At 47.2% G+C, this 565,866-nt stretch overlaps 5 protein-coding genes, 2 long non-coding RNA genes, 1 other non-coding gene and 1 pseudogene across 19 annotated transcripts in view; 6 read left to right on the top strand and 3 right to left on the bottom strand.

Moving 5' to 3' along the window:
• Positions 1-8,906, top strand: part of CARS2 (cysteinyl-tRNA synthetase 2, mitochondrial) — a 65,940-nt gene extending 57,034 nt beyond the window's left edge. For 5 of the 6 annotated variants that reach the window (XM_055360430.2, XM_055360431.2, XM_019039588.3 and 2 more), the window contains 5 exons: positions 3,070-3,208; positions 4,220-4,343; positions 5,827-5,925; positions 7,778-7,984; positions 8,710-8,906. In XM_055360430.2, coding sequence (XP_055216405.1) covers positions 3,070-3,208; positions 4,220-4,343; positions 5,827-5,925; positions 7,778-7,984; positions 8,710-8,781 — 641 coding nt within the window. In that variant the 3' untranslated portion in view covers positions 8,782-8,906. Of the gene's footprint in view, positions 1-3,069; positions 3,209-4,219; positions 4,344-5,826; positions 5,926-6,127; positions 6,244-7,777; positions 7,985-8,709 lie in introns of those variants that run through there. The other variant, XM_055360429.2, reaches the window with a different exon arrangement.
• Positions 8,907-10,323: 1,417 nt separating this feature from the next.
• NAXD (NAD(P)HX dehydratase) lies at positions 10,324-35,059 on the bottom strand. 6 transcript variants are annotated; one of them, XM_019039592.4, is made up of 11 exons: positions 34,251-34,362; positions 31,799-31,932; positions 27,843-27,993; positions 25,925-25,970; positions 24,926-25,014; positions 22,658-22,766; positions 15,636-15,686; positions 15,455-15,559; positions 14,643-14,763; positions 13,073-13,193; positions 10,324-11,948 (listed from the first exon to the last, which is right to left on the bottom strand). In XM_019039592.4, exons 3-11 carry the CDS (start codon positions 27,944-27,946, stop codon positions 11,798-11,800), a joined length of 897 nt encoding a protein of 298 aa, XP_018895137.1. In that variant the 5' UTR covers positions 27,947-27,993; positions 31,799-31,932; positions 34,251-34,362; the 3' UTR covers positions 10,324-11,797. The 6 variants fall into 6 exon arrangements, with proteins under 6 accessions (XP_018895137.1, XP_018895136.1, XP_004054782.1 ...); XM_019039591.4 differs by having other exon boundaries at positions 31,824-31,932; XM_004054734.4 differs by lacking the exons at positions 31,799-31,932; positions 34,251-34,362 and adding an exon at positions 34,558-35,059.
• A 51,613-nt stretch (positions 35,060-86,672) lies between these two features.
• RAB20 (RAB20, member RAS oncogene family) lies at positions 86,673-125,486 on the top strand. The gene is made up of 2 exons (XM_004054732.4): positions 86,673-87,104; positions 124,354-125,486. The coding sequence occupies exons 1-2, from the start codon at positions 86,933-86,935 to the stop codon at positions 124,884-124,886; spliced, it is 705 nt and encodes a 234-aa protein (XP_004054780.1). The 5' UTR covers positions 86,673-86,932; the 3' UTR covers positions 124,887-125,486.
• A 2,042-nt stretch (positions 125,487-127,528) lies between these two features.
• On the top strand, positions 127,529-161,918 carry LOC129526369 (uncharacterized). The gene is made up of 3 exons (XR_008671057.2): positions 127,529-127,803; positions 158,587-158,671; positions 161,425-161,918. It is a non-coding gene; the product is annotated as an uncharacterized lncRNA (long non-coding RNA).
• COL4A2 (collagen type IV alpha 2 chain) lies at positions 143,702-349,054 on the bottom strand. The gene is made up of 48 exons (XM_004054731.5): positions 348,910-349,054; positions 348,491-348,578; positions 348,315-348,369; positions 298,508-298,588; positions 230,751-230,885; positions 230,622-230,666; positions 227,029-227,145; positions 225,658-225,729; positions 225,178-225,213; positions 225,007-225,069; positions 223,088-223,123; positions 221,006-221,047; positions 219,075-219,173; positions 217,403-217,438; positions 216,772-216,822; positions 215,598-215,642; positions 209,603-209,656; positions 208,621-208,687; positions 205,685-205,795; positions 205,023-205,172; positions 198,173-198,265; positions 196,674-196,837; positions 193,416-193,488; positions 193,218-193,324; positions 189,985-190,186; positions 189,530-189,589; positions 188,507-188,563; positions 186,277-186,384; positions 182,456-182,677; positions 177,457-177,618; positions 175,138-175,308; positions 173,706-173,849; positions 171,392-171,514; positions 170,588-170,769; positions 166,914-166,977; positions 166,637-166,711; positions 165,082-165,189; positions 164,245-164,352; positions 163,116-163,187; positions 160,917-161,042; positions 154,972-155,088; positions 153,475-153,636; positions 153,276-153,374; positions 152,763-152,909; positions 152,492-152,608; positions 150,111-150,302; positions 148,498-148,784; positions 143,702-144,793 (listed from the first exon to the last, which is right to left on the bottom strand). Exons 2-48 carry the CDS (start codon positions 348,532-348,534, stop codon positions 144,536-144,538), a joined length of 5,139 nt encoding a protein of 1,712 aa, XP_004054779.5. The 5' UTR covers positions 348,535-348,578; positions 348,910-349,054; the 3' UTR covers positions 143,702-144,535.
• Positions 192,491-198,830, top strand: LOC115930405 (COL4A2 antisense RNA 2). Its single transcript, XR_008671056.2, has 5 exons — positions 192,491-192,579; positions 197,322-197,517; positions 197,889-197,925; positions 198,021-198,083; positions 198,252-198,830. It is a non-coding gene; the product is annotated as a COL4A2 antisense RNA 2 (long non-coding RNA).
• Positions 241,303-241,404, bottom strand: LOC115930491 (small nucleolar RNA U13). The gene has a single exon (XR_004067127.2). It is a non-coding gene; the product is annotated as a small nucleolar RNA U13 (small nucleolar RNA).
• Positions 349,055-349,278: 224 nt separating the features above from the next.
• COL4A1 (collagen type IV alpha 1 chain) lies at positions 349,279-508,372 on the top strand. 2 transcript variants are annotated; one of them, XM_019039777.4, is made up of 52 exons: positions 349,289-349,493; positions 412,829-412,888; positions 441,059-441,148; positions 441,248-441,292; positions 442,456-442,500; positions 442,595-442,657; positions 443,152-443,205; positions 443,397-443,423; positions 444,858-444,941; positions 445,028-445,090; positions 445,643-445,678; positions 446,184-446,225; positions 447,651-447,737; positions 448,253-448,279; positions 448,429-448,479; positions 449,609-449,653; positions 449,741-449,794; positions 451,546-451,587; positions 453,649-453,733; positions 456,645-456,680; positions 458,902-459,066; positions 462,403-462,498; positions 464,610-464,693; positions 465,239-465,309; positions 470,216-470,407; positions 470,992-471,160; positions 474,286-474,378; positions 474,465-474,569; positions 476,164-476,261; positions 478,131-478,281; positions 478,516-478,629; positions 479,321-479,488; positions 479,623-479,712; positions 480,519-480,671; positions 480,832-480,930; positions 481,043-481,132; positions 482,199-482,338; positions 482,805-482,931; positions 483,027-483,107; positions 483,556-483,654; positions 484,789-484,839; positions 486,828-487,013; positions 487,838-487,971; positions 490,372-490,444; positions 491,270-491,341; positions 492,559-492,687; positions 493,984-494,082; positions 495,103-495,315; positions 496,177-496,354; positions 501,834-501,948; positions 504,824-504,996; positions 506,890-508,372. In XM_019039777.4, exons 1-52 carry the CDS (start codon positions 349,410-349,412, stop codon positions 506,969-506,971), a joined length of 5,010 nt encoding a protein of 1,669 aa, XP_018895322.2. In that variant the 5' UTR covers positions 349,289-349,409; the 3' UTR covers positions 506,972-508,372. The 2 variants fall into 2 exon arrangements, with proteins under 2 accessions (XP_063553590.1, XP_018895322.2); XM_063697520.1 differs by lacking the exons at positions 487,838-487,971; positions 490,372-490,444; positions 491,270-491,341; ... (5 more) ...; positions 504,824-504,996; positions 506,890-508,372 and adding an exon at positions 487,201-487,487 and having other exon boundaries at positions 349,279-349,493.
• A 14,776-nt stretch (positions 508,373-523,148) lies between these two features.
• Positions 523,149-523,262, top strand: LOC115930498 (uncharacterized; annotated as a pseudogene).
• Positions 523,263-565,866: the final 42,604 nt, after the last annotated feature.

The raw sequence follows: 565,866 nt of genomic DNA, 5'->3' as shown, positions 1-565,866 counted from the left end.
GCTGCAGTGAGCCATGATCATGCCACTGCTCTCTAGCCTGGGTGGCTGAGCAAGACTCCATCTGAAAAAAATACAAAAAAATTGGCTTGGTGGCATGCACCTGTAATCTCAGCTCCTCAGGAGGCTGAGGCAGGAGAATCACTTCAACCCAGGAGGCGGAGGTGCAGTGAGCTGAGATCGCACCACTGCACTCCAGCCTGGGTAACAGAGCAAGACCCTGTCTCAAAAAAAAAAAAAAAGTCGTTATCCAGAGCTGCATCCCTGGTGGCAAGTGAGGGCTGGGGACAGTGATACTGCCCTGCCTGGCTTGACCACCTAACTGGCAATAAGGTCCCAGTGTATGGCTAGTGCTGCAGGAGCAGGGCCAGTGTCCTCTGGAGATAGTGACAGTTCCTTCCTGGTGAGCGAGGGTTGCTGTCCTTCTGGCCTCTGGTGTCCCCTCTGCTCCATTGACACTGCCGAGGCCCTGGGTCGCTGCTGTTGTCATGCCACCTCCCTCTCCCCCTTCTTGTCCCTCCTACGTAGCTCTCTTGCTCCAAATTGATGATTTCACCTTTTTAATGAAGACGATGGGAGTGGGGACATGCAGCCAAAACATAGTTTATTCTCATTCCCCCATGGGGTGAATCTATCTGGCCAGCACACTTTATGTCACACACAAAGCTTTGGTGGGTTTGGGTGAGCCCCTGGGCTGGTCCCATCCATCTCCCTCCCCTGTGCTGTGCCTGCAGAATTTCACCCGGGCTGCAGCTCTGTCAGCTTGAGTGGGGCACACAGACACCTGCACCTTTGACCACCGAAAGGCTACCTTGGGCCATGTCTTTATCCTGGCTCTGACGCCACGTTGTTGGCTTTCTACTGCAAACTCAGGTTTTCTGAGACGTGGTCTGAACCTCTCCCCTGGGTGGAACTGCAGTGCATCGGCCCAAGGGACCTGCGCTCACAGGCGCACGAGCTTGAGAAGTGTCGCCAGCCTCGTGCTCGCCTGGCCTCGTGCAGCATCTGTGTGTGGTGTGCACTTACGCGTGATGAAAGCAGCCCAGCCGTGCCGTGAGAGGAAGAGTCGGGGAGGCGAATGGGCTGGAGAAACTGTTTCCGCCTGGCTGCATGTTGCTGGAAACGGGCAGAGGCGGCGGCGATGAATCCCGTGTGCGAGCGCAGAGCTCTCTCCCCGGCTCGTGCTTGCTCCCCTCGTGGCTGGGGGCTGTGGTCCTTTCAAAGCTATTCCCTGCGGATCCCTTCCCAGGGGCTCTTTGCCCTCGGAAGCCCCGCCTCCCTTCTCACAGATTGTGGCAGGATTAGGGGCAGCATCTTGTATGACTGTCCTAATTGTGTGCAGTTCTTTTTGAGCTTTGAATACGAAGTTTGGTCTGAAAAGAGGCTTTCTCAAGCCTGGGCAGCTCTTTCAGGAACACATTCCCAGTGGGAATTTTGGGTGGGATTCAGGAGGCACCGATCCACCGGTGAGGGATTTCTAGGAACACAAGGTTAGTCAGGACGTGGATCCCCGCAGTGGACACGACTGCCCCACCCCGCCGAGGTCGGAGGTGGCCATGAGCTGCTGGGCCGTCGCTTGCTGTCTGAGCTTCCATCCACGAATGGTGTGGGAGTTCAGGATCTTCCCAGACATGCTTTCTTCACCTTTGGGAAGATGGAGGGGGACGGTGGTGGCATCCCTTGCAGTCTGTGCTGCGCTGACACTTTGGAGAAGCGTCTCCCATCTGTAGAGCAGAATCCTCTTTGGAGAAATGCAGCTGTCCTTGACCTTGAGGCAGAAGGCGTCTCCATCCTGGGCATCTGTCTGCCCCTCCCCATCTGGATGCCTCATCTTGCTGTGTCATTAATGGTAATCTTATTCTAACAGCCTCCCATGCATCAACTCTATCAGTCCCCGAATATTATCTTTAAATTTTGTCAGATCGCTTTGTGGGTTTCTGGCTTTTTCTCTTTTCTATCAAGCTATTCAAAGCAAAAACTGAAAGTGAATTTAGAAAAAAAGGAAAAATGTTAAGTAAGATATTAGACAGCCCTGGGGGAGGTTTTCACTGTGTTGCTTCCAGCTTGAAGCCATGTCTGATTTTGGAATTCTCGTTTTGAAGTCAGGACTTGTAGGCATGTTGAGATGTAATTTTCAGCATATGTGTCCAGATAGGCTCTTTTTATTCTTGTGGTTTTCAAAGAGCTGTTTAAAGCAGCACTCCTCAAAAGCATGGACTGTGGACTCAGACAGCCTGGGAAACAGAGTAGGCACGAGAAGGTTCTAGAAATATGTGGCTGGCTCTGCTGATATCCAAGGATATGTGATCATTGCAAAGCGATTCACTCCTGTTGTCTTACCCATCAGAATGCAGTAGATTAGAAACCACAAGAAATGAACAGATGTAAACAGAAACACTGGCCCCTCATCCAGGTGGCCTAAGAAACACCCACAGACTCTAAAGCCAGGTTTGGGGACTGCTCCTCCCTTCCACTTTGGGCTCCTTATCCAGGTGGCCTAAGAAACACCCAGAGACTCTAAAGCCAGGTCTGGGGACTGCTCCTCCCTCCCCCTTTGGGCTGTCCCATCACACACAGGCACTTTCCCTGGGGGGGTGCCTTCCCTAGAGGTGCCTCTGACCCCAGGGAGGGGCTCCCTCCTTCCAGAGCCAGCCATTCATCCGCACCTCCATCCATCCAGGGCGGGGCTCCTTCTTTCCAGAGCCAGCCATTCATCCGCACCTCCATCCATCCAGGGCGGGGCTCCTTCTTTCCAGAGCTAGCCATTCATCCGCACCTCCATCCGTCCGTCAGTGGAAATGCACCTCTTGGCTGGAAGCACTGGGGGCATGTCTCCACTGCCACCTTGTTCTCCCACGGCAGGTGCCACTGAGCTGGGACAGACCCTGTGGTCTGTGTCCAGTGGGCCTAAGGACTTGCAGTCACTGGAGGGCAGTGAGAGCCACATGTCCCGCTCTCCGTGTGGTCCCTGGGTGGCAGTGCCCTCAGAAAACACTGATTCTGCTGGACCAGGGCAGGGGCAGGGGCACAGCATGGTGGGCACCGCCTCAGTGACCATCTCTTCCTCCTCAGCCATCGACTACAGTGACAGCGCCATGCTCCAAGCTCAGCAGCTGCTCCTGGGGCTGGGCTCTTTCCTGGAGGACGCACGTGCCTACATGAAGGGGCAGCTGGCCTGCGGCTCCATCAGGGAAGCGATGCTGTGGGAGAGGTAAGAGGCCCGCCTAGCACCCGGCGTGGCACCCCTCCTGTGGCCTGCTGGGTGCTACTGGTGGGCTCTTGAAGGGGAAGAGGGGCCCCCAGGAGACAGGGCGCTGGACAGGAGGTTTGGGGTCAGGGACTGCCCAGAGAGGCCCCAGGAGACAGGGTCCTGGGCAGGAGGTGCAGGTGTGGGGTCAGGGGCTCCCCAGAGGCCACAGGACACTGGGAGCTGGACAGGAGGTGTGGGGTCAGGGGCTCCCCAGAGGCCACAGGACACTGGGTGCTGGACAGGAGGTGTGGGGTCAGGGGCTCCCGAGACGTCCCAGGGAGACGGCGCTGGGCAGGAAGTGTGCCTGGGGCCCTCGGGCTCTGAGCCCCGTGCTCAGAGCGGCTTTGGGCCCGGGTTCCCTGGGGGAGGAGCGGAGCTGCTCATCCCTCCCAGTCCTGACTGTGAGGAGCCAAAATCTATAAAACACACAGGCCTGGGCCCACAGCATCGCCTCCACTCCCCACCCACGGGTGTCCTGGGCAGCGCTGCACATTCATCCCGGCGTGCAGAGTCTTCAGGATGGTCTTGGTGATAACCCACCCCTGCCGCTTCAGCAGGGTAGGCAGCCAGTGGCCACGGGAGGCTGAGATCTGGGAGCCCCGGGCTGGGCCTCCCCAACCTCTCTTTGTGAGTGGTCAGCCGTGCCGTCTCTCCCCCACCGAGTCTTCCTTGCCACTCCCCTCAATATCGATTGATTTTTAAAACCATCATGAAAATGCCCACGTGTGTCTTGTATTTTAAGTGTCACAGGTGACCTCTGCTCTGGGACTTTTTCTTGGGGTAACATGACAGTTTGCAGTTGATGTTACATAATTTTCTGCTACTGAGGAACTCAAGTCTTTGGGAATATGACCTAGAGAAAGTCCCCAGATTAGAGCCCCCAGCGTCTCTCCCTGGGGAAGGACTGGTGTGGGGGCCGCCTGGGGACAGTGGAGCTCCCTCTGCTGTGACTGTTCTCTCCTCTTCCCTCAGGCTCTCCAGCACCAAGAGGGCCGTGAAGGCGGCCTTGGCAGATGACTTTGACACACCCAGGGTGGTTGATGCCATCCTGGGCCTTGCACACCATGGGAATGGACAGCTCAGGGCGTCCCTGAAGGTAGCTCAACGAGCAGGTGGCCTCGCGGTCCTGCTGCCAGGGGCATGGGTGGGGTCCTCTGGTGGGTTTTTCTCATGTCGGTTGGGTGGCATCTCTGCTGATTTCGCCTCCCGCAGCTTCTGTAAAGGAACTCATAGAGCCCGAGTCTGCCGCTGACACACGGGATGGCACCCAGCCTGGGGCTTGACCCTCCCGGGCCTCAGGGCCACCTGGGAAACAAGCTCTCAGGAGCCCCTGAGGTTAAGAAATTCTGTGTGCTTGATCCTCAGGGGACACATCTCATGTCCCCACTGCATTCATGGCCCTTTCCCAGAGAGCTTTTGTGGGGAACTTTTTAAGGAAAGACCCATTTACCCCAATGCACTGTTATGCAATCTGCACCCCAGTGTGATGACCACACCAAGCACCCAGGGGTCTGAGGCTGGACTCGTGGGTCACTGCAAGTGTTTGGCAGGTGGGACAAAGACCGTGAAGGCGGCGGCAGGCTTTGGTTCCTGCACGTCTGAGGGTCTCCCTGCCAGGCCCTGGGAGGCACTGCGTAAGGAGCCCTGTGACCTTTGATGACCCGGGAAGCCGAGGCTGTTTGTGCCTCTCCCACCTCTGGAAACACCTGTGGGTTCTGGCCACATGCTCTGTTAGTTGAGCATCTCTGTGGAGGTCTCCATCCCTGGCTGCGTGCAGTGTTGGGTTTCAGAGCACCAGCAGGTGGGGCAGGGTGCCATGTGCCCTTGCCGGGTGCCTCCGGTCCAAATACTGCAGACGCGCAGGGCTCGCCTCTGAGGGGGGCGGGCATTTGAGTCACAGCCGGCTGCAGGAACAGGCTGCCCCGCACTGAAGGCAGCCAGGCCAGGCTGGGGCAGGTCCAGCAGCCAGGCTGCTCCTGCACGGGAGCTCCTCCTCCTCAGCCCGTCCGCGGCCTCCTGCCTTCACCGCAGCTGCTGCTGGCACTACCAGGCTGGCCCAGCTCTAGGGCAACAGGGCCCTCTTGTGGCAAGGGGCGGGGACAAGTAAAGAGGCTGGCTTTTGTCCTGCGCTTTTCCTTCCCAACCTTTGCAATTCTGGGGCACCTGCAAACTAAGGCTAGTGTCACACAAGGGTCTCTGTGCTTGGTAACTGATGTGAGCCATGTACCAGGATTTCCCCGTTTTCTGAGAAACCCAGCCCAGTGCCCACTCAGTCTCCACCTACCATGCGCCACCTGCCATACTCCATGGTCATGCTTCACCCGCGAAGCCTGATGAGCTAGTCACCACCCACATGACTGATGGGTAAACTGAGGCACAAGAGATTCCTCATGCACCTATAGTTGTATGGTCTGCAGTGAGGTAGCCGATGCCAGAGCTGTGTCCTCCCTCCATAGAAGCCAGGAGAAAGGCCAGACTGAAGTGACCTGCTGAAGCCTTTGTCTTTTGACATTGAATTCCGTTTGCCCACTGCCATCAAGACTGCTTTTAAGGAGCTTCCGCGACATGATCTCTTACAGGAACCTGGAGGGCCGAGAAGTCCTGCTGTGTTTGGTGCCATCATCTCTTACTTTGAACAGTTTTTTGAAACTGTTGGAATTTCTCTGGCAAATCAACAGGTAGGTCCTATTATTTTAAATGCTTAATTCTGGAATTTTCTCCATGTTGGGACAATAACCTTTACCCTTTTAACTTGGAATAGAGCATTATGATGCCACACTAATGTATTTACCTGTTTAAAAACATGTTACTTTCCTGGAAAAATAAACACACTCAGAGCCAATACTTATTAATTGGAATTGCACAATTCTACTTCTGCAGTTGGCAAACTCGTGCGCAGAACCAGAGATGAGTCCATCTCAGCAACAGAGTGTCGCCGGCTCTGCACGCACGTTTATGTTCAAAGACTCTCAGAATGTGCAGAAGTCACAGGCACAGTAAGAGAACATTTTTTCCTGACCCATTTGAGGGCAAGTTGGCGACCGGAGCCCCCTTGCCTGGCACATGTTTTGTACGGACAGGACGGGCTCCCCGACAGGCACGAGTCACCTGCATCTTCCCAGCGAGGCTCACCCTGGCTGTGCGGTGAAGGTGGACGCTGCCAGGCTTCTCCACATTCCTTCTCTTCCCTTGTAACTCAAGAGCGTTTTTGCAGAGAGACTTGGATCCTATGAAAATGTCCTCTTCCTTACCAGGCTCACCTGAAACTCATTTATTGTATCAATACAGATTTGAGGTTTCCTGCCTTAAAGTTCCCCACCATCACTTTGTATGTGGCTGACGGAGGCCCCTTGGGGCTGGCGCTGTGTCCCTGAACATCCCTGTCATTCTTTGGACACTCTTGTAGAATTCTCAGCACAAGGCGCTCTGGCTCTTTTGGGGTGTGGCTCGGCTGCTGCTGCCTGGACGGGGGCTGCCACTCTAGACCAGCTGCCCGGCACCCCGAGGGTCCCGCCGCTTGGGACTGGGGCCCGAGCAGGTGTGCTGAAGGCCTGGCTCTGGGCCAAACACGTCTCGCTGGCTCTCAACAGAGAACTATAGTGTCTTTTCCAAGTTTGGCTCATTTGTATACCTGTTGATCACCTGGTAGACTTACTTCCCCTTTCCGGCAGTCCGGCGTCTGTTGCCAATCACATAAAAGTCGACTGGTGTGAGATGACCCAAGTTTTTGCAATGTACATGTTCATTTTTAGGGGCGGCTTTCTAGAGTCTGTTTTGAGTAGGAAAAGTGGGATCTGGCCAAGCTCTGCCTAGCCCTTGTCAAAGATATATCATTCACCTTCCTCCGGCCGCAAGGCCCAATGTCTGGGCCCACTCTGGGCTCATATTTTTGTAATAACAAAAATTGTCTTTTATCGTGGAAGCAATAACTGAGGGGTGTATGAGGTTTAAGTAGTTTGACACCAAGGTAAAATGTTGTGTCTGTTTCTTATTTTACACACATGGATTTAACAAATAGGTACAGCTGCCCCTTCCACACCGCCCCAGGATCTATTCTCAGTGGGAGGACAGCGCGAGGCCTTCTGCGCAAATCCCGTCCTCAGCACCTGAGGCTGTGAATCTCAGACCATTTGCCAAAACACGCGTGTGCAAGCGCTCAGTCGCTGCCCCCCAGCCTCATCCTCAGGTTGCTCCTGATACCTCGGCCACAATTGCGTGGGGTCTGGAACCCAGGGAGTGTTTGTGTTCAGGGTGGGGCGGCGTGCAGCCCCCAGCCCTTCCTTCCAACTCCCGAGTGAGCATCATTCAGCCTTGCTTGGACGACAGATGCTCAGAGTTGAGAGTGGAGACTTGCCCAGAGCCCAACGCTTGCGGGCTGTACCCATCCCTGCCAGACTCAGAAAGAGGCCCAGCTGTAGGGAATCAGGGAAGCCCAGGGCTGGGTGGGTCTCGGCCCAGAGCCCAACCACGGGGTGGGGAGGGGGGCATCCACAGTCTCCAGGGGATGTAACCGTGCCCTGCTGGCTTCAGTACGTTTCAGGAGACAGCAGCGAGGCTACCTTGCATGGTGTGGTGGACGAGCTGGTGCGGTTCCGGCAGAAGGTCCGGCAGTTTGCGCTGGCCATGCCCGAGGCCATGGGGGACGCCCGGCGGCAGCAGCTCCTAGAAAGGCAGCCCCTGCTGGAAGCATGCGACACCCTGCGCCGGGGCCTGACTGCCCACGGCATCAACATCAAGGTGAGTGCCGCACCCAGGTCAGGGACATCACCCCAGGAGCCGGGTAGGTCAACAGGTAGGTGTCACACAGACGTGGGGCCATCAGAGGCCCAGACATCCCCCGTGACCATGCTTTTTTTTGAGATGGAGTTTCACTCTTGTCACCCAGGCTGGAGTGCAATGGCGTGATCTCGGCTCACCACAACCTCTGCCTCTGCCTCTGCCTCCCAGGTTCAAGCGATTCTCCTACCTCAGCCTCCTGAGTAGCTAGGATTACAGGCATGCACTCCCATGCTCGGCTGATTTTTTATTTTTAGTAGAGACGGGTTTTCTCCATGTGGGTCAGGCTGGTCTCAAACTCCCAACTTCAGGTGATCCTCCCACCTCAGCCTCCCAAAGTGCCAGGATTACAGGCGTGAGCCACTGCGCCCGGCCCATGCTTCTGAGTAGAGAAACCCACCCCCATAAAAAATGAGGTGCGAGGGGCGTGAGGGAGGGGCCAAGTTGGCTGCAGGGGATGCTGAGCACGGGGACGTGGGTCCTGCTCAGCCCCCGCCACCTCCTGCAGGTGCCTCGAAGCTCCTGGCCTTCTGCTGGAGGTAGTGGGGCCCTTTCTAAGCGCCTGGCAAGCTTTTTAGGACAGGCCGGTGAGGGAACAGGCACCCTGAACCTGATTACGCCCGTCAGCCCCCTGTGCCACATGACGTGGTGTCTGCTCAGAGTTGGACCTCACTCTTCTTCTCCAGGACAGAAGCAGTACAACATCCACGTGGGAACTGCTGGATCAAAGGACAAAAGACCAAAAATCAGCGGGCTGAGGATGGAGCACAGCCATGAACCTGCTCACGACGAGACGCACCCATGCTTCTCACGGTCAAGGCTTTATGTTAAAGCTTCCTGTCGGGGCTGCTAGGTCAGCATTAAAGTAAGGCAACCAACAGTGTCCCACTGGCGTCTGTTAGCAACTGAGCCTAAACACTCACTGCGTTCTGTGGCTACAGACTCACCGTCGATTGAGTGAAGTGGTGTCAGACATTCAGTAGCATCCAGCAGCACATGTGCCTGTCAATGAGACCTGCTGGCCCTGTGCCCAGGGAACAGACAACACAGCAACAGAAGAGCAGGGACCCCGGGAGGTGGCAGAATGCAGCCTGTTTCCTCCTGAGGGAGGGGCTGGGGATGGGTGAGGTGGGTGGGCCACGCAGCAGCATAGTCTGAAGCAGAGGTGGGACACCTCCCCCAGCAAGAACACAATCTTACGTTTTTTCTCTGGTTACAAAAGTAACGTATTCAGCATAGAAAAAATGCAGCTGAGAACCCGTCTGCAGTCTCGCTGCAGTTAACATCCTGACAGCTGCAGGCCATCTTGGTGGTCATGGTCTGTGCAGAGCAGTGATGGGGTCGAGCTGGGCCTGGGAAAGGTTGGTTCCGGAGGAGTCAGGGCAGCCAGGCTGAAAGCCAGCTGGCGAGCTGTGACAGACAGGATTCCTGAGCGGGAGGTGGCGGCCAGCGCACGGCAAGCTGCCTGGGCTACAGGACCGGTGGCCTTCTGAAGCACCCACCTTGCTCCTGATCTCACCTTTCTGTAGTAAGCCCAGCGCCACAGTTGTCAGTGACTCAGCAGGGTGACCCCTCTCCACTCTTCCTGCTCGCAGACCCTGGGCCAGGCCTCTCCCTGTCACACTGGCATCTCTGAATCCCAAGGGCACAGGCAGCAGCGGGACCCGTGACTGGGGATACGGGCTTGCTCATCATTTAACCGTGACCCTGAGGTACAGGTCTCCTGTCTACAGTTCAGAAGTCACTCACCTAGAAAATCACCCTAGTAAAGCTACCCACATAGAAAAAGTCCCCAGAGGGCTCCTTACAATGAGGCATCTCGACAGGGCTGCTAAGTACTGGGGCATTCTGTCCCCCACAGCCAGGCCACTGCCTCACGGGCCGCCCACCCACCCACACTTTCCCGTTGCTCTCCTGGTCCAGGGAAGCTCCTGGGAGCGTGTCCGGCTGGAGCGAGTGCGTGAAATACGTGGGTTTGAGAAAGAACATGGAAGCACTGAGCTGCTTGTAAAAAAACCCATTCTCTCCTTTAAGCAAAGGGATGTTTTCCTTAGAACAAAAACCAGACGAATAGTTCCTGTGACTGCTGAATTGTATTTCCTAAGGAAAGAAGGGGCTGCCTCGGGCTTATCCTTCAAGGTGCTTTATTGCAGCCACCACGGGAGAGGCGCTGGCGAGGAGGCCAATCTCACACAGACAGGCTTAGATATTCTTATCTCCCTGGCATCTCACAATGTCCTCACCTAAGAAAGTTGAAAGGTGAGCTTTAGCTGTTTAAGGAAAAAAAATACAACACTCAATTTAAATTAACCAGATCTGTCTTTTAATAGTTACCAGAATTTAGATGTTAATTCCCCAGAGGAAAAATGTCCATGGCACACTTTTTCTGGAAAAGTTCACATGTAGACAGTGAAGCTTCTGAAGTTAGGTGTCAAATTAGTAGTGACAATCTTTTTTTTAATCTTGAAAGTTCCTAGTTTTAAAGAAAGTAGAATCCATCTGGGGCATGTCTGCATCACAGGGTATCACTCAAGAGTCATCATCAGGCCAAAAAGACTCTGAAGGGAACCAGGAGGGTTTGCCCTTGCTGTGGAAAGACGCTACTGAAAGTATAAGAGAACACCCTAATGCACGCGTCAGGCACGAAACCGTACCACGCCCCGCTAAGACATGGGACCAGAGAACACGTCAATGTCAGGCCGCTCCAGGAAAACCATCCACAAAAACAGAAGCTAACCCGAGGTCGACACTGCCATGAAGCATGTTTGCTGAAACTGCAGTTACCAGTGTCTTTACTGGACGCGAACATCCCTGAGGACACGGCTGTGCTGCTTCCTAAGCATATGTGACCACGATACTGTCTTTCCCCGGGTCTCCTTAGCGCCATCACTGCACCAGGCCCAGCATGCCCCAAGTCCTCCAGAGCCTTCTCCTGAGACAGCACTAGGGGCCACGTCAGACCCCAGGCTGCAGCCCTTCACCGTGCCCGTGCCCGTCCCCGGTCCGGTCTGCCCTGCTGGGGCTGGTGGGTATCATGGGGACCCCTGTGTAGACACAGACACCGGAGAGCGTGGGACAGGAGGCGTCTCAGAGCTCCCCACCCACACACTCAAGGGTCAGCGTCACGCATGTTTCCTTCTGTTCCCATGGTGCCTCCAAAAGGGTTGCCAAACAAAGTCATCATTGATTACCCTGGAGTATGTCAATAAGCCAAATACCAGCAGCCAGATACCACCAAGCTAGTCACCACTTTAAAAGAAGATGAGCTGGAGAACGAAGCAGCCCTCTGATGGACCCAGTCAGTGCAGTCGGGACTCAGGGAGACACCCGGGGACCCCTGCCCAGCTCCCTGCCGGAGGAAAGACTAGGGAAGGGAAGCGGGGGAGAAATGAAGGGCGTCGGCAGAGAGAGTAACAAGTAGAAACTTCGCCGATTTGGGAGCAGGCCGAGAAAGAAATTCTGTTGAGCTGCTAAAGAATTCTTCATTCTCATGTGATTTTCTTCATTTCTGTCTTCCCAGTTACTACCAAGGAGCTAAGGAAAGTTCAGGAATACTTTGTTTAGTGTCGCCATAACATCTCCAACCATGCATTAAGTTTAACCAAAAGTTGCAATATTCCAGATTCTTAAATTCTCAATGGCAACCAATTTATGCTCAAGTTGAAAATCTGGCAAGCACCGTGCGCCTTCAGCACACGCGTGGGTCCGGATTTTCCCATCACACACACGCTCTCCCCCGTCCAAGGTGCCTGTTTACTTCTGGTCTGCGTGGGCTCAGGTTTCGAAGAGCTTGCTGAAGGCGGCCCCCACCTCGGCGATCATGTCGGAGGTGGTGGTGGAGCGACCGTGCTTCTGGAAGGCTTGGTGGTTGCACTGCCTGGTGAGAGAGCAGGCGCCAAACGCGGCCACCAGGAGAGGGCTGGACCTGCGGAGAGGGGGACAGCAGGAGGTGTGGGGAAGTGGGCGTCGTGGTCCGGGGGCCGCAGCTACCCTGGGCTCTGGTTTTGACTCCTGTTTCAATCTCGGGACCCCAAATTGTCAATTTCAAGTCTGATATGCCTCTGAGGAGAAAGCAGGTTTATCACAGCGAAAACCACCATTAACCCTCCACTACTCCCTGGCAGGAGGCACACAGGAAACGTCTATGTACTCGGAGACAGGTCCAGGGCCAGGGCACACGTGGGCCAGGTGTTCCCAGGGAAAGCCAGGCGGCACAAGCTGCTTAGCCCTGTTTGACTGTGCTCTCAGTGCCCGGGTGCGGAGGGCATCTGAGGTCTGAGAATGTGGATTCCTGCTACCAGGGCTCCATCTCCTGGGGGAGGGGTGGAGGGAACTAGAGTGAACCCAGCAGAATGAACAGTAAGACTCCTGCCCACACCCCTACCTCCTCGGCTCTCAAATTCATGTGGACACACCTAGTTTGGGGGATGGTCCCAGACTCTGCCATCCCGGCAATGAGGACAGATGAGGCCACTGGATGACAGCCCTGCCCACCCTCCAGAAGCCCGGGTCTGCCACACCTAGCACCTGCAGCCACCACCTTGATGGGCTCACAGAAGAGAAATGGAGATGCTTAGAGGTATGGGAACTGCTGGCATTCACAAAGTTCTCTGACTACAGGACTGGGCCAAGGGCCCTGGTCCTAGAATTCTGCTGTCTCTTAAAGAAAATTCACATCTTGAAAACAAGTGTCTAAGTAAGCCTTGACCCTGTCTGTTTTCTCTTAGTATTCTGTGTTACACAGAACAAACCACTCAACTTCCCAGAACAGCGTGCTGCTGGGCCTTGGTTGCACCTCGGAACTCTCTGGAGAGCTCTGAAGACCACCCCTGCCCCAGGCCCCATCCACAGTGAATGACGGACAGGCCCAGGCCCAAGTGTGGGGTGGAAGCTTCTGCCAAGAGGGTTCGCCTGTGCCGAGATCTCTCCAGTGAAGCCTAGAGTTCGCTGTCAGTGTTTCCGGGGCTACTTATTCAACACATGAGCTACTGAAACAGCTTAGAAAAATCAGACGGTTTCAAAGTAGAATAAATGAAGACGTGGCCTTACCCATTTGTTTTCTCTGGTCCAGCAAGCAGCGCCCAGTGTACCAGGATGCCCAGGGAGCCCGACAGGAGGTCCCCTTGCCCTCCACACCTGCGGCTGCTGCCTTCCTGGCTGCACACAAGCACTGCACAGGGCAGAAGTGAGAGCAGGTGTCAGCATGGCCATGTGTGTGAATGTGACAGTAGCCACGGGTGTGGAAGGCCGCACGGCAGGCAGAGCCACACCTTCCAGGAGCAGCCTGAGGCTCCACTCACATCCTGCCCGCTACGGCTCTTCCCTGTTTGTTCCAAGGGTTGGAGGCAGCCTCTGTTTTACAGAAGAGGAAACCAAGACACGCAGTGGTGAGGCTGCCCCAGACCCCGCTGTGTAGCACAGCAGGTTGGTGGAGACACCTGCAGCTTGGAACCACCTCAGACGAGCCCAAGCAGGCAGCTCTGAGCAGGGCGGTGCCAGCCTCCAGCTCCTCCCACCAGCTCCCGGGGAAGGAGCCCTCACCTGCAGCCCACACTCCAGGGTTCACCTTAAACCACAGCTCAACCATACAGGGCAACACCGAGCGAGGCTTCCACCGGCCTCATAACGTCACGTATGCCTGTGTATGGGAATTCTCTATTTCTTTGAAAAATGTTTTGAAAACCAGGTGTTACATTCTCTGAACCTGTTAGACCCAAGAGAGCCTTCCAGTGATTAAAAAACCCTCATCTCAAAGGTGTCAGAGTCCCTCTGAGAACATCTGCTGTGTTCCTTGTGCACAGCTGTGTGTGGATGAGTGTGCGAGGGCGTGTGCGAGGCTGTGAGCACAACTGTGCATGTGAACGTGAGTGTACAAGTGTGGATGTGCACACACCCGCCCACAGACGCCTCGGTGTTCCACCCTGATTTTGGTACCTAGTCCAGCCCCGCAGCTCAGCAGGTGAGTACATTCGCTGCCCATCATCTGTTCAGGCCTGAATGGAGGGGCTTCCATTTTCAGCGCTAACAAGGGCACGGCTCCCCAGATGCCTCGCTGGCGCTGGGCCCGGCCTCTGCCCTGCTCTCATTTGGCTCTTGCTGAAGCCTCCCCAGGCTCCGTGGGAGTGGCCAGCTGAGACTCGCCACACTCAGTGCCTGAGATTCCACTACCAGCATCAGCTTCAGGGCTTTCTGCACTTCCCAGTCATTTTGATAAAAGAGAATGAAATGCAATAAAATACCCAAATAACTGCATGGATGGTGGATGCCACAGGTGAGATGAAGGTGGCAGCTGGAGACGCGGGACCCTGCACTGTGCCCTGCTGTTGCAGGCACCCTCCCGCCAGACTGCTTCTCATAACTGAGGCAAGGGAATTCAACCAACGGGTAAGGCCCATGGCTCGAAAGCCTGCCCTCACCACTGTCACCTCCCCTGGCAAAACAGTGAAAAGTCAAAACATGGACTCTGAAGAAAGTGTGGTTGACGAGCTCATCAGGAATCCCTGTGTGAATGTGTGTGAACACGGGTGTGCACGGGAGAGGTCTTCCAGGGCTCATGCTCGGTGTGGCCATGCTGACTGACCTGGCACCGGCCCATGCACAGAGGGCAGCCGCCACTCACCCTGCTGGCCATTGGAGAGGATGTCGCGCTCTCCTTTCTGGACCACCGTCACGTTGCCCAGGGCTTGGCTGAGTCTTAGCACAGATCCATGGCTGTCATCGCTGTCCATAGGGCCTCTGAGCTATGACAACACAGGAAGACACAGAAAAAGCAAAGTCTTCCTCAGACACACGACGACAGATAGCCCTGTCCCATCCGCCATGAGACTCATGCTCTCGTGTCTAAAGGGATCACCCAGGCACCTGTTAAAGGCCATGTAGGTGGGAGGATGCCCAGGATATCACCTGCAGTGAGTCCTCCGAGCAGGTGCTGACACGGTGCCTGCTCCAGTGCCCATCCTCTACCTCATCAGAGCAGGCTGAAGGAGGACCACCCAAGAGTGGGTTCTGAGAGCTTTGCAGGAGTAATACAAATTCCAGTCGTACTGGGCACTAACACTGATGGGACACTCACCATGTCGGGACTCACGGCTTTACATAGGTTTCCTCATCTCATCCTCACAACCCCGTGAAGCAGATGCCATCATCACACTACAGATGAGGCACTCAGGACACAGACAAAGTGACCTGTCCAGAGTGCACTGCAGGAGGGGCTGGCTGACCCGAGTCCCTGCCTGTCCCAAGCCCACTACACCATCGTTCATCCAATCCAAGCGCATTAATGGGAAGACGCGCCATCTGCTGGGAGAGGCACAGCGATTACTTGCAGGTGTATCCACAGGGACAGGCTGGGCAGAAGCATGGAGCTCGTCCTTCACCCTCTTCAGGACGAACAGGGCTTGCATCTACCCTCCAGGGGGTCCACTCACTCACCACAGCGTCATACAGTCTGCTGAACTCCATGTGGTTGGGAGTGAGCACAGCCTTCCGGTAGCCATGGATGAGGGCCGGCTGCTGAGCGACCAGCCACAGGCCATCCTGCACAGAACAAGGAGCCGTGCTCACTGCACAGGCCTTCCGGGAGTCCGAGCCAGGAGGAGAGAGGTCAACTCACCGCGTCGATGACAACAGGGATGTCCCTGGCCTTTGACACTTCCAAAATGCCCTGCCAGAAGAGAAAACCAGACTGAGCACCATGCCTGCTGCTATGGTGTGGGTATGTGTCTTCTCAAAACTCATGGTGAAACTTAATTGCCAAGGGAAGGGTCCTGGGAGGTGGGGTCTTTAAAAGGTGATGTGGCAGTGTCCTCATGGGTGGGTTTAATGACCTTTAAAATGGGCATAAGGGTCTCTCTCCTGCCCTTCTGCCCTCGCCAGATGCCGGCACCTTGATGTTGGACATCCACCTTCAGAACTGTGAGCCAGTAAACGCCTGTTCATTATCAATTACCCAGTCTGTGGTACCGCTACAGCAGCGCAAAACCAACTAAGACACTTTTCCCAAGAGTGAAAGAAAATTGAGCAGACTCTTAATAAAATGCAACATCAGGCCATCAAACAATAAATGGAAAATAATTAAGTAAATGAATAAAAGAGAGAAGCAGAAAGACCCAATGAACTCGCAGAGCCCCTAAACAAGGCAGGACACTGGGAACTCTGAAAGGCGAAGCCCACTGGAAACGCTATGAACAACAGCTGGGCTCCTAGGCTAACCCATGAAGACAGCCCCCGCCCGAGCGAGGGCTTCCAGTTCTCCAACAGATATTAACACGCAGCATTCGGAGGCAAGAAATCTGAATTCCTGAGAATTCCCCAAATCATTAGTCATTACGTATTTTTCATATCACTTTACTTACATGTTTTAAAATAACAATAATAATAAACAGGGAATCATTTTTCCCTGATAGGATTACAGTGAAGGTTTCAAAGGTTTTCTATTTAAAAAAAAAAAAACTACATGTATAGATACACACACATATATGTAATATTTGGTGGTTTTTATTATTATGAACCAATACATTGTGACAAGATTATACACTGCAGTAGCATGTAAAGTGATCTTGACTTGATAGACACCTGATAATACAAAACATTAAAATAGAAAACATTAAACAAAATGAGAGGTGACAGCATGCTGGCAGTCCTCAGAGCCCTCGCTTGCTCTCAGCACCTCCTCTGGCTGGGCTCCCACTTTGGCAGCACTTGAGGAGCCCTTCAGCCCACCACTGCACTGTGGGAGCCCCTTTCTGGGCTGGCCAAGGCCAGAGCCCACTCCCTCAGCTTGCAGGGAGGTGTGGAGGGAGAGGCGAGACTGGGAACTGGGGCTGCCTGCAGCGCTTGCGGGCCAGCTGGAGTTCCGGGTGGGCGTGGGCTTGGCGGGCCCCGCACTCGGAGCAGCCGGCCAGCCCTGCTGGCCCGGGGCAATGAGGGACTTAGCACCCAGGCCAGCGGCTGCGGAGGGTGTACTGGGTCCCCCAAGCAGTGCCAGCCCACTGGCGCTGCGCTCGATTTCTCACTGGGCCTTAGCTGCCTTCCTGCGGGGCAGGGCTCGGGACCTGCAGCCCGCCATGCCTGAGCCTCCCACCCCCTCCATGGGCTCCTGTGCGGCCCGAGCCTCCCCGACGAGCACCACCCCCTGCTCCATGGCACCCAGTCCCATCGACCACCCAAGGGCTGAGGAATGCGAGCGCATGGCACAGGACTGGCAGGCAGCTCCACCTGCAGCCCCGGTGCGGGATCCACTAGGTGAAGCCAGCTGGGCTCCTGAGTCTGGTGGGGACGTGGAGTCTTTATATCTAGCTCAGGGATTGTAAACACACCAATCAGCACCCTGTGTCTAGCTCAGGGTTTGTGAGTGCACCAATCGACACTCTGTATCTAGCTGCTCTGGTGGGGCCTTGGAGAACCTTTATGTCTAGCTCAGGGATTGTAAATACACCAATCGGCACTCTGTATCTAGTTCAAGGTTTGTAAATACACCAATCAGCACCCTGTGTCTAGCTCAGGGTTTGTGAGTGCACCTATCGACACTCTGTATCTAGCTGCTCTGGTGGGGCCTTGGAGAACCTGTGTGTGGAAACTCTGTATCTAACTAGAGAACCTTTGTGTCTAGCTCAGGGATTGTAAACACACCAATCAGTGCCCTGACAAAACAGGCCACTGGGCTCTACCAATCAGCAGGATGTGGGTGGGGCCAGATAAGAGAATAAAAGCAGGCTGCCCGAGCCAGCATTGGCAACCCGCTCGGGTCCCCTTCCACGCTGTGGAAGCTTTGTTCTTTCGCTCTTTGCAATAAATCTTGCTACTGCTCACTCTTTGGGTCCACACTGCTTTTATGAGCTGTAACACTCACCGCGAAGATCTGCAGCTTCACTCCTGAAGCCAGCGAGACCACGAGCCCACAGGGAGGAACGAACAACTCCAGACGCGCTGCCTTAAGAGCTGTAACACTCACCGCGAAGGTCTGCAGCTTCACTCCTGAGCCAGAGAGACCACGAACCCACCAGGAGGAAGAAACTCCGACCACATCTGAACATCAGAAGGAACAAACTCCAGATGCGCCACCTTAAGAGCTGTAACACTCACCGCGAGGGTCCGCAGCTTCATTCTTGAAGTCAGTGAGACCAAGAACCCACCAATTCCGGACACAAAAATACATGCTAAGAATAATTTAAAGTATTGAAAACTAAAGCCGTGTATATTAAATGAAATTTGAAAGCTGACAAAGCATTAGCTGCTCGCCTAACAAAGTGCTCGTTTCAGCCTGTTTATGACGCACATTCCAGCCGTAGGAAAGTGTGTATACGGCTCTGACACTGGTCCGAGCATTAGCAGTGTGTCCTGAAGCCCCTTCCAGGGAGGCAGGTACCTGAGACTTCATGGAAGTTTATTCCCTTTATTAACAATAAAAATTCTTTGTCTGCTTGCCCTGAGTTTGGCTTTACTGTTAAAACTGGCAGGCTTTTGCTAATTCAGATTTTAGATCAGTTTCTGATTTCATGTTGCAGTATTTGGCAACAATCTGACATTTTCATCTGTTTCTGTGTTTTCTTTTAATGTATTTGCAAATAGTACTCAAAAGTGAATATTCAAACCCTGGAAAATGCAATGTTACATGGGTCTCCTAGAAAGGTTTGCAGCATCAGAGCACCCAGCGCAGAAGGGTGTCCCCACCCATGCGAAAGCAAACCGTGGTACACTAGGGAGAAATCTGGGGGCATCTCTCAAAAATTTAAACGTCCTTACCCTGATTCAGCAATGGAACTTCACCCAAAAGAGTGCACAAAACACATAGATTCAGGACACCACTGATGTTAACATGAAGAAAAAGCTGAAAACAGTGTAAATGAACTAAATACACTGTAGTAGATCCATAAATTCTGTAGTAGATCCATAAATTCTGATGTGGCTGTTAAAAATAATGAGTATCCACATATCCTTCCATGAAAAAGTCCCCAGGACACACTGTTAATGAGTGTGCAAAGAGCACAGTGTGAGGACAGGTGCATTGGTCAAGAGCCTGCGCTCCAGATTCAGACAACATGCGTTCAAAGCCAGCCCAGGAACCAGAAGACTTAATGTTGTTAGACATTCCCCCAACTGATCTTCAGTTTCAACATCATCCCTACCAAAGTTGCAGCTGCCTGTTCCACAAATCAGCAAGCTGATCCAAAACTGGAATGCGTGGGACCCAGGAGAGCCAAAACAACCTTAAAAAGAGCGAATTTGGAGGACTCCGGCTTTCCGACGTCAAGGCTTCCTACACAGCCACAGCAGTCAAGACCGGGCAGTTGCAGGACAGCTGTACAGATCAACAAAACAGAAACAAGAGTCCAGAAATAAGCCTTCACATTTAGGGTCAACGGATTGTGAGGGAGGACAACAAGTTGGGAGGAAAGAGGAGTCTCTCCAGCACATGGTGCTGCAACAGCTGGACACCCACAAGCAAAAGACTGACGCTGGAGCCTCCTCCTACCACACCAGCATCAGCTCGACATGCATCGCAGAGCTAAAGGAACAACCAAAACAATAAGGCTCTTAACACGTAGGAGTAAACCTTGGGTTAGGCAGAAGCTTCTGAGATAAGACACCAACAGCACAAGGGACAAAAGAAAAAACAGCTAAATTGGACTTCAAAATTAAAAACCTGTGCTGTAAACAAAACCATCAAAGAAGTGAAAAGACAACCTACAGAATGAGAGGATATCGGCAAATCGTCTCTCTGATAAGGAACCTGTGTCTAGAACGTATATGAAGAACTCCTAAAAGTCAATAATAAAAAGGCAAAAAACAGTTTTCAAAGTGGGGAAAGGGTATGAATAGACACTTCTCCAAAGAAGATACCCAAACAGGCCAGGCGTGGTAGCTCACGCCTGTAACCCCAGCACTTTGGGAGGCTGAGGCGGGCGGACACCTGAGGTCAGGAGTTCGAGACCAGCCTGGCCAACATGGTGAAACCCCATCTCTACTAAAAATACAAAAATTAGCTGGGTGTGATGGTGGGCGCCTGTAGTCCAAGCTACTTGGAGGCCAAGGCAAAGGAATCACTTAAACCCAGGAGGCGGAGATTGCAGTGAGCCAAGATCACGCCATTATACTCCAGCCTGGGTGACAGAGTGAGAATATGTCTCAAAAACAAAACAAAACAAAAACAAAAACAAAAAAAGATACCCAAACAGCCAATGAGCACATGCAAAGATGCTCAACAGCATCAGCTGCCAGGAAAACGCAAACCAAACCACAATGAGGTCGCTCCACGCCCACTAGAGTGGCTGCTAAGTAGACAACAACAGTAACAAGTGCTGGGGACGACGTGGAGAATCAGAGCCCTGGCACACTGCTGGAGGGAATGGAAAATAGTGCAGCCGCTATGGGAAACAGTGGCAGGGCCTCAAAATGTGAAACACTTAACACCCAGGAGAGTGAAAACACATCCACACAAAAAGTGGAAACCAATTTTCCATAAATTAATCAACGGATAAACCAAAGGTGGTGTATGCATACAGTGAAATATTAGATATAAAAAGGAATGGAATACTGATACGTGCTACAACACAGGTTAACTCTAAATATAAAATTATGCAGAGTGACATAACTAGTCACTAAATAGCACACGTTGCATAATTCCATTCATATGAAATGTCCTGAACAGGCGAATCCAGAGAGACAGAAAGCATACTAGCTGAGTGGCTGCCAGGAACTGGGGAGACTGGGGAACAGGGAGCAGATGCTAACGGGGATGGGCTGCTTCTGCAGGCAATAAACATATTCTAAGGTTGATCATGGTGATGGTTGCACAACTATGAATATACTTGAAGCCACCGCATAGTTCACTTTAAATGGGTGAAGGGTATGGTAGGTAAATCATCTAAATAAAGTCGTTTTTAAAAAACCTTCTCTGCAGTTTCTTTGCTACAAGATCCCACGGGCGTCTTGAATCCTTGCCAGGACTCAATCTGTCATCAGAAGAATGGGGCTATGAACAGAAATCTACCTAATCGGGTTGCTTTCAGGCCTACACCAGATGATGACCTCATTCAGGAATGTCGACGAAGTAGGAAGCCTCTGCTCCGCGCCAGACACGAGCTGGAAGCTGACGAGGCGGCGGCAGCCCACGCTAGATGACCTGAGGGCTCTCCAGACCATGGCAACAGTGTACAGGAACCAGAATGCGAGGTCCGGAGTCTGGGCTGCAGGGGCAGTGACGCACACCCTCACTTCCCACCTTTCACACTTCCATGCAGTACAGTGGTTTTTTAAGATACCAGTTTTTAAATTATGAACTTAAATTCACAAAGAAAATAACCTGAAGCAGAGCACTCTGGCTTGTTCACCTTTAATTCATCCGTACCCCCAGGATGCAGAGCTGGACAGGAAGCAGCAGCCGTGCACCGCAGACCCGCAGCCTGCAGATGGGACTCCCCACTGAGAGCCTCTCCCCAGGGATGACAGAGGGTTCTACTGCTCCTAAACATGGCCACCTCCTCCTTCCCGGTGAGCAGGTAAGACCTTAAAGCTCAAAGACGGGCTCCCGTGCTGACTCCACGCCGCTTTTCCTGGTCTGTGCAGTGTCAGCCTGCGTCTGCCTGCCCCTCAGATGACTCATCCTGCACTGCTGGCTCCGTCACTCGCCGCCTTCAAGCCCCGCAGCCTCAGAGACCCCTCCATTAACTAAGCACCCAACAGAGTGCCATGCAGATGGCTGGCATTTTCAGGGTGACTGCTGATCTGGGGAACACAAAATGGCCAGGCACCTTCTAAGGGCTTCAAGCGTAGTCCCTCACTAATGCCCGGCCTCTGATCCCCATGCAGTCACCACGCCTTGCACATGTGAGCACCCTGTGGCACCAGGCCATCTGGCACACTGTGTCTTCCCCCAGGAGCTCTAACAGGGGTCCCCCGGAACTTGAGAAAGGGTCTCAGAGGGCAGCCCCACAGGAGCACAACCCCCAGCAGAGACACACCAGCCCAGGGAGCGTCAGAGGACGCAGGGAACACAGAGCTGGCAGCCATCCCCATCTTTTTATCGCCCCTGATCCCAGGTGGTATTTATTTACAGCAGGCACAAAGTGATCAGAATAACTTTCATCTTTTGGATTTAGGTGGGCATAAGATGAACTTTAAGAAAGCAATACCAGCATAAATGAGAGTCCATGCACATATGCATGTGGGCACGGACAAGCAGGCCCGTGTCACCTCACAGCCTGATGTCAGCAGAGCATGGCGCCAGGGCTGTGTGGGAACAACAGCCCAGGAGGCTGAGGGAACCCCAGGGTCCCCCAGCAAGAAGGGGGTGGCCTGGGAGGTACACCCAGGCCTGACCCCAAACCTCTGTCACCTCCTCAGTCCTGCTCACCCTCTCCTCACATCAGACATAAAACATCTGAGCAACTCCACACACACACCTCCTGCAGCTGCTCCATGAGAAAACAGTCGGGCCCGAAGGGAAGCAGATCTCAGCACAGTTCCTCCCCACCTTTGCACTCAGTTTCTCCTCCGTCCCTCAAATCTTATCTCAGTCATGCCACGAAGAGGCACACGGAACACCACACAAAATGCAAGAGAAATGCCTCTGTTCCAACTTCACGCCTAAGGGCTAAGCCTGTCATGAGGGAAGTGAGTGAGTATACACATTACCTGGACATTTCTGAGAAGCGCATCATCTCTACCCAAGCCAGGTCCTACGACAAGAGCATGCAGCCGGGGCAGCCACTTCTCCACCTCATGAACAGCATTGGGGCTGTCGCTAAAGAAGGAAAGGAAGGCCAGGATGGTTACCCACAATTCCTCATTTACTTACTGTCATGTATTTGTTTACATTTTATTTTGAAAAAATAACTTATAAATAGTAATGACTTTTAAATAATTTCTGTAATTTAGATTTATTATTTAATCAGTACAGAAGGCTCCCATGTACCCTTCGCCCAGCCTCCCCGAGGTTAACGCCTCACACACCCACATTCCGGATCAGCATGACTAAGTTCACATTGGTTAATACTATTCATTAAACCACAGCATTTTCCAAATTTCCCATTTCCTCTTGATGTCCTCTTCCCATGTCAGGACCCAAACCAGGCCCCACACTGCATGTGGCCATTGCCTCTCCCTGATCTCTCTTTTAATGCCCAGATTTACATGCCTAGCTTTCAACAGTTACGACAAGTTAGAAAAAGAGCGATAGCTATTTTCAAAATCATCTTTGCCCTCTAAAGTTAGCCAGTTTGTTTCCATCACATACATGTGTGGCTGTAACGCCTACTTTGTGTGCTTATAGACCAGGCCCCACACAACGCACTGACCCTGCTGCAGTTTCTCATTCAGAACAAGGCAGGGGTTTGCTTTTTCAGAACTCCTTCCTGTTCGGTGTGACCTCTCCTACAGCCCACTGTTAAGGCTTCTGTCCCCTTTCCTCCCCGACAAGCTCCCTTGTCAGGGTCACCCCGCACTGTGAGATGCACCAACTATTCTCAGGCCTCATCTCCAACTGACCCAGAGTCGCACACACAAGCCCTTCTAGAGGTCTGGAAACAGTGGCTTCACTGACTCCTGGAGGCCCCTGCTGCCTCCTCCCCAGCCCGTGCTCCCAGCATCTGAGTGCCAAGTCCCCCCTGCCCCCAACCCCAGCCCCCCTCCGCCTCTTACTCCCTCGTCTTCCAGCTTTAAGCACCGTCCACATGTGCATGACTCCCAAGTCCGTGTCCCCACTGTCCAATGCCCTCTAGCCACGTCCCGTGGATGTCTAACTGGCAGCCAAACTGCACCCCACACCCAACGCCTCATCTTCATCCCACCCAAGCCCGTTTCCACCACATGGAGTGACCACTCGCTCAGACCAAAACCCCTGGTGGAGTCTGTGCCACTTGCCTTTTCCAATCCAATCTGTCGGCAAATTCCACCCCCAAACTTTCCAAACATACCCAGAACCCGGCCCCTCTCACCATCTGACTGCACCCTTCCCTCCCACAGGTCCTTACCACAGCCTCCGGCCCAGCCCCACAGCCGCCTAGGAGCCTTTATGACCCACACTGGCCCTGCCCTGCTTACTCAGGGCCAGAGCCACAGCCCTAACAGCAGCCCCACACCCTGTGGAGCCCAGCCCTGCACCTCTTGGTCACCCGACACATCACAGCACCCCACCTGGAGCTCCACGCTGGCTCCTCTCTGGTGTGGAGAGGCCGGGCTCGACCCAGGCGTCATCACACTGTGCTGCCGCCCCAACCGCCCCTCTGCCCACTCTCACAGCCCCCTCCCTGCTGCCGCTCTCTACGGTTCCTTCACCACCTGACATCCTCCTCTCCCTTGTCTCCAGAGCAGCACAGCCCAATCCAGTCGGTGCAAACACACACAATGAAAAGTAAACGAGAGCAAAAGCTCTGCTCCCGCACCCCCCAGCCACATTTCAAGCCCTCAGTGGCCACAATCCTGGACGGCAGAGAGAACACCTCCACACAGCAAGCTCTATAGCATAGGCGGTCTGGGGGAGCCCCACGGGGGCAGGTTTTTGCCTGCCCAGTTCCACGCTGACCCATGGAACGCAGGCTAGGGCCTGGCACCAGACATATGTGCCGAGTGCAGGAAGGGTCTTGTTATTGCTCAGGGGCCCTTCGTTTCCACCTTCTGCAAACCTGTCACACACAGCCCACAGGGCCTCCCTGCCTCTGGAGCTGGGCCCCGGCCATTTCCAACAGGCCCAAGCTCCCCCAACCCACCTCTCCACCCCTCCGTCTCTGTCTTATTCTGACCACAGATGAATGGGCTCCTTCATTTCCCTACTTCCTCTACAGCACCTGCTGACAAACTCTGAGGATGGAAAATCCATCAGGACGCTTTCGGTGTCAGTGCCAAAACCCCAAATGATGCAGGAGGGAAAGAGAACCTACGAGAAGCCGGCGCAGAGCGACTCACAGAACTGGGTGGACGATCAGCTCCGGGCTGTAGGCCTTAATCACAGGTGCGGCCGCACTGGCACAGAACACGTGGGACAAATCTGCGCCCTGATGAAGGAGCACAAGAGGCCGACTCAGGGATCGCTCCGGCATCGCTGCCCACCCGCCAGACACAGGCGTCCAGCGCTCATTACTCAGCCCCGGTGACATGCATGAGAAACGTACTAGCTCGGATTACACGCAGCCAGGTGGCTTAGCAAAGGGCCAGGGCGCAGAGCACAATACCTAAAAAGAAAGACTTTTGCCACCACTGCAGAGGCAGGGTCAGAGCCACACACACCAGCACGGCCCAGCTCGGTCTGGTCACCCTCCAGGAGGAAGGGTCACAGGAAGAGGCCGGCCGTTAGCACTTGCTCAGCTCATGGGAAACTGCAGGATCAGCAGCTTCAGCTGGGACCTACAAAGGCATCCCAGGTGCACTTTGGTGGAGTACAATACAAATCACGCTTTAGGTTTTAAAAATGGGCTTCAATTGAGGCCAGGTGCAGTGGCTCACGCCTGTAATCCCAGCACTTCGGGAGGCCGAGGCGCATGGATCACGTGAGGTCAGGAGTTCGAGACCAGCCTGACCAACAGAGAGAAAACCTGTCTCTACTAAAAATACAAACAAAATTAGCCTGGCGTGGTGGCAGGTGCCTGTAATCCCAGCTACTCGGGAGGCTGAGGCAGGAGAATCGCTTGAACCCAGGAGGCGGAGGTTGCTGTGAGCCGAGATCCCGCCATTGCACTCCAGCCTGGGCAACAAGAGCGAAACTCCGTCTCAAAAAAAAATGAGCTTCAACTGAAGTGATCATGTTTATGCACAGATGTCATGATAGACTTAAAGGTGTTTCTATTAGCTATGATTACCCTAAGATATTATTTAGATTTCTATGAGAAAACATTTGCTTTAATCATATTTAAATAATCAAACTCTCTACCAGAAAAATCCCAATAAAGAAATTTTAAGTAAACATACCACTTTGAGAGCTGAGATTGCTGCAAAATATGGGGCTCCAGTGTACCTAAAAAGAAGGTATTTAGAGTCAAAAACTTCTGAGAATAAGGTAAGCATACCTTGATCAATAAATAGGTTATCAATAAAAAATAGACATAAATAATATAGACATGGTTTATCAATAAATAACAGAGACATGAAGCACACAGCACAAACCCAACACCTAAAAGATGCTCAGCAAATGTTCAATGAACATGAACCAGGTTTGACTAGAAATGTCTTTTTTTTTTTTTTTTTTTTTGAGACAGAGTTTCACTCTTGTTGCCCAGGCTGGAGTGCAATGGCGCGATCTTGGCTCATTGCAACCTCCGCCTCCCGGGTTCAAGCGATTCTCCTGCTTCAGCCTCCTGAGTAGCTGGGATTACAGGCATGCGCCACCACACCCGGCTAATTTTGTATTTTTAGTAGGGACAGGGTTTCTCCATGTTGGTCAGGCTGGTCTCAAACTCCCAACCTCAGGTGATCCGCCCGCCTCGGCCTCTCAAAATGCTAAGATGACAGGCATGAGCCACCGCGCCCAGCCAGAAATGTCGATCTTTTACATAAAACCTTCATGCATTTCAGGAGAGTGAATCTCTGGCAGTAATGCCTGCAGTCTCCCTGCAATGTGAATGTTCAAGGTAAGGAGCTGACCGCAGGCTTCTGCCCGGAGAGAAGAAAGTGACAACCACATGTTCGGAGCAGTCGGGCATGGACAGGGTCCCAGAGTGGGCAGACCCCGTCCTCCAAGAGTCACAGTCAGCAGAGGCCAGATGGGGGCCACTTGGGACAAACAAGAAACGGCACCCACCACCCAGCTGCTTCCGCCTCGCTGTTCTGGAATCCCTGGCTCTCCAGGTCTAAGGGCACTTCAGGCACAGAAAGGAAGAGCCCTGCCCTCCGTCAGATGGGCAAATGCAACCTTTATGTCCATTCCGAGCAGTGAAATGTTTTGCTAACCCAAGAAAAAGAGACCTGGGCAAATGCTGATACACATCACCTTACATGGCCTTCTCCTGCAAAGCGGTGTCAATAGCGTTGTAAATGCAAAAGACAGTACAGAACAGGCAACATACATGCACACACTCTTCCATCATCTGAAAACAAGCCTCACTAATAAGAGAAATGCATTAAAACAACAAGAAAGCTTGTCAACTTGACTAGCAAAGGTTGTCCTCCAAGGGCTGCAGGGAACAGGTGCTCTTGGGAGGCAACACACACTAACGCAATGGGGGGACAATTCAGCAGTGTCACCAGCATGTAAAATGCACACATACCTGATCCAGTAACAACTCTAACATACCCTATGGCACGATCAACAGCTGCAAATGGAGGGATGGGCAAAGAGAGATACCACATCCATGCAAACAGAAAGCAAGCAGAAACAGAAAGAGGAGCCATGGCAGGCTTTCCGTCAGAGGCAGAAGGTATCCTTCACACCCAAGGACAACTTACGAACAGCTACGTACCAAACACAGCAGCAAAACAGAACAGGAGCAAGCTAGGGATTTGTCAAATTTCATAAATGACTTTCAGTAACATCTTTAAATTGACAAAGTAAACCAAGAGGTTGCTGAGTGTTTCTATCCTAAATACAAAAAACATGCTTGTGGTATGAAGTCCAGTTAAATACAGAAAAGCAGAAAGTGGAAAAAACAGGCTCATTTCCCCACTACAACAAAACTTAACACTGACACACACGAGGGAGTAATTCAGTCAGGGCTCCTCAGAGTTATTTCCTAGTTAATCAAAAAGTGGATCACTGAAAAATACTGAGTGTCCTATCAGGCTGCATTTGGAAATGATTACTGAGGTCAAACTAGACAGCGTGAATGAGTCAGGTAAGCAGCCAGCCAGCAAATGACTTTTTAAACACCAACACTGCACATCAGCTACTTACTCCTGACAGCCTCCAACTACGCCTATTCTTCCATCTTGCCCTTTGTGCTTTGTGGAAGACAGAGGAGGTATGATATTTCTCACCAGCTGCAAAGTATTTTCCATATCCTTTATCGAATGTGCTTTACGTAGCGAAAACGCTCTTTCTAAAACTGAAAGACAAGAAAAATGAATAATTCAGAAAGGTAAACAGATATTGTTAGTACACATAACAGCCCATTAGCCAAAACCCTCTCCAAAGTTATTATGAATGCTATAGATTTTTACCCAATGGATTTCTGTAAGCAAATATGATGTTCAAAATTACATTAACACATGCAATTTTTTTTCTTTTTTGAGACGAACTCTGACTCTGTCACCCAGGCTGGAGTGCAGTGGCGTGATCTCAGCTCACTGCAACCTCTGCCTCCCAGGTTCAAGCAATTCTCCTGCCTCAGCCTCCTGAGTAGCTGGGATTATAGGCGTCTACTACCACACCTGGCTAATTTTTGTATTTTCAGTAGAGATAGGGTTTCATCATGTTGGCCATGCTGGTCTAGAACTCCTGACCTCAAGTGATCTGCCAGCTGCAGCCTCTCAAAGTGCTGGGATTACAGGCGTGAACCAGCATGCCCAGCCTGAACACATGTAATTAACACATATAGTAACACATGCTATTTATTTATTTATTTGAGACAGAGTCTAGCTCTGTCACCCAAGCTGGAGTGCAGTGGCACGATCCTGCTCACTGCAACCTCCACCTCCTGCGTTCAAGTGATTCTCCTGCCTCAGCCTCCGGAGTATCTGGCATTACAGGCACCTGCCACCCTGCCCTGCTAATTTTTGTATTCTTAGTAGAGACAGGGTTTCACCATGTTGGCCAGGCTGGTCTCCAACTCCTTACCTCAAGTGATCTGCCCGCCTCAGCCTCCCAAAGTGCTGGGATTACAGGCATGAGCCACCCCACCAGGACAACATATGCTATTTCTATCAGGTTTATTTTTGAAATGTATCTGAAATTTTGGAAGACCATTTAATTTTCCAGAAAGTTTTATCAAGTAAAAAAATGCATTATTACTTAACGGACTATCACTTCATTTCAATTTCCCTTTAGGATTATTAGGTCTTTTCTCTCCTCACAAACTGGAAAGCAAGCTCCCACCCGTAATCCACTGGGGTGCTCAGAAGTCTGACAGATTCATCATATTACTCCCAACTGTATTCCAACACTCAACTCGGTATTAATTAAATAACCTAGAAATGGCATTCTAAATATGGCACACCTCTTAAATTGGGTTCAAAATGGCATTTAAAGTAATTTCATCATCTTGAGTTGTCTCTAAACAGCTACACTTCAACTGGCCTTTCTTGAAGAGCTTCCTGTGTTATATATTTTACCTTAATATTTAAAACAGCTCGGCTATGAGAGAAATGCTGGTATGTTCTATAGAGCTCAATGAATAAAGCATACATTCTCCCTAGAATGAAAGGATCTTTGCAAATATAAACAGTATTTTTTCAAACAAGGCACTCAATATTTTTATCCTTCCAATTATCTCAGCAGCAGAGAAAAACCAGTGTCACAAGTTCCACTGACTGCAGCCCAAAGCTGACTGAGCGTTTCAAGGCAAAAGAGCTTTGTCTTTTAACTTACAGTTTTACTTTTTACTCAACAAAACTTTTGAAGGAATTTTCTTTATGAGTAGATGTAACTGCCTTAGCTGATAGAGCAGATGCTGGGATTCCCCAAGATAAAAAGATCCCATGAATCCCCATCAACCCAAATCCTTTTTTTTTTTTTTTTGAGACAGAGTCTCACTCTGTCGCCAGGCTGGAGTGCAGTGGCACAATCTCGGCTCACTGCAACCTACAACTCCCTGGTCCAAGCAATTCTCCTGCGTCAGCCTCCTGAGTAGCTGGGACTACAGGCACATGCCACCACGCCCAGCTAATTTTTGTATTTTTAGCAGAGACAGGGTTTCACCATGTTGGCCAGGGTGGTCTCGATCTCCTGACCTTGTGATCTGCCCACCTCGGCCTCCCAAAGTGCTAGGATTACAGGCGTGAGCCACCGCGCTCAGCCCAACCCCAAACCTTTTCACCTTCTTCCAGACCAACACACAAGACCCAGCACAGAATCACTATAAACTGTGGGCCAAGGAGAGACACAATGAAGCTTGCTGAGCTACCTGCAGGGGACCGATGCACCCATCCTTGAAATCCCTCCAGGCGGGCTAAATTATGGTTTTAAAACAATACACTTGTCTAGAAGAGACATTTATGGGGCCAGGCGCGGTGGCTCACCGCTGTAATCTCAGCACTTTGGGAGGCCAAGGTGGGTGGATCACCTGAGGTCAGGAGTTCGAGACCAGCCTGGCCAACATAGTGAAACCCCATCTCTACTAAAAATACAAAAATTAGTTGGGCGTGGTGGTGCATGCCTGTAATTCCAGCTACTCGGGAGGCTGAGGCAGAAGAACTGTTTGAACCCAGAAGGTGGAGGCTGCAGTGAGCCAAGATTATGCCACTGCACTCCAGCCTGGGTGACACAGCGAGACTCTTGTCTCAAAAAAAAAAAAAGACATTTATGGATATTGATCAGCATCCTGTCTTTGTTGTGGGGAGCTGTTCTATGCACTGAAGGATGCTGAGCAGCATCCCTGGCTTCTACCCAGTCAGCAGTGCATGTACACGCACCCAGTGGTGACAACCAGAAATATCTCAACACTCCCAAATGTCTTCTGGACGGGGCAAAATAAGCCTGGGTTAAGAACCACTAGTAGAGATGCATGCGTGTAGTTTTAGCACCTTTAAATATACCAGTACTTCAAATTAAATATTTAAGGTCATATAAAATATAAATTGTGACTTATGAAATCACAGAGAAAAACAATTTAGTCAGACTTCAACTTACGGATGTTAAAAATTAACATTTATATCAATGTACCCTGCCTGATGAAAACAACTCCTAAATGGTAATACTTGATAAATCTGTATTTCTCACAATAAGAAAAGGAATAAAATGGTTCCACCAGATAATACTGTACATTTTCCAGGAGGCTTCTTTCTCCCAATATCCAAGATTCATATCTTATAAACATCTGTATCTTAAATTTCAGATTTAAGTCTTAAAAAAAGTACTATAGGTGAGGTATGAAATATTTAATGTTTATATCAAAAAGGGCAAATATCATAAACCCACACTGAACTACCCATTTGCACTTTGCCCCATAGTTGAAATAACCTATACATTACCGGAAAGGATCTGACACAAAATTAAGCTGCAGCCACGAGTCCAGGTGGAGCACCTGTCAGGTGGAGGGGAGCACCAATGCCCCTCTGCAACCAGTGTCACCCAGCACTCCCAGGAGGGCACGGCAGGGCCGCCTCAGGGTCACAACTGCAGCACCAGAGCTCCCAGGGATGCTCTGTTCCAAGTCCTTGTCCTCTCCGCATCTGCTCCTCAGAGCGGAAAAACTTCCCTTCCGCATCACACTCTGCTGAAAGTCCTCCCAGTACTTTTGGTACTGGGATAGCACCTTTCTGATCTTTTTGGTTGAGAAAGAGGAGATATGCTAGTCCAGGCATGGCTACGCTTAAAACCTACAGGCTTTAAAGCTAATACTGATTTTTGTTGTTATTCAAATAATGACAAGAACACATACAATTTTTCCTGCACTTCAAGGTAAGCTTTGTTAAAATGATAAGATATCAGGGGGCTTAAACATCGAATACAATATACGAATAAGGGCCACTTTCTAAGGCAGATTTTTCTACAGCAGGTTAAGCATTAAAGTCCCATTTACCACAAGCCAAAAATATCAATTCTGAGTGTGTAAAACCCACTGCATTCACACGGCAATCTTTATCCTAGCTAGGAAGAAAACACGGGGTGGGGGGGGGGGGGAATCCTGTTCTGAGCTATTCCTTTATCTTACACAGAAGGTAGTGTTTTGGAGCCCAAAATGTGCAAATCACCTTCATAGCAACTTGATCAACCCACCAGCGGGAGTCGCCTCCTCCTGCTCCTGTTCCGTTGTGAAATCTTAAGACTTTGTCAGATTCCCAGTTCCCTGGCCATGATGCTACTGTAAGGGCTGGATCTAAGAACCCTGGAGAACAAGAAGCGCCATCCAGAAACTGAATATTTAAAGATTTACACATGAGAAGGATGGCTCTCAAATGGAAGCTAGCTTAAAATTATTTTAAACTCATAACATAATTAATAGTAACTTTTTTGCTACATAATTTTAAAAATTCAAAGTGATACCAAAAGTAACTATTACTACATGTGGGGTTCTGAAACCTTTCAAGCACACAGACAACCTACATGGTAGGGGTTGACCTGGACATAAGAAGGAAGTTCTTATGTCTGGACTGGCGGAGAATCAGCACCCTACTACTGCCTGCCCACAGGGAATGTGGCACCATCCGCAAGCTGCAGCACTGACTCCTTCCCTGTGGGACTCAATCACCTCGAACACAGCCTGGCACAGAACGAGACACTTGATACATGTTCGATGAAGTCAAGACATCGTGATTCACTCTCCTCACTAACACTTTATCTTTCTTTTACAGATAAGGAAACTGGGGCCCAGAGAGAAACCTGTGCAGATGCTGTGGTTAGTAATGGACAAGCCAGGCCACAAGACACTATTTTACCAAAGTGCTGCCATGTTTTTGTTTTTATTTTTGTGGGCACACAGTAGGTGTAAAATGCTGCCATTTTAAGGCAAAATAAGAAGTATAGCATTTTCCCTTAACTAGAATTGTATTAACACAAAGTAAAATCCAGGCTGCTCACTAGCATTCACCTAAGATAAACAGCTTCTGTTAGCAAAAGGGCCAAAGCAGGTCAACTAAACTTCCCAGCACTTGGCAGTGACGCAAGTTCCAGCTGGCTTACTGACGTCACCATTTGAACTTAACATTTCAAATGTTAACACAGAAACATTTACATATAAACATCAAAGTTCTGAAGGATAAAAAGGCCTTGACAATAGGTGACTTAAGATGTATCCCATTCAGTAACTCTTCAGGACAATTCTGAGTCTGGAAGAACAGGTTAAATTTGTTTGGCTTTTGTTTTAAGGAAGCGTGTCTGGGGAAGACTATCACTGCTGCTTTGTGCTAAAACTGCTTTTAGTACTGGAAAATTCTACTTAAAAAAACAAAAATACTTTAAGTTAATGTGAGTTATAACTAATTTAGAGCATCTAACAACAATCCCTAAGTTAACTGAAATATTTCCTAAAGCCTCAGTAATATACAACTCTACCTGGCTTTTCGTAAAAGTTTAGGCAGTCTGATAATAAATCCTCAATCAAGCGCAATGAAAAATCTTGCTACTAATCACGGTGTGTGAATTTAAGGTAAAGAGCTACAAATAAATCTCTGAATAAAGTGTTAAGAAGCCTCCCTGCTGGTGTGAGTGTAGAGTACCCTCTCAGCGCCACCCAGTGCATTCTCAGTGTGTGCTGATGAAAACAAAAAGCCAAAACTCTCTGACGATGCCTAACATACACGCAAGGTAAAATCTGTCTAATGACTACAGCAACAAATGGTGCATTTAACCATTTCGGCCACTCACTGGCTGGAGAATCCTGGCTAAGTCACTTTCTCTGAGCTATTTATCTTCTATACCAAGGTGGATAACAGCAATCTCTCCTTATGAGAAATGAGATATACACGAACTACTTCCTGTATAAAATATGTTAGATACACCAATACCAACAAGGCAAACAGACAAAAAAACCCTATGAAGAGATGGGGCTCCAAGCACTTGCTCAGCTCCTGTTTAAATTCTTTCTACCTTATCCGTTCTATCTGAAAAGGCATCTCAGCGTGCAAGGACCAGCCAAGGCCAGGGCACGGCCCTCGGGGACATCTGGCCAGCACTTCAGGTTCTGGGGATGACTCAGGTGAGCCTCCCTCCCCAAGGGACCTCCTACACGCACACGCACACCCCGAACCGGGGGCGGGCGAAGGAGGCCTGGCTGGTCGAGTCCTTTTCTGAGGCCCAGGCGTCGCAGTATCCAGTCCCTCTCGTCCAAGGACGTGCAGGGTCTGTACTTGCCCAGTCGCACTGGGGCTTCAAGTTGGGGATGCAGACACGGCCCTGCTCCTGGTGTGCGCGAAGCCCGCTCAGCCGGCCAGCTCGCCTGCACGCCCGCCGCGTCCCTGGGCCCCAGGAGGGCCCCCGTCTCCAGCTCCGACCAAACAGCAAGCCCGCAGTTGGCGAGCATCTTTCCCAGACCGGGAGCGGGGACAGAGCAGAGCAGACGGATCCGACCAGCGCACCACGGCGCCCCAGGGTCCTCCTACCGGCCCTCGGCCCTCGGCCCCCCGTTCCCCGGCCACCGCGCGGGCTCCGCCGCTCCTGGGACGCGCACTGGCTCCGGCCCGGCACCACCCTCTGCCCCTCTGTCACCCCGCACGGAGGCTCCCATCACCCAAGCCGCGCCCAGCCGTCGCCGCGCCGTTCCAGGAGGCCTCCGTCCTCTCCCTACGCCGCCCCGCAGGCCACACGGCGCCCTGGCCCCGCGCGCGGGCTGCCCCTCGGCGACGCTTCCCCCTCGCGAGCCAGCAGAGGCGGTCAGCGGTCGGGTACCTGCGTCCAGTGGCGGCCCGTACAGCGCGAGTGCGGCCGAGAGCAATGCGACAACGACCGCGCCGGCGACGGCAGTTGCGGCCCCCGCGCGTGTGACCATCCCCGGGCCAAATGGAATCGACCTTACCTCGTCTGCAAGCCCGGATTGCCCCACAGCGAGGACCCAGGGCCATCGGGCAGCATTCCGGATTCCCAGCTGCCCCCGCGCCGCCGCCGGAAACACAGCCATTGGAAGCGTTTTCCGGTTTCCCGACCGCCTCGGCGCGGCTGTCGGCAGTGGGATCCCAACTCGCTCAATCACACCCCGTTCTAGATGATTGACAAGCGCGACGCCCAACCCGGCCTGGCCCCAGCTCTGGCCTAAGAGAGTTCGGCTGGAAGGCAGGTTGAAGAGTTAACAACGGTCTGGTTTAGGGTCTGGTTTGTGTTTATCGGCCCATTTTTAGGCATGCGGCGTTATAGAAAATGATTTTGCTGGCAGGTGGAGTGCCGAGGCCCACTATGTGCCCCCAGTATAGCAGTCAGGTGCCTTTCTGCTCCAGGCGCAACCTCTGCCCTGAACCCCGAACCAGCTCACTGCGAGGCCCCTTCGCTTTCCACCGTCTCAGGTCAGGGCAGCTCCATCACTCCAACGCTGAGGCCCAAACCCCTGGAAGGCATTCTGACCTCTCCTGCCCTCCCACCCACGCTCCTCCTGTGGCTGATGGCCTCTTACCTCCACTGCCACCCTATTTGAAGCCACCCTCATGGTGCTAAAGGAAACTTGTGGGGCCAGGTGCGGTGGCTCGCGCGTGTGATCCCAATGCTTTGGGAGGCCAAGATGGAAGGATCATTTGAGCCCAGGAGTTTGAGACCAGCCTGGACAACATAAGGAGACCCCCTTCTCTACCAAAATTTTTTTGGAAAATTAGCAGGGGATGGTGTGGCACACCTGTAGTCCAGCTACTTGAGAGGCTGAGAAAGGATGGCTCAACATGTCAGAGGCCTTTTAACCAGAGCGATTCCATCTTGAATAGGGACTGGGTAAAATGAGGGTGAGACCTACTGGGCTGCATTCCCACGGGGGTAGACATTCTTGGCCACAGGATGAGGTGGTGGGCACAAGATACAGGTCACAAAGACCGCGCTGATAAGATGACACAGTAAAGAAACTGGCCCAAAGCCTACCAAAACCAAGATGGCCACAAAAGTGACCTCTGGTGTCCTCACTGCTCGTTATTTGCTGATTATAACGTATTAGCATGCTAAAGGACACTCCTACCAGCGCCATGAGAGTTTACAAATGCTATGGCAACATCAGGAAATTACTCTATATGGTCTGAAAAGGGGAGGAACCCTCAGTTCCAGCAATTGCCAACCCCTTTCCCAGAAAACTCATGAATAATCCTCTCCTTATTTAGCCTATAATCAAGAGATAACTGTAAGTGTGTGTGGAGTTAGTTCCTGCCGGTGGGTTCATGGTCTCGCTGACTTCAAGAATGAAGCTGCGGACCTTCACAGTGAGTGTTACAGCTCTTAAAGGTGGCATGGACCCAAAGAGTGAGCAGCAGCAAGATTTATTATGAAGAGGCCGGGCGTGGTGGCTCATGCCTGTAAGCCCAGCACTTTGGGAGGCCGAGGCGGGTGGATCACAAGGTCAGGAGATCGAGACCATCTTGGCTAACACGGTGAAACCCTGTCTCTACTAAAAATACAAAAAATTAGCCGGACATGGTGGCGGGCGCCTGTAATCCCAGCTACCCAGGAGGCTGAGGCAGGAGAATGGCGTGAACCTGGGAGGCAGAGCTTCCAGTGAGCCGAGATCGGGCCACTGCACTCCAGCCTGGGCAACAGAGCGAGACTCCACCTCAGAAAAAAAAAAAAGATTCATTATGAAGAGCAAAAGAACAAAGCTTCCACAGCATGGAAGGGGACCCAAGTGGATTGCTGCTGCTGGCTGGTGGGGGGGTGGGGGGTGGGGCAGCTTTTATTCCCTTATTTGTCCCCTCCCATGTTCTGTTTCTGCCCTATTGGAATGCCCTTTTTTCAATCTTTCCTGCAATTGGCTACTTTTAGGATCCTGCTGATTGGTGCGTTTTACAGAGCGCTGTTTGGTGCATTTTACAATCCTCTTGCTAGCTACAGAGCGCTCATTGGTGCATTTTACAATCCTAGCTACAGAGTGCTGATTGGTGCATTTTACAATCCTCTTGTAAGACAGAAAAGTTCTCCAAGTTCCCACTCGACCCAGGAAGTCCAGCTGGCTTCAAGTCTCATAAGTATATTCAGTCAAACAGCCAGTGCCACTGCTCTGCCTATGGAGTAGCCATTCTTTTATTCCCTTTCTTAATAAATTTGCTTTCAATTTATGGACTCGCCCAGAATTCTTTCTTGCACAAGGTCCAAGAACCCTCTTGAGGTCTGGATTAGAACCCCTTTCTGATAACAGAGTGAAACCCTGAACTACACCTACCAGACCAAACCAATAAGGAGTTTAACTACAGTAACTGAGCTTTACTTAATGGCGGGAAACTCTGTAACCAGTTAAGCAATGAAGTTGTAATCAAATTAGCTGTCTCCATCACACACTTCTGTTTCCTATAGGTGCTGTCAGATCAGGTTCCTGGTTGGAGTTCTCTTACCTGCTCTGGTTTGGAGGGCTGCCCCATTCGGGAATCTTCTTTGTTTTGCTCAAATACACTCAGTTAAAACATACACGTGTCTAAGGTTTTTCCATTTAACAGTGTGTAGCCTGGATGATGGCAATAGTCTGCTGCATGAGTGTCAACGAAAAGAGTCAAACTCTAAAATATTCGAGATTTATTCTGATCCAAAGATGAGTGACCATGGCTTGTAACATAGCCCCTGCAGATCCTGAGAACATGTGCCCAGGGTAGTCGGGCTAAGCTTGGTTTTATACATGGTAGGGATACAGAAGACATCAATCAGTACATGTAAGAAGTACATTGGTTCAGCCCAGAAAGGTGGGACAACTCCAAGAGAGGAGCTTCCAGTCATAGGTGGATTCAAAGATTTTCTGATTGGCAATTGGTAGAAAGTTTACTTAAAGACTTGGAATCAGTAGAAGGAAGTGTCTGGGTTAAGATAAGGGGTTGTGCAGATGAGGCCTCCAGGTAGCAGGCTTCAAAGAGAATGAATTGTAAATGCTTCTTTTTGTTGTTGTTGTTTGAGACAGTCTTACTCTGTTGCCCAGGCTGGAGTCCAATGGCACAATCTTGGCCCACTGCAACCTCTGCCCCCCAGGTTCAAGCGATCCTCCCTACTCAGCCTCCCAAGTAGCTGGAACTACAGGCGTACACCACCACGCCCAGCCAATTTTTGTATTTTTAGTAAAGACAGGGTTTCACTGTGTTGGCCAGGCTGGTCTCCAACTCCTGACCTCAAGTGATCCTCTGCCTTAGACTCCCAAAGTGCTGGCATTACAGGTGTGGCCCACCTCACCTGGACTTTGTAAATGTTTCTTATCAAACTTCAGGCGCCAGACTCTTAGTAAATTATCTCCTGGATCAAGAAAAAGACCTGGAAAAGGAAGGGGATTCTCTGCAGAGTGTAGATGTTTTTCCCCAAAGAGACAGTTTTGCAAGGCTATTTCAAAATATGCCAAATGAATATATTTGGGGTAAAATACTCCAGTTTCTTTCAGGGCTTGCAGTCTGTCACATTGGTATCTTATTGCTACAAAAATTCTGCTTTGTCAGTCTTAAGGTCTCTGTTTTAACGTTAATGCTGGTCAACTGTGCCTGAATTCCAAAGGGAGGAGGGTATAATGAGGCATCCATCCCCCCTTTCCATCTCGGCCTGAACGAGTGTTTCAGGTTTACTGTAAAATGCCCTTAGCACCCTCCCCAGCCTCTGCCTCTGTCATCACATGATGGTCTCCTTGTCCTCACGTGGGATTTTCCTCTCCTTTAAGGACACCAGTCATATTGGAGTAGGGCCCACCCTAATGATCTCATCTCATCTTAATTCAATAATCTATAAAGACCTCACTTCCAGTTACGGTTATAGTCACAGGTACCAGGGGTTAGGATTTAACATATTCTGAGGAGACACAACTCAACCCATAATACCTTCTGTTAATAAATTAACCTCCCTGCTTTCCTACAGCAATAGAATTATCTTTCCTATAAGTCAGATCATGTCACTCCTCTGCATAGAACCATCCAACTATTTTCTATGACACTCAGATTAAAATTAAGGTGCATTCCATCACTCTCCGACCCCTATATGATTGGCGCCCTCAATCACCTACAGCTGTCGGAGGTCTCAGGAGGGTCTCTGGATGCCACTGAGACCCCAGCCCCAGCCAGTTTCCAAGTTCTTGACACCAGCATGAGAAAGAATTCAGGGACACGTCAGAATGAAACGAAAGGCAAGAAGCTTTTACTGCAAAGCGAAAGCACACACGTAAAAGAGAATTGCGGGCGTGCTCAGCAGAGTGAGTCACATCAGAGTTTGAGTTTCTAATTTTATGGATTTTTTTTTAATTAGGGGGTGGAATAATCATAAGGTATTCTGGAAAAGGAGTGATTTCAGGGACTCCCTCCGCCCATTACCACAGACTTTTACCCTTATTCAAGTTTTCCCAGGATCATGGACATATCACCCTGACCAGGATTTGACCATTTTCTCTTCCTTATTTTGGGTTTTCTGTTAACCTGTGGTTTCTTTGCCTCGTTCTTATTCTAGCTGTTGTTTGGGTTTTTCCATCCTCCTGTGACCACCCAGTGCTATTCCCATTTCATTTTCTCCCTTGGAGGTTTCCATCCCTTCTTCTTTTATTTATTTTCTTTCTTTATTTTTTTTGAGACAGGGTCTCACTCTGTTACCCAGGCTGGGATGCAGTGGCATAATCATGGCTCACTGCAGCCTCCCCTTCCCAGGCTCCAGCGATCCTCAGACTTCAGCTTCCTGAGCATCTGGGACCACAGGTGTGTGCTACCACGCCCGGCTAATTTTTGTATTTTTGGTAGAGATGGGTTTTTGCCATGTTGTGCAGGGTAGTCTCAAACTCTTGAGCTCAAGCGATCTGCCTACCTTGGCCTCCCAAAGTGCTGGGATTACAGGCATGAGCCACCTACCGTGCTCAGCCATTCCATCCCTTATTCTTGAGGGAGATGAGGGAGGAGGTCAGTCTTCCGTGTCATCTTCCTGCTGATTTAAGAGCACTGGCCCTGCCTACCGAGGGCATGGGAATCTCCAGCTGCTTGATCTAAGGGTCCCCAGGGGACAGCAGGAGTGCCTGATTCCAAGACAGGAAGCAGCTGGAACCCTAGCTTGAAGATCACCTTTACCTAGATCTGCTGTAACCAGAGACAGGCACTTTACAAGCAAGTTGAATATGCATGGGCCAAATATTAACAATGATGAGCTCACCCTTAATGGGCCCAAAAGTGGTAAAAACCAGGTATTAGAAGGTATAGCAGCTTTAACAGCATCCCACATAAAATCAGCAGGAGGGTTTTTCTTTTCGAGGGTGCAAAGGCATTTTGCCTGGTCATTTGTGCCTGAATTCCAAGGCATGGGGGAAAGTGGAGTGAGGCGTGTCTGACCCCCAGCTTTCCATCATGGCCTGAACTAGTTTTTCAGGTTGGTTTTTTTTTTTTTTTTAATTGGATCCCCTTTGGGCAAGAGGCGTGTCCATTCTGCTAGGGAGGCTGCAGATTTTTTTTAGTTTATAGTCCGCTTTTTGTCAAGGTATGCCAGAGGCAGTGTCAATGGCCAAGCTTTTATTTTGTCCCATATTGATGCCGGGGGGGTGTGCTACCTGTGCCAGGTCTATCATGTCCCTCAGTGGGACCCCTATGGCTAAGGGACTTAGAGTCAAAAGACTTATAACCAATTAATTATTCTAAGCCAAATGGAATGGAAGTGCGCAGGCACTCATTAACCTTCGAATCTCTTTTAAGCAACATAAGAACCAAAAACCAAAAGCCAAAAGACAAGGTAACATAATTGACTTATTTATAAATTATGTGCATTGAGCCACCATAATCTGGTTTGTAGCAATTAGGTATACAAAACACAAGCATTTTGTTAAGCTGCTGAGGCATCTCTGTGACCATCCTTGAGGTGGAGGATCTGAATTAATTTTATTCCTCAGAATTGGCCCTTACAATCTTATGCTGGGCCTGGAGGGATTGTATAGTTCAAATTCTGGAGGCACAACAAACACAAGGAACTAACAACATTTTAAACAAAAAGGTCACAAGCCCTGCCTAGTTTTGCAAATGATAGAAAAAAAATTAAACCTTTAAATTATTTAGTATCTAGGCATAGAATAAATATTACATTATTTCAAATAAAGGCAAAATTATTAAATGAACCTTTTTTTTTTTGAGATGGAGTCTCGCTCTGTCGCCCAGGCTGGAGTGCAGTGGCGCGATCTCGGCTCACTGCAAGCTCCACCTCCCGGGTTCACGCCATTCTCCTGCCTCAGCCTCCCGAGTAGCACCCACCACCATGCCCAGCTAATTTTTTGTATTTTTAGTAGAGACGGGGTTTCACGGGTTAGCCAGGATGGTCTCGATCTCCTGAACTCGTGGATCTGCCCACCTCGGCCTCCCAAAGTGCTGGGATTACGGGTGTGAGCCACCGCGCCCAGCCTAAATGAACCTTAATGTATTTGAATACAGGCCTGTCCCTGTGTTTCATGAAAGCAGTTTACTTTGAGTGTCACCTTTGCCCGGGTCTAAAGATGAGGCTTTGGTCACCTTGAGTTTGGTGTCAGTTTCTGGTAGGAGTCAGTGCGTTCTTTAGATGCGACATGTGTACCCAGGAGTCAAGGCCCTGCAACTTAACAGCACGAAAATTAGTTAATAGACCCTGATAAGGACTCTCTCAAGGGGCTAAGGGAGTTCTTCAGCTGATTTGCTTCCAGTAAATGTAATTATCAGGCCAGAGGTGGTGATACTGGAGTTCATGGTCTGACTGGAAGCTGTAAAAATGTTCTACAGCCGGACGAGGTGGCTCGCGCCTGTAATCCCAGCACTTTGGGAGGCTGAGGCGGACGGATCTCTAGGTCAGGAGTTCGAGACCAGCCCGGCCAACATGGTGAAACCCCATCTCTACTAAAGATACAAAAAATTAGCTGGAACGTGGTGGCACGTGTCTGTAATCCCAGCTACTCGGGAGGCTGAGGCGGACGGATCTCTAGGTCAGGAGTTCGAGACCAGCCCGGCCAACATGGTGAAACCCCATCTCTACTAAAGATACAAAAAATTAGCTGGAACGTGGTGGCACGTGTCTGTAATCCCAGCTACTCGGGAGGCTGAGGCAGGAGAATCACTTGAACCCGGGAGCCAGAGGTTGCAATGAGCCGGGATCTCGCCATTGCACTCCAGGCTGGGCGACAGGGCGAGACTCCGTCTCAAAAAAAAAAAAAAGTTCTACAATCTTGCAGCAATTAATTTTTATAGATTTAATAAGCCCCAGCAATAAGACACCTCAGAGACTTAATTTAGGATTTTGATTTTGAGGACGTTTATTAAAGATGTTAAAAGGCTCAAAACATCTGATCCAAACAGAAGCACAGGTCATTGTAAAATAGTAGTTACTTACTTAACAAAAGTGATAATCAAAAGACTTTAAAGGCAATACAGAAGGTAATATGGATGTAAAAACCTTGACCCTTTTACATTTCAGACTTTGCAATCAAAAACCTAATAAAGACAGCATGAGAATTATAAAATCTTGTCTCTTAAGCCAGTTACCAAAAAAGCAAAGAAAAATCTGCAGTGACTGCTTCTCCTTATGAGAAGCCCACTTAGATAACCTGGAAGTCAAGTTTGATGAAAAAGTACTGGAATTTAATCAGACACAGGAACAGTGTGTTCAAGGTTATGAGTATACCACGGGAATACAGGACTCTTAGGAACAGCATGAGAAGTTTCTTGATTACACTGAAAATTTAGACATATCAAAAAAAGCCTAGAGTACAGAACGGAGGAAAACAATGTTTTCTGTTTTGACCTTCAAGATAAAACATTTCAGCCTTAGGCCATAACAGTAAAATTGAAACCAGAAGAAAAAAGTTACAAGAGCTGACAAAAAGGCTGAGTTACCATCTCAGGCCTTCTCAACAGAGAAAAGGCAGAAACAGATTATAGAATTATTATGAAAAGCAAAAGTTCAATTAATTTTATTGAGAGCAAATCAATACTTTAAAGAAGCTTTGTTTTAACATACAGGACTATTATAAATGATTTCCTTTTTTAAAAATTCCATTAAAACATTTTTTTTTTAATTTTTTTTTAAGACAGAGCCTGGCTTTGTCACCTAGGCTGGAATGCAATGGCATGATCTTGGCTCACTGCAACCTTCGTCTCCCAGGTTCAAGCGATTCTCTTGCCTCAGCCTCCTGTGTAACTGGAATTACAGGAATGAGCCACCATGCCTGGCTATTTTTTGTATTTTTAGTAGAGACGGGGTTTCACCATGTTGGTCAGGCTGGACTTGAACTCCTGACCTCATATGATCCGCCCACCTCAGCCTCCCAAAGTGCTGGGATTACAGGCATGAGCCACCATGCCCGGCCAATTTCCTTTCAATTATAACCAAGTTAATCGCAGACAAAATTTCTTTCCTAAATTCCCATTTGCAAACCTTATGACAACTTACACAGACCATCTACGAAATGGCTCAAGCAATCCTCCTGCCTCAGCCTCCCAAAGTGCTGGGATTGTGGGTGTGAGGCACTGCATTCGGGCAATGCTTGGACTTTCTGACTTGTCCTAAACTTCCCTCTTTTGTAAATATTAGGTTGGTGCAAAAGTAATTGCGGTTTTTGCATTGTTGAAATTTGCCGTTTGATAACATATTCTTAAATACATGTGGTCATGCTACACATCATTTTAATGCACATTTCTCACTTTTTTTGGCTAATGACATTACTTGCTGCTTTATTATATATTTATTTAAGGCTATGGAAATAATGTTAGACAAAAAGGAAATTCAAGCAATTTTCTCTTTTTTTTTTTTTTTTTTTGAGACAGAGTCTTGCTCTGTTGCCCAGGCTGGAGTGCAATGGTGAGATCTCGGCTCACTACAAGCTCAGCCTCCCGAGTTCATGCCATTCTCCTGCCTCAGCCTCCTGAATAGCTGGGACTGCAGGCGCTCACCACCATGCCCGGCTAGTTTTTTGTATTTTTAGTAGAGACGGGCTTATCACGGTGTTAGCCAGGATGGTCTCGATCTCCTGACCTTGTGATCCCCCCACCTCAGCCTCCCAAGGTGCTGGGATTACAGTCATGAGCCACCGCGCCCGGCCTCAAACAATTTTCTTATCTGAGTTCAAAATGGATAGTAAAGCAGCGGAGAAAACCTGCAACATCAACAACGCATTTGACCCAGGAACTGCTAATGAACACACAGTGCAGTGGTGAGTCAAGAAGTTTTGCAGAGGAGACAAAAGTCTTGAAGATGAGGAGTGTAGCGGCCGGCCATCGGAAGTTGACAACAACCGAGAGCAATCATTGAAGCCGATCCTCTTACAACTACACGAGAAGCTGCTAAAGAACTCAGCGTCGACCATTCTACAGTCAATCAGCATTTGACACAAATTGAAAAGGTGAAAAAGCTCAATAAGCGGGTGCCTCATGAGCTGAGCAAGAATCAAAAAAATTGTAATTTTGAAGAGTCATCTTCTCTTATTCTCCACAACAACAGTGAACCATTTCTTGATCTGATTGTGATGTAAGATGAAAAGTGGATCTTACACAACTGGCAACAACCAGCTCAGTGGTTGGACCGAGAAGCTCCAAAGCACTTCCCAAAGCCAAACTTGCACCAAAAACAGGTCCTGGTCACTGTCTGGTGGTCTGTGCCAGTCTGATCCACCACAGCTTTCCGAATCCCAGTGAAACCATTACATCTGAGAAGTATGCTCAGCAAATCGAAGAGATGCATGGAAAACTGCAACGCCTGCAGCCGGCATTGGTCAACAGAAAGGGCCCAATTCTTCTCCACCACAGCGCCCCCACCGCACATCACACAACCAGCGCTTCAAAAGTGGAACAAATTGGGCTGCAAAGTTTTGCCTCATCCGCCATATTCACCTGGCCTCTCACCAACTGACTACCGCTTCTTCAAGCATCTCGACAACTTTTTGCAGGGAAAACGCTTCCACAACCACCAGCATGCAGAAAATGCTTTCCAAGAGTTCGTCAAATCCCAAAGCATGGATTTTTATGCTACAGGAATAAACAAATTTATTTTTTGTTGGCAAAAATGTGTTGATTGTAACGGTTCCTATTTTGATTAATAAAGATGTATTTGAGCCTTGTTATAATGATTTAAAATTTACTGTCCAAAACTGCAATTACTTTTGCACCAATGTAGGACAATAATTTACCATACAAGATCCTTTTTCTTTTACTTTTCTTTTTTTTTTGAGATGGAGTCTTGCTCTGTCACCCAGGCTGCAGTGCAGTGTCACCATCTCGACTCACTGCAACCTCCGCTTCCAGCCTTGTTATAATGATTTAAAATTTACTGTCCAAAACTGCAATTACTTTTGCACCAATGTAGGACAATAATTTACCATACAAGATCCTTTTTCTTTTACTTTTCTTTTTTTTTTGAGATGGAGTCTTGCTCTGTCACCCAGGCTGCAGTGCAGTGTCACCATCTCGACTCACTGCAACCTCCGCTTCCAGGGTTCAAGTGATCCTCTTGCCTTAGCCTCCCAAGTAGCTGGGACTACAGGCATGAACCACCACACCCTGCTAATTTTTGTAATTTTTTGTATAGACAGGGTTTCACCATGTTGCTCAGGCTGGTCTCAAACTCCTCAAGCGATCTGGCCACCTCAGCCTCCCAAAGTGCTGGGACTACAGGCATGAGCCATGGTGCCTGGCCCACATCCATAACTTTCATCACATCTTTCTCTTCCCTACTTACTGGCTCCTTTCTTCCTTATTTCAGGTGAGCAGCACCATGCTCAGCTAATTTTTTTTTTTTTTTTTTTTTTTTTTTTTGTATTTTTAGTAGAGACAGGGTTTCACCATGTTGGCCAGGCTGGTCTTGAACTCCTGACCACAGGTGATCCACCCCCCTCAGCCTCCCAAAGTGCTGGGATTACAGGCCTGAGCCACTGCGCCTGGACCATTCCACAATTTTAGAGATATGTTTTCCTGTATCCTAAACTTTCCTTAATTGAAAATGACCCAGACATCCAATCAGTAATCCAAGGAGAGCTGTGGACCAAAATTTTGGGTAAAGTAATCTTTATGGGAATTTGGTTTTTAAAAAGCTTTTTTTTTTTCTTATCACTTCCTTCAGTTTTGTGAACCCCCAAAATTTGAGACAGGTCTTAGTTAATTTAGAAAGTTTATTTTGCCAAGATTGAGGACATGCACCCATGAGGCAGCCTCAGGAGGTCCTGACGACAGGTGCCCAAGATGGTCAGAGCACAGTTTGGTTTTATACATTTTAGGGGACATGAGACATCAATCAGCATATGTAAGATGAACATTGGTTGGGACTGGAAAGGCAAGACAACTCTAAGTGGGGAGGGGTCTTCCAGGTCATAGGTAGATAAGAGACAAATGGTTGCATTCCTTTATTTGTTTTTTTGAGACGGAGTTTCGCTCTTGTTGCCCAGGCTGGAGTGCAATGGCGTGATCTTTGCTCACCGCAACCTCCACCTCCCGGGTTCAAGTGATTCTCCTGCCTCAGCCTCCCATGTAGCTGGGATTACAGGCATGCGCCACCATGCCCGGCTGATTTTGTATTTTTTTAGTAGAGATGGGGTTTCTCCATGTTGGTCAGGCTGGTCTCAAACTCCTGGCGTCAGGTGATCCACCCGTCTTGGCCTCCCAGAGTGCTGGGATTACAGGCGTGAGCCACTGTGCCCGGCCAAATGGTTGCATTCTTTTGAGTTCCTGGTTAGCCTCTCCCAAGGAAGCAATCAGATAAGCATTTATCTCAGTCAGCAGAGGGATGACTTTGAATAGAATGGGAGGCAGGCTTGTTCTAAGCAGTTCCCAGCTTGACTTTTCCCTTTAGCTTTAGTCATTTTGGGTCCCAAGATATTTTCCTTTCACAGTTTCAAGTGAGTTTCTAAGGTTTACATTTTAGCCAGAACAAATTCTACAAGTAACCTTGAGAAGTAAGTTTTATCTCAACATGAGTAGCCTAATAATAGCAGATTCAAAGCAGGCAGAAGAGAAAAGAGAGAAATAGAGAGCTTCAGAATTTCCTATTTAATTTTATACTTGCAGGGCAAAAATAACCACTGCAATGCCAACAGGCTGACACTTCAGACAAGGGAATGGGACTCTGGGTTTAACACATTTTATGTCTTTCTTACCTTTTTTTTTTTTTTTTTTTTTTTTTTAATTTTTGAGACAAGAGTCTTGCTCTGTCACCAGGCTGGAGTGCTGTGGCACGATCTTGGCTCACTGCAACCTCTGCCTTCCGGGTTCAAGTGATTTCCCTGCCTCAGCCTCCCAAGTAGCTGGGACTACAGGCGTGCGCCACCATGCCTGGCTAATTTTGTATTTTAGTAGAGACGGGGTTTCACCATGTTGGCCAGGATGGTCTTGAACTCCTGACCTCGTGATCCACCCACCTTGGCCTCCCAAAGTGCTGGGATTACAGGCATAAGCCACCACACCCAGCCATTTCTTACCATTTAAGAAACCAGAGCTGCAAAGACAGGGACATGGGTCTTTGAAAACATTTCTCTACAACTGTGGAATGGTTGTATCTCTAGAATGCTAACATCTGACAAACAGTTCAGGATTTCTTCCTTCCAGTGAGTCTGTCTAGTCAAGAGGCTGCTTCCAGAGAGGTGAGTTCTTGTCGAAGGTGCTCAACCTTTGGTGAGGATGATTTGGAGAGTAGATGCAACAAATCTCCGTGCCTGGTGACATGGAGAACCTAGGAATTTCGAACCTAGTTCAACTCTAAAAACACACCTGGGCAGGCATCCTGGGCATGCTGACACCCATTACGGCTCGAGGCTAGTTTTTACAGCAGCTATTTATGGAAGTTTGGTTTTTTAAAAAAAATTTTTAGAGACAGGATCTCACTCTGTCTCCTAGGCTGGAGTACAGTGGCATGATCCTAGCTCACTGCAGCCTTGAACTCCTGTGCTCAGGCAATCCTCCTGCCTCAGCCTCCTGAGTAGCTGGAACTGCAGGTGTGTCACCATGCCTGGTTAATTTTTAACTGATTGATTTATCTATCTATCTATCTATCTATCTATCTATCTATCTATCTATCTATCTATCTATCTTAGAGACAAGGGGCTTGCTATGTTGCCCAGGCTGGTCTCAAACTCTTGGCCTCAAAGGATCGTCCTGCCTCAGCCTCCCAAAATGCTAGGATTTCAGGCATGAGCCACCACTCGCGGCTGCAAGTTTGATTTAGAAGTAAAAACAAAACAAACCCAAAGCAACAAAGCAACAAGTCAACAAAGCAACAGGGAAATACTCGCACTCGCTACAGTTTCTTAGCGACTGTTTCCGAAGCTGTGTTTTAAAATCTTGCTCTTCTCTCAAAGTGCACTGACTCCTGGGAGGGGAGCGCTCTTCCCCTTTGCAAAGCCAGCTATTGCTGGGGCAAAGGACATGGGAGGGTAAAAGCCCTGGGGCTGGCTGGGCGGGAGGGAAGGAGGGCTTCCTGCTGTAATGGTTAATCCTAGTGTCAATTTGTCTGGGACACAGCAACCAGATATTTGGTCAGACACATATGAAAATTGCTGTGAAGGCATTTTAAAGATGAGATTAACATTTAAATCAGTCGACTTTGAGTAAAGCAGTTTCAGTTGACTTTGAGTAAAGCAGATTATCCTTCACGATGGGGTGGGCCTCATCCAATCCGCTGAAAGTCTTAAGAGAAAAGAACCACCTTAGAAGCAGGGAGCTCTGACTACAGACTGCTTCAGGCTCCCTTGTCCCCAGCCTGGCCCCTGCCCTGCAGACTGTGTACTTGCCAGCCTGCATGATTGCATGAGCCAATTCCTTAAATCTTTCTCAACACATACACACACACACACGCAAGCACACACACACACACTTGCGTGCACACACATCCTATTGGTTCTGTTTTTCTGGAGAAGCCTCCCCAACGCAGCCACCAAGGGTAAAAAAAGGGATAAAAAGGCAGAAGGCTGGGTACCGTGGCTCACGCCTGTAAGCCCAGCACTTTGGGAGGCCGAGGTGGGTGGATCACCTGAGGTCAGGAGTTTGAAACCAGCCTGGCCAACATGCTTAAATCCCATATCTACTAAAAATACAAAAATTAGCCAGGCACGGTGGCGGGCGCCTGTAGTCCCAGCTACTCAGGAGGCTGAGGCGGGAAAATCGCTTGAGCCTGGGAGGTGGAGGCTGCAGTGAGCTGAGATCGTGCCACTGCACTCCAACCTGGTCGACCGAGTGAGACTCTGTCTCAAAAAAAAAAAAAAAAGAAAGAAAAAGTAGATAGGCAGATAGCACCCCAAACAAAAATCCAACAGGTGAGGCCTGGGGTAGAGGAAAGAAGGTTGAACTAGGAATCGGGGGCTGTGGGTTTCAGTTTACGCTCTGCTAACAAAAGGGATATGTGATTGTTTTTCTTATTTTTTCTTTCTTTTTTGAGACAGGGTCTCACTCTGTCACCCTGGCTGGAGTCCAGAGGGGGAATCAAAGCTCACTATAACCTCAAACTCCTGGGCTCAAGCAATCCTCACTCTCAGCCTCCCTCTGCTTTCTCGTGTGTAAAGTTAGGAGGCGGGGTTTGGTATCCGTGGCCTTTCTTGCTCTGAATGTTGTGGCTCAGGGTCTCATTGTTTCTCCCGTGGCCAGTCCTGTGTGTGGCTTCTGCCTGCTCTGGGCAGCGGGGTAGGTCTGGTGCTGATTGGCCCCCTCAGCTTCAGTCTCCATGTGAAAGGCCTGGCACCTCATTCTTCAGGAACAATATTCAGAAACAGGCGGCAGAACTTACATTTTCTTTGTGATTGAAACTTGATTTTGCTACATCCAAGCGGAGGTCACATAGACTAAAGATTAGCCATTCGATCACAGATAAGAGAGGACATGTGTGACCAGGCAAAACACAACATTAAAAGCAAAACTAACTGGCATCTTCTCATCCCAGGGAGTGGGTAGCTGGTGGTGAGGTCCGGGGATTCATGATGCAAGTCCAGCTCTGTCTCCAGAACCTTCTCCTAATCCCAGCCCAGTCTCCCACGAGTTGTGCTCTGTGTACCCGGCCTGAGGCCACATTCTCAAAGTTCTTGAGCACGCTGGCCCTAAAACCCTGGCCCCTCTGGGGACCCTGCTTACATTTCCTGCGGTGCTCAGGAGTTTCTCTCTGTACTTTCCCACGGCCCGTGGGAAGATGTCCTCCACAGAAATGGTTCAGTCCAAGTTCCCAAAATTGATCTCTGTGGCCGAGTTTATGCTGAGACATGGCATGCCAGGAGCCTGCTCAGGAAGGGAGACCCTGAGCGACCTCTTTCTGGCCTTGCTTTGCTCCTTTTGTCTAAGCCAGGGGTGTCTGATCTTTTGGCTTCTGGGGGCCCCATTGGAAGAAGAATTGTTTTGGGCCACACATAAAATACACTAACACAAATGATAGCTGATGAACTAAAAAACTCATAATGTTTTAAGAAAGTTTACGAATTTGTGTTGGGCCTCATTCAAAGCCCTCCTGGGCCACTTGTGGCCCGTGGGCCTCGGGTTGGACAAGCTTGGTCTAAGCGTTTTGGTTCTCGACAGAATTTCTCTGCGTTTTCCCTTTCCACATTTCTGCCAGGCCACCTCTCCTGTCACATGGGACGCCTCTTATGTATTTATTTGCGGGCCCATGATCTCCAGGTTTCTCATAGTTTTAGACAAGGGCAAACCTGGAGAAATGCTTGGCTGAAGCTTGATTCAGCAGAACCGTGGAGCATGCGCCCTGGCAGGTGTCAGCTTCCCGGGTGGAGAGCCGCAAACCAGATCTGCCCCACCTGGTTCTCAGGGCCTGGCGGGGAAGGCACCCGGACCTGCTCAATTTCTTTTGGTGAAACTTACATATTTTTTTAAAGCACATTTTCTTGTACAAAATAGCCTTTCGGTCTATTTAGTGCAGTTGCGTTTTTTGTTTTTGTTTTTTTTTTTCATTTTAGAGATGGGGTCTTGCTATGTTGGCCGGATTGGTCTTGAACTCTTGGCCTTAAGCAACCCTCCCACCTCGGCCTCCCAAAGTGCTAGGATTACAGGCATGAGCCACTGCACCCAGACTGATTTTTAAAAATTATTTCATTATTGTGGTAAAATACACATAACATAAATGTTAGCATTTTAATCAGTTTTAAGTGTACAGTTCAGTGGCATGAACTGCATTCACACCGTTGTGCAGCTATCACCACCGTCCACCCCTAGAACTTTTCATTATTTTAATCAGAAACTCTGTACCCATAAAACACTGACTCTCTGGTTCTTCCCTCCCCCAGTCCCTGGTGCCCACCATTTCACTCTCTGTCTCTGTGAGTGTGACTGTAATTTTTCAGAATTAAGGGGAGTTACTGAAGAAAAGAAACCAAACATTGAGTAAGCATGAAGGGACTGGAATTAACATAACACTAACAAATAATTACATTCGTATTAATTTAATTATGTTCATAGGAGGTGCTGTTCTTCCTGCCTAGTGGAAACTGGGAGACGGGGTCTTCGTTGTCACACTTTACCCATTATTTTCAGCTTTGTGATGAAGAGGAATATGGTTATGGGATACAGCCAGAGGAAAAAATAAAATTTATCTCCAGGATCAGGCAAACTTTATCTTTCAGACTTAAGGAAGAACCGGTCAGGCTTGGGTAGACTTAGTTCCCCTGGGGGCTTTTTTGAAAGGCAGAAGCACAAAGGTACATGTTGTTACCCATAAAAATTAAGTCATCTATTTTCTAAGTGATTGCCATGATTCAGCATATTTTTCAAAAGCACAAATGATCAACGAAAATGTTGATGCAGTTATTGATCTGCTTGGCCATGGCTGGGATGCTTCTCTCCTCAGCCTTCTCTCTCAGCTGCCGGTTGCAGCAGCGGCAGCACCCTCAGGGGCGGTGGGGGAGATACAGGCAGGACCCCTGGAGGAGCACAGAGCTGCCTCTGCAACTTCACTCCCACTGCAGCTCCGCAGGTCAGCGTGGGGGGCCGGGGAGCAAGCTCGTTATCAGCATCTCAGACGACCCTGGCCCTTCCCATGTTCCTCACACGTGCATGTGGTGCTGTCGGGGTATTCTTATTCATTTTCTCCTACATCAAACTCATATTTGGATGGAGACATGTGTCTCTCCATCGATTTTTTTCCCATCCATTCTCCCTGCATTTACCAAAACAAGCCACATTGAACCAGAGGATCTGAGAGCATGGAATTCACCTTTCTGATCCCTATGCAGTTCAGAAAGTCAGACTGAGAGGGAGCGAAACGCAGCTGTGTGTGTGCACTTCTGTACTGCATATCAACCATAATACATGAAGTGATAGGCTTTTCCTCAGAGCTGCAATGTCAGAGAATCTAGAAGGCCCACATTTTCAATAAAAACCTCTAATAGAATCATAACCTAAAGAAAAAAGCACCAGGTTGAGTTTGGATTTAAAGTTCCAGTTCCTCAGCTTTAAGAATTTAAGAGAGTTACTTAAACTTTTTGGTTCACAGAGTTTTTTTATCATCAAAAAATGAAATATTTGGATTAGATAAACTTCAATGTTTCTCTCAGCTCTAGAGACGTGTGTTTGGTATAGTAATATATTTGCTTATATTTAACCTTTATTTAGTTTGTAGCTTTTTTGTTTGTTTGTTCGTTTGAGATGGGGTCTTGCTCTATCACCTGTCTGGACTGCAGTGGTGTGAACATGGCTCACTGCAGCCTCCACCTCCCAGGCCCAAGTGATCTTCCCACCTCAGCCTCCCGAGTGGCTCATGCCTATAATCCTAGCACCACAAGCCTCAACCACCATGCCCGGCTAATTTTTGTTCTTTTTTAGTAGAGACTAGGTTTCACTATGTTGCTCAGGCTGGTCTCAAACTCCTGGACTGAAGCAATCCATCCACCTCAGCCCCCCAAAGTGCTGGGATTATAGTCACGAGCCACCATACCCAGCCAGTTTGTAGCTTTTAAAATATTGGTTTAAAGCTTTCTAAGATGAGAGCCAGGGCCAGAACTTTGAGAGCCTGAGGCAGTAGGATTGTTTGAGGTCAGGAGTTCAAGACCAGCCTGGACAACATAGCAAGACTGCATCTGTACAAAAAATTTAAAAATTAGCCTGGCATGGTGGCATGTGCCTGTAGTCCTGGTTCCTCAGGAGGTTGAGATAGATAACAGGATCACTTGAATCCAGGAGTTTATATTTACAGTGAGCTAGGAATATGCCACTGCACTCCAGCCTGGGCAACCGAGCTAAACCCTGTTCCTAAAAAATAAATAAATAATTAAAAAGCTCTCTAAGATGCATAGTAATGTTCTCGAGGATTCTCAATAGTCTGTAATTTGTATACAGCAAGTTGTAAATGATACAAAGACAAATATCTCCCCTGTATCTTTTTTTAAGTTTTTCTCCAAAGTGAAAATTAGAGAAGGGTGGCTAGGTGACTTCACCTGATTAGAAGCCAGGTGACTTCATTTCCGCAGAGGTCATTGGTATACATGACAGTCTCCATAAGCTGAGGAGTGCAGCCTCCATGCTAGAATAGTTCCTATTTCTCAGTTACTCTTAGTGAATTGTGTAGGGCAGGAAAAAAAATGGTTTCCTCTGTCTTCTTAGGTACTGTAGCTGGGGCCTGTGAATCACATTGATAAAAGATAGATTCTTTTTTTCTCTTTTTTTGAGGCGGAGTCTTGCTCTATTGCCCAGGCTGTAGTGCAGTCACGCAATCTCAGCTCACTGCAATCTCTGCCTCCTGGGTTCAAGTGATTCTCCTGCCTCAGCCTCCTGAGTAGCTGGGATTACAGGCATGTGCCACCACACCTGGCTGATTTTTGTATTTTCAGTAGAGACAGGGATTTCACCATGTTGGCCAGGCTGGTCTCGAACTCCTGACATTAGGTGATCTGCCCGCCTCAGCCTCCCAAAGGGCTGGGATTACAGGCGTGAGCCACTGCGCCCGGCCAAAAGACAGATTAATAGGAGGAAAGGCATATAAATTATATTTTATGTTAATTTTTTTTTTTTGAGACAGAATCTTGTTCTGTCACCCAGGCTGCAGTACAGTGGCATGATCTTGGCCCACTACAACCTCTGCCTCCTGGGTTCAAGCGATTCTCCTGCCTCGGCCTCCCAAGTAGCTGGGATTACAGGCATGCGCCACCACGCCTACCTAATTTTTGTATTTTTAGTAGAGATGGGGTTTCACCATGTTGGCCAGGCTGGTCTCAAACTCCTGACCTCAAGTGATCCGCTGGCCTTGGCCTCCCAAAGTGTTGGAATTACGGGCGTGAGCCACTGCACCTGGCCTTCATGTTAATATTTTAATAAGTTTTAATTTTTTGTGTGCATGGAGGACTTCACAGGAAAGAAATGAAGACCCACAGGAGCAGTTAAACATGGGGCTGGGGGCCAGCCGCGGTGGCTCATGCCTGTAATCCCAGCACTTTGGGAGTCTGAGGTGGACAGATCACCTGAGGTCAGGAGTTCGAGACCAGCCTGGCCAACATGGTGAAGCCCCGTCTTCTAAAAATACAAAAATCAGCCAGGCATGTGGCATGCACCTGTAATCCCAGCTACTCAGGAGACTGAGGCAGGAGAATTGCTTGAACTCAGGAGGCAGAGGTTGCAATGAGCCAAGATCGTGCCACTGCACTCCAGCCTGGGTGACAGAGCAAGACTCTGTCTCAAAAAAAAAAAAAAACAAAAAATGAAAAACAAACAAAAAACAACCCACAAAAAACCAAACAACAAAAACCATGGGGCTGGGGTTCTATGCCCTTTTAACAAAGGGCTATAAATTGTGGAGACATGACAAGACCAAGGAAAAAGAGTTTGGGCTTCTAGAGGTGGTAAACTGTGGAAAGGAGCATATGAGGAAAATGAACAGAAGGGAAGGGTTATAGGGTTATTTAGTAAAGCTAGTTTACGCAGACGCATCCTGGTGCCATCTCCATCGTCAGTGATAATGTTGTTCTTCCCTTCCCGGTATGAGAGATGGGGACACCCCCATGAGAGAAATTTATGCCCGGCTTTTAGGCAGAGAGGGGAGGGCAGAGAGCCTTTCCTGTGTCTACTTTTTCTCAATTGCCTTCCAGTTCAAAATAATCTTTATGCCAAAGTGGCATATCTTGAGGCGGTATATTCTAATCCCCTTCTATTGCAATATATAATGGAAACTGAGACTTCAGCAGTGCTGTCTACTAGAACTTTCTGTGATGAAGGAAATGTTCTATGCCCGCACTGTCCTATATGGTAGCCACTAGCCACATATCTATTGAGCACAAGAAATGTGGCTGGTACAACTGAAGAGCTGAATTTTAAACTTTATTACATTTTCATTAATTTAAATTTAAATACACATGTGTGGTTGGTGTCTGCCATATTGAATAGTAGAGCTCTAGAACATTAAGAACTTAAACAGAAAACACTCATTTAGCTTTGAGCATGAGAAATTTTACATTGTTGTATTACGTACGACACCTAATACTCCAAGTTGTTTCCTGACGGGACATTTACTTTTTAGTTTAATATTTGCCTGTAGTGCCCTCTACTGTCTCTAGGATGACTGTGTTGGGAAATGTCCCCAACTTGAGTTCCTTCGGATGACATTCTGTTCCAGGGGCCCTGCAGTTTAGCCCAGAGCTGTCATTATCAGATGGTTTGTATTTAGGTCTGATCCTTCAAGCAGAACTTCTGATGAAGATAAAACTTAAACAAATAAAGAATTATGGAATTCTGTCTTACTAATGAAAGGATCATAGACCTTTGGGAATTTTTTTTTTTTCTTTTTTTGAGAAGGAGTTTTGCTCTGTCACCCAGGCTGGAGTGAAGGGGTGCGATCTTGGCTCACTGCAACCTCCACCTCCCGGGTTCAAGCAATTCTCCTGTCTCAGCTTCCTGAGTAGCTGGGATTACAGGCACATGCCACCACACCCAGCTAATTTTTGTATTTTTTAATAGAGGTGGGGTTTCGCCTTGTTGGCCAGGCTGGTCTCGAACTCCTGACCTCAGGTGATCTGCCCGCTTCGGCCTCCCAGAGTGGTGGGATTACAGGCGTGAGCCACCGCGCCCAGCCTGGGATTGTTGATTCTCCATTGTTTCGTTCAATCTTTCCTTCTTGACGGAAGTAATATCACTGGGCGTTGTTAAAGGCTTATGTCTAACATGCACATTTATATTCTGTGTTAGAGTAAAAATAGCCAGAAAATCCAGGACTTGATTTGCATGGGTCTGAGGCATATGTGGGGCAAAGCCGCAGGAGGCCCTGAAAATGACACCAAGGAATTCAAGTCCAATCCAGAAAGTGTGGAAACTCAAGGAGTCATCTTCAGGAGGGGCCACAGCTGCCATTTGTTCTATAGATACATCGATTTTATGAGTAAGAATCATTTCTCATAGTTGACTCAGAGGCAGGGAAAAAAAAAGAGAGAGAAGTCAGACTTGGTTCTGCTTAGGGGATGTGGAAATATTAAATTCAAAACAGTATTTGGCATAAATGTTCGTGGGGAGAAAAAATGATGGCCTTTAGGGAGGAAGATGATTTTCATACTCAGTATGCCGCATGAATCACGAAGTAAAAATTCAAATATCAAAGTTATATTAACTTCCCTCTAGAAGATGGGAGGACAATTAGAAACATGAATAAACCAAGCATGATGGCTCATGCCTATAATCCCAGCACTTTGGGAGGCCAAGGCAGGAGGATTGCTTGAGGCCAGGATTTAGAGACCAGCCTGGGCAATATAGCGAGACCCCATCACTACAAAAAAATTTTAAAAAGTTAGCTGGGTGTGGTGGCGTGCGCCTTAGTCCCAGCTACTCCGGAGGTTGAAATTGTAGGATTGCTTAGACCCAGGAGTCTGAAGCTGCAGTGACTGCACTCCAGCCTGGGCGACAAAATGAGGCCCCCTGTTTTTAAAAATAAATAAATAAGTACATAAAAATAAAAACAAAAGAAAACATAAATAAGAGTACAGAAATTCATATAGGTTTAGATGGATCACAAATAAATATTTTTATTTTATCTGTTTTTTTGAAATGGGATCTTATTATGTCACCCAGGCTGGAGTGCAGTGGTGTGATCTTGGCTCACCACAGCCTTGAACTCCAGGGCGCAGGTGATCCTCCCATTGAGCCTCCCGAGTAGCTGGGACCACAGATGGCACCCCACCACGCCTGGCTATTTTATTTTACTTGTTTTTTCATTTTATTTATTTATTTTTTTGAGACAGAGTATTGCTCTTGTTGCCCAGGCTGGGGTGCAATGGCGTGATCTCGGCTCACCGCAGCCTCTGCCTCCCAGGTTCAAGCGATTCTCCTGCCTCAGCCTCCCAAGTAGCTGGGATTACAGGCATGCACCACCACACCTGGCTAATTTTTGTATTTTTAGTAGAGACAGGGTTTCTCCATGTTGGTCAGGCTGGTCTTGAACTCCCGACCTCGGGGGATCCGCCTGCCTCGGCCTCCCAAGGTGCTGGGATTACAGGCGTGAGCCATGGCGCCTGACCTATTTTATTTGATTTGTAGAGATAGGGTCTCACTATGTTGCCCAGACTGGTCTTGAACTCCTGGCCTCAGGTAATCCTTCCTCAGCCTTCCAAAGTGCTGTGATGACAGGCATGAACCGCCACACCCAGCCAGCAAAGCAACATTTTAAAGAAAAGCACAGAGTTAACAATAACACTGTCTTGCCTTCACCTCAAAATGCCAAATGAATAAATCAAATGTAGGAGTGCTCAGAAGAGCAAGAAACATTTGCAGCTCTGCATCTGCGGAAATTAAGAGACACTCTAGGTAGCCAACTTGGTGCCTGATGAAGTTTCTAATGTGGACCATCGTGATATGGTTGTGGGTATAGATTTAATTAGACATTTGAGAGGCAGAATCAGTAGGTTGAAGGCTACTGAATTCATTTAAGCAAATATGTGACTATGCTTTATATGCACGGGGCACCTGCAAGATGCCGAGGACAACCACATGAACGCGCGCAGTTTCTGGTGTTGACCTGCTTAGATCTGGCGGGTCCAGGAAACACAACTCAGGTGCCCAGAGCCACGCATGTTAGGCCATTGGAGTCCTGAGAAAGGAGGAAGAACAGCTCTGGGGGGCCACCCAAAACCTTCATACTGGCTGGCATAGATAGAATTCCGCCACTTGACGCAGGAAGGCTGGTTCTGCCTCCGGGTCTGGAGGTAAATCCAGACGGACCCAACCTCAGCACTGTGGTCCCATTTCCCTTGCTGACTGTGATGAACGAGTGGCTTTTTATGATCAGTGTAGCAACCATAGCCACCAAGCTGTGAGGGAGGGAAGCCTCCAGGAGTGGTTTCTTTGCTCTTAGAGAGAGGTGAGAGAGATGGGGACCAGTGTGCACATGATGCCTGGAACTGGAAAAGCTGCCCCGTAACCCTGAGGGCATCCGACTTGAACATGAGCCAGCATTCCAAGGAGGGCAGGGCGGGAAGGTGGAAAACCTGAGTCCTTGGCGACACCGAGTGAGCGAATTCTGGACCTGCCCTGTGGGTGACCAGCTGTCCTGGCTTGCCCAGGACTTTTCAGTGATAGCACTAAAGTCCCTCCTACCTGCCAGGCATTGTGCTGAGGAATTTACATACATCATTCTCTTTGCCTCTCACCACGACTTTTTTCTAAAACTACTGGAGATAATTATAGAATCACATGCAGTTAAAAGAAATAATACAGAAACAGCTCAAATGCTCTTCACCTAGTTTCCTCCAATGATAGCATCTTGCAAAACTACAGTACAAGATGGCAACCAGAATGGTGACATTGTTACAGGTCAAATTTACAACCTTTCCGTCAGCACAAGGGTCCTTGATATTGAGCTTTTGTAGCCATACTCACTTCCCTTTCACCCCAACCCTCTCCTTAACCCCTGGCAACCATGGAACTGTTTTCCATTGCTATAATTTTGTCATTTCCAGAATGTTATAGAAATGGAATCTACAGTATGTAACCTTTGGAATTGCTTTATTTTCCCTCCAGCTCAGTGTAATTCTCTGGAGGTTCATCCGGGTTGCTGCCTGTGTCAACAGTTTGATTCCTTTCTCCGCTGAGCAGTAAGTATTCCATGGTATGGATAGGCCAGAATTTGTTTAACCATTCAGTCATTGAAGAGCATCTGTGTTATCTCTAGCATTGGGCTAGTATGATTAAAGCTGATGCAAGCATGTATGTGTAGTTATCATGTGAACATGTCTTCAATTCTCTAGGATCACGCCCAGGAGTGCAATGGCTGGTCATGTGGTGGTTGCAATATTTAGTTTTTGGTTTTGTTTTTAAGAAACTGCCAAACTGTTTTTTAAAGTAGCTGCACCATTTTACATTCCTGCCAGAAATGTATGAGAGATCCAGTTACTCAAAATCCTCATCAGCATTTGATATTGTCACTTTTAATTTTAGCGATTCTGGTTGGTAGATATGTAGTTATATCACATTGTGGTTTTAATTTGCGTCTCCCTAATGGCTAGTGATGTTGAATATTCTTTCATGTCTTTGTCATCTATATATCCTCTTTGGTGAAATATATGCTCATTTTTTTTCTTGCCCATCATCTAATTGGATTGTGTGGTTTTTTTAACTGTTAAATTTTGAGAGTTCTTTATATATTCTAAACACTAGTCAGTTGCCAGCTATGTGGTTGGTAAATATTTCTCCTACTCTACAGCTTATATTTTCATTCAATAGGGTGTTTCACAGAGCAAAAAGTTTTAGTTCTGATAAAGTTCAATTAAAAAATTTTTTTATTGACTATGCTTTTGATGTAAAGTCTGTGAACTCTTTGCCTAGCCATAGATCCTGAAGATTTTCTCCTATTTGTTTTTCTAAAAGTTTTATAGGCCAGGCACAGTAGTTCATGTCTGTAATCTTAGAACTTTGGGAGGCTGACGCGGGAGAATCACTTGAGGCCAGGAGTTCTAGACCAGCGTGGGCAAAATAGTGACATCCTGTCTCTACAAAAATTTTTAAAATTAGCCAGCCATGGTGCCGTACACCTGTAGTTCTAGCTACATGGGACGATTGCTTGAGCCCAGGAGTTCGAGGCTGCAGTGAGCTATGATCACGCCATTGCACTGTAGCCTGGGCAGTAGAGTGAGACCCTGTCTCAAAAAAAAAAAGTTTTATAGTTTTACATTTTACATTTAGGGCCGTGATTCACTTTGAGTTCCTTTTTTCGTATAAGGTGTAGGTATATTTTTTTCGCTACGGATGACCAATTTCTCTAGCACTATTTGATGAAAAGGCTCTTTCCTCCATTAAGTTGCTTTTGAATCTTTGTCAACAATCCACTGGGCATATCTGAGTGGATCCATTTCTGGGTTCTTTATTCTGTCCCATGGAGCTGTGAGTCTATTCCACCGCCAACACCACGCTGTTGTGATTACTGTAACTATATAATAAGTTGTGGAATCAGGTAGAATATTTCTTTCACTTCATTCTTTTTCCAAATTGTATTAGCTTCTCTCATTCCTTTGCCTTTTCATATACATTTTAGAATAATCTTATCTATACCTATAGAAACATTTTGCTGGGGTCTTGAGAGGAATTGTGGTAAACCTGTGAATCAGTTTGAAGAGATCTGACATCTTTATGATGCTGAGTTTTCCAATCCATGAACATAATATAGCTCTCCATTTATTTAGGTCTTCTTTGATTTCTTTCATGAGGATTGTGTAATTTTCAATCTAGAAGTTCTATAACTGCTTTGTTATATTTACACCTAAGTACTTCATTTTTTTCTGAGCAATTATAAATACCACTGTACTTCAAATTTTTCTGTCTGTGTGTTCAGTTCTCTATGGATGTCCAATTTCTGGTTAACAGATATAAAACTGATTTTTGTACCTTTCTCTTGTATTCTGTCACCTTGTGGAACTCACTTATCAGTTCTAAAAGATAGTTTTATAGCCCTTGGGATTGTTTATATAGATAATTATGTCCTCTGAAAATAGAAACAGTTTTATTTCTTCCATTTCAATCTCTATGCTTCTTATTTACTTTTCTTGCCTTATAATGTTATCTAGAACTTCTAGCACTCTGTTGCTAGACATAGCAGACATATTTGCTTTGTTGCCAGTCTTAGGAGAAAGGCACTCAGCCTTTCACCACTAAGTATCATGTAAGCAGTGGGGGTTTTGTAAATAAATAAAGGTTTTGTAGATGTTTATCAAGTTGAGGAAGTTTTTCTCTGTTCCTATTTTTCTGAGAATCATATTTTTCTCTATTCCTATTTTTCAAAAATCGTGTGTAGGCATTGAATTTTGTTAAATGCTTTCTGCATCAATTGATATCATCATGTGATTTTTCTTCTTTAGCCCATTAACATGTAGATTACATTAATTAATTTTCAAGCATTGACTGAGTCTTTCATCCTTGAAATAAACTCAACTATGGTATATAATCTTTTTTATATAGTACTGAATTCTATTTGCTAATATTTTGTTAATGACTTTTGCATCTATATTCATTAGCACATTGGCTTGTAGTTTTTTTGTTTTGTTTTGTTTTCTTTAGACAGAGTCTCACTCTGTCACCCAGGGTGGAATGCAGTGGCGTGATCTCGGCTCACCGCAACCTCTGCCTCCCAGGTTCAAGTGATTCTCATGCCTCAGCCTCCTGAGTAGCCGGGACTACAGAGGCGCCCACCACCACTGTTGGCTAATTTTTGTATTTTTGGTAGAAGCGTGGTTTCACCGTGTTGAACAGGCTGGTCTGGAACTCCTGACCTCAAGGGATTTGCCCACCTCGGCCTCCCAAAGTGCTGGGATTACAGGCGTGAGAGCCACCGCACCTGGCCTTGCAGTGTATATATATATTTTTGGTACTACTTTTGTGTGATTTTATATCAGGGTAATACTAGCTTCATAAAAATAATTGTGAAGTATTCCCTTTTCTTCTATTTTCAGAACAGATTGTGTAGAATAGGTATCAAATATTTTTTATATATTTGGTAGAATTAAACAATGAAGCTATCTAGACCCAGAGATTTCTTTTTGGGGATTTAAAAAAAATTATTAATTCAATTTCCTTAATAGTCATAGGGCTATTCAAATGACCTATTTCATATTGGGTGAGTTGAGATAGTTTATATTTTCTGAGGAATTGATGTATTTCATCTAAGTTTTTGAATTTATGTGTGTACCTGGCTGTTTGTAGTATTGCTTTACTGTTCTTTTGATGTTTGCAGGGTCTGTAGTGTTTCATTCCTGGCATTGGTAATCTGTGTCTTCTCCCCTTTTTCCTTGTCAGTCTTGACAGAAGTTTGTCAATTTTACTGATCTTTTCAAACAACCAGTTCTTTGCTTCATTGACTTCCTCTATTGTTTTTCTTTTTTCTGTCTCACTGATTTCTGTTTTTTATTATTTTCTTCCTTCTGCCTGCCTTGGGTTTACCTTACTCTTCTCTTTCTAGGCTCTTGAAGTAGGAATACAGAGTATTGCTTTCAGGGTTTTGTTTGTTTGTTTGTTGTTGTTGTTGTTGTTTTTGAGATGGAGTCTTGCTCTGTCGCCCAGTCTGGAGTGCAGTGGCATAATCTCGGCTCACTGCAACCTCCGTCTCCCGGGTTCAAGTGATTCTCCTGCCTCAGCCTCCCAAGTAGCTGGGATTACAGGCGTGCACCACCACGCGTGGCTGATTTTTGTATTTTTAGTAGACAGGGTTTCACCATGTTGGCCAGGCTGGTCCTGAACTCCTGAACTCAAGTGATCCGCCCACCTTGGCATCCCAATGTGCTGGGATTACAGGTGTGCACCACCGCACCTGGCTAATTTTTGTATTTTTAGTAGAGACAGGGTTTCACCATGTTGGCCAGGCTGGTCTCGAACTCCTGACCTCAAGTGATCCGCCCGCCTCGGCCTCCCAATGTGCTGGGATTACAGGTGTGAGCCATCATGCCTGGCTGATTTCAGTTTTTTTAACATATGCATTTGGTACTAGAAATTTCTCCCTCAATATTGCATTAACTGTGTCCCACAATTTTTGATATGTTGTCTTTTCATTTTCATTTCATTCATTTAATGTCTTTGTTGTTTTTGTTTTTGAGACAGTGTCTTGTTCTGTCTCCCAAGCTGGAGTGTAGTGGCGCGCGCGATGTCGGCTCACTGCAACCTCTGCCTTCCGGTTTCAAGTGATTCTCATGCCTCGGCCTCCCGAATAGCTGGGATTATAGCCACCCACCACACCTTCCAGCTAATTTTTGTATGGAACTTCCAGTTTAGTATGGAACTAAACTGGAAACCATGGACATGTCTACTCTTCTCAAGACAATCTGTAAAGTCAATGCAATGCCAATCAAAATCTCAACAGGTTTTGCTTGTTTGTTTTCAGACAGTCTTGCTCTGTTGCCCAGGCTGGAGGGCAGTGGCGCCATCTCCGCTCACTGCAACCTCTGCCTCCTGGGTTCAAGCATTTCTCATGCCTCAGGCTCCAGAGTAGCTGGGACTACAGGCACACACAACCACTCCTGGCTAATTTTTGTATTTTTAGTAGGGACGGGGTTTCACCAGGTTGGCCAGGCTGGTCTTGAACTCCTGGCCTCAAGTCATTGTCCTCCTTGGCTTCCCAAAGTGCTGGGATTACAGGCCTGAGCCACCATGCCCCACCAAAACATAAACCAAAAGTCACCAAAAAACCCCCCAAAAACCATAAGATATGTGAGACTTTTGTGGAGAAAGATGAAATCACTGGAAAAGACATTTTTTAAGACTCAAATAAATGGAGGGTTGTGCTATGGTTTCTGTATGGAACTAAAATGGAAACCATGGGCATGTCTGCTCTCTTCAAGTCAATCTATACAGTTAATGTGATTTCAGTTGAAATCTCCACAGATGTTTTGTGGAAATTGACAAGTATGGCCAAAAATTTACATAAAAGCATAAAGAACCACTATACAATTCAATAATTCTACTCCAAGGTATACGCCCAAGAGAACTGAAGACATATATACAAGTACAAAAGCCTCGGTATGAATGTTTATAGCATCATTATTCATAACAGCTAAAAAGTTGAAACAATCACAATGTTTATCAGCTGGTGAATAGATAAATAATACATAGTATCTCCCTACAGCGGAATATTTTTCAGCCATTAAAAAGTACTTTTGGGCCAGGCGCGGTGGCTCACACCTATAATCCCAGCACTTTGGGAGGCTGAGGCAGATGGATCCCTTGAGCTCAGGAGTTTGAGACCAGCCTGTGCAACATGGTGAAACCCCATCTTTGCAAAGAATACAAAAACTAGCTGAGCATGGTAGCGCATGCCTGTGGTCCCAGCTACTAGGGAGGCTGAGGTGGGAGGATCACTTGAGCCCTGGAGGTAGAGGTTGCAGTGAGCCGAGATTGTGCCACTGCACTCAAGCCTGTGCAACAGAGCAAAATCCTGTCTCAAAAACAACAACAACAAAGAAGTACTTTCATATGCTACAACATGGATGAACCCTGGAAGCATTATGCTACACGGAAGAAATCTGACACAAAGGTCATATATTGGTTCAATTTTTGTGAAGTATCCAGAATAGGCAAATGTATAGAAACAAAGCAGACTAGTTGTTGCCTGGGGCTGGGAGGCAGTCACTGCTCATGGTTTCTTTTAGGAGTGATGAAAATGTTCTAAAATTAAGAAAACAGTATGAGTGGACTTGCCCTACTTGCTGCTAAGAGCTGTTATCAAGCTATAGCCATTAAAAAAGTGTGTCGTTGCTGAGAAGACAGGTATACAAACTGAATTGAATAGAGAGCCCTACACAGACCCATACACCTACAGAAACTCGGTGTCTTCCCTTTCACTCCACGACTTATTTCTTACCTTTCTAACTGCCTGCCTAAGCAGGGCTAGGGGCTTCTCAGACATTTTCCAAGTGGTACCATGATGATGAATTTGCCCCTTATGAAAGCTGTATTAGGCTGTTCTTACATTGCTATAAAGAAATACCTGAGGCTAGATAATTTATAAGAAAAGTGGTTTAATTGGCTCATGGTTCTGCAAGCTGTACAAGAAGCATAGAGCCCACATCTGCTTCTAGGGAGGGCTCAGGAAGCTTCCAATCATGGTGGAAGGTGAACAGAAAGCTGGCATGTCACATGTGAAAAAGCAGGAGGGAGAGACAGAGAGAGAGAGAGAGAGAGAGCAGGGGTCGGGGGCGGCGGGGGGGTGGCGCTCACACAGTTTGCAACAGCCAGATATTGAGAGCACGCTATGAGGACAGCACCAAGCGATGAGCGCTCTGCTCTATAACCCAAACACCTCCCACCAGGCCCCACCTCCCACACTGGGGATTACATCTCAACATGAGATTTGCAGGGACATCCAAACCATATCAGAGGCATTTTATTTTTGCAAGGAGAATCAACACTTTGTTCCAGCCACAGATTCTGTAGCTAGCTCACAAATTCGTACTTTTCTCGTCTCTACAGAAGAGAGTGTGCTAACACTTTTGAAACCTTTCACTGCAACTGCAAACATAATTTGAGAGCCCGGAAGATGTGTGAATTGCATTGTTCTCATACTTGAGAAAGGTGCCAGATGCCTCTGTGTGTGTGTGTGTGTGTGTACACGTTTTTCTTTACAAATTTAGGAGGCACAGGCCATAAGACAATGGTGCGATGAGAGGTGGATGGAGAAGCTCTCATCATGATGAATCTTCCCACCTGGTCCACGAGTGTGCTGTGGCTTTGGGTTTGCAAACTCCTTTAGTGAAATGTTGATCCTTGACCTAACTAAATCGCTATGGTAAATCAGCTCTGATGTGCATACAAAAACGGAGTTAACCAAAAGAAAGAAAAATCGGCCTGTAATACTCATCTGTTGGTGTGGCCTCCAAGACCTCCCTTCGCTTAATTAATTAATATTTTAAAAAATTATTTGGTTGAGGAAGATGAGTCCCAGAGGTGTTAAGTGGGATAAACTAACTGTAGCAGGAGCAGGGAAGGTCTGCCCTCAGATCCCAGCTCTGCCACTTTTTAGCATGATGTGTGATATCCAAGCCTCTAGGACCTCTGAATGTGGCCTTGTTTGGAGATTGGCTCGTTGCGGATGTGATTGGTTAAGCTGAGGTCATGCTGGGGTGGGTGAGCCTCTGACCCCACAGGTCCTTACAGGAGGAGGCCGTGAGAGGGTGCAGATGGGGGAGAAGCAAGCGTGGAGACCGTGCGAGAAGGCAGATGTGAAGGTGGACAGCGGAGGAATGTGCTACAGGCTGGGAGCATGACCAGGAGCCACCAGGACTAGAAAGAGGCATGGCATTCCCCTGCAGGCTTCGGAGGGAGTGTGGCCCTGCTGATGCCTTGATTTCAGACCTGCGGGACAATAGATTTCTTGGTTTTAAGTCACGCAGCCCATGGGACTTTGTCACAGTGGCCCCAGCACACATAGAGATAATAGTATCTACCTCAAAAAGTCACTGTGGCTGAAGATGAAGTGGTTCCACCGAGTCCGCCTGCAAGCCCCCTCTGCAAGGCATTCCACAGAAAACCAGCCTGAGGAGGCCCTGGAAGCTGGAGAGGAGAAGGCAGTTGCCAGCACCTCGGGGCAGGTCAGGATGTGCTGGCGACCGCTCTGGGTTTTCTCTTTGCTCCTTGAATTCCAGAGTTGGTGTTGAAGAAGCAGCAATCCAGAGAGGCCAAGGGACACAGTGAATAAGAGCCCCCAAAAGCCAGCTCTGAAACCAAAGCCCCAGGAAACGGGCACTAGCGGGACAGAAAACGCAGACAATTGTTCTGTCGCAGCCAAACACCACAAAAACCGCGTGGTCGCACCTCCACCTGCGCCAGAGAAGGCCAAGAGGTGAGCCTAGACTTTGAGACCTCCACCCTTACCAGGCTGCGGTAAGGCACCCAGGCCCCCACCCCCACCCCTGACCTGCTGGGGTGGCGTCAGAGAAGGCTGAGTGGGGAGCCAGGACTGTCACCTCTGCCACGCAGTCATGAGCCACCCCACTGCAGTGTCAGTGGAGACCAGGTTGGGGGCCGCCACCCACTGGGCAGTAACAGGGAGCCATTTCTTGGGTGTCAGTAGAGCACAGGTGAGGACCCTGGATTTGTAACCCCTGCCTTGGGAGGCACCTGTGTGCCCTCCCTTCCACCTGAGGGAGCAGCGTCAGGGGAAGCCACAAGACAAGGCCTCATTAACATCTAGACTCTTGTAACATGATGTGCAAGCATACAGCATTTGCCAGACAGCCACGTATCACGCCCAGACCAGGAAACACAGCACGTGAATGAAGAAAACCATGAACAGGTGCCTGCTCTGGAAGGACAGAGGTTGGACTCCGTGAAAAGGATTTTTGGAAATAAATGAAACATTCAGCTCAGCAAAGAAACAGAAGTTATAAAGAAGAAGCAGATAGAAATTTTAGAACTGAAAAATCCAATAACCAAAATTCAAAATGTAATTTATGAACTCAATAGCAGAACAGAGGGGCTGGGGGTAGAGGAAAGGATCAGTGAACTTAAAGACAGAAAAATAGAAATTACCCAATCTGAAAAAAGGAGAAAACCTACTGGAAAAAAAAAAAAAAAAAGGAGAGAGAGAGAAATGAACAGCACCTTGGAGACCTGTGAGACTATAACAAAAGATGACATTTCAGTGATCAGAGACCTGGGAGGAGACAGCGGGGTGGGGCTTTAAAACTACTTGAAAATAGTGACTGAAAACATCCCAAATTTGGCTAAAAACATAAATCTACACACCCAGAGGTTGACTGAACCCAAACGCGATAAATCCAAAGAAACCCGTGCCAAGACACATTATAATTAGACTTCTGGAAACTTAAGACAAGGGAACAATCTTGAAATCAATGAGAGAAATGAGAAAGACAGTTCCAATGACAGCAGAATTCTCACCAGAAGCCGTGAAGGCCAGAAGGAAGTGGTGCAACAGGTTTCAAGTGCTGGAAGAAAAAAATCCAGTGTCCTAGACCCAGTATAAATATCCTCCAGGAATGAAAGAGAAATCAAAACATTCTCACATGAAGGAAGGCAGGAGAGTTTGTTACTGGCCAAGTTACCCTAAGTAATGGCTAAAGGAAGTTCTCTCCACAGAAATAATTGTTTAATAAAAGGAATCCTGGAACACCCACAAGAAAACAAGAACACACTGAGCAAAAATCAAGGCAAATGCAACAGACCTCCCTTCCCTTTTTGAGTTTTCTAAACTACATTGGAGGTTTGAAGCAAAAATTGTAACACAGTCTGATGTGGTTCTAATTGTATACGTAATTTTAAAGGGAATTACTGGCTGGGCTTGGTGGCTCATGCCTATAATCCCAGCTCTTTAGGAGGCTAAGGTGGGAGGATTGCTTGAGCCCAGGAGTTGGAGACCAGCCTAGAAAGCATAGTGAGATTCCATCTCTACAAAAAATAAAAAAATTTAGCTGGGCATGGTGGCAAATGCCTGTAGTCCCAGCTACTTGTGAGGCTGATGCAGGGAATTGTTTGAGCCTAGGAGTTTGAGGCTTCAGTGAGCTGTGATTGTACCACTGCACTCTAGCCTGGGTGATAGAGCAAGACCCTCTCTCAAAAAAAAAAAAAAAAAAAAAAGAAGAAAATTACTAAAGGTGCATAGGAGGACATTATGTGATAATAAGAGGGTCAATAAATCAAGAAGACATAGTAATTCTAAATGTATATGCAGCAAACCACAGAGCTGCAAAATATAGGAAGCAATGCCTGAAGGAGCTGAAAGGAGAAATAGACAAATCCATAATTATAGTAGACTCCAGTACCCCTCTCTCAACAATTGATAGGACAATTATACAGAAATAAGCAAGGATACAATAAAAGAATTCAACAACACCATCAACCAACAGGATCTGACGGACATTTACAGAAAAACAACAGCAGAACACACATTCTTTTCAATTGTCCACGGATAGACTATATCCTGGGCCATAAAAGAAGCTGCAACAATTTAAAAGAATCTAAAACATACAGGGTATATTTCTTTGACCATAAGGAAATCAAACTAGAAATCAAAAGCAAAAAGATAATAGGAACATCTCCAAACACTTGGAAACTAAAGCTAAGCAGCACGCTTCTCAATAACGCATGGGCCAAGCAGGGAGCCTCAAAGGAAACTAAAAAGCACATTAAATGGCCGGGCGCTGCTGGGTCTCACGCCTGTAATTCCAGCACTTTGGGAGGCCGAGGCGGGTGGATCACTTGAGGTCAGGAGTTCGAGACCAGCCTGGACAACATGGCAAAACCCCGACTCTACAAAAAATGCAAAAATTAGTTGGGCATGGTGGTGCGCATCTGTACTCCCAGCTACTCGGGAAACTGAGGCAGAGAATTATTTGAGCCTGGGAGGTCAAGGCTGTAGTGAGCCAAGATTATGCCACTGTACTCCAGCCTGGGTGACAGGGTTAGAGCAAGACCCTGTCTCAAAAAAACACAAAAAATAAATTTCCTCTTTTATACCAGGCATGTGGGACTTAGGGCCCATACTACTCAAGTACCTTAACTATCACATCTGTAATCCTAGCACTTTGGGAGGGCGAGGCGGGCGGATCACTTGAGATCAGGAGCTCCAGACCAGCCTGGACAACATGGCAAAATCACATCTCTACTAAAAATACAAAAATTAGCCGAGTATGCTGGCACATGCCTGTAATCCCAGCTACTCAGGAGGCTGAGGCAGGAGAATCGCTTGAACCCGGAAGGTGGAGGTTGCAGTGAGCTGAGATGGCACCACTGCACTCCAGCCTGGATGACAGAGCGACACTACATCTCAAAAACAAAACAAAACAAACGAGTTATGTCTGCAACAACTCTCTTTCCAAATGAGGTCACAATCTGAGGCACTAGGGTTAGGACATCATTGTATCTTCTGAGGGACATGAGCCATCCCATGGCAGGTGGCCTGGGGATGTGTCCCGCTCTCACTTCTGCCGGGGCAGGGATGAGCAGCTGCCCACATTGCTCTTCCTTCTTTCACCCTACTGGCCCCATCTCCATGTGCTCCAAACTCCCAGTGTCTATTTCCATGGTTGGTCTGCAGCAGCGGGCTGAGGTCATCATGAACTCACGCCCACGAGTGGCTGTAACTCAGACCCAGAGGACCCGGAGTACACAGCGCCCAAACACCCATGCTGGAGGAAGAGGTTGGAATCTTCACCGCAGAGTGACCTGAAGGAATCCCCTCCCATTCATTCCTTCAGAGATGATGGTTGCTGACAGTTTAGTATTCACATCCCATACTTTTTCTGTGCATATCCAAATATACGCCGCATAGACTTAAGAAAAGATTTTACTGAATCACATTGCACAACTTTAGAGAAAATAAAGAATTCAAAAGTTTTTTTTTTTTTTTTTCTTTTGAGTCAGAGACTTGCTCCGTCCAGGCTGGAGTGCAGTGGCGCGATATCAGCTCACTGCAAGCTCTGCCTCCCGGGTTCACACCATTCTCCTGCCTCAGCCACCCAAGTAGCTGGGACTACAGGCACCCGTCACCACACCCGGCTAACTTTTTGTATTTTTAGTAGAGACAGGGTTTCACTGTGTTAGCCAGGATGCTCTCGAGCTCCTGACCTCATGATCAGCCCGCCTCGGCCTCCCAATGTGCTGGGATTACAGGCATGAGCCACTGCTCCTGGCCCAGAAGTTTTCTTTTAAGTGAAAGAAGCCAATCAGAAAAGGCTACATACTGTATGATTCCAACCATATGACATTCTGGAAAAGGCAAAACGATGGAGACAGTAAAAGGATGAGGGGTTGCCAGGGGTTGCCAGGGGTTGGGGGAGGGAAGGATGGATAGGAAGAGCACAGAGGATTTTTAGAGCAGTCAAACCATCCTTCATGAGGGCTGGGTGTGGTGGCTCATGCCTGTAATCCCAGTACTTTGGGAAGTCGAGGCAGTTGGATCGCTTGAGCTCAGGAGTTTGAGGCCAGCCTGGACAACACAGAAGCCCCATGTCTACAAGAAACAAAAAAAATTGGTTGGGTGTGATGGCTCACACCTGTAATCCCAGCACTTTGGGAAGCCGAGGTAGTTGGATCACGAGGTCAGGAGATCGAGGCCATCTTGGCCAACATGGTGAAACCGGTCTCTACTAAAAATGCAAAAATTAGCTGGGTGTGATGGCACGCGCCTGTAGTCCCAGCTACTCAGGAGGCTGCGGCAAGAGAATTACTTGAACCCAGGAGGCAGAGGTTGCAGTGAGCCAAGATCGAGACACTGCACTGCAGCCTGGTGACAGAGTGAGACTCTGTCTAAAAAAAAAAAAAAAAAAAAAAAAAAAAATTAGCCAGGCGTGGTGGCACATGCCTCTGGTCCTAGCTACTTGGGCGGCTGAGGTGGGAGGATCGCTTGAGCCCAGGAGGCAGAGATTGCAGTGAGCCGAGATGTCACCACTGCACTTCAGCCTGTGCAGCAAAGTGAGACTCTGCCTCGAAAGAAAAAAAAAAAGGAAAAAAAGAAAAGAAAAAACCAAACTATCTTGTGTGAGACTATAATGGTGGATACATGTCATTATACATTTGTCCAAACTCATAGAAGGTACAACATGAAGAATGAACCCTACCTTAAACTGTGGACTTTAGTTAATAATTATGTATCAATATCAATGCTGCCATTGTAATACTTGTGCCAATACTAATGCAATATTGACTCCTCCATTGTAACAACTGTACCACACGAATGCCAAGCTGTTAGTCATAGGGAAAACCGGAACAGAGGGAGTGTGAGCGGGGCATGGGAACGCTGTATTTTCCACTCGATTTTTTTGCAAACCTAAAACTGCTAAAAAAATCGATTTATTTAAAAAATTTTTTATTGGCTGTGCGTGGTGGCTCATACCTGTAATCCTAGCACTTTGGGAGGCTGAGGTGGGAGGATCACATGAGGTCAAAAGTTCAAGACCAGCCTGGCCAACATGGTGAAACCCAGTCTCTACTAAAAATACAAAAAAATTAGCTGGCCGTGGTGGTGCACGCCTGTAGTCCCAGCTACTTGGGAGGCTGAGGCAAGAGAATTGCTTGAACCCAGGAGGCAGAGGTTGCAGTGAGCTGAGATCACAACATCGCAGTGGTGTGATCTTGGCTCACTGCAGCCTCAAACTCAAGGGCTCAAGTGACCCTCCTGCCTCAGCCTCTGGAGTAGCTGGGACCACAGGCAGATGCTCCCATGCCTGGCTAGTTTTTACATTTTTTGTGAAGACTGCATCTTGCTATGTTGCCCAGGCTAGTTTCAAGTGATTCTCCCCCTTCAGCCTCCTGAATCACTGGGGGAAATGTGGACAATTTTCTACGTAACCAGCACAGAGACGAAAACTGGCAAGGCACCTGGCAGGTGTTTGTGGAGTTTAGTTAAAGAGCAAACCCACTTGATCAAAGGGAGATCCCTGGGGAGGTAAAGGGCCCTGTGGTCAGGTGGGTTGGGAAGGTCCAGGATCGATTTTCAAAAAGAAGGAAGTGGGGAACAGGGTGCAAGACAAGTAGATTGAAAGGCTAAAGCGACTGCGAGATTGGGCCACGACGGAGTCGCAGGTGATGTTGGTTTCAGGGTCTGCTGTGTAGGAGCAGGTCCCCCAGAGCGGGTGGGGGATGGACAAATGGGCTGCAGGACGCCCAGCTGCTGTGATGACCTCTGGGGTGTGTGGGAGGGAGGGAAGGAGAGAGGTGGTTGTGTTGGGGAAGAGGGGCCTCTGTCTGTGAGCCTACAAGTTGCCCTGTGGTGGTTTCGTCCCCACTGCTTCCTTCCAGGTGAACTTTTCTATTTGACGTTTGGTGACATTGGGGAAGTGACATTGGCCTCCCTGCTCTCATCTGACTCAGCTCTTCCCTGCGGTGAGGGGAGGGCTCAGCTTGGCCGTCTCTGCAGAAGTTCTCCATCCAGCGGGAGAAACTGACCTGCTAACCAATGAAGGATGAAAAAGGAGCCAGGGCCAGATGATCCTGCCAGCGGAGGTCACCACGGAGCTTCCCCAGAGGCTGCACAGAATGAAGTGGCTTGCTGGGCAACAAGGCTCTGAGGTCAGGGCTGACATGGGGTGTGGAAGGGTGAGGATCAGAATCAGCATCTGGTGACGTCAGCCTGCATTTGGGAGCCACCCAGAAGTTCCATGTGTGTCAGGGAGAGGCTGGAAGAGCAGATGGTAGCCCTTGGGGAAGGCATCCTGTCCAGCGAAGAAATGCGTTCCTTCTCCTGCAGGTTGTGAAGAGCAGCAGCAGATTTAAATTTAGTAGCAGCAGATACATTGCTTCAAATTCTGGTTTTGAGTCATGTTGAAGCCAGATACACTTTTTGCTCAAAAGTAGAAAAAATGCCCCTAAGTCCAGCATAATGGATTTGCTGAGTGCACTGTAACCATCTGAAAATACACAGATGTGTGCAGCACAACCACATTGCACATCTTAGAATGCGGAATGATTTTGCACACCAAATCCTGGTGATTCCACTGAGGAAGTAAAGATAAAGGACTGTGCTGTCTCTTTCCTCTCTGGACTGCTGGGGTCCTTGTCCAGGTACTGGTGGGCAGCTTGGACCCGTGGAGCCTGTGGGAACCGTGGCTCAGCTCTGTGGCTCCTGCCTGGTGTCCTTGGTGGGGGACATCACCTCTCACGATCGGTTTCTTCTGTAAAGCTGGAAGGCAAAGCTTACTTCCCAAGGCTATTGTGAGGATTAGGTCTGATGAATGTATCTTCCAATGCTATTGTTGGGTCTTTTTTTTTTTTTCCTAATGTGTAAGTAGTCACTTCAGATCTTATTTAAGGAGTGGTTCCTATCTGCAGATTTTGGGGGGTCTCTGTGCCGTGTGAGCTAGTCTGTGACACCTGCGTGGCTCTATCTAGGAGATGGGAGTAGATCCCCTCTGCTAAAATTGATTGAAAAATTACAGTGGCTGATTGTTTAGCGTCCTTGAAATTTGTAAAATCTGCAGCAAACCTAACTCTGATGTGTCATACTTCACATTGTGAATATGCTCTTCTATTGCCTTCTCAGAATCCACGTACAGTTAGTGAGGGATTTTGGCTTTTTTAACAGGGAAGACTAATTTTGGTGCACATTGAGTATGTGCCACAATGCTTTACTAAATCCTCTGGATCTTTAAAGGTATGTTAGTTCTCAGAGGCTGCAGAAACACAGTACCACCAATTGGGTGGCTTAGAACAATGTCAACGCCTTGTCTCCCAGCCCTGGAGGACAGAAGTCTGAGGTGTCAGCAGCGTTGGCTCCTCCTGAGGCTGCGTGGGAGCCTCTGTCCAGCCTCTCTTCCGCTCCCGGCACCTCCAGTGTGCTGGGGCTGGTAGATGGCATCTTCGTCTCAGTGTGGCTATGTCCAAATCCCTCCCTTTAATAAGGGCGCCCGCCTATTGGATTGAAGCCCACCCTAATGACCTCATTTTAACTTGATTGCCTTGTAAAAACCTTATTTCCAAGTAAGGTCACACTCTGAAGTACGGTGGGTAGGATTTCAAAGTATCTTTTTTGGCGGGGGGCAGGCACAATTTAACCCATAACAAAGGGTATCTTTGCTTCTGAACCATTAGCTGATTTAGTCTTGCTACCATTTAATGAAAATTCATTTGCAATTACAGTTGTGCTATCATTTCATTTTAGTGTTTATCTCTAAAGAAACTAAATTTAGTTCTTTATTTTCTTTCCTTACTCTTTTGTGTTGTGAACATACCATAATTTAATTTTTATATGACTTTTTAAGTGGATGTGACTCGTTTCTTTTCTTCCAGCACTTTAGATCCACTCTAGAAAATGACATACGGTGCATCGCATAGAAGTGGGTAAAATCCTAATTGCAGAGGAAATTTTTCTTAGTCAAGTGCTGTATTTTAAAAATAAATGATTAGATCTCACAGAGTAATCCTCCCTTACATTCTGAAAAGAGCTTGCAGTCTATCCAATTGAACTGACCTTCACTGATGAAATTAAAGTGGAATTCAGCTGGAGAGCAAGTACCCAAATGGAGAAGAAGAAAGGCAATCCCTCTGGGTGGGTTTGTGGTTTTCAGCTGAGTGTGGGGATTGTGAACAACGGATATGTCCTCATGCAGAACACAGGGCCTCTGTTTCTTAGGAGTTACAGACGTGGGGAGAATTCATCCATCTTTCACCCAATTATCTATTGTTTGTCTTCAAAAGGTTTCTCTTTTCTCTTTTCCTTTTGTTAACTTGAGGGAAAAGTGCCTCGTCGGCCAGGCACGGTGGCTCACACCTGTAATCCCAGAACTTTGGGAGACCGAGGTGGACGGATTACTTAAGGGCAGGGTTCGAGACCAGCCTGGCCAACGTGATGGAGCCCCATCTCTACTAAAAATACAAAAATTAGCTGGGCATGGTGGCGTGTGCCTGTAACCCCAGCTACTCTGGAGGCTGAGGCAGGAGAATCACTTGAACCTGGGAGGTGGAGGTTGCAGTGAGCCGAGATGCGCCCCTGCACTCCAGCCTGGGCTACAGAGCCAGACTCTGTGTCAACAACAACAAAAGGCGCCTCTTGTCGATGATTAGGGTCATAAAATAAGACCTGTTTTAATAATTTAGTGTTCAACTGCCTTAGACTAAAAAAGACAGAATCCCTTAAGACCTGGGTTAAGGTCCTGGACAGCTAATACGAAGTTGTTTCGGATGTCTCAGCATTGCTGTGTTACCCTCTTGGGTTTACATCTGACATCAATCACCTTTTCACTTCTTTTTTTTTTTTTTTGGATGGCTCTTAAGTTAGCTTAGCCCTTACTATAGCATGGTCCAGACAGTTAAAGTTCTCAGAAGCTACCTTGAATTCTTCAACTGCTCTGGTAACAAAACCATGAGTGTGCCTTTGAGTGAAGGGCTTCCCACAGAGCCTACCTCCCCGCACTTGGGAGAACTTCCTCCGTCTCTGCTGTCCACACTGCAGGAGTAGACCCTGCAATGGAGGGACACCCGGAGGCTTTGCCATCAGCACCCTACCTGATGCAGACAACGTGGACTCACAGAACACGGGCAGGGGGTCGGCTCTGTTGGGCACTGCCGGGTGCTGCGGCTGGGTAGGGACCCTCTTGCCATCTGCCCTGTCTTTTGCCTGCAGCATCCCTCACTGGTGCAGAAGGTCTGGTGCAGACACATGGACATCTTCCTGCCCTCTTTTGTACAATGTCTTTGGTGCCATCTCTTTAACTACAGTGATCAGCTCACTCCTTGCCTGCTTCTTGACTGATTTTCAAGTCTCGAGACCCTCCAGGGTGTGCCTTGGGAGGGGATGTGTCTCAGGAAGGACTTTGAGAGGCTTCAAGGGACAAAGAAAGAAGGATGCAGGGGTCAGCATGGTGGCCGGGCATGCTCCTCGTCAGAGGCAGGGTCCGGCCTCGGGCTCCGGTTTGGGGGCTGCCCTGGCCTCTCCCTGCTCCTTGCTCTCTGCTCTCCTGGTATAAACACTTCTTTTCTTTCTAAGCCCCAGGCTTCACCGGGGTGCCCCTGAACTCACAGGACACCTCTTCAGCTTTCCTTTAAGACTTTGGATCCTGAGGGTGTGGCCCATTTCTTTCAGAACTCTTCAGGTGTTTATAACCCAGTAATCAGGATGCTTTTCCACTAGGTCCCTCAATCTGAGAACATCTTAGAAATGCGAGTTCTCTGACCCCCATCCCAGGCCTGCTGAAGAAGTGCTGGGTGGAGCTGGGCTGCCTCTGTTTTAAGGTCAGCTGGGAGCCTCTGCCCTGGGCTAATACCTGGGTTTATCTCACAAATGGTCCCTGGTCCCATCCCCCAGACTGGGGGCCCTGTCTATCCATCCATCTCACATCGGCTCCCCCACCAGACATCTTTGCTCTTGTTCCAAGCAGGGCAGGTGTGCTCAGCAAGGGAACCAGCAATTTTGCTCCTGCAGCCTCACTTATTTCCAGTGTTTGTGATGCCCATCATCCGCACGATGTTTGCCCCAGGCTGTGTTCCTGTTTCTGCTTCTCTATCCACGGGCCCTCAGCAAACTTCTTCCAGGAGGCCTGGCCTCCCCCAGTTCTAAGCATCACCGTGTCTACAGAGCTTTTGAAAACATTCAGAAAGTATAACAGAGTGAGAGAAGGGTCCTCCCCTCACACAAGTCCCAAGTTTCTAGGATTTGAAAGACTTATGTTAAAAAGGTTTTAAAATAGTTATATATTTTCCTCTTTTTGTTCTTCTACCTCCCCTCTAAATGTAGGCAATTCCTTCTTTATTCTTCCCCATAGTTTATTATTATTTTCATTTTTTTTTAGTCGGAGTCTTGCTCTGCCACCCAGCCTGGAGTGCAGTGGCACGATCTCAGCTCTGAATGAAGGAAATGAATGAAGGAAAGGAAAAGCATGAAGGGAAGATTATGCTTATCTACATGGATATCTGTGTTTAATAAGGAGAATAACAGCTACCAGATATGATTTGCTGGATAGTGGAAAGTCACAGGACTCAAATACCTTTCCTAATGGCCTGCTAACTGCAACCTCTGCCTCCCGGATTCAAGCGATTCTCCTGCCTCAGCCTGCAGAGTAGCTGGGATTATAGGCACACCTTGGTAATCCGCCCACCTTGGCCTCCCAAAGTTCTAGGATTACAGGTGTGAGCCACTGCACCTGGCCCTTCCCCATAGTTTAATACTTTAGGCTTAGGTTTTTCTTTTAACAGTTCAAATTCCCCTTGCTAAGCCAAATGAACAGTCCTTTGCAGACGGAATAAGGAACTATTCCAAAGTACTTGCTGGCCGGACACAGTGGTGCAAACCTGTAATCCCAGCACTTTGGGAGACGGAGGCAGGAAGATCTCTCGAGCCCAGGAGTTCAAGACCAGCCTGGGCAACATGAAGAAATCCCGTCTCTACAAAAAAAACCCAAAAAACAAAAAACAAAAATTAGCCAGGTGTGGTGGTGTATGCCTGTAGTCCACACTACTTGTGAGGCTGAGGTGGGAGGATGGTTTCAGCCTGGGAGGCAGAGGTTTCAGTGAGCAGAGATCATGCCTCTGCACTCCAGCCTGGGTGATAGAGCCAGACCTTGTCTCCAAAAAAAAAAAAAAAGTTAAAAAAAAAACTATTTAGAGCTGCAGTCTCACTATGTTGCCCAGGCTGGAGTGCTGCAGTCTCACTATGTTGCCCAGGCTGGAGTGCAGTGGCTATTCATTGGCATGATCATAACTCACTGCAGCTGAACTCCTGTGCTCAAGCAATCCTTTCACCTCAGCCTCCAGAGTAGCTCAGGCCACCACGCCGGGCTGAATGTTTATAACATTATACCTACAGGTCTTTTCTAAGTTGTGCAAATTCGTCCACTGTTACCTCCTTGACTTGCCTATCTTGCCAGTACTGCAGCCACTGTCTAGAGCATCAGATGGTCTCTGACCGAGGAGAGAAAAGAAGATGGTTTGTCTTCTCTGTGAAAGCATTGCCTTTTCTGGTGTTCTGTGGATGTGCCTGCGTTGAAATATTTCACTTCTTAGTTTTTTTTTTGAGACGGAGTCTAACTCTGTTTCACCCAGGCTGGAGTGCAGTAGCACGATCTCAGCTTACTCAGTCTCCGCCTCCCTGGTTCAAGCGATTCTCCTGTCTCAGCCTCCTGAGTAGCTGGGACTACAGGCACCCACAACCACACCCAGCTAATTTTCGTACTTTTAGTAGAGAGAGGGTTTCACCATGTTGGCCAGGCTGGTCTTGATCTCCTGACATCAGATGATCCACCAGCCTTGGCCTTCCAAAGTGCTGGGATTACAGGCAGGAGCCAAGGTGCTCAAACACTTCTTCCTCTTTACATCTCTTGATTTTGTATTCCTCACTGACTCCAGCTCAAGTTTTCAGACTCATTCAGTCTACAGATATTTACTGAGCATAACTGCATGCTGAGAACGTTGTCCATCCCCTCTCCCTTTTCCCTGACTCCAGCCCTTGGCAGTGTGGACCACACGCGATGCCTATTATGTCTCGAGGCTTGTCCACACATCTGTCTCATGATGCATGTGGGTCTTTATGTTTGATTCCCCACAAATGCACGGCCATTCCATCCATTCTTGTTCCTTGGGAACAAGAGCAGAGGCCTCTTTTCCCCCTGGTCCTCCTGCGCTGCCACAACAAAGCATCCAGACCTGGTGGCTTTGAAGCAGCTACGTCGTCTGGGGTATATACCCTGGGGTTCGTTGTCGCGCACCAGGAAAGTTTAGGACACGGACGCACACGAGGAGTTTAGGAGGGGAGGTTTAATAGGCAGAAGAGAAGAGAAAGAGAAACAGCTCTCTCCATAGAGAAAGGGGTCTCCAATCGGAAAAGACTGGATGGTGGTGAATGCGCCCGGTTTTATAGTCCAGTTTGAGGAGGCAGTGTGTGATTTCCACAGGGCTCACAAATTGGTTTGATCACATATGGCGTTTACATAGCATACCAGGAAGGCTGGTCACCCCACCCTAATCTTATTATGCAAATGGGCTTTCAAGTTGATGGGCCATCGGTGCCATTTTTTCTGCTCCTTACATTACACGTGGCTGGCAGAGAAGGGAAGATGCAGCCACCATCTTGAACGTTTCTAGACCCTAGTTCCTGCTGGCATTCACCAGTGCAAGCTCCCAGCCTGCTTGTCCATGTCTGCAGCTCCACTTTACAGGATGCTCTTTGTTAGAAAATGATTTGGGGCTGCTTTTCATTAAAAATAAAAGCCTTATTGAGGACACTCACACCCTTACTATCTGCCTAAGTGATTTCTTCTTAACTCTTATATCAGCTTCAATAACAGACGTTTGTTTTCTCACCATTCTGGAGGCTGGAAGTCCAAGATCAAGGTGTCGGCCAGGCTGGGTTCACCTTCCCACCCATGTGAGGCCTCACATGGCTGCCCCTTGGTCCATGTGTCTGTGTCCTAATTACTTCTTTTTTTTTTTTTTTGAGGCGGAGTCTCGCTCTGTCGCCCAGGCTGGAGTGCAGTGGCGCGATCTCGGCTCACTGCAAGCTCCGCCTCCTGGGTTCACGCCATTCTCCTGCCTCAGCCTCCTGAGTAGCTGGGACTACAGGCGCCCGCCACCACGCCCGGCTAATTTTTAGTATTTTTAGTAGAGACGGGGTTTCACCGTGTTAGCCAGGATGGTCTCGATCTCCTGACCTCGTGATCCACCTGCCTCGGCCTCCCAAAGTGCTGGGATTACAGGCGTGAGCCACCGCGCCCGGCCCCTAATTACTTCTTATAAAGACACCAGTCACATTAGATTAGGACTCTCTCCAGTGACCTAATTTTAACTTAATCACCCTTTCAAGGTCCTCTCTTCAAGCTCAGGCTCGGTCTGTGGTGCTGAGGGTTAGAGATTCAGCATGAATCTCAGGGGGACTCACTTCAGCCCTAAACACCTGTATTCTCTAAGACGCTCGTGCCGTGAATAATAACATGGGCATTTGATTATGTTCTCTCCGTTTTTCACTATTTTTAAAAGATGTGTTTATTTCTTATAGTATTCCAAGCCCTGTGCTCAGTGCCGGGGTCGTAAAGAAAAGACAGATGCGCTTCCTCTCACAGAGGGGCTCAGAATTCCTTCAGACACCACTCACTTTTGGGATGGGCAGAGCAGGCTAGTGCTGCAGAAGAACAGATTTTCTAAAACTGTTAAGCAATATATGAACATACAATTAAACATTATTCACGTCCCATTGAAATACTGAGGGTCACTGCTGTCTCACTATCCATCATTACGGCTTTGGTGATTTTTAAGCAGGGGAAGTGGTTTCCACATGGTCTCCGTTGACTTTCTCCCACTTGGGAGTGGATGTTTACGGCTCATCATCTCTCTGTGAGTCAGTCTGCCCAGCAGCCCCATAAAGAGGACAGAGTCCTGGATCCCCCATTTTGATGATTTAAGTTCTCATATAAAATTATAGTTAAAATGTCAGTGAACCCAAAAATATTTTCTACACTCCAAGCTGTCCTCGAGGCCATTATCAAGTCCCAGTTCCTAGTGCAGGATCCTCTCTCAGCCCCCAGATGTGGGCTCAGGCCTCTAGCGCTCGACCGGGGATAATAGCAGATGCTCTCCCCCACCCCATTCCAGCACCCCTTTGAATAAGATGGAATGTGCAGGCGACCTCCATGAATGAATGTCAGAGGGGGCGATGGCGTCAGGACCGTGCGAGTGCTTTCCTTATCTGTGGTTGTCATGTGTTCTACAGTTTGCTGTGCCTCATTATTGAATAGAGGTGCAGAGAGGATTGTCTCTGTTGTCAGTTCGGTTTAACCTTTCTTGGGGGTGAAATATACATACGGAGGCTAAAGCAGCTCCACCTGGGACGCGATCTGCCGGGTTCACTTCTGACTAACCCCAGTTCTGGGAAGGCCTCTAGGATTTCCAGTTTATTGTTCCTTGCGTAAGAGCAGGTCCTCATTGTAAATCCTGTCCTTAGGTTGAAACAACCTTGATGTTATCGTCCTTCAATTCCCTTGCACATCCCCTCTGAGTCACCCTTTTGCTGTAGTACAGAAGGCCTGTGTCTGGCAGGTAAGGGTGCCCAAGACACAGACACGGCTTCTGTTTGCCAATCTTTATTAAATGTTTCTTTTCTTTTGTTTTTTTTTTTTTTGAGATGGAGTTTCACTCTTCTTGCCCAGGCTGAAGTGCAATGGTGCAATCTGGGCTCACTGCAACCTCCACCTCCCAGGTTCAAGAGATTCTCCTGCCTCAGCCTCCTGAGTAGCTGGGATTACAGGTGTGCACCAACAGGCCCAGCTAATTTTTGTATTTTTAGTAAAGATGGGGTTTCACCATGTTGGCCAGGCTGGTCTCAAACTCCTGACTTCAGGTGATCCACCCATCTCAGCCTCCCAAAGTGCTGGGATACAGGCGTGAGTCTTCCCGCCTGGCCCTAAATGTTTCTTTCTAGGAAACTGGGTATGTCAGCCTCTTTATTCAGCCTGTCAGTTTCCTTGGACTTTGGGGATAGGTTTGCACAGACCTAGCCACTGCAAAACCACACTAATATAAAATACACCACTTTGGCCAGGCATGGTGGCTCACGCCTGTAATCCCAGCACTTTGGGAGGCCAAGACAGGTGTATCACTTGCGGCCAGGAGTTTGAGACCAGCTTGGCCAACATGGCAAAACCCCATCTCTACTAAAAATACAAAAATTAGCCAGGCGTGGTGGTGCACACTCGTGGCCCCAGCTACTCAGGAGGCTGAGACACAAGAATCGCTTGAATCTGGGAGGCGGAAGTTGCAGTGAGCCTAGATCGTGCCACTGCACTCTAACCTGGATGACAACGTGAGACTTTGTCTCGAAAAAGAAAAAAATATATAAGATTGTCTTTATACCCAAAATCTACCTTTTTGAAGCTTGTAGTCACTTTTATTTCCATTTCTATACAATTCCATTAAATTAGTTTTGAGGACCTAGGATAATTTTTATGATAAACAGAAAATGAACCGAAGGAAGGCACCAGTGTTTAATCAAATGAAAACAGTTTCTGAAATCTAAGAAAAAATGGTGCGGGCAGATTGTTGATGTAAGTCCTTACCTCATTCTAGCACTCGCTGAAATTCTATCTTTGTCGACATCCTGTTTAAAATGGAGCCCCCTGCCGCCGCCTCAGCCTGCATTCCTCCCGTCTCCTCCTCCCTTTTCTTCATCTAGCGTTTAATCAACACCAAGGGTGCTATATCCTGTGTGTTGCTGTGTATTTTGTTGGCTGTCTTTCTCCCAGCAGGTGCTGAGGCCCAGGATGCTGTCAGTTTCCCTCACTGCTCTATTTCTGGGTTGGGACTTAAGAGTAGAATGGGCGCTTTTGCTCCTATCTGCTGAATGAGTACATAATAAATGGATAATACATTTTTTTTTTTTTTGAGCCAAAGTCTCGCTCTGACCACCAGGCTGGAGTGCAGTGGCATGACCTCGGCTCACTGTAACCTCTGCCTCCCGGATTCAAGCAATTCTCGTGCCTCAGCCTCCCAAGTAGCTGGGATTGCAGGCGCCTACCATCACGCCCAGCTAATTTTTGTACTTTTAGTAGAGATGGGGTTTCACCATGTTGGCCAGGCTGGTCTTGAACTCCTGACCTCAGGTGATCCATCTGCCTCAGCCTCCCAAAGTGCTGGGATTGCAGGTGTGAGCCACCGCACCCAGCCTATATTTTGTTTTTAAGAAAGGAGAAAAGTAGCTTAAAAGAGAGTTGTTCTACAACAAAGTATCTAAAAATGCTCCTTAGCCATTTTGCAAAATCTAAAAGAAACAATCATATTTTCTTATTTCTTTAATGAGACTGTTAATGGTCACAGAATTTCTCAGTTTGCATCTCTTTTAAAAAAGTGAACTACATAATTTTCTTGGCCTCACAGCACATTTCTTTGACGAAACTGGAAAATTAAGTACCCTGTTAAGCCAGTGGTTTAAACTAGACAGAATAAACATCTAACTTGGCACTAAGTAGCTGGTTTAAATAGACCCTTAACCCTATACTACCTCCTTCCTCAACACTGCTTCCTGCAGGTGAATACGGTGATTTACAGCCTTTAAGACATTTTTATAAGGAGTGGCTGAAATTTGATATGGAGACATTCTCTTGGTTTAGTTTTCAAAGTGCTGGAAAATTCCTTTAACTTTTTCAACCAACTTGCTCGGTGAATTCCAGGTGCCAGTCACTGGGGTAGGTGCAGGGAACAGTCCCTCCCTCCACAAACTCTAAAAGCAGCAGTGTTTCAGGTGGTGTTTCAGTTCACTAGTGAATTTATTAAAATGTGTATTGATTGAGCATCAATTGCCTTCCAGGGCCAGGTACTTGGGAGACATAAGAGAAACAAAACACAAAGATTCCTGCCCTCATGAGGCTTCTTCAAACATTTACTGAGTAGTAGAATGTGCTGAGAAAGGGACAAGGCACTGGGTGAGGTGTTGAATGAGGTTAGGACCTGCTCCCTGACCCTAGGGAATTTTTAAATTACTAGAGATGATGAGAGTCAAATGAGTCCGTTAGTCATTGTCAGGGGCTAAACTGCATCGAAGAGGCCAGCAGCGTGGTAGAAACTCAGATGAAGGAGCAGGAAAGGTCTCCCCAGAGGGAGAGGATTAGAAGGGGGTGTGCCTGGGCTGCACCTCGTGGAACCCCTGAGTCCTGCACAGAATTCCAAACCTGCACAGATGAGGGGTTGGAGGGCTTTTCAAGTGGGCAAACTCAGTGAGCAATGAAGTGGAGAATAGCTCATCATGATATGCTTACAGGATGTTGCTTCTGGCCTCACCAGGGAGGGGAATTCATTCATTCTTCTGCGACTCAGTGCCTTCTTCAGTGCCCATGGTGTGCTAGGCGCAGTGGTGTTCACCAGGCACACTGGTGAACAACACAGAAGAAGCTGCTTCCCCATGGAGCTAACACCCTAGAGAAGGAAACTGCACCATCAAACCTGTAAATAAGCCACACACAGGGCAACAGGAGGTAAAGGAGGTGGGAGAGCTACTGTAAAAAGGGTGGTAAGTGTGTGTGTGTGTGTGTGTGTGTGGTGGGGGGCAGGATTTGGACTTGTGGAGATAGAAAGTAGGGAGCCGTGGCAGGTCTCTGGGTAGAGAAAGCAGTGGTTATGAAAGGTTAGTCTGACAGTGATTGGGACGGCAGGAGCTTGGAGTTAAGGAGACCAAATAGGAGTTGATTCTAACTATTTAGGCCTAAGAAGGTTCCAGACAAGTGGGTGTCTGTGGGAAAAGAGAGAGAAGATGTTAGAGGGATTTATTTAGAAGGGAAAATCCATTGGGCTTGGTGATGAATTGGATATGGTTATAAAGAAGGTGAAAGAATGAATGACTGCATTACAGAAGGGCAGATGAACCATGTGGTGGGTTGCCATATTGAGACATCCATGTAGAAAGGCTTAGTAGGTGGATGAAGAAATGGACAAAGAGCTCAGGTGAGAGAAGCAGACAGGGGGTAAAATTTGGAGAATCAAAAAGCATGCTCCAGGAAGTGATTAAACTTCCTGATGGTAAAAAAGTAGAAAGAAGTGCAAAAATTCTAGGTGAGCCTTGAACACCCACTGAATAAATGGAGAGGTATACCATGTTCATAAATGGGACATTTTAATATTATAAAGATATCCACTCTTCCTAAATTTAACTATATATGTCATTAATGTGTTTCCTGAGGTTAGATACATTGATTCCAGAATTCATATGGAAGAGTAAAGGTTCCAGAATAGTCAAAGCAACTTTGGACTAGGACTACAGGTGCACACCACCATGCATGGCAAATTTTTTCTGTAATTTTCATAGAGACGGGGGTCTCCCTGTGTTGCCAGGCTAATCTTGAACTCCTGGGCTTAAAGGATCCATCTGCCTCGGCCTCTCAAAGTGGTGGGATTACAGGTGTGTGCCACTGCGCCTGGCCAACAGGCACCAAACCTGACTCATGTTTGTGTCGTCCCAGGCCAGGCACTGTAGCTTGTGTGAAAATTGTCAGAATCGAAATGGAGCCACTAATGTTAAGAAAACCCTGACACATAGAGCCGGGGAAGGCCATGAAGAGAGGGTTCTTGTGCTTGCATGCCTGGTAACAAAAAGGACTCTCTGGAAAAACTGCAACCTTGCACAAAGGCCACTGCAATCTCCCACAAAAAACTAGTCCTGCAAGGACATGGCCCAGCCACTGGCTGTCCTACTTTGAAGTGGCATCGCCTTCGTTATGGATCTTTGTAGCCACAGATAATTATCTTCAAACAACTGTGCAATCCGCCTCATTTTTTTTAAAGCCTTTGCTTTCTTTGCCTCTCTGAATATGCACAAGTTTACTATGGCATGCGTATTTCTACTGCAATGCTCTATCGCAAAATAAATATCTTTCTCTTTTAGAGATCCTCCCTGTTATTTAGGTTGTCACTTGCATGCAACAGGCATTGAATAAATGCTGAATTGACTTAAATTTGTTCTGAGAATGAGGCAGTGCCGGCTGAGAAGGAGCCGGGGTCTCCTGGAGCGCTTTCCACGCCCCAGAAGGTCCGCTTCCACCTCAGCCCCACACTGCTTGGTCTCAGCAACCTGACATGCCAGGGCTGAGCAGGTACGAAATGCCTTGGCATTCCTGCCTTGTCGGAGTCTCAGGGCACCTACGAAGGAGGCAACGGGCCTATTTCCCTTTACAGGACACCTTCAGGACACGGGTTTTAACCTGCTCAGGGTCTCATCGCCTTTCCCAGCCAGGCCAGCGGCCAGAGTGACACTGTCCCCCAGGGTTTAACTTAGAGTCCATTCTACCTCTCATTTTCTCTAAAAAACCCCAACCAACTAACCAAATTCTACACGCTGCATATTTTAAAAGCATTTCATAGTTTACTCTTTAAAACGGAAGGAGGACTTGGGAGGCCGAAGCGGGTGGATCACGAGGTCAGGAGTTCGAGACCAGCCTGGCCAACATGGTGAAACCCCGTGTCTACTAAAAATATAAAAATTAGCCGGGCATGGTGGCACATACCTGTAATCCCGCCTACTCGGGAGGCTGAGGCAGGAGAATCGCTTGAAACCGGAAGGCGGAGGTTGCAGTGAGCCGAGATCGCGCACTGCTCTCCAGCTTGGGCAACAACAGCAAAACTCCGTGTCAAAAATAAAAAATAAAAAAAAAAAAAGGAGGAGGAAATATTTCTCAAGCAGCGACTGCAACTTCCATAGTCAAATTTTCATTCCAAGCTATAAATGGAGATGACTGTCCACTTTTCAGGTACAAAATAGGACAAAAAGCTTCTGGCAAAAGTAGAAGAGCAAAAGCAAAATCCTCCACTAGAAAGCGCCCCCATCTCTAATCTGTAACAGTGAGAGCCTGAGGACGAGTTCCGCAGACGCTCATTTAAAGCAAACTTTTTCAATGACCTTGAGGGTGGCTGTACTTACACGCGGAGAAGCAAATCGACCGCACCTGGAAAGGCGCTGGGTCGAGCGTGAGAGGAACACGGGTTTTACCTAAGGGAGAGTGGAAGAGAGAAGGGCCAAGGGCCCCGGCCCCTTCGCCTCGTTCGGGCCCCGCGGCCAAGCTCCTCGCACCGCAGCCCCGGCTGTGCAGAAGCGGAGAGGCGGAAGGTGCTCTCAGAACTTTCATTTTCCACCCTGCCCCAGTCCTCAGCCTCGGCTGGAGAACTCGGATTCCTGCGAAACTGCGAGGTCCAGCAGGGGCGGGACGGGGGCTGTGGGCGGAGGAGGATAGGGCGGGGCCGGGGCGGTGAAAGGGCCCGGGGGGCGGGGCGAGGCCGCCGCGGTCCGGGCCCCCGATGTGGGCTCCGTGCTCCGCACCCAGCTCCTTCCCGGGCGCGCACACGCGCTTCCTCTCTTGAGCTCCCGAGCGTCCGGAGGCGAAGGTCCCGGAGCGTTCACGAGAATCCGGGTCCCGGCGAGTCCGGGGTCCGCTCCTCCAGCTGCGCCCAGGGCGCACGAGCCGGCCAGCCTCGGGGAGAGGGCGCGGGGGCGCTGGGGGTTCTTACGGGAAGATGAGGAAGCCCGACAGCAAGATCGTGCTCCTGGGGGACATGAACGTGGGGAAGACGTCGCTGCTGCAGCGGTATATGGAGCGGCGCTTCCCGGACACGGTCAGCACGGTGGGCGGCGCCTTCTACCTGAAGCAGTGGCGCTCCTACAACATCTCCATCTGGGACACCGCAGGTGAGGCCGGCGCCGCATGAGCCACACCGCCCTGGGGCTCCGCCGGGGACGGGGGGCGCGGGGCTTCCAGCAGGGCACCCGGCCGCGCACAGGGTCCCGGCTTCGGACAGCAAATGCCTCCTTCTCGGGGTTTCCCACTCGTCCTCCCTTGCTGGTTGGGCTGAGCGCTGCCTGCTCAGCCACTCAGTGACCTCAGGGACAATCCAAGTTGCAGAGAACCTGTTGGTCACTTGTGTACATAAGCCGCCTTTGCTCCCGAGCCCCGCGTTCCTGCTCTGCCGCCCTGGGAACCAGAGACGCTCCTCTGTGGCTGCTTTGTTAGGTATTTTCAGTTTTCACGTACCCATAGGAACATGATCTCCTTTGAGATTCACTTGAGGGGTGAGCAGAGCTGGTGTTATTAGCCCCTTTCTAAGAAAAAGTAAAATGAGGCACAGAGTGTTCCCCCCTGTTGGGTTTAGTCAGGAGAGAGGAAATAGAACTGGAGCCTCCGGACCTCTCAGCCCGGAGCATATCTGCCTTTTACAGTTAATCTTCTGCTTGATCTTGGCTCAGATACGTCATATGGGTTTGGGTTTGGAGTGACTTCCGGTGGAAGCATTTTTAAGATAGGTAATGAGTTATTTTTATTGTGTAGTATTTGTGACTTTTCAAAAGTACAACTTAGAGGATCTCAATTCAGGCTTTCTGTTTAACTTTGGAAAATAACACTGGTGATTGTAGCATTGCAATGGAATATATTTCCTTCTCCTTACAAAAGAATAAGATATTGTAAGTGAATGAAGAAACTGGAAATAGTGTGACACATTTTCAATGAGTGTGAGTTTTTAGAAGCCTGAAACTCTGAAAGTTCTGACTTCTTTTATGTTAGCATTTTAAAAAGTCATATACCCAAAGGCCCCGTGCAGAATTCTTAAATTGCCATCTTGGGTGCATCAGTATGCTGAATAAACAAGATGATAATGAATTCTCTCTTTAAAACTGAATTAACGAAGCTCACAGAGGTACTTCCAGTTCTCCCCCTCCCTTTTGCCTTCTTTGATGCTTTTTTATTATTATCCCAGTTAACATCGTGACTAATTTATTGGCAATCATCTTGTGAAAACAATGTCCCCCAGGTAAAGAGGTGCATTTCTCTGATCTTTGCTCCAACTCTGTCTTCTGCCTCAGGCTGCAGGATGAGGTTTACTGAGCTGACTCCCTCACACTGAGCATTTGGTAACGATGGAACGCACGCTCTAGAAGTCAAATCGAACCCAATTCACGAACCCAATTTGCTTTTGTACAAAGTCAAATTGAACCCAATTTGGTTTTGTACAAAGCTTTGCCCCTCTGCTGCTTTTGCTGGCTGGCTGGGATTTACTGCTGCCCTTGGTTTACAAGTAGCAAGGTTAATGCAGGAGTGTTATTGGGGGACCCTAACCGAAACCCCTGTAGTGGCCACCGTTGGAGGCAGACTCTTAACACACGGCGTGTTTCTGGAACAAGAGCTGCCCTGCAGTGCTGGAACGGCCCCTGCATGGGAGGGAATGAAGCAGCAGTTTCGTTTCCACTGGCCTCTTGCTTCTTCAGCACCAAGGACGTGATGCAGCCGGAATCCTGATCACCGGAGATTTTGCAGTTGTGCTGATGTGACGCCCCAGATGTCTTGAAGCGTTCCTGGGGGGCAGCAGCTCATTTCCTGGTATCCGAGGCTGCTGCTGCTTGTTCGAAAGATCCTAAGGGTGAATTACTAGAGCTCCTCAGAACAGAGAGTGGCCAGGCCCGTTCTCCACATTCCTGACTTCCTGTGTACACACTCAGGCGGCCCTTGCCCAGAGTTGGCAGGGACACAGGGCACCCTTGCCTGCCTCCTCGGTGGCCTGTGGCCTGACCGGGTACTTGAAGGGAAAAGAGAGGTAGGAACAGATACCTTTTCTATAATTGTTGGAAATTCAGAATTTAACATTTAGGGGACCCTGTTCTTTTCCTTCTTTTGCTTAGCTCCTAAACTTTCTCTCCATCCCACAGACATTGCTTTTCAAGTTGTTTTTGTTGTAATTGTCATAACCGAGGCAGAATGATAAGGACCAGCCGGAGGAGGAACCATTTTGAAAGTTGCTTTTAGCAACACAAGGCAGGGTGGGCTGGGGTGGGGGTGCAGGTGTGCAGAGGGCGACAGGATGTTTAATAGTAAAAACGATTGCATGGGGGTCAGTGTACACCCAATGCCTGGCTGCTTGTAGCCTGCAAGGCAGGCAGTGGATGGAGCTGAAGAGGGGGAAGAGAGTTGGCAGGGCAGAAGTACATTACCCTATTCCATTGACACAACAGTCCTCCAGAGGGAGGTGTGATTATTTGCATGTTAAAGATGGGGCCAGGCGTGGTGGCTCATGCCTGTAATCCCAGCACTTTGGGAGGCTGAGGTGGATGGATCACGAGGTCAAGAGATCAAGACCATCCTAGCTAACATGGTGAAACCCCATCTCTACTAAACATACAAAAGTTAGCAGGGCGTGGTGGCGCACACCTGTAGTCCCAGCTACTCGGGAGGCTGAGGCAGGAGAATCGCTTGAACCAGGAGGCGGAGGTTGCAGTGAGCCAAGATCGTGCCACTGCACTCCAACCTGGTGACAGAGCAAGACTCTGTCTCAAAAAAAAAAAAAAAAAAAAAGATGGGAAGACAGGGCTGCGCGGTGGCTCATGCCTGTAATCCCAGCACTTTAGGAGGCTGAGGCGGGCAGATCACCTAAGGTCAGGAGTTCGAGACCAGCCTGGTTAATGTGGTGAACCCCTGTGTCTACTAAAAATACAAAAATTAGCTGGGTGTGGTGGCTGGCGCCTGTAATCCTAGCTACTTGGGAGGCTGTGGCAGGAGAATCGCTTGAACCCTGGAGGCGGAGGTTGCAGTGAGCCAAGATTGCGCCATTGCACTCCAGCCTGGGTGACAAGAGTAAGACTCTGTCTCAAAAAAAAAAAAAAAACAAAAAAAAAAAAAACAAGTGGGAAGACAGCAGAAGTTAAGTGGGATTTAGACCTTGGTTCATCCAACTCCAACTCACGTTGTCTCATTATGCCCTTTTAGGGGGCACTTGCCACTTCCAGCCCTTGTCTAATTGGGCACACAGATGTGGAGTGGTTGCTGTGCATGGGTGGGTACATCCAGGAAGCAAAAGGAGGTTGCCCAGCGAGGAGGCAGAGCCCTGGAAAACATACTGCTGTGCCCCTCTGTGTCGCGCGGTTGCTCAGGACAGCCTAAAGTGGCGTTGCCTGTTGTTGGCAAATATAAACTGAGGTTCCCCGGTGCCGGGCACTGTTTGGGCCCTCGTTCTACAGCAGTGAGCAGGCCGGCTGGCCACTGCCCCGCAGGCCCTGGATTCCAGAGGAGGGGGAAAGGCAGGCAAGAAGTGAATGGTATAGCTTCACATCTGATCGTTGCTCTGAAGAAAATACGACAGGCTGATGAGAAAGCGGCTGGTGTGCCCAGCACAGACCTGGTCCCCAGAGCCCTGGAGACAGAATGCTCTCCACATTTGTTTTCCTTCCCTTCTCAAGGCTGTGGCCTGGCGGCCGGGAGGTGGGGGTAGCGGGGGCATTACCTGACTCACGTTTGCATCCCCAGCACCTGGCCCTTGAAGAGCCAGCTTGGAAGGCGGCAGGGAGCCCAGACTTGAGCCACTTCCCTGTGCCGGCATCCAGCTCCAGCTGCGTCTCTGGGGACTGGGTGTTGGAGAGAGTGAGTGCATTTTGCATGTGGAATGGATGCACGTCTGTGGGAGCCTGAAGCCAGGCTGTGACAGACAGAATAGTGGCCACCGCAAAGATGAGACATCTTGGTCTCTTGAGAGTCCTCTGGCCTTTGGGTCCTTCTGAGGCACCAGTAGAAGGTTATGTGGCCACACCAGGACCTCCTCTCCAGCACAGGCGTTCCGGATGGTGGGCCTCCTAGTGTGAGCCTCCCAGCAATCTGCCTGACTGAGGACTTCCCACATCACCAAGTCCTGCTCCTCTTTGTTCGACAATTCTTCCCTCATCCTATTTGTTCTTCCTCATCTTAATATAAACAGCAAGAAAAATCCACACCTTCAACACTTTGCTTGGAAATCTCCTCAGCTACATATCCAACTTCATCACACAGTTATGCTTCCCTCACAGCTGTGGGGCACGACTCAGCTGAGCTCTCTGGCACCACATCCTCCCTCCTCCAGCTTCTGATAACACAGTCCTCATTCCGACCCCAGGCTTCCACCTGTAATTGGCTCCTTCTGGTGGAGGTGTTCACTATGAGGATGCAGGTTTTCTCTGCTATGCTTCTCGCTTCCTTCTGATTCCTCACCAGCAGGGCTGTTCATGTGCACCTTCCTGCCAACCATCTGTTCAGGCCAGTCCGGGCTGCCCTCTCATGATCCTCAAATCCTCCCAGATCTGCCATTGCCCAGTTCTAAAGCCACTTCCATATTCGTGACAGCCTCTCTCTGCTCCCAGTTCCAAAGTCTGTGTCAGTTTCCTATTGCTGCTATAACAAATTAGTTACTTAAAACAACACAAATTTGCTGGGCATGGTAGCTCCTGCCTGTAATCCCAGCATTTTAGGAGGCTGAAGTGAAAGGATCACCTGAACCTAGGAGTTCAAGACCAGCCTGGGCAACACAGGGAGACTGTTTCTACAAAGAATAAAGAAGTTATCCAGGTGTAGTGGTGAGCACCTGTAGTCCCAGCTACTTGGGAGGCTGAGGTAAGAGGATTTCTTGAGCCTGGGAGGTTGAGGCTGCAGTGAGCCATGATCATACCACTGCACTCCAGCCTGGGCAACAGAGCAAGACCCTGTCTCAAATGAATAAATAAATAAAAATTAAAACCATAGATATATTGTCTTTAAGTAGTCTGGAGGTCAGAAGTCCCAAATGAGTCTCTCACTGGGCTAAAGTCAAAGCTTGCAGGATTGCATTCCTTTCTGGAGGCTGAAGGGAGGAACCTGTTTCTTAGATTTTCCTGGCTTCTGGAGCCTGCCTGATTTCCTGGTTTTATCCTCTGTCCGAAAAGGCAGTCAGGTTAGGTCTGTCCTACACAGCATCCCTCTGAACCAGCCCCTCTGCTTCCCTCTTCTAAGGGTTTAAAGGACCTCTGTGATTTTGTGGGATCCATCCTGGTCATTGTTTTCAGGGTGGTTGACTGGCAGGCTCAGCGTCCCTCACCCATGTGATGTGGGCACAGGTTCTGGAGATCAGGGCATCTGCCGACCACAGCTGTGGCTATGGCTGTGTCACCTCCTTTTGCTTCAGGCTCCTCCTGTATAATAAGGGAAGAAAGGGGCACCTGTCTGAGCTTTGTTAGGAGTCAGCCAGTTAACACTGGCAAAGTTCTCAGAACAGTGGCCAGAATGAGGAAGTACCATGTGAGTTTTGCTAAACAAACATTGTCTCCTGGCCTTGGGTGCCTGTCACTGAGGTTACACCAGCAGGCATGTTACAAAGGGAGGAGGGAGGCTCAGCTGGGCCCCTAGCAAACAAGTCTCTAATAAATGGGGAGGCCACGGCGAGAGGAGGGAAGGCGGGGGACACTCGCGGTGGCCATGGTAAAGAGTGAGAATAAAAGTTGCCATCTGCCACCCAAGGGCTCAGCAACCTGGGAGACCTGGCCATATTGAATTTCTTCCTTTGCTGTTTGGAGTCGAGCAGGGGGCCGGCTGATGACTGGTTTCACCCGCAGAAGGCACAGGCTGATTCACGTTTGCACTTCCCTGGCGTCCTCTGCCCAAGCTGCGAGGAAACAGTTCCTCTGTCTGTCTCAACTAGAAGTCTGAGCTTTGGCGTGAGCCTTGCAGGCCCCAATGTTCTTGGTGCCAGAACCCAAGGACGGGTGGATGGCAAAGATGTGGAAGAGAGATGGGCCCAGCCTCTGGCCTCTTTAGAGGATGCTGATGGCTGAGCCACCTGAGAAGGGATCAGGGTGCAATGGCCCTGGAATCTGTGTGACAAAAGGCAGGACTGAGAAAATGGGGGATTCTGTGGTGTGGAATAGAGAGGACTGGAGCCCCAGTCCCAGGAACTTTTTGAGGGTTGGAAGGTTGTCACGTGGAAGAGGAATTCAAGCCTCATTTGAGTTCTACTCCGGCGCGTTAGAGTAGTTGGAGGTTTGTGGTGGGAGAGCAGGTGTGGCCTGTGTGTAACAGGACGGGCTGCCTCCGAAACTCATGCTTCCAGCGCTTACAGTAATTGCCACTGTATGTGGGTCCCTGCCACGTGCCAGGCTCTGTGCAGGCTCCATACTCCTGGGCTACATCCTTTTCACAAGATTCCTCCTGGGAGGCGTCAATGTTGCCGTCCTACAGACTGGGAAGCAGCATCTTACAGAGGGGAGGCGGCTCCCACAGTCGCTCCCTGACACAGTGCCAGGGCCGCTCAGCTTCACAGCTTGGTCTTCCTGCCCTTGGGAACCCAAGGTCTGGATGCTGCTTGGCTGAGGACCTAGAGTACAGGTTTCTCAGTGGATCAGGTCCCTCCCTCCCAAGCCGAAATACAAGGATTTTTCAAGGAAAGGCTCGTGATGGGTTTAGGATCTCAGGTTCTCCAGGCCCTCTCTGGCTTCAGAGGTGCTGTGAACCCAGGCTGGGCTCTGCAGCAAATGAAGATGCTGCTTCGCTCATGCAGGCTCTTTCCTAAGCCCCAGGCAAGATTCTGAGCAATTGGTTTAAGAGCTTTCTCTTTACTTGAACAACTGCAGTGCAGCCCAGGAGAGGATGCTGGAGTTTCTGGTTATGAAATCTTGGGCCTGGAGGAGGGAGAATGTAAGTGCTCGTTCCCGTGAAGTTAGCTAAGAGATTGGCCTGCATCCTGTGAACTGCTGTCTGTCTGAGGCAGAGCCCAGGTGGCTTTTGTGAAGGACAAAGGTGGCTTGCGGGTGAAGGTGCCGAATGAGAGGGAGAGTTCAGCTCTGAGGACGGCGAGCCCCCACCTCTCTCCTTCCAGTCCACACAGAAGCCTCAGCCCCCAGCCGCGTGACAGCGGCTCCTAATGGAATGGGGTGGAGGCTGTGTCATATGTGTTGCTGCTTCAGGTTGGAATTGTGATGATGCTGTGGGTGGGCCTGGAGAACAGCTCTCTTTGGCAGGGACCCCATGGGTGGCTGAGAGTCGGCACTTTTGACTCGTGTGAGGACTGCACATTTTTTAAAAGCAAAAGTGAATGCACAGCCTGCAAAACACGTGGAGCCAGGGGCATTATATTTATTTATATAATTATTTAATTTTTTTGAGACAAGGTCTTGGTCTGTTGTCCAGGCTGGAGTGCAGTGGGGTAACCACAGCTCACTGTAACTTCAAACTCCCAGGCTCAAGCAATCCTCCCACCTCAGCCTCCTGAGTAGCTGGGACCACAGGTGTGCACCCTTATTTAAAAAAACAATTTTTGTTTTTGTAGAGACGGGGTCTTGCTACATTGCCCAAGCTGGCCTTGAACTCCTGGGCTAAAGTGATCTTTCCTACCTTGGCCTCCCGAAGTGCTGGCATTACAGGCATGAGCCACTGCGCCCAGCCAGGAGTCAGATTTTAGCTGGCTTTCCTATTACATTAGTTTCTATTTTAGCCTCACTCAGGAGAGGCTTCTGAGTGGTTTTTGAGGCCTTAATATGGTGACCCTCAGCCTGACAATTAGTGTTTGTGTGACTGGAGACCATTTGGTCAATTACATGGTCTTTCTACAGATCTGGGGGCTGATGCAGGCCTGCTGCTGGTTGTTGTAAATAAAGTTTTATTGGCACAGCCACATGCACATGCATGCACTTAAATGCATTGTCTATGGCTGCTTTCACCTTGTAATGGCAGAGTTGAGTCATTGCAACAGAGACCAGACAGCACCGAAAGCCAAACATGTTTACTATCTGGCCCTTTGCGGAAAACATTTGCTGATCCCTGGTTTGGGTTGTGTAAAGGAGACAATGCTTCTCTAAAAGTCTGTTCCCATAGGTATAGACACTTCTAAAAAGGTTTAACATTCAGCAGTTGTAGGACCCCAAGATTCAGTTCAACTCAACAAGCAGCTCTCAAGTTTCTACTGTGTGTGTGTACTGAGCTAGAGTGGAGTGAGGGTGGATTTAAGATGAACACCAGCTCCTACTGAACAAAAGATCTTGGAAGAAATGCCAGTTAAGGTTTGTATCTGGAAGGTCAACCTGCAAAACCCCAGGCACATGTGGGTCCACATGATCACCTCTACTGAGGACTTTGAACAGGTGCCTTCTGGGTGCAAGGCCTCATTTGTAGAGTCCCTCTGCTTTATTGACCAGCAACAGTGGCCTGAATATGAATGTGGGTATTAAGATGGGGGAAAGAGAATTAATTGATTGTCCTGGCCTCAGCAGGAGTGGACAAAGCGACATTATACTCGGAGATTGCAGAGCACAGTGGCTGCTTGCGAGCAGTGTGCGCTGGGAGGCTCGGCCCACAGCCTCCTGGAGTGGCGCCTGGGAATCCCGGGGTGCCAGGGGACCTTGCAGGCTCTTTAGTGCGCTGTGGTTCAGAAGAAACTTAATTAAGGTCACCTGTGTTTGTTAACGAGCACCTGAGTCACACTGAATGCCTTTGGGAGACAATTTCATGCTTTGTTATCTTTAATCTCTCTGGAGAAATAGAAATTTTTATTTATTTATTTATTTATTTATTTATTTATTTATTTGAGATGGAGTCTCGCTCTGTCCCCCAGGCTGGAGCGCAGTGGCATGGTCTCGGCTCACTGCAAGCTCCGCCTCCTGGGTTCACGCCATTCTCCTGCCTCAGCCTCCTGAGTAGCTGGGACTGCAGGCGCCCGCCACCGCGCCCAGCTAATTTTTTGTATTTTTAGTAGAGACGGGGTTTCACTGTATTAGCCAGGATGGTCTCGATCTCCTGACCTTGTGATCCACCCGCCTCAGCCTTCCAAAGTGCTGGGATTACAGGCGTGAGCCACCGCGCCTGGCCCTATTTATTTATTTTTAAAATTTTTTTTTTTTTTTTTTGAGATGGAGTCTCACTCTGTCGCCCAGGCTGGAGTGCACTGGCACGATCTCGGCTCACTGCAACCTCTGCCTCCTGGGTTCAAGTGATTCTCCTGCCTCAGCTTCCCGAGTAGCTGGGATTATGGGTGCCCACCACCATGCCCGGCTAATTTTTGTATTTTTAGTAGAGACAGGGTTTCACCATGTTGGTCAGGCTAGTCTTGAACTCCTGACCTCAAGCAATCCACCCGCCGTGGCCTCCCAAAGTGTTGGGATTACAGGCTTGAGCTACCGTGCCCGTCTTTATTTATTTATTTATTTATTGAGACAGGGTCGTCTTCTGTCACCCAGACTGGAATGCAATGCTGTGATCTTGGCTCACTGCAGCTTTGACCTCGTGGGCTCAAGCAGTCCTCCCACCTCTCAGCTGGGACTACAGCACCACCACACCCGGCTAATTTTTGTATTTTTTTTTTGTAGAGACAGGGGTCTCAGTATGTTGCCCAGGCTGGTCTTGAACTCCTGGGCTCAAGCTATCCTCCCTGCTTGTTCTCTTCAAGTGCTGAGATTACAGGCATGAGCTACCATGCCTGGCTGAAAATTTATGATGCCAGATCAAATTGCCCTTCTTTCTGTATTGAGACTTCATATAACATCCCTCTCCAAGAAAAATAAATTTTGTACAAACATACACACATGTACAAACACACACGCCTAAACAGCTGTTGATTCTTAGGATAATGGATTCATCACTGCGACGACAGAGTTCCATGGTCCAGCTGGCCGCGAATGCTGGCCCAGGCAGGTTCCAGCTTCGTTTCAACCGTGGCTTGCTTGGTGCTGTCTCTTCTGCACCTCACTGAGGGGTCTTTCTGCCAGGCCTCCTGGATCTGGTCACCTTCCCTGCTCATAGCCCCTCCAGCACTCCCCAGCTTATCGCTCCTCTTGTCTGACTACTGGCACCTGAGCCCTGATGTACGATTTTCAGTTCGTCCTGTGTGCCCTGTCTTTGCTCTGTTCTCACAGGTGCTTACAGCGTCTCTGGCAATGCCCAGCTTGAATTTTATCCCATCTTTCAGTGAAGCATTTCTTGGTCTTTGTAGCAGAGGGAAGAATTCCTCCTTCCACCAAACTGCTACAAAGTGACCTTGCACCCCATAGTACATACTGCTGGTTGTCTGTTTTTCTGATGTTTTTCTTTCCTTGGATTTATAAACTCCTTGGGTTTTACTCACTTGGAGTTTTCCATAGAATGTAACATTTTGCTCTGTGATATTTTTGAAACTAAGTTTTTGCTGAAGGAAACTTTTGAAAGCAGTGGGAAAAATTCACAGACTGACATTAGCAGTTTCATTTTCTTAGCGATGTATTGACCCTGAATGATAAAATTAGTGTGGAAATATCATTGTCCTGAGTGCTGTGATACAATAGGCCATTGTGTGTGTGGTAGGGAACTGTGGATCTGGGGCATTAATTATATGGTATCCTAAAAAACTTCTTTAGTAGCTCTTGATTTCTTTTGAGTTCAATATCATTGCAAATCTATTAAAAAGACTAACATACCAGGACTGTGTTTCTGGGAAGATGGAAAAGATGTATTTTCCCCTACTCTTCCCTCTAATTACAGCCCAAAACCTTGGATTTTATCTTAAAAGCAAACATAAGACTCTGGAAGGTGGCAAGGAGAAGGCAGATCCACTAGATACCTCGGGAATGTGTTTCAGGAAAAAACTCTAAACCCGAGTTTTTCCTCTGCTCTCACAGCGCCACAGCCATCATTGACACAGGAAACTCCTGTGAGCAAAGGTGTAGGGTTTTTCCCACACAGCGAGCAGTGGATACCAGCTGGGTGTCCTCCAGTTTAATTCCGACACTATCTACCCGGAGGTAGCGGCTCATACCACAGGGTGAGGGCTCAGTCTCACAAGACCACCCCTTCCTTCCCCCTAGTTGCAATTCCAGGCATCTGGAACTTCTGATCCACCGGCTTCAGGTGGGGGTACCCACGACCCCCTCTTTGGGTTCAATTAATTTGCTGGGAAACGGTTGCTTATGTTTGTTTACTAGTTATTAGACAGGATATTGCAAAGGATACAAATGAACAACTGCATGAAGAGACACAGGGAGCAAGGTCTGGAAGGGGTGCCACGGAGTTGGGGTGCCACAGAGTTGGGGTGCCACGGAGTTGGGGTGCCACAGAGTTGGGGTGCCATGGAGTTGGGGTGCCACAGAGTTGGGGTCCATGGAGTTGGGGTGCCACAGAGTTGGGGTGCCACAGAGTTGGGGTGCCCTTGTGGCATGGGGGTGAGTTCTTCTTCACCTTCCTGTTGGCCTCCATGTGCTCGGCTTTCCGGGAGCTCCCTGAACCCTGTTTTCTGGGCTTCTTATGGAGACTTCATTGGTTGTCTGTGGTTAAGGCATGGGCATCATGTCAAAATGTGATTGGAAAGGCCGGGTGTGGTGGCTCAGGCCTGTCATCCCAGCAGTTTGGGAGGCCGAGGAGGGTAGATCACTTGAGGGCAGAAGTTCGAGACCAGCCCGGCCAACATGGCGAGACTGTCTCTACTAAAAATACAAAAATTAGCTGCGCGTGGTGGTGCATGCCTGTAGTCCCAGCTACTCAGGAAGCTAAGGCAAGAGGGTCGTTTGAACCCAGGAGGCAGAGGTTGCAGTGAGCTGAGATTGTGCCACTGCACTCCAGCCTGGGCAACAGAGCAAGACTCCATCTCAATTAGAAAAAAAAAAAAAGAATTCAGAAAAGTGTGATTGGATTAAAAGGGTGCAATCTAAGCCCAGCAAGGCGTGTCTGTTCAGATTCCCCAGGCCTCTCTGCAGCATTCCTTCCTCTAGGGTATGGGGCAGGACCCTCTCTGGAAGGAGGGTTTAATGACCCACAATCAGATTAGAGTCCGGCCTGGGCCAGGTGAAAGGAGGACAGGAGAAGGTCAGAGAGAAAGATTTTGTTCCTGAGGCCTAAGGCACCCAACATTGTAACAAAAGACTGTAACAATGGCTGTAAGAATCATGAGCTAGGAACCGTGGATGAAAAGACACAGTGGTGAGTTCCCTGGATTCCAGATTCAGGGCTGAAGAAGCTAGAAATTCGGAAATGCCAAAGGGCACAGGCAAAATGAATCTGCATTCAATAATTCAGCTTTTGTCTGAAATATTCCTTCCTGCTTAACCCAAGCTGATACAAATCAACACACTTAACTTTTAGTAGCTTATATTCTAACACAGACCAAGCTAAGCTTGTAGCTCCAAGCGAAGCATTTCGTAAATATTTGCTGATTTGTTTTGTGGACTCACAAGATGTTGATGGCAACGGATGTGTTTCCTCCCTCTGGCCTAACCGCTCTCTGCACACTGGTCTTAAGCCTCTGAAATAGCTCAGCTACCTACTGCTAGGGTTCTGCAAGGAAGTCAGGGTAGTGTCCTATGAAAAACTGGCCTGGGAAGTTTTGAATCATCACACACATGTTCAGGCCTCTGGGTTCTGTAGAGACCCAGCCCTTACCTTGCTGGAGCCCTGGGCTGTGAGAGCAGCAGGCATTTATCATGCTTCTGGGTGCCAGACATCACACTCAGTGCCTTCTGGAATTGTCCATTGTTCCGGCATCCACTTTGTGTGCTTGGTGTTATCCTCACCTCTCGGTGCAGATGAGGAAGCTGAGGCCCAGAGAGCCTAGGGAGCTTGCCACAGGTTGCACTCCAGGTTGGGGAGTGCAGATTTGAGGTGGGTTTTTGTCAAAGTCCACCCTTCCTGGCACTGAGCTGGTTAAGAGGCTACGATGGAGCCTGGACCCCTCACATTGGAGCAGTGCACACCGACAGACCCCACATAAAACAGGAACAGAACAGACCTAACCAAGAAATCAGGTGAGCCCACCGTGCTCCCCTGGTGCCTTCATGACGATGGAGGCAGGTGAGACTGAATTGTGGACATTTCCAGAATGACAAGAGTTTTTTTTGTTTTTATTTTTGTTTTTGAGACAGAGTTTCATTCTGTTGCCCAGGCTGGAGTGCAGTGGTGTGATCTCGGCTCACTGCAACCTCCACCTCCCAGCTTCAAGCAATTCTCCTGCCTCAGCCTCCCGAGTAGCTGGGACTACAGGTGCACACCACCACACCTGGCTAATTTTTGTATTTTTTGTAGAATTGGGGTTTCACCATATTGGCCAGGCTGGTCTCGAACTCATGACCTCAAGTGATCTGCCCACCTGGGCCTCCCAAAGTGCTGGAATGACAGGCGTGAGCCACCGTGCCCGGCCGAATTATGGTGTTTTCTAATCTATCATTCTGCCTTGCATTATTTAAAATTAAAAGAAAAATTGTTGGATCAAAAAGATGTAGCATTCTAACTGAAGCTGGCTTGAGGATAACAGTGTCTTTTATTTTTGTATTCTGTTGACCAGGTTTCCTATTTGTATTTTGAAAGTTCTCAATTTTATTACTAAGTTCCTTGACGGCATAAGGAGTTGCTCTGGTGGTAGCTACACAGTTATAGAATACCTGCTATGGGAAACTTTTTGCTCTAGGTTATATCTGAAATGCTTACCTATATTTTAAAGTAAGTGTTTAGATACAAAGAATAAATGGGACGGCCTATTTGCAATACTGTTGTGTAGGCTGATTAGCATTAGCTTGTGGGGTCATGCAGGCTTCCCAAGACTGAGGTTCCAGTCTACAGACTTTGGCCTTATAGCTTTGGCCTTAAATTATAGCCGATGCTTCCACAGCACTTAATATGTGCCAGAGGCTATGCAAAACACTTCCCCATTTTAGCTCCTTTAATCCTCTCTGGCACCGTAGCAGGTAGCAAGGTTATTCTCCAGGAGTGGTGGAGTGGGGATCTGATCTGGGCAGACCTGTCCGAGGGTTTATGCACTTAATCTCCCCAGCCTGCTGTGTCCTTCGTAGAAGTGACTTGGATCCTAAAGTGAGAGTGGAACTGGAAAGGAATTGCTCCAAGTATGCATTCACTCACACAAGATAATAAATGTACATCGGGCTACGTTCTGTTTCGTGCCTGGGGTACTAGAAAAGTCCTGCTGCACCCAACGATAGTAAATGAAAAACAGTTTCAACCTGTGGCCTGTCTCATCACTAACGAGATCAATGTGTTAAGATTCCCGTTAACGCTTTCCCCGTGTAGAATTAAGCGCACTTCATTCACATAGGAAGCTTGTTGCGCCTCGTGTCTGAGATGCGCTTTCTCATTTATGCAGAGCCAGCTGATTCAGTGTGTTTGGGGCAGGGGTCCGTTCCCTTCCCTGACCTTGGCTGCTCTAGTTCAGGACAGTCTGGTTAGAGGAGGCGCCGTGTAGACCGCTGTGATTTGGCGCAACAGTCAGCTTCCTGGCCTTGACTGGCGGCATTCCAGGCTTCTGACATATGAGTCCTTGAGAAGGAAGAACACTTTCTATTGTTTGTGGTACAAAAGTTCAGCTTGGCCAGGCGTGGTGACTCACGCCTGTAATCCCAGCACTTCGGGAGACTCAGACGGGAGGATCCCCTGAGGTCAGAAGATAGATACCAGCCAAGGCAACATAGCGAGACCCTGTCTCTACTAAGAATTGAAAAAAAGTTGCCAGGCATGGTGGTGCACACCTGTAGGTTCAGCTACTGGGGAGGCTGAGGTGGGAGGATCACTTGAGTCTGGGAGTTTGAAGCTGCAGTGAGCTGTAACTGCACCACTGCACTCCAGCCTGGGCAACAGAGTGAGACCCTGTCTCAAAAACAAACAAACAAACAAACAAAAAACCCAAAAAAACCAAAAAAAACACAGAAGTTCAGCTTGTACTGTTCACAAATGCTCCAGGTCAGTTAAGATTTGTGAGCCTGGGTGTCACCCAGCACCATGCCATGACACACGCTTAGTGGCCCTGTCACACAGACCAAGGGTGGCCTGCAGAGCCGCTGAGTGCATCCATAAAAAATGAGGCATTTCGGCCGGGCGCGGTGGCTCACGCCTGTAATCCCAGCACTTTGGGAGGCCGAGGCGGGCGGATCACGAGGTCAGGAGATCGAGACCAAGGTGAAACCCCGTCTCTACTAAAAATACAAAAAGTTAGCCGGGCGTAGTGGCGGGCGCCTGTAGTCCCAGCTACTCGGGAGGCTGAGGCAGGAGAATGGCGTGAACCCGGGAGGCGGAGCTTGCAGTGAGCCGAGATCGCGCCACTGCAGTCCAGCCTGGGTGACAGAGCGAGACTCCGTCTCAAAAAAAAAAAAAAAAAAAAAAATGAGGCATTTCTACTTAGAAATGGAAGACTCATGTGTAACTGTGCTTCCTTGTGGGTTGGAACTGCCTTTCGGGACGCTACCATCTCATGGCATAACTTGAAATGACTTATGTTGCCCAAATAGGTGAATTTAGGGTTGTACCTTTCCCTCACAGCTGTATTTGGGATCAGCAGGTTTTCTTTTTAGATGAATCAATTGGAACACTTTTAGAAAACAAAATGAAGATATGATCCTGTCTCTGAGTCTCAGTGATGTCTTCTTAAAACTGTAGTAATAAACCTTATTTCCAGGGACAGTTATGAAGCTTAAATAAGATGACAGATGTGCAGGGAGCCCAGCATGGTTCTCGACTCTCAGTAATGCAATGTCATCTTCTTTCTCCTGGCACATCATAGGTTCCCTTAGCTTTTGTAAAGGGTGATAAGGATTAAATGGCTGAGGCTTTTTTTTTGGTGCCTGTCTCATGGGGTTTCTCTGCTATGTGAAGGAATCACTTTCAGAATTATGGATTGGAATGGCTCTGGTTGGACATTGACTTTACATCTGCTTTGCTGTATGCTTAGTCTTGGCTTCTGGGTGAAGACTACAAGATCCACGGTGTTTCTGTGGAGTCAGATCATGAAACAGGAATGTAGAGCTCAGAAGTAAGTGCAGCATTTTCCACCACGGCAAGGCTCTAGTCATTAATTGCTTAATAATAGAGAACGAAGGACGGTAAAGAGGTCCTTAACATTACAGGGCGTATTTTACAGACTCCTATTGTGCCCTTTTTATATGTTGCTTTGTATTTCCTTCTTTTTGAGGGGGAGTGCAGGAATTTTATCATCTTCCCAAGGTGGCACTGATGCACTTCTCTAGACTTGCCCAAGCTCTGGGGGCCCATGTGTCCACCTCAGTCACCACCTCAGCACAAGGATCTCCAAGCTCCTTCTAGTTTTAATATCCTGATGTGTGTAGAGTGAACACTCAGTGAGTGTGAACTTGCTCATTTATTCAGCACTTTTTGGAGGACTGCCTATAAATCAGATGCTCTGCTAAGCGTGGGCAAGTGGCAGTAGACAGAATACACAGCCCAGTTGGGGAGACCGACCACAGACAAAGAGCATTCACAATACGATTTCTAACACTTGCTGTGAGGAAGAGAAGGGGGTGCTAGGATGGGCACTATTTTGGGAGACATAATACACTTATTTAATACTTTTTAAATTTTTGTGAGTACATAGTAGGCGTATATATTTATGGGGTACATGAAATGTGTTGACATAGGCATGCAATGCATAATAATTGCATCGTGGAAAATGGGGTATCCATCCCTCAAGCATTTATCCCTTGTGTTACAAACAACCCAGTTACACTCTTAGGTATTTTTTAATGGAGACTGTGTTAATCCGTGTTCACGCTGCTAATAAAGACATCACCGAGACTGGGAAGAAAAAGAGGTTTAATTGGACTTACAGTTCCACATGGCTGGGGAGGCCTCAGAATCATGGTGGGAGGCAAAAGGCACTTCTTACATGGTGGCGGCAAGAGAAAAAGAGGAAGAGGCAAAAGCAGAAACCCCTGATAAAACCATCAGATCTCGTGAGAGTTATTTACTACCACAAGAGTAGCATGGGGAAGACTATGCCCCCATGATTCAATTGCCTCCCTGTGGGTCCCTCCCACAACACGTGGGAATTCTGGGAGATACAATTCAAGTTGAGATTTGAATGGAGACACAGCCAAACCATATCAGAGACCTACTTGAGATTTGAGGGTGTGTGGTGCGTCACTTTCCCTCGGTGAGGCGCTTTGCCTGTGTTTCCACACTCACTGTGGCACTCCTCTCTGGTTCTCCATGTGTCTTCCTAGATGTCACCCTCCACAGGCTCCAGTATTCCTGTCTGTCTGCGCCACACGTCTCTGTGCCTTGACTTCTTTGAGTTGGTTATGACCTAGGTCTGGCTCCTTCATTGCATGAGTTTAATGTCTTTATTTTTACATCTGTATTAGAGTCATGATTTTGCCCGTTTTGGAAAATTATTTTTTAACATGTGTCAAGGTAGAATTGCTTTAAAATCCCACCCATAGATTCAATGCAATCACTATCATAATTCCAATGGCATTTTTTACAGAAATAGAAAAAAATTCTAAAATTTATGTGGAACCACAAAAGACCCAAAATAGCCAGCAAAATTCTTGCTCAATTTTGAGCAATAATAAAGCTGGAAGCATCACACTGCCTGACTTCAAAATATGCTACAAAGCTATAGTAATCAAAACAGCATGACCTCAGCATGAAAACAGACACATTGACCAGTGGAACAGGGTAGAGTGCCCAGAAACAAATCCACACGTTTACTGTTAGTTGATCTTTGACAAAGATGCCAAGAACCTTTGGGGAGAGGACAGCCTTTTCAATAAATGGTACCAGGGAAACTGGATATCCATATGCACAACGAAACCAGACCCTTGTCTCACACCATATACAAAAATCAGGCTGGGTGCCTGTAATCCCAGCATTTTGGGAGGCTGAGGTGGGTGGATCACTTAAGGTCAGGAGGAGTTTGAGACCAGCCTGGCCAACAAGGTGAAACCACATCTCTACTAAAAATACAAAAATTGGCCGGGTGTGGTGGCAGGTGCCTGTAATCCTGCTACTCAGGAGGCCAAGGCAGGAGAATCAGTTGAACTTGGGAGGCAGAGGTTGCAGTGAGCCGAGATCGCACCACTGCACTCCAGCCTGGGTGACAGAGTGAGACTCCATCTCAAAAAAAAAAAAAAAAATCAACCCACATTTGATTAAAGAGTCAAGCATAAGACCTGAAACTATAACTATTAGAAGAAAACATAAGAAAAAAGCTTTGCAGTATTGGTCTGGCTAATGATTCTTTCTTATGTGACTCCAGAAAGCACAGAGAACAAAAGCAAAAATAGACAAATGGGATTGCATCAAACCAAAAAGCTTCTGCAGAACAGAAGAAACAACCAACAGAATAAAGAGAGAACATCCAGCATGGGAGGAGATATTTGGAAAGCATACAGCTGATAAGGGATTAATATCCAAAATATATATGGAACTCAAACCACTGAGTAACAAGAAAACAGCCAGATTAAACAATGAGCAAAGGGCCAGGCACCGTGGCTCGCATCTATAATCCCAGCACTTTGGGGGGCCGAGGTGTCAGAGGATCACTTGAGGCCAGAAGTTCAAGAACAGGCTGGGCAACATAGTGAGACCCTGTCTCTACAAAAAAAATAAGAAAAATTAGCCAGGGGAGGTGGTGCACATCTGTAGTCCCACCTACGTGGGAGGCTGAGGCAGGAGGATCGCTTGAGTTTGAGGTTATAGTGAGCCAAGGTCACACCACCGCACTCTAGCCTGGGTGACAGAGTGAGACTTTGTGTCTAAAAATAAAATAAAAAAAAAAATGAGCAAAGGTCCTGAACTGAATAGACATTTCTCAAAAGAAGACATACAAATGGCCAACAGGTATGTGAAAAAATGTTCAATATGACTAATTGCAGAGAGCCAGGTTAGCAGTACAGTGAGCTGTCAGGTCACACCTGTTAGAATGGCTGTCATCAGAAAGACAAAGGGTAAGTGCTGGTGAGGATGTGGAGAAAAGAGAACCCCGCACATTGCTGGTGGGAATGTGAATGGGTATGGCCACGGTGGAAGACATGATGGTTCCTCAAAAAATTAAAACTAGAACAAATGATCCAGCAGTCCCACTGCTGGGTATCTATCTAGAAGAAAGGAAATCAGTATTTCTCAGAGATGTCTGCACTCCCGTGTTCACAGTAGCCAAGATACAGAATCAACCTAAGCTTCCATTGATGTGCACGGATCAAGAAAATGTGGTAAATATACACCATGGAGTATTATCCAAGCTTGGAAAAGGGAGAAATCCTGTTGTTTATGAACCCGGAGGACATCATGGTAAGTGAAATAAGCCAGATACCGAAAGACAAATACCACATAGTCTCACTGATGCCTGGCATCTGAACAAGTTGAACTCACTGAAGCAGAGTGGAATGGTGGTTACAAGGGGCTGGCGGGTGGGTGGGGAGAGGGAATTGGGGAGTTTTTAATCAAAGGCTACGAAGATTCAGTTCTGCAGGCTGAATAAGTTCTGGAGGTCTAATGTAGAGCCCCAGGCAGGTGACTGTAGTTAACAGTACCATGTGATAGGCTTGAAATTGGCTGAGAGGGTGGAGTTTCAGTGTTCTGTCTGCACACCCATGGTAGCTATGTGCAGTGATAGATGTGTTAATTAGCTTAATAGGGGAATCATTTCATGATACATCAAAATATCACGTTGTACATCTTAAATATGTACAAATTTTGCTTGTCATTTATACCCCAGTAAAGCTGAGAATAAAATACAGCAAGTGTTCTGATTAAAAACAAAACAAAACTCGTCATCCTGCACGTTGTGCACATGTACCCTAAAACTTAAAGTATAATAATAATAAAATTAAAACAAAACAAAACAAAACAAAAAACCAACAAACACCCTTATTATTTGGCAGTTCCTTCCCCAGGCTGTTTGCACCCTGTTCCTGCTGATGGTGGCCACTGGTTACTGTCTCCGTGTGTGAGCATCTGGGGTCTCTGATTCCAGATGTGTGAAATGTGGACACAGTGGGGAGAAAGAAATGCAACTGTGAGTATGTGTATGTGTGCATGGCATGTACGTGCATGTATGTGAGTGTGTGTGTGTGTGTGTGTGTGTGTGTGTGTGTGTGTGGCTGGACACTCCGCCTGGCACTTGAAGTAAACTCGCAGTCAGCTAGCCCTTAGGGAAGTCCCTGGAAGGAACACTGATTTGGTTAAAGGGATCAGATCCAGTTGGTGCAGGGACACTGAGGAAGCTGAGCCCCAGGCAGGCGAAGGGCTCTGGCCCAGAGAATTCCACTAATACCAAGATTAGGGCAGGCAGTTCCCTGCTAACCTGGCTGCTTTTCCTGAAAAATGAGAAGTCAGAAGGAATGGAGGAAGTTTTAAATACTTTCCAAATTGACATTGTCACTGGAAATCTTCTAGTGAATCTTGTGTTAATGAGAAGGTAAGAACGAGGTGAGCTTTCAGTGTGGCAGTTGTATTGCTATTGTGCCTGGGCTGATGACAATTTCTGGATTGTTTGAAGACACTTCGTTCCCATTTGCTAAAGCTGTTGGCCTATTGTTTACTTAGCCAGGCACTTTTCTACAGCAGTTGCAAAAGCACATTCTAAACCTAATTAATTCCAAATCTGATTAACTCTGGCCTGTTACCCTGTGCCACAGACCCAGGCAGGAGTGATGTTCCTGAGGCCTGGGGGTCAGCTTTTACTGCTTGAGGAATCTGTTGCTGCGCTGTGACTGTGACCAGGTGGAGAGTATCAGAGGAAGGCAGGAGAGTGGTGAGGTGTGAAAAGATCAACTGTCAGGTTTTACTTAGAGTGAGGGGTGGTCGGCTCTCACCTTGGGTTGATGAGAGGCTGAAGCGTGGCCGTCTCCTCCTCGGCAAGGTCCTCGGGCTGGCAGCAGCAGAACCCAGGACCCAGCCAGGCCTCCTGAGCCAGATTCTGTACTTTAACCTGATGGCCAGGTAGCTCCCATTCCAGGGGCATAGGCAGCTGTGCGGGGCTTGCTGCAGCCCAGCAGAGACCAGCCGTGAGGGTCGGGGCAGTGGAGAGCATGCTGTTCCAGCTCCTTGCCTTCTTTGTAGACACTATTTTGCGTGAGAGAGATACGTATATATTCCATATATAATGTGGAGGTTTTTATTGTGGTATAATATACATAACAAATTTACTATTTTAACTTTTTTTTTTTTTGAGACGGAGTTTCACTCTCGTTGCCCAGGCTGGAGTACAATGGCGCGATCACAGCTCACTGCAACCTCCGCCTCCTGGGTTCAAGAGATTCTCCTGCCTCAGCCTCCCGAGTAGCTGGGATTAGAGGCACCCACCACTCCGCCTGGCTAATTTTGTATTTTTAGTAGAGGCAGGGTTTCACCATGCTGGCCAGGCTAGTCTCGAACTCCTGACCTCAGGTGATCCACCTGCCTCGGCCTCCCAAAGTGCTGGGATTACAGGCATGAGCCACTGCGCCTGGCCTCCCTGTTTAGATTTAAAAAGTTTTCTTAATATGGTATTTATAATTCAGTCTTGACTTTGAAACAGGTTAAAATGTGCTTTGAAAAGAGCTGAAATAATTTTAGTTTTACTTTATTTGGAGACGTTAGCAAATACCTGCACTTTTATTTGATAATCTCATTCTAAAAATTCATTATTACAGGACAACAGAGTATCTCTTGAAGGTAAAGGAGATTGGATTAAATATGCTGGCACGTGCCAGCGTGTGTTTTAAAGCTAAATCTGTTATATACGTGTATTTTTTGGGACTTGCCTGTTTCTGTTAATATCGGAGTGTTGAAGAACATCTCTTTGAGTAATTTGGTTTTGTCATTGAACTATTTTTAGTACATTCATGTCTGAAGAGTGACGTGACTTGAGAACTAAGCTTCCTCTTGCTTTACATTTGTCATTTTTCCAGAAGCCACGTAGTGGGCCACAGGTGGAACTCCTTTACCTGCAGTTAATGATGTGAGTGGTTCATATGGCGTATGACACTTGCTTTATTTTTAGTTTATCCTTCAGATCATCAAGCAGAAACAAAAGAAATGACACATGCAGATTTGGGTAAAAATGCATTGATGTGGCGGGGCGTGGTGGCTCATGCCTGTAATCGCAGCACCTTGGGAGGCTGAGGCGGGTGGATCACCTGAGGTCAGGAGTTCGAGACCAGCCTGGCCAACATGGTGATACCCCGTCTCTACTAAAAATACAAAAATTAGCCAGGCGTGGTGGCGGGCACCTGTAATCCCAGTTACTTGGGAGGCAGAGGCAAGACAATCGCTTGAGCCTGGGAGGCGGAGGTTGCAGTGAGCCGAGATTGCACCATTGCACTCCAGCCTGGGCAACAGGAGTGAGACTCCATCTCAAAAAAAAAAAAAAACCCAAAAACAAAAACAAAAAACAAAAAATGCATTGATATATGTTTAAAAGTGAAAAATCCATTTTCCTGGAATAATTCTCCTCTGCCTCAGGTGTTGCAGTTCCGTTAATTGGAAATAGTTTTAGGTTTGGACTCTTTTTTCAAAAAGGAAAAAAGCTTCATTTCGCGGGCGGGGGTTTGGATGGCTGTCGGTAAGTATTTGCCAAGCAGTCCTGGTAGTTGAGTCTCTGGATGTAGACAGTCATTAAGCAGGACTGCAATACTGATTTTTATTTTATTACCGATATAAACCCTTGGACTTGCTAGACTAGAAAAGTAATCATCCTCCTTTATGTCATAAAGCACAGCTACGTTTTTGAATGCCCTTTAATTGTCATAGACTATTCAGAACAAAATTAAAGCAACTATAAATGCAAGCAACTACACTGGATTACTGAATTTGAATTACTAGCTTATTTAAAAAATAAGGTCACCTAATCGCCTCCTTTCTTCCTGTGATTGATTAATTTGTCTTGAGGTTTTAGTTCTTTCTTCTGGCAGAAAAACATTACTATTAGAGGGGTAGGATTGTTGTCAACTCCCACAGTCATATCCGGCTGCTGGATGTTGGTTCAGAGTATTTTCTTGGTACAATTGAGCAGAGTTTTCATGAGATTTTTTCCTGGATGGCGACAGGTGACCATTGTGGGGCTCTTGCCTGGCCAGGGACAGTGGAGGAAGCTTGGTCTCAGAGTAAGAACGTGAGGGAAGTGCACAGCTGAGCACACAGGATGGTTCTTTCACGGTCTCGCCCCTGCTGCCTTGCTGGGAGGAAACAGCCGTCCCCAGGGAGTGGATTCAGGCATTTTGCTCTTGATGCATATCTTGACTTTTGGGTTTGCTCAGCCCTTCTTTATTTCTTTTTCTTTTCTTTTCTTTTCTTTTTTTTTTTTTTTTTTGAGAGAAGATCTCACCCAAGCTGGAGTGCAGTGGTGTGATCATAGCTCACTACAACCTCTGCCTCCTGGGCTCAGGTGATCCTCCCACCCCAACCTCCCCAGTAGCTGGACCACAGGGATGCACCACCACACCCTGCTAATTTTTGTATTTTTTGGAGAGACAAAGTCTCACCATGTTGCCCAGGCTGGTCTTGGACTCCTGAGCTCAAGCAATCCTCCCTCCTCTGCCTCCCAAAGTACTGGGATTACAGGCATGAGCCACTGTGCCTGGCCTATTTCTTTTAGATTAGGAAATACCAACAGTCTTTTTTCTTTTTCTTTTCTTTTCTTTCTTTTTTTTTTTTTTTTTGAGACAAGGTCACGCTCTGTCACCCAGGCTGGAGTGCAGTGGCACAACCACGGCTCACTGCAGCCTTGACCTCCCAGGCTCAAGTGATCCTCCTGCCTCAGCCTCCCAAGTAGCTGGGCCTATAGGCGAACACCACCATGCCCACTGATTTTTGTATTTTCTGTAGAGATGAGGTTTTGCCATGTTGCCCAGACTGGTCTCAAATTCCTAGGCTGAAACGATCCGCCTGGCTTGGCCTTCATTCTTTTTTCTAACTCTTTTTTTCCTGATCCATCCTGGTGGAGGACCTGAAGCTGACAGTGTAGCATGGTTGTTGGGAGCAGGAGCCCTGGACTCTGCTTGCTGGAGTTCAAGGCCTGCCTCTGCCATTTGCTGCCCATGTGACCAGGGCCTGTGTGACTGGGGCCTGCATACTTGTCTCATCTGGGCTGGGGGTGATGCACTGAGCCCCGCAGAGTCCTGGGAGCTGAACCGCTGAAGAGACAATGCCTGCACATAGTGAGGGCTCGAGGGCATCAGCTGTTTCTAAAAGCTGTTAATAGTGGCTGGACTCACTTTAGGAACCGGAATGTCATACATCCCAAGTCAGCGCCTGGCCCTGTTCTTCTGCTTGATTGAGGATGCAGCTCCTTATGTCTGGGAGATGGTGTTGGTCCCACCCTGAGGTTGGTCTGTCTATGATGAGACACTTTCCTCTTTATGAGTTTAGTGGCAGCTTCCTCTTCAAGGCGCGGACAGTTGATGGCTTCTTTGGCTGGACAAATCATTCGTTTTTCTTTGATATCATTTTCAGTGGTTACTGCCTCTTTCTTCTCACATATCTGAAGAAGGACAATGAACTGGACAACTTCTTGTTGTGTAAATTGGGTTAGAGGGCATTGCTTATTCCTTATACTGGTGGCATTAGGTTGATGTAAAAACAGTAAAGTGGCCGGGCGTGGTAGCTCACGCCTGTAATCCCAGCACCGTGGGAGGCCAATGTGGGAGGCCAATGTGGGAGGACTGCTTGAGCGCTGGAGTTCAAGACCAACCTGGGCAATAATAGTGAGACCCCATCTGTACCAAAAATAAATAAAAATAAAAATAAAAATTACCCAGGTGTAGTGGCGTGAGCCTGTAGTCCCAGCTACTTGGGAGTCTAAGGCAGAGGATTGTTTGAACTTGGGAGGTCACAGCTGCAATGAGCTACGATTGCACCACTGCACTCCAGCCTGGGTGACAGAGCGAGACCCTGTCTCAAAAAAAAAAAAAAAACACTTGGACACAGGAAGGGGAACATCACATACCGGGGCCTGTTGTGGGGTGGGGGGAGGGGGGAGGGAAAGCATTAGGAGATATACCTAATGTAAATGATGAGTTAATGGGTGCAGCACACCAACATGGCACATGTATACATATGTAGCAAACCTGCACGTTGTGCACATTGACCCTAGAACTTAAAGTATAATAAAAAAAAAGTCCCATTAAAAAAAAAAGTACAAGTAAAATAAACATAAAAACAACACCCCCCCCCCCCAAAAAAAAGCCATTTTAGATATTCATGTGCATGTGATTTCTGTGAGCTGTGACTTGTTTCAGGAAGTGAGCAGTTCTGCTGACGGGCTTGGAGGTGGCCCTGCCTCCTCCTCTCTGAACTCTGGTTGTCTGGGTTCAGTGTTCTCTGGCCCATCCTCACTGACTTCTCCTTTAGTGGGGTTCACTGAAGTTCATCATCATCTTGATTCTTCCCCGGCTTTCCCCGGGGAGAGGAAGTGGGGAGGCAACGGAAGCAGAAGCTTCTCTTGGCTGCCTGACTCTCACATGGACCTTGGTGAGAGGAGATATCATTCTTCCTGACTTTCGGTGCCTGTCTAGGGGGAGGCCATCCACCTGCCGCCCAGTCCATGCTTTAGTAGGGGTCTGAGTCACCAAGTTCCACAAAGTGGGGGGGCTTCAAACAGCAGAAGCTCATCCTCTCCCCATCCTGGAGGTAGGGTCTGAACTGGTGTCGGCAGGGCCATGCGCCTCGGGAGGCTCCAGGGAGAGGCTGTTCCCGCCGCTCTCCAGCTCCTGACTGGTGCTGGCCGTCCTTGCCTGCGGAGCTGTGGCTCTCATCTCTGCCTCTGTTTCCCCATGGTCTCCTCCCCGGGGGTCTGCCTTCACATCGTCTTCACCCCTGTGTCTCTGGGTGTCTTCTCTAATAAGGACACCAGTTAGATTGGATTAAGGGTCTGCCGTACTCCATGTGGTCACATTTTAGCTAATCACTTCTGCAGAGACCCTGTTTCCAAATGAGGCCACATTCACGGGTGCCAGAGATGAAGACTTGAATGTATATTTTTGAACCCATAATAATACATTTATGATTCCATTTTTAAACAGAAAGTGGTGTTTCCTACCCTCTGGTTCACCTTCAAGGAGAGAAATGAAATCCATTTCTGTGTTGGAAGGCCTTGCGCGGCCGGAGCTTCGGGTACTGCTGCTGGGCTGAGAGCATGGTGTGGTCCAGTGGGCGCTCAGAGGCGCTGGGCCAGCCACTGCGTGGAAGGCCTGGGCCCAGCGTGCCGGGTGTGTGCGGTGCTTCACGGCTGCCTGTGAAAAGTTAAGTCACTGCACAGGCATTTAATGGAAGGGCCCAAGCTGTGAGGCACTCAGAGCAGGCAGGAGGAGGAGAGGTGGAATCTAGGGAATGGGTTCCAATCTCGCCAGTAGAGTCTCTGAGCCTTGACTTGTAGATCTGCGAAAATGGAAAACAGAGACTTCCCAGGGTGGGTTAAGGATCCATGAAGACGTGACCCACGAAGTGGTTGTATGAATTAGCCTCATGTGTTATTTATTCGTTTCTGTAACTTCACGTCTCCTTCATGCCTGTTCCAAGCAGCCAGTGAGTGTCTGCTGTGGTCCAGGAACTGTACCTGGTGTTCGAGGGTGGGTTCGGGTTGGGGGTCTCCGGCTCTGAGCAGAGTCTGCTCTGTGCCATCCAGCATGGTAGCCACTGGCCACACGTGGCTTGGACTTAGAGATGTGGCTAGTTCTAGGTGAGATGTGTGCTTTTCAAAATGAGGAAGAATTCTGAATTTAAATTTCTCATTACATTCTCCATCTCTCTGCCAATGAAAGATGTTCCTGGGCTGGGCGCGGTGGCTCAGGCCTGTAATCCCAGCACTTTAGAAGGGTGAAGCGGGGGGATCACTTGAGCTCAGGAGTTTGAGACCAGGCTGGGCAACTTAGTGAGACCTCATCTTTACTAAAAATTAAAAAATTAGCCGGGCGTGGTGGTACACGCCTGTAGTCCCACCTGCTTGGGAGGCTGAGGTGGGAGGATCACTTGAGCCCAGGAGGATGAGGTTGCAGTGAGCCGTGATTGAGCCACTGCACTCCAGCCTGGGTGACAGAGCAAGACCCTGTCTCTGTTTCAAAAAAAAATGTTGCTGGATATGTCTTCTGCTCTTCGTTTTGGAAATCATATTTTTCCTGTTTTACTGTTTAGTTGCTGAACAGCTGGCAGGAGAGGACTTGTGCATTTATGGTGAGGTCCAGTTTTGTGGAGTTCACACTCTTTTGAAGCCTGCTAGGAAGCCCCCTGGGGTGCACAGTAGAGGGTGTTCATATTGGATCAGCATTTGGAAAGATAACTGCCCGGGCAAGGAACCCTCAATGAAGAAGTGACCAGTTTGGGTCAAAGTGATCCTTGCAGTTTTCTGAAAAGCCCCTGTCATGCCACTTCCCCTGCCCTGGACATTTGTTTGGCTGAGGGGCAAGGCAGGGGTCGGGGCGTGGTCGGCACCCTTGACCGGCACACTCGTACATCACGGTGGCAGCACCTCTTTGTTTGTAGGGGCTCGGCCTCAGGGGACAGCCTGAAAATGGGGGAGCTATACAGGCCTCTCTGGAGAGCCTCAGCTTTGCAGACAGCCTCCATCCCAGGGAAGCAAGTGAGCAGTCCACGTGAATAAGGCAGCCAGGCTTCCCCAGAGAGACAGACCTGACAGAGGGTGTGTGAGCTCAGGCAAGGTTGCTTTGTTGCTGTCTGGGGGCTGAATTCCTTCGTCTCTGGAAGAGCTCAGTCTTTACTTCTCAGGCCATCAGCTGATTAGACGAGGCCTACCACATCACAGAGCACTGTCTGCTTTCTCACATCCACTGATGTAAATGCTGATCCCACCTAAAAAACACCTTCCCAGTCATGTCCAGGCTAGTGCAGGACCAAACTGCTGGGCACCGGGGCCCGACCAGATACAGTTCCCCATCACGGTGGGTGGAGGCTGGCAAGCCCATTGGCTCTCTGGAGGCTTTGGTGCATGTGGGTTCTGGGGGGAGGGCCTGCCCACTGCGTGGGGCCCTTGCCTGCTAGCTCTCCACTTTCCACGTACTGGTGGGGGCAGGTGTGTCCAGCCAGGCCCTGTGCTGGCTCCAGGCAGCCCAGCTCCATTCATGCACCCAGGGACTCTTGTGGGCCTTCCTTACTGCACTAAAATCAACAAACAATTGAATACAGTGTTGGTTATAGTAGTCAATTATTTATGCTCCTGAGGGGATGGTTGCTTCCACATCCCATTCTCTCTTTTTGAGGTAGGGTCTTGCTCTGCTGCCCGGGCTAGAGTGCAGTGGCACTATCACAGCTCACTGCAGCCCAACCTCCTGGGCTTAAGCGATCCTCCTGCCTCAGCCTCCTCAGAGTAGCTGGGACTGCAGGCACATACCACCATACCCAGCTCATTTAAAATTTTTTTTTGTAGAGATAGGGACTCACTGTGTCACCCAGGCTGGTCTCAAACTCAGGGGCTCAAGGGATCCTCCCACATCAGCCTTCTGAAGTGCTAGGATTACAGGTGTGAACCACTGTGCCTGGCCTCCACGCACCATTATTTAACCAAGTTCACTATCAGATAGTTTAAAAAAAACAAACCTAGAGGGAATGTAGATCATGCCTGTGGAGATGGTCCCATGACTCTCAACTTTAGCCAAAACTCATCAACTTTACAAAATAGAACTAAAATAACCTTTTGGCTCGGCTTTGCGGATGCAACCTACAAACACTGGAGAAAGCATGTCGTGGTGTTTTTGAGCAATCTCTGATGGGAGGCGCTCACAGCTCCTCTAGGCTGCGCTGCTGCTGGTGCCATTGCTGGAGTTGCTTATTTTGCTCCCATCTCTGGTCTGGGAATATGCACTTTTCCTTTCCTCAGGTTGTCACATCGATGTTTTGTGAGCTCCCTGCCAGGGGGCTGTCTGATCTGGCAAGGCAGAGAACTCATCTTAAAAGTTTCTGTTCTCCGCTGGGCACAGTGGCTCATGCCTGTGACCCCAGCACTTTGGGAGGCCAAGTTGGGAATATAGCATGAACCCAGGAGTTCAAGACCAGTCTGGGCAGCATAGTAAGTCCCCATCTCTACACAAACATAAAAGAAATTAGCTGGGTGTAGTGGTATGCACCTGTGGTCCCAGCTACTCGGGAGGCTGAGTTGGGAGGAACACTTAAGCCCAGAAGATGGAGGCTGCATTGAGCCATGATCGTACCACTGCACTTCAGCCTGGGTGACAGAGCAAGACTCTGTCTCAAAAAAATAATAATTAAATAAAATAGGCTGGGCGTGGTGCCTCGCGCCTGTAATCCCAGCATTTTGGGAGTCCAAGGTGGGTGGATCACTTGAGGTCAGGAGTTCGAGACCAGCCTGGCCAACATGGTGAAACCCTGTCCCTACTAATAATACAAAAATTAGCTGGGCGTGGTGGTGTGTGCCTGTAATCCCAGCTACTAGGGAGGCTTAGGCAGGAGAATTGCTTGAACCCTGGACGTGGAGTTTGCAGTGAGCTGAGATTGCATCACTGCACTCCAGCCTGGGCAACAGAGCAAGACTCTGTCTCAAGAAAAAGTAAATAAATAAATAATGAAAGTTCCTGTTGTCTCAGTGTTTGCATTTCCTGGTAGGGCTCACTTTTCAATGAATTGAAATACCAAGCTTTCTAATTCTTACATTTCAATAGCTGCCTTTTTATTTCCCACTTTCACTGGGTAAATTGCTGATTTTCACTCCCGGTGCACCTGGTATGCACCTGGGGAGCTTTTAAAGCTGATACAAATGCCAGCCCCACTCTTGACCCTGGCAGCTGGGTCAGGGTCTGAGCATCAGTATTTTTTAAGTCTCCCCACCCCATGCTTAAGATGTGAGCCAAGGGTGTCTGTGGCTTCTGATGGCTATCTCAACCCACTCTCTTATTTAAACCAATAGTGAAAACGACACAACACTTGGGGTAGAAGCCTGGCTGTGTTTGGCTTTGGGAAGGCTGAAGAGTGAAATGGAAAGCACTTGGGCAGTTTTCGGTTCCGCAACAGTGAATCGGGATTACTGTGGGTGCTGACTTCCCTTTCCCTTGTGCCTGAACCCTGGGCCATGTCAGCTCCACTGATCTGGCAACATCCGGAGCACCCCCAGGACCAGGGAGAAGGTCATCATCTGAGAATAAGAAACGTAGAAGATTGGTCCACTGCAAAAGTGCCCAGTCGGCCCCAGGAGGTGGTGTGTAAATGGAGGGATGATGAGACCCGGGACATGGGCAGCCCTGGGACGGTGGCGTCCATCCTTAGGTTTGGGAGGAATCTCACGATTTATGGAACAAACACTTCTATTACAGGGCCTAATGTGCTGGGTGCAGATCCAGGCAGTTTACCTGTGTGCAGATTCTGCTTTCTCAGCCACCCTTTGGCAGGTGCGACCCACATTTTAGTGATGGGGAAACTGAGGTACCGCGTGTCTAAGTGACTTGCCCAAGGTCACACGGTGGGGAGCTGAATGTAGTCTGTCTCTAGAGTGGGGGCTGTTTACCAGAACGCTCTGCAGTCCCTGCCCAGCAAATTAGCTGGCACTTCCAGGATAGTTCTCTGCGTAAAATTTGGAGCTCCTGGGAAGGTGGCTGCATTCTGCAAATGCCTGTGCTCTGTGGGATCACAGGGTGGAGGCAGGCTTTTCTCCTGCCCAGCAGCCCACCTCAAAGGGGCCCTAGGCCCCTTCCTCTGCTTCTGGGGGTGGTTAGACCAGACTCCCTGGGGTGCCTGTCGCCAGCGCGCTTCTCAGGGCTCCACCGCTCCTGTGTCTGTTGCCCACCTCCTTCTCCATCTGTGCCTCAGTTTCTCCTTCTGTAAAACATGGGAAAGGGAAGCCTGCACGAGCATAATAAACCCTGAGGACTCACACTGTGCTGGCCATGCTTCTTCCCATAGCTAATGCAGCGCTTCCTGTCCTTGATACGGGACGGGATCGTGGAAGTTAACAGCTCATTCCCTGCTATAAATTACGAAGTCCTGTTCTGGCTTCCATTTCTCTTGTTTAGACAGAACTTAAACCTCATAAAGTGAGTGGAATTAGCTCTTTAGGTGAACAGACACAATTGTGTTTTTAGATCTGTAAATTCGAGAAACAAACCTGGTGGGATTTGCCTCCTGAGGGCCCTGTGTCTGTGTAGAGGTGGGGTGGTGGGACCTACTTCCCCAGGGCCCTGTGTCTGTGTAGAGGTGGAGTGGGTGGGACCTACTTCCCCAGGGTCCTGTGTCTGTGTAGAGCTGGGGCGGGTGGGACCTACTTCCCCAGGGTCCTGTGTCTGTGTAGAGGTGGGGCGGGTGGGACCTACTTCCCCAGGGTCCTGTGTCTGTGTAGAGGTGGGGCGGGTGGGACCTACTTCCCCGGGGTCCTGTGTCTGTGTAGAGGTGGGGTGGGTGGGACCTACTTCCCCGGGGTCCTGTGTCTGTGTAGAGGTGGGGTGGTGGGACCTGCCTCCCCGGGGCCCTGTGTCTGTGTAGAGGTGGGGTGGTGGGACCTGCCTCCCCGGGGCCCTGTGTCTGTGTAGAGGTGGGGTGGTGGGACCTGCCTCCCCAGGGCCTTGTCTGCAGTGAGCAGGGTGTCTTCATTTCTGGCTGCTCTGAACTCACGGTTAAAGTCCTGGTCAGTTTTGCTGCATTTCAGTAGTTTGTCCAACAGTGTGGCTGATCAGACATTGGAGGCGTTCTTACAGATTCAGGTTTCCCTCACCACCAGGGGTAATTGACGTCTTCATCTGTATGTGTTGGTGACATAAAGCTGAGCAGATCACTTACGGATTTGCTACATAGACGAGTAATAATTCCTGGACAAGTCGAACCTAGAGCCCCAGGCTCCGATCACTCACCCATCCTCCCGTGTGCTTGGCCCGAAGACAGCCCAGGCAAAAAGGCGGGAGAGTCGGGCGGAAGGCTGGGCTCCTTCCTCAGGCTTGAACCCGTGCCCCCAGCCCTGATGATGTCAGGCCCGTGTTGGTAGTGGCCACACAGGCTCGGCAGCCTGGCTTCGTTCACCAGACCAGGGTTGGCAGCTCACTGACCCTTGGCTGCATTGGTTGAATTTGAACCAATTTGTGATTTTTCTCTTTTGCCCTGTTTCTGGGGCAGCCTGGGGCTCTGGCATCCCCAGAATTGGACCTGAGGCTTTTTATTTCTCCAGGAAAGTCCAAGTAAACCACCAGAACTCCCAGTGCTTTGGCTTCAGGATTGGTACTGACGGACTCCGGTCTGGGGGAGAAGGCAATAGAGATAGAGATGCCTGATCCTGTTTCCAGGGAGAGGGACTTTGAAGTACTCAGTTTAAGCCCATACTTGTAGACAGGAAATCAATATTCTGAGAGATACAGGGGCTGACATGTGTATGGGGTTGGCAGCAGGGGGCTGACGGCCCGGCTCAGAGCACATTCACAAACTTCCAGAAAACGCGTGAGGGTCCTTGGATTCAAATACACTGTGAATCTGTCAAAGCCAAGTGCAAAAGGTCAAGTTGTAGTGACACCATTTTATCTTCATTGTCTTATGTTCACTCTCATGCCTTACATACCAGAGCCCCTACTCAAATTCAATTAGGATTAAATTCAGAACTTCTGTTCCCTGAGGGACTGGCCCTTCTTGGTGTGGACAATGCGCTCATTGAGAGCAGCCTGACTCTTCCATTAGCAATCCTAAAAGCTATACATTATCTCCAAAGCAGTATTTTAGAATTTCAAATATGAAAACTGCTTGCTTGTAAATTTTTTAGCTGGGGCAACTGCATTTAATTTGTTTGCATTTATTAATGGGTAGATAACAGATTATAGGGTTCAAGCAACAATTCTTACTTTTTTCTGGCTGGCATTTGTGATTCTTCAGTTCCTATTTCCTTTCATTACTAAGATCTTTCCTTTTATATTATTATTTCCTTTTTTAGTTTTTTAAAGGCAAATCAGGCGTTTTTATCTGGAATGGAAAACTATTTCAGGCATAGGCATCAACACGGTTCTCCCTTTGGGCCTAGTGAACTATGTAACAGAGACTTGAAAACCATTCTTCCAGGGTAGCTGGAGTGCCCCTGACTCCGCATTCCCGTAGTCACACTCTTGTGAAATCTGGTGGGTAGAAGCTGATGACGTTTTTAGCTCATGTAAAAACCTCATGATGCCTGGACTGTTATCTATGGGATTAGTGTCCCTGAAACAAAAGTCTTAGTACTGTGGTAATGACGAAGAAGCATTTTTCTTTCTTTTCTGTTTTTTTTTTTTTTTTTTTTTTTTTGAGATGGAGTTTCACTCTTGCCCAGGCTGGAGTGCAGTGGCGCTATCTCAGCTCACTGCAACCTCCGCCTCCCAGGTTCAAGCAGTTCTCCTGCCTCAGCCTTGCAAGTAGCTGGGATTATAGGCACGTGCCACCATGCCTGGCTAATTTTGTATTTTTAGTAGAGACGGGTTTTCTCTGTGTTGGTCAGGCTGGTCTCGAACTCCCGAACTCAGGTGATCTGCCCACCCCAGCATCCCAAAGTGCTGGGATTCCAGGCATGAGTCTCCGGCCTTTTTCTTTTCTTTATTATTACCATTTTAAATTTATTTTAGAGATGGGGTCTCACTCTGTTGCTCAGGCTGGAGTGCAGTGGCATGATCATAGCTCACTGCAGCCTCGAACTCCTTGGCTCAAGCAATCTTCCCTCCTCAGCCTCCCGAGTAGCTGGGACTACAGGCATGCGTCACCATGCCTGGCTAATTAAAGTGTATATGTGTGTGTGTGTGTGTATATATATACATATATATATATAAATATATATATATATATATTTGTAAAGATAGGAGCCTTGCTATGTTGCCCAAGCTGGGCTCCAACTCCTGGCCTCAAGCAATCCTTCTGCCCTAGCCTGTTCTTTTTGAAGCTAATGCCTGCTGTATTGGGTTTTAAAGGCTTTTGATCATCATCTTCTGTAGTGGGAGAATGACTGTGGATTCCGGGGACACTGTCTGGTTTCTGCCTGCTGGGGTCCAGTCCAGCTTGACTGGAAACGGATTGACTTCTCAGTCTGAAGCTGACCCCTGGTAGGCGTGCAGAAGGGAGGAATGTTGCCCTTCAGGTGCTGAATTCCGGAGCCCAAGCTGCTTGCCAACAGGGTGGCTCTGTCGCCCAAACAACAGCATTCCCAGGCTGGCTTTTCCCAGAAGAGGGAGGTGACCCGGGTAGCTCTCGCACTTTGACCCTCAGACTGGCAGCAGGGCACATTCTTCTGACTCCTACCAGAGCTGGTCTGGGCTCAGCTCCCAGCTCGCTTTCCCTCCACATCCCCGAAGGGCACACTGTCGGCTTTGCTGAAGGGGGAGCTGGAGTCCACGCTCGGGGCCTGGGAGACCACAGTGGTCAGTAGACAGGTCTGTCTGGCTCTTCTCACAGGACATGAGTGTGTGTCTCTGTGGGCGCCTCTCTCCAGGGTTGCCCAAGGGGTGACCAGCCTGCCTCAAAATCCAGGCAGCATCGCCCAGCAAGGTTTGAGGACTTGGCGTCATCAGAATGTGGCCATTTCAGAAAGATTGGGGATGAGAATGAGATGAAATTTGGTTGTGCTTCTTGGCTATTTGGCTCTAAACAGTGGTTTATTGGCAAAGGACAGTCTGCCTTAGAGAGCCACATGTGTGCAGGTGTCATGCGTTCAGTCCATGCTCCAAAGCCCCACAGACCAAGGGTCCTTAACTTCATTTGTGTCAAGACCCCCTCGGCCCCCGAGGGGTATAAGCCCAGGACCCCTTCTCCGAACACTGTGCCCAAGTGCATGCAGTCACCTACAAAGGTAACCAGCTGTCCTTAAGTACAGTTGTCTAGAGCCTTTTAAAATTATGATTGATATGTGGTTCATGGTCCACATATTAATGAATGAAGGCGTGGCAGGTCTGAAGGGTCGTGGGCATCACGCTGGAGTGTCTGAGGCATCTGGCATGCGGATGGAAGCACCTGCTGGCCCTGTTGGTGATGAGTGCCCCTTACCACCATTTCTGCAGTTTGCTGCCAATATTTATGGTGAAAGGAAATGGTAAATTTCAGATAGAGGGTGGTGAAAACAAAGATGATGTTTTCTCCCTCATTCAAGGTCATGGACCCTGTGAATTTGGTTTATGACCCCAGTGGTTAAGAGCCCTTGCTAGTGGTCGACACTGTCCACACACTCAGGGGAAGTTGCCCTCAGAGTGACATGGGACCATTTATAATTTAGAAGCTGCCAATGATGGGCCACTGTTGCATTTTGGTTTGCCTAAATGTGATCTTTAGAAAATTTTGAATTAGTTTTGAATGCTTAAAACTTGGGAGATTAAAATCCACATTGTTAGCTTCTTTTTAAAAAATCAGAACCAGGCTTACTTTTCCCAGGCAAGGGATTGGAATGGGGCCTGGACACTCCCTGGGTGCCACCTGTCTCTGCGCCAGTGCCCCAGCAGCCTCATCCTTGTTCAGAGGCACTTGACCTTGCGTTCTGAGCTCGAGAGTGGAGGCCAGTGCTGTTAGTCAGTCGTTCCCAGCTCTCCCTCCTCTTGGTCTAAGGGCATGGCCCGGGAGGCCACACATGCCCCAGGGAGGAGGGGAGGAGCTGGCCTGCAGCAGGTGCTATGGGAGCTTCCAGGCCTGTCTGCAGAGGCTCCTTGGGATGGCGTCTGAGCACAGGTCTCAGTCTCATTCCTCTTTGAAAGTGTGCCCCCGGCAGGTGTGGTCGGGAGCAGGTGCTTTGTGGTTGGAAGATCTCACTTGGGGTTTGCTTGTTGGTGATTGAAACAAATGCATCACCAGGAGCGTCTGTGAAGCCCCTTCCTGCCAGCAGGGAGGGCCCATGCCATGCGCAGCCTGCTCGGTCCTCGAGAGGCAGGTGGGGGCCAAGGTGCATGCTGCTGCCTCTCCCACAGCTGCTTCCTGAGAGCTCGTCCCCCCAGTGCGGCAGATGTGTCCAATGATGAAAAGCACGCCAAGGCCTGGAGGACATACCAGCAGGCGTGCTTGGCTCGGCCGTCCCTGCTGGGGGCTCTCACCTGCTGCGTGCACTGCACCTGTCCCAGGAACACCTGCCTTGGCCGGATCTGCTCCCCTTGTGGGAGTCTGTCCTCCACATCTGAGTATGCAGAAAGCTTGTGCTACAGACAGGGGTTCAGAATTCTGCCAGAAAGTTCCTAGGTAGCCCTTGAGTGGATTGGCAGGGAGCCGCCTGCCGGTGGGGAGGTGAGCAGGCCCCCTTGGGGATCTGTGCACTGTTGGTGGGATAGAAAGGTGGTCCTGGGGCAGACGTCGGGAACAGAGCAGTACGGATGTGCAGGTGTTACCTGTGGGGAGTGTATTCTGACCCGGGTTGATTTGATTAGATGACTGCATTGTAAAAGTACGCAGAGCCTGGGACCTTTTAATCTTCCTTTTTAGCCATCAATTCGGGGGTCTCTGCGTTTAAATGTAGGACGGTGGCGGGTGTTCCAGTGCCCTGGCCCAGCCTCCCTCGAGCGCTGCTATGCCTGACTCCCCCACACTTCAGTCTCCTCGTGGAAAGTGTGTGTGCCCACATCGACCTTGTGAGGCTGAAGTGCTGAGGGCACGGGGAGAGCAGACGCCCACACTCCAGGCACTGCAGGGGTGCATGCCAGCTGGCCCTGTTCCCTGCCAGACCCAGCGACAGACAGCACCTTGTCAGTAGCCAATGTGTTGACGTTGAGCTGTGTCCCGAGGGTTTGATCTCGACCTGGAAATGTTTTGGGAGCAGGTTCCCGGCTTGCCTGCAATTGCCTGCACCTCTGTCTGTTTTAAACCTGGAGGGCAGGCGGGGCTGTGGCACCCACAAGAAGTGCGAATGCTGGGGCCTGGCTCCTCAGGGATTCCGATTCCAGCGAGGGAGGGGAGATGTCCATTGTGTCCTAAAAATATCGTGAGCACCGCAGGGTGCTGTGTGATTCTGGGCAGATAAGGGCAGGTGTGGTTTACAACCGCTGTTATGAACTCAGAAGCCCTCCCCGCAGCACCTCCTGGGCAGGGCAGCACAGGGCAGCTGGGAGCGCCCAGGGAGTGTAAAGGAGGAGGGTGAAGGGACATGGGCACACTTTGCTTCCGGAGTCTGCGTTCCCGAGTCAGCTTCTATCTCAGCAAGGGCCTTGGCAGTCGCTGCTTTTTCCTGGACATCAGTTCTTGATTCCTTCCATCTCCAGCCCCGGCTGGGGCCAGGACTCCTTTGGAGTCGGTGCTTGAAGGCAGGGAGGGCTGTGTGAATGCCTGAGGCCCGTTCTTCCTGAACATTCTTGGATTCTATTTCCCATCTACTCTGGGCACCCAACAGCTTGTTTCCTCGAGGGGCTGCCCGCTCTGGGGATGGTGCCCATGGGTGGCACATTCTCCATCAACTATGTTTAAGCATTTCATCCTGTGTGTGTTGCCCTAAAAATAAACATCCCTGTGGGACGCTCCCTTGCAGTGTGGCTGGTGGCTATGTTCTGAGATGAGAGATAACCACTCTTTCTGTCCCTCTCTTCCCACCAGGGCGGGAGCAGTTCCACGGCCTGGGCTCCATGTACTGCCGGGGGGCGGCCGCCATCATCCTCACCTATGATGTGAATCACCGGCAGAGCCTGGTGGAGCTGGAGGACCGGTTCCTGGGCCTGACAGACACAGCCAGCAAAGACTGCCTCTTTGCCATCGTGGGGAACAAAGTGGACCTCACTGAGGAGGGGGCCTTGGCGGGCCAGGAGAAGGAAGAGTGCAGTCCCAATATGGACGCTGGGGACCGTGTCTCCCCCAGGGCACCTAAGCAGGTGCAGCTGGAGGACGCGGTGGCCCTTTATAAAAAGATCCTCAAATACAAGATGCTGGATGAGCAGGATGTGCCGGCCGCTGAGCAAATGTGCTTTGAGACCAGCGCCAAGACCGGCTACAATGTGGACCTCCTGTTTGAGACCCTGTTTGACCTGGTGGTGCCAATGATCTTACAGCAGAGAGCTGAGAGGCCGTCACACACAGTGGATATATCCAGTCATAAGCCACCCAAGAGGACCAGATCTGGGTGTTGTGCCTGACTTTCGAGGGCCTCCTGGACTCAGACTGTGCATATTGGGAAGGGGTCTGACCAGGCAAGCTGTGATCTGAAAGGAGCAAGGAACAGCAAGGAATTATTTTCCAGAATGACACACGCAGCAGAATGTTGGAGTGGAAATGATGGCTGGCTATGAAGAGGAGGTCAACGTGTGTGGTCTCCTCGGTCTCTGTCAGAGGGGTGGGGAGGTGGGGAAACAGGAATCCTCTGCAAAGCCCAATCTGCAGAGTCGAGACCACCGGTGCTCTCTGCCCTGCTGCCTGGCACTGGTCCTTTGCAGCCAGCCTCCAACGGCCCCCTCGCCCTTGCACAGGCAGAAGCCTGCGTCTGCACCTGCACCTCTGACCGTTTCAGCACCCTGGGTTGTTACCACATCCTACAACTCTGACATTTCTTGTTCTCAAGCGTTTCTCTTCACTGTGAGTTGTCTTTGGTCCTCCCACTTGGTACTTGTGTCTTGATGCTTTATAATCCTGACTCTCGACGTGTTCATTTATACAAAATCAGGAATAACTTTGTTTTTATACTGATTGCAGCAATGTTGGCTACATGTATTATTAAAGAGGATTTTTGGAAAAACATAGGTATTGAGACTGAACTGACTTCATTTGCACCCCCAGTCCCAGGGACTCTCTGTGGGGTAGGGTGGGGGGCGCTGGGGAGATGGCTGCGAACTTGAGATACGTCTGTCTTTGTGTGGAAGCTCTGTGAAATCCTTACCAATTGCAGAATATTTAGATTGGCCCATCTGCCTAGTTTTCTTGATGACTTGAATTCCAATAACAGTAGCAAAGCTAAAAGCTCTGGTTCTGCTGAAGTCTGGGGTATCTGAGCACCCAGGTCTCTGAGCCAGAAACCCCCTTCGGGTCTGCTGCTGCTGGCCGTGGGGTGGCTGCTTTATTGGAAGATGTCAGACAGAGATGCCAGGAGACAGCAGATTTGTTTCCCCAGAAATGTGACTGAACGAAAGCAGGCCGGGGTCGGGGCTGTTTGTTGGGAGGCAATGTGGGGCAGATGGCACTGGGCAGTGGGTTTCATGAGTGCTGTTTTCTTTCTTTTTTTTTTTTTGTGATAGGGTCTTGCTCTGTCACCAGGTTGGAGTGCAGTGGCGTGATCTTAGCTCACTGCAGACCGTACCTCCCGGGTTCAAGCGATCCTCCCGACTCAGCCTCCCAACATGCTGGGATTACAGGCACGTGCCACCATGCCCCAATAATTTTTTTTTTTTTTTTTGGTAGAGATGGGGTTTTGCCATGTTGCCCAGGCTGGTCTCAAACCCTTGAACTCAAGCGATCCTCCCTACTCAGCCTCCCAACATGCTAGGATTACAGGATGCTCTGTTTTCTGGGGAGCTGTTCATAATTTGCTGAAGGCCTGTGCTCTCCGGTTTCTGGGTTGCTGCAGGCCTAACTTCTCCGCTCATGTGGAGTGAGTGCTTTCAGGCAAGGAAGGGAGCTTGGACCCCAGGAGGAAGCACTGAGGCAACCCCTGTGATTGCAGGTCCTCAGCTCCCCTGAGATGTGGTTTCGGAGTTTAAAACTTCAGTTTCGCAACAGCAGCCCATTGAGAAGTGAACGCAAATCAGCCTGACTCGTGACTTTTTATTGACTTGGTTGAATATACCACTGTGGGGACAGAAGTTATATTTATTTTCTATAAAGTGTATCTTTGCTAGTGACCCATCTAGGAAATAGGCTAATCAAAGAGACCTTGGAATCTCTTTTTTTTTGAGACAAGGGTCTCACTCTGTTGCCCAGGCTGGAGTGCAGTAGCACAATCTCAGCTCACTGCAGCCTCGAACTCCTGAACACAAGTGATCCACCCACCTCAGTCACCCGAGTAGCTGGGACTACAGGGGTGTGTCAGTATGCCTAGCTAATTTTTTTTTTTTTATTTTTTGTAGAGATGAGGTCTTGCTGTGTTTCCCAGGCTGGTCTGGAACTCCTGGGCTCACGCAATCCTCCTGCCTCAGTCTCCCAAAGTGCAGGGATCATAAACATGAGCTCCGGCCCTGGCCAGAGTCTTTCTTTGAAGGCTATGAAGGGAGAGAAAGTATCATATGGCACTGTTTTTGGAGTTGGTGCTTGAAGGCAGGGAGGGCTGTATGAATGCCTGAGGCCCATTCTTCCTGAACATTCTTGGATTCGATTTCCCATCTGCTCCGGGCACCCAACAGCTTGTTTCCTCGAGGGGCCGCGTGCTCTGGGGATGGTGCCCATGGGTGGCACATTCTCCATCAACTCTGTTTAAGCATTTCATCCTATATGTGTTGTCCTAAAAATAAGCATCCCTGTGGGCTCCTTTTAAATGAGTTCCTCTGAGCAGTCGGCGCTGCAGTCTCTCCTATGCTAGCAACTTCCAGCTGCCCTTACAAGTGCTTTTGTAAGGGCATGAGGGGCTCATTAATTCAGCACATCTCACTGAGCAGTCACTCTCTGCAGCCCTTCCTGAAGCTGAGCTATTGGGACAGTTTCAATGACAGTGCCGCCACAGGCCCCCTGGCACCCTGTGTCCTGGGCTGCATTCCAAGTGGACCTTGGATACCAGCCTGGCTCCTCGCTGGGGAGCCTGGTCTTGGGTCCTACTCCCCCACCGTCATCTCATGTGGCCTCTGTTTCCTTCCAGAAACCACGTCAGTTCTTGGAAAGCTTGAAATCCCTCGGTTGGGCAACTCAGCTGTTAGAGACGGCGCAGATTTCCCCACTGGGTGTGGGTTTGAGCTCGTGACCTCGAGCATCCGTCTGTCCTTTGTACAAAGCGGCCACTCCAGGGAGGAGATGGGCAAGTGACGGTCCGGGGTTCATGGCTGTGTGTGGTCTTGGAGCTCCCTTCTGCACTTTCCAGCTGTCCGTGTCCCCATGCAGATGAGAACCCTTTCCTCAATGACACCTCATAACCAGGTATTTCCTAGTGCCCTTAAAGCCTCGTGCCTGGCAGTGGTGTCAGGGAGTCCTGGGGTTGGGTATGTGGTAATCTGGGTGCTGTCAGTCAGAATGTCCCCTTCCCCAGGCTCCCAGGCCTAGTTTCTTAAAGAGTATGACGTTGCCATTTCTGGACCCAACTTCCTGGTTTAAACAGCCCCTGCCGTGCCAGGAAAACAACCTCACATGAATGTTCCCAGCACATAGATCCCCCCAGCACACAGATACCCCCAGCACATGGGCTCCCCCGCCAGCACACGGGTTCCCTCCCCAGCACACGGGTTCTCTCCCCAGCACATGGATCCCCCCAGCACATGGATCCCCCCAGCACATGGATACCACCAGCACACGGGTTCCCCCTCCCCCAGCACACAGATCTCCCCAGTACACGGGTCCCTCCAGCACACAAGTCCCTGCAGCACACGGGTCCCCCCAGCACACGGATCCCCACAGCACACGGGTGCTCCCAGCACATGGATCCCTCCAGCAAAGGCGAGCTGCTGCTCAAGGCCCATGAGACGGACTCCATGAGACACGGAGATGGCACCTGTCTTCCAGAGAGAAGGGGCAATGGCTCTGAGCTCGGCCTTCACTCCGTGCTCCTGGGAGACTCTAACCAGGCTGAGTCCCTACTGAGCAATGACCACAAACCTCTGAAGAAGGAAGAAGAGTGGGACCCGGGCCCCAGAGACCCTGGTGGGAGTGCAGTGGTGTGGCCTCCAGGTGTTTGGAGGATTTCAAAGGCACAGATCCTCCCAGCCCTGGTTGGTGGAGTCCAGGTCGTATTTTCCCTTCTGTGGCCAGGCAGGGTGGCCGGTGCCCTCGTCCTCTTACATGCCCTTATTAGAAGCACAGTCTCTTCTCCACAGTATGCAGGGGTCTTCCATCCTCCCACTTCACAGAGCTGGATCTTTCGAGCCTCATTGTGGAAACAGGACAGAGGGGATGCGTGTGGTGGGTGGACGCACAGGTGAGACCCTGCTCACACAGCTGAGACCCTGCTCACACAGCCGAGACCCTGCACACATGCACAGCTGAGACCCTGCACACACAGCCGGGACCCTGCACACACAGCTGAGACCCTGCACACACGCACAGCTGAGACCCTGCTCACACAGCTGAGACCCTGCTCACACAGCTGAGACCCTGCACACACAGCTGAGACCCTGCTCACACGCACAGCTGAGACCCTGCACGCACAGCTGAGACCCTGCACACACAGCTGAGACCCTGCTCACACGCACAGCTGAGACCCTGCACACACAGCTGAGACCCTGCTCACACGCACAGCTGAGACCCTGCACACACAGCTGAGACCCTGCACACACGCACAGCTGAGACCCTGCACACACAGCTGAGACCCTGCTCACACAGCTGAGACCCTGCACACACACAGCTGAGACCCTGCTCACACGCACAGCTGAGACCCTGCTCACACGCACAGCTGAGACCCTGCACGCACAGCTGAGACCCTGCACACACGCACAGCTGAGACCCTGCACACACAGCTGAGACCCTGCTCACACGCACAGCTGAGACCCTGCTCACACGCACAGCCGAGACCCTGCACACACAGCTGAGACCCTGCACGCACAGCTGAGACCCTGCACACACGCACAGCTGAGACCCTGCACACACAGCTGAGACCCTGCACGCACAGCTGAGACCCTGCACACACGCACAGCTGAGACCCTGCACGCACAGCTGAGACCCTGCACACACAGCTGAGACCCTGCTCACACGCACAGCTGAGACCCTGCACACACGCACAGCTGAGACCCTGCTCACACGCACAGCTGAGACCCTGCACGCACAGCTGAGACCCTGCACACACGCACAGCTGAGACCCTGCACACACAGCTGAGACCCTGCTCACACACACAGCTGAGACCCTGCTCACACGCACAGCTGAGACCCTGCTCACACGCACAGCTGAGACCCTGCACACACAGCTGAGACCCTGCACACACGCACAGCTGAGACCCTGCTCACACAGCCGAGACCCTGCACACACGCACAGCTGAGACCCTGCACACACAGCTGAGACCCTGCTCACACAGCTGAGACCCTGCACACACAGCCGAGACCCTGCACACACAGCTGAGACCCTGCTCACACGCACAGCTGAGACCCTGCTCACACGCACAGCTGAGACCCTGCACGCACAGCTGAGACCCTGCTCACACAGCTGAGACCCTGCACACACAGCCGAGACCCTGCACACACAGCTGAGACCCTGCTCACACGCACAGCTGAGACCCTGCACACACAGCTGAGACCCTGCTCACACACACAGCTGAGACCCTGCTCACACGCACAGCTGAGACCCTGCACACACAGCTGAGACCCTGCACACACGCACAGCTGAGACCCTGCTCACACAGCTGAGACCCTGCTCACACAGCTGAGACCCTGCACACACAGCTGAGACCCTGCTCACACGCACAGCTGAGACCCTGCTCACACGCACAGCTGAGACCCTGCACACACGCACAGCTGAGACCCTGCTCACACGCACAGCTGAGACCCTGCTCACACAGCTGAGACCCTGCACACACAGCTGAGACCCTGCTCACACGCACAGCTGAGACCCTGCACACACAGCTGAGACCCTGCTCACACGCACAGCTGAGACCCTGCTCACACAGCTGAGACCCTGCACACACGCACAGCTGAGACCCTGCTCACACGCACAGCTGAGACCCTGCACGCACAGCTGAGACCCTGCACACACAGCTGAGACCCTGCTCACACGCACAGCTGAGACCCTGCACGCACAGCTGAGACCCTGCTCACACGCACAGCTGAGACCCTGCACACACACACAGCTGAGACCCTGCTCACACGCACAGCTGAGACCCTGCTCACACGCACAGCTGAGACCCTGCACACACAGCTGAGACCCTGCACACACGCACAGCTGAGACCCTGCTCACACAGCTGAGACCCTGCACACACAGCTGAGACCCTGCTCACACAGCTGAGACCCTGCTCACACGCACAGCTGAGACCCTGCTCACACGCACAGCTGAGACCCTGCTCACACAGCTGAGACCCTGCACACACGCACAGCTGAGACCCTGCTCACACGCACAGCTGAGACCCTGCACACACGCACAGCTGAGACCCTGCTCACACAGCTGAGACCCTGCACACACAGCTGAGACCCTGCACACACAGCTGAGACCCTGCTCACACGCACAGCTGAGACCCTGCTCACACGCACAGCTGAGACCCTGCTCACACAGCTGAGACCCTGCACACACGCACAGCTGAGACCCTGCACGCACAGCTGAGACCCTGCACACACAGCTGAGACCCTGCTCACACGCACAGCTGAGACCCTGCACACACGCACAGCTGAGACCCTGCTCACACGCACAGCTGAGACCCTGCACGCACAGCTGAGACCCTGCACACACGCACAGCTGAGACCCTGCACACACAGCTGAGACCCTGCTCACACACACAGCTGAGACCCTGCTCACACGCACAGCTGAGACCCTGCTCACACGCACAGCTGAGACCCTGCTCACACGCACAGCTGAGACCCTGCACGCACAGCTGAGACCCTGCTCACACAGCTGAGACCCTGCTCACACAGCTGAGACCCTGCACACACAGCTGAGACCCTGCTCACACACACAGCTGAGACCCTGCACACACGCACAGCTGAGACCCTGCTCACACAGCCGAGACCCTGCACACACAGCCGAGACCCTGCACACACAGCTGAGACCCTGCTCACACAGCTGAGACCCTGCACACACAGCCGAGACCCTGCACACACAGCTGAGACCCTGCTCACACGCACAGCTGAGACCCTGCTCACACAGCTGAGACCCTGCACACACAGCCGAGACCCTGCACACACAGCTGAGACCCTGCTCACACGCACAGCTGAGACCCTGCTCACACGCACAGCTGAGACCCTGCACGCACAGCTGAGACCCTGCTCACACAGCTGAGACCCTGCACACACAGCCGAGACCCTGCACACACAGCTGAGACCCTGCTCACACGCACAGCTGAGACCCTGCACACACAGCTGAGACCCTGCTCACACACACAGCTGAGACCCTGCTCACACGCACAGCTGAGACCCTGCACACACAGCTGAGACCCTGCACACACGCACAGCTGAGACCCTGCTCACACAGCTGAGACCCTGCTCACACAGCTGAGACCCTGCACACACAGCTGAGACCCTGCTCACACGCACAGCTGAGACCCTGCTCACACGCACAGCTGAGACCCTGCACACACGCACAGCTGAGACCCTGCTCACACGCACAGCTGAGACCCTGCTCACACAGCTGAGACCCTGCACACACAGCTGAGACCCTGCTCACACGCACAGCTGAGACCCTGCACACACAGCTGAGACCCTGCTCACACGCACAGCTGAGACCCTGCTCACACAGCTGAGACCCTGCACACACGCACAGCTGAGACCCTGCTCACACGCACAGCTGAGACCCTGCACGCACAGCTGAGACCCTGCACACACAGCTGAGACCCTGCTCACACGCACAGCTGAGACCCTGCACGCACAGCTGAGACCCTGCTCACACGCACAGCTGAGACCCTGCACACACACACAGCTGAGACCCTGCTCACACGCACAGCTGAGACCCTGCTCACACGCACAGCTGAGACCCTGCTCACACAGCTGAGACCCTGCTCACACGCACAGCTGAGACCCTGCACACACAGCTGAGACCCTGCACACACGCACAGCTGAGACCCTGCTCACACAGCTGAGACCCTGCACACACAGCTGAGACCCTGCTCACACAGCTGAGACCCTGCTCACACGCACAGCTGAGACCCTGCTCACACGCACAGCTGAGACCCTGCTCACACAGCTGAGACCCTGCACACACGCACAGCTGAGACCCTGCTCACACGCACAGCTGAGACCCTGCACACACGCACAGCTGAGACCCTGCTCACACAGCTGAGACCCTGCACACACAGCTGAGACCCTGCACACACAGCTGAGACCCTGCTCACACGCACAGCTGAGACCCTGCTCACACGCACAGCTGAGACCCTGCTCACACAGCTGAGACCCTGCACACACGCACAGCTGAGACCCTGCACGCACAGCTGAGACCCTGCACACACAGCTGAGACCCTGCTCACACGCACAGCTGAGACCCTGCACACACGCACAGCTGAGACCCTGCTCACACGCACAGCTGAGACCCTGCTCACACGCACAGCTGAGACCCTGCACACACGCACAGCTGAGACCCTGCTCACACGCACAGCTGAGACCCTGCTCACACGCACAGCTGAGACCCTGCACACACAGCTGAGACCCTGCACACACGCACAGCTGAGACCCTGCTCACACGCACAGCTGAGACCCTGCTCACACAGCTGAGACCCTGCTCACACGCACAGCTGAGACCCTGCTCACACGCACAGCTGAGACCCTGCTCACACGCACAGCTGAGACCCTGCACACACGCACAGCTGAGACCCTGCTCACACGCACAGCTGAGACCCTGCTCACACAGCTGAGACCCTGCACACACAGCTGAGACCCTGCTCACACGCACAGCTGAGACCCTGCACACACAGCTGAGACCCTGCTCACACGCACAGCTGAGACCCTGCTCACACAGCTGAGACCCTGCACACACGCACAGCTGAGACCCTGCTCACACGCACAGCTGAGACCCTGCACGCACAGCTGAGACCCTGCACACACGCACAGCTGAGACCCTGCACACACGCACAGCTGAGACCCTGCACACACACACAGCTGAGACCCTGCTCACACGCACAGCTGAGACCCTGCTCACACGCACAGCTGAGACCCTGCTCACACGCACAGCTGAGACCCTGCTCACACAGCTGAGACCCTGCTCACACGCACAGCTGAGACCCTGCACACACAGCTGAGACCCTGCACACACGCACAGCTGAGACCCTGCTCACACAGCTGAGACCCTGCACACACAGCTGAGACCCTGCTCACACAGCTGAGACCCTGCTCACACGCACAGCTGAGACCCTGCTCACACGCACAGCTGAGACCCTGCTCACACAGCTGAGACCCTGCACACACGCACAGCTGAGACCCTGCACACACGCACAGCTGAGACCCTGCACGCACAGCTGAGACCCTGCACACACAGCTGAGACCCTGCTCACACGCACAGCTGAGACCCTGCACACACGCACAGCTGAGACCCTGCTCACACGCACAGCTGAGACCCTGCTCACACGCACAGCTGAGACCCTGCTCACACGCACAGCTGAGACCCTGCACACACAGCTGAGACCCTGCACACACGCACAGCTGAGACCCTGCTCACACGCACAGCTGAGACCCTGCTCACACAGCTGAGACCCTGCTCACACGCACAGCTGAGACCCTGCTCACACGCACAGCTGAGACCCTGCACACACAGCTGAGACCCTGCTCACACGCACAGCTGAGACCCTGCTCACACGCACAGCTGAGACCCTGCACACACGCACAGCTGAGACCCTGCTCACACGCACAGCTGAGACCCTGCTCACACAGCTGAGACCCTGCACACACGCACAGCTGAGACCCTGCTCACACGCACAGCTGAGACCCTGCACACACGCACAGCTGAGACCCTGCTCACACGCACAGCTGAGACCCTGCACACACAGCTGAGACCCTGCTCACACGCACAGCTGAGACCCTGCTCACACAGCTGAGACCCTGCACACACGCACAGCTGAGACCCTGCTCACACGCACAGCTGAGACCCTGCACGCACAGCTGAGACCCTGCACACACGCACAGCTGAGACCCTGCACACACTCACAGCTGAGACCCTGCACACACACACAGCTGAGACCCTGCTCACACAGCTGAGACCCTGCTCACACGCACAGCTGAGACCCTGCACACACAGCTGAGACCCTGCACACACGCACAGCTGAGACCCTGCACGCACAGCTGAGACCCTGCTCACACGCACAGCTGAGACCCTGCTCACACGCACAGCTGAGACCCTGCTCACACGCACAGCTGAGACCCTGCACACACGCACAGCTGAGACCCTGCTCACACAGCTGAGACCCTGCTCACACGCACAGCTGAGACCCTGCACACACAGCTGAGACCCTGCACACACGCACAGCTGAGACCCTGCTCACACAGCTGAGACCCTGCACACACAGCTGAGACCCTGCTCACACAGCTGAGACCCTGCTCACACGCACAGCTGAGACCCTGCACACACGCACAGCTGAGACCCTGCTCACACAGCTGAGACCCTGCACACACGCACAGCTGAGACCCTGCTCACACGCACAGCTGAGACCCTGCACACACGCACAGCTGAGACCCTGCTCACACAGCTGAGACCCTGCACACACAGCTGAGACCCTGCACACACGCACAGCTGAGACCCTGCTCACACGCACAGCTGAGACCCTGCTCACACAGCTGAGACCCTGCACACACGCACAGCTGAGACCCTGCTCACACGCACAGCTGAGACCCTGCTCACACGCACAGCTGAGACCCTGCTCACACAGCTGAGACCCTGCTCACACGCACAGCTGAGACCCTGCACGCACAGCTGAGACCCTGCTCACACGCACAGCTGAGACCCTGCTCACACGCACAGCTGAGACCCTGCACGCACAGCTGAGACCCTGCACACACGCACAGCTGAGACCCTGCACACACAGCTGAGACCCTGCTCACACACACAGCTGAGACCCTGCTCACACGCACAGCTGAGACCCTGCTCACACGCACAGCTGAGACCCTGCACACACAGCTGAGACCCTGCACACACGCACAGCTGAGACCCTGCTCACACAGCCGAGACCCTGCACACACGCACAGCTGAGACCCTGCTCACACGCACAGCTGAGACCCTGCTCACACAGCCGAGACCCTGCACACACGCACAGCTGAGACCCTGCACACACAGCTGAGACCCTGCTCACACAGCTGAGACCCTGCACACACAGCCGAGACCCTGCACACACAGCTGAGACCCTGCTCACACGCACAGCTGAGACCCTGCTCACACGCACAGCTGAGACCCTGCTCACACGCACAGCTGAGACCCTGCACGCACAGCTGAGACCCTGCTCACACAGCTGAGACCCTGCACACACAGCCGAGACCCTGCACACACAGCTGAGACCCTGCTCACACGCACAGCTGAGACCCTGCACACACGCACAGCTGAGACCCTGCACACACAGCTGAGACCCTGCTCACACACACAGCTGAGACCCTGCTCACACGCACAGCTGAGACCCTGCACACACAGCTGAGACCCTGCACACACGCACAGCTGAGACCCTGCTCACACAGCTGAGACCCTGCTCACACAGCTGAGACCCTGCACACACGCACAGCTGAGACCCTGCTCACACAGCTGAGACCCTGCACACACAGCTGAGACCCTGCTCACACGCACAGCTGAGACCCTGCTCACACGCACAGCTGAGACCCTGCACACACGCACAGCTGAGACCCTGCTCACACGCACAGCTGAGACCCTGCTCACACGCACAGCTGAGACCCTGCACACACAGCTGAGACCCTGCACACACGCACAGCTGAGACCCTGCTCACACGCACAGCTGAGACCCTGCACACACGCACAGCTGAGACCCTGCTCACACAGCTGAGACCCTGCTCACACGCACAGCTGAGACCCTGCTCACACGCACAGCTGAGACCCTGCAGACACAGCTGAGACCCTGCTCACACGCACAGCTGAGACCCTGCACACACAGCTGAGACCCTGCTCACACAGCTGAGACCCTGCACACACAGCCGAGACCCTGCACACACAGCTGAGACCCTGCTCACACGCACAGCTGAGACCCTGCACACACGCACAGCTGAGACCCTGCACACACAGCTGAGACCCTGCTCACACACACAGCTGAGACCCTGCTCACACGCACAGCTGAGACCCTGCACACACAGCTGAGACCCTGCACACACGCACAGCTGAGACCCTGCTCACACAGCTGAGACCCTGCACACACAGCTGAGACCCTGCTCACACGCACAGCTGAGACCCTGCTCACACGCACAGCTGAGACCCTGCACACACGCACAGCTGAGACCCTGCTCACACGCACAGCTGAGACCCTGCTCACACGCACAGCTGAGACCCTGCACACACAGCTGAGACCCTGCTCACACGCACAGCTGAGACCCTGCTCACACGCACAGCTGAGACCCTGCACACACGCACAGCTGAGACCCTGCTCACACAGCTGAGACCCTGCTCACACGCACAGCTGAGACCCTGCTCACACGCACAGCTGAGACCCTGCACGCACAGCTGAGACCCTGCACACACGCACAGCTGAGACCCTGCTCACACAGCTGAGACCCTGCTCACACGCACAGCTGAGACCCTGCACACACAGCTGAGACCCTGCACACACGCACAGCTGAGACCCTGCACACACGCACAGCTGAGACCCTGCTCACACGCACAGCTGAGACCCTGCACACACAGCTGAGACCCTGCTCACACGCACAGCTGAGACCCTGCACACACAGCTGAGACCCTGCACACAGCTGAGACCCTGCTCACACAGCTGAGACCCTGCTCACACGCACAGCTGAGACCCTGCTCACACGCACAGCTGAGACCCTGCTCACACAGCTGAGACCCTGCACACACGCACAGCTGAGACCCTGCTCACACGCACAGCTGAGACCCTGCACACACGCACAGCTGAGACCCTGCTCACACGCACAGCTGAGACCCTGCACGCACAGCTGAGACCCTGCACACACAGCTGAGACCCTGCTCACACAGCCGGGACCCTGCTCACACGCACAGCTGAGACCCTGCTCACACAGCTGAGACCCTGCTCACACAGCTGAGACCCTGCACACACAGCAGAGACCCTGCACATACATGTGCCGCCTGCACTCAGCCTCCTCTGTGCCTGCTCTGGAAGCTCTTGGGCCCAGTCCTCCCTTGTGGTCCAGGCTGCCTCCTTCAGGGAGAGCTGACACCTTCAGAGCAAGCGTCCTTGCGTGGTTATGAAGCTCTTTGTCCCTCCCCTTCCCTTTGTGTTTGCCTTGAACCCACTGGCCCAGCCCTCAGGGATCGGATCTGGAGGGCACCTTGCTTGAGGATATGTGGACCCAAGGCTGGAGAAGGTGCGTCCTGGGTCAGGGTGTCAATGGCCGGAGTGAGACACGCCCAGGCCTTGGCTCCCAGCCCCACCCACTTCCTCACCAGGCCCTCCCTGCTCAGTCTATGTTGGCTGTTTTCTTGGGATGTCATTGTGGAAGGTCCTGCCTGGGGCATGGCGGCTTGGGAATCTGCGCCTCGGACTTTCAATGCCACGTTCCAGTTGCTGCCATGTGTTTCCTCCCCTAAAGGTGGGCTTGGTTGTTCAGGCTGCAAATGGTGGATACCCACGGATCCAGGACAAGCCTCAGCCCCTTTTTTTATCCCCCATCCAGATTTTCCCACCGGGAGAAGGCATGGGGGCCTGCAATGCTGTCTCTTGGGAGCTGGTCTCAGTTAAGTGAGCAGGGTTGGCTTGTGCCTGCTCTTGGTCTGAAGGTGGCAGGCCTAGAACTGGCCACTGTCATCCCCAGTAGCACTTCCAAACCCCCTCCCTCAGCCTCACTGTGTGGCGGCCTCATTCACCAGCACCTGTGTGGCGGGTGGCTCCCATGGCCCGGGGCGAGCTCTCCCTGCTTCGAGGGAGGTGTGAGAGCCCCCTGGACAGAGTCCTCATAATCTGAATGCAAGAATTCCTTTCCCAGGAATCCTGCAGATAAAATGGATTATGTTTGTGAGTGTACAGTTAAGAATAAGCCAGCTCAAGGCAAAAGAATGGGTCCCACCCGGAGGAGAAGCGGGGTCCTGTCCCATGTGGGATGAAATGGCCTCTGCAGGAATGGCTGCAGCTTTAGGGTTGGTTTATGCCATCACGGGACCCACATCTTCTAAGTGGCCTCCACCCCATCTGCCCTTTGTTCTTGTACTTTGGCCATAAATGGGAGGAGAAGGTCCCTGAGTCACCCTTGCATGTGGCAAAGGTCCTCTCAAGTGTGAATCTGCAGGTGGGGTGGGGGAAGAGGGCTCCTGGGTGTATTTTAAACTCGGGAAGACAGCAGTCCCCTCCTGCCCCATCCCATGTGGCTTTGCAGCTGCAGCCTCTCATCTCTAAGTGTTCCTGGCCTCTGAGAAGTACCTAGTTAATTAAAATGGGCTTGTACAATGAAATTGTGAAATACCCCTCAGGTGCAGGGACTCTTGAGTATGTGGAAATGACCCCACCCTTTGAGGCTTCTGGACATGGCAGGTAATGTTATATGAAGTGCCTCGGGTGCCTGGCACGTGGTTGACGCTCAGTGGTTGCTGTTTTTAGGAAGTCAGCTCGGTTCCTGAAGGGAGTGTAGAGGTTTGGCTTGAATGCCCCCTGAGCACATGGGTTGTGTTATCTTGGGCAAGTTGATTTGCCGTCTTTGGGGAAAATCTCTTTATGAAATGGGGTATATCGTACCTACTTCACAGAGTAGTGGGAGGCAGGAAAAGCACCCGGGAGAGCACTTTGCAGAGGCTGGACCACAGGAGGAAGATGACCATCCTCTTCCACCTCCAACCCCAGCAGAGTAATGTCACCATGAAGCAGCCACTACAGAAAAATGGCCAGAAAGCAATGATTTTCCCTTTTTCAGTAATGCCAGAGAGAAAGCCAGCTTCGCTTTAAAGCACATTACCTTGGGGCCAGGCGGGGTGGCTCATGCCTGTAATCCTAGCACTTTGGGAGGGGATCACTTGAGGTCAGGAGTTCAAGACCAGCCTGGCCAGCATGATGAAACCCCATCTTTGTTAAAAAATACAAAAAAATATAGCCGGGTGTGCTGGTGCACAGCTCTCCCAGCTACTCGGGAGGCTGAGGCAGGAGAATTGCTTGAACCCAGGAGGTGGAGGCTGCAGTGAGCCGAGATCCTGCCATTGCACTCCAGCCTCCAGCCTGGGCAACAGAGCCAGACTCCATCTCAAAAAAAAAAAAAAAAAAGGCACATTGCCTTTGTGACATTTTGTTTTTCATCTCCCTTGGTTTTGGCAGAATTGTGAGAAGTGCCTGACAGGGAGGTGTAGGAGCAGGAAAGGTGCTTCTTTTCTGGGGAGGGTGTACGTGTGCCACATGTGCCACTGCACAGCTGCACACACACGTGCATCAACATCGGAGCTGTAGCCGCCCCGCACAGCTGGGCACAGGCCGTGCAGGAGATGTGCCACCCGTAAGTCCCTCTCCCTCGGACACCGTTCAGCCTTGAGGACCTCGCTGAGTGCTGGGAACAGCAGTTCATCCTTAGAGAGGAAGGCTGAGGACTCAGAATGGACTCATGGATATTTATTCTTTGGGTTGTTATCCAATACTGTCTCACTTTCTTATTCAGATGGCTTCATCTTGGGAGCTCTTTCAGATGGCTCCCGTGTCCCTTCCACATGTCTCCATTTGGGGTTTTATTTGAGCACTTCCTTACTTTCTGGCACTACAAGATGTTCCAGTCTCATGGTCTATATTTCCTGCCCCCGTCTCGGAATCAGCCATCTCCCCGAGGAGCCTTGGGTCCTTTTATTGGAGAAGTGTTAGAATCCCAGATCTGGGGCCGGGTGTGCTCACTGCTCCTGCAGGGCTGCTTCTCTCAGGCCCTCTCAGCTGACAGAGTGAAGAAATACATGTGTCTGTACTAACCCCTACAGATATTTCTTTATGTGACTATAGGTGTCTATAATAGGTTAAACCTGAGTTCCTACTGATATCTCGGACTCTAACCATTGTGTCATTTCCCCACTTTGCTGTAAATTCTCCTCCAACAACGAGAAACATGGCTGCCACCATCCACCATCCGCTTAATTAATGGTTCTTTTTTTTTTTTTGAGACAGAGTCTCACTCTGTTGTGGGATTACAGGTGTGAGCCACCGCGCCCAACCAATGGTTCAGTTTTAGCGTGACTATAGTGTCAGCACTGTTCACTGGTACTCCTGCAAGAAACAACTTTATCCACTAGAGTACAATGCTGTGTGCAGTTCTCTTTGCCTTTGTTCTTAGAGACACCACTCATTTCCAAATTACTTATATTATTAATAGCACCTTTCCCCTACCGGCTTCAATGAGCTCCTGAAACTTCTGTGGTTTTTTCTTTTTAAACAAGTGGATGGCCCTTTTCCAGGAAGGCAGCCTCAAGGAAAAGCCACCTCCAGGTGTAACCAGAAGCACTGAGTATTTCTCAGGGGGAAGGACAGCCTTACATTTTATTGTCTGAGCTGAACTTATGCTGTATGAATACAAATAGCTCATAGATATTTGTAGCTTGGTGCCTTCCTGAGTCTGCAGAGTGAGGCTCTTGCTGTACCACGTGTGGGAGGTGAGGATGCTGTTCCCTCGTTGCCTTCAAGATATCTGCTTGGGTTTGGTCTGTCACTTTAAGATCAGCTCGGTGTTACCCTTCCCTTCCTTGTCTAGCATGTCATGGAATTTACTTTCCAAATCATTCTCCTGCCTTCCCTGCACTGTGCATCTTAAATCATAGTGCTCAACCTCAACACATTTAGAACTCCCAGGCTGCAGCGATTCTCTGCCTCCTTCCTCTCAGGTCCTGGACACGTACGAGCGCATCCATACCTGCAGCTTTAGGCACGTTCACGTGTAGTGACTGATTTCATTCTCCTGATGTCAGTCTGATGCACAGGTACTTTGATTCATTTTACCACAGGCCCAGCCCACTGAAGCAACCCATCCAGGCCATCCTTGCCAACGTGCTCTTCTTGGGTGGTTTAAAGGCTGATGTGCTCTCCAGGGCTTGTGAGTCTTCCTGGGTGCCCCTACCCAGTCAGGATGGCTGCAGACGCATCTTCATGCGCATTCCGGCAGCATCTCTGCCAGGGGTGCTGAAAGTCACTGTCTGAAGCAGCTGGGAGGTGGAAGTGATTCTGACTTTGGGGCACCCACCCTCTGGAAAATGTGGCACATCATTAGTGGGTGGTTCAAGCACACTCAGCTCTCAGGGGGCAGTTATTCCTGGCACCAAGAAACTAGCCTGGAAAAAATCTGTCTTTTGCAACATGCAGGATCCATGGACAGAGCTCTGATTTTCAAGGTGCAGGATGTCCAGTGGTTCGATTCCAGATGAGGCATCTCCACTCACTATACTTCAGCGGGATCGTGGGCTCCTTGGCACAGATGTCAGGGTTATGAATTGTGATTGGTTTATATTTTATGATCCACATTTTGGAAACCAATTATTTGTGGAGGATCTTTGTCTTCTCATTTATTTTAGGTCTAGGGTGAAACATTTCTTTTATGTTTAACACTGGGCACTGACGCTGAAGTGTGATCCACACACAAGGTATCAAGCCTACCCCGAGTCGAGCAGGGGTCTTCAGGACCACAGCACACTTTGTGGTTGCCTCCTTGGCAGTGGGGGTGGAGTCTAGAATGAATTGTTGCTTCCCAGCTTCTAGAGTTGCTGTGGTTGCAAGCTCTGGTCTCTTGATCCCCGTCTCACACGCTCTGGGCCCACCGTTTTGCTATAGCTATTGCTGTGGTGACTGGCCATGTGCAGGTGTGGCCTGACACACCGTGTCTCAGCTCCGCCTGGTTCTCTACCACCTCCACCTGGCATCTGGCAGGAGCCCACTCAGCCATGCTGGTGTGTGGTGCACCTGGGAGTGTGAGGGAATTAGCACCCTCAGGCAACCCCTGACCAGTCGAGACCGCAGCTGATGGAGAACACTTCCCTTTCCAAGCCATGGCTGGACCATCTGAGGATCCTTCCTTGGTGGATCCCCAGCAGGATCAAGCCTAAACCGGCCACAGTGGTAACCCCCTTAGTCCCATGTCCTTGAGTTGGCTTTTCTTCTTCCTGGTATCACCCCCTCCAGGTCCCACTCAGGCTTCCTGATATCGCCTTCCCATATAGCCGTGCTGTGTAGAGGTCGTGGCCTCAGCCAGCTTCTGGGGGAACACGAGCCAGGGCAGCTGCGTATCTATTTCAAATAACATTATAAGGTAGGATACTTATTTCATAATTGTGAACCTTTTTCTTAGGAAAACTTCAATTTGAGATTGTATTTCAGAGGGTCAGAATAAACTCTGTGAGTTGAATCTCGGAGATTGTTTCTTTGAAATACTGAGCTTTGACTTGGGAAGTTATGTGGGATCTTTTTTTTTTGTAGACATGGATCTCACTATATTGTCCAGGCTGGTCTCAAACTCCTAGGCTTAAGTGATCCTCCCACCTCAGCCTCCCAAAGTGCTGGGATTACAGATGTGAGACACTGCACCCAGCCTATGTTGGAACAAATTGAACGACTTACATTTGTGAAGTACCCTTTCTCCAAATTCCCACGAGTGCTGGTTCGGGTGTTTTCTTTTCTTTTTTTTTTTTAGATGGAGTTTCACTTTTGTTGCCCAGGCTGGAGTGCAATGGCACGATCTCAGCTCACTCAGCTCACTGCAACCTCAAGTGATTCTCCTGCCTCAGCCTCCTGAGTAGCTGAGATTACAATCACCGGAAAATTTTTATGTTTTTAGTAGAGACGGGGTTTCACCATGTTGGCCAGGCTGGTCTCGAACTCCTGACCTCAGGTGATCCAGCTGCCTCGGCCTCCCAAAGTGTTGGGATTACAGGCATGAGCCAGCACGCATGTTCTGGTTGGGGTGTTTTCTGTAAGCATTAGTGAGTTATAAACAAACACATTCCCTGAGAAATGGCTGTAATACCACGAATGGGTTCAACTCTACTGAGATGGATAAAAACAGCAGTGTGGGCGGACGCTGTGCCTCGCATCCATCTGAGCAGACGTTTTGCTCTATGGACACGAGATTAAGGCAGTCAACAACTCGGGGTTTAAAAATATTCAGAACCAAGTTTTATTTTGTAGTCGTTACACAGGAGGGGGTAGTCAGAAGAGTACAGCTCACCCCCAGCAGTGGAGGGGTTAAATCTCAGGGACAATGTGGGGCAGTGGGGACAGCACCTCCGACCCTATGGGGTGTACCTTCAAGTAGCAAGGCTGACAAGGATGTCTAGAAAGGGCTCCACTTCTGCCTGAGTTTTGCCAAACCCAGTGGTCTATAGGGATGTGGCAAAAGAATGACCTACCGCAGTGTGACTATCAGTGTTTTTTTAAAATAAAGAGCACAGTTTTGCCTTTAAGATAATTCACATCAACGGTATTTGGGAGAACATAGAGCTGGCATAACATTGGCGTAGAAAGCAGGGCCAGGCCCACCCACGGGGCCCTCATGTGGGGACAGGTGCCTGAGCCCCTGAGCCCCTCGAGCCTCTGGCCACGGCTGGCTGCCTGTGTGCTGTTGTCTCGTCTGTCCCACCCCGAGAAGGGAGTTGAACAATGTGAGTTGTCTGTGGCATTGGAAAGTGCAGTGGTTACATGGGTGTGTGCGAAGTGGTTAGCTGTGCCTCCAGGCGGTGCGTCTAGCAGGGGTGATGGGGGCCAGGGCTGCTCCTGGCTTTCTATGGGCAGGGCTTGCCCTGCAGGGACCCCGAGTGCTTGCACCCGCTCGATGACAGTGGCTGGCAGGTCTAAGTGCTGCTGCTGGATGCAAATTCCTTTGGTAGACTTTTTTTTTAAGAAAAAAATAAAACCAATTTTTGGGTTGGCACCTGAGGTAATAAGTTAAGAATAAGCACCAAAATGGCCCTTCCTGGCACGCGCCGGCTCACAGGTTCTTCATGCACACCTGGCAGCGGCTGATGTGCGTGCGGATGAGGCCGGCCTTGAGCGTGTCGGCGGAGGGCGAGCCCTGGAAGCTCTGCTCGGGAATGGTGGTCAGCCAGAAGCTGTACTTGTTGGCGTAGTAGTGGCAGGTGCCGCGGCCTCCATTGCACTCGATGAATGGTGTGGCGCGGAAGTCCTCTAGACAGCTGCCCGGAGACACCAGTGACTGGCCACCGCCTTCGTCTCCCGCCGCCGTGTGCTGCACAGAGAAGGGGGCAGGACAGGGTTAGGAATCACAGGCTGCAGGTGGCACGGGGTCAGGGCATAGCCCTCTTCTGTGCGTTTGTTTTTACTGAACAGCAAACCATGACCGTCCATCTGTGTCAATACGGACATGAAGCATCCTCGCGAACGCACCTTCAGCAAGAGGGGGCTGGTGAAATACACCTGGGCCCCCTGCAGGAGGCAGCCCCAGGCACTAGGACGTGCTGCAGAGGCAGCTGCATGGACGCTAATTCACAGCCAGGCTGGCCGTTCGGTAAGAACTAAAGCCGTGACAGCAGATCCGAGCGGTAGATATAATCAACTGCATTTCAGTAACAAAACAAAACAAACATCTACCTAATCATCCATTCAAAGAAAAATACCTGGCAGAAGAGATAACACAATGTTTACTCTTTTTAGAAGAAAAAAATAAAATTAAGATGTAGGCTGGCATCTGAGGCTAATAAGTTAAAAATAATCACCCAGCCAGGCCCTCCCAGCCCCTTCTCTGAAAATGCTGATGATCAGGGAGGAAAGATGAGTGGTTTTAGTTATTTTTTTTTAAATCTGTACTTGGTGATTTTTCACAATAAATATGTATTACTTGTGTAATTAAATACATTTTTTCAATCAGAGGTTGTTAAATAGTTGATTCTGAGGCTGGCTGGGAGATGGCTGAGGTCTTCAAGGAAGCCTTATTTTTTTTTTTTTCATTTTAAAGTTCTACTTTCTGTTGCATCAACATGTTTAGCCTTTATGGAAGCGCACGGCAGGCCTCCTGGATCCCAGAGTTGGTGTATAAGGGCCATTTGGCTTGGCTGAGCAGGCTTTGAGTGGTAAGTGGGCTTTGGAATCTGTTTACTTAGAATAGAAATATCTCAGTTCAGTTTGCAGGGAAAAATGGGGCTGTACTATGATATATTTGGGCAGGGCCCCCAGTTTAAGCTTTCCTTTAAATACAAAAAAACCCAAAAAACCTTTAAAAAGTGTTCTGCTCACATAAGGCAGAAGCCTGTCCAGCCCTGAGCTGCCTGCTCTTGTCTGCTAATGAGCAGGTAATAAGAAGTGGAGACGTCCTCCAGGGCACCTCCGGCTTCACTTTGGTCTGAAGGAGCTGAGGCCATGCTGGGAGCTGCCCAAAGGAGACACCCGGGACTCCCAGAACGAGGTCAGAAGGGAGCACAATGTGAGAAGTCTTAGAGGCTGGCACCAGCCAGGTAAGAGCTGAGTTTGCTGCACACACACACATGCATACATGCACACATGCACACACATGGTGTACACTCATGCACACACACAAATGCACACATGTACACACACATAGTGCATGCTTGTGTACACACCCCTGTGCACACACATGCCTAGGTGCACACAGTCCAGGCACACGCACCCTTTCCAATGTGCTTCTCTCAGTGGACAAACCTCTGGCTTTGGTACTCATAGCAGCTCATGTATCTTAAGAGAATTGCCTGGACGACAGGCTGACCTGGAGAAGGGGCTGTGAGGGCTCCAGATAGTAGCCAGAATTGAAAAAAGAGGAACTAAAATAACGGCTGGCTAGATACTTGTAGCCTCCGCCAGAGTAGCTTTGAGAGAGGCCACCGAGGGGAGGGGAGGAAAATTGACTTTTGCTGCTGCAGTCTGCATCCGGGGCTCTGCCCTCGTCCTCCCTCCCACATGGCACTCGCTTGTAGGGAATGCAGAAAATGCATCTTCTGGGGCCACCCATCTTCACGGACAAAAGAAGGGTGAGCCAGGCGCTAGCCTCAGCACTGCTCTCGCCTTCTGCGTACCCACTGGGGACGGTGGGGCAGTTGCTCTCAGCCGAGCTGTCCTCTCCTCTCCAAAGTCAGCTCTTATTATGCTGAGATGCCAGCAGCCCTAGTGGTACCATATGCTTGTCACCACACAGAAGGGATCAAAGAGTATTTAAAGTGCAGACGAGGCACACAGCTGTCTTGGTTTAGGTCCTGCCTCCTAGACGGCAGTCAGGGCACATCTGGAGGGGGCACATCTCCAGTACAAAGATGTGTCTGCTCACTTATCCATTGTCAGGGCCAAGGGGGACTTTCTGTTGTTCTCAGAAGTCAAGGTACTTCTGGCCCATCTGTCCTGACCCAGGAGCCGTCTCAACCCTTGCCTTTTGGGGATGTCAAGTTCCAGGCTTGCTGGGGCTGTCAGCCATTTATGTAAGCAGAGAGTTATGTGTGCAGAGGATAATGTCTGCTTATCTCGTGACAGTCATTTGAAACCTGATGCTAACGGAACAGGGGATGCCTGACCTTTCTGGATACTGTGTAATCATGCCCTTCACAAGGGAGAGGCTCATTTATTTTGAATTTAACAATGGGAGTGAAAAAAATAGGAGCAACCAAAGCTTACTTCCTCCATGACACAGGGGCACCCTGAAGGTCACTGTGAAACAAAAGAAGGTTGCTCCAAAGTCACCTTCCATGATAAGCTTCTGGAAAGGTAGAAATTGTGCCTGTCCCTGCCCAGGATTTAGCATCCTGTTGCTCCAACTTATCATAGCAACAATACCTATTAAAATGCCAATATTTGTTTATCTTTTCCTTCCTTTCCTAGAATCCGAATTTTTTTTCCTGTTGTTTTGAAAGATTAGCAATCACTATGTAATTTATATTTTATGTTGTGTATATATATATATATATATAATTTATGAAATATTTAACATGCTGGGCATCCAATCCATATAGCTGGAGTTATGACAGTTATAATGCATATAAATAAACTCACTGGAAGACCCACTGTCCTCAGTGAGACTTTCTTTTCTCCCTACAATAGTATACAGATGGTCCCTGATTTACCATGGTTAGACTTAGGATTTTTGAGTTTTCGATGGTGCAAAAGCAATATGTATTCAATTCACTATTTGATTTTTGGTGGGGTTACATCCAGATAAACCCATCATAAATTGAAAACGCACTTTCAACTTACAATATCTTCGTCTTACAATGAATTTATCGGGACGGGACCCTATTCCAAGTTGAGGAGCCTCTGCTTTAATAGGCAGTATTGCAAGAGACACTATGGTGCTATGGCCTCTCCCCTGGAGGTTAAGCTAAACCTAATCTGGCCAAAGCTGAGGGTTCTCTATTTTATACCCAAAGGCGATCCGGAAGGGTGGGCGGTGCCTTCCCAGGTCCTGGTTGTGCACCTTCTCCTGGCTTTCAAAGTGTCCACAGGCTCTCTATTTTATATCCAAAGGTATTCCAGAATTTTCCTCACGAATATATATCCATTTTAAGCCAGCCAGTTAATAGGTATTTCTTCAGGGTATTCTACGTTCCAGATAGATTCTAAATAAGGTCAGGATTCTAGAGAAAAGTCTTCCATATATTTAGACTTCTGGTAAACCCAAAGCAGCTGCACCTTTGGTGTTGGTGTTGTACCTAGTAAGACGGATAACAGGCAAGTTCGTCCTGGTTACACTCCTTACAAAGGCCTGGTGGCAAATTAATGAGCCTTTTCTGGGTGGAGGAAGCCCTGTGCCCAGCATGTGGCTCAGTTAGCAAAGTGTAAGCTGTATTCCAGCTCTCACTCGCTTCCTGGGCCAACTACCCTTGTGCAGTGCACACCCTGAACTGCCCTGTCTGATTATTCTTACAAAGGCATCTGTTCTTGCTGTGTCCCCAGCAGGGTGTGGTTGGGGAGGGGAACTGGGCAAATACCACATACCATGAGGAAGGAATATCCAATCCACAAACTCCGCCACCCAGCTGGGCAGTGTGGGATGGAGACATCCTGACTGTGGACCGCGATGGCAACGGCTGGGGCCTCACACACAGAGCAGCGGCTGATGTAGGGCTTGATCTCGTCCTCGGCCACAGGCATCATGGGCAGCGGCGCAGTGGTAGAGAGCCAGTAGGACTTGTCGTTCCGGCTGGCATAGTAGCAGACATCACCAGGGTTGCAGTACAGGAAGGGCATGGTGCTGAACCGCGCCAGGCAGGAGCCCGCCAGCCCTGTGGAAGGAGAGGTCATGAGATCACAGTGCAGTGTGGCTAGAAGACGCACCTGCCAGCCCCAGCCAGGCCCAGGAGGCTGTGTGTCATGGACTTGCCCCAGGGCACCTGGTGGAGTTCAGCCACCTACTGGAGGGCCAGGCTAAGGCTTCCCAATTTCTTTCTTTTTCTCTTTTTGATCAGACTCCACTGGCATTTTGGAACAGCTCTGTTCTTCTACAAGTTCTCACACATACTGGGCCAAGTTGGATCACCAGGGAGTGGCGTCTTCATGGAATAGCATTTTGGGTGAGCCTTACCTTAGTGGGGTCTTAACAGCACTGGCCCCAAGAAAACTCTGATGGCCTCCAAGGGGTCGCTCTTTGACCCCAAGGAGCCACCCCAGAAGGAGTCCTGGCCCTTCTCCCTTCCATGTAGCCTTATTGCTTCTGGAGACTAAGATAGCCTTTATCTCCTGGCCACAACGAATGCTGCAGCTAAGCAGGTTTCCCTCTTCACATGGATTGCTGAAAAGCTCAGACCCAGAAGTGCAGCCACCTTTAGCAAACATGCCCAGTGCTAGGCCTGCCTCCTTGGCCCTGTTCCTAGATCTATTTTTGGCCCTTATCCTTGGCGGCCTTTGCCCCATTGTTCTTTAGAAACTCATTGTGGAGGTGGGGTGCACAGGCAGGAATGTGAAGGCACCATGAGCCAGCTCCATGCTTCCCGGGGGCAGAACGCCTGATGTAACCTGCACCGAGGAGGCAGAACACAGCCAGTGTCCCAGAGACCCTTCCCATCACCCCCTCAAAGAGGACCTCAGACTAAGCTACCTCCACTTGTAATTTGTGTGTATTGCATTTTCTGTATTCGAAGTCACGTTAATGCCTTTCAAAGGCTTCCTTAAATAAGAGCATGCACACGTGTCCATGGGTCCATTTTCCTGGGGGGGCTGTATGGGAGAGTCTTACATGAACCCCAGCCCCTCATGGCCCCTGCCTGACTCCAAGTCTACAGAACTTGGGTCAAAAACAAGGAGGTGAAGTAATTGGTGGTCTCCACTGGAGAGGGGTCGGGGGTCAGACGGGTCACATGGGAGCCTGCGGAAGTCAATACCAGGTTAAAAGGCAGGTCCCTGTGTTAAGGTCCTGAGGTTTAAGGGCTTTGTAAGCCTTCTGCTTCAAAGGCCGTTTTAATCTTTCTGCACTCGAGGAATGTAGGTGGACCCTTCCGTCAGGGGAACTTATCAGCCGTGGAGGGTTTGGGAGTCTCGCTGTGGCCCTTTGATCTTGGCCACTTCCAGGCCAGCCCTGAGCAGGCAACGGGGGCCAGGTGGGAGGTACCTACCCAGGTCCTGGTTGTGCGCCTTCTCCTGGCCCTCGAAGTACAGCAGGCTGTATCCACTCCAGAGCTTGTTCATGCCCACCGGGCACATGGGCTCCTGGTCCGTCTGGCTGTGCTTCACCAGGAGGTAGCCGATGCTGACGCTGCGGCCTGGCATACCCGGCAGGCCCGGGCTCCCTGGACGGCCTGGTGCACCTGCAGCCCAAGAAAGAGAGAGAGTGGACGGCCTGGTGCACCTGCAGCCCGAGAAAGAGAGAGAGTGGACGGCCTGGTGCACCTACAGCCTGAGAGAGAGAGAGAGTGGACGGCCTGGTGCACCTGCAGCCCGAGAGAGAGAGAGAGTGGACGGCCTGGTGCACCTACAGCCCGAGAGAGAGAGAGAGTGGACGGCCTGGTGCACCTGCAGCCCGAGAGAGAGAGAGAGTGGACGGCCTGGTGCACCTGCAGCCTGAGAGAGAGAGAGAGTGGACGGCCTGGTGCACCTGCAGCCCGAGAAAGAGAGAGAGAGCAGCTCCCTTGACAGCCGCCCCACAGAAACCTCAGGACCCAGGAGTGCAGGGCAGTTTCCAGGTGCGCCTAGAACCATCGCTCTCCTTCCCCAGATCTTGGGGCTCAGTCTGTTGAGATCAGGAGACTCTTGGGAAGGATTTGATCTACACTTTGTGCTCAGTAGCATGAAATGATGGCAGTGAGGGCACTGGGCACAGAGGAGGGGTCCTTTCCATAAAAGACTCAGTCAGCCATAGGTAGGCGTGTGCCCCTCAGGGTGTGCCCAACGTGCCTGGCGTTGGAAGTGTCCGGAGGAGTATCGCAGGCCAGCCCCCACCCCCAGCAGTGGCCTCCCTCCGCTGGACACTTCCAGGAGACGTAGCTCATCGCAGGCCACGCTGACTGTGCACTTGACCACAGCCTGGGTTAGAATGTTCTTTCTGCGTGCAGCCTCCTGTAACTCCTACCCGAGGAGCACACTGGGGTGGCTCATCTGCCTCCAGTACAGCAGCTCTGTGAATATTTCTCAGCTATCCCCGGTGAACCTTTCTCCCATTGTCCCCTCCCCTTCCAAGGGACACCCACGGTCATGGCCCTTTCTCCCAGGACACTTCCCCTCCACCATCCCTAGCTTGTCTCCTACCCTGGGCGGGCTCCCATTTGCTGGCATTTGTTTTCAGGTGCACCCCACGCTACCCATAATTTGCCGGCTGCGGATCTGTCCCCAGGGGCAGGGATTGCTATTTCCTTTGGCTTGGACACCAATAGTACTACCCATGTTTAATTTTCTTTTTTTTTTTTTGAGACGGAGTTTCGCTCTGTCCCCCAGGCTGGAGTGCAGTGGCGTGATCTCGGCTCATTGCAACCTCCACCTCCTGGGTTGAGGCCATTCTCCTGCCTCAGCCTCCCGAGTAGCTGGGACTACTGGCGCCCGCCACCACGCCCGGCTAATTTTTTGTATTTTTAGTAGAGATGGGGTTTCACTGTGTTAGCCAGGATGGTCTCGATCTCCTGACCTTGTGATCCGCCCACCTCAGCCTCCCAAAGTGCTGGGATTACAGGCGTGAGCCACCGTGCCCGGCCCCTATGTTTAATTTTAATTTTAATTTTAATGCTCAGACCATTGGCTCAAACTGAGCTCAGGTTGATTAAGACAAATTTTGAGGTTTTTTTTTTTTTCATGAATAGCTGTTATTCCTGGCCTGTTTCATTCCGCATATGTGCAAATAATTTTAAAAAATAAGTAAGACGACCAGGCACGGTGACTTACACCTGTAATCCCAGCACTTTGGGAGGCCAAGGCGGGCGGATCGCTCGAGGTCAGGAGTTCGAGACCAGCCTGGCCAACATGGTGAAACCCCATCTCTACTACAAATACAAAAAAGTTAGCTGGGTATGGGGGCACATGCCTGTAGTCCCAACTACTTGGGAGGCTAAGACAGGAGAATCGCTTGAACCCGGGAGGCAGAAGCTGCAGTGAGCTGAGATTGCGCCACTGCACTCCAGCCTGGGTGAGACAGAGCGAGACTCTGTCCAAAAAAAAAAAAAAAAAGTAAGACAGGGCTTTGCAGTGCGGCTCTTGTACATTTTAATAGCCGGTTTCTTTTGGCTCCTTGTCTAATCCTGACCCTTGAAGTCTACCGATCCCTGCCGCCCACTCCACAGCACCGCAGGTGTCCCAGGAAAAGGAGGGAGGCTGTCCCGGGACTCGGGGCCACGTGTTCTGCTGGGCACAGGAGTGTAGCTGCTATGCCCAGATTAGGAGCAGGAGGGTGGGGCAGCGCCTCATTTCTGGCTTTTCTGGGCTCTCATGTGTCCCTTTCCTGCAGACCACAGTCTGTGAGTCAGACCCAGAGCACTAGGACCTGGGAAGGTCCTTCCCCACTGTCACTCACCTTCTTGGCCAATCGGCCCCTGGTGGCCTATGGGTCCTTCATCTCCCCGGAAGCCGGGAACAGCAGTCACACCACCTCTTCCTTGGGGCCCAGCTTTCCCTGGAGCCCCACGGAAACCTGCAAGCCACCAAAGAAGCGTTATGGCTGGAAACTGACCACTCCTGGCATGGCCGGCAATCCACAAAGAGAACACAAGAGGATGCAATGCCAGCAGGCCCTGGCCTTGCCCGGGCAGCCCCGAGGGGCTCCAGGCCCCAGCTCAGCACTCTACCTGGTTCTCCGGGGGGGCCCTGTGGCCCCATCTCCCCCGGTGCCCCAGGGGGGCCTCGCCTCCCCTGGGGACCCACTGTCCCTGGTTGGACGGCAATCTTCTGGGGGATTCCTGCAATTCCGGGGGCTCCCACAGTCCCGGGGGCACCTGGAAGGGAAACAGAGAGGCCCCAGTAAACACACAAGGTCGTTCCACTCTCTTGCTCCGAGTGCTACTGCGTTTCTCACCCGGGGAGGCTTCTTTTGGAGCTTCCCAGACAACTGTGCTTTCTAGAGATGAGCCAGACACTAATGGGCCTGAGCCGTGACTCAGCGCCTGCCGTTTGAATATTAAGCTTTCCATTCCCCAAGGTCCTATGACAACATCCAAGGCACAGCCTTAGTTTCCTCCCTGCTCTTTACAACATGTGACCCATGCCAGAGAGGATCCTGGCCGTTTGACCTCCAGGATGTCCCCAAGCCTGGAGAGGCTGGGCTGAGCCACTAGCTCTGCAGGTACCAGACGGTCACTTACCAGGGAATCCTGGGTCTCCCTTGGGTCCCTTGGGGCCTCTGTCGCCCACTGCCCCCGTGGGTCCAGTGTTCCCCATGAAGCCTTGTTCACCCCTGGGCCCTGCAACACAAACAAGACGTTAGGGACACGAAAGTCTGTGGGGAGGGGGCTCCTCTCACTGTGGCCAGGGCTGCTGGCCCATGGCCATGGGCACTGTTACCTTTTTCTCCTGGGAGACCGAACACACCAGGCCTGCCCTGGGGCCCGGAGTCCCCGGCCCATCCTTTGGTCCCTGGGGTTCCTGGAGCTCCTGGGTTCCCTGTGTCACCTTTGCTTCCAGGAAGAGCAGCAGACCCTGGTGGCCCTGGTGGGCCCCGATAACCTGTTGGCATTAGGGACAAGAAAGGAGGGTTTAAACAGGACCCCAAGGCCCCTGGGGGCAGTCAGGTGCACAGTCACCCATTCAGGCGACAGTCTCTGGCAAGTTTGTGGCATGGAATGACTTTGTCTATGTTTTTAAAAAATTGTCGTAAAATACGTAGAACATAAAAGTTACCATTTTAATCATTTTTAGGTGCGCTGCTCAGTGGCATTCAATATATTCACCTTCACCGCCGACCAGCTCCAGAACTTTCTCATCCTAAACTGAAATCTGTCCCCGTTATACACGCACTCCCCATGTCCCTCTCCCCCCAACCCTCAGCAACAGCCATTGTACTTTCTGTTTCTATGAATTTGATGACTTCAGGGGCTTCGTATGTGTGGAATCACAGAATCCGACCTTTTGTGACTGGCTTCTTTCACTCGGCAGAATGCCCTCAAGGGTCATCTAGGTGGTAGCAGGTGATAAGAGTTCCTTCTTTTTAAGACCGAATAAAGGCTGGGCAAGGTGGCTTACACCTGTCATCTCAGCACTTTGGGAGGCCGAGGTGGGAGGATTGCTTGAGGTCAAGAGTTTGAGACCAGCCTGGCCAACATGGTGAAACCCTGTCTCTACTAAAAATACAAAAATCAGCTGGGCTTGGTGGTGGACACCTGTAATCCCAGCTACTCAGGAGGCTGAGGCACAAAAATTCCTTGAACCCGGGAGGCGGAGATTGCAGCGAGCTAAGATCGTGCCCCTGCACTCCAGCCTGGGTGACAGAGCAAGGCTGTCTCAAAAAACAAAAAACAAGAAAACAACCAAACAAAAAAGACGGACTCCTCTTGTACTGGGTGGATACTGACTGCATTTTGCTTCTTAATTCCTCTGCTGATGGACACTCGAGTTGCTTTCAGCACTTGGTGCTTGTGAGTAGTGCTGCTGTGAACCTTGACGCACAAATACTTGTTTGACGGGTGACTTCATCTTTACGCCATCTCTTTCCAGTATTCAGCTCGTTCGTGATTAGGAAGTGCGAAAAAATTTAATACTTGTCTAAACACAATACAGTGAGGAAGAAGAAAGCCGTTCAAACTGCACATTTCTGAGTCCCCTGCAGTTTGAATATCTGCTATTACAGCAAGTAAATGACATGGCCTGTGTCTCAGCTTCCCGGGGACCAGGTCGTGCAGGTGATGGAAATGACACAGGAGGAGCCATCATGGCTCCTGCCTCTTTGACCGGAGTCTGGGCACAGTGTGGAAATGAACGTCTGTTCTCCCCCTAGATTAAGTGGGCCATTGCCAGCTCCTGCCCCTAGAGATGTTGAAGCACAGATGTATAAGTCCTGCTTACCTTTCAGGCCAAATATCCCTGGCGCCCCTTTGTCACCAGGTGCCCCAGAGATGTTGGAAGGGGGTGTGATGCCAGGGAATCCCTGAAGTCCTGGACTCCCAGGTGGGCCTCGTTCCCCTTAGGATGAAAACAGAAGAAATTATTTTCAGCATTAGCACCCAACTTTTCAAATCTACTGTTTTCCCTCCACACCATCACCTGTGGTGGACCAGAGCCTAGTGAGCGAGGAGACAGCGATGGGAGGTGCCCTCAGGCCAAGGAACATCTCATGGTGTGGCTGGGGAGGCCCTCAGGGCGGGGTTGGGGGGGCAGGGGTTTTGTGAACCCCTCCCCCACCCCAGCCTTTCTCCTGTGAGGAGCCCTCCACTGGGATCCTGTCTGCCTGTGCTCGACTTCCCCAAGGCACTGCCCGATCAGACTTAGATGGAGCCTCAGCACCAGGCGAGGCACAGCTGCTCAGACTCTGATCCTGATATGTGTGGACAGTGGTCAGCACAGGTGATGGACAGAAGGTTGAAAAATTGCAAATGAGGCTTACAATTGACATCAGTATTGTCAACCCTCCCTGCGGCTGTCCTCCAGTGCCTCGGATCCCAGCTTGGATAGAGTTGGTCCTCATTATTCACAGATTCTGTGTTTCCCAATTTGTCCACTCACTAAAACTCACTTGGAATCCCCCCCAAATCAACACTGGCATTCACAGATATACACAGAGGCAAAATGAGTCCCAGCTGAGGTCCAGCAAGGTGACGCTCCTGCCTTCTTGCTGCAGCTCATACTGCACACACGTGTCCTTGTCTTGGTCTCTGTAGTGCCCTGTTTTCCACATTTTTGTGCTTTATGCTGGTGATTTTGCTGTTTCAAATGCCCCCCATGTATTGTGTTGAAGTGCATCCTACTGTTGGTAAGTGCAAGAAGGCTGTGAAGTCCCTTATGGAGAAACACATATGTAAGAGAAGCTGCATTCAGGCACGAGTGAGAGTGCATGTTGACTGTTTCTGAATCAGCAATCCACACTAAACAAGGTGCCGTTACACAGAAAACCAGCTTATATATTGATCATTGACAAACATCTTGTGAGCAGAGGCTTGCAGGAACTTAGCCTTGTATTTCCCCTAGGAGCAACGGTTCAGTATTCACTAAGTCAGTGTTCTTGGTGACTTCAGAACATAACCACTGTGAATAATGAGAACCAACAGTTTTTGGGTCAAAGGCTGGAGCTCTTTGGCACTAGTAGGAGAGTAAGAGGGAAATGGCCACATAAGGAAATCTGTGGAAATTCCACTCCTCCCTGTGCTGTCAGCCAACAAGACACTAATGGAGCTTTATGTGCTGTAGGGCAGTGGTGGGTAGAAATCAGTGTGGACTTGAGTCTGGGTGGATTAAGTCTACTTTCTCTCCTAAGCACCTTCAGCCTTTTGTTTTTCCTGGGGCTGGGGACCAAGATTAGTATTAGAACCCTGCAAAATGTCAGAATGTCCAAGTGGGCAAGGAGGGCATCATTTCTGCTCTGCAGGAAATAGTGAGCTGGGCGAACAGTGCAAATCTATAAAAATGAGAAAAGGTAGCAACAGTGGTTTTCTGTTTCCCCTCTGGCTTTATGACTAATCTACACGCATCAGCAGCAGGAAGAGATTTTCCCTTTGGAAGATCCTGGTATCCATTATCCATCCCAGGGGAAAGGATTCCATTCATGCGTGTTTCCAAGTAGGACAAAACAAACAGCAGGATAAATATTTAGAGAGGTGAGGCTTGTCTCACAAATCACAGACAACACGCAAGTGGGTTCATTAGCCCTGAGGGCATGAGTGAGCCACCATCTGTAGTTTGATATAAAATGACACCAATTGAACTGCTTCTAGCTATTGTCACAAAGTACCCGAAACAGATGGTGAGTGTCAGTAAATAATGGCAGACTCCTGAGTTAGATGATCCAGTGCAATCCGCAGACTGGCAGATTCCCACGAAAACATAATTAACTTAACTGCAGTGATGAGGACTGTTAATGAGAATATTTAGCAAACATGAGTCAGTTTGCTGGAATCTAGACGGAAACTGCTATGATTTCTCAGTAGCTCCCATGGATCGTCCTAAATACTGACATAAAAGAGTCTCACTAACAGGGGTTCCGTGAAGGCCCATGTTGCATGACTCAAGGCCAAATGAGGAACTGATGCTTGAATGTCAGCTGCAGAAATAGGTGAGGTTGCAGATTCTAGCTTCAGTGAGCTGTGATACGGTTTGGCTGTGTCCCCACCCAAATCTCATCTTGACTTGTAGTTCCCAAAATCCCTACATGTCGTAGGAGGGACCTGGTGGGAAGTAATTGAATCACGGGGGTGGCTATCCTCATGCTGTTCTCGTGATAGTTCCCAGGAGATCTGATAGTTTTATAAGGGGCCTCCCCCCACCCTTTACTGGGCACTTCTCTCTCCTGCCGCCAGTGAAGAAGGATGTGTTTGCTTCCCCTTCCGCCATGATTGTAAGTTTCCTGAGGCCTCCCCAGCCATGCAGAACTGTGAGTCAATTAAACCTCTTTCCTTTATAAATTACCCAGTCTCTGGTATTTCTTCATAGCAGCATGAGAACGAACTAATACAAATGAGATGCAACTCATGCAAAGGAAGATGACGGATTCAAATTATTCCCATATTTTCAGAGAAGAGTGTGTGTCCTGAATGACATTATGATCAGTGTGTGAACGTCATCATGGAAGGTCGGCTTTCCCTCATCACTAGCCAGAGGTAGTGGCCTCATATGCCAAGGCCCAACGGCGCTGGGCAGTGTCTGCCCTGGCCTCCAGGACCTGCTCTGAAGTCATCAGCTCATGGGCCCACTGTGACATTCATGCAGGTCGAGGTTGGGGGCATGGCTTGCAAAAGTCAGCATGCCGCACGGTGGCTTGGAAGCCGGGGACACCGTCCAGGTCCCTGGGATGGAATGTAGGGAGCGCCACAGGTGGTCACAAAGAGTTTTGATAAATGGGTCCCACACAGATCAAATGTGTAATAAGGCCATCAATGTTACCTTAGGGGTGTTCTGAGCTACACGTAACTCTCCACTGATGTCACAAATTATCCTACAATTTCACAATATTCTTCTCCAGCAAGTATTTGTTGAGCACTTACTCAGGGACAAGCATTTTGCTGAGGTATTAAGTGGAAAATAAATGAGATAAATCTCTGTCCTTGGGGATGGAAATCTTAAATCTTTTTTGTGGTCAAGTACAGGGCCTGAACATCATGCTGTGTGAATCAAACGTTAACAATGCATGGTCATACAAAATGCTAGCAGCTGTGTTCTGTGACCCCCCCTCTATGGGCCACTGTGTGCACCCTGTCGAAATCCCATCTCAGTTTCCTCCGCCCCTCCCTGTGTGGGATCTCCTCTCCACATCTCCTGGCCAAGTCTTCCTCGTTGCTGCGTTCCCAGATGCCTTTCAGGTGACAGACTGGTAAACTGATCATCATGACACTCTGAAAACAATGCTATGTTTCGAGGCCTTTAAAGATAGCAAACATTTATTGCTGGCCTCCTGTGTGCAAGAGCTTTACCTGTAGTATCTCATTGTATCCTCCCAATACTCACAAGTGCATTTTTATTTTCATTTGACAGACAAAGCCAGAGACATTCAATACCATGGCCAAGGTCACATGGTGAAAATATGGTGCACGTGAGACGCAGAACAAGAACCCAACAGGTGTCTGATTTAAAGGTCACGGGCATGGTCAACTCTACTGCTGGGCTCCTGGGAGGATTATGCTGGTGGACTGACCCCAGATCCTCACCCCTGACTGAGGCTGTGCTGGTGGACTGACCCCAGATCCTCACCCCTGACTGAGGCTGTGCTGGTGGACTGAACCCAGATCCTCACCCCTGACTGAGGCTGTGCTGGTGGACTGACCCCAGATCCTCACCCCTGACTGAGGCTGTGCTGGTGGACTGACCTAGATCCTCACCCCGACTGAGGCTGTGCTGGTGGACTGACCCCAGATCCTCACCCCTGACTGAGGCTGTGCTGGTGGACTGACCTAGATCCTCAGCCCTGAGTGGAGGTTGTGCTGGTGGATTGACCTAAATCCTCAGTCCTGAGTGGAGGTTGTGCTGGTGGACTGACCTAGATCCTCAGCCCTGAGTGGAGGTTGTGCTGGTGGATTGACCTAAATCCTCAGTCCTGAGTGGAGGTTGTGCTGGTGGACTGACCCTAGACCCTCAATCCTGGCTGAAGCTGTGCTGGTGTACTGACCTAGATCCTCACCCCTGAGTGAGCCTGTGCTGGTGGATTGACCTAGATCCTCACCCCTGAGTGAGGCTGTGCTGGTGGATTGACCTAGATCCTCACCCCTGAGTGACGTTGTGCTGGTGGAGTCACCTTTGATCCTCACTCCTGGGTGGAGCTTCTGCTGGTGCGCTGACCCTAGATCCCTGGCTGAGGTTATGCTGGTAGACTGTCCTAGATCCTTACCCCTGACTGAGGCTGTGCTGGTGGGACTGACCTTAGATTCTCACTCCTCAGTGGAGCTTGTGCTGGTGTGCTGACCCTAGATCCTCACCCCTGACTGAGGCTGTGCTGGTGGACTGACCCTAGATCCTCATCCTTGACTGAGGCTGTGCTGGTGTGCTAACCCTAGATCCTCACCCCGACTGAGGCTGTGCTGGTGGACTGACCCTAGGTCCTCACCCCTGACTGAGGCTGTGCTGGTGGACTGACCCTAGATCCTCACCCATGACTGAGGCTGTGCTGGTGTGCTAACCCTAGATCCTCACCCCGACTGAGGCTGTGCTGGTGGACTGACCCTAGATCCTCACCCCTGACTGAGGCTGTGCTGGTGGACTGACCCTAGATCCTCACCGCTGGCTGAGGCTGTGCTGGTGTACTGTCCTGGATCCTCACCCTGACAAGGGCTCTGGCAGCACCATGCAGCCTCCCAGGATAGTCTGGCTCCTGTTGGCAGAGCCCCTCCTCTTTCTCCTATCTTCAGATCAGTGCTGTGGAGCTCTGAGGCTAGGGGATTCTGGAGTTTCCAGCTGCTGGTGAGGGGAGAGGGCAGGCAGCAGATCCTGGAGAGTGAGATGTGATCTGCAAGCCTTGAGACATCCCTGCACCCCAGCAAAAGCCAGGGTTGCTGGCCTCCTTGGTCCTGACTTCCTCTCCTGTGGATGTCTGGTTCTAGCTTCATGGGGAATTGGCACTAGAAAAACTCAGGCCTTTGTGCATGGAAGCCAGAGTTTCTGTTGCCAGCATGGAGCCCAGGGTGCCCAGGCTGTCCATCCAGGTGTGCTGCCCAGCTCCCATACCTGAGCCAGGAGATGCCCCTGGTCAGGCTGGTGAGGTGGGCGGGGTGGGGGAGGGGCCCATGGATCTCAGGAGCAGACTCTGGGGCTGTGGGCTCATGCACAATGAGACCGCAACACCCTTGGCAGACTGGCTCCCAGGAAGGTCCTGGTTTCTGTTTTTACCTAGGAATGTTTCTCACTTACATTTAGACTTGAGCCCACCTTGGCTGGTGAGCAGGGAGGCTATGGGGTGGGAAGACAAGTTTCTGGGTATTTCCTCCCCAAGGATGGGTCAGTGTGGCTCTGCTAGGAGGTTTAATGCATTTATTTATTCGCACATTCACTACCCAGAGTGCTTGTTATGGCAAGGCCTGTGCCAGTGCCCCAGGCGCACAGAGGATCTGATGGGGTCTCTAGGCCAGGGAGCTTATCAGTTACTCCACGGGATGGGTGGTCAGTGCCTCACTAACACTGATGGGATAAAATAAATTGCCTAACAAACTAAGACTAGCTGAGAGGTTCTGCAACAGGTAGTCCTCCCCAGAAAAACCAGCTCTTTCCTGCACTTCTGCACAGCCTCTCCCACCCCATAGACACTCCATGGCCCCACCTCTGGGTGGGTTCTGGTTACTGGGACGGCAATGTTGGCTTGGAATGTGTGGCCTCACCTGGAGCTCCTTGGTCTCCTTTCTGTCCTGGGACTCCCACAGGGCCTGGAAGGGTGTTGGCCTCTCCTGGGTCACCTCTTTCCCCAAGAGGGCCTGGGAAGCCTGGGTCTCCGTGGATGTCAGAACCTGTGGAAGAGTTATAACAGCAGCTGATGTTGGTGTTTCCAACCATACAGTTGACTTTCCTAAGTGAAAGAACAGCTTGGGGTGCCTCAAAAGCAAAGAAACAGAGGCAGCCATGGTGATTTCAGCTTGCATTGCAATATATGGCCTCCAGGTCACAGGAGCTGAGATTTGGAAGGGATCTTATAGAGATCACAGTGGAAGCCGTTGGCTCTATGGATAAGAGGATCGAGGCCCATCAGAGGGTCCAAATTCACAGAAACAGTGGGTCAAGGAGCTGGGACCCCTCCCGGGCCTCTAGGCTCCTGAGGGCTTCTCTTCAGGCTATGCTTAATTAGGTTTTCAAAGTAAACACTGTCTAAAGTCTTCCCCCTTCTCCTATCAGGTGCTCATCGCCATCATGGCAGGAAACAGCAAGACAACTTGACGAGGATTTCCTGCCACTCGCCCACTGGAACTGGAATGGAGTGTTAATGACACAGGAGTGCGTGAATTTACATGTAATATACACACATACAAATTTACCTGTAGACAGAGCAATATTTGATTATATGAAATGTCTACAAACAGCACATTCTAAAAGCAGCTTTAGGATTATGGGTGCTTTTTTTCCTCTTAAATGTGTTAACTTTTTTTTTTTTAAGACGGAGTCTCGCTCTGTTGCCCAGGCTGGAGTGCAGTGGCGCGATCTCGGCTCACTGCAAGCTCCGCCTCCCGGGTTCACGCCATTTTTCTGCCTCAGCCTCCCGAGTTAAATGTGTTTAAATGTGTTAATTTTTTTCTCCACTGAACATAAATAATTTGTATAAATTGAAAAGAAAACAATGTTATCTTTTGAAAAAAAGACATAATAATAAAATGATTCCCCACTTAGTGCCTTATGTCCTTCAAATGTTATTTTATTAGTCCTATAATAGATTTCAAAATTAAATGAAAAGACAAGGACATTAAAATTTAGGATGAAAATAGCTGAATTTAAAATAAAGAAGTTCCAAGAAGCTGCCAAGCCTTCCTGCACTATGCTATCTCAGCTTCTTGGGGAGGACAGGGTTAAAGGGAGGCCTTCTGTGGGAAAGTCTGATGATCCTTTTGATGAATAAATCAACATCCAGTTGCTGTTATTACACCCTGGAAGGGCTCAGGATGGAAACCTTATTCTGCCACTGGCTTTTGGAAATAATAAGGCTTTATATCCCCATTCAGGGAAAAAAATGTGCTACAGTAGTTTATAAAATAAGCCAGAAAGTGCTATGAAAGGTGTCAGTTTCTTTTTCCTGTGGAATAAGAAGCCCTTGGTTCGCCTTGCTATGGACTGATTGTGTCATTCTCCCCAACCCCAAAGTTCCTAAGTGGAAGCCCTAACTCCAGTGTGATGGCATTTGGAGCAGGGGCCTTTGGGAGGTAATTAGGGTTAGGCCAGGTCATGAGGGTGGGGCCCCAAGATGGGGTTACTGCCCTTATAAGAAGTGACAGGGGAGAGCGGGTGCTCTCCCTCGTGAGGACACAGCGAGCAGCCAGGACGCGGCCCTCCCGGAACTCGACCACGCTGGCATGCTGATCCCAGCCTCCAGCCTCCAGAACTGGGAGTAAACCCATTTTGGTTGTTTTTGGCTCCCAGCCTGTGGGTGCCCAAGCGCTATCACTGTCTCCAGCATCAGAACTGCCCAGGGGCAGGTGGAGACAGCTGGCTTCCTTATGCCAACGAAATGAAAGATCACAGACAGGCAATGGGCAGAGTGAATACTCCAGACACCTGAGGGGCGCAGGTGCATCCCACCCTCCCCATGGTGCTGCTGAAAAAGCAAGGACTCTATTTCTCTCTCCGTCTAAAAGCCTGATGAGTCCATTCAACCCAGCAACTGGCTTGAGAAACCGATTCTTAGGGATCACATCTTAGCAGTGTACAGGACCACAGGGCCCGGACCCGCCCCTCACGGCCGATCGCATAGCACTTCAGGAAGCCCACCCTGCTCTCTGAGACCCTCCCTTCCCTGAAGTCTGGAGGGCAGACTCAGCACAGAGTCCCCACCCTCGACACCTCTGCGTGGGACTCGGGGCTGGGACGGCACAGAGTACCTGGGGATCCTGGAAAGCCCTTGGTGCCTGGCAAGCCGTGTAAGCCGCGGATCCCACGGAGTCCAGGAAAACCTGCGGGGGTGTCACTCATCGTTATTTATTTCACCTGCGGGGGTGTCACTCATCGTTATTTCACCTGTGGGGGGTGTCACTCATCGTTATTTCACCCGTGGGGGTGTCACTCATCGTTATTTCACCTGTGGGGGTGTCACTCATCGTTATTTCACCTGCGGGGGTGTCACTCGTTATTTCACCTGTGGGGGTGTCACTCATTGTTATTTCATGTGTGGGACAGCACAGGGGGTTCTGGGTGGGAGAAACCCTCAAGATAACTCAGATGTGTTTTGTTGGCTCTGAAACTGTCACCTGATACTGTCACCCATACAATCCTGCTAAAGCCCCACAAATAGGGAGCAGCTAAGCCACACGCTCAACTTACACGACATGTAAACTAACCACTCTTATGTTACCTAGGAACACCACTGAACTGGAACACTGTCTTCACAGAATCTTTTTAACAGACTCACTAGGCCAGAAGGGGCCTGGGGAGTGACATATCCCATGTCTCTTCTTGACGCCTGGCCACTGCTGTATGTTTGGTTTGTAAAAGCTGCTTGGAACAAATAGCCCGGTGTCATTTCCATTCCCTCTGGGTTTCTGAGGGTAAATATTTGTAAAGCAGGACACAGCAAACAGGTGGCAATTCCTTCTGTTACGTGGGCAGTGAGCATGGCAGGGTGGCCCGTCTTGGGGCTGTAAGGGGGCCCCGGGGGTGGCCTGTGCAGCACAGTGGTACACTGAAGCTGCTCCTGCACCCTGATCTTGCTGTGCGTCCCTGTGTGGCGATGACAAGTGGACCCTGAAGCCTCTCTGGGAGGCTTTCATTCATCCTTCTGGGAGGTGAAGCCCTGGGCAGATTTGTGCATCTGGCTTGATTCCCAGTTGCCTGGGGCGCCAGTATACCCTGTGCTGTTATGTTGGTGCAGACCACCGTAAGCCACAGCAGACCTGCCTTTGCTCTCGTATGGGCCTTAGAAGTCGCCCTGAGAGAGGCTGGCCTGCTCAGTGGTGCCTCCTGCACAGCCCACGACTCTGGGTCTGGGTGACCACGTGTTTTACGTGACCTTACCTGGTAAGCCCGGAGCTCCCGGCCAGCCATCATCTCCTTTGCCACCAGGCAGTCCAATCCGCCCCGGCTCTCCCTGCGACCCTGGAGGCCCAGTCAGCCCCGGAAAGCCTGGGGGTGAACACAGCATTAAGTCTGAGCACACAGGACACCTTGGGCGCTGCCTGGTGAGGTCCTGGCAGGAGGGGCAGCCGCTCTGGGAGGGGCTGAGGGCCGGAAGGGCTGCAGTGCCAGTTGGAGGAGAGATGAGAACTGTCCCTCAAGCTGGGGACGCAGGTGGTCTTAGACTCCACATACAAATTCAACAGGATTTGCTCAGCCTTGCCCGAGAGAAAATAGCGTGTAGTTTTAATTGTCGCCCTATTATCCAAATAGACGTCTGGAGAGGACCCTGAGGCAGTGCCTGGAGAGATGAGCTTCTTGGCGTTCCCCGGTGCTGAGTAAACACAGAAAGCAGCAGCAGCAACAGCGTGGGAAGCCAGCCCACCGTCCGCTCTCCTTCTCTAACCTCGGATGTTCACAGGGGTTTCTGCATATTCAACGCAAGCAAAGGGATCCCTTACAAACTGTAAGCTTCTATGTGAGAGACAGAGGCTCAGCCGAAGAAGCACTTCTCATTCACCCTCATGCTTCTCTCCAATTCTCAGGTCACCCCCCAGCCCAGGTGGTTGTTTCTCTCCATGCCATCAGCACTGTGGAAAGCTCCTAAGCTGGCAGCAGGCACGAGTGAGCTTCCAGGGTTGGGTGTGATTGGAGGAAATTGACAATGTTGGCCGCCTTTGTTCTGGGGTCTCCGGAGGGCCTGCCTGAGGAAGGCTGTGTGGCTGCGGGAGATTTTACCTGTTTGTCCTTTAAGTCCAGGAGGGCCTTGGACTCCAGTCACGCCTGTTATCCCAGGGAAGCCGATGTCACCTTCTGTTCCCTTCTCTCCAAAGAATCCCTTCAGACCTGCAACCACAGACATGCTGCTTGGAACAAACAGACACCGCGCCCCTGTGGGTTCCCTGGAACCCCGGCTCTAGGATGTGCAGAACCACACTGCTGCTCCTCCAGGAATGGAGAGAGGCATCCAACCGTGCTCCTTCCTTAGCTGATTTTTAACCTACTTCCTCCCTCTGAGCCTGCACTAGCCAGCTTCCAAGGCAGCACCCATGCACCCATGCACCCCTCACTGTCTTAGGAAAAACAGGACACCCCCAGGGATGATGGGTACAGCTGGCCCCACCCTTCCATTGTGGGACCACAGCTCTGAGATACCGTCTTCTGGTGATGGATGCAGGGGAGGCTCCACTCCAAAGCCTTTCTGGGCCCAGAGTTTAACAAAAACCAAAATGTTCAAAGGTAACAGCAAAAATAATTCTTGGGTGGGGGTAGCGTCTCTTTCCTGACACATTTTCAGTTGAACAAGTGAAGGCATCATTAGAGATGCGTGGTAATGATGGTCCACGTTTCTGTCTTTATAAACCAAATGGCCAGACTAATGGCCTAGGGTGGCAGACACAGCCAGCCCAGCGCTGGATGGCTCAGCAGTACAGAGCTCCCGTCACTCAGGAGGAAGCCACCGGCAGCCCAGGTCACAGATAACAAAGGAGCCCGGGAGGGCTGGTAAACAGAGGCGCCTATTTCCCAGCGGCGGTTCTCTGATCCTGTGCTCAGCTGAACACGTCTTTCCATTCCAGAGCAATTTCTAGATAAAGAACTGGCCCAGCAGTCTTCCCACTGGCCAACCCTGGACAGACTCCTTCCCTCCCACCAGGGCCAGCCCTGCAAGCCCCTGGGGCTCCAGCAACTTGAGCAGTGTGGGGTCCCCCCAAAAGAAAATCCCGAGAAAGAAGAAAACTATCATAGTCCCCTTGAGACGTCACTGCAGGCAGGAATTTAGGAGTGGAACCTCAGTGATGTGCAGAAGGGAAGGGAGGCACTGTGCCGCCCCAGGCCCCCGCAACTCGCTCGGGCTGGTCAGCTGCCTCCATATCTCTCTCAAGCGATGGCCTGACTCCCACTCCCCCTTTCCTGGACCCTTCGCTGTTTCTGAGAAGTTCGGGTCAGCGACCACCTGCTGCACGCCCTCAGGTGTTCCGGGAGTCAGGGTGCTAGCTGGCTTTTCATCAGTTACACTTTATGGACTGCAGTGATTCTCATCCACCGAGGGTCCATTCTGGCTTTTTTCAGTATCAAAGAGAGAGACAGAGAGAGAGAAAGACTTCCTGATTTTATCTTCAGATTTAACTTAATTAAAAATGACGGTCTTTCTTGCACATTGGACTTGAAGACCTCATTCACTATCAAGTGCTTTCTGGTTGTTACTGAATTTGATCTGTTTGGCAAGTCGGGCTCCTAGACAAAGGCTCAGGGCTGTTGTTGAAGATGAAGACACGGAAAATAACTTGCGTACCTGGTATTCCAGTGGTGCCCCGCTCCCCCTTCAGGCCTGGTCTTCCTGGTAAATTTATAGTGTCCCCGATGTCACCTGTTACATGCAAAAAAGATGGCTAAGAACAGGACTTTCCACTGGGACGTTGTGAGTTTTGCAACTTCTATTTTGTTATATTCCTAACAAGAATAATTTGTTTTAAAATACCTAACAGCACTTGCAGGTCTGAAATTGGCTCACATGCTCAGAGAGCTCTGAATTGTGGACTCCCTGTTTTCACTGGACGGGCAACACTCACCGAAATCACCAGTCGTGCCAATCTCGCCATACAGGCCTGCTCTCCCTGGGGCACCTTTGTCACCCTAAAGACAGACATGAACCATCTTAGAAGGCTGTTAGCGAAGTCAGTTGTAACTCTGAAGTTAGCTCACTGATTTAACTATCCAGTATGCTAACGACAATACTCAAGGTTTGTGATCTTGTCATTTTGTGGAAAACTCGAGTTTTTTAGTGTGTATCATAGGCGGTTTGCTTAGCTGTTCTTTTTGTTTATTTATTTATTTATTTCTTTGAGACAGGATCGCACTCTGTCACCCAGGCTGGAGTGCAGAAGCGCAATCATAGCTCAATGCTGCCTTGATTTCCTGGGCTCAAGTCATCCTTCCGTCTCAGCCTCCTGTGCAGCTGGGATTACAGGTGTGAGCCACTAAGCCTGGCTGCTAATAGTTTTTAAATTTTTAGTAGAGATGGGCTCTTGCTATGTTGCCCAGGCTGGTCTTGAACTCCTGGGTTCAAGTGATTCTCTCTCCTCCGCTTCCCAAAGTGCTGGGATTACAAGCGTGAGCCACTGCGCCTGGCCTTGCTGTTCTTATGGAACTGTGAAGTGATACAATGAAACAAGCTTGGCAACTGCATCATAATGAAGAGCATCAGTGGCCCAGGTCTCCATCATGACGGTGTGGTGATGTCAGCAGCGGCGGTGACTCTGACCACATCCTCGCTCCACCATGCTTTCCCGCGCGCACATGGTGGACCCCGTCTCAACAGTGTATTCACGCCTCATGAAAACCCTGCCAGGCAGGCACCGTTACTTCCCAATGACAGGCAAAGGAACTGAAGCACAGAAAGGTTTTGCTTAAGGTCACTCAGCCAGCAAGTGGCAGAACCGGGATTTCAATTTGGGCAGCCAGACGGCAGAGCTCGCTCTCTGCAGATTATAACACAGATATGGGGCTGTGCGCCTCCATCTGTGCACAGAGGGAGACTTCTCCAGAAAGACACAGGTGGCTGGTAAGGAAATTGGGAAGATGCCTGAGTTGCTCGGTGGCTTCCTGGAAGCCCTAGTTTTCCCCTCCAGAGTGGCTTCCTCCCCAGAGGGAGCATGAGAATTCTGGTCTACCTGGGTGCCACTGGGACTTTAGTACTACAGCATCAATGTACAAGCATGGCCTAACATGAGTCGCTGCAGTATTAATATAGCTAGGCCGGGGGTGGTGGCTCAGGCCTAGAATCCCAGCACTTTGGGAGGCCGAGGTGGGTGGACTGCCTGAGGTCAGGAGTTCAAGACCAGCCTGGCCAACATGGTGAAACTCTGTCTCTACTAAAAATACAAAATTAGCTGGGCGTGGTGGCGTGTGCCTGTAATCCCAGCTACCTGGGAGGCTCTGGCAGGGGAATCGCTTGAACAAGGAGGCAGTGGTTGCAGTGAGTTAAGATCATGCCATTGCACTCCAGCCTGGGTGACAGAGTGAGACTCTGTCTCAAAAAACAAAACAAAACAAAAGCTCCTTTGTGGGAGGAAGGGGGAGGGTATCCACAGGCTGCACCTTTGTTTAGGTAATGCTCTATTTTTCTTTCTCAAAGCTTACTTTTCTGAGGCAAAACTTAAATACAGTAATGTCCACTCATCTTAAATGCACAGCTCAATGCATTTGAACTCGTGTGTCACTGAAAGACATAGAACACTGTCAGCACTCTATGACAACCCCACCTGAAGCAGCCGTGCTCCCGATACCCCATCTAACAGCCTTGTCAGTTCTTGAACTTCACATCAATGAAACTGAATCGTGTACTTTTCTGTTTCTGGTTTATTTTGTTCAACATAAAGTTTGGAAATGAAGTTAGGTTGTTGGATTTTACCAAGAATTCTCATTTATTGCTGTGTATGGAGATAAAATGGACAGATAATGCTGTGTCTGGTTAGAATATACCATGTTCATTTATTCTTTTCCCTGTTGATGGACATTTGGGCTGTTTCCTAGTTTCGAGCTGTTATGAATAAAGGTCCTTTGGATGTTGTAGGTGTCTTTGGTAGAAACAGGCATCTTTCTTTTTTCTTTTCTTTTTTTTTTTTTTTTGAGACGGAGTCTTGCTTTGTCACCCAAGCTGGAGTGCAACGGCGCAATCTCGGCTCACTGCAACTTCCGCCTCCTGGGTTCCAGCGATTCTTCTGCCTCGGCCTCCCCAGTAGCTGGGATTATGAGTGTGCAGCACCAAACCTAGTTAATTTTTTATATTTTTGGTAGAGATGGGGTTTCACCATGTTGGCCAGGCTAGTCTCGATCTCCTGACCACAAGTGATCTGCCTGCCTTGGCCTCCCAAAGTGCTGGGATTATAGGCAAGAGCCACTGCACCTGGTTGGCATCTTTCTTTTTTTAAAGTGACCTGAATAGCACACACAGACTGACTGGCTAGAAGATCCTCTCAGCTGCAGATTTTGGGAGTGAGGGGAGGAAGACCCCTGAAGAACTCTGTACACCAAGGTGGGCCAGACAGACACACAGGCAGGCCCTGGCCTGCTACTAAGGGTTCACACTGTCAGGCCTCTGAGCCCAAGCTAAGCCATCATATCCCCTGTGACCTGCACATACACATCCAGATGGCCGGTTTCTGCCTTAACTGATGACATTCCACCACAAAAGAAGTGAAAATGGCCTGTTCCTGCCTTAACTGATGACATTATCTTGTGAAAGTCCTTCTCCTGGCTCATCCTGGCTCAAAAGCTCCCCTACTGAGCACCTTGTGACCCCCACTACTGCCCGCCAGAGAACAATCCCCCTTTTTCCTTTACCTACCCAAATCCTATAAAACGGCCCCACCCCTATCTCCCTTTGCTGACTCTCTTTTCGGACTCAGCCTGCCTGCACCCAGGTGAAATTAACACCTTTATTGCTCACACAAAGCCTGTTTGGTGGTCTTTTCACACGGACGCGACTGAAACACACCAAGGGGCCCAGACCTTCTGATCTGCTCCAAATGTGCCCATCCCCCTGGGAAGGCCAGCCGTGTGCTGGGGACTGTGAGAATACACTATCTTCACATGAAAGAGGCTAGAAATGGAATTCTAGGAATCTATGGGGAGCCACGCTGTGCTATCTTATATACACTGTCTATACAGCACTCAAGAAAACTGCAAGGTAGCTACCACCTTCATTCTGCAGCTGAGGGAGAAGGTGTGGAGAAGAGAGCCCTGCCCAGGGTCAGGGCTCACCATTGTTACCATCACAACAGCGTGTCTGGCCTATGTCAAGTGCTCAACAGACATCCGCTGAACAAAGGCTGAGTGAACGGTGGCCCGGATAGGAAGCCAGGCTGCCGGGCCCAGGTCCACGCTGTGATTCGGCCATGGGCTCTCAGGCCTGGTGTCACTGATGTGCTCAATTTTAGAGCTCTGATCCCTGAAAATTCAAGTTTTGTTCTCTCAAGACCGCCATGAAAAATGCAGACAACATGCTTCACCCAGCACAAGCCCGCAGAAGGGCCACGGCAGCTGGGTGGACTCACATCACATCTGCACGGTGTCCAAGTGCAGCAGCTCCTTCCAGGGCTGTGTGGACCCCACCAAGCCTGAGGCTGCCCTGAACCTGCCACTGACACTCTCACCCTAGCAAATTCCAGACCAAAGCATGTCCATTAACAAGCAAAGGGGAGAGGAGCTCACAGAACAAGGGGAGTAAAAGACGCCCACTCACCCGGCTTCCTATGAATCCTGGGAATCCTGTAATTCCAGGGGGGCCAGCCACCCCAGGGAATCCTGGCAAACCGGGGATGCCGGGGGCTCCGATGTCTCCCTTGACTCCTTTGATGTGGCCGGGCCTCCCAGGCAGCCCAGGGATTCCTGACAGCCCTGGGATGCCTGGCATTCCTTGGATACCTGCAGGAAGACCCTGGTGTGTAACACTCTGGTGAGGATGCAGCACCTGCCCTCCAGTTTTCAATTTTGCAGCCTGGATGCATTTTGCTGTCCTACGTGCTGTGAATCTTCTTTTTTTTTTTTTTTTGAGATGGAGTCTCGCTCTGTCACCCAGGCTGGAGTGCAGGGGCGCAATCTCGGCTCACTACAAGCTCCGCCTCCCCAGTTCACGCCATTCTCCTGCCTCAGCCTCCTAAGTAGCTGGGACTACAGGCGCCCACCACCATGCCGGCTAATTTTTTTGTATTTTTAGTAGAGACGGGGTTTCACCGTGTTAGCCAGGATGGTCTTGATCTCCTGACCTTGTGATCCGCCCACCTCGGCCTCCCAAAGTGCTGGGATTACAGGCATGAGCCACCGCGCCCGGCCAGTGCTGCGAATCTTAAGATGGGAAACCGAGGTTACTCAGGCATCAGAGAACAACCCTGCACCAGCTGTGGACACACAGGGCGCCCAGAGATGAAAAGCATGAAGAAAGCCAGGTGGAGGGCACGGGCGTCTCTGGGGATGGAGAGCGGCAGAAGCTGGTGCAGGCTGGGGCGGCAGGGACTAGGGGCCCCTGGCTGCAGGTCAGAAGCCTCACCTTTTGCGCCCAGGTATCCTTTCAGCCCCATAGGCCCTTCATCTCCTTTCTCTCCTTTAATGTCTTTCATTCCTGGCAGGATGACGGGAGGTGGTCCTGGGGGCCCAGGGTCCCCTCGGCTGCCTGGAAGGGAATAGAGTGCTGTCATTTTCTGGGGGCTCCAGACCACGCAGGAGAACACAGGTGAAGGCCTGGTCCCTGAGCCACAGGGTTGCATGTCTCCCCCAAGCGGGGAAGCCTTGGAGAGAGACCAAGGGCACCAGAGAAGCCTCTCCTGTGTCCATCGGAGTTGTTGGAGTTGGGGGTGGCTCCAGGGTCCTGGGCCTGGGGCTGGTGTCACTGAGCACACAGCACCACAGTGGGGGGACGTGCCTGCCAGCAGATGCAGAGGGAGCGGTCAAAGCCAGTGTGACTCCCATAGGATGCTTTGTGAGAAGGTCATTTTGTTGTGTGTGCTCTGATGAGACCATGATGGACCTCGCTCACAAGCAGGAAGGCCCGTGAGGCAGGCGCCAGCTCCGTGCCCTCCTGTAGGCACCTTGACAGGGAGGAGAAGCATGGAAGGGAGGTCTCCGGGGGGTTCTGGGGAGCTGAGAAACTGCAGGAGGGGAGGGGCCCAGAGCTGCGGGCCGGGCGGGAAACTGCTAGTTCAGGCTGGGGATGCCCCGGAATCCATGCTCACTGGAGGAGTAAGTGAAATCTGGCTCAGTGAAAACAAGTGAGCTTCAGTCTCTAAGCATTTACTGTGTATTCGGTACTAGGCTAGAGGCTGATGGGATCAAAATCATAAATTGGTCCTGACCCCACAGAGCGTGCCCACCAGTGGAGGGACAGACACCCCCATGGTTAACTTCACCCTAAGGAGGCTCGAGGAAATAATTACCATGGAGCTGAAAATTACTTAATCTTAAAATGCCATTTTTTTTTTGCCTGAAATAGCCTGAAATCTCTGCTAACAGGAAGACTATTTGAAAGCACAAGTGTGAGTAAAAATCTTAAAAAAAATGAGCGCCCTAGATTGCAATTTTTATTTTGCTGAAAATTTGTAAAAGCTGTAATTCTGAAGAGTAATTAAGGTTTTCCAAAACAGCTTATTGATGTATAATTTATATACCCTACAACTCACTCCAGTAAACAGAACAATTACATAACTTTAGTGTATTCACAGAGCTGTGAGCGAGCAGCACCATCTAACTTGAGAACACTTTATCCCAGAAAATGAAACCCTGGAGCCGTTGGCAGCCATTCCCTAATTCTCCCCTAACCCTTCAGCTTTAGGAAACTGGGAATCCACTTTTCATTTCTGTAAACTTGCTTACTGGGGACATCTCATATACATGCGGTCAGACGACACGTGGCATAGTGTTCTCAAGGCTCGCCCACGCGCCATGTCTGAGAGCCCCATCCTTCCTCAGCACGGAACGTGCCCTTGCACAGCTCTGCCATATTTTACTCATCCATTCATCAGTCGATGCATTTTCAGCCTGTTTCCAATTATGGCTGCTATAAAGGATGCTGCCTTGAGATTTGTGTCCACATTTTTGTCTGTACCTATGTTTTCAATGATCTTCATCTAGGAGTAGAACTTCTGGGTAACTCTATGCTTAGTTTCTTAATGAACTGCCAAACTGTTTTGCACACTGGCCGCAGTGTTTTACACTCCTGCTGGCAGCCTGTGAAGGTTCCCATTTCTCCACCTCCTCACCAACACACACTCTTAGTCATTAAGTTTTTAGAGACCACTGTGATTATTTCAGAACAAAAGCATCTGAACAGAAGTCATGAAAATGTGACTTGTTAGTAATAAACTCAATGAACGAGGGGCCTGACGTGGGGGGTCTTGAGATGCCTGTCCGCGTGAGGGTTTGAACCCACCTCATGTGTAGACCACGTTCTCTCTGGCACCGTGTTATGTCCTTCCACATGGAAAGCTGTGTCCTCCTGTGCCTGGTGGTACTCCCTTCTCTTGGAACTCACCTGTCCCCTGCTTTTCACCGCCCCCTCTTCATGTTTACCACGGTATAATCATGGTGGAATATGTTTCATGACATATTTGGTTCTTAGCGATGCCATCATTTTGGTTCTCAAGAGTTTCCTTTGGTTAGGATTATTCCCTTATCACATGGTCAGTGTGTTGAGGCAGGGATAAAGCCTTTGAGTTTTTGTTAGTTCATTTTGTTTGTTTTGTCTAGCTTTAGGGTTCCTGGATGCATGGGTTTTCAAAAATTCATTCTGGGCAACGTTATGCCACCAAGAAAGGGTAAGGAGGATGCCACCATGACCAGGTAAGGAGGATGTTAAGAGAGGGACGTACCTTTAAAACCTGGCTCACCAGCCAGACCCTTCAGACCAGGTATTCCGAAAAATCCAGCCTCGCCTTTGCTCCCTGGAAACCCGGGTCTCCCTTTGAGTCCAGGCATGCCTTGGAAACCATCCATCCCAGGTGAGCCTCTATCTCCTTCAGAGGAAAAGAGAAAAGTGCTGGGTTAGACATGAATAAAATGCATGGGACATTTCAGTCTCACGTCTCCGTAACATTTCGGCAATGTAACTCAAGTGAGAAGATTCTGAACCTAAAATAGGGATTTCCGGGGACACCATCTTCTAAGCAACTTCTCTCTGTTGACCTCTGCTGTTAACAGACAGCATTCCAGAATCAGCCTGTCTTCAGACCAGACATTGGCAACAAGGAAACACACAAAGATCAGGCAGGAAGGCTAGGAGGGAAATCTGAAGATGATGCAGGTTCACTGGCCCACAGGCCCATCAAGACAAAGGCAGAGGGGCACGCTGGAAAGGAAGGCAGCAGTAACACTGCACCTGGCATGGAAATGCGACACAGGACCACAGAAAGACAGACCAATGTCTCCAGCAACAGAAGGAGAGGCCAAGGTGTCTCCAGCAACAGAAAGACAGACTCATATGTCTCTAGTAATGGAAAGACCAACCCATGTGTCTCCAGCAATGGAAGGACCGACCAATGTGTCTCCAGCAATGGAAGGACAGAACAGTGTGTCTCCAGCACGGAGGGACAGAACAGTGTGTCTCCAGCAATGGAAGGACAGAGCAGTGTGTCTCCAGCAACGGAGGGACAGAACAGTGTGTCTCCAGCAACGGAGGGACAGAACAGTGTGTCTCCAGCAATGGAGGGACAGAGCAGTCTGTCTCCAGCAATGGAAGGGCAGAACTGTGTGTCTCCAGCAATGGAAGGACAGAACAGTGTGTCTCCAGCAATGGAAGGACAGAACTGTGTATCTCCAGCAATGGAAGAACAGTGTGTCTCCAGCAACGTTCATGGGCTGGAGGGCTCTGCTTCTAGATTGGCCTGCTTGTGCTGAAATAAACCTATCCCTGTAACCAACCACTTGGCTTTGCTTTGGTTTCAAATTCACCAAATAACCTCTGGATCTGAATCTAGGCCCCTGAGTGGACCTCTCCACAAATTTCCCTGTGCAGATGGTGATATTTACAATAAGACGATGTTTCCCAGGCAGGAGCAGTTTGTCTTGGTAAATTCATAAACTGGCTTTGTCAGGCACATTGGTCCCACCCGCGTCTAAGCAGCATTAACCAGCTGTCCTGAGGCTGCTGTCTCCTGGGTCAGGAGAGTCCCAAGGCCTCCAATCTGCAGAAGTGTGAGGCCAGCCCCATGGCCCACAGAGGCGCCCAGCAGAGCTGTCTCAGGTCAGAGTTGATCAGACCCGACCTCCCCGCCAAGGGATCCCTGGTGACAGTCACACAATTACCTTTTAGCCCGGGGGTCCCAGGCATTCCATCAATTCCTTTAAATCCAGGGCTTCCTGGATGGCCTCGCTCCCCTGTGAAGCCAGCATCTCCTCTGTCACCAGAGAGACCTTTCATGCCCACAGGGCCAGGAGCGCCTGTGTCCCCAGGGTCCCCTCTATCACCAGGCAGACCTGTCAGGAAGAGGAGCAAATCAAACAGGGTGGACAAACACACACAGGGGAAATTTCTCTTCTGCTTTTACGGCATCGAGTGTTCAGTAAGAAAAGCTCCTTAGAAGGAAAGTGGAAAACCACCATGTTGGGGTGAGTTTCCAAAGTGTGGCCGGAGCGGGACCCTGGGGCTGGCCTTTCTGGAGAGGTCTGTATCTGGAGGTTGAGGCTGTGCTGGGGGGGTGCCAGCCAGCATGGCTTTCCCACTGCAGCCTTCAGAAGCCAAGGGACAAAGCTGTGTGGATGCTGATGTGAGTGGGGGCCTTGCCAGCTCTGGCTGGGGCATGGTCACTGGGGTTAGTCAAGAGCTGGCCTGTTCCTCGCGAACATCACTGGCTCCAGCCCGGAGTTAATCCCGGGGGACCCTCCAGCTGCCCATTTGCTGCTGCTGCCCTCTCTGGTCTCCGTGCTCCCATCTCATCATTGCTACTGTCGTTAGCTTGGCAGCTCCCAGCCCACAGCTGTCCTCCCGCCTCCCCCGACTCCAAGCCGTCCAAGCGATACCTGCTGGGTCCCTAAAATCCCTTCTTAATGCATTTCTCTTAAAAACTCCCAAAGGCCCCCTCTGCCTCGAGGCTCCAACTCCTCAGCTCCAGCATTCACTGCTCCCAACCTTTGGCTCAATCTTCCTATCTAAACCCCCAGCCCCCCTCAAATCAGGCTCTCTTCCCCAGCCGGTTTGGGGATCACAGGCTCCAAAGTGTTCCCTGGGCAATTCTGCCTCTGCTGGGGTGGTCCCCCTTCCCTAGAGAGCAGCCCGCATTCCAGTCCCAGCCTTCTCCCCCGCTGGCCTGCCTCTGCTGGGGTGGTTCCCCCTTTCCTAGAGAGCACCCCGCATTCCAGTCCCAGCCTTCTCCCCGCTGGCACCAGGCACTTCTCCCCTTGGGCTTGCTCTGACCTGCCTGTCCCTGCCTTCTCTGGGTCACCGGGGACCACGTGGCCTTGTCACTCTGCTGGCTTGCCCAGGCCAAGTGGGAGCCTTTTAATGTGTGTGTCTCTCTCCCCACCTAAACTGTAGGCTTTAGTTCAGGACAGGCTTTCCCATGGGTCTCGTAAGCACCACACGACGCTGTGTTCAGCTGATTCTCAGTAGTTGAGAACCAGCACGGCCCTGTCGATACTGAGATAGGAGCCTGAACCTCCGGTCCAGGTTTGCTACCCCAGGAAGCCAGTGGCTAGTGTGGCAATGGGGGAGCGGGCCCTACCTGAGTCCAGCCCCCAGCTCTTGGACACAGGCGAGGCCCCACATGGGGGAAGCCAGTGTGTGTCTTCAAGTGGAGTGGCAGTTCCCTACCAAGACCTGCTAAGGTCCTGGACAAAGCTGTTGCCTGACTGTGGCAAACCAGAGAACTATGGTAAGATTGAGAGTTTCTAAAAGGTGACTGTGGTCCATGGAGACAACTCCTTATTAAGCAACTGCGTCTTTCCCACTTTTCAGTTACGGTGTCCTTTGGTGACATACAACACTTCCTTAAAAAGCTGTTTTTCTGGACAAAACAAAAAGGGGGGAAAGTACATTGATTCCTCCAACCAGCACTGACAGTTTCCCTGGACTGTGAAGTGTAGGAGTCTGGGAACTGGCTGTACTGAGTGTGGGAGAGCGGCCTGGGCAGCGGTGGGCGATGCCCATGGATGCTGTGCCCTGCCTGCCTTCTGGGCCACCTCTGCCACCTGCCTTGGCCTGTGTGGTGGGCATGCAGCCAAGCCTCCCCTCCCCGCTCCTCTGCTCCAGCCCATCTACCCCAGGTTTCCCTGATGGAGCCACCTGCCTTTCCAACCCACACCCTGCACTTTCATAAAACCATTTCTCCTCTCCACATCAAAGCAGTGATTCTGAACTTTTGTAGGGGGAATTTCTTTCGTTTTCTTTTTGCCCAGTGAGACCTTCCCTAGATCTTTAATATATACAACAGGTACAGAGGATGAGCCGATGTCTCAGGCTGTTTGTGTCTCCTTATTAGGTGAAATACATGTTCTGGTTTGGGAACCCCTGCACCTCTTAAGGGGTTCCATGGAACAGAGTTTGAGAGCTCCACAAGAAGACAGTGCTCATTCTCTTGGCAGGACCAGTGAGGACCCCACTCGTTTATGGGAGGGCTGGAGTCTTACCTTCACGGCCTGGGATTCCTGGCAGCCCCAAGGGCCCCTCTTGGCCAGGAGCTCCTGGGAATCCATGCAGTCCTGGAGGCCCGTACAGGCCTGGCTGGCCGGAAGGTCCTGGGAGGCCTGGCTGGCCCTTCAGCCCTGGCATCCCAGGCATCCCTTGGCTTCCTGCAGGAATCAGAGACAAGAGCTGTGGGGGCCAACTCTGGACTGTTCATCACAGACAGCATCTCCCTCCACACACTCATTCTGTAAAAAGAGTAATTCATGCTTTTCTGGACTCTAGAGAATCAGGAAAACACAAAGAAGTATAAAGGATAAAATCAAGGTAAGGCACACCATCACCCAGCGGTAATGACTACCACTGGGTATTTCCTTCCTGCCCTTGTCTATTCCTATAAATAACCAGACATTTGCAGAGTTGACATGGCACTATAAGTATAGTTTTAACCTAGTTTTCTTCACTTGACATTATATTTTGAACATTTTGCCACATTTAAAAATAGTCTTTGCAAACATTTAAAATAACTACATGAATAAAACTCTATCATCTGGACACATTGAATGTATTCCATCGCATCCTCCCCATTTTTTTCACTTTTGCAAACAGCACTGTCAGGAATAGTTGGGGAGTTTTCTTTTTTTGCTGTGTTTACCCATGTCCATGTCGTAGGTAATTTCTTTAGGAAACTGCCTGAGAAATTGACATCGTGTATCAAATCAAACACTAATTTAATGTTGTTTAAAAGATACATCGCACTGATTTCAGAAAGTCTAAACCCATTTATTCTACCTGTGTTTTCCCAGCACTGAGCGTTAGCATTGAAGCAAAACGGAACCCTGGCAGTCGTGATGCAGTGAAATGTGGTGTTGGGGGATCCGCTTGCTTGTTCTTCATTATGATCTACGTTTCTTTCTCCTGGTTATTGATTTTGGTGAAGTTTTAGTTCTTTGCTCATATCTTCTCTCTTTCTTTTTTAAATGGAGACAGGGTTTCACCATGTTGCCTAGGCTGGTTTCAAACTCCTGAGCTCATGTGATCTGCCCGCCTTGGCCTCCCAAAGTGCTGGGATTACAGGCATGAGCCACCGTGCCCGGCCTCTTTGCTCCTATTTTCCTTTGGGGAGTTTTATATTTTCCTGATAGATTTTAGTATTCCTCATATACACTGATGAATTTTCCTTCATATCTATTGTAAAGTTTATTCTGCTGCTCAAACTTTAATTTTGCTTTCCACGTGCAGGATACTAACCTTTGTATTCAAACTTCATATGGTGTGTGTGTGGGTGTGTGTGCACGTGTGATTTCTTCTCTTCATTTTAAGTTTGGAATATCCTGTCCTGCCCAGTGGTCACATACTAAGGGCATCTGTTTTCTTCTACTTTTTAACACTAGCTCCCTGGACCTCCTTATATTCAGGCATTTCCGCCTCTCTTCGTGAGCCTGACGCTTGTCGCAGCTGCTCTCCGATTATTAACACCGGAGGTGCACACTCCTGCCACCACTTTGCAGTCCACACTCCCACGTAGCCTCACAGCCATCCTGCAGGTGTGCAGGGCTGGTCCAGGACAGGGAGGCAGACGAGCCAGGGGGGTGCACAGGAGGGGGCAGTGACAAAAGGGACCTGGTCAGTCTTGGACCAACCCAGAACCGAGAGTCAGGCTGCTGACTGCGCACTGTCTGACTGCGTCAACCTGCAGCGAGGGAGAGGGCTGACTGAGCAGGAGGCGCACTCGAAGCCCAGGTCTGAAATGAGATTCTCTGAGCTGCACGGATGCATCGGTTCTCACCTCCTCCTGTAGTACTGTGAGAAATGAGGACACTTCTATTTTTTGGTCTTCTATCTTTAGAGTGAAGAGCTCCAGGGGAAATGGATTGTTAGTGGGTGCTAACGGTTGTGAGGAGTAGGCAGGCAGCGCTGCAGGCTGTAAAGGATTCGCAGCGACGGCAGGTCCACCCCATTCCTGCTCATTGACAAGAACAATGGGGTGGGGATCTGACAGACACCAGGTGACATCCATAACCCAGGGACATGGACTGTGGGGGAACCTGGGGGCTGAGCAGGCGAGATGGCCTCAGCAGGGGGCAGCAGGGCTGAAGACGGTCTGGGCGTGCTTCTGAGCGCTGCCCTTCCTCCCCTCCTGGAAGTGGACAGCACGGTCTCTGGGTGAATGTGCACGAATGCCCGATCCTCCGGCAAGGACTGCCTTGCAAAAATCAGGCACCGAGGTGCTTTGTGATTATTTCTTTGGAGCTGAATGTTTCAGGTCAGTTTCCACTTATAGACGATCTGTTAAAAAAGGAACAACTGCTAAAAATCAGCCTCCCTCAGTGAAATCACGTCCCATCTGTGGACGTCTGCATTACTTTATTCCGAGAGTTCTGCTCAGAAGCGCAGGGTGCACCTGTGTGTGTTTGTGGCTGTCCCGCACAGCCAGTCGAATGGAAGCAGGACCCGCCGCACGCTGCTCCTGTAGCACTGGTGGGCGGAACTGAAACTGAAGTAGTTACTTGGAATGTTGATGCTTTGGGAGTCAGGATTTTTACCATCCAAAACATTCTGCCTAACAAGGCATATGAAGCTTGTCATAAAGGTAACGTTGATCATTGTAGAGACCTTAATAAGACATCGAAAGTAAGCCTGCTGCCATTTGTTTTCATGCTCAAACATTCTGAAGCCTGCAGGAAGTAATTAAGTTTTTAAAAAATTCTACCAGAAGTACCCTTATGTCAAAGAGCTTGGGGCAGGATTTTGACAGCTGGGTTGCAGAACAGGTCGATGGTGGATACTCGAGTCACCTACGTATGTCCTTCACTTTGCCTTCTGTGAACTCATTTAAGTGCCTTCCAGGAAGGCTGACACACGGAGCCCCACCTCTCAGCGCCGAGTCCTCAGTTTCTGCAGACAGCGCTGATTTGCATCTTATCTTCCATAAATGACCTGGAGAGTCAGTAGGACTGGAAAGGGGAGATCTGGATGGCCGAGCACGAGGTCTCCCCATCCTCGTAATTTCACCCAACGACCTGCTCTAGCTGGCTTGGTTCAGGGTTGGATGTGTATGTGTGAGCATGCATAGGCACGTGTGTGTATGTGAGCGTGCATAGGCACGTGTGTGGGTATGTGTGTGTGTGATCATGTGTGAGTGTCCATAGGCACGTGTGTGGGTACGTGTGTGTGTAAGGAGTGTGTGATCATGTGTGAGTGTGCATAGGCACGTGTGTGGGTACGTGCGTGTGTGATCATGTGTGAGTGTGCACAGGCACGTGTGTGGGTAGGTACGTGCGTGTGTGATCATGTTTGAGCATGCACAGGCATGTGTGTGGGTACGTGCGTGTGTGATGTGTGAGTGTACGCAGGCATGTGTGTGGGTACGTGCGTGCGTGATCATGTGTGAGTGTGCATAGGCACGTGTGTGGGTACGTGAGTGTGTGATCATGTGTGAGTGTGCACAGGCACGTGTGTGGGTACATGTGTGTAAGGAGTGTGTGATCATGTGTGAGCATGCATAGGCACGTGTGTGGGTATGTGCATGTGTGTATGTGTGTGATCATGTGTGAACGTGCATGTGCATGAGTGTGACCGTGAACGTGTGTGTGTGTGTGCATGCATGCACTCTGGCCATCTTAGGCTCTTCCTTGCTCTCTTAGTGAACTGTGGCACCCATGGGCGCTCCCTAGTATCAACAGCTGGGGGCACTGATCAGTCTCATCATCATCAAAACTCCCCTGTCCTGGGTCCCAACCCTTCCAGGCCTTGCTAGGAATCTGACAGGCTCATCGGAAAACCAATTCATGCTCCTGAGCTTCATGGGTTCGCCTGCCAGTGGAGGCCTAGCCTCCATCTCGCTTAGGATGCCTGATGTGGGCTGATGGCAGAATCAGGGGAGCGACACCTGCTTCCCACACCACAGAGAAGCCTCTTCGGGCTGGGGTTGGCAGCAGGGACTAACGACAATGCCATCAACAGATAAACAGTGAATGCACGAGTCACAGTTTTAACCCGCATTTTCTTTTCTTTTCTTTTTGAGACAGAGTCTCACTCTGTCACCCGGGCTGCAGTGCAGTGGAATGATCATAGCTCACTGCAGTCTCCACTTCCTGGGCTCAAGCAATCCTCCCACCTCAGCTTCCCATGTAGTTGGGATTACAGGTGCACAACACCATGCCCAGTTAATTATTTGATTTTTTTTTTTTTTGTAGAGATGGGGTCTCCCTATGTAGCCCAGGATGGTTTTGAACCCCTGGGCTCAATCAATCCTCTTGCCTTGGCCTCCCAAAGTGCTGGGATTATAGGTGTAAGCCACTGTGCTCAGCCTCATTTTTGATTTGGAACACTGACTGGCAGGTTCCAATGATCTAGCAATCCCCAGCCTGGGGTTCACCCAGTGTGAACATTTGCTGTCCATGGCATCATCTTTCATTAAAGCTCAGGGCTCGGGTTCCCAAAGCCGATTTGGCATCAGTTGAACCCTTAAAGCCACTGGGTGCCTTGTCACTCATGAAACCATGGATGCTCTGTCTACTTTGACAGAGATACATTGATAACACTGTAAACAACATTAAGACATTTTAAAAAATGTATTAATTTTTACACCAATAGAATTGCATTCCAGATTATTTCTATTTTCCTTCTTCACCTATGACTAAGCATGGCCAGGCCCATCTTTTCTTCATACCAACTGTACAGATTCTGCCAAGACAAACAGTGAGCCTGTCACGGCCCCTGTCACGGCCAGGCATATGCAACTTGACAACAGATTACATCAGTGAATCCACACCTGTCAAAGTTCTCAGATGGCCAGACCGCACTGGCTACCGTGGGTAGTCACAGTGTTGTGACAGACACATTCTAAAGGAGCGCTGGAAGGCCATGGGAGAAGGTACGCATGGCTAGCACCATAGGGCACTGCTGCTTCCTACCAAATCCCCCGGAAGGGATTGGGGTCGCCCTTGGAGGCCACTGTGCAGCTGGGATGGGGCCCCCGGCTCCCCGATGGGCACTCACCTCTGAATCCAGGGGGGCCTCTGTCTCCGGGAAGGCCTTTAAGCCCAGGCTGTCCAGGCACACCAGCATCTCCCCGTGGCCCGGGCTGGGCTCCCAGGACTTCTCCAGGAAGGCCCCTTTCCCCAGGGGGCCCATCTGGCCCTGGCAGGCCGATGGGACCTGGGGATCCGTCTGGGCCAGGGAGGCCCACTGCACCTTTGGATCCTCGGGGTCCTGTGAACCCTAAAAGGAAACATGGGTGGGCCCCAAACCACAAGTTAGCATGGTGACGTTCTAAGAGAAGTGTCAAAAAGAGGCTGGAAACAGCAAAAATTTGGCTATGGGGTCCTCAGAAGGCATTCCTCAGCTCAAGCCCTTGTCCCTGTCACCCTTTTTGGAACCTACAACCTTCGCCATGTCGTTCTGCTGGTTATGTTTCTTCTGCTTGCCCCGCCACCCGGCCCCCAGCCCTAAAACTGAGCGAAGGTGGACAAGCCCCTAACAATGCCTCCTTGGACCTCGATTTGCATAATTCATGGGTTCCCCTGCTTTGCAAATAAGCCCCAAAGAATAGCTTTTTGTGGGACCTTCTAGGTTGTGCTGAGTGAGGAACAGCACTTTGGGATGGAAAATCCCAGGGAGGCAGGAACGAACAGGGCCGTCAGAGCCAAAACACTGCCTGCCGTAACATCTCCCTGGTAGAAACCTGTCACTGTCAGTTGGGAAACGCTTCAAAGAGGAACGACACCCCTCTGTTGTATTGACCATGAAAATCATCAAGTCCCAATCCCAGCACTTTGGGAGGCCGAGGCGGGCGGATCACGAGGTCAGGAAATCGAGACCATCCTGGCTAACACGGTGAAACCCTGTCTCTACTAAAAATACAAAAAATTAGCCGGGTGTGGTGGCGGATGCCTGTAGTCCCAGCTACTCAGGAGGCTGAGGCGGGAGAATGGCGTGAACCCGGGAGGCGGAGCTTGCAGTGAGCCAAGATCGCGCCACTGCACTCCATCCAGCCTGGGCAACAGAGTGAGATTCCATCTCAAAAGAAAAAAAAAACAAAAAAAAGAAAATCATCAAGTCCCATCTGCGGATGGAGGGAAGGCAGCTGTCCTGTGTCTTTTGTGGGTGCCACTGGATAAAATGATCTCATCAGGTCACTTCCTTTTTCGGTGCAGTCAGCCCTGACGTGGCCTCAGAATGAACTCCCACAGCTAACAGACACGCTGTGCTCAGAAGGAAAGGCTTCTGAGGTCACCACCACCCCCGCTGTGCATGCAGGAGAGAAGCCTGCAACGATGAGACTGGCAGGTGATTCTGTGGGACAAGATCAAGTACACGGCAGGCTCGGCACTCCTATGTATGGATACGGAAAAGGGAACGTTTTCTGTGTTCTGTGGGGTGTATCCCACCAAAAAGATCCAATGAGCAGGGCCCTGGGCCCTCCTGGGCCGGTACAGCCATCACTGCCCGGGAGCTGGGAGTGACTGGAATACAGAATAAAGGATCTGGATTAACCTGACGATAATCAGCTAGACCGTACTCAGAGTTTTAACGGTGTGATTTACTCACGATGAAGAGACATGACTTTCACTTGCAATGTTACAAACTGTACCCAGGGAGCCGTGCACTCGGGTTTGCATGTGTGGGTCTTAGATCTGGAATAGACTCTCTGATTTTTGCAATCCTTGAATTGGGCATTTTATCCTCTTCTGCATGTGTCGAAAGAAGGGCAGTATATTTCAGCACCATAAAAAGTGACATGCATTTCAGAAACTGATCAGTTCCTCAATCACCACCCACCCCCAGCCTGCCCCAGCCTCCCTGTTCATGACGTAAGGGCTCACATTTGATGGTGGAACAGGCTCCCAACTCATGTGGGCAACTGTCCAAATCACCTGACAATGGGTGCATCCCATCCATTCCCCCCTACAGGGGAGCCCCGTATGGCGTTCACGCACACATGGCTGGGCACTCCAATCACAATTACCAGAGAATTTTCACACTCACAGCAAGAAGCTGTTCAGGAATTATTATCCTTCTCTCAAAATCATGAATGCTTAAACTTGGTATATATGAAATCATGAGAGTGGCAATGTTACACTTCTAAATATTTAGACACTTCCAGCAGGGCAACAAAACCACAGAGACCAACCCCTGGGGCAGAGGCATGGAGACTTCCTTTGCTTCATTCGAATGCAGAGTTGTTTTTACCAGGGCCTTGATACAGACACAGGAAGCCTGCTTCCCAATTTTGCAAAACATAGAGAAACGCATCATATGAAAGGAAACAGGGTCAGGGTTTGGAACAATCCCTATGGGCTGCAACACGAAATTCCGAAAGATACCATCTATCAGGGACGGACAGACAATGCTGCTTTGAGGCTTAAATCAGCTGTCTGAGTGGAGGTCAGGGGAGGGGCAGGGTTCAATTAGTCTTCACTGGGAACATTTGCAGGATGTTCAACCTAAGGGCGCAACAGTCCCGATGTTCTGTGTGATATTCCAGACATGGGGAGCACTTTATTCAGTTTCTAGAGCCCAGTTGGAAAAGAATCCTGATAAGTGGGGGTCCTAGAAGGTTGCTCAGAATTCCAAGGGCATGGAATGATGTCATTAAAATAAAGTGTGTGTTCCCGGGGTCAGTTCTGCCTGTTCATGAGATGTCTGTGGGAGATGTGGCCGCCTCTCTCAGGGTGTGTGGTTATGAGGAAGTCAACTGTGTGGCTCAGGAACAGCCCACTGAGAACTCCCTGGGAGGCAGGCTGTATTCCAGGGAGGAACTTTCTAGCAACAAGAGGGTTCCAATGTGCCACAGGTTCTAGGTGACAAGTGGGACTCCAGCAGAGGCTGCAGGAACCTGCCCAGGACCCTGTGGAAGGATGTTTCATCTCGGGTGGAAAGTTGTCCATAATGGCTTCCATGGTTTCATTAGACAAACACTATTGAAGATGTGTGCGGCCTGGCACAGTGGCTCACGCCTGTCATCCCAGCACTTTGGCAGGCTGAGGCGGGCAGATCACCTAATGTCAGGAGTTTGAGACCAGCCTGGCCAACATGGTGAAATCCCCATCTCTACTGAAAATACAAAAATCAGCCAGGTGTGGTGGCACATGCCTGTAATCCCAGCTACTCAGGAGGCTGAGGCAGGAGAGTCGCTTGAACCCAGAAGGTGGAGGTTGCAGTGAGCTGAGACTGTGCCACTGCACTCCAGCCTGGGTGACAGAGTGAGATTCCATTTCATAAAAAAAAAAAAAAAAGACGTGTATGCCCCTGCAATCAAGGCAGTGCCATCACACTCATGCACATCGCCTGTGGCACAACTGCAGGACACCTATGTCTGCAGACGCCTGGCTGCATTCCAGAGCATGCTGACACGCAAGTGGGTACTCCTCACCAGAGCTGGTTAAGGGAAACCTCATTTTCCTCCACATACAGATTAATGCCTTAAGCTCTTGCAGCCACATCGTGAGAGGGCTATTTATGCCTTTAAGGGTTCTTTCAGGAGAGGATAACTTTGTGTTGCCCTTAGAATGTTTAATATTAATCATTATTAACACTGAGGACATACCTGGGAGACAGGTGTTGCGGAGGACAGCCATTCCGAAACACCTGTCTCCTTTTTCCTGCAAGATCTGTAGATAGCTTCTGCAAAAACCCAGTACAATATCAGTTATGAAAAATCAAGAATTTCTAATCTCCCAAGGACAAATGCAAAAGTTGTCAAGTATTTGTTAAAACAGCTTCTACAAAGTGGAAGATAATAGAGCTGGATGCTTATGAACCACACACAGGTCCCCGCTGGAACCCAGGGGCTGAATGGGGGTCTGATCTCAACTCACCTGGGGGTCCTGGGAATCCTTCACGACCTGCGTCTCCTGGCAAACCCTTGGGCCCTGGTCCTCCATCAGCTCCTGAGAAGCCTGGGATTCCTCGGAGGCCTTTGGCACCTAAATATCCAAATAAACCACAAACCACATCAGGCTCCACGAGGATAAATGGGCATGGTCACGCTTGGCATCTGACTTAACGTGGATCTCATGAAACCGGGAAATGATGAGGCTGGGGGGAATATCAGCCTGAAACAGCACCTCCAGGCTTACCGAATGATTTTCAGTGTTTAAAATCCTGTTTACGGACTGGAACCATAAGAATGATAATATCCAATATTTAGATTCTACAGTGCTCTAAAGGAGGGCTTTGGAGGTGGGGTCAGATGCCTGGCTATAAATTTTGGCCCTACCATTCTATCTGCGTGACCACGGACAACTTTCTGTGCCTCAGTTTCCTCATCTGTAAAGTGGGGAGATGGATTGCCTGCCTCATGAGGACGCCACGAGGACTATGAGGTGACTCTTTTCAAACACTTGAACCCTGCTTGGCCCAGTGTGTGGGCCCCAGAAGTGTTTTCTGATAATTGAAGGGCTGAGGTTCCTCAGCCATGTCACAAAACCCAACTGCCACGCTTTTTTATCCCTGTTCCTGGCACCTCTTGGGAAGGGGATGTGTGTGATGCAAACCCACCCTCACTCTTAGAAAGTGGAGTGCGGACAGCAGGAGTGAGAGGGAGGAGCGGATGGGAGGCCAGCAAGGGGCTCCCAGCAATGGGGGCCTGGGCATGAAATGGAAATAACTGGGCATGGCTGGGGGAGCCCCGGAGACACAGAAACCCACACTAGCATCGCTGGAGCTTTCCCGGAGACCAGCTTTGGCACACGGCTGTGGTCTGGGTGTGTGCTGAGCGTGCTGGCCTCTGGTTCTCCCCGACCATCTGAGACAATGCAGAGTTGTCACCATTTTGGGGGTTGCTGTATGAGTGACGGTGTTGAAATCCATGGATGGAATTAGACCGGGGGCAGGTCTAATGGAACGCGGAAGATACAAGCTCAGTTCTCAGAAGACAACACAAGGAGCCTTTACCTCTGCTCACAGTGCACATGATACCTCTGCATTTGTCCTGTGCTCCCCAGGCCCTGTGATCACGGTGCACTCCGAAGACCCCCTTAAGGTGCAGGGCACATAGAATGTGTCTGTCCACTTTCCTAACTCTCAGTGCTGTTCATACTACACTGGTGTCGCTCTCTACAGTTTATCACGGGAAGCAGTGAGGGCATGATTTGTGCAGCAGGAAGCATCTAGAACACCTGTCTGCACTATTCATCTTGCATAGGTGGGGACTTAGTTCCAGAAGAAACAAGTGAGAACAGCTCTGGCTGTGTCTGGTGCTTGCGACACTGAGTTACCCAAGTGACATGCTTCCCCAGCCCCATCACAGGCCGAGTGGAAGAGACATCCAAAGGGGAATTCCTACCGCTCAGAGAACTCGCTTTTCTCAGGCTGATGGACACAGGCATAGAGCCACCTTGCAGGGTCCAGCCCTCCTCCTGCTTGAGTGGAAGCCCTGGCTCTGTGTTCCCCGATGCTCACAGGCCCACGGAGACCCTGGAGTGCAGGGCAGCAGAATCACAGCGCAGGCGGGACGGCAGTGGTGGCCAGCCAGGCCTGTACCGCCAACACTGGACACGCAGGCGGCGTTAGGCATGGGCTCTGTGAAGGGCGCCCGGACTCTTTCTCACATGGGCTGAGAGATGGCCTGGGCCAGCAGATAGAAGCCCAGGTCCTCCCAGGTGCTAGAGACAAAGCACTCTAGCCTTGTTTATTCCCGTTTCCTGTTAATCAAAACCCAAATGAAAGAATCCTCTCCTGTAGGTTCTTCCCCTAGATCCTGCGATGGAAAGGCATAAAAAGAAAATACATAGAAGTGCAACCCCTTTCCAGTCCTAAACACGAGGCTTCCATCTCTGCCCCTGGGGGCGTTCCCCTGCAGCCATGGCTGAATTTTCTCTTCTAGCCTGGCCCCAACTAAGTGTCAGCTACCAGACTCCTTTTTCTATAGTGGCAAATGACAGTGGGCTCCCTGTAGGCGCAAGACCAGTTTGTGCTGAGATGCTGGACACGACCATGTCTGGGGTGGGGGATGCAGGACCAGAGGAAAGATGGGCGGGGGAGACACAGCAGTGTGAAGATGTGGGAGGAAGGCTGGGTGCACTCCAGGTTCCCTCCGTGCATTACCTGTGGGGCCTGGGGGTCCTGGCAGGCCTGGCAATCCCTTGGGCCCTCCTACGCAACCTGGGGACAGAAAGGAGAAAAGATGAGCCCAAGCAATCCTAAATGCTGAGTCCCACGGCCTTGGGGATCCCCAAGGGCAAAAGCACAAGCCGTGCAAACCGGCTACCATTCTGGGATCAGAGTAACTTAATGATTTAATTCATCTTGGTTCTGATGTAAATAAAAGTTTAATTTCATTGTGTAATGAAATAAAAATATTCGTATAAAATGCAAACTAAGCCAGTCTAGTCAAATAAAAACTGGCACTGTGCTGGCAAACAATTGATTCCCTCCTGCAGGGCAGTAGCCTGGGTGCAAACCGAGTTAATCCGGCTGCTACCCTGCAAGTCAGTGTGGATGCTTTTCTTTTGTCTGGAAGCATCTGCCAGCAATGGAGATAGCCTGCGATTTCAAAATGAATTATTTGACTTCTCCTTTGTGACTCTGTTTACTTTCAGAGTGAACCACAGCAATCAGCCACCTTGCAAAATTAAATCAAGGCACTTCTGGTTGGTGTGGCTGGGAGCAGTGACACTCCAGCTGGGGTATTGTGAGAGCCCTTTGTCTAAGAGGCTCTCTTGCAAGAACAGTCACTCTTGGAGCTTTCTTTGGTCTGTGTGCCTGGGAATCTGGACCAGGCTCCCATCTTGGCCTGACACCCTGGCCACCGTCTGGGCTGGGCTCAGCCTCCTCTGCCTGGACCCTCCTGGCAGCACACGTGCCTGTGGAGCTGACTTGGAATGCACTGGTGCTTTCCAGTGAAAAAGGATTTCTGACAAGAGGGGATTGGTTAAACGTCTCTCCGTCTCTACCAGGTTGTTATTCACGCAATGTGTAGTGCTCACCAGGCCACTCTGTTGTGCCATGGAAATCAAACGTGGCTTGCACATATTATTAATATTTCTTATCCCACGCATACTGCAAGAGCTTAACCAGCAGACCGAGAGTTCTCTAGTGTCCTAAAGCCACCTGCACTTCCCAGAGTACCTGGCTGGATGGCCTCCTGTCTGTCACCTCCAATGGCCTTTTTCACATCTGTGTCACAATCTGGGGGAAGACATAAGGACAGAGTGAGGCAATTTTGAAACAGACAAGAGTTACTGGCTTGTCTGGGGCATGCACGTGTGTGAAGGTGTGTCATATATGTTGCTGGTGGAGGCAGGAAGGCTTTGAAGTGGGCAGGGAACGGGAAAGCCATCTCTGAACTTCCGGGCAAGGCCTCTGTCACTGTAGTCCTACAGGAGAGGCTGCATGTTTCAGCTGCTGAGGGGAGGCTGGTGGGGGCTCAGAAACCTTACAGTTGGGTCATCCCTTGTACGTGCGAGAACAGATGAGGCAAAACAGCATCCTCATCTGACTCTACTGGGAAACGTCTACACTGACAAAGGAAAGCGTGGAATGTCTCAGGACTGTGAAAGGTAAAAGGGAGGATTCCTTCATACCTATTTGTCCTGGGGTCCCTGCGGGGCCAGGAGGGCCCAGGAAGCCTGGTGGTCCAGGTAAGCCGGCGTCTCCAGGGAAACCACGTTGGCCTTTGAGGCCGGGAAGGCCCAGTCCTGGGGGGCCCATTTCTCCTGGAGTACCCTTCGTTCCAGGTATTCCTGGATAGCCTGGGTCCCCTGGAGGGCCCTTGATGCCATCACCCTGTGTGAAAATTCAGTTTATTTCTTAAAATATATACTAATGTTAAAGATCGCCTCGACTTCCCTGTTTCCTTTCCCATTTCCCGGAATTCTGAGCTATGGATCCAGTACAGAAAGACAACAGAGATGAACAGGAACCTAGTGCCATGGTCAGCCAGGTCACAGGAGCCAGTGACAGACTGTGTAGCAGTCTAAGCAATGCCATGGAAGCCGGTTCTGGAAGGCACATGTACATGCTTGAGCATTTCTCTCTTCCCACCCGCCAGCTCCCCTGCATCAGCCTGGGCCTTCATCCCCAGAACAGCAAAGGCACAGGCTTTTGTGTTCTACTGTGGGTGGAGAGAGAAACACATTATTTTGTTGTTATAATTTAGCATCGGTAAAACGGCTGTTATTTTAAGGGATGCTACGTTGTTAAAGGAAAGGAAGCTAATTTGGACAAGGAAAGAGCCGTGTGCCTCTCAGAAGTCAGGAGAGATTACAGGATTGAGAATGGAGAGGGACTGCCCTGTGAATGAAAGCACCAACTGGGGGGTTTGGGGGGGAGCTGGTGGGAGGTGCAGGGATGGGGTGGGGAGGCTGGCAGCAGTGATGCTGGTGTGACCTGCGCACACACCACGGCACGGCTCGGTGCTGTCCCCACGTGCTGGTGGAACAGCCATGCGCGTAAGCCCCCGCCCATCTGCCGAGCCACGGGACGAGGCTGGGTGTTCTCATGACAATGAGGCGGCTGCTTATAAGAAATCAAACCCTGCTCTCCACCGACACCACAGCCCCTTGCCCCTTCCTTGTCAAAGGCATGACGGAGCGGGGCAGGGACACCGGTCCAGCTCTCTCTATTTATGAGACCTTGATTAAGTGGTGCACCCCTGTGTTTTAGCTTTTTTTCACAGGGGAGGGGGATGCAAGGCTGTTGCAGAGATCACAGGGCAGATGCCCCAAACTTAGTGGACAGCAGTGGGGATGATGCCACTGGAAGGTGGCACAGGCAGGATCACGAGTTTTCTAAAGGCAGAAGTTGACATTCTTGGCTTAGAGATGCCACCAAACAAGGAAGGCACACAAGCACTGGGAAAGCCCCTACACCCCGAGAATGGGAAGCTGAGGCTGCAAGGTTCTCCCTGACTCTAACCCTCACCCCTACCCCTAACCCTGCTCCGACCACCTGCCCCCAGCTGGGCTGGGACTGGCAGCCAGGCTTGGGAGCCGCAGGGGTGGGTGAACCCCATGGCTGGACAGGTGCACCTCCTGGTCACCAACTTCACAAGGCACCAACTCCAGGGAAGGCCACCACTACCGTAACAAATCCAGACTCAAACAGACCACACACATACACACATGAGCACACCACACACCACACATACACTCACCACCCCCACCCCACATGACACTGAACAGGCCAAAGACTGTTCCAACCACAGGAATCATCACTCATCCTCCTCTTCTGGCTAAAGTGACCAATTATGGCTTTGCCTCTTATTTAACCCTGTTGCCTCCCAGATGAGATTTTTAAGATACCCAATCATAGAATTATCTGTGTTCTCTGGCCCCAAAAAACTGCACTTAAATTGTAAGAATGTGGGCCGGGTGTGGTGGCTGATGTCTATAAAACCAGTGCTTTGGGAGGCCAAGGCAGGAGAATCACTTGAGCCCAGGAGTTTGAGACCAGCATGGGCAACATAGAGAGATCTCATCTCTACAGAAAATTTTAAAAATATTAGGTGGGTGTGCTGGTGTGCACCTGTGGTCCCAGGTACTCAGGAGGTTGAGGCATGAGGATGGCTTGAGTCCAGAAGTTCGAGGCTGCAATGAGCTTTGATTGTACCACTGCACTCAAGAGTGTTATTACAGACATGACCCACGTTAAAACTAGAGAAGACATGGGTTATGGAATGAGGCAAATAAGCTGCGAATAGAATTCAGGCGTGAGGCTCTGAGGAGGAGAAAGAGGATTATGACTTCAATCGCCCTCCAGTGATGCTGAAGTCTTAACCCCCAGGACCTAGACATGTGACCTTATTTGGAAATAAGGTCTTTGAGGGCGCTCAAGGTCAGATGAGGTCTTTAGGATGGGCCCATTCCAATATGACCGCTCTCCCTATAAAAAGGGGAAATTTGGACCCAGAGACAGACACACAGAGAGGACAGATGATGAGAAGACAGAGAGAAGACAGCCGTCTATAAGCCAAGGAATGCCAGAGCTCCTGGAACCTGGGAGAGAGGCAGGGACAGATCCTCCCGCACTGTCTCAGAAGGAACCAGCCCTGCAGACACCTTGATGTCGGCTTTCAGCCTCCAGAGCTGTGAGACCATACATTTCTGATGTCTAAGCTGCCCAGTCTGTGGCAGTTTGTGACCTCAGCCCCAGGAAACCAGTACAAAGAGCTTAAGGAGGTACAGGCTTGGTGACTAGAGGGAGGAAAATGGAATCTAGAAAAAAAGACATGAGAAATAAGGTTGCAAGGTCCTTCTGAGAAGAGAATGCTCCAGAGCTGGCAGTGGGAAAGGCGTGGTGGCAGGAGAGGCTCAGAGGCTGGAGGGTGCACAGGAAGGGGTCTTGTCTCCCACCATGGCTGCCTCCCTCGCCTCTGACCCCAGCCTCCCCTGAGGAAATGATGCTGGGGTCTCTGCAGGCTACTAGGTAGCCCCTCCTTCAACACCAGTGTGTGTTTGTTGCAAAAATGAAATTGTATATTTCATGATTTACCTTGGAAAAATAGGGTTCAACCACCCATTTTAGAATAGTCTACTTTTTTTGGGGGGGGAGGGTTCTTAGTCTGTTACACCAGGAGGAATATTTATTTGATTGTTGACCTTTAAATGTTCATTTGGAGCTTGGCTTCCAACTTAATTCACCGTTTCCTAAAAAGTCTGATTTCTGCTCATTAGAAATAGAATGAGCAGAATGAGCAGCCTGTCCTATGCACAGGTTGGTTTAGTGCTCATGTCAATACTGTTTGCTTCTGGGGTGTTTGGAGAACCTGAAGGATGAAGAAGAGAGGACGGAGCTGCCGCAGTTTGTGGCTACTCACGGGAGGGCCTGGGAGGCCGGGGAATCCATCGAGCCCATCGCGGCCTGGGCTGCCATCATCACCTTTCATCCCGGGCACACCTGGGACGCCAGGCTGTCCCCGCTCACCTAGAAAGGGATTTGCATGTGAAACTGCCCAGACAGGTGCCCACAGGAAGGCTCAGTGCCCCAGGGGCCGCGTGGCCAGAGAGGAACTGACCTTTGGTCGTGATTGCTCTGGAATCTCCTTTTGCTCCTTTGGGTCCGGGAGCACCAACGTTGCCAGGCACTCCCTGTGGAAAACAGACAAAAAAATGTCTTCCTTCTTTGTACTGTGAGGGCATCTGAGAAGATGGCTGGCAAGCTTTTTCATCTCACACAGCTGGCAGGCAGTCACCCGTCGCCAAGCCGAGCGCCACCCAAGGAGCACTTTCTGCGATGCTGGACACGCCCCCATCCAGCTGCCCAGTGTGGGGCCACTGGCCGCAGTGGCTGTGGAGCACTGGAACTGCGGATGGTGGGACTGAGGAACTGGATGGTACCTTTTCTTTAATTTTAAATAATTACAATGCGGCTGGGCGCGGTGATTCACTTCTGTAATCGCAGCACTTTGGGAGGCTGAGGTGGGCGGATCACTTGAGGTCAGGAGTTCAAGACCAGCCTGGCCAACATGGTGAAACCTTGTCTCTACTAAAAATGCAAAAACTTAGCCGAGTGTGGCAGTGGAGTGTGGTGGTGCACACCTGTAATCCCAGCTACTCGGGAGGCTGAGGCAGGAGAGTCACTTGAAACAGGGAGGTGGAGGTTGCAGTGAGCCGAGATCTTGCCACTGCATTCCAGCCTAAGTGACAAAGTGATACTCTGTCTCCAAAAATAAACAAATAAATAAATAAGTAAGTAAATACAATGCAGTGGAAGTAGCCACAGGTGGTTGGACAGGGAAACCCAGGTCCTAGGCCCATCTTCAGTGTCCCTGGGCTCTGCCCAATGGTGCAGATGTGCAGGCCCCAGCCCGGGGCAGCTGAATCATTGCCTTCGTGTCCACAGAGGCCCCAGGGATCCACGGGCTCGGTGCCTTTTGAGAAGCACTGAACTAAAAGTCAAGGTGGCTTCCTCTAAACCACAGTCGTTTAGGAGCCAAGCAGGTTAATCCAGGTATGGAGGATAAAATTTTGTGATAATATTGAGAACAATAAATGGTATTTAATAGAAATTTGTTTCCTGCACTGAGGTTAAGGTTGAGAGAAAAAGATACTTTAGAGAGAAGCTGCCTGCAGGGACTCTCAAATCGCAGCCTGGAAAATCGCGTCTAGCTCTTTCCACGATGAGCAGGGTACCCGTCAGCGTTGTGTTTTCAAACGTGAGCTGTGCTAGCTTTTGACATATCTTGGTTGACGCTATTTCCAAGAATATGGGAATGTGTGGAGTTGCTTTAATTAAATGCAATGTTGCAAGTAATTGGGAGTTTCCCTTCTAGAAAATTCCACAGATTCTTGATTTATTTAGTGCTTTGCAACATTACTTTAGAATCTAGGAGAGTTCCTCACACACAGACCAGACCCAATCAATCAATACACGCTGGGTACATGGATGGAGGGATGGGCTTATTGACCCACTCCCACACTTCAAGCGCCCTGCCAGACTCTACCAGTACAAATATTAAAAACCAAAAACAACAATAAAAACAAACAAACAAAAACTAACCAGAAAACTCCCAAATGGTCTCAGATATTCCCACTTCAGTGTGGTTTCCATACACACAATCATAGAATCCAGTGCAGGATACCAGGCACAGCCAGAGGCGTGTGAACAAAAGTTCTGTGGACGTGTGTGCTTGGAAGGTTTTAGACATTTCAGGGACACAGAATGGGGTCCATTTGGCTTCTGGGAAATATTCAGTCACTTTTTAAACAACTGAGGATCCTACTAGCTTTGCCATTGGTATATGTGCAGTTCTCACCCCACGCACTTTTTCTGAATACTAGAGCCACTTTTACTGCTAGACAGCCATGATTCGGAGATCGCATCCTTTTTAAGCTGGGATAAAATGAGCACCTGCTATTTTTTGTTGAATTTTCCTATTTGTTTTCTGAGAAAACCTAGGGCATGGATCAGCAAGGTGCCCGGGTCTCATTTTCACCTGCACAGCTCCGTGCCATGAAGAAGTTGGGAGTCATGGCCGTCAGCAACACAGCTCTGCGGGGCTGCGGTTCCTTCCATGCTGTGGGCTCAGATCCTTTAAGTTTCCTTGGCCAAGTGTCCTGACCAACTGTTTTTCCTCCATCGCTGAATATGTAAAATAATGAACTTTTTGCTTTATAAATTTCCCAGAGTTCTCTTTTTAAGTTAAAAAATCAACAAAAAGTATAATTTCTTTGTCTACATCTGAAATTCACTTTGAACTCTTTGGTCAGCTAAAATCTGCCACGGAAGAAAGGTCTGCTGCAGGTGACCTTTTCATAAGGCACAGAATAAAGGCCATGAGCTGATGTGTGTGGGGTCCACACCTCCACACAAGCACGTGCACAGTTTAAAAATCAAAAGGTTTTGCTTTTTATCAGGTGAAGGAAGCCTTCCAACAATGCTGAATCAGTTCTTGCTAAACTTGAGAAGGCGAATGTTCAATAAATAAATAATGTCCTTTACATTAAAAATGATAGGTTTTTTTGAGATATAATTCATATAGCACAAAGTTCACTGTTTTAAAGCATAAAATTCAGTGATTTTTAGTATTTTCACAAGGTTGTGCAACCATCACTCTTATCTAATTTCAGAACATCTTCATTATATCAAAAAGAAACCCCATTCCCATTAAGCAGGTACTCCCCACCCCCACCCCCACCTCCACCTGTGGCAGCCACCAATCAACTTCCTGTTTCTAGGTTGCCTGTGTGGATATTTCATAAGAATAGAATGAGAGACCATGTGATAGCATGTGTCCTTCTGTGTGGGTCTCAATCCCCATGGCATAACATGTTCCAGGTTCATCCACAGTGTGGTATGGCTCAGCACCTCGCTCCCACGTGAAGGTCAGGGCTATTCTGTGGTATAGATGCTGTATAGATTTAGCTGATCCATTCATCAGGTGACGCGCATTTGGATAGTTTCACCTTCTGCCTATTTTGAAGAATGCTGCTGTGAACATTGGTGTATGTGTGTTTGCGCGGACACGTGCTTTCAAGTCTCTTGGGGATACACCAGGAGTGGCATTTCTGGGTCACGTGGTGACCCCCTATTGAACTCTTTCAAGAGCTGAAGGCTGCGGTTCCCACAGCAGCGCCCCTTCTCAGTCTCACCAGTAGACGTGTAGAAAGTCCGCCTTGGGGTATGTGGGTTTTTCGAATGGTTTAGCCATGCCTTGGGTCCATGAGTGTTGCTGGTCTGAAGCTGTGTAAACTTAGGAGATAAAAGGCAAGAACGGGACACCTGGGGAGGCCTCAGAGTGTCTTGCCAGCTTCATGATGAAATTGCTCCTCACCTTGAGCCCTGGGAACCCAGGGAGGCCGTGTTGGCCGGGGTCTCCTTTGTCCCCTTTCCTCCCCGGCTCCCCGTTGATGCCTGCGAAGCCCTTGGGTCCTGGCAGTCCCGGAAGACCTTTGATAGCTTCGTCGCCTTCTGTACATCTGCATTCCCCAGCGTCACCTGCAGAAGAGGGAGAGGAGGGCCTCCTTGTTCCGCATTCCTCTTAGTGTGGCGGGGAGAGGGGTATCAGGCAGCGGGGAGAGCTGGGTGGCACGCTTGGTGCTTTATGGACACTGCCTGTTCTGATGGGCACTATGACCCCCATTTCTTAGATGGGAAAACTGAGGCTCAGACTAAGTGACTCAAGTGTTCACTCATAGTCTCATGGGGTTCAGAATTTGACTCTGATGTTTACTAAAGATACTTAAAAACTGGGACCACATTCAGAGGCATAGGTTGAGTTGCGGGGAGTGTGAAGGAGGTTAAGGAATTCAGTGCTTAGAGCTGAAGATTGCCACCACTGGGCCTGCGGGCCAAGGGGAGGAGCCGGCTCCAGGGAGCCGTCAGGGAGGGCAAGAGCCCTGGCCTCAGAGGCCAAGGTCATGAAAGGTCATAGGTGAGCAGGGAAGACGTGCCTGACCTCTCTTCCTCTGTTTTGCCACAGCTGAACCCAGGGAGTTGGGCAGCAAGGCAGCACCATGCTGGCGGCAGGGGTTGGCTCCCCCAGGGCACAGAGGATGCCCAGTGGGGAGGCCCCACTTCCTCCAGGTCCTGCGGTGCCTGCTCTCAGGTCATGCCCATCCACAGCGGGGTGCTGAATGCACTGCACATCCTACATACGCCAAAACGGCCAAGGCGTGGTAAGTGCCAGGAAGTGCTCCCCATGTTCTGGGAGGGGAGAGGTGAGCAGGAGCACAGCCTGCACCACACCAGGGCCCACAGAGCCTCACAGAGGATGGCCTCGAGCTAGGGGCAGAGTCCCTGAGGTGACTGGGAAGGGTCAGGTGCAAAGACCACCTGTTCCAAGTTCGCCTCCTCATCAACGGGAAGGGAGACCCAGGCAAACCACGTCACTCTACCGAGTCTCAGTAGGACCAGGGATGGTGACTATACCAGCACCTTGCTATGGACAGAGCTCTCTACAGACCTCTGTTACAATGCCTTGGAGCTGAGCCCTTGAGACACTACCTGAGTGCAGCCTAAGAAATAACTGTTTTCCCTTTTAACCCAGCACAGGACTCAGCATCAGGCTCACTGCTGCTAGGAAGGTCAGTGACGAGGATGGCAGATGGAGAGCAGGGACGGTGAGCCTGGGGGCCGAGTGCTCAGACAGCACCGCTGGCTCCATGCGCCTCCCTCTCAGTGCCACCGCCAAGGGTACAGGAGGCTGGGAGAGACATGCAGGCTCATTTTCATCTCCAAACACGTGAGTGGGGGACGGATTTCACCTTCTGTAAGGTGAGGGACTTGGAAAGGCCAGGCTGTCCTCATCCCATCCCTCCCAGACGTTCTTACCTTTCCACCCCTTTGGTCCACGGGCTCCAGGGGAGCCGGGAAGCCCAGGGAAGCCTGCTCTTCCTTTTGCTCCTTTCAGCCCAAACAGGAAGCCTAGAGAGACAACCACAGATGCAGGGCATCAGCCTCACGGACGCCTGGGGTCCCACGCAGACGCAGGGCATCAGCCCCACGGACGCCTGGGGTCCCACACAGACGCAGGGCATCAGCCCCACGGACGCCTGGGGTCCCACGCAGACGCAGGGCATCAGCCCCACGGATGCCTGGGGTCCCACGCAGACGCAGGGCATCAGCCCCACGGACGCCTGGGGTCCCACGCAGACGCACGGCATCAGCCCCACGGACGCCTGGGGTCCCACGCAGACGCAGGGCATCAGCCCCACGGACGCCTGGGGTCCCATGCAGACGCACGGCATCAGCCCCACGGATGCCTGGGGTCCCACGCAGACGCAGGGCATCAGCCCCACGGACGCCTGGGGTTCCACGCAGACGCAGGGCATCGGCACCATGGGTGCCCGGCATCCCACCCAGTTGTGAGGCACCAGCATCAAGGATGCCCAGGGTCCCCCCAGACACAGGGCATGGGCACCACAGAGACGCCTGGTGTCCCACCCAGCCCAGGGTGGCTTTCAGCCAAGCCTCCCCAAATGATCCATAAACCCAATTTCATAAACAAAAGCACATTTTTTCAAAAGAAAACTTAGACTATTTTGTGGCGATAGCCTTCATGGTTGGAAAGAAATGTAAGAGTCTGCAAATTTAGTTTTTCCATTAAACTATAGGGATAACAATTATTCCTTTTGAGAAACATTGAGTCCAAAGTGAAGTTTTGACTTTTTGATCATGTAACTTGGATTCCAAGACTGCTACACACTTCTGGTTCCCCCCCAAAAAACTAAAAAAAAAGATGAACTCAGTTTCCCATTTTGATCTTTTTCTGATATGGGAATGGGGGCACACGTGTGCATCCCTCCAGAACACTGTTTCCTCTTTCATGCCTTACATGCACACACACGGAGTTAGCATAACTGTTATGCTAATTAAATGTTGTGGCCAATCTGGATTCAGCATGGTCAGCCATGTTGGATGACCTCGCCCACCACCTTCCCCTTGTAAACCTCTCCCCACTAGCTCCTGCACGGCTCAATGATCCCGCGGGGGCATCCCTGATGATGACGGTGCAAGAAACACGGTGCTCTTCACACCAGCAAAGTGCGCGCCGTCGCACTGGAGAAGAAGAGTGCCATCTCGTGGCAGGAGGAGGGTGTGTGTCTGCAGGACACACAAGCTGCTGCTGGGGGCAGGCTCTGCAGGTGTGCCCTGCAGCTATCTGTCCTCCTCACTGTTAAATAATAGGGCCAGAGCTCCAAAGGGCAAATGGCACTCCCCCAGCAAATTAAAAGGCATGTTGCTATACACACTACATGGAACCTGAGAGGAGCAGGGGATGAGGCCGTTACACACAGGAAGGTGAGAAAACTCCAACTTTAAAGAACCCAGCTATCTGCTTGGAAAAGAGCACGGGAGTTTGCAAGTCAGAGAACTGCCAGGTGAGGATAAATGTCTATGAGAATGAGGACATGGATACCGTCCCATGCAGTTTGCTCACTGCATGTTTACCATAGCTCATTCATTCATTCGCTCATCAAACACTTATCCCGTGCCTATGCTGTGCCAGGCTGTGTGCGAGGTGCTGTGTGTATACAACTGGAAATGAAACCGATGGACTCTCATGGAGCTTACAGCTTAGACGTGGAGACACACATTAAACACACAATGCAGGAAACACACTAATGCGGATTTTCAAATTATGGCCCGTGCTGGGGAACAGGGGAAAAGCAGCAGGGAGAGGCCCAGTGAAATGTTTTGGGGGTAGTCAGTTGAGTCCTTTCTGAGGAAGTGATGCTTCAATTAAAGCCCAAAGAATAAAAAGGAGCCCCTGAAGTGGGGAGCGGGAGGGAATGCTCCAGAGTGAGGACAGAGTTTCTAAAAGGCCCTGAAATAGGCAGAAGGCCAGCGCCCGGAGAGTGGTGAGTGAAGGGCAGATTTGCACAAAGGGAGGGGAAGAAACCGGACTTGTCTTTTACCCCGAGGGCAGTAGGAAGCCATTAAAGGGCATCAAGGAGGGAGGCTACGCGGTCTGCCATGTGGATGACAGGCTGGAGAGGGAAGGAACAGCGGGTGCCATCCTAGCAGGCTGCGCGGGCGGTGGTGGTGGATAGCAAGGGCACACACAGCACTGGAGCGGAGGGCGCGCCAGGATTGTGAGGGAGCCAGTACAGAATGGGTGAGGTATGCAGAGTAGCCCAGGGCTCTGCTGGAGCTCCCGGGTTTGTGCAGGAGGGTGAGGACCAAGGGAGAGGCCTGCGGGGTAGCAGGGGGTGGGGACGGAGGAGGCCCAGAGCTCCATTTTGGACATGGAGAGCTTGAGGCATTTGTGAGACACATGCATAGGGTTGACTCTGTGTCGAGTTAACGGTTTCTGTTAGTAGCTCAGAACACAGAAGAGGGCCGGAGAGGAAACGAGCGAGTGACCAGCACACACTGCACGTACTTTCATGTGGAGGATGAGTTCATCCGGGGGGGAGTGCAGGGAGGGGCAGGGACTTCAGGGGAGAGATGTCGGGGGCCAGTGGGATTTCCCGGGAGTGGAGGGGAGAAGACAGTGTCTCAGGAGGAGAGGCGGCCACACCCCGCACTGCTGGGGACAAAGGGTGACCGGTGACCAGGTCAGCTGCGTGTCCGGTCAGTTGTGGACTTTTGTGAGCTTTGTTCTATGTCTCCAAGCTCTCCCTCTGTGTGATGAGACGTGCAGTGTCGCAGGTAGAGAGAAATTTCACCACACACACTTCAGAGATGTCACCATTGTCAATCTGAGACACGTCATTCATTCAGGACAAAGAGATTGTGGGAGCTCCTTACAATGGAAGCACTGGATGCTTTGCAAATTTAGTCCCAAAGGGACACAGTGGCTCTCTGAAGGTGACAGCCTTCCTCTGCCCCCTGCTGCTCTCCTTTTCTCTAATATATTAGTCATTTTAAGTAAGTCCTATAGAATAGCAGTGTGCCTCTTAGATGTTTGCAACATGATTTCCACAAAGAGCCCCTGGCCAAACAAGCCAGGCCTATTTTGACTTTTTCTACGTGGAACAGAACTTCCCAGAACTCAGTTCAGCTAACTGAACTAGAACAGGGGGAAGCAAAATATTTCACCCAGAAAGAAAACTGTCTTCGTGGTTTGATTTTACTGGAGCTGCAAAAGACTAAAAACTCTGGTTTTCATCAGTAGCAACCTATAAAACAGGATGAAATGTAGTTAACAAGAGAGGAATCTAACAATTTCATTCCAGGGGAAAAGTCAGAGAACTCCATGGGAATCAAGGTCATTCCTACTAAACTACAACCACACACACATTTTCTAAAGGCCATTATGGTGGACTACTTTTTGTGTAAGAACTTGCTTTAAAAATGTTGATTTGGAAACCATGTGTCTCACAGGGGTAATATATATAATTAGAGGACTTAAGTTGTATGCTTTTAACCTTTTTAGCTGCTAACATTGATCTGATGCCATTCATTTTATTATTTTCCTCATCAGCCCACACTACAGATCAGAAATTAAATTGTTCGCAGTTGACTTATGCTAGTAAACCATGGATTTACTAAGCAAGACTTGAAAAGCAAGATGGCATATGCTGTGACTTTATCAAAATGGAATTTAGTTACAGGAATAATGGCAATGTTAGCCTTTGATCACAGTTCTTTAAAGTGGATTTTTTCTTTTTTTTAATTGAGATGGAGTTTTGCTCTTGTTCCCCAGGCTGGAGTGCAAAGGTGCGGTCTTGGCTCACTGCAACCTCCGCCTCCCGGATTCAAGTGATTCTCCTGCCTCAGCCTCCCGAGTAACTGGGATTACAGGCATGCACCACTGCACTTGGCTAATTTTGTATTTTTGGTAGAGATGGGGTTTCACCCTGTTGGTCAGGCTGGTCTCGAACTCCCGACCTCAGGTGATCGGACCCCCTCGGCTTCCCAAAGCGCTGGGATTACAGGTGTGAGCCACCATGCCTGGCCATTAAAGTGGAATATTTGTATGCTTTTGTTTTTAACGTGTCATGTTCTGCTCCAGAAAAAGAAAACTCAAAAGATACCATTTGCTTAGGAAATATAATGCTCATAGAAACCTAGCTCTTATCACAGCAGTCCAGGATAATAAAAAAAATTAAAGGCCAGGTGTGGTGATTCACACCTGTAATCCCAGCACTCTGGGAGGCCGAGGTGGGCAGATCACCTGAGCTCAGGAGTTCAAGACCAGCCTGGGCAACATAGTGAAACCCCCGTCTCTACCAAAATTACAAAATTAGCCAGGCATGGTGGTGGTGCATGCCTGTAATCCCAGCTGCTCAAGAGGCTGAAGTGGGAAGATCGCTTGATCCCACGAGGTGGAGGTTGCAGTGAGCAGAGATCATACCACTGCACTCCAGCCTGGGATACAGAGCGAGACCCTGTCTCAAAATAAAATAAAATAAAATAAAAAAATAAAGTTCACACTGCTCAGACTCTTTGGCAGGTTCATGATCCAGGGAAATATCTGCACCTAAAAATTTTCAAAATAATGTGGGAATATGTGGGTTTTCTGATTGAAGAAAAATTGGGAAAGTAGAAAGCATATTAAGTTAAAATTTTACTTTATAATATAAAACAGACACAGAGAAGTGACTACTACTTTTTAAATAGAAGATATTGCCTCTAATAACTCCAATGATTTTCCTTCTAGATATGTCAAAGAGAAGTAATCTTCCAAAAACAAACAATTAAAACAGAGACTTTGGGCCGGGCGCGTTGGCTCATGCCTGTAATCCCAGCACTTTGGGAGACCGAGGCGGGCGGATCACGAGGTCAGGAGATCGAGACCATCCTGGATAACATGGTGAAACCCCGTCTCTATTAAAAATACAAAAAATTAGCCGGGCGTGGGGGCGGGCGCCTGTGGTCCCAGCTGCGTGGTGGCAGGCGCCTGGGTCCCAGCTACTCGGGAGGCTGAGGCAGGAGAATGGAGTGAACCCGGGAGGCGGAGCGTGCAGTGAGCCGAGGTCATGCCACTGCGCTCCAGCCTGGGTGACAGGCGAGACTCCGTCTCAAAACAAACAAACAAACAAACAAACAAACAAACAAACAAAAAAACAGAGACTTTGACCTGTTACTGAAACCAAACACTGTCCACTAGCAAACATGGTGTTTTTCCTCCCCAAAGGTAGGAGGCTATAAGAGATTATTAGGGGCAATGTCAGGGAATTTAAAGTAAACTACTTTGGAAAGAAGAGGCTGTTAACTTTTGGTCAACGTCACACAGAAAGAGACTATGACCTCTTATTTTCTCCCAATGTCTCCTATATTCACTCTTGTGAGAGAATGAAATATTCCGATTAGGCATTTCACAACATCGAAAGCAGGAGTGTCCAATTTTTTGCCTTCTCTGGGCCACATTGGAAGAAGAATTGTCTTGGGCCACACATAAAATACACTAACACTAATGTTAGCTGGTGATACGGTTAGGTTTTGTGTCCCCACTGAAATCTCATCTTGAGTTGTAGTTCCCATAATCCCCAGATGTCACGGTGGGGACCTGGTTCACAGGAGGTAATTGAATCATGGAGGCAGTTTCCACCATGCTGTTCTCACGATAGCGAGTGAGTTTCTCATGAGATCTGATAGTTTTATAAGGGGCTTTTCCCCTCTTCACTCCTTACTTCTCCTTCCTGATGCCACGAAGAAGGACATGTTTGCTTCCCCTTCTGCCATGATTGTAAATTTCCCGAGGCCTCCCAAGCCCTGCAGAACTGTGAGTCAATCAAACCTCTTTCCTTTAATAAGTTACCCAGTCTTGGGTATGTTCTTATAGCAGCGTGAGAACGAACTAATACAGCTGATTAGCTACAAAAAATTGTAAAAATGTTTTTAAAAAGCTTATGAATTTTGTTGGGCTGTATTTGAAGCCGTCCTGGGCCGCATGTGGCCCGTGGGTTGGACAAGCTTGGTCTTTAAAGCATAATTCTCTGAATGCTGAAGCTGAAAGAACAGCCTTTTCTGACAGCAAGCTCCAGGCGGGACTGCATGTTTCCCTGCTGCCTGAGACAGGTCATTCTCAACTCAAGCTGAGTCACCTAACGTTATAACCTGAAAGAGCATCTTTGCTGACTCAGGGATGCACTACTGGGTGGCAGGTGGGTCCACACTCCTGTGCCTGCCGGCTTTATGGACTTTCATGGGCATTTGTCTGGGCCTTGGTGGACGGCTGTCACTTATTTTTGCAGATAATGCAGCCATCTCTTTTTGTCACCAGGTACTCTCATCTGTTCAGTTGTAGCTTTGGCTGTGCACGGGCTGAGAAGGCAGATTATCAAGGTGGCTTAAACGTGCTGGAGTAACAGAGGAGAGAGGCTGCCAGTCAAGGGTGAGGCCCTCACCCTGGATTAGGTTTGTGGAATGTATCACCCCGACACAGAGGCAGCAATGTCAGCTCACATCTGTTTCCAGACTGCGCAGCTCAGATGTTTCACTGAAGGATGGATTTCACCGAAGCTGCAGCAACTAAACCTCACTGTGTGGCATCCACGGGGCTGTGATACTCACAGGCTTACAGGGCTTCAGCTTCCATCCCCAGCTTCTGCGTGGACCCCAGAGAGCACCCACTATACCCTAATCTACCTGGATCCACTGCACCCTAATCACTGGCCTACTGGATTCGTTCCCAGAGTCATTTAGCAGAGAATCCCAAATAACATCCGGCTGGGACTGGGCTTCATCTGAACATTAAGATACACCCTCCCTTTTGTTTCCCTCCACTCACCATCAGGTCCAGGTGGTCCAGGGAGCCCGGGGGGTCCTGGAGGCCCTCGCTTTCCATCAGGTCCAGGTGGGCCCCCGTAGAGTGCAGGGATGCCGGGGTCTCCGATGAAGCCCTTGGGTCCCATCTCACCCGGCAGGCCTCTCCTCTGATCTGAAACCAAACAGCATTCACCTGCAGCGTGAGTCTCCCATACCACACCGCTGCCTTTGTGTTCGTGTCCAGAGGGGCCCATTGGGGCACTAGCGGGCTTCATGGCCCCGTCAATAACTCCGATGGGTAGAAGCCATTGGTATAGTTCATTATCCTTTTTCAACATTAAAAACACCCCTCTCCTTGCCCCTCAAATAATGGCTTGATAGTTGTGATCAACACTGGGCAACAACACCTGATGATTCTCCGTTCTCTTCCCAACCCACAGGTGGAAGCATGCCAGTTACTCATGGTGGCACCATCTAACCTAGTTGGGGAGTTACTGTCATATGTGCGGGGGTTCTGTGAAGGTGTCCAAAGCATGTGTGCGGGGCTCCTTAGAGCCGCTAAGACTAGTCAGTGGGGAAAAGTAACGACATAGCTACGTCATCAATGAAGTCTCACTTGTGTGTGCTAGGACCTGAGCGCAGGTGCTTTGGGTCTCCGGTGTTGATATTATGAAACCACATTACCTCCATCTCCGATGGAGAGACCAGGGGGACCTGGGAGGCCCGGGTCTCCTGGCTCACCCTGGCTTCCTGGCTCCCCTTGGGCCCCTGGGAATCCCGGGTCACCTCTGGCACCTGGAAGGGAAACAAGTCCCACAGTAAGAACAAGACCGTGGTGTACAGATCGCAGCTGGCGTTCACTTTTTCACTGACTACATATTTACCAAATGCTCCATATGCTGTATGCGGCCTGATGAGGAGTTAAGATGATTAATACATGGGGTGGTCTCTCTTTTTAAGGGGCTCATTCTCCAGCAGGGGAACAGGATTAGTGAAAACCGGGTGAGGAAGTAGGTGAGTCCAAAGCTCAAATAAAGAAGGAACTAATGTGGTTGCCAATTCTGCTGGAGGCCTGGGAGCGAGGAGGCCTCACTTCCCTGCACCCCACTCTGCCCCTCAGCCCCAGCTTTAACCCTATTAGGCTCTTCTTCTCATCCCTGTCTGCTGGATGCATAACAAAATTTGGCTTTTAAAAACTTTCACCCCTGAACAAACAAAGACAAAGTGGCATGGCTATGTTCCTTTGCTGTGTAAATAGCAACGCTTTACTGTAGAACACACTTTTTTCTAGACTATAATTGGGAAAGATGAGAAGAATGAGAAGAAAATAGGACTTTTTATCATGTAGGCATTAGGAATTTCTAGGAAAGCTTTCACTCTGCATGTCATCTTATGAAGTTCCTTAAAATAAGGAGAGGGCTTGCTGGGCGTCACACTGAAGTCGCACGTGCAAGGGACAGAAGGCCTGACTTCCGTGTATGGTGTCTCCTGCTCGGGCAGCTTCGTGCCGAGTGTGCAGGGGGCTGCGCTCCGCAGCCAGAGGCCCTGGGCCTGAACCTGGCTCCTCCACTTAAAGGCAACCCTGGGCAAGGAACTCAACACCCTGCGCTTCCATCTCTCCCTCAGTAAACGCAGCCAAGTCCATCTCCACCTCACAGCGTCACCCAGAGGGGTAAACACACTGAAAAGTACAACTAGGACAACTTGGAGCATCGCCTGGCACACAGTGTGACCTACACACCTGTTAGCCATTGTTATGATTCCATAAAAAGACACAAAATTGAAAGCCACAGACCTTCTCACTTGTTTGGAAGAATAGCAAGATTACTTTTATTTCTAGGTACCTTGGAATCATTTCTTTTAATACAAACCCCTCTCTCCTTTTTGTCTTTTGACAAGTTCATGCAATGTTACCTTGAAAAAGATACATTTACTGCCTCTTTTCCCTGAGGGAATCTGCTGGTTAGTCAACCTTTGACTTTAAGAAACCCTGGAATGCAAGTCAGTCACATTCCAGCTCACCAATAACTCGGGAATGTTGTCCGGTAGAAAAGGCGGCAGGCAACCTCCGCATTTCTGAATCCGCTTGCGGGAAAAAGTGAATTTTGAAAGCACCCGCCTTTGCAGTGTGAATTCCAGGAATATAGTACGGTGAGAAGGGAGGGGTTGGTGAGAGTTGGGTTCTCAGTCAGCAACATTTTTAAAAAATGCAAAAGAAACATCGCCAGCATTAACTTAAAAATTATGTTCTTAAAATCTCAAACAGAATATTTCCTTTTTACCAAAATTATTAATAATGAGTCAAGTCAAAGTGGGCTCATGGCTCTTTTTAGTGGGTCTCAGGTTTGGTAGCCAGGTGTGCGCCATGTATGAGGCAGGAAATGCCAGCTTCGTAGTTACGGGCATCATGGAAGCTGAGCATGGATTTCAAAATATCCCCATTCATGGCTCCACGCCTCCCCAGACAGACATCTCAGGGGCTCCTGGAGGCACTGCCCATGGCCCTGTTCTGTCCTGTGTTTTGATCAGCATTGGATGAAGACATGCAAAGCCATTATCAAACTGACAGAGGGCTCGCTTCTAAGCAGGGAGGTGAATTCTTGACACCTAGGCTTAGAGGACAGGGAGACCAGGTGACCTGCTGAGTTCAAGAGGTAAACACCAGAGCGTCTGTATTTAAAAAACCCTACCCTTCACAATGCCTGTCTGATATATGTTTCTGCATGTCGTCACTCACACAGTCAGGCGTTTGCTGAGCTCCAACTCTGTGCCTATCCTGTTCCAGGCATTGGGAATACAGCAGTGAACAAGACGGGCTGAAATGTCTGTCCTCACAGAGCTGACTATAACATGGGCCAATGATCCGCAAAGATATATATGCACGATTATTAGGAGGAGGTTCTCGAAACATTTTTTTTTTAACCTAGAAGGATGCGCATTCTACAAGGTTCAGAGCCAAGTGCTCTAGTTGCAGGACTAGGATCAGATTTCCATATGATCTCGCCAATTTGGAAGCCGAGCCTTAATAACAAGATGAGCATTAGTGACGACATGTGCAAAGTCCTTCGTTTACACTCCAAGGTCAACTGTGACAGTGGGGAGTGGTTGCTACGTGTAAATATCTGGGAATTTAGTTGCCTTGAAGCCTGAAAGCATGTGACTGTTCACTGGTTATGAGTTATGATCAATCCCAGGTGTCGGGCTGGCAAGCAGAGGGCTTAAGAACCTTGGTACATTTGGAGAAAAAATCCGAAGGTGGCTGGGGCTGCTGCCCCTGGATATCTTTAGTGATAGTCCAGACGGCAGAACTAGAACTCTACAAGTTAAGCAGAAATGAAAGAATTCCCCAACGGAGGGGATTTCTCACGTGTAGGTGGTGAGGACTGTCTCAGGCACAGGCAACATGAAGATCTCCCTGTGACACATTTAAGCGTGAGGGAAATTGTACATGAAGTTATGTTCTAAATTTCGTGGTTTATTTTTTATTTTTTTTATTATTATTATACTTTAAGTTTTAGGGTTGCTTAGAATATCTGTCTTGAAAGTTCATAGCTCTGTGTCCCTAACAGGAGAGAATGTGTATGCGATGCTGAACTATGCAGGTGAAATTGTTCACACACCTTTTGCTAGGGAAGGGTGAGGGGAGTAGGCAGGTAGTCCAGGGGGCCCTGGGTCTCCGGCTTCTCCCTAGAGAAAGAAAAGAGAAAAATAGGATGTGAGAATAGCCTTTTGGAGTTTTTGACAGTACACATATTTCCAAAGAAGAAACCCGAGCGTGGACCGTCAGGCTGGCAGAGCAGCTATTTCAACCAGTGGAACCACAGACAGTGCCTGGGGCAGCATCCCCATGCTAGGGTGGCAGAGCCTGGCATCCCAGCCACCAGCCACAGGTGCCCAAAGAGAACAAGACAGGCAGGGGCTCATCTCATTTTGAAATCCTTGTCGAATGCCAGGAGACTGTGCTTTCTGTAGTTCAGACTATTACATTTTGGGTAGTGATAGCCGAGCCGCCTGGCGAGGGTGGGCTGGGAGATGATGCGGCTGCAGGACCCCCGTGGAGCGCCATCTGTGTCGTAAGGCAGCATTTGTCATAAGGCAGCATCCCACGCACCACCTTCACCTCTTTGAGCCTCACCCGGCTCAGAAGTCCTCTCCAGATGTGCCCCCACCCAGGTTCCCCATGGGTGCGTTCCCCTCTCAGCTGGACCAGCAGCACCCACCTGGTCCTCCACCTAATGGTCTCCCCTCCCTGCAAGCCCAGGAATTACTCACACAAGCCACATCCTCCCTTGGAAACCAGGGGCACCGCACCCTCTTGTCACTACAAAGCCTGCCTTCCCCAGGGCTGCTGGCTTCCTCTGTGCCTGAGCGCACCCCTACGTGGCCCTGAGTGGCAGGTGGCACCCTTCTCCCTGGCAGGGAGCACACGTGGCTCGTAGGTCACCATCCACCTCGTCTGTCCAGTGTCAGAGGCCGTGTATTTGGGGATCTTGTACTTTTTAGGGCAGGGGATGCCTCCACAAGACACCATCAGGAGGGGAGTAAGGCCAGCCAGGGTGGGCGAGACACCATAAGTGGCAAAGACATGAGAAACGGGCTCACCTTTGGTCCCCGGGGTCCATCAGGCCCTTGATAGCCATCCAGGCCTCGGCTTCCCTGCAAGAAAGATATTTGCTTTTAATTTTTGTCTCTGATGTATAACTCCAAAAAACGACCGCAATAGCATTATTATACCTCACAAAATTAACAACAGTTTATTAAAGTCATGTATTAACCCAGTCTGTGTTCAATTTTCCCTGACTTGGGTCTCAAAAGTGTCTTTTTAAGGTTGCTTTGATAGAACCAGGAGCAAAAAAAGTCCAAATATAACACTTGGATGCTATGTCTCTGAATTCTCACTTAATTCACAATAGTCCCTTCTTCCTTTCTATGTTTTTAGTATCATTTTGTGGTTGTTGAAGACACTGGGTCATCTGTGCTGCAGATGTTCTGTGTGGTGGGCTGCAGTGAGTCTCACCCCCGTGGTGTTGTACAATCTGTTCTTCTAACCCCACGTTTCCTCCACGTGAGCCATTAGGGCTGGAGGCTGCCCTAGGTGCAGGTTCCCCTTTTCAGCAGGGATCGTTTGCGGAGGATGCTGGGCACCTCTTCTCCTACAGAAGATATGAGTGCCGGGTTGCTTTTATGATTGATCAGTGAGGTCAGGTGTTGACAACCTGAACCAACTGTTGAAACTCTCCCCCAGGGTAGGTTTTGAAAATCTTCATTTAGTACCAAAATAGACGCATTAAGGTTTCTTAAGTTAGAGTTTTATTCTCTTCATTAAAAAAAATCTCTGCTGGGTATGGTGGCTCATGCCTGTAATCCCAGCACTTCGGGAGGCCAAGGTGGGAGGATCACTTGAGCCCAGAAGTCTGAGACCAGCTTGGGAAACATAGTGAAACCCTGCCTCTACAAAAAATACATAATGTAACCGGGCATGGTGGCATGCACCTGCAGTCCCAGCTACTTGGGAGGCTGAGGTGGGAGGATCGCTTGAACCCAGGAGTTTGAGGTTGCAGTGAGCTGTGATGGTACCACCACACTCCAGCCTTGGCAACAGAGCAGGACCCTGTTTCAAAAATAGAAAACAACTATAACACTAAGTTTTGTTTTCTCATTCCCTTAAACATTTTTTGAAAGAAAAAGTTTATCATTGAGTCATATCATGAGGTATCTGGACAGAAGAGTAAAGCTCTCTAAAAATCCAGCCATGTATTCCCTCTTTTAAAGAACATGCGTGGTTCAGCTCTCAAAATTCAGAATGACAGATGCCACAGGTATAAGAAAGGTCCATTCTCTGATAACTTTCGAGGTTATCTTGACACCCAGGAGCAGGTGTGCTGAAAGTCATGTTTTTTAGACTGAACTGAGACTGGCTTCACTTTGTGTGTGTTGTTGTGGTCCTGTGGTTTGGACCCGGACTTTCTCTCACGCTAGGTGGAGCTGAAGACTCAAAAGTAAAGACAAACTTCTGTGATTTTAAAAATGAGGTCCTATTTAGAGGCCACGTCATAAGATAAGCTAGGAATCCTCAAGTACCTGGCATGACAGGAGCTGGCAGCTGGACACTCAGTGGGAGCCGTGAGCACAGACACAGACTGGCCAGCTCAGAGGGTGCCTTGGAATTTGTCAAATCTGAGCTTCACTCTGGGCCACGAGCATCACACACCTATGCTGTGGCATCCTCAGCAAACAAAACAAGCACCCCAGACACCACATGTTGCCATCTCTGCTGAAGGGTCCAAGACAGCATGGGCACTTTGAACCATCTGAAATGCACTGGGCATTATAGAAAACCCATTGGGGAAGGGGGACAACTTAAGGAGCACTCAGGATTCCTCTGAGGCAGCTGGAACCCCAAGAGCCAAAGCAATGAGCTAAAACTTTCCAGGGGAGTTCCCAGCGGCAGGTCAACAGGTCAACTGACTCGGGGCAGGCTGAGGGTTATGCACGACTTAAGGAGAAAATGCACCCTCAGGGTTCATCTGAGACCACTGGCAGTGAAACCCAGATAGGCGGGAACCCTAAGTCAAAATGACGATCAAAACTTTTTCCTCTCTGTTTCTCAGTGGCAAACACAACAGGGTCGGGGAGGCGCAGGGATGGCCAAGGAGGAATCACACAGGCGCTCCCAGAGTCAGGCTGGCGACCACCCTGGGAAGGACCCAGTGGACCCCGCTTCCAGGCAAGGTCTGTACTCCTGCTAGCAAGCTCACCACAGAGCCCACCCTTAGGGGAAGCTGAAGTCAGGAGACTGACATGCAGATCACTATTTTAGAATGGATAACTGTGAAGGGCTTTGAAACTGCAACCTCCTTTCTCCCCGGCCCTCCCCCAAATCTAATAACTTACCACTCATTTGAATTCAGTGAGGTCGTATATATGATTCATAGGAAGTTCTGATTATGCAATTTTAGGAGTACAAGGTTGATTTTATGTTTTTCAAGGGTGGAAATAACTGGAGTAAGGAAAGTCCTTGGGCAGAAGTCCTCAGGGACTAGCTGACACAAACAGATGAAAAGAATGTACGGCTAGACTTTTTTAGGGAGACGCATGCTTCTAAAGCTTAAAAGCAGTCTGCTGTCTCTCGTGGTGTGAACTGGCCTGTTATCTTTCTGTTCTTCATTTGCCTGTTGTACCCTTCTCATTTCAGTGGCCGAGGGAGCACCTGTCAGGCTAAATAGAACGCATGTGCCTCTTGAAAGAGGCGCCTCTGCAAAGAAACCCTGCCAGCCTGCAAATGAGATGCAATTTAGTGAGAGTTCCATAAAAGAACTCAATCTGAGGTCATGTCTGCCACTTCAAGCTTTGCAGAGGAAACCTACACACAGCCACAGGGAACACTGAGGCTGCATCTGGTGAGAGCCCAAGTCATCAACACTGCAGCCGGTGCAAATGCAACATCCCTGAAGTCCTGGACAGTCCTCATAGAGGACAATGGTCCTATTGAGGGGGGACTTCCCACAACACGACGCGTGTTGGTGTGGCATGTATTCCTCAAAGGAGACTAGGTCTCAATGAACACTTTTTAAGATAACTCTGTGGAGTTATTTTAAAATTATAACACTGTGGACAGCATTTGCTCAGTTAGTAAAGATATGTTTCCCCTAGAAAGAGGAGACGAAACCATCTCTAATTTCTCAGAAAATTGAATATAACCAAATTCATAAACGCTACGTCTCCATTCCTTTTTAGAAAAGGCTGGAACTAATAGAAGTTCTGACAATCTCAGTGGGGATGACAGGCGATCAATTCTGTGTTTATGTAGAGGAGGGCAAGTTCCTACCCAGGATATCTTTTCTTTTCTGGTTCCTCCCATTTTGATGCACTGTTTATGTCACCGAGCAGTTGCTCCTTGGAGGGGCTTTTGGTGTCTGGGGGGAGGTGTTGGGTGGGGAACAACTGAAAGTCATGGAGTGATGGCCAACTGGGCAGTGAGATGACAGAGGGCGGACATAGCTGTGGTGCAGATCGGTGCTCACAAGCAGGGCGGCTGCGTCATTTGTGTATGTCTGCCTATTTCCCATTTCTATAGTTGAGTAAACTGCCTCCCTGTAACCCACTTAACTGGAAATATCTGCATCTTCCCGAGTTGTTGCAACTGCAGAAAGTAAGCTGGGAAATGAAAGCCTGACGCCTCACCATCCTCACATCTGGGCCCCAGCCCTGGAGCTGCCAGGTGGCCACTGTTTACACAGCATCTTGTCTTTCATTAACTTTGGAGTTCCAGGGAGCAGCTCTGTGGAACTGCCCTTTTTTTTTTTTTTTTTTTTTTGAGACAGACAGTCTCACTCTCTCTCCCAGGCTGGAGTGCAGTGGTGCGATCTTGGCTCACTGCAACCTCTGCCTCCCAGGTTCAAGCAATTCTCGTGCCTCAGCCTCCTGAGTAGCTGGAATTATAGGCATGCGCCACACCCAGGTAATTTTTTTTTATTTTTTTTTATTTTTAGTAGAGACAGGGTTTCACCATGTTGGCCAGGTTGGTCTTGAACTCCTGTTCTCTATGATCCACTCACCTTGGCCTCCCAAACTGCTAGGATTACAGGCACCTGGAAATGCACTTTTAAATACTACAAGTCCCTTGTGTTGAAGATGGAAAACTAAAGATAATTATAATTTTACCAGCACATGGTAGGAAATTAACAGCAGCACTTTAATCACATGGGGTAGGTGGAAACGGGTTACTTTTGAACGATAATGTCTGCTTTAGCCTCTGTCCCTTTACAACATTTGCTTTTCCTAAGCCATGAACTAGAATGTGGCCTCTGGGTGGGGTGCATTTGGATAGCTCTTGTTCTAGGTGTGCTGCCTTTGGGAGTACTCCGATCAGTAACTGATGTTATGAAAGGCTGGGTGTGATTACTGCAAAGCCTGGCATTGGCTCCCTGGGCTGAGTTTAGCATAAAATAACACGAATGGGAACAGTATGATCATTTGAGGTTGCAGGAAGTCAGCAAGATTGGTGTTAAGTTTGAATGGTCAAAAGCAGAATGCTGGGTCAAGACGGTCTGTGTCTAGAGCCAGTGGAGGTCAGAAAGCGAGTCTGGGAGGCAGGTCCATCTGTGGTCCTGGAACAAGCATGGCGGAACCCCCACCAGGCCTGCCGAGCTTCTGTACCAGCTAACTGAAGCCCATGGGCCTCCAGATGCCACACTACTCTCTGTGCAGCCCTGAACAGGATTCAACGGAGTTGTGATTCTGAGGCTAGTGATTTTGATAAAACTCTATCTCTGTGCACCTACTAGGACTGAGTGATGGACATACTAGCCCATGGGCAGGCAACCAAGCCCTGTGTACCACCGAGGTGACTGCATGTTTGCTGGAAATATGAAAACCACCTCGAGGGGGTAAGGAAATATGGCGCATCTACTGACTGCCATTCTCTGCAGCTTTAAAGAACGAGGCAGATGTGTACCTGCCGACGTGGAACATTCTCTAAGGGGCACTGGGCAGAGCAGCACAGACACGGTCATTTCTTTTGTTGCTCCGTTACATGCATGTGAAGCTACACGTCTTTGTGTGTATGTTGGCATGAGTGTGATGTGAGACCCAAGGGGCTGTCAGTGGTGGTGTCTGCGGAGCCTGCTGGGCCTGCCGTAGGAGGCGTGTGCTGTGGGGTGGGACCCGCAGGCACAGTGGACAGTGAAAAGGCATCAACCACTGAACTAAAACATTGTGTATGACCTAGAGTTCAGAAGGTTCTAAATCTGACCTAGATTCATAATGCATTTCTTTTTTAAAATTTTATCATTATTATTATTATTATTATTTTATGATGGAGTTTCACTCTTGTTGCCCAGGCTGGAGTGCAATGGCGCGATCTCGGCTCACTGTAGCCTCTGCCTCCCAGGTTCAAGTGATTCTCCTGCCTCAGCCTCCTGAGTAGCTGGGATTACAGGTACCCACACCATGCCTGGCAAATTTTGTATTTTTAGTAGACCAACCCTGTTTAGTAGACCAACAGGGTTTCACCATGTTGGTCAGGCTGGCCTCAAACTCCTGACCTCAGGTGATCCACCCTCCTCAGGCCTCCCAAAGTCCTGGGATTACAGGCATGAGCCACTGCGCCTGGCTCATAATACATTTCTTACATAACATTTTTCTCCTAAAAAAAAGCCAAAAATCTGTCCACAGAACTCATGATAAAAATAATTGGGTTGTCGTTAAACATAAATGAAGTGTCACAGTATGGGTCAATCTATAAAAAAATTTAGGTGGACCCTGGGTCACCAAGTCCAGGAGCTTCCTATGAGTGACAAGGACATGGAGGAGGGGTGTGAGGTTGGACGATATAGAAGCCATGGCTGGTGGGGTCGAGTGACGGACACTTTGAAAGGGAGGAACCAAAAGATAGTTTGCAAAAATGAGAGCCAAGGTAATGACCCAGTTCAAGTATTGTGAGGCAGGATTATCTTTGTGACTGCAAATACAAGAACCATTTTCAATGTTTTCTTCTGGAGACAATTTTCTTTCCTGAGATGCCAACGCCTATTTATTTAACCTCTGTGGGATGTCGTGGGCCCAGAGCAGATTGCAGTTCATGCATCCAACTTACCTTCTGTCCTGGTGATCCTTTTTCACCACTCAAGCCAGGGTAACCCTGGAATGAACAAAAAACAGAAGCAAACAGCTCAGAATATGCAGTAGACATTTCCAGAGGGCTTGACTACGGCACCTGGCTGTGATTACAGCAAAATGCTGATGGACAGATTGAACAAGTCTCAGGTCCAGATTTTGAAGAATAGCAACAAATTGCCAAATTCAATACCAACTATTAATACAATTTTTTTCCCCTTTACAAAGTTGTGGGGGGTGGGGGTGGGAAATAATGACTATGATAAAAAGTCTCAAAGAAAGCAGAATCCATCCTAATCTCAAAGCTGCTTCACTATGGAAGACATCAGAGCCATCCCAAGATTCTCATTTCCTGAGGGAAATACATCATTTTAGCAATACTTTCATAACGTGCATCATTTCTACCACTTAAAGAAATACAGAGAAATTCACAAAGATAGTACAATAAAAAACTAAAAATATAAAAAGGCTTGTACTCTAATGTTCTACTGTGTCTCTCTATTCTTATTTTTGGAGAATGTAAAATATGGTCTTTTGAGTGGTAGCAACTGCCAGATACCCACCAAAATTCTGCTTTCTCTTCCTGGGCCCAGGGCTCTGACCACCTGTCCCAGCCCTCAGCTAGGTGTGGTCGTGGAGTGAGTGGGGTCAGTCCAGGCTGGGGCTCTGAAGGTGAGGTCTGTCTCTCAGGTGCCCGAATCACCGTGGACGGTGACCCCTTCCCGACCCTTACAACTAGGGACATTTTTGTTGGGCTCTTGGGACAGTCGGAAATCAATGTGTGTTTGAGATATTCTACATTTTTGGTTACTACAGACTAACTGAGCTGAACACACACAACCAGAAAGGTTTTGTGCGGTACTCGCGCCGCCTCCACGGGGAGGGCCGCGTCTGCACACCTGCTGCTGGGTGAAGAGGGTGTGTCAAGATGGTTCACGGATTGTAGCCAGTGCAGCCCCCAGGGCTAGATGTTCGTGCTGGGGGGCTGCTGTGTGTGTGTGTGGAAGGAGGGGGAGGGGGTGGGGAGTAATAATGGGAAATCTCTATACTTTCTGCTAAATTTTGCTGTGAATCTGAAACAGCTCTAAAAAGGAAAGCCTATTGAAAAAAACCAAACCAAACCGACAACTGCAGTTATAAAAGGCGTGGTTTACCCTCAGTCCAGGAAAGCCCATGATTCCTTCTTCTCCCTTCAAGGAAATGCCCTAGGAGAGAGCAGAGGGGGCGTAAGGAGCAACCCAGGGGCGGCCCCTCCAGCCGGCAGGGCCCACGTGTCATCCTCTGCTCCAGGACTCTGTGTTCTCAGCCCCGATGGTGTCCAGACCGCCTGGCGATGCTCAACTCAGGCACAGTGCAGGGCACGGTCCTAGGAGACCCGCCAGCCTTCCCGGGCTGTCACCCATCCAGGACTGCATGTGTCATGTCACGTGGTAAGCGACCGCGAGGGAGAGCTGGAGCTCTGAGGACAGGCAGTGACAGAGGGGACGGAGGGCAGAACCTGGTGGCGCCTGAGCGGAAGCCACGCCCCTCCGCCATCTTCATGCTCCCTTCCCAAACCTCAGAAGATGATTAGCCAGTGTTTATGATGCCAAGAGGAAGAAATTCTAGAACTGACTTCTTAAAATACAGTGTAAAAATGCATGCTAATACTGTTCTGCTATGGACAAGGGGATGAGAGACTGGCGGTGTGCGGGCCCCGAGTGCACGGTGCACCCCGTCGTGCCTGGCAGAGCGCAGACAGCCCAGGAGCCACAGGGGAGGGGGCATGCTCATTACTCGACTTACTCTTATTCCTGGTTCCCCCTCACTGCCTTTTTCACCCTGTGAAGAATATGAAAAATAAGAAACGCTTATTAATTTGAGGATGGTAATGGGTAAAAATCAATCAGGGTTCATGACATGAGCTGAAAGTATTGAATCAATCCTCACACAATCATCATAAATTCATTACAACACATGACTCTTAAATTTTGCAGCTTCAAAATTCAAGAGAAAAGAGGTGTCATTTCTTCTAGATTTTCACAAGATAAATTAATTCCTGTATTCCTCTTGGTACAAGTGAAAGTCTGTCTTTCCTTCTCTCTGTTTTCCTTTATCCCCCACACCGTTCCAGGCAGATGTTTACATCCGTATGGTGGGAGAACGTGCCCAAGGAAAAGCCTTAATGAAAATACTCTTTGGAAGAAAACATTACTAGGAGGTCCTGTGAGAAAAAGATACACATGGAACATATTGAAACTTGAAGCAAAAGTGGCTGTTGAAAGCCATGTCAATATCATAGATCAAAAACATGATCTACGTTTTTCCCATTTCTCTTCGTCTAAAATGGTGAAAGAAACAGCAATTGGCAGGTCCTTTGTCCCCGTCATTTCTGAGGGTACCTTGGATTCCTGCAGCACACAACTGCCCCTGCAGGTTGGCCATTCCCAGCCCCGGATCCCACCCTGGCCTGGGTTGTAGAAAAGGTGGGAAACTTGACTCGGAAGATTGAGCACCTCCACGTGGATCAAACCTGCTCTGGGCTCTCGTCCAGAAGCTGGACAGAGGCCCTCCCTGCCGCCTCCCAGGACATTTTTGTCAACGGCCACTCATAACTCGAGCCTCGGCCACCTGGGTTGATTTCCCCCACAAGGCAGTGGTCCTGCCTGCCAAATCCGCCCCAGGACGCAGGACCCAGGACACAGGACCCAAGCCCCACCCTGCTCAAGAGTTGGGAACCAGATTCTATTTGGAAAGTTGAGATCTCCCCGTTTGGGGTTTCTATTTTAGTTTCCAGATATTCTGCGTGCCCGACATGGTACTGAGTGTTTCACAGTCGCCTGCAACCTCCTCGTCAGCTCCAGGAGGTCAGTGTCGCCATCCCCATTTGACAGGGGGAACAGGAAGCCCTAGAAAGGCTGTGGGACCTCCCTGAGTGGGTGGGTGGCACAGCAGCCTCCAAACCTAGAGAGAGTGGACGCGGCAATTCCTATTTCAGACTAAGAGCATGATTTCAATTAAGCAAAATGTTAATTGAATGATTCAGAAACTGTCAAAAACTGACTTTGAACCTCCAAAAAGGTGCTTCATGTCAGCAAAGAAGTAGGTTTTATTTTGCTGAACACATTTTGCTAGACAGTTCCATGATTTTGGCTTTGAATTACGGTATGACCATTAGTCTCCACCTACACTGAACGTAAGGATAGATACAAGTTTTTTTTTAAATGAATTCTCTTGTTGCTTCAGATTCATCAGAATTGAGATGATGGACTGACGACGCGATCGCACTGTGAATCTAGTAACTGTCTGGAAGCGTTGAAAACATTCTGGGAGGACCTGGTTATGTTTTCATGTGTAATGTGCCAAGTTGGTAGTGAGGCTTTTTCTACTTGGAATGTGGTTGAATACAATTGAAGAAATGTACTTTTACTCTCCTTTTTTTAGTTCAACTATGAAAAGAATCAATTTTGCTCTTTACCTTGTACTGATCTGGGTGGAAGGTGACTCCCGTGGGCGCGATGATGGGGTGGAGGGTGTCTGACGGAATCCCGTTGGGTCCCGGCTGCCCTACGTCACCCTGCATATTGTTAAGCAAAAGCAGTTGTCTTTAAATAGAAAGGAAACTACAAAACTCGAATACAAATACAACCTGGCCAAAATACTGCAGTTTTAATGTTTGCATATTACTTACCATATGTATACCTATTTACAGTACAATAACCACAAAATAGAGTAATCCTAATGTAAGTTTTTTATATCCTCCTTTCATTAGCAATCATTTAGAATTTATGCATAAAAGCCATGTAGGCTGTTTACAATTCTGGACTGCATTTGTTTCTGTGGGGTTGTTTCCTTACAATGAATTTCTATATATGGGAATTATTAGGTATGAAGGCTAAATGTCTTTATGGTTTTTGACAGGTATTACTCTCCTGGTTGCCAAGATGGGCACCGAGATAAAAGAAATGCTGAAGAAATGAAAGACTACTTCCCCAGCTAAAGATGTTTTTATATAATAAAAAAAATCTTAAATAACTATAATATCCCAAGATTGCTTTAATTTACATTTTTATCACTAGCAGAAAACACTTTTTGATGTGGTGCACAGATGGTGAAACCGATCTATCTAGAACATTACTGGACAGTTATCCTTGCATAATATTCTGGCTTTACCTCCCAGAAACTGATTGACACAAAAAGAACATCATTGTCTTTTCCTTTCTTTCCACATTAAACTGTATCATACAAGTCTGAGCTCAGATATCACATAACATGGACAGCAGTAAATGGAGATGATGGGTCAGCTGCAGAAAGTGATACTCCATAGTGTACGCTGAGTGTCCACTAATAGAATATCTTAAAATACCCAAACTGTTTGTTCTCCTCCCTTGTACCTGTTGGGCCCCTGATGTTTTTTATTCATTATTTGCATAAGTCCTTTGTAGACTGTAGACTCTAACTTCATCTCCATTATATCTAACGGGACTATTCTCTTCTCCCACCAATGATTTCTTCCCAGATTTTTCTTGTTTTTATTTTATTATTTTGTTATATTTCATTGTATGGAGCTATACATTTTTATGTGTTTGGATCTTCAATGTTTTTCTTTCTTTTTTTTCCCAGAAGCCCACTGCTTGCTAATTGTTCTTTTTTGACTTCTTCTATGGCATTAATGTAAAGAAGGACGAGTTTCTTCTTCACACATGAGCAGGACTTGATTCAACTTACTGTGCTGTTCCATCAAAAAGCAGAAGGGAAAACAAAATAGAAATGTTCCAATCATGAGGCCAAGGGTCAGGTCTACTTTACAGTGGGCTCATGGCTTTTGTGGTGAACGCAATGGGACTGTGTCGGTGAGGTTTTGCTTGCGGGGTGTGGCGCTGTGTTAAGCCTGTCGTGCACGTGATCTCACACGTTCCTCTCAAAGGCCATGAGGTCTTTGGATCTTAGCACTCTAAGGAAGGAGAAAAGCCACATGGTCCTTACGGCTGCCTTTGTGCCCTACCAGGGCTGGTCCCTGAGATCCCCTGGTCCCTGAGATGGCTCCATGTCAGCCTCTGGCTGTAGTCTCAGTCCCCTCCGTCACCTCTGGGTTCCACCCAGGAGAAGATGCACTCAGTGACATGTCCTCACCTCCACCTTCTGAAGAGGAGCTGAGCTTATGTCTCTGTGTCGGAGTCTTGGCTAGCCTAGATGGTCTATGTTTACCGTCTTGTTGATGCAGAATTATTACTGGTATGTGGGTGACAACCTAGCACTTTGCAATGATTATTTCCCTATGCAAATGGTCTGTCTGTAGATCAACTCAAGGTAAAAGTTTTACAGCATAGAACTTAGTAATTAAAATGATTTATTTCCTGGCTGAGAAATGCTGCATGCCTCTGCTGGAATTGACCAGGCTTCCTTTACCTTTTCACCCTTAACTCCGTAGAAACCAAGTCCTCTGTTGCCCTGAAAAGATAAATAATTTCTGTAAGTTTTAAAAAGCCAATAATCAGAGAGAAATAAAATTATTTTTCTTAGAAAAAGAAACCCAAGGCCTATTTATCGGCAACTTTACTGAGCAACTATATTTGCATAATATTCTTGCTTTGCATTGTAGAAACTAATTGACAGTTTGTCATGTCGGTTGACCAAGGCCTCAGAGTGAATGAGTGGGAGCTGAGATTGGACCCCAGGTGGTGCTGGCCCTCGATCGTGAGTATATGGTCTCTGCAGACTGTAGTCTAAGAGCATGTCCCTGGGTTCTGGCCCCTGCAGATGGAAGAAGCAGCCCCATTTCACTCCCTGGACTCTGCATTTGAAGATCATGATTCGTCTTTTCTTCTGGCTCAGTCTTCTCTCATTTTGGCAAAATAATCCTCATTTCATATAAACTTTACCTATCTTTTTAATAATCTTTGGAAATTTAAAATCAATCAGAATGTAATGATTTTAGGTGATTCTCTGGGCTTTATCCAAACTTTTTGTCTTCCTTTTTTACCTAAGAAGCAAAGCTAGGCCCAGTATCATAGTAAGGATTTAATAATTTCACAAATGTAGTAGCCACGTGTGGGAGGACTGACAACGCTGACCTCTAAGATTCGTGCATAGAAAAAGCAAGACGACAAATTTGTGCACATCACGGGCACAGTCCTCTTCTACTCCCAACAGCTTTGCTTCTTTCCCAGGGTTTCTGTGTGTTCCCACAGTGACAGCGGGGTCACACAAGCCCTATCTGATCTCTCTTTCTCTGCAGTCTACCGTCCGCCCCCTCCAATGTCCAGATATTTTCTGAAAATAAAAACAAAGCCTTCAATGAATTTTTGCCTTTTGCTTCTTCCCCACCTGGTGGGGAGCTGAAATCAAAGCACAGAAACGCGGCCAGGCTAGATTAGAATGCAATTTGTGCGAGTCCCCCACGGTCCCTCTCTGCCTCCTGAGCTGGTCGTCAAAGTCACCAGGAAGTGACTTGGTCAGGGGTGAGGAGGGCTGTTTATGTTTGCCGCAGCAAGGGGAGATCTGAGGCTCACGCCTGGGCTCAGGGCTTGGCTGCTGCCTCCTCAGCCCGGCCGCCTGGTCCTATTTCTGCTGCTCTTGGCCTGGGGCCCATCTCATCCTGCTCCAGGCTGCCAGGCGGTGGGGCGTCCAGCGCAAGCCCTCCAGCCAACCGGAAGCCGTGTCAGAGGGGACAGGAGCCTGGGGGCATGGGCGGTGGCAGCTGTGGTCACCAGGGGTCACAGCAATGGGCAGGCATGGCAATGTGTGGGCTTGGCACGTCCTCCATCGGGACACAGGGCAAGGGAAAGGTTCCTAGATGCTTCCCGTTGGCAGCCCAGCATTTCTGAATTATGTTGCATTTTGATCAAATACTTCCCTTGTCAACTGCATTCGTTTGTCTTGGACATTTATCCAGCTTTCTCAGATAATAAGGAACCCTAGTTCTGTCCTCCGAGTTTCTAACAAACCACCTACTTTGCTGTGTTCCAATCAACTTAATAACCCTTCTGGGATGAAAACAGTATACAGCTTTGGGCTCTAGCCTAACTTGATTATCACTGAATATATCCCTAGAGGCTGACATTAGACTCCTGTAGAACCTAATTCTAGCCAGATAAGAAGAATGACATTGGCCTCCCTACAACAGATAGAGTTACATTTTGTCCATTCTCGTAAATCAATGCATGTGAATAAATGTGAACTGTCCCTAAATTGTTCTAATCTTCGTTTCAATCAAATGTTCCTCAGTGTGGTTTTCATATAGCAACAGGCATGTGGTAATTAATTTGCAAACAACAAATCATTCTACCTGTTCACTTTTTTAATGTCCAGAGGCACCACGGATCTATCCTTGGAGTTTAACATTAAGTCTTAAAAACCTCCAAAACCGTTTTCATCATAATATAAACAATAAATAGTTGTCAACCAAGAAGTTTTATGGTAAAAAACAAACAAACCCACAAACACCTAAGTACCCCCTTCCCTCATCCTCACCCCCCAAAACCAACTTACTTGCTGTCCTTTTGGTCCAGGGGGTCCGGGTGGTCCCTGTACAAATACAAAGAAATGTGTAAATGGTTTTCTTTACCCCAGGACCCAGATAACATCTGGTGGAAAGCTCTGGGAAAGCCATTGACTGTATATTTAGGACACAGGGTAGGATGCATGGAGGTTTCTGATGCATTTGGCTTGGCAGAGATGACATGCTGGGGGAGAGGGACTCAGGTCAGCTCCGGTTCTCAGAATCTGCCGGCTGTCTACGGACAGCTGTTTCTGCTTTGCTTTTGTGTGTTTGGGCTTTTGACTTCACCCATGTCCTCTCTGTGTTTGTTCTGATCCCTTTGCAAGGTCCCAGGCCCTGTGACTGCAGCAACAGCTTCCTTGACTTCCTCTGGGAGTCCCCACGAGACTCCATGCAGGACTTCTTCCTGGTAGCTTGGCCAACTTTCATGGACAGAATGAATCTACAGGCTGGCACTGCAGAGCAGAAAGTCCATCTGCAGTATCATGGTGTGTCTTTCTGCAGAGCATTCGGTGTCAACACTGTGCTTAGGATTAAAGCATTTCAGATGCAGGGGAAGAGTGTTTAAGTACAAATAAGTGGATACAAAGGCGTGGATAGGGAGGGGGTTGTGGATGATTGCATGGCTCATGTGAAGAACCAAAAGCTGTAGCTCTCTGGCCACTCCCACCACTGCACAATGACCTGGAAGGTGGACTGGCCACTGCAAGAATTCCTGACTCGCTGATTCCCCACATGTTAGAAATCAGATAAATAGGCCTTAACTTATACAAGGAGAGATTTGGGCTGCAGGTGAGAGAGATCTTCTCACAGGAAGCCATTGCTGAGGACCTAGCAAGTACAATCTGTTGTACCGGCCTTCTCCGAGCGGTGCATTGAAAGTATGACACCCAACCATGTGGCAGGTGTGCTGTGACTAAGCCAACAACCCTACGGAGTGAAACAGCAACGGCGTCTCGTATGATCCTGATTTCAGCCACCTTGACCAGGTCTTTCACAGACGGGGCTACTTGCAAGAATGACTTTCACAGCACCGGGGAAATTTGCTTTGTAGAAACAAAATCTATTATTATTATTGTAATTTATTATAATCTGAAGAGAATTATGAGTACCCCCCAATTGTTAGTTTGACTGAGTCTCCCCAAACATATATGACTTCATTTTTTTCTCAGTATCTGTCAAGGAACTGGGGTTAATGTCCCTTGATAGCTTGTCTCAGTCTTGAGCAATGGCTTCCTGTGAGAAGATCTCTCTCACCTGCAGCCCAAATCGCTCCTTGTATAAGTTAAGGCTTATTTATCTGATTACTAACATATGTGGGGAATGAGCGAGTCAGGAGCTCTCACAGTGGCCAGTCCACCTTCCAGGTCATTGTGCAGTGGTGGGAGTGGCCAGAGAGCTACACAAGCCTTAGCAAGTGCCTTTTTCTGCTCTTCCCTACTTGCAATGAGCCCTCTAGGGCCATTTTGTTAAACAATGGCCAACATCTCACCTGCTGTAATGAGCCCAGGTGTGATATGCCTGCTAGCATGGGCGTGGCACAGGCAGACCCCATTTCCTCCTTATGAACCTGTGGGACTTTGGTTTGCCTTGCCCAGGGATGATGGGCTGTTTGTCACTGGGTAGGTATGGGGTGGGGATGGAAGGGCACCCTGCCGGGACCAAGTCAAAATTTGACATAACTGGCAGAGAGCTGGTGACCATAATTTTAAGCCCTTATTCTTCAACCTTAACAGCAGCAAAATGTGTGCAAGGAATGGTCCGTTTTGTCTTGATGTTCTCTGCTACGCCTATAAGCATCATAGTTGTTCTTAAAGCTCTCATCTGGAGTCAACCATTGAAGAAGTGGCATCTGGAAGGGATGACCGGACGATGGTCCCAGAGTGGGCACCTGTGTCCAGGTACTTACTGGTCTCCCTGGAGCTCCAACTGGACCCATCTGTCCCACATGCCCAGGGCGGCCGGGAGGTCCCTATGGATAGGCAGCGGGAGAATGTTTTTAAGAGAGGTAAACTGGTACTTGGAGTTCTGAAGCTCTTAAACTTTTGTTTGGAATATCGTCTAATAAAAATAAACTTACCTGGAAACCGACCAATCCAGGCTCTCCAGGTTCACCCTAATGGAGAAGAAATAATTTTAAGAGTGATAGCTTTTAACCATCTTTAGATTTAGTTACCTTTTATTGCAGAGTTGGAAATAAGCATATCAAACAGATCAGCCCTATCAGGACCTAGTAATGTTAATTTACTAATATTAATTTTTACTAATATTGTTATTTAGTCAGAATATATTTTAGTAATATTAATATTTACTAATATTAACTACAAGTACTAATTTGGCTTGGAGTATTGTGAATATGGGAAAGAGATAAACACACAATTAAAAATAAGATTGAAAACATCCTGATCGGAAGTAAGATGACTTTTAGATTATGCCGCCATTCTAGGCATGCCTTCAGTACATTCATTCTTATATGCAAAGTTCACTTGGCAATTAACTTTGTTAGTTGAGAATTTACACTGGGTCCCTTCATTACCCCTCCCATCTCTTGCAAACGTACCCGATATCTGTCGCGCTCCTCTTTAGGCAGTGCATAAGGCTCACCTTTCTGCCCTTTTGGTCCTTGGGGCCCCTAATTAGCAGATATATTGTAAAAAGAAAAAACAACAAAAAGAGTCCATTAACATTCGGTGCAGCTATGGTAATTTGGATGATTGAACATTGACTTTTGTGGGCAAGGTCTAATTGTTCTTATGGCTGATGGGGGTTATTCTGAACACCAACCCCATATTCAGCAACAAGGGTGAGACCTTTAATTTCCTATTGACCCAATCATATCTTTCCTAGAGTTAAAATAGAAATACTTTAGGATTTAAATTATTTTCAAAACCCAAATGAATGCTCTGTCAACCAACCCTCTAGTATGCCAATGTTATTTTTATTTCTGATAATACTATTATGTGCTTTCTTTGGCATTAGTGTACTGAACATATTAACACAAGCACCCATTTGCAGAATAGATACTGGGTCATTCTTTAAAATTGGAATTGTGTCAAATATAAACAGTAGGTATATACATAATACATATGTGCATGTGTAAATATCTTTCAACATCTACTATAAGAATCACTTAAAGTAATAGATGTTTCTTGATAATGAAATTGATGATATATAGAGTAGAAGATGATGTAGTTTATTGAAAAATTGAACCACATAAAACAGAAACAGCCGAGGAAAGGGGAACTAGCAGGTGGAGGTGGAACTGAGTAGGAGAACTCCATTTGCTTCAGGTGAAAACGTGATGAAGGTTATTAATGACTGTTCTTCCCTCCCCACTTTAAAGTTTTTGTTTTTAAATAAAAAGTCTCACCAAACAAAATTTTAGTCTAACCCTGAATTTGCAAGATTTTCTTGGAAATAAGGTAGCAACATACTACTGAAGACACATTTCAGGATGTTTTACCAAGACCTTAAAAAATAAATGAGGCCACAAAACAGATGATTATATAAAAGTTCCTCCACTGAAAAACAAACTCCTGCATTGTATCTGCTGGAGAATAACTGCACTCCCACGTCACAAAGTATTTCATAATCTGATAAAGATGGTGATGGACAGAATTTTGTCAAGGTTTCAGCTTTTTAATTTGCGTTTACGATTCCACTATTACGCATGAGAATTTGGGAGAAAATGAAGTGACACTTGGGAGACTGAGAGTGAACAACATCAACCACAACAATGATTTTCTATCTAACATTTAAAGAATACGAAAAATGAAGTTACTTGAATCCAGAAACGTCATGTCTTGGGCGTCAACATATAGTTATGCTTCCGTTCTGGCCACAATGAGCGGGAGGCTCCCCCAGGTTATAAAGGCAGGGCTTAGCAGGGGTCTGCCCGTCCCTGGAGCACAGGCGCTGTGGGGATACTCACGGGAGGCCCGGTGAACCCCTCAGAGCCGGGGGGCCCCTGTGGACCTGAGTCTCCCTGGGTTCCGTTGCAGCCATCGTAGCCGGGCCTTCCCCTGGGCCCACCTTGTCCCGGGTGACCCTGGGAAAGAGAGCAGTGAGAGAATCAGCCAACCAGCAGGCTTCTAGTTGTCATGTAACTGTGAGATAAAACAGTCTTAAATATTCTCATAAGCCATGTTCCCGGCATGAATCCAAGGAAAAGACACCTCAAAAGTGAACAAATGAATGAATGAAAGATTAAGTAAGTGAAGGCATAAGGTATCGTTCTAAGCAGGGAAAAGATTTCGAAGCAAAGTTCTGCTTCACCTGGGCTTGGGTAAGAAGTACACTGTCGGGGTTTCTTCTGTCTTACTAGTTGAGTGACTGTCTATTAGCAGGGACAAGCAAAATTACATTTCAAAAATTCTAGGAAAGATTTTAGAAGCAGCTACCTCCTTCTCAGGGATAACAGGAAGGTCCTTATCCCTGTAGAAAACAAGTAAAGGTACATTTTAAAAATTCTAGGAAAGATTTTAGAAGCAGCTACCTCCTTCTCAGGGAAAACAGGGAGGTCCTTATCAGTTGTACCCAACTGCATTTTAGATAGTGAGTTTCACAGATCCACATCCTAAACAGAGAAGACACACCCGCAACGTGATTTTATCAATGGCCTTGCCATGTTTAAAAGAGCTGATTGCCTCTTGTTTGCTTTCTTGGGAAACATGACCTTTTAGATTTTAAACATGAATATAAAGCAAGTCAGGTTTTCTGAAATGTCTGGGGGTGGGGAAAGGCAACACAGCCAAGTGTCTGCAATGACTAGAGGGACTCAGGCTAAATTTGTGGGCATCTTCACTGCGTTAAGCTGGTTCCAGGAGACACACAGGGGCTGGGTTAATAATCTATAATTTATGTAGTACCTGGCCACAGCCTGTTTTGCTGTTTCTTTAAACAATAGATATTTAGCTATATGCTTTGTTATTGTGTAGTTACTTTTAAACTTTAGTTTTCTTGATAATAAACCAAACATATATTCCGGAGTGATTTTTGAGAGCATTGGGATGTCTTTTACAGTTACTTTGAGAAATTTGGAAAATTTCAAGATAAAGAAACAAACTTGGTTGGGCGCAGTGGCTCATACCTGTAATCCCAGCACTTTGGGAGGCTGAGGCAGGTGGATCACTTGAGGTCAGGAGTTCGAGACCAGCCTGGCCAACATGGTGAAACCCTGTCTCTACTAAAAATACAAAAATTAGCCAGACATGGTGGCAGGCACCTGTAATCCCAGCTACTCGGGAGGATAAGCCATGAGAATTGCTTGAGCACAGGTGGCAGAGGTTGCAGTGAGCTAAGATCGCACCACTGCACTCCAGCCTGGGCGAACAAGACTCTGTCTCAAAACAAAACAACACAAAACAAACAAACCTCAAAACCCCCACACAACAAATCCTACATATAGTTCTCTGTAACCTGAATGATATTAAGAAATAAAATAAAAAAGTAGAACTTTTATTTGCACATTTCTTTGCTTCAGATGTCCACAGCCATTGGTTGAACTGGTGCCGTCAGATGAGAGATCCGACAGGCTTCAGTCAAACTCTCTGGTGAGCCAGAGGAACCCCCGTTTGTTGGCAGCTTCTCGATCTGTTTGCAGGGCTGGCAGTCTAGTGGCCTTTCAGATAAAGACATAAGGGGCCCTTGCACTTCAGCTTGAGAAAACAGCTCTCCACATGTTCTACCCCAGATTTTTAGTATTCTGTGATGCTTTTGCTTAAAATGAACTGTAATGTTTAAATTTTTCTCTATTATTTGTCTGCCGTTGGTCTTCCTTACTTGCTTAGAACTGATCTAAGTTATTTGAAATTGCATGTCAATCTAATCTTAGTCTGAAATTGTGCTTCAAAGAAAAATTTCAGTTATATTGAGCTAAATGTCTGTCTCTGCTCAGCATCAAATTAGATACACTGCTACATGAGACCACTCCTCTAAGATTTTACTGCATATCGCTTCTTATATATAACTTCTAATCAGCTAAAATGATCCAGGTCCCTCAAACGCTACATTTGTTAACTGATTACTTACGGCAGGTGATATTTATGTTAACTTAATTTGTAGTATCAGAGTTCTGCGGTTAAGAGACTGGATCCTTTGAGCAGCAGGTTCCGTAGAAAATGGTCCTCACCTGCTCACCACAATCATTCCTCCAAATTATGATTACTTCCTCCCTAGTTTGTGAGACATTTGCCTCTGATATTAAATGAATGTAAAGTGGAAACATGAAGGAAACTTGGTACAGATGAGTTGCAATTGCTTTCCATAATGTCATTCCATTTTAACTCAGATTTCAGCTGGAGACAAAACTGAAAGACACTCCAAAGAGTTCAAAAGAGTAGTTTAAAAATGGGTGATTTAGATTCAGGCCATTAGTATGAAAATACTTTCCTAATTTGTCTAATCTTTGGATTGTGCAGATTCTTCATTTCTGTCCATTTCTCAAGATTCTGACTGATGTGAACATTATTTCCATATTTGTTCAGGGCCGTGTGGTGAACCCAAGTGTCTGTTTGAGCCTACCATTCAGGTAGCCCCGAGATCACTGGCTTGCAGCTCTTGTCTTGGCAAATGTGACTTCCTTTATTTTGCCCTGACTGTCTCCTTCTGCTCTGCAGATGTCTCCTCGACGGTGGGACTAAAGATCTGATGGAAACGCATGAGTTCTCTGGCACTGCCCTCCACTCACTCATTCCCTCCTTCTCTTCTGCAAGGCATGGCCCTACTCGTGCAGCCTGGGAACGGAGTCTCTCTCCCTGTGCGTGTGCGTGTGTGGTGATACAGAACCTGCCTCTGCAGGACACGGGCACACACATCTGTGTATATGTGTGAGGTTTGTGAAGCAGATGTCTCAGAACCACAGCAGTAGCCGGATGGGAGGTGGGTCAGAACGTGCGATAAACACATTGATCCCTGAGGTCAGGTCTGGCCAGGAAGCCAACCCTGGGAAATCTGCTCGTGGGTCCCTGTGAAGAAGGCTGTGAGTCAGGCTGTTTTGTTTATTTTTTTATGCCACAAGAAGTAAAGTAAACTAGGTTATAAAAACACATTTTATTGCATTTTGAGATTTTTCTCATGAACAAACCATGCCTTTTGTTTTTCATTTTATGTGAGGTTGCTGTAAAGAACTTGAGAAGCTGCACAAATGCTCAGCAGGGCTTCATTCTGCCCGTGCTCTTGGCTGAACGACTTTATATGCAGGTTGCTCTATAGTTCGAATGAGATCACAAGACTGGCTCTTTAGGGCGAGTATCTGGATAGCACTCTAGCTTTTTATTACCAAACAATGTGCAGTTTAGCAAAGTCGTCTCAATTCTGAAGCCAAGTCTATAAGGACGTTTACAAAGCAAACAATTTGTTCACTGTCTGACTGAATTCCGCGGGGAGAATATGCACGTATAGTCCCCACATGTTTTATGTTATAAACAAAAAAGGAGGTCTCATTCAAAATGTTTCTTTAAGTCACAAATGTATTGCCTAGAATGCACGCAATGTTTTAAAATTCCAGTCTTCCATAAAACTTACAGGAATTCCATCAGCACCAGGGAATCCAGAAACACCTCTTGCTCCCTATGAAGAAAGCAAATGCAATTAACCAAGGCTGAGATACCCGCCACCCTCATGAGGCCAGGGGAATACAACAGCGGTGCGTACCACGTCACCCTTGGGTCCTGTTATTCCGGGGGCTCCCCTTTCACCCTTGTCTCCTTTGCGTCCCTGCAGTCCCGGGAATCCTTGTAATCCTGGTGGCCCATTGTACCCCTGGGGGCCCACTGGCCCAGGTTGACCCTGTGGGAACAACATAGGTTCAATTTTCACAATTAATCACACTAAATACTCACGATCAGTTACGGTTACTTTCAAAACTACATTTTTTTTTGTTTTTAAAGAGCTATAATCTACAGGGAACATTATATGTAAACTATCATCTACTGCCATGATGGCTAACAAAAGAAGTCATAGAGTTTAAGAAAATATGGAATGTGAGAAAAAAATTATCCTAAATTACTAAAGTCATGTCATCGTGAAATAATAATACTGGGTTGGGATGAAATAATTAACTTATTTGGGTTTTTTTTAAGGTCATTTCAGTATAAAAAATTTTCCAAATGAATTTCTACAATTTTATCTCTATTTTCCTCAATATAATGCATCCAGTAAGTGTGGAAATGTGTATTGCACTCAAATATCAAAAAGACCCTCAGATGTTTAAGTGGTTAATCTCTCCTTTTGTTCACATAGAGGAAAAAAAAAGAGCTTCTGAAACATATAAAAATGTTTGTCCACACTAAATAGGATGGCTGTCATTTAAAAAAGTTATAGGTATTGGTGAGGATGTGGAGAAATCAGAATCTCCGTGCGCTGCTGGTGGGCATGTGAAATGGTGCAGCTGCTTTGGAAAACACTCTGGCGGCTCCTTAACACATTAAAAAAAGAGAATCACTACGGGATCCCGCGATTCCACTTCTGGGCACACAGAAAGCAGGGGCTAGCTTCGGTACACTCACACGCACGGCGGCGTGATTCGCAACAACCAAAAGGTGGGAACCACTCAAGTGTCCAACAAATGGGTAGACACCCACACAATGGAATAGGACTCAGCCTTTAAAGAGGAAGGAAGCAGTCCCTAGGCTGTGACACGGAAAAACCTTGAGGACTCTGTGCTGAGTGAAATGAGCCAGTCACAAAACGACAACTCCTGTATAGAGGCCCCTTATATGCAGTCCCTAGAACGCTCAAATCCATGGAGACAGACAGTAGAATGAGGGCTGCCAGGGGCCGGGCAGAGAGGGACAGGGGGAGGCAGTGTTTCATGGGGACAGAGCTCCGGTTTGGGAAGATGAGAAAGTTCTGGAGATGGATTGGTGGTGAAGGTTGCGCAACAACGTGAAAGAACTTAATGCCACTGAATCAGACACGCCAATATGACTCAAAAGGTAATTTCGATGTTATGCATTTGTTTTATTTTATTAGTACCCTGGAACTTAATACAATAAAGTATCAACCCATCACCTAGGTGTTAAGCCCAGCACGTATTTGCTATTTGTCCTGATGCTCTCCCTACCCCCGACCCGCCCACAGGCCCCGGGTGTGTTGTTTTCCTCCCTGTGTCCATGTGTTCACATTGTTCAGCTCCCACTCATAAGCGAGGACATATGCATATTTTTAATACAACCAAAATTTTAAAATGTTACATTAAAAAAATTAAAAATAAATTTACCACAATAAAAATGTTTCAAAAATGAGAAAGGAGGGGAGGGGAAGTTCTATCTCTCCTATGGCTGGAACTAACTATTGTATTATAGTTATATTTTAACATTTCACAGGCTAGCCCAAACTTAAAAAAATGTGTGTCCTAATTTCCTCTTGAGACGAATGAGTCTGCTGTTGATTCATCACACGGCACCTTTACTTGCCAAGCCCCGTTTGCTGTGAAATGTCAAATTCCTGTCTTGCCCTGAGATTGAGGGGGAACTTGAGCCATTTTTCTAGGCTTTTCTTCTGTTGCCTCTAGGTAACTTCCTACATAAACTGTTCAGCTGAGACGTGTCTGTCTTCACAGAATGTTCATAATGCCATTCTCAGCAGTCCACACAGTTGAAGTGAAATGGGAATTTAAAAACGCAGCCCAGGGTACAGTGTTAATGTCACTGAGGCAGTAGCATGGAGGGGTGTGGAGAGATCTCACCTCCAAATTCATTACTGTTCCTAACTGGCAATTCCTTGAGATGTTAGGCCCCAGGCATCAGGGGAAGTAGTTAAGATGATTTTTTGGGGTGGAAGCTATCCACGCAGATTAAGGCTGTGGATGGAAGATGATGTATCCCGAATCTTGGGACCCCTGTCCCCTCAAACCACGGGGAGCTGGGAAATCTCCCTCAGGGTAACCTGGTCTGGACCGAAGTCAGAGTTTTAGAGACAGTGGGTTCTCCTCTGCCCTCCACGTGTCCCAGAGGGGTCCTGTCAATGCCACATCAGTACTCACCTCGGGCAGCCTAATCTCAGGCCTCCTAAGTTGTGGTGAAGCTTGTGCACTTTAGTGTCTTTGGAGAACATTCTACAATAGAAGCTATTGCCACTGTGTTTCTACCTAGGCGAGGAGACTCATGGAAGATGGGTGGCCCTGGCCCTGGACGCATGATATCAGACTCATTCTATCTCCAATGCTTAGTGGTTTCCTACACGACATTTGTTGTTAAGTTTGGGAACAAACTATGTTTTGATTCCGACTTTTGTGGATCCTTCCCAGTGGTGCTCAATTTTGTTTAGTTTGTGGCTATGCTAGACTATAACCTTCTTAAGATTACATACCATGCCACGAAGCTCTACGCTCCCCTCACTATGTTGAGGCCTGTGGTTTGTTAGTGTCTGCCAGCTGTCTTCTGGGGGATAAAATGTTTCTTATCAGGACTGTCTCTTTATTGCCCATAAACTACATATCTATCCAGTGGGATTATTATTATTTTTTAGCCAACCAAACAAGCAGCAGTGACCAGTGGGATTATTTCATGCAGTCAACTCAAAGGGAACATCTGCTACTAACCAAAATGGAAATATGCACGTCTTATTGATAAAAACCACATTCTTATCTGCATTCGTCAACCCTTCCTCAATTCCCTTTGATGGGGGAAAGTGGCTAACCACATCATGTACTCATTTTCCTTTCACTGTCAGTAAACCCCTTTCTCATCTTTATTTCTTGGTTAGGGAGTCTGACTTTGGAATGAGAAACTCTAGTCTTTCCTTTCCTGGAGTATGCTGTAAACTTTTCTTTTTATTGAAGTGAAATTCACATAGCATAAAGCTAACCATTTTAAAGGATACAACTCAGTGCCTTTTAGTGCATTCACCACGTTGTGTGACCACCACCTCTATCTAGTTCCAAAACATTTCCTCACCCCAAAAGGAAGCCCCAAACCCATTAATCAATCACTCCCCATTCCCTTTCCTCCCAGCCCCTGGCAACCACCACTCTGCTTTCTGTCTCTACGGATTTACCAATAAATAGAATCAGTCATACGATGTGTGACCTTTTGTGTCTGGCTTCTTTTAGTGATCATGTTTTTGGGGTTCATTACCTCATTCACTGATGGCTGAATAATATTCCACTGTACAGATAGACCACAATGGGTTCATTCATTTGTTCATGGACATCTGGGATGTCTCTACCTTTTGGCTACTGTGGATAGTGCTGCTGTGAATATGTGTGTGTGAGTGACTACCTGAGTCTCTGTTCTGAATTCTTTTGGGTGTGTTTCTAGGAGTGGAATTGCTAAATAGTGCTGCTATAAATATGTGTGCACGAGTATCACATATTTGAGGTATTGCTAAATTTCTTTTTCCACACTGACTGCACCCTTTTACATTCCCACCAGCAATGCACAAAGGTTCCAATTCCTCTGTATCCTCACCAATAGTTGTGATTTTCAATTTTTTGGGCTATAGCCATTCTAGTAAGTGTCAAGATGGCATCACTTCTAAACAGTCCATCCTGAGCTTCTGATGAGATGGAACATTTCACAGAATTCCATCCGGCTTCCCCGCTGAGAGAGGGCCAGGAAGAGCCTGGGCAGAATGTGAGTTAGACCTTAGTCCTCCCAGATGGAGCCCTCTCCGCCGTGCACAATGTAAAGCCTGCCTTGCTGGGATTAAATGGACATTTACAGCATGGCCCGAGGAGGCCACGCTTTGGTCATCAGGATGGAGCTTCTCCCCAGGATTTCCTGCCCACTAAGGAAGTGCAGTGCATCTATAAAGAGCAGCTGGGAGGACCAGGTACATGCCAAGGGTTTTCCTCTGTGCTAATCATCGTCCTTATCAACTTCCATCCTCAGTCAAAAAGTCCCGACAGGAACAGTTATTTTCATCTCTTTCTTTCCTTTTGTGATAAGTGACATTAAAAATAAAAATTACTCCCAGAAAGCGAAAAGAGTCTAGTTTAAATGTCTTTGCATAAATCTCAAAAGCTCCTAAATTTCTAAAGCTCCTAATATTCCTCCAACATCCTTGAGAAAAATATTTCCACAAAGTACTTCTCAGAAGCCAGCAGACGCTGTGGACAGGAGTGGTAATGTCATGTCCCCTGTCCCCCGCCCTGCTCCCACCACCAGACCATGTAGAGGTACTACTTCCTAAGAAACAGGATAATGAACAGTATCGTTTAACTGTTTGTGTCTTTTGAGATGATGCATTGTTACAAGTTTTAAACATGGTTTCTCTCATTTTGTCCCCATGGCAACTACATGCAGTGACACGAACTCCAGTGGAGAGGAGAGAGGATGGGGGCTCAGACGGGACCAGTGTCAGGGCTGGCCGGGGTGCACTCAGATCTGGGGAGCTGGCTGACTCCACCAGGCCCTTACTGCTCCAAGGGAGGTCTGTGTCAGCGTCACCCGGGGGCTTGCTATAAATGCAGAGTCTCAGGCCTGGCCCCAGAACTCCTGAATCTGCATTTGAACTGATCCCCAGGATACTCCTTGGTACATAACAGTTTGAGAACCACTGCACAAGACCACCATAACCCCCATCCTAGCATTCCTGAGGGAAGAGATAGGTGACTTTCAATAAGAAAAACCTCCTAAGCATGGAGTTGGAGCTCAGTAGAAAGGTCTGGCTTACTGGGTCATGCAGAGGAACACAAAAGTATTTATGTGGGTTAAATATTATTTCTAATTCAATCAGTCTTGGCCTTATACTTCAGTGATATCTACAAGACAGACTCCATTTTGACTATCGTGAGGACGGGGCGCGGGGGTTGCCCATTGTTTTCCCTCTCTGAAGTCATGGCTGGTGCGCACATGGGCCATCCGGGCTGGTTTTGGAAGCTGCAGTCTGAAAAGGCAACAAATCCAGACTTGAACCCACATTACTCAAATACCACGACCGTGGAGAGAATGTGCTCAGGGTCCCGACACTCCCGCATTCATCAATTGGGGAATTTCACTTCTGAGAAAAGAGGCAAAAGATGATCAGATACGGGCACACGCAGTGTAGCCCTACAGCTTCAGACTTAAACAAAGGTGGACAGATGGATGACGCATCAGGGCCCCACATCACACAACCCTGTGGTTTCCATTCATTGTTCATTAACCTTAAAATATTCCCTGGGTAAGGGAGTAGAAAGAGTTTCATTTATCAGAGAAGGATAAAAACAGCGTTGCCCAGGATAAAACTGGCTTCACTACACATCAGGATTTTTAATCTACAGTACAGTATTTTACTGGTAGAATAAGAATGAGCTTTTCATGACTTACCAGCCGAAATCTGAATAGTAGGAAATCCCTTCTCCTTCCTAAGCGGACTCTTCCTGTCTCACCTTTTATGGGCACTGGCGCCCAGCAGACGCCCATATCCTCTCCATTCCCCAGGGCGGACCCTCCCTCCCTTCCGCAGTGTGTTCCAGACCTTCAAGGCCTGTCCAAGGCTGCAATTCCTGGTGATCCTCCGGGGATTCCAACCTAAGTCCTAGTTAATTTCTGTGAGCTCTTTGCCACACATTTCAAATATGTAAAATGTCCCAAAAGGCGGAAAGGACTACTTTTTAGGCTCTAGAAAAATAATTCCACCAGCCAAAATTTAGAAATATTCGTTGTTCTTAAGGATGGTCAGTTAGCATTTCTGGGCAACTTTTAGACTACCCTGGCAAGATGAAATTAGTAGCATGTTCCAAGGTAACAATAATGTAAAGGCTAGTATTTGTATAATATATTACACAGATAACTATCAGCAGCCTATTCCATGCAACACAGAGCTGAGGTTAAGTTGGACACTTTCTATCTCTGTCTCCTTATTTAGTATATAAAACATTTGTCCCACCCCTGGGTACTATTCTTTATTAAGAATTTCAGTTATATGAGGTAGAACTATATGGACCCTTGGAATTTCTGCCCTCCAAAATTATGTGATGCAGACTGTAGCCCTAATGTCAATACAAAGTAAGTAACATCCACATGTAAAGAAACACACCTTCACCTTTATGTCACTTGATATACAGACATTTACTCCAAATGGACCTAAATGTAAGATCTAAAGCTGTATCGCTTCTAGAAGAAAACACAGGGGAAAATCTTTGTGACTTTGGATTAGGCAAAGGTTTCTTAGATAAGACACAAAGATTACAACCTATAAAAGAAGAAGTTAGCTAGATTAAAAAAGTTTGATTGTCAAAAGATACTGTTAAAAATAAAAAGGCAGGGGACAGACTGGGAGACATATTTGCAGAACACATATCTGATAAACAACTTCTTCCGGAACATATAAAGAACTCTCAAAACTCAATACTAAAGAAATGAACAACCCAACTGCAAAATTTGGCAAAAGATTTGAGCAGACACTTCACCAAATAAGTTGTACACATGAAAACATGCTAAACTTCAGTGGTCATTAGGGAAAAGCAAATTAAATCCACAGAGAGATATAACTGTGATGGACTCAAATGGTGAACATACACAGAAAAAGGTGGCCACGCCAAGAGCTGGGAAGGATGGCACCTCGAATTCCACGGGCTGCCGGCAGGAACGCAAAAGGGTGCAGCCTCTTTGGAAGACAGTTTGGCAGTTTCTTCTAAAGTTCACAGGACCCAACAATCCCACTCCTAGGTAAATACCTAAGAGAAACGAAGGCCTATGTCCACACCAACACCTGTATGAGAATGTTCATCCTGGTTTTATTAAATTAGCTCACTCCTGGGATTGCTATTCGGCAATAAAAATGAACAAAATGCCCGATGTGTGCAGCAGTTGAGGCTGAATCTCAAAGGCATTCTGCTATGTGAAGGAAGCCAGACACAAAATGCTACTTACTGTCTGATGCTATTTTTACGACATTCTAGAAAAGGCGAAACTAAAGACAGAAAACAGACGAGTGGCTGCCAGGGCTGGAGGTGGAGGGGAGGGAGTAACTGAGAGGGCACAAGGAAAGTTTCTGGGGTAATGGACCTTCTCCATAGCATGATTCTGGTGGTTCTATGGCTGTATACATTTGTCAGTATTCAATGACTTGTATGTCAATTATGCCTCAATAACCTTGACCTAAAAACAAACAAACAAACAAAAGAGGAGCTGAGTAAAGGCAAAGATGAAGAAGACAAGCTATGACATCACAGGCATGTTGCCCGGCGACCGAGATTATGTCCCTTCCAGGTTTTCCTGCAAGTAAGCTTATGCGATAGAGAACAGTTTGAAAAGGAAGGAGAGTCTACACCTTTAAAGTGACATTTGGAAAAAAACATTTAGCCGAATGCTTTTTAAAAACGTCTGCCAGGGGCTGGGCAGGATGGCTCACGCCTGTGATCCCAGCACTTTGGGAGGCTGAGGCAGGCGGATCACTGGCCAACACGGTGAAACCTTGTCTCTACTAAAAATACAAAAATGAGCCAGGCGTGGTGGCGGGCTCCTGTAGCCCCAGCTACTCGGGAGGTTGAGGCAGGAGAATGGCGTGAACCCAGGAGGCGGAGCTTGCAGTGAGCCGAGATCGCGCCACCGCGCTCCAGCCTGGCAACAGAGTGAGACTCTGTCTCAAAAAAAGAAAAAAAAGTCTGCCAGGGAAATAATCTGAAGAAACCAAGACCTAGCTTTCCTTGTATGGAATCTGGTCTGTCTGATGGTGATACTGTCAGAAATTTCGAGAACTGTCTGGGACACAGCCCACAGGGCAGCAGAACTGAAAGTGGGTCAGGACCGAATTAGATTCAGGAGTGAAGGCGAAGTCTGGGAAGCCACTGGTTTCTGTCATGCTTTATCTCCATAGACAAATTTTCAAATCCCAGAAGGTACCACCTATAATTCTAAGATGCTATTATATAGTTTTATCTGAAATGATTTGACTGGGGTAGATGCACATTTTAAAGCAGAGAAAAAGTGGATGATCTCTTCTTCCCCACCCATAGTATCAGTGTCTGAAAACCCCTGCTCCTTATTCTAAAAATAGGCAGCACATGGGCAGTTGTGCTCAATGGCTTTTAGCCCAAACTTTTTATAGTCTGGATATGATTTTGCCTGGCATGTGTTGGAAAAGTTGATTTTCTGGGAAAGCCTTTTATTACCTCTGTGCTTTTAGCAATATGCATTTCATTTGTCTAAATGTGAATCATTGTGTAATAGACTGACGTGATTTCCTAAGCCCGCTTGTCCTCTAAGAAGACTTGGAGTCTGATTGTGGATGAGTTCAGGGCCCTGAGAGCCCAGACTGCACCTGAGGAAGGGGCCAGGAGGAAGCAGATTCTGGAGCTGCAGGCAGCATGCAGAGAGCTTTGGCTGTCAGGCTGCGAATGGGTATGAAACGCTCTTTCTAATTTAGCACTGCTGACATGCAATGTGTCAATGCTCAGAGCATCACCCTCATGCAGCCTGGATGTCATGAAGAGGTTACGGATGCTGTGCTGGTGGCCTCCACTTACACGGTTAGAGAGTGACAATTAGCATAGGCGGCAACTACTGAGCTACCAGGATCACACGATGACTGGCAATTAAAAGAGCTAATTGTCTATACTTATGACCTCACTCGCAGGCGCAGGTTACTAATTTTCATGTGCCAACGGCACGTGCCAATATTTTCCTGGTATTCTTAGGTCATCTTCACGCCCAAGAGCATGGCATGACTCATGGCTGAGATGGTGTGTTCCCATTGTGCCACGTGACTGTCATTACCCCATGGGGCCTCTGCAGGTAGTAAGCAGCTAACAGCCCTGCAGAGTCTGCCCCAGGTGGAAGCAGAGAGGAAAGGCGTGTGGGTGACCTTCCAAAGGCGGGCCCCCGGTGAGTTGAGCAAGCAGGCCGCCTGTCTTCCAGGGTGACTGCTCAGGATCTGTGGCACAGCCCAGGGACAGGACCAAGAGTTACATCTATTTTGCATTTAGACTGAAAAGCAGTCTATACATATGAGAGAAAAAAAAAATTCTTTAAGTTAGCATTCTATTGAGTTGGTTCCGCTATGATAATACAAACATACACCACATTGGCCAAGTAAGAAAAAAGGTTACGAGCCAAAGGTGGGGCAGTGGGCATGGGGAGGGGGTTTGAACTGGCTGTGATGCACAGCTTTTTTCCCCTCTTATCTTTATTTGAAATGTTCCTGAATAGGACATGCTTTAAATAGAACTCCACCTTTTCTGTTGTTACAAAATGCTTGATAACCACCATTGCCCTCTTCCTCCTTTGGCTACTGCCTAGTTAACTGTTATTTTATTTTGACTTCATTTTCTTACTCCTTTAAAAAAAATTTATCTTTTAATTTACATACAATAAAATTCACCTTTTTTGGTGTGTTATTTGGTGTGTCATTAACAGACACAACAAATAACAGAGTTGTGTAACCACCATTATCAGCAAGAGACAGAAAAGCTCCATATCACCCAACATTCTGGGTGTTGCCCCTTTGTTATCAAATGCTCCCTTCTCCAAACCTCGGTCCAACCCTCATGTTTCTCCCTCCATGTAGTTTGCCTTTTCTAGACACTCACAGAAATAGAACCACGCAGTGTGGAGTCTTGAGCCTGGCTCCTTTCACTTAGCACAATGCATCTGAGATTCCCCCAGAGTGCTGCTGCTACAGAAAGACAGGGGAAAAAGATAATTAACAAAAAAAAACTCTACCATACAGAAACTAAAGAGAAACACGGCTCCAAAGTTCTTACCTAGAGTATGGATTCATTTTATTTTGGATAAAAGAATATTTCCTTCTCATACATTATGATACAAAAACAACCTTTGTCTTGCTTACTACGCAAACACAAGCCTCATTCCCTAGCAAGAGTCTTATAGATTATAGACAGTGATAGCCATTTGAAATTAGACCAATATAATACCACTTTTCACATTTACATCTCTGCTTTTTGCCATTGGTAACTGATTATTTTCCCAAAGGCTTCATAAAATGTTGGCCTTGGAAGGGACCTCAGAGAGCATCTGGGGCGTCTGAGAGGGATCGGGGGGTCAGCAGCGTGAGAGTCACCTGGGGGCTCATTAGCAATCAGGCAGGGCGCTTGGGCCCTCTCCTGTCCTGCATTTTAACAGGGTTCCGGGTGATCGTTCTGAAGTGGTCCCTGTCCCAGGACTGGCCTGGGCTGGCCGCCAAAGTACCAACAACAGGGAGTCTCAGACCTTGTGAATTTTCTGGTCTAGCAGTTTGGGAGTCAAGGGAAGGAGCCTGGGAAGAATTTATATATGTATTTTTCTTTTTCCTTGTTTTTTTCTTTTTAATTTTTTCATGTGAGATGGGTCATGTGCTGACATCTTAACAAGGTTTGAGAGAGGCATGTCTCACACGAGTGTGAATGCCCCAGCATCATGCTGATGACCCACAAAAGGACAGGGTATTTATCTATATGTAATACATAGTTTTTGAGTCAGGGTTTTGCTGTTGCCCGGCTGGACTGCAGTGGCACAGTCATAGCTCACTGCAGCCTCAAACTCCCGGGCTCAAGTCATCCTCCTGCCTCAGCCTCCCAAAGTGCTGGGGTTACAGGCATGAGCCACTGCCCGGTCAGGAGTTGATGTTTTCAGCAAGGCCCCCAAACACTTCAGATTCACAGGCAGGTTTGGGAGCCATGGAGTGTGTCTAATTCTCACGTAGACAGGTGAGGGGGCAGACCAGAGAGATGAGCCTCTCACCCACAGCACCTGGACCCAGTGGTGCTCTGCATGCAGCAATACCGTTTCCCAAGCCCCGAGGGTCCCACATGCTGAGGGTCCCACGTCACAGTCCCGGCTGCTCGCCACCGCCAAGCACTGCTGGCTCATTTCTCATTTGTGAAGCAAAGGTAGGGGGGCCTCTGAGAGACCTGTCTGCCTTGCCCCCAAGCCACTGTGTCAGCTCTGCAGGCTCTGCGAGCCACCCCGCCATAGCCTTTGGGTTTTTTTGTCCCCTGCTGCCCTGGCACACCCCTTCCCACGCTGGCACAGTGCGCTGCACTCTCCAGTCTAACTGAGTGCCTAGTGGTTGGGCCGGTTTCTCTGGAACCTCAGGGCCATGGCACACGCAGCCCTCGCTGCCTGCGGCTCTCAGGGTCACTAGAGGATGTGACTCAAGCACGGGCTCTCTGGGGGCATCTTCCCCTCCTCACAACTGGAGGCGGCGGCCGGGGCTCCTTCCCCACGGCACACTGCAGGGCACTGCCATACTACATCTCTGTACCCACATTTCACGTGAGACCGCGAGGCCCTTGGAGGTAGGGACAATGCCTCATTCACACTCTGTCCCCGGCATCTCTTGCAGGATTTGACACACAGAACACACTCCATGTGCTGTCTGTTAAACACGTGTTATGGCACTGCTATTTACCCCCTCTGCCTGGCTCCGAAATTCATGTTCTTCCCACATGGAATCTTCTATTTTTAGACCACGTTTCTGACCATTATAATGACTTCCCAATTTCTGACGCCGAGCATCAGTGGGTCATGCTGTGGAGGACTTCACCCTCTCCTTTGGTCCCCTCCACCCTCCATTCAATTCCTTCAGTCACCTTCATCTACCGGAAAACATCATCCGCAATCTCAACTCTTCTCCAAGCCCTGTGCCCGCCCAGTGGAATTTCTGATTGTTCGTTCCACCAGATGATCTGGTTTTATCACCTGCATTATCAGGGAGAATGTTTTCCAGGCCTCTCAAGTGGAGTCATAAAAAAGGAGACCACCAGACTTGTGGAAAGGAGGGCTGGGCCAGTGAGGCCCGCACTCAGCACCTGATGAGATAAATCAGACCATCTGCTGGGATCGCGCTAGAAAATGAGGCAAGGGCTCTGGAATGCCAGGACTCCCTCCTCCAGATTTAGTTCTGGTAACATTTGAACCAAGTGTTTTGAGGACAACTGTCGGTGATAAGCCAGACCCGCGTAAGCAATTCAGGGCAACTACTGTGACTCAGGGGCGTAAAGGTTATGGAGGGAAGGGGTGAGTTTGTCAATGTAGGTCTGTGAGAAAGCTATAAAAGGAAGACGTTTAATGCTTACTGAATGTCTCTGTTTTAAAATCAGATTTCAACCTTGGGTCCAAAAAAGACACGTTTTTGTTTGGTCTTTTTACTGTTTCTATGCCAGGGTATGAGGTCAGCAGATTCGGAGTGACGTGCAGTTCCGGTGGTGAACACGAGGTGGCAGGCAGTAGCATCCACCGGCCCTTGGCTGGAGGCACAGATTTGCAAGCGGCAGTGATGTCAAAGATTTTGAGATTGTTTTGGGTTACGATGACTCATCTCGGTGGGAGAGAGGGCAGCTCCCTCATTTGTCACGGGGAGCTCACCTCCCATGGGGAAAGTCCTGACTGCAGAGTTCCAAAGATGTCGAAAGAGTACATCGAATTCCATTTTCCTTTCTACAGGGTGGTGGAACAAACTCAATCACTGATTCGTTGGACACTTCCCTTCCCTTTGACTTGCTTAAAGGAAAGTGTTCCAAATTTGTGTATTGGCGGACCTGTTAGGCCCAGCCCATTGCAGAGGGTCCACGAGAGAGTGTTTCAGGTTATTAGCTTTGACCCCTGGTTGGGACTAAGCTAGAACAGCAGCTGACATTTTTACTCCAGAGTGTTCACTGTTTGGAGCACTTTCCAACAGTCAGCCTATGTAGTCCTCACAAACCTCTACGAGGTAGGTACTGTCATTGTACCCATTTTATGGTGAGGAAACTGAGGCACAGAGAGGTTTGGGCCATTTGGCTGGTATATGAAAGAGAAGACTCATATGGGGCTTTTCAAAAGAGTTCCATAGGGCATTGTCATCCACACAGACTTCCCTTGAGGAACAGACATGACCTTGGACTCTGAATATACCTTTTCCACTGATCTTCCTGAAGCGATAATTAAGCCAAAAGCAGATGGACAAATTGTCTACAAAAATAAACAATGTATGCCTGGGGTTCATGGAAATCCGTACAAAACCAAGCCAGCCACAGTCCTGCAGAGGTGATTTAAGAACATGGCTTCTCTGCTTTAACCCTACCCTGCTCAACTGTAGCCATTTCACGGCTCATTAATCCCCCTCCCTGCTAGAGAGTGATGGGTAGAAAAAGAAGGTGAAACCCAAACAAGCCATTTCTGTTACTTTTTAGCAATGCTGGTCAAAAGGTATGCAGAGGAGGCCCCTGGAGCTGCAGGCTAATATTCTGAAATAGTAACACACTCCAGGGAAATATTTAGACATAACCTATGCTTTCTCTACCTTCTCTGAACAGATTCGTTGTTGAAAATAGGCTGCATTAGGAAGATTTTCTAAACAGCTGTGGAGTTCTGCATGCTAAAAAGGTTGGCTGTTTAAGCATATTCTGAAGCAGGGTTTAGCTGGACCTTGGAGAAGACGAGCTTTGTGTTCCAGGGGAGTTGTGGGGAATCAGGAGGCCACTTCGCAGAGGCACAGGTTCCTTGCGAGAAGGCTGTCGTGGCTGAGAAGACCTGTAGGGAGGCCTGGGTGCTGACCACAGATAGGAGCTGAGATGGGACGTGGGAGACGGTGGTAGAAGTCCCTGCAGTAACCCCACAGGCCGTGAGTGAGGGCTTAAGAGCATCGAGAAGAAGGCAGCTGAGAGGAGAAAAGGGCAGAATGGTGGCCATTTGGTTTGCGAACAAACCGAAGTGATTTAACACTGATCAGTTAAACACAGATTCACGTGATTTGGAGCCCCGTGCAGTCAAGAAGGAAGAGTACCAGATTTGAAGTGCTACCGGGGTTGAATCCCAGCTCTGCCAGTTCTATGACCACAGGCAAGTCACTGCCCTTCCCTGAGCCTCAGTTTCTTTATTTGGGAAATGGAAATATTCACTGATACCACCTAGCTGGGTTCTGATGATCTTTCCACCAGATGGAGGAAAGATGTCACTGTTTTGATTTCTGAACAAACCAAGCTGATATAACAGTAACAGTAACATCGGTAACGTATTTTGTCGTGAAGAAAACAAAAGGGTATGAAAGTGTCTTCGAATTTGACATCAAGAAGAAAAGGAAACATAGGGGAGAAAAAGAACAGGTGCTGGGGGTCATGTACGAATGGGAAGGTTTTAGGGAGGTGCCAGATGACAGCACCAGTGGCAGAAGCCCACACATCAGATGGTGAACTTGGAGTCCATGTCACTGAACCCCAAGGGGCTGTCCAAGAACAGAATGAGTCTCACAGTGATCAGAATTATGTTTGTTTACAGCCAGAAGCTACCCTCAGGATGTCAGCAGCAACTTAAGGTATCTAAACATACATTTGACTGTGAACATGTGGAATTAGGAGCTTGGCAACAACGCCTAGAGAAAAGCCTGGGCTAACTTTGAGTGTGATAACTGCAAGCCCTGCGAGGGGACAGGGGACGTGGCCCGTGAGTGGCTGAGCAGCCTGGCTTCTTGCTCACGGATGTCTCACGCTCCCTGTTGCCTTGAAGCTTGGTGTGAGGAAGGTTAAATAGCGGACAGTAAAAGCCAGATCCCAATTCAGTCTTCCTCATCTCTGTCTTTAAAGGTATCTAATATTTTGGAAATCACCTCGCTAGGAACTTGTACAAAGCTACTGTCCACAGTAACACCGAGTGTCTGATGCTGGTCCTGGAACCACTGGCTACCAGGGCCACTTGATAGCCCTAGCATTGGCTCTGGGGCGGGCGGGACGTGTGGGCCGGGTTTCACCACGCCGGGGTTATTGTCTGTCGTCTCTCCAGTTAACAAAGGGCTGGTGCTATCTGGACATCCTGCACTCCCCCAAGACTCCCCGGTTTGGAATGATTATTTGGGCGAATGCTGAACACACATCCGCAATTAAAAAAAGAACAACAAACCACAAGAAACTGATCTTTCTTTAGTCTGGTGGAAAGATAATGCATGGCTCATTTGTCCAGACATGAAGCCCGGGTCCTGGGTGAGAGGAAACCAAGTGACATTAACGTCCATTCCAGAGAAGTGACTCAGCTGGCGCCCTGTTCTCATGACATGGGCGAAAACAGCCTCCAGAACACTGGTTCTTCCCAACAGCACTTGTTAAAAGAGAAATCAATAGCAGTTTTCATCCACGAAATAGAAGGCAACAACTGAGTGCAGCCGTGCTGCTCCCGATACGCTTCCTGCGCATTTGGTGTTCACAAAGGTGTAGCGGCAGCAGCGCAGACACCAAAGATGCACGCGGTTCATTAGGAACAAGGAGCATTACATGGAGAGGGAAACTAGAGACCCGGGGTGGGTCTGCGCTGATCACGGTACATTCTTGCTTTCTTTGCGGTTGGAGTATCCATATTGTGATTTACCCGTCACAGCCTGGGTGGTCAGCTTCGTAATATTAGTAAGATTATTCCTAGAAAGCTTCACCCGTGATGTTCTTGAAATTTTTGTGCAAGAATGTGTGTATATGTGTGCATGTATGTGTGTGCATGTGTATATGTGCGTGTGCGTGCGTGTATATGTGTGAGTGTATGTGTGTGTGTGCATGTGTGCGTGTGTGCATGTGTATATGTGCGTTATGTGTATGTGTCCGTGTATATATGTGTGCGTGTACGTGTGTGTGCATGTGTATATCTGCATGTGTGTAAACGTGTGCGCATGTCCATGTGTATATGTGCGTGTATGTGTGCGTGTGTATATGTGTGCGTGTATGTGTGTGTGCATGTGTGTATGTGTGTGTGTATATGTGTGCGTGTGTGTGTGCGCATGTCATGTGGCTGTTGTGGTCTTCTGCTCTCATTATGACCTGGGTTTGTCTCACTGTGAATGTGCTGTTCCGCCAGGCAGGTGCAATGCCGCAAGGATGTTTGGCGCTTTCTCTCTGTGTCCACGCCTGACCATATGAAAGGCCTTCCACACCAACGCATCCCGCTTCCTCACTCCTAAAGGATCCATGACCCCGACGATGGCCAGAGGGCGGCTCTGCATGTCTGGAACTTTGGATACGCTGCAGTGGCAACACCTCTCACATCAGACAGGAGCGGGAGAAGGGGCAGGACTTGGGGACAGCCAGCCGATGGTGAAGCCAACTCTCCTGCCCTCACATCCCAGAGTGTGGGTTCATTCTCTTTTTGGGAAGCATGGTCATGGAGGAAATTTTTCTCTATTCGAAAAGAACCTGGACACATTCCAAAGCCACTTCCTGTCCCCCATTCACACCTTGAACCATGGCGAGCTGGTTTCTGGCCTGACACTCTTCTTCAAGGGCCTGCAATGCCACTATCCCCAGCTGTGAGGGACCCTCCCTGCCCTGGGGACCCTTGTGGCCCCAGCACAGCTGCCCCCTCCCTCCTGGAATGGGCTCTTCTGGTGGCCACGGACCCGCCTGGGTTTCTCCTCACTCCTCTGGCCCCTTCCTGATTCCTGTTCTGCTCAACATTGGAGTTTTGCTGCTCTCTTCCCCTCCAAACTCATGAGGTGGGATACTTCATTCACACCAAACGGCTTCAGTGAACGCTCAGAGGTGGACGGCTCCTACCTCCCTCCTGGACGCCTCTGTCTAGAGGGTCTAGAGATACTTTAAACTCAGCAGGCTTCAGGTTGAACTTCTTACCTCATTTCCTCCAACCTTGCTCCTAGCAAAACTCCAAAAAACAGAAACAACCCCCCTTTCCTTCTCTGCTCCTTAACTCAGTGAATTGCAAGGCCCACAAGCCGGGCTTCAGAACCTGAAATGGGGGAGACACTGCTGACCCCCGTCCTCACACTGCACTGGGAGGGCACTGATTCCACTGGGCTTTCCGCCAAGCATCTCTGGAGTCTGCCGTTTCCTCTGCATTCCCAGCACCTCCTTCCTGGATCGGACTTCCTCCTTGCTTGCTTGCATTAACTCTGGAACTGCCTCTGTGCACCCCATCCCACTGCACCCTCATGCATCTCCTCTCTTAGCTGCCTTCATTCAAATTCTGAAATCCAACGTGTTCTCCGACTCCTTTCTAATGTAAAAACATGAAGGCCCCTCTGCTCCCTGCAGAGTGAAACTCGGGTCAGTGGGTGTGATGCCCAGGCCTCCTGGTGCTGCGTGTGCCACGGCTTTCTAGGTGCAGCTCCTCTCTACCCTGCACTCTGGTGGCTGGAGCCCCGCATCCATGGTCCCTCACTGTGTCTGCTGACATCTCCACAACTGTGTGACGCTCTCCTCGCTACACTGGCCTTTCCACGTTTCTCCTGGTGAACTGAACTGACGCATCATTCCTCCTCGCTCACTTCTTCAGTGTCCCAGGCGGGAGCTTCTCCAAGCCGTTTCCTGCAGGGTTGGATGCTCCCACACCGGCTTTCCCACCCGAGGGGTGCAGTGCTGCCCTGGGCCAGAGAGGGTGCTCATGAAGGGTTGGTTTCATGGTCAATGCAAGTAAATATCAGTTATTTGAAATTATCTCCTCCATCCCACCGGGTTTATATCACAGAGATTCCCAGCACCATGGAGAAGCATTGCCTCCTAACTGCCCTGCCCGCTTCCCTGAGGAGGCGATCGGGGTGGGCTGCTTGGATACCAGCCGCCTCTTGCAGGATGAGCCCCAGGAGCAGGAGACCCTGCCGGGCCCCTGAAGTCATAAGGGGAACAAGGCAGACTCTGGTCCTCTACCTTTCAGCCAGCAAGGTTCAATTCCTCACAGTTTACCAGTCCTCAAATGTTTATTAATCACCAAAGGAATGAGGACTGCTGCCAAGGATACATATACACACATGCACAGATGTATACATACATACTTCTTAAATTTTAAAGGTGTGAAGAATAGGTGACGGAGAAAAAACATGAGAGAGAACAAAATGTATGAACTCTATTAGAAGTTAACGTCTGGCAGTGTAGTAGGAAAAGCATCTCGGCTAGTGTATAAATTACCAAGAAAAAAAAAAGAGTCCCACTGAAAAAACCAGGTACTACATCTAAATTTCTAATTAAATTACAATTACTTTTGAAGCTCATCCCCCATAGAGAAACTTCTCCTGGAATGTGCTCTAGGATGGACCTGAGTTTTGCTTCTATTGGAGCCGGTCATGCAAGAGTGAGAGGGGTCCATTTGCAAACAGAATTGCATGCAGGGTCTTGCTGTGAATTTACTGACATGCTCCTGCTTATGCTATCACTTCCTTAAGACCAGACAGCCTGAGAACCCTGATGAGTATTTCCAGTCCTGTGCCGGGCTCTCAGCCTGGGACTGCTTGGGGCCTACACCTCGCCCACTTCTCCCCCATCTGCATCAATGAAGGAAGCCATCAGTGTCCGTAGGGGCAGCAGATCAGCTTCTGCAGGCCACTCCCACATTTCTCTGATTTCTGACAGTCCGCTGGTTATGAACGACACTTTACTATCTGGTTTACATTTGGGAATTATGGTGAATGCTGTCATAGAATTTACTGGCTTCTCAGTTTGGCAGTGTTTTCTTTGAGCCAAATATTACTTTGTCATGCAAGACAGTAGCACTTTCTCGGAAGCTGCAAATCTGACATGCCAGGAAAGAATCCAGGCGGCAGACACTTGATCACTGCAAGAGCAGCCATGGCTTCCCCCGATCGGGATTCATCAGAACATGACCTCCAGCCAAAAATGCGCTTCATTGTTTTCAGTTGTTCTTCACTCACCTTCCCAAGCTCATTCCCAGAGACCCCAAAAATGTGCTGGGCTGATACCAGCAGGTTCCTGGGATGCTCTCTTAGAATCCATTGAGCAGCATTAAAACCAAGGCCACCTGCTAGTGAGAAAGATGAGTCACTCTCCCCTCTTAGAAGACACCAGAAACCAAAAACCAAGGGAAAAAGTGAGGTGGCTTCAAACAGTATATAAATTGCTCAGTGTGTAAGTTGTCCATGCCTGCAGCTACCACGTCTTCACAAAAAGGGCAACTCAAACACGTTCACCTCCACAGAGCTGAGATCAGGTGACTGGGCCCTGACTGCGGGGCCATTCATGTCCTCCAGCTTCTCCCCCTGTCTAACTTGGAGGTCCCCTCATGGTGTAAGTTTTATGCCCTTCTAGGAAAACATCGGGTGATGGAGGAGACGGATCTGGGAGTGGAGCAGAAAGCCAGAAGGGGCAGGAAGGGGTGGGGGCCGGGGGTGGGTCCCACACCGGGACCCACTAGTGGGTGTTTCCTGGGACACAGACTCAACCCAGGCTTCCATACAGCCTTGTCGAACACATCATGAGTCCCACCCTTCCCGAACCTCCACAATATACATCAGCATCTATTTTGTGTTAGTCCATTTCCCAGCCATAATTCACCCTGGTGACCTCTGAAATAATCTGCTGCATTCGGATTTTACATGGATTTTCTGAAACGTTTCTCTGTAGCCCAGATCTCCCTCCAGGTACCACCCTCTTCTTCCTCTCTTCCCAACGTTTTTAAATTTTATTTATTTCTTTGTTTAATTTTGAGACAGTGTCTGACTCTGTCACCCAGGCTGGAATGCAGTGGCATGATCACAACTCACTGCAGCCTCAACCTCCTAGGCTAAAGCAATCCTCACTTCTCAACTTTCTGAGTAGCTGAGACTACAGGCATGCACCATCATGCCTGGCTAATTTTTTTTGGATTATGTTGCTTACTTAGGCTGGTCTTGAGCTCCTGAGCTCAAGTGATCCACCTGCTTCAGCCTCCCAAAGTGCTGGCATTACAGGCGTGAGCCACCGTGCCCAGCCCCAACTCATTTTAGAAATGGTGTGGTTTCTACCCTTGTCTCCCAGAGGCGCTAGGTCCTGTGGACCACTCCCTCCTCCTAACCTCCTCTTTCTCTGGGAGACCTGTCTGTGGCTCCTTTCCTGTCTCTCTATCCACTTGGTCTTCATTTTCTTTTCAGGGATTCCTTCCTGGACTCCTTCTTAATCAGTGCTGTTTCTCAGACCCACCTCCCTGGTCCTGCTCTTCTTCTTACACACACTCGGCAATGGTGGGTCCATATGGGGACCCTCTGGTGAGCCGTGGCGGCTCCTCCTTGTTGTATTACACTCCCGGCACCTCCCTGTTGGCCTAGCACAAGCCATGCCTTGTGTCTTAGCTGGGGACAGCCTCCTGGCCTCCCCCTGCCAGGCAGTGAATTCTGAGAGAGTAGCTGCCTGATACAAGTCTGCATCCCCTGCCCATATCACAGAATCCTTCACAGAGTAGGTGTCAGCATGTTCGCTGAGTATATGAACGATTGGAATATACTGATTTTTATAAGTCTGGTATTGTAGAGGAGTAGCAGAACCTTCAAATATGAGTCGGCATCTAAACAGCTCAATTGACCCAGAAAGTTTACCTTAAAAAGGCAATGAGCAATACTAAAATAAATCTAAATACATCATACTTATATTATTTGCTAGCTTTTACTTCTTTGTTTTGAGCAGTAACTGCTATGGTCTGAATGTCTGTGTCCCTCCAAAATTCATGAGTAGAAATCTGATCCCCAGTGTGTTGGCATTAAGAGGTGGGGACTCTGGAAGGTGAGTAGGTCCTGGGGGTACAGCCCTGGTGAGTGGAATTAGTGCATCTCTCAAAGAGGCCCAGGAGAGCCTGTTGTCCCTTCTGTCATGTGAAGACATAGCAGCAAGGCACCGTCTATGAAGCAGAGAGCTCTTACCAGACACCACATCTGCTGGCCACTTGCTCTTCAACTTCCCAGCCTGCAGAACTATGAGCAATAACATTCTGTTGTACATAAATCACCTACTCTTAAGGTATTTTTGCTATAGCATGGACTATGAATGGACTGAGACAGAAACTGGTATTAAAAGTGGGATGCTGGGGTAACAAATACTTACAAATGTAAAATTAGCTTTAGAACTGGGTAATGGGTAGGGTCTGAAAGAATTTGGAGGTGCATGCTAGAAAAAAACCTACATGGCCATGAACAGAACCTTAAGGGTGATTCTGACGAGGGCTCATAAGAAGAGGGGGGCTGTAGAGAAAGCCTCAACCATCTTAGAGATTCCCTAAGTGGTCATGATCAGAATGTTGGTAGAAATGTGGACAGGAAAGGCCATTCTGATGAGGTCTCAGACAGAAATGAGAAGCATGTTATTGAAACTAAAGGGAAGGCCATCCTTGTCACAAAGCAGCAAAGAATTTGGCTGAATCATGCTCATCTACTTGTGTTTTGTGGAAGGTAGACTTCTGAGCCATAAAATAGGATATTTGGCAGAAGAAATATCTAAGCAAAGTGAAGGCGTGGCATGACTTTTCTTGACTGCCTATAGTAAAGTGTAAACAGAGAGAAACAAATTAAAGATGGAATTTATCAAGAAACAGAAAGCAGAACTGAAAGATTTAGAAAATTCTTAGACTGTCCAGGTAGTAGAAGAGTAGAAAACATGTTCAGCAGAGAACATTGAGATTGTAGCCAAGCAAACATTTGATAAAGAGATGAGTATGGTAGAGGGAAGCCAGATGCTGCTAATCAAGACAACTGAGGAAGGACCTCCGGAGGCAATCTTTGGGGCTGCCCCACCCATCTTAGGCCCAGAATGCCAGGACCCTGGGGCCAGAACAATTTCAAGTCTCTGCCCCCTGCAATCGGATGCAGTGCTCCTCGGCTGCCCCAGCTGTGGCTCCAGTGGGTCCAGGTGCAGCTCAGATGGTCTCTCTGGAGGACACAAGCAGGAAGCCTTCGTGACCTCCACGTGGTGCCAACTCTGCAGGCACACAGAGTGCAAGAGCTGTGAGAATGTGGCCACCTCCACCCAGCTTCCAAGGGATGCCCTGGAGAACTTCTGTGACCAGGCACAGACCTGACACAGGAGCAGGGCCAACAACAGAGGCCCCACAAGGGCAGTGTTGTGGGAGAGGGGCTCCTCACTCCGTAAGGTGAGGGCTCATAAGAAAAAGAGAGTTGCAGAAAAAGCCTCAGTCTGTCAGAACACCATGAATAATATTCTGTTGATGGCAGTGTAGGTTTCTTCTAGGTGGGGAGGTGTGGGAGTGGGGCTGCCCCCAGCACCCAGAACAGTGGAGTGACCAGTTTGCCCAGCCTGGAGAGCTGCAATGAAGGCTGTGCCCAGTGAAGCCATGGGAGGCGGGGCTGCCCCGAGACTCAAGGAACCAATCCCCACCCCAGTGTGTCCAGAAGGCGGGATATGGAGTCAGAGATGACTCTCAAGACTTAAAATCGAATGTTCTTTGCCCTGTTGGGTTTTGGACTCACCTGGCATCACTTACTCCTTTAGTCTTTCCTGTTTCCCCCTTTTAGAATAGAAATGTCTGTCTTATGCCTGTCCCACCATTGTATTTTGGAAGCACACAATTTATCTGATTTCATAGGCTCATACTGGGAGAGAAATGTGCCTCAGGATCAATCATACCTGGACTCTCACTTGATTTAGATGATATTTAGATGAGACTGTGGACTTTAGACTTTTTAGGTTGATTTTGGAAAGAGTTAAGACTTTTGGGGGCTATTAGAATGGAATGAATGTATTTTGCATGTGAGAAGGATATACATTTTGGGAGGTTAGGGGTGAAATGTTACGGACTGAATGTGTCCCTCCAAAATTCATAAGCTGAAATCTAATCCCCAATCTGCTGGTATTGAGAGGTGGTGCCTTTGGGAAGTGATTAGGTCATTAGAGTGATGTCCTCATGAGTGGGATTAGTGCCCTTATAAAGGAGGGAGCATCTGTCCTTTCTGCTGCGTGAGGACACAGCAGCAGGGCACCATCTATGAATCCCGGATCTCATCAGACACCAAATCTACTAGTGCTTTGATCTTGGACTTCGCAGCCTCTAGAACACTGAGAACTAAATTTCTGTTGTTTATAAATTATCCAGCCTAAGGTATTTTTGTTGTAATAGCCCAAGTGGACTAAGACAGTAACTGATTTACAGAAATCTGGTTTTCAAGACCTTTTAGATCAAGAGAACCCCTAAACGTATAGGTGGATGTAAGCTGGTTAACTTATCTTGAGCGGACTGTGCTGAGCATTATCAGTTTCTAATGATATCAAGCTACTTAGAAAGTAATGAAGCTGAAAGTTCTTCTAAAACAAAATGAGAACTTTGAAGAGGCTTTTTAAAAGTAAGTTTTGTTTGTTTTAGTTCCCCTGGGTAGGCAAACATATAAACAGAGCTCCATTGTCTCTTCAAAACCCACTTAATTAGGTTTTCTCAAGTTTATATGGAAAACACCTTTGTGGAGTTTGACACATGCCATACTTCATATTGTTTTAACTACTCTTCTTCATTTTGAAAGATACAGATGGTACTAAAATGAGTTGGATTGATTCTCTTGAGCAAAGGCAATGCTAAAATACAAGGAACCAATCCTCACCTACAAAACAGGTTTTAGTTTTGACAAGGTTTCTACCTATGAGCTTGTTCTCTGGTCCTCGTCCCCACCTCCCAGTTAACAGAAGGTAACCAATACTATGCAATAAACAAATGGGAATGAGTTTATAATAAAGGGCAAAGCTGAACAACTGTTTGGATGGGACCGTCAGCTATAAAACTGAAAACTGCTGAAGCCAACTCACTGGTTAGGAAAAAAGTTGGAAATGCGTGGGTGTGTTCTCAAGGTCTTAGGAAAATTCCGGAAGTCCAACAGATGTTTTCTGTTAGGAGGCAATGGAAGCCCCAAGAGCTACATCTTCTTCTTCATTCTCTTAATTATAAGTTTATTTACGAAATCATTTTTTTTTCTTAAGTATTTCTCTGCCAATACTTACAAAATAGAAGGCTGGCCAAAGCAGTCAACTCATGAGCCTTCCTGTGCAACCAGAATATGTGTACGTGGGCATGAAATCTCTAAAGGAAGCAGAAATCTAGGTCCATCATTATAAATGCTTTATCTTCTGAATAACTCTTTTAGTTACTGAAGTGGAATTACAACTTTCTCTTTAATCTTATCAATTATACAAGTATATTCAGGTTTCATTGATTACAACATTTTTCCCCCTTTTGGAAAATGATGTAATTAATAGTCATCATAGTAATTTTTCTGTTTTTTTGGTTCTCTATATAAACATTAATAAATGGGGATAGATTCAAGGAATCAGAAGTTAATGAAGCATATTTTAAACATTTACTTTCTGCTCTCTTAATTTTGAATACATGTTTGAATACCTATGGGAGGCTACTTTTCTTACTGCATTTGCTTTACTAGCTTCTGTGTTATGAAATCTAACCATCAACTCTTTCAGGGAGAAGGAATGAACATTTCCGTCTGACCAAAGTTTCAAAAGTCAAGAGGTGAATTAATGTTCAGAAAATACTTAAAATCTTATTTAAATTTCTCATCTGCTTAAGAACTTTTTCACTTTTTTTTCTGTAGTAGGTATCTGAAGACCAACTTTTTCACTTTTATCACATATGCAAATTGATCTCCAAAAGGTTTATTAGAGATTGGGTCTATATATCAAAAGGTACTTTATGAATGAATGAAGAAGGGAGTTTCCTATCTAGGCTGGCTAGTTAGTGAGGCTGCAGAAGCAGTCAGCATAAAAACTTTGTTAAAGTTCAGGAATCCAGCTGGCTGTATGTTTTGGAGAATTTGTCTGATTACTACACATGGTTACTAGATTTATTGTGAATATGGAACAAATTCAAGAACATTAGATTCTCTTGGCCTTGTGGAGATTACTCAATTCATCTAGAATTTTAATCGAGCATCTTACAGAGGGAACTTCTGCAATTATCAAGCTTCAGAAGCCATGACCAAAGCAAACCTCACTCAAATCTTCTCTTACCCTCAAAACAGAATGTTTTTCCCTAAAAGAAGCAGGTGGCCTATCATATTCCTGCCAGGAAGATCCTGCAGGGCAGGCATAATCAGATTAAAATCAATTAGATGAATTGTGTGGGAATTTGCATTTTAAACATTCTCATGGCACATCCCCCCAAATTTAGACAGTTTTTGAAAAGTTCCAATATTTTCATATATTTCACAAAACTGGATTGTGTCACCAAGGGAATGCTATGCATCTGGAGAATAAAAGGTTTCACAGGACCTAGGCTCAGTTCCACACATTTATTTTTGTCCTCTGTGGGAAAGAAAATAGGTAAAGTGGTTCAGAGATGCAAGACTTTAGGTCTGGGGCCAACCAAACTCAAAGAGCTGCTTTAAAGCCCATTATGGGTAAAGCTAGACTTCTTCATTCTCAGACCAAGTCAATACGGGAGCTCACTTATGCCCCACGTGCCAGCATGAATATGTCACTAATATATGATGGCCATCAAGGTTCTCTGGTTGTTTTGTGAATGTTATCTCTCAACAAGGTGTCTGACATCATAGGCTCTGAGGGCTTACGGGAGGAACAAGATTTTATCTTCGCTCTCCTTGGTGATCTAGACAAGTGGTTTAACCTTGGGCTCCCGTGCGGATGTGTGAGTTAAGTAGCCAGTGAGGGAAAAATGTGATAGGTGTTCAATAAATTTTCTTCACCTTTCTCCCCAGTGCCCTTTCATTCCTTTGACCTGCTTCTAAAACATCCTTCACAATAGTTACCAGAATACTGGGCACAGAGTGGCCTGGCTGCTTAACAACTTACACATTCTCCCAGTTTTCCTGCCAATAAAAAAAGCTTCTTACAACTAAAAACCGGCAGGAATTTGTGGTTGATCTCCTTTGATAAAATGGTCTAAGTGAGCCAAAAAAGATACAGTTATATATAAGTAAGGCTAAAAATACTTTTTTTGACTTGGCTAAAAAAAAAAATTGTTAAAAAAAATCAACCTAAATTGATTTGGTTGATGGACTAGATGATCTCCAACTCCACCCTGCCTCTGGGCTGGGTATGTCTGATATCTTATAATGCTGACTGTGCTTTTTGTTATTTGATTCTTTCTTCCTTTCTTTCTCTTTCTTTTTCTTTTTCTTTTCTTTTTTTTTTTTTTGACAGAGTCTCACTCTGTCACCTAGACTGGAGGGCAGTGACACGGTCTCGGCTCACTGCAACCTCCACCTCCTGGGTTCAAGCGATTCTCCTGCTTCAGCCTCCCAAGTAGCTGTGATTATAGGCATTTGCCACCACTAAAATCTAAAACCACTAAACTAAAAACGAAACACTAAAAACACCATTTGTGTTTTTAGTAGAGTCGGGGTTTCACCATGTTGACCGGGCTGGTCTTGAACTCCCGACCTCAACTGATCCACCCACCTTGGCCTCCCAAAGTGTTGGAATTACAGGTGTGAGCCACTGCGCCCAGCTCATTATTTGATTGCTAAAGGAAGTGATGGCTATACACTTATATCTCTGATCTTTTGCTTATTTACATTTACTGTTGTCATTTCTATAGGCAGTTGAGTTTTCCTCATAATAAACATGTATTTTATTATTTTGAAAAAGTTGCACTTGAATACATTTCACACCTTATCTTCCCCCCACCTAAAGGAACATGTAAAAATAGCAATAGAAACAACCAAAAAGGAGAAGGGACAAGAGAAGAAGAAAAAGGAAAAGGAAGCAGTAGGAAAAAAAAAAGAAAAAATCTGATTTTTGATTTAGATTTTTGAGTTTTTCTAAAAATAACTTCAAAGCCCTTCAAAATGTAATGGTGTGGAGAGTTGATCTTTCACTTTAGCCTGCATCTGTTTGCGAGTTTTCCCAGCAGAGATGACTTCTTCTCCATATGATACAGCTGCTCTTAAAGCAAGGATTTGCCCATCTTTTCCAATCATTAGGGGGTTGCTAAAGTTTAACGTTTGTGAATCTTTCTGTTGGACTCAAAATAACATAAATAAACTTGTGAATATAAAATATGGTGTAAAAGCCTTCTTCTGAGTGTCCTCTCACAGCCCCCAAACACAGAGCTGATTCTTTCCCCTGCCCCCATACCCACCCACTCCCTCTCCTTCCTGCCCACAAAGGACTATTCATCCACATGCGGCTGACACGCCCGTCTCAGATCGCTTTCTGCGTGGTCCACATAATCCATTATTCCTTCTGCTACATCGATTTGCAAGTGGCAGTTCAGTTCAGAGCCAGTACTTCTGGCCTCCAGTTTCGATTTACTCCAAAAACGTCTGCCTTGCCAAGATTGTGAAATATGCCACCTACGATGTTCTTAAAAACTGAAAAAAGTTCAAATGTTTATTAGTTGAAAAATGTGCATCCATCACTAAGTGGAAATGAGAAATAAAAATTCATTTAAAAAATGCTCATATGGCTTACTTCCCTCCAATCAAGCCTATAAATACTGACAACCTGAAGCCTGAATCCCTATTTAAATGACAGGGACCCAGAGTGATGGCTTGTGATGCTCTGAGGGGTTCTTTGGTTCCGGGGCTGCCCAAACCACTTCCCTGTTAGACTTGTATTTGGCAGAACCTCCGTGCAGAAGTCCAAGACTGTTCTGACGCATTTGTAAGTAAACAGACTGTATAACTTATCTTCAGACAAATATCAATGGGGGCGGATAAACAGTCGGCCAGAGGAGGTTTTCCAAAAACTCTCCGACGGTCATGTGATATTAACAGGGCTACACTGTGGTCCTGGCAGGCCTGCTCGGGCCTTGAGCAACGTTATGACCAAGGATGGTAGCAGGCTGTGAATAAACTCCTATTAGTCATGTCCGTGAAGCCTGGGTGCTCAGGAGGGAGAGCGAGGCTCAAGCCTTGTGGAATTCAGTGCTCTGACTACAAACTCAAAATAAAACCACAAAACATTTGCACATTGACTAGACCTCTGAAATCTCTCTATGCATACCATCTGACATGTTCAACAGTTTAAAAAATGAAAGGAGACAAAAATTTGCTATTTGTAAGAAAGAAATTGCAATTCTCTACAATTTGATGCTGGTTTTATCATTAGGGATTGGAAACCGCCTTTGATTCTCTCCTTACAAGAAAAAACGGTCCGCTTAGTCATTTCTAGTAAGATTCTGAATGGCTTAATCTTAGACTGCCATGGGGTTTAATGACGGGGTGGTCAGTCCCCATCATTAGCAATGTTAAAGGAGGGCGTGGTGAGATGTCTCATGATCAAAGGGCCGAGAAGGCATGTTCTCCTGAAAAGACAAGAGCCCCATTTCACAGAACGTCTTGCTGGCCAGATTCTACCACTCTTGGAGCTTTCTTGAGCATAAAACAATCCCCCTGCCTCAGCTGAAGTCCAGGGTGATTCAACCCAGAGGGCTACTCAAGAAAAACACAGGGCATGGAGTTGGACTGTGCACGCTCCCCCATTTCCAACGCAAGCCTGCGTGGGAACCATCTTGTCCCTCTTATTTCAGAGTCAGAGAAACTTCCACAGGTTTCTACAAGCATGGGCTGGTTGTTAAAAATCGTTCTCAATCTGTGAGATTCAGTCACACAAATCCCCAGAGTCAGATTCACATTTAAAAGAATAATGGAAGGCCAACACGGGTATCAGTTGTAGCAAACGCAGCACACTAATACAAGATGTTAATAATCGGAGGAACTAGGGGTGAGAGGTAGCGGGAGGGGATATGGGTACTCTCTGAATAATTTTTTTGTTTCTGTAAATCCAGAACTGCTTTAAAGATTAAGTCTATTACAAACAATAGAAGGGAGAGAAGAGTACATTCATTTTCACTGAAACCTTTTCTTTCTATTGACTCGTTACTTTTTATGTATTTTATTCCATATCCCTCAAATGGAATTAGAAATGGACTTTTATTTTGAGACAGAATCTTGCTCCGTTGCCCAGACTGAAGTGCTGTGGCGCGATCTTGGCTCACTACAACCTCCGCCTCCTGAGTTCAAGCAATTCTTGTGCCTCAAACTTCCGAGTAGCTGGGATTACAGGCATGCGCCACCAAACCTGGCTAATTTTTGTATTTTTAGCAGAGATGGAGTTTCGTCATATTGGCCAGGCTGGTCTTGAACTCCTGACCTCAAGTTACCCGCCCTCCTCGGCCTCCTAAAGTGTTGGGATTACAGGCATGAGCCACTGCGCCCTGCCAGAAATGGACTTTCGCATTTGCTTCAAAAGCACAAAAACTTTTGGGGAAAAAGTTTTCAATTAGAAACAAAATGTTATATCCAGTTGAACATAATGACCACATCTAAAAATGTAAAATGAAAATCACAGGAAAAATGTGTCACGTTCTCATTTAACTTTGCAACATGAGGAGTGGGGCAGGGAGTGGAGAGAGAGACACAGACAGGATGAACAAGCACTGAGATTGTGGGACACCTCCCCTGCCATCCTCCCCATCAGCAAATCCTCCATGTGCCTTCATACAGTATCTGTCCACAATGAATGAAACCCCTTTAAAGACTGTCCTCTGTCACACAACATGGCAGTGGCAGTCACTTCCCAGGCTGTGCTCCGTAGAAGGAAGAGTGACTTGTTCTAATGTCACTCTTAGAAGGGAACTGGCTTTGCTGGACCTCCTAAGACACAACCACTGTGCTCCAAAGTTGCCCTGCCTGAAGGATTTGTAAGGGGAATGCTGGCAATACCTAATTATCATCTTACGCATTGATTTGAGATCCAGTCCTCCCAGGAGGAGACAGGTCTCCACTGTTGACCTCCGGGCACTAGGGCCAACCCTGTGGAGGACCTGTGGCTTTGTATAAAATGGAGGCTGCCAGGAGTTCTCCAGCTCTGGGTCCCCGGAGACATGCTGCACCCTATCTTTCCATGTGTCTCCAGCAAGAAGCAGTGGATAATTTGACATGTGTCTGCTAATTCCATCAGATCTTTTTTACTTGTTTTGAATTTGTTCTGAATTGAAAATCAAATCTATGTCAGCAAGTTGTGGGAGTGGAGAAAAATTAGGGAGTGGCCAGGGGATCTGAGCAAAGAGCACCAGATGGGCCAGAACTCTGGTGTATGTTTTGATGTATTACATGATGGAATGCATCTCACTCTAGCAAAGGCAAAGGAAAGTAATTCATTGGCCCACCCACAAAGGAGCCCACCTCTCCAGCAGCAGTGTGGGGAACAAGACTGACTGAAGCGTGGCAAATGGCAAGGCGAGAACAAGGAACTGAATATTGGCCAGAAAATGGACCGAGAGGTCATGTGCACCAAGACCATCCTTGTGTAATTGCACGAGTTAGGAAATGAACATAGGTCAACACAACTGGGGTACGGGTCATGCAGTCTGGGACGCATGTTTGGATTTGTGGCTGTGAAACATCCCCAAGGTATGATGGCGCTACCAGGAGAAGACCTGTGACTCAGAAGTCAATGTTCCTCTCTCTACTCGTGCGAATGTCATGTGACTGTCCTATCCTCCATGTTCAAATGCTGACCAGTCTAACCAGGTTAGAAACAGTTGACAAGTGGCAAACTACTGAGCCTCTCTGCTCCTCATGTTAAAGGGGGAAAATAGTAATGTGAGTTAATTACACACAGACACACACACACAGAGCAAAACAGTGTCTGGCACAAAGTAAGCACTACATCAATGTTTTCTCTTGTTTTACGATTATAAAATACCTATTTGCCAAATTATCAAGGGAGTTAAAAGATCCTTAACCTAAAGACCTGTGAGAAAAATTTTTTAAAAAGTCAAGCACAGGTGGTTCCAGCATGGATTTTCTCTCACGCTTCTACTGTCCCATCTGACTCTTCAGCACACAGATATGGTGGAGAGAGTCCTCATATAGTGGCAGGGGGTATGGCCAACACCTCATTCTGCTGGAAGGTTTTTACTATGAGTCCTACAGTAATGTTTTGGGCAAAGATACTTTGACCCTCACTGTATCTGAGTCATGTAAAAAAGAATTTTTTTTTGACAGCATCTCACTCCCTCGCCCAGGCTGGAGTGCAGTGGTGCGATCTCGGCTGCCTGCAACCTCTGCCTCCCAGGTTCAAGTGATTCTCCTGCTTCCGCCTCCTGAGTAGCTGGGATTATAGGTGTGTGCCACCATGCCCGTCTATTTTTTATATTTTTAGTAGAGTTGGGGTTTCACCATGTTGGCCAGGTTGGTCTCGAACTCCTGACCTCAAATGATCCATCCGCCTTGGCCTCCAAAAATGGTGGGATTACAGGTGTGAGCCACCGGGCCTGGCCTTTTTTTTTTTTCCTCTTTATAGTGGGATTCTCTTAAAATGGCCTAGAATTTCAGCACTAAATATAGCTGAAACTTGAGTAACTAAAATCCAATAATAAAATCCTCACTACTCAGACAAAGAATTGAAATACATTTCAACAGAAATATTTCATTTTATATAGCCTTACATTATACTGGATTGTATTCATAAAAATAGTAGTCCTAACGTAATTTCCACATCCAAGTATTGCCATTTATAAATTCCAATCTTTTGAAATTATTCTTGGATGGGAGAGCAATTTAGCATTAAGAAATTGAGCCAGCGAAAGGTTCAGTTTCATATTTTAATTTTATGTTTCCCTTAAATAGCCTTTAAAATGAGCTTGTTAGAGAAAAGAAAGAGCTCAATTTTACCTTACAAAAGAAAAGCACATGAGATGAACTGTATTCAGCATTTTTCATGAATCTACACTGCCAGAAGGGATTTGAAGCCAACCTCCATACTGTTGCCTTCAGCACCACCGTGGGCCAATCCTCCCAGGTGGGGGACACCAGGGGGAGATCAACAGTACCTCGCATCTGTTCCTGTGGATATTTGCTGAATCATTGTGAGTTCTCGCTCCAGGCTAGTCAAAATCCTCCATGTAAGTTTTTCCCTTCTTATTCTCTACATGGTGAGGATGCAAATCAACCACCTGCCCCATGGCTATCAGCCCTTTCTAAACTTACAGACTTAATACAATTATTTCTTAACTTTACTTTCTTGGTCCTAAATTGTCTCAGTTCTTCTACTTCTTTCTTTTAGGACTTAATTTATAGTTAAAGAGGAGGGAGGATAGAGGGCACCACAGCAGACCAGATGGTTTCCAGAGCAGGAAATGGCCAACAATTATTCTTGACCACAGTTAGATAAGGTTCGGGAGAGGATTTTAAAGCAAGGGATTCTCAGGCATCCCCTGAGGAAACAGGAATGAGACAGGCGTTGTACTAATATGGTCTTTTTTTCTGCATGGGGTAGGGGACATCTGCTGCTGCACAATACATTTTTGGGTGAACAATTCACAAGCATTTTTCACATACTGAGTGGACACACAGGCAGAGGGGCCGGAAGAGCCCTGCAGACTCACAGCACTGCTGTGACCTTCTCTCCTCCCACTGCCGTCGAGGGTCCCAGCTCCTGGTTCCTGTAGACTTCGGGTATTCTGTCCTGGCTTCTTCCTCTTCAAAACCCACCTTTCTCCCTGCATCTTGGAGATAAATACCCAGCCCTCCTCCATTTACGTTTCAACTATAGCATCATTCTTTGAGTTTACTTAAATTGCTTTGGAACGTGAGTGCAAGAATAAATCAGTTCTTTAGACTCTTCATATTGGTTCTTTTAAATCAGTCAAGTTGTTGACTGACTGACTTGTTTTCTTGATGATTCTTTATTTTACTCTTAAGTTCTCACCATATTCAACCGTGACTTTCAGTATTTCAGTATTTCTTTCAAACTCCTCTTTTTTCCTGGAATCTCAAATCTGAAGTTCTTCACCTCCTGCCATTCGTTGTTGAAAACCTGGGTCTTTGTTACCACTCCCCTCCAAATCCACCCTGGGAGCAAACAGAATGTGTGGGGCCAAGAGGAGAGAAGGCCCCAGAGGAGACACCTGCTGGGATGTGCAAGACACGTGGGGGCAGAAAGAGCCCAAGAAACCTGGGTAAATATCCAGCAAGGGCAAAGCAAAGTGAGATTTTCAGAGCAAACTGAAGAGAACCAGCAGTCCACGCCTGCCAGCCGGGAACACTGAAGAATGCAGTGGTCCACTCTCAGGACGGGTGGAGGCTGCCTTTTAGCGAGCACCTGGGGACCAATGATCATGTGACTAGATACTAAAGATTACTTTGTCTACCTCGAATCCCAGTGACGACCCTGGAAGAAAGGTGTTGCTCTTCTGTTTTGCAGAACTAAACACTGAGGCTTGCAGAGATTAGAGAATTACTCAAGGGCATCGAGCTAGTAAGCGGTAGAGCCAATTTTCAGAGGAAGATCTGCCGGGCTCTGAATCTGTGCTTTTCACTACTCAATTTCTTCTTCATAAACATTCTTAATGACTCAGACAAAGAATGCATTGTTATATCTCTGGATATTCTTTTAACTCAACAGATCCTGACTATGATAAAACATTTGCACTGGCAACAGCAGGGAAGCAACAGAGATGCTGGAACCCCGGCTGCAGGACTCCTCACAAATGACCAAGTCTGGCTACGCCTATTGGGTAAGGTTTTCTGATAGTCACCATTTTGCTTCTAGTTCTTTTGTGACCTAAAGTCACATCCCTGCTAATAGCAGAAGGGGCTCTGTAGAGGCCCTGTAGATACTGCAACTATTTAATATTTTCTTGAAGTATGAGTTTGATACAGGCAGTGGGTTATGGACCCCACCACAGCCAATCCAGCATTCTGGAAACAGAGCTTCCAACAAGACTCTTCTAGAAACAAAACCAAAGAACAAACAAAAACACAGAATCCAAAGCACTACTAAAAATAAACGCAATTTTTCATGAATGAGGGAGTATCATAAAAAGAAGTCTTAACCTCCAAGTTTCTTCCTTAAGTTGATGAATTAATAATTCACTTGGGACCCAAATGATTGGATAAACAGTTTGAAAAGATAGTGTCAGATACAAATGAAATAGCTTCCACTTGACATATGTCTTTTTAAAAAATGAATTTCAATATAAAAGATGAGGGTTGAATTCAGATTTGGTAATAACCGCAAACATTTAGGATACCATGGGAAGAGGGACTCATCGGCCACAACCCTAAACAAGCGGATTACTCAGTCAAGTGTAACCGCAGGCTGCCCTGTCGCTTCTCAGGCCCGTACACAGCCCTGCCATATAGGATTCCTCTGGGGAAAACATCCTAAGAATGTGTCATTTAGAATTAACATCAAGGAAGTCAAAGGGCATGAGAATGGACTTTCCAGTCCCTAAAGAATGGTTTTCAGCTGCCCTATGGAATAACTACAGCTGAGTTCAATGAAGTTCCCAATACACAAGTTTTAAAACATGGTTTAATGGGGTGTCAGTTTACCAGAGTGAGTGTGGACCAGGTTCTGCTCCTCACCCGTGGCATGGCGTTGAGTGCAACACATCACCACTGGGGGTCCCACCCACAGACTCCCAGCGCTGGGCTAGAAGGTGTGTGGGGTCCCTCTGGCTCCAAATGCAAAGGTTTCAAGGCTCCCTGTGCAGGGTCACTGCGTGACCTTTGGGAATCTGTGGAGACAGAGACTCCAGCCACCTTCCATGGAAGTCTTCCTGGAATTCCCATCGAGCTCAAGAGCCCTGGTCCTCCTGTGATGGGACATGACCTAGAAACCCACTTTGGAGGGGAGTGGGTCTCTCCAAACTTTCCTCTTCACAGGACAATAAAAGTGGACAGCAAAAAATCCTGAGTGGGGTGATTGTGTCTTACGAATATTTATATCCTTGCACCTAGCATAGTAGCTGGCACCCAGAGCAGGCTCAATACATGCTTTTTGAATAAATGAATTGAGGCCGTTAACACTGAGAGTCTTCATCTTAAATCATCCCATGCCAATAAAATAGGCATTTAATAAAACTGAGTTAATTTCATCAAATGTGTACTATACTTGGTCAAATGCTATTAATGAACTTAGGAAACACTGATATTTTTGAGAAGGGAGTAAAAGTCATATAAGAAGTAGGGTAGTTTTAAACATTTTTAAACTTTTTTTTTTTTTTTTGCTTTAGAAAGAAAAGCACCCACTAACACAATAAACACGAAAGGCTGCTTAAACCAAATGCAGTGAATGCTTATCTTGGTCAGCTGGAGTTCACCTAAGCAAGGACTGGACCAGGCAAGGAGGCCCTGAACAGCAGCCTGCTTCTGGAGCCAGCTTTCCTCTTGGAGCCGCAGTCCTGGAGAATCATGCTGGGAGGTGTTAGTGCTCGTGAGAGTGCACAGAGGAGCACAGCCTACAGTCAATTTGATGTCCATCATCTTCCCTTGCATGGGGAGATTAGTGGACCATAGGGAAGACAGAGGGGTCTGAGAAGGACTCCCTGAGCCGGGCCCTCCTGCAGGGAGGCGATGCTGACCACATCAAGCATGGGCTCCCGGGCTGTGAGGGTCATCTTTGCTGCTGCTGATCACTGCTCTGTGATTTCAATTAAATCATGAAGGGTGGATTCTCGCACATGCACACTTCTACAGATACGCACATGCAGAAATTAGGGAGAAGGGTGACGGTGCTTTACAGACACGAAATGTCCTCCACATGATGCACTACTTTATAGAAAAGGGAAGCGATGTGATCTCTGGCTGGGGTGAGGGCAGGTTTCAACTCCTGTTCTCATGCTGCCAGCGCTGCCACCACTCATTCACAGGCTGGGCTAGGTCTCCTTGAAGAAGCTGATCTGTGAGGACACCCTGCATGGGTTGGGAGAAGTGTCTTGCCTTTATAAACCCAACCAAAGACATCAGACACAAAGGAAGGATAGGTCTGAGTGTCAGCTGCTTAAATAAAGGAAGAGGTGGAAAATCTGTCACAAGGAGACAGGACGGAGATCGCAGGGCCACAGCCATGATCACAGAGGGTGAGGGCAGACCGTGAGGAGTGGAGACAGGGGAGCGGATGGGTCAGAAGGGGCCCAAGGAAAGACACAGCTTCGAAGCAGCTGGCCTGTGGGATCACACGAGGAATCTGTCGCCTGGGAGGCAGGGGGAGGTCCCGGAAGCAGTGGAGACCAGACCTTTGAAGTTTGAGCAACACAGTTTATCATGCGCAAATTCTGATGTCAGAGTTTTCCCTCAAGTTATATTTAAATTTGAGTCTGTGCGGCACACTAGTAAAACTGCAATCAATGAGCTAATCAAACCCTCGTTTATGTGAGGGGTGAAATAATTTTTTTTGCTGACTCATCACAGGGACACTTTTTCACCATATGCCGTATTTAAAGTCGCAAGTATTGCTCTCTGATGGATTAAAAACTGTCTCTCTCATAAACACATTCCTTCCAACAGCATTCATCTTGCTCTGTGGTCTAAAAATGGGGCAGCAGTTTGGAGCATGACAGAGTACAGGGCTCATTCTCTTTTTCGTTCAACGAGTAAAAATAAATCTTGAAATTTGGGCAGAGGAGAGGCCGCGGTGCCAGGAGTCCCAGAAACCTTCCCTTTTCAAGTAGTGTCTGGAGCACCGAGCCACGCCCACACCTACTGGCCAAGAGAAGTCACCAGCGTGCTCCCAGTGCCTCCCAAGGTGCCGGCAGCTGCCTGGCTGCAGCTGGGGAAATGCAGACTGCGCTTGAGGGCTCGCTTGCCGCCGTCCTGGGGGGCTATTATTAAGCCTTGTTCTCAGGTTTCATATTGCATAGAAATGTTACCTTACAGCTTAGGAATTCTGTTCCCGTGAAGCTTACATAGGCCCCTGTCCCTCAGCCTTCTGGGCCACTTTTGGCCTTTCCCTCTAAAGGTGGCACTGTCAAGTCTTCTTAACATAATCATCATTTAGTCCATTTTCAGTCATGCAGTCCACCGGGAAGCTTTAGAAACAACCGAGGCACACGTGTTTGGACTGCAGGTAAGAAGAGCAGGCAGGAGGGAAAACACACCCTCAACGCAGTTAAAGCTCTGCTTCTTTAACACACACCGAACTGTCCCAAACCCAGGCACAGCCAAGCCAGGGCAGGTCAGAGCTCCGCAGAGGTGGGGGCCGAGGTGGCTCCGAGCAGCTGCAGCAGCTGGGCGGGAGGGGCCTGGGAAGAAGGAAGCCTCAGAATCGCCTTAAAAGAGGAAACCGTGATGTCACTCCCGAGGCTGCCTACTCGGCCCTATTGCCTGCCTCCGAGTCTCCGGGCTGAGGTGTATTTAGAAAAACCGAACTCCAGATCCCGGAAGCCACCTATTCTTAGAAACAAGCGCAGGGCTTCCTCGGGGCTGCAGCCGCCTGCGTTCCTCCCCACCTCGGGGCCCCCGACTGCCGGGCTGCCTCTCGGGCAGGTGTGAGACCGCAGTGGACGGGTGGTGAATGCGGCCGACACTTGGCTTCCCTGGAGTGGGTCCTTGTCCCTGCACATTTCAGAATCCCTCTAGCCACGGAAACACCCACATGGAAGCGCCCATGATGTCCGGCCATCACAATTCTCTCCGTGAGGACGTGAGATGCCATTCTCAAGGCCTCCAGCAGCTCAGGGTCTGGCCCTCGGCAAGGCTATTTCCTTCCAGCCTTTGGAAATAGTGGTTGTGCTAATGCACCTGGTATATGTGGGTATCAGTCGCTCCTTTTATTATTATTATTATTTATTTGAGATGGAGTCTAACTCTGTCTCCTGGGCTGGAGTGCAGTGGTGCTATTTCGGCTCACTGCAACCTCCACCTTCCAGGTTCAAATGATTCTTTTGCCTTAGCCTCCCGAGTAGCTGGGATAACAAGCGCCCACCACCACGCCCAGCTAACTTTTTGTATTTTTAGTAGAGACGGGGTTTCACCATGTTGGCCAGGCTGGTCTTGAACTCCTGACCTCGTAATTCACCCGCCTCGGCCTCCCAAAGTAATGGGATTACAGGTATGAGCCACTGTGCCCGGCCTCAGTCGCTCCATTTAAGTGAGTTTTCTGGATAATGTTTCCTCATTTAGCACCCAACCGTGGGCCATTTTCAGTAGACCCTTCTAGCAGCTCTTCATGGAGATGGCCAGCAGCCTGGGTTTCGCACGTCCTTTCGCAATTAGTAGAAGATCCCATGCTTCCGTCTCTGTCCCAGATCATGGCCTTCTAGAGCGTAAGCATCTCACTTTTCTTTTTTATCTGAGTACTCTCTACATAGAAGTGGCTGAATTCAGGTTTGTGGGCCAAAGTGGAGAAATAATAACAATGCTATTATTATTATAATTGCATATTAATATATTACATATCAATGTATTACATGCTATTATACAATTATAATAGCAATAGCACTTCTCCACTCCATATGGTGCACTAGTTGCCTTATAAACTCCACATAAAACCTATGAGTATTTTCATTTCCATTTTTTACAGACAAGGAGGGATCAAAGATACTAAGGGATACACCCAATTGCATGGCTAGAAATGATGGCTGAGATTGGAGTGGGGTTGGTGATCCCCAGGAGCCATGCTACTTTTCCGGCACCGTGGCTTACACAAGAAACGCACCCGAGTCTCTCTTCTTACAAAGTGAATCCTGCTGTTGTTTTGTTCTGTAACTTGAGCATGTGTCCAAAAACCCTGGAGGATTTTTTACACCAAAGGTTGCTTGGTGCAGTCAGGGAGGCTGAAAGCTACTTAGCGTTTCTCAACACTCTACACACTTTAACCACTGTATTCACAACTGCAACGACAATCTAGTCACACAATGTAACCACGGTCTATCCATAACTGCAACCACAGTCTATCCATATGCTGTAGCCATGACCTATCCACATGCTGTAACCATGGTTTATCCAAACACTGTAACCATGGTTTATCCAAACACCGTAACCATGGTTTATCCACAAAACGTAATCACGGTCTATCCAGACACTGTAACCACGGCCTATCCACACACTGCAGCCACGGTCTATCCACACACTGTAACCACGGCCTGTCCACACACTGCAGCCATGGCCTATGCACACACTGTAACCACGGTCTATCCACACACTGTAACCACGGCCTGTCCACACACTGTAACCACGGCCTATCCACACACTGTAACCACAGCCTATCCACACACTGTAACCACGGTCTATCCACACACTGTAACCACGGCCTGTTCACACACTGCAGCCACGGTCTGTCCACACACTGTAACCACGGTCTATCCACACACTGTAACCACGGCCTATCCACACACTGCAGCCATGGCCTATCCACACACTGTAACCACGGTCTATCCACACACTGTAACCACGGCCTGTTCAGACACTGCAGCCACGGTCTATCCACACACTGTAACCACGGCCTATCCACACACTGCAGCCACGGTCTATCCACACACTGTAACCAGGGTCTATCCACACACTGTAACCACGGTCTATCCACACACTGCAACCACGGCCTGTTCACACACTGCAGCCACAGTCTATCCACACACTGCAGCCATGGCCTATCCACACACTGTAACCACGGTCTATCCACACACTGTAACCACGGCCTATCCACACACTGCAGCCACGGTCTATCCACACACTGTAACCACGGCCTATCCACACACTGCAGCCACGGTCTATCCACACACTGTAACCACGGCCTATCCACACACTGCAGCCACGGTCTATCCACACACTGTAACCACGGCCTATCCACACACTGTAACCACGGCCTATCCACACACTGTAACCACCGTCTATCCACACATTGCAGCCATGGTCTATCCACACACTGTAACCATAGTCTATCCACACACTGTAACCATAGTCTATCCACACACTGTAACCTCCAACTATCATAATCACTGTGCCTCCCTTAGCAGACACAGAAGTCCAGGATGAGGATTTTCTTCATGGGAACAGCCTCAGACTTCTAAGCCCCTTTAGTTCATATTGTGGTTTTTGTGTTTAACTTTTTTTTTTTTTTTTGAGACGGAGTCTCACTCTGTTGCCCAGGCTGGAGTGCAGTGGCGTGATCTCGGCTCACTGCAAGCGCCACCTCCCGGATTCAAGCCATTCTCCTGCCTCAGCCTCCCGAGTAGCTGGGACTACAGGCACCCGCCACCGCGCCCGGCTAATTTTTTCTATTTTTAGTAGACAGTGTTTTACCGTGTTAGCCAAGACGGTCTCGATCTCCTGACCTCGTGATCTGCCTGCCTCAGCCTCCCAAAGTGCTAGGATTACAGGCATGAGCCACCGCACCTGGCCTGTGTTTAACTTTTTTGTTCCTTGCTGTCAGTTGTGAATATCACTTCTTCCCTACAGTGTACCCTCATCTCCTCTTTTCTCAGCTCCTTCTAAACCCCTATTTGCAGGGAAACTGGACCATGGAGCTTGCCTCAGCCTTCCTCACTAAGTGCTGCTACATGTCTGCTCTATGCCAGGGAAGGAGCATCCTCCAGAAGCTCACAGTCCACTGGGGGATGGAGAGGGAAGACAGTGGCTTCGGAGGGTGCTAAGGACACAGGGCTCAGCTGTGACTTGGCCTGGGAAGGCAGGTGTTTGGGACCAGCGTCCCCCAGAAGGAGACATTGGGTGTGGGCTTTGAGCATGAGCAGGAGACAGTCAGATAGAGAATGAAGGTGGCAGCCAGGCACTCCAGACGCCAGAGGACATAGCAAGTCCAGGGAATTGGGAGTAATATTAATAGCTGGACGGTGGCCTTGTTGGAGGAGCAGGGGGACTCAAGCCACCACCTGAGAGCATGGCCCACAAGAGTCCATCTGGCGTGTGACTCCCCACTGAAGCGTTGAAATTACTGGTTAAGTTCCCTTGGGACAAGTGTGATAATGCTTCACACCGAATCATAGAATTGGATACTTAAGGAGGGTTTTAGAGTTCACCTTGGACTTCCCCTGTTTTAATAAGGTGTCAAAATTCCCTTAAGTAATTAAGAAGAGATGAACCATCAAGATGGTAGCTATTTCTAGAATATCCTTCCAGGTCTTCCATGTACTTCTCTGTCATTGATGTATGATTACGACCTAATTTGCAGCTTTTAGGGCAATTTTGCTACTTTATAGATGGCTTTGGTATTTAATTTTCCTTCTCACACAGAGTGAGCCGCAAGTCTAAACACACTACCACTCTTTCGATCATATTTACTGTATGTGGCAGTGAACAGGGTAGGAACCTTCATCTGTGCAGTCTGGCAGATGCCATTTACCGCCTGCACAGCAGTCCTTCTTCCATCCTCTGTACATCATCTGCCAATGGCTCACCTCTCAGTGGCCAAGTGCATCAGTGTGAGTGTTGCTGCAGCTTGAAAAGGGCTGACACAGACAGGCGCAGTGGCTCATGCCTGTAATCTCAACACTTCGGGAGGTGGAGGTGGTCAGATAGCTTGAGACCAGGCGTTCGAGACCAGCCTAGCCAACAGGCTGAAACTCGTCTCTACTAAAAATATAATTAGTTTGGTGTGGTGGCATGCGCCTGTAATCCCAGCTACTCAGGAGGCTGAGGCACGAGAATCGCTTGAACCTGGGAGGTAGAGGTTGCAGTGAGCTGAGATCGTGCCACTGCACTCAAACCTGGGTGACAGAGCGAGACTGTTTCAGAAAAAAAAAAAAAGAAAAAAAAAAAAGGGCTGACACAAAATAACCACTGATTGCATCCTCCTATTAGCGTCTTGGTTTATTATGTGTATAAAACCTCCTACAATCTAAAAATCACCCCCCAACAAAATCTGTTCTTGATCTGATATAAACCTATGAATGTAACTCTCAAAACCAGAACTGCACTGCCGTACAATATTAGCATTTATCAGATAAAAATACAGTTGATTAATTTCTGAATCCATCAACCCTTAAAGAGTAAAATTTATAAAAGATTAGCTTGCAATATTCAGATACAATTGTTCTTTCCCTCTCTTCCTTTTGTCCCCCAAAAGTATTGTAAATGGTACATATGGCTAATCAAATCAACAAGAAAATAACGAGTGTCCTATTTGTTTTTTCTGGACCCTGTTCTGACAGCATCTTCCATGGCTCAAAAAGGCCACATCCTAGCGTGGATATGCAGAACACGGCACTATCCCCATAAGTTTGAGCAAACATTAAAAAAAATAAACAAGGGTCACTTAAAAAATGTGGTACATTAAAAGTGATGCTTAAAAGAGCTAGTTGAGTTGATTCTCTGTCAGAATCTTATGGTTGAAATTAGATAAAATCATCAGTGGAATTTTGTGTTCATGTTTTATACAGTAATATCCATAACTCATAATGAAATGGCCAAACTCCATTCTGAACACTCTTTCTTAAGGTTAATATAAACAGAAATCTATTACCACTAAGCTGAGTAAAAATCTTTAAAAAATTATCTGCGGATTATTTTTCTGTTATTCAAAGTGTATATTTTCAATAGGAAAAATGTGATGCAACTATTTTTGACTTTCTTAAAATGTGGTTTGGGAAATAAGTTATTCACTCATTAAAATAGATAGCTAGAGTTCCTTAAAGTTTGAATACAGGAGGAATTTTTGTTGTTGTTGATTTCTCCTATTCAAATTCCTCTTTCAAAATTGGATCAATTTAAGGAAACAATTTAACATAATTGTTAAAGTGATATTTAATAGATTCTTCAATTTTATTTACTTTGTGTGACATTGTATTTATTTTATATAATTCATTGTAAATAGAAGTTTACGCACAGAGTTACCATAAATACATGCTGTTTTATTTACAAAGTATCTAAGGAAGAAGATGATTCACGCTCCCTAGTCTCCAGCACCTGTTTTGATACTTTATTCATTTACTGCTATGTGATTCATATATTTCTCTCTGGGGAAGTGGGCGGAAGACGGGTGCACATTGTTCTATGAAAACTTCAAGTCTTGTTTTTTTCCCCTAAGTCTTTTAAAATGTGATGTGGAAAGAATTTATTCTATTTGGCTAATCAACAAGGATGCTATAGCAGTATGCAGCTGTTTATGAGAAAAAACTGTCCTCAAATACTTGTCCACCATAATTGCTTTGTTTGAAGACATTTGGAATGGAGAGGTTTAGTAATGGATAGAAGGGTTTGTTTTTTTCTCTATTTATGATTCGATGAATGGAAATCCTTTTAGACTGGCTAAACTACTTCTATTTTCTGATCTTAAAGTAGTTGTTCAACAGCAGTAGGACACAAATGATGCTGGATATATATATGGCAACCGTGAAAAATTCAGTGATAACAAATACTGTAGTTCTAGTGCAAATTTGTCCCACTGAAATAAGTAATAATCAAGGCATAGCATCAAGCTTCTAGAGAAAAAATGAAATCCAGCAGAAAAAGGAAGAGCATAAAATCTCAGTATGGGTACTGAGACCTAGGGAGTGGGGTTATCACCACCACCACCATTTTAGACTAATAATAACGATGATATGAAGATGATGATGCGTTGGGTGCTTGGCTGTGTGGTTTACACACTTCCTTTCATTTGTTTCTGAAAGGGAGTGAAAAAGGAGTGAGGCAGATTCAATCCCAGACTGCGTCCAGGGTCAACCTTTCTACTAACAGGAGAATTCCCAGATGCAAATTCAAGCAGGTCGAGAACAAATTGTTGACCTAAGGCTCCTTTTCTGACCTGTCCTTGAGGCTGAGAGTTCCATCACGTGTTCACTGATAGCTCCAGTTGTGCGAGACAGTCACTAATAGGGTCGTAAGGACCCACTGGCAGAAAGATGCACAGCCTAAGTTGTTATCTGGTGGCTCCTGATGAATAGGTTTAATAACTGTTATTTCCCAATAGGATTTACAGTATTTTAGATTTTTAAAGAATCATTTTTTTTCTAAAGAAACCTGGCTACGGTAGAGGAGTAGGCGGATGTCCAGGAAAGGGGATGCCAGAGTGCTGGGTGTGAGAGCCCCGTGGGTGTGAGATAGAGCCGGTGGGTGTGAGATAGAGCCGGTGGGTGTGAGATAGAGTCCGTGGGTGTGAGATAGAGCCCATGGGTGTGAGACAGAGTCCGTGGGTGTGAGATAGAGCCCATGAGTGTGAGATAGAGCCTGTGGGTGTGAGAGCCCGTGGGTGTGAGATAGAGCCCATGGGTGTGAGATAGAGTCCGTGGGTGTGAGATAGAGCCCATGGGTGTGAGACAGAGTCCGTGGGTGTGAGATAGAGCCCATGGGTGTGAGACATAGTCCATGGATGTGACATAGAGCCCCGTGGGTGTGACATAGAGCCCATGGGTGTGTCATAGAGCCCGTGGGTGTGACATAGAGACCCATGGGTGTGAGATAGAGCCCAAGGGTGTGAGACAGAGCCCGTGGGTGTGAAATAGAGCCCGTGGGTGTGAGATAGAGCCTGTGGGTGTGAGAGCCCGTGGGTGTGAGCTAGAGCCCCACGGGTGTGAGACAGAGCCCGTGGTTGTGACATAGAGGACATGGGTGTGAGATAGAGCTCGTGGGTGTGAGACAGAGCCCGTGGGTGTGAGATAGAGCCTGTGGGTGTGAGATAGAGCCTGTGGGTATGAGCCCGTGGGTGTGAGAGCCCATGGGTGTGAGACAGCGCTCTGTGGTTGTGAGATAGAGCACGTGGGTGTGAGTTAGAGCCCGTGGGTGTGACATAGAGCCCGTGGGTGTGACACAGAGCCCATGGGTGTGAGACAGAGCACGTGGGTATGAGATAGAGCATGTGGGTGTGAGATAGAGCTCGTGGGTGTGACATAGAGCCCGTGGGTGTGAGACAGAGCCCGTGGGTGTGAGATAGAGTCCATGGGTGTGAGATAGAGCCCGTGGGTGTGACATAGAGCCCGTGGGTGCGAGATAGAGCACGTGGGTATGAGATAGAGCACGTGGGTGTGAGACAGAGCTTGTGGGTGTGACACAGAGCCCGTGGGTGTGAGATAGAGCTCGTGGATATGAGATAGAGCCCGTCGGTGTGAGATAGAGCTCGTGGGTGTGACATAGAGCCCATGGGTGTGAGATAGAGCTTGTGGGTGTGACGTAGAGCCCCGTGGGTGTGAGATGAGCCTCCTAGTGCCCTCTTGCCCGAATATTGATGGAAAAAAATCCCTACATTCTTCTAATGTGAGCGTGTGCATTGAAAACCATCTTATCTCTAAGTGAGTGTGAGAATCCGATGAGTCAGCACATATACAAATAGAGACTTATTTAAAATATTAATATTTAAATTTTCACAGTTAACACATTAAAGCTGTATAAACAAGCGACTTATAGTTACTATGCATTAGGCAAAGGCACAGGAAAAGTTCCTCTTGTGAAAATCTCCTCTATAAAATCAGAAACAATACTGATAACTCATGTCCATGCTGGTGGGTGAAAAGTCTAAATAAAATTCTCTGTTCGACCCTCCCCTCAGAAGAAAAGCCTCTCAGAAGATTTCCTTCAAGACCCACCTCTTAAGAGGCTCCTGGGGGTTGAAAAGCTGTTATCAAATGCAAATCACTCCCAGCTGGGTTGAGGCCATGACTAATGTGCTCTTTGGTGAAGTTTCTTTTCATCTGCAATCCACAGATGCTTTGCTCAAACATGGAAGGTGTGGGGACGGTTTGAGTGGAGCAGGTCCTCTCAGAACAGGACTAACTGGCAACACAGGCCATTGCAAGGGAAGGCTGGCCTGCGGAGGGCTCACTGGGGCACAGGAGAGAGCTGCCTGGTGACACAGAGGGGCTGGAGAAGAGGAGGCAGGTGGAGGAGGGTCAGCTTTCCAAGGCGGAGCGGGTTGCTAAGTAAGTCCTTCTACCAGGAAGCTCAGCTGCACCTCCCAAATAATGACAAGGGACCCAGACACCATCCTAACGTGGCTCTCATGTGTTAGGGGTGCACAGGCATAGCAACCTAGGGAGTGGGGGTCTCATCAACACTGCCATTTTAGAGATAAAACACGGCGGTGCCAAGAGATTAACTAACGTGCCCAGCAGCCCGCACTTCCGAATGGGGGTCCATGGGGAGTACTCCGACCCCAGCACCCCAGCTCCATGGTCTGTGCACCCGCCTGACACGGCACCTCCACAGTTGGATTTGGGGGTGCATGAGAAGGGAGGAGTCTTGCAGCTTCTGCTGCAGCCAAAAGTCTGTGAGCCCCACTGCTGCCCGGTGCCCCTGGCTCCTCAGTTTGAGGTATACACAGAGCCTGACACACAGTAGGAACTCAGGTATTTGCTGAGTACATGAAAGAAATGAGCTGCAAGATGGAAGGTCACCCCAAGGAATTTTGCAGGGGCTTTCTGAGGGCAAGGCTTTCCCTCAGGTGCACCTGCACGGGTACTCGCCTCTTAGCTTAGGGTGCTGAGCACTGCTGTAGCCCAGGGTCTCCCACCTTCAGCACTTCAGATAATCTGCACCAGATAATTCTTCTTCACGGGGCTGTCCTGTGCATCATAGGATGTGTAGCAGTGTCCCTGTGCCCCACCAGATGCCAGAAACACCCTCTCCACAGTATGACAACCAAAAGTGCCTTCAGATTTTGTCTGATGTCCCTGAGAGGAAGCTGCCCCTTTTCAAGAAGCCCTGGTGCAGCCACCTAAGACCAGAAGGTGCAGTCTTCTCCGTGCCTGCGGAACTAGGCAGGGGCTGATGGGTCAGGGCCAGGCAAGACTACAAACGGGGCCCAAATGCCCCCGGCTCCATGATCTCCCCTTTACAGGAGCCGGAGAGTGCGTGAGGTGGGTCCTTGTGGGACACGGAGGCTCTGCCTCCTCTGAAGCAGCTTCCATTCATGACTGTGTCCACCGACACCAATGTGGAGCTCTCCACCATGATCACATTGTGCAGAAGGAAATACACCGAGGGACCGAATTCCTTGTCTAAGGACTGTCTAGGTCAGACTGGGAACATTCTTCCCAGTGGTTCGAAGGGTTTTGCTTCCTAACTATCGTTCAAATGCTGTCTGCAGAGAATACTGCATTCAGGAAGTGCCCACTGGGGTGGGTTTTAATGCGACTTTTCATGCAGAGGGCATTTGCTTCAATTATTTCCTTGTAAAAGAAATTTCACTGATTATTTCTGTTTCTTGGAAACAACTCACTCCATTTAGTATTTTCTCTTAGCTCTTCCTAAATCAATCTTAAAAGGCCTCCTGATTTGGCTGTAATTCCAGAATCTTTCTCTATCTCAGAGAATCTCCTGAGGCGACGGACCCGGAGGAAAGGGCCTGGTTCTGTCTCATGAGGCCGCAGGCGCACCTCTGGACCATGGAGGGCCTCAGTTTCCGCAACTGGGAAAAGAGACTTGCTAGTGTATTAGGTCCTTCCTATATCTACAATTCTCTGAATTTGTTCCATATCTATTTTTTTTTTGGACAAAACTTTTATCCTCCCTTGTCTGTATTTCCTTACATCTGAGTTTTATTTACAAATGATTTGAGCAGCAAATCCTTGATACTTAAGGTTGCCAGCGAAGACCTTGAATAAAGGGAGATACAATTAAAGCTGCATGCATCTCATTTTAGCCAAGAAAGCAGAAAACTCTGCTCAGATAGAACAAAAGCCTAATGAGCCCTGTTGAAATTCTTCATTTCACATTACATCTTGATTCGAGACACCTGGGCTATTCCTTTTGCCAAAACTGTGTAAAATGTGACCGTGGTTTTAATATTCTTACAAGCCGTGGGTTATTCTTCTGTTGAATTCCCACAAGCCCTGTTTGTTGTTTTCCAGAGCAAACCACTCACTTTTCCAAACTGGGTTTTGATTGCTAATAAGAGAAACATTTTGACAGTATACTTTTTTTTCCAGAAAAGTTCTGTGAAGAAGAAAGTTCTGTTGAAATATACTTGTGATATGTTCAAATTAGGTCTGAATAAAGCCATTAAGTATTAGGCTGAATTTTATAAAGCATGTATTCAGATGATTTTACATTCTTTAACATGTTTTTCTATTATCTCTATTTTTAGTATTGTTTCACCAAGGTTAGCTCAACATAATGAATTTCCCCATAGTCAAAGCCAAAAATATGAAGGCGGGGGAGGAGTTTCTGTAAAGAGTTGGTCCTTGGGGATTATTTCGAAAAGCTTTTCCTGAGTCAAATGATTTTAATGGCATCACAATTCCCACCCTCCTGATTCCCCATGGAAAGCCCATTAGTTGAGGGGAGCTCAAATCCCAGTGGGGGTGGGGTGGGCACACCCAGGAGCAGCTGCAGGGATGTGCCGGGTCCTGGGATGGAGATGGATACAGGGAGAGTGTGTGCCCTTGCTCAGTGCACCTCCAGAGCCAGGAAGTAAACTGGAGGGTCAGGAGAGTGACCAGGCAGGAGTGAGGGGTAGGCTCACCACACAGGAAGGACAGCTGCAGATGAGCCGATAATGACAGATGCAACCAATACTGCATCTGGATTAAAGCACTCTGACCCCAAGCAAGGGCAGAGATGGCACCTGTTGCATGGAGAATGCAGATGTCCTAACCAAGAAACATCTGACAATGCACTCTGGTGACCATCAGCAGAATGCTACAGCTGGCATGGTGGTATAAGCAAGTCTCCCCACCCCCACCCTAGCTTTCAGGTGTATAAGATACTCCCCACCCAAGTCTCAGCTGGTGGGATAATCAATAACTGAACATAGTGACATTCAACGTAAGTAAAATTAAAGTTTTCCCCTTAATAAGATGAACCACACTGGCCATTCTAAAGATCAACGATCACTGAGTGAAGACAGGTCTAGTTCCATATCTCAGCAAGAAAGATCACTTTTAGGATATGTCTTCTAGGCACACAATGAATTATCTGCTTAATAACCTGGCCTCACCAAGGCAAGCAGGATGCGTCAGTCTCAGGAGAACACCGGAGGCTGCAGTCGGCCTGGCCTCGACTCTCCAAGGGGGTTTTGGGAAGGTCCTTGGGGGCCTTGAATTACAAGTAGGGCCCCTGGGCCAGCAGCTACCATGTCACTGGGGAGCTTGAGGCAACTGCGGAACTTCAGGCCCTCCTGGGCCTGCAGAACTAGCATCTGTGCTTTACCAAGGGGCCCAGGCTGCTTGCAGGCACATTACAGCGTGAGAGGCATTCCTTCCGATAATTTGCAACATGAAACAAATATGTAATGTAAAAATGATGATTTTTATAAAAAAGTAAAGTTTCCAAAACTAATATAAAAATTTGCTAAAACTGTCAAAACTATCAGAAAAATAGTGATTTTTTTGGGGGGGGCTAATGATTATGGAATAATGAATCACAATTCATCTACCAAGAATACGAATCAAGGCAGTATGATTAAAATGTAGTTAAGCAGGTCAGAGGCTCATGTGATATCAAGCAGCAACCAGAAGAGTCACTGCAATAAAAACAGGCTCTGACCTTCTGACGCTCACAGTTCCAGACTGTTGCTCTGCCAGGAACAGTGAAGCGGGTGGAGATAAGAGACTATTTCCTTACTTATACCTTACCTAGTTCTTCTCAGTCAGATCAGAAGTGATACATAAGAGATTTAGGAATGCGTTTCGTACTGTCATGAACAAGCAGGAGGCCACTCTGCATTGCAAGCTATCGTGTCTCCCCAAATATCCCTAAGCCAGCGAATGTCAGATAGTTCTTTCCTTAGCAAAAATTTTGTTCAGCTGAAATAGACACTGTGATTCTACTGGTGCTTACTCTGCATAATGATGTATAAATCACCCAAATCAGAACAGAGGCTGACAAAGCCTTAATTTACTCAGGGAATATCAAAAGCCCAGGAAATGCTTCTGCAGCACAGAAGAAAAATTAAATGAATAAAAACTTGTACGGACCACTCCTGTATAAAGATGTAGCATAATCATGATGATTTTCTCTGTCAATTTTTTTTTTTTTTGAGACAGAGTCTCACTGTCATCCAGGCTGGAGTGCAGCGGCGTGATCTTGGCTCACTGCAGCCTCCGCCTCCCGGGTTCAAGTGATACTCCTGCCTTCGGCTCCCAAATAGTTGGGATTACAGGTGTGCGTCACAACACTAAGCTAATTTTTGTATTTTCAGTCGAGAAGAGGTTTCGCCATGTTGGCTAGGCTGGTCTCGAACTCTTGACCACAAGTGATCTGCCCACCTTGGTCTCCCAAAGTGCCGGGATTACAGGCATGAGACACTGCACCAGCTCTGTCAAAAATTTAAAAAGACTCAAGGTCCAAAATACCTCCTTTATGAGACTTTAATGGGAGCCCTATTTGCAGGGATGCTCACCCACAAACCCAACAGTCCCTGCAATGCCCAACTGACTGGCATTTTCTGTCATGTTGTGGATGACTGTTGCGGAAGTTCCACGGAAAGAGAAAACATGGTAGTATCCACCATTTGTTGAGCCTCTGCACTGTGACAGGCACTGTGCTGATCTCTCAATACCATCGCCACATTGGAGCTGTTGGAGGCAGTAACTATGATTCCATTTTCAGAGGCAGAATTCAACGGCAAAGGGGAACATGGCTCACCCAGGGGCTGGGACAGAGGTGTAAGGGCTGGAATGTGATGCCAAAGTCAAGATGCTTACCTGGTGAGCCATCCTCACACCTGAATGGCGAGAAGTATCGCATCTCAGAGTCCAGTTGGGCAACAGCTCTAACCCCACACATCTTATAGTGAGGAATGTCTTCTATGTGCCTTATTGGAGTAGATAAGGACTAAAGTAAAAGGGCCCCAGTAAAGAAAGGGCTTAAAACCAGGAGCTGTAAGAATTTCTTTTAGGATTAAATAACCCTCTAAGGAGATTAATTGGCAGATCTACACAGTATCTCACCTTGACTTAGAGGGTAAGACTTGAACAACTTCCAGTGCATTCAGGGTGTTCTTGACTCAGGAATGCTTCTGAAGAGGGGAAAACTATCCACTTACTGAAACTACAGAAGTATAATCAGCATGAGGTTAGCAGAGTCAGGGGTGGGGCAGTGGGACAGAGCAGGAGAGCGGGAGGAAAAGAGGAGAGGGGTAACTAGGATGGATGGAGATGAGGAAAGCATTTGCTATATTTGGAGAACCTTTCTGGTTTTCAAACAGGAGATTCCCTGTGAGCAAAGAGGAAAGCAAAAAGAGCCAAATCGATTTGCCAATTCCTGGAACAGAGCTGCTTCCAAAAGAGGAAAGAGAGTAGGATAAATGCAAACAGATGGGGAAAATGATGGATATTTAATTCACAAAACTGTGGCCTTATAGACTTTTGCTTCTCTGGTTTAGTGATTTTGTTTAGGGAAAGAAAGAGTTGATGTGGAAGTTAAAGGTTGAGAAAGAAAGAATAATTTTGAACAACTGAGTTTCAAGGTGCAACATCATACTCGGATTTTAAAGGATGCCCCTCAGGGAAAGTTAAGTGTTGGCTCCAGATCTCAGGTCAGAGTTTGGTTCCTTAACTCTCTAATGATGTGATTTTGGGCAGCTCACATCATTGTTCTTCAATTACTTTCCTCCCTGTAAAAGGGGGTTACATCACGGAGCTGCCTTAAGGAGGAAGTGTGAATGGATGTAAAGTGCTCCCACCGCCCCGGGACCACTGTAAGCTGTCAATCAATGCTGGGTATCATGACAATGCATGCTGACCCAACGGGGCATCATTTTCTCCTTTTTCCTCTAATTCATACCAAGTACTAAAATTGGACATGACACGATTATGATGAACATTAATAAAACTTCAGTTCAGTTGAAAACTCTCAAGCTGGATAATCAGTGGAGATATTCCAGGGTGCCAAGTCTCTACTGCGGCCGTGCAAAAACTGGCCACGGCTGCACAGGGCTGCATTATATCCTTGAAGAGCCTTAGCATCCAAAAGGGGGTAAAAATAAAATGGATGCTGCCCCTTGGCATGTGCCCGATTAACTTACACTCAACAAGGGATAAGGAAAACACAGAGGCGGAAAGGAGCCAACTCCACAGATGCTGGAGGACGGAGGCATTAGGATGTCATAGATTCTCAGGCAGTTTGGCAGAGTTTGATATAATTTTAGGGATGCCCTGGATTTCTATGTCCTCACACCCTGCAGCTTGGGTATTTATCTCTCATGTGCACAACCAAGCATGTGTAAGCAGTGGCTGTAGCTGGAGGCTACTTTATTCAACACAGGAGACACCCCTGAATGTGACTAAGCCACACAATAAGGACAGGAGAGAGCAGCTTTTTGCTTAAATCCTAAGTTTTACCTAAGTCTAATGGCTGCTTCAAATTTCTTTTTAGCTGATCGTATCAGGAGGACTGTTCTATAAGTTGTTCTGATTTTCGCTTTTTAAAGAAAAGTAGTCAAATATTTCACTACCCAAAGCCCTCTACCATAGATGCCCTCTGAAGGCAAGATTTAAAACGTTCTTAAGATTGTACTTGCTACTAATGGTCCAATTAAATATCAACTCTGTGAAGGTAAAGAAGGCTAACATTTGTAAATCATTTCCCTACCTAAAAAATGCGTTCACAACACAGTTGGTACTGGTTGGGTGGCAGGTAGAATGGAAATCCTAAAGTTTGGGCTGTTCCATCAATATGAATATTCTGCAGCCCACATGTGCTATTCAAGTGGATCAGACACCCCAAATGATTCATAGTGCTGGCAGAAAAAACTTACAACTAAATCATTATGCTTCCTTTTAAATTGTGAAAACAGGTAACAGACATCCCAACTCAGAGAAATATTATGTATAAGGAAATAAACTGTTTAGTCACTAAACCACATGGCTAGTAAGAAATGGGTACATAGCTACACAGCGGCCAACATACATTAGAACCTATACCAGAGTTTGAAAATAAAATCATGTGAACCAGAACAATGACCTTCCATGACACGCAGTGTGCACGTCCCAGACAATGGGAAATTTAGACGCACAAACAAAAGACAAACAACAAAACCTGCCCAAAGGCATAGGAAACACCTGCAATTTTTAAAATGGAACAAGCTACTAATGATTATTTCATATGAAGCTTTTAAAATAATATTTGCTTCACTGTAGTGACCACAAAATAAGATTTAAAGCTCTGTAAATAAATCAATGGAATGATATCTACAGTTTAAGTTGGAAATTTTCTGTCTTTTTAGGTTATCTCTCTTGGCAACAGGAGAAGAGATCTTTACAAACAAGAAAAAAGCTTGCCTGCCTTCCAGAAATAACACACATTAAAAAAGAAAGGCAATGATACACAAAGAGTAAAATGTCTCCAGATTTGAAACAGTAGCATAACACTGATTATTTTTATTAAAAAATAACACAAGACAAATTCCAGAGAAGAGAAACTCTACAGGATGACACTTCTCATTTCCCCATTCCTGACCTGTCACAGACTTACGAGATTCTGAAATAGCTCACAAATCACATGAAGGAAAAATGGGTCAACTGGCTTGGTGTTCAGAGACGGAAACATTATTTTTTTTTAAACAAAAAAGTCTGTTGAAGGGTTTTGGGAAAGTTTTCTCTTTGTGCTTGATCCCACCCCCGCACAAGGTGCTCTGCCCCCTCTCTCAAGGAACCACCTCAACAGTGAAATGACGGGCCCGGTGTGCTGGGCTCTGAAGACAATGGGATGTTGTCAATCATTCATCAAAATACCCAGTTGTTCATGCTTCAGTTATGTTTTAAGTTCCTGCCAACTAGAGTAAGGACAATTGGAAACCCCCTGAGTGGGATGTAGCATTCTTACAGAGAGAGAGAGAGGTGAGCGGAATCTCCCAGCTCCTCAGGGTGCAAATGTGGTTCCGGCCTTGTCCACCCACTCCTGCCTCCTTTCCCCTCCATGAGCCAATTCCTTGTCTGTTCATTTCTGGAGTTCCTATTGTCTCAAAGCCAACAGCATATAGAGATCAGTAGGATAAGAACTGGGGGAGACGGAAAGACAATGAGCTCCCGGCACAGCCAACGTCAGACCCCAGGCAGAACAGTCTTTGCAGCGCCCAGGCCCCAGGCTTTCTCATATCCCAGACGTCCCCGCCGCCCGCCCTACACTATGCTCAGAGAGCAGGGAGCATCAATGCTCACAGCAGAGCTACGTGGAGAGCGCCTGACGGTTTCAAAACCAGCTATTGTTCAAAACACTTAGGAACATCTGGCACAGGCTTGATATAAAAACACGATAAATTTTAAAAAGCAACAGTGTCTTCTAATAAAGTTGCAGGACATTAAAAAGCACACACTGGGTTTCATTTTAAGTTCTCAGATAAGATTAAGTGCTAAAAATAACTAAAATCCCATATTGAGCACTGGAGGTTGAAAAGATTTCCTAGGATAGTACATTGTTATTCCCCTGGAAATACACACATACAGAAAATATATAAATACTTGGTAAATATAAGATGTATACAATTTCAGAACATAAATGTAAATAGGTCTAGGTACATGCACACACACATACAACGCACATCATGTACACTTTAAGATCCTGAGCTTCTTTATTGTATCATATGTATCTTAATTGTAGGAATAATTAATAACTAATTCTATGCAATAAGATAATTCCAGAGGCTTCTCTTACTATGTCAGTGGCTGCTAGGAAAGGATGCAGGGTGCTGGTGAAGAACCCTTGTCCTCCATAAATGCCAGTTTTAAAGGACGCATCTTATTCATCTTTGTGATCAACCGGGATTTCCATTACTCATCTTTCCTTCCAAGATAACTGACATTTTTGAAGGGCACCCTTTTTGTTAAACTTTATTTCCTTCTACTAAAGAAGTCTTTTTAATCTTCTGGAATTAAGGAGTTCATTTCCACCCACAAAGTTCTTTTTGTTGACTTCCTCAGTCTGATTATTCGACTTGAGGGTATGCAGATGGCTGCATAGCTATCCCTTTTCATCCATGCTATCCTCAAAATAAAGTCCCAAAAATACTAGTAGGAATTAACATTTAGAAATCTCCTTTTTGGTCAATAGCCATCTTCATGGACTGTCTATGTCTGAATTAGATCAGTATTACACAAGTAGGAGAGAGGGAGAGAGAAAAATCAAGGGCAGAAGAACACCTTCAGTTTCTCCATCTCCACATCAGCAACTGTAGCTGCACCTTTCCACAATTTAACAGGAATCAAAACAAAATCCTGAATCAAGTTCAAAAATTAAGTGCACAAGTGGAAATCCAAGAGTGAAGAAGCAGAAAAACAACAACAACAAAAAAATACAAAGCTGTGTGCGGTGGCTCACACCCGTAATCCCAGCACTTTGGGAGGCCAAGGTGGGCGGATCACGAGGTCAGGAGTTCAAGACCAGCTTGGCCAACACAGTGAAACCCCGTTTCTACTAAAAATACGAAAAATTAGCTGGGCATGGTGGCGGGCTCCCAGCTACTCGGGAGGCTGAGGCAGGAGAATTGCTTGAACCCGGGAGACGGAGGTTGCATTGAGTTGAGATTGCTACATTGCACTCCAGCCTGGGCGACAGAGTGAGACTTTGTCTCAAAAAACAAAACAAAACAAAACAAAACAAAACACCTTGTCAAAAGAAAAAAAAACCCTTGTTTTTTTTTGTTTTTTTTGTTTTTTTGTAGAAATACATTACTAGTGAGCCAATGCAATGCAATAATGTGGTTGGTAAAAGAGAGTGATGTGATTCTAGAACAGAGTTTTAGAAGTACAGCTTCCAAATCCAGGGGGAAATCATTTCACTTCACTCCACGTTGATCAGGCAGCAGCTAGAAAGTAAAGTTGAAATCTTAAGGTCAAGACCTAAGAAGGAAAGTGAGACGCTCAGAACAAGGTGATTAGAATGAGGTGCATGTTTTCCTATGAAGTCAGGGTATATTGCAGCTATTGATAACTAATACTTTAGGATGGAAAAGATTCAATAAATCATGTTCTTCCCTATGCTGTGCTGCGATCAATGAATTGAAGAAAGTGGGGTCGGACAGGGGGCTGGTAGGTGGATGATGGGAGAGAAGGCTCATCTGTGCGATGGGGAGCTTTGGGGTGAGGCTGGCTGGAGTCATCCGAGTATCATTGAGGTATCTGAGTTAGTGCGTGTTTGTAAGGTGAGGCGGGAAGGGTGGGATTGCTGAAGAGAAGTAGGCACGTGTTAAAGCTAAAATTTTCGTGCGTTGCAGTTTTATTAACCATAGCCTATGCCGTAGTGCCACCTGTTGAGTGCTACCGATGGGCATTCTGGTTGGAAGAACCACTTGTCCATAGTGTTAATAGTGCTCTCTATTAATGGTGTTAGATTTTAAAGGTCTCACAATGATTGAAGCTCATCAGAGGGTGAGTGCTCCTTATCTGACATGCTTGGGACCAGAAGTGTTTTGGATTTGGGAGTTTTTTGAATTTTGAAATATCTGCACGTACTTACTGGTTGAGCAACCCTAAACTGAAAAATCTGAAATCCAAAATGCTCCAACGAGATGACCTTTGAGTGCCAGGTCGGTGCTCAAAAGGGTTCTGATTTTGGAGCCCTTCAGATTTTGGATTTTTGGATTAGGAATGGTCAACCTGAATAGCCATACTGTAACTCTAATTGCTTTATTTATTTATTTATTTATTGAGACAGAGTCTTGCTCTATTACCAGGCTGGAGTGCAGTGGTGTGATCTCGGCTCACTGCAACCTCCAGCTCCCGAGTTCAAGTGATTCTCCTGCCTCAACCTCTCAAGTAGCTGGGACTACAGGTGGCGTGCCACCATGCCCAGCTAAATTGTTTTGTATTTTTAGCAGAGACCTGGTTTCACCATGTTGGCCAGGATGGTCTCCATCTCTTGACCTCGTGATCCGCCTGCCTCGGCCTCCCAAAGTGCTGGGATTACAGGTGTGAGCCACCACGCCTGGCCTAATTGTATTATTTTAGTCTTCTTGGATTTCACATTAAACATCCTAATGCTATTATTGAGCTCAACCCCCCTCCCCCTTTTCTTTGGCCTTAGTCAATTGTGAATTAGAAAAATAGCTTAAATATAACACATTATAGCACTAATGTAACTATTCTGCCATTTGTAGAGATTAATTACATGTTCTCAGGATGCTTCTTGACAATACTGGCTTTCTACAGTGAAACCTCTACAGCTCAACTCCTACGCAACCCTTGAAGATGAGCAGATGGGTATCACTCCCTGGTCATCTCTCCCCTTCACGCTTTAAAGTGAAAACAAACTCATGACAAATGCTGTCCAGACGAGCAATCATTTCTAAGAAAGAGGTGAAGCTGATAAGGAAATAGAAAGAAACCTCCTCTCTTTCTATTTATTTTCTCTAGAAAGAATGCTTACTTTATGTCTAGTCAAAGGCATGTCTACCATTAGGTTTCATTTAGTGAAGCTGTGAAATGAAGCTTATTGCTTTGAAGTTTTAAGTGGGACTGAAAGTCTCTAAGTAAAACCTTATTTTGAAGAAGAGGAACTTTTTTAGTTCAACTTTTGGGAGTTGGATTATTTTCTTTTGCAATAGTATGTAATACTTTTAATGACTTGAGGCCTTTGTGAATTTTTCTCTGGATATATATAAACCTACGCCTTTTTGTCTTTCCTTAAGTTACCAGTAAAGTCTATCCAATTTCTCTCCCTGGAGTCCTTAGAACAGAGTGGATATTCATCAGTCTCCGATGCATTCTTCTGTCCTTCCTGAATACGGGGCTGGGAGAAGACTAGTCGATGTTCTAGACCAATAATTCTATCATTCTTCGAAGAGAAGTCCAAATATTTGCAAAATTTCAGGTGTTAAATGATGAGGAATTTACCCCAAGGCCTTCAAGTGCAGGAAGCCTGGCTTCCTGTCTCAGAGTTTTGCTTGAATTTTCTGGACTGCTTATTCAATCCTCTCTTTCTTTTAGGTTGCAATGGTATGGCCGGTTGGGGCTGTGAACGTGTACAGTAAAATCTGTTAAAGATTTATGGATCTTGCCCTCTGTGGCTGGCATATCCCAGCTGCCTGAGGGTATAAGATCTGCCACCTCTCTAAGCAGGGTTGAAATGAGCAGTATGCTAAAAGCAACACAAACAAAAGCGAACTGCTTTCTCCAGGCTCATAGGATTCTGTTAATTTTGCTCTAAATTAGTGGAAACTCATCAGTCCTCAAAGGCCACGGCAATATTCCTTTCACCAAACCTGAGAAAGGCTGGTTTTGTTGACAGATGCTAAGCATGGGTGCAATGCACAAAACTGATTTTGATAGTAAGGTTCTCTCGACATACATCTCATTTTCATAAGACTTTTACAATGCCATAATCACCACCCAAAGTGCATTTTCTTAAAAGTAATTATTGCCATGCAGAGCTAAGACATGCCAGAACTTTAATTTTCATTAGAGAGAGACCAACCTCACTATAGAATTCATCCAACCTTCGGTTTCTTTATTCAAAACAGACTTTAAGAGGGAAGAACTGTAATAATGCCTCACAAAGACAACAATTTAATAGAAAACACGGATGCTGACAATGGAGCCAAGAACTTGTTAGGCCAAAGATATTATTTACCCAACATTAATTACTTCCATTTTATTTTGTTCTTTTTCTTTATTTCTGGTTCCAAACCTCTAAGAGTTATTCACCCTAACAGTGTTTTAGATACAAAAACTTTTGTTCCTACGGTGGGGAGTTTTCACACGCTCACAGTGGCTTCGCAGGAAGCTGCCATCGATACGGGGCTTACATCGGGTTCCTGGGAGGTGTCTGGCTGCTGCCATTCTCCTAGAATGCAAACCTCTAGGCTGGACACAGAGAGGAAAGGGACAGGGGTGTTTTGATCTTTCTAATCAGTGGGGACATACGGCCTTTGGAAGGCCTGCTTTGTGCTTCCCAGGTGAGTCAGACCTCTGACACCTTGAGCGCTTCAGTTGTCTACACCACAATGAGCTCATTTGGGTGAGATGCCAGAGGGCTCAGAAGTGCAGGCAGCTCAGGGCCTCAGGTTGACCAGCTTCCTAAGGACATTTTGAAATGACTGTTTCATTTAAAAATACATTTATTATATGTTTACCCTAATGTCAATGATAGTAACAGACAATGTATGCAGCCATCTTCACCCTTCGAGGATGAAGGACACTAACCATGTCCTTCTGATTTAATGATGGACAAAATAAAGCAGAGATGAAGGGACCCCATTTCCTCCTTCCTGGGGTACCCACTGCATGCAGCACTTAGGTGGCAAATTCAAAGGCCCCTCAGGGAGGAAAATGTGTGTACGGTTGCTTGGTTTGATCATTGCTGCCATTTTCTCCCCTTGGCTATTATTTTACTGTCTCCAGAAGAAAACAACAACAGTAATTTCAAAACTCTGCAAAACAATCTAGTAGTTTTCTCTTTATTATTGAAGTAGTCTAGTAGAAGACCGCTCACAGGCAGGAACATTTAGAGGCTTGTGTAGACCGCCGAGATAAACCCAACTGGGAAGACTGACTGTGGACGCTGTTTCTATATGAAGGTACCATAGCTTTAGACATTCTTCCTGCTGCATGAGCGAAGACAGATTCAGAGAAAACATTTCTATTCAAAGTAGCTTTTAGAAAGCATCTCATGTCTGGTAACTACTATGGTCTGGTCTATTTAGAAATCCTGCAGTTGTTTACTAAGAATGAATTGGAAGCGAATAAAACAAAACAATGGTCTTTGAAGATTGCCATTTCTCCTCTAGCAGAGAGGGGGAAATGCTTCAGTGCTACACTTGTCAAAACTTTCCATCAGGAGGTCGGAAAAAAGGATTTCGAAAGTCAGCATTTCAGTTTGGTTTATAAGAAGAATGGAACTGTGAATTCCTTTTGCTCTAGTTTATCAACAGTTCTGTGGAGTCTGTGTGAGGTTTTTAATCAAGACATGAAATGGCTATTATTATCTGATCCCAGCTAACTTGTCAATCCGATGGAGTGTTGAGCTTTGGAAGTGGCATTTTCTTTCATGTCCTCCATCCTAAGAAAGGCCCTAGCTTCGTTTTAGCAATGGAGTTTTACATTCCTTCAACACTCAAATATGTATTTTCTATCAGCAACTGCACGTAAGACACTGGTGGAAGAGAAGGAAGGAGTCAATGAACCAGGGAGGATGCCCCAGCAGCAGGGGCTGCAATGGGGCCAGGGTGACTCTTGGAGAGCCAAGGGCATTGCGTGGAGAAAGGGCAGGTTCAGAGAGAAGGGGAGGGGGAGGGGTGTGCAAAGCTCTGGAAGGCCCATTTGAGCAAGGTGTGAAGCCCTCAGGAGACTCCTTTAAAGAAGTCATGTGCCCTACCCAAGGTCACAGAGCCCTTTGTGACAAAGTCTCGAGGTTCATATTTTGGTGCGCCATTCAATGAGACATCTAGTTCTAATTAAAGAAAATGCCAGGCCGGGAACAGTGGCTCACACCTGTAATCCCAGCACTTTGGGAGGCCGAGGCAGGTGAATCACCTGAGGTCGGGAGTTCGAGACCATCCTGGCCAATATGGAGAAACCCCATCTCTACTAAAAATACAAAATTAGCAGGGCGTGGTGGCGCATGCCTGTAATCCCAGCTACTCGGGAGGCTGAGGCAGGAGAATGACTTGAACCCAGGAGGTGGAGGTTGCAGTGACCCGAGGTGGCGCCACTGCGGTCCAGCCCAGGCAACAAGAGCGAAACTCCATCTCGAAAAAAAAAAACAAGAGAGAAAATGCCTTGAAAAACAGGAAACTTGGCCCCTAACACAGGCAGTGGATTATGCATAGCCACAGTTGGCTACTAAAATTTAAAAACAATATGTATTCATTCAACAAATATTTAGTATATATCCACCATGTGTCAGGCCCCGCATAGGCCCCAGGAATACAGAAGTAAACAGAGCAGTCATCTTCTGCAGTTGTGGCTATGCGAGTACTTGAGGTGTGGCTAGTGAACAGGATAACTGAATTGTAAATTTTATTTCATTTTAATTAATTAAAACTGAAATTGAAATAGCTGCATGTGCCTAGCAGTTACCATACTGAACATCCAATCTCCGTTGAGTTTGGAGCCAGGGGTAGAGGGAGGATCTGGGGAGAGTGGAGAGACAGGAAACTCATAGCAAATGTGTAAGACTATTCTAGATAGTAAATTCTAGATGAAAAGAAAACACAATATAAAGTCAGGGTTTCATGAAAGTAAGACCAAGATGGGTGACCTATTGGGCTTATATATTTACAAAAAGAATATTTTCTGAAACTTGGAGCTTCAGAACATAATGTGGCTCTTTCTTTCCAGCGAGATTTAACCATTCTCGTGAAGTGAGACTTTTAATAAATTGTGGTAGAATTGAGTTAATTATGCAGCTGACGAAGAGAGAAGCAATTACGAATTTCTGGCCCCTCCTCCACTTGCCATCCCACCCATATGATAAATATTTTATGTCAAAAGAACCATTAGAACACCATTGAGGATTTGATAGATAATGGGCCAGTTTGGAGCTCACCCACAGAAAATAATCACGGGACCCAGTTGCCACAGCCCCTGCAGCGCTGGATGAGCCAGACCACCTTTGCTCTAAAGCCACACTAAAAATAACTGCATGGTTTTGAAAGTGAGTGAGAGCTATGTGTAGACAGGGCTATAAAAGCCTGGAAGCCAGGTGGTGTTTTTGCTATTTCTGACTAATTCCTTGCCCTTTCTGTGCAGCATGTAAAATGCTGGAGATTTCTTTTTCTAAGTATGCTGGGCACACCGTTTAAAAGTATCTGTCTGGAAAAATTGCAGTTGGTTTGCAAAGAGGTCCGACCAACAGCACTGATGTTTTTATTCCACACATGCACACATCTTCAAAGAACTAAGACAGAGGCCGGGTGCAGTGGCTCATGCCTATAATCTCAGCACTTTGGGAGGCCAAGGCGGGCGGCTCACCTGAGGTCAGAAGTTCGAGACCAGCCTGGCCAACATGGTGAAACCCCATCTCTACTACAAATACAAAAATTTCAGAACCCCTCTAGCCACGGAAACACCCACACAAAAGTCCCCATGCTGCCAGGGCATCGCAATTCTCTCCTTGGGGAAGATTTAGTTTTATTTTAAAATCCTGGCTATCTACATGGAAGGGTAGGGTTTATGACAGCAATACACAATAGAAGATGCCCTTGGCAAGACTGCTGCTCTCCTTAGAGACAATATCTTGCCAATGGCTTTGCTTCATATCTGCATGGGGCACCCTCTCCTTTCCTTCCCCGAGGCTGGGGACTTTTCTTTTTCATCTCAGGATGACCCCTCTGAGCTGACAGCAGGAACCAAAGACAAAGAATTTTCTTGCCTTCTCGTTATCTGCCTCCAACCTGCCCCGAGCACTCTTTCTCTTCTCTTGGCAGCTATTTTTGCTCAGTTTCTCTCTGGTTTCTTTTACTTTGATTTATATTGTTGAATTTAAGAAATCTGGTGAGGCTAAGGACTATTTGACCCAAGTCCAGGGACCCATAGACTGTGGGAAACTCTTAGCTACATGAAAAAATGCAGTCGTTAAACACAACTTGTTGCCCTAAGCACTCAGCCACTGCTTACTCGAGCGAGCTTGTCAATCGCAACCTTCCAGAAGCATAGTCTCCAGGCTCTCAGCTGCAGCTGCCAGGCCACAGGGGGCACTGTGGGTACTGCCTGGATGCATGCTGAGTGATGCAGAGGCCTCCACTCACTCGTTCAGGGGCTGATGATGTGGGTTCTCTTTTCCCTGTTGTCGTGTGACAGGGCCATTTGACCAGTTCACTAATTCCCAACATGGAGTTATCCAACCAGTCTTCATATTTACCAGTTTCTGGAATACCCAAGTGCCTTAGGACACAGGAGGTGCCCGGTGAAGGTTGATGTCATTAAAAAATTTGAAACAACCTATCTGATCAGAGTTTATGGTCAAAAATCAGATGTTTGGGGGGGAAAAGGAACCTGGCTAAGTTATTGAAATAATGAACTAAAATTGACCTTACTTGGAAAAATCCAAGACTTTCACCATCTGCTAGGTGAGTTAACAAGCAAAGCAAAGCTGCCTTATTTGTTGACTCCGATTTCCTACCTGCCCCTCTACTGCTTTCTGTATTATTAACCTTTACATTGCGTGGTGCTGATAACTCTGACAGAAATTCTGTAACTGAAACTCACTTTGATGCTTCCCATTCAACTGCCTTCCATCTCCATGGTGTATAAAGAAAGAAAACTGAAAAGAGAATAGAAAAAGAAGGCTGGATGTGGTGGCTCACACCTGTAATCCCAGAAGTTTGGGAGGCTGAGGTGGGCAGACTGCCTGAGCTTAGGAGTTCAGACCAGACTGGGCAATATGGCAAAATCCCATCTCTACAAAAAAAAAAAAAATACAAAAATTAGCCAGGTGTGGTGGTGCATGCCTATAGTTCCAGCTACTTGAGGGCCTAAGGCAGGAGAACTGCTTGAGCCTGGGAGGGCTGCGGTGAAAGGTGCTAGGGGCGGGCAGCCTTGTCTGGTGCTGATGATTGCCTGGTATTCAGTGGAGGGGTAAATCTGAGAACATGCAGTATCAATGAATCGGAACTTATAATTTATAATTATTCCAATATACTTACTAAAGATTATTTGAAATACAGACCCTCAAATAACAATAGAGCCCTGAATCATTTGTTAACGTTATTTTTTAATCCACAAAACAACTGAAGAGGTGGTTAGAGAGTTAACTAGGGAACCATAACTCTTGAATAACGAGGGGAGACTCTCTTCTCATGCTGCCTATGTTCTTCCCTGCACCCCGGAGAGCCTCACTCTTCTAGGCTGACATATGGGAAAAGGAGTACGGACACAAAAGATGATTATGCTGGAAAAAGAATTTGTCTAAGTCCCCAGACTTGAGTTTTGTTTTGGACTCTGCCACAATCTGGGTGTGAGATTTGCAGAGGCCATTTCCCTCCTGAAGTCAGTGTGCTTGTATGTGAACTACAGGACATGGGCTGGCTCCTGGCTCAGCTCCTCCCAGCTCTGCCCAGGGAGGGGAAGTGGGCCGTGCCAAGCAGCCGGGACACAGCTCCTGCCTTGCCTCTTCAGGCCTCAACTCTGTGGCTTGCTGGAATTATCTATGGGACTGGGTGGTTCTGTCTGGGAGAAGCAATTCTCTCCCTGCTAGGAGAGTCTACCACTCACCGCCCAAGGATGAACAAAGCTCTGCAAATTGACCCAAAGCTCATTCATTGGTCACATGAGAATCCATTTGGAACTGGAATCCATAGTATGCTTGTGATTTCTGCTTAGTGTCCAAAAGTTATCCAGTGACGTACAACTTCCGATGTTGGCTGTCACCATGGTGACGCACAGATGAACTGGGGTACCATGCCCATAAAAGGCTGAGCTAGCCAAGTGCTGGGGTGTGGCGAGTCTGCAGCCAGGCATTTCCAGGGCTGTTACAGTAACACCACAGGGAAGAGAGACGGGAGCCACCCCAGGGGAAGCTATGGGAAAGAACAAACTATGCACACAGCCCTTTCGACAGCAAGCTCTGTCCAGCTGCTATTTTTATGTATTATCTTACTTTAAAAAAATACTATCAGTCCAAAAGTAAGGCAGACAGAGCAATGCTTCTGCAAGAGCACATTTGGGAAAATCTGTTAATTAATAAATAGTTAAGCCACATGCACCGGATTTGTAGTATTGAAACAGATGCTCTATCTTAAAAATGTTTTAATACAATAGATGCAGCAGTCCTGAGAGTAACTGTCTCCTGTAACACACAGAAGAATATCTCCAGGAATAAGAAAATGGTAAATGGCATCACTGATCTCTTTCTTACCTTTTACAATCAGCTATTTCTATCACTTTATCGGTGAATGTTCAGGGTCTCACCCGAATTAACAGAGCAGCCCTGTGTGCTGATTGTTAACACACTCCAGTGACTGGCTCTGTGTGGTCCCTTGGCAGCACAGGCCTCGGCCCAGGTGAAATGACAGTGTCAAGCATCACACAGCACCCAGAGGTACAGGTACAGCCAGATTTCAGGCCACATGAGTGCTGCGCGTGCACAGTGGATCCCACAGTCCAGGCCCCGGGGTGCGGGGCGGGTATCGTTTGCCTCTGTCTTTTGTACAACCCTTCAGACAGCTGCCAATCACAGCTTAATTGGATCAGTGTTGATAACCCGTCTGGATAACTAGAGGACAGCCAAGCCCACACGGAGTTTTGGATTACTCATGTTAATCAGATTAACCAGAAGGTGTCGATTTTTCATTTTACTTGGCAAAGTATAGAAAGAGACTCAAGGTGTTTCCTTCACTAGGGATGCTGGGAAATAAAAAGGTCTCAATGCCTGTGCTGTGAATTCATGAAATCACAGAATCTTGGGGATCCTTAGAAATCCCCTCCTAATAACCTCATTGAAAATACCTCTGGCATCGTGTAACAGTACACTGCTACGCAGATGCTTTTATATATTGAAATAATCTGAACTAGCTATGTTTACTGAAGAATCAAATTCTCCTAAAGGCATTATGGAAAATGTTACTATGTTGATTCTGCATTAAATAATCATAGAAAGTGAAAAGGAACAGATCCGGTCACCTTTACTCAGTTTGTTTGGGTTCTGTTTATCTGATGACATGGAGAAGAATGCAGAGTCGCTCTAGACAGTAACTCCGTCCCACACAGCTAGTCTTACAGATATGTGTATACCACCAATTCTACCCATGCCCATATAAGGCTGAGCCAGTCAAGGGCTGCGGGGTGGAGAGTCTGCAGACAGGCATTCTCATCACTGCCACACAAGTGTCGTTGGGAAAATCCATAGCATGAGACCCAGGGGAATTTTACATCTTGTGAAGTGGCTTCCATAAGCTTAAAAATTATTTAGCCTTGTTAAGTGCTGATAAATGATCTTCAACCAGCAATTTCTAAACCATAAAGTCCTCACAGCAGGCAGAGGAATGCTTAACTGAAACAAAAATAACTGTTTTGAGAATTGCAACTAATGATGAACGCAGCAGGTGGAGAGATGGGAGCTTTGATCAAAGGGGCAGGAAGCCTCCTCAGTTGTGATTTTTGACAGTGAAATAATGATCAGTCACAGGTCAGGAAACAGGAAGACAGTATTTATAAAGAGGTTCCCTATCACGAACTGTGCCCATTTGATTTTGTGGAGGGGACACAGGAGAGGAGGCAGCGGCATCGCACCTCAGCCCTGGAGGCCAAGCTCCAGCAGAGGGTCGTTCTTCCTGGCAGGTAAGGATGGGAAATGGCTATGGTAGAAACTGACTTCAGGATTCAACTTGGGGAAACTCATTTGGACACCCAAGGGCTGTTATAATTTCTGATTCCAACAACATCGGGGCAATGCAGGGAAGAGTTTCCAGTGGCCTTGACAACCTGGCATTTGCCAAACGAAGGTGTAGACAAGCATGTGTCCTAGGGTAGATGCATGAGTCCAGGGAATAAAGGCAAGGAGGCTATGTCATAAAACAAAATACTACTCCCCACACCTTCACACATGCAAGATGGACTTAAACGTGCACATATAAATAATACTTTTAAACCACGTAACACCAAGACTCAGTTTTAAAGATATCAGTTTTAAAGGCAACAGAATCAGAGATCAATCACTTTGATTGAACATATTAAATCCAATATCAGGGCAATATTTCAAATTCTGCCAGATGCAATGGTGATAATTTGGGGTACCCTTTTTTCCTCTTACTTATCTATCAGATGGACCACATCAAAGACATTCAGGGAGTGAATATTTTCAAAGTGAGAATTGTTAGCAATGATACAATTGCCAGTGCTCCCTAGTTTGTATAACTATATTGCAGTATAAATGCAACTACTTTTTTCTTTACAGAATATTTTTATATTTCTGCTTATTATAACTATAAAACATCATTGCTTTATATATGTACATATATACACACATGCAAACACACATATGTACTTATAATGAACAATGAATGAAAGAAAACATGCTTATGAAAATTAAAATTGCTCTCAATTTTGTAGGAAAGTGGTATACATTGATCCAATTTTGCATTATATTATTGTTTGTTCTAGTGGAAGAGAATACAATTGTATTAAATTTATTAGCAAAGTATGCAATGACTTACTCAGGCAATTTAAGACACTCTCATTTCAAATGGAAGTGCAATCAGGCACCGCATCATGACTTTTTGGTCAACAACAGACTGCACTGAAGATAGTGGTGCCCTAGGATGACACCGGATCTGCCCAGCGCATGACCCACATGTTTGTGGTGGTGCTGGTGGGGAGAAACCTACTGTGTTGCTGGTTGCATCAAAGTGCGGACATGCAGTTACATGCAGTGTATGACACTTGGTGATAAGCAACTGCGTCACTGGTTTCTGCATTTACTATACTTTTTATTGTTATTTTGGAGTGTACTCCTATTTATATGTGTACACATGTTAACTGTAAAATAGCCTCAGGCAGGTGCTTCAGGAAGAATCCAGAAGCAGGCATTGTTCCCAGAGGGGATGATGGCTCCATGCGTGTTACTGCCCCGAAGACCTTCTGGTGGGACAAGATGTGGAGGTGGAAGACAGTGATATTGATTATCCTGAGCCTGTGTAGGCCCAGGCTCCCATGTCTGTTTGTTTCTTTGTTTTTAACAAAAAAGTTTAAAAAGTAAAAAAAAATTTTTTTAATAGAAAAAAATCGAATAAAAATGTAGAAAAAGAAAATATGTTTGTACAGCTGTACAATGTGTGTTTTAAGCTAAGTGTTATTGCAAAAACAGTCAAAAAGTTTAAAAAGTTTAACAGTTTATAAAGTAAAAAAGTTATAGTAAACTAAGGTTAATTTATTACTGAAGAAAGAAAAATATTGAAAGCATAAGTTTAGGGCCGCCTAAGACCCAGTGTTTGTGGATCTACAGTGGTGCACGGTCACGCCCCAGGCCTTCACATCCACGCACCCCGCACTCCCCAACGCAGACAGAGCAACTTCCAAGTCCCGCAAGCTCCGTTCGTGGTAAGTGCCCTACACAGGAGTCCCATTTTCCATCTTTTTACTTTCTTTTTACTGTACCTTTTCTGTATTTAGATATGCAAATAGTACTGTGTCGCAACTGCCTACGTACAGGTTTGTAGCCTACGAGCAGCAGGCTCTATCACACAGCCGGGTGTGTAGCAGGCCCGGCCACCTAGGTTTGTGTGAGTACTCTCCAGTATGTTCAAGCAATGATGAAACTGCCCAGCCACACGTGTCCCAGAAGGTACCCCGTCGCTAAGCGAGGCATGACTGTATGAGGAAGATAATATTATTTATTGCAATGCTGTGACTTACACGTCCACCTTTCTCAGGGTAGCACTGGCAGCCCCCACTGCAATCTCTTCCTCCACACGGCACATCAAACTTCTTCACACCCTGCAACAATAAAACACAAGGCAAAGAAAAGTTACCTAAACATTGCCAACTACAACATGTATTAAAATATCATCTGTTGAGAATCCTTCCAACTCTAGAAACGATTCATTCAAAACATTCAATAAGGCTTTCTTTAAAAAATAGACTAATTTTTAGAGCAGTTTTTGGTGCACAGCAAAATCGAGTGTAAGGTCCAGAGATTTCCAATATACCCCTGTCTCTCCCACCCCTGAAATCCCCCACCATCGACATCCTGCACCAGGATGTACAGGTTGGAACCAACCTGTATGCTGGTTACAATCGCTGAGTCTGCCCGCATCACCATCACCAGAGTCCACAGTTGAGACCAGGGTTCACCCTTGGTGCTGTATGTTCTATGGTCAAGGAGTCTTTAAACTCACTAGGCTGGGCGCGGTCGCTCACGCCTGGAATCCCAGCACTTTGGGAGGCCGAGGCGGGTGGATCACAAGGTCAGGAGATCGAGACCATCCTGGCCAACATGGTGAAACCCCGTCTCTACTAAAAATACAAAAATTAGCCAGGCGTGGTGGCAGGCACCGGTATTCCCAGCTACTTAGGAGGCTGAGGCAGGAAAATCGCTTGAACCGGGAGGTGGAGGTTGCAGTGAGCTGGGATCACACCACTGCACTCCAGCCTGGGCCACAGAGTAAGACTGTCTCAAAAAAAAAAAAAAAAAAAAGTGCCTAAAAAGTGCCCGATGCCAAGCAAAGTCCTGGACCTCCAGCGTCAGGAGAACATTCCGAGAATCTGGATTCCATGTGAAGTGAGGAATCAGGAAGGAGCAGGCCTGTGGCATGCATGAGAAACTCTGGGGCGTGGGCAGCAGCTCTGCCTTCTGCCTGGACATGTGGAGCATGTGCCTGGAGAAAATGCTGGTGGGGAACCCAGAGAGGTGGGCAGGAGTGGGCCACCACGGAGGGGAGGAGGAGGTGTCGGTGCAAACGGTGGCTCCCTCATGGGACCCCCATCATGGTGATCAAAGGGAGGGCCATGTGAGGAGGCAGGACTGGCAGGTGCATCTGGCGGGATGCCAAACCCTCATCTGCACCACCGATATCGCTTGCGACTTCAACTGAGGGGCGTCGGCAGAGGAAGTCCACTTCCTTTCCCCTTCGCCCTATGGGACACACTTATGCTCAGTAAGGAGGAGGAATGCCGGGAAGAGGCTTTCCTCAGGACCTATTCAGGCAAGTGGGTGACCCCATTGAGTGTTTCATCAGAGAAGGAGATACAACCTTAAGTGAGTCAGTGGGAAATGGAGGGAGTTCCCTGGATGGGCAATCCCGATGGGGCAAAAAGGTGTTTCTCATCCTTGATCTCAACATTCAGATCAAAGATGGACCTGGAGATTGGGCTACTGGACAAGTACCTTAGCTCTTCCTTTCAAATCGTGACAGTATTAAGCGTTTTGAGATGATGGCAATCAGAGTGACCCTCTTTTCTCCCCTTTCTGATCAGCTGAGTCTCAGCGCAGGCCTCCTCTCCCCTGACAGGTGAGCTAGTACAGCCTTCATTCTACAGGTGAGCCAGTGCTGCCCTCCACCCTATACAGGTGACCTAGTGCAGCCCTCAACCCCCACACAGGTGAGCTAGTGCAGCCCTCCCCACACACACAGGTGAGCTAGTGCAGCCCTCCCCACACACGCAGGTGAGCTAGTGCAGCCCTCCCCCCCACACACAGGTGAGCTAGTACAGCCCTCCCTCCCACACACAGGTGAGCTAGTACAGCCCTCCCCCCACACAGGTGAGCTAGTGCAGCCCTCCCCCACACACACAGGTGAGCTAGTGCAGCCCTCCCCCACACACACAGGTGAGCTAGTGCAGCCCTCCCCCACACACACAGGTGAGCTAGTACAGCCCTCCCTCCCACACACAGGTGAGCTAGTACAGCCCTCCCCCCACACAGGTGAGCTAGTGCAGCCCTCCCCCCCACACACAGGTGAGCTAGTACAGCCCTCCCCCCACACAGGTGAGCTAGTGCAGCCCTCCCCCCCACACACAGGTGAGCTAGTGCAGCCCTCCCCCACACAGATGAGCTAGTACAGCCCTCCCCCACACACACAGGTGAGCTAGTACAGCCCTCCCCCCACACAGATGAGCTAGTACAACCCTCCCCCACACACACAGGTGAGCTAGTGCAGCCCTCCCCCACACACAGTTGAGCTACTGCAGCCCTCCCCACATAAACAGGTGAGCTACTGCAGCCCTCCTCCACACACACAGGTGAGCAGTGGCTCACAGGTGAATCTTAATCTAGCTTTTCACCCTCAGCCAGCCTCTGCCAGCCTGCCTGGAGCCTCCCTATTACCACACAGTTACACCTAAGGGACCCTGGACAAGGCTGGCTTCTGGTGTTCACTGATTGAAACCTCATCATGCAAGTAAAACTTACCAGATGACAGAACCCTTTCCAATGTTAAGCAAATTGTATTTTACCACAGCCTTTCCACTCTCTTCTGAGTTACGTGTCAATGACTAAACAGGAGTATCACTTGGGGACTCCCTCTGTAAGTTGTTTTGTGATAGCAGGTCTGCTGGAACCTTCCCCGTTCCTGTCACCAGCTGCATGTCCATGTGGAGGTGCAAGTGGCATGGCCAGGCCCACTCTGCCACTGCCGCCCAGCAGGGTCTTCCAGATAGTCCAGGGCAGAAGGGCAGGACACGCAGGCTTCTGACCCAAAACCTCCTGGCAAGAGTTGGCCTTGGGTTCCAGCAATGACTCCATGTTCCTTTTGTATGGGTGATTTTTTTTTTCTTTCAGCTAACAATTTTCTACTAGAGAACTCTCATCTGAGAGTTTCACATTTTTTATGTTCTTCTTATAATTCTTTACCTAATATAGTATCTGATGCATCAGTTACTACTATAAAAAAAAAAAAACTCCAAAAAGTGGAAAGTCCCAAACCCTTCAGAGAAAACGGTACCTTGAAAGCTTTTACATTTCTTTCCAGTGATCTTTTTGTCTTGAGTGAGGTAATGAGGCAGCTGGAGTTTATGGTGTAAAAGTAAACATATATAAAATCCTCTCATGCCCTGAAAACACGATCCTAGGTATTTGCCAATTTTTTAATGGCTCCAATGTTTATCTGCAATGGGGCTCATAAATCCCATGATTTGAATATGTGATTTCTAGAAATCCAACTCCACACTAAGCCAGAAAGTTTAGCACCAAAGCTCAAGACTAGATGGGCTGGCGCATTCATGCCTTTTACTACACATGAGGGAGGCATGAACAGGCGCTTGGCAGAGGTCCTCAGTTGACCCAATAATTCATTGGCCAGTTGTCTGGGAAGGGCAGGCGGGCCTCCTGGGTCTATAGGGTAAAGCATCAACTCATATTCTCCATCTGCTGTTTCCCATGCTATTTTTAATTTTGATTTTAAAGCCACTTGCCAAATCCCTCCATATAAATCAAAGGTTGAAATGATTTGAATGGTTTCAAATTGATCTAACAGACTCCTTATTCTAGGTTTACGATATTCACTGTATTTAGTTGTAGTGAGTTATTCATAACCCACTCAAAAATGAATGATGCATTCTTACTTTTGGAACTAGGACTTGTAGGCTGATTAAGATACCTCCCAGTAACACTTCTACATGTACCGATGGCTCCAGTGCTATATTGTGAGGGAAGGAATACCTCATTGAGAGGCAGCCCTGCTCATTCCACGCCAAGGCAGTTTCCATGGACATGCCAGCCGTGCGTGCACACACGCACGTGCATGTGTGTATGTGTGTTCCCACTGACATCTTACCTGTCCTCCAGAGAGACTCTTAGGAATTCCAACATTTACAAGAGCCCGAAGTACCACACTTTGGAATGTGAGGTCTCCAGGAGGAACAGAAATATTGACTTATTAGGGCAGGGTGTGTGCTTCAGACAGTCTCTTAAAAACTCAACAAGTCTCTGACCTGAGCCTTGGCATCCCCTGAGAAGACATGGGTCTCTGAAACAGTCTCGAGACACAAATGCCTCCCTGAGGACCTCAGAGGAGGAGTGTGAGGACTGCTATGTGGTGTCCCATGTCTGTGGCCTGGCCACTCCCTCCAGCAGAGGCATACCAACTGCACGCACCTGCTGCCACCCTGCTCTCAGCCCTCCAGCCTATCCCTTCATTTTACTGCTTAACGCAAATCAAAGACAAGCCGCGATCCTATTCTTGTCAACTCCTTAATAAAAAGGATGAGTTTCCTCCCACCCTGCAGCCTCCTCAAATCTCTGCTCACCCCCTTCATGAAAAAACACTGGCCCTGGTCCATATTTTAACTTCAGTCTCCGTGAGGCCTGTTTTTCCCTATAAGGTCTGGTTTGCCTCAGTATTCTTTAAAGAATCCTGCATGGGTCTCACCAAGCATTTGACACACCTCTTTTTACAACAATCACAGGCTCATGAAAGAAACATCAATTCAATCCTCCATTAATTTCTCATTTCAAGTCTGAATTTCCAAGGCAGCAACTGTGTAGGGCAATTCCAATGCCCAGCTCTCACTGATGCCCCCTGCAGGTGTGCCTGGCTGCCGACCCCACTGAGGCTCGCAGGGCCAGGAGGTTCCTGCAGCTCCTACTGCAGGTGTGGAACGTGCTCCAGGCTCCTGGGGCGTGCTGTAGCCGTTCAGCCCGGCTGGCCAAACTCCTGTGGTTGTCTGGGTGTCCTTCACCCCAAGGCAGGGAAGGACTCAAGGCCTGGTGGGACCAGTTTTACAGAAGGCCTGTGAAAGCTGGTGGGGGCACCCTACTCCCTGGAGAATGCCTGACTCTCACCTCCTCACGGGCACACAGAACCTCCCCACCCAGGGAACTTGGGACCACCGAGGAATCTGAACCGTATCCGGCACCTTCCTTCAACTGCACCAGTGACAGGACACCTCACATCCCCAATTCCAAACTAACATGACAAAGGGCAAGGGGCTGGGAGGTCCTTCATCCACGCTTTCACTTTACAAATTCATTCACTCATGATCACTGATGTGAATTTCCTCTGAGCCATGCACTGTGCTGGGCTCTGGGTATAGAGTAGGGGGCAGATTAGACGTTGCTCCTGCCCTGTGGCAGGTGACCAAGTAGACAAGAAGGTGAAATAAGTAAACAAACAACTAAACCCACATAATTTAAATTCTGGTAAGAGCTGCGAAGAAGAGGATGGTTAGAGAGCAAATTAGGAACAGTGGGTCCTTAAGTATTGCATTATCCTGTTCACAGAGAGGACTGGCTGTGTCCAGGCCTGCGCCCTAGGGCTCTGCTATGCTCCACTATTCCTTCTATGCCTACCTCCCAAGGCCAACCTCCCTGCCTGACAGCCTGAGGCTCTCACTGCTAGAAAGCAGAGACAGACTGGCTACCCCTAACCTCCAGGCCTAGGGGGGCACCACCTTCATGCCATCATCATCATCATCATCATCATCATCATCATCATCATCATCATCAGGGAATCAGGAACATCCTGAGTTGGAGTGACTCGAAGCCCATTCTTCCTATGACTTTCAGGATGCTCCAACACTGCTGTGCTCCCCAACTTGCAGCTCAGGACTCCATTTCAATCTAGTGCCACTTTTCAGTACCCACAGTTGAACATCCTTAGTCCCTACTCAGCTGACAGCCAGCTCAGTGGCTTCCCAGGCGCATGGCCAGGAAACTTCAGACCTAAATTCCAAATCATGGAAGGAGTTTGCCTAGGGGGATGAATCATTACTTCCCTCAGCAAATGAATGAACATTTACTGAGGACCTGCAGGCAGTCCCACCTTGCCAACTATCTCATCACACATCAACCTGGGGGCCAGACCCCATTGGACTTATCTGCTCCTTCAAGAAAGGCAGAGGAATTAAAGAAGCTGGCAGAGGCACTGTGGACAAAGGGAAGGGGCTGCTAAGTCTGATTATTGTAAGCTCTTGACATCTTTAGTGTTGTGGAACCAAAAGGAATAGTTCTGAAAAATAAATGTGAATTATAAATTTTAGGAAATAAGTGTCCAAAGCAGCATAAACCTAAGAAGCAAGGTAGACATGAAAGTCTCTGAGCTGCAAGGAAGAGATGAAGGACCGGTCATTCTTGCACCAGTTCTTAGGGACAAAACCCACGCTGGCAAGGGAGGAGCAGGGTAGAGAAAGCCACAGGCAGCAAAGAAGCAGGAGAGAAGGCTGGGTGCGGGGGCTCATGCCTGTAATTCCAGCACTTTGGGAGACCAAGGCAGGCAGATCACTTGAGCTCAGGGGTTCAAGACCAGCCTGGGTAACAAAGCAAAACCCTGTCTGTACAAAACAAACGAACAAACAAACAAACAAACAAACAAACAAAAAAAATTAGCTGGGTGTGGTGGTGCACGCCTGTGGTCCCAGCTGCTTGGAGGGCTGGGGTGGGAAGATGGCTTGAGCCCGGGAGGTGGAGGTTGCAGTGAGCCGAGATTACGCCACTGTACTCCAGCCTGGGCAACAGAGCAAGACCCTATCTCAAAAAGAAAAAATAAAAATAAATAAAGAAAGAAACAAGAGAGAGAGCAGGTAGCAAAGAAGACACTGGACAGAGAGTTTGAGGAAGATTTACCTGGAAGTTGTACCACAAATAAAATGGGAGGGAATAAGAGGGAAACAGAGGAAAACTGATTAGAGGCAGGGACTTAGACACAAAGTCAAAGAGGTCATGAGTGCTTGTCTGAAGGGCAGCTGCTCTCCCAGCTGGCCCCCGCCATGGCAAGTGTGCTGTGTGGACAGGGCCCATCAGCATCACCCTGCAGCTAGTGAGGAATGCAGGCCCCACCCCACCTTTCTTGGAGCAGAACCTGCTTTCTAGCATGACTTCCAGGTTAGCACACCGAGGTTTGCAAAGCCCTACACTAGGTGGTCGGATGGGCATTGTGAAAACAGGCTTTGTTTAGAGATAGCGAGAAAGCTGGAAACCACTGAACCATCACCCTGGGTGCAACAGAAGGTAGGAGTTATGACAGGCTCAGCATGTTCCATGACTCAGTGGATGCCTGGCATGTCTGTCCTAGAAAAGTGATGGCCCTTGGACCTTGCTTTGACCTCTGTGACCTGTGCTGCATCTGGGGCGGCTCTGAGCCCTAAGGACTCAGTGGCTGAGCCTCTAATCCCTCCAAGTGCTAAAAAAAATTCTAGTTCTCTCTTTTAATTTTTTTAAAATTCAAAATATCCTTCTAGAGCTCTTCTTTTTCCTGTTCTGAAACTGGTAGCCAGCATTGCTGTGCCAATTCAAAACTATAAGAATTGGAAATGTTTAGGAGCCAGTTGGCAGTGTATGTAAAGGCATAAGATATGTTTTCCAGAAGCCTTAGATTACATTCTACTCAACTGGAATGCAACATTTTTTCCAGGTGCAGAACGGGAATCTTTGAGTGAGGGATTTCTTGGTTGACTTCATATATGGGAATTCTTTTCCTTGGAGTCTTATTTAAATCTTGGCATCATTACATTTAGAAAGATGTGGAAATTGGGCTGGGTGGGGTGGCTCACGCCTTTAAGCCTAGCACTTTGGGAGGCCTAGGCGGTGGATCACTTGAAGTTAGGAGTTCAAGACCAGCCTGGCCAACATGGTGAAACCCTGTCTCTACTAAGAATGTAAAAATTAGCTGGACATGGTGGCTCACGCTTGTAATTCCAACTACTCACGAGGTTGAGACACAAGAATCACTTCAACCTGGGAAGTGGAGGTTTTAGTGAGCCACGACTGTGCTACTGCACTCCAGCCTGGGTGACGGAGTGAGACTGTGTCTCATAAAAAAAAAAAGAAGATATGAAAATCCATCTGTTTGCATGGATAGATTTACCATAGACATCACATCACTCTAGATGCACAATCTAGATTCCTTGGTGAGTCTTTTACCTCTGGAAGAATAAAAGTCATGGAACCCTTTAAGGAAAACCAGGTTCTAGTTTCTTGAACCAGGCTCCTATCAGGATCAAATGCACAATTTCTTGCTTGGAGTCACTAGCTCCCTGGCTGCCAGCAGAGACTCTGTCATTTATCAATGGGATACAGTGGAGTTGGAGCAGAGATCAAGAGTGGCAGCTGCAGGATTAAGAGGACATCCGGTCCTCCTGGTTGCTGCCCTGGCTCTTCTGTGAGTGACCCAATGACAGTGAGAAGAGAGTATCGTGTTGCCTTCACTAGGATCCTGTGCCACCAGGCAGAGGGAGAGTCCCTCCTTTGCCACCTGGGAAAAGGGTGTCCTCCTCGGTAGATGTCTGAGGAATCGCCGATCTCAAAACGTGGAGAAAACTGCCCAATGTCACTTCTCTCCATGGCAGATTGGTCCTTATATTTAGGACACTAAAAAAATAGGTTTAAATGACAACCTGAATGCCAGGAAACAAAACACATAAACAATTTAAACTCTTTGAGACTACTATTTCTCTACTACCACTGCAAATTGTCAACATATAGCAAGGGAACAAACCACGGAAATGCACCCAGCCCTCTGCAGACATGAGTATCATTTAAAGTGGATGCCATGTAGACGAATGAAAAAAAATGCTGGTCATTGTTCTCAACTTGCACATAGAAAATGAGCAGTAATCGAGTTATATGAATTGCAAGAACAAAACTCATCTGTCCCAAAACCAAGAATATTTTGTCCTCTACATGTTCCAACAAACTTCTTGTCCAAGGAAGTCTTTTTAAGCCAATTTACCTCCAGCCACCAAGAGCCATCCTCTGCAGGGAATTTACAGATAGCTGACGATTGGATTGTGCCCAGCATCTAACCCAAATTCCCTCCACAGAGGAATACTAAAAACCTACGCCAAGTGACAAACACCCAAATTCCCTCCACAGAGGAATACTAAAAACCTACACCAAGTGACAAACAAGATCGACATTACCTATTGTTAAAAAGTTATCATCCTTTTGAAAGCTAAAAAGTTATCTTTTCAAGGCAAAAAAAAAAAAATCCATACAATTCTTTGTCTTTGACACAAGTCCAGTCAAGCTGGACTTTCAGAATTACTATTTTAATCAAAAAAGAGGCCAAAAGAGAAGAAAGCCAACTCGGGAACAAGGTTCTCAGTAAAGTTCTATTAGTTTATCAAAACAGGAAATATAAGCCATTTCCGCACATGCAGCTTTAGAAATTAAGGAAATAATTCCAACATGGTATTAGCAGGGCAAGGTATATGGAAGAGGAAGTGCAGGTCACAGCTGCACCACCCAGCACAAATCCTTCTTCTATATGCCGGGCAGCAAAGCCAGCCAATTCAGCTTCCTTTGTTTAACAGTACTTCAAGGGCATCCTAAATAAATGTGTTCACTCTACAGAATGGTCTTGAACTAGTCACCAGCTCAAGATGGCGAAATGCCTGAAGGACAGGGGCGCTCCGCCACGTACAATGAATAAGCCCCATGGGCTTTTCTGGAGTGCCAGTGAGTGCCAGCAGTTATGACTGCGTCGATGCCTGTCCTCATGGAACTGAGAGACTCAGAGAAGGAGGGAGGAGCTCAGGCTGTGTATTTGGAACAGGAGAACCAGAAAGAAATGACAGTAGTTCAACGAGTTGGGCTAGACACTCTTTAGGAAGACAGACGTCCTTCCTGTCTGGAAGCAATCCTTTACGGTCTCCCAGACGAATACCTGAGGAATGGGATCATTCCCCATCCTGGTTCAACACGGCGGCAAGACATAACCAGGAGGCATGACGTTCGGTGCCCTCCCCTGAGTCATCAGCAACAAGCCCCGTGTTTTCATATCTGCACACCTATACATTTTAACGAGCAATGACCGGCCAAGTGGGCCACCTTCCATTTCTCCTCAGGCAGCTCAATGTCTGGGTGTTTTCCACACACAGTGTGCTATTGGCAGGGCCACCTCTGACAGCCATACTTTAGTGCTGGGGCTTGGGTCCTGATGGGCAGGACTGGCTCCAGAAAAAATTCAGGAATTTGGCTGCCAGGGCATGCAGTGTGTGGTGGGCCAAAGGCCAGGGCCAGAACACATCCCAGTGACATTAGTCATCCTGAGACATTTAAAGCAGGCTGAATGACAGTGGAGGGATGGCAGGCAGGGCCCCAGGTAGGAACTGCTGAGAACCCGGGATGCTGAAGAGCAGGTGTGAGGGGCCAACCGGGAACATGAATGATGTAGCAAAGGGCAAGAGTTTAGGCAGAGAAGTGACTGGTCCTTTGAAGCCACAGCATCTTCTGCATGAAGGGAGGATGATGGCACCCTTGCACAGGGCTGCTGTGAGGGTTTGGTGATGTAACTCAGCCCCCCGAGCCTTCCCAGCTAAAGGGTCACCAACGCCTGGCTCTCCGGCCTAGAGCTCCTGACACACGAATGAGAGTTGAAGCCCAGCCAACATAGTCTAAGCCAACGCTGCCTTGGAAACGCCTCGTCCTGGGCTAGAGATGATCTCAGAGCATGGGTGGGCCTGGCTTCAGGTGAGGACAGGTGGGCCATCTGGCTGAGCGAGGAAAGGGGGCTTGGCATTTCCTGACACACATCCTCTGCCCTGGCCACTTCTTCACAGTTCACACTCAGTGCCTTTCTAGAGGCGAAAAGCAGCGCTGAGATGCGCCCTCTCACCAGCGAGGAAGGCAGGTGTGCACACGGGCCCAGCATGCGGAGGCGTGGACCCAGGTGTTCGCACTTGGCAGTGAGCCACGATAAGCGCAGGGGATGAGGCTCTGTCCAGAGCCAGCCCTCCACGTTCTTTCATGGCCTCCCCTTAGTCAACAGAGCACCCTGGCCTTCACCCCGGGAGGAGCTGAGCCCTCATTTGTTGGGTGGTTTTATTAGGTGCTGGGTGGAGACTCACATGTGCCTCATCTTGAGTCATCTGGTCTAGAAGCCTGGAACCTACACAGCAAACACCCAGGGTGTAGACATGGGCGTGGGGCCGTCGTCAGCCATCAGGCAGGCAGGACAGCAACCAAAGGGGCCGGGTTGAGCTGGGCAGCACAGGTGACAAGTAGCCTTCGCAGTGGGCATACAGCAGGGCGCTGGAGCCACAGAACAGGGCACTGAAATGCAGGCAATTTCCATCTCGGAGCACTGGAGGGTGCCCCGTCGAAATATGAGTTGCCTGCATTTGAAGGTTTCCTTGCCTGTCTTCGAATGTCTTGGTCACTGGAGTTCTGGGGCCCCTGCTTCTCTCACTCAAAGTTACTTCCTGAAATCTGTTCCATCACTCCTGCCATAGACACTGCTCCTTATATTGTCTATGGTGACCACGGGATCAACGGCTAAGACCGCTGAAGATTTTCATTGCAATTTAGATATATTTATTAACCCATGGCTAAATTCTCCTTTGAATCGGGTCTTACTCACTTGATTTCAAAAGTTAATCTTAAATGACTTTCTGTCTGGGATTCCCAAGGCTTTGAGTTACGCAGGAAACAACGCCCCAAAAGCCTCAAACAAGAAAGAGTTCTCTTTCTTTTCAAGTATTTTGATACTGTTCCTTCAGTACCCCAGGAAAGCTCCTCATTTCCAAATTCACCTCTCACTGGCCTTCACTGCTGGCTCCTGGCCCCCAGGTTGTGAGGGTGATAGAGGCAGCCCAGGATCCTGGCTGGGGTTGCCCAGATACATCAGCAGCGCCCTGGAGCTGGGTGTGGGCAGGATCCCAAAGCCCATCTTCTTGATGTCATCATGAAGTGGACACACAGCTGGCACTATTCCGAGAACTAACATGCACCCCAGCTACCTTGCAGAAGGTGGTCCCCCTGTGCACAGGTACACATGCCCAGGCACAGATGAGATGGAACAAGATGAGAGCCTGGGTGTTGCTATGTGAGTCATGTGACTTCTGTCCCACACAGCAGCTGGGGGTGTGTCAATGGACCAATTGCCAGAAACCACCTTCCCTTGCCCCCTCTCCTTCTCCACCCCTAATATAGATGGCCACCCTTCATGTTTTTGTAAATCACTAACGGCTGTCTAGGTCGGTACTTAGCTAGGTGGGTGCTTCTGGTATTAACCCTTTAGTTGAGAGCCCATACCAGGTTAAAAAGAACGGGTGAGGACAAGATGTGCATGAATGTGAGTCTAACTTTCTTCTTCCCCAGGTGAGTGGCTGGTGTGTTTGAGTAGGCCTCGACTGTACTGATAGGGAAGGTGAGGGTGTGAAGCCAGCATCTGCTGTCCTCTGATTCCTGCACCCCACTGCTTCCCAGGAACAGGAGGCTTCGCTTCTCCCGAGACCCGCCGACTGGGGTTCTGCTCCCCTGCATCCACTGTTCCCTCCACTTTCAAAGTCGCTTTTTCTTTCAACTACAGCTGAATGCTTAATCACTTATTTTACATGCTGAGGGAATGTGAGGATTTTCAATGCATGGAGTATGAACACCTCTGAAGTTCCATCCTCGCGAAGAACTTGTCTTTGTACACACTGTTCCTTCCGCTTGGAATGTCCTCCATACCCTCACCTTCCTTGTCAGTGCAGTCAAGACCAACTCAAACACACCAGCCACTCACCTTGGGAAGAAGAAAGTCAAATCACATTGATTCACATCTAGTCCCCACTCATTCTTTTTAAGAACAGGCTTTTCTGCTGTAACACAGTATATGACTGTTTCTGAAAAATTCTCACACTCTGCAAAACCACACAGCAAACCACCGAGGTCCATGGGAAAAACAGAGCTGGGGCAGGCCACTCAATACCGATGCAACTTTGTAACTAGGGCCTTAATAAAATTGGTAACAATCCTAATAAAAATAATAGCACAGTTTAATGGACATGTTAACTTCTCAAGTAAAGAAATACTGCAGTAAATAAAACAGTTTATCTTGAAGAAAAGTGATGGCATAGTTTCACAGAAGGGGGTGTAAGGGAGTGCTGAGACTGCTACACTGCAGAGAGCAAGGACAGGATGACCAAAGATTGGGAAGAGCTGTGGAGAAAGCATTTCTAAGGAGAGTATGTGGCCTGAGCGAGGCAAGAGAGAGAATACTGCGGCCCTGGGGTCTCGTATAGAGTTCCATTCCTTGACAGTTTGCTGTGCTGATGTGTATTCTTCTACTTACCCTCAGCTATCCTGTTACTCAGTGGTACAAACACCATGCTGGGAAAAATGTCACGCATGAACTAACATGACTTCCATCTCATACTGACATCATTCTCTTCTGTTCCAATTACCTATCAGCAAGTATGAGTTAGACGAGATGTGCTGTAACAAACAGCCTACTTCAATATTCTCTCATTGGCTACTCATTTAAACCTCAATGTTGTCGCCAAATAACTAATAAGAAAATTGGCTGCATAAAAGACCATCTTTTATGAAGGCTATTTGTCATGTCATCCTTTTAATAGCCTGAGGGGTTTTGTTCTGTCTCCGTGTTGAGAAGAACAAGTTATAAGGAGCTTTTAACTCTTGTTCAAGAGGCCATCAATGTAATCATAGTTAGAAGTGAGTTTTCAGACTCATAGGTACACTTGCAGTGAAGAGTTTCACATGTTACATTTAGAATAAATACCCTTACATATTTATGAGCTATGTTGTTTTTGTTCTATTTCGTTAGGGAGAGAGTTCACCGAGACATCATCTAATATAAGCATTACCTCACACATTATCTACACTAAATTTTAATTATTTATACGGCATGCCAGTTCTTGGTATTCTTTGGCAATGAATGAAAATGTGTATGTTGTTAGTATTGGCATATAGGTCTAAGGTAAATATTTAGCCCTGTTTGTAAGAAACAAAGTGAGTCCATCTCTTGAAGCTATTTATTCCAGAGAAGTACCTTCAGTTTAAGAGTTCTGTTCAAAAACTGCCCTCTGTGCTAAATTTGGGAGAAAAAAATCTGAAAAGCATGGAATGAAAGAGATCCAGGAATCCTTTTTCAGAATACAATAAGTTTTCTGTTCTGGTTGGTGAAGACTGGTCTAGGCAAGGAAGGTCCCCGTTTGCATTGGCACACAGCAGCGCTGCGCCGCCCGGGCAGGCTCAGCCTCAGGTGCCTGCAGCTTTATCTTTGCAAACTTGACCATCAAAGTCCCAGGGCCTTTGGGGCCATGGGCAACACCACACCCATGTGACAGCCACTTTACCTACCTGCTGGCCTGGCTTCTGGGTTAGAATTTCTGAATTTCTGCCCCGCCCTTTCTCCTGGAGGTATGCTGCCAAGTGAATCATGCCTGGCAGCTTTCAGATGGCGTGTACCTATGCCTTCCCACATCAGCAGGGATCGAGGATGCCTTTGCTGTGAACTCACACTCAGTAGTTTTTTCTCTGCCTGGAAGAAGGTCTGTGCATAAAATCTGCTCTAAGTCACAGCAGACGCCTACTCCTGGGGCCAGCAGAGGAGAGCACCCATTGAGTACGGACAGGCGCAGGCAGCACTCCGTTATTTGGGAGTGGATTATCTACCTGGATATTCCAACAGTGGATTTTCAATCCCACTCCTCTCTGCCCCTCACTAGGTTGTTGGGATTTTAATTCTTGTGTTCGATGGACAATCAGAGACCACACACACAGTCATTGCAGTATCAAGTTGCAAAGATTGCATGTTCCCTGGACTAGGTTAGACCAAGTTTTGGACGCTAACCTCTGTCGATAAGGCTAATTTGGAATTAGCATGCACACATTTTTAGGTTTGAGCACGATTTTTAGAGTGTCCTGAGTGTGAAATTTTAGGAGCCAGCTCTACCCTGCTCTCCTATACCAGTGCATGAAGACAGTTGATTTTTCTAGTCTTTTTACGCTTAATCTGGAGTGTCTGAAAGAAGATGGGTTCTTCCTGGGCTCCAGAGTGCTATGATGCTGTCTTGTGCCTTTGCCCTGCCCTAAGCTTCCAGCTGGGTGTGCGGGTCTCCAGTGCTGCAGATTTGGTTTGCTCTGAATGGCACTGTGTTTGGGAGAAACTTGATTTGCTTTGGACCAAGGGTGCCTGGGCTCCAGGCCGTCTTTTGTGGGGGCGGTCTTGTGAGGAATGCTCATCCCACATGCCCTGCAGGGTCCTCATTTAAAAAATGGGTAGAACCTACTGTTCCTGCCTCCTGGGGTTGCCGTTAGGATGAAAGGAGATTAACCCACGGGAAGAGGTGAGGATAGTGCCCGGCTCCCGGCAGGAAGTACCCAGCATTCATGGTCCATGTTCTTAACCTGCATTTTATCATCTTCCCCTAGTGGGGGAAGATGCTGGTGTATTTCTATCTCACGATACAGACCTGGGGAACAGCAGGTGTCAACACTGTCATTGTTTGAGGAGACTGCTCTTTATGGAGACACTTGCATGCTTTAGGATTTTCATTGAGTAAGCATGCATATAATGCTGACTCTATATGGCTTACAGAATTCACCTTAAAAGGGTCTTACTTGATTTAATGTTAAGTTCTAGGTACCATCAATTTCTCTGAAGTAAGATTTCAAAAGGAAAAAATTTAGTAAGCCAATTCATCTCCAATAAGTCAAATTCTTAGCTTTCTTTATTCTATCTCTCTCTTTCTTTTAAAAAATTCAGTGAGTAGCTGGCTTAGGCACAATTTAAATGGCTCATCTATGCCGAATCTTGTACCCGAGGTCAACCAATGAGCCAGGGTCACTTGGGATCCAGGCCAAGATCCCCATTCTCTGTTTGTCACTATGAGCCTAAGATAAAAATTCCTGAGTCCTGTCTAGGCAATGAGGCTTGTAGTCCTCCTATGTATTGAAAGTGCTCTTATCATATTACAAACAACTAACATGCTGAGATGATAAACATCCACAAACGCGGACTTCCTCCAGTATTTTATGTGATGTCATCTGGCCCTTCTTTCATATCCGCTTTTATTATGCTCCTGTCCTTTCAAAACAGACTCTGCCACAGTACAACAAAAGCCAGGAAACGTCGGCCCTCTGGCAGCGAGACAGAGCTGGAAACAAGGAGAAACTGATAAAGCAGAAACACCTCCAGATGGAGAAGTAAAGAATCAATCCTGACACAGCAACTCAGCCTGGCGTCTTTAAAGCCGGTATCCCCTTACGCACACCTAAGGAAGGCTCCTGCTCTGCTCCTCTCAAAGTGGAGTTGTTACTGAGTTGTTTTCATCAGTGCAGGTGGACATTCCCCAGAAAACGTCCTCTAGCAAACACTTCTGAGAGTCTGCTAAGTGCTAAAGATCTAAAAGCCAATAGGCAGGCCCCTTGTCCTTGGGAGAAGACAAGCCAGTGGCAGAAATCAACAGCCCTGAACAGTAAATCCTTAACAACACCTAATCAGCCACAAACTATGTACAGTTTGTTCACCCAACCTAAGGCTCGTGAGTGAGTCCCACAGCCACCCTTAGTCACTGCTCTATAGGGGCTGGACGGCCAGCAGCTGGAATTTCTGGCTATGGGTGGGAACATGACAGAAAGCAGGGAACACAGAGCTTTGTGCAGGGCGGCGTTGGTCTGACACTCTACTGGGGAGAAGCCCGTCGTCCCGATCACGCCACGCGCTTGGATGTGTTTTAAAATGGGGTTCTGATGCGAAGGCAGCGCTGGCCACCGACCTGCTCAGTGAACACCGGAAGTGGCGGGCGGGCTTCTTTCCCTTCTCTGTCGTGATTCAGTGCTTCCTGTCACCCCCAGCACACCCCTCCCCACCCCTGGGGAAGCCACTGCCAGGAACCAGCTCCCTGACATACCATAAACAGTCAAACACTGACGACGCTCCCTGCTGCCAGGTCACTGAAATCTTTTCCCTTAATAGACAATACTCCTCCTCCTGTTGGGAGCAATCCACAGACGCCGGAACACGAGTCAGAAAGGAACAGAGTCCTCTGAAGTCCCCAGAATCGCATGGCTGAAAACGCCCTGAGAGTACCCAAGGGTCACACTCACACATGCAGAGCCTAAAGCAAGCGAGAAGCTGGGGTTTGCTCTCGGGGAACTTAACAGCCAAGGACATAGAGTGAGCTCGAGACCCTAAAGACTCTGTCCCTGTGCAGTTCTTTGTGCTTCGTAATGTCTTCATGAGCTACAGGACTGCTCTCCTTTCTTCCGCAGCTGCCCCGAAAGACTGGATCTTTCTGCCCCTGGGCTAGGAGAAGTACCCTTCAGAAGATGCTGCCAAAGGAACTCCCTAAGGTGGGGAGGGGATGAACCTTAAACATTTTCTTTCTACACTTCCACTCTTCTCAAGTCTTCTCATCCTCTTCCTTTATCCCTTTTTGTTCTTTTACATCTTTAGAATGAAGTCTTTGGAAAGGTGGATTTGCTGTATTTGTAGTCAGCTTAGATGAGGACCGTGGCCATATCTGTGGCTAGAGTAAATTGTCCTTGGCTGGGCGCGGTGGCTCACGAGGTCAGGATGTCAACACCAGCCTGGCCAAGATGGTGAAACCCCATCTCTACTAAAAATACAAAAATTAGCCGGGTGTGGTGGCGTGCACCTATAATCTCAGCTACTAGGGAGGCAGAGGCAGGGAACTGCTTGAACCCAGGAGGCGGAGGCTGCAGTGAGTTGAGATCACGCACTCCAACCTGGGCAACAGAGCAAGACTCCATCTCAAAAAAAAAATTGTCCTCTTAGACTGGACTCTGCAGGGGCACCAGGTGCCCATTGGGCGAGAGGTTCTCAGGCTCTGTGAACCAGGAGGCCCATTTATTATCCACTCTACCTGTCACCCACCCTCAAGGATTCAAGCCATGCTGGCAATGTCATAAACCGCCAGGATGAACCTTCTTCCTTCCAATCAGTGTAAACGGTGTTACTGTTCTATACTGGGTTAGCTGCAGGATACATTATGAGTTTATACAGCTTCATGGAGTGCCATTGTTCCATTTCTGGAATGCTTCTGAAGTGCCACAGACTGTCATTATTTGGATGGTCCAGGTTAGCAACTCCTCGGCACCCAGCACCTCTATTTTGACTCCTTCTTTGATTTTTTCCTCCCACCAAGTTTACTGAGCATCTATTATGGTCCCAGGTGTTGTGCTAAGACTGAGGATACCAGGTTCAAAGATTAGATTTCCAGAACTGGAAAAGATGAGCAAGATGATTAATTCTGGGAGATCCCAGTCTTTTATTAATGAAGACCTGCTTTTGACTCTGTTTTTTTTTTTTTTTACCCCTATATCTGAGGCTTGTAGAGAAAGGGGCTGTGCTGCTGGAGGCTGAGGCTGACATGCACGCCCTCTGGCTCAGTCCTCACAATTGGGTCAGAGGCAGTAAACTCGTTTGAGACTGACCGGCCAGGCTTCCAAGGTCAGGGAAGCCCCTGCTCCCACGACATTCTTCCCACGAAAACTGGGTGCTACAGAGATTTTAGGGAACTTCCCTAAGATGAAGCCCCAAATATGCAAGCACCAGTGATTCCCTCCATCCAGGAATCTCATCACGATGCTATCGCGATAACATGCTGCCCCTCCCACACCTACTGTCGATCAGAATTCAGTCCTCTTTTCTCTAAACGAAGGCTTTCTGCACAAAAGGTAAAAGAAATCCAACTGTTTGGCCCATTTAAAATCAAGTCACTGAACTTTCTCTCTGCTCAATCACACTCTTCATCTCTGAGGTTCATCTCTGTTCTTACCACATGATAACGTGAAAAAATAGTTTCTTAAAGAGCTGGCCCCATCATCTCCAGAAATGATGCTAGGGAAGGTCCGTGGAAGGCACAGGCCTGCAGTACCGAAGGCAGAGGCATAACTGCCAACCACAAGTCACTGATTACAATCCAAGAGCACCATTTTCTTCCTTTTATGGGGCATATGCCTCTTCCAAACATTGTCCTGCAGATACTTAAGAAAACAAAACAAAGCCCCAAACAAAAACCCGAGCTCCTTACTCCACAAGCGTTGTGACCTCCCGGCTCAGGGCAGCAGCCAGTCGCTCTTGGCTGTGGGAGAGAACCTGGGAGGGCAGGGAAGAGCAGCCAGACATTTTTTCAGCTTGTGTCTTCAGGGGACAGAAACAAGGCATTCTTTCCTTCTGCAAATCCAGGCTAGCAGCTCAGGAAAACAATCACTCCTTTTCCCAGCTGCAGAGATGGCTTGATTGCCTTGGCTGCCTTGCATGTTTCTCCCCTAATCTTCCAGATAAACCATCCCTGGGGTCCCAGGTTTAGCTTCTCGGCAGAGGCCCGTTGTTTTCAGTGAGTGCTAACTGGGAAGGCCCAGGCCAGCTCCCTCCTGCTCTAGTAGAATTATCTGGGTTCAACGGGCTCCCTAGAGCCTCAGTGCTCTTCAGGGGGAGCATTTTACCCCCGCCACACACACACACACACACACACACACAACATTTTCTGTGTCTTTTCTCCTAGTTTTAATAGTTGGCCACATGGCTCAGTAACTGTGCCTCTCTCCTCTCTCTCTCTTTCTCTCTCTCTCTCCCTCACTGTTTTCCATTGCATTTTTGCTCTTTTTTGCCAGCTAATGGTAGAAGCTCGCCATTGGAGCCTTCCTATGCAGTAACTGCTCAGCTTTAACAGAATATTCCCTCCCTCTTAAATTGATGAAAGACACTTTTCCTCTAATTATTAGAATCAACTAGTGAAATATTTACAGAATACAATAAAATGCACATGAAACAGACTCAACAAGGGATCACGGAAAGATCTAATTTAAAAATCAGCTTAGGATCCAAGTGAGCAACACGCAGTTCCTATCATGGTGGCATAAATGGTTCCTTTGGAGAGTTTTGTGTGATTCCAGAATACTGTTAATCCACACCCCTGGCCTCATTAACCTACAAAGCAACAAGAAAAGGAACTTCAAGCCTTTGGCATCATGCCGTTTACTTTCAATGCATGTTCATTTAGTGAATATATGCTCACTGCATATATTTTAGTGAGTACATATATCTTCACAAGTATCAATGCTCTCTCTATTTTTAACAGTTAAAAAGTGCTTTTCCCAAAGCTGTCCTGAAAAATGTCTTGGGGACACAGACACACACAGCAGAACCTGCTGCAGGGACTTCCCTGGGACAGGCAGACTTCAGATTCTTAGAGCCTCCAGCACTGTGTCAGAGGGCTGCTTGCGGTCAGATGTGGAGCAGGACCTTTTGGATAGCAAGGGTGTGGCTAAGGGGGAACATCAGCCTAAGCCTTCAAAAGCCCCCAGTCTGGACCATGGGCCATGCTTTGTGAATCCCAAGGCAACCCTCTCTGAGCCTGCCACCAGCACATCCGCTCTCTGACGCTGGTCCAATCTCACTTCCACTGCCCATCAGGAGCTTCCTGCCCATGCTGCTTTGGCTCGAGCCTGGCAACAGCTTCCAGCCTTGGCAGATGCCGCTGGAACACTTGCTGGGCCCATCACTCTGGACTCCACTGCCCATCAGCTGTTGAGCCCTCACTGGCACTTATTAGTTAGGAAAGCCCATTTTAAATCTTACATTTATGATTCCAAACAGCAGGGTACAGTGTCCTTCACACGAGCCCAGTGGTTTCCAAACTTGGCTGTGATCAGCATCATGCCGGGTGCTTCTAAAACTTCCGGCACCCATGCCCCATTCCAGAACCGCGGAATCAGAGCGCCAGGACTGCAACTGTCACTGGCCTACAGGCTTACGGATTGAATGCAGTGAGCATATATTATACGTCCTACTTGTACAAAGCAGCATCAGCATCCATAGATAAACACAGTCTGTTTTCCTCATTTCCCCTCATTTCTCCTTAGAACATTGAAAACTGCATTGCTAACCAGTGCAGTACCCAGAGCAGCATTTGGGAACTTCTGATGTAACCTGTATAGGAACTGGTGTGAGTGTCCTGTGAAGGAGCACAGAGGCAACCCAGGCCACGTGGGAATGGAAGTTGTCCAGAGGATGCCAGCCCCAGGCTGAATGTGGTGACTCTTCCCATGAACTGCTTCAGAGGGAGCAGAGGAAGAACTGCCTTTGCTGGAGGCTTCCAAGAAGCTGATCAACGAAAGCTTCAGGAATAAGGCCCTGGGGTCAAGGCTCTGTGTATAATATGTTCAAACATCCTCGGGAAGGAAGCTCCCAGATGAGCTGCTTGCAGATGAGACGCCACCCCCTGAGGTCCATGTCCTGCCTCCTATATTCCCCCAGCAAAACCCCTGATGCAGATAAAAAGGGACCCCTTTTCCCCAGGAAAGGGAACAACAGTATGTTTAACTCTTTCCTCCACAACATAGTCCTTTACAGATAAAATGAGGCCTACTCAGCCAGGTCGTCGTAAGGATCAGAAAGAAAGCCCAGCCCTGGGCAGCGCGCAGGAGCCCTCCTCCAGCGGCCGCTATTGTTATCCCACCTCCCAGGCCTCTTCTAAGATGCATTTTGTTTTATGGAGCCTATAAAAACCTACTTGTCCAACTTCATTTTGATATTCGCTTCCCATTTTTTTGAATTCATCTATTTTCATGAATAGCACCATTATACTCAACTTTCCGAGTGCAGCGCCATTATGATTCCCTGCGTGTTCATGAAAGATCAGTTATGCTTGAGACAATCAGACAAATTATCAAAGAGAGCCATCAGAATATTTTCCAGGAAAAGAGGAAATGGCCTATTCTTAATTCTCTACTTCAATGTATTAGAGCAGTGGAGAAAATAGTTCAAAATAGCCGAGACTAAAAAAGTTAAAAATCAAAACACTCCAAGAAGATACACAGAGGCAAATTTTTGTAGTCTTCATTTTCATATATGTCAGCTCTGGGGGGAAAGATGGGTTAGAAGTAATGAAGTGGCCATCCACGGGAGACTGGATGAGTCTACATTGCCAACAGAAGCCCACGAGAGTCTTCTTTTTGCAAAGCACACTACAGGGGGGCAGACTTCCAGGATCTTGTGGAAACTCTGAACAGTGTGTGCCACAACTATCTGTTTCCCACCCTTGTTTCAAAAAAGCGGTGTGAGGATAGTGAAACAGTATATGTGAAGTAGTTTAAACTCCATAGAAGAAAGGCATCTAGTAATTTTGGATCCCAGAATTTTATCTTCTTCAGTTTGAGAGTAAAATGTCACCACCTTGGAGATGGGTGGCCAAGCCCTGTCATGTGATGGGTTTGGATCAGCCAGAGTGGACATCAGGGACAAGAAACTGGAGCTCAGTCACCACTTTGGGCACCAAGGGAGCTGTATTAGTCCATTTTCATGCTGCTGATAAAGACATAAGTGAGACTGGATAATTTATACAGAAAAAGGGGTTTAAAGGACTCACAGTTCCATGTGGCTGGGGAGGCCTCACAATCATGGCAGAAGGCAAAAGGCACGTCTTACATGGTGGCAGACAAGAGAGAGTGATAACCAAGCAAAAGGGTTTTCCCCTTATTAAACCATCAGCTCTCATGAGACTTACTCTACCACAAGAATAGTATGGGTGAAACCGCCCTCATGATTCAGTTACCTCCCACTGGGTCGCTCTCAAAACATGTGGGAATTATGGGAGCTACAATTCAAGATGAGATTTGAGTGGGGACAGAGCCAAACCACATCAGGAGCCATGGCTGAAGCATTACAAAGAGAACTCAGGAGTCGCCTGTGTTGGAGACACGGTTGCAGGCAGTGGAGGAGGTCAGCAGACTCCCAACCACAGGATCAATGAACAGGATCCATGAATGTCTGCACCTGAGCCCAGAGGGCCAAGGAGAAGCCCAGGGATGAGAAGTGTGACACAGGCTGGGGGCTCGGCCTCTGCAGAGGGAAGATGCCCAGGGATCAGGGCAGCAGCACAGGTGAGGGACAGAGAGACAGTTGAGGTCACCTGGAGCTGGGCCCCCAGCTCTTTATCTTCCTCCTCCCTGGACTGAAGACGGGCTGCGTGGATCTGACTGTGCTGAATCAGACCGAGGGCTGAAGCAGGCCTGCTCCGGGAGAACGTTCAGCATTTTCCCTGGTCTTTTCTCTTGCACTTCTTTCTACATAACTCGGATTATACTTTCTATACAATTTTGCATCTTTACTTTGTCTTCACATTAAGCATTTCTCCATATTCCTAAATGCTCTGCATAAACAAAGTATTGTTATATACTGGCTGCATAACATTTGTTCTTGGGGAATGGAATTTTCTTGACCTGTCTCACAATATCCTGCATGGAGGTTTTTCCAAGTTTCTTAGACTATAAATCCACACTGTAAGGAGCAAATATGTTCAGCTCATAAACATCTTGAATGAGTGTGCCATGACCACAACAGGTATGAAGGAAATGGAATGTGTTTCTACTTGGGAAGGGAAGCCGCTTCCAAGTGCGAAACCTGGATTTTAGTAGAAATGAGCATGAACACTCTTTCTGGAATGTGGCCATGGGTCTGCTCCCCAGGCAGACGGCTGCTCTGTGGTCTAATTTAAGGGAAGCCTCTGGAACAGAATCCTTAGGGCGTCGTGCAGGCACTTCCAACATGCAGATGGTGGTGGTGCTCACAACAGGTTAGATGTGGGCCACATCTGCTGTGCTTGATAAACAAAGGAACGAACAAACAAACCAAGCAGAGTTCCAAAGCTGGGTCAGCCTTTCTGAATGTCAAGAAGGCCGATTTTACTGTCCAACCTAAGGGCATGTGCTATTTAGCCCCAAAGAGAGGCACTGACTGTGCATCATATTGTACATTTTTTATCAAACGCCTCTGTGTTCAGGCCGTGTCTAGGCACCTGGGGACACAGGCCACACCTGGGTGTGACCCTCGCCCTCAAAGCAAGCACGGTCACTGCCATCCAGCCGAGCTCAGCAGGAGCATGGGGCCAGCACCCAAGTCCAGCTGCATGGGCGGTGCCGGCCCCACCATGACCTGACTTTCTAGGCTCGGTTTCTTTGTCTGTGAGATGAGGATGACATTAGTTCCTATCTCAGAGGGTTAATCTAAAGGTCACTTGAGGTCATTCGTGTAAAGCACCTTGCCCAGGACCTAGATCGTGATAAGAACTTATCACACAAGGTAAGAACTCTTATTATTTATAATCATAACTATACAACAAAACAGATGGGACTGCCCAAGGCCCAGAATAAAAGCACACAGAAATATGGCAACGAGTTCAGACTCGCAGAGGGAGTGGCTGTGTCCCGACATGAAAGGTTGTACATTATTGGGGTGTGGGAGCAGGACCACGGTTCGTGAGCGGTCCTCTTCCCATCTCAGGTGCAGTAGGTCATAGCCAGGAGACACCTCAATCATAATCCATCTTAGGTAAGTTAGAAAATATTTGGAGAAGAAAAAGTGCTACAAGAAATCGCCCCCATGAAGAGAATTAAAGAAGAGATGGGTGAGGAAAGACAGTGCTCACGGAGCCTGTAGGTACCAGAACACACCTCCTCACAGATAGCAAAGCTGCTTCTGAATGTCACAGCAAACAGCTCAGAGGACCTGGCTTGGACGAAGTAGGCTGGATGTGGGATGGACACGGGGTCCCAGGACATCAGGGCTGCAAGGGGTGTGGGACTCCTAAGGTTTTCCAAGAATATGAAGGTGGAAGCATCTCAGATTTCATTAACAAAGAGTAAGCAGTGGTCCTTCTGTGATGATGAGAGGTACGCCTCGAGGCAGGCAGCATTCAAAGAGGTACATTTCTGAGTAACCGGGCCAGTGGCCTTCAGGTGGTCACTACACCCCTGGAGGGGTCATAAGTCAAGGTCAGAAAGTGGGGTGGAGCAGTGGTTTTCTTGGACACTCAGGAATATCTCCTTAGGATGATGGGGCTGACCACAGGCACAGCTGCAGCCCTTCATCCTCTGCCCTCTCCAGAAGCAAGCCTGGCTGCCTGCAAGGACCTGGTGGGTTGGGAAGCCTCATGCACTTACTTCTTGCTGACTCAGAGATACAACTTACATAGCTACCATGGGAATTTGGGCTTCTGGAAATATCACCGTGTGTTCAGATTGTGAAGGACTTTGAGCTCAGCAGTGAGCTTCACCATTGCTGAAAGTAAGCGTGCATTTGAGAATACTGTTGATGCAGAAATATGTGACAAGTCAATTACTAAGGAAACCAGGTACTACTGGAAGGACTCATTGGTCACCTTTCAACACAGAGTTTTTAAGGATGGCAACACATGGTACAAACATAGAAGGGGATTCCTCTATTAAAAGTTAACATAGTAGAAATCTGGATGAATTCATATTTCCGTGGGCCCAACGTTTCTCTCTATCTGCCTGTGCTTGTCTTTTTAGGAACATCATGTACCACCATCAATGTTCAAACTCAAGAGGACAAAAGGAGAGAAGAGGAGGAAAGGTGCTCTAGAAGAAGGTGCTGTGTGTGGGAGCCGTCCCGTCTATCATTGCGACAGGAGAAGCACGAACTTGTGTTGCTGCCACTATCGCTTCATCCCTGGTTTACACCCCTCTCGCATTTGAATCTCTGACCGAAACCTAATTAAAGATGAGGAGGACTTGGAAAATTGTTTGCCATGGCCCTTTCCATTCAAAGGTAGTCCAGAAAGCTATTTTGGAGATCCCGCCATTTTAAATGTGAGCTTGGGTTTTGCAAATAGCCCTTATGTAGGTTCCAATATGCATTTCAAAGCTTTTTGGTGAAGTTTACTTAATGTATACTTGGCTAATAAGCCTTTCTTGACTTAACATTGCTAATATATTCTAGACAGTATAATAAGGTTGAAAAAAGAAAAAAGTATAATGACTGAAAGGATGTAAAACCATCATTATTTGCAGATCACATGATTTTACATATAGAAAACACAACAGAATCTATTGTAAAATTTAGAATTAATGAATGAGCTTGGGAAAACACTAACCATAAAAAATTGATAAATTGGATGACAATAAAATGTAGGCATCAGGTTATTGGACATCATTAAGACAGAAAAGACAGAGTGAAAAAAGGTCTTTGCAACACAGGTAACCAAATGGGCGACTGTATTTAGGATATAAAGAGTTCCCAAGTGGGTATGGAAAATGACACCCAACAGAAAAATGGGCACAAGGCTGGAAGTGGCAGATCACAGAGAGAATAACCAAATGGCCAGTAGATCTATGCAAAAGTGCTTGAACTCATTAGGAATCAGAGAAAGGCAAACATTGTGAGAGTAAATACTAGATAGCACATTCTTTTGTTGGTTGTTTTGAGTCGGTGTTTGGAATATTGCCCCCATTCCTCCTACTGCCCTTGGTCTTGGAAACTTGGCTTTGTGGTTGTGAATGATTTGAATCAAGAGCTGCCGGCGGTCTATGAACACATCACCCTCCCCACCTCCCATGGGCTGTGGGTGCACCTCCTTTCCCACCTCTCAGCACCGTGGAAGTCAGCGGCCCAGTAACGAGGGTCAGGCGTGAGTCTGCATGGGCCAAGGCAGCCACGGCTGGCTGCTCTCCTGGCTCCAGGACTTCATCACTGTTGACGTTAATAAGCCAGAAAAATTAGGATTTGTCCCCTCTTTCCAACAACCTGGAAATCTGAGATGAGTAAAAGGAAAACTACTGCAGAAAAATTATTATGGAGATTTGGGGTAGGTTTTCTATCTCTCAAATAACCCTGTTCTTACCTCCACTTTTAGGATGACTCTCAAATAATTGGGAACTGTAATATATGACTTTCTCTGTCCTTTGCAATGGCCTGGCACTATCACACGACTTTATTGGCATATTTTAAGACCAGTATGAAATGTTCAAGCTGATTTTTGGAGGATGGTAAGACCATTGTGATCTTTCTAGAAGAAAATTATATCAGTAAACTTCCTTTAAAAAAAAAAAGCTGCATGGAAAGAAAAAAATATTACTGATCCTAAGAGAATCTGAACACCCAGGGTTTATTTAAACAGCATTTCATGAGTAGTGATGGCACGGCGAGATCGGGTAGATGGAAGACACACCATAGAGGAATGTGGGGAAGGCTCCCCAGCAGCCTAATAGTCTGATTACCAAACCATTTAGAGAGGAACCACTCAGCCAAAATAGGTCAAAACAGGCAACTCTGCTGGCAGTTACTGCTAGCAAACTCTTCTTAATTGCTGTTTTGGAAACTAATTGCTCTGAGCAAAAAGTATCTAGTAGGAGGTCTTTCATTTAAAGGAGAAGGCCCAAGTCAGCCCTGCTGCATGTAGGTACAGCCTGGGAAGGCACCGCAGGCCACGGGGACCCCATCGTGCCCTGCGGATCGGAGAAGCGTTTCCAACAGGAGAGGTAGACAGACATCGGACACTTGGAAAAACAAAGATATGCACTCTGCTTTGAACCATAACAGAATCCCAGAAATACTGGCCCGAGGAGGTTTATCCTCTTTTTAGAGTTGCTTAGATGAATTGTGAACAGGCAGATGGGGAGTTTCAATAGACTTCAGGGGATTTGCCCCAATCAGACTGACATTCTGGCTGGGAAGAGCTCTGGAGTTGGGGCTGCCCCCCCGCCTCCACCCCGTGCCTCCCAGCTTCATTCCGACTCGCCACCCACCTACACAATGAAGCCACCGAGTAAAACATCGTGTTACAGCAGTATCTTTCCACACTCGCCCCGAAACCTTACCCCTTCTAATCGCTGACACGTCAGTTGTCTGCTTAGTGACCGTTATAATACCGAAAATTCCTTTATTTAGCTTGCTTGAGATGAAGTCATGCAGCTATAAGAGTGACTCGCAAAACAAAATCAAGGTCCATTCTCAGTTAAAGGGGCCGTGGAAAGCCTTGAGTCCTTAATGGTAAAACTCATTCTCCGTCAAATTTCATTAGAAAACTGTCACAGTACTTCCAAATTTTCAGAAGAGTAATTTGTATTTACCAAAAAGCAAAATACACACTGTTCATTTGGCAACTTAAGACATATACTTGAATCTGTCACACTTGGTCTTGTCCTTTAAACAGATGAAAAGTTGGCCTCGTCATATTGTATTTCACTGCACGTACCAACTCCCCCTTCACCCTCTGGAATTATGCACTTTGCTGGGTGTGCTGTGCCATCACTGGGCGTTTTTCTCTCCTCCTGCCAGTGCCGTGGTGGTCATAACCTTCCTCTGTCTCTTTCATGGGGTGGTTGAGAATACCAGATGGATGCATCCACCGAAGTACTTCAAACAGAGCCGTGTGGACCTGGAATAATTCGCTTGGGACAAACCCTTTGAGTAAAAGAAAGTCAGTGTTCCAACACCAGCTCTTCACAAACCAGAGGCCTCAGGCATGTTATTGACTTCCACTGGCATTTTTCCTTTGTCTGTATTTGGTATGACTGCACCTGTGCCCTCTATTTCCAAGGATGCCATGAGGATAAAGTGAGATAACACCTATGAAACTTGTCTTTGACAACCACAAAGAAACTACAACAAATATGAGGCACCCGCAGTGAGGGAAGAGGGTGGGAATGCTCTGTGGTAGGGAGGGACCATTAGACGCCTTCCCCTGCAGGGCACGCCCACCTGTGGCTGGCTCTATCTTCCTTCTCCAGCTCCAGAACCACTGCAGCAAGTATGTTTTTTCTTAAAGTGTTGATTCAAGATGATGTTAGTGGGGTGGTGGAGGGTGGTTGCTGCTCTCAGAGGTCTACCGGGAATGTAAGAGTGATTGCAGTGGTGTCTTACATTATTTCAAAATTAGTGTATCTTTGAAAACATTTGCATTAAAAAATCGAATACCCCAAGTATTGAAGTAACAAGGAACTTGCTTAAAGGTCTAAACTTCTCCATTTACTTCTTCATTTTATTCAGATTAGCATGTTTTCTATTTCTGTATCTGATTATGGGCTTTAAACATATTGTGCTAAAATAGAAGAAGAATTTATTTTTCGCCAGAATACAGGACCTCAAAGAAGTATAAAGCTTGTTCCGTAATGTTGTTCTACAAAGCTCAATGGGTTTTGGACTACTAGAAGGTTCTGTTCATCATTTCCAAAGCAGGCTTTTAAAAACAGTGAGTCATGTAATTTTCTCAAAAAGTGATTTAATGTATGAAGTGATTTAGCTAGTGAATTAGATGACAGCATGAGTTTATCAAGACTGCAATGGACTAGGGCTCCATGGTAGTTTTGGATCCGCTAGGATCTCAGATCTGCTAGGAGACGCTGCTGGGTGACGGAGCCCGCCCGTCTCTCTGGGCGTCTCTGGGCATCTCTCTGTCTGCTCTGGGCCCCTGGATCACCTTCACAGCAGTCTGGGCGAGCTGGTCTAGAACGAGCCCTTCAGAGAACAATGTCCTTATCTACCATCCTTAGCACCGCAGTCATTGAATTAAACGTGCCCAGCAGCCCATTAAGGTAAATGTGTCTGAGCCATCGATTTCTTCTGAAAAGTGCAATGTTCTATTTTCTTATTTCATGAATCAAGGGATGAGACAGAGAAAGACAGTAAAATGCTCAATGGACACAAATCTCAGCTTGCACCGCATTTGCTTCAGATAGCAGTGAACTTGCCTGCCAGGGGTTGTCTCTTCTCCCATGCCAAGCCAGAGTGGAAAATATTCCTAATTTTATTTAATGGTGGAACAGAAAAAATATCTGAATTGGAAAATTTTGAAAACAGAAACAATGTTTAACTGATTTTTAAACAATCCAACAATTGAGCACGGAACTCATGGTCCTCCGACAGAGGCTCTTCAGGATGAATTAAACAAATTCGTAATATTTATCAAGAACGTTTGATTTTTGCCCACAAGTAAGTGTCCCAGAAGTTCCTTAAGAAGATTTTTTTCTTAAACAGATTATATTCCTGATCAACTTTTCCAGACTATTAATTTAACTATTAATTTAACTTTGCCTACAGTTTACTGCAAAGTCAGAGTGATTAGTCTAGGTTGATGAGGTTTGTGGTATATGATTTTGAGTTAACAGTTCTATACATCACTTCATCATTTAAAAAATGTTTCATAAAAAAGATTTTAGGAAAATATTATAAAAACTTATTTAGACTTTACTAAGACTATGAGAAATGAATCATTTTGTGTGTGTGACCGAAGAGTTGCAAAGCTGTTCACAGTCACAACTTTGCTTCAAGGGTTAGGTTTTAAAAGATGATGGACAAGTGCTAAGACTTCACCCAGGACAACTGCCTTAACTAATGACGGAAACAGAACTAGCTGGGGTGCGGGCCACAGCAGGGAACTATTTCTCTGGAGCTGTTGGGGGGATTTTAATGCTTCACTGACACCCACAGAATGAATTCCTCTCCTAAAACAACACAAGCTGACTACTTCAAGCTGAATTTCTTTGTTTTCCAACCCAACACCCCACCCCCAATCTCTTCACTATAGAAAGACACACACTTAAAAACCATCTGGGACTATTGAAGAGAATCACTCTAAAGCATATTCAATTGCTTGTCTTTTAATGACAAGAGTCAAATGTAAAATGCAGAGTTATATTTCTGAGATTGACCTGCTGGGAGGGCTGGTTGGGTGGTGGAGGTGATATCACAGATTGTGTTTTGGATGGAATCAAATGTGGTCTGTGACGCGAGGAGAAGTTTGTCTGAAATACCCGGAGTGGGTGATTGTGTGTGCTGAGCTCTTGGGGGTTGGTGAGGACCCCCCGGGAAGGGCAGGAAGCAAGCCAGTGGAGGGGTAAACAACCCAACCAGAGTAACTGGGGACGCCCAAATTCCATGGGTGGGGGCCCCCTGGGAATCATAAACCAGGGAGGGAGCAGATGTAAGAGTGTGTGTGCTGGGGACAGGCCAGCCTGGGTTAGCACCCACAGAGGAGGAGCACGGGTGTGCTTGTGCTGGGGACAGGCCAGCCTGGGTTAGCACTTTAGAGCTGGAGCAGGAGGGGTGTGTGTGTGTGCTGGGGACAGGCCAGCCTAGGTTAGCAACCACAGGGCTGTAACAGGGGTGTGTGTGTGCTGGGGACAGGCCAGCCCAGGTTAGCAACCACAGGGCTGTAACAGGGGTGTGTGTGTGCTGGGGACAGGCCAGCCCAGGTTAGCAACCACAGAGCTGGGGTGGGAGCGGTGTCTGCTGGAGACAGGCAGAGGTATCTGGGTTGTGACTCTGAGTTGCTAATTGAATATTTCTTAAAACTTCTGGGAATAAGAGGAGGGGATACATTAAACAGGCTTATCACGAAGCCAAGCTTATTGTCTATCCTTGATCAGGTCACAAAGTGGTCACGCTCTTGAGCAGGCAGGTGACTGCCATCTGAGACTGTGTGAGCTGCTCTGATGTTGGGAACCAACCCACACTCAAGGGAAGGCAGTGCTGTCCACAGGTGGCCGAGCAGAGGGCCAGGCTGACCACCAGGAAATAGATTAGGAATCGGATGGGATGTAGGGGGTTCCACTGGGCACCTCCCACCAGACCAGGAGTCACTGACTAGGCAGCCAGACAGGCGCGGGGCAGCAGGAAGGGCCCAGCGTGTCCCCTCTGTGTGACCTCGCCCTGAAGGCTGCAGGGCCCAAGAAGGGCCCCAGCATGCTGGGGTGAGTGAAAGCTCAAATGACAGATGTCCTCAAACAGCCTGTTTCCACAATTCCTGGGGCCTGCAATGTGCTAAGGGAAAGAGAGGCTGAAGAGCTATCTCTGTATTGAAACACTTTGGGCAGTACTTGCCAAGACGCCGTGACTCAGGGGAGCAGAAGGCTGGGAGCTGCCACTAGGGAGACAGACAGAGGAGGCTGAGGTTTAGGTGCACGAGGGTAGAGAGGAAAGTGCAGGAATTGCGCCTTTTGGGCGTTTATTCTATGCCAGACACTGTGGTTAAGTACCTTATGTACACTGTAGAATTTAATTCTACCAGCAACTTGCTGAGGGAGGATTATAAATTCATCTCACAGAGGATGCATTTTCCAATAAAAAAATTCAGATCTCCTCCCAGGTTCCACAGGGACTGATGGAGCTGAATTTGAACTCCGAGGTGGAAGCTCCTCACCCCTGGGCGAAGGGCAGGTGCCATCTGGGTTCTGAGCAAATGACTTAAAATGAAATTCGGGCTGGGCTTGGTGGCTCATGCCCGTAATCCCACTACTTTGGGAGGCCAAGGAGGGAGGATCACTTGAGGTCAGGAGTTCAAGACCAGCCTGGCCAACGTGGCGAAACCCTGTATCTACTAAAAATACCAAAAAATTAGCCCGGCCTGGTGACGCACGCCTGTAGTCCCAGCTACTTGGGAGGCTGAGGCAGGAGAATCGCTTGAACCCAGGAGGTGGAGGTTTCAGTGAGCTGAGATCTCAACACTGCACTCCAGCCTGGGTGACAGAGTGAGACTCCGTCTAAAAAAAAAAAAAGAAATTCAGGAACAGGACACATTCATAAGGCAGGAAGTGCCTGTTTCTCCTCCTTGACAATGCACAAAGCAAAGTGTAGCTTCCGTGTCCCGAAGGGAAGGGCAGCACCTACCGGGGTAAGCAATCTGAGAAGACAGAAAGGCTGAAGCGACACGGGGATTAGAAGCCTCCAGGAGGAAGCCTCCAGTGATCAGGCAGCCTTAGTTAAGTGTTCAAGCCCAGCATCCTTTACCTCAGTCACTGATCTTCCAATACGATTTCCCTGGGAGACACTTCTATGATATATCTGGTTACTTAATCTTTGCTTTTATCTCTAATAGGCGGTTTCTTTCATGGAATTTTCCAAAGGACTCTGTCTGAGAGATGTTTTAACTAGAGCCCATCAATGCATGGCAGACCATCACCAGGGAGAATCAAGTATCACTCCAGGAGAAACAGGGCTGCCTTTAACAACTTAGGGAGGTAACAGGTGGGGAGGAATGTGCTTTTGACTTCATTTCAAAGAGAAAAAAATCTTCAGGTAAACTCTCCACAAAGCATTAGTGTCACTTTCTGTTTCTGATCATTGGTTCTAAATGCTTATTAAAAATGTGTTGATTTCCGATTATTATTATGGACACATGTGGCTTAAACTTTGGTAAAAGGCTGAGCTAAGGTGGATGGCGTAAGAAAGTCCATCTTTGTGGGGACGCAGACGTTTTCATATAGTCAGTTACGATGCCTCTTCTCCCCATCCTCCTTGTGCATGTGAAGGCTGCTTTTGCCATGCTAAGGGTCGAACGTGCTCTCAGGCATGACATGATCCTGGAAGGCTCAGTCCCACACGTCAAAAGATAAAAAGAGCTTTGTAAATGAGAAATTCCTTAACCCTTCCAAAGAACCAACAGATGAAAATTATCTTTCCCTCACCCAATTCCTAAAGCTGTATCAATCAGCAGGCAAGTGTAGGGTGGTCCTCACCACGTTTTAAAGGTTGGCGGGAGATTCCAGGGGCCGGGAGGCCCCACCTACACATTTTTCTGATTGCTAGAAAGCAACCACTCAAGGGAGAAACAGAATCCCGAGGCCAGAAGAGCCCTCCAGAGGCTGTCTTCTAGGACCTGCTGCTCACTGTGGCACCCTGGGCAGCAGCACCACCATCACCTGGGAGCATTAGGAATGCAGAGTCCCAGGCGCCCCAGAACTGCCTGATCCAAATCGACTGAGTCAAACGTGCATCCGTTCGGGCAGTGCTGCTCTGGCCCATCTCTTCTGACCCCCAGCCAGGACTGGGGCTTCATGTCCAGTATGCTTTCTCATGCATTTAGGCGAAGAGACCTCCCCTCCCTTGTGGACTCAGATCCCTCTCCTTGTGGAAGTGCCTTCTCAGGCAAGCTCCTTCCTCCAGTAGCCTCAATATCAAGAGCCCAGCAGGACAGGTGTCAAGAAGGAGCGTGTCCAATAATCACCCACCAGTGGACATTGGTGGATGGTGACCACCACATCCAGGGACTGTGTGATTTTGGCCACCAGACCACCTTCCACATTCTTACCCTTGACGCCCGTGAAGCTGAGTTTCTGGGAGTGCCAAGAAGGCCACTGGCCAACCTCTGCCTGCCCTGAAGAAAAGCACAGCTCAGCTCATAGACTGCTCACTGGCCAGATGCCTGGCTTCCCTTTGCATTGAAGCTCAAGAAAAAAAAAAACCATGCTATTAAATTGAAATAGTTTGGCACTCTGTCTTGCAGTTGAAGCATATTTTGCATTAGTTTGACTTTGCAGATAAGCCAATGTCTGTCTACCCAATAATTTTTTCGACTGTAATTCAAATCAAGTGAAATCAATGAGAGAGGAACCTTCAGTTGACCCAAGGTGCACATTTTTGAGGGCCATGCCTTTCGCACTGAGCATAATGATTTGTGTTGTGATTCTGAACAAAAAGCCCCCAAACTACTTAGCTTCGGTCCTGGCCAGGAATCTCGACTTTCCCTCTCTCTTTCCTCCCACCAGCTCTGTCTATTGTGTGGCTTAGACTCCAGCTGCTACAGCAGATGCCCAGCTGGGCGCTGGGGGCAGCGTGCCCATGGCTTGGTCCCTGTCCTCAGGGAGCCACCTGGGGCCTGTGCTTAGATTTGGTGTGGAGGAGGAAGCCCCTTTCCTTTGGAATTTTCTGACTTCACCTCCACCTGCCCTTATTGTATGCAACACTGCAGGTAGCAGGTAGGGGAAGCTGGCACTGGGCATCCTGCATGCTCTGTCTGTCTAGAAGACGAGCCCGCGGGCCAGCCCCCAGCTTCCCAGACACTCATTCTCTTCAGCTCCAGGTTTTACAGCTGCAGAGACATTATATTTAGCATGACTAACTCAAAAAATATAAAAGCAAACAGCAAGACGGCTGTCCAGCTTCCACAGGGGGGCCCCTCATCCCGATGCCTGACATCATCTCAGGCAAGGAACTGCCTGTGGATGCGCTCCTCCTCCCAGGCATCGGGGCATCACCTGGTTAGAGCTCCCTGACCACAGAGGGCGCAACAGAAATTCCAGAGTCACCAGGGGCCTCTGATGTCCAGTCATAGGAGTCTAAGGCAGTGGGCCAGCAACAGGCCCTTGAACTCTGGGGAATGTAGCTCCCAAACCCCTGTGGTATGGACTTCCCATGGACTGACACCTCCCCTCAATCAGCTGCAAGTTTTCATAGAATCAATGGATCCATATCTTTGTCTACTTGCTCCTCCTAGACTGTGCAACAGTGCCCAGGCTGGGTTGGTTGTAACAGCTGGTATTGGGGGTCATGCCAAAGCCTTCAAAATGTAAAAAGGAGATGGAAACGTGCCCTTTGTTAGCCTCCTCTGGGCATCCGCCCTCCCGCTCCAGCTGACCTGACTCGGGCGGCCTCAGTAGCCTCTGATCATGCTGCCAGCTGCGCCTGCAGAGAAACCTTAACTATCTTAGGGTCCCCGTGGAAGAGTTAAATAACACACTGATTTAATAAAATTACTCCAGCATCTATGTGAAGGTCCTGTGCTGTGGGAGGACCTGGTGATGAATAAACCAAGTTCCCAGCCCTTAGCAACCTGAAGTATAGCAGGGAAGAAGGGCAGTGACCAGAGGTGGACATCGACTCCGTCTCCACTCTCCATCTTCTGACCCCAGTACCACAGGAAGAGGGGAGGCTGGTGACCGTCAGTTTGGTGAAGCCATGGGGAAGATCCAGGCCTACACCTGATCACAGCCTCCTCTCACAGCCCCTCCCGGGGTTCCCCATATGTCTTCTCCCCTTGTCTTGACGCGTCCATCCCCTATCCTCCTCCTGAGGAATCTCAAGCAGTTCTGGGGCTTCAGGAACTGCTCCAGGAGAACTGCTTTAGGTCTGGTGCCTGCACCTGTATGGGCAACCCAGTCCTCGCTCACTGGCTTCCCACCCAGACACCCGGTTCCCTCCTGGACAGCTTCCCATGCCTGTCCCAGAGGAAACCAACTCAGTGCGGCCCAAGCCAACCTCCTTCGAGAGAGTGGTGAACGTTTACCAGAAAGCAAAACAAACGTCAAGAGCAGAGGCATGGGCAGGCCGCCTCCGAGAGACAGACAGGCAGGCCAGCCCTAGGCTTCCTTGCCCCCCACCCCTTCATCTGGAGCTGGGCCTCACATCACCATTTCCTAAACCTCTCTGATTTCCAATTCCTGACATTAACCATTTGAAACCTGTCAACCAAAGAAACAAAACTGAGTTTAAAAATAAGAACTTTAAAAAGCATAGCACTGTTACTGGGGCTTAAAAAGGAAGGAAATTCTGCCACTCGCTACAACATGGATGCATCTTCAGGACTGATATGGTTTGGCTCTGTGTCCCCACCTAAATCTCACCTTGAATTGTAATCATCCCCACATGTCAAGGGTGGGGCCAGGTGGAGCTAACTGAATTATGGGGATGGTTTCCCCCCATACTGTTCTCATGATAGTGAGTTCTCCTGAGATCTGTAGTTTTATAAGCATCTGACATTTCCCCTGCTGGTACATTCTCTCTTTGCCTGCTGCCATCCATGTAAGACGTGACTTGCTCCTCCTTGCCTTCTGCCATGATTGTGAGGTTTCTCCAGCCACGTGGAAATGTAAGTTGATTAAACCTCTTTCTTTTGTAAATTGCCCAGTCTTGGTTATGTCTTTATCAGTAGCATGAACATGGACTAATACAAGGACACTATACTAAATGAAGTAAGCCAGTCACAAAAGGACAAACACTGCATGATTCCACTTCTATGAGGTCCCTAGAGTAGTCACACTCAAAGTGACAGAAAGCAGAATAGATTAACAGAGGGTGGGGGAAGGATGGGATGCAGAGTTATTTAATGCACATGGAATTTCTGTTTAGGATGATGAGCAAGTTCTGGAGACGGACAATGGTGACAGTTGCACAAAAATGTGATATGTTTAATGCCACTGAACTGTCACTTAAACATGGGTACAATGGTAAATTTTATGTTACACATATTTTACCACAATTTAAAACAATGAAAAAAATATTAAAAATGGACACAGGTTTGCATTATGTGTATATATATATGTACACTCTGTGTGTGTGTGTGTGTGTGTGTGTCTGTGTGTATATACACACAGACACATACACACACATGCACACTATATAAATACGCACATATATAAGACCTGATGTGACATTAGTAAGATTATCTTCAGATGGTTAGTTTATCAACACCGTGTTTGTAAGGTAGGTGCTATATTGACAATGTGCCAAGATTTTATTTTTTATTACAGGAAAGTTACCTAGTTTTTAAACACATGAAACATTTAGAAAGAATAAAGATCTAAGGTAGTTTTTTTAAATGTGAAAGACTAAGAAAAGCCCATGAAACAGGCCTTTTTTCTATGTTTATTCTTAGACACTCTAGTTAATTAAACCCAATGAGGAAGAAAAATCAACATGAAGGCAAAAATGTTGCCTGAATCAACAGTTGTAGCCTTTTGTTCTCTCTCACTGATGAGCTAGAAGTGTTGAAAGAAGAGATGTTTTTGAAAGGTGCTATAAAAAGGAGAAAACTTTTAAAATGGATGAATTCTATCTATCTATGATCTTTCCTTTTAAATACACTTATTTTCTTTGAGATGCTGCTCTATTTTGATATAAAAAGAAGCAGATGGCCTCAGAGTTAGACTTTGTTCAGAGGGAACTAAACTTTCCAGTTATTTGAAATATCTATCGGTGTCATCCCATTCCTTGTTCTGGAACTTCTAGGCAGGATTCAGTATTATTCTTAATTGCTTTTACTTCTTAAGTAAAGAATTCTTGGATTAAAAAAAAACCAAGCGCCAGCATGACTAATCTGACTTCCTTCCCCCTCCTGAGTGAAATAACTCATTTGTTTCTAGACCATTAAATTCCAATCAGGTGAGAAGCAGATAACAAATCACTCTTGTTGGAGAGCAGAGAAATCGCCCAGAAATCACAGCACTGGGAGCCCAGGGGAGGTGCCAGTGGCACCCACGCAGCAGGGGGTCGCCGTAGGGGGCCAATGACTGGGTCACCCAGTGCCCGGAGGTGACCTGGCAGTGCCACCCGCCAGCCCCGCCTTGCCACCTTATGTAATGGGTTAGGACTGTTCCTGGGTTGTGCGGCTGCGAGAACCAGAACCTTCGGGTGGACAGAGACACATTCACAAAAGCCAAGGCAGACAGCTGAAAACTCACTGTCTGGTGTGCCTTAACTAGAAACGCGCTGACTTTTCCAACCTCTGGCGCCTTGATGTGGGTAACCACCACAAAACCTGATGTCTGCACTTACCGGCAGGAAATTGACATATCACTGAAGATACACAATTTTGGCCTACTTGCTGTTAAGATTCCTTGTTTTACAACAGGAAGGAGGAGGCCGGACAATAAGAGCTGATGACTAAGACTAAGGAAATCCTGTCTGAGCTAAGACTGTCTTGGGAGGAGAAGGGAAGGGGGTGCTGAAATCTGGTGGGAACAGCTAGGAAAGGAAGGTGGATTTCAGACAGGACAGGAGATCACCTCAGGTCCCTACTTGGTCTTGAATTGTAACTTGGATGCTTGTTACAATTAGGACAACTACCAAGTAAGGAAGAAAGGGAAGGAGGTGAGGTTCTTCCCTGAAATTTCCAGCAGGAATCTTCCTCAGGGAACCCACGCCTTGGCCTGACTCACCTGGCTGTTGGAGGGTACGGGCTAGTCTGGGAGGCCTTTCCATGCTAATCTGAGAAGTAGCTGCTCTGCTAGGAAATGGTATGGAGGGAATCTTTCTGCTCTCTCAAGAAGGAAACTCTCTCCTAAGATTCTGTTCTGCATTTTTATGTCATGTTGCCAAACCAAAGCCTCTTTTCTTGCTTTGCTAAATTATACTTGCATCTCATGGTTATTTGAACAAATTGTTCTTTGTTTATAAGTGTTTCCATTTGTTCTGGAAATAAGTTAGTTATACCTTGACTGAAATTTAATTAATATTAAAATGTTTCCTTTGGGTGACATTTCCTAAACTTAAGGAAAATGGAAATAACCGCCTCAAGGCATCAGGAAGGCGCATCTCCACCAGTTCTCACTCAGTGGCCACCTGCTCAGAGCCACCAGGGCCTCAGCACTCCAGGCACCAGAATCGTGAAGACTAAAACCTCCCCCGACAGGTCCCCCACACCCACCAGTCCTGCTGACCCACTTCCTCCTGTCCCAGTACCATGGCTAAGGTAACTCTAGGCTAAGATGACTGCACTCAGGAGAGGCCCTTAAAGGATGACCAAGAAATACATGAGAATGGGCAAAGGGACAATTTCACCTGCAGAACCAAGAGTCCTGCAGACACAACCAACCTGCCCATAATGAAATATGGAATATTTCATTATTTCATACTGTTAACTAGAGTTAACGATAACTCTAGTTAACTTGAACTTCACTCTCTGTGGCTTCAAGTTCTTTAGGTATTGAGGATGAAGACCTAACAAACAACTACCTAAAGCCAGGTAGATATGAACTAGTGTTGATCAAGCACCGCAATGCTAAGATTGCTAAACTCTCTACAGCCAATTTCTTCTTGCTCCTCTGAGCACGTGCATAAGGTAAGAACTATTTTAACCCAGTTTTAGAAATGTAACTACAGTGTAAAGAGTTGAATACTTGCACCAACATCACCTGGCCGGGCAGCAGCAACAGCACTTTCGAACCCAAGGCCCCAGCTGGCCCTATTTCTATGGGGCCCATGCCTGAGTCCTGACATTTCCTGTGAGCAGGGTGAGTGGGGGCTCTTACAGGTGCTTGCTGATGAGTACAACTGCATACAAAATCAATCGTACTGAACGTCTCATATAGAACAAATAAAGTGGCTCTCAAATAGTGAACGTCTGCAGGTTGCTGTCTTACCATGAATAATCCCAGATGACATATTTAATGTAAAATTGGGTCAGATATTTGGACAACCCTACACCATACCCGCGCGCACACACACACTGATCAGACTTCACGGTTCCTTGCTTGTCTTCGCTCTGACCCAGACACGAGTCCGTGGGAGGATGGGTGTTCTGGAACTCGTGAGTGAATTATTCCTAGTAGCATCAGACATGTTCATTTAATGAACGAATGCCACATACATGAGACCCTGGGACATAGTTTTCAGTATTCCTGTTCACAGATGAAGACAAGCATTCTCAGAAACGAAAAGTGACTTTTCCCAGTCGCTGGGCTCAAGCCCACAAGGCTCCACTTCTTTTTAACAGACCACACCTATCCTCCTGTTGGCGCATGGGGACTTCCATGAAAAACAGCAGCACAAACACGGGGCGGTGAGAGAAGACCCAGCGTAAGGAAGCTGGCATTGGTCCAGGGAAAATGGAATTCCGTCTCTCTGTAGTGCCCACTGGGTTTCCTGTACATCTAAGATAAGTTTGGGAAGGTCTCTTTTGCCCATAGCGTTTCAGTAAGTCTTTCTCTAAATTAGGACTAGCAGAATTTTCCAACAGCCAAGCATAAAGCCGTGTTTGCCCCTCCTTTTCCCCTTTACATGGCTGCAGCAGCATCTACCCCAGTGGCCCGGAGTTTCAAGCCAGACTTGGAGAGGGCCGGTTGGGGGTTGTGTCTGCAGGACTCTTGGTTCTGCAGGTGAAATTGTGCCTTTGCCCATTCTCATGTATTTCTTGGTCATCCTTTAAGGGCCTCTCCTGAGTGCAGTCATCTTAGCCTTTATTTTTCAGAGTTCATGAGGCTACTCAGTCACCCTCACGCCTCTGTCCAGCCTCTCTGCAGAAGGGACCCTAAAGAAACAGGTCTGTTCGATGCTCCCAGAGGCAGGTATAGTCTTTTTCTGCCTTGGCTGCCCCCACAGAGAAAGAAACCAGGAGCGTCCTCCAGCTAAGTGTGTGTGTGTGTACACGCATGAGCATGTGTGTGTATGTGTGTGTACATGTGTTTCTGTGTGTGTGTGTGTGTGTGGGTGCAAGTGTGTGTCTCTGTGTATGTATGTGCATGTGTGTCTCTGCATGTGTGCATCTATGTGTATGTGCGTGTGTGTGTGCATCTGTGTGTATGTGTGAGTGTGGTGCAAGTGTGTGTCTATATGTGCATGTGTGTGTCTGTGTGTGTGGGGGGTGCATGTGTGTGTCTACGTGTACATGTGTGTCTATGTGCATGCATGTATGTGTGCATCTGTGTGTGTGTGTGTGTGTGTGTGAGTACAGGGTACATACGTATGTGTGTGTTCTCTCTCTCTTTTATCTCTATCATCTATGTCTGTATATTCCATGTAGATTGATAACATATTTTCTACATATAATATACATATCTATGTTTTACATGTACCACAATTTCTGTATTTTGACCTGTATATATATTCTGTGGCTGGGGCTTATTCACCTAGCCAGTGGTTAAGAGCAGAGGTTTTAGAATCGCCAAGTTCTAGGTTTCACTCCCCACTTTGTTCCTATTAACCTACCAGGTGCCTGCCTGCACGTGCCTCAGTTTACCCATCTGTGAACCATCCATGGCTTAGAGCAGTTTGCAGCACCAGTGGCTCAGCAAACAGGATTTGCTATGTTTCTTCGCAGGGTGTTTTAGCTGCTCCAAGAGGTTCTGGAATACTGGAAGCATCTTCAGGATGCTCTCTTAGGTTTGGTTCTGGTGATCCCACAAAGAATCTCCCAGGGGACCCCTTCCTTTCACCTAATCTGGAGCCAGCGTCACTAGAAGGCGGGGAGGACAGAGCGGGAAGGAGGGCCGGGCTGGTGGCTCAAGGGCCTGCATCGCTGCGATGCTCCTTCCCGACACAGTTTGCAATGATTGCATCATGGCTGCCAATCGGCATCTCCTTTCTCTCGTGGGCAAACCACGGCTTTTGATGCAGTCCAGGGCACGTGTGTCTGACCCTGTGCACCAACAGAAGCCCTTTTCCTGGATCTCACAGGGTCCCATTACTCCACAGTCAGGGATCCAAAAACACTCAACATGCGGAAAAATATTGTTATATAATATTTACCACCAGGTACCAGATAATCAGTCCATGAAATTCAAAAACACACATTCTTCTCTAATTCCCACATGGGAGATCACTGAACTGGGTAAAAACAACAAAACAGGAATTCTATGGGTGGGGTTGAAACAATCCCTAGGAAAAAATGCAAATCTTTCAGACTGATCCATGATTCCTTTATCATCATATACGGCTAGTTTTATCCAGTGGGAGAAAGCAGATAATTTGGGGGAAAAAAAACCCACAGTAAGAATAAATACATTTTAATCTCCTCTTTTATTAATAGTTCCATGACTGTACTCCTCATCCAAAGGATTTGCTTGCATTGCTGCCAACTAACTGCAATCATTTATGTAACAAGCTCTGTTGAGGGCCCACTGTATTTCAGGCCTCGGGCAGATAAAGGTACCCATGAATCATTCCATGAGGGCCGATGCAAGATGCCCTGAACTTGGACTGTGGGAACAGCAATGTCAGCTAAAGAAGACATGTTTCTGGGAGAAAAAGTGGATGATGGCAGGGCGTGGTGGCTCACGCCTGTAATCCCAGCACGTTGGGAGGCTGAGGTAGGCGGATCACCTGAGATCAGGAGTTTGAAACCAGCCTGGTCAACATGGTGAAACCCCGTCTCTACTAAAAATACGTAAGTTAGCTGAGAATGGTGACTCGTGCCTGTAGTCCCAGCTACTTGGGAGGCTGAGGCAGGAGAATCACTTGAACTCAGGAGGCAGAGGTTGCAGGGAGCCGAGATCACGCCACTGCACTCCAGCCTGGGTGACAGAGTGAGACTCCATCTCTAAAACAAAAACGAAAACAAACAAACAAAAAAAGTGGATGATGGGTGAAGACAAATGTTTCAAGTCTACAGAGCTACAATCATGACTTATAATCCTTGATCCTAAAGAATTTAAAATCCTATCAGTGGAGAAGACACTTTAGCTAGACCCTGAAATGGGCCTCAGTTGCAAAGGACAGAGGCTCCAGCCATGTGCAGGTGTGTGATACCTGCTGCGGGTCACCTGATAGAAAGGGACAGGCCATCCTTATCCCCCCACGGCTAAGGCCTGGAGTGCAGACAGGGTGTGCAGAGCAGAACTGGCAGGGGCCAGGCAGAGGCGGCTCTGCTCATGCTTCTCATTTCCAGTTATCAATGGCAGGGTGATGACAGGCAACTGTGCAAGGCAACAGCCACTGGCCACCCTCGCTCCAGGCCCCTTTCCCTTGGCCCCTAACTAACACAGAAGCTGAGGCCACTGAGAGGCTGAGACTCTGAATCCCACTGCCATGGCCTGTCCCTTTCTATCAGGTAACCCACGTGTGCAGGCGGCCTAAGTCCTCCACCAGCCACCAGCCACCTGCCACCTGCCCGTCCCTGTGGCCCATGGGGTTTCCTAGGCAGGGGGGAAGGGGGCTCCCATTCTGTGCAGCCCAGGAGGGCACGAGGGTACTGCCTGATGCATTCCTAGGGGTGAGCGCGTATGGGCAGCACCGGGCTCCTCCACTGTCTGTTTTCTGTCCTTGCAGCGACACTGTGATACAAGCCTGCCCTTCCATCATGGGCTCAGGAAACAACGGAGCGGCCACTTCCCTCCCCAGCGAAGAAGAGGCCCCATGACAGCTCCACCGGGCCTCCCATGTGGTGCTGCAGAAACTCCACAGGGAAACCTCCCCGTCTTCACAAATGACTCCACCCACGGCCAGGGGACAAAAATCCCTTTACTCAGGCTTCGCTTGGGTCTACCTCTGCTGTATTTCCCACTAAGCGGAAGGGACTTCTGTTCACTTACTCTATGAGAGAAAAGAATGGGAGCAACATTTCCCTCTTGCTGCCCACATCTGCTCATTCGAGACTGGCTGCTTTTCAGCCTTCTCCATGCACTTGTCCATCTGACTCCTGCACACCAAATGTGACTGGCTGATGACTCCTGGGAGCATTTTAAAATTCTGAAGCAGTTGAGATTTGCAGAAGAGTTGCAGAGATAGTACAGAGAGTCCCTGTATACCCTGCACCCAGACATCATGATGTCATATTGACATTGTATAAAACTATGGCACATTTCTGTGAAAACTAAGAAATCAACATTGGTACAGAAATCAACATTATCACACTGAACTGCAGCCTCCGCTAGAATCTCACCAATTTTTCCACTAGTGCAGCTTTTCTGTCCCAGGACCCGCCCCAGGATACCACGCTGCACTTCAAAGGAGCAGGTTTTACAAAAAAGTGTGTTGCTTCAAAAGGCAGCCTCATCCAAGGCAACAGAAGACAGGGAAGCAGAGTACTCAGGAGCCAGCCAGGAGCTCAGGAGACAGGGGAGGGGCTGGAACCCAGCACCAGGGTAGGAGCCTGCTGGGTGGACACAGGGCACCGGGGTAGGAGCCTGCTGGGTGGACACGGGGCACCGGGGTAGGAGCCTGCTGCGTGGACACGGGGCACCGGGGTAGGAGCCTGCTGGGTAGACACGGGGCACCGGGGTAGGAGCCTGCTGGGTGGACACGGGGCACCGGGGTAGGAGCCTGCTGGGTGGACACGGGGCACCGGGGTAGGAGCCTGCTGGGTGGATAGGGGGCACCGAGGTGGGAGCCTGCTGGGTGGATACGGGGCACCAGGGTAGGAGCCTGCTGGCTGGACACGGGGCACCGGGGTAGGAGCCTACTGGGTGGACACGGGGCACCGGGGTAGGAGCCTACTGGGTGGACACGGGGCACCGGGGTAGGAGTCTGCTGGGTGGATAGGGGGCACCGGGGTAGGAGCCTGCTGGGTGGATAGGGGGCACCGGGGTAGGAGCCTGCTGGGTGGACACGGGGCACCAGGGTAGGAGCCTGCTGGGTGGATAGGGGGCACCGAGGTGGGAGCCTGCTGGGTGGATACGGGGCACCGGGGTAGGAGCCTGCTGGGTGGATACGGGGCACCGGGGTAGGAGCCTGCTGGGTGGATACCGGCTGCTCGCACTTCCTTTGAAATTCACTCTCTGACCACATCAACAGGACTGGAGACACCCATGAAGTCTCCCTAAAATTAGATGCCGCCTTCTCCTTTCATGGGTAACCAAAATAAAAATTACCGTCCTCCAGAGCCACCAATGAAATCAAGAGCAGTGAGTCACTTAGGCCGTCACCTGTCCTGAGAGGGTCTCATTAACTGAAGGGAGTGGGCACCAAAGGGAAACAGCAAGAGGGGACTATCCAGGAACTCTGCCCTTTTTCTCATCTCAACTGAGAAATGTCACATATTTACTGGATTCCAGAAGCTTCTTGACACCGTGAAGATAAAAAGTCCCATGTGGCATATTGATTTCTAAGCGATATCCTGGTGCAGGCTGGATAGATTCTATTCTGGAGCTTATCTGGAAGGGCTTTCTCATCCCCAGCATCACAGCGGAGACCCCAGCTCACCCTCACAGGTCTTAGCACACCTGCACAGGCCAGCCCTCACTGCTGACCTCTAACTTACTCATGGTATGTTGATCACCTGAGAGATCCATTCCACACAGCATTCTCTTCCAGGCTCCAGAGCCAAAGCACGTAAAGTGTCTTGCCCTGAAGTCAGAACCTGGTTAGCAACAGGCTGGATTAGACTTTATGGCCTCTCAAGACTATTGTGTCATTCCTGGTCCCTGATTCACAAGCTGAATCAGCCAAGGCCGGGGGTTGCAGACATTGCCTCCTACCTTCAGCAGTGATCACACAGTAGACACCAGCAGACACAAAGCATGAGGCCAGTTTCAGAGCTTTCTCTAAAACCCTCTAATCAAAGACAAACATTCTTCTTCAGATAAAAAGAATGAGACATTCCCAAACCACTTTCTAGGTGGTGATCTCTTCATTATATTATCAACACAGGGTTGAAAAGTTAAATCTCCATGGCACTCAGTTTTTCCCTTGAGTTTCTCTATTTTTAAACTACACACCCATTTTCTTTCCCTCTCCCCAGAAACAACTAAACACAGTTCTTTGATTTTTATTATTTTAGCAAAATCTTTTTTCTATTCTAGAACCTTTTCCTCTTCACCTCTCTCTCTCTGGTTGTAAACATAGCCGCCTGGTCGTACAGAGCCTGTTTCCTCTCCTGCGCTTTCCGGTTTACCCTTCCTACCCACCTCTCCTTCTGGGATGCTGCTGACAAATCTCTGCTATTATTTATCGTGGCCAAGTCCTACAAGCCACCCATGGAGGAAGACTTTAACAGCCTCCAGAGAGCTGAGATATGCTTGTTTATCCACGAGCAGAGGAGGAACCCTGTGCTTTGCCCTTCTTCTCAGAGGGCCATGTTTTGAGCAATAGCGCTTCAGCTCCAGGAAATGCAGGAAAGAACTGTCCTTCTCGATCCTTACAGAAAGCTCTGGGCCTCGTGCGGCATGAACACCTCTCCTCCCTGTACCAAAGCCTGCGGAAAGGACTTGCCACCACAGCTGCCGGCCTGGAGGGCAGGGAAGGGGGTGGCAGCCAACAGGAAGGTCAGGCGAATTTCCTGGGGCTGGAGCCCCGAGGACAGCCTGGAAACTAAGCGGCAGGGTGGCAGGCAGGGGCCCCGCACTGATACCTACGTGAACCCACATCTTTGTGGCCCCAAGTCCCGGCCAGAGGTCCTCAGGTGACCACCCAGCCGGCTGCATATTTGATCCCTCAAGCTGCTGCCAGCCTCTGGAGATAGGTGACAATGCTCAGAGCGGCTACAGTGAGTGCTTTCAAGCCTCCATGAAGGTTAGAATAGGCAGCCGAGGGGATGTCCCTTAAACAGGCCCAGGGGATACCTCCTGGCACCCAGGCTGTGCCAGACCCTCCAAGGCGCTTCACATGCACCCACACACCTCACAGCACCCCCATCTATGAGGTGGGTGGGATGAGTAACACCTCCGTTTTGGGGGAGAGGAGAACTAGGACGTAGAGGCTTGGTGAGTGTCCACCCCAGGCGGCAGCCCCTCAGCTGCCCACCAGACTGAGAAGTGCACCCCGTCACCTGCCTCAAGTCTGGGATGGGACCCCTGTGTCACATTGCCTTACACGAAGGCATTTTGTGCATCTTGGCACCACATTCAAACAAGGGCACCTTTAGAAAGGGCACCTTGGACAGCAGGGAGTGTGTCCTGAGGTGCCCACACAGATCACCTGGGTTCACACTGAGTCTAGAGCCCAGGCTGCCCCCTGGGATTTCGGCTTCCTTTCCTCCCTTTGGGAAGGGTCTTGCTTCTCTCCTTCACTTGGTGCCCCCGATCCTCACAGTGGGAGAAGCAGAGGAAGAAGGAGGGGGAGAGCCTCCTTCCTAGGAATCAGTGCCTGCTCCACTGTTAGTCCAAGGTCAAGACCAAGAAGAAAGCACCCACACCCCAGGAGACTCAAAGTCTGAAAGTCAGGAGTGTCCTCCCGGCCACCTTTCAGGCCCTGGGAAGCTCAGTGTGGAGGAAAAGGCCTGGGTTCTAATCCGTCTCATTCAGTTACAAAGACAGGAACCTTGGGCAAGGGCTGCAAACCCTTTGTGGCTTTTCTCACCTGTAAAGTGGGGGTAATAATAGTTACCTAGCTCAACAGTGTGCTTTCTTGTGAGGATTAGAAGCATTAGTACAGACAAATTGGCACACAGGACGTGCCCAATAAGTAATCACCAAGGCTCTTCACTGCCCATCCTAGCTGCGTCCGAAACAAAACAAGCCAAAGGGCTCCTGGCGGCAGCCCTTTTTCCTGAACTGACCTACGCAGGAAAGAGTCCTTGCCACAATTAAGAAAAATCTTTAATCAATACAGTTGAAAATTGAAACATTATTTTACAAGGAACAGCCATTAAAGCCAGCGGTTACCAAGAAGTGAGTAAGCAGAAGACCAGCCCCTTGTTGAACGTAACAAACTACATGTCTCTTAACAACGCATATTAGTAGGTCCCTAGTAAAATGATTAAAAATATCTATTTTTTTGGTTGAGTTAGAATCTAAAGCCCAGGAAAATAAAGTGAATTGGCAAGTAATCTCAACTGCCTCTCAACCCAATACTGTAGCTCAGTGGTTCCCAGATTCTGGTATCATGTGGGGAGGCGGAGTCCCGGACTCCACCCTGGAATGTCTGACCAGAAGGTCTGAGATGAGGACCTGACTTCTTAACAAGCCTTTCCAGGATTGAGGTATGGGGGTCTAGGGGGCCTGCACTTTGAGAAGCTCTGCTGGGCAATCAATGTTCTTGGTGCCATCCAAAGATCAAAGAGTCAAAGAGACTGAGGGTGAGCTTGCAGCAATGATGAGGTTTTGGGGAGGCATAGAGGTGTCCTATCTGCCTTAGGGCACTTGGCCTCTGTGAAGCCGTAATTCTTCAGAATACGGAAACTGGGGCTCTGGATTTAAGAGATTAGGGCAGAGCTATGTTTAGTAACTAGGTTTTTTTGTTTGCTTGTTTTGTTTTGTTTTGTTTTGTTTTGTTTTGTTTTTAGACACAGTCTTGCTCCGTCGCCCAGACTGGAGAGCAGTGGTGCTATTTCGGCTTACTGCAACCTCGGCCTCCTGGGTTCAAGCAATTCTTGTGCCTCAGCCTCCTGAGTAGCTGGAATTACAGGCAAGCGCCACCAAGCCCGGCTAATTTTTTGTATTTTAGTAGAGACAGGGTTTTACCGTGTTTCTCCCAGGGTGGTCTCGAACTCCTGAGCTCAGGCAATCCGCAGGCCTCGGCCTCCCAAAGTGCTAAGATTACAGGCGTGAGCCGCCGTGCCCAGGCTAATACCTAGATCTTTAGACCTAGGTGCTTGGTCTTTCTACCAATTTTAGGGTGAGTTCAGAAAAGAATACCCGGGACTCCCACCATCCTTAGGCATGAACATATGGAAATTATAAAAGTGGCTCTAAGGGACAAAGGGATGCAGGTGGCAGTACAACCAAAGTACACACAGCCCGATTTGGTATTTTCTAGGGATCGCCCCCTTCTTTGAGTGTGTGTGCGTGCGCGTGCATGCATTGCTTCTGGTTCATAAATCTGAGCCAAGTCTTACATGCAGTACAGACCTGTGCATTAGAACTCACAGGGTCACTGGGCTAGTTCAAATATCTAGGTTCTGATCTTAAGTCGGGGCTGGGACGAAGAGACAGACCTGAACTGGAAGAAAACTTTGGCCTGGAGTGCTCTGGTCAAAGTCTCCGAGTCCTCCTCTTACTTCCCAAACTGAGCTTTGAACCGGAACCAACAGCAGCGGAAAAGTAAAGTTAGCAGCTCTTCCCCAAGTGGGAGTAGCTCCTCATCACTCACTGCCTTTAAAATCCTGGTTTGTTGTACATCAGGGCAGAACGATGTAAAAACAACAGAATTCAGATGAAATCATGAACACGTTTGCCTTTTGTACCTGTGTACTGCTCTGGCGCAGTGAGCGCCGAGGAGGAGGGAGGGATCGTTCCCAGGAGGAATCCACCTGGGCCCTGGCTGACACAGGGCAGGGCTACTCCATCGGCCACAGTAAGGAGAGGAGGGACAGCGGACATCTCGAAAGCTCCCTCCGCTTTCAGCTCCTGTCTAAACATTTGAGTCCTGCACCGAATTCACCTACCAAACCTCTTCATTTTAGCCATGGTTACATAAAGCTCAGTAAAAGTAGCTCCTACTCTTTAAACAAAACGTATAAAATGTACAAAGCCTCGCAGTGCAGTCGCCAACTGCACCCACGGTATCGGCAGGGCTGTGTACGGCCGGCGTGGAGGGGCAGGCTCGGCCAACAGGATCCCAGTGTGGCGCCCGGAGCAGCTCTTCCAAGGCCGGAACAGGACTTGGGAGAAAACGCGGTTTTTCTGCCATTGTTCCCTCGCAATGCTTCAATTCAAACAATACTAAGGTTGTCTTGTTCGCCTCCTCGCCCCGCCCCTTTACCCAGAGACACCCATTTAAAAACACAAAAAACCCTCAGTCCGTGACAGAGCCTCCCCACCAGCTCCCGAGTTCCAGGAAAACTTTTTTCGCCCTAAGCCTGGCGTCTCACTGCCTAGTGACTGACACTCTTTCCTGGCCTCTACGGCTGCAGCTTTGCCCAAAGCAACGAAAACGGTGCCTCAGGCTACATTTTAAGTTCCCAGCTCCCGTGAAAGGGCCGACGCTTGCAAAGCACAGGATTGACGCTGGGAACCCAAGGGGAAGGAAAGGTGGAAAGCATGATGACGGAAGAGCAAGCTTTCTCAGAACCTTGGTGGGCAGCCTGGCGAACATCCACACGCACACACACACTCGGGAGCGCACGGACGAGCTGCCTTCTCGAAGGCCACTCAAACGTCCCAACCACTCTCGGGCGCGCAAGTCCAAGCGCGGGAGCCAGGACTTACCGCCAAGACGCTCTGGGCGAGGAACCCCACGGTCACTGTCCCCAGCAGCAGCCACCTGCATGGGAAAAGGAGGAAGAGAGACGTGAACGTGCGGGCCTGGCTTGTCAGTCCCCGAGAGTTACACCGAAGGGTCCATGCGCGCGTGACCCACGGGGACCAGGCAGAAAGTCGCTTACCGCCGTAGGGCAGGGCCGGCCAGCGCGCGCTGGTCTCTCCCCATGCTGGCGGTTCGTCCACTCTGGGCCCCGGTCAGTCCCACTTAGCCTAGAGGCGACAGACAAAGCGAGTTTAGCGCAGGATGAGGGAGGCAGCCCATCCTCACCGCCGGTCTCGGTCCGCGAGACGCGGGGACAGCGCGGTGCGCCGCCCGCATGCAGGGGTGACCGCAGGGCCGTCCCCCCCACGACCCGGAAAGAAGGAGAGCCTCCCGTTAGGCCCCTGTGGGTGCTCCCTGGCCGAGGAGCTCGGTCTTCGCTCTCCCACCCTCCCCCTTTCTACTCCCAAGCAGGAGAGCGTGCAGCCCTAGTCCGCACAAGGCGCTCCAAGTCGGTGCTCTCGGGCCAGGGTCTGGGCGCCGCTCGGGGGTCGCTCTCACCTCGGGCTCGGCTTCAGGGGCTGCTGCCCGAACGCATTGGCCCTTCCAGAAGCACCCGCCGGCGGCACACCGGCAGGGCGGCCGGCCTTGCTGGGCTCTCTGGGCGCCGGCCCCGGGGGCTCGGGCGGCCCCTTTCGGTCCTCGGCCTGGATCCGCGAGCGCGCGGGCGCAGGGGGTTGGGACGCGGGAGCCTCTGAGTGCGGAGCGCGGAGCCCTGGTGTCCCAGCGCACGGCAGCCACACTCCCGGGCCGCGCGCTCCCGCCGCCTCTTACCCGCGCCGCAGGGTCCTCCCCTTTGAGGCGCCGCCCGCGCACCGCCGGGGGGGAGGGGGCAGCGCCAACAAATTGGGGAGCTCGGCCCGCCGCGCTCAGGTCTCCGCTTGGAGCCGCCGCACCCGGGACGGTGCGTAGCTCTGCAAGTCCGGCCTTCCGAGAGCTAGCTGTCCGCCGCGGCCCCCGCACGCCGGGCAGCCGTCCCTCGCCGCCTCGGGCGCGCCACCATGGGGCCCCGGCTCAGCGTCTGGCTGCTGCTGCTGCCCGCCGCCCTTCTGCTCCACGAGGAGCACAGCCGGGCCGCTGCGAAGGTGAGTTCCCGGCCAGCTCCGCTCCCGGCGTCCCGCCCCGAGCTTGGGCGCCCCGAGAGGCCCCTTTGTCCGCGCCTGGACCCGTCCGCCTGCCCCTCGGGGGTCGCGCGTGGCACGGCCAGGTGCATTCTCTGGGCCGGGGTTCGCTGGGGGTCCCTGTAGGCTACGATCGCGCATTGGTGGACCGAGCCTCCTTTGTTATGGTATGGGTACTGGAGAGTTAAGGAATTCCTCCGGGGAAGGGAGGAGAAACAGCCCGCGCTGTGGCGGGGTGAAGGTGCCTGGGAGCCGGCGGGATTTGAACCCGCGTCGCGGGGATGCTCGGCAGCTGGGCGCCTTCACCCGTCCCGGGTGCGCGAGGGAGTTGGGGGCTGGAGGGCCGGGAGCGCCCACCCCGCGCTGCTCAGAGACCCACACTGGGAGCTCCGAGCTCCTAGCCCCTGGGAGCAGCTTTGGGCGTATTTCTCCTTGTCTGGAGACCCTGGTGGCTGAGGCTGAAAAGCTCTGGGCCCTTTGCCTGGAAACAGCAGTATCTGAGCTTTCCCACGACTGCTGCCTAAGGCGCGCTCCAAGGCAGAAGTGGGGCTCTTCTGGACGCCCGGCTTGAAGAAGCCACCATCCTCAACTCGTTGCCTTCTATTAATATGTATTTTTAAAAATTATAACCACATTCATATTTGAGCATGAAACCAAAGTGAAACTCCATGTCATTGTTCCATGCACAAATTGTTTTTCTAGTTTTCGTTTCCTTTGGTTATGTGCTTGCCCAGAAAGGATCTGGGAGATCGGTTTGCAGGAGTCGAGGCTTCCAGCCGTGGACAAGCCTGGACTGACTGTTGTTTCCTTTTTTCCTTCCCCTCCGAGAGAATAAAGACTTCAGCTGTTGCTCAGTGTCACAGCCATGCAGTCCCACAGGCCGGAAGGTGTGGCTTCTGAACAGATTTTGCAGTTTCTCCCTCAAATGCTTAAAAATGATTTTTGCTACTTACCAGATTTTCCATACTTATTCTTTTACTGTTCTTAATCTTGTTCTTTGTTTTCCTCTTTAAAAAAAAATTTTACTTCTCTCCTGGAAGAATGATACTCACTAAATCCACTTAACTGTATAGAAATTGTTAACTGTTACATGCCAGAGAGAACTGGTGATATACCCACACGTCTCCTAATTGAGAGCTTATCTCCCTGGAGGCAGCTTCTCCATTGGGTATTGAAAGGACTAATGATTACATCAGCAATTAACTTCAGATTGTACCTCCCAGCCCAGTCTCTCCAAACTTCAGAGCCAGTTATTTAAACACTCTTTGGTAATGATGACAAAATACTTTCCAAAGAGCAGGCTTGAGAGCACTTTATTTTGGTCTAGAAATATTGACCAAAAGATTGAACGCTTCCAAGGTGAGATGGTGAAGCCTGATGATGGTAAGGTAAATCAGAGAAAGTTCTTCATTGGGAAATAGGAGCTGTTTGCATTTCGATTTTCTGATGGATAATGTTAGCAAAGCAAAGCTAACTGTAAGAGCTGGCTTTCCAAACATCCAGGACTGTAGAAAGAAAGAACCACTCAGTTATGCAAATCCTGTTCTCACCCGGGAAATCAAATGCATTAATGTTGAGTTGGAGATGATTTTACTTCCCTTTAATCATTTCCTAAAGCTCAATTACATTCCCGGCCACTGGCTTTGCAGTGTCCCTTGAGGTGCCATGGACTGTTTTTAAGAGATGCAGCATGTGGGCACTTCTGATCACAGCTGACCTCACAGATATTATCGTTACTCTGTATTTTCCCTGGCTTAATTAGAGAAAAGTGCTTAATGTGCAGATGATGTATGGGTATACAAGAAAATCACTTAAAAACTGAATCTGCCTAATTTTAAAATTTGTCTCACTTTTCATGCCATCAATAACATTTTGGCTTACCTCCTTCCAAAATCAGCTGTTAGATGTACCATAACACTGAAATAGCTTCAATACTGATCCAAGCAAAACATAATTTAAAAGCACGTTTTGAATGATAAGATGCTGTGGATTTGATCAGATCCTCATTCAGAAGCCAGTGGAAGTGACTGTTGGCTTACCTCTCCTTTGCACTGTCTGAATTACACTTCACCTGCATTTGTACATCCAGACATCACCTGCTGTATGCCAGGCATGAATTGCACTTATTGTTTTTTCTTCATGAAAGGCTGTTTAATTTTGTATTTGCTGTATCTGCTATGGTCATATTGTTTACGTACTCATGGGTGGATTTTCTAAACCATTGATTTTATCCCACGCTGAACCTACCACTCTACTCCCCGCTCCTCCCTTCCTCCACTTTTCTTCAGCAAGAAAGGAGGAACAGCTTGCAGGCTCCAGACAAACACGTGCCAGCAGTGTTCTGATTGCGAGCACACTCTACTGTTAGTCACTCAGTTGCACTGGGCGGAATGAACCCTTCCTTCAGCAGCCTTCACACTCCCCTCCAGCTGGTTCTGTGTGATGCTTCTTAACAGATTATTTCTCAGGATTAGAAACGTGAACTTTCCCCTCAGTGTGGTGATGCTTGTCCAGCAATACTGTCATCTCCTGACCATTAGTCACCACCTCTGGGACTGAATGACCTAGAGTTCAAACTAAGTGAGATTTCATTCCCATATAAGTATGGACCATGCTCTACTGGAAATGTAGTTTAGAAGAGAAGGCTGGTTTCTGAATCAGTCCCAACAAGAGCAGCATCGCCCAGGGTCTCAGGAGTGACACTGGTGAAGCTATTCCTTACATCTGCAAGCTCTTTATATTAATAGATGGAATTGGACTAGGGTGAAGGGACATAACTGTAAGACCAACCGGAAGACACAATGTTCATGTACTCTGACTAGATTCACAGAATTATCAATGCCATACATTCTTAATAGCCACGTGTACACAGAATGAGTGTGCTTTAGGCACCACAGGACCTTACATTTTATACCTGCTTTTAAGCAGATGATTTGGGGGTACTCATCGAACTCTATACCTCAGTTTCCCTGGCAGGTCTGTCCCTTCCTCACACGGACCCGTTTGTGCCTTCTTTCATTCCACACACACGTCGGGAACACCTCCTTCCTGCCATGACCTTGCCAGGTGCTGGCCATGCGGCAGGGACTCACCCCCACTCTCTGTCCTCAGGAAAGTCAGGTGAGAAATATTGGAAAAGAAACAGACGAATCCAACTCAGGCTGGTAAATGTCACAATCAACAGAATCGAAGGGCTGTAGGAACACTGAATCCAGCTTTGGGGAACTCAGAGGAAACTTCTGGGAGGGGCTTCCGCCTCTGAAATATGAGGGAGAAGTAGGAACTACACACCAGCATGTCATTTCCATGTGCGCTGTGATGGTGTACTATACACAGAAGACATGGTCATTCTGCCTGTCTGCTCTCAAGTCTAAGGATCTTTGCACTGAAAGATGACCTTCAAGTTTGCTCCTTTGAGATACCAAAATGTCATTGTTTCTGTGATTAACAATCTTGGTGGCTGAACTTTGCTCTCAGAGGGGTGGAAAGAATTGGAAGGGCAGGGTTTAGGAGACCAGTGATAAAAAAGAGCTCCCAGCTCCAACTGAGGCCCCAGTATGTGGTCCTGTCCCGTTTCTCGGAGGTGGCAGGTAGGCAGGCAGGGGATGTTTGGAAAGTTGCAGCATGGATGACTGATTCTAGTCAGGAGTGCCTTTAGGAACTGACCCAGAAAACCTACCCTTACTTGGGCCAGGCCATGAGGGAATTCACAAAACCCTACATTATTCATTAACAAGGCTGTTGGCAAATTTCTGAGAACTGGCAAGGATGGTCATAACAAGTTCAGTTATTTAGTTAAGAGCTGGTAAAGATTTTGCAGACAAATGGAACCCACCAGTGATGATCTAAGACAAACCTTTGTAGACAGTGGAAGAACATCAAGAAGTGGCTAAATGACAACAGTGGTTTTGATGAATTCTATGATATTTGTTATAATAATTGTTCCCCAAATTGAAGAAGGATTAACCTCATTAAAATGTCTCACAGGGAGGTTTGGTATTTTCAGTTCTTGGGCTAGAGTCAGCTCAAGCAACAATAGAATGCCTAAAATAATGTTAGAGCATTGTTCTTCCTGCTATTATTAAGCAACCATGAAAAAACGTCAACTATAGAACAATACAAAAGACATATTCCTACCATTCTTATGCATACAATGAAAAGGGATACCAACCAGAACATGTTTTAATGGTGAATTTCTTCTGAGGCTTTTGACACTGTAGGAATGACTTTGGGGTGAAGACTTTGATAGTCTGGTACACAGTGAGCTGGTTCCAGCCTCGTTTCCCTCCATTGTTCTCCTGGTCCTAACTCTGGGACATGGCTCCCTCCTAGCGCTCTTTCCGTGTCTCTGCTTCTGTCTTCTTCCTCTTCCCATACCCCTCAGTGTGGGTGAGCTGCAGGGGCAGCCCTGCATGGTTCTCTTTGTTCTTTGCACTCTCTAACTTCCACTGGGGGTCTGCTCCATGATGCACCATTACTCCCTGAAGGGGACTCCAGACCTCTTTTTTGAACTCCAGTTCAACGTCTTCACATTTCCATGCGACGCCTCCCCTTGGTTGTCTTGCTTTGATCTCAAACTGAGCAAATATGTTCGGGATTGAACTCATTTTTTACCCGGACTGACAACCCTTCCCGACTCTGCCATTTTGGTCCTGGTGCCCTCTGATGTTTCTGGGTACAGAGCCCAGAGACTATGAGGCTTTAGCCTTTCCTCTTCTTTACCCTCTGCGTCTGCTCAGTCACAAAGTCTCCCGCTTCTTTCTGGATGCTTCCCAGAGGCGCCCGCAGCTTTCCCTTCCCACGGCTGGGACTCCCTTCCCGTGGCTGGGACTCCCTTCCAGCTCTCTTTGCCTTGTGCCAGGATCACCACTGAACCCTCATGGCCCTGCCCCTCCTCCCAGCTCTCCTGCTCTCCAGCCCATTCCTCAGGCTGTGAGAGGCTAATTGCCCTCAATTCCCTAAGTTATGGTCATAGACTTGCTGGTTCAGGATCTGCCGTGGCCTCCTACTATCTCACTGGGGCTCCACCTCTTTTTGGCTTGGCTGTGCATTCCCTTTGTGGTACGGATCTGTCAAATTTTTCTGGCCTCATTCCTTGCTACTCCTCGACATACGGCTTTGGTAACTGTAAGGAAGGATAATCTCTGCATTCCACAGAAGCTGTTTCGTCTTCTCCTGCTCCCTGGCCTGCAGTGTCCTCTCGTCTTCCCTCGGCTAGCACGCATTCCACTGAAGCTCCTGAAACAGTTTGCAGCCTGCCCCTTTTCCACGTGATCCCCTCTCGAGTCAGAGTGGTAATGTGAAATATTGTTGACTATCTGGATTTTAAAAAATCCAGCCTAAATTGCAATTCTTGCTCTGCCATTCAGTAGCATTGCAATCTCTTTGAGCTTGGAGTCTCTAATACATGCAGTGAGGGTAGTCGCCATGTCTAGGGAGAGCATGTGCACATGAAGTAAGCACTCGAGAAGTGCTGGTTGTGGTTGCTGCCACATGGCTTGGAGTTACATTGTCATTTGTGTCTTGGTTCCAACACTTGCCAGGACATATCTTCTTTTTAAAGCATCCCACCATGTTTGGGAGAGTGCCCGACACAGAGGAGGAAATCAGGAATTAATTACTTGTAATTGGTTCTAATTTTCTAGCTGCCATTCTCTTGGGACCCCCCCTCCCCACCCCCGGAGTGTCCTAGAGGGAGCTGCCTGCTGGCTTACACTGTCCACCCCTGTGGTATTACTAGTGAACACAAAGATGAATCTGGGCAAACGAAGGTGTTTCCCCTTAATTTGGAATTTGGAGTAGATATTCCACCACAGACTAAACATGACTTGGAAATATGTACACTGCTGAACACTTTATGTAAATAGTTTATTCCGTGGTTTAGTAATTTTCTCTGTGGAAGCTTTGCTGGATTTGGTTTTAATCTGCATACTATAAAAACATTTTATTTTATCTGAGTTTTAAAGCTCACTTGATCTTTAAGGTACAAGACAAATGCCAAGTGTCCAAATCAGATATTAAAGCAATCTTTTCCAGGCCACTTGGGCTTTTGTGTTTCTGTTGTTGTACCTCTTACCTGATAAAGGAGAGCTATTCAACCTCCTCATCTTCTGTTGCTCTTAGAATCAGTACATTGTTCAGTTGTAAAATTACCATTGTTTAGTAATACGTATACATACACATCTTAGTGTACTGTGGCCACTGATTTCAGCAAGGACCACAGCCAGAGATACTGGCCGTGAGCTGGAAGCATCCAGTTTGTTGTCAGTTGCTCTATTTTCATTTCACCAAATACACCAACAATTGGGGAAGCCATTTGTATATTCACTCATAGAGAGTGCAGCTAACTTAAATAAACATTGCTCAATTCAGCAGAAGATCTGGAGGCACACTATTCCTGTACTGGACACAATTAAAATTGTTTAAAGATTTTATTAAGTTTCTGCTTTAGAAAACAAGGATATTCCTTTGTGAAGAACAAAACCCAGTGTGTTCCAGCTGTAATGCAATGTTTTGAAAGCTATTTCCACAAACTTTTCCCAGCAGCCACACTCATCCCTAGAGATGATCCACATTCAGAAGAAAATGACAGATGATGCACGTTCAGAGGAGAATACTATGTGTCTTCATTGCACAAAGATAAACCTTGCCTAACCCTCACATTCAGCACATGGGGCATTTTTGAAGGTACTAGGTCAGTATTTGTTCTCTGTTTCAGCGTTGTACAGATAAACCCAATGATAACCATTTTGGTATTGTTTCCTTCATATTTATTGGATAAACAATAGTAATATCTAATCTAATTGGTGGAAGATTTGGCTATTACATCTCTAATAATGCTTTATTTATATGTATGTTACTATGTAATATAAAACAATCAAAATTTATTTTCAAATCCGCAGTTCCCTTGTGTGCAAGTAATGCCTGATTTCTGAGCACGGGACCATTTATTTTCATATCATCCAAGAGCACCAGCTTTGAAATGTCATTTTAAAATATAAGCAACTCTTTTTTATCATTAGCTTGAATTTTTGAGTTGCATTTTAGAGTTTTTTAAAGAATGCAATGCCATTTTAACGTTACAGAATTAATACTGAGTTGTGTGTGACGTATTTGCTACCACCAGACTAAGGACCCTACGATTAGTCTGGCAAAAGAGAAGTCTGTTTCTCAAAGAAGCTGGCATTAACGGGTCAGACGTGCACACGACTTTTTGGAAAGGCGATGGCAATGTCTCAACTACATCCAGAGAGGAGACAGTCCAGGGACACACTGGTTGTGCACCAGTCACAGGCCCTGCAGGGAAATGTGTGGGCCCTGGTCTTCCTCATGTGTATGATGGGGATGAGGGCAGTTGCTTTCCTTAGGGAGCAAATGTAAGGATTAAGTGAGTTAATGTCTGTGAAGCATTTATACCGAGCTTGCTTTGTGCCAGGCACTACTCTGTTAAATTAAAGACAAATTCAGAAGCATAAACAGCAAAGTAATAACATCAAGACCCCTTGGGGCTGGAAGGGCCCACACAAGGATCTCCTTCAGCCGTTGTCCAACATGAGCTCACAGCAGCATCAGCTGGAGGGCTCCACGAACCAGCTCCAGAGCTTCTGTTTTTGGAGGTGGGGGGTATGCCGAGAATCTGCATTTCTAGCAGGTGAGGGTGCGGCTACTGACAGCCCGACTTCTTTCACTGAGGCCTCCGCTTGAGCAGCCTTAGGTGCAGGCCTGCAGTGCCGGGACGTTAGTTTGCACTCACTTTGAGGCTGAACCCCTGCGTGTAACATGGCCCTCCCAGTTCTCTTTGTCTTTTTTTTCCGTTGATTTCTGCTCCTGCCCGCAATCCCGGTTCCAGCTGTGTGGTGCAGTTTGGAAGGTCAGATGGGCGGGGGAAGAAGGTTCCAGAAACATGCATGTGGCGTGTCAGGAAGTGGAGGCTCCTGAGTGGATCTGGAGAGGGCTGGGCTGATGGCAAATGAGCACAGCGGTGCCTGGAGCAGACTCTGCCCTCCGTGGCTTTCTCCCCTCTTCGGGAGCCTGGCGTGGGTGTCTCAGAACTGATCTGCTTTCAGTCTGAGTTTTGCCATCCTCTGCGGCGAGCCTGCGAGCTTGCGCACTTGCGCAGGATGCGCTCAGCGCCCTAGCTCAGAGGCCGACCCGGGGCAGAGCCGGTCAGCGGGCGCTGGGACGCAGGACTCTGAACATGGGTCCTCTACCTCCCTCCCACCTCCTCCAGGCCCGGCCACTCGGCTTCCTGGTGAGGAATTCTTAACGACCGCCAAATCCGGTTTCTAGAGATAAAAGACGGTTGAAGGTTAGTGGTTTAAAATAACTCCCGAATTTTGGTCCGGAAATGGCCTATACAATGAAGATAAACTTACCAAAGCAGGAAAATGGGTCAGTGATGGGGGAAAATACCATCCACGGAATGGTTAGTTCAGCCTCAGCATCCGATTTATTTCGGACACATACACAAACCCGGTCCAGAATCAATAATATTAACTGGAAAAGGGGATGACACGGTTTTTATTACGTAGGATCTGTAGTGGGTGATATTCTTGAATGATTTCTCATTCCTAGCTTATCTTTAACAAACATGTTTTTCATGTAAACATTATGCTAGCGCCAGATGCTTTTTATCAATTGTTAAAGCCTGTCTAGTCTGACTAAATAGCCATTGGGCGCCTCCATAATAATTAGATTTTGTTTTCCCAAATACTTGAAAATAATAAGATTGTATTTCTTCAGGAATTTAGGCTTTTAAAACTTTTTTAAAAAAATTCTATAATTCATACTTCTTTATTATTTCATGTTGATCATAGATATTTTCTCTTTTTCATGGAGTTTATCATCAATTAATATATTATGATATATGGATTTTTTTTTCTCTTGACTAGATTATTTATTTAAAACATAAATAACTTTGGGTATTGTCCTAGGCGAGAAGCCAATTTGTAACCAAAGGCCCATTTCTCTCTCTCTCTTTTTTTTTTTTTTACATCAGCGAAAGTAAAACAAGAGTAAGAATTCACATGAAAACAAAGTAGAAAGTAATAGTTTGATAGTTCAGTATCTTGCTTTTGGCATTTAAAATTTGTTCAGTAAGTGTGTGTTCAGCGCTTACTCTGAATTAGGAAATATGCAGGTGGTTAGAATTGTTCTTATACTTTGCATTCGGACATGTGCCTGAGTTAAAGTGAGAATAATTTTGGTAATGGTATGATAGATGTTATGTTGAAAATTTAGCACTTGCACTGTTCTCTTCTGGCTCCAAATCTTTTCATTTAAGTTCTGAGACTACAAAAGGCATCAGTTTCAGACTCTGGAGTCAGATGAGATGGATTTGAATTCCTGATGACAGTTATAATGATGGATTTTAATAATAAAATTAATAAAAATAAATTTATTTGCCCAAACAGCAACTAGCTGTTTGACATTGGGCAACCTTCTTAACTTCTTTGTGCCTCAGTTTCCCCATCTATCCATGAGGGATAATAATGTATTCCTTTATTGTGTTGTGAAGGTCGCAGACACGATACTGGTAAATGAGTGACTGCCGTATGGTAAGATTTCAGGCTGTGAAGTAGATCTTTGGTCTTCCTCTTGTTTCCTGGCATACAATTCCTGAAATTCTTGGAATCCGAAGTGATAAGTGTCTTTGTATGTTAATGAGTTGACTGGTGGCTGGCCCCCCTACCCCGCAGCTTCAGAGTTGGGCTGGTCCCTGGGAAAGACCAAGGCAGGCTAAAGGATGGATTCAGCCCCACTCACAACCTCTGGGGAGAGGGGCGGTGTAGGAGGTTGAGTTAATTACCAATAGCCAATGATTTAATCAATCATGCCTTTATATAAGGAGGCTTCCATGAAATCCCAAAAAGACGGGCTTGAGGAGCTTCAGGATGGCTGAAGATGTGGAGCTGTTCCTAGAAGGTGGCATGCCCTGGTAGGGCTGGAAGCCCCGCCCCTTCCCCTACACCTTGCTCTGTGCCTCTCTTCCATGTTCTGGGTATTCATCTGTATCCTTTGTAATACAGTAGCCTTTATAATAAATCAGTAAACATAAGGGTTTCCCTGAGTTCTGTGAGCCTTCCTAGCAGGTTAATCAAACCCCAGGAGGGGTTCATGGAAATTCCAATTTATAACCAATGGACAGAAGAATAGGTGACAATTTATTCCTGGCAATGGGGTCTGAAGTGGGGCAATCTTGTGGGACTGAGCCTTCATCTGTGGGAGCTGATGCTGTCTTCAGATAGATGGAATCAGAATTGAGTGGAATTAAAGGAAGCCCAGCTGGTCTCCCCTGAAGAAATGATTGCTTGCTTGGTATGGGGGGAAACCTCCCACACAGCCGGTGTCAGAAGCTTGTTGTGAGAGCAGAGGAAAAACTGTTGTGCCTCTTTGTATCTTCAGATGAGCGTTCATAAAATGTTAGCTTTTACTATTGATTTCATGATTATGCTATCGATATTCGTATGTACTTAAAACTATGAAGTATCTTTCTTTTACTACGACTTTATTTCTTATAACGAGATCAGCTTCTTGGATAATTTACAAAATATTGGGATTATAATAATATTCAAACAATTGAATATATCTTGAGTGCATAATTCTTGAGGGCACAATTCTATCCCTAACGAATTCCAAGATGGAGCCCTAGGCTTTGAGGCATAAGAATTATGAGATGAACAAAAGCAAATTGAAACAAGGCACGTTGCTGTGGTTTCGCGTAGGTGGTGGCAGAATCTCGGTAGCTTCGCTTCTCATGAGATCCATCATAGCCACTCAGAGAGGAGTCTGTCATAGATTTCTTCCTGTAAGCGATTTATGGGAAGGTCCTAGTTTAATAGGGCACAGTGCAAAATGGGAATCACTTTTGAGAACTTTCTCTGGTCTCTTAATCAAGTGGGAGAGGCGCAGGGCTGAAGTTAGCCAGCGCTGCACATCTGAGTTTTGGCGTGAGCACAGTGGAGACAGCTGCCCACAGCAGCTCACTCCCCGCTAGAAAGCTCAGCTGTCTCCCCGGAGAGCTGGAGCTGACTTTGGAGGGGTTGCATCTCTGGCTGCCTCAGCCTGACATTTTCCATGGTAGAAAATGTCTCTGGGGCTCCAGAGGTGGGGCTTCCAGCCATGTAAATATTTGCATGTAAATATTTTAGAATTCAGCATAGGTTGAGGTCAGAAAGCCATTTACCGTGAGGCCGGGTGCGGTGGCTCATGCCTGTAATCCCAGCACTTTAAGAGGACGAGGCGGGTGGATCACCTGAGGTCAGGAGTTCGAGACCAGCCTGACCAACATGGTGAAACCTTGTCTCTACTAAAAATACAAAAATTGGCTGGGCGTGGTGGCGGGCACCTGTAATCCCAGCTACTTGGGAGGCTGAGGCAGGAGAATCGCTTGAATGGGGGAGGTGGAGGTTGCAATGAGCCGAGATGGTGCCATTGCACTTCAGCCTGGGCAACAAGAGTGACACTTTGTCAAAAAAAAAAAAAAAAAAGAAGTGAACTACAAGAATATTTTGTTGTTGGCTGTTGTTTAATGGGACATTCAAAAGCTTTAATTGAATTCAAAAAGGAGTTATTTAAGCTTTGGACTTAAAATCAGCCCATTCCTTTATTGTGTCTCTGTACAAACTCCGTCTCAAAAAAAAAAAAAAAAAAAAAGAAAACCATGTATTGTGAGAGCCTAAGAGAAAAATCTGAACATGCTGGCAGATTGAGGATGTTTATCCATTAAAGAGTCTAAAAGTGGGGTCTTCACATACAACTTCATAAAATCTTCTGAGCTCTGTACATGTCTTAAGGAAATGAGTCTGATTTGTACATTTTTACGTTAAAATGATTATTTCTAGGACATTATGGCTTTTGTATATTAAGCGTGCTCCATGAACAGAACTGTAATCTAACTTCACAAAATTAGATTTTAAATACATATAAACATATGTACACATATACACTACATAAGTATAGCATGTGTGCATTTCCTATATAATGAATGATATTCATTCATTCATGTAAGAAATATTTATTGTACACCCACTATGTGCCAGGCACTATTCTAGACTTGGAGACAAACAGAAAAGAATTGCTGCCCTCAGCATTTATTTATGGGATGAATACAGAGAAGCAAACAATTTCTGCCTTTTATCATGCTGAACTAGAAATTATTTAAAAGGATATCCCTCTCTGCTATTTTAGGGATGGTTCAACCTCCCAAATTCAACTTTGTTAAAATAGTTGTAAGGAAGAGACTGGAGTCCTTTATAGGAAATTGTGTCTACTTTGTGTCTCAGAAGTACATTTGTGAGACTAACAGACATTGAGTTGTTCCAATTTTTGGAAATTTTGAAATATCTCTCCAGTAGGAAATGGGTTTGCAGAGCTCTTCTCTCTTCCCTGGGAATTAAGTACAGCTAGCCATGGGAAATACCACTTGGGTTTAGAGTGGATGAAACCATCAGATGTGGAAACACCAGATGGAGGAATGGGAGGGAGGCTGTGGACAGCAAATGTGTTTCTCCAGTGTGCAAGACTTCTTGGCACTTTGATGAGGATGTTGTGTGTCACAACTGTAATGATGCAAGAATATTGTCCTTTGCCTTAAAATTGTGTTGCTTTTTGGCCATGTCAGCCGGACCCTGTGTGAAGGGGCTGGAGGCAGGCAGAGAGAAGAGATGCTCTTGTAATCATCAGGGACACACCTCAGACCTCTAGTTCCACAGGGCCCAAGTGGTCGTGCTACCATCTCTGCACAATGGCAACCCTCAGGGACAGACTGTCACAACGTATGGCAGCACCAAGGAAGTGGGGTCTCATCTCCTCCAGCTCAGCGCCTACTCAAACCTGGAGGAGTTCTGGTCACAATGAGCACTTGAGCCTTTTCTGAGAGTCAAAATTAAAATCTGGTTCCAAGGACCAAGGCTTACCAGGTTTCCTGGGCAAAAGAAACCTAATTTGTGAGTTAGGGATAAATGAATCAGAAACATGAAAACTATTGCTGTGAGAACACTCAGAGGCTTAAACAAGGAAATGCAGGTCAAAGTTCTTGGCAAAATATGTTGGCGAATTGTCCTGGACAATTGGCAGTGCATGTCCCACATTATCCTGCAACAGTGACACGCTGTTAATAAGGGAAAGGGTATAATGTGAAAAGCTTTGATGAAGTGTGCTAGGTTACAGAGCCTTTTCGGTGGAAAATAATTCTAGAAATGGTCCTTAATTTGATTCTTTAATTGGCAATTGTCTTCTTAAAGTGTCAGAGTGAGGAAGATCAGCTGGTGTTTCCAATATGTTCAAACAGCATGTTCGAAAGTGCAGGCCTGAGTTTGGGTTGCTGTATCCGAGCCTATCTGCCGTCTCTGAGCAGAGTCAATTGCCATCTCAAGTCAGATGATTGGCAGTAACTCCTAGAAGATAATGTCAAATTTTTAATACAACTTTTTCTAGTTCTATATGATGTGCACTTGTGCCATTTGAGAAACTGTAGCATTAACTTGAAAGCTGTAGTTGGCAAAGCGAAGTAATTAGGTTGAGTTTCTTATCATTCATAGCCTTCTAGGTAGACGCAGCAGCCGCTAACTCTACAACATTTTACTGACTCTTCCCTGGGTCAGAGCGATGCCACAGGTGCGAGCCCCCAGCTTTGGCAGCCTGCAGACATCCAGAAACACTTCTCTAGGTGCCACAGTCCTACACACCTTTGGTCATATTTGCCTAAGCTTTGGGACTTTGCTAATTTGCATGGGAGGGCTAAACCTCCAGCCCCCAATGGTGGCACTGGGGAGTAGACTAAGTGTTCCTGCACGGTGACCTTGAATGGAATCCAGCATTTATCACTAGTTGAAAGAGAGTGACTGCACTTTTAGGGGGTGCTCTGGGTAAGTTGTGTAGGTGGGAATTGAGATTTTAAAAAAATAACAGCCAATTTATTTTCCCACAATTCTAGAATCTACTTATGAATTTGAGGCGTGATATCTTTGGCTGTTAAGTGACACAGATTACCTGGCGGTTGCCTTTGTATGCTAGTGAGAACCCTGGACATATCCTGTTTCTCCTGACCCTTTACATAGAGATAATTGACTTGATGACCCATTGATCCCATCTGCCTACCTGCCAGTCATCATCCTTTGAGTTCCTGTCCCTCCCTACATGTTCAGGGAAGGACCTGGTGGGAGATGATTAGACTATGGGGGCAGTTTCCCCCATGCTGTTCTCATGATAGTGAGTGAGTTCTCATGAGATTTGATGGTTTTAAAAATTGTGCTTTCTCCTTCGCTCTCTCTCCTGCTACCATGTAAGACATGCCTTGCCTCCCCTTTGCCTTCCACCACGATTGTAAGTTTCCTGAGGTCTCCCAGCTATGTAGAACTGTCAGTTAATTAAATCTCCTTACTTTATAAATTACCCAGTCTCAAGGAGTATCTTTATAGCAGTGTGAGAATGGACTAACAAAAATACCCACCTCCAGATTGGAAATATATGAAAAGTTGAGAGTCAAGAAACTGTAGTCCAGTCTAGACCACAGCATGGCCTCTTTTGGGGGGCCTGTGAACCCCTTGAGATCATATGCAAATTTTTATGAATCTGTGCACAAGTGCATTTTTAAGAAGACAATGCCTGGAACTTTTATCACATTCTCAGAGATGTATGCCACAGACTGCTGGTCTAGAGGGATTGGTAGCAGATTTTTATAGTAAGAACTGTCGAAAAGATTTCCCAAGGAAGAAGACCCTGAATTTGGCAGTAGATAAGAATAGAGCTAAATTTGACAATGCTTCCAAAGCTTTGGCTCTCAGCGGCGGGCAGGATGCAGGCACTTCTGAGGGTGGTGGGAAAATCGGTCGGGAAGACAGTTTTGGCGAACGTTAATCTTATTGTTTGTATCAAATGTTTGGCATGAGTCTCTCAAAAGACATGTGTGCAGACCCCATCTCCTCAGCTGCATTTTGGTTTCTTTCTCCATGCCCCTCCAGGGATGGCACAGTATCTGAGCATCGCCATGTAGAATCTATGCTCAGTAAGTGTGTCTCTTGATTGACTAATTGGTTGTCAAGGTCATGCTAGAAAATGGAAATTTGAAGGTGAATCTAGATTGGTTCATCTGTAGATGGTGGAACTGGCGATTATGATCCCTCTAGGAACCCAGCTCAGAGCTCTTGAAGAGGGAGACAAGAAGTAAATAACCCACTAAAGAAGCCGGGTCTGGTCACAGGAGAGGTGTTTCTGTGAACACTTTTATGAAAAGGTGTGATGTACTTGGGGGCAGTCAGGGCTCTGCACAATTAGTGAAGGCCATTGCATTTTCAGCACTTGACATGGGGTGGGTGATAAAGAAACTGACGAGTCTAGTCCCTGCCACGTGGCCAGCCCCGCAGGGCTGAGAAGGCGATGGGAGAGGGCTGACTTGTGGTCTGGTTTGCCCAGGCCAGCGTGGTCCATGCTGTGACCTGGGTGAAATTCCTAATGGTGCTCCCATGCACCCCTAGCACATCCCGACATGGAAGATGAGTTCTGTGGACAGCCAGCTGTGAGGAGATGGCATGGTTAAAGCTCCCTCGCCATTGCCTCCTAGTTGTAGAAAAATATGGCAGATTCTTGGTTGCTGAGAAATGCTGAAGAAATGAAAAGACAAGATCAAGAGTTTAGATGAATTTAGTGCAAAACGTAAAGATGATCAAAGAGACAAGTGGGTGGCTAATGTGATGCCAGGCTACTTGGCATCGGTGTACTTTTTCTAGACACCAGGTCCTCGACACACCTTAAGGTCAGGAGGGGAAGCCCCAGTGTTCTCGGACAGGTGAGGTGGGAGCTGCAAGTGTCCTGAGGAGAGGGGCGGGCAGGACACTCACGTCTGTGCACGTGATTCAGGTCAGGACAGCCCCCCACCCGCCCTGTGAGCACCTCTGTGCTGGTCCAAGTGCAAAGAGACCCACCCCTGGGGGATGTGCAATCGCCCTTGGCTTCTGCCACTGCATGGCGACCCCCCTGCCAAGTTTCACTGGCCACCGAAGGCAAAGAGAGTAGCAGAGTGCCCAGTGTCACCGGCAGGATAGACCCAAAAGTGACACCCACATTTTAAAAAGTGGGCTGGTCCAAATGCAGTGATATTGACAGATCATTGATCACAACCAGTTATAGATTTCTTTGTTCCTTTTCCAGTCCCCGCTTGACTAATGGTGCTTTCGTGCACCCAAGCTTCACTTGCTAAGCTTTAAAATGTAAAACAAAATAAAAACTAAAATAAAAGTGGGGTGGAGAGTGGGTCTGGTGGAGGTGTGGACAGGGATGATGAGCTGGAGGTGACTCCAGGGTGAGTGCCCAGAGATTTTGGTCACCTGGGGTGGTTGATGAGTAGTTTGCGAGTGAAGCTAGAGTCCAAAGGGAAGGAAGGATCGAGGAAGCTGGAGGAGCCTGTGGAAGGAATGCTATGGGTTTGTAACCTTTTAAGGGAATCTTGAGTGTAGTGTAAGCATGGTGGTCATTAGATGTACTGATTAAGAGGGTAAATCATAAAAGAAATTATGACTTGGACATAAAATTTAAACAGTGCAAGGACATTTTAATGATAAAACGAATGCTGCACAGATTGTGTTCCCTCTGGGGAGTCTGGAAATCAAAATCCCAGAAGCCGCCTGCCGAGCGCTTGTTAGCTTGCAACGCGCTCGCGTGTGTCTGTGTGGCTTAGTGTGTTCGCACTGGTTGTCTAACCAGGAAAATGAACTTTAAAAGGCTTTCAACTAGGCTTTAATTAAGAGGAAAAGATGACAAAAGCTACACAGCAGCATGTCAAAATTACCGAACATGAAACAGGACTCTTCTGTTTAGAACAGCACCGAGTCACCTTTGGAAGGAGTGACGCCCCTGCGAGGGTGCTGTGCCCCTCAGCAGCGTCCTTTCAGCCAACCCTTCCCTTCACGCCCCTTTTCAGAAGCAGACCCTCTATTATTACTTCCCAGGGGCCTTAAAACCCACCTGCTTGTCCTCCATGAGGATGTGGGTGAAGCGCTACCCTCATTCCGTCTCTGGGATCTGTCCACTGGGGGCAGAACATGTTTCTGTTGGAAGACAGAGGAAGAAGCGGTGGTCCATGCGAGCCACCTTGAGGAGCAGCCTGGGATCCGGAGCATCTCATGTTCCATTTCTTCTTGAGTTTTCCGTGCATCAGGAACCCGAGATGTTGGTATTTAGCCCTGAAGGTGGCTGTGGGTATTCTCTATGCGCTTTTGGACTTTAACCCAAAATACAGATAGCGTAATTTGCAGTGTAACGTCTAACATGTTGAACTCTTTACATATTCTGTAAAGGACGAACCTGCAAGGGCACCGACTTGGAATATCTCATCCGTTGTCTTGGGTGAGGAAACACTGACAACTGACCAAGAAATCGGTGAACTCAAGGCCTGCAAAGAGCTTCTGAGAAGGTGGACAGGAGAAGTAACAGGGCTGCCTGGGGCAGTGGGGGACGGGCAGGGGGTCAGGGTGGGTGCGCAGGGCCTTGTCCCCTCATAGGAACGAGTTGATTGCAAGGTGATGAGGAGCCAGAGATGCTGGAGAAGAGGGAAGCTGTTCTTTTGCCTTGGGAAGGGTCTCCTCTTGCTCGCGGCAGTGGATGGCACCCCGGCCTGGATCGTGCTAGATAGAGCTGGAACTCATCACTCCAGCCCTCTACCTCCAAGCTTAGGTGCGGGGCCATTCAGACCCTGTTCTTTGAGATCAAAATCCCCTCTTCCATCCAGGAGAACTTAGGAATCCAGCACTCGCCAAAATGAGATCTGGAATGGAAGCCATTGCTCTCCCCAGATACTCACTGACCTTAGTCCACTCTGTCCTCTCCCCTCCACTGAAGGGCTAGGCCTGTGACACACATCTTTTTTTTTTTGAGATGGGGTCTTGTTCTGTAGCCCAGGCTGGAGTGCAGTGGCACGATCTTGGCTCACTGCAACTTCCACCTCCTGGGTCCCAGTTCAAGCAATTCTCCTGCCTCCACCTCCTGAGTAGCTGGGATTACAGGCGTGCGCCACCACACCCAGCTAATTTTTGTATTTTTAGTAGAGATGGGGTTTCACCATGTTGGCCAGGCTGGTCTGGAACTCCTGACCTCATGATCCGCCCACCTCAGCCTCCCAAAGTGCTGGGATTACAGGCGTGAGCCACCGCGCCCAGCCTGACGCCCATCATTTACAGGTAGCTCCCGAGGCTTGAGGCATTTCAACAACCTGTCCAGGGTTTTACACAAGGACATGGGAGGGATAAGAATGGAAAATCAGTCTGTTATGCTCAAATTGTCAGGGTTAATCAGTGTTCATTATTTCATTTCGAATGACATACATTTTTGTGATTTTTGATTTTTGTCTGTGCAAAGAAAATACATATACTAAATAAAAATAGATATAGTGAAGTGGGAACAATTCTGTCAGTTGCCCTACCCTGTGGTTAGATAATCCTTAAAATAGACATTTTGGTTGCAAGAGACAAAATTATGCTGATCTCCTGAACTATGGATTTTTCTATAGTGGCAATAGGACTCTCTCTTTTCACATTTTGCTATTTTACCAGCAAGATCAAAGCTGAGTTTCAAGGCTCGTAGTAGCAGCGACTCAAGGCTGCGCTCAGGCTTAATTATTATTATTATTATTATTATTTTTTTTTTTTTGAGAGGGAGTTTCGCTCTTGTTTCAGGCTGGAGTGCAATGGCGCGATCTCGGCTCACTGCAACCTCTGCCTCCCGTGTTCAAGTTATTCTCCTGCCTTAGCCTCCCGAGTAACTGGGATTACAGGTGTCTGCCACCACTCCTGGGTAATTTTTTTTTTTTTTGGTATTTTTAGTAGAGTTGGGGTTTCACCATGTTGGCCAGGCTGGTTTCAAACTCCTGACCGCAAGTGATCCACCTGCCTCAGCCTCCCAAAGTGCTGAGATGACAGGTGTGAGCCACTGCGCCCGGACCACTCAGGCTTCTTGAATTCACCAATTTCTTGGTCTGTCGCCAGCGTTTCCTCACCAAAGACAACTGATGAGATACTCCCTATTGGCGGCATTGCCACCACTTGAACGGCTCTCTCCTGAGTCTGAAAATAGTTGGTGCTTCCTGTGCTGCAGGTATTGTAGCGCCTACATTAGCCCCTGAAAGGAAACGTTTCTCTTGGAAACACCAGTGTCGGGCTCTCATGTGCTTCCTGCTTGTATATAGACTGGAAGTGTGTGTGATTTTCAACTTCATGTCCTTGAGCCCCAGACAGCCGCCCAGGCAAGGCCATCCCACTGTACGGCGCTCAAGGACGTGCCGGCTTCTTTCTGGGTCTCACAGCAGGGTGAGCATTCTGCTCAAGTGACAGCTCATGATGCCCGGCTTCTGACCTTTAGAGAAGAGTTCATCCGATACAATGAGAGCCCCAAATGTAAACTCACTTCATTTCATTCCATGTTCCAATGGAAAAACCGAGTCTTGGCTGTGGTGGTGCTTCTTGTTTAGAGAGGAACTGGGAACTTCACAAAGATAAGATAATAATAGGACTGGATCCTTTGTGGGCACGAAGTAGGGGAGTATTTAGATTTGCAGCTGTGTGCAGCCATTTAGACTAGATATCTGAGTGGCTGGCCTCGGGCTTTAGGGTGGGGACGGCAGGCTGTCTGGCTTGCCCCTGAGATGTCATGCGGCCTAAAGGAATTCTGTTACTATTGTTGAATGGCTGAATAAGAGCAAATGAGGGCGTTCCTTCCCTCTGACACATAGGGGGGGAAAGTGCGTCTCTGCATGTCCAGTGCCCTGTGGCTTGGCCTTGCAGCCCTCATGTCTACACCTGGGGTGCCCGGGGCCTCTCCTGCCTCTTCCTAGGTGGGTGGCCTCTGTGTGAAGAAAGACAAGACAAACAGCACCTCTGTGGGCCATTCTCCACCCTCAGCCTCAGGTTTTCCAAATGCCACTCCTGAATTTTCTGGAGTTTTGTGTCGTTTCCAAACTTGTTTCGAAGAAGAGCTTTGAACTAATGTAGCAGAATGCAAAGTGGAATTCTTCCCAGAAACGAATTCTGTTTAACTCTTTGGGTCTAGTGGAGGTGTCAAGTAGCTTGGGACACAGTCAGAAGCACACACTGTTTATCGTGTGGACTTGGGAAAAGTGAGCATTTGGGATCTTCTGCTGGTCTTGCCTGAGTCTAGGCATCCATGTAATGCAAGCTGCCTCTCTGCGAGGCCAGCAGGGCCACAGAGCCGGGGCTCATGGTTTGTTCACCTTTGGGATCTGGGAATACAGCTTCAGCCAATCTCAGTGCCCCACGAAGTAACCCACCGCCTTTCTGGCACTCCGGGGTGCCTAGGATTTCTCTGTCCCTATAGGCGGCTCCTCTGTATCCCAGCTGGCGGTCTTACTGCCTCAGCCCCATTTTCCTGGGAACTGTTCCTCCTCTTCCAGGAATGGATTTCTTGGCATGATACTTCTGCCTCTCTCCCCCACACAATCTGAATGCCACACAAGGCTCTGGACCCTGAGGCTCCTGTCTGGGCCTGACCGGACAGCAGGCCCCTCCAGGCATGGCCATTTCTCCCTTTAGCCTGCTCAGCCCTCCTACTCTGCCTGCAGCCACCCTCAGGAGCTTCGAGTGTTCAGCACCCTCATGTGAATAAATCAGATGGTTATCGGCCTGGGCGTGATCCCAAGCCCCCATTTCCCCTCCAGTGTCAAGTGGCTGAGTCCCACTGGCTTCAGTGTACCCTGAATCTGCAGCTGCAGCCTTTGAGCCAATGCTGTCCTTGGTCTTGTCAGTATTGCCCCTCCATGGTGGTTTCTCCTTAGGGCATTCCCGTATCCAGTCCTTTCCCTCCTTCCAGGCCTCTCCAGACTCATGGCTCACTCATATCAGGGAGCCGATGTTGCACCTTTGCCCTCTGCACTATGAGAATCTGGGGCAAAAATTAAACTGGGTCCCATTCACAGAGGGTCTAGCCAAGGCTTCGGACAGGGGATGTGGTCATCGAGTAGTAGCTCTGTGAGTCAGTTTTCCCAGAGAAAAGGTACCAATACATCCAGATAGTTTATAGAGATATAAGGATTTATTATAAGGTCTTGACTCACACATGACCATGGGGGCTGAGAGGTCCCACTGTGTGCTGTCTACAAGCTGTGGAACTGGGAAAGCAATGGTATGGCCTGAAGTCCTGAGAACTGGGAGCACCAGGGGCAGGAGAAGGAAAATGTCAGGGAGCGCTAATACAACCTCCTGCTTTTTGGTTTTATTCAGGCTCTCAATGGCTTGAGTGAGACCAGCCTACACTGGGGAGGATGGGTCTGCTTTACTCAGTGCACCAGTTCAAATGTTCATCTCATGCAGAAACACCTCACAGACACACCCAGAAATACCGTTTCACCAGATATCTGGGCATCCCATGGCCCAGGCAAGGTGACACATAAAACTAACAATCACAGTAGCTTAGCTCAAGTGCTGATTTATTATGAGTGGTAGTATTTCCACTGCAGAAGACAGATGCTTACTAAGGGCTGCTGTTCCTAAATGTGTAAGGTACAAAGGCAGAGCCAAAACTCTGCATTCACGGATTCATGGAGACAGTCCCAGTGAGTGAGGCCCACGGGGTGAGGAAATATGCATGGGATTCCGCAGCACACGTAAGAGCCCATCCTATTTCTTCACCATTGTAGATTCACGTTTTTGGAATGTGCATTTCCAATGGAAAATCGATGCTTCCTGGCTTCAACATTTTAATAAAAATACTTCTGGCTAGTGCCCTGGTCTTTCATTTTGAAAATAACTCATGTTAGAAAATTGATCTGTTGGTTACATTTTAAACATGAAAAGATCCAAACACTGCTCAGAGTGTTCTTGCCCTGAAAGCCTCAGCCCAGACTGACGGCCATCCCCTGTGCTGCTGTGGGCATGCGCCTCGCTCCAGAAAGGGCCATTGCCTTGTAATGGAATTATTCCGACGTAGCCTTTAGACCACACCATCAGCTTTCCCAAGGGCAGGGACGGTGTCATCTCTAGGCTTATCTTCCTGGCCACAGCACATTGTCTGGCACTTGTCACTGTTCATTTCTCTTGGAGATGAAATAGGCAGAAAGTATTAGCTACAGTCAAGGGTTGCATCTTCTTTTCAGATGTTCAGGAGATGGTAATCTCCGTCAGCATTTGCCTTACTGTTCTGATTAGGTGAATACTAAGCCCATTCGAGCCTCTCTTTTTCATATCATGAGGATGGAGCCATGTTTCTGCTCGTTAAAAAGGCCTTTTACAAAAAGAAGACAGCTATGGGGAATATATTTTGCTTGCTCTATCTGTGTTAGGAAGTTAGTATTCATTAATCATGGGCTACTTCTCCATGTGTTTTGCACAAAAATCGGTGAAAAATGATGGCTTTCTACTTCTACATTCTTGAAACGTGTGCATTAGATTTTTCTATTTCTTAAGGGACTGAAGGCGAATATTAGGATATCATGTTGACTTCTCAAGACGTTAAAACCAAAAGACCTCTGCAGCTTCCAAATCATGCTTACCGATTTCGGGATTATGCCTCCAGCCCCCAAAATCAACACCTATAATTTAAAAGCTGTGGGGGTCACATTAGTCAGATGTTAGAGAGATGCCTGTGGCTTGTGGGTTCCCAGATTCCAGAATTTGGGCTTTCCTCCCAGCTTAGCTCTGCTTGTGACAGATGTTTAAGTTAGAGAGACACTAAGAAAACTTCCAAGAGGAGAGGGGTGAAATTTAGCAGCCTCTTTTTAGATGATTCTACCTGGGGGAGCACATCATGTCTGGGTGTGAAATTGAGAGCTGTGTGTTTCCACCTGCACCACGGCATCCAGGTGCACGCTCTGTGGGAGCCTTGCCCGTAGGTGGCCTGACCTACAGACCCTTTGCTGAAGGACCCTTTGCTGAAGGCTCCTGGCCTGTGGCCATCACCGGACAGACCCTTTGCTGAAGGCTCCTGGCCTGTGGCCACCACTGTCATACCGCGCTGTTCCTTGGGCTGGAGGGAGAGCCTTTGCCACCTCATCCCCCATGCTGTCGACATGTGACAGCTTTGGCAGCCCAGCCACAGTGACTAAAGTCTTCAGGGTCATGAAAAATAACCCCCCAAATGCCACCCACTGCTGCTGTCCAAGCTCACCCCACCAGCATGAGGCCTGGCTTAGTATGGTGGGACCTGGGCATGGTGAGCCCCAGATGAGCTCACAGATGGCAGGCAGTCTTTGAGGGAAACTTTGATGTGCATATGTGGGTGTGTGCATGAGTGTGAGAGCATGCACATGCCTGTGTGCATGTGCCTGAGTGCGCATTGTGTTCATATGTGTGCCTGTATGTGAGGGAGTGTATGCATATGTCTGCATATGCAGATGTCTGTATACACAGAAAGGTGTGTGCAGGTGCACATGTGCGTGTGTGTGCGTGAGAATGTGCGTGTGCCTATGGGGTGCCCAGACACCTTGGCCCTTCCCTTTGTATTGTTCTTGCTGTTCTTAGTGAGTTTACATCATGGCTTGGGCACAGCTCACATTCTCATCTCCCTACATTAGTGACATCAACACATTTCACATTTGGCTTATTAGCCACTTCTATTCAATGTCAAAAAGCAAATGTATGATTTAAAAACTAGCTGCTGACATAAAATTTTCTAGTCTACATTATTCTTTATTTTCTTGAACCTCTCTTTTCCTGAAATCTCTGATTCGATGACTCGTCTTTTCTGAACATATTATATTATTTGATGACAGAGAGAATCAAGTAATTACTCTTCAGTCTCTGTCTTTCCTATGAAGAGCTGAACGTCCTTCAAACTGGGAACACTAAATAAAACATGGTAAGGAGAGAACTGAATCACAGGCAAGGCAAAGAGAGAGAAAGATACCATGCAGTTGCTTAAAACTAACTGAAGCCTTTATGCTTGGAGGTGAGGCCCCAGGGCTTCAGGGGCACCTGGAAGCGACTGGGATCACTGGCTCATTTCGATTTTGAAATGTGGAGAGATGCAGGAAGATTGGAGAGGGCAATGTTCCGATGGCCACGAAAGAACAAAATTGAATTCCAGAAATCACGTATCAGTGAACTTAGCATGGACAATTATATTTCCAAATTGATTTTTTTTGACAGAAAGCTTGTGAATACTTAAATAAAGAGTTCATGATTCCTGGAAGCCAACACAGGTGCCCCAAAACAGCTCAGGAGAATCAGTAGACACAGCAGGGATGCCATTCAGGGACATATACTTCAGGGTACAGACCCTGTGCTTGGAGAAGCCATGTCCCAGGGTAGGACACACAGTTATGTGAGAGCACTTCATCTCAGTGACCTTGGCAGGGCCTCAAAATTCTCCCCAGTTCAGAGCTCCTGTAGCCATCCTTGACTGGTAGGAATTGACACTTGAGTTGAAACCGGCTTGCCATTGCTAATCTAAAGGATTTGCATTGGAAGTGAGGACAGGGTGACTTGCATGGATGCAGCCATGCCAGGGAAGGTACAGTAGGGATGAAGATGGCATTAAGGAGACACAACAAACAGCTTAGAATGCACAGCATGAGTAGGAAAGTGATAATACCTAAGAGTCACCACCGGCTTCCCGTGATGTGCCAATACTCTACATGAGTCCCCCACAGTCTGCGCAATGACAGTGTGAGGTGGGTTGTCTTACTCCCATTTTATTGATGAGAAAACAAAAGGTCAAGGACTTTTCTCCACTAGTATTCAAACTCAGGTCTGTCTGAATCCAAGTTTACAATATCGACATTGATATGCCACCTCTCCAGCATTGGTAGGGAATTCTGACAAGGGGAGAGAGGTCAAATTGTAAAAGTTTTATGCACTAGAAACTGGTGAGTAATTGGTGATTTGTGACCAGGGGTCTTTGCTGGGGAGAATCCTCTTAAGTAAGACTAGGTGGATAATGGTAAGCAGGCCCTAAGGTGAGGCGAGGGCCCGCAGCCAGGAAAACTGAAGGGAGCTGTTGTGTTTCAGGCATAAACTGATGGAGATCTGAGCAGGGAAGGTGGCCAGGGGAATGGGAAAGAAACTGTAGATGTCACGGCCTTTTGCAGAAAACATCCACAGAACTGTGTGCCGACTCTCTGAAGGGCAGAGAAACAGATGGCTTGAGTAAGTTTACTAAAATGTGAGAGGGGGAATTGATGTTCCTGCCAGATTGGTAAATGGCCACACCATTAGAAGAAGAGTCCGTTATTTTGTGAAAATTCATTGGCTGAGAGTAACTAATTATTTCAGACAGTGCAGGTAAAGTGCGGAAGACTTTACTCTTTGATCAAGAGTCTACCCAAATCTTGACTAGTCTTCTTAATTACTTAATTTATAGATTTTTGATGAAATTGAGTTTCTGTGTGAGCCCGCATAGTGGAAATCTAAGCTTCCTACTATTTTTTTTTAAACATTTTGTCTCTATATTGCAGCAGGTAACCACTTCCTCTTCTCTTTCCCTTCACTGCAGTTAGTGAATGATCTGGCTGTTTTTGGCTTATGGCACATCTGGGTTCTCCTTTGGTCCTTCTCAAGAATTAATTACTGTTCATAAAGTATTTTGAAATAATGTCAGAAAATGTCCTTCAAGGAGCACAGAGTACTTTTTGGAACATTGAAAAATTCTCAGTGTTTCTGCTTCTCACGTTTTGTTTTGGGAAATAAGAATTCTGGCTGTAGGAGATGGCGGGGGGAGGTTAGTCTTCCCAGAGTCGTGTCGTCACAGAACAATGTTGCTCCTTACAGCTGTTATCCCAAGAGAAGAAAACGGGAGAGAGTGCCGGCCACGTTTTGTGGCTTACACAAGCCAGTTGATGGTGTCGAAGATGTTGTCGAGTTCTCTGGCCAAAAGATGTTCTGTTTTCTGAAAAAGTTTAGAGCTGCAGAATTGTTTTTATGCTCGAGTGGCTAAAAAAATGGGACACATGGTTGGGGTGAGGAGAAAAGCCATATTTTACTGATCCAAAGGAATTGGATCACTCCTGAAGCAAACAAAGTATAATACGGCGATCTAAGTAGATAGTTGCATATATTGAACACAAAGGCAGAGCATTAGAGGAAGAAACCTTCAGCCAGATCTCGGATGTATTTCATAACATGTGTTCGTTGAAAGAGAGAATATAAGAAAGGCTCTAGGTCTTGAAAAAAGAAAGAAAATTCTCCTTCACATTTATATTCATGTATTACCAGCAAGATTACAAGTTCTCAGAATAGCACCGAGATGAAAGAGGCTTACCAGAATTATTGAAAAGGGGATTTTTCGAGGCCTCTTATAAAACCAACACAGCAAATTTGGTGTTGCAGATGTAGGCGTGGGATTGTCCTCTGTCTTCAGAGGTGTAATACGTAAAGCCCATGCCATGCGGCGCTGCTAAGCCAAAGCAAACCATGGTTTGTGAGCAAGAACTTGAAGATTCTATATAATTCGTTTTTTGAATACTTTCTCTTGTAATACAAGCATAGAATTGTTTTCGTTTTCAATGGCATAATGGTGACTTTGTGATGTATTCATGAGAATTATGAAGTTTGGAATGTGACTTTTATTTTAAGATTTTGAGGGAACTCCTAAAGGCATTTCACTTTTGACCTTTATCTGAAACTTGTGGCTGACTGTTGCTGGGTAATAGGCACCAAGTGTGCATTTTTGTTGTGTCTGAAAATCTAGATGTGCTGTTCGGCACAGATGGAGTAAACACGCAGCAAACTAAGGACCGTCAGTGGCTTCCCGTTGGCTCATTCAACAAGTTAACACTACTGCAGTATTTTAGTTATTTTAAAAACTAACTTTAAAGAATCCCAAGTTCTTTATACGTGGCAAACTTCATCATTTGGTAATAGATTTAGAAATAAAAGTAAGCTCCAAATTAAAAGAAAATTGCCAATAGAAACAGAAAATATTCATAAGGAAGGGTAAGACAGGAAAGGAATATCAGGAAGGGAGAATCAAAGTGAATTCAGTAATGTGCAGACACTGGAGTTCACAGGACCTAAAGCAGGTGCAACGTGGACGCTCTCTGGAGGTGTCTGGCAGACCCAGGAGAAGACAGTGGCCACAGCAAGGAGGGCCGCCAGCCCTCTTGATGCAAGCCCATGGGAGACAGGCCAGCACTGCAGAAGGGACTCACTGAATAGTAGTGCCAAGGAAGTCAGTGTTGAGAATGAAAGAAAATACTGTGAAATGGGCACTGGTTAGAAAGTTGAACAACAACAGCAAAACTTAAAATATGAAGTCTTGGGGAGGGAAAAACTACCTGAAGCAAATCCTGTTAAACACTTCTGTGTGGCTGGTTTCTGATGCTAGGAGGTTTTCCTCTGCAAGAAAAGACACACGTAATAAGAATTTGGCATATTTTGGTTTCCTCCTATAATCTATGTGTGTGTGTGGTCCTCCAGCCCCCCAAAAGAATAGATTGAATGTGTCTAACACAGGTTCAGGATATGGGGAACTGAGCAAAAAAATACATTATATGGTTTGCACATTCAAGGAGCTTACAATCTCCCTGGAAACACTAGTCATTGAAATGATATCACAATGAAACCAACCTGAGCGTTATGTACATGAGCTCAGAGAAGGAGCCCGTATTGTGGGGAGGAGCAGTACTGGGAAGCATCACTGAGAAGGGCCTCAGGTGTGGAATTGGACTCCAGAAAACCTCACCTTCCATGAGGAGTGATGATTATTGATATGTATGTGTCATAAGAAGCAAAAATAGATCAGATGTGCAGGGAGACATAGCTGGAAAAGGAAAGGGCACTCCAGTGTATATGAAAAAGATTGGTTAGGTAAGTGCCCCCCAAAAGTGCATGCAAAGCCAAGTAGGTAGAAACATAAAAAACAGTAGGATATTGAGAGCACCTGTGGCTGACTCGAAACACTTCATATGGAATTGGAAGACCCCGGGCAAAGCCCTGAGTTGCGTTCCGCAGAGGAGCCAACCGTGACAGTGGGCAGATGAGATGAAGTTGGGCCTGAGGGTTTCATCATAGTCCTAGATTAAGGGAAGATATTTTACAGGAAAAAACATGATTTGTAGTTTGAGAAAAATGAAAAGGAGGTGTGGGATGCCTCTGAGCTGCTGAAACATCTAAGGTAGCAAATATGTACCCAGCAATCCCACCCAACGTTCCCACTGTCTAGGCAGATGGAGAAGGTGATCCTGTCAAGAGGCGTGGCTGGGAGAAGAGTGGCCATAGTTTGCAAGTCCAAAGAATACATAGAAAATAAAGAGGAGGAAATGCCCATGAAGAAATCAGTTACGAAATCAATCAGAAGCATATTTGTTAAGCATTTACTATGTGTGGAAAATGGATATCCTTGGGGAGGAAAGCCTTTTTAAAAAGGCTGTGAAGTCGCTACATAGTACTTTGCAGATGTGTGTGTATATATATGTATATATATAATGATTAGAAGAATGAATGAATGGATGAATGAATGAGCACACCCAAAGGAAATGTCTAGGAAGTGCTTTCATAACCTCTCTAGTGAGTCCAGAGTATTGTATGAAATGCAATGCTTTCAAATTGTGGGAAAATATGCGGGTATTTCCAGAATCCAGGTCACAAAGACCAAAGAAGAATGATAAGGCTAGGAAGGCAGAAGAAATAAGATAGTGCAAAGGGAATAAAAATCTCAGATGGGCTCATAAAAATTCTGTGAATACATTGTGGAAAAAGCTAGGTGCAAAATAGCATTGGAAAGGAGGAGAAGAAAATATAAAACTCCTGTCAATGTAGGCAGTGTCTCCTTGAAACTCACTTCACCTTTTATGAGATTATCATTTATACCCATCTGCCACAATTCTAAGTGGCTCTATGGAAACTTACTGAGTTCTTCCGAGTTATTGGGAGAAAATATTATTCTAAATACATTAACATATGTACTTCTCAGTGAAGGGGGCTGGAAATAAGAAACTAGAGTTCCATTTGGGATCATTTTGAAAGGGGGAAAAAGGCTGGGGTAAATAGGAAAGAATTTTTTAGAAACTTTCATCAAAGACAATAATGCTAGCATGGGTTACTTAATAATTATGAAAGATGATGTGGGAATCAAGGGAAATGAAGCCAAGTGGAGATTGGGAAATCTGAAGAAAATGAAATTGCTTGTTTGAAGTGAGTGACCTTTAACTTACTCAGCTTGCAAGACGTGGGTCAAAAGATAGAGGGAGGGGAGGACAAAATATGTCCAAGGGTCAGCTCTGCAAAGGATGGCCTGAGTCACCCAGAGTGAATCTGAAATGCCTGGTTCCAAGAGATTTCCATTTTATTTATGTTTACAGATTTAGGGGTTATGAGTGCAATTGTGTTACATGGACATACTGTGTGGTGGTGAGGTCTGGCTGGTGGGTGCCCATCACCTGAACAGCAGTTCCGAGAGATTTGAGAGCAGAGTGCAGACCCTGGGAAGCTGGAGGTGGGTCCCACACACAGCTGAGGAAGAAAAGGGCCGTGTTGCCAGTACCCTGGCTACGAAGTTATAGTACCTTTGCAGGAGGGATTATTATATTAATTAGCTTAAAAACCTTGATAAAAAGATGTTCTGAAAAGATGACTCATCCTATCAGAGGTTTCAGGCAAAGACAAATTGGGGAAAATAAAGAATGGCTTAGACAGAACATGTCAGCAGCCAGTTTTTAAATGACATGTTTGCCATGTGATATTTCACAGAAATGGCTACACAGAAATGAAATGTGTTAACATCGATGATACAGAAATATCCAATAAAAATAGCTTAAGAGAGTGCTTTTATGCCCTGGAATATAACTACAGAGGACCGTATTGATAAATTATATGGTAAGATTTATTGGAATGCAAATTTCAATCATTTAAGCTCGATTAACGTACTATACATTGGTTATCTAAACTGGAGTTCAAAAACCCAGATGTCTACTGAAGTCAGGCAGATAACTGGGAGCAGCCAGCTTTGTGAGAAAACGCACATCCCTGCAAAAGGATCCCAGTGTGTCCCTGCTTTTAAAGGTCTGGGAAGGAATCAGAAGCCTGGGGCCTCAATTTTAAAATATTCATTCAAAAACTTCTAGAATATGGTGCAGGCCAAACAGGGTACATCTGTGGCCCGAATCTGGCCTGCGGGTCACCAGTTTGCAATCTCTGTTCCAAAGTTAAAGCACCCGGTATCTTTATACTGCAGAGTTTTGAACTGTGTTGTATGGATTACGTAGCAGTCGTGGAATTAAAACTGGTCACAACAGCAGGAGAGCAGGTTCAAGGCCAGCATTTGTTCTGAGTGGCTGGTGTGGAGTACCACACTGAAAGTAGGGGTTTTTGAATGTTATTTTGCCTACAGTCAGAACATTTACATACTTAATGGAATGCATAGAAATTGATACTGAGAAATTAATTATTGCCTGCAATATTTGGATTTAGTTTGTAGTAAATATCCTACAAAAATTTGGAACCCTCCCATGCAACCTGTATAGAAACGCTCCGGGTGTAGTGGAGCCTCAGCAGACGAGATGGATTTGGCGGTACAACGAGAATCAGTATTGAAGGCCAGGACGCATTCCCCAGGGGCCTAACAGGAGGCTCATGAACATCTGCAGTGATTTATTGAACCAGTGCTGGAAGGAAAATGACAAAATATTTGAGTCAACAATAAAACAATTATGCAGATGTTTTACGAAGCTCTGTTCGACTGTTTCACAATCTGGGGTGGTACACATGCAGGTTTTTATTTTTTAATGGACTTGATTTTTAGAGCAGGTTTAGGTTCACAGCAAAATTGAACAGAAGGTACCAAGAGTTCCCACGTACCTCTTCTCTGGCACACGCATAGCCTCTCCCATGATCTCTACATCCCGCACCAGAGTGGGTCATTGGCTACAGTGCGTGAACCTGCACCGACACGTCACTATCCCCCTGTCCATAGTTCATGCTGGGGTTCACTCTCGGTGCTGTACTTTGTATGCATTTGGACAAATACATAATGACATCTATCCATCATTATAGTATAACACAGAGTTGTTTTATTGCCCACAAAATTCCTCTGTCCTCTGCCTATTCATCCCTACCCCCTTACCTCTGACCCCTGGCAAACTATGGATCCTCTTACTATCTCCGTAGTTTTGCATTTTCCAGACTCTCTTATAGTTGTCTTATAGTTGGAATCGTATGGTATGTAGACTCTTCAGATTGGTTTCATTCCCTTAGTAATATGCATTTGAGGTTCCTCCATGTCTGTTCGTGTCTTGATAGCCCATTTATTTTTAGTGTGAATATTCCATTGTCTGGATGTCCCACAGGTTGTTTATTTGTTCACCTAGTGAAAGACGTGGTTGTTGCTCCCGAGTGTTGGCAGTTATGAATAAAGCTGCTGTAAACGTCCATGTGCAGGGTTTTGTGTGGACATAAGTTTTCAGCTCATTTGGGTAAATAGCAAGGAGCATGATTGCTGGATTGTGTGGTGTGTTTAGTTTTATCAGAAACTGCCAAACTGCCTTCCCGAGTGGCTGCACCATTTTGTATCCCCACCCGCAATGACTGAGAATTTTTGTTGTTCCACACCCTCACCGGCACTTAGTATTGTCAGTGTTCTGGGTTTCAGCCACTTTAATAGGTGTGTACTGGTATCTCATTGATTAAATTTGCATTTTCCCCATAACCTATGTGGAACGCATTTGCATATGGTTATTTTCAACCTGTTTATCTTCTTTAGTGAAGTGTCTGTTAAGGTCTTTGGCCCATTTTTTAATTGGGTTGTTTGTCTTTTTATTGTTGAGTTTAAGATGTCTTTGTATATTTTGGATAACAGTCCTCTATCAATCAAATATATCTTTTGCAAATATTTTCTGTGGCTTGTATTTCCATTCTCTTGAATGTCTTTCCCAGAGCAGAACATTTTGATGTTAATGAAGTCCAGCTTATTAATTGTTTCTTTCATGGATCATGCCTTTGGTACCGTGTTTAAAATGTTTGGTCCTCTTCCTTGGGGAATGAGCAGAAGGTGACGGCTGCGAGCAAGGATTTTTGGAAGAGAGAGAATGCATATTTTGCTTTTGCCTTTGAGGTGCTGCAACATTTAAGTAGAAAGTCCCTCAGTGCTGCCATCTGTTGCTGTGGCCACAGCTTCCCTCCTAGGGCCTGGCGTTGGCACAATCACTGCTTTATGGACATCAGTTCTCTGTTCTACAGGACAGGGAGGTTCAATTAGTACATCCCTAAGATCTTGCTACCTATACAATGTTATGATCTCATGAGGGGATACTGTGGCTATCAGTGCACAGCCAGGCCACTCTTGGTTTCTTTTCCTGACACTCCTCCCATTGCATTTCTGTCTAACAACGGTGACGAGGTTGGAGAGAGCTCCAGGGGTGGTGTGCCTGCCGCATCCTTTCACATATATTGTATATCATTTCAACTCAGCAGGATAGATGATGCTGACCCCACCTGACCAGGAGGAATTGAGAGGTGTAGGGGGTTAGTGACTTGCTCAAAGACACACCAAAGGCAAGGAATGCGGCCAGATCCAAGTTCAGACCAGCCTCCCGAGGGCTGTGTACTTTGATTTGATCACCTGTTTCTCTTTGAATTATACGTGCATCAGATCAGAACATCTAATAACACTCATGGGAAAGGGGGCTTCCTAAAGGTGGAGTTACTGCAGGTATCCTGATGCCTGCTTTCCAACCTGCCTTGAATTTTCATTGACTTAAAGTTGAGCTACATACGACGTATTAGAGAAGAAAACCGTGGACTTCTATCCAATTATAATAATTAGCTGATGATATTGTCATTATTCATACCACTGCTGTCTCCTCATTAGGTATTGTGTTCATTGAGAACAGGGCCTTAATATTTGCCCCTGTTTACCCCTAGTACTTAGCACATTTTATCTTTTATAGGCGTTTAATAAATATTTATCAAAAATAAGCAAATGCACAATACAGTAGTAACGCTGTATTTTTAAATAAAAATTCATTTTTAATTTGACCAGGCCCTAGATCTTTTTGGTCTGTCTTCTGAAGTCAGGATTTTTGAAATGTAGTGAGAAAGGAAGGGAAATGGGATCATAGTCAGGATTTTTGAAATGTAGTGAGAAAGGAAGGGAAATGGGATCATTTAGTGCTTTAAACTGCAGTGTAAGCGCTCAACGTGTCTCGGTTGTAATGCTCTTTTGGCAGATGAGCGTCTGCAACCCTGAACAAGTTTCAGCCTCACTTGACTGATTAGTTGCCCTCATTTAAAAGAGGAGCCACATCTGTGCAGCACTGATGGACACTGGGGTCAGTCTGAATGACCCTTCTAACCTCAGAATTAGAGGGTGAGTTTTCCAGACTTTATACCCATTCCCTGGTGCCTATGCTTTTGAAAGAAGAAAGAAGAAAAATTCTAGGTGTTTAGTTCTTTATTATTCAGTTGTCATAAACAATTTAAACCCCTTTTTTCCAACCAGACAGTTAACTGTAGGATCTGAGTTTGGAAACAGACTCTGTCCTAGGATCTGTGTGTTTAGGAGCGAGCTCTGCTGTCCGAAGGCTTCTTCTCTGACTAGGTGAGATATGTAGAGACGACACCGCTGGATGGAGTTGTCACAAGTGGAATGAGGTGATTTAGGTAAAAAAGCTTCTGCAGAATGCTGTAGATGGTGGTTTAAGATGCACTCAGCCACTAACAGAGCCTTTCTGACACAGGTAGGTCATTCCACTGATTCTCAAGACAAACCCATAATAGACCTTTAGGTCCTTCAAAATATACATCCTGCGTTAGCAGGGACCTTCTCCACTTTTCTGCATTCCAGTACCCACAACAGTGACCGACAGTTACAAGGGTTAAATGGACACTGCTGAATTCATGTGAGTGATTTGCCAGGCCCATAATGCCCCAAAGGCCCAGTAGGTAGTTGGATCTGAAAGCACTTGCTTTCTGAGACGTGATCAGGCAGCCATTTGCTGTCTAAAAACGCTCTGAAAATTTTAACCATGCTTATTTAAATTTTACCACACATGTGCACACACACCCCATTTATTTCCCTGGAAGGAAGGAGAAGGTGGAGGAGAACGTTCCCTTTGCTTTAGGATTCCCTTTGTGCATATTCGGCACAGAGGAGCGATGCTTGGGGTCCAGCATCCCTTATCAGTTTCCATGGGCACCTTATTGATGGTGACAGGTGAAGGGTCAGACGTTCTGACATCAGCCACGTCATACTTCCATAGTAGACGTGACATTCCAATGTGGCTTCCTTTTTACCTGCTCAGGGTGTAGCGAAAAGCAACTTCTGCCTTGTCTCACTGTTGACATTTTACCTTACTGTTGGCAAGAAAAGGATTAGGCAAATAGGAAGTGACTAGTGTTAGGTACTGGCCTTCCCGGCTTTCTTCTTCTTTTCATTTGTAGCGAAGTGTCACCATTGTGGAACATCCATGTGTGCAATGCTGAGAAGAGTTCCCCCCTTTTTTTAGAGGGGACTTATGATGGAGGATGGAAGAAATGAGAATTTAGAGAGACAAGCATGGGCCACCTGCCACGCCCACAGGTGATCTGCGCTACATGCATGTGCTCAGAAGGGTTTAGGGGTTGCTCTGTGGGTTGAGGTGTTTCTTAGAAAGAAGTGTGCAATTTCGAGAGTGTTTCCACTTCAATGTTGAGTCCACTATATATTGTGAGATGCAGAAAACGCAGAGTCAGCATTTGCCTTCTTCATGTGTTCACGTATCTATGGTCTATGTGAAATTACAGAATTATTACTTTCTCTGTCTGTGGAAAAATGTGTGTAGGTATACTTCATTTTTTCTGAGTTACTGAAAAAGAAAAAGAGGTCTGACTTTTAGTTCAAAGCCATTTTTCACCTATGTGCTATACATTACAGTTCTTAAAACAGTACAACTTTAAAGGATATTTCTGGCGGAGAAACTTTTTTTGTTTTAAAGAGGCTATGACCAGAAATTTCTGGCCTAATTTATGTACTCCACTTTGATATTGAGTATTGACAAATATTACCTGATCTTACTCCTTGAATATGTCAATTCTTTGAGTAGTGTACCTGTAAAATTGGCTTTGAAGACCACAAATAAGATGAGCTATTTAGGATTCATTTTTCAAGTAGTTAATAAAATTCTTAAATTTTGAAATAACTTCAGACTTAGAAAAAAGTTCCAAAGTATTCCCATATATCTTTCATCCAAATTCCCCAAATGTTAACATCTTACAAAACCACAGAACAATGATGAAAATGAGGAAAATAAAATTAATATAATACTCTGATCTGATCTACTGACCTTTTCGGAATTTTGCCCTTTGTCCCATCGGTGTCTTTCTCTGATCTCGGCTCCAGCCCAGGATTCCACATTGCATTTAGCTGTCACATCGCCCTGGTCACCTCTAATCTAAACACATCCTCAGTCTTTCTGTGTGTATGTGGGTCAGGGCGGGGGCTGGCGGGGGTTGACCTTGGCGAGTCCTGGCCAGTTATTTTATAGAAAGTGCTTCAACCTGGGTTATCTGATGTTTCATGACTAAATCTGGGTCATGTGTTCTTGACAGAAATAGCACAAAACTGACGTTGTCTCCTCCTTGGGAGGCGTGTGATGTCAGTTTCCCCAATGCCTGATGACGGGACTCTGAGGGTTGGCTCAGGTGGTGCCTACCAGGTCTCTCCATGAAGTTACTGTTTTTCTTTGGCTCCTAATATGTATCTTGTGGAAAGGGCCTTTGACACATTATGAATATCTTGCTTCTCCTCTTACTTTGCACCGTAACGTGACCATCCCTGAGGATTCTTGCCTGAAACAGCTCTTGCTGCAACGTTCAGTGGTTGGCGCTGCTGTCTCCATCCCGTCTCATTTGTTAGTTGGAATTCTGCAGAAGGGAAGAGCTTTCCCTTTGCTCCCATTTGCTTACATATATTCAGTTATTTACTTAGATCAGAATGGGCTTGATGATTGGTTTTATTCTATGAATTGTAATTCATTTCCATCATTGTTTTTCAAATCGTCTCCAATTTGTTCTTTGGGAGCTCCTTCCAGCTGGCGCATGTGTCTTTGTGACACGTGCTGTCATTTTATGAACATGTCCTTGCTTTCCTGGAATCAGAAGTTCCAGGCTCACTTTGTTCTCTCCCTGCCCCACCCCTGAAATCAGCCTTTCTCTTAAGACTTCTGGACCCTTCTATGGAAAAACAAAACACTAAGTTAGGAGGGCTAGGCATGCCCATTGCTACTGTGGTGTCTTTGCTTCTAGACTTAACTAAGGCTATATTCCCCGGTGACGCAGTAAATGGTCACTGTTAGAGAAATGGACATCTCCACTAAGGGCACAGTTTCGGCCAGTGCCCACAGCCATGGCACGTGTGTGGTGATGGTGGAGAGGCTGTGTGGAGTGGTGGAAACACTGGCCTGGGAGGTCAGAGACCTCGTTCCCATCTTCCCCACCCTAAGCCTCAGCACCTTCCAGTGTACAAAGGGGCCATGAAACGACCCTACAATGATTAACCCTACAATGGTTGTTGTGAGAACAAGTGAGATAATACAATACAAGCCTAAAACAGCAGGAGAAACTAGAAACTGATAGCTCTTCCTTTTATCTCCTTTTCTTACCCATTTGCATCAGAACCTTGGGTCCTTTATGGCAAATTACTTGCTTCTACCATTGTTTTGATCATTTGAATAATTCTCCTCTTAATTAGATGTAGATTTAGATTCTCCTTCCTTGTAGTCTGATTAGAAAACTTTAAGAGGAAGGTTGCACTGTTATGTACTAAAAACAATATTTATCAAGGAAATCGTTAATGTGCCCCTACTGGGTATGGTAGGATGAACACAAGTCAGTTTCAGGTAGATGAACTTTCCTGTTATTTCTCTGAAGAAGGTCGCAGCCTTCACAGCAGCTTCACAGTCTTGCCAGGTGATCTGCAGTGACATCTGGCTGATGCAGACCAAGTATTTCAAACTCAAACCAACAAGCAGCTGTTTGTGTTGGAGTGGAGTGCGGGGTGAAGGCTGAGGGTGCGTGGAGAAGAATGTTCTAGTCCGTTACCAGATCTGGTTTCATTTTGGCATCTCCCTAAATCAGGTCACAGCCATTTCGGCAGGTGTGTGTTTCTGGTCTCGCAGTGACAGCCTCCCACTGACATTTCACCCTGTATGTGAGGCTTCAGACCCCTTCACCCAGCTGAGGAGGCTAACACGTTTCCTTCCTTCTGCTTGAGAGTTTTGGACCTGAAATATGATCTTTATGGTATAATCACTTCAGAATCTCACACAAAGGCCTCTTGAGGTTGATGGTGTCCAGGGCATGCCATCGGGATGCGCCCTGTGGTCAGCTGGCACCTACCCTGCGGGCAAGGGCCTGCCGTTTGTGTTGTGTCTTCCATCAGATGTCACCTGCGCTGGACACACGTGGAGACCTAGCCAGCCCCCAGAGACCTAGTTCCAGATGCAGCTTAACTTTTATATGCCTAGTGTGTTCCAGGTGCAGCTTAATATTTATAATTTCTTGTTTCTGACACTGATCATCATAAATACATAAGATAGATGTAAAATAACACCACTATTTTCATAATTCCCAATGTACTTCATTACTTTGATTCTGTATTTCTTTTCTACATGCCTATGAACTACAGGCCCAATCTTGCAGCATAATTCAAAAAGCGTTTTTACGACAATGTTCTCTCTATGTCGTAGGAAAAATATGTATGCTTCTGATTTTATAAAGGTTTTTAGTTTACTTATTCTACATTTTCCTATATTATTAAATTATATCATAAACAAGCGTGTTTTAACATATGCTTTGAGCCCTGGAGAATAGAAAAGTCTTATTTTACTGGCATCAGGAAATGGATTTTTTTCTAGGTATGAGTTAATTTTCTGGAACTTTCCTTAAAATGCTACAATTATTTTTCCATTGATGTCTTTACTGAAATAGGTTATGCACAGCCCTTTGTTAGTAGAGCATGCTGTCAATACAGCTGGCACTTTTCCAAGAGGCTCCGGGTCATCGTGGTGAGCCTGGATCAGTTCTCCGTGCGCCAAGAGGTGGGCCATTGTGCTGCAAGGCATGTGGAGGTGCGCGGAGGTTCGGCTTTTGCACGTTGGCCTCCTCTGCTGGGCTCTGGAAGGTGGTGTTCCCACTCCCTCCTCCTTGGGTTCCTTTCCACTTCTCACTGCTTCAAACAAGTCCCCTCCTCCTTGTGTCTCACCTGCCCTCGGCTGGAAGATGGGCGGATGACAGAGTCAGATTTGTAGAGCCTCCCACGTGCCAGGCGTGTGGTCCCGGAAGTCAGCTGATTTCCTTGTCCCAGTTGTGTTAAGAGGCAGGTGTCATTCCCACATGGGGTCATGGACAAGGCACCCGGGTTTGGAGAGGTAGAGCCCCTTGGCAAGCCATGCAGCCAATGGCCAGCAGAGCACAGTGGCACGGCCAGCATCTTAACTGAGGCTTGAAGCTCAAAAGCGTTTTCCTTGCCACACCACCCTGAAGTCATCTGCAGAAGCCAAATGACCAAGTTTTTCTGGCACAGCAGTTAATGTTATCCTACTGTCATTCTTTTACTCAACACATTTTTGTTAAAAGCTCACTTGGACTGGCGAGGATGGTTGCCTTCTCTCTAAAGAGAGCAGAGAGCTGGCCATGCCGGCTTCTGCATACTCACCTCCCTTTCCCTCCCCTCCCCACCCAAGAAATCCCTGCCATCTTTTGCATTCAGGTCCAAGCTCCTGAGCCTGGCACGACAGGCATCAAAGTGCTCATCACAGGCGTGTGCAGAGCCATTCGTCATTCATCTGCCTTTCCTGGTTTTGGACTGGCAGTGCCGGTGCTCTGAGGCAGGACACAGTTGGCATCGGCCCTGCTGAACCTGGCCCCTTGTCTTTATATGCTAGGGGTTGACTGAGGCCAGTGAATGTCTTGTATACTGTAGGTGCTTAACAGCAGTCTGTCAAACTTTCCTCCTGGAGTCAAATGTCATGAGCTTTGTGACCACTGCTTTCCAGAGAGTTTCTTTTTTCTGTATTTTTTTTTGAGGGGGGCAGCTGTGTTCTAGGTGTTGATGATGTTTGGAGCATACCCTGGGAATAACAGATGTGCAGCTCTGTATAGGATCTTCATGGGGTTTAAAATCCTGACCTACATATTTTTTATGTATACATAAATACACATATAAATATACATATAATAATAATTACCTATTGCCTTCAATGTTATACAGGACTGTGTTTTAAACTAAACATCTATTGTGTGTCTTATTTTGAAGCTATTCCAGTGCCATTATTTGGGAACCATTGAATCTGAAAATCCTGAAATATTGCAAATTTTATCATAGCTATTATCTACTCCATGTTAATTTTCAGTTGTTTCCAGCTATAGATCAGTTTTCTTTGTCTAAGTGCTTCTTACACTCGTGTCACTGAAAACCTGAAGAGTACAGAGCCCAGCCCCTGTTTTGGGTGCTTGGATAAGGGGAGCTTACTGGTGGATAAGGAAAACTCCAGAGACTGAGAGCTCTTTGGAGTTTTCTGGGTGCTCCAGCACAGGGATGCTTTGCAAAGATTCCTCAAGCCCTTCTGCTTGTACAACCACCAGAAGGTGCTTTAGAGAAGGGGAGGCACTGAGATGACAGCTATGCAACTCAGGATGCACCCAAGACAGAAAAACACGTTCATCTTTGTGAGCTTGAGTTGGGCATCCTTTCCGCCGTTCTCCCTCTGTCCTTCTTGGAGGTGCTGAAAGTGTGCGTAGCTCCGTCTCCCTGCCCCTCCTCCCTCCACTGGGTCATGCAGGGGCTCCCTGGACACCAGATAGTGCGAGGTCCTTCCCCTCGCCTGTGTGGATGGTGGGGAGGCTCAGGGCCCACTGGGTGACCGGAAATCCTTTCTCCAGTGGGCTCATTGTGCTCTTTGTGCTCTGCTCAGCAGCCGCTGCCCTCGCTGTGGGTTTCCTTTGTGGTTAATCCTTGTCTGCTCATAAAGGCTCGCTTCACATTTGCCCTGGGCCGCTGGTCCCTGGCAGAGTGCAACTCTGCTGCCTTATGCCTTTTTTAAGTTTTTGGATTCCTTTCAAATTTTCTCAAATCTCATTACCCTGATTAAACTTTTTTTCGATTAAAAAATTAAATTTCTAGAAAAATGTCAGGAAGTATGAAAATAAATGCTGGCATGCTTTCCACTTGAGATTCATCAGTTGCTTACATTTTGCCACATTCGCAGTTTCACTGCCTCTCCATATTACTCTTGATTTTTGCTGTGCCATTTGAGATTAAGTTGTAAAGGTCATCTCCCTTAGCCCCTGAACATGTCAGCGTTAGACCCAAGGACAAGGATTTTCTTTTACGTAAGCATGATACCTTTATTAAGTTCAGGAATTGTAACATTGTTGCAATTTTATATCCCATGTCCAGTGCACGCTCACTGTGCCAGTTAGCCTAGCACTGCCCTGTCTGTTTCCCCGAGTCAGCATCTGGTCTCCGCAACGTATACTGAGGCCCCACATTGCCCTGCCTTTCTTCGGGCTGCTGTTCTTTTGCTAGATGAGTTTTCAGTTTTAAGGTTTTCTTACCCCCATCCAGCTCCGTGGCCACATTTCTGCTAGCGTGACTCCAGGGCGGGAGGACCGGGGGTTGGCAGCCTTCTCTTGCTTTTCCTGAGCTAGGATTCGTGGCGACAGATTTGGAACTACTCCAGGCGGGTTGTGACACGTCCGTCTCCCCACATGGAGAACGGTGGCTTGCCAGTTCCCCTCGCGTCCCTTCGGCTGGCCCGGAGCTTGGTGCGTGTGGATGCTGCAGTCTGTGAGCCCATTGTGAGACCGCACGGCTGAAACAGCTGAATTGGGGAATAGCTTTCAGCTCTTTATCTCAGTGGCGATCTTTCGCTGTGTGCAGTTTCCCGGGTGCAGGCCGGGGCATGACTTCATTCTTTAGGTTATGTGGCACCCCCCGCGCGGGCTGCTGGCTCAGTCCCCCTGCTTGCTGTATCTGCGTCTGGGGACCGCCACCACCTGCATCTGTCTCCACGCGGTGGCCATCCAGGACTCTCAGTGACGACACCGCAGACGGTTGAGCTGGGAGCCCTCACACACTTGCAGGCATCATCATCCCAGCAGGCATGGTGGAGTCTGGGGAGATGCGCAGGAATTCCCGCGGGCTCTTAGAGTCTGGTGTTCAGTGGAAATCCGTGCTGGGGATACAGAATGGCCCTGGCTGGAGTGGAATTTCGATGACTGCCACATCATCTTCAGGAACTCCATTGTATTCTACGGGCAGCTCCCAAACCCAAGACTGCTGGCAGCAGAAAGGCCTCCAGGAAGGCACCTAGTGACGTAGATAACAAATCCGTTTTATGTGCCACATTTCCTCATAGGATGTGCATAGATCTCCTTTCCTGAAAGCCAAGGCTAGCGTGCAGCTCCCTGGTTTGGGGCTGCAGACCTGTGTGGGGTCGGTTGGCTGGGCTGTGTCCTTGTCACCAGAATCAGCTCCCCTGACACCCAGCGTCACACACTTCCTGATCCCAGGCTCACGCGCTGTGAAGCCTGGTGAAAGCACATGTGTCGTCTCTCCTGGGTTCACAGCCTGAGCTGTGCGCTATGAATGCGACTGCACACAGCTGTAGTTTAGGGTGCCTCAGGCTCAACACTGTGTGAGACTTGTTTTTGACTACTTTAATACTCTTCATTATTTAGAATGTACCCCACGCCTTTTCTGGCTTTGTGATGTACTCAAATTGCCTTCGTAGAATTAGGAAATCTGCACATGGAAAATAAACCAAAATCGTATTGCAGTGGGCGCTTTCCTCTTTCCTCTTTCTGTGATTTTCTACCTCCCTACCTTTCTTTATCCTGCCTTTCATCTGGCTGAAAGGAAGTGAGGTCACACTCCACTCATTCCCAGATCACTTGAAACATTTGGAGCCTAAGGGAGAATGGAGAAGGCAGCGAGAAGGTCTCTAGCAGTCAAGGCCGATCGATGATGGTGGGGCGGCGCCCACAGCCCAGCCTCTTGCAGAGCCGAGGTGGGCTGAGCTGCAGCAGCACTTGGTGATCCAGCAACAGGGAAGGAGGGGAAGAAAGCCCTCTTAAGACACAGTGAGAGACAATGGGGAAAGTGTAAAAAGCATGTCCCAGACCTCAGAGCCTAATGCCCTGGGATCACGTGGTGCAGGGGCCATTGGCCCTGTCAGCTCAGGAGCTCCAGTGGCCTTTGATCCCTCCATCAACCCCTGAGTAAGGGGAGAGGAAGGCAAGGAAGGAGAGATGGAAGGAAAGAGGAGAAAAAGAGAGGGAGAAAGAAAGAGATGGGGAAGGAGGAGACAGAGAGGAGAGGGAGAGAATATTATTTAATACTTTCGATTCACTGGGCCAAAGTAGCATGTCAAAACAGTTTCCTTCTTTAAAACCTTTTGGATTTAATTAAAGTATGGAACTAGAGTTGGCATTCTTTGGTAGATTCTGAAGCATGAGGCCTGAATGTGCATCCATTGAAATACATTATTTTAACCTTTTACTTCTTTCTCCTCCTCTCCTTCCCTCCTTTTTTCACTTATCTTTCTACCATCCTCCCTCTGTCCTTCTTAGGAATTATTGGGAATTTGGATTTGGATTTGGGCACAGGTAGGGGTTAGGAGGGTGGTTGCCAAGTTTGAGTTTTAAGAGGGAACCTGCAGCCAGTTTAGTTGACTCAGCTAACTCCAGAGGACGGAATGAATGATTCTACTGGGAATGGCAAACAGGGTTCTGAGAGCTGAAAATACACATTTTATGAGGTCTGCAACTCCTTAAGTCTATGTATTTCCCTCCCATGAAGAAGGACCAGAGTCTGCGGTCCTTTGACCTCAGAAATAATTAACCTGGACTCCGGAGGGGTGGGTGTGGAACGCCTCCTCCCCGTTCAGCCTTCATTCCTGGCTGGGAGGGGTTGGGGACGCAGTCTGGGGTGTGTGTTGGAAAGCAGTGTCTCAGAGCAGCCTGGGAGCACAGCTGCCGCAGCAGCCCTCTCCTGCCAAGCAGTGCGAGGGATGAGGATGTCCTGAACTTTTTCTTTTGATACAGTTTTTACAGATGTGTTGGCTCTGAAAAAATGCTGGCCTACTTTTTTCTTTTTTAAATAATAGTAAACATTCAGCTGTTTAATTTTAGGTTTTCCTTTATTTACAATGAGGAATTCATTTTTACTTGGCCCTAATGTTGATAGCCTAAACTTACATTTCTTTAAAGTTTATTTGAAAGCCCTAATAAGTGTTTGTAAGAAATGATCTGTAAAATAATATGCCATTTAATGATTAAATTTACATTTTCGTTTAATATATAATTGGTGAACTCTTACCATCCATACAAGAGGCAAAATCTACTTTTTCATTCATCTAGAAGATAGCATCAAATTCCATTTTGATGATAAAAATAAACACAGGAGCTGGTCATGGTGGTGCACGCCTGTAGTCCCAGTTTCTTGGGAGGCTGGGGCAGGAGGATCGCATGAGTCCAGGAGTTTGAGGTTGCATTGAGCTACGACTGCAGCACTGCACTCCAGCCTGGGCAACAGAGCGAGATCCCATATACCAAAATTTTAAAATAATAATAAGAAGAATACGCAGCTTGCTCATTTTAATGCATCTTTCAAAGTGGGTCTGTAAGGGGGTGGTGGCGCTCAGTTTATCTTAGTAATCTGTTTTGTGCTCGACATGGTAAAGGGTTGGGTGGTTTTCCCAATACTTCTTGATTACATGCTGTATTCTGTCTTATCTGAACCTCCATTCCTGATTTTGAAGTATTTGATGAGGGGTGTGACATCATTCCTGGAGGCCAAGGCCGTCGTGAATTCACTGCAGACAGCTGTCTCTCCTTGGTCTGGGGTGGTTTGTCTCTGGCTTGGACTGGAGAGGATACACTGTGTATTCTTGGCGTTGAGTTCCTTGACTGCTTTCTGCTGCGTGGGAGTTTTCCAGGCATGTTTGGAGAGCGGACAGGGTTCAGCCAGCTAGACCTACCTGCCTGCTCTGGAGAAATTTGATTCACTTGATCCAAGTTCAGATGCACAATTTATGGTGTCCAACTCTGGTCCACACACTCAGGAGCTCCTTCCTCTAAGCTCACGAGGTCCTTGGGGGATCAGTGCTAGCAGCCGCCTTTAGGGCACAAGTGTTGACGGACTCCTTGCAGCCTTTGAAATGAAATACTGGTTTTAAAATACAGCCGTAAACTGGAAGGTTATCATGAAGGAGACTTAGACCCTTTGGGGAACACCTCGAAGTGAAGCAGATCAGGACAGCTAGAAATTCCAGGCAGGGAGGATTAATCAGTGCAGCAGAATCAGGAGATGCGTGTTTCCCTGAAACATGTATTGTTTCACTTTCCTTCCCATTGTATGAACTCTGGACCCTGGGGGTTAAAAGCCTGGGCCATGCTTCCTCTTCTTGTACAGTAGCAGGAATGTGGGATGAAAAGCACTCCGAGATTGTTGATCTTTGTGAGATTTTTGCCTAAATAAAAAGTAGAATTAAGAGGGAGGAGGAAGATCAGTAAGATTTAAAATCCCATACTTAAGTTATGCACATGAAAGGAACTTCTGAAAATGCTTTTGCCTTCTGATTTGCTCTAAATATATGTCAACTTCCAGTTGGACAGTTTAATTACCACCATTCTGGGAGGGCAGACACATTTGGAAGTAGTAGCTGCATTTTTCATGTTGTATACTGGGAAGGCTGATGGTGGAGGGTGAGGGCACTGGGTCCTGCCCGGGGCGGTCTCAGCCCCCCACTTGCTGGCGGGCAGGTGCAAGGCAAACTCTTGGCCTTGCAGACCTCGCGGTCCTTGCCTGTGGGACTCAGGCAGTGACCCCCACCTCTCGGGGTGCGGTGACCATTAAGCAGGAATCTGTTTCTGAAGCTCCTACCGCACACGGGGTACTCAAAAACACTGGTCCTCTTTCCATTCCTCTTCTAATGTGGCGTTGAAGAAACCACACTCCACCCAGTTAAACCCTCAGATGGAAGCATGGGCCTCCTGCATGTTTCTAAATTCCCTTTAAATAGGACCCAGCGTTTCCCAGCTTCCCGCCCGGTCACAGCTGGAATGCAGGTGCCCACCTGCCCTGTGCAGCCACTGTGTGCTGGCCTCGAAATGAGTCACTCACTGTCACCGGGGGACAGCCGGTGTCCCGGCTCTGCTCTGGCCTTGCAGAAGCTCTGAATGAACACGTGGCAGGCACTGCACCAGGCCCGGGGTGGCAGAGGACGCAGAGTGTCCTTAGGAGACAATGTCTGGCACAGCCCCTGCCCCTGCGCGGCTTCCCTCACTGTCTCCACCTGGGGAGCTCACAGGAAGCGCCCTCAGCTCTGATGCAAATCCCCAGATGGCTTGAGGAATTCCCCTTGGGTGCGGTTCCCTGGGCACAGCAGGATGTGAGTTCTCTCTAGGAGGGATGGAACCTGGGCAGTCCATCACTTCTGTGTCTTCCTTCTTATCTTCAGTAATTTGAATCTTAAATTTTGAGGAACTCCACTTGATCTAAAAGCTAGGGAGTCCTTGGGCTGCTGGGAAGCCACAGAAGCAGCACTGGGGCTTTTGCTCCCCAAATCTAAACAGCGGTAGCACTTCAGGAGAATGCAGCAGGAAACCATTGAGCTAGCAGGTCCCCAAATCCGGGAGGTGGAAAGGAAGCAACTTCAAATGTTGTTTTGAGAGAATCCAAAATTGCCCAAGAGCTAATAGCTTGGCTGTGGAATTCCATCAGAGGCAGTCCCTTCTGGGTGAAGTTGTGATGGGTCGGGGGGCTTCCTGCGCCAGGGCGGTGTGTGGGGGCTCCATTCTCCTTTCCTGGGGAGCAGGCTGCCTCTTGTCCTCTCCTGTGGTGAGCTCTGCTGTGACCACATTGGGGCTATAAGGGGAGTTCATGGAATTGGTGAACAAATCTTTTTCACATTTTTAAAATTGTGGTAAAATACACATAACATAAAATGTACTATTTTGGCCTTTTTTTTTTTTGAGACGGAGTCTCGCTCTGTCACCCAGGCCGGAGCACAGTGGCGCGATCTTAGCTCACTGCAAGCTCCGCTTCTCGGGTTCATGCCATTCTCCTGCCTCAGCCTCCCGAGTAGCTGGGACTACAGGCGCCCGCCACCACACCCGGCTAATTTTTTGTATTTTTAGTAGAGATGAGGTTTCACCACGGTCTCCATCTCCTGACCTCGTGATCTGCCTGCCTCGGCCTCCCAAAGTGCTGGGATTACAGGCGTGGCCACCGCGCCCGGCCCACTTTGACCATTTTTAAGTGTAGAGTTCACTGGCTGTGAGTACCGTCATACTGTTGTGTGACCGTCCCCACCATCCACTCCGGAACTCTTTTCCTCTTGCAAAACTGAGACTCGGTACCCATTAAACAGAAAAAAATGTCATACTGTATGTCAGCACGAGAGGCATGCATTCCATCTTCATCTCTAGAAAGCTTGGGCCAGAGATGGTCTTTTGTACCACCCTTGCCGTGGTGATACTTGGTTTTAGTTGGCTGTGACTACTAGGGATCTATGAGTTCAGTAAGTCACAAGCCTGTCCTGTGTAGAGAGGTTACCTGTAATGGTGTGATGTGGTTTCACTGTATCCCCACCCACATCCCACCTTAAATTGTAATAATCCCCACGTGCTAAGGGTGCAGCCAGGTGGAGATAATTGAATCATGGGGGCAGTCTACCCCATACTGTTCTCCTGGTAGCGAATAAGTCTCAAGAGTTCCGATGGTTTTATAAATGGGAGTTCCCCTGCTCAAGCTCTCTAGCCTGCCGCCATGTAAGATGTGGCTTTGCTCTTCCTTTGTCTTCTGCCATGATTGTGAGGTCTCCCCAGCCATGTGGAACTGTGAGTTCATTAAACCTTTTTTCTTTATAAATTACCCAGTCTTGGGTATGTCTTTATTAGCAGTGTGAGAACAGACTAATACAGGTGGCACGGAGCAGAGATGGCACGGGATAGAAGAATGGCTCCTGACTTCAGAGTGAATGAGAGAGATGTAAGATTAGGTTGCCTGGTAGCATGATCCATGTACAGCAGCCTTCAGAGTAATGGGGATGCAGCTTTACATCCATTACGTTAGGAAGAAAGAGCTGTCTGGGAAGCTGATATTTTGGCTGTGGCCCTACTATGCCATGCATGTTAGCTGACTAGTCCACCTACAGATTCAACTCTTGCACAAGAACAGATGCAGAGCCCGGAGGAGAAGGCAGCATTTAGCTCCCACTTCCTTTCTTGGTCTGATTTCTGTGGCCATTAAATTAATATAATTAAATTAGGTTGACTGACCTATTTCTATTTTAAATTAGAATATTTTATCATGTTGCAAACACGTTCTTCACAATACACTTTTAGTTTCACTTGTTTTTATGAACCAGAAAGTCCAAAAACTGGACAATAAGCTCAGCATAGTGAATTGTTTCAGTAAAGATTCGCTCTGGTTTTTGAAAAGGAAAATTCATGTTAAGCCAGTTTCCTGTCTAGTCAGCAGAGTACAACAGAAGAGGAAAGATGGACAATGTTGATTCCTTCACCTCCTTAGGCTAAAATAAGATTTCCCATCTTGTGTTTTGCTCCACCTAGATTTTGTAGACTCGCCTAAAAAAATTTTTTTAAGTAGTATTGTTAATGAAATACTTTCAGTTTGTTTTATATTTGCACAAAGTTTAGAATAAATATGTCCTGACTGGAGAGTGAATCATGCAATTAGTCACTGGACTGAGTGAGTTAGAACACCTAATTAGGGTCAATGAGCTAAAAAATAAAAATAAAACAATTAAGGCTAGACGGAAGAGGAGGAAATGGTGACTTTTTGAAAAGAAAACAAGGTCTGGAGAGTATTGCCTTAAAAAGGTAAAATGTGCAAATTAACAGGATGGAAAAAACCATTGAGTGTGGTTCTGAAAACTGAGCAAAGGGCACACGCGTCAGAAATGGCTTTGGAAGCCAAGGGCCTCACTCCAGGGACCGGGCGGCCCCGTGTCATCTGAAGTCTTTGCATCCGCAAAGGATCCCATAGGTTGCTCAGGATCGCCGGTGAATGAGATCCTCAGGTTAAATAAATATTTTGGTGACAGATCAAGGCTGCATATATCTATCATACATGTATTTTCCACTTTTAATGCTATGAAATGCAATGAAAGACATCTAATATTAAAACTATGCTGAACTTATTTTTTGAAGATATTTAACGATTTAAGGATTTAAAATATATGTATTATGGGAACTACAGTGTATCAGCTTCTTTGCATAGTAAGACTACCAAAAGCTCTAGTTAAACCGAAATTGAAGTCAAAGCAACAACCAAAAAGTTAACATTGTTTATTACCTTATATATTAAATTATCATTTATATCACCTGGCAATTTCAGATTGACTTTTTTAATAAAGAAGAGGCACATAGTTGGTGTAAATAGATGGAAATACATTTTCAAATTCAAAATATTTATTACCATTTAAATTTTCTTTTCTTTTTTTTTTTGAGATGAAGTCTCACTCTGTCACCCAGGCTGGAGTACAGTGGCACGATCTTGGCTCACTGCAACCTCCGCCTCCCAGGCTCAAGCGATTCTCCTGCCTTAGCCGCCCGAGTATCTGGGACTACAGGCGTGCGCCACCACGCCCGGCTAATTTTTGTATTTTTTTAGTAGAGACGGGATTTCACCATATTGGCCAGGCTGGTCTCGAACTCCTGACCTCGTGATCCGCCCACCTTGGCCTCCCAAAGTGCTGGGATTACAGGCATGAGCCACTGCGCCCGGCTTAAATTTTATTTTCTTGAGTGCTGCCCGGTTCGCTTTGGCTCCACGTGACTTCTGCTCATTTAAGCTTCACAGTATGTGGTAGCAAAAGGTTTTCTAGAATTTTCTAGATGTTAACATGCTTAATACAAGTTCTTTGTCTTTAGGAACGATATTTCTGTTTCTACAAATCTCATAGCCTTGTTGTATTGTATGCACTGTAGGCAATGGGAAAATAAGTATTCAATGAATGTCAGTGAGAAAAGAAAGAAAGAGGGCTATTTGTGTATTACTCATTCAAATTGAAGGACCAGGGACATGGAATGAATTATGTTTTCCATATTTTATGTATTTCTTATTTATTTTTATAATAAATTATGAATGGCTTAAGGCTGCTAAATATTCTTCTTAGGTTCCTTTGGAAAAGGCAAGAGTTTCTGAAGTTGTAGCACATTTCAATAGCTACATAGCATTACGCTTGTCAATTAATTAGACCATTTGGTTTCAAGAGCTGCTGGTAAACTCTATTTATGTATTCTCTTTTTTCATGTCTTAAGAGTGAGACTCCACTCTCAGGGTTATAGGGGGGAAGTGTGGTTTGGAAAGGAGGCCTCAACATGCACTGACCTTGTACAGTTGACCACAGTGTCTCACAGGGTCCTGGAGAGATAGCTCTTGGCACCCTCTGCCACTGTTCAAATACCAGCGTATGTCATTGAGAGACCATGGCTTTGACCAGCAAAAGTTCAACTTTTCTCTGTGGTATACCTCATTTTTTCTTCTTTAACCACAAATGTACTTGTGCTTTTAGGTAGGTCCTTTGGAAGTAGCACTTATGGTTTGCAGAGTAGCATTTTTGGTTTACCAGCCGTTGTCTTCCATATTCTTATGGAGGGTTTTAGTTGCTGTTGTGCTCAGATTTGCTCATGGCCTTGGAAGGATGTCGCATGGAAGTCTCCCAGATGGATCTCTGACCACTTGTCAAATGCAGAGAAGGTTTGCCGCAGGATCTCTTCCACATGTTCGTTATTCTGTAGGGTTTGTTATGTGCAGTTTCTATTTACATTATGTTTGAGTTTTCAAACCTGGTTTTAAAGATACAAATCAGATAATATTATCCTTAGAAGGTGATGTTTTCAAGAGTGATTTCTTTGCGTTTTGGGAGCTGTGCAGCAGCATTTCAGAATCTATCGTTTATAAGTAGTATAAATTCTTCCATTTATTTTTGAAAAGTGGCTTTGCAAGTGAGTGCAGTTATGAAAACTACACTTTAGTTTCATTCTGGCTGGCTGGGATTAGTCTAAACATGAAGATTTTTTTAAAGACGTGTCTGGTGTCTGACAAAAGAGATGAACAGCTATGATTGCTATCATAGAGACTATTTAATAGTCCCTCTGTGAAATGGAAGTAATATTAAATTAATCAATAGAATGCATTTGTTGAATGCATAGTGAGTGCATGGTTAGATCCTATCCCACAGGAAAGAATATCTATTTGCTATCCTTGTTGCTGAAAGTATCGGATAGACACCCCCCTCCCTGGTCTGGGGCACGAATAGAGTGTAGCTGAGTTAGAGTGGATGCAAACCCCTCACCCCATGGCCGACCTCCGCATTTCCAGTTGCACCTGTAAATACACCAGGGCTTCAACCCTCTTTAAACTTCCCAATGTTCTTCAAACTCCCTGTGCACGTTCTTATTTCCATATTTGGTTCCCTTGCTTTCTCTTTCTGGAATTTCCTCCTTTGCTTTCCCGGGCACTGACATCCTCCCTGTGGTTCTGGGCTCTGAGGTCCAGTTCACCTGCTCCCTCGAGGATGCACGTTCACAGTGCCTGCTGGTTCCTGACAGGGCAGCACCACTCAGCAAGTGACCATCCTCCTCTGCTGTCTTCACCTCTTCCTCCCGGGTATCATCCTCGTCCAAAACCATTTTTCCTTCTCCAGCGTCTTGTAGGTTTGTTGCAATCATCCTGTGGAGTCATTTAGTTTTTTTGATGTGTTTTTCCCCCCAGACTAGAATATGCCCGAAGGTAGAAACCACGCCCTATTCACCCTGTCGCTTGGGGCCCAGGACAACTCTTGAACATCTTAAACATTATATAGGTGTCTTGTCTCTAGCCGGAGATTTCATGGGGAGGAAGCTGAAATGTTAGGTAAGATTTTAAAACAGGTACGATTTAATAGATAAGAAGAACATGAGATATACAGCTTGATTTGTAGAATAAAAATCTTCACATAAAATTTGTCTAATTGACAGTAGAATTACCAGCTAAGAAAATGAGACCTATTACCTTCTCCTGTCATAAGATAAGGTCAGTCACAGTCTTTTCTTTCCTTTGCCTCCTTCCCCCTCCCTTCCTGCCTTCCCCCTCCCTTCCTGCCTTCCCCCTTCCCTTCCTGCCTTCCCCCTTCCCTTCCTGCCTTCCCCCTTCCCTTCCTGCCTTCCCCCTTCCCTTCCTGCCTGCCCCCTCCCTTCCTGCCTGCCCCCTTCCCTTCCTTTCCCTCCTTTCCCCCTGTTCCTGGTGGAATCACCATCCTTTCATTGGGAAACCTCCTGTCTTCCCCCCATGACACTGAATTGGTCCTTGAGCCATGACCTGCCTCCCTCCCTTGCACTCTTCTCCCACCTTCTCACGGCTGCCCTGCTCTAGCTCCCATCCCCAAGGGCAAGGACTTCCTTGCAAGTCTCCTCATTTCCCTTCCCTCCTCATGCTAATACACTTGACACAAGTCTGACAGATGAATGCCACCAAAATCCAGCGAATGGGATAGGTCTCCCTCATCTCCAAACCTTTAGACCCTACCCAAGGCCTGCTAGAAAATGAGGTGGAAAACACTTGGCCTTTTGTGGTCACAGGCAGCTGCCCCACCAGTGTCCTTGCAGCACTCTGGCCTTCAGGCAGCCCTGTGCAGGGCTGAAGCCGACACCTGGGCTGTTCTGCCGGCACACAGACCTCCTCCGCGGGAAGTGTGCTCCTGCTGGCTTGTCCAGCCACCTTCCTTGTAATGGGCTTAGCGTGGTAGGGGCCACAGCTTCTCTCCTCTTAACCAGCAAGCTCCTTGAGAACACAGCTCATGCCTAAGTCATCCTTTACCCTCCAGATTGCAAGTACAGTGGCAAGCACATAGTAAGTGCTCATTAAATTGCTACCAAGTGAGTAAGAGTAGCAGGCCTGTTCGGTTGCATATTCCCCAGTTCTGTGGAAAAAGAGGGCTTACCTAAGTCTGCTTTTTAGAAGAGGAATTTATCTTTTTAGGATGGGGACACACAGAGAATGGCAGGAGGTCATATAATTTGGGTTACATTCCAAATCTCCACTGGAAGAGATTAGTGATGTCGCTATTCTGGGGGAGAAGATGAGCACAAAATCAGCAATGATTTAAAATATTTAATTGTTTAAGGAAAAAAAGTGGTCATACTGCCACCACTGGTTTTACTAAACTCTGTTTTTGAGTTGCATGTCCGTCATGCTTGAAATATTTCACTAGTCACTTAGGCTTTTCATGTTTCCTTTTAAAGTATGTTACAAACTGTAAGGCTCCTTAAAGGGTCAGCTGGTGGAACGCAGTGGGATAAATAGAACATGGGCGCTGTTGTGTCTTCCTCAGAGCAAAGCCACCCTCCTGCTTCTGTGCTGTGTATCACTTCCCAGAGGCAAACGGAGCCTTCATGATATGCTTCAAAGAGAGTTCTGTTGATGGGAAAACTATCTGCATACTCCCTCTTGCTAGCCATCCAGTAAACCTATGGATCATGGTATTAAGCTAGACCATTTGTTTGGAATTTCTCGCTTAATGTGACAATATGCAGTGCACTTCCTGGACCACAGAGGGATAGACAGCAGCTGTTGGCTAAGTCATCCTCTGATAGGAGCTAAGTGATCCTCTGTTAGGAGCTAAGTAATCCTCTGGTTTCAAACCTAGACCCAGTTGGGAGTTCTTCTGAAGGCTGACTGCAGTAAAGGTTGTGGGTGGGGTCACAGGGCATGGAGTTTTCCATGTGTGGTATCATGTTGGCGCTCAAAAAGTTTTATATTTTGGAGCATTTTGTATTTTGGATTTTGGGGTTAGGAATACTCAACCTGTAGCGCATTTCTTTTACAAACTTTCTCCTACTCCAATTAATCATGTTGATGGGCATGAAGACAGCACATTATACTTTATATATACACACACATATACACACGTATACACACACATATATACGTATAATTATATGTATATGTAATACATATATACATATAATAAGTATATATAATACATATAATTATAAGTATATATAATACATATAAGTATATATAATACATATACACTTATAATTATGTGTATATAATACATATACACTTATAATTATGTGCACATATAATACATATACACTTATAATTATGTGCACATATAATACATATACACTTATAATTATGTGCACATATAATACATATACACTTATAATTATGTGCACATATAATACATATACACTTATAATTATGTGCACATATAATACATATACACTTATAATTATGTGCACATATAATACATATACACTTATAATTATGTGCACATATAATACATATACACTTATAATTATGTGCACATATAATACATATACACTTATAATTATGTGCACATATAATACATATACACTTATAATTATGTGCACATATAATACATATACACTTATAATTATGTGTATATATACATAATTATATGTATATGTACATGTTATATGTATATATATACATACATTTTGTATATATAATTGTATATATAATATATACAATTATAGGTATGTATAATATATACGTATAATTATACGTATATATAATACATATATACGTATAATTATACGTATATATAATACATATACGTATAATTATACGTATATAATACATATACGTATAATTATACATATATCTAATACATATAAGTATAATTATATGTATATATAATACATGTATACATATAACTATGTGTAGAAACATGCTTTAAAATTAAATGTTATTATAAATTTGGAGATTGTAGATGGAATAGATTAAAATGTAATTTATTTGGCTGGGAGTGGTGGCTCACACCTGTAATCCCAGTGCTTTGGGAGGCCGAGGTGGGTGGTTCACCTGAGGTCAGGAGTTCGAGACCAGCCTGGCCAACTTGGCAAAACCACGTCTCTACTAAAAATAGAAAAATCAGCCAGGCATGGTGGCAGGCACCTGTAATCCCAGCTACTTGGGAGGCTGAGACAGGAGAATTGCCTGAACCCAGGAGGGGTAGGTTGCAGTGAGCTGAGATCGCGCCACAGCACTCCAGCCTGGGCAACAGAGCGAGACTCTACCTCAAAAAAAAGTAATTTATTTATGATTAGGAATTAATAAAGAAGACACTTATGCCCAGTTGTTGGAATTTCTGTAAGTCTTCCCGTAAATGTGCTATCACTTTTCAGACAGCAATTATAGACTCCTTTATCAGAGTCAGTGTTACTGGGACTAAGGAGAATTAAGGCGGAGAAGACTGTGCCTCTGCTGTAAGTCAGGCGTGGGTTCAAGGTCTTTATGCTCTCAGGCTGTGCGGCCAAGATCTCAAAAGTTAAGCTCGTGTCTGCCTCAGGAATGTGCTGTCTTAATTCTGTACCGGCTTGCACCTGTGCCTGTCTGGCAGCCTGTTCTCGCTGTCTTTCCCTCATCCTGGGTTCTTCCTAGGTGAACAGCCCTGACTTTTCGCAACTTAGCTGAAGTGTGCCCTACCTTGGGGGTCCCCAAGTCCCCCTCTGGCATGCCCGTGAGTCTCTGCTCACCTCCCTTGCAGCCCACGTTTTATTGTAATTTCACCTTTCCTTATCCAGCTTGCTCACACACTCAGCTCTGTATTCTTAGCATTGGGGGGGAAGTGAATTAGATGGGAAGTGAATCTCACCACCTGTTAAGAAAAAGATAAGTACGACTGGGCACTGCCAGGAGCTGTGAAGGAGTGCCTGGCACAGGCCTGCTGGTGCTTCCCCTGCCCCACCCACTCACCCTAGTCTTGGGCATGGGGCCTTGGGGCTGTCTTGCGTGGGCTGGGCTTGGGAGTCAGATGTTGAAAGTGAAGGCAGAAGCCCACATGGCCGGTGCAGGCCAGGGTGGCACCAGGGTGTGGAAGGAGTAGGCCATGGAAGATGAAAATCGGGAATAGCTGGGAGAACTCCCTGCCCTTCAGCACAGCCGGGAGCCGCACCGTTCTCCAAAGCTGGAAGAAATAGTCCAACGTCTTTTTTCGTGCCTGTCTGGGTAAAATTTGCTGTTCCTCAAAGGGTGCCTGTAAAATAGGCACTGGTGGAATGAAGGGGTTAAAGATGAAAGTTACAAAGGATGGGAGCAGGGCTGGTGGGAAAAGAATCCGGGGAACCGGGAAGAGTAGGTAAGAGTGACAACTCTATGGGTGGGAGATTCCTTCTCTGGAATTAGGGAGTTTGAGTTTCATTGAGAGAACGAAATGTCTCTCAAGTCTACATATTTGCCTGGAGCTGACACTTGGTTTGGGAGGGGCTCCGTGGGACCCGGATGCTGGGGACGCGCTGGCCTTGCCCCACTGTGCTAGTGCGTCAGGCCAGTGACTCACAAGCACGGGAAGGCTCGCCCCAGGTCATGCCTCCCAACAGTGTTTCCACCCATGGGTCCCAGCGGACACACACGAAGCCCACCAACTCATTTCACACACAGCCATCCAAGGAACCACTGACCCATGGCAACTAGTCATAGTCACATCTGCTTGCAGCTGGACAAAGACCAATGACCTGGAGGTGAAGTGCCGGTCTTCATGGTCATTCCCTCCAGGCCATCCTATTCCCCAAGCAGGAACATTTAATGTCCACCCCCGTTTAGTGGGAGAAAGGGAAGAAAAGAAGTGAAACATGAGTCAACAAAATTGTATGACAGGGAAAATGAGACCAGAACTGCAGTCACATGTTGTTCCTAAGAGAAGCCAAGAAAACACCCTCATTTCCTCAAGGCGTGTGGTTTCTTGGGAGCCTTTCTGCCCTGCAAACCCAGTCTCTAATTGAGAAGCAGAATACAGCATGTACCTCACATGTACAAATCTTAGTCATACTACAGCACAGAGAGAGACATGTTACATATTAGAAATTCACTGTTTCTCACATTTTTTGTGCTTTTTTTTTTTTTTGCCAAGAATGTATCAACTCTTGTTGTTTTCAAATTAGGGCAGAAATATTGTGTAACTCTAAACAGTAGTAGGGACTGTTTTGTTTCTATGTCTTCCATTATTAAATGGAACAGAAATATTATTTTATTTACCTAAATTGTCCTTTCAGGAGAGTTAATGATGAATAATTATTTTCACATCTTTGGGATCACATCTATCTTACATTAGTCAAAACAAATGATGATGATAATAAAACAAATGCAGATGAAAGCACAATAATTTTGAGTTCTGTGAGAATAAGGGAGAAAAGTTAATTTTACCTTTAAAACCACAATACTAAGTATATTTTTGGAAGTTGAAAAATGTTATGCAAATGTAAGCTTTTAAGAAATCATTATTTGTACTACAACATTTGGCCTATATTTTACTATCTTGTTAGTAATTTTTAAATGCCATGGACACTTTTTTGGGGAGCTAATTTTATTGAAGTTTAGCAACTTACAGAAACATATCAAAGGCGAAGGGTACAGCTCAGTGCATTTTCCCCAAAGTGAACATAGCAGTGAACCCAGACTACGAACCAGAACATTACCAGAAGGCACGAAGTCCCTGGGGTCCTCTTCTAGTCAGTAGCCCTCACGAGCAACCAGGATCCAACGTCATCTTGTTAGGCTTTGACTTTTATAGGAATGGAGTCACCCAGTTTGTCTTCTTTTGTGCCTGGTTCAGCTTGCTGCGGGTGCTGTAGCTGGCCTGCCCTGGTGTGGCCGGGGACTGCCTTCCGTGAATATACCCCATCGTTTCTCAGTCCCTTGAACCGTTTCCAGCTGGGGCAATTGTGGATAGTGCTGCTGTGAACAGGCTTAAGCACGTCCCTTTTTCTCTAATTTTACTGAAATACAACAAAGTGCAAAAATCACAAGTGCACAGCTCGATGAGTTTTACCGACGTATACACCCGTGTAGTCACCGCCCGCAACAAGCAAAGAATGTTTCCTGCACCCCAGAAACCTCCCTCGTCCCTCCCTACCTTTGCCACACCCCCGCAGAAGGTCATCACAATACTGACTTCTTTCCCCATAGACAGATGCCTCCGTTCTTGAATTTAATGTGATGGGATCATACAGAGTGTGCTCTCTCTGGAGAAGTTTTAAGATTCTTTTTTAGGGCATTCTTGGGCCCTGGGGGTCCATGGAGATGGGGAGAGCCATTTCGCAGAACCTCACAGCCACAGCGGTTAAAACAAGCATGACACAAGCAGCACAGGCAAACAGGACAGAAGCTAGGAAGTCCATTCTCCATATACAGTCTTTGAGGTTTCGCTATCTGAAAAAAGTGTCAGTGCCTGCTGCATCTGTGTGTAGTTATCTTTTATTCACCACACCAGCATTTTGTGTGTGTGAATGAAGTGGAATTTAAAATAATAGAATTGAGGCCGGGTGCGGTGGCTCACACCTGTAATCCCAGCATTTTGGGAGGCTGAGGCGTGTGGATCACTTGAGGCCAGGAGTTCGAACCAACCTGGCCAACATGGCGAAACCCCATCTCTACTAAAAATACAAAAAATTATCCTGGCATGGTGGCCCGTGCCTGTAGTCCCAGCTACTCGGGAGGCTGAGGCAGGAGAATCGCTTGAATCCAGATGGCAGAGGTTGCAGTGAGCCGAGATCGCGCCACTGCACTCCAGCCTGCGCGACAGAGCGAGACCCCGTTTTAGAATTGAAAAGATGAGACCCCAGCAGGACGTGATGAAGGTCAATGTGGTTTTGTCCAACTTGCCTCAGTTGGAGCAGCGTACCAGTGCGTCCCTGCTGTGTGGCCGTGGGGCTTATCCCTGGGAGTGGAATTTGGGGGAAGGAGCCGGGGCCAGGGCCCAGCTACAGCGGAGGCGGCTGAGCGGCTTCCAGAGGGGTTGGGAATGTTCCGCTCGTAATCCCACCGGGAGCGTGTGGGGCCCGCGCTTGCTGCGCACTCTTAATTCTGCCCGAGTAGCCCTAAAATACAGTCTCTCGTCTCCATACACTTATTTAGTGGGGTAGGGAATTATTTAAAAGACTCCCCGAGGAAGTGCTGCGACCAGGAAGAGCCCTCGACGGCAGTATCACCAGGAAAGTATTTTGACATTTTGCACAGCATAGGGAATGCGAGAAAGAATTTGAAAGATAAGCTGTTTAGACTTGGCAGATCTCCACATGTCCCTATTTGGTGGGATGTGAAACACATAAAAATTGTGAAAGCTGCGATGTTAAAGGTCTATCTTCCATCAAAAGCAGGAAAAAAATCAGAAAATTGAGGACTTCATCCTGTTTAACTCATTCCAAATATGCCTTCATCAGAAGACATGTCCCAGTTAAACTGTATAACACTGCACCCTTCTCCCCTCCCTCCCTCCCTCTCTCTCTCTCTGCCACACACACACACACACACACACACACACACACACACACACACGAGTAGCATAGCAGCTGGTGTTCTTCGGTTCAGTTAGAAAGGCGTTCTCTAAACAGAATGAGTGAGCTTTCCTCTTTTTGCATCGTCTCGAATGAAATTCACTGTAATCTTGAGAAGAGCGCCCTCTTGGTCTGTAGATGCGAGAAAACCAGAAATAGGCTTTATTTCTTATTAAAACCATTGACTTCTCTTCCTCCCCTTTCTTCTTTGGCACTCGTACTGTGTATTGTAAAATCTTTGTGTATTTTAAGAACTTAATATACTTTATAACATGAATACTGATGGTGGATCTCTGAATATCTTAATTGGAGCATGAAAGAAAAGTTTCACAGTGTTAATTATTTTAACATATCATGAAAAGTTTAAGAGACTTTTAGAGAATATAAAAGATATTTGGTTTAGGGATTACTTTGTAGTACCTTTTGCATTCCTTTCATATTGTATTTTTTGTTTTCGTTTAAAGTTGATCTCTGCTATTGAAGTTATGTGTGCGTGTGTGTGTCTGACAGAGTCCACTGGGGACTATTATTATTATTTTCTTTTCTGTTTCAAACACAGTTAATTCAGTTCAGCTTCCATTTGGAGAAAACTTATTATACTCTGTAGGCCACATGGTCTATGGGGAAGAGGCTAAAAGGACTTTCAAAACTGACTTGGTTTTCATTAAGTTTGTCTACAGTTTTAGGAGCATAAATAACAAATTCACCCCCAACCCCAAGAGCTTTCTAGGGTCCTCTTTTTCCACATTGGTCTGGGGTACCTGTGTTGCTGTTGTCCATGGCTGGTCTACTTCTATAAGAGAGACCGAGACCCCCGCCTTTCTTTCCTTTGAGAACTCCCAGCCATATTCCCCGTCTTCCAAGTGGAGACTGCCTTCGTGACCCACTTTCATCCTCATGACCACTTGGGTTAAGTGTGTGCCTCACAGGAACACAACACAGGCATTGCTCCAGGAACTTGGAACTCATTGACCCTAGAACACCAATGAGGGGAAAACCAGGAAGAGGATGAGTACCGCACAGAATGTACCAGTTCTTCCCATTCTAGAATCTGAAACAGATGGTATGGGAGCTTATCTGTGGGGTCATCCAGACATGGGGAGAATGCAGAGCCCTCATAAAGGCCCTCAGATATGCAGCCAGCAGGGAGCCGGTGGAGTCCACCAGTCTGCATAGAGCTTTAGATTTTTCTGGGAGTCCAGATGCAAGGTGTATTTCCTCAGGAAATGATGAAATGGTGACATAGCTTTTCACATGTCAGGTCACCAATGAAATTGTGAACCTGGGTAACCTGCATTATTTATGTACCCCTTTTAAACACAGTAATTTACAACAGTGAATTAAGACTTGCATTACCTGACTTTTATTTTAATTCATCATTTGAAGCTTATACATTACACCTGAGTGAAAGGGGTACTCAGGTCATCTTTTGTATTTTTTTTTCTTTTTAGCAGTGAACCATTGAACTGCAGCTAAAATACCTTCATATGCCAGGGTGAAACCCAGCATGGGCCCTTATATGACAGAAAGGACCAGAATGGTGATATTTTAAAATAGATTTTATTTAACAAAGTAAACATACATCTTAGGATATTTGTTTGTCATTCTTGTCACTCTAAAGCCTAGTTTTTTTGTTTTTTTTTTTTTTTAACAAAACCGTTTATATAAAATGCTAGGCCACCCAGAATGTGACACAAAAATCATGATCTTAGACATCTTTTGTTCTGAAAAGCTAACCCTAATTTAGATATTTTTGGAATGATCAATTTTTTAGAATTGCCTTCTGGGGTGAGAATTGATAATCAAATTCCCTACACACATAAAGCCATACATGTTTTTGGTCCAGGATTAAAAAAAAATACTTGCTTATGAAAAAGCGTAAGGTGGTGGGGGAAGGCCGGGGTGGGGGATCAGTCCTGTCTCATCTCTCATTTTCCCCAGTGTTCCTTAGTACCTGAAGTGGTCCCCAGGGTAAAACTACCCACCCGCCTGTCACCGGCACCGGCTGGGGGTGTTTCTGTACCAAAAGCACAAGAAGCGTCTTGACCCGAGGGTCCACAGTCACAGCCTTGCAGCCTCTTATCTGCAGTCCCAGGCAATGGAAGCATTCACGGATGGCTTAAGGGCCCAGTTCCAGGAAATTCATTTTTATAACCTCCCTCAAATTGCGGAAAGATAAGCTTCTGAGATTTTATCAACCTTTTAGAAAACTCCAGATCACCAAATAGCCATTTTCAGCTTCAATCCCTTAAATCCCTGCTTAATCTGCTCTTTCCCAGAAAGCAGCAATTGACTCACAAGTCGAAAATCCACACTACTCGGGCTGGTGTTGAGTTTCTGCCAGCTAAGCCCAGATGACTGCTGGACATTTCCTAAATGGACTCTGCAGATATATGAGACTTAGCCTGGTGGGTTTTCCTTTTGATATCTGTAGGAGGGGGATGAAACACAGCAGAGTTTAAAGAACAGAGATGTGTTTCCAAACTTGGCTCAAATGCAAACAGGTTGTGGGCAGTGGCATAATCCCAGCAAAGAGGCTGCCCCGAAACTCCAGGGACTTGGAGATGACCTGGTGATGATGGAATAGCTGGTTTGGACGGCTCCAGGTGTCAGGTGCCAGATGCCAGCGCACTCCCCAGAGTCCCCGGCTCTTCCCTGGCTACTCTGTGAACTGGAGCAGTCAGGTAATCATTGCCGAGTTCCCTGTTTGCAGCTTTGTCCCACAGCGCTGTTGTGCATGAATGCACTGTGGTTGAGGTGCGCGGTGCCACTGGATTTCCATCTACCGTTGTTATTTAAGGTTGCTTAGATGGGTAACACCAGTAACAGCACCAAGAATACAACCATAATTGGGTACTGATTTCATCAATTCTAAGATGTGCATTTATTGATGTTTTAACAACTCTGGCACTGGGATAGATCTAACAATTGATAATGTGTCATTGTTTACTTAGTACCCTTCTTGATTTCTTAGTATGGGTTTTACAATTGGTGTCGTCTTAGATGAAATACAGTTCACATCAGGCTCAATGCTACGGGAGCCTGGTGTGAGTTGTATGTGGGGCTGCCTCCAAAGCACTCAGGGTGTACCGGGGAGACACAGAAGTAAACAACGAGAAACGTGATAAGCCTGACAATAGAGACATGCAGTTAGCAATTCGCAGGAGCCAGGTAGGGAGCAGGTGACCCTCACCTGGGGATTAGACACATGGTAGTGCTGGCTGAGTTAGGTACCTCTGGTGAGGTCTCTCGGTACTGGTATTTGTCCATTTTGGAAGAACCTCCTGGAGCACAGGTTACAGATTTTGGCCGCATCTCTTTGGATGCCTCTAAGTGGTCACCAAAACCCAGATTATGAAGCAAATCTGTGCACATGGATTGATTTAAAATGTTAGGAGGTTATGAGAGTGTAGGCTGAAAATTGCCTAAAATGTGAGTCAGAGAAAAACACAGACCTATCATCTCTGGAGTTTTTTGGACTGTTGTCAGCTGTCCCCATTTCCAAAATATAAAATTGAGAACAGCTTACTGTCTTGGAGGCACTTGTTCAGATTTAGCTTTACAAAATAAATATCTCCAGATGTGATTGTTTTATGCAGACGTCTCCATGGCAATGCAGCTGAGGCTCGAATATGTTGTTAAAAATATACACTTTGCATGATCACAATACTATTAGTGGCATGATTTTATTTTCAGGAAATGATAATCACCTGAAGTAGAATATAAGTAAACATTTTATATCAGACTTAAAGCAGAGCCTCTAATAAAGCTTATTCACCCAATTATTCATCTCATACCTCTTTCCATTCTGTCCACAATACCTGTGTCTGTCATGTTTTAAAATTGGGATTCTTCTAAGGAAATTGCAAATGCGTATATGTACCGACATATTTCTATCTTTTCATGTGATGACAATTTTACATAATGGAAATTGAAGTTGGGTTCTAATTTCAACTTTGTCCTAGCGTGTTATAAAAAATCTTCTAATGCAGTTTCCACATCTGTAAATGGGGATGGCACTACCTATCTTGAAATGCTTGTTATGATCATTAAATAAGATGATCGCTGACTGTGCGTGGCACCTGGTAAGCGTTTGAACACGTGGTAGCTTGCTTCCTCTCCAGCTTTTATCACATGCTTGGATTCATTTCCTTCCATTTTAAACGTTAATTTTTATGTTAGAAGTGAACTACAGGCCAGGCACAGTGTCTCATGCCTATAATCCCAGCAGTTTGGGAGGCTGAGGCGGGTGGATCGCGTGAGGTCAGGAGTTCGAGACCAGCCTGGTCAACATGATGAAACCCCATCTCTACTAAAAATACAAAAAATTAGCTGGGTGTGGTGGCGGATGCCTGTATTACCAGCTACTTGGGATGCTGAGGAAGGAGAATCACTTGAACTGGGGAGGTGGAGGTTGCAGTGTGCCAAGATCACGCCATTGCACTCCAGCCTGGGCAACAAAAGCAACACTTTGTCTTAAAAAAAAAAGTGAACTACAGGAATATTTTGTTGTTGACTGTTCTTTAATGCGACGTTCAAGCTTTAAGTGAATTCAAAAAGGAGTTCTTTAAGATTGGGGCTTAAAAATCAGCTCATTCCTTTATTCTGTTCTGTACAAACTTTTTTTTGCGTGGCCGTGTGTCCTTGAGACCACGTCATTGGGAGCTCTCAGCCTCCACGGTCTTAGGTCTGACACCTCTAAATAAGAAGCATGACATTTTGGTAGCTTTGCAAATATGGGTGGTGCCCTGTTAAACTAATCCCCGAGGGAGTCAACTTCAAATAGAAATTAACAAAGGACAAAAAGTATAGGTGACATTGTTCACTTTTTGGGCTGAGTAACACTTGGATTTGTTCTACTCAAGGATCTTTTTTTTATCTATTTGGGCAGGGGATCTGCACCCTAAGTGGAACTGCATGACAGCCCCATGAAAACAAGTGCAGATAAGATTGTGTCCGAAGGACAGGGCAGGCTTCGCTCATAAACAAGTCAAGATGCCAGAACCATCTCCATTTGCATAGTGCCCTCGCTTTGAAAGTGTTCTTCTATTTAAAGATGTTTTCTCTTCCTTCCAGGGTGGCTGTGCTGGCTCTGGCTGTGGCAAATGTGACTGCCATGGAGTGAAGGGACAAAAGGTGAGTTGCCGAAATTTAAATCACAACATTTCTTTGTGAATTGGACAGTAAGTACCACATTAACAGTAACCGAATAATCAGCAATTCAGGTGAAAGCCTTATTACTGTTTTGATAATTTCCCCAGAGCAATACAAATGAAGCCAAACCAGGCTTGACATTACTTCTGAGTAGTAATATTATTATAATAGCTCTTCTCCAAAGAATGTAATAGTATGTGGCAATTAATGTAGAAAAATATATTTGGTTTATTTTCCTTTTTGACTCTTGGTAGAAAATCTGTTGAATCTATCGTACATTTTTGAATTGATGTATAAGAACTAATTTTAGCATTTTTCCGGAAAAAGAAACTAGCTCCTATTCTACTTGAGGACCTTCTCTTCAAATTAGTATTTTTAAACCATCTTTTAATCCGTCACATGCTTGTCTAGATTTATTTATAAAAATATTGCTTGGGAAACTTAGTGTTTCCCAAATGTAAAATTAAAATGTATTTCTTTGCAAGCAAACTGTTCCCCTCCCTTTCATTTAAGAACCAGGGCTCCAGATAAAGATAAGTTTCTCTGGAAGGCAAGTTGAATCTGTGCATTTCAGTTGGTTGGAAAGAGGGTGCCTGACTGTTTTTTTATCCAGAGAACAGTGCAGCATCTTGGTACTGTCTGTGGGTCACCGTGGAAACCAGGTGTGGCTGTGAGGAAACGCCATCATCTTAAGCCACTCGGCCTTTGGTGCAGGTGCGCACAGCAGGTGCACCCTGTAGAATGGAGTGGATGCTCTGTAGGGTACTGTTTCCAGAAAGCTGAAGGTGTCATTCTGGCTAGTGTGTGAATTCTTACTTCCCTCCCTGGCATGCCAGTGGTTTTATGGGGCCACAGACTGATGCTTTCGAAATTCAGCAAATTCTAGTTTACAGAAAATTCTGTGGTTTCTTTTTGGCTATTTGCTGAAATGCCAACATTATTATTTTAAAAAATATGCCTGTTAGGTGATGGCACTAGTGTTACCTGGATAGTTTTTGAATGAATGGAGTATGTAAGGAAAGTTTCACATCTTTTCATATCAACTCTAATTTATCTTCATGCTCTGTTCTCTTACTTTGCAATTTTTTCTAGCGATTTCCAGTGTGCATGCTCAAGAGTTATTTTAAAGTAGACAAAAGTGTTTCTCATGCCACAGACATTTTGTTAAAAACCTAACTTGAAATATACAAGTGAGTTCACCACACTCATAAAAATGTCCTTAAAATGATAAAATGGAGAACTTTGGGGTCCCGACAAAGAGGAATTAAGGCCTGGATCATGATTACCTCTGTTTTCCATGTGACTTTGAAAGCAGCAGGGCTGGCGCCAAGTTGGCCCTGCTCCCTCCTAGGGACAGCAAGGTTGATGTCCACCTCCATTTCCATTTGCTTCTGTCCAGCCGTCAGGCCTTGGCGGCCCCTCCTGGCTCTGAAGCTTTACATACTTTCTTATTCTATCCACGTCTATAAACTTATATATATTTTTTAGGCCAGGCACGGTGGGTCACGCCTGTAATCCTAGCAGTTTGGGAGGCTGAGGCAGGAGGATCACTGGAAGTCAGGAGTTTGAGACCATCCTGGCCAACACGGCGAAACTCAGTCTCTACTAAAAGTACAAAAATTAGCCCAGCGTGGTGGCACACACCTCTAGTCCCAGCTACTCAGGAGGTTGAGACAGGAGAATCGCTTGAACCCAGGAGGCGGAGGTTGCAGTGAGCCAAGAACACACCATTGCACTCTAGCCTAGGCGACAGAGCGAGGCTCTAACTCAAAACCAAAAACCAAAAACCAAAAAACTTGTAACTTTTTTAGCGTAATTTATTTCAGTTTTTCCCAAAAATCCACTCATCAAAACATGACAAGGGAGAATGATAGGGTGTAGCCTTCCCTACCGGTCAACTGACATCTCCACAACCTGGTAACACCCCTCAGAGCCAAGCCGCTTCCACTCCGAGTGGGCTACACATGTGTGGGGAAGGCAGGGAAGGCGGTGTCCAGCACCTGGCCTGAAGGAAAGGGGCCGCCAACATTTCATCTGAACATTGCCCAAGGAGGAGCCCTTGCTGGGGGTGGCTCCCTCTGGCCAGGCGAGGTCTGTGCCTGTCCTGGCTTGGAGCCTGCGTGGGGCCTGCGCCCTGCTTAGGACAGGAAGGCGGAGAAGTGTGGGGCCACGTGGAAGCTGTGTCCCGAGGGAGGCTCCATGCCAGCTTCCTACAGGGGCCAGCTTTAGCCTTGACACTGGGAGTCAGCAGAGCCCGGGCCAGGACTGGGATGGAAGGAGCAGGATCCTGCTCCCCTCCTTGTGTGGCCTTAGCCAGGTTTCCCACCAAGGGACCCAGGCCAGGGAGCCCAGCACCTCCGGGACTTTTTTCGGCCTGACCTGCTCCTCTACACTCCTGTTTCTCCATTGCCAGCTTTGGGGTTCTTACTGTTTTTTTTTAAATTTTTTTAATTCCATAAAGAACATTTAAAATAAAATGCTAGCAAGCTCTACCTTAGACCATTCTGAATTTGTGATTTAAAAGGCAATGATGATTGAATGGATTCAGAAGGCCTCTTGAAGTCTAGGCCTAGGACAATAGCTAAATGGTTTAGTATTATATCATTTTAACAAAAATAGAGAAGGTCTATTTTTTTCTCATCTTGAGCATAAACATTTCAGGTCTTATGGTTCACACAGCATTGAGAAGGGGAAAGAGCCCTTCCTCCCACTGACAGAGGAAATTTTAAACAAACTTCCCCTTATTGTCTTGGAAGTCCTGTTAAAATAATCAATTTAATGATGTGGAATGCCTCAGCTTCACTGAGCTAGGGTTTCCGATCTGGTTCCCTTTCTCTCATCCCAAAGTCAGCTAAGAAAGAAATGTACTCTAGGCTGGCAGGTCAAGAGAAGAAATGGATCCTCCTCAGTGGCTGCCACCTTCTACCTTCTGCACTTCCTGCCACCTTCTGCATTTTCAGAGCGTCCCAGCCCTAGAAATGCCGACCTAGTGTAAAAACAAAATGACTAAAGGGGTTGGAATAATGGAATACAAATCTACTGGTTTAAATCACTAGTCTGCTTATGAGCTGCAACTGAATTCCTTCTATCCTCATAGAAATTATTTTGATATTCTCAAATGTCTACACATTAAATTGATTTTGATTGGTTGTTCTTAAACAGGACAGTAGGAGGCACAGCTCAGATGCAGTTAAAGTTACCAAGCTGGGTCAGAATGTCACAGCCTTAGAAATTTGGAAATTATTACTTCTAAGACATATTTTCCCACGTCTCTTTGAGGAGCACTTTGACACTATTATTTGCAAACCATCAGTATCCTCAACAGAAACTGGAATATCTCCAGTACAAATCTCTTTTGACTAAGTTCTGCTTTCTATGGCGATATGACAGAATGGACAAAAAGTCTTACATTCTATAGATACTATAAATACATTTTAGTGCAACAGATCATTGCTGGTGTTATAATCTCATAGTTTTCAAGTAATCAATAAATACTAGATAGCTTGATCTGAGTTCAACAGTTAAATTCAGCAGGTTTCTACTGGATTTCAGAGAGTCTTTGCTGAGTTGTTTATTTTCCCACTTGCTTGGAAGGCCACTCATATCTTCAGATGTTTTCTGTTAGGTAATTAATTTGGCCTTGCACACAGTGGCTCTGTGCTCCTCCAGAGACTGCGGCAGTGTGGGAATGCTGTCTGCTTGTACTGATTAGGGTTTTGAATGCTTGCCTTCACAGAAATAGCCAAAAGTTAAGCTCTTCTTTTGAGTGATAATTTGATTTTCTCAAGTATTTAAGATAGTAGGAAAGGCAACACATTCCCAGAAGTTACTGCTATATGCTAAGGAAATTAACCATTTATGTTTTGCTAAAATAGAGTTTGCACAAGACGTCTTTCAAATAATCTAACCTGGGAGCCTGCGTTTCCATAACACTATCACCATAGTCTGTGACCCTGTAGTGTCCACAAAAGGGAATTTAAAGTTAAACTAGAGATGGAAGACTGGTGTACATAAATAACAAGGCGAGAGTAAACCATCACATTCCAGGAGAAGCTGTTGAGAAAACAAATACAAAAGTCTTCCTGAGAAGGAAGTGATCCCTGGGACCTGGAGCATAAAATCAAGGGACAGCTTCCCCAATTCAGCAGGACCCCAGCCTCTCATGTCCTCACTAATTTGCCAGGCTTGCTTGGATATAGACTAGGTTCTTCTGTCACACGTACGTGTGAAGACACATGTTAATTGAACTGCATTACTCAGAGAAAACAGCTCTTGGGACCAGTTGATAAATGCTGTCATGATTAGGTTCTTCTGTCACACGTACATGTGAAGACACATGTTAATTGAACTGCATTAATCAGAGAAAACAGCTCTTGGGACCAGTTGATAAATGCTGTCATAGCAAAGATTTGATGGTTTCTACTATAGTGATTCTAAAAAGGGACATTCCCAAGCCACCGTCTTGTGAGCAGAGTCTCAATTAAGTAGAATTGTAGCATTTCTAGTGAGTAGTGACAACTGTGTGGATATCTCATACCTTCTTGTAATACTTTAACCCTGCTGATACCCAGATCCTCGGCAAAGATATAGAGAAGCAGCACATTATCCTGTTATTACTAATTAGATTGTCTATAAATCACAGCTCCTGTCCACATTGGCTCTGCATTGCAATAATATTGTCATCAGATAGAACAACCAAGACTGCTTTCCAAGCAGAGAACTTTGAAAATGGCATTGCTATCTGTCTGTCTAAAATGTGTATCTTATCTGATTTGAAAAGGCTGGAGAAGTCTGTGGCCAATCTGGAAGTGATTTCATTGCTGGCCCAGGAAATCTGGGAAGAGTTTAATGTCGTGTATGGCTGAGTTTGTACAGGATACCCTTTCTTTTGTTATGGCAAACAGTTTGTAGCTTTACCAGCCATTTAGCGCCTAGATATTTGACACAATCGGTGTATGTCCATGTCACACCTTCGTATAAACCCGTCTCTCTGCATCTCAACATTTGGCTATAGCTGCTGCTTTTACACAATGGATCTAGGCTAGGATAGAAAAATCCTGGCTTGTGAGTGTCAGAGCAAGAAAGAGAAAGAGATTGTATCTTGGGCCAGGCCTGGGGCTGAGTATGTTTTATGCACATTATTGTAATATCTATTATACAGTGGAAGAAACCAACCAGCCCAGGCTTTTTCCACTTGGTGGTATTGACAGTTTGAGTGGGATAATTTTTGGTTGTGGGTCTGTCCTGTCCATTGTAGGACGTTGAGCAGCATCCCAGCCTTTACACATCAGATGCCAGGAGCACCCCCACCCCAGCAGTCGTGACATAAATATATCTCCAGCTGTTGCTAAATGTCTCCTGGCAGGGGGTGGGGGGTGCAGACTCACCCTGGATGGAATACCGCTGAACTAACCCCATCTTCTATAGCTAATAAAAGACAAATAACAGGATTCAGGCACTAACCAGAGTACGACTCAGTTTCTACTCCTTCAGATAAGCAGACCCTAATCTGAGGGAGTCAGGCCAGCTGAAGACACGGCTCAGAATATCCCGAAGTCTTGAGCAAGTTCCTTTCCTCTTACTGACTCTGTGGTGGACCCACCGCGCCCCTGGCCACCTGCCAAGGACAGCAAGCCTTCTGAAGCCTTTCTCTAATGGGTCGGGACGGGGAAGACTGCTGGAGGACCACAAAGAAATGAGCCTACTCCTCTGGGGCCCTGGGCAGACCTCCCAGTTCCTGTTCTAAAGGAGTCAACGTGGGCCTCCAGCCCGGTTCAACAAATAACCCACAGCGAGCCCCTGTGTGTGACAAGGGGCAGGTCAGCCAGTCAGCAGCCACTCCTGCCCCACTGTCCCCTCCTGAGACAGATTGGGGGTGCCCAGCCCATCAAAACATGCATCCCACCCCATTCGGGATTGCTTTTCCCTGTGCATTAGGAATAAAACCTCTCTAAGGGGAAGGCATTTTGAAGTAAGCCTGTTTCAGGCCTGTGAGAGGGCTGCAGAAACACCCCCAGTGTGAGCACTGGGTCACCCCACAGCCCCTGCCTTTCGGAAATCCTGGTGTAGACTCCGCTCCACAAGGAGCTCCTTCCTCTGTTTGAAGGCTGGTCGTCTTCACCGTGTCTCCGCGATTACCCAGGACGTGGGCATGGCCATGCTTCTCTCACGTCCTCTCTTTGACTCAGGATCATCGATTTGTGCCTCTGCCTCCTCCACATCTGGAAGAGGCGTCTTCTTTTCCCTTTTCACAGACTACTTAGAGCTGGGGAGGGATTGTGTCTGTCAATCCTTAGATACATGATTAATTAATCAACGCATGTTTTTCAGTTGTTACTTTGCTGGGCACTTTGAGAGATGCAAAATGAGCACTCTTAGTATATTTCTCTCAAGGACATACAAAATAAGAAGAAAAATATTATCTGTAAGGAATGCCGTAAATCTAATACCTAATACAAGAAGAGAAGAGGACAGATTTTCCAGTCTGTTGAATTAGATGTGCCATTTTACATTGATTGTTTTTTATTAGCTCCCATTGCCAGAGACATTGCAATGTCTGCGTGATAAGGAGTTTAGGCTTGAGCTTGCATGCTGGTTTTAAACACATCATCTACAACATTCTAGTCGTTTTTGTGCTATATTGTAACAATTGTCAAAGTGCCTTAGAATCTAACATTACCTTTAAGATATGGGACTCACTTTTTCCTAAGATCATAAATTTAGGGTATTTTCATAGTTGTAATTAAATCTTAGATGAAATTCCTTTTTGAGACAGGGATTGTACTTTATTTGTGTTTTTGGAGAATTTAATAGTCTTCAATTTATAAATATATTTATTTCCATGATCTTTCCTCTAATTTACACATGGGTAACAATAGACATAGTTTTAGCCATGTTTTCATTATGAAATTAAAATATACAAGGACAGAGTGCTTTAAATATTCCACCGTATAGATAGATGGACTGGCTCTTCTGTTATTCCTTGTTATTCCTAGTATCTGTGTAGAATATATTTGCATCTCCAGTAATTATTAAAGAATAATAATTACCTTCTTGTATGATTATCTTTCTTGCATATCTTCTTTTTTTTTGAGACGGAGTCTTACTCTGTCGCCCAGGCTGGTGTGCAGTGGCGTCATATCGGCTCACTGCAAGCTCCACCTCCCGGGTTCACTGGTTCACGCCATTCTCCTGCCTCAGCTTCCCAAGTAGCTGGGACTACAGGCACCTGCCACCATGCCGGCTAATTTTTTTGTATTTTTAGTAGAGACGGGGTTTCGCCCTGTTAGCCAGGATGGTCTCGATCTCCTGACCTTGTGATCCGCCCGCCTCAGCCTCCCAAAGTGCTGGGATTACAGGCGTGAGCCACTGCGCCCGGCATCTTCTTTCTTTTATTGCTGTTTTTAACAGAATATTAAAAAATTTTTCCTATAAATTATATTAGCCATTGTTTTAAACGTTAAAGTTGTTATGCTTCTTCTTAGATACTAAATTCTTTACTCAAGCACATGAAAGCAAATATTTTTGTGTAGACTCTTTGAAACCTTGGATAAGTTCATTCATTTGAACTAATAATGGTGAGTTATTAATAATAACAGTAATTTATTAAGTACTTAATATGTGAGATGCACTGTGCCAGATTTGACTTAGTGAGAATTTCAAATCTAGTCTATTTAAAAAGAAATTCAGTTTTCTTACTTATAAGGTGTGAAATATATACCATAAAATCAAAACGCATTAAAAAGTGTTCCTTAGTATACAATATTAGGGGGATTTAAAAAATAAATATGAGCTTTGTTTAGATAGTGCATTAAGCATATTTGAAATTACTAATTTTTTGAGATGAATTGAATGCCTTTGTTTATACATGTTTTGAATATTCCTGAGAGACAATAGTGTCTAGTTTAGCCTTTCCCAAAATATGATCATCAGACCATCTTTACGATGTCAACAGATGTTTCCTCCGGGATGGAAACGGGAAGAGGTTCCAAGGACACAGACGTTTGGGGAAAACTGAGTTCAGGTTAAATGGACATTTGTTGTTTTGCCCTGGGATGTCTCAGAGCCTGTAATAAGATAGTGTATCATCTGGGCCTTCCGTGGGTGCTGCGTCACACACAGTTCCCCACACTTATTTGAACGCCCCCTTTTTTTTCTTTTTCTTTTTTGAGATGGAGTCTCACTCTGTCACTCAGGCTGGAGTACAGTGGCACGATCTCGGCTCACTACAACCTCCGTCTCCTGGGTTCAAGTGATTCGCATGCCTCAGCCTCCCAAGTAGCTGGGATTATAGGCCTGTACCCCCCCACCTCGCTAATTTTTGTAGTTTTAGTAGAGACAGGGTTTCACCATGTTGGCCAGGCTGGTCAGGAACTCCTGACCTCAAGAGATTTGCTGTCTTGGCCTCCCAAAGTGCTGGGATGACAGGTGTGAGCCACTGTACCGAGCCCCTGACCCTTTTTATTTCTGAAGCCAGGAACGGCCTTTGTGAAAGAGTGGATCGGTGGATAAAACCTTGATTCTAGTGTAAGTTCCCCCATCTACCCACTGTTTTTCACCAAGCTGTTTTGACCAAGTTATGCCCTGACCTGGAAATTCCCCAGAGTTGCTAAAAGAACTGAATGGGGGATACTGTACATAAGAGCACTTATCAATTTAAAATGTCATGTGGGGACATATGCGTGTCATGTGAATAGCAGCTGCATTTTGAAGTTGCAATAAGTGTGAGGAAAATGTGCTTGTTAGCTCAGTTCTAGACAGATCCATGGATAGAAAGACATAGACATGGATCCCCATCCAGCTAAGTATTTGCAATCCGCAGGTGAAGCCTGGAAACCCAGAGAAATGGACCTGTTCCATCCGTGACAGAAGCGCTCCCAGGACCTAAATTAAAGGGATGTTAGAATGTTTTGAGAATCTTGGCAGGGCCATTAGGTAGTGTTTGTAGCTTTTGGATGCTTTTGGTGGAGGGAAAATGAGATGGGCTCACTTGGGAGGTCTGCCTGCAGTTTCCATCCAAATTTCTAATCAACGTTGTGGTTTTATCATCCATTTCCGGAATCGTTACCCCTTAAAATGTGAGGAAAACGACTCTCCTTTTCTTCAGTTCCCCAACTTTTCCAAATACTGCTGCGAGTTTTTGTTGCCAGCAGCTTTTCCCAATGTGCGTGTACTTACCAACGTCCAGACTCCTCCCTCCCCTCGGCCGGCCTTGCTTGGTCTAGCTATTATTCAAAGGGGAACATGCGTGAGATATCACTTTGTTTTTGCCATCTAATGGATTCCACCCCCCAAAGTATCTGACTTTGACACTCAGGCTCATCTGCAGGACCTGAGGGTGTCTTCCCTCCCCTCCCGTTGGCTGGCTAAATGGGTTAATAGAATACATTCTCTTTTCCTTTTCCGTGTTTTGTCTGGCGTTTGCAATGCCAAGATTTTTTTCCAGATGTCCCCTATTTCCTATTTCCACATACCGCACATGAATCATCATCTGGCAGAGGAATCGTGAGAATCCATGTGATCAGTGTGGGTTCCCACATTCACCTACTTTTGTCTTTTTTGATAGTTCTTTGAAAACAATGAATTTTTTTAAAAATATGCCTGAATTCAAGGGTAAAGTATCAACAATGTACCCTAGAAAAGCCCCTGGAAGCAGATCTATGCTAAATGGTTTATTTTATTCTGCACACGAGGCCCACCCATCGCTGGCTCCCCTATGCCTTGGACGTCACTGAAACACACACATCCCCTTCCCGAACAGGGAGAGTGAGCTGCACATTCTCGTTTCCAGCTCCACTTCCTAGTTCTGCCCACCGTAAAATCTGCCCTTTTGCCATGCGCTGTGTGGGACCTGTTAGACTCAGGAGAGACCATCATACAAATTGATGGCTCTTGATTTGCAGCTGTATCTGGAGCTCACCGAATCTAGTGCAGCTTTAAAAATAGGGAGTCGATTCTGTTTCCAAGTTCAGAAGGAGCAGCAGAAAACGAAGTATCTTGAATGGCAGATCACATGCCATGACTTTTAAAAGCCCAGAGCACTCTCCAGGAGTACAGGCTGTCATTGGTGTGGCCCAGCACCGGCAGCCTCTGTCCTGACTATTTATGGGAAAAAATATTTTTTTGTAAATATGATCTTGACAAAACATTGGCTGGCAGGAAAATAGCTTTCTTTTCAGGGGAGCAAAATGAGAGTGTATATTTTAATTCAAGATCAAAGACTTAACATAAAACAAACCCTGACAAATGAAAACTGGGCAATGGGATTTTCCTCCTGTTTGTTGGTAGAATATTTTGAGCATTCAAACACGTTTCTAGACAGCAAGTTGTGATGCTAGATAATTAGGTAGTGTGGGTGTGGAGAACTGCACGCTCAAAAATGGTATTAACAGAACCCTCATCCTTGTGAAGTGGTTTAGCACAATGTGCATTTAAACAAAGGAAGAATTAGTCAGACTTAATGAGCAAACCAGGTGGCTCTGGGGACGTGGTGCCCCTTTGTCAGATTTTTCTTCCTTTGGCAAATCCATTAAACATGGTAAAAGTATACTTCATATAGCTTAGCTTTGGTTCATCACATAGTTTTATGAGTTTAATGCTAACTGGCCCCAAATTCAATGATTCTGGATTTCCTCACATGAGAATCTGACACGAGAAGCTAACAGTGATTCCTGGCTAATTTCTAAAAAGCTGTAGTGAAATCAGAAGGGTTAAAGACCCTTGGTATGGTTTCTCCTTTATTAGATATTTGGACAAATACATGAAGGTAATGAATGATAGATGTGAATTTCTTACACACGTCTTGTTAGAGCTCGAGGACTTAACCAGAGAATTTTCTGTGGGTGTCCCGCTGTAGCATGTTAGGGCCTTAGGTTAGTTTGCCCTCCTAGGTGAGAAATCCACAACCCTAAGACTTGAGTACCCAAGTCTGTGGCATGTGGGGACATGCTTGATTTTGAAGTGGTTTTCCCTAGAAGATTGGTAAAGGAATGGCATCTGTCTATAGTAGAGCCAGTAAATTCCTTGAGCTGGAGAACCAATGTCCACTCATCCCAGTGCCTCCTTGTCCTGTGGGCTCCTGCTGTACCCGTGGGCCTGGGTAGTGGCCAGCGGCAGTCCTGGAGCCTGCCCTACAGGTTCATGATGGAAGATGCTAGCCAGTAATAGCACAACTGAACCCCCAAGTGAACACTCTGCTAAGACCTCCAGGGAGGGAGAAGGCACGGCTGCAAGAATGGATGTCCCATGGGAAGAAATTGATCTGCAGGGGGCAGGGAAGGGCAAACCGAACGGTCATTCGCAGGCCCCAAAAGCTCAGGCAGCCGCTCAGGTGCGGTGGCCCATGAGTGACGCCTCCAAATTCCATTTCCCTGTTTGACGTCAGGTTTTTCCTGATTTGGAAATGTTGGTGCTTTGAGAGATGTCCATGGACAACTGTGCCTCCTCACCTCCCCCTTCTCACTTCCACATACAAGACTCCAGAATGTTAAAGGACACATCTCCATGAGTGTGAAACTGTTTGTCGCTGTTTGACTCTTTGTGTCCCCATGTGGGGCTCCCCAGTCTCATCGATATGTCCTGGGCAAGGGCAAGAGGCACCCCGGTAGATCTTGTTCCCACACTGACTGTCTCCTCACCACGCAGGCTGGAAATGCTGTGTGTTTTTCTGAGTCAGGGCTTTGGGAGGCAGCACCCTGTCTCCAGGTTCTTGGAGTTTTATGGATGCAACATCATTAATCATCCTGACGGGGCTGATGTGGGTGGCAGGTGTTGGGTTCTGCCTCCTGATTGGGAGGAGGGGCTGGGTACCCTGCCCTGAATCTGAATGTAGAGGCCCTGGGTAAATGGGTGTGCCCTGTCCTGCCTGGACCACACATCAGGAGCCCTGGGAGCAGAGGTTCCGGGCGGCTGGAGGCCTCCTTGCTTCCGCCTCTGCAGGTGGAACCTGCGTTTCTTCGCAGGAGACCGTGGCTCCACAGGTGTCCTGCCTGTCAGGGCAGAGGAACATACCATGGGGGGACTTCCAGCAAACGTGAGGAACAGCACGCTGGCGTGATTGGGGCAGAAAGCAGAGTGGTGTTTTCTTCTTTGGGGGCCTTTGATAGGGACCTGGGCAGGGTGTGGTGGGGGCCGGAGGTGCAGTGGCTTCTGCAGGAGGCTGGGGAGGCTCCCCGTGGTCTTAGAGAAGGTGGACCATCCCGTCCCACTTCACTCGCCCCCTTTACCCTTCTTTCCTTTATAAAATTTCTGCCCTTTCTGTTCCTCCCACCACAATTTCCCATCCACTTTTCCTTTCTCTCTGTTCAGGGCTCATGTACACCTGTGTGATTTTCCAGGGTGTCACGACAAGCCCTGATGACCCGCACCTGCCACCTGTGTGCTTTGTCCTCTCTACTTCACATGTGTGCATGCACACATCACGTGCATGCACATATCACATACACGCACACACCACACACATACATATACACGCACCACACACATAACATATACACACACCACACACACATACATACCACACATACACACACATACCACACACACCACTTACATATACATGGAACACACACCATGCACACCCACACCACAGGCACACACCCACACACACACATACTTTCTTCAGGAACCCCCCAGCCCTCCACCACGTGGCCTGAATGGAGCCCTCCTTGTCCACCTGTTTTGGGCTTGGTTCTGCTCCTTTTTCCTTAGTGGGGGATTTTAGAGGGCGCTGCTCTTGGGCACTCAGTGTGGATTTGATGCTGTGGAAGGGGACAGGAGAGCTGGTGGGCCAAGCTGGGAGGGCAGTTACCGTGGAGTGAGAGCCAAGGCCAGCCGGCAGAAGTCACCCACAAGAGGGTGAACGTCGGAAGTGGGGCCCAAGGAAATTACTGACATTTTACAGGGCAGAGGCATAGGGCTTTATCTCTTCCTCTTAGTCTCCCCAGGATGCTGTAATAGAATACCACAGACTGGGTGGTTTCAGCAGCAGAAGTGTGTTCCTCCCAGTGCTGGAGGCTGGAAGTCCAAGATCAAGGCTCCAGCAGATTCGAGGTCGGCTGTGGACCCCTTCTTCATAAGCAGCGCGAGGGCGGGGGCTCTCTCTGGGGTCTTTTTTCTAAGAACACTAATTCTGTTCATGAGCCTCATCACCTCCCAAGGCCCCACCTCCATGCCATCACCTTGGGGGTTAGAATTTCCACACAGGAATTTGGAGGGGGGGCATGGACATTCAGAACACAGCACTTTTATTATCCTGGGATGCAGGACATGTACAGTGATGTGTGGCGACAAAACGCATCCCAGCTGTGTTTAGGTAACTGTGTAATTGGCTGGAAATTTCTCAATCTGAAAAAATTCGAGTCATTCAGATTTAAAGTTGAAAACCTCCTAACAGGAAAGAGTTGGGACTCTGACCTCTGAAACCCTTCTAAATGTTAGTGTCCTCTGAGTTGAGATCTTTCCTGTGAAGCCGGAGGTACTTCAACACTCTACTGTTACTGGCCTTTCTAGAGCAAAAGCTATTTTACTGAAAAGAAGTTTGGTATGCAGTACATGTCAGAACTGTCCACTCATTTGAAGTGAAGGAAGATCAGGCCCATAATGGGTGATTACTTCACAAGCAGACATTTCCTCAGTGTCAGCTATGTTTTCGGTGATGTATTCTGAGGAAAGGGGAGCGGTGACTCTGCAGTATTGAGCCAATGTGCTTTCATCCTCCCTGTCTCTTCACATCTGCTGATGGGAAAACCAAAGTTTGTGGAATCCCCAATGCCATCTGGTTTTCCTCCCCTTTTTCTTTTCTGAAAAATCACGATCCAAGTTGAAGCAATCATAGCTGGGAAATTTTGTTACATTTTCCTCACTGTCTGTGGTTTTTTCCATTCGCTAATCAATTTGATTCTCCATATTTTATTCCTAAAATCATTTTATCTGGGCATGTGAAGTGGACGCTAGTACTTGAAGTCACTCTATTTAAATCTTGCCTGACTTTCTTAACTAGCTGTTCTGATTTCTGTCCTCGTCTAGAGACAATTGACCAGATGCCATTTCTTTGGCCTTCCTATTGGATAAGGCCGTGAACCCAAAGGGAGGGGGATATAGATGATAATTTAGGAACATGGGAGTTGGTATAAGCATCCGTTTCCTTTCCTGTCTCACTCATTTGCCTTTAGGAAGTTATATTGTTAATCCTAAATGTGTGTCTTCCCTGTGTTTAAAAGAAGAGTCCCCCAGCCTGGAGGCTGCTCATTCGCATTCTGGGTCACGTGTTCCCTTCCAAGGCTTCCTTGTTCTCCCTGCCACGTGGAGGGGGCGCAGGAGCCGCCTGCGGGGTGCGACGGGCCGGAAGTGGGTAGTGACAGGCCCGGAAGCGGGTAGTGACGGGCCCGGAAGTGGGTAGTCATTAAAAACTTGCCTTGCACGGAAGCTACTCAGTATGTGCCCTTCAAAATTGGATTTTTAAAGGAATCTGCTTCACCTAGTGACACAGAAGAACACACGTGTTCTTTTCCATCCTGTCCAATATTTTGTTCCTGATGTAGACCCCCCCCCGCCCCCGCACCGCCACTCCTCAGGGGCATCCTGTGCTTGATAGTGGGGTGTCAGCTCTGGAAGCATGTGGGTGATTTTACTGCAGAAGCACGTGGCTTGGCAGGTGCTCCGCGATGGTCTCGCCCAGCTGCGCTTCCTGAGTCCTGTAAGGCGCGTGTCTGTCCCTGTGCATCCCTTTCCCACCTGTCACCGGGCACCTCTTGCCCAGCGAGGGTGACGTTCAAATGGGCACCTGAGGACTGTGTGTGCAGCGAGGTGTAGCTCCACCCAGGAGGGTGTATTTAGGGACCACAGGGACCAGGAAGGGCTCTGGGATCAGCCCCTCCACAGTGCGCCTCCCCAGAGACCCGAGACAGGGCTGCCTCCCTGTCCTTGCCTGATTTGTTATCCCAAAGTTCTGGGCCTAACCCACGGCAGGATATTTATCTGGAATATCAAATAGTTGTTAAAAAGATGACTGCTTTCCCTGTTTCTTCACAGAACGTGCTGACTCTCCCTGTGGAGAACCAGGGGTGGGCACCTGTAGGTTTAGAATTCCCGTGAGAGCTCAGATTCCACCAAGTTGGCAATTGTATATTTGGGAATCAAGGGAAGGCCGTTTCAGGGTGCTTGGCTGACTGGCCCTCTCTTGCCAAAGATGAATTGCCTCAGTGATGTGTCCAAGACCTCAGACCCTGGGAGTGGGAGGTCTGGGGGCGTGGGAACCAGGTGCCCCCAACCTGCCTCTTAGTGAAGCTTCTCTCTCTTTATGTCTCTCTGTCTCTGTCTCTTCGTTTCTCTCTCTCTCTCTGATTCTGTGTTTGTGTGTGTGTGTGTTTGTGTGTGTGTGTGTGTGTGTGTCTACCATACCCATACTTGGTCATCTATCGCCCAATTGATATAACTTAAAAAAAATTCCATATACGTGGGAAAATGTCACATGTTTATATACTCTACAATCTATTTTTATTAGAAAGTTTATACCTCATAATTTACAAACTGTAACCCGGTTGGTCTGTTTCCACATCTTAGTTTCTAGCCAAAGATCTCAATATTTTAGTCTATTGACATTAAGTAGTTAAGAAAAAAAGGCAGGAAATGATACTGTAAGTTTAATCTTTAAAACGTCTACAAACTAGGCATAGTGAAAACGGCATTAAATAAGATCTTACTGATAGAAATTTTTAAATAATTGGGCCACACCTTGGATTAAAATATATCTCCATATTATTTTTTGAAAACAGGCTTGCCAATTTTATGAACAGCATTGAGGTGAAGAGAGATTAGCAGCTCAGGGAAGACCATTTTTAAGTATTTATGAAGTAGCTATTTATTGTCTTAATTAAGCACCAGTATTTTGCATTGAGTTTGCAATTATATGCTTTTCTTATCTATTCAGTTTTAAAACCAAGATTTTAAGCAAAACACAAAAGAAAAAACTTCAAGAGGTTGGCTTAATTTCTTTCTTTGGGTGACTGTATATGTTTTAAAGGAATTAATGGTGTTTACTTAAAAGAGATTAAAATTCCGTTATTTATTAATTCAGATTGATCTCACTACTGATTTTTCAAATTAATGAGGTTAGGCTAATAGTGGGTTTTGTAAAACCTCCAGCTCTGCTGAGATTACCTTGTATTCTATGGGCAAAGTTGGTTTGTCTAGTTTTAACCTGGCAATTGTATATCTGGGAGTCAAGGGAACTGTTCTTATCTCTTAGATTCCAAGTATGATTAATGGAGTATTGAAATTATTGCAGCATGCTGGGGGAAAATGTTATCAGTGATAAGATACAGACAAGTAACTTGCTTGGGGGTAAGGAAGTAATATGGGGATTTCAGACCAGTGTATGTTGTTAGCTACTTCCAGGCTAACCATGGAGGAGTGTGGTGGCTTTACTAAGACCCAGGCTGACCTGACAGAGTAAATAGAATGTTCTATGCTTGAACTGCCTGAATTCCAGAGATATTTATTAAGGAAAAAACACAAAACCTTGAGTATAAGATAAAGGGGGGAGTTTCTTGAAACTGTCATCTTTTTTAAATACTCAAGAAATTCCAATTTTCTTATGTCTGTCTTAGCCACAAAAACAGGAATGAGATACTTCCTGGGTCATGACTTGTGGGAACACTAGCAGTGTGGCCTTTTCATTCTCTTTTAAAACATTCTGTGGCTTCAGAGGAAATGCAGCTGGCTTGTTGGACATAGAAATCGTGAGAATAAACACAAAATATTTATGTGTTTAAAAAGCAGTAAAGTCAGACCAGTTTCTTTCAGAACCATTTGTGCAGCATTTAACTGAATACTTGAGCAGGTTTGATTTTTAAAATAATGCTGCCAGGTAAGCCAGGCAGTTGGAGTCATCCCTGACTTACAGATGATGGCAAAGCTGATTTTCAGAGCGTCCCAGGGGTTGGCGCTGGAGCCAGCACCAGAATTCCAGGCTTGGTTCTTTGCCCATCCATGCAGTGACTGAAGAGAGAGCATGAAAAGCAGGGCTCCCGGAGCTCCACGTGCTCACCCGGAGTGCAGGTGCTTGTTTTTGCAGTCATTTGAAATTAAGATTCCTAAATCTGCACCCTCTTGTAGATTTATATCATTTTCTTGGGATCTTTCCTGAGTCACTCATGAAAATATTTTATTTTTGTTTATTTATTTATTTATTTTTTGAGATGGAGTCTGCTCTGTCACCCAGGCTGGAGTGCAATGGCATGATCTCGGCTCACTGCAACCTCTGCTTCCTGGGTTTAAGCGATTCTCCTGTCTCAGCCTCCCAAGTAGCTGAGATTACAGGCGTGTGCCACCACGCTGGGCTAATTTTTGTATTTTTAGTAGAGACAAGTTTCACCATGTTGGCCAGGCTGGTCTTGAACTCCTGACCTCAGGTGATCCACCCGCCTTGGCCTCCCAAAGTGCTGGGATTAAAGGTGTGAGCCACTGCACCCGGCCCAGTCGTGAAAATATTAATTGAGTACCTACCCTGTGCCATCTGTTCGAAGTGCTAGGGGAGGGAACGAGAGGGAATGCCAGTCACTGCCTGCTGGGTTCCAGCATCTCCTGGAGGTGCTATGTACGTGGCTCTGCACACCCTGGCAAGGGAACTGCAGGGACTACAGAACCACTCAGAGGATGGGAACCCTGGATGTCCCCTGGCAGGGCACCTGTAAAACCCAATTTTGATAAATAATTATATCTAACACATTTTTAAGGAAAAAAAAAGAAAGGTTTTTCTTAATTGCCAATGAGCAATTCTCTCAAGGTTTAAACCTGAAGACTGTCTTGCATGCTTTTGTATTATTAACTATAATTCTTATCTTCAGAGTATTTCATCTGCAATTTTCACGTTTACTTTTATCACAGACCAAAAAAAGAAAAAAAAATCCATCACCTACCTTGTGGTGTTTCCTGCCTTTGCTGTGTCCTCGTTTTGTTCCACAATGCTGCCCCACACCCACATACATTATTAAGTTCAAGTTAATAACATCCTTGGCTGTCTAAGTACTTAGGCACTAATTGGCATTTTTCAACATTTCTGTTAATGTAGAACACGTCTTTCGAACCCTCAGGGGCCTTGCTTTGGAGCTAATGAAAATAAAGCAAAGTGTCTTTATCAGAAAAAAAAATTAGGTCAGGAGCGTTGGCTCACACCTGTAATACCAGCACTTTGGGAGGCCGAGGCTGGCGGATCACCTGAGGTCAGGAGTTCAAGACCAGCCTCACCAACATGGTGAAACATTGTCTCTACCACAAATACAAAAATTAGCCAGGCACGATGGTGCACGTCTGTAATCCCAGCTACTTGGGAGGCCAAGGTGCAAGAATCGCTTGAACCTGGGAGGCGGAGGTTACAGTGAGCCAAGATCATGCCACTGTACTCCAGCGTGGGTGACAGAGCAAGACTCCATCTCAAAAACATATATATTTTTTTCTTATACAAACTCAGAAGAGAGCTAACCTCTTATTGATATTTTGTTATCAATTATTTATGTTCCTGCAATCTTTTTTCTTCCCCCAAAGCTTTAACTAAGTCATGACCTAGAATTGTGATAAATTTCATGGAACTTCAAAAAAAAGACGGTTGTGCTGGTGATCAGAGGCGTGATTTCATGTGCGGACTCTCAGCACCTCCTAAGTGTGATCGTTCCTGCAATGGCTGGAGCTCAAGTTGGAAGCATTCATTTATGCCATGTCCATTTCTAGGTCTTTGAGGATAGTATTCCACATATATTTTTTAATGGAGTAAGTAAAAACCAAAACCAAAAGTTAACCAAAGTGTTGGCAGTGGTGACTGGGCAGTTCAGCCCCTGCCCTGGGTTAGGGCTCTCTTGAGGGACATTCCTCAGTTGACTTCCCAACTCTCGGCAGGTCAGTACCAAGCCTCTAAAGTCTACACGGAGGCTGCCTCTTGCTTGGTGTGTCCTGCCATCCTTGGGGTGTCACTCAGGCAGGAACCCCCAGAGAGCTCTGTGCAACTTATATGGAGGATGGTTTTGCTACCACTGGGCTTTTTCCAGCTTTGTCATATTAGATAAAGGCCTGCTGCTGTGCCAACACCTAGCTTCAGTGGCTGATTTTGGCCTCTGATTGCTGCAGTGTGCAACATGCACAACCATCCACACCGTCCATAGCTGCAGCAAGTGAGGTTCCAAGCCTGTAGCATAACACTTGTTTTCTGTACTGTTTTTCTCGTTTTAAAGATATTTTTTAAAATATATATTTGAGAAACAGAATGTTAGGTAATAGGTTTAGGTAGAGGCATCTGTGATTTTGGTTTTGATGAGTGTTCATGCTGATAGGTTAAGCAAAGGAGAGAATGTTATCATCTTTTTTGGGATCCAAAAAACTGGATAGATTTTTTTTTCTTTTAGAATTGGCAAAACTCAGGAGAAAGGACTAAATTACCTTAATGCATAAGTTTTCTATGAACTTATAGTGGAAGAAGACCAAAGAAGAACCTTTACATAAGTTTTACTGGCAGTGGGATGTTTAGTAGTGGTTTCTTAGAGACCTCCCTGTGATCACATTTGTATCTATTTTATGCATGTTTTGTAGAATTTAATTTTTTCAGTATTTTCTATTTCCATACAGCTATTTTAAAAATTGAATTTGCTATTTTTTCTGTATTGTCATTAGATTCAAATACTCTCCCAGTTTATAAAATGGATGTGAAAATGCTATCCAGAAAATATCCATCATTCTCATTATTTATAGGCTGACCGCATTTACCTGTAATGCAATAGCCTCGATATTCAGGTTACTAGTTTTTATATTTAATTTTAATTAAATTTTGAATCCTAATTAAAAATATTTACCATAGAGTTCTTTTAGGCCATATCAAAGTGATTTCTCTCACTCCGCCCACAGAATGTGTTCAGTGGCACTGAATATTTAATATTTTAATAGTAATGTATTACTACAATGAATATTTAGGAAAAAGGCTTAATTCTTTAAGGTCCACCAGGGAGGTTTAGTTTATTTGGGGGAAAATGTATAGTCCCAGAGCTCCCTCTAGTGGCGAGCAGCTGCAGCCCACGGAGACTCCTCACCCAAGCCTTGATTGAGGCCGCTGGTTCCTCCGCCCGGGCCTGTCACGGGCTGGATCCACTGTCTGCCAGAGTTTGGGTTTTCTCCAGATCATTCAGTGTCTGAGTACTTCTTCAACAAGGGGGTGCTTGGCTGAGATCCCATGGGTGTGTCTGAGGTGCCAGGGCCCGCCGGGGAGGGTGTGAATGTGCCTGTTTCACATGGAGGCAGCGCTCTCGAATGTGCTGAGGGGTGCCAGGGCCCTGGGGTGCTGCTGTGTGGGTCGCAGGTGCCTGGAGGTGGATGAAGGGTGGGTGTCTACGGACGCCCCGACCAGGAGCTTGGCGCTTCACATGGGCATTTGAATGTGTTGTTGATGGAGCCCGGAGCCAGGAAAATACAAGTGTTTCCAGAGAACGCACTGTCTGCTGGTGTGGTTTGATGCGAAAACGGAATTAAGCTGTTGATGACAGACGCGCTGCCTGAGCGCAGGCACACATGGAATCTGACTGAGCAGGTTCACAAGCCTTTGGAAAAAGATCATCATCATATTTTTCTTCCTTTCCAATGTGGAAATCTGACTGCTCTGGGGGACTGACTTAAAATGGTTCTGTTTAACAATATTTGAAACGGAGTACTGCTTTGGAGTAAGAATTAATGAGAGCATTTTGGACTGTTTTTTCTGCAAAAAGATAAGAAAAAACTCTTGAAGATAATAGTTCCCTCTGGAGACCTTTGCTGCTGCTCACAGCTTTACTGTGCGCTTCCATGAGTGAGTCTCCACTTTCATCATGGACAAATGTCTGGCACTTTGGTAAGATTTAAAGACCTTTGGAAATTTTTAAGATGTTTTTTTGGCTGCCAGTAATTTATCAGCACTCAGTTCTCCTAGAACATTTTTACTGGATCGGGGACGTCAGATGGTTTGTTTGCTTTTGGATGGCTTTCGGGGAAGTTTTAAATTGTTTATAGAAGACCATACTGAGGGCCCCCTTGAGTTATTCTTGTGTTGAATGATAGTTCTTTAGAAAGTATTTTCTGAAGGACTCTTTTCAATTCATTTTTTTCTTTTAAGCTGATGTGCAAAGTGGATTTTCGTGGATCAGAAAATATCTATGGTTTTATTTCTTTGTAAATGTGGATCTATCAGAAATATTCACTGTGCGTCTCCTTTGTAACCATCGCCTTCTAGCTTTGGATTACATGTGAGTTGAGTGTTCAGCTCTGTCAGTCAACTTCATAGTGAATGTTAAAATTCATATTAGAATACTTGAGCCTAGAATTGTGCCAGAATTCATCATGGGCTCAGATAATGTTTCAACATCAGGATTTGTCCAACAGAAATCTCTCCTTGAACAGGGACACCTGGAGACAATTCTGCGTTAAATGCTATAGCTGCAGGCAGGCTTTCGCTGAGCACAGGGTGGACCTTCTTCATCACATGGACCTTATCGTGAGGGCTTGGGATTTTCCACTCAAGAATCCTGGGGCCAGAAGTCCAGTATAAAAGTTGTAGTCCAGGCTTGGCCATACGGAGGAAGGCATTTTCACTTCTAGTTTATCCAGCCCAGCTCCCACCCCTCAGACCCCAGCCACTGTTCTTTCAGCCAGGAGACTCCAGCACTGAGTTCTCTCCCATTCTTCACACAGATTTGCTCATCTCCATCATCGGCAGCCTTGGGAGTAGTCGGAGCCAAGCTAATGATAGTCAGAAGGAGGACAGTGGAGGCCCATGAAACGAGGAACTTGCCCAAACAACCCCACGTGCTTTAGAAGAGGCAGGACAAGTCCCGAAGTCTCCTAGAAACAGAACAGCTCTCATGACATCTGAAAGTCATGGATTTTGAAAGATCAAAATTCAAAAGATAAAAACTTTGAATTTTGATCTTTTCCTGGGCTAGCGTTGTGCGATAGGCAACTCTTGCAATGCCAGTCAGGGGCCAGGAGCCGTTCTGGTTTTCACTTTTGATAAAGAATTCGATAAATTACACAAGATATTAAACAGTTTATTATAAAACAGGCTTTGTGTTAGACCATTTTGCCTAATGTAGGCCAGTGTTTAAGTTTTCTGAGCATGTTTAAGGATGGCTAAGCTAAGCTACGATGTTGGGTAGGTTAGGTGTATTAAATGTGTTTTTGAGTTAAAAATATTTTCTATCGGGCTGGGTGCAGTAGCTCACGCCTGTAATTCCAGCACTTCAGGAGGACAAGGCGGGCAGATCACATGAGGTTAGGAGTTCAAGACCAGCCTGGCCAACATGGCGAAACCCCGTCTCTACTAAAAATACAAAAATTAGCTGGGCATGGTGGCACACTACTGTAATCCTAGCTACTGGGGAGGCTGAGGTTGCAGTGAGCCAAGATAGTAACACTGCAATCCAGCCTCAGTGACAGAGTGAGACCCTGCCTCAAATATATATATATATATATATATTTTTTTTTTTCAACTTACAATGGGCTTATTGGGACATACCCCATCATAAGCTGAGGTGCGTCTGTATGTGTGCCGCTCAAGCTCTTGCGTATACCCACATAATTGATGGAGGGCCACTGCACACATTTCCTGATATTCACTGTCTCAAGCTAGACGTCTGGGCTGGAGGGAGAAAATGAGAGTTTCGGGAAGAAGATACAGATTTGCAGCCATGCTTTTTATGCATGATTGGTTTAATCTTTGCTGCTTTAATGTTAAATATTTAAATGCAAGAAATAATAGTAATGATAAATGTAGCTGCTAAGTGCAACAATCCACACTGTTAAATTTCATTCACATACTTCTAGTGAACACATATACATCCTTTTAAGAGTTCAGTTGTATGTCTCATAGAGCAAAGGAGAGTGAGCACTCACGCCTTCCTCTTAGGGAAAGCAGACCCTCTAGGGGATCTCCTTGCATCTGTCCCCCCTCAAACTGTGGTGGCAGTATTCCTGCCCTAATGTTAAGCCTCATGGTGTGGAGGGAGCTCCCGGCGGGGCCTCGCCACAGAGTTTTCCATGACCCCGCGGCACCCACCGCAGCCTTCCCACCCCTTTCCCAGCGGCGGCATTCAGGAAGTGGTCCTGCAGATGTCTCTTCTGATGTCTCTTCTGATGGTGGTTGGGCTCAAGGAGTTGGCCTTGTGGAATTTCGGAAAGAGTTCTGCAGTCACCCACTGACTGTGACCCATCGTTGACATCATTTCCCTTTCACTGGATACTTGGTGAGCTCTGGCTTCAAATGTGAGGGCTTTCATTCCCTGAACGATTTGCAGTCTTGCTCGTAAATGGAAATCTCGAGGCGCTAGATGACAGAAAGCAGCAGCAGAGCCATCGTGGTCCCGAACGCAGCTTGCCCTGCACCTCTCAGCCACTGCTGCGGACTCCAGCCAGTCTGGAATGGTGCCTAGAATGCTTGGATTGCAAAGGCGACGGGGGTCCTGTCCTGCCCAGTAACCTTTCGCTACCTCTTAAAGTTTTTAGGATTCGTATGTGGAATCCTGCCTCATGCTGAACGTCATGTTATGCAATTGGCTAGTTCAGCATCCCATGACATTTTATTGAATTCAAACACCATGAATGAATAAAACAATTTCATTGCCTGTGAAGAAGTTACAGGGTTGAGGTGGAGAAGGAATTGCAGTTTCCCTGATTAGCATTGCTTGTTTCCCTTGGATGCACCCAGCACATGGAGGCTGCCATACCCAGTACACTCAGTGCTCAGTACCAGACCCGGTACCCGTACTCAGTCTGTGCATAGAGGAAGCCCCCGAGAGCTGGCAGCATCTCTGTGTGTGCTTCAGTCCATTGTGAAGATCCGTGATCCTAATATTTCAGATTGGAAAAATCCATTAAAATTTTGATTTAAAGATACGGATTCCATGTCAGCCACTGAAACAGGTGTCATAGGGCCTTTGACAGTAAGAATTTTGATGACTGCTTATTCTAGGTATATTTTGTGTTAACATCAGTTTTTGTTGTTGGTAATTATATTTTCCCCCAACATTTAGAAGCTTCATGCTATTTTAACTTCAGCTGTCCTGGGTATTTGATTTGTATTTGAATTTCTGACTTAGCTATGACGGAAGCTTATTTGAGTATTTGCTTTCCTGAATCATGAACTTGTTTCTACAAGCATTGGAAGAGGAAGGGAAATAATTGGGTATTATAAAATGACTTTCTATCCACGCATTTTAAGGATTTTTTAAAAAGTATATGCTTGCTTTAGATAATGCACTAAGCAAGAATTTTAAGTTGCTCCATGCATGAAACCCTATTTCATGCCTAATTTACAATGCCTAATTTTGGTGCTAAGATTATTCTCCATGTTGTATTCTTTCATCTTTATAGACAATGGCACTTTGTTCTCCCTCCACAAATTCTGAATTTCATCATTTGAGGACACAGCAGTAATCGTCTCCGGTTTTGGTATATGATTTTCCTTTTTTGATCAGTGCTCTACATTGCACTGATGTTCAGGAATGAGAGCACAAGGTTCAGCTGCATGAAAACTTTCTGTGTAGTATTTTTCAAGTTTCTCGTTTCTTTCTTCCATTTTAAGTAGTGTTTGCTGTGACAAACAATGGTTGTGGTTTTCATTTCTGCCTGACATGAAGTCTGTGGCCGCCATGGATTTTTGGACCTTGCCTTGACCACACCATGGGAAACAGATGATCGAGGGTCCTGTTGCTCCCTGACTCTTAACTGTGCACATTCTGCCTTGAGCTCCAGTGGAGGTGGGGGGTCACTGTGGTCACGGTAGTAGCATTGCCAGTTGCAGCTGCAAAGTCTGGCTTGGACACTGCTAGCTCCAATAACCTTTGCACAACATGTCCAGCTCTTTGCTTTTCTTATAATCCTGGTGGAAATGTGCTAAAATCTTGGAGGAATAATTTGGCCCCATACTGCATGCTGGTCGCCAGCTAACTGTATAGCTGTGTAAGTGCTTATTCTGTCTGTTTGCTCTGCTCTGGTTCCCATAATAACCTTGGACAGGGTACAGAGTATTAGATTATTCGTGTGCACTTTTATCTGGACAAAAGATTAAGAACATTAAAAAAATATGTGGGGAATGGCAAGAACCATGTCCATGGAGGAGTCACTTCCTTCTTAGCTCCTTCATTTCAAAGCTCTGGGGATACACAGATTGCTTAAACTTTCTGGTGACATTTGGGAAAGAATGTGTTCTTGCGGTAAAAGCAAGGTCTGGGAATTTGGATTTCTGTGTTCTGTTCCCAGCAGCACGAGGGGTCACCCAGTGACGTATGACAAGTCAGTTAAGCATCGGAATCTTAATTTCCCTATCTGTGAAATGGACATAGAAGGGTCGGTACCTTGGGCTAACATGAAGTTGGTGAATTGTTTGATGTTCTGCTGGGAACCGGCTTGCTCTAGTGACCCAGAAAAAACAGGGACTGTGGTGGAGGCTGACCTCATTTCTATTTCTGGCTGTAGTGCTGACTCAGTGAGAAACTTGTAGAAATCAGTTAATCTGGCTCTGGTCCTCAGTGCATTCCATGGTTAAATTGAGAATTATAAAATCTTATCATCGCTGGTCTCATGGCGATACTGCCCATATTAATTAAGTACTAAAAATACTCCACCAAATGTATTAGAAAGCTTCTGCATGGACCTGCCTTTCTCATTTCCTTCCTGTCTGATGTTGGGTTACTTGGGGCTACACAAGTCCATATTTATTTATTTATTTTAGCCGCTGTTTGGAGTTCAGTCCTATTCTGGTTTGAGCAGACTTTTCCTATATCCGAAAACTGGGTGCCCCAGATTGGTGACCTTGTGCACCGTAACTCCTTACAGCAGGATTTTCTGCCATTGTGTCCTGGGGCCATCACTGCAGGGTGTACTTAAGGAGCTCTTCATTTGAACAAGTCCTGGTCTGGGAATGTTTTTCCTTCCTCACTGTCACAGGCCTCAGGGAGAAGGAGCCAGCCTTCCCTGTCAAACCTTGGGATCAGGGCCCTCGTGGAGTCACGTCTGTGCTTCTGGCCTACTCCCTGGATGCTGCTGGCCTGAAGGGGCAGTGCCACAGTATGGGGCTTGAGGTCCTTTAGTCCATTTACTGTTTGATTCAGTTCTCTAGGGTTTGAAACAATCTCTCCCATATTTATCCACATACTGTGTCTAGACTCCTGACATATCCTTTCAACGAAACACAGCACTATGGAGGTGTGGTGGTTGAGTCCCAGGTTCATAACCTCCTTCCTGTGTTTGTAAAAATGGAGCAGGCAGTTAATTCACCAGTAAGTGCCAGGACTGGCTGAGTGGTTTGGAAAGAAGGACGACTTTGGATGTTTATGTTATGTGGTGTGTAGCTTGTCGGTTGATTTTTACTTTCAACTAATGCAACTTTGAGAAAGGCACTGAACACTAAGTAATCCTGCCTGTGATCTCCAAACTGCCTGCCTTCTGTTTTTAAATCAGCTAACAATGGTTACTGAATCTACCCAATTCGTATGGTAAGGCTGCACTGAAGTCCACATGCTGTAAAGTAAATAGGTTTTCTTGATTTCTTACAATGGTTATGGGTTTTTTTTTGTTTTTTTTTTGTTTTTTTGAGACAGAGTCTCACTCTGTCTCCCAGGCTAGAGTGCAGTGGCATGATCTTGGCTCTCTGCAACCTCTGCCTCCCAGGTTCAAGTGACTCTCCAGCCTCAGCCTCCTGAGTAACTGAGATTACAGGCGTGCACCACTACACCCAACTAATTTTTGCATTTTTTAGTAGAGAAAGAGTTTTGCCATGTTGGCCAGGCTGGTCTCGAACTCCTGACCTCTGGTGATCTGCCCGCCTCTATCTCCCAAAGTGCTGGGATTACAGGCATGAGCCACCGCACCCAGCCCAAAAAATACTCTTGAAAGACATTTCTCATTAAAGCCCACCATCACCCCATGATGGCCCAAGGGAGGCTAAGCATCTTGCATGAGGTTCACACTGTGGACTCTGCCCACCCACATCTCCTAATGGTCTCTAAAGAGGAAGACGTCTTGGAGGCTCCATCACAGAATCTCAGCACTGAGACTGTTGCTAACAAGAGAGTTCCATTGATTAAGCGAACTTATAACCAGCTCAGTGAAAAACGCCTCACTATTTGTTACTCTATTTACCCAAGAAATTATTTGGCATTTAGTACATATAAAGGATTGTGCTAGGAATGAGATATAAATATTTCCTGCCTTCAAGAGTTTAAAACACAGTAGAGCAAAACCACCTGATCTTGGTCTTTGCTATCTGTTTTTGCTGTCTGTTTCCAGACACTCACTGTGGACTTGCGCAAGGCTGGATGATACTTAGATTTATTATGGGAAGTGGCTCATAGGATTATAGAGGCTGAGGAGTTCCATGATCTGCCACCTGCAAGCCTGGGAACTCAGGACTCCTGAAGTGTAACTGGGTCCAAGGCCAGCGGCTGGAGAGCCCAAGGGGCTAGTGGTGCAAGTCCCTGAATCTGAAGGCCAGAGAACCCAGAGTTCTGATGTCCAAGGGCAGGAGAAGATGGGTGCCCAGCTCCGGAAGACAGTGAATTGGCCTCTCTTCTGCCTTTTTGTTCTATCCGGGCCTCAACTAACAATGGCACCTGCTCACCCTGGGTGAGGGCTGATCTTCCTTACTGTCCGTGTATTCAAATGCCAGTCTCTTCCAGAAACACACCCTCAAAAACACATCCAGAAGTCATGCTTTACCAGCTCTCTGAGTATCCTGTGACCCAGTCAACTTGGCACCTAAAATTAGCCATCACGGGCCAGGCATGGTAGCCCATGCCTGTAATCCCAGCACTTTTGGTGGCCGAGGTGGGTGGATCACCTGAGATCAGAAGTTCGAGACCAGCCTGGCCAACATGGTGAAACCCTGCCTCTACTAAAAATACAAAAATTAGCTAGCATGGTGGCGCACGCCTGTAATCCCAGCTACCCGGGAGGCTGAGGCAGGAGAATCCCTTGACTCAGGCAGTGGACTTTGCAGTAAGCCGAGATCGTGCATGCACTCCAGCCAGGGCAACAGAAGGAGACTCCATCTCAAAAAAAAAAAAATATATAGCCATCACAGTTGGTCACCAATTCCTTCCTCTGTTCTTTACTGCTGCCTTTTGCCTGACTGATGTTCCTCTTCTGTAGGGTGAAAGAGGCCTCCCGGGGTTACAAGGTGTCATTGGGTTTCCTGGAATGCAAGGACCTGAGGGGCCACAGGGACCACCAGGACAAAAGGTAAGCACGGCTGTGGGATTGGGGGTGGGTGGATGTAAGATTGCCCGCATTCTTGAGATAGCGTTGATCAATGACAATGGCATTTCTATTGTGTTCCAGGGTGATACTGGAGAACCAGGACTGCCTGGAACAAAAGGGACAAGAGTGAGTACAGTTGCTACTCACAATCGATGATTCCATGCGTGGGACAGGCCCGCTCCCAGAGCCGGGCACCTTTTCCCTCCTTTCTCTTTGCCCTCGTCCTCCATCTCCTCCCCCAGCTCACACAGCACGGGCAGGCAGGCGCGAGGCAGGCAGTGAGGAGCAGCCCGTGACTCCCTGAGCCCCAGTCCTTCCCATGGGGACTGTGCACAGGCTGGGCTCCTTAGTCCTTGGTTCTGCAAACTTGCTTTCCCCCATTTGTTCTTCTTCAGGAATCTCTTCTGGGCATTTTTTAATTTGGGGGAAGGGGCAATTGATGATGTGTCCAGAGTCATTAGACAGAGATGACTTCATTTAATGGAAAAGTCATGGTATTTTCAGAGCCAGCCTTGCTCTTCCTCCTCTCCACCTCTTAGTAATGATGAAATGGGAGCAGAGTTATTTTGTGCATGGGCAGCCTTATGTTTGAAGGGATCAGCAGTCAGCTTTTAAAAACTTTTTTTTTGTTTTTTTTTTATTTCAATTTTTTTTGGTACAGGTGGTGTTTGGTTGCATGGATAAGTTCTTTCGTGGTGATTTCTGAGATTTTAGTGCACCTGTCCCCCAAGCAGTGTACGCTCTACCTGTTACGTAGTTTTTGCTCCCTCACCTCCTTCCAGCCTTCCCCCCACCCGAGTCCCGAAGTCCATTGTATCACTCTTATGCCTTTACATCCTCATAGCTTAGACACCACTTATACGTGAGAACATACGGTGTTTGGTTTCCCATTCCCGGGTTACTTCACTTAGAATAATGGCCTCTAGCTCCATTCAAGTTGCTGCAAAAGACATCATTTTGTTCCTTGTTGTGGCTGAGTAGTGTTCCATGGTGCATGGATTCCACCTTTTCTCTATCCACTCGTTGGTTGGTAGGTACTTAGGTTGGTTCCATATCTTTGCAGTTGCAAATGGCAGTAGTGTGCTTTGGGTGTAGCCTTGCTCCTGTAAGCCTGGGCCATCTGCCCTAGGCTGTGCCCGCTGCTGCCTCTTGTGCAGAGTGCTCTGTCTGCTTTGTGTGTGTTCTGACACCAAAAATGAGGGCATGACTCCATTAACCGGGGAGACGCAGGAGGAGGAAGCGAGGCTTCCCGGCTCTTCACTGACACGCTTTTACTTCCGCCCTCACAGGGACCTCCGGGAGCATCTGGCTACCCTGGAAACCCAGGACTTCCCGTACGTATAGAAAACGTGCTCTACTTCTTTTATGAAATATTCTTCCATCAGGCGATTTTCTGCCTGGGTTACATTTTCACTTTCTTCATTGCAGGGAATTCCTGGCCAAGACGGCCCGCCAGGCCCCCCAGGTATTCCAGGATGCAATGGCACAAAGGTAAATCCAGAACCGAGACCCTCCTTTTTGTGTGTGTTTACGTAATTTTTGCATATTAAGGAGTCAGGCAGTGTGATTCTGATAATAGAGTTTTATTTGCCACAACTGGAAAGTTGCTTGTCTTAAAGTTTGCTTTATTTAGTAAGGAAATACAGTTTTCCCATATTTAGTGTACCAGAAAGATATAATTGTTCCTTTCTTTTTTGTAGACTTTTATCCTAAAATTGCATTTAAGCACAAAAGTTATTACCTATAATCATTTACTACATCGCGTAAGAAAATGCCATTATGGGCCTTTTTCCCTATTAATGATACTATCAAGTCTATTTCTTCTTTCATAAAGTGGTACCCAGTAGCATAGCTTGTGACAAACTGTTTTTAGGAAATGATTTTAACCAACAAATGAAGGGTAGGGCAGAGTGACGCATGCGATGTCAGGGCTGATGTGTCTGCCACGCACAGTGTGTATGAATGATGCTCTGCTGTCTCCCCAGGGAGAGAGAGGGCCGCTCGGGCCTCCTGGCTTGCCTGGTTTCGCTGGAAATCCCGTGAGTAGAGGTTATTTAGGGCAGATCTTCTTTCTTTTAGTTATGACTTCTCTCTTTTCATTCCATTTCCTTTTCTTTCTTTGCTTACGTTTTAATAACTTATATTTTATATATAATATTATATAATAACAATTTTAATGCTAATGATATTTTGAGAAGAACAAAACTAACACCAAAACTTTCTTTTTTAGGGACCACCAGGGTTACCAGGAATGAAGGTACATTTTATTTTATTTTGTTTTATTGGATTCATTACAGGGAATCTGTTTAAAACAAGTGCCATAGAAGCATATTTTCTTCAAACCACTTTGGCTGATCGATTGTTTCTGAACACACTTCCCTAAACTCTGTTACATTAAAAGACTGTACAAGTAACCCACAAACTCAGATCTCAGACTCTAACGTTCAGACACTTGGCACAGCTTCTTAATGGGGAATAAGCAGCGGAAGGAGGCCTGGTGTGGTGGCGAAGGCTCACTTCACCCAAACTGGGGAGGCAGATGGGAGAATGGGGCTCCCTGGTTGCCTCTCAGACTTCCCAGGAGGGAACCTGGGACAGCTTTTCCCAGGTGGGGTGTTGATGTCTTGGGGCTCGGCTGCTGGCATCAGCCCGACCTCAGACTGTGCAGTCCTGTAATGTGTGGGCTGTGCTTGGGGCACAAGGCGGGGAACTCGGGCATCTGGGTGTTGGGATCAGCCTTGTCAAAGGGAGGCTTACAGGTCTCAGCAGCTGCAGTAGAGATAACTGCTTACCTGGATGAAGGTGAGAGTCCCTGTGCTCGCTCCTGTGATTCAGAACACGTAGGAAATAGATCCTCATAATAGCCCTGTGTGTTAGCATGCTCCAGAGACACAGAACCAGGAGCATGTGTGTGTGTGGCCAGAGAGAGGAGAAACTGCTTCTAAAGCATTGGTTCTCATGATTGTGGGGGCCGGCAAGCTCAAAACCTGCAGGGTGAGTGGGCAGGCCAGACACCAGAGAAGGGGTGGAGTTGTAGTCTTGGGTCTGAAGGCGGTGTGTGGGCAGAATTCCCTCTTCCTCCAGGGAGGTCAGTCTTTTATCCTATAAGGCTTCAACTGATGGGATGAGGCCCACCAGCATTATGGAGGGCCATTTGCCTTATTCAGAGTCTACTGATTTAAGCGTTAAGCTCATTTTAAAAATCCCTTGACAGAAACATCTGGTCTGGTGTTTAACCCAATAATGTGGCCTAGCCAAGTTGGCAGATGAAATTTACCATTACGCCGTGCTTTTATAAAAGTATTCATCCTGAGCCTTTTCTCAAAAGAGAATTCTTGTTTTGTGGGAAGAGGCTGTGGTCACGCAGTAGTCTTTCAACCGGAGACAGTGGCCCTTGTCTAGAGTTAGGGACGGTCCTGCACGCAGTGTGGCAGACCCCTTTGTTTTGCCGTCTCTACATTCAGTCCTGGCTGCGGCTCAGTTGACCATGCAGTGGTTAACGGTGGTCATTAAGATGGCAATCATGATGGGAGAGATGGCCAGGCTGTTGATTTCCAGTGTAGACGGGGTCTAAATCCCAGACTTAGGCTAGTCCTGTAACAGTAATATATGCCAACTATCAAAGAGTTTTCAGCTTCTTTACATGAATGTCGATATTTGCAACTTTCTATTTTCTTTTTTCATCCTCTAGGGTGATCCAGGTGAGATACTTGGCCATGTGCCCGGGATGCTGTTGAAAGGTGAAAGAGGATTTCCCGGAATCCCAGGGACCCCAGTAAGCATTTGCTGAATCATTATGAACATGTGCCACCTCACCCTCCCAGTTCGCATCTGAACTCATTTCTTTCTCATGCATTCTAGGGCCCACCAGGACTGCCAGGGCTTCAAGGTCCTGTTGGGCCTCCAGGATTTACCGGACCACCAGTAAGTTTTGGGGGCTGTCTCTCTGAGGCAATCATTTAAAAAACAACTATATTGAGGTGTGAAAATAAATAATAATTTAGTAAAAACTTCACACAGTTGTGGTCGCTCTTAATTTGGACATGGCGGAATCAGCTTCCCTCTTATTAAACGTTTGGCTGGCATCCCGGTACCCATATACCCAGAGCTGTGGGAAAGGGATGATGATAGTACCATAAACTGGTACCCTGAAACAAATAATGCGGTCATGGTTGAAGGGGCTGGCGGGGTACTGCTGATAGTCACAGCCTGTGGGAGTGAGTTCAAAGATGGACAGACAGGCTGTGCCCCAGGTGACTTCACCAGGGAGCAGGGGAGACGGATTGGTATTGATATGGTCACACCTGAGGGTCCTGCACCTGCTAGGAGTGGGGAGGGAGGGGAAGCCCAGGAAAAATATTTCACAAATAAATTATCATGTTGACCAGAGAATCTTAAGATAACATCAGCCTAAAGAAGGGCTTAAAGCTCCCTAGAGTTCTGAATCCTATTTAATTAAAATGCTCTCTCCCCCAGGGTCCCCCAGGCCCTCCCGGCCCTCCAGGTGAAAAGGTAAAAGTTCTTTTCATTTTTTGTTCTTTGGCATTAGTATAAGGCTATCATGAAATTGCTGTAGCTCATTCTTCTTATTCTTTCAGTCTCTGTAAAAAAAAGTTGGAAAATTAACACTATCTTTATCTAACTATACCTTTAAGTATCTATCATATATCATTTATTATCTATTGATTATCTATCAATATATTGATCTTTTCTTTCATCCATCCCTTAGTCAATACTTTGGAATCACTGATATTTCCCTTAGTTTTCTAATGCAAGAGTTTAAAAACTGTACATTTTTCAAAAGGTCTTTAGAATTTTTGATCAGTCATGCTTTAAAAACTTTTTCATAGACATTGAATACAGCATGATCGTTACTTTCTGGAAAATTTTATGAGAGTTATAGGACAAAGCTATTGCCTGAAATCTACCATCTTATTGCATTTTGTGTGAGGTTCGTAGAATGACTTTGAGAGAAGTAGACAAGTCTAATAATGAGAGCCTAATTTTTAATCCACAGGGACAAATGGGCTTAAGTTTTCAAGGACCAAAAGGTGACAAGGTGAGTGCATATTGCTCTGGAGTGCTTTCGTGTTGAAAACCACAGTCCTCACCTGACAGTTCCCACCTTTGGATCAATGTCTGGATTCTTACAAGTATAGTTACTCTTCTCTGCATGTTCTTGCATTTGGTAGTGTTTTCCTTAAAATGCCAGCATCATTGAATTTATTCTAGCTTATTCAGTATGCTAGAATTTATGGAAGTGCTCTGTGATCCGACAAGCAGAGAACAACGAGACTAACTCCAATTATCTGTACAAAGAGTTCAAACTCTTCTTCGTCAGTGATGAGGTCAGACCTAGGATTTATGAGTCAAATTTAGGACTTGACCATTAGACGTGTAACCCTGTAAGCCCTGCAGAACGGGAGTCCACTGCCAGGAAATTGGGAGTAGCACGGTTGGCAGTGGCCCCGCACCACCGGCCTCTCTTCTCAGAGGCGGGCATGTCCAGGGCCACCACCAGGAGAATTAGGACTAGCATGGTTGGCAGTGGCCCCTCACCACCGGCCTCTCTTCTCAGAGGCGGGCCACCACCAGGAGAATTAGGACTAGCACGGTTGGCAGTGGCCCCGCACCACCGGCCTCTCTTCTCAGAGGTGGGCAGGTCCAGGACCAAGTGGGTGTGGGAGGAGATGCAGTGTGGAGCTGGGAGGGCACAGACCACAGCAGGTGGCTTCATCCTGCAGAGAGGAGGCAAGTGGTGGGTCCCTGATCCTCTCCAGGAGTTTCCCTGGATCAGACCAATGAAGCAGGCACTGGCTAAGAAGGGATGCCTGCCATTGCTGTAGCCAGCCTGTGGAAGGCCAGATTCTCCTCTGACATCCAAGCTGGTGGAGGCAATTACAACCAGAGCGCCCAATACAGTGGGGCCTGGATGGATCTGGACGTGCAGGTGGCCTCTGCTTGCCACCCAAGATTTTGGCCCAGTCTTTTCATAAACTTTGAAATATAGTGTCTCTGAAATGTATGCAGTTGTAATTTGTAGGTGTACCCAGCAGTTAGGATGCCCGAGGAGGGAGACTCTTGATGGTTGTCTTATTCTGGGGTTACCTAAAATGCCTTCTTTTTTCTCAAGTTCTATTAGGCAGTTTGTATTCCTTTCCTCCGTGCCATCAGAAGCCAGTATACGCTATACAGGGACACGCAAGTCCAGAGGTGTCTTGCAGGTGTTCAGATTCCATGGTTATTCCTGAGCTAGTGGCCGCCCATAGAAGAAGTGAAATTCTCCTCCTGGGTTTAGATACTTGTTGTATCATCTTCCTATTGAAATTTGATTTTCTGCAGAGGCAAGGATGATTAGAATAGAATAGAGTATAATTACATTTTAAAAATAGGTGTTTTATTTTAGGCTCTTACCTCTCTGCAATTTTTCATCTCTGCATAATTGTTTTCATGCCTAATTAATTTTACATTTTTATGTCGACAGGGTGACCAAGGGGTCAGTGGGCCTCCAGGAGTACCAGGACAAGCTCAAGTTCAAGAAAAAGGAGACTTCGCCACCAAGGGAGAAAAGGTATGAATGGGCTTCATCCAGTGAATACTGATTTTCTAATTTTGGACAAATGCCAAAGGACAAAGAGAAAATGGGTCAAAACTCAGTTTTTCCAGCTACATTCAATCCTGGTCTGGAAAACAGATTTATAGACTGTTCATTCCATAAAATACGAGCACCTTTGAGAGCAGAGACAGCTGGAACTGGGTTGGTCCAAGCCTGATCTGAGGCTCACCCCACTGGATCAGGGCTTCTTAAATATGCCCCAGGTTGGAGATGGCTTGGTCAGGAGGAGGGAGCTGGGCTGGGGGGCAGGAGGGGGGCAGGGCCAGTCATCATGGGTCAAGCATGATAAACCCTGCCCTGCTTACATTTGTACCAGTCAATGCCAAGTGAGTGCTGGAGATCAACGTGAATTTCTTTGTTAATATATCAGAAAAAGGTTTTTTTTTTTCTTTCTGCTGTGTGTTTAATGCAGCATATAACAACTGATACAGCTGTTTGATAGTGCTGATCTGTCTCTCGAATTCTTTCAGGGCCAAAAAGGTGAACCTGGATTTCAGGTCAGTACTCAATTTCTGCCTATCATTTTTAGGTCAAAGACCATAAAGATTTAAGTTTCAAGTTTATTTCACCTTAAGTTTAATATCTATCTAATTTAAATTTTGCTTAAATACACGAATAAATCTCTTTGTCTTTTTGTTCGTTTAAGGGGATGCCAGGGGTCGGAGAGAAAGGTGAACCCGGAAAACCAGGACCCAGAGTAAGTGCTTTCCAAAGTCCTTTTATCGTAAAACAATTCTCCTTCCATGCGGAAAATCGCAGATTCACAGAAACACAAGAACAGAAAAGGCTCGTAGGGACTTCTAGTTTATCCCTTTCATGCCCCGAAGGGCTTTTCCGAAACTCTCCTGAGCTATATCAGTTGCAAGGCTTCCCAGGCAGGCGAGGTCCTTCCCTGTTTAAGGATCCAGCACTGAAGGTGCCACCGCCGGCTGTTCAAAGAGGCTTCTGAAGAGCCCTGGGCTATCCCTGAAACCTTCGGTCCTGCTCTTAAGAGCAGTGGGTTGGTTGGACTTTGCCACCCAGAACACCAGACAGTGTTTGCACAGCCACAAGCCTGAGAGGCTGAGTTGCTTTTCACTTTAGGGATGGTGGTGACGTGAGACCCACCCCACTGCCAGTCAGCTGGGATGGTTCTGGTTTCTACCTGGAAGCAGCATGCAGAAACCTGCATTAAATGAAGCATTTGCATAAGCTTGCAAATACTCAGCTGCCAATAGGCAAACTTCTCTAATGTTAGCTTTGCTACCAAGATACAATCATGTTTTAGAAGACTTGTAGCTCATCGGACTCCGCTCTTTAAAAATGGAGCTCCATTATATTGTAACTGTTTCATAATTATTCATCATATACAATATTACTTATTATTGTGGTATTGTCAACTTACATAGAGCCCTCATTTACCTTGCTTGTGTTTCATAGGAGAGACAACATATTAAGCTATCTGAATCAGAGCTTTGGTGTTATATCGGTTATTATATATATATATACATGTATATATATTCGAGACAGAGTCTCACTCTGTTGCCCAGGCTGGAGTGCAATGGTGTGATCTTGGCTCACTGCAACCTCCGCCTCCTGGGTTCAAGTGATTCTCCTGCCTCAGCCTCCCAAGTAGGTGGGACTACAGGCACCCGCCACCACACCCAGCTAATTTTTGTATTTTTAGTAGAGACGGGATTTCGCCATGTTGGCCAGGCTGGTCTTGAACTCCTGACCTCAGGTGATCCACCCGCCTCGGCCTCCCAAAGTGCTGGGATTACAGGCATGAGCCACCGTGCCCGGTCTATTATTTATTAAATACTAACGTTTACATCTTTATTCTACAGGGAAAACCCGGAAAAGATGGTGACAAAGGGGAAAAAGGGAGTCCCGTAAGTGTTTCTCTGTGATTTTTACAAGCAGGCTTACTGTTCCCACCACTGGCCTCTGACGGTTACTGCTTCTCTCTTTGGTTTCAGGGTTTTCCTGGTGAACCCGGGTACCCAGGACTCATAGGCCGCCAGGGCCCGCAGGTAAACGCTGGCACTATTGTGAGCCTTTTATCTTCACTTTCCAGTTCAACTCAGAAGTCTGTTTATTCTTTCCTAGAATAAAGGACTCTGTACTCAAGGGAAAAAAATCATTTATGCTTCTTCTGGGTAAAAACATAATTTAGTGGTTTCCTTTATGTTCATGATTTTTTAAAAAATAAAAATATATGAAATGTGCCACTCATTCAAATTTTTATATCTTTTTTTGGTAGTAGATTATTTTTTTCCTGATCATAAAGCAATAGAAAATACAGAAAGATATCACGAGGTAAAGAAAGCTTACCTAATTTTTTCTAGTACCTGTTCAGAAGTGGCCAGAGTTCGCCTTGTTCCTATGTGCATACACAAGCAGGCAGTTTTTAAAGGTGATAGTGAACAAGACATCTTGCTTTTTCACATAATGATAGAAGGAGGATCTATTTCAATGGCCGTCAGTGTAATTATGATGTGAACATCCATGCCTTTTGTTGCGTGGTATTTAGGCTATTTCCAAATTTGTACGCTTAAAAGTATTTTTGCTCACTTGTCTGGTCATTTCTCTGTCAAATTCCTAAAAGCGTAATATTGGGGTCCACAGTCAGACACTTGTTTTGAAATTTTTGCCACATGCAACCAAATTGCCCCAGAAAGTCCTTCTGCCAGACCAGGGCCCTTTTAGTTGGGGAACTAACTAAAAAAAAAAAAAAAAAAAATCTAAAAAATATTTGTCAATCTGACAGGCAGAAAAAAAAAAAAACCTCATTATTGCTTTATTTTTCTCTCAATATGAGACTAGGTAATGTTAAGTCTTTACTAATATAAGAGATAATTTTGGAATAGTCATCACCAAAGGCGAGTGGAAAGCTGCGGGGAGGGCCTCAGTAGCCTATGGTTAATTTATTAAAGCCAGGGACAAAAGGAAGAAACCCTTGGCTGTAATTTTTTGAGGAAGTAAAATCCTGTACATTTTAAATGGTAGATATATTTAGAATATAGTGGCTAAGATATTTATGTCCTGTAGATATTTCTAAAATCTTCTGGTATTCATATAAGAAAAATCAAAACATTCAATTCTTGTTTACTGCCTTAATTTAAAAGGAAAATATATACATTCATGGTAAAATGTACATATCTTTGGACTGTTTAAATCATTACGATGATGTTTATATAAAAATATTTGATATGAAAGGGTTAATTTCTTTGAGTTTTTCATCTACTATGGATGAGATTAAACCTTAAAGTGATCGGAATTTATCCACTAATGTTTTCAGTTAGTATTAGATTTTACATTATGACCTCCAATGCAAATTTGAGAAAATCTTCACCTAAAAACATCATATAAAATGATTTATTTAAGAAAATGTATTTGGAAATCATGCTTTTGTATTATTTTATTTCATTTCTCTTTTTAAAATTGAAAAACCCTGGTTGCCAGTTCCACTCATCAATGATTCTGTTTTCCGAGGAAGTGTGCAGCTGACAGGACAAGTATCTGGGCTTTTGTAAGGAGAATAATTAGCCCCCAACTTAGATTTTGCAGAAATCTTTATTTTCATGTGTCATGCGTGTGCAAAGCAAAATGAGATCTTCATTTTTGTTGTAATCATCACAGAATGAGAGATACTAAAGAGAGAAAAATAGTTTTAATTTACTGTAGGCACACTCTATTTTACCAGAAGAAATGTTTAATCTGCTTTCTGCAAGACAATCTTTATAGTAAGAATATGCAAGGAAAGTTATTTTTTCTTTTGTAGGGAGAAAAGGGTGAAGCAGGTCCTCCTGGCCCACCTGGAATTGTGAGTAAGAGTGCTGTCCCTGGGTCTGTGAGAGCGCTGGGGGAGGAAGGAGAGGAGCCTGGGTCTGTGAGAGCACTGGGGGGAGGAAGGAGAGGAGCCTGGGTCTGTGAGAGCACTGGGGGGAGGAAGGAGAGGCGATGCAGGGCACACGCCCACAGCTGTCTCTAGAATTGCATTTGTTATGTAAAGTGGTTCATGCTACTTGAAATGATTTTCTAATTTGTTGTACGGAGTTTAGTGTTTATTATTTTTATTATATTTTGATAATTTCTGCACATCTTTAAATCACTGAAAATGAAAAGGTTTGCACATGAATGAGAATATTAGCAACATATTTGACTCCTTTTTTTTTTTGAAATGGAGTCTTGCTCTGTTGCCCAGGCTGGAGTGCAGTGGTGCGATCTTGGCTCACTGCAACCTCTGCCTCCTGGGTTCAAGCGATTCTCCCATCTCAGCCCCCCATGTAGCTGCGATCGCAGGTGCCCACCACCATGCCCAGCTAATTTTTGTATTTTTAGTAGAGACAGGGCCTGACTATGTTGGCCAAGCTGGTCTCGAACTCCTGATCTCAGGTGATCCACCCACCTTGGCCTCCCAAAGTTCTGGGATTACAGGCATGAGCCACTGTGCCTGGCCTTGACACCTTTTTTAAAAAAACATGGTCCATTGAGGAAAATTTTTGTAAGAGAAACAGGTCATCTGTAATTTAACTATCCTGGTAAAACAATTTTTATTTTTGCAAATAACATTTTACTACTGGTCAACATACATATTTTGCATACTTGTCAGTGATGTGTGTGACATTTAAAAATGGGCATTATCATGTTTGCACATATCTTCATGGTGATCATTTTCAGTGTCCTATCAGAGAGTTGTGCTCTAATTTTTTTAGCCATTTTGCCCCCAGACTTTTTTGAAATAATGAAAATGTTACCATTCTCTCCTTTGCTGCCTTCCTTGCAGTGCCACAGGTAATGCGTTCACACAGCCCATTTTATTTATAGATTTACATTGAAGGGTTTTACTTTCATTTTTTAACTGAGAAAAATTGTATATATTTATGGTATACGTCATGATGTTTTATATATATAACTTGTGGGATGACTAAGTCAAGCTATTTAACATTGGCACATTTTAATAATATCTATTAATTGATAGAAAGGAATTACAGTTTAAAGGTAATATGCAAAAGTTGACTTTGCCGCTTGTCTTGAATTTCATTAATTTAGAATCAGGGCCAGTGAATTTTCTCCTTGTTAATGAGCCAAAAGTGCCTCTTCTTGTCTTGCGACCTTTAGGAAGCACCTACTTTTTTTTTTTTTTTTTTTTTTTTTTTTAAGAGTGTTTCTCTCATAATACGTTGTAAAGTAAAACATTCCGTTTATGGCTTGTATGTACAATTAGAAATTATAAATCTAAGCCTCAAATTGATGTTACTCCATCTTTACCTCACTGGAGTGTTACAAAAGCTGCTGCCAGGCAAACTATTACAAAAGGAAGCAGAACCGCCTGCCTGGTGGGATCCTTTGCAGGGATGGTTACAGCATGTTTATTCCATATGCTTTTGTTGTTGTTGTTGTTTGTTTCTTTGTTTGTTTGTTTGAGACAGAGTCTCACTCTGTCACCCAGGCTGGAGTGCAGTGGTGCCATCTCAGCTCAATGCAACCTCCACCTCCTGGGTTCGAGCGATTCTCCTGCCTCAGCCTCCCAAGTAGCTGGGATTACAGGCATATGCCACCACGCCCGACTAATTTTTGTATTTTTAGTAGAGTCGGGGTTTCACCATATTGACCAGGCTGGTCTCGAACTCCTGACCTTGTGATCCACCTGCCTCAGCCTCCCAAAGTGCTGGGATTACAGGCATGAGCCACCACAGCAGCCTATCCCATATGTTTTAGAGGCTTATCCCCTTCCTCCTTGTCCGCTACCATTGCTGCTGCTTCACTTTCATATTTCTTGAAATAAAAACAAATATGTACATTTCTTCACTCATACTGCTTTACTATACAGGACTAGCCATTCCCATGCCACGGGATGATCACCTTTTCCTTCTTGATTCAGGTTATAGGCACAGGACCTTTGGGAGAAAAAGGAGAGAGGGGCTACCCTGGAACTCCGGGGCCAAGAGGAGAGCCAGGCCCAAAAGGTAGCTTTCTTGCCTTTTTCCCCCCTCCTCCTACTCCCCCTCCTTCTCTCCTCCTCCTCTTCCTCCTCCTCCTCCTCTTCCTCCTCCCCCTCCTTCTCTCCTCCTCCTCTTCCTCCTCCTCGTCCTCTTCCTCCTCCCCCTCCTCCTCTTCCTCCTCCCCCTCCTCCTCTTCCTCCTCTCCCTCCTCCTCTTCCTCCTTCCCCTCCTTCTCTTCCTCCTCCCCCTCCTCCTCTTCCTCCTCCCCCTCCTTCTCTTCCTCCTCCCTCTCCTTCTCTTCCTCCTCCCCCTCCTTCTCTTCCTCCTCTCCCTCTTCCTCTTCCTCCTCCCCCCTCCTCCTCTTCCTCCTCCCCCTCCTCCTCTTCCTCCTCCCCTCCTCCTCTTCCTCCTCCCCCTCCTTCTCTTCCTCCTCCCCCTCCTTCTCTTCCTCCTCTCCCTCCTTCTCTTCTTCCTCCCCCTCCTCCTCTTCCTCCTCCCCCTCCTCCTCTTCTTCCTCCCCCTCCTCCTCTTCCTCCTCCCCCTCCTTCTCTTCCTCCTCCCCCTCCTTCTCTTCCTCCTCCCCTCCTCCTCTTCCTCCTCCCCTCCTCCTCTTCCTCCTCCCCTCCTTCTCTTCCTCCTCCCCCTCCTTCTCTTCCTCCTCCCCCTCCTTCTCTTCCTCCTCCCCCTCCTTCTCTTCCTCCTCCCCTCCTTCTCTTCCTCCTCCCCCTCCTCCTCTTCCTCCTCCCCCTCCTTCTCTTCCTCCTCCCCCTCCTTCTCTTCTTCCTCCCCTCCTTCTCTTCCTCCTCCCCCTCCTCCTCTTCCTCCTCCCCTCCTTCTCTTCCTCCTCCCCCTCCTTCTCTTCCTCCTCCCCCTCCTTCTCTTCCTCCTCCCCCTCCTTCTCTTCCTCCTCCCCTCCTTCTCTTCCTCCTCCCCCTCCTCCTCTTCCTCCTCCCCCTCCTCCTCTTCCTCCTCCCCCTCCTTCTCTTCCTCCTCCCCTCCTTCTCTTCCTCCTCCCCCTCCTCCTCCCCCTCCTCCTCTTCCTCCTCCCCCTCCTCCTCTTCCTCCTCCCCCTCCTTCTCTTCCTCCTCCCCTCCTTCTCTTCCTCCTCCCCCTCCTCCTCTTCCTCCTCCCCCTCCTCCTCTTCCTCCTCCCCCTCCTCCTCTTCCTCCTCCCCTCCTTCTCTTCCTCCTCCCCCTCCTCCTCTTCCTCCTCCCCCTCCTCCTCTTCCTCCTCCCCTCCTTCTCTTCCTCCTCCCCCTCCTTCTCTTCCTCCTCCCCCTCCTTCTCTTCCTCCTCCCTCTCCTCCTCTTCCTCCTCCCCTCCTTCTCTTCCTCCTCCCCCTCCTTCTCTTCCTCCTCCCCTCCTTCTCTTCCTCCTCCCCCTCCTTCTCTTCCTCCTCCCCCTCCTTCTCTTCCTCCTCCCCCTCCTCCTCCTCCTCCTCCCCCTCCTCCTCTTCCTCCTCCCCCTCCTCCTCTTCCTCCTCCCCCTCCTCCTCTTCCTCCTCCCCCTCCTTCTCTTCCTCCTCCCCCTCCTCCTCTTCCTCCTCCCCCTCCTTCTCTTCCTCCTCCCTCTCCTCTTCTTCCTCTCTCTCCTCCTTCTCTTCTTCCTCCCCCTCCTTCTCTTCCTCCTCCCCCTCCTTCTCTTCCTCCTCCCCCTCCTCCTCTTCCTCCTTCCCCTCCTCCTCTTCCTCCTCCCCCTCCTCCTCTTCCTCCTCCCCTCCTTCTCTTCCTCCTCCCCTCCTTCTCTTCCTCCTCCCCCTCCTCCTCTTCCTCCTCCCCCTCCTCCTCTTCCTCCTCCCCCTCCTCCTCTTCCTCCTCCCCCTCCTCCTCTTCCTCCTCCCCCTCCTCCTCTTCCTCCTCCCCCTCCTTCTCTTCCTCCTCCCCTCCTTCTCTTCTCCCTCCCCCTCCTTCTCTTCCTCCTCCCCCTCCTTCTCTTCTTCCTCCCTCTCCTCCTCTTCCTCCTCCCCTCCTTCTCTTCCTCCTCCCCCTCCTTCTCTTCCTCCTCCCCCTCCTTCTCTTCCTCCTCCCCTCCTTCTCTTCCTCCTCCCCCTCCTTCTCTTCCTCCTCCCCCTCCTTCTCTTCCTCCTCCCCCCTCCTCTTCCTCCTCCCCCTCCTCCTCTTCCTCCTCCCCCTCCTTCTCTTCCTCCTCCCCCTCCTCCTCTTCCTCCTCCCCCTCCTTCTCTTCCTCCTCCCTCTCCTCTTCTTCCTCTCTCTCCTCCTTCTCTTCTTCCTCCCCTCCTTCTCTTCCTCCTCCCCCTCCTTCTCTTCCTCCTCCCCTCCTTCTCTTCCTCCTCCCCTCCTCCTCTTCCTCCTCCCCCTCCTTCTCTTCCTCCTCCCCCTCGTCTTCCTCCTCTCCCTCCTTCTCTTCCTCCTCCTCCTCGTCTTCCTCCTCTCCCTCCTCCTCTTCCTCCTCCCCCTCCTTCTCTTCCTCCTTCCCCTCGTCTTCCTCCTCTCCCTCCTCCTCTTCCTCCTCCCCCTCCTTCTCTTCCTCCTCCCTCTCCTCTTCTTCCTCTCTCTCCTCCTTCTCTTCTTCCTCCCTCTCCTTCTCTTCCTCCTCCTCCTCTTTCTCCTCTTCCTCCTCCTCCTCCTCTCTCTCTCCCCCTGCTTTCTATTTCTTCCTCTCTTTTTGTCTAGTTTTGACCTGTGTTCCTCCATATTTTGGAAGCATCTGCAGGCCTTGCAGGACTGTCTGTGACCAGGTCTCTTCCAAGTTCCTATTTCACTGTCACAACGGGGTTCAGGAGCCCTTCACTGTAGCTTTGAGAGCAATGCATTTCCAGAGTGGGGGCTCGGGTGGTCTCCCGCTCTGTTTTCTACGTTCCCTTTGGCCATGGACACTTATCAATGCACCAAGCAAGGCTTTCAGTAGAGAAATAAAAAGTGTATACAAACGGGTGAACTGTTCTGTTTGATCCAACACTCTCTTTCTCTTTTCAGGTTTCCCAGGACTACCAGGCCAACCCGGACCTCCAGGTGAGACTCCTTAACTGATTTGTTATAGCATACTTGCACACCTTCTGTGCTGTTTATATTCTGAATATATAATTTATCATGAATGTTAGATATTTGCACACAGTCGGTAGCAGTCTTACGACATCTTTTCTAGTGATGAAAGCAGAGTAGACAAGTGCTTGTAGATAAGTATCTTGTCTTTTGTAAGTGACCACTTAGCATGTTAATGAACATGTACACCCTTATGTCTCTCCTGGGGATCCAGATCTATTCTGCCCAGCTCTGATGTAACCCCACCAGAGCCAGCCTGCCCTCCTCTTTTCCCACGGCTCCCACTGAGCAGGTCCTGTCTTTCCACAGAGCCCCGATTCTAGCACAGTCAGGCGCCTTCCTCCTCAGCATCCGGACCACTTTCCCCTCTCTCTGGGATGTTCCCCAGCTGGAGATCAGACTTCAGGACAAAACCCCTTCCAGCTGCTGTGCCCAGCCCCAGCCTTGCCTCCCTGGACCCCGGGGCTCCTCAGGGTGAAGTCATTCTCCAGTCACTCCAGACGTGCCAACCTGTGTTTCCTGGCAGACTGTGCTTTGCAGAGACTCGCTGTTGTCTCTGTCCGTATGTGCAGATGCACGTGTGTCCACATGGGTGCATGTGCCCCTGTGGTATTCTCCCAGGTCCCAGAGCTGACCCGATAAGCGTCTGATGGAAACGCTCACGTGCCCTAGCATTGGCACACAACGGAGTGTTCGCAGCCTTTACGCTTTTTGCTTTGTTTTCGATGTTTACATTTATTTTTGTTTTTATCCCTGTTTATTGTTTTATATTTTTTTCCTTTCCAGCTGGTCTAAGTTCTTGCAGAGCCCCCTTTTTTCCTTTATTGGGAACAGACGACACCCCACACAGCCCATGCCTGGCTCAGGGCAGGGCCTTCGTCCACTCCCACTTTCTTTCTTTTCTGTAAAAACTCTGACTCTACCCTTAAAAGCATCCCTTTTGTCTCTTCTTAATTCTCGGATTCTCGGGAATGTGTGACTTCATGTCTCCTCGCAGAAGCCTTGTTTACTGTCTACAGCCTTTTATCTAACCCTTAGTGGTCTCCTAACCCAGACACTTGATAAAAAGCCATTGAAGTTGCTCCGGCTGGAGGAGTTACCCACGTCCCCCTCCCAAAGTCGCTGCGCTCCTCTCTGTCCAGTCCTGCCCTGGGCTCGCCTGTGGCCTTGACCATTGCCTCTGCCCGCCCCAGCTCCCTGACCGTCCTCCTCACCCTGAGGGTCTGGTTGGCCTCGTGCCCGGGTAGTTCCTTCATTTTCCTCTCCATTAGACATGCTGCCCCTCCTTCACCACTCAGGAAGGGCACACAATATTTTGTGGAAGCCCACGGGGCCGCCCCTGAGGGCCCTTGGCTGCCTTTGAGCGCGTTGTACTTGTGGCTTTTCTCCCCAGTGACAGGCTGGATGTCTCAGGCTCTGTGCCCCTTTGGTCAGCCCTCTTCCCTCTCCTCTCCATGCTGCTCTTCATTCCTGCCAAGTCTTCCTGCGTCCTGTTTCCCTCGACTGTCCTTTTTCTCACACTCTCCTCATCACAGCCTGATGCTGGGAGCAGAAGCTGGTGCGTCCCTCACGGAAGCAGCAGAGCTTTCTCCATGCAGCCTCCTGCACCACCACTCTCTCAAGCGTTGCGTCCGGCCTCAGCTCTCCCAGGGGCACATGGTCTTATCCCTTACAAAGTTACAGCGGCCGAACCTGACCTGATATGTTCACACCTAATGGCTACTCTGACTTCAAACCCTTTTACAGAACCATCTTGTGTGTCCTTAGTTGTGATTTTCTGCTCTTTCTTCTAGATTGCCAACCGACTGACCATCCCTTTGCTCCAGGTCCACTTTAGCTTTGTTGAATGACATTTCTATGCCCTCATTGGCCAAGTAGAAATGCAGTGCACCCTCTACAGCCTTTTTAAAATACGTTGGGAATACTATTTGCACTGAGAGAAAGTCACAGATTTTAATATCTACGTAATGAGTCCCTGTTCCTTGAAGTTAATTTGTGGGAAACATTTGACTGTCAGCATGAAGTGGCAAGACACCTGCCAGCTTAATTTGGTTTTACATGTCTAAAGCAGTTCCCTTTTCAGTGATGGTCTGGTTGGATTTTTACCTTGAACAGAGTTAGGAGAATGAGTTTGTGCTGTAGTTGCTAAGTGGCCCTGAGGTTACTGATGTGAGCTTCTGTCTGGTTGCAGGCCTCCCTGTACCTGGGCAGGCTGGTGCCCCTGGCTTCCCTGGTGAAAGAGGAGAAAAAGGTGACCGAGGATTTCCTGGTACATCTCTGCCAGGACCAAGTGGAAGAGATGGGCTCCCGGGTCCTCCTGGTTCCCCCGGGCCCCCTGGGCAGCCTGGCTACACAAGTGAGTTCCCTCAGAAATGGTTTAATGTGGGGTGCAAGCAGACACCAGGGTGCCGGGCAGACCCAGGCTGGGAGCTGTGATAGTCCCCCACAGCCAGAGTGTAATAGAAAGGTGTGGATTCTTCTAATCATCCATATTCCTCTAAGGGAATCTTCAGAGAATGAACCATGCTACAAAAAGCAATAGTTAAAATTTCAAAATAAAGCTGGTTTAAAGGAGTAAATAACACGTTAACCACCTCTGAGACTCCTGGCATCTAAAGTTAAAAAGCAAACCTGTTGAGTTACGTAGTTTTTATTGAAAACAGAATGCATTCTTCTTCATCTAGAGATACAAATGAATACTAGGACACACACACACACACACACAGACACACACACACACACACACACACACACACACACACACCCCAGAAACAAGGAAGACAGGATTACATGGGTAAAGATTACATTAGTAAAGTCCAGAAAAGCCAGCTTTTATTCCAGAAAAGGTGAACATGTAACATGGAAGTCTTGACTCAATTAAGATGGCCGTGTGGTCCCAATACAATACCAAAGCAAATTCGAAGAAAATCTCCAAGGATTTAAGCCAACCTGTGCAATGGGAGCGTGTTCAGATACCTAGAGCCAGCCTTTGGAACCTGCTGGATCAAAACCAACGTGTGCTCTGTGGGGCCCCTGAAACACGAATCCTCTGTGGGGTTGATTGAGAAAGGATTCACAGGCTTCAAGTCCCAGCAAGATTTATTTGCTAGAATTCAAGCAAATCTTTACGAAAGGGAGTTCTCATGGATGAGGCCACTGTTGGGGGTTGGGCCAGGACTAGATGGAGCCATGGATTCCAGTCTGGCAGCTTCGATGGGGAATGTGATCTACATGAATTTGGGTAGGAGAAAGAACAGATCATGTGTGACTTTGGGGAACTTTTCTCCTCTGCTCTTGTGATTGTGTGAAACATGGGAAATGAAGATAAAATATTGCAGTCCTGGAGACACTCAATCCAGAGGCTCCTTTTCTCTGTGTGTCTGAGAGAAGGTTGTGAGCCCTGACCAAGGGGCCTTTGGGTTCTGGATTCATTCAGCCGGGAAGGGAGTGCCTGGGAGGCAGGGATCTAGCAGCGGTGACAAGACTCAACAGATCCTGCTGTCCTGGAGCAAGTATTCCATGGGGCAGACAGGGGTTACCCAAGACAAGGGAATTCTCAGGAATGCAGGAGATGATAAGTCCAGGGATAAACTTAAGCAGGAGAGTCAACAGAGGGTTCTGGGGTGGGGGGTGGGCAGGGGATTGTGGTTTTAAGCAGAGTGATTTACAAAGACATGAAGGGGGTGAGGGAGCCAATGGTGGGGAAATCTGGGAAAAGGACATTCTTTCGGATGTTCGTAATTTTGCAAGTGATGAAATATAAACACACGTCATGTAAAAATATGAACTTTACACTCTTGTTAATTGAATGGGATGTGTTAGCTGAACACATTGTAATATTTACTATTCCAGGTTTTCTAGGTGGCCTTTTTAGTCCACGTAAATTAAGTAATTCCCAATCACAGAGTATCGAGTAATAATTTAGAAATGAGATTTGTACTAAGATGTATAATGTATGTTAAAGAGGCTACATCTTAAAGCCATTGCTACCTCAGGACCTATCGATAGAGCATTAACCACGCAATGCAGCTATTTGTGCATGTAAGTTCTGCCACTGCGTTCTTGTCTCCAGTGGGTACAGCCAGCTCTAAACCATCTGTGGCTGCAGATACCCTTGATGAGAAGGCATTGTAAAATGTAAACTCTAGATTTGCACTTTAGAACTCCTCAGAAATAATCACTGCATAAAATGAATTTAAATGGACTTTGGTGAGGATGTACTTTTTTTTTTTTTGTTTGTCTTTTGTTTTTTTGTCAGGGTTATGAAGGGATTCTGGTTGAGCTGAAGCAGGCAGGAGTTATGCTCTGGAAAAGGAGTATAACAGTTACATGTCTCTCAATATTCTTGAGCATACATTTCTAGAGTCAAGGAATTAGTATACCCTAGGCTCACAGGGATGACAGATGTGGGTTCTTTCAGTAAAGTAATTTAGGGGCTGCTCTTTGAAGCATAAACATGGAGTCCACTTTGTTTAAGACGATGGTGCCAGCTGCACCAATGTCGAAGGGCTAACGAGGAGCCAGGCAGGACCAGGAGCAGTTCCCTAGCAGTGGCCGTGGGGGACCCATGGCGACCCCACTTGGGCTTTCTTGCCTCCTGTGCTTTGTGGGGAGAAACTCAGGCAAAGACACATAAGCACACAAGCAACAAGCAAAGCAAAAGCACCTCCCCCATAGTTCCTACACAGAGGAAGCTAACTTGTTCTGCTGAGCTCTAAACCAAGTCATCAAACAAGGTGTGGGATCTTTTTAGGCATTCTGGTTCCAGCTGGGGTGGGCGAGCTGGAGAGTTGACCTTGGTTAATACATTAAAGCCCGAGCAGCCCCACTCCACACCCTGGGGCCCTTCTATAGTCGGGGACTCAGGGTGTCCAGGTGACAGCTGAACAGAGACTGCCCATGACTTTGTCATTAGGTGAAGACCCTGTAAGGGAGAGGGGAGGGCCTTCAGTGCTGGTGCATGAATGTTAGGATTATGCCTGGGCAGAGATGCTGGATACCAAGTTGTTCACTGCCTTTTTTCTTCAAGGATCTTGGGGAAGGAAATATAAACTCCATCTCAGTGTGTATCCAAATCATAAAACAATAAACAATACTGATATTTTTTACTAGAACCTAGGACAGATGGTGTGTACATTACTGCAGTTTATTTTTATGCCTCTTTACGTAAATGATGCTCAGAATTGAATGTGAACAATTTGAGGCATTTCCTCGTGGGCAGTCTGCAGCTCTAAAATAATGATTAATTTTGCTGTAAATTGGGTTAGAGGGGGAAAAAAGGAAGAAAATTTTTCTAGTCTCAGCTTTGACTAGATGCATGACCCTGGACAAATCACTTACCTTTCTTGAGCCTCAGTTTCTTCATCTGTAAAATAAGGGTGATGGTAGGCACTTCGCAAGATGAAATGAAATAGTATACAGGACAGGGCTGATGCACCTACAGATACTTCAGAATTTGTGAAATAGAAATGTTGGCAGTGATGGCTTGGGATGGTGAGTGGGTGGTGGGTGGTGTGTGGTGATTATGTTTTGCAAGTGGTGGATAGCCTAAGATGATTTTGAAACAAACTAAAGCTGAATTTCTAACACTTATCAAATAGCCTAAAATATTTTGGTTTTATAATAGAGGTTGAGTTAGGAGAGGGTAAAAACACCTAGCTATGATCCTATAACTCTGACAACTCAATTTCAGATGGAATTGTGGAATGTCAGCCCGGACCTCCAGGTGACCAGGGTCCTCCTGGAATTCCAGGGCAGCCAGGATTTATAGGCGAAATTGGAGAGAAAGGTAAGAAATTTTGATTTTTTTTTAATGGTGGTTGTGTCTGTGCGTATGATTTTTTCCCACATACTTACCAGCTTTGGAGCCAAGTGAGGGTGGGCAGAGTTAGAGCGTAGGTTCCTCTTATTTGGAACCCTCTTCAAAATCTATTCCTAGAATAAGCATCTTCTGGAACTTAGTTGATGATCTGGGTGGGAAAGGTGGAGACAGCCCTGAAAGTCAGAGTTTTGCCCTTTCTCCCTTTCCGAGGACCGTGAAGTCAGTCTTGCTACAGAGGGCGTGGTCAGCAGATAAAACTCAGACTGATTTGTTACCTCAATCTTTCCCTTCAGTGTTTGAGAAGAGACTTCTGTTATCAAAGAATGCTCTTCCCTCCTTCAAGCCAAGTCAAAAATCTGCACATGGAATGCTCACCAATTCTTCCAGTGGTGTTTGCATCATCAGTGTGAGCAAATCTACCGTTGATGCATTAACCAGCTTCACTCTGGGCTCTCGGTTCCATCTTTAATCTTTCCAAGTGTTTGCCTTACTACCCGCACAGGACACTTATGTATCTCTTCCGCCATTCTAGACACGGAGGTGGATTATCACTGCATCAACAGTCCTGCCTTAGAGGGGAATAAGCAATGGATATTCTGATATTTATATGCCTGTTAGTAACCCGAGAGTAGGACAAATAGGAGGCTGTCCCTCAAGTCAACCCCACTGTGTACCATTTCTGCCTGTGAACTGTAAACATGTTCTAGTCTTCAGATGTCTAAGACAGAAATGATGCATGGGAAAGTTTCAGCCAGCATCTTAGAATTCTGACAGCCACATACACTGCAGGACCTGAAATGGAAGCGATCTTGGGCATCATCACAGGGGTGCCACTGATCGGAGTCAGTGTGCAGTTTGGGTTTTAATGAGTCTGTCTGCTCTAGTTACCAGGCGCTCAGTACTTTGTGAGATGGGCTCTTCCATTTTATGGCAGATCCAGCGTCGAGAGGTTCTTCACACTGCAGTCTTAGCTATCCATCCCCCAGATCCTAGGAGAAGCATCTGTCTTCTCGAGTCTTCCCATTCCTCTTTCGACTCCATCGTCTGCTGGGAATGCACCTTGTCTCCCCACCCACCTGAAGCCTTGCGAACAGACGCACCCACGAACGCCCCAGTGCCCAGAACTTAGCTGGGTTCTCAGCTGTGTTGTACCGTGCCCCTTCCACTGATGGGCTCCTGCTCTGCCTCCTGAAAGAGCTCGAAATGAAACCGTGTGCCTGCTCCCACACTTCAGGGGCACGGCCTACCTGCACTGGCCCTGTTTTACTCCTGACTGAGGGGCGTCCCAGGGCAGAGTGGGCAATAGCAGTGCCCGCGTGGGGCTGCCAGCCAGGGCAGGGATGGGAAGAACATGGCCATGCCGCCTCGAGGTCCCTGGCCTGGGCTTCTCTGCGAGCACTTTTTGCTCTGTATTATGCCTGATTTGTGCCTAGAAACCAGACATTTCAATATTTAAGACACAGGAATAGCTAAGACAATGTAAGGTCTCTGAGCTTGGCTTGAAAATCAAGACTTTAGATGTTAGAATTTCCAAAGAAGAGCATCTCCTCTCCTTTTTCAGGGCTGCAGTCTCTCTCCTCTTCTGTCCTGGATCACATATGTGTTCTTGCTTTTGTGGCTTCTTATTCCCAAGTCCACCAACCAGTGAAGTCCATGAACTGGACTAAGCACTCAACCAAAGAGAAAGGGGATGGGTAGTTTTCACATTACAGACAAAATTACAAAAGTCAAGTCTTTTCAGGCTGATAGGCACAGTTGAATTTCTGGACCACTTTTTACTGAGGCAGCCCCTGTCTTTTCGCTGGGAGAAGAACTTGGATCTTTAAGCAGTGCATCTGTGGTCACACATGACGCGTGCTGGGGGCAGTGGGCCCGTTCATTGACAGACAGGGACGTGCATTTGACTGCAGTTTCCACCTGTTAGCAGAGAGCCGTCTGGAGGAGCCATTGTCACTGAGCAAACCTAAGTTTGGATGTAATATGTTAGTGACAGCCTTGCCTTTTTCTGTTCTCTCAGTGCACTGCAGAGACTTCTGGTCACATGTTACACGTAAGCACCTTTGTGTTTTCTTTTTTAGGTCAAAAAGGAGAGAGTTGCCTCATCTGTGATATAGACGGATATCGGGGGCCTCCCGGGCCACAGGGACCCCCGGGAGAAATAGGTAAGACCCACATGTGAAAAGGACCAGGTCAGAGTTTGCTTTGGTGTGTTGGCATCTTTCCTGTGAAAGGGATTTCACTCCATGAAAGGCCTGATTTTCTGCAGCCAATCCTAAAGCATAATCAGAAGAATGTTGGGCCCCACTTCCAGGATTTGTCCACATTGCTGGGAATGATCAAGATGGCCTCATAAAGATTTCCTAATAAAAGACAGCAGCATAACAGTTCCCTCTATTTCACAGATTCTGTTATCTCACAAGCAGTTAATGGAATTCATGTTTTTCCTTTAAGTGGTCCCTGGGTGTGTGGGCAGGGGGGCAGGTGTGGGGTGCTGGAAGCATTCCTGCTTCCGGGTGTACATGTGCGTCGGGTCACCTATTCCCTTTCTGAGTCCATCTTGGGCATTTTAGTTATTACTCTCTTTGGATTATCCAAGCAATCATCCACTTCCTATACAGATTTTTATGCTTTTGAGTCTTAAGAAAATGTTTTGAGAAGTGTCTCATGAATGCTGTGTTGCTGTCTTTTTCCCTGTCTCTAACGAAAGGTTTCCCAGGACAGCCAGGGGCCAAGGGCGACAGAGGTTTGCCTGGCAGAGATGGTGTTGCGGGAGTGCCAGTAAGTAAACCTGTCTGAGTTCATGTACATATCAGAAGTTGCCACCAAGCACGTGAACAGAGTTGTGTCGTTTTGCATTTGCAAGCATGGCTTCTGCCTTGTGTGGGAGCTGGTAAGTGTTGCTGTGTCGAGCCCTCTGGAGTGACTCCATGTGGCCCTTGTCTCAGGAGAATGAGCAAGACTGTTACCCACAGAGCCCAAATCACAGCTGCCTTTCTTCTCACCTGGTCAACATTTTTTCGGCTGCTGCCGACCTGTGTTCAGGTGTGGCTGAATGGGAGTGTGTCCTTCCCTCAGGGTCTCTGGGATTTCTGGAAACGAATGGTGTCACAGGAGCCACCCCCAAGCAGCCACAGTGCAGAGCCGAAGTGCTGTCTTTCTGTGTTACCAGTGCTGGTAACATCATATCAGATCATCTAAAAGCTGGTTAGTCAGTAGGTTCAGCATCAACAGTTTCTATGGAAAGATCAAGGAAAGCAGATCTGTTTCCCTCTGAGGATTTGAAATATGTTTTTATTCTTCTTCTTACAGTTGAAAATTTCTGTTACAACATCTATTGTGCAGTTGCTTTTTCAAATCCATAAATGAAATATCCGGATCACATTGACATGAAACCTTTCAATGGAACAAAATACCAGCTTCTTCACTTTTGTAGTTTGTTTTAAAAGAATCCACTAAATAGAAGAGCATAATAATAATCTTGAATTTTGAAGGACATTATTTTCTTGCATATAATGACTTCTGTTTCTGAAGCTTTTAAATCTCAAGGCGTTGTTCCTCTCGTATTTTCTTTGTCTTCTGAGCTTTGCAAGCGTGGACTGGTTTCCACAATTCCTTTCATTCCTTTTTTTCTTTTTGTAAGATATTGAAAGTCAAATTTCAGAATTATTCATTTCTGATGTAGCTCTTCAAATTTTTTAATTTTTAAAGATATTGCTGGAAGCTTTTACAAAAGAAAACCAGGGCAAAAGCGAGTTGAAATAGCAATGACCCAGCTGGAATTCAGCAATCGTTTTCTGCTTTTGAAGTTAGATCTTGGGCTTTTGCTCTCCAGAACTTCCCTGGTGCCTGGGGAGCTGAGTTAGAAGTTGCAATTGTTTAAGATATATCTAAATAAATTAGAAGTTCAAATAACTGGGTAGCTCTGACTGTAGTGGGGATCAAAGATAGAAGAACTTTGAAGGAAGCAGAAAAGGACGTTTTTAACCTCTATCTACCGCTTCATCTCCTGGGCTTTCCTGGTGGACTTCCTGCCTCAACTCTGGCTGAAACTCAGTCTAGACATATCTAATAAAAGACGGAAAAAGAGGAAAGAGGTGAGAAAGAAGGAATGTTGAGGAAAGATCATAATATAGAAGAAAAGAAAGAAAACATACAACCCCAATTCTACTCCTTATGCCTTCATCAGGAGCTCCTTTCTTTCCGGAGATGGAAAAAGTCTAAAAATAAATTTATGGGTAGATAATTCAATCGAGAAGTTAGTAATTTTCCTTTTATTGGAAGCTGTATTTGAAGCTCCGTGATTTAACTGGCTCAGAAATGTGGTTCTCTTATTTTGAATTTGGCTAGAGGCTAAAAGAGATATCCATAAACGAGCACACAGGAGAGTAGATTAAAATGTAAAAGCGGTGAAATGCTCTGATTTTTCATTTGACTTAGATAGCATTTCTGTGACATTTCCTTTTGAAAGCCAAGTATTTGATTTTGGGGAAAGAATAATGAATCACAAAAGGCCGACTCCCCGAGCGGATTGATGATGCCCAGGTTGGTCTGAGCGGGTTTCATGGTTCCTGGTCACTGGGAGAATGAATTGAAACTAACACTCCCTGACTTTTTCCACAGTGGCACCACTTTTTAGAGGCAGACAGCGTAGGTGTCAGATTTTCACCAATTAATGCAGCCAATGCTAAATTTTCCAGGCAGTATTTGAATCCTCAGCATTTATTTTCAGGGAGACGGATCAAAAGACCTTTGAACTACTTAGAATCGAGAAGTTCTGTGGCAAAGAAACCACACGAGGTGTCCTAGGGTCACCAATGTCACTGTTTTAAAAACCCAGATTTCTCCCATAAATAGAATGATGGCAGGCAAGGTCATCATTGTTAAAATAAAAAATTATATTTTCTCACCCTAAGATCATAGTATTGGGGAGCTTTATATTTTTAGGCTGCGAATAATCACCATAAAATAATATAATGATGTTTGCAGGTTGAGAAAAATATACATTGGTTATAATTTCTTACACTAGTATTTTTTAATGGATGAATATTGCCAGTTCAATGTATACTTCCTCCAGTATCTCTTTTGTTCTGGATGCCAAGGATACAAAGATAGGAAACCTTGGTCCTACCCTCAGAACCCTGAAATACTAGTGGAGAGTCAGCTCTGCAAATAGACTGTCCTAATGAAGCAAAGTGATTTACAGAATGAGGACCAGAAGGCAGCCCGAGCCCACAAGAAAGGCTGCATAGAGGAGGCTAATTTTAGCTGGGATTGAAGGATGCATGGGAGCTATAATATTAACTCAGGAGAAACAGTTTAAAAAGCCCACAACACATTTCAAGTAAATAACAAATTTTCCAGGACTCTCTGCTACAGTTTCCAGCAGGTGGCTCATAGAAATAATTTGTTGCCTTTCCTGGGACCCAGAGCAAATAGACTGGGTGTGTTCCACCTTTCCTGAGTAGATCCAAGTGAAGTGTCCCAGGTCATAAGGGGCATTAGAGTGCGGGGCCAGCTCAGACCACTGGTAGCCGTCCATGAGAAGCTTCTGCCATGACAGGAGCGTGCTACGTCAGTACCATCTGATCTGGCAGCTGCTGCCCAGTGGTGGCTGTTGAGTCTTTGAAATGCAGTCACTGCTGGGTACGGTGGCTCATGCCTGTAATCCCAGCACTTTGGGAGGCCAAGGCGGGCGGATCACCTGAGGTCGGGAGTTCGAGACCGGCCTGACCAACATGGAGAAACCCCGTCTCTACTAAAAATACAAAATTAACTGGGTGTGGTGGCGTATGCCTATAATCCCAGCTGCTCGGAAGGCTGAGGCAGGAGAATCTCTTGAACCTGAGAGGCGGAGGTTGCGGTGAGCCGAGATGGCGCCATTGCACTCCAGCCTGGGCAACAAGAGCAAATACCTGTCTCAACAAAACAAAACAAAACAAAACAAAAAGCAAAAAACAAAACAAAACAAAAAACAAAAGCAAATGTAGTCACTGTAATGGAGGAACCGCATTTTTTGTGTTATTTAATTTAACTTTCCAAGTCATATTGAACAGTGCAGAGAGTTGCTGCTGACTCTCTCCGTACTTCTGGAAGCCTGCTTCATGGGATTGGGCCAGGAGTCAGTGCATCGTGGTTGGCATGGAAGATGGAATGGGAGGCAGAGCAGCTTCTCCTGTTCCTTAGCCTGCGATGTTTTAGCTGTTAGGAAGCAGTTCAGGCAGGAAAGCAATTCTGCCCCATTTAGGTTAGTCCCACATTTGCTGTTTGTTTGACTTTGAGCAGGACACAGAAGTCCTTCAAGCCCCGCCTCTCCCCCTGTGTAATGGGCAGATTTTACTAGCTCATACCTAACTCTCCTTAGCACTCCAGAGGCACAGGCATAAGGTACAAGTTTTGCAGCTGGAAATGCATAAATGTGGATCCCAGTTCCAGCACTTTCTGGCTGAGTAGTCTTGGATCTATCAGCTCACTTCTTTGAGTATCAGCTTCTTCCTCTGCTACGTCCTGGTTTCCATGTTTTCCTTGAAGAGCTGCAATAAGGGTCAGAGATGCTATAGAATGGGTCATAATGCCTAGCAGGCTGGTAACCAATGCCAGCCATATTTTCAGTCTAAAGATTGGGCAAATGTTGGTCTGTCCTTGGTTGACCAACTCCTTCCTTTGAGAAGCACATAGCATCTGTACACACAGAAGCGTGTGCATGTGAGGGATTCATATATATCTAAGAACCCTCTGAAAGGAAGTTTATGAAAAAAAAATTCACATTAAGTGAATTGTGCCAGAGTTAAAATTCTGCCAAGTCGACAGGGAGTCTGAAGATGCCCTTCTCAGGCCTAAGTGAACAAGTAAATGGGACAATTGTTGGAAACATTTTCTGTTTTTCTTGTGAAACCCAAGTCTCAGGATGCTGGAGGAGAAGCCATTGGTGGGTATGGGTGTTCTTTGCAGATTTAACTTTCCAGGAACTGAGCAACATTCTAGTGTGAGTCTCTTGGGAAAGTCAATTTGACTCTGCTGACTCAACATAACTCATTATAGAGCTGGCCCAGTGCCCACTCCCAGAGTTTCCTCTCTCACTGGTGCCCTGGAAGTCCTTATCTCTTCTGGAATTCTGGGCATGAGCATAAAAGGAAACCTGTTCAATATTCACAGGAGTATTCAGCACAGGCCAGGAGGTGCTGACGGGTAGCTCACTGGGCCCAGAAGCTGGAGAAGAGGCTTCTGCGTGCTGCCAGTGGGGCTGAGGCAGCAGGCAGAGCTGAGGACAGCGATTGTTCTTTGAGTCTGTCTGTTACTGAAGCTGCACAATGAACCACACATCAATCAGCACCTCCTGACAGGTGCTGCGTGTTCCTATGAATGTTGAGCAGTTGTTAGGGTAAGAAAACTCCTGGAGGAGAGCTGGGTGCCCAAAGCCACACTGTAACTCCCTCTGCCCCATCCAGGTCTTTGCTTGAAATACCTAATTAAGATAAGTGTTTTTAAGAAAAACACAAGAAGTGCAGCAGACCAGGGCTTTGTCACAGAGCTCCTGGCTTGCATCTAGAAAACCAATGATGAGGCGTGAATGCATGACCATTTTCAAGAAGGTGGCTTCTTGATTCTATGGTTGCTTGTGTTACAGTCACACTGGTGTGCTTCATGGATGGGTTCTTCTGTGGATCACAAGGCTTTGTTCTTACAGGGCCCTCAAGGTACACCAGGGCTGATAGGCCAGCCGGGAGCCAAGGGGGAGCCTGGTGAGATTTATTTCGACTTGCGGCTCAAAGGTGACAAAGGAGACCCAGGCTTTCCAGGACAGCCCGGCATGCCAGGGAGAGCGGGTTCTCCTGGAAGAGATGGCCATCCGGGTCTTCCTGGCCCCAAGGGCTCGCCGGTATGTTTATCTCCAGACTTTGAATGTGCATTTTACAGTGTGGATCTGCAAGGCATCGAGAAATGAGTAATTTGAATCATATCGATGTATTTCTATCTCCTTGATGATGGCACAGATGAACTTGTTTCATGATTCATGGTTCATGGAACAACTTAAGTCTATAAACCTAGGCATTGCCAGTTATTATTGACAAATAATTAGGTGATAACAGATCAGTGTCTTCTGATGCATTGGGGGGAACTGAACAGATGTGTTTGTGTATCTTTTTGCTTTGGATGGGAGGTGAAATCTAAAGTTAATAGTATTCATGTCATTGTTTTCAAAAGATTCCAGATATCAACATCTCATTCTCTAAAGTATCTCCCTAAGTAGATGAGGGAGGAAGAATGCTCAGCTTAGGGAGAAGAATGCTGGTTTCACTTATTAACTACAAGGTGGCCCTCCTGGGAGGGTAGATGAAGTAAATAAATAGTGTGAGCCAGTTAACTCTAGTACTTATTGACCACAAATGTCAGAAGAATGTGATAAGCACAGGGTGTTGGTGTGTCTCTGATAACGGTGTCTTTTTCTTCTTCTCACATCAGGGTTCTGTAGGATTGAAAGGAGAGCGTGGCCCCCCTGGAGGAGTTGGATTCCCAGGCAGTCGTGGTGACACCGGCCCCCCTGGGCCTCCAGGATACGGTCCTACTGGTCCCATTGGTGACAAAGGACAAGCAGGCTTTCCTGGAGGCCCTGGATCCCCAGGCCTGCCAGGTGAGGCCTGAGAAACTCGTGGTGCAGCATGAAGTTGTAAACAGAGGTTGGGGCAGGCACCTCGGGTGCACACAGAGGCCTGGGGCTCCCATAGGCCGGGGCGCACACTTGGCTTGGATTCTTCCAGGAATTGGGGCGGGACCTGGGCAAGCCTTCAGCCTTTTGTGCCTCCCTTTCCTCATGTATGTGATGGGCCAGGTAATAGGCAGGTGGAGAACTTGGGTTTACAGTCCTCATAAGTGAGTACACAGCACGCGCCAGCTAAAGTCAGCCTTTGTATAGAAGTCACACTGAGGTCAAGTCATTTTCCTCTCCTTACCCATTTGGCTTTCCCCGATGAGCAGCCCATTTTGGCTTCTGTGCATCCCGAGTGGTGTGATCTCCACCTCTTCACAGTAGGCAGACGCCTGTGAATGGATTTAGAGGTCCTACAGCGCGATGACGATTTCATTCCACGGTGGTTTTAGTTGTCTGCTGTTTTTGGAGTGAATGACGCGCCAAGCTCTATGCTGAGCATTGACGAGACATGGTCAAAACCACAGACGTGGTCCCTGCCCTCCTGCGCAGCCTATTCAGAGGTTTTCCAGAGAACCCGTAGCAGGGATGAGTGTGGGCTCCCTCGTCATTCTCCTCTCCCACGACTTGCTTATTTTCAGGGCCAGCGGGAGGGGGGTGTGGCGCTAGGCCTTGCACACAGCAGGTGCTAATAGTTTATTATCTGACCGCGATTCCCGGTAGACATGGAGCACACCTGTTCTTCCCTAGAAAATCCCAGAATGAGAAGAGGAGAGGCCAGGAATGCCTTGTGTGTAGATGAGGGAAGTAAATGCGCGTTGCTAGGAAACATTCAAAAAGTTGTAAAAGTGAGTGAAAGGACTTAAGGTGATTAAAAATATGTAACTAGTAAACCTTAAAAAACATAGTTATTTATAAAGTAGCTGGGGCCAGGTGCGGTGGCTCACACCTGTAATCCCAGCACTTTGGGAGGCCGAGGCTGGCAGATCACAAGGTCAGACATTCGAGACCAGCCTGGCCAATATGGTGAAACCCCATCTCTACTAAAAATACAAAAGTTAGCTGGGCATGGTGGCAGCACCTATAGTCCCAGCTACTCTGGAGGCTGAGGCAGGAGAATCGCTTGAACCCGGGAGGCAGAGGTTGTAGAGAGCCAAGATCTCGCCACTGCACTCCAGCCTGGGTGACAGAGTGAGACTCCGTCTCAAAAATAAATAAAATAAATAAATAAATAAATAAATAAATAAAGTAGCTGGATATTTGAAATACCCAACAATAACCACATTGGAGCAATTACACCATGCCGTTCTGGCTCGCAAGTGTGCTGATTATGTCAATAACCATATTGAGCCTGTTTTATGAATTCCTATTCCCATTAGGGACTAATATTTCCTTATTAATATACAGTGTATAGGCTAGGCACGCTGGCTCATGCCTGTAATCCCAGCACTTTGGGAGGCCAAGGCGGGCAGATCACCTGGGGTCAGGAGCTCGAGGCCTGCCTGGCCAACATGGTGAAACCCTGGCTTCTGTAATCCCAGCTACTTGGGAGGCTGAGGCAGGAGAATTGCTTGAATCCGGGAGGCGGAGGTTGCAATGAGCTGAAATCATGCCATTGCATTCCAGCCTGGATGACAGAGCAAGACACTGTCTCAAAAACAAACAAACAAAACACACACACACACACACACACACACACACACACAGTCCAGTTCCTAAGCATTCCAGTATGGGAAATGTCAGCCAGTGTTTGATGGAAGCCCAGGTGTAGTGTGCTAACATAACTGTTATTCTTATCCTTCTCCCTGTTTGTATAATCAGTGAGTACTTAGCATCAAGTTCTGAGTCTGTTGATGGTTCTTCTTTGTTTAGAAGCGTCCCAGAAATGTCTCTTTTATGACTCCATTAGAGGTAGGGTGATACCGGGTTTGATGGAGGAGGACTTCGGTGAGCCAGGCATAGGGACTTCCGATCACTTTCCCTTGGGTCTCTTGATTCCACAATCAACAAATCAAGTGCTGTCTTTGTGCTTGTGACATCAGCAGATTTCCAGATCTGTCGAAGGGAATTAGCCTTTCTTTTGGCGAGAAACTACCATCAGAGAAACCAACTGGAGTACTCACAAATACACCCTAGCAGATGGGGAAGAAGCCTTCTGGGGAGGGGGGACAGGGCTGTTCATCCTCTCTCCCCACAGCTGTAGGGCTCCTTGGCCATCCAGACCCAATTAGCTTCGAGATTAGAAAACAGAAGTCTTTGATCTGCCAGAGCTGTGTGTAACTGTGGTAATCATAAAAGCCTGGTGCCCAGGGTATGTGTCACCAACAGCAGGCATTTCCTAGGGTCATTCAGTTGGTGTTTCCCACCGTCTGTAGCTAAAGAATGTGCTGGCTGTTCTAGGGAGGCCCCACATAGCTTGAACTCTTACAAGGTATACGAAGATTCAGTGTGTGCATTCTTGGAGGGGAACCCTTTGGTCCTTTCTTAACAGCTAAACCCTGACACTCCAGTGGCTCTCCTAGGCATGAGTGCCCAGAGGGCCGGGGCTGTGCTTCCTGGCCTGGGAGGAAGGATGGTTTTGCCTGTGTTGCTCAAGTGAGCGCAGAGCTCTCCAGCTGCACCATTACGGATAATGGATCGTTCGTAATCACCCGCGGATCATGTTGTTTGGATAATTTCCCACCAAACGAACGTAATTTAGGTCAGTCTCAAAGCAACTTAGACTTTGGTAAATTGAGAGAGAACAGCGAAAGTATTTTGACTTTTTGAGACAGCTCACTAAGAAATCACCTAGAGCCACCTCACATGTTGTTGTTGTAGATTTTTCAGCTTCTTGTGACTCTTAATTGTGGACTCTTAAGGGATTCTTGTGTCCAACAAACATCTTGGTCATTTTGGACATGCAAACGCATGGGGAGAAGCGTAGCTCTCTGTGAAAGATCCTAGAAACACCAAGGGAAGAAGTGGAGAACACAGGCAGAGGCTCTGCTCTCCGGGCACTCGTGGTGCTGGGTAGGATGTGGCGTGCAGCCCACCCACTGCGTGTCCTCGCTGTGTTCCGTGTGGTCCTCATTCCTTCATCGTTTGTCTTTGCTCTTTTTTTTCTCTAGGTCCAAAGGGTGAACCAGGAAAAGTTGTTCCTTTACCAGGCCCCCCTGGAGCAGAAGGACTGCCGGGGTCCCCAGGCTTCCCAGGTCCCCAAGGTACGATTGGAATTCCAGCTCACCGGGATACCACGAGAGTTTCCTCACGTTTTTCTCACGCTGACTGTTGGTCTTTCTCACCACAGGAGACCGAGGCTTTCCCGGAACCCCAGGAAGGCCAGGCCTGCCAGGAGAGAAGGGCGCTGTGGGCCAGCCGGGCATTGGATTTCCAGGGCCCCCCGGCCCCAAAGGTAACCCTGCCAGACAGACCCGAGCCTTTGGTCCGCCTGTGACTTCTGTGAGAAAAGAGGAGGTGGTAGACATCAAAACACTGCAGAAGCTGGTGACCGCTGTTCAGGGAGGCTTTCGGAAGAGCCCAAGCAGTGCTGAGCACAGCGATTTCAGGAGCTTCTAGGCAATAGCTGCCTTGCAGTGTAGGGTTTGGTTGGGAAGATGGGACGCTAAGGCTGTGCAAGCTGCATGGGCACTGCCACCAATGGTGCCCGCTGAAACCCACCCTCCAGGTGTTTGCTTTTTATCCGTGAGGAAGACTCGCAGTCCACTTGAACACAGCCAGGGTGGGTTGGGAGTAGGGGGAGCGCCCAGGGGGAGGTGCAAGGAGTTGCAGGGAGGGGCCTTTGCTCCGAGGGGAGGAGTCCTACCGGTGTCAGAGCCGTCACTTCCTGCTGAAAACTGGAAGGAGGTAAGGAGGGAATTTCTTTTCCCCCTGCTTTTCACATTTCTTAGGTCTACTTGTCCCTCGGGTAGACCTTGATCAACACACTGGTCATCACAGACCTTCTGTTCAGGACTGAGGAGAAGGTGCTGTGAGCACAAAAGGGACGTGTTGTGTAAGGAAGTTTGTCTTCGTACAACACACCATGCAGCCACACTTAGGTTGAAATCTCCTCCAGGCTCCCAGGCTTCCTACCCAGAGGCTCCAGGCCCCATCCACCCTCACTGCTGTAGGCTGCTAGCTTGGAGAACAGGAGATGGCAGCCCCTTTCCTCTGACAGCCATGCAACGCCCACCCACACCACGGCTGCTTCCCTCAGGCTGGGCGGGCAGCAGAGCATCCCTGTTCAGGAGGGCCAGGCGCTGAGGCCTCGTCACACTCACAACTCCCTCACATTCCACCGTTGCCTCATGCAGTGCCTCCTTCACCTGAGGCCGTGACCCATGTGACATGGAGTTGCTTGGCTTTGTGGCAGTGAGGAGGACAGACCCTATCTGTGCAGCAGCCCCCCAGGGGATGTAATTCGGGTGTGTGCCACAGCAAACTTACAAATTACTGGACATCGGAGACCTCTGTGTTGCATACAAAGGGTCTGAACTAGTGGCTGGCCAGCTTCATAGCCCATCAGAGCTTCCAGGGCGGGGCCCAGACAGTGGGCGGGTGTCCTTCAGCGACAGATCCTGTGGGATCTTGAAAAGTGGGCCTGCCTTATAGACCCCTGGGGTCTGCATTTCTAATGAAGTGATGGTGGTGCCCTGCCCCCCCAACCACACCTTGAGTAGATGAATAAAGTGCCCTTCTCACCTGCAGGCGCCAAGGGGTATATTTGTTTTGTTTGGGGAGAGTAGGATGGGAAAGAAAAGTTTGAAGAGAGCAGAAGAAAAGGAAAGGAGAGAGAAAGAGGAGGGCAGAGGTGCTGGAAGAGACAGCAACGCACCTGACCCCTCTGCCGGGCGGTCTCCCCTGGCCTCTTCCAGCCACCTTGGAAGGCCTCCACAGTTGACCTCAGATCAGGTCGGCATCTCTGGGCAAGACTAAAAGTGAAGAAAGTGGGGAACGGCATTGTAATTGCAATGATTTTTTTTTTTTTTTTTGACTCTTCAAAACAGGTGTTGACGGCTTACCTGGAGACATGGGGCCTCCGGGGACTCCAGGTCGCCCGGGATTTAATGGCTTACCTGGGAACCCAGGTGTGCAGGGCCAGAAGGTGAGTGCCAAGCATTCCCTCCACGACCTTTCTCCCCCATCCTTGTCATTAGTTGGACGGAAAAAATGCAGGTTATGAACGTCCCAGGACATGTTGGGCCAGCAGATTTTTGTTTTTGATGAAATAACATAAAATAGAAAGTATCAGAGAACATAGCACATGGAAGTAAGTATTTTGAAGGGAAACACTTGTTTTGATTTTATGAAACATTTGTTTCAATTTTATGAAATTTTATGACAGACATTTTCTTGCCTGTGTAAGCTGGAACTCAGGGTAAAATATATTTCTTACTGTGAGAAGCAGATGAAGGCTGTTTGAAAGCCACTGTCCTGAAAGAAAGCATAGTCACCCAGGACGGTTTCTCAGCCTCAGCACCACTGGCATTCTGGGTTCAATAGCTCTTTTCTGTGGGGGCCACCCTGTGCCTTTGTAGGGCTTTTGGCAGGAGCAGCCCTCCCTCCACCCATGGGTCACCAAAAGAGCATCCCCTTTCCACTCAGTCACAACTGAAAATATCTCCAGACACTGGCAAATGTCACTAGGGCGACCAGATTGCCCCGGCTTGAGAACTGTTGGTACAGGGTGAAGTCAGGATTCTCCTTGCCCTCAAATATTCTGCTACCAACTTGCCTATACTTGAAATTCTGCTCAGCAAATGTGAGCGACTACCGATTAGATCCTTTCCTGTCCTGATTGTAAGGAACCAATGTGAAATTGCCAGAAGGCATTGGTACCAAACGAGAGAAAGGGCCAACGGCCATCGATAAACGTTGCCAGTGACGGACCCAGGTGGGGCCTGCTCCCTGGCCCTCAGGAGAGGGCAGGTGGGCACCACAGGGGCTGTGCCTCTGGGATCCCAGGGGGGTTTCTTCCGGAGAAATACCTGACAGCAGGGTGCCCTCCTCTGGTGGCTGAGGCTAAAGAGAAACCTTTGGACCTTTGTCTTTGTACAACCCGCCACCAGCTTCCCCTGATAACCTACGTTGCATTTGAACATTTAGTCAACCGCAGCAGCTTGCGGATCATCTTAAACTTAGTGCAAGACTCAGGAGTTAGTAAATGCCTAATGGAATGGGAATGAAAGATTTAATTTATGATTAAAAATACCATGCTTTTTCAAGAATCCCCTTGATGGAGTTTGTTCCATTTTGAAAATTTCCTTGTGGGACAAGTAGGGAAGTTACCACTGCCCACTAATGTCCAAATCCACCCTCTCTGGAAATATCATTTGCAGACAGGGGACACCGGTGGAGCGCTGTGATTTCATGGCCACCTGCTTGCTTTGGAGCCTTACATCCATGCCTAAATCCAGGCTGTTTCCAAGGCACCCTCACCCTTTATTTTAATCATCTGTATCTATCAAAGCCCAGTGACTCATGCCATAGTTTAAAATGCTTAATTTACTGTGAATCCTTCATTAATCCAAAAAACTAAATAACTGGTGTCCATGCTAGCCCTGGAACCTTGCCACCTCTTAGGAAGAACTCCATTAACTACTCACAAATCATATTTGGCATTTTACCGGTTACTCAGGGCCAGCGCTTTGTCACAGGCACCAGGCTGCAGAGTTGAGGGGACAAGCTCAGGTCAGAAGACTTGAGAAGAATGTCATTTATCCGTGGGGAGCCTTGCTTTTCCTCCTTTGTAAAATGAAAACAATAAAAGTTACCCACCTATGGGGCTTGTGGTGAGATTGAAAAGATATAATAGGTATGAAGAAGCTTTGCAAACGCTTGAAAAGGGTTGAGCAGATAATATTCTTACTAAATGCATTGGCAGTATCTGTTAAGTCTTCACTTATGCTATTGGTTTGATAAAAATACTGACTTTGCAAATCAATTTGCTTCTCTGTGCTTTGGGGATTTTCAGGGAGAGCCTGGAGTTGGTCTACCGGGACTCAAAGGTTTGCCAGGTCTTCCCGGCATTCCTGGCACACCCGGGGAGAAGGGGAGCATTGGGGTACCAGGCGTTCCTGGAGAACATGGAGCGATCGGACCCCCTGGGCTTCAGGGGATCAGAGGTAACTTCATGCAGATCAGTCTGGAGGGTTTCGAGGACAGGATGTGCTTATTTTTGCATTCCCAGAGCCCCTACCGAGTATATTTGATATGTATTTGTTGAACGAACGATGCAAATCCTAGAGGCCTAGAGCTCGTGGCTTTCCGTTGCTGGGGCCATTCGTGTGCGTGGGTCTCCTAGGCCGGGAGACGTGCCACTGCTCCTGTACAGCTTACTCTCAATTTTTCTTCTCCAGGTGAACCGGGACCTCCTGGATTGCCAGGCTCCGTGGGGTCTCCAGGAGTTCCAGGAATAGGCCCCCCTGGAGCTAGGGGTCCCCCTGGAGGACAGGGACCACCGGGGTTGTCAGGTGAGTGACATGCTTCTAGAGTTATCTGTTCCCAAAAGCATGCTTTTCTGAAGCATGGGGGATGAGGCTGGGGTCCCTATGAAGTGAAGCTTAGCACAATGTATGAGATAAAAAGAGAAAAAAATAAAACTCGAGTTTGTGAGAATAGGTTTGATTGTTTGCTTAAATGTAATCCCAGATTTTTCTCCCACCCGCTGAGATGACGTGCCAAAGAAAGAGACCTTTCCTTTATTGTGTACTCCATCACGTTTCACATTTTATTCTAACTGATGTCTCTATATTAGCTTTCCATAGGATGGTTCATTAGTGGTGGATAATTTAAACTAATTGAGTCCATGTCTAGAACCTAGCTTTGCCTTTGATCATCATAATCATAGAATTAAGGTGGTGCATGGAAATTAGAGCAAAACTAGCCCTAGTCCTAAGGACTGCGACAAGGCAGTGGTGGTGCTTAGGGTGGCCTTGCTGACTCTCAATGACAGGAAAGGGGAGTGCTTTTCTTTTAGAACAAGAGCCATTTGATTATCCTGACGACCCCAAACACCAACACCTAACAGATGATCCCTTCAAGCTCCCAGTGTGGGCGTGTTCCTGGGCTTTCTGCAGAAAGTCATAGTTAAACAGAGCACTGTACATTGTAGATCATTCTGTAAATTCTGCTAAAAGTTATTTGCGTTTCACCCAACTGCAGGCCCTCCTGGAATAAAAGGAGAGAAGGGTTTCCCCGGATTCCCTGGACTGGACATGCCGGGCCCTAAAGGAGATAAAGGGGCTCAAGGACTCCCTGGCATAACAGGACAGTCGGGGCTCCCTGGCCTTCCTGGACAGCAGGGGGCTCCTGGGATTCCTGGGTTTCCAGGTAAGTGATTTTTGAACTTCTGCCTGGATCCATCATGAAGACATGGGCCTCACCTTATTCTTTTTATGACTCTTAGCATTTACTGTCAGCATTCAGAGCAAGAAAATGTTCACAGTCCTTTCCTTTGGCCACAGGTTCCAAGGGAGAAATGGGCGTCATGGGGACCCCCGGGCAGCCGGGCTCACCAGGACCAGTGGGTGCTCCTGGATTACCGGGTGAAAAAGGTAGGGGAGCTGATAACCCTAGAAGCTCATCTTGTGTCTATTTCTCGATGCCACTTGGGAAATTCTCAAGTTGTCACAGATCATATTTCACTTTAAGACGCCTACAAAAGAAGTTAGGAACATCAAGCAGAAGGCTGGGAGACCCCCTTCTTCCAGTAGGATTCCTGGTGCTCAGTGCACATGGGGTTGAAACTGTGCTTGGCCAGGCAAATCAGAAAGAAGCTGGGCTTTCCTTCTTGGCACAGATGAGATTCTTCTTGTGAGAAATGGTGGAATCTTCAGCCATGCCAAGATACAGGGACCGAGTCCTTAGACTCAGATTAGCAACCTGTGCAAGTTTACAAGGCTTCATCTTTATTTCTTATCTTGTTATTTGAAGTTGTTCCAAAATAATGTCTTTTACAAAGAAATACTGTAAATATGACACATGAAAAGGTCATTGGTTTTGTAGAATGATAAAATTCCTGTTCTACTATTTTGTATAGAACTGAGGGGCACTATGAATAAGAGTGATAAAGATATGTAGGAAGGAGAGAAATGTAAGTTATCTAAACCTGAAAGCCAAGTCACATGCAGTAGAGTTATTAGCGAATAATGAATTGTAGAAAATGGCTTTTTACTGCTCATTTACCTGGGGTTGGATTCTTCTGTGTCTGAGACACTGGCCATTAATGCCATTTTGGACAAGTTATGAGTGCTTTGTAGCCTTTTTGCCAGCTGCTGTCCCTGTCAACAAGAACGTGAGCCTTTTGAGCACCTCTGTGACACTGGCCCAGGCTCACCAGTGCCTTCTCTTTCCTCTGCAGGGGACCATGGCTTTCCGGGCTCCTCAGGACCCAGGGGAGACCCTGGCTTGAAAGGTGATAAGGGGGATGTCGGTCTCCCTGGCAAGCCTGGCTCCATGGATAAGGTGGACATGGGCAGCATGAAGGGCCAGAAAGGAGACCAAGGAGAGAAAGGCAAGTCCAGGAGGCTTCTCATGGCCGAGCTCGGAACCACAATGTGCCTTTCCTGGGTTATCGGGTCCTCCATAAATAATAACCAAACCAACCTGCGTTTCTGCAGCAACTTGCTTGCAAGCAAATGCGGGTCATTGCTATTTTCTTCTCTGATGTGTAGGACAAATTGGACCAATTGGTGAGAAGGGATCCCGAGGAGACCCTGGGACCCCAGGAGTGCCTGGAAAGGACGGGCAGGCAGGACAGCCTGGGCAGCCAGGTACAGTGTGGAGCTCCGGTCCCCAGTGTGGCAAGGGCTCGGGATGAGGCCTGTGTTCCCCAGCTTTTTCTGTAGATGTCAACCTGTCAGACTGCTTTCTTTGTGGTTCTAGGACCTAAAGGTGATCCAGGTATAAGTGGAACGCCAGGTGCTCCAGGACTTCCGGGACCAAAAGGATCTGTTGGTGGAATGGGCTTGCCAGGTAAACTGGATTTAGAAGAGGGTTCTTTAGCATGTGTGGGTGTGGTACTGGTAGGGCATGTCTGCAGAATGGGATCCTCTTCAGCTGAGACGGACAGAATCCAGGCACGTGTGTCTTTCACATGAATTCACATTCCCAGCTCTGAATGGTCTCCTGCTCAGGGATGGATGACATTTGGCTGACAGAATGGCCATTGCTAAGAAAACTCACCATCTAATGGAATAAAACATGGGCTGTATACAGTCAACTTTTGATGATCTCCAAGTGACCATCCCCTTGGCTAGGATCTCCCTAAGAGACGACGGCTTCTCCATCCAGGCTTGTCAGCCTGAGTAGCTCATGGCTCCAGAGCCCTTTGTGTTAGTTCAGAAGAATTCTCCGGACTCCTCTGCTCCAATCCCGGACTAGCCTTAATGCTTTGCCATCAGTGTCTATTGTAGTGAGAGCAGCCGGGAAGAGGAGGAGAGTGCGGGAAGGGCTGGGTGGTGATGGTCCTCAGAGCTCACTCAGAAAGGGGGAGAGTTCAGATGGGAAGCCCACCTTTCCATCTCCTCTTGAGTCTTGACCAGGTGCTGTTATCACTTTAATTAAAATATAAGCATCTAGATTGCTGGTCATGCCTATGTGTGAATAAGCCTGGCCACCAGCATGCATCCCAGAACCGAGTGTGCACAGACTCCGGCCCGCCCGCCTCATAGTCCCTGTGACGTCTGGCTGATGAGAGCTGGCTGTATAATAAAGAACATAAGATCCATTTTTATTCTGTTGAGAAAGTAAATATTCTAGGTAGTTAATGTATTTCTTCCCTGTCTTATAACATGATGGTCTTAAAGGACGGGAGAGACATTTCCTAGCGTGGCTCTGATGTGATCTGGGTGACTGACGTGTTCTGGGTCATGAGCCGATTGATACATGAGGGATGTGCATTCTTGTATCTCAATCTTGGCTGGTTGTGGGGGATTCACGTTCTTGTATCTCATTCTTGGCTGGCTGTGGAGGCACTTTTTCATTTGTAATACCAGCACTAGCTAAGCCCAAATCAAGTTTCAATTGTTTGTGTTTATAGGAACACCTGGAGAGAAAGGTGTGCCTGGCATCCCTGGCCCACAAGGTTCACCTGGCTTACCTGGAGACAAAGGTGCAAAAGGAGAGAAAGGGCAGGCAGGCCCACCTGGCATAGGCATCCCAGGACTGCGTGGTGAAAAGGTAACCAGCGCTCTGCATGGAAAGGTCCCCTTCTCCCAGCTCTGGAGATGCTGTCTGAGAAATGCTCAGCAAATATCTCAGCACACTCAATGAGCCATAACACACAGGGAGTCCCATAAGGCAGCACAAGTCGCCTCTCCTTCCCCTTGTATTCACTACCTCTCCACCAAGGAAGAATCTAGAGACTGGTGAGAGGCTAAGGTGGGAGACAGCTGTCACTGGGATAAAACAGAGAGGATGGAGGGCGAAGAGGAATGGCAGGTAGAAACCAGATGGTTGGCTCTACTGCGCTTAAGTTTTTGTCTCCATTCAGAAGTGGACTTTGATTCTTTGATGAGAAATCTGGAAATGGAGTTTTGCAATGCAATATTCATTGCACCAAAATGTATACCATTATCTATAACATGCCTACAGATGCATGCCCATGGACAAATGTAAAGTTAATATGCCTGACTTTTACTTGCAGGGAGATCAAGGGATAGCGGGTTTCCCAGGAAGCCCTGGAGAGAAGGGAGAAAAAGGAAGCATTGGGATCCCAGGAATGCCAGGGTCCCCAGGCCTTAAAGGGTCTCCCGGGAGTGTTGGCTATCCAGGTAGGTGAGGGGGGCTTCTCTTGGACTTGGGGATCTAAGAAATCAGAGAAAAGCTCAAACTTATGGATGTTCTGGTGTTTTGTTTTTTTCTTCAGGAAGCCCTGGGCTGCCTGGAGAAAAAGGTGACAAAGGCCTCCCAGGATTGGATGGCATCCCTGGTGTCAAAGGAGAAGCAGGTAGAGGGCCCTCTTTGGGACACAGCCCGGGCACATAGAGAACAGTGGCCCAGGGGATGGGAGGCCCCAAGGAGTTCCCATCACAGACGGGGAGCAGGGAGGCCAGCTGTCCTGTCTCCCATTTTCAGATGGGCAAACTGAGTCTAGTGCAGGTTACAGGATCTTTCTGAGGTCTTGTCACTAGCAGGATCTAGGACCTAAATCTCCAAACTGTTTTTGTAGCCATCATGGAGTTTTTGTCACCAGCTTTTGAGGGTCAGGGTTTGGTGGTGTTGCTGAAAGCACGCAGGGTCCTTTCTGAAGGGAAGTCAGAACTGACCTCAGGAAAACCAGGTGTGCTTGGGAGGGAACAGCTCCCTTAAAGGATGTCAGCAAAGGGCCATTTTGTATGGCAACTAGGGTGCTGTGAGGGGTTATGCGGGTGTCTGATGTGACTTTTCTCTTTGAGGTCTTCCTGGGACTCCTGGCCCCACAGGCCCAGCTGGCCAGAAAGGGGAGCCAGGCAGTGATGGAATCCCGGGGTCAGCAGGAGAGAAGGGTGAACCAGGTATGGCCCAACGCCCCATTCCCTATCAGAATCAGCAGCGTCCACTCCCAGAGACCTGCAGACTGCCTGTGTTCAGTGAATAAAGCTGGGCACAGAATGGCCCCTAGACTGCACATCCCTGCAACTGCTTAAACACTGATGTGGATGTGTGGAGTGGAGTGGGATGAGTGGAGGGGAAGAAGGGAAGGGGTATTTATTATCCCATAAATACTGAGGGCATCTTCCCCTGAAATAACCTGAGCTCTCAGTGGTGAGTCAGAGACACATAAAATACCTGCTGTTAGAACACTTTCCATTTCCCTTGTGGTTGCTATGACAAAACAAAGCAAAGCAAAACAAAACTCTTTTCTTTTCCCAGCATTTCCCCATTTGAGGGGAAATGGTTGGAAATATTGGTTGGCCCCTGAGTCTGCTCCTGTCACTGGCCACAACTTGGCCATAACTTGGACAAAAGTGCAGGTGTGATGATGACAATCACATACACAGTAATATTTGTATTTAATGCAAGAGAGAGATAAACACACCATTTGAAGCAGGTTACCCCTGACTTGGGGGGACACTGGGAGGACCACCAAGAGCATCCACAGCTGTTGGTGCTGGCCTCTTTCTTAAGTTCATTTTTCTCATTCCATAACTTTATATTCTATACATTAGTTTTTCTATACAAACAATTCATAAAAATACCCCTGCACTCCTTTCCCCCGATTTGAATCTTCCCTCAAGCCCTTTGCTGACGTTTGTCATCTCCCCAGCATCTGCTGCCCCAAATCTCTTTGGCTTTCCCCACCTCCCTGAGAATAGCAATTAGTGGATGGTTGTCTGAGAATCCCATTTGCTTATCTCCGGACGGCAGCAGGAAACAAATACTCATTTGCACAGATCATTTGTGCTAAATGCCATGGTGGTTCTGAGCTGAAAGGTACTTAGGAAAAAGTACTAAATTAGGAACATCCAGTCAAGGGTATCTTATTATAACTGTAGGAATATCATTTTATTACAAGGGTACAATTAACTAATATCTATGTACTTCACAATATACATAGTATTATTGCAGAGTTGATAGTGCTTTGTGTTGTACCTGCAGATGGATTGTTTAAGTAAAGAGAAATGTTGCATTTTACCCTCATCTTATAGGTCTACCAGGAAGAGGATTCCCAGGGTTTCCAGGGGCCAAAGGAGACAAAGGTAATCTTTGCTCACTGTGCTCTTCCTTTTCAACCAACCGCTGCTGCCTGATTAGCAGAACAAGGGGCAGTGTCTTCAGGATGAAGCCCCATCCCTGTTGGCCAGGCAGCAACGGGATGGAGGATGGGTGCTGAGCCCAGAGGGCAATGCCTGCAAGACACATGTGGTTCCCTTCTAATTAATGGATCAAAATGGCGTGCAGTACACTCATGATCAGAATTATCTTTTACTTGGACTAATTTTATAAAAATCCAGCAGAGAGGCGAGACCCCTGTCATTTTTATGCCTAGAAGGTCATCAGAATATTGAAATTCTGACTTTCTAGAACTGGTTATACTTATGTGAATGCAGGACAGTATGTAGCACACACCACGAGACAAAAACATGCCCTGCGCAGCCATGATGTGCTCAGTACTAAGTGCAGCTGAGAGTTGGCCAGGAGCTTGGGAAGGCAGTCTCTTCTCTCAGAGAGCTGAGCATTTCATGGGAAAGCAAAGGGGACACAGAAAATACAAGGCATGTGAGCTGCATGACACTGAAGAGAAGCCACAGGTGGCCGCAGCCAGGAGCTCACACACAGCATCCATGGGCATGCTTATGGCCCGTGGCTGGGCTGGCTGAGTGATCCCACTCAGTGGGAGGCTTCAGAAAGCCCTGGAAGGCCTTGGACTTCAGCTGAGAAGGAGCAGGGGCACGGAGGTATTGTTTCTCCCACCCCCTGGTTCTCCCCGAGACCAGCCCAGAGTGTTTCCTTGGCAGGCATGTAGTCTGACACTGGGAACCCCTGGGTTGAGAAGGATGGCCTGGTGCCGGGTGGGCTGCCTTGGGAATGGACACTTCCCTCTCCCTTAACTCACAGAATCCCTCAAACACAGAGCCCCTTGCAAATGCACCTGCTCAAGGGGTCGCTGTGGGCTGTTCCTGCCCTGCCTTTTCTACCTTGCCATGTGATCCTGCACACTCCTTCGGACATACTGCACTGCCCTTGCACAAACTCTACGCAGCACCTTGCGTTTTCCACTCATTGCTGTGTGAAATAGCAGGGAGAATCCCCAGGAGAAGAGAATCCCAAATGACCACTTTAGGTCTTGACCCTATTTCATTCCCTTTTCCTTTGTTTTGGAAATAACCTTAGAATTTTGGCATTTTTATTGGTAAGATTTGGATACTATGTTTAAAACTAAACATGGAATTTCTTTTTCCTACCAGCTGTTACTTTTTAATTTTTTAAACCTGCTCTATTGAAGTTTCACTGACAGGTCATAAACTACAAATATTTAAAATGGACAATTTGATAAGGCTGACATAGGTCTACACCATGAAAACATCCCCACATTCTAGATAGCAAGCAAAGCCTTCCCCCAAAAGTCTCCTCCGTGGCTTCATAATCCCCCCCTCCTGCCCTCTCCCCATTCCCCAAGCAACCGTCCATCTGCCTTCTGGTCCTCTAGGTTAGTTTGCATTTTCCGGCAGTTTACAAAAATAAAACCATACACTTCGTAGTCTTTTCAGCCTGACTACTCTCCCACGACATAATTCGTTTGAGATCCAGCCCAATGGTTGCTCACTTCTTTCTATGGCTGAGTAGTGTCCCACTGCATGGATATAACATGATTGGCTTGTCCAGCCCATTCATGTGCTGATGGAGTGAGGCTTTCATTTAGCAGTGCGGTTGCTGCAGATGTCTTTAAACACAATTCAGATGCCTTTGCCATAGAACACGTCTTGTAAGAAGTATGAAAACGATAGCTGGGTTCCTAGCATTCTGAGCTCCTTTTCCAGCCAGGCCATGGTCGGATTCTAGTGTGTTATTAAAGAGAAGGAGGGATCGGAGCCCTTGCTGCAGTTTCCGGTGGTGTCCCTGGAAGCCCCCTCTGAGTGGTACCTGCAGGATGAGGCACGCCTCATCCCATCTCTGCTGTCCATGCTGGAGATTACTGTTCTGCTGCTGCGTTTCCCATCACCTCAAACTGTTTTTTCTTGTTTAGGTTCAAAGGGTGAGGTGGGTTTCCCAGGATTAGCCGGGAGCCCAGGAATTCCTGGATCCAAAGGAGAGCAAGGATTCATGGGTCCTCCGGGGCCCCAGGGACAGCCGGGGTTACCGGGATCCCCAGGCCATGCCACGGAGGGGCCCAAAGGAGACCGCGGACCTCAGGGCCAGCCTGGCCTGCCAGGTAAGGGCATCTCACCAGGGGCCAGGGCTGGGGACTGGGACAGAATTCACAAAAGGAAATAGTGTAAAAGAAATAGTTAAATTCTCAATTGAGCTTTTTTATTTAGAAGTCTGCAGCGTTTATTACAGCTTGAAATTGTGTTTGGCCCCCATCGAGTCAAAGCTTTTCTTGTATCCTTTCTGTCAAGGAATTTAAGTAATTAGGGAGATGCAAGAAAGGAAATGATTGGACAAGCCTGGACTCGTGCCCCGTCGGTGGCGTTTGACTTAAACCAGCGCAGCACTTGGGCCCACCTGTGGGTTCTGATGAAGACCCCTGTAGTGGTAGCACAGATGCCCAGGCACCACTGACTGCAGGCCATTTTGGACACGGAGACAGTGGCATTTCTATGTCTGTCCTTCCTTCCTTCCTTCCTTCCTTATTTCCTTCCTTCCTTCCTTCTTTCCTCCCTTCCTCTCTCCCTCCCTCCTTCCCCTCCCCTCCCCTCCTCCCTCCCTCCCTCCCTCCGTTCCTTCCTCCCTCCTTCCCTCCCTTCCTTCCTTCCCAGACCTGCCTCAATTTCTGTCTCAAGGGTTCACATTGTGGGTCCAGTGTTTTATCAGAGATAGTGGTGTTTCTATTCCCTCCCTCCCTCCCTTCCTCCCTTCCTCCCTCCCTCCTTCCTTCCTTCCTGGACCTGCCTTGATTTCTGTCTCAAGGGTTGTCACTGTTGGTCCAGTGTTGTATCAGTGAGGGGCCGTGGGTGGCAGTATTGATAGCCCCACAGCCCAGGGACACTTGTGCATATTTAACCCCAAATGTGTGGCTTTCTTCTCTTCCATTAGGACTTCCGGGACCCATGGGGCCTCCAGGGCTTCCTGGGATTGATGGAGTTAAAGGTGATAAAGGAAATCCAGGCTGGCCAGGAGCACCCGGTGTCCCAGGGCCCAAAGGAGACCCTGGATTCCAGGGCATGCCTGTGAGTTATTGATTTGTAGATTTTTATTTTTAAAGGAGTCTTTTCTGGCCAGAAATATTCATGTGTGTCTATGTGTGTATGTATTTTGTGTATGTATATATATATGTGTGTGTGTGTGTGTGTGTGTGTGTTACACTCCCACATCCCCACTAAATCAGTTCTTTCTTTCTTTCTTGCCAGTAACCCACATCTTTATTGGCATCAGAGTAGGAAACTATTGTAACATTTTTTTACAATCCAGTTTTCCAAGAACCATAAAAGGGAAATGTTATACTGCTGGAAATTATGGCTCAATGCCTAAATTTAAGACCTATTTACAAACTCTATGTAAAAAGCAAGCCAATGTTGTTTTGCAGAGAACAATTCTGTAAAACTAGTCCAGCCATCTCTTAGGACTGGCAGGAGGACTGGGAATTGCAGTTGAACAGTTCAAGTCATAAAAGATAACCAGCAATATTCCATCTTTCTTTACTGACCTGATCCAGATACAGAGTCTAAGTGGTGACTTAGACAAGCCTTCAGAAGAGCACATCTCAGGGTGCAATAAGTGACCAGCAGCCTTGTGTATTTCTGTGTGTGTGTGTGACTTAACTTTGGCTCTTTGCTGCACCTGAATATATAGCCCTTCTTAGTGGTGGTCATGGATCTTTGGTTTGATTTTTAGCTTAACCACGTCCATGGCTAAAGGATTGTGTTTACGTGGCTCGCTCATTCAAATAGCTGGATTAGCAGAGCTTTATTCTCTGTGTCTGTCTCTCTGTTTCCTCTGTCTCCATCTGTCTGTCTGTCTCTCTCTCTCTCTAACACACATTAGGAGAAAGAGAGAGTACATCAGGGGAGATCAGGAATAGGAGGGATTTGAGACAGACCTCTGCAGTTACGTTGGAGCAAGCGGGGTTCTTCTGTAAGTCAACACATGTTCTCCCTTAAAGGGAAAGCTTTGAACTGCTCATCAGCAGCAGAGACATATCTTAGAGTCATCAGACTACTTTCTCAAGGATGGATACAGAATAGCTAAGCTTGCTGGGTGCAAAACAATACGTGGTGCTGATTTACTTCTGAATCAGTGAGTTATGAAATGCTTATAAATAATTATGCAGAACTGGCTATAAGGAGTAGCAACAGTCATGTTTACCCATTCCCTGTCCTCAAAGCTGTGTATATCTCCACAGTATAGCAAATGTGTATGTGAATGTATTTTTGGGCCCCTATTGCTATATTGCAGTTTTCCAGTAATGTAAGTGTAGGTAATTTGTCAAATATTTATGTATTCTCATTTTCATTCCTCAGTAACATAGAAATATACCCCATTCCCGGCTGGGCCTGGTAGCTCACGCCTGTAATCCTAGCACTTTGGGAGGCCGAGGTGGGCAGATCACCTGAGGTGGGCAGTTCGAGACCAGCCTGGCCAACATGGCAAAACCCTGTCTCTACTAAAAATGCACAAGTTAGCGTGGTGGCTCATGCCTGTAATCCCAGCCACTTGGAAGGCTGAAGCAGGAGAATTGCTTGAACCTAGGAGGCAGAGATTGAAGTGAGCTGAGATGGCGCCACTGCACTCCAGCCTGGATGACAGAGCGAGACTCTGTCTCAAAAAAAAAAAGAGGAAGAAAAAGAAATACACCCCATTCCTGGTGCCAATCAGTGTCTGTCTGTCTCTATATACATGCTTATGTATAAATATGTGTTTGTATATATGTTTATATACATATATATTTGTTCATGTTATTTTGGTTTGACACTTTTAAAATAAGGCTAAGAAACAAATCTACGTAAGAAATAAAACAACTTGTTACATGTTGCTGTCCATGGCTAGAGAAAGGAACGACTTGTTGAAATGGAAAGAAAATGAGCCCCTATTTTAAAATACGTGAATATTGCCACAGTATAAAGGAAAATACTCGTTCCTTAGCATTTCTTAATTGTCTTTGCATATTTAAAATCAGTTTTCAGATAAGACATGAAACTAATTCTAAAGAAAACTGACTGCCCTTGAGGATTAAGGGGAAAGTTTTCAGAAAAGCTCGTTAGCTGGTGCTGGATGGCTATGTTGCCGTCACAGGTGTTGAGGGGGCCCTGGCTCTGTCTATGGCATCGTGCTGTGAGCTGGAGGTGGCAAGGGCGGGACGTTTGCCTGCTCCTCAGGCACTTCCCCTGTGGATGGACAAGCAGAGGAGATACATGGGAGGGAAACAAATGCTTCTACTTTCCAGCTTCCCGATTGAGGCACATGCAAAGGTGTTGTTATTCTATCATTTAAGAAACCACAAGGCACCATTTGTTCACAAATGTGCTTTCCAAAACATTGAGGGGCTGTTTCCGTTTTCCAACTAGCAGGTTACTGGAGAGACTTAACCTACATATCCTGAGCAATTCCCAACCTCCTCTTTGTGTGTCTAGGGTATTGGTGGCTCTCCAGGAATCACAGGCTCTAAGGGTGATATGGGGCCTCCAGGAGTTCCAGGATTTCAAGGTAAGACAGCACAGGCCTTGCTGCACAGCCTTTGCAGCAGCAGATGCTGTGTGAAGAGCTTGCTAACCTCGGGCACCTTAGCACTGATAGCACTGCTGCCATTATAGCCCGAGATACTGTTCTCTTCAAATTAAAAATGGCATTTCTGTGTGGCAGCCCAATTTGTATAATCTTATGGATGCCAGTGTAAAGACATTCTGATTTTCTTATTAAGAATCAGTGGATCATTAATATCTCAATAAGAAGTCATGGATTTGGGCTATTCATTAATTTATTCATGTATTAAACACACAGTTTTGGGCTGCTTACCAGCTCCCAGGCACTGCAGTTTTTACTGCTGAGTCAGATACACGTGAAAGGCGAATAAAACAGGTCGCAGCCTCAAGGTGTCTTGTGGTCCAACTGGGGACATGTGTGAATCAGATTGGGACCAAAAACAGTGCCCTATGCCCCTCCACTAGTTGGATCCTTTTACAGCTGGCTGCATGCTTATAAAAATGTAGCTTCTGGGTTCTAGAAAAAAGAGTTTCATTAAAAGTTTTACACACGTGACCAGAAATAATGCTGTTTTCTTCCTTGAAGATAAATTGGAAATTTGTTCACTATGTGTGCATATATGTGTGTATATGTGTGTGTATATGTATGCATGCATAAGCAGGTGTATGAATGTGTATATATGGGTACGCATATATATGTGTGTGAATATGCATTTATCTACACATTTGTGTACATGTATGTGTGTGCACTAGAGAGAGATATATACACACACATATTTGTATATCATTGGGAATTCTGTGCAAGACAGTGCTTTCCCTCTGCTTTTAGGTCCAAAAGGTCTTCCTGGCCTCCAGGGAATTAAAGGTGATCAAGGCGATCAAGGCGTCCCAGGAGCTAAAGGTAGGAGAGTTTGTTGATCTGTGGACACCTTACTGGTGCTTTGTGAAAATGTAAAAGCCAGGAATGCACAGAATTGGGGTGTTTGGTTTTTCGTATGTTAAATGACTCAAAAATTATTAAAAACAATTGATAGGGAATTCTTTGCAGCAAGTCAAGATTCCTGTAGTTGACATTTTAACCAGCGACTTGTCTGAAAGTAGAATCTGATAAATCCAGGACTGAGGGAACTCCAGGGGAGGGGTGGCCGAGGTTCTCACTGACAGGCTCAGAATTCAGAAACTTCCCAAGGCTCTCAAGTTAGCCTGAAATCAACCACTGAAAGTTATAATAGGAAAGAAAATCAATCTTGCACTTAGAGACGGAGTGCATTCCTGCTGCACAGTAAAGAATTCTTCCTGGGAAAGGTGCTGTTGGCTTCTCCACCGGTGGGAGCCTACAGCACGAAAGTCGCCGAAAACCACATCTCAAAAGGGAATGGTTTAAGCACACTATTCATCCCGCTTCCTCTTTAGAGCAGACCATACTTCTAGGGCATCATTTAATTTTCCAAAGCATGTTTTGGGAGAGAGAATGAGAAACCACATGCCCTGAGAAGTGGAACCCAAGGAAGGACAGGGGAGGGAGGGTGTGTGGAAGGTGAGGGAGGGTGTGTGGAAGGGGAGGGAGAGTTGAGGGTATTGGGCTGAAAACGGGGAGGCTGAGGGGACCTCGCGCTTTGTGTGGTTCTTACCACGTGCCAAGACTTGTCATGCAGAAGAAGGATTAAGTTCATTCGTCACTCAAAGATCAGGACCAGTGTGATACTATACAGTAAGGCAGGTTTCAGATGAGTGTGGGAAAAATGTCCTAATCGCAGAGTGGCACTCTCCACATCAGAAGCAGGGGCTGCCTGGGAAGAACAAGCTTCTCTCCCCGCTGGGAGGGCTGGCATGAGGCTGCAGGGCAGTTGTCAGGGGTCCCAGAGCCCAGAATGCAGTGGGAAGTTACGCTGATGCCCCAATGCCTTTGCCCGAGAGTTCAGGATTTCAGGTTAAATAATAAAGATGTGCAGATTGGACATGTTTTGTGAAGATCTGATTACCTGGGTTTTGATAATGACTTTACCTTTGAGAAGTATGTTCCATTTGGATAGCTTCACCCGGGATTCTCCTTCTAAAGTTGTTTCCACCCCAGTATGTGGACAGTGAAATTGATCAATGCCTTCCCTGTTCCCACAGGTCTCCCGGGTCCTCCTGGCCCCCCAGGTCCTTACGACATCATCAAAGGGGAGCCCGGGCTCCCTGGTCCTGAGGGCCCCCCAGGGCTGAAAGGGCTTCAGGGACTGCCAGGCCCGAAAGGCCAGCAAGGTGAGAAGGCTTGGCCTGTGCAGGGTGGTATGGGGAGCCCAGAGGGGCAGTGGTCAGAGTTCCTCCTCACCCATGTACCTAAAATAAGTTTCTGGGTAATGATTATACACACACATATGAATATGAGTTTCTTACCTCCCTTCAATGCGTATCAAAACCTATGACATTTTTAAAGGGACCTTAAAAAATCCAGAAGAAAACCCGGGAAAAGCTAGAGGAACACATAACAACACATCTGTGTTCAGTTAGAAAAACGTGGGCTCAAAGAACCAGATCATTACCTTTCCCCCTCCTGCCTCCTGCTCCAGATGCGGGTGGCACATAGCAATCTGGAATGGTAGAAATCGGTGCTCTCCATCCATGCCCCCAGGAGCGCTGCCTGATTGGCACTGTCTGTACAATTCTCTGTTATTTCCCGAAACCCTAACATAGTCTTCTGCTTATTTGAGCGAAACATCTCCTATTTCAAGAGCTACTGATAAGGAGTGGGTGGGAAGTAAAGGAGAATGAAAACATTTTAAAGTTGAAAGCATCAAAGAAAATTTAATGATACTTAAGAATAAGCTAGCCAGGCTCACTGGGTCACACCTATGTAATGCCAGCTTTTTGGGAGGCTGAGGTGGGAGGATCACTTGAGCCCAGGAGTTCAAGACCAGCCTGGGCAACATAGGGAGAGTCTGTCTCTACAAAATAATAATGATAAAATTAGCCAGGTGTGGTAGTGCATACCTGTAGTCCCAGCTACTCGGGAGGCTGAGGTGGGAGAATCGCTTGAGCCCGGGAGGTCGAGGCTGCAGTGAGCGGTGGTCACACCACTGCACTCCAGCCTGGGTGACAGAGCGAGACCCTGTCTCAAAAAAAAAATAAAAATAAAAAAGAGAGAAAGAAAGAAGAAGAAGAAGCTATGTACATGAAAACAAAAAAACTATCCATGTTGGTATATCTGTTGCCTAAAAATTGAGACCCCAGTATATGGCTGAGAGGGAAAGTTATCCAGTCTCTCATTCCCTCCACATCACCTGCCTTTTCCAAACCAATCTGCCAAACAGCAAGAAACCAGGGAGAACTCAGAACGAGGTGCCCAAACACACACCCCCATATGAATATCCAGCTGCTTCTGCAAAGTCTGTACTCGACTTTGTGGGAAGCAACTCCTGGCTGTCCAAGAAAACGTTCTCATCTGCAATGAGACTTTATGCTTGGCTCCTTGAACACTGAAAAGGACATTTAAGAAGGGAAGAAAGAGATACAGCTTACTGCCATACAGGATCATAAATTATTTTTCCTCTGCCTCAGGTGTTACAGGATTGGTGGGTATACCTGGACCTCCAGGTATTCCTGGGTTTGACGGTGCCCCTGGCCAGAAGGGAGAGATGGGACCTGCTGGGCCTACTGGTAGGTTGCGAAACTTCCAACCTAATTACCCTTGACCAGGATCTTTGGGATAGAAGGAGTAGAACCAGGCATGGGGAAACAACAGAATGAAGTTGGATATATTACTTGACAGATTTCCGAAGAAGTCTGTTTCTTAGAAGAAATAGAATCAAATAGAAGAGCTGAAGAAGTGTCTTTTTTTCTGTGTAGAGACAGATATTGATCAAAGTGTACGTTTCCCAGATGTTGTTGAAAGGCAGCCAATAGTGGTGGCCCATGTGGTTTCCTAAGTGGGATGTGAGCTGCAGCTGTGAAAATTCTATTTCAGCAAAGGACAAGGGAAGTAGAAATGAAAATAATGCCAGCATTGGCCCAAAGGCATGGGATGAACTTGGTCTGCTTCCTTAGGAGAAGGGACACTCGAGTGTCCTGTGAAGGCTATGATGCAAAAGGCTGAGGCCACTGACTAATTGAACAAAGAGCTCAGCCCAGCAGACCTGGGCACAGTTTGGCACGTGGCACAGTTAGAGAGGGGACAGAAGCAGGCCTTGCCTGCGAGGTCCCTTACTGCTCCATTTCCATACACGGGCTTTGGGCTGCTATGGAAGAGAAAACACCTTAAGATGAGGTTGTTTAATAATTCTATGATAGTCCTCCCCAACAGGAGCCCCACGATTCCGTGTGAATGACATGCACAGAGTCACGTCATTCATTTATTTTCATTTATTCATATATCCATCTTCATATGTGTCATATATTCATTAAACTAAATTGTTCAAGCATCTGCTCTGCACCGAGAACTGTGCTTATAAAAATATCTTGAGGTGGCAGGTAAAAAGAAAAAGTTAAGACACCATGAAGGAGGTAGGCTGCTGTATTTAGTTAGCCATGCATTCTTTTTAGACTTTTTTGGTAACATGAATAGGTAGGATACTTTGTGGAAATATAAAATATTAAAAACTCTTTGGAGAAAATGAATTTGAAAGCCTTTAGGGGAGCGTGTTTGTAATTAGGGAAACTAATTTGTCTCCTATCTTCCAGGTCCAAGAGGGTTTCCAGGTCCACCAGGCCCCGATGGGTTGCCAGGATCCATGGGGCCCCCAGGCACCCCATCTGTTGATCACGGCTTCCTTGTGACCAGGCATAGTCAAACAATAGATGACCCACAGTGTCCTTCTGGGACCAAAATTCTTTACCACGGGTACTCTTTGCTCTACGTGCAAGGCAATGAACGGGCCCATGGCCAGGACTTGGGTAAGAAGCCTGCAGATCCATGCATTCATTCAGTGTAGGTGTGTTGAGTGCCTTCGGTGTGCAGTGCTGGACTCGCCTCTGCTGCTGCAGTGAGGGCAGTAGCGAGTGAAACACTGTGCCATGAGGGCGCTAGCCAGTGAAAAAGCAGCCCGGCCCCATTTCCCTCCATTGATTACAAATAATCGGTTCAACAGCTGCTGTATTACTAATGGCAAGCCAAGAAATGTGGAGACTGAATCTTCGAAAATCTTTAAATTAATAAAACTTTAGATCTCATCTTCAAATTGTCAAGTAGGATCAAGATTCCTGGAGTGCACTTAACAATTTGCATTGATGCGGCTTAACCATTGCTCTTTGTAAAAAAAAGGTCCATGTTATCCTGTCTGAAATTCTCTACGGCTGCTGAGCTCTGCTCCTCCAGTTTAGATCAGCAGAAAGCTACATATCTGTCCTCATTATCTTAATCTGACCCAGATATCCTCCACCAAACTGTGTTTTAATTTTCTTTGCCTTTAACTTTTATCAGGGTTAGAATCAGCAAGCTGCTATAGAAAGAGCATCTCTGCATTTTCTGCAAAACTGTTGTTAAAGACATTGCCCAATTTGTTACTATCCATTGTATAACGAACCATGTGTTAAGTTCCTTCTAGAATTCAGCTTTAGGAAAAGGTTTCTTTGTGCTGGTAAACTGGTTTTCTTTCCTTTCATCAAAAATGTCCTACATAATCCTTTATACATTTCCATTTCAGTGATTATGTTGATTATATGTTTTTGCTTGTTGTCCAGCTGAAATCCACTTTACATAGAGATAGATTGTGAATTATAAAGAAAACATCTCACATTGTCTTCTTCCTTGTCTAGGCACGGCCGGCAGCTGCCTGCGCAAGTTCAGCACAATGCCCTTCCTGTTCTGCAATATTAACAACGTGTGCAACTTTGCATCACGAAATGACTACTCGTACTGGCTGTCCACCCCTGAGCCCATGCCCATGTCAATGGCACCCATCACGGGGGAAAACATAAGACCATTTATTAGTAGGTGAGTCGAGCATCTGTAGGAAAAAATGCAAAATTGAAGAGGAAAAGTCTCTAGTCTGGACAAGCATATGTTTTCTATTTTTCTCCAAAACGTTGAGTCCATTGCCATTTAGCTTATTATTTGTGATATTTGAGTTTTGTAATGGAAATCTACCATAAAAATTATTTGACATAAAAGTCAGTTGGCTGGGCACAGTGGCTCATGCCCGTAATCCCAACACTTTGGGAAGCCGAGGCGAGAGGGTTGCTTGAGCTCAGGAGTTCAAGACCAGCCTGGGCAAGATGACCAGACTTCATATCTACAAAAAATACAAAAGTTAGCTGGGCGTGGTGGTGTGAGCCTGTGGTCCCAGCTACGAGGGAGGCTGAGGTGGGAGGATCACTTAAGCCTGGGATGTTGAGGCTGTAGTGAATTGAGACCACACCACTGCACTCCTGCCTGAGCAACAGAGTGAGAACCTGTCTCAAAAAGAAAAAAGAGTCAGTTATTCTCTTTTAAAATTGTGGTGCAAAACCATGGTGAGATAATGCCAGGCTTGCAGAGATAATTTATATTTTGCCTGACTCACTGTGGTGGTTGCCTTTCCTCCTATGAGCAAAGTGATGCCACTCGGTTCTTCAGCAAGCGCTAGAACAGTGTTTCTCAATCTTCATTTTTAAAAAGTAATAGCTTCCCCAAGGAGCCTTTTAAGACATTGTTTTCTGAATCATCCCTGCCCCTATGAATTTTTTTAAAAACTATTTTTAATTTTGGTAAAATGGACATAACATAACATTTACCATCTTAATAATTTTTCAGTGCACACTTTAGTGGCATTAAGTACATTTGCAGTGTTGTTTAACCATCACCGCCATCCGTCTCCTGAACTTTTTTATTTTCCCAAACTCAAACTCTGTCCCTATTAAACACTGACTCCACATCCCTCCTGCCAGCCTCTGGTGACCCCCATTCTACTTTCTGTCCCTGTGAATTTGGCCCCTGTAGACACCTCATGTAAGTGGAATCATATGGTATTTTTCCTTTTGTCACTGGCCTGTTTCACTCAGCGTAATGTCCTCAGGGTTCATCTATATTATAGCATGTGATAGGATTTCTTTCCTACTTAGGGCCAAATAATATTTCACTGTGCATAGGTGCCACGTTTTGTTTCTCCATTCCTCTGTCAGTGGACACTTGGGGTTTGTCCACACCTCAGCTATTGTGAACAATGCTGCTATGAACATGGGTGTGACAATATTTCTTTGAGAGCCTGCTTTTAATTGTTCTGGAGGTATACCCAGAAGGAGAATTGTGGGATCATGTGGTAATTCTATTTTTAGTTATTTGAGAAACCTCCATGCTGTTTTCCACAGTGGCCGCACCGTTTACATTCCTGCCACAGCGCACAGGGTCCCAGTTGCTCCACGTCCTCACCAGCACGCGTTGTTTTCTGCCTTTTTGATAGTAGCCATCCCAATGGGTGTGAGGGGGCCCCTATGAAATCGTAATACCGCAGACATACTGTGTATCTCCTCTGTTTGTGTATTGTATGTGTATCTGTGCTTTATACACAAAATTATACAGATTTATACATAAAAAGTTATACAATAATACACACACTCCCAGTTCCACCAATTTTTGCTCCCTTGGGTGATATTGTACCCATCGAAAATGCATGTGTTGGACTGAGTGATCTCCCTTGAGTGTTTATCCGCACTAATATCTGAAGTACATTTTCAGGCCCCAGTAGCCTCCCTGATAGGAAGTAAGATGGAAAACTGAAATTATTACGACTGAAAATAACATGACTGTCCTCTCTTTGCCTCTTTCCTTCTAATTAAAAGTTTATTGCTGGCCAGGCACAGTGGCTCACGCCTGTAATCCCAGCACTTTGGGAGGCCAAGGCAGGTGAATCACCTGAGGTCAGGAGTTCGAGACCAGCCTGGCCAGCATGGTGAAATCCCATCTCTACTAAAAATACAAAAATTAGCTGGGTGTGGTGTTACATGCCTGTAATCCCAGCTACTCGGGACGCTGAGGCAGGAGAATTGCTTGAACCCAGCAGGCGGAGGTTGCAGTGAGCCAGGATCGCACCATTGCACTCCAGCCTAGGCGACAAGAGCCAAACTCTGTCTCAAAAAAAAAAAAAAAAAAAAAAAAAGTTTATTTCTTAGAAATGCTCAGAAATAATAGGAAAGTGGCCAGTGAACAAATTCATTTGACTAAGAAGCTATTCCATAATTTTACTTTTTACATATTAAGATATGATAAAAAAAGATAATAAAGTTTTTTTATATGCCCTTTAAAGAAATCAGCAGTCTTTGAATATGAAGAAAGATGTAGCAGTATCAGGTAGGAAGTGCCCTACATTCAAGAGAAAAGGGAAAAGGGAAGCGAATGCTTGGAGTCACCCTGGAGCTCCTGCCCAGCTGCCCCAGGCTGTGCCTTTAGCTCAACTCCTTTCATTAGATGAACATGCCCTGTTTGGGGGAAGACCAGGGTTATGTGCCAGGCAATTCCTGGCAGATGACAATTTAGTGAGAGAGCTATGCCACATGGGACCATGGACCAGAGGGCTGGAAGGTGCCTCCTATGTAGGAAAATCTTAGATCTTTGATCCCCTTACATTAAAATATCTACTGACAGTTTTCTTTGATTTTTTTTGAGCTATAAGAAAACTTATTTTGTAGGTCTTAAAATGGAGAATATCATTCATTACACTTCCAGAATGGCACTTTTCAGAATGCAGGCAATACTTCACCTGTGCGAGTGGCTGCCAGATATTGACTGTTTTGAGACTTTTCTTGCTCAGAACCATGCCTGATAACTAGAAGGAAAAGTAACAACTTTTGTGGGTTTCTTTTTTTAGCTTCCTTTACACAACAGGTAGAAAAAGACTATTCATTGATAGGTTTCCTGTTTACTTTCTTGGCAATGTTGACATTTGACCTTGATTCAGAGCTCCTTGACAGGAGCTCTGGCATGCCCTGGTGGTAGTCCAGAAACAGGTCTCAGAGAAGCTGTGTGTCTGAGACCAGCATTTCTGTGTGGTGCATTCCTCTGAGTAAAACACCCCTGGTCTTTGAGCACCAAGAGTCTAAGTTTCTGTATGTTTTGATCCTGAGATGAGCTTATAAAGCCAACGGGGAGGTGCTAAACCTTAGAGTCTAAGCAATGGGCCCAGCATTTCCCACTTAATATGCCATTGGACCAGAAAGTCCTGAAATGTCCCAGGACTTTACATTTCCAGATTTTTGTGTCTTTCTGTTAGTTGACACATCGAAGCTCAGCATGAAGGGACCTTCCCAGGCATGTACTTGAAGCTGCTGCTTTTGCATCAAGCCTGCCTCTACTTCCCTCTCGTAGAGAGGCTGCCCCTTTGTCCCTGTCTCTGAGCAGGCAGGTTTCCACGGTTACTGAACTTAGTGGTTTCCACGACTTCTCAGGACTTACAGGTTCCTTCTCAGCTCTTCCCTTTAGGGAGGTCCGAAAGCTACATTTTAGAAACAGCAAATGACACAAAAGCCTTCGTTTTGAGCAGAAAAGGTGGCAGTTTTCCAGCTTTCATCCGACAGTAGGGCACAATTTTCTGAGTACTTTCTAGCTTTCTGCAGACAAGACTCACGAGATAAATACTGATTGCTAATTGCTCTGACGAAAAGACCGCTGGATTGAGAGCAAGGAGAACTGCATTTTCGTCCTGTCTTGGACACAACTAACCCTGGCCTTAGTTTCTTCATATGCAATATGGAGAATTTGGCCATGTGAATTTTAAGGAATCACACAGCTCTTTAAGCCTGCAATGGGGCAGGACCCTTGAATCCCTCAGCCCAGAGACAGTCTGAAAAAGACAAAACCCTTCCCTCCAGGCTTTATTTCTAGGTCTCGTGTCTAGCAAACAGATGGTGGCAGATGTATAAGGCCAATTTCAGTCACTGTTGTTTAACTGAACCTTTTAATTCATCTGCATTTGGGTGAATAAAATAGAAAATTGCACACACCACACATACACACACACACACAGACACACACACAAGTCCATGGAAAATCAAATGACTCATTCAGCCCTATTCCCCCTTCTGATCCACGTTCATGCAAATGTCCCAGTATAACTAGGTGTAATTATTAACACCATTTATAGTCATTTATCAGCATTGTTAACACTCTGTTCATTTTGTGACTTGAATGTAATTATTCACTGTTGGCGTTTAATTTTTTTTTAAACAAAGCATTATCCCACCATCAAGGGTTCCCTTCATTGAGAGGGTCTTAGTCAGAACACTGTGCTGTTTTAATGTGTTTCTGGTGCAGTCCCAAGGCTGAGCTGAATCAGCCTGGCTTGGGAGGCATCCTGTCCTTGGGAGGGTCCTCTGGAGGTCACTTCAGCGGCAGTGGATGCTGACAGCCTTGGACCTTGGACAGCTGAGCCAAGAGGGCAGACCGAAAAAACAAGTTTCCCGCAAGAGGCCCATGTGGACATTCAGCCTTAAGCTCGTTAAAGCATGCATTATTTGTCTTAGTTACTCAACTCACTAAGTGCATTTCTTATACTAAAGATTATTCATAGCTTCAAACTGTTGCATTCTAGAAGGAGTAGCTCTTGGATTTCACCAGCATTTTTTCTGAAGCATTTATTGTGCTTGTGGAAATACGTACTCATTGTTGAAAGGTTGGAAAACACTCAAATGCCCAAAGAAGAAAAGTTGCCTGTAACCCCAGCCCCTCCAGGAGAGCCACTGTTAGAGCTTTGCCTTCCTATTTTTCCCTTCTACAAGACAGACAGTTAAATAACTCGTGTTGGATCTATTTTTTAAACAATATTTTAGGGGCAGGTCTCGCTATGTTGCCCAGGCCGGAGAGCAGTGGCCCACAGGCAGGCCGAGCATAGCTCCCTGCAGCCTTGAACTCCTGGCCTCAGGCAGTCCTGCCTCAGCCTCCCAAATAGCCAGGACTACAGGCCTGTGTCCTGCTCTAATTTTTTTTTGAGATGGAGTTTCACTCTTGTTGCCCAGGCTGGAGTGCATTGACACAATCTCGGCTCACTGCAACCTCCGCCTCCCAGGTTCAAGTGATTCTCCTGCCTCAGCCTCCCAAGTAGCTGGGATTACAGGCATGTGCCACCATGCCCAGCTAATTTTTTTGTATTTTTAGTAGAGACAGCGTTTCTCCATGTTGGTCAGGCTGGACTTGAACTCCTGACCTCAGGTGATCCACCCGTCTCGGCCTCCCAAAGTGCTGGGATTATAGACATGAGCCACTGCGCCCAGCCATCCTGCTCTATTTTTGAATTGAATGTTTTAATACTGAGACAGGCTTATAAAACCAACGGGGAGGTACTAAACCTCAGAGTCTAAGCAGTGGGCACAATGTTTTCTACTTAATATGCAATTGGAACAGAAAGACTGAGTGAGGATGTTGAGTGTAGGTAACGGGGCAGTGCATGGAGGGTGGCCTCTGCCCTGCACCCCAGCTGTGCTGAGTGTCTCTGCTCCACTTCCAGGTGTGCTGTGTGTGAGGCACCTGCCATGGTGATGGCCGTGCACAGTCAGACCATTCAGATCCCACCGTGCCCCAGCGGGTGGTCCTCGCTGTGGATCGGCTACTCTTTTGTGATGGTAAGTGTCTGGGGAGACGCCATATTTCCCGGGAAGAGCCCCACTCACGCCCCATAGTCGCCTCTGTCTGGTGCCTCCACACCTTGGAGTTCTCTGCATCTTGCTGCTTAAGCCCCTCCTTCCTCCAACCGTCCCCTTCCAAAGCATGCCTCGAAGCCTGGCCTGCCCTGCCTGGTGACAGCAGGGGTCTCCAGCACCAGCCAGAACCCTCCCCTGCTCACAGCCAAGGTAGCTGGGATGAGCATCTTCCTGGAAATGCAGGCCCAGGCCTCTGCTTCCCTGTGGCTGCTCCACTCAGGTGCTCTACAGGTCTGTTCCAGCACCAGCAATATGAACAGCTTCTCTATACAACCAGCTTCTCCATACAACCAGCTTCCCTATATGAGCAGCTTCTTCATATGACCAGCTTCTCCATATGACTAGCTTCTCTGTATGACCAGCTTGTTCATATGACCAGTTTCTCTATATGACCAGCTTCCGTCTTTGAGCAGCTTCTCTATATGACCAGCTTCTCCATATGACTAGCTTCTCTGTATGACCAGCTTCTCTCTATGAGCAGCTTCTCTATATGACCAGCTTCTCTATATGAACAGCTTCTGTGTATGACCAGTTTCTCTATATGAACAGCTTCTGTATATGACCAGTTTCTCTATATGAACAGCTTCTGTATATGACCAGTTTCTCTATATGAACAGCTTCTGTATATGACCAGCTTCTCTATATGAACAGCTTCTGTGTATGACCAGTTTCTCTATATGAACAGCTTCTCCATGTGACCAACTTCTCTATATGACCAGCTTCTTTACATGGAGTGGAGGCCTCTTTCAGGGAAAGGAGGAAGAGAGCCTCCATGTGGGGAGTACACATTCTACTACAACATGCACGAGCTTGAAAGCAGAAGCTTGAGTTAGGGAGAGAACACCCGAGGGCTGGCTGTGGCCTCCATGAAGGCCCTCCTGGGGCAGTGCCGCCTGGGACCCTTCCCACGGGGCAAGGACTGCTCTCCTAGCCCCAGGGCTTCCCTTTCCCACAAAAGCCAACTGAAACAGAAAACAAAGCCCCTGTTTGATACACTCATTGTAGCTTATTTTATTCTATTACCCCAGTTGGCAGTATTGATTGAATATATACAAGCCGTGAACTTGTAAGATCAGAGTTACCCCGGAATTTGCCAATTCCCAGTAAACGACCCTACACATACATCTGCACCATCATTGGAAGTCCTAGTCCCATCTTCACACTGTCAGGAATGGGCAAGTTGTACATTTGACCCACAGATGAACATTATTTATTATCTGATTGACAGGCTTCATAGCTATTTTCTTCTGTAAATTATTCCAATTGTAGAAAAAATTGGCGGGAAAGCATTTTTTTAATGTTTGAGTGAGGATGCTGAGGGTAGATAACAAGGTAACTCACGGATGGTGTGGCGTCTGCCCTGCGCCCCAGCCGTGTGGAGGGTCTCTGTTCCACCTTCCAGACGTGCTGTGTGCGAGGCGCCCACCATTGCCATTTCCTTCTACTAGATTTTTCTTGTGCTTTTCTACACATTTTTCCAAGTGTAGAAAAAGTTGGCAGGAAAGCAGTTTTTAAAATGTTCGTGCACGTATACAAGTTTGATTGTATGATTTGCTGGGTCGATTGTACTGCAGCTAGACTCTTCATGTTGCAACCACCAGATTAACAGGTTGTTCCAGTAACTCGAAGTGCTGCATTGTAACTACTTTATCGAGAGAGCCAGAAAGGTTGCAAATGCTGTATAGAGAAATCAGGACACTAACAATGATATAAGTTTGCCACGTTCATTAAAAGGTAGATTGGATTCGCCACTCCATAATCATAAGAAATACTGAGTGGAATCTCTGTGTGTCAGAGAAAGCCCACAGTTGCATTGAGGACCCACAGGAAAGCTGTTGTCACCACCAACCCTTGTCCGGGTGTCAAAAGGCCTGAAACAGTGATTGCCCATAATTTGTCCAAATCAGGAGCAAACGAAAATAGTGACTTTCTAGAGAACAGTGTCTTCCAGCACCTCCTCTGAGTTCTCAGGACGGTGGCTCTGATCTGGAGGTCTGGAGACCCCGTCCTTGCCTCTGCTCCGCCTTGAAGCTATGTGATCCTGGTCAGATCCGAGAATGTCCTCAGCTGGGAATCAGTGGAGTTAGCCTTGTCCTCAAAGGTCCCTTGTGTCTCCAAAATTCTAGAGTTCACATTTCCTATATCTGAAATAACAGTCACGGGGATCTGTTGTAATGTCTTAGTCAAGTTTGTATGTCATTCATTTTAAGGTCTTGATTTCTGAGTACAGGAAGGTCCTACTTAAACCTGCTAGACCAAAATGCAATTTGATATAGTAGTAGCTATTTTTTTCTCTTTCTCTTGTTTTTCTCTCTTTTTAAAGAAAAAAAATTGAATGATTATTCTTTACCTTATTATAAGATAAATAGCATCTAATATAGCAAATACAGGAATGCATTTGTAAAGTCTGATTCCACATCAGTTGTTTACAACATTATTTGAACATTTTGGCTATTGTCTCATGCCCCATGTTAGAATGGGTTGGAGTGTTTCAAATCTAATACACAGTGAGCTCTTCTTTAAACTCTAATGAAGCTGGGCTGGTCACCTATTTGGGAAGCAGCCATTAGACGATCCCTGGGGCCATGTTGAGCACTATGGGGCCCCAGCCATGCAGGCACTGGCTTGCCGGCCAGCCCAATAATTTGGGCACAGAGTGTGTCCTGTGGTGACCACATGAGGCTGTAGCGTGTGGCTTTCCAGAGGGAACACCCTGGCGCCTTCCTGGGAAGGATCGATTTCTTTCCCGGTGTTTGGGGAGGGAGCCTCTGACTCACGGCTTGCATCTGTTCTGCAGCACACAAGCGCTGGTGCAGAAGGCTCTGGCCAAGCCCTGGCGTCCCCCGGCTCCTGTCTGGAGGAGTTTAGAAGTGCGCCATTCATCGAGTGTCATGGCCGTGGGACCTGTAATTACTACGCAAACGCTTACAGCTTTTGGCTCGCCACCATAGAGAGGAGCGAGATGTTCAAGTAAGTGGGAGCACTGCTTTTTTGCAGGCTGCTGGCCCCTTTGTGACTTTATTTTTTAATCATCCGCGATCCATAACACCTTCCAATGCAAAGTCTCAAAGATGGTTAGTAATGAATATTTGATGCTGTTCGACATGGGCAGATGACCGAGACGATTTTCAAAGGCAGACCTTCAGTCACAGGTTTAATTTTTTCATTTACCAAAGAACCATGAAAGAAAAAGGTCATTTTCCATTTTTTCTAGGTGAGTGTACTAAAATGTAATTAAAGCAACTGAAATCTCCAAACAGAGCATGTTTGAAATACAGTATATTTAATAATCCCGGGGAGAAGAAGTGAGCAGCGTTCATTTTCATGCCATTTATAACACTGATCGTAATGTACACTTTGTGTAAGTTCTGAGTGACTTCACAAGGTATTTTTTTAGACCTGTGCAAATAAAAATTAATTTCAGCACAAATTCAGCTGAAATTGAGAGGGAAGACCCTTCCTTCCTTTTCCATTACCAAATTCTCACCTTTAAAATGACTGGCCCAAGTGGCTACTAACCTTGCTGGAGTTGACTGGGAGCCGGGCCGGTCCCCGAAGGCCAGGAACGCATAATGAACCCTCTATCCGGAGCCCCAGCTGCAGCCCCGCTGGAGCCAATGCAGGAGGCTGACGGAGCTGGCACAGCTGCTTACTGCTCATTTCCAAAACAAGCGCTTCTCACCCCTGGAGGTGAGCCTTTCCATCTTCACCTTTTTGGAGAGAATTATATGGAACCCTGCTATGATCCTGTCTCTTTCCAGCTTAGATAGTAAGAGGCAGAACAACATACACTCTCCTCTAATTCGTTACTCATCCAAAAAGTGCCACGTGCCTAACTGATGGTTTATTGGAGCCTTTCAAGGAACTGGAAACTTGACATCCATGCTGCAGATAGAGTTTAACCATTCACTACCAAAATGAGCCCACTTTGTTCATGCCTCAGCCCTTGCGGTGTCCTCTTATAAGGTTGATAGGTAATGATGGGGTTTTTTTTTTTTTTTAACCAGCAGCCTGATACAATAAACTAAAATGTTTTCCCAAAGCAAATTAGGTAAGATCCCATTAATTTAAATAATAAACTTGAGGGTACTAGAATTTGCACCAAAAGTTAATAAAATAAGCAGCCTCAATTTTAGGATGAGGCACTCTCATAAATGGCTATTTTAATTTAATTTAATTAATTTATTTATTTTAATAGAATTTTCTCAGTACCAATTTTAGTTCAGATTTTACCTTTTCAACAATCAAAATAATGTAGAGTTTCTAAGCTCGAGAAACACTTGGGACATTAAATGTCTTTCCCTCTTTTTGGTCTCAAAGCAGACCATCTGCATAGAAATCCTTCAAAAGTTATAGAAGTATTTCGAGGTCTAGGGAATTACTCCAGATTTATTACTCATCACATCATTCCACAAATATTTAATGAATACTTACTATGTGTGTAAAGTGTTGCAGAGAAGAATAATATCTTCTTCTTACCCTGGAGGAGTTCATGATCTAGTGGAGGAGAATGGAAAAAAAGTGAAATTGTAGTACGAGGAGGCAGGGTGGCACAGAGGGGAATGGCCAAGGCTTCGGAGCCAGACTGATGTGGCGGGACTTCAGCTGTGCCCTAAGGGGCTGTGGGCACTGGGGCAGGTGCCAGGGCCTGGGTGTGCAGATGGTAACCTGCAGTGTTCTGTGTGCGTGGGACCGTGTGTGCACTGCACCCAGCACATGCCTGCTCACTGGGTGGTACCAGGTTGGGGCCTGATGCCAGGGGCTGGGCTGATCCCTTAGAGATTTCTGAGCAGGGCAGGAGTGCCATGTTTCTGACGTGCTGTGAGATGATGGCCAATGGTCTGTCTCTGTGTTGTGTTTTAGGAAGCCCACGCCGTCCACCTTGAAGGCAGGGGAGCTGCGCACGCACGTCAGCCGCTGCCAAGTCTGTATGAGAAGAACATAATGAAGCCTGACTCAGCTAATGTCACAACATGGTGCTACTTCTTCTTCTTTTTGTTAACAGCAACGAACCCTAGAAATATATCCTGTGTACCTCACTGTCCAATATGAAAACCGTAAAGTGCCTTATAGGAATTTGCGTAACTAACACACCCTGCTTCATTGACCTCTACTTGCTGAAGGAGAAAAAGACAGCGATAAGCTTTCAATAGTGGCATACCAAATGGCACTTTTGATGAAATAAAATATCAATATTTTCTGCAATCCAATGCACTGATGTGTGAAGTGAGAACTCCATCAGAAAACCAAAGGGTGCTAGGAGGTGTGGGTGCCTTCCATACTGTTTGCCCATTTTCATTCTTGTATTATAATTAATTTTCTACCCCCAGAGATAAATGTTTGTTTATATCACTGTCTAGCTGTTTCAAAATTTAGGTCCCTTGGTCTGTACAAATAATAGCAATGTAAAAATGGTTTTTTGAACCTCCAAATGGAATTACAGACTCAGTAGCCATATCTTCCAACCCCTCAATATAAATTTCTGTCTTTCTGCTATGTGTGGTACTTTGCAGCTGCTTTTGCAGAAATCACAATTTTCCTGTGGAATAAAGATGGTCCAAAAATAGTCAAAAATTAAATATATATATATATTAGTAATTTATATAGATGTCAGCAATTAGGCAGATCAAGGTTTAGTTTAACTTCCAGTGTTAAAATAAAGCTTACATAGTTTTCTTCCTTTGAAAGACTGTGCTGTCCTTTAACATAGGTTTTTAAAGACTAGGATATTGAATGTGAAACATCCGTTTGCATTGTTCACTTCTAAACCAAAAATTATGTATTGCCAAAAGCAAACCCAGGTTCATGAATATGGTGTCTATTACAGTGAAACATGTACTTTGAGCTTATTGTTTTTATTCTGTATTAAATATTTTCAGGGTTTTAAACACTAATCACAAACTGAATGACTTGACTTCAAAAGCAACAACCTTAAAGGCCGTCATTTCATTAGTATTCCTCATTCTGCATCCTGGCTTGAAAAACAGCTCTGTTGAATCACAGTATCAGTATTTTCACACGTAAGCACATTCAGGCCATTTCCGTGGTTTCTCATGAGCTGTGTTCACAGACCTCAGCAGGGCATCGCATGGACCGCAGGAGGGCAGATTCGGACCACTAGGCCTGAAATGACATTTCACTAAAAGTCTCCAAAACATTTCTAAAGACTACTAAGGCCTTTTATGTAATTTCTTTAAATGTGTATTTCTTAAGAATTCAAATTTGTAATAAAACTATTTGTATAAAAATTAAGCTTTTATTAATTTGTTGCTAGTATTGCCACAGACGCATTAAAAGAAACTTACTGCACAAGCTGCTAATAAATTTGTAAGCTTTGCATACCTTAGATCATTTTTATTTTGCACTTCTTCCAAATGAGAGTCACAGACTGGGGGTGATTTATAGTGACTACAACAAGGAAAAAAAGATTGGTGTTCTCCATCTCTTCCTCTTTCGTCACCTCCTCACTCCCTCCTTTGCATCCTTCCATCTGTCCCCCCAGAGAGCTGTCATCTATCTCTCCATCCTTCCATTCATTCACTCTACAAATGCCACTTCCCAGTCATTGGTTAAGTAGAAGATAAACAGCGATGAATAGCACACATATATAGCCATTAAGTGTGAATCCACTGGGGGTTAGAGCTGAGATTTTAGTTATATTAGGAGTGGAGTAGAGGCTGGATTCCAAGTATTACTTGATATAGGAAAAAAAAAATAGATGGCTAATTTCTTTTCCATAATGACTCAAGCTTCAGTTTGAACTGGATCAGAATATAGTCCACGGAGAATGAGTGAGTTACTGAATACTCAGAAAACAGCTCTCAATACGATGATGCTCTCAGTTAACTCACCCACCAGAGCCATTGTGAAGAGAAAGGACAGAATGTGAACACGCAGCACAGTGCTCCAGGCAGGCCATGCGGCAGGGACCCGATTCGCCACCTTTTCGCCACTTTTGACAAAACCATTGAAAAGCGTTCTTTTGCTCTCCTTAGTATATAGAAGGGTAGAGAAGAAAATTAAAATCATTAGACTTAGTTTCTACTGAAGTTAGAGGTATTAAGAGCCACTTCAGAGCATTTCGTACATGTACATATATTTTGTGTACAAAATTTTGTACACATATATACATATATATGTATAAAGTTCATTTATCATGTTTATTATATACAATTTAGTATCCCTAGGAAAGTACAAAGAAGATAACACTGTGGATCCCAACATTCAAATCCCATGCATCTTATACCAGTTATTCTGAAAGCAGTTTTTATGTTTTTTAAATTAACTTACAGTAAAACTGACTTATTTTGATGTACATTTCTATGAATTGTGAACTTATAAATAGGTTCACATACCCATAACCAAATCAGCACGCAGAACAGTTTCATCACCTAAAAACCTTCGAACCCGTACCATGTATAACACGCCCAGGCACCCTAACCTCGTCATCAACCATGGAACTCTCCCCCATCATAGATCATCTATTCAAGAATGGAATAATAGACTTGAAACTGTCTTCTTTCACTCAGCATAATGTATTTGACATTCCTCCAAGTCGTCATGTGTATCAATAGTTCATTCCTTTTTATTGCTGAGCGGGATGGCATTTTATAGACATACCACGCTTCCCTTATCTATTCACCTGTTGAAGGATATTTGGGTTGTTTCTGGGTTTTGGTGGTTATAAATAGGAATAAACATTCACATTCAGGTTTGCATGTGAATGTAAGTCTTCATTACTTCATTACTTTAGGATAAATGCCCAGTACTAAGACAGCTGTGCCATAGGGGAAGTGTGTGTTTAATGTTCTAAGGAGCTGCCAAACCATCTTCCAGGATGGCTGCACCATGCTGCCTTCCACCAGCAACCAATGGGAGCCCCAGTGGCTGCACATCCCCTCCAGTATTTGACTTTGCCAGCAATTGTTCTGTGTGTGTGTGGTCTTCTCACAAGCATATAGTGGCATTAACTATGGTTAATTTGCATTTCTCTAATGGTTAATGATGTTGAACAGTTTTTGGCTGCCTGTATATCTTGTATATCCTTTTTTTAAAGTGTTTGTTAAGCCTTTGCTCAGTCTTTTTAAAACTTTTATTTTATTTTATTTTATTTTTAGATGGGGTCTTACTCTGTTGCCCAGGCTGGACTGCAGTGGCCTAATCTCGGCTGGCTGTAACCTCCACCTCCTGGGCTCGAGTGATCCTCCCACCTCAGCCTTCTGAGTAGCTGGGACTGCAGGTGTGTGCCACGCACCCAGCTAATTTTTTTTTGTATTTTTGTAAAGACTGGGTTTCACCATGTTGTCTAGGCTGGCCTCAAACTCCTAGACTCAGGTGATCTGCCCACCTCGGCCTCCCAAAGTGCTGGGATTACAGGTGTGAGCCGCCGTATCCAGCCCCTTCGCTCAGGTTTTCAATTGGGTTGCTCGTTTTCATACTGCTGCATTCTGAAAGTTTTTCGCATATTCTGGTTACAAGTCCATTTGTGGATAAGTGATTTGCAAATTCATCCACTTAATGATGTCTTTCACAGAGCTAAACTTTTTTGCTTTTTAAAATTTCAGCTTTTATTTTAGATACCGTGGTGTATATGCAGGATTATTATGCAGGTGTATAGTACTAGGCGGCGAGCATGGTACCCAGTAGGTAGCTTTTCAACCCAGGCCCCGTCCTCCCTCCCCGCTCTAGTATTCTGCAGTGTTGATTGTTCCCATGTTTATGTCCATGTGTAGAGCTAAACTTTTTAATTTTGATGATATCCAACTTATCAATTTTTGTTTTCTTCCATTGGACATGCTTTTGCTATTATGGTTAAGAACACGTTGATATACCCTCGCTCACGAATATTTTCTCTTGCGTTTTCTTCTCAAAGTTTTATGGTTTTACTTACTACATTTCGATTTGTAATCCATTTTTTAATTGATGAAATTCACATAACGTAAAATTCACCATGTTAAGGTGAACAATTCAGTGGCATGTAGTACATTCACAATGCTGTGCCACCGCCTGCATCTAGTTCGTCTAGTTCTAAGCCACCTGCTTCTAGTACTAAACCAGCTGCATCTAGTACTAAACCACCTGAATCTAGCACCAAACCACCTACATCTAGTTCTAAACCACCTGCATCTAGTTGTAAACCACCTGCATCTATTTCTAAACCACCTGCATCTATTTCTAAACCACCTGCATCTATTTCTAAACCACCTGCGTCTAGTACTAAACCACCTGCATCTATTTCTAAACCACCTGCATCTAGTAGTAAACCAACTGCATCTAGTTCTAAACCACCTGCATCTAGTGCTAAGTCACCTTCATCTAGTTCTAAACCAGCTGCATCTAGTTCTAAACCACCTGCATCTAGTTCTAAACCACCTGCATCTAGCTCTAAACCACCTGCATCTAGTTCTAAATCAGTTGCATCTAGTACTAAACCGTCTGCCTGTAGTTCTAAATCAGCTGCACCTACTTCTAAACCACCTGCATCTAGTTCTAAACTACCTTCATCTAGTTCTAAACCAGCTGCATCTAGTATTAAACCACCTGCATCTGGTTCTAAACCACCCGCATTCAGTTCTAAATCAGTTGCATCTCATACTAAACTACCTCCATCTAGTACTAAACCACCTGCATCTAGTACTAAACCACTTGTATCTAGTACTAAACCACTTGTATCTAGTACTAAACCACTTGTGTCTAGTTCCAAAACTAGTTCCATCACACCAAAGCCCCATGCCCATTCAGAAGTCACACCCCATTCCCTCCCTACCCCTCCGTCCCTGACAAACACCTGTCTGCTTTCTGCCTCTACACATTTGCCTACTTTGGATATTTCATACAGTGCATGAGTTTCGTGTGTGTTTTCTTTCACTTAGCATGATCTTCTCAAGGTTATCCACATTGTGGCATGACAGTACTTCGATCACTTTTAGGGCTGTATAACTTCCATCATGTAAATATGCTACATTTTCTTTATCCACTCACCCATTCATGAACATGTGGACTATCTTGATGTTTGGCTACTGTGAATAGTGTTGCTGTGCACATGCATTTGTTTGAGCTCCTGTTTTCTTTTCCTTTCTTTTTCTTTTTCTTTCTTTCTTTTTTTTTTTTTGAGAAAGAGCCTCGCTGTGTCGCCCAGGCTGGAGTGCAGTGGTGTGATCTTGGCTCACTGCAAGCTCTGCCTTCTGGGTTCAGGCCATTCTCCTGCCTCAGCCTCCTGAGTAGCTGGGACTACAGGCGCCCGCCACCACGCCCAGCTAATTTTTTGTATTTTTAGTAGAGACGGGGTTTCACCATGTTAGCCAGGATGGTCTCGATCTCCTGACCTCGTGATCCACCCACCTCAATTCTTTAGGGTATCCACCTAGGAATGGAATCGCTGAGTCTGTGTTTAACTTTTTGAGGAACTGCCAAACTCTTTTCCACAGAGGCTGAACTGTTTTACACTCCCACCAACAGTGATGTGGGCTCCAATTCCTCTATGTCCTTGTCCACACTTATGATTTTCCAATTTTTGATTATAACCATCTTAGTGGGTATGAAGGGGTCACGGTTTGGTTTGCATTTTCCTAATTGTTCATGATGCTGTGCATCTTTTCAATGTGCTTCTTGGCCATTTATATATTGAGTAGACATTTGAAATGTTTACTCAATTTCTTTTCCATTTTAAATTAGGTTGTTTGTCTTTTTGTTATTTATTTACTTTTGAGACAGGGTCTCACTCTTTCACCCAGGCTGGAGTGCAGTGGCACAATCATGGCTCACTGCAGCCTCAACCTCCCAGGTTCCAGTGATCCTCCCACCTCAACCTCCTCAATAGCTAGGACTGTAGGGGTGCACCACCACACTCAGCTAATTTCTCTAATTTTTTTTAGAGATGGGGTCTCACTATGTTGCCAGGAATGGTCTCAAACTCCTGGGCTTAAGCGATCCTCCTGCCTGGGCCTCCCAAACTATTGGGATTATAGTTGTGCACCACCGTGCCTGACCCGTCTTTTTGTTGTTTACTTGTAAACATTCTTCATATATTCTGAATAGTAGACCCTTATCAGATATATGATTTGCAAATATATTTTCTATTATGAAGATTGTCTTTTTACTTTTTTAATAATGTACGTTAGTGCACAAAGGTTTTTAATGTTGATGAAGTACAATTTCTCTATTTTTCATATGTTGCTCATGCCTTTAGTGTCATATCTAAGAATCCATTGCCAGATCCAAGGTCATGAATATTTACTCCTATGTTTTCCTCTGTCTATTTCTTCCTTTTCTTATTTCACCCCTCCTACATACACACCTCTTTTTCTTTTTCTTGCCTTTTTGTACTCTCCAGAATTTTAAGTACAATGTTAAATAGGAGTGGTGAATATGGGCATTCTTCCCTTGTGCTTGATCTGAAGAAAAAAGCATTTAGTCTTTCATCATTAAATATGATGTTAACTATAGGGTTTAAAAAAATAAAACCAGATAACTTTATCCCTGTAAGTATCATGAGTGGATATCAAATGTTGTTGAATGCCTTTTCCGCATCAACGGCAATCCCATATGCAATCCCCTATGATATGATTATATGGCCATTCTTCTTCAGCTTGTTGAAACAGTGGATAATAGTGATTGATAATCAAAGATCAGACCAGTTTTATATTTCTGGGATAAAGCCCACTTGGTCATGATATGTTATTCTTTTTATATATTGAGCATTTGATTTGCTAGTACTTACTAGAGTTTCTTGTGTCTGTGTTAGCAAGGAAAATTGCTTTTAACTTTATTTTCTTATATTACCTTTGGCTTTTCTATCAAATAATGCCATTTGCAAAAAAAATGAACCAGAAAATGTTCCCATCTCTTCTGTTTTCTGGAAGACATTATGTAGAGTTGTTTTTTTTGTGTTTTCTCTTTTTTTTAGATATTTAATAGAATTTGTTAATAAAACCATTTGGTCCTGAAAATTTCCTTTCTTGGTAGGTTTTGAACTATAAATTTAAGTTACAAATAGTTATAGGACTATTCAGGATATCTATTTCATCTTGGATGAGTTAGATAACTTTTTCTTTCAAGGATTAGTTCATACTAAGTTGTTGAATTTGTGTGTGTAGAGTTATTCCTAGTATTCTATTATCTCCATGTCTGTGAAGCCTGTAGCAGCATTTATTATTTCTTTCTTGATATTGAACATTTTCATCTTCCATCTTTCTCTTTGTCAAATTCATTAGAAGTTTGTCAATATTATTGATCTTTTCAGAGAACCAGCTTTTGGATTTATTGATTTTTTCTATTTTTTCTGCCTTCAATTTCATCAATTTTTTCTCTTATCTTTATTATTTCCTTTCATGCTCTTATTTTGTGTTTATTTTGCTCTTCCTTTTCTAGTTTCTTAAGGTGTAAGCATACATGATTAATTTGAGACTTTTTTCTTTTTAAGCGTAAGCATTTGATGCTATATATTTCCCTCTAAGCACTGATTTACCTGCATCCCATGAATTGTGTTATGTTGTATTTTCATTTACATTCAATTCGACATAAGTTTTAATTTCTTTGATACTTCCTATGATCCGTGGCTTATTTGGAAGTATGTTGCTTAGTTTCCAAATGTTTGTAGATTTTTCTGTTATATTTCTGTTTTTGATATCTGATTTAATTTCATTATGATCACAGCACATACTACATATGCTTTCAATAACTGTGCATTTGTTAAAGTTTCTTTTATTCTTTCTTGGTGAGTGTTCCATGTACAATTGAAAAGAATATGTATTCTATTAGTGTTGGATAGATTGTTCTATAAATGTAGTTTATGAGCCACTTGGTTGATGGTATTGTTCAGTTCTTTTATATCCCTGTGATTTTCTGTCTATAGTTCTGTCATTTATCGAGAGAGGAATGTTGAAGTTTCCAGTGTTTTTTATGGATTTCTAAATTTCTTCTTTCAGTTGGAACAGCTTGCTTTTTCTATTTTTAAGTTCCATTATTAGGGGTGCACACCGTTAGTATTGTTCTGACTGCTTGGTGAGTCAACTCTTTTACCATTATACTATCTGCCTTTTTATGTCTGGGAATTAGTTTTTGCTCCAAATCTACTTTGTCTGATATTAATATAGCCACTCCATCTTTCTTTCGATTGGCATTTGCTTGATAAGTCTTCTCTATTTTGTTATTTGAATCCTATCCATATTCTTATATTTGAAGCAAGGTTCTTTCTGACAGCATATAGTTGGGTCATATTTTTCAAATCTGTTCTGGCAATCTTTGTATTTTAATTAGTGTGTTTAGACTGGGCTTGTGTTTAAAGCAATTATTGGTATGTTTGGATTGAAGTCTAGCTTTTTATTATTGATTTTCTATATGCTACTGTTGATTTTCTCTTTTTCTGCCTTTTTTTGTTATTTACACATTTTCTAGTTTGCTATTTTAGCTTACTTGTGTTGTTTCGTACATTGATATATTTTTAAAACCCAAGAGAAGAAAAGTGTTTCATATTTACCCAGTTATTTCCAATTTATATTTTACTTTCTTTATTCTTGATATTTCAAAGTATCTTTTAATATCATTTTTCTTATGTTTAAATAACTTCCCTTAACAATTCTTTTAGAGAAATATATATTCTTTTAGTTTTTCTTCACTTGAAAAATGTCTTTATTTCACCTGTACTGGGTATTTTTTTCCACTGGACATAGAATTCTAATAGTTCTTTGCCTTCAACAATTTAAATCTCTTGTTTACTTTCTTTCCTTCTGGCCTCTATTTAGTTTCTGATAATAAACCCTGAGTCATTCAAATCAGTGTTCCCCTCTAAGTAATGTGCTGTCTCTGGCTACTTTTAGGATTTCTCATTCTCTGTAATTTTCCGACATCTAATTATGACATGTCTGTGTGTGGATTGGGTTCTTTAGCTTTGTGAGTCTGTAGATGTATGCCTTTCTCTTATGGAAAAATGTTGGTGTTTGGGGGTCTTTGCAGGCCAATGATTGGGTCAGGTTCCAGGCTGCAAGCTTCAATTCACCTTCTATAGGTAGATCTGTTTTTGCGGTACTATTCAGATCTGTCCTGCATGCGTGCCCACCAACGGCCTGTCTGGGTGTGGGCAGTGTGGGCAGTTTTCAGTTTGGTAGCTCTTTAGAGTCAGATCCATGCACACGCACATCAAAGATGAGTCCAGGAGTCCATGAACAATTTTACTGGATCTCCTTCCCTCATTCCACCGTCCCACTGAACTCCCCATTACTTTTCAGATCCTAACATTCCTCTTGTTGACTCCTTGTTTCTAAAATTGTGTCTTTACTTACTCTGCACATAATTTCTGTGGCTGCAGCCATATCTGGGCTAAACAGCGGAGAACTGGAGAAAAAATATGGTAAAATTGTCCTGCTTTGGTGGTACATCTAAATCTGGTTTTCTTCCCCAGTCTGTCTGCTACTGTTCACTGACAGAGTCCTCTAATACCTGCTCCATGCACTCAGCAGGAGAGACAGGCTGGAGTGGCATGCTAAACTTTACCTGGGACTGGCACCAGCCACAATACAGAGTACTTGTTTTGATGGTTTTAAGTATGATGGTGATAAATGGAAGAGAATGAAACGGTTCAACATTGGTCATTTAAAAAATCTTTGCACTCTCTTTTCTAAAGTTTGAACACACCATAGTCTACCAATTTAGTTAACCATCATTCATGGGCTTTTCGATTTTAATGGCTGTATGCTGGCTCTTTCCATGCACTTTTTCACTCTAGCTTACTGGACTTTAAATTACGTGCATTAGCTTGTACTCATTTGGGGTACCATCGCTTTTACACCAGAATTCTTAAAGCCTAAGACTCAGTGCACCCATCCTGTATCTGAACCCAAGAGTCATTTTGTTGTCCTCATGAAACTAGACAAATCTGAGTTCAGATGCTGACTCTGCCACTTACAAACTTGTGACCTTGGGTAAGATATAAAACCTCTCAGAGATCTGCACAAATTAGGTCATTTTTACTTGTAATTCTTCCAAACCAGAATCATAGACTGAGAAAGATTTACAAAAAAAGAGAAAACCTGTTTGGCTGTATCACTCATCATCCTTTTACTCATTCTCTGCTTCCTTCCATCTGTTCCTTCCATCCACTCATCCATCCATCATCCATCCATCCATCCATCCATCATCCATCCATCATCCATCCATCCACCATCCATCCATCCATACATACATTCATCTGTTCATCCATCCATCTATTCATCCATCTGTTCATCCATCCATCCATCCATCCACTGATCCATCTCTTCATCATTCATATTCTGCATGCTTATTATTTCCCAAGTACTAGGTTAGGTACAGGATAAATGGAAATCAATAATGTCGTCCTTAAGAAGTGTTGTGCAAAAAAATAATAATAATAATAATTGTGGAAGAAACCTGTAATTTGTCAGGTTAAGGAATTAAAAAAGTAGTTATGCAATAGATAGGGTGAGGTTGAGGGTTGGATTACAAATGGAATAAAGGTTGCCCACATCTGAATGTTGCCTGGAAGATTAAATGAGAAATATGCAAGACGAAGTGCACACGGCATCTCTTCCTTCATCCAGGCCCCGAGTGAGGTCCAGGGATGCAATGTCACGGCATAGCCCCTGCCTCAGGAGACTTTATACCAATGTGGATTGTTTTCCTCTCTCTTTCTGCATTCTCCTTTACACGTGTGTCTAAATCATTCTGAGGATAATTTTGGGGTCAACTTCATTTCTACCTGAATGACAAATTCCCTATATTTAAACCCCATGATGCAAAAATAGCATTTAGTTTTATTGGACCTAAGATGATCTCTCTGCAATATTAAAAGGTGTCCCCTAGAGTAATTTTTAAGTATCTGAGGTTTTGTTAAGATCATTCTTTTCATAATTCATATCTTCTTTAACCTTTGTTATTCCAGATTTAAGAGATGTTTTCAAGTCGTGTTCTAAGAAGCTTCTGATCCTTATCCTTCTGATCATTTGAGTTATACCTGTCTGACTCTACTATGTCTCCCATGCTGCTTTGATAAAAGACAATTTCACATACTGTGGAGGTCATCAGTCAATCTAATGTTTATTAATCATCCCCCCCATTTCACATGGCTTTCTCTGGACCCCTTGGGAGGAGACAAGGTAATAAATCCTATCCTCCGTCCCAGGTTCATGATCATTTGGATAGACAAGGTATATATAGAGAAAATATTTAATAATTAGAGTCCTGAAGGAGAGACTTTGCAGTGAACTTCAACATGTCAAGCCTCCTTCTTCTCCCACTTCCAAACCACACTGAATCACGCGGGAGAAGTGAAAATATCTTTTAAAGACATCAAGAGAAAAGTATTTCGCAAGCCTGTTCGATAACTTTCTGAAAACACTCATTGTTCAGGGTGCTGCTTAAATGATCTTTCTGCTTCTGCCGGTGGCAAGGCCCCTCCAGCTCTGAAAGCATGCAGAGGACAGCCCATTGTTCCCCTAACGCCTGAGCATCTATCACCTGGTCACCCAACACTCAGCCAGCTCTGCGCAGAATGTTTCTAAGTGATTTGGACTGCAAGACTTTTCGCCATTGGGTCCACGTGGGAACCTCTCCCTCTGGCTCTCCTTACACCTCCACATGGGTGGACACATGGCCCCGGCCTCTGGAGGGATGGAGAGGGAGGGTGCTTCTGGAGAGAGGAGATCTGATGGGGCTGGGGTCTCTTCAGCCCTGCACGTGGCACCCTGTGAACTCACAGCCTTTCATACCAGCTCCTTCCCTGGTCCTTAGCCCTTTCCTCAGTGCGGTTTAGGGCAATGGTCACCTGAACGTTTGTTTTGACAGTCACAAATTCCCAGAAACAGGGAAACGGAACTCGCTAGCGACGTTGTGTGGATGAGTTTGCTTTAGGCTGGAACAAGCCTTGCCTTTGGGTAACGGGCTCCCGGGTGCGCCCTGGCCGGCTGTGTGCGCGCGGGAGGCGGTCACCTGGGCCCCCTGGGCGCGCGCGCCGCCCGCCCGCCTGCCCCGCGCGCACCTGCAGGAGGCTCTGGCGCGCTCCCTCCCTCCTTCCCTCTCTGGCCGCGCTGCGAAGGGCGCGGGAGAGGGGGATTCTAGCAGCGCTGAATCACTTTCCCACAGCCTCTGCGTGGGGAGCGCTTCCTCTGATGCACGCCCTATTTGTACTTCCTGAGTGCGCGTGGACTGCGGGCCCTGCTCGCCGCAGACTTGCCCGAAATAGCAGCGCGCGGGCTCGGCTCCCCGCGCCGCCCGCAGCATCTGCCTCCCCCTCCCGCCTCGTGGGCAACCGGGCGCGGCTGAGTCACGGTGACACTGAGTCACTCGCCAGCGTCAGGAAATGCCTTTTTTAGACTTCCAGTTTGAAATGGAGCAGCAGGTGACTTTTTAAATTCGGTTTTGTGTTTTATCTTCAATTTCCCTGGGGGCAGTTCTTGCTGGTTTCACATTTCCCCACGACTTGCTGCTTGGGGCAAGTTCCGCACCAAATGTACCTAGGCGGAGCTCCGCCTTAAGGGATATTCATTTTTCCGATGCAAATGGGGAAATTCTGCAGACTGGTTTTGAAGCAGTCTTCGCTAGACACGCCATGCAACAGTGTGTATTTGTACGTGGGTGGACGGCTTGCTATCTGTGACGCGTTCCCAGGACAGACTGCAGGTGGCACCAGGGTCCCCTGATTGTGAAGTTCCACCTCTGCAGAATGGCTTAGGTGCAATTTATAGCAGCATTGCCCTTTTTAATTCAGTGTTTAACAAGGTTAACCTGAAGCAGGTTACTAGGTGCTAATTAGGATCTGTGGCCAGGTCAATGCATTTTTTTTTTAAACGGGTAACTAACTGTGTTGGAAAGAAAGTGGATGGAGAATTATTCCAAATATACTAAATGAAGCCTTTCACCAGAGTTTGCAAATATGAATTATAACAGTAAAAATACGATGAGAACTCACATTTTTAAGGAATTACAAATGAGCATCCGTGGCACTGTATGCGTCCTTACTGTCGTTGGGCGGTTTCTTCTTAAAGAAAGAAGCCCTCCTTGGCACTTAAAGAAATTCGACCTCTAGCGCCCTGTGCCTTCCACCCTGTCACTGTTAACAGCTACTGCCACACATGTATCTAGTACAGGAAGGACTGGCAGCCTCGCCTTGTTGCATGGAGGGTGAGTGCTGCTGGAACACGTTAAGGAACTGAAGTTGCGAATGTGGTGAGGGGAATTGCCCTCAGAAGCAATACGGCAGGGGAGTCCTGTGAGGGTGGTTTTCTCAGCTTTGCTGGGGTAACAGGACACATTGGCTGAGACTTTCCCCATTGTCCAAATTCCTAATTAGAGCCCCAGCTAAAGCAAAAGAGGCCACAGCGCCGCATATTCTGAAGAGAGCTGCCAGCAGTTGGGGGCAGGGTTCCTGTCCTGCTGAAAGAGCCCAGCTCTGTCAGCCAACCCAGCTCTCTCCAGGCTGCACCCCTCTGGAAGAAGAGAGGAGGAGAGAGTGGGGGAGGAGGCAGGAGACTCCAGTCTGCAGGGGTCCTGTGCTTTCCCCTCTGGGAGGGGACATCTTCCTTGCCAAGTTCCCTGTCCCCACACCCCACAGCCACAGGAACATCTCAGACTTTGCGGGTGTCTCTAGCCCTGGCTGGATTCTGCTTGCACCCCGCACACCCATCTGAGGGGGCAGTGCAGAGCTGGCGGAGCAAGGCACACCCACAGCTTTGTGGGGGCCCGGGGCTGTGAGCTTTGTCTGGGGCCTGTGGGAGAGAGCTTGGCTTGAGCTCTCCTGGCTCTCTCCACAAAGAGTCTTCTCTGGGGAAAGCTATGAGGTATGCTTTGGGGTGTGAAAGGAAAATTAATCTTGGGGCCCCCAAGTCACTAAGCTAATGGGAAAAGTCAGGCTGGGAACTGCTTAGGGCAAACCTGCCTCCCATTTTGGAAAGGCTCATCAGAAACTCAAAAGAGTGTGACCATTTGTCTCTCACCTACCTGTGACCTGGAAGCCCCCTCCCTGCTTCGAGTTGTCCTCCCTTTCTGGATGGAACCAATGTTCATCTTACATGTACTGATTGATGTCTTATGTCTCCCCAACCACCTTGGGCACACACCATCAGGAGCTCCTGAGGCTGTGTCACAGGCGTGCATCCTTAACTCTGGCAAAGTAAAATTCCTAAATTGACTGATACCTTTCTCAGATATTCAGGGTTCACAGTGGGGCAGGGTCTGAAGCGAGAATGGAGAGAGAAGTTTGAGGGCTCTCCAGGGTGGAGGGCCTGGGGAAAACTCATCTGCAGACCCCCCCACCCTCACCCCGAGAATGCCTGGGGACCACAGAAGGCTCAGGGCAGTGTGGGGAGGGCCTTTACTTCCACAGTTCAGCTGTAAAAGGCTGGTCCCTTCTCCCTTGCCCTGCCTGGTCCCCAGCCAGGAGGAGTAGGATGGGAGGAGGAGGAAGGAGAAAGATGCAAAGAAAGGCTATGCCTGCTTCATGTCCCTCCAGCCCAGAGTTCTTGTTTGTTTGTTCTGTATGTTGTGGCAATTCAAAAGAGCCTATGGAAATCTTTTTAGAAAAAAATGTTTATTTTAAAAAGGCATGTGCTAAAATACGTAGTATTATAAAGAAAACCATATTAAAATGCACTTATCAAAATATTTAAAAAATTATCAACATAGTAATATACATGTTTCTTTATTGATACATTAAATAATACTGTCTAGAAGACACATTTTAGAATACTGCTGAGTAGAAATAATATTTCATAATACCTGAAATTATTGTAATATGATACCTATTTTTTCTATTGGTGACAATGCCTCAGATACTGTTAATACTATAGTGGTTTGTGGCCTTTAGTCATAATTGAAAGAAATGCTACATTTCAGAAGGTTGGTGAGAGTAAACATATACTTTATCCCCCATCCAAGTTCATGGGTGCTGGACTCCATGGAGCTGAATCTGAGGGTCACTGCAACAAGAATGGGCAGGGCCTGAGGGTAGCACAAGAGGATAGCTTTTATCTAGACAGGACTGGACTGTCCCTAGTCCCTAAAAGGAATCCAAAAGCTCAGGGATCTGTTCAAGTTAGTGTTAAGGGATAGGAACCACCACTTTGCACAGTGCAGTTTGCACTGAGTGCAGGAAAGTGAGCACTTTCGTCCCCCTCAGATGTCTGTTTCAGTGTATTTAACAGAAACGCGTGGGCTTTGAAACTGGACTGCCTGTGTTTGAATTATAAATGAATTTGGACAATTATTTACTTACTCTGAACTCAGTTTCGTCACTTGTAGAACTTTGTAGGTTGTGGATAAATTAGATGACCTGTGTAATGCGCTTAGAACGGAATGTGGCAAGGGTTTGAATGTGGGCCCCTGGGCAGTGTGACTCCCCCACAGGGTCCTTCCCCCACGTCCTTTCTCAACTCCACGAGGGTCTGTGGGTTAAAGAAGAATCAAAATGAGCCCTGTGGTTTCCCAGCAGATGTGATTGTTCATTTCTCATCATGTTGCCGTTGCTAGCAACCTGGTTATAAATAGAAAGAAACTCATGTCCTCGTTGCTATGTGATCCCCATGGCTCATATGACACAATGTCCCAGGGAAGCCAACCTTCGTCGCTACAAAATAGCTTCCTAAATAGGCCAGCCGGCATTATTAGCATCCTAATAGGTTCTGTTGATGAAGTCATCCTTATCAGGTAGTATTCCAGGGGCTTTGGGTGGCATAATTCAAACACAGTAAGCCCAGCAATGGTCCATTTTAATTATCGCTACCCTGAGCCCTGACTTAGAAATGTTGACTCCTCTGAATGTCCAGCTTTGTAACTTAATATTTGTGAGACAAGGACAATAACATCTTCATGGCCTTTTAATTTTCCCAATTGTTTTTTATGAATTACATTAAGGAAAGTCTGAAGATACTAAGATTTCCAACTTGCTGCTCTGTGTTTAAGGTATTTATGCAGGAACAAGGTAAACGCGAAAACCAAACACAGGCCACTTTTTAATACTTTGTGTTTTATTTTGTTTTACTTCAGTTATTTAATGATAGATTTCCTTGTTCCACTTTTGTATTCTATTTCCCTCCGTCCTTTCCAAATGGGATAGTTCTGTTTAATTGAACACAATTATATGAAAAACACTTATTACTTTTAAAAAATTAAAAATCATCGCTTCTTAGGCTTTTGGCTAAGATCGAGTGTAATATCTGTTCTTATCAGTTTAAAAAATTAACAAGAAAGTATAAGAGTTATACTTTTATTATAAAAGTATAAGAACATTTTAAGAATTATAAATAAAAAATTAGGCAATTCAAGTAACCGGTTTTTCAATCATATTGAAACTTATTTTCAAAGTAAGACCCATTCTAATAGATCTCCCAAATGAAAATTACAGCTTGTGACACATCCCCCAGTGTCCCTGCGCCCTGGCCATCCAGGGAACATGAAGGGCCCCGTTCTGCTCCTGGGGCTTCACGCACCCTTCCTGACTTTGTGTTAAGCATCTGACCTTTGTGTTGGACTTGATCACGAAGTCAGACATGAGAATAAGTCTCTGTATCAATTAGCCTTGGTTGAACAACAAGCCAACCCAAACATGACTTAAACCATTTTATCTGCTGACTGTTGTGTAGATGTGCACAGGTAATTCTAGCCGGGCCCCCCAGGATGGCTCTCTATGGTGCTGGCTCATTCAGGCACCTATCAGTGGATGGTCAATTGCTTCACTTATATCTGGCATTGGCTGGGGGGCCGGAGGCATATCCTGTTCATTGCCCTGCAGCACAGCCTCTTCCTGTGGTGCCACACAGTCAGAGTTCCCAAGAGCAGCAAGAGAGAGTTCCCAAGAGCAGCAAGAGAGAGGCCTCAGTGCAAAAGCACTTAGCCTCTGCTGATGTCACATGTGCTGATGCTTCCTTGGCCAAAGGAAAGCACATGACCAAGCCCAGATTCAGGGCTTGGTGCCATGAACTCTACCACTTGAGGTGGGGACAGGGGCTGCAAAGGCACATTGCAAAGGGATGTGAATATAGGCGCAGAAATAATATACTGTTTTTCTTTTTATTTGCCATAATATACTTATGTGATATCCTTATCTGCCATAATATCCTTAACATAATGTTAAAGATTGATCATATATTCCTAAGAGAGAAATAGGATCGTATAATTCTAACCTTTCACAATATTATTGACATTTTACTTGACTTTCTAGACATAAAATGAAATTCTAATTCCCAAGAGCTTTTCCCCCAGTATTTAACATTCTTTTCTGGGCTAGATTTTTCGCCAGTCTCCCCTCTCCTTTACTACCAGGTTATTGAAGCTGTTCTTTTAAAACTACAAGGAAGAAGAAACAGAGCGCTCTCGGGAAATGTTGAAAAAGCAGAGCCCCATTCATCACAGCACAGGTTGAAGAGACCAGCTCTCCCCGATATTGGCAGAATTTCCATCACAGGTGAGGGTGTGTGTCCTACAACCCCAGCATTTAACTAAAAAGCAATTCTGTGTATGAGCTTCACGAAAAGGCAGAAATGAAGCAGTGCCCATAGGGTCTCCCTCCCTCACCCTGCCTTCTCCTTTTAAATGCAGCTCTCTCCTTCCTGGGCCAGGATGATGTGGAACCGTTACATGCAAGGGTTTCTAAGGGGGCGTTGTGAGGAGTCATCATCAGCAACCAATACTGCCGTTCTCACCAGTGTGAAACAGGCAGCCCCACCCCAGGGGCAGGCCCTCTTCCCCTGTGCCCTGGCCTCCCTGGCTCCAGGCATCCTGACTCCAGCCGAGAGCCCCCACCCTTTGCTGAGCTCTGAGTCCTGTCCAGCTGAGCTCCCTGGGGGGCTGTGAGTTTCTGCCTCTTTTCCTGCAGCCTCCTGTGCACTGGCAGGTGGCATCTCTGCCACTCTCCTTAGAGATGAGCCTACACACTCATTTTCTCTTTTTTTCTCTGGACAAAGGAATAAGCTTTTGAAAAGCAAACTGACAGATGAGAGCAGTGAAATCCACTGAGTGGGCCGTGGAGAACAGCTGTGTTTGAAAGGCATCTCAGCGATGTGAATGAGGCCAGGAGGAGCCATGAAGACGGCACTGCCTGTGGGGCCCCCGATAAATGATGGCACTGAGCAATTGGCAGGACTGTGGGCATGGGAGGGGTCCCTAGGCCCCACCCCCCTCTGCTCCTGTTTGTGTAATTAACAGCCTGCTTCCTGTCAGGGGCTCTGCCTTCAGTGCTCTCTGCTGCGGCTCTTACCAGCGAGGCCTGGAGGGGCGGCTCCTTCACCTGCCCTGTCCTGGTTTTTGCTCCCGCCTGCCCCGTGAGCCAGGGGATGCATTCACAGCTGCTCTTTTTGATGTATAAATTGTGTTTGAACATTATGCCAAATATCAAAATGTGAAGGACTAATCCAGGATGCAAAAACGTTATGGGGGGTTGTAAATATGAACTATACAACAGTTTAGGATGCAATTATGAGTGTAAACTGTGTGCCTTATTTATACTTCATTGTCTCCAGCTTCTCAGATAAAGTTTTGATGTGTTGTACAGTGGAATATCTTAGATACTTTTTGGAAAGTTTTTACATAAATTATATCACAATTAAAATGTTGAATTTCAACAACAACAAAAAAGAGGCATTCGTTTGAGATTGCCTGGGGTCCTGTGGTTTGCTGAATAAGACTCAGTGTGGGGAACTGTAGACTCTTCCTGAGAAGCTCAGTTCCAAAAAGGAAAAGGAAAATGCCGACTGGGATTCCCTGACAGGCATTGGTTAGCTTAGCTGCTGTCTCTGTCCACTGATAACTGGAGCTTTTAGAAAGGCATCCTCTGCAGCCCAGCATCAGCTTCTCCGCCTGCTGTCCCCTCCGGGAGGCGGCCCACACCTCAGAAGCAGACACCGTTGTGCCTGGGTCCGGTGGCGTCTGGCCAACAGGGGCTGGATGGAGGGCAACAGCAGCAGGAGGAGGACAGAGGAGGTGTTTACTCAGGGTCTCCTGTTAGGGTGCTGTGGGGTGTTGGGTTTCTCTGCTGGAAGCTGCAGCTCTGGTCACCACCTTCTCAAACTATAGGGCTGCCCACCGGGCGTGGTGGCTCACGCCTGCAATCCCAGCACTTTGGGAGGCCGAGGTGGGTGGATCACCTGAGGTCGGGAGTTCGAGACCAGCCTGACCAACCTGGAGAAACCCCATCTCTACTAAAAATACAAAATTAGCCGTGTATGGTGACACATGCCTGTAATCCCAGCTACTCGGGAGGCTGAAGCAGCAGAATCGTTTGAACCCGGGAGGTGGAGCCTCCTCCCATCTGCCCCCTCCCTTGGGCTTTCTGGAGGGATGGACAAAGTACAGTATTAAGGCTACCGCTTCTCTCTGTGCAAACAGCCCTCTTCCCATTTTAGGAAGGGAGTTGTCTATGCTGGAGAGACCCCCATGAACCAAGGAGCAGCTCAAAGCGAGCTTCCATGTCCTTTCAGGGGTCTGCGGATCTTCTGCTACTGCTTTAGCATCTCTGCTCTCCTCCCCTTCCCAGGCTCTGATAGAACCCTGAGGGCCTCACTTCCCTTGCTCCTGGACTTGCAGCTAGGAATACATTTAAAAAGTCTCCTCCAGAGGAGCACAATTCCAGCTAAGCCGTTTGTTGTTGCTGTGAGCCGAGATCACGCCATTGCACTCCAGCCTGGGCAACAAGGCTGAAACTCCATCTCAAACAAAACAAAACGAAACGAAACAAAACAAAACAAAACAAAACAAAACAAAACAAAACAAAACACTATGAGGCTGCCCTCCAGGGCCATGGATAAGACTTCTTCCTCCTCTCTGCAGCCCTGAGGCTGGTGACCACTGGTCTAGTGGACTAAACATTACTGCTTTTCCTAAACCCTGCCCCTATCTTGGTAAAATGTCCCTTCATCCTAAGGTCCTTAATGTCAGCTGTTCGCTGCAGCATCCTGACTAATGCACAGCTGAGAGGCAGTCAGAAGCCAGCAACAATGAGGGTGATTTTAAAAGACCGTGACGAATGTGTACGCAGAATACTCAGTGGCCCCAATCCCATACAGGTGCTGAAGATACGCTACGAACTGCACACTAAGGTTCTGTAGGGAAATGAATTAGGATTGGTGGTAGATTTTCCACTGAATCTTCTTGTAATACAGTTCTCTAAGTGCTTCCCTGTACCCACAGTTCTAAATGATCTTCAGTGGAGAATATTTGTCTGTGTGTGTGCATGGGTGCCTTAATACTTCTGGAAGCATCCTCTTAACCCACTGTTTTCATTTATACACACATGTTTCATGGCTAGGACTTGGTAGGGTTAGACATACATGGGCCAAAGGTAACTTCAGTCAGACCCTGTTTAATTATAAAATGGCAGAGTAAAATAGATCTAATATGTCAAGGGACACACCTTAAGCTTATCCAGCCTGAACAACATTAATGGTAAGTAGAAACAAGCAAACAAAGAAAACCTTTTGAAGTGGCAACAGAGGGGAGGGGTGGGTGCTGGCTCCTACTGAGTTGAGGACAGAGCCATTCCTCTCACTGATGTGCTTCTTCCCTGGAGGTGAGTGTGGGGTGCATGTGGGTGTGCGTGGGGTGGATCCCATGCTGGTGCCAGGACTGCCAAAGTGTGTGTTGGTGGGAAAGAGAAGGAAGAGCAGGATCCAGTGTCCATTGTGCTGATTTTTTGTGGACACAGAAATGAGACGGCAGAGAAGATGTCCAAGTCTTCTGTAGGAGAGCTCACCCTCTCCTGGGTAGTTAAGGTCAACCACACTGCATCCGGATCCTGCCAGGAACTTGGAACGCCCAGAGGGCTGGCAGCGATGCAGTGCTGGACATTCCCACCACACCCAGGCTGCTGTGCTGGGGGCAGCAGGATCCACAGAGCTGCAGAAGATGTTGTGGGAAGAGACCATGGGAGAGCCACAGAAGCAGAAGCGCCTCCCTCCCCACTCCCTGCACACCCACCCCCTAAGCTTGGAGCGCCTAACATGCAGCCAGAAAAAAAAAATCGTTGAAGGCCGGTTCACATCTACTGCCTAGAGAGCAAATCCTCACTGATGTCGATTTCACGTATATGGAAGTGAATATATTTACTTCCTAGGCTGCTGAAACGAAGTGCCACAAACTGCCTGGCTGAAAATAACAGGAATTTGTGTCTCACCATTCTGGAGGCTGGAATTCTACGATCAAGGTGATGTCAAGGCCAGACTGTCTCTGAGGCTCGGGGTAGAAGCTGTCCTGCCTCTTCCTGGTTTCTGGTGGGGCCGACGGTGCTCGCGGATGCTCCTGCAGGCTTGTAGATGTGTCGTCACAACCTCCGCCTTCAGCCACACCCCGTGTTCTTCTTGTGTGTCTCGGTCTTCACGTGGCGTTCCTCTTTTTTATAAGGACAGTGGTTTTATTGGATGCGGGGCCCACCCCATTCCAATGTGACCTCGTTCTAATTAATTACATCTGCAAGGACCCTATTTCCAAATAAGGTGACATTCTGAGGTCCTGGGGGTTAGGACTTCAACATCATTTTTGGAGAAAACCATTCGACCTTTGACAATGCCCAAGTAAAACGGTTTCATTTTTAGCAAGTGGACGTTCGAGTTCTCTATTTGAGGCATTTTTCTCAAGGATTTCTAACAACAGCTCATATTATAGGTTGCGTTTATTTTTCACCATAATGATTTTTAAGATGTCAAAGCCTTGGCCCAACGACATGGGTGAGTTTGTTTTTATTGTTAGAAAGGATTCTATGCTGCTTTCAAATGTCTGCAGGTTTATTTTTAGCTGGACAGGAAGTGCGTCTTACGCTTATGTTGGTTTGTAGGCTGCCCCCTTTTTTGGAGGAATGTTATTGTTAGAAAACCACGTTCAGTTTGGAGATGAGTTTGGATTGAGCACCACGCAAATCTAAGTTATAATTATACTACTCTCCGCTATAGATTTTCCAAAATAATCTTTCTGTTCATCAGAATTTGAAACCTTTCAAATAATGGTTCCGTTTGTTATTCACAATTTCACAGCCCAGCAGCTGCCTTTTATTTGTCTTTAAATGAAAGGTCAAGAGCTTTTGATGTAACCTGGGGTTGAACTGAAGGTAGCATGTCCATGTAGTGAGATGTAAAGTGAAAAATAAAAAAAAAACACATAAAAATGCTATGTCGTGACCACAAGATGCCAGAATCATTCTTATTTGTTATGACTAAACATCCAGTTATTTCAAAGGGAGGGAAATAGTTCAATCCAGAGCTTACCTAAATTTTTCATTGTTTCAGCAAAGGGGCTTGTGATTTGGGGGAGGTTTAGTTCTTAAGTAGAGGACCTTTCCGTCAGACAAGCTGCTTGTATTTGTTGCTGGTGCCAGGGATAAGCTAGTATTTCAGAAGAGAGCAAGGTAATCCCATCCTAATGCCGTAATGAGGGTCACAGTGAGGTACAGGAAACGGTGGGACTTTCCACCTAAAAATAACCGCCAGCAGTTATATTGTCAGGTGGGTGTGATCTCCACCTCCAGCAGTGAACCTTCGGGGAGGAGGTTCTTTGACCTTCCTTGGTGTGATTGCCTGGGGAAAGTGATCATTTCATGGAATCGTGTCTGTTTCTCCATCCTCTTCTTTGAGGGACTTCTGAATGAATAAGGTATCACTCTCACACCCCAAACCAACACTTTAACCCTCTGTTGCAACACTATTTAAAGGATGGTTGCATGAGGATGGATTCTATTTTTGCCTATGACCAAACACAATGAGTCTTAAAAAATAGCCTAGATTTCTTTCTGCTTTGCCTTGAGTGATGATTACAAACACCCCAGCCTTCCACCTTGGTAAGGGCCACTCTCAGGTTCACTAGTATATCTGATGGTGACCACTTACTAAGGTGCCTCCTGTGAGCCGGGCACATATCATGTGTGTGGCACGTCCCATCTCATTTACTCCTTACAACAGCCAGATGAGCTACAACACCCAGATAGTGCTCCCTATATCGCCTTTACAGAGAGGTGACATGGTGGTATGGAGGTAGCCAGGAAAAACCGCACAGAGGCTCTGACCATCCGTCTCTTTGCTTTAGGCCTGGGATCACTTGCGGACGAACCATCTGCCCCCTCCCTTGGGCTTTCTGGAGGGATGGACAAAGTACAGTATTAAGGCTACTGCTTCTCTCTGTGCAAATAGCCCTCTTCCCATTTTAGGAAGGGAGCTGTTTATGCTGGAGAGACCCCCATGAACTAAGGAGCAGCTCAAAGCGAGCTTCCATGTCCTTCCAGGGGTCTGTGGATCTTCTGCTACTGCTTTAGCATCTCTGCTCTCCTCCCCTTCCCAGGCTCTGATAGAACCCTGAGGGCTCACTTCCCTTGCTCCTGGACTTGCAGCTAGGAATACATTTAAAAAGTCTCTTCCAGGGGAGCACAATTCCAGCTAAGCCAATCATCCATTCGAACCATCATGTCTTGGGTTATCGGTTTTCTACTGCAAGGGACGCACCTCGTTCCTTGGAGGGTTACGTGGGGTTTGTTGATGGTGTAATCAATTGCCCATGTGGTTCGGAAAGACAAACTCGGAGGGTTGAAGCAGGATGTATCCTTCCACATTTTAATTGCTCCCAAGAATGATCACATAATTGCCTTCCTTTGAAGGATCCATGAGAATGTGCTGAAGTGTCCCAGCAAAACAAAAGAGAGTCTCTGAGCGGCTTCTATTCTTGTCTGGCTCTGTTGACAGCGATTGAATGCTCTGGGGAAGAGAAAAGGCTGGCAGGGAGCCTGGGCCCAGAGGAACGTGAGGAGAGCTGGGCCCCCTCCGAGAGACGTTAGTGTGCTGTGCTCATTAGAAGGAGAATGTGCCACTTGTACTGCCTTCTGCTTACTGCCCCTCCTCCAGGGAGGACTTGTTGAAGGCATGAGAAAATATGAAGCCCGACCCCAGGGCTGGCAGCTGCCGCTGCACCGGAGAGCCTGCCTCCGGGAGCCAGGGACGGCCGACCTGAGCACACACTTCCTTCCTAGCCTTGTTACAAACATTCCTGTGAGATGGGCAATTCTAAAAGGCTTGGCTGGCTTTAAATGGAGATTGTGAAAAGGCTTAAGCACTTTTGTGAAGTCAGATGTGACTCATCTCCTGCCTGTCCTTATGACCTGCTGGTCCAAACAAGTGGATGCATTGGTGAGAAAAGAAAAGGAAAGAAAAAGGAAAAAGAAAAGAAAATACAACCTCGGTATTTACTTTTTTGGTGGTTTCTATGCTTGGTTGTCAAAATCCCTGTGGAGATTGGTCAAAGCAACAGTTTCTGGTGTGACCGTGGACCCTGGCTGCGTTCAGGTGCTGGTTTCTAATGGAGAAGATATTTCTTTTTGTGTCCAAGAGTCATGGGTTGGGTGGTCTGGGGGTGAGATGATGTCAGGGATCAGGCCACAGGGTGTAAATGCAGAAGGACTTCGACATTGCGGACTCCAAAGTCCTACAGGCAGGCTGGGCACAGGCAGGCCCCAGCACAGTGCCTGAGACGGACCTCTGTGTCTTGAATGAGATCACCAGTCCCGGTGGGTATTTCAAGGTTGTTATAAAGTCAGGCAATGGGACCAAGACAGAAGCTCTGAGGACAGAAACAGTGGTTCTATGAGTAGTTCAGTAATGCAGAATCAGGGCCACAGGAAGCTCAGCTTCTGCAAGCTGGTGGCTGCCTCCGTAAAACATGGGTGTTTACGAGGTTCGCGGCCGCTGCAGTTATCTGGGATGTGCACTGGCTTTTATTCTGATCACTTGTGAGTCTGCCTGTCTCCCTGTGTATTTAGTTGCCCTTCTGTTGTAAAGGGTTTAGGGCTTGGGAAGGGCTGGATTCCTGCCCCCAAGTCCTCACCCCTCCCTTGGACTAGTGCCACTGGACTGTGCCTTGGTTGTGTCCACGGACAGTTGTGCGTGTGAACAGGCTTGACCACGTGCCCAGTGCACCAAGACATAAAGGCACCAAGTGCATCTCCTCACCCCTCTTGCTCTCCTGAGCTCTGTCAGGAGACAGTGTGTCTCAGGTGGCCTCCTGGCCGTGAGGCTGACGGGTGTGGAACACACCTGAACTGAGCCCAGCCGATCCACCCCTGCAGCAGAACTGCACCAGCCCCCTGCTGGCCTTCAGTGCAAAAAATAAAGGCTGTAGACCCATGAAGGTTGTACAGGCAATCCTGACCTCAATGGCGGGGATGGGCTGGTGCCCTCCCCCGAAGTAGGAGGGACCTCACAGTCCGTGATGACGCATTTAGTTCAGAGAGGGTGAGGACTTGGCAGCAGCGATCCCGTCCACCCCGCTGAGCCACCGAGACTGTAGCCGCTGAGATGTTCAGAATTCACTTTATTAATCAGCACAAATGGATGAATAGAGCATCTTCAGGTCCCAAAGAGTCCTGGGTGAGCCTGGGTTACATGGAGGGTCAGCCGGGATGTCAGAGGGACCTCAAGATGCAGAGCTGGGCCTGTCAGGACAGGAGGGTCCTAGCTGTAGAGACTTTGACAGGAGAAGGAGAAGGCAGGGAGCCCGGCCAGTCGTGTTTTTCTCAAAGCCCACCAACAGCAAAAGCAACAGCAGCAGCAAAACGCACAGACCTCATCGTTCCCGCAGAGCTCCTTCCTGGAGTCCAGCCACCGCAACGCATTGCCTTCCTGTCATTTGGGTGGTGTGTGCCGCATTCATAGTCATCGTTGGGGGGCGTCTCAGGAACCCCCTCACATCGCTGTCCCTTTCAATTACCCCCCATTTGATCTCCCTCTTTGAAGTGGGGCTTTGAAAGCGCATTGACAGCATCATGTGGGTGACTGGCCCCGCTATTGTACAAAGGTTTAAGGAGATTAGCTCAGCCCCTGGACAAGATGGGTGAACTTCATTGCTCCTTGGCATCCAGGCATTAATCTGTTCTCAGAGCTGCTTCTTGAAGTGGGGAGTGCCTAGGAGACTGGCTGCAGAGCTCAGATCGTGAGGCCCTTTGTCGGACACACACTCTCAACAGCACTCGGCCTCCACTGTGCACAACAAAAGACATTTTCCTGAATTATGGGAGGCAAAGTCCATTAAGTACAAAACTACAGTGGAAAAATGGCTTTCACGGTTTCCTGGGAGGTAGCCCCTGTGATTACAAATCCCACAAACTTTCATACATGAGAATTCAGCAATAAACCCTGAATTTCCCGGGGGGCTGTCTCTTGTTAGTTTTTGTCAATCACAGCCTTTTGGGGTTCAAATGGTCTTCCTTGTGCTATCTGTAGTACTTCACCACCTTACGGTGCCACGATGCTATCGTGGTCCATTTCTGAGCAAAACAGATACTCCACAAATGACGTAGGTTTCCATCCTTTTAAGTCTTATTCTAATGTTGGAGAACCTGCATGCACATGTTTTTAATATATAAATGCCATGAGAAGAAAATGTACTGATGAATTGTGTTTCAAAGCTGTTTTCAAGTTTTTAAAAAATCCCTAAAGCGAAGCACTCTCTTGTGTAGACTAAGTTGGGAAGGGTGCTTGTCTTCCTGGACCAGTTCACACGGGCTAGATAAACCATAACCGCTGAGTTAGGATACCAAATACTGCCGGAACTAACCCCAGTATTGACAAAGCTTCTGTCTGCAGAAAAAGAGTTACACATATCCTCTGGGCATTAGGAAAACATCCTCCTTGTTTCCTTTAGATTCCAAAGTCTCTCCTAGTTTCCCTCCTCTTCCCTCCCACGGACTTTGAAGGGGGAATGGAAGTTAGGAGCTGTGGCTGCTAAGACACAGAGGGCAAAGCTCTGGGAACACAGGGCCTCCCCAGCAGCCCCAGCCCGGCTGAGTGGCACGATGGGGGCTCTTGCAGGAGCTACTGCCGTGGAAAGAGAGATTCAAAATCGCCGGTTCTGATGGGCAGAGGGAAGCATGGCTCCCATGCCTATTTGGCAGGGGCTTCCCTGGAAGTGAGATTGGACGCATATGGGTTTTGTCAGCACCTTCTTGCTGAGCAGGGTCTGGTGAAGCTGTAGAAGCTGGGGACCTTAAGTCGGTGGCCCTTTGTCAGAGATTCTGAATGGCTACCCCTTTCAGCTGTGATCCACAGAAGGCAGTTCCCGGCTCCTGCTGGGCTCCAGCCCGAGGTCCCTGGGTCCTCCCTGAGTCAAACCTGGGCGGGGGTGTGCTCGCCTTCATGTTCCGCTCTGTTAGAAGGTTTCCAAAGCAGCGCTCTTTGTGTCCCTGGGTTAAAAAAATTCTTTCCTGGAAGAGCTGTTGCAGTTTTCACTTAAGCTTTCTTTTTCCCCTAAGACCCAACTGTGTGCCCACAGGACTGGACTGAGTGGGTGTCTGCAGCCAGCTCCCTGCGGAGTCTTTGTGACCAGTCCAGTTTACACTTGGTTTTCTATTTTCTCAGAAACTGTGGTCTCCCAGGAGTCACGCCAGCTCTGGGAAGGTATGAATTCTGTGAATGCTGTGTGGGTCGGTGCCACCATGAACAGGGCATGCCCAGGCGTGTCTAACCCCCATGGCTTCCTTAGGTTCACCTGCTTTCCACTGGCAATTTGATTTGGCTGACAGCTCAGGCGCTCTTTACAACTTCTGTGGGGAAAATTAGAACCCTTATCTCATCAATTACATGAGGGCGGGCTTTCTATCAGATACCTCACCCCTTTCACATGTTCTTTAAAAATATCAGCAGAGATGAGTGAAACACTATTGACAACTAGTGGCTCAATCTCATTGACACAGAATGTCCAGACCCCTGATTATTTTCTGTGATGAGTTGAACTGTGTCTCCCGAAAAGTTCATGTCCTAAACTGGGTACCTCTGAATGTGGCTTTATTTAAAAATAGAGTCATTGCAGGTATAATTAGATGAGGCCATATTAGAGTAGGGTGGATTGTAGCCCAATATAACTGCTGTCCTCATGAAAAGAAGAAAACATCGTATGAAGACAGAGATGCACAGGGAGGGCGCTGTGTGAAGATGATGGCAGAGGTTGCAGAGATGCTTAAAGAGCCAAGAACATCAAGGGCCGCCGGCACCACCAGAAGTCAGGAAAAGGCAAGGAGGGTTCCACTCAGAGTCTTGGAGCATGGCCTCCCGATGCCTCGATTTGAGACTTCTAGCCTGCAGGATGATAAGACAGTAAATTCCTGTAGTTTTAAGCCACCCAGTTTGTCCTATTTCCTTACTGAAGCCCTAGCAAATGAATATACCATTTGTTGTGCACACTCACCTAGACTGGTAGATCTTTTATCCCCATTTGAAGATAAGAACACCAGCCTCAGAGAGGTCGAGCAGTCTATTCAGCGTCACACAGCTTTCCTGGAGCTCTAAGTGGTGCTTGGGCTGGTTGCCGTAGTTCTGGTCTCATCATTTTGTTTGTTTTCTGCTTTTACCAAAAGGTACATTCCCCTGGTCTGTGAAGCAGGCAATGGAAAGGACCAACAAAGTGATTCAACAAAGTTTTGAGGTGTAATTTCCAGACATTAAGTGTTAAAATCAGTTTTGACAAGTGCATACATCCATATAACCCAAATCATGTCAAAATACGGAACTTTTCCATCACCCAGAGGGCGTTCCCATCAATTACAATCCTCCCACCTTTGATCTGACTTCTCTCCCTACAAGTCAGTTTTGCCAGTTCCTGACCTTCGTAGAGGGGGACTCACTCTATCTGGTTGGCTTCTTTGTTCTGCATGGTTTTAGATCGTCCACACTGTTAGGTACTCAGGGAATTTGTTTCTTTTTATTGCTGAGTAGTTTCATGATATGAATTCACCGCAATTTGTTTGCCCATTCGCCTGGTGATGGACATTTAGGTTCTTTCCAGTTTGGGACTATTATGATTAAAGCGGCTATACATAGCCACACCGCCTTGTGGATATTGTTCCTTTTGTCTCGGGTAAATACCTAGAAGTGGAATTGCTGGGTTACACAATGCAGGTTTATTTAACTTTATAAAGCAACTGAGAAACCATTTACAAAACAGTGAAATCATATGAAGATGAAGGCATGTCTGCTTGCTGCCCTGTGACAGCCCCCTCTTCTTCCTATGACACAGCACAGTCTAATCATGGTGAGAAAGTGAAATGGGTGCATTTGGCTTGGTAACTTGCTGATTTACAACCACACACAGATGGGTCCATGCAGGTGCTGGTTTTCACTGTCGTGTTTCGTAGACATCTCTAGACCTACATATTAAAGTCTCTGGAGGGACAAAACTAATACGGGAAAACTTTACTTAGAAATATGGTTTTATTTAAAGATAGAATTTACTTAAATATAGAATTTGTACCTAAACATAGAATTGTTTTACTTAAATATGAAATTTGTTTTACTTAAATATAGAATTTTACTTAAGTATAATATTTGTATTTACTTAACTATAGAATTTACTTAAATATAGAGTCAATTTCCTTGATTTCAAAAATAGCCAGCTCCTTTCCATAGAATTCACAGGTCGCAGAAGCTACCATTAGAAAATAACATGGATTTAGGGAGCTTCTTGGCGTTTCCGTTTATCAAGCACATTCGCAGAATGGGCAGTTTCTTCCACATTCGATCTTACAGAAGGCTGTGGAGGACAACAGAGTAGAGAAACAGCAGGTCGTGTCTCTAAGGAGCCTGGCACAACTGCTAGTGGGGAGAGGGGAGAAGGATGGAAGAGGGTGAAGGAAGAGGAGAGGAAGAGACGCGGGGAGCCAGGGGGAGCGGCAGGGAATGGCCAGGGGAGAATGAGACGAAGTCCGAGAGAGGTGAAGAGGGGAGAAGCAGGAGACATGGATGCTGTGGCATAGAAGAACATGGACTGCTAGTGAAACACTCACAGAAGGTGACTCACAGAGACTGGGTCAACATCTCAGGTGGGTGCCACATAAACGTGGCGAATGGCGTGGCTTACCCCATCACTGCGTCAGGGACTGACCAGAGGACACAGAGGTCTGCCCTGCACAGGCCACAATGTGTGCACAGTGTGGGGGTACCGTGAACGTCCGCAGCGGGGGGCTGGGTTTCATCTTCAGCTTTGTGGATGATGAATTCTTGATTGGGAAACCCAGCATCTCCCTGATGCTGACTACTCTGAAGATAAAACATCCACAGGGCACAGCAAGTCCCCGATTAAGTTTTTCATTGCAAGGTGGAATGTTGCCCCTTGGGTAACCGTGTGTCCCCAGGGATGGCAGAATGCCACAGCACACAGCACCTGAAAGAGACCTTGCCTCGCAGTGTGGTGGGGCTGGCCCTGAGCACTGACTCTGTAATAACCAACTGTGAACCTGGGGCTGTGCCTCTGCCTCTCTATGCCTCAGTAGGTTCTTCTATGAAATGGTCATTATAATCATGGAGTATACAACATAACACAAACCACTGAGCCGTGTCCCCAGCATACAAGGTATGCTCCAAGGACACCAGCTCTTACTATCAATACTTCTCTTTACTCTTTTCTTATCATGAGAGGAGTAACAGGAACACTTAGCACTTAGCTACAAAGCATTCTATCTTTAGAAAGCTTGCATGATACAGGGTGGGTCCATTTAAGGTCTGGAATCTACCAGCTGTGACCTAAACTTGTTTAAGCTGTTATTTATTTTGTAAACCTATTAACATAAATTTTTGAATAGGTAACATTCATATGGTTCAAAAATAAGAAGTAAAACACTGAGAAATCTCTCCTGTTCCATTCACTCACCTCCTGCTTGTGCCCATCTCTACCACCCTAGGAAGCCACAATCATTTGTTTATCTGCTTCTAGTATGTATTAATGCATATAAAATAAATATATTTTTATTCCTTTTTTCTTGAGTTTTTTAGACAAAAGATTGCATACAATTCACATGTCTGACTTTGCTTTTTTATGATTAATTTAGTCTACCTTGGAGAGCTTTAAACACCAATATGCATAGAATTTGCTCCATTCTTTCATTACAGCTGCATATATTGCATACTATGGATGTACCACACTCTAACTAGTCCTCTTTTATGGACTCTTGAGTTGCTTTTCTAACACTTCACTGTTAACAAAAATTTTGCCATAAATAACCATGTGCAGGCATATCTGTAGGGTATCTTCCCAGAATGGGTCAACAAGTATCAGCATTTTAATTTTAATTTTAATTAATTAATTTATTTATTTTTAGTTGGAGTCTCACTCTGTTACACAGGCTGGAGTGCAGTGGCATGATCTCAGCTCACTGCAACCTCCGCCTCCCAGGTTACAGCAATCCTCCTGCCTCAGCTTCCTGAGTAGCTGGGACTACAGGCATGCGCCACCATGCCTGGCTAATTTTTGTGTTTTTAGTAGAGATGGGGTTTCGCCAGGTTGGCCAGGCTGGTCTTGAACTCCTGTCTTCAGGTGATCCGCCTGCCTCGGCCTCTCAAAGTGCTGGGATAACAGGTGTGAGCCACTGTGCCCAGCCTAGCATTTTAAATTTTGATAGATATTGTACATTTTCCCTCTAAAACAGCATCAATTTACATTACAACCAGCAGTACACAAAGATGACTATTTCTCTTCAGCCGCAACAACAAGGTGTACTATTAAACTTACTGAAATGAGTCTAGGTCAAAAATACTATGAGTGAAGTTGAGCATCTTTTCATCTATTAAAGGATCCTCTGATTTTTCTCTTTCTCAAACTCTTGTTCTTATCATTTTCATACTTTTTATTGGATGGTTAGTCTTTTTTAAAAGTAATTTTTTTAAGAATATCTGTGATGAAAGTTACATATATTTCTGTCCTTGATTTTGAACTCAATTTTGTTTATGGTATTTTAAAATTATTTTAATTAATATTCCATGTTGGCACGTAGAATTCCTAACACAAATTCAGAATTTTCAACTTTTTAAAGGCTTCTCTATACTGAATCACTAATTTGCAAGTTCTGCTCTATCCCAAGACGGTGGAGGAATTCCCCCATGTTTCCACGGGAAACGCTCATGGTTTCCCTATTGACATTTGGGTCTGCTGTCAGTGGTGCGCTTGTGAGCACCTGGAATCAGCCGTGGCAGAGTATTTTTGCCATGAAATTGGCAAATGCCAAATTATCCAGGGTTTTTCTTTTTTTTTTTCTTAGAGCCATTTAGTAAGCCCTTGTGAGCATGCTACCACCTTTAATCGACTTGAATTTTTAACCGGATGTCTGCCACTTCACCATAGCAGGGTTAGTGCATCCCCTGGGACGGGAGGCAGTCGAGGGCAGGCACCAAGCCCATGAAAGTCTCGACAGAGGCAGCTCTGCTCCCCTACGAGCTCCAGCAGGAAGCCCGCAAGGAACCATTTTCCCCATGTTCACGGAGCTGGACTGGAAGCCCAAGCTGGTCCAGCCGGCACGGGCAGTCAGAGGTTGGAAGCTCGGGGGGCCTCCCACATTTCTGCTGGATGCTGGGGCCCAGAGCACTGCGCTTCCTTGTCAATCAACATGTTGTGGTAAGGGGAATATTGGGGGTGCATCTATCACCTCAGGGGGAGAAGCATGAGTTTAATGGTGGAGGAAAGGTTGACCTTAGTGTGTGACAAATTGTTTGTTTGTTTTTTTCAATTGTTTGAGAGACCTAGATTTTCTTTAATGTTCAGGTAGGTGGGGACCAAGGAGGCAGCCAGGACAGAAGAGTAACCACAGCTGTTGAGAAGGGCTCAAGTCCCAGGCAGGTCCTGGTGGCTCACGCCTGCACTCTTAGCACTTTGGGAGGCCAATGTGGGTGGATCACTTGAGGTCAGGAGTTTGAGACCAGCCTGGCCAATATGATGAAGCCCCATCTCTACTAAAAATGCAAACATTAGTCAGGAGTGGTGGCGCACACTTGTAATCCCAGCTACTCAGGTGGCTGAGGCATGAGAATTGCTTGAACCGGGAATGTGGAGGTTGCAGTCAGCCAAAATTGTGCCATTGCATTCCACCTGGGCTACAGAGCAAGACTCTGCCTCAAAAAAAAAGGGGGGGCTCAGGTCCCCCAATTCCTGCTTGGCACCTGGTACCCAGCTCCCATGGGAGACAGCAGGGACCGCCTCCCGCCTTCTGAACCTCCTGAGAGTCCATTTCATGTTACCTCCTTTCTTTTTGTGCTTGCTATGGATTGATCGGGGTCATTTAGTGGCTGTTTTTCTTCATATTTTATTTAAGCCAAATTCTTAAATAAACATACCTTGGAGGTGCAGGCAGATAATACCAGTGGGAGATTTTCCTGAAGTCCTGAAATTTTCTAACAATGGCTCTACGTGGAATCGTGTCTAGCACAATATTTTTTAAAAAATTAGAGTAATTCTCATAAAAATAGTCGTTGACTCATGTTCATACAAAAGAATTTTGCCTCTAATTTTTTTCCTTTCCTTGTTTTTTTCTCTTTGTGCCTAACTCTTCTGCTCCCCACGCCCCAGAGGAAAACTCCTTGCAATTCTTCCTTTAAATAACTGTTGAAAGGATGCTGGAGACGCTCCTGGGGTGACCGAAGGACAAAGGGGAAACTCATGGTAACATGAAATGAACTCTCAGGAGCTTCAGAAATTGTGTCTCGGGGTATTTAAAGCTCATCTGGGAAGAGCGTTAGATGCCTTAGAGGAACTTCCCCAAAGGGCAGGGAAGTGTCAAATCGGCCCCTTGCTCCGCTCCTGACTCCCCGCCATACATGGCATTGCCGCACCTTGAGGGCCCAGCATGGGCGTTCCTGCCTCTGAGCCTCTCTCCCTGCTGCCCTTTCTGCCCAGCCAGGATGGCCACCCACTGCCAATGTGAGCTCACACGTCATCATCTGTCTGGAGGGTCCTAGTCTCCACCCGGCCTTCTAGGCTGTGTTGTTTCCCTTTTCCGTTCCCACACCACCTTTGCTCATTTCTGTGAAAGCACCGATCCCATCGCATGCAACACTCGCCCCCCCCACAGCACATGTCCTATTGTGGTGCACTCTTGAAGACTGGGCCAATCTTATCGTTTAAAAAAGTTTCCTTTGACTCCAGCTAAATGCACATGGAATTTTCTAAGCAGATGTTTGAATGCATGAGTTTGCATTTGCACGCGTGCACACACACACACACACACACACATACGGCCCTCCATAGCAAAATGCATCACTTTTTCGTTATTTAAAACATTTAGATAATTCTGGTAAAATTATGCTGTGTTTTCCCCTATGTTTTCTTCCTTGTTTTGCAATCCCCTTGTCTACCAAGGATCTCAGCCAAAAAAAAAAAAAAAGTCTTTCCCTTGGATAATGCTCGTATTAGCTTCCTATTGCTGCTGTAACACATTGCGACACACTCAGGGGCTGAAAACTGCACGGATGCATTGCCTTCCAGTTCTGTGAGTTGGAGTCTGGCGGGTCTCCGGCTGCGCCCGGTTCTGGAGGCTCAGGTCGGGGAACCTCGTCCTTCCCTTCCCAGCCTCCAGAGGGCGCCCCTGCTCCTCGGCCGGTCTCAGACCTAAGCGCGCGCCTGGCCTAGGAGCGCTTGCGCCAAGTCCCAGAAGGAAAACCCGCTTTTTAGCTGGTAGAGGATCAAATGATGGCAGAGGAAAACACGCACGCACAAAAAGAAATGGAAATGGATAGACGTTTTCCATTAAAACAAAACTCACTATTTTTTCTCCTGTATCTTCAGCATCTGTGTCTTCTTTTCTAACACAACTCAAAATACAAAACTGAATAGAAAACAAATGTGAATTTTGAAAAAAGCAGTCAACTTACATCACAAACATACGTGCAAGCTGTGCTCTAGCAAATATATATCGGTGTGTTTTATGTTCGTTCAAATTACGTAAGTCACACAACAGAAGGAAATATTTCAATTCTTCATGGTCTTCTATAAAGCACACAACTTACTGGAATTGTGGGTTCTCTACCATTTGCACACATTTAAAGATTTTAATCAGATCCAGTTGGTTTTCTTATATTGCATCCTTTGGTTTTCTGATGCAGGGCCTGCAGCTGCATCTGCTTAAATGCTGAACATTTCAGGAAACTCCCTTCTGACCGTGGCAGCTTAATTCACTGGAAGCCACGTCAAGATTCGAGGCACTTTTCCCCTGTTGGGCAGTCTCCGCCCTTCCTGCACCTTTTTGCAGCTGGCCCCGCCCCACAGAACTCAGAGCACACGTATGCCTTGCGCTGTTCCGGGACATCCTCGAGTGTCGGTGGACAGATCAATCGTCTCACCGTGGCTGCTTCTCCTCAGCCGGAGAGAGACCACTGAGGCGTAGAGGAATGAGAGGAGTCCAGCTATGGCCTGGGCAAGTCCCCTGGCCTCATGGACCTCAGCCCATTGGCTAACAGAGAAAAAGTGCTGCCCTGCATACCTCATGTGATACGACTGGAAGAGATAATGGTCATAAAAACATATAGTCTTGTTAAAAAGTAGTGGAACTATCTCAGGTTCTTTAACCTTTCCTAACAGTACCCATAACCTATTTCACTGGACAGGTCCACCTAGTTCAGAGTGCAGTGAGACTGTTACACCTCCCACAGCCTGGACATCACACTCAGGACATCCTGTGTCTGTTGTTTTCTTTAAAAATTGCAGGGACATTATGCAGTTGGAATCACCTCTGTAGACGGCAGGTAGAGTGTGTTACTCTAAGAGGTGAACCTGCTAAAAACATCAATCAAGTCACACACAATTGCTAAATGCTCAGTAGAAAAACAAACCCTGCTACAGGGAAGACAAAATTGGCAGAAGACATAGTATCACTCTCAGGAATTTATGGAAGAGTTGAGAGATCAGACAAAGCACATAAAACCACCAGAGAGCAATATAAGACAATATGTAAAGAAGGATAAATCACCTGAGGAAAGACAGAAACTCCACTGGCCTCAGAGATGGGAGAATGTCAAGGAAGGCTGCAGGGAGAAGGAGAGGGGGCAGCCCAAGTCTGGAAGGTATGAATTTGAGCTGGAAGAGAGAGAAAAAAAGGTCAAGTTGCCAAGGAAAAAGAGAATAGCACATAGAAGGGCTATGAAACAAACATCTGGAATGAAAACAAACCACCTCAAGGAGAGTTTACATAAGATCTGTATATAAACACACAGTTGCAGGAAGTTGAGCTTGTTTGAAGGATACAGCTAACATTTAGGAAGGAAACCTGCCCTTTTCCCCAAATATCTCTTGAAGATGCTCTCAGAGACTGACCGTGTGTCATTCCCTTAGTCATTCATTTACCAATACAAGCCAGCCACCCTCCAGTGACAGATGTGGGGGCATGAGTGTAAATGTGGCACTGGGTCTCCCCTTGGGGGGTTCCCGGCTTAGCTGGAAGGAAAAGCACACACATTCTGCTTTTATCAGCACATACTCTGGGCTTCACCCGAGCTCTGTCTGCAGTGATTTGGGAGGACGGAGAAAGGAGCAATTCATTGTGCCAGGTGAGGGCTCTGGGAAGCATTCAAATCACAGGTGGCATTGCAGCAGGTTGAGGAGGGTACAGTGTTCCCCACATAGGTGGGGACAACGGGCATTCCAACAACCCTGCCTGAGACATACATGGAGAGACCAAGCACACAACAAATGTATGCAGTGGCAGACACTCCAGTGAGTCCTAGGGCTGTGTTTCAATCAGGGAGCTCATCAGATAACATGGAGTGCTTTCCCCAAATGCATCGGGCAGGATCCCTCCTCTGGAGGTTCTAAGTGGCTGGATCCTGGGCATGGGGATTTGAAAAATCTCCCTACAGGATTTTGGCGTGAACCCTTTGTTAAAAAGCAAGGCGTGGGGACGAGGGTCATGGGCGGCTGGGGGTTGAGAGGGGAGGCTGCCCCAGCCTATATGGTGGCCCTAAAGGTAACTCACACCGAGCTCTGACATTCTTCCCTTCAGGAGATGGAGCTTCATTCCCCTCTTCTTGAGTGTGGTTTGGACTTAGCAACTCATTTCTAGCAAACACAATCAGGCAGCATGAGGATGTGCGATGTTTGAGATTGGGTTGCACAAAGGCTGTGCAGTTCCTCTTTACTTTCTCTCCTGGGCCTCTTACTCTGGAGAAGCTGGGTGCCTTATCATGCAGACACCCTACAGCCCTCTGCAGGAACCCAAGTGGGAAGGAACTGAGGCCTCTGGCCCACAGCAGGGGGATGACATTAAACATGATCCTCCAGCTCCGGCCAAGCCTCCCAATGCCTGTGGCCCTGGCTGACATCTGGATTGCAACCTCATAAGACAGCAGGAGCCAGAAACACCCTGTATTCATCATACCTTTTTAGTTCTGATGACACATCTCCTTGCTGACACAAGACAGCCTGCCCCTTCCAGGGCTAGCTCATTCCTAGAGACAGCAAACATGCTTTGAGCATGCTGTGGGTGCAAACCAACCTGGAACCCACACCATAGCCACCACCTTTATAGGGCTTGCTCACTCTGGGCCAATGCTCACCCTCCCTAGGTGCCCCGGGGCCAGCAGCAGACAATTAGGACAGACACCCCCAAGTGTGCTGACGGTGCCTCACCTCACTTTTCCCACACAAAGCGCAGTAAAGGCAAGAACCCAGGTCTCGTCTGCTCCCTCTGCCCCTTGACCCACCTGGAGCTTCCCTATGTGCCCCCCATGGTGTGGTGTGACCCCTTACCATGGTGTGGCATGCCCCTGTGCTTTTCTTCCTGGGAACTGTGAGAAACAAACTGTCTTTCAGTGGCAATCATCTTCTGCCCCACTGGCTTCCTCATCCTTACAAACCACACGTTATACAAAACACCCAGCTCAGCTGCTCTTGAATTCCCACCCGACAGAATCTGTGAGGTCATGGATGTAGGTTGTCTGAAGCAGGTAAATTTTGTGGTGGTTTAATTATACAGCAGCAGATAACTAACACAGCCTACGAAGATCTGGAGATTTGGAAATTAGGGGGATACTACAGTTTTCAAGGAAAGCAACATGCTGAGTCTCTAATTTATTATTAGTTTTTAAAACAAAATCATTTATCTTCTCAGTTTTTATGGGTCAAGAGTTTAGGAGCCGTGGGGCTGGAAGGCTCTGGCTCGAGGCTTTTCACAAGGTTGCAGTCAAGGTGTTGATGGGGGCTGCGGTCAGCAGAGGGCGTGACTAGGGCTGGAGGACTCGGTCTTTTTTTTTTTTTTTTATTATACTTTAAGTTTTAGGGTACATGTGCACATTGTGCAGGTTAGTTACATATGTATACATGTGCCATGCTGGTGTGCTGCACCCATTAACTCGTCATTTAGCATTAGGTATATCTCCCAATGCTATCCCTCCCCCCTCTCCCCACCCCACAACAGTCCCCAGAGTGTGATGTTCCCCTTCCTGTGTCCATGTGTTCTCATTGTTCAATTTCCATCTATGAGTGAGAATATGCGGTGTTTGGTTTTTTGTTCTTGTGATAGTTTACTGAGAATGATGATTTCCAGTTTCATCCATGTCCCTACAAAGGACATGAACTCATCCTTTTTTATGGCTGCATAGTATTCCATGGTGTATATGTGCCACATTTTCTTAATCCAGTTTATCATTGTTGGACATTTGGGTTGGTTCCAAGTCTTTGCTATTGTGAATCATGCCGCAATAAACATACGTGTGCATGTGTCTTTATAGCAGCATGATTTATAGTCCTTTGGGTATATACCCAGTAATGGGATGGCTGGGTCAAATGGTATTTCTAGTTCTGGATCCCTGAGGAATCGCCACACTGACTTCCACAAGGGTTGAAAGGCCTTTGACAAAATTCAACAACCCTTCATGCTAAAAACTCTCAATAAATTAGGTATCGATGGGACATATCTCAAAATAATAAGAGCTATCTATGACAAACCCACAGCCAATATCATACTGAATGGGCAAAAACTGGAAGCATTCCCTTGGAAAACTGGCACAAGACAGGGATGCCCTCTCTCACCACTCCTATTCAACATAGTGTTGGAAGTTCTGGCCAGGGCAATTAGGCAGGAGAAGGAAATAAAGGGTATTCAATTAGGAAAAGAGGAAGTCAAATTGTCCCTGTTTGCAGATGACATGATTGTATATCTAGAAAACCCCATCATCTCAGCCCAAAATCTCCTTAAGCTGATAAGCAACTTCAGCAAAGTCTCAGGATACAAAATCAATGTGCAAAAATCACAAGCATTCCTATACACTAATAACAGACAAACAGAGAGCCAAATCATGAGTGAACTTCCATTCACAATTGCTTCAAAGAGAATAAAATACCTAGGAATCCAACTTACAAGGGATGTGAAGGACCTCTTCAAGGAGAACTACAAACCACTGCTCAGTGAAATAAAAGAGGATACAAACAAATGGAAGAATATTCCATGCTCACGGGTAGGAAGAATCAATATCATGAAAATGGCCATACTGCCCAAGGTCATTTACAGATTCAATGCCATCCCCATCAAGCTACCAATGACTTTCTTCTCAGAATTGGAAAAAACTACTTTAAAGTTCATATGGAACCAAAAAAGAGCACGCATCGCCAAGTCAATCCTAAGCCAAAAGAACAAGGCTCAGTCTTTGTTAGATAAGGTATCTGGGAGAGCTGCCAAGGGGATGGTAAGGGGGTGAGCAGAGATGGGAAAGCGCCACGTGGGACACCGTTCTGTCCCGTCATCCAGCCCACCACCCAGCCCGCCAATCAACCCATCACCCAGCCCACCACCCAGCCCATCACCCAGCCCGCCACCCTGGCCAGCCTTATCTTCTTAGTCTGTTAATCTTCTGCTAATATTGTTTGTTCGTTTGTTTGTTTGAAATGGAGTTTTGCTCTTGTTGCCCAGGCAGGAGTGCAATGGCGAAATCTCAGCTCACTGCAGCCTCCGCCTCCCAGGTTCAAGTGATTCTCCTGCCTCAGCCTCCCGAGTAGCTGGGATTACAGGCACCCACCACCACACCTGACTAATTTTTTATATTTGTTTTAGTAGAGATGGGGTTTCACTATGTTGTCCAGGCTGGTCTCGAACTCCTGGCTTCGAGTGATCTGCCTGCCTTGGCCTCCCAAAGTGCTGGGATTATAGGCATGAGCCACTGTGCCTAATATTCTGCTAATATGACCATCCTAGACTCTGTAGTAAGAGATTCTAACTTTGAAAACAGCAGAGTTTGCCTGATTTTATTTGCTGTTTTTCAAAGCGTGCTGTTTCATCAGTGCCTATGCAATGATGTCTATTTTCCATTGGGGGCCTGTCAATACCAGGTGAAAGAGGGGCACCTGTCAATACCAGATCTACTTGGCCGCTCTACAAGAAGATCTGGTATTTACAGTTGCCCCTCTTTCAAGCTCATTCCCTATCTGTTTGGAGTCTAAAACAACCTGCAGACTTTCTTCTTCCCTGTGGGTTTTCCCTTGTTTAGTTTATTTATATCGGAAGACTCCACGAAGGGATCAGAGCGGACAGCTTGGTACTGAAGGGCACGTGGTGTCTGACTGGTTAGACAGTAGGGAAATAAGAGCTCCACAGAGGGAAGGGAATGGAGTAGCTAGCGCTTGGAAAGAGACGGCTGGGGGTTGACTTGGCAGCTTCTGGGAGTGCATGGCAGGCTTATCCCTCCGTGGAGGACAGGCCTGACTCAGCCGCCTGTCTCCATAGGGGGAGGAACAAGGCGGAGGCGTGCATGGCCGGGCTGCAGGACAGCTCAGCAGCGGGAGCATCAAGGGCTGCCAGGGCCCTGCAGAAGGCACCGCTCCGCCGCAGAAACTGCCTTTTACGTATTAGGATCATGATACTCTAAAGGTGCAGCTGCTGTACCACGCTAATGAGCTCTTAAATTCTGTATTGCAGCACATAAGTAAAAAGTCTGAACAGACTGTCTTAAAGAAAGAAGACGAAGAAGAATGAACTATCAGTCACTGTTGTGAGCACTCTTTGAGGAGGCAAGGAGAAGTGTGCTTTTAGAATTGACTGCATTTTAAAGGACACAATGCCATTTTCTTGGAACTGGAGCAAGATAGAAATGTATGAATTTGTTGTCCCAGAGGGTGACGAAACTGTCTCTCAGGCAGAGTTCAAAGACCCCGAGGGACCCAGGAGATTTGTGGGAACGTCAGTTAGTGGGTTTCCTTTTTCATATGAAAAGGCTCCAGCAGTTAACCAGGCGTATTTAGGAGCATGGTGATGTGAATTTCCAAGGCTCCTGGGGTAGCATTGCAGTTTCAGACAACACAACAAAGTGAAGCTTCCTGAAATTCAAGACATTGTTGGGGACTTATCTCCAGTAAGGATCAGTTTAGGGACACATAAGGGAGACACGCCACGCCTCTCTCCTGGTGTCCTCTAATACCCTTAGCCAGCAAGCACCTTAGACTACGGGAAGGCGGAAAATGGGGAAGAGGTCCCACTGATGTGGATAGATGGTCCAGTAGGGGTGTTTCTGAAGCCTGTGCCTGGGGTCTTGGCGCTTTCCCCTTCTCTCTGCAGGGGCTAGTCCCTGACTCCTGGCCCCTGCACCCTATCTGTCCTTTTTCTTGTCTGAGCCTAGAGACAGAAACCACCCAAGACCAATGTCAACTTTCCATGTCAGCCAGGAGCCTTCCCCTGGGTGGCAGCACACTCCACACAAAGCAGGCAGAGCAGGCCTGCTGCAGCATCCAGGCCCTGCTGGGAGGGATCCCTACTGGAAGTGCACTCGCAGCCTGGTCAGCCTCATTCCTGGGCCTCTTGAGGCTCCCATCCATTTGCCAGAGCCCGCCCACACTTGCACTCCTACATTCACTTAGAAACACACACACACACCCCCCCACAGCCACACACACACTCACATGTACACAACCACATCAACACTCACACACTTAATTCACAAACTCACACACACACTCATACATGCACACAGGTGTATACTTGCACATCCACACTCATAAATGCACATCCACAGCCCACACAACCTCATGCACATACACATATACACACATTCACACTCATCTCTACCCACACGCATGCACACTCATTCACAAACTTATACATACACACACAGACAGGCCCATACTCACACACACCCAACACAGGCAGTCACACACGCACACACCCTCTCACTCTTGCACGTGCACACACATTCTCACACACACTCCTATACTTATTCACACACGCACTCTGTGACACACTCATGCTTGTAGACACAAGCACACTTGCCCATACCTAACATGATGTTACACACACTCAATCACAGCATGCTCACAATCACACCCACACACTGTCACACACTCACACACGTGTGTTCTGTTGCACACTCACACTCTCACACTGGTGCAGTGCCTCCCTTGGGCACCTGCTGTCTTTGGCTCTAAAGCTTACGGAAGTGGCGGCCTTGCCCGAGCCAGGCCTAGTTGCTTGCTAGGGCCTTGCTAATGGCGCCTCAGTGTGGAGAACGGCGGGAAGTACGTTTTGCTTCCCAGGGTGGTTGATCCCAAGACCACAGGTTCCAGCCTGTCCGCTGCTCCAGGGTGCTGACAGAAGCTGCCTCCACTGCCTTGCGTGCCATGTCTATATTAAATTAGGGGTCCCCATGTCCCCAAGGCCCACTCTCCGCTAGGCTGTGCCCCTGACGTTCACAGAGGCAACACCCTCTCTGATGACTTACCAGCGTCCACAGAGTGACTCCGAAGGCCAGAAGTGCCAACAACTCAACTGGGCACTTGGCACCACACTTGGAACCTCCGACTGCCCCAAGCATGTGACCTGGGAGCCTCCTGGATCCATGCTGCTGTGGCAGCTCCCTCCAGAACTTCAGGTCCCATCGCCAAGGGATCCCTGAGAACAGGGCTGACAGAGAGCCCTGGCCACATGAAATGCACGGGAACACCCTTTATGTCCCGTGTGTTTTGGGAAGAGGAAGGACCTGGCATTGCCAGGAAGGTCTGGGCCTAGTCTTAGCAGTGCCACCCTTTTGTGGAGGGACAGTGTTCTGAGCCTCGATATCCTCCTACAGAAAACAAAGGTTTTAGGACTTTGATCTTAGTGCACTCGGGCCACTGCAATGAATTGCCACGACCTCAGGCATGACACAAGAAGTGTGTTTTTTCACAGTTCTGGAGGCTGAGGGTCCCAAATCATGGGGTCCACAGGCCGTGCTCCCTCTGAAGGCTCCGGAAAGGGTCTCCCCTGCTTCCAGCCTCTAGTGCTGATGCAGTCCTTGGCATTGCTCGGCTTCCAGCCACATCGCTCCCGTCTCTGCCTCTGGTCACTTGAGGTCTTCCCTATGTGTCTCGGTATAAATTTCCTCCTCTTACGAGGACCTCCATCATTGGATTAAGTCCCCAGGTAAGCCAGCATGACCTCATTTTAACTTGATCACATTCACAAATACCTATTTCCAAATAAGGTCCCATTCACAGGTACGGTTTACAACTTGAACTTGGCTTTCTGGGAGACACAATTCACCCCTAACACTGACCTTCAAGATCGTGACATCTAGAGATGATGTGTAACCAGAGATTATTAATATTACAGTAAATGACATGAAGAAAAGGAAGAAAGTGTCAGGCAGGTCTACCCACCAGCCTGTGCCCTGGGTCCTGAGCACATTTCTGAGTCTAACTGGCAGTTCAGTTTGGGGCAGTTCTCACCCTCATCTGATCTTCTGCTGCTCAGGACTGAGAGTCCTGCTTTAGAATCTGCTCAGCCCTAACATCTCAGGGCCCCACAGAGGCTCGGCCTTCCTTCAGTGAGGCTGAAGGACCCGGGAGGTCTCTGAGATGAGGTATGGGGGAGTGCCACTCTACTTCCTTATTAGGGGCGAGCTGTCTTGGAGCTGGTCTCGGTAAAGAGCTGTCTCTGCTCCTGCCCCCAGCCTGCTCTGCCATGCAGTGCCTCTGGGCAGCTTCCCAGGGCTCAGGTCCAAGCTGCAGCTCCTTGCCTCAGAGCACGCACTGCCTTTAGCTTCAAAGGCATGGTCAGCACTCCAGCCCCAGCTCTCTAAGCCTGAAATTCAAAGCAATTCCCAGAGTCAGCATGGCCTTTTGGAGGCACCCCCTGTTATTCATCGATGGAGCCCCCGTTCCCGTGCAAAGGACAGCCCACGTAATCACAGCTCCATCCTGTGCCAGGCCTTGGGGAATGAAGTTCATCCTCATGTTGGATGGCCGATGTCCTCCATAAACATTCCACAGCTTCGTAAACTCACGACTGTCTCTGAACACAGGCTGTTCCTATCAACCTCCAATCTTCAACTCTTTCCCTTGGGCGACCCCTTCCCAGAAAACCTGGCGTTTCTACACTTTCATCTTTAACTGAGTGTCTTTGATATATGTTGTCACTTCTGTAATATACTTGTGAAACATTTGCTATGACTATTGTCGTAAAAGAGGAGACCAATCCTCAAGCCATGTAACCACAGCAAGAAGTCCATTGACCAACATAAACATATGTCTGCATAATTAGTGCTGTTTCCTCTAAGAAGCTGGCTTGCATGTGAAATGAATGAGAGGTGCTGATAATGAATTGAGAAGTAGTCGCCATACGGCTAATGGTTCCAGGACCTGTCGTTGGCTCTGGGGACAGAGTGCTGAGTTAGGTATCATGGCTCCAGCTTCACCTGCTGGCTCTGTGGCCTCATGGGAGTGAGTTAACTCATCCAAGTCTTAGTTTAGGCATCTGTAGAATGGAAATACTAGTAGGCCCCATCTCCTAAATGGATTCTCAGCTCGCCCTGATGCTCCCGCTGCTGGGCTGTCCTGCAGGCCTTCCGTGCACCCCTCTGCCTTGCCCTGAGGTAATCCATGTACAATTCCTTACTGGGTTACTTGGCTCATAGAGGCACTTAGTAAATGTTAGGCATTTATTCTTAGCAATCACACTATTAACAGAAATAAAGGAAGCCAATGGAACGGTGATAGAAAAACCTGGAACTTGGGTTCAGAATGAACTCTTTCATGTTCTAGTTAAGTTTCTTCAGAAAAGTCAAAACTTCTTCCAACCTCACCCACTGCACCTCTAAAATGGGATAATAATGGCATTCCCTCACACGGGTGCCGTGAGGCTGCAATGCATGGAAAGATGCGGAGTTGCTATTCCAAAGTTATTTATCACTAAAGTCATTCAAGCTCTGTTTTATTCCCAAGAAATAGGTAGGAGAGTTAAAGTCATCTTGACTTTGTAGAATGAATGAGACCACGTGTGCTGAAGTCCTTCAAAGTTTGTCAAGCTTTCACCATGTGAGGCACCACGATGGTTACTAAGGAGACACTGAGCAAGGGCCATGGACGTGGCTTCAAGTGCAGGTCTTGAAAAGGACATGACTTGTCCATGAACCTGGACTTGAATTCTGGCCCTCATTCCTCTCAATTAAGTGTCGCCATGAGTGGCTGGGCCACTTTTGCACGGAGTTACTTTCGGTCAGCTGCCTCTGCCTGCCCTTGCTAAGTTCTCAAGAGAGCAAATGTCACAGCAGTCTGTGCCCTGGGAACAGGGAATGGGCCTCACACTGTCCCTCCCACCCCATGGCCCCTGTCTTGTGCTTTAAAATATGACATCTAAAAAATGCAAACCTGCCAGTACACAGTGGAGTCCAATCTCATGATGTCAGAATGCTTGGCAGGCCTTGAGATATCATTGAAGATAAAGCCGAAGGGGGCACTATCGGAAGTGCTCCTGCCATACTGTGGGGAGAGACTTTTTCTAAAATAACATAGGAACTGTTTGTCAGGGATGGGAGATTTTGGTGGTGGTGGTTGTGGTCATGTCTTGGACACCATAAAAAAGGTGGGAGGAAAAATCTGCAGAGGACCTGCTGAGACACCGTGGGAAGCAGCCTGCATGGGGGCTGCCCTCTGGGAAGGAGCAGGCTGTGTCAGGCAAGTTGCTAGCTCCAGGGCCTGGGCACAAGGCTGTGCAACATGGGCCGGATTGGACTGCTCCTCGAGGGACCAGCTTCTCACTCACCTGGCAAGGCCCAGGCAGAGAAGCCTGAGGTGGGCTCCCACAATCACAGACCCAGTGCATTTGAAAAAACAAACAAACAAAAAACAAAAAGCCAGCTCTGGCTCCCAGATGTGGATGAGATGTTACTGTCCTCCTCCCACAGGCAGGTGCAGGGCTTAATCCAAGTGTTCTGAGACAGCGGTCCCTGCACCAGCAGCATCACCATCACCACCATCACCTGGGCTCTTGTTACAGGTGCAGATTCTGGGGCCCCATCCTGCACCTTGTGAATTAGCAACTCTGGGCTAAGCCCCAGCAATCTGCGTTTAGCAAGCCTGTCAGGAGACGCTGACGCCAGCTCAATTTGGAAGCTCTGGGCTTATTTAAACATAAGTCTGAAGATATACATACACATATTTAAAGTTATAAGGGGTTAAAAATAAACTGCTTCTTTTCTAGTTATTCATTTTCTAGGAATTTATTGCCTTTCTAGAGATTTATTCTATGGATACACTTATATAAGTATGTAAAGATGTGGGCATGAGTTCTATTAGAAATGAAAGTAATATAAAGGTTTATCAATAGAGCAAAGGTTAAATAAGCTGTGTTGTATATATGACGGAAACCCAAGCTTCCTAAATCTACATCTAAGTATTAAAATAATAAGGTAGGTTTATAGATACTCATCTATACACATGACTAAGATATGTTGTTAAAGGAAAAAAAAAACAAGTTGTAGAACTGTATACAGAATGTAATCCCCTAGTGTTTGTAAAAGGAGGCCACACACACACACACACACACACACAAGCATATTAGTTTGTGTCTGGAAAATACACAACATGAGCTTGTATTAATCTAATAATATTACAACTACCCCATGATAAGAAACAAAAGTCAAAAAATTAAACGGAGAAAGAGTCTCCAGCATTTCTCTGGGCACTGCGCTTCCTCAAGCACCCCACTCTCTGGTCTGTTATTACCATCATCCTCCTCACACCAATACATAAACCCACTTCCTCATGACTGTCCTCCGTGAAAACCATGATAGAAGGTTTCCTGATCCTTGAAGGCATTAAATAGCCCTCATCACCTTTATTTCCAGACTAAATAGTTTAATTTCATCATCTAATTTCTCCTTAAAAACCTTAGTCATCTCCTTAGTTTTCTTGTGGAACTGTCTATAGTTGTGCCAATTTAGAGATGTCAGGCTGAGGCATAATTAACTTCCCCAGATAGGTTCATGTTCTTAGGGTAGCTATGAATCAATGGTTAATCATGATTGCAGTGCTCAAGGTAATCATTGGCTGAGGTAGATATTCAATTGACAGGTAAAACAGGAGAACATTTTTTTTTTTTACCTTAAAAAAAGTGTGGTGTGAATAAAGAAATGAAAGGCATTGAGAGAGAGACGTGAATGTTAAGGTTTTCAATAATCAGCTCTTGCCCACGAGCCTTGGCTGAGACAGGGCTTGACAGAGCCTCTGTACGGGGTTGATGTCCTGCGCCTGTGAGCCTGCGCCCCGGGAGATCAAAGGTTCTGCAATGGGGAGCTCACGCTGATAAGATATTAAGACCATCTGTGAATCACTGATGTGGTCGGATTGCAAAGTATCAGCAAGGACAGCTGCCTCCACAAAGGAGCATGGATTCCCCAGGCTTTCCAGAGCCTTCTAAAAGACCTGCAGAAGAGAAACTAAAAGCACTGCTCTCTGCTCCAGTCGGGAGTGACAAGCCACATGGGCAAGGATGAGTGCTTGCATGTACCTCTGTGTCTGAGACTGAGTGGAAGGGAGAAATTGAAGGGAACTCAGCCATGAGTAGATGTGAAGAAAGCACAGTTAGCATGCCAAATCTGAGTGCTTTCTTTCCTTTCACCATTCTTTCTGAAGTTCTTTCGTCACAAAAGATGTATTTACTCATTTTATTTGGGGAAAAGAGAAATATGGAGATAGGAGTTAGTTTCCGTGGAATTGTGCAAACCAGGTACAATTTTCAGTTGGGTCCCAACTGTGTTGCAGGTAGCTTGGCAGATGCCCCAATGTAATAACATCTGAATGCGGTTCTTCAACTTGGAATTCAGTGTTATAAGAATGAAAGAATTGTGAAGTATTGAAGCACAGCATGGGTGAATCATATCATGGCATAATGGCGGCTTGTAAACTGCTTTAGGCACACAGAGAAGGGGTAATCCAGGTATAAGCCCCACTTCCCTTGGGATTGGCAAAATTTCCTAGCATAGCTGAAGTAGTGGCTTATTCTTAGTGTTGGCCTGTTCTTTCTCCGAACTTTGCACTATCCTTTTATCATTTCTGCACTTAGTTTCTGTGTTAGTTACCTACTGCTACAAAAACAAATTTACTCCCAAGTTAGCAGTTTAAGCAACAACCAGTTATTGTCTCACATTTTCTATGGGTTAGGAATCTGGTAGAGGCTTAGCTGGGTGGCTCTGGCTCAGGGTCTTCCATGAGTCAAGGTGTTAGCCAAGGTTGCAGTCATCTGAAGTCTCCACCATGGCTATCACCCACGGCTATTGGCAGGAGGCCTCAGCTCTTTGCCACATGGGCCTTTCTGCAGGGCTACTTGAGCTTCCTCATGACATGGCAGGTGGCTTCTTCCAGAGCAAGCAATCTGAAAAAGGGAGGAAGGAGGGAGCCAAAGGTCTTTTAATCCTATCTCAGAAATCACACATCGGCACCTCCACCACATTCTAATTGTCAGAAGTGAATCTCGAAGTGCCTTGCACACGGAAGGGGAGGGAGCTGGGCTCCCCCTGTGAAGGGAGGGGTCCTGAAGAATTGGTGGACATAGTTTAAAACCACGGCAGCTTCCATGAGGTGGTCACACTCACTTAGTTGTTTGTGCATCCATTTATTCATCTCCCTATTTATCCAACACATTTCCATAAGTGCCTGCCAGGTCCACAGCACAATGCCAAGTGCTAGGTAAGGGATGGGTGAGGCAAATAAAGAGGTAGTCCTGCTTCTCCCTCATCTGTCACCAACCCCGCATGCAGTGTTTAGGAAGATATAAGCAAGAGTAGTAGTTTAAAAAATATTTTAATATCTGCAGGAGAATTTCTTAGAGGGATGGCGATGGTGTTGGTCTATGTTTCATTGAGGAACTATGTGGACAGTCACTTTCAGAGGGAAAGTAGGCTCCTGAGGGCCTCCTACATGCATGCTCCCCAGGAGCTGAAGCTGCTCTTCATGGAGGCGATCAGGTTCGGGTGCAATGCTGCAGAAGGCAGGCCGCTCACTGCCGAGGAAGGCACTCAGGTGAGCTCCAAAGGGCGCCTGGCCACAGGGAATTCTCACATTCAGCCCAAGCTGTCTGTGTTGCTACGATATCACCTTCTTCCCTATTTCCTGAAAACTTCCAGCTCACACTGCTTTGTGTGAGATTCCTCAAGCTGTTGATCAGATTTGGGATCCCAGTGGAGGCTGGTGACCCTGAACTTTTGGAGATCCTGTCTGCTCTGTGCAGTGGATTGAATGTTTGAATCTTCCCTAACATTTGTATCTTGATCTTAACCTCCACGGTGATGGTATTATTAATAGTAAGTGGGGCCTTTGGAAGGTGATTAGGTCATGAGAGTTGGCCCTGATGAATGGGATTAGTCACTTTATTAGACGGACCCCCAGAGAGCTCTTGCCCTCTTTTTACTATGTGAGGATTCAAGGTGAAGTTGGCCTTCTACAACCCAGAAAAGAGACCTCACCAAAACTTCACCAAACTGGCATCTGAAATTTGGTTTTCCAGCCTTCCAAACCATGAGAAATACATTTCTGTTGACGATAAGCCACCCAGTCTGTGGCAATTTCTTACAACATCTCAAATTAGCAAAGTAACTTTGGCACATTTTATAGTATAAAGTGAGGGTAGGCAAGGACTGAGCTGGTTGAGGTTTGTGAAGCAGGTGGGACAGGCACACAACCACACAAGGGAGGTGGGTCATCGTCAAGGAGATGGGGGTGGGGCGTGTAGGGACACGGGCTCCAAGGAGAGCAGGACTCCAGATAGGCTACTTGATGGGGAGAGAGTAGAGCAGGCAGTGGGTGGGACATTCAGAGAACACTGTAGAACTAGGAACAATGAAGGCAATGACGAGAGAGAACAGGAAATTACAATCAGAGATGGAAGTTTTAATTGGTGATATCACAGTTTCAACATTCCTGGGTGGTCCAGGGTCTTCAGTATGGCCATGAAGTCAAAAGCTGAAAAGGAGCAAAGGTTAAGGTGATTAGGGATGAGGAGTTCACGTGGTTGAGAGGTGTTGGACACCAAGCTTGTGAGGGAGTTGAATCACTCAAGAGCCCAGCAGCACCCGAGGTGGAGACCACATCTGGTTCAGCACAGTGAGGGTCCACTGCTGGTGCTTTGGTGAGCAAAGGGAATAAGGGGGTAATGGATGAAAAATAGTGGTTGCATGGTGTCAAGGCCACATGGACTTTCCTCAGAGGCTGGAGGAGGAGGAAGTGTGAAGACATCATCTCCACATCCAGACTGGGGTCCCATGGTGTGAGGAAAAGGAGCAGACTTCTCCTGTCAGGGCACTGGGACAGCTGGTTCTTCAGGGAGACAAGTCCTAGGGAACCCAAGCTGAGATCATGGGGAAGATTGTGTTCATAGAATAGGAGCACCCAAGAGAACCATGGAAATGGTTGGAGATGCCAAAGTGAGCATTTTCTAGAATGGTCTTGAGTTGGGTACACAGAAGACATGGATAGCTCTGGCTTACATCTGGTGTAACATCTGAAGAATAAAGTGTCCATCCACAGTGGGGGTGGTGGTGGTGGAGGTGCATCTTGTGGAGGACGGAGTGGGCCCGACAGTAGAAACACAGGTCTTCAACACTGGAGGGAAACTTGTTTGTCAATGGATTCAATTAAACCCAAACTTTCAAGTCAATTTATTGAAGTATGGTTGACATACACTAAAATTCACTCTTTTGAAGTGCAGAGATTGATGAGTTTTGATAAATGCGTATCTTGCATAACAACTACCACAATTGAGGTAGGAAAGTTTTCCATCATTTCCAACATTTCCCTCATGCAGTCAATTGCCCCCCTGACCCTCAGTGCCTGGTGGCTACTGACCAGATTTCCTTCACCCTAGTTTTGTGTTTTCTAGAGTGGTATAGAAATGTAACCATGCAATACGGTGTCCTTTGTGCTGGCTTCTTTTACTTCACATGATGTGTTTGATTCGCAGCCACCTGGTTCTGAGATTGTAGTCCTTTCCTTTTCATTTCTGAGCAGGATTCTGTGAAATGGACATACCACAGCATGTATAGGAATTCACCCATGAATGGATATTTGAATTGTTTTCTGTTTTGAGCTGTTATGAATAAATCTGGTATAAATATTTACATATGGGCCTTTGAATAGAAATAGGCTTTTCTTTCTCTTGGACAAATACCTAGAAGTGGGATTGCTGGGTCAAACATTAAGTGTAGTTTTTACTTTTAATAAAGTGCCAAAATATTTTTCAGAGTGGTTGTACCATTTTGCATATCCACCAGCAATGTGTGAGAGTTCCAGTTCCTCCACATTCATATCAACACTTGACATGGTCAATCTTCTACATTTTATACATTCTAGTAAATGTGTAGTGTTATTTCATGTAGTTTGGTATGCATTTCCTGAGTGACTAAATGTATTAAGCATATTTTAATGCATTTATTTGCCATCTTATTTGGTGAAGTGTATCTTCAAATCTTTTGCTCATTAAAAAATGACTTTTCCTTTCCTCCAACCCCTTCTCCCATCCTCCACCTCCTCCTCCTCTTCTTTTTTCTTTTTCTTGAATTACAATGGTTTTTCATATATTCTTAGATACAAGTTCTTTATCAGATATGTAATTTTGCAAATATTTTCTCCCAGTCTGTAATTTGTCTTTTCATTTTCTTAATACCGTCTTTTGGAGAGTATAAGTTTTTCAGTTTGATAAAGTTAAATATTTATTTTTTAAAATGTTTTTGGCTTTTTGTGTCCTAAGAAATCATTGCCTATCTCAAGGCCAAATATATTTTTCCCCTATGGGTTTTCTTTCATATCCTTACTGTATTGGTCAGGGCTTTCCTGAGGAACAGAACCAATAGGAGATTATACCTATACCTATACCTATACCTATACCTGTCTTTATCTATGTTTATATCTGTATCATCTATATCTATATCCATACTATACATATGTCTATATCATCTATATATATCTATATCTATATCTATATCTATATCTATGTGTATATCTATGTCTAATCTATGTCTATGTTATAAGGAATTGACTTGTGTGATTATGGAGGCTAAGTCCCAGGATCTGAAGTTTGTGAGCTGCAGACCTCGAAGAGTTGACGACATGCTTCCAGTCCAAGTCCAAAGACCTGAGAACCAGGAGAGCCAATGGTGTTGTTCTAGTCCAAAGGCAGGGAAAAAAAAAAAACCCAGCATCATAGTTCAAACGCAGCCAGGCAGGAGGAGCATTCTCTTATTTGGGGAGGATAATCCTTTCTGCTCTATTCAGGCCTTCCATTGTTTGGATGAGGCCCACTGCATTAGGCATAGCCATCTGCCTTACTGAGCCCACTGATTTAAATGTTAAGCTCTTCCAAAAACACCCTCATAAAAACACCCAGAATAGTATTTGACCAAATATCTGGAACCTCATGGCCCAGTCAAGTTGACACACAAAAATAATCATTGCACCTACTTTTCTATGAGAAATAAAACCACCTAGCCAGGTATGGTAGCTTGTGCCTGTAGTCCCAGCTACTCAGGAGGCTGAGGCAGGAGGATTGCTCGAGCAGCCCAGGAGTTCTGAGCTGTAGTGCCCTATGCTGATCGAGTGTCTGCACCAAGTTTGACTCAATATGGTGACCTCCTGGGAGCAGGAGACCACCAGGTTGACTAAGGAAGGATGAACTGTCCCAGGTCAGAAGTGGAGCAGGTCAGAACTCCTGTGATGATCAGTAGTGGAATCGTGCCTGTGAATAGCCACTGAACTCTCACCTGTGCCATATAGTGAGACCCTGTCTCAAAAAAAGAAAAAAAAATAAACAAACCCTGAAGCCTAGAGAGGTTCTCAAATCATCCAGGAAGTTCAAGAGGTTAGTAGCATAATTAGTATTAGAACGCAAATCTCTTGGCCCTTGGTTCTCTGCCCTAGTAAAATCTATCATTTTTCTTTTATTCTGATACACAGAGTTTTTGGCTATACATGTTGCTGTCAGTCATTGACCTTTTACCCTTTCACCCTGGCTTTTGCATTTTACACATTTATGCACTGTGCCTCTTTGCTACGCTGAAGACACTTCGATCCTTCATTCATTGTGTGTTGGCTCAGTCACTTGACCTCTGCTAATGTATATTCATTTTTTGTGCTGCTTTTAAATCTGCTTCTCATGGCAACATGGTCCCCTTGCCACACAGTTGCTGGATTTATTCTCTAAGTGGTCATTTCTTTCCTGTCCTTCCAGTCTCTTTGGCCAGTAGGAGCACGGTCCTGCCTGGTATTAGTGCAAGTCTGTTGTCTCCATGATCGCCATGATTCACCTCTCAGCCAGGTCTCTTGGCTCAGTGCTGTGGAAGTTTCCTTCTTTGCATCTAAGTCATTTATAGAAGTGCTTCTCAAAGTGTGACCTGTAAAATCCTGTCGATTCTTGAACTGTTGGCTGTCTTTCCACAACAAGATGTAAGTATAGAAATTGAAAGTAAACATTTAGAAACGTTTCCAGTAATCTGACATCATCATGACATCCAAGCACACATACCAAACTAGGTATTGTTGGATATGTGAGGTAGGTTGAGTGTGGCATGGGCTGTTTAGTAGCCCGGTAGTGCCACATGTTAGTTCACGAAGGCTTGGGAATTTATAAATATACAGATTATTCATTTACCACACCTACTTTGAGAAGTACTGACCTATGTCTCTTTCAAGGCTTATAATAGTATTTTTTCTGACTCAATCAGAAAGGTGAAAGACACTGAACGATGAATGAATGTGTTCTGTGTGTTATTTATCTGTAGATTCAGATTGTCCCACTCATGTTCCTGCTTCCTTTAAAGATTCTAGTCGTTCACCCCCAGACAGTCTGATTTCATAGGAGTAGGGGGGCCTGGTAATCTGCATTGCAGCCCCCATCCCCAGGGGATTTTGATGCAGGCATCTGGAAGGTTCACACTTTGAGAAGAGGTGACCCACAGGAAGAAAAGAAAATGCTACCAGTGGCCTCCCAGTTGTCAGGATGTCGGGGAATTTTCAGGGGCTGCCATGTTATAGAGTTGTGAGTTGTGGAATCATTGGATTCTGGCCATGCTTGGTACCAGGAGATGCTCTAGTTGCCACCTGAAGCTCCAAGACAACCACAGTATTTCTCCGGAAGAGTTGACTTTCTATATGGAAAGAAAGAGGCTTCATGCTTCTTCATAGTAAAGTTTTCAAAAAATACCATGCCATGTTGGTAATGAGGTCCTACTCTCAGTTATTGGAGAACCCATTAAAACAAGGTGGGCGTGCTTGGTCTTATTTCTCTTTCCTTTTTGGTCTCATTAGCATCATGACATGAGACACAGAACCAGCCAGCTCTTTGTAATAAAGTCATTTCAAACAGAAAACAGATTTTACATGGTCTGGCTCTTTTGCTGTCATGGTTTTCCGAAAGCAAAATTCGTATCTGGTTAAGTCACTTTCTTAGATTATATTGTTTCTAGTGCCAGTTTTAAATATACACAAAAATCCCTTAATTATTTGGAGTTCAAATGACAAGAAAGGCCAAACAACCAGACCATTGTTTGGGGAATTCTCCATTTCTTGTGTTCTTGTCCTGCTGCTATTGGGATGCCAGATGCTGGTCCACCCGGATGATGACCAGACAGCATGGAGCAGAGGGGAGGAGAAGTAAAGGTGAATGCTGTTCACAGCACTGGTGCTCATCCAGCCCCTAGAATAAGTCACACTGGGATATTTAATATGGGGGTGTAGGTAAAAGGGAAATCCTCCCCCTAAAGGCTTTGTAGAAGAAGCAAGGCTCACTCTTTCTCCAGAGCACAAGGGCCTTTTCTCTCTTTTTGTTTGTTTGTTTTTGTTTTGTTTTGTTTTGTTTTGAGATGGCGCCCAGCTCTGTCACCCAGGTTGGAGTGCAGTGGCATGATCTCGACTCACTGCAACCTCCACCTCCTGGGTTCAAGAGATTCTTGTGCCTCAGCCTCCCGAGTAGCTGGGATTACAGGCGCTTACCATCATGCCCGGCTCATTTTTGTATTTTTAGTAGAGACGGGGTTTGACCATGTTGTTCAGGCTGGTCTTGAACTCCTGACCTCAGGTGATCCACCTGCCTTAACTTCCCAAAGTGCTGGGATTACAGGTGTGAGCCACCACACCCAGCCCCTTTTCTCTTATTTTTGATAGAAGGAATTTTGGGGAATGGGGTTGCAAGCGTAACCCAGTTCTAAGAAATTTCCTGGCCAAGCGCAGTGGCTCACACTTGTAATGTCAGGACTTTGGGAGGCATGGCTTGAGGCCAGGAGGTCAAGGCTGGGGTGAGCCATGATTGCCCCACTGCACTCCAGCCTGGGTGACAGAGTGAGACCCTGTTTCAAAAAAAAAAAGAAAAAGAAAAAAAGAAAAAAGAAAAATCCTAAACATCTTAAAGCTTTGAAAGTAAGCCCCAGCCACAAACCCTAGGGGCAGAGCAGGCAGGATGATCAGAAGCACAGACCAGACATGGTGCTAAATAGAAGTGAATGCTGGTCAGATCAGCCTTTGAACATTTACGACTATCGCATTTAGCAGACAAGGGCAGGCATGAGAATGATTGGCAGCCTGCTCACTCGCAGCAGAAATGAAGCTCCTGCCATCAGGTTGCTGAAGGGGAAGCGGGGGCTGTGGCCTCTCCTCGAGTCAGGCAGACAACGGTGCAGGTATTGGCTCACCAGGCACACTGGCGCTGCGATCCAGTTCTAGCACAATCACGCCTTGTTCTGAGAGTTCCAGGCCCACGTTGCATCAGCTTTCAAAGGACTCTGACTAATATGTTCCAACTGCAGTGGAAGATTCTGAGAATGAACATGAGGGCAGTAAATGTCACTATTGTGTGCGGCTGAGTTTTTGTTTACCGTTTCAAATAGACCTGGCTGGGCTTGCTAGTGGCTCAACTGACAAAGCATTGTGCAATCCCGAGGGAGCTGCTGAGCTGGCGGAAGGGCTGGATCCAGCAGTCGCACAGGAGGAATTGCTCTGGTTAACTATGGGAGCCGATGTCAGCACACTGCAGTCTTAAATCCAACTGTTTTTCTTCAGCCAAACCCCCTGTATCAGCTTCCCAGGGCTTCTGTTAAGAAGCACTACAGACTGGATGGCTTAAACCACAGAAATTTATTTCTCACGGTTCTGGAGGCTGGGAAGTCTGAGATCAAGGTGTCGGCGGGGCTGGTTTCTCTTGAGGCCTCTCTCTTTGGCTTGCAGATGGCCGCCTTCTCCCTATGTCCTCAAGTGGCTGTCCCTCTGTGCCCATCTGTGTTCATATTTCTTTTTCTTATAAGGACTCCAGTCATATGTGGGCTCATCCTAATGACCTCGTTTTAACTTCATCACCTGCTTAAATACCCTATTTCTAAATATAGTCACATTCTGAGGTACTGGGAGTTAGGGCTTCAACGTATGAATTTGGGAGGGACACAGCCACCACATTACCAAATCATTGTTGCTATGAACACACAGTGAGCACAGAGTGAGCACGTGTTGTGAAACTTACTCGTTTGGTACACAGTTCTAGGAGATTTGATGAAGGCATGGTTGGGGCATATTCTGCAGGCCATTCATATCAGGTACCTCATCATTAAATAACCTAATTATGACAAATGCTACCAGAATACAGGACTCCAGAGTGTTCCCATTGAAGGAGTCCTTCAAGAGTCTTTACTTCAATTAGCCCCTCTATTGATGAGAAATGGAAGTGTGGAGAGGCGTGAAGACTCACCCAAGGCCACAGGCAAGTTAGGAGCAGAGCCAGGGTGGCCTCGGTAGCCTCCCCATGCCTGTCATTCTCACAGGCAGGGTGGACTGCAAGGGGGCCTCCCTGAGAACTTTCCAAGTTTACCAATTCCCCTGGGTGGTGGGATTCAGTAGGCCTGAGCACTGGGAGCTTCCATGGGGTTCTGCTACCCAACCAGGATTGAGAGTCACTGCTCCTTCTACGATAGAACAGCGGTTGGATTTCCTGCAAAAGGCCAGATAGTTAATGTCTTTGGTTTTGTGGGTCATACAATCTCCATTGCAACTACTCAGCTCTGCTATATAGTTTTGAATTACAACCATAGTTTTCAATCAAAAACTATCTATAAAGATATGGATTCAAAAAAATAGAAGAGCAGGAAAAGAGTTTGGGACATCACAGAAGGCAGGATAAGGTCTCTATGCACAAGTGGAGACAAGACATGTTCACAGATCCATGAGAAAGAGACTCAGCAATATCAGTAGCTCAGGGCTCCCTGCAGAGAAGAGGTTCCAACCCTGATGGCCACACAATCATCTGGCCAATGTGAAACATTCAGTATCTCGGGCCCCACCCACAGAGGCTCTCAGAGAGAGGGTCAACGTGTGAAGACTCTGTAGTTTACCAATTCCCACATGCAATTCTCAGGTCACCAGGGTTCAGATCCATATAAAGGGATCAGGCAGTGCCTGAATAAGCACTTTAGAGGCATAGAGATGGGAGAATGGTTGTGTTGTGAAGGTATCAGAGAGGACTTTGTGGAGATGTTGCCTGAGGGACAGTCGTAGGCTTGGGAGAGTTGACTTAGGATGAAGCGGTACACAGAGGCTGCTTCAGTCAGGAAGCTCACTGTCCAAGATAGGAACATGTGGCCAGAGAAGGGAGTTCTTGCTGTGGGGTTGGCCAGTGGGCTGGAGAATCATGTGGCCATGTGAATGCAGGCTGAGTCAGTTAGGGCATATTCTGCAGGCCAGTGATGTTCATTGTATAAAGGAGATAAAAGCAGAACTACACTAGTTAAAAGAGGGCTGGGGAAATAGCCAAAAAATAGAAATTGAAAAAGAAGAAACGTGGAGGACTCACATGATCTGATTTCAAGATTTACTCTAAAGCAACTGCAATCACTCAGTCTGGCACTGACAAAAGAACAGACACATCAATCAATGGAACAGAATGGAGAGTCTAGTAAGAGACCCACACAAATATGGTCCATTGATTTTTGACAAAGGTGCAAAAGCAGATCCATGGAGGATGGATAATCTTTTTAAAAATTGTGCTAAAATAATGAGAAAACCATATACAATAAATACAAAAGTAGACTCAAACTGTATCATAGAACTAAGTGTAAAATGCAAAATCATGAAATTTTTAACTCTAAGAGGGGGAGATATATGGGAAATTCTGCACCTTCCACTCAGTTTTGCTGTGAATCTAACACTTTCTAAAAAATAAATGTGTGTGTGTGTGTGTGTGTGTTTGCTTTTTGTTTTTTGTTCTTTTCTGAGACAGAGTCTTGCTCTGTCACCCAGGCTGGAGTGCAGTGGCATGATCTCGGCTCACTGCAACCTGTGACTCCCTGTCCAAGTAATTCTCCCACCTCAGCTTCCTGAGTTGCTGGGATTACAGGCGTGCACCACCATAACTGGATAATTTTGTATTTTTAGTAGAGATGGGGTTTCACCATGTTGGCCAGGCTTGTCTCCAACTCCTGACCTCAAGTGACCTGCCAGCCTCAGCCTCCCATAGTGCTGGGATTACAGGCGTGAACCACCGTGCCGGGCCAAGACTGTTTTTTAAAATGGGCAAAAGACTTGAAAGACACTTCATCAAACAGGATATACTGATAGCAAATGGAACACGAAAAGATGCATTAACATTGTCAAGCATTAGGGAAATGCCAATTCAATCTACCAGATGATGCCACCACAAGTCGGTAAAGTTAAAAATCTGATAATACCAAGTCCCAGCTAGGATGCAAAAGAACAGAAGCTCACACACTAAAGGCGCTGGTGCAGAGCAGTGCAGCCACTTTAGAAAGCTGTTTGATGACTTCTTTTCAAGTTAAACATACATCTACCAAATTAGCAATCCCACCTACCTGTTTAATCAAGTTAAAAAAAAACGAAAACAAGGAAAACTATGCTTACACTTTCTAAGTA

Source organism: Gorilla gorilla, chromosome 14, assembly GCF_029281585.2.
Source record: "Gorilla gorilla gorilla isolate KB3781 chromosome 14, NHGRI_mGorGor1-v2.1_pri, whole genome shotgun sequence".
Lineage (NCBI taxonomy): Eukaryota > Metazoa > Chordata > Mammalia > Primates > Hominidae > Gorilla > Gorilla gorilla.
Note: the sequence above shows the minus strand (reverse complement) of the source record. Positions and strands in the feature narration are given on the sequence as shown.

What these genes read in the sequence shown, in the direction of transcription:
- NAXD (XM_004054735.5), bottom strand. Translation starts at nt 34,659, where the DNA reads ATGGCTGTGTTTCCGGCGGCGGCGCGGGGGCAGCTGGGAATCCGGAAT. An exon ending in CGCTTCTCAGAAATGTCCAG is followed by an intron (nt 15,687 to 22,657) that starts GTAATGTGTATA and finishes CTCTTCTGGCAG; the next exon opens with GGCATTTTGGAAGTGTCAAA. An exon ending in TCCCTGTTGTCATCGACGCG is followed by an intron (nt 15,560 to 15,635) that starts GTGAGTTGACCT and finishes TGTTCTGTGCAG; the next exon opens with GATGGCCTGTGGCTGGTCGC.
- RAB20 (XM_004054732.4), top strand. Translation starts at nt 86,933, where the DNA reads ATGAGGAAGCCCGACAGCAAGATCGTGCTCCTGGGGGACATGAACGTG. An exon ending in CTCCATCTGGGACACCGCAG is followed by an intron (nt 87,105 to 124,353) that starts GTGAGGCCGGCG and finishes TCTTCCCACCAG; the next exon opens with GGCGGGAGCAGTTCCACGGC.
- COL4A2 (XM_004054731.5), bottom strand. Translation starts at nt 348,534, where the DNA reads ATGGGGAGAGACCAGCGCGCGCTGGCCGGCCCTGCCCTACGGCG. An exon ending in CGGTCTCCCAGGAGAAAAAG is followed by an intron (nt 153,375 to 153,474) that starts GTAACAGTGCCC and finishes TTTGTGTTGCAG; the next exon opens with GGCCCAGGGGTGAACAAGGC. An exon ending in TTGGATATTCCTTCCTCATG is followed by an intron (nt 144,794 to 148,497) that starts GTATGTGGTATT and finishes TTCTCTGTGCAG; the next exon opens with CACACGGCGGCGGGAGACGA.
- COL4A1 (XM_019039777.4), top strand. Translation starts at nt 349,410, where the DNA reads ATGGGGCCCCGGCTCAGCGTCTGGCTGCTGCTGCTGCCCGCCGCCCTT. An exon ending in TGGGATTCCTGGGTTTCCAG is followed by an intron (nt 479,489 to 479,622) that starts GTAAGTGATTTT and finishes CTTTGGCCACAG; the next exon opens with GTTCCAAGGGAGAAATGGGC. An exon ending in CTGGATTCCAGGGCATGCCT is followed by an intron (nt 487,972 to 490,371) that starts GTGAGTTATTGA and finishes TTGTGTGTCTAG; the next exon opens with GGTATTGGTGGCTCTCCAGG.